This window comes from Bos taurus, chromosome 15 (genome assembly GCF_002263795.3).
Source record: "Bos taurus isolate L1 Dominette 01449 registration number 42190680 breed Hereford chromosome 15, ARS-UCD2.0, whole genome shotgun sequence".
In the NCBI taxonomy this organism is placed as follows: domain Eukaryota; kingdom Metazoa; phylum Chordata; class Mammalia; order Artiodactyla; family Bovidae; genus Bos; species Bos taurus.
This window is the reverse complement of record NC_037342.1, coordinates 28,082,595-28,655,953: the sequence shown is the minus strand read 5'-3', so window position 1 is coordinate 28,655,953 and position 573,359 is coordinate 28,082,595. Positions and strand designations below refer to the sequence as shown.

General features: G+C 49.5%; 4 protein-coding genes and 3 long non-coding RNA genes across 14 annotated transcripts; 4 read left to right on the top strand and 3 right to left on the bottom strand.

Moving 5' to 3' along the window:
• Window positions 1-54,323: 54,323 nt before the first annotated feature.
• TMPRSS13 (transmembrane serine protease 13) lies at window positions 54,324-87,208 on the top strand. Of its 2 annotated transcripts, XM_010812408.3 has the most exons (14): window positions 54,324-54,569; window positions 65,990-66,224; window positions 67,295-67,399; window positions 70,059-70,097; window positions 70,204-70,326; window positions 71,253-71,382; window positions 73,221-73,313; window positions 74,245-74,288; window positions 75,335-75,497; window positions 76,731-76,903; window positions 82,178-82,276; window positions 84,566-84,708; window positions 84,860-85,012; window positions 85,710-87,208. In XM_010812408.3, the coding sequence occupies exons 1-14, from the start codon at window positions 54,549-54,551 to the stop codon at window positions 85,734-85,736; spliced, it is 1,548 nt and encodes a 515-aa protein (XP_010810710.1). In that variant the 5' UTR covers window positions 54,324-54,548; the 3' UTR covers window positions 85,737-87,208. The 2 variants fall into 2 exon arrangements, with proteins under 2 accessions (XP_010810710.1, XP_002693049.1); XM_002693003.5 differs by lacking the exon at window positions 70,059-70,097 and having other exon boundaries at window positions 54,327-54,569; window positions 85,710-87,207.
• A 34,628-nt stretch (window positions 87,209-121,836) lies between these two features.
• On the top strand, window positions 121,837-158,421 carry FXYD6 (FXYD domain containing ion transport regulator 6). Of its 6 annotated transcripts, XM_059874656.1 has the most exons (10): window positions 121,837-121,875; window positions 127,302-127,497; window positions 146,438-146,540; window positions 152,480-152,542; window positions 153,151-153,189; window positions 153,295-153,369; window positions 153,946-153,982; window positions 154,708-154,757; window positions 155,291-155,341; window positions 157,228-158,421. In XM_059874656.1, the coding sequence occupies exons 3-9, from the start codon at window positions 146,498-146,500 to the stop codon at window positions 155,317-155,319; spliced, it is 336 nt and encodes a 111-aa protein (XP_059730639.1). In that variant the 5' UTR covers window positions 121,837-121,875; window positions 127,302-127,497; window positions 146,438-146,497; the 3' UTR covers window positions 155,320-155,341; window positions 157,228-158,421.
• LOC132342317 (uncharacterized) lies at window positions 132,060-137,215 on the bottom strand. The gene is made up of 2 exons (XR_009490642.1): window positions 134,778-137,215; window positions 132,060-133,400 (listed from the first exon to the last, which is right to left on the bottom strand). It is a non-coding gene; the product is annotated as an uncharacterized lncRNA (long non-coding RNA).
• A 9,934-nt stretch (window positions 158,422-168,355) lies between the features above and the next one.
• FXYD2 (FXYD domain containing ion transport regulator 2) lies at window positions 168,356-175,867 on the top strand. 2 transcript variants are annotated; one of them, NM_174320.4, is given in 6 exon segments: window positions 168,356-168,415; window positions 172,927-172,965; window positions 173,132-173,206; window positions 174,860-174,896; window positions 175,072-175,102; window positions 175,679-175,867. In NM_174320.4, coding segments are annotated over 5 exon segments (195 nt in total). In that variant the 5' UTR covers window positions 168,356-168,396; the 3' UTR covers window positions 175,097-175,102; window positions 175,679-175,867.
• On the bottom strand, window positions 175,703-179,646 carry LOC101909375 (uncharacterized). Its single transcript, XR_009490641.1, has 2 exons — window positions 178,634-179,646; window positions 175,703-175,974 (listed from the first exon to the last, which is right to left on the bottom strand). It is a non-coding gene; the product is annotated as an uncharacterized lncRNA (long non-coding RNA).
• A 14,915-nt stretch (window positions 179,647-194,561) lies between these two features.
• DSCAML1 (DS cell adhesion molecule like 1) lies at window positions 194,562-560,721 on the top strand. The gene is made up of 33 exons (XM_002693002.7): window positions 194,562-194,814; window positions 211,768-212,085; window positions 216,451-216,597; window positions 461,353-461,499; window positions 468,118-468,396; window positions 471,922-472,197; window positions 473,691-473,987; window positions 475,671-475,943; window positions 485,232-485,510; window positions 485,921-486,040; window positions 486,960-487,136; window positions 509,271-509,470; window positions 510,025-510,121; window positions 510,738-510,866; window positions 517,878-518,045; window positions 519,222-519,292; window positions 523,552-523,792; window positions 527,298-527,444; window positions 530,215-530,370; window positions 538,433-538,572; window positions 544,766-544,919; window positions 547,130-547,247; window positions 547,623-547,786; window positions 548,179-548,277; window positions 548,976-549,164; window positions 549,548-549,835; window positions 551,945-552,100; window positions 554,164-554,194; window positions 554,343-554,461; window positions 554,764-554,916; window positions 555,538-555,732; window positions 557,537-557,848; window positions 559,679-560,721. Exons 1-33 carry the CDS (start codon window positions 194,592-194,594, stop codon window positions 560,152-560,154), a joined length of 6,339 nt encoding a protein of 2,112 aa, XP_002693048.1. The 5' UTR covers window positions 194,562-194,591; the 3' UTR covers window positions 560,155-560,721.
• Window positions 224,608-233,434, bottom strand: LOC132342316 (uncharacterized). Its single transcript, XR_009490640.1, has 3 exons — window positions 233,362-233,434; window positions 232,843-232,960; window positions 224,608-228,918 (listed from the first exon to the last, which is right to left on the bottom strand). It is a non-coding gene; the product is annotated as an uncharacterized lncRNA (long non-coding RNA).
• Window positions 560,722-573,359: the final 12,638 nt, after the last annotated feature.

The following is a 573,359-nucleotide window of genomic DNA, read 5'->3' as shown; positions in this document are numbered from 1 at the left end:
GCAGGGCAGTGAAACAGGAGGGAAGGGGGTAGGGCACAACCTTTGGAAGAATGACATAGCCCAAGGACACGACATAAACAGACTAGAACCAAAGAGTACAAGATGGCGGGCAAGCTGACTTCCACTAGACCTTGTGCTTCATTATATACTCATTGTAACACATCAGCATAACTTTCATGGGGTTCTCAAGGTAAGAATACTGAGGGGGTTTGCCATTCCCTTCTCTGGCGGACCACGTTTTGTCAGAACTCTGCATCATGACCCATCCATCTTGGGTGGCCCTACATGGCATGGCTCATTGTTTCCTTGAGTTAGACCAGGCTGCGATCCATGTGATCAGTTTGGTTAGTTTTCTGTGATTGTGGTTTCATTCTGTCTGCCCTCTGATGGATGAGGATAAGAGGCTTGTGGAAGCTTCCTGGTGGGAGGGACTGGCTGTGGGGGAAACTGGGTCTTGCTCTGGCAAGCAAGGCCATGCTCAATAAGTCTTTAATCCAATTTTCTGCTGATGGGTGGGGCTGTGTTCCCTCCCTGTAGATCGGCCTGACTCCAGCACACTCACAGGAAAGTCTGGATCAGGATTTTGTGGGGTCACTCCTCCTTTCTCCTAGGTCCTTGTGTGCACAAGGTTTTGTTGTGCCCTCTAAGAGTCAATATTGCATACGAACCTGGCATGTTAGGTCCATAAGTCAAGGTAAATTGGAAGTAGTCAAACAGGAGATGGCAAGAATGACCATCAACATTTTAGGAATCAGTGAACTAAAATGGACTGGCATGGGTGAATTTAACTCAGATGACCATTATATCTACTACTGTGGGCAAGAATCCCTTAGAAGAAATGGAGTAGCCCTCATAGTCAACGAAAGAGTCCAAAATGCAGTACATGGGTGCAATCTCAAAAACAACAGAATGGTCTCTGTTCATTTCCAAGGCAAACCATTCAATATCACAGTAATCCAAGTCTATGCCCTGAGCATTAATGCTGAAGAAGCTGAAGTTGAACGGTTCTAGGAAGACCTACAAGATCTTCTAGAACTAACACCCAAAAAAAGATGTCCTTTTCATTATAGGGGACTGGAATGCAAAAGGAGGAAGTCAAGAGATACCTGGAATAACAGGCAAATTTGGCCTTGGAGTACAAAATGAAGCAGGGCAAAGGCTAATGCAGTTTTGCCAAGAGAATGCACTGGTCATAGCAAACCAACAAGATAAAACTCTGCCAACAACACAAGAGAAGAGTCTACACATGGACATCACCAGATGGTCAACACCGAAATCAGATTGATTATATTCTTTGCAGCCAAAGATGGAGAAGCTCTATACAGTCAGCAGAAACAAGACTGGGAGCTGACTGTGTCTCAGATCATGAACTCCTTATTGCCAAATTCAGACTTACATTGAAGAAAGTAGGGAAAACCACTAGACCATTCAGGTACAACCTAAATCAAATCCCTTATGATTATACAGTGGAAGTGACAAATACATTCAAGGGATTAGATCTGACAGACAGACTGCCTGAAGTACTATGGACGGAGGTTCGTAACACTGTACAGGAGGCGGTGATCAAAACCATCTCCAAGAAAAACAAATGCAAAAAGGCGAAATGGTTGTCTGAGGAGGCCTTACAAATTGCTGTGGAAAGAAGAGAAGCAAAAGGCAAAGGAGGAAAGGAAAGATATACCCGTCTGAATGCAGAGTTCCAAAGAATAGCAAGGAGAGATAAGAAAGCCTTCCTCAGTGATCAATGCAAAGAAATAGAGGAAAACAATGGAATGGGAGGGACTAGAGATCTCTTCAAGAAAATTAGAGATACCAAGGGAACTTTTCATGCAAAATGGGCACAATAAAGGACAGAAATGGTATAGACCTAACAGAAGCAGAAGATATTAAGAAGAAGTGGCAAGAATACACAGAAGAACTATACAAAAAAGATCTTCATGACCCAGATAACCATGATGGTGTGATCACTCACCTCAAGCCAGACATCTTGGAGTGCGAAGTCAAGTGGGCCTTAGGAAGCATGACTACGAACAAAACTAGCAGAGGTGATGGAATTCCAGTTGAGTTACGTCAAATCCTAAAAGATGATGCTGTGAATGTGGTGCACTCAATATGCCAGCAAATTTGGAAAACTCAGCAGTGGCTACAGGACTGGAAAATGTCAATTTTCATTCCAATCCCAAAGAAAGGCAATGCCAAAGAATGCTCAAGGTGCTGTACAATTGTACCCATTTTACATGCTAGCAAAGCTTCAACAGTATGTGAACTGAGAACTTCCAGATGTTCAAGCTGGGTTTAGAAAAGGCAGAGGAGCCAGAGATCAAATTGCCAACATCTGTTGGACTATAGAAAAAACATGAGAATTCCAGAAAAACATTTACTTCTGCTTCGTTGACTATTCTAAAGCCTTTGACTGTGTGGATCACGACAAACTGTGGAAAATTCTTAAAGAGATAGGAAAAGCAGACCACCTGACCTGCCTCCTGAGAAATCTGTATGCAGGTCAAGAAGCAACAGTTAGAACCAGATATGGAACAACAGACTGGTTCCAAACTGGGAAAGGAGTATGTCAAGGCTGTGTATTGTCATCCTGCTTGTTTAACTTATATGCAGAGTACATCACGCAAAATGCCAGGCTGGATGAAACACAAGCTGGAATCAAGATGGCTGAGAGAAATAGCAATAACCTCAGATATGCAGATGACACCACCCTTATGGCAGAAAGCAAAGAGGAACTAAAGAGCCTTTTGATGAAAATGAAAGAGGAGAGTGAAAAAGTTGCCTTAAAACTCAACATTCAGAAAACTAAGATCATGATATCAGGTCCCATCACTTCATGGTAAATAGATGGGGGGAAACACTGAAAACAGTGAGAGACTTTATTTTCTTGGGCTCCAAAATCACTGCAGTTGGTGACTGCAGCCATGAAATTAAAAGATGTTTGCTCCTTGTTATGGAGAAGGCAATGGCACCCCACTCCAGTACTCTTGCCTGGAAAATCCCATGGACGGGGGAGCCTGGTGGGCTGCAGTCCATGGGGTCGCAAAGAGTCAGACACGACTGAGCGACTTCACTCTCACTTTTCACTTTCATGCATTGGAGAAGGAAATGGCCACCCACTCCAGTGTTCTTGCCTGGAGAATCCCAGGGATGGGGGAGCCTGGTGGGCTGCCGTCTGTGGGGTTGCACAGAGTCGGACATGACTGAAGTGACTTAGCAGCAGCAGCAGCTCCTTGTTAGAAAAACTATGACCAACCTAGACAGCATATTAAAAAGCAGAGACATTACTTTGCCAACAAATGTCCGCCTAGTCAAAGCTATGGTTTTTCCAGTAGTCATGTATGGATATGAAAGTCAGACCATAAAGAAGGCCGACCATCAAAGAACTGATGCTTTTGAACTGTGAGGTTGGTGAAGACTCTTGAGAGTCTCTTGGACTGCAAGGTGGTCCAACCAGTCCATCCTAAAGGAAATCAGTCCTGAGTATTCATTGGGAGGACTGATGCTGAAGCTGAAGCTCTAATACTTTGGCCACCTGATGGAAAGAGCCGACTCATTAGAAAAGACCCTTATTCTGGGAAAGATTGAGGGCAGGAGGAAAAGGGGATGACAGAGGATGAGATGGTTGAATGGCATCAGAGACTGAATGGAAATAACTTTGAGTATAAGCTCTGGGAGATAGTGAAGGATAGTGAGGCCTGGCGTGCTCCTGGGGTCTCAGAGAGTTGGGCATGATGGAGCGACTGCACAATAACACGACAGCAAGCAAAATGACATACCCACAGGTGCCAGGACAGGTGCCAGGACAGTTCCAAGGCTGACCATCAAAGACCAAAAAGTAGGCGGTGGCCCAATTCCTGGACATCTCCGCCCCTTCCCCAAAATAGTTGGAGTAATCTTCCCATCATTAGCCTATGAAATTACCCAGCCTATAAAAGCTAACCGTACCATGTGTTGAGGCCACTCTCACCTTCTGAGAGGGCCCACACTTGTCTGTGGAGTGTGTTTCTCTCTAAATCCTGTCACTTTGTCTCTCAATGAATTCTTTCTGAGACAAGACATCAAGAACCTAAGCTTCTTTAAGTCCTGAAACCAGATGTGTGACCTCAGTTGGAAGACCATGGGGTTTTGGCCGGGGTTGTGTCCTGGCCATGTGGGTTCGAGTCCTAAAACAAGGGTGCAGGTTCCAACCAGAGGTGAACTGTTTCAGCAGGGTGGGCATCTGAGCAGTAGTAAGTCCAGCTTGAGTGTGGTAACAGACACAACTCCCACTTTCTGTCCCTGGGCTGGTGATTAGGGAAGATCACTGTGTCAGAGCTACACATAACAGGGAGAGAGATCTCAAAAGAACCAACCCTGAGAATAAATCAAAGAAAAGGAAGCTGCCTGGGGATACTTGGTAGTCCTTGGGTCAAGTAGAATGACAGATGTGAGGGGGAAGGGACCACCAAGGGCCAGCCCAGCCCCGGGAGAAGCCTTCTTGCTGTTGGTTACAAAACCTAATTAACGGGTATATTCCTTCACCGTCTGCTCAACTCTTCTGGCTGAGAATAGAACAGATAAGAAGGGACAGAACCCCCTTTTGATTGTCCTTCTCTCTTCTGTTCAGATGGTGGCTCAGACCTGAATGGGGAGTTGCTTGAATTTTAGTTGGATGGGTGATAGTCCTCCTTAAACGACACAAGAGAAGACTCTACACATGGACATCACCAGATGGTCAATACCAAAATCAGATTGATTATATTCTTTGCAGCCAAAGATGGAGAAGCTCTATACAATCAGCAAAAACAAGACCGGAAGCTGACTGTGGCTCAGATCAAGAGTTCCTTATTGCCAGATTCAGACTTAAATTGAAGAAAGTAGGGAAAACCACTAGACCATTCAGGTATGACCTAAATCAAATCCCTTACAATTATACAGTGGAAGTGAGAAATAGATTTAAGGGACTAGATCTGATAGATAGAGTCCCTGATGAACTATGGACAGAGGTTCGTGACATTGTACAGGAGACAGGGATCAAGACCATCCCCATGGAAAAGAAATGCAAAAAGCAAAATGGCTGTCTGGGGAGGCCTTACAAATAGCTGTGAAAAGAAGAGAAGTGAAAAGCAAAAGAAAAAAGGAAAGATATAAGCATTTGAATGCAGAGTTCCAAAGAATAGCAAGAAGAGATAAGAAAGCCTTCCTCACGATCAATGCAAAGAAATAGAGGAAAACAACAAAATGGGAAAGATGGCAACCCACTCCAGTGTTCTTGCCTGGAGAATCCCAGGGACAGGGGAGCCTGTTGGGCTGCTGTCTGTGGGGTCGCACAGAGTCGGATACAACTGAAGCGACTTGGCAGCAGCAGCGGCAGAGATCTCTTTGAGAAAATTAGAGATACCAAGGGAATATTTCATGCAAAGATGGGCTCGATAAAGGACAGAAATGGTATGGACCTAACAGAAGCAGAAGATATTAAGAAGAGGTGGTGAGAATACACAGAAGAACTATACAAAAAAGATCTTCATGACCAAGATAATCACGATGGTATGATCACTCACCTAGAGCCAGACATCCTGGAATGTGAAGTCAAGTGGGCCTTAGAAAGCATCACTACAAACAAAGCTAGTGGAGGTGATGGAATTCAAGTTGAGCTATTTCAAATCCTGGAAGATGATGCTGTGAAAGTGCTGCACTCAATATGCCAGCAAATTTGGAAAACTCAGCAGTGGCCACAGGACTGGAAAAGGTTAGTTTTCATTCCAATCCTAAAGAAAGGCAATGCCAAGGAATGCTCAAACTACCGCACAATTGCACTCATCTCATACGCTAGGAAAGTCATGCTCAAAATTCTCCAAGCCAGGCTTCAGCAATATGTGAACCGTGAACTTCCTGATGTTCAAGCTGGTTTTAGAAAAGGCAGAGGAACCAGAGATAAAATTGCTAACATCCGCTGGATCATCGAAAAAGCAAGAGAGTTCCAGAAAAACATCTCTTTCTGCTTTATTGACTATGCCAAAGCCTTTGACTGTGTGGATCACAATAAACTGTGGAAAATTCTGAAAGAGATGGGAATACCAGACCACCTGACCTGCCTCTTGAGAAAGCTATATGCAGGTCAGGAAGCAACAGTTAGAACTGGACATGGAACAACAGACTGGTTCCAAATAGGAAAAGGAGTCTGTCAAGGCTGTATACTGTCACCCTGTTTATTTAACTTCTTTGCAGAGTACATTATGAGAAATACTGGGCTGGAAGAAGCACAAGCTGGAATCAAGATTGCAGGGAGAAATATCAATAACCTCAGATATGCAGATGACACCACCCTTAAGGCAGAAAGTGAAGAGGAACTAAAAAGCCTGTTGATGAAAGTGAAAGAGGAGAGTGAAAAGGTTGGCTTAAAGCTCAACATTCAGAAAACAAAGATTATGGCATCTGGTCCCATCACTTCATGGGAAATAGATAGGGAAACAGTGGAAACAGTGTCAGACTTTATTTTGGGGGGCTCCAAAATCACTGCAGATGGTGACTACAGCCATGAAATTAAAAGACACTTAGTCCTTGGAAGGAAAGTTATGACCAACCTAGATAGCATATTCAAAAGCAGAGACATTACTTTGCCAACAAAGGTCCCTCTAGTCAAGGCTATGGTTTTTCCAGTGGTCATGTATGGATGTGAAAGTTGGACTGTGAAGAAAGCTGAGAGCCGAAGAATTGATGCTTTTGAACTGTGGTGTTGGAGAAGACTCTTGAGAGTCCCTTGGACTGAAAAGAGATCCAACCAGTCCATTCTAAAGAAGATCAGCCCTGGGATTTCTTTGGAAGGAATGATGCTAAAGCTGAAACTCCAGTACTTTGACCACCTCATGTGAAGAGTTGACTCATTGGAAAAGACTCTGATGTTGGGAGGGATTGGGCACAGGAGGAAAAGGGGATGACAGAGGATGAGATGGCTGGATGGCATCACCCACTCGATGGACATGCGTTTGAATGAACTCCGGGAGTTGGTGATGGACAGGGAGGCCTGGCATGCTGCAATTCATGGGGTTGCAAAGAGTAGGACCTGACTGAGTGACTCAACTGAACTGAAAGGGTTTTGGGCAGGAGAGATACATGCCAGATTTGCATTTTAATTAGAAGAGGAAACCCAGAGCCCAGAGATAATGAACTAAGGTGACTCAGCTTGTTAGTGGCAGAGTCAAAACCCCGGTCTCCTGATTGAAGTTCAGCTCTTTGCCTGACATGCCCCACCAACTAAGCTTGTGGAACTATGAAGACCATGTGAGTCTCATGTCTTGTGCCTGTTGACAAAGAGACAAGAGGAAGAAATACTGGTATCCCAGGTTAGGGACCTCCCCTGCTAATTCCCTTGAATCAGCAGAGCTGGGGCCAAGAGCTGTGTCAAGTCTGCAGTCTACCCTGGGGATATCATTCTAGATCAGTGGTCAAGACTCACAAGGCTGCTGGGAGGAACCTGTGGGCCTCAGAAACAGATACCTTATTCTCACTTAAGTGGACACTGCCAGGTGTATGCCCTTGGACCAGTCTCTTTACCTCTATTAGCTGATGACAAGGTTGGAAGAACTGTAACCTTCCTGGGCTCTTGTCAAGCCAGATGCAGAAGTGTTCTGACAACTGAGAAAGGCTTCCCAAATAAATGGCTAGTAGAAATGTTCAGCAGAAAGGCCTCATATTGGCTAGAGGGAGCCAGTGCCCTTTCTCATTGTCCTCATTCACTTGTCCTTTCTCCTGACTGTATTCATTCTGAGCCCCACCCCCCCCAGTAAGAGTGGGGCCTTTGACCATACTTGGACTCCTCCCCACTTCCAACCATCTTATCAGGAAGGGTGAGGACCTAGTTTATTGGCATTACTCTCATGAACCTGGATTTGAGATGTTGAGAACATTGACAAAAATATCGCCTTCACTTCAAGAAACAGATGTGTTTTCCCTCTGGAGTCTTGATGACTTTGATTTCTCCAGTTTTTAGGGATTTTATTTCCCTTTAATTCTAAACTTAGTAGCAGTCTGAACTTCCATCCTATAAATGGTGGAAATTCATCTGCTCTTGGGTTTCCATCCCCAGAGGACTTGTGGGATGCTCCAAGAAGACTCCCATGCCCAGGGCTGTCCTGGCAGCCTCATACCTCACCTCCTAGGGTCTCTGGGCTGCAGCTAGCTGCTCACTTCAAGGGTGGACACAGGGTCTATTACATTTTGACTTTCTGTTGGAGGCTTGCAAATAGCAGAAGTACCAAAGAAATAATTTTCAACTAATTCTAGACTTAGCCACTCAGAGCTCCCACCAACTTTCCTTAGGCTTCCGGCAGTCATTGTGGCAGAAGAAATCAGTTAGCTTCCCATCAGCTAGCTTTCCCATGGAAATTTCCAGGCCTTTCTGAACAACCTTCTTGCCCCCAGAGAGAGGAGAGGACTCCTTTTTGCTGCTCAAAGCCCACTTCTTCTTTTTTGCTTTAAGATGATTCACAGGAAGAACCTCAGTATCCTTCAAGGGAAATTCCTAGTCCTGCCTCCAAGGTATAGCCTGGCTCCATTGGCCCACAAAATGGCTAGTTTCTGGCAAGTTTCCTTAAGTCTGCCTTGGTGTTAGATAACAGGGCAGGTGGAACAGCCACTGTGTGGCCCAGACATTGGCATGTCAAGCCCAATCCAGGGCTTGCACAGCCATTCCTCCATGGAGGGGAAGAGACCAGGTCTGCCTGCTCCTCCTGCATGTATCTGGGTTCCTGGTCTTCTATGAGAAAGACCAGGACAAAGAACAGTGATTTTCAGGTGTGGGATGTGACAGCCTAAATTCAGACTGGGGGAAACATTTCTCTTACTTCTCCAGGAGATCTGCTAAGGAGATGCTCAGTTGACATTGTGGAACAAAACCTCTAGACCTTGGTCTGAGGCACCTACCTGGGGTCCACCACTGAGGTCCAGGGCCTTGCCCAAAATAATGGGCATGTGCTTACTTTCTATTGACATGAGTCAGAAAGTTCGCCCAAGACAGAGGGAGGTTCCCACCTAAAGACAAATCCTAAGTACTACTCTCTGATGTAGAAATTGCTTGTAACCCTTTGAATTATAATTTTTCAGTTTCAAGAGTTTAAAGGTTTCCATTCTGCTGTACCTCCAGTGGCAGCTGGAGTGCCGGGTGGAAGACCTAAGACTGGGGTTCCAGCCCCCGGTTGTCAGTTGCCATCTGTGACTTTGGACAGATCACAAATTCCCCAGGTCTCAGGTTTCTTAGCTATAAAATAAAGACGATACCTCTTCTTGCATCCTATTAGAGTTGTCAAGAGGTTTATCGTAAGCAAACAATTGTTAAGTACACTTAACTAGATAATGTGGGATACAAAAATTAGTCAGACACTGGCCTGATCAGGAACATGTACTTTCAGTACATGCTTACTTTAATAAACAACTTATCAGAAGGACCAGCTTAGGTGTTAAGTGTTTTGTAAATCCTAAGATATAATACATATGCAGGGCTTCCCTGGTGGCTCAGTGGTAATCTGCCTGTTAGGAAGGAGACGTGGGTTTGATCCCTGGATTGGGAAGATCCGCTGGAGAAGGAAATGGTAACCCACTCTAGTATTCTTGCCTGGAAAATCTCATGGACAGAGAAGCCTGGCGGGCTACAATCCATGGGGAACAAACAGTCAGACATGACTGCAACTAAACAACAACGGTATTAGTACTGCTGGTAATTTTCCTATGGGTTGGGTCTCCTTCCTGGTCAATGCCAGGCCAAGCATATCTTGCCCAGGTCACAACCCCAACCTGTATGCCCCACCACTTTTGGCTCCAGAAGATCTTGCCATCCCGTGGAATCCTGGAGTCCTTATGTGAAGCTCGATTTATCTGTGCCCGATTCTCTTCTAGCACTTTCCCCAGGACATATTGGAAATAAGGCCTTTCCTCTTTCACAGAATTAATGGCAAGTACAGGAAATGATAACTGGACGCCAGCTGGGCATGATGTACAGAAAGCACGCACATGTGCCCAGCGGATGGGTGCGTAGGAGGGGGACAGAGAAGAGGGAAGCGCTACAGTTCAAGGGTGCAGCTGAATATAATTTATAGGAAAATGAAAGTCAGAGAAGAGGACTTAGATAAAGGCAGGTTCACACCTCACCCCCAGATTCATTCTGTGGCCATCTGACCTTTGGGGACAAAATAACGAGTGAGTTGTTGCCCTTCTCACCTTCTTCCAAACTCTTTTTCACAAGCCAGTGGCTGGGTGACTGATACTGGGAAGTCCTGCTGGTTTCTCTGGTGGCTGGTAGCCCCTCCTTTCTGCCTGTACTAACTTACCCTTATCTCTCCCCCAGCCCCTCTTCCCAGGACACCAAAATAATCCAAGTGTAAAATTCTCAGGCTGTGTGAGAGAAAAATGAGCATTTTTTCCTGAAGCTTTTTAGAGTTATTGCATACGGTGAGATTTTTTTTTTTTACACTTCTTAAAACTTTGGTTTGGGACTTCCCTGGTGGTCCAGGGCTTCCCCTACAGGGGGCGCAGTTTGTTTCTGGTGAGGGAACTGGGATCCTGAATGCCACACAGGACCACCAAACCCAAAACAAAACAAAACCCCCACAAATTTGGTAAATACGTTTTTTAACACCTAAAAATTCTTTGATTAAGTAATAAGTGTTCAGAAATATATACCATTTATCAACTCTTTGGGCTTCCCTGGTGGCTCAGCTGGTAAAGAATCCACCTGCAATGTGGGAGACCTGGGTTTGATCCCTGGGTTGGAAAGATCTCTTGGAGAAGGGAAAGGCTACCCACTCCAGTATTCTGGCCTGGAGAATTCCATGGACTATGTAGTCCATGGGGTCACAAAGAGTCAGACACGACTGAGCAACTTTCACGTCACTTTCTATCCACACTTTGATGCACGGTTGTTATTATTTAGTCTCCCAGTTGTGTCTGACTCTCTTGAGACCCTGTGGACTATAGCCCACCAGGCTCCTGTGTCCATGGGATTTTTCAGGCAAGAATATTTGAGTGGGTCGCCATTTCCTTCTCCAGGGGATCTCCTGCATTGGCAGGTGGATTCTTTACCTCTGAGCCACCAGAGAAGCCCTTGATGCATGGTATGAAGCCCCAAATAGGTGACTTATATTTAATGTCGTGTGTGTGTGTACTAAGTTGCTTCTGTTGTGTCTTTTTGCAACCCAATGGACTGTAGCCCTCCAGGCTCCTCTGTCCATGGGATTCTCTAGGCAAGACTACCGGAATGGGTTGCCACGCCCTCCTCCAGGGGATCTTCCCAGTCCAGGGATCATCCAACCCTAGTCTCCTGAATTGCAGGCGAATTCTTTACCACTGAGCCCCTTGTGACCAACTGTAGAAATTTTAAGCCTAATTTCAGAAAGCTGAAGTAAATATTAATAGATTCTCTGATATTTATGAACTTCTCATAAGTGGTCATGACTTGTGTCCACAGTTATAAATTAACAAGAGAGTTTCCATGAGATGCTTGCCCATCCATTGCTCCCAGGAGATGCTCCCTGTACAACCATATATGAAATATTTTTTTCTGGCTCCTCTGTTTATTACACATATTTTCTTGAGAATATATTTATTACACATATATTCTTGAGTTCTGGACTCAATTCTTTTCCCTTCTCCATTTAATTTTCCTCCCCACCAGAGTTGTGATGACACCAACTCTGGTCATCACATACTAAAGCATAAGTGAGTAACTCAGCTCCTCTGAGGTTCTGCTTTGATGACAAAGTCCATATTGCCACATCTTCCTCATGACCCTTCTCCCTCTTAGGTCAACAACTCAAAACTGCTAATATTCATTGAGCAATTGCATTCATCTCACACACTAGCAAAGTAATGCTCAAAATTCTCCAAGCCAGACTTCAACAGTATGTGAACCATGAACTTCCAGATGTTCAAGCTGGTTTTAGAAAAGGAAGAGAAACCAGAGATCAAATTGCCAACATCTGTTGGGCCACAGAAAAAGCAAGAGAGTTCCAGAAAAACATCTACTTCTGCTTTATTGACTATGCCAAAGCCTTTGACTTTGTGGATCACGACAAACTGTGGAAAATTCTGAAAGAAATGGAAATACCAGACCACCTGACCTGCCTCCTGAGAAATCTGTATGCAGGTCAAGAAGCAACAGTTAGAACTGGGCATAGAACAACAGATTGGTTCCAAATCAGGAAAGGAGTATGTCAAGGCTGTATATTGTCACCCTACTTGTTTAACTTATATGCAGAGTACATCATGAGAAACGCTGGACTGGATGAACACAAGCTGGAATCAAAGTTGCCGGGAGAAATATCAATAACCTCAGATATGCAGATGACACCACCCTTAAGGCAGAAATTGAAGAAGAACTAAAGAGCCTGTTGATGAAAGTGAAAGAGGAGAGTGAAAAAGTTGGCTTAAAACCCAACATTCAGAAAACTAAGATCATGGCATCCAGTCCCATCACTTCATGGAAAATATATGGGGAAACAGTAGAAACAGTGACATACTTTAATTTTTTGGGCTCCAAAATCACTGCAGATGGTGACTGCAGCCATGAAATTAAAAGACACTTGCTCCTTGGAAGAAAAGTTATGACCAACCTAGACAGCATATTAAAAAGCAGAGGCATTACTTTGCCAACAAAGGTCCATCTAGTCAAGGCTATGGTTTTTCCAGTGGTCATGTGTGGATATGAGAGTTGGACTATAAAGAAACTCTTTATAGTTGAGAGTTTTGACTCCCAAACTCTTGAGAGTCATTTGGACAGCAAAGAGATCCAACCAGTCCATCCTAAAGGAAATCAGTCCTGAATATTCATTGGAAGGACTGATGCTGAAGCTGAAACTCCAATACTTTGGCCACTTGATGCGAAGAGCTGACTCATTTGAAAAGACCCCAGTGTTGGGAAAGATTGAAGGCGGGAGGAGAAGGGGACGACGGAAGATGAGATGGTTGGATGGCATCACTTACTCAATAGACATGAGTTTGAGTAAACTTCAGGAGTTGGTGATGGACAGAGAGGCCTGGCGTGCTGCAGTCCACAGGGTCACAAAGAGTCGGACATGACTGAGCGAGTGAACTGAACTGAATTGCCCCATATCAGCCACTGTGATTAGCACCAGGAGACTAATGAAAAGGAGACTGTGTTTGCCTTGGAGGATGTTTAGTTTAAAAGCAAGGGGAAATTTTTGGAAACCTAGCATTGATTACTGTGCTGGGTAATGTGCTATCATTGGGCTTCCCTGGTGGCTCAGTGGTCAAAAATCCGCCTGCCAATTCAGGAGACGTGGATTTGATCCCTGGGTAGGTAACACCATGTGGAGAAGGAAATGGCAACCCATTGCAGTATTCTTGCCTGGGAAATTCCATGGGCAGAAGAGGCTGGCATGCTTCATGCAGTTCATGGGGTCTCAAGGAGTCAGACGTGACTTAGCAACTAAACAACCAAAAAATGTGCTATTATTACTTCAACTTATCCTATTTGAGATATTCTTTCCTTATTTTACAGACAAGGAAGCTGAGAGGTTATATGACTCTCCCAAGGTTGCTCAGAAAATGGTTCAGTCCGGGTCTGTCTGACTACACCCCCGTGTTCCTCTTCTTCATGCCTATTCCCACCAGCCACACACAAAAGGCAGCAGATGGGACATTCCAGCCGTAGGCCAGTTGGGAGGCTGCCAGACAAAGAACTAGGCTGAGGTCTGCTGTAGGCGTTTGGGTACAACTGTGAGAGACCCAGGACCCAAGGCAGTCAGGGTGAGGTGTGTATGTCAAAGCTCCCTGTCTATTTACAAACATTTCTCAGGAACCTAAATATGAATGCATGTAGGACTCATTCTGATGACCCTTAATTTAATTACATCTGCAAAGACTCTGTTTCCATATGAGGGACCATTCATAGCTTCCAGGGATCAGGACATGGATAACTTCTGGGGAGCCATTTTCATCATACCAGAGTGATGTGTTTCAACGTTCATTTCCATATTCATTCAATCATACCTGGATTATATATAAATATATATGTTGTTGTTGTTTTTCAGTTGCTCAGTCATGTCCAACTCTTTGCGACCTCATAGACTGCAGCATGCCAGGCTTCCCTGTCCTTCACCATCCTTTACTATATATATACGGTGTCCTTCATCATATATATGCGGCTTCCCTTGTGGCTCAGCTGGTAAAGAATCTGCCTGCAATGAGGGAGACCTGGGTTTGATCCCTGGGTTGGGAAGATCCCCTGGAGAAGGGAAAGGCTACCCACTCCAGTATTCTGGCCTGGAGAAGTCCATGAACTGTATAGTCCTTGGGGTCACAAATAGTCCGACGTGACTGAGCGACTTTCACTTTCACCATATATATAGGCCTTCCCAGGTGGTGCTAGTGGGAAGAAACTGCCAGCCAATGGAGGAGACATAAGAGACATGGGTTCGATCCCTGGATCAGGAAGATCTCCTGGAGGAGGGCACAGCATCCACTCCAGCATTCTTGCCTGGAGAATCCTGTAGACAGAGGAGACTGTACAGTCCATAGGTCGCAGAGTCAGACACAACTGAAGCAACTTAGTATATGTATAATATTGAGCATTTACTCAATACTGGACCCTGCAGGACACTGGAGGACATGGTAAGCAAATCAGAACTCTGTCGGAGTTTAGAGTTTATTTATTTATTTATTTATGAACACATGTTTAAAAGTATTGAATTTGTTACAGGATTGCTATATTCTGGTTTTTGGCAGAGAGGCATGTAGGATCTCAGCCCCCCAACTAGGGATTGATCCTGCTCCCCTTGTATTGGAAGGCAAACTCTTAATCACCAGACTACCAAGGAAATCCCAAGCTTATTGTTTAGAAGGAGAGATGGGCGTTAATCAAATAATCACCCAAATAATACGCAAAATTGCAGCCATGATAAGAGCTCTGAGAGTCTGTGATTGAGACTTGACCTGGTGAGAAAGCCCCAAGAGAGCTTCCATGAGGAGGTGCAGCTTTGGTAATCTAGGGGACAAGTTGGGGTCACCAGCTTAAGAGGGGAGGGAAGAGTGTTGCAGGAAGAGGGAACAGAGGGCAGAACCAGGGCATGACTAGCGCCAGCAGGATATGCAGGGCTTGTTGTGGACCCCTAGGGAGGGGGTGTGGGTTTCAGGGACTCTGTGGGGGTCGGTCTGTTGTGCCTCCTCCCCATCCTTTACCCCTAATCCTAACTAGTGGCTGCTGCCTCATGTCCTGGGACCTTTCCTCCCTGTTCCTCCCTTAGGCCTCATCCTTTCACTTCCTGCCCAGTGTGTATGTGGTTTAGCAAGGAAACCCCCATGTGCAGTGTTAAGGGCAGACCTCTAAGGTTTGATCAACAAAAATTTAAAAATTTAAAAAGTGCCTACTGCGTGGCAGACACTGTGTCAGGAGTTACAGAAATTAAGACAAGAAAGTGACATTTTTCTGGCCCTCGAGGAAAGAGACTGTAGGGTGGAGGGGAAAGCAAGAGGGTTGAATGCTGAACAGGCTGTTGTCCTGCATTGAATCTCATTCCTGCTACTTACTGCTGTGTGGTCTTAGGATACTGACTTTACCTCTCTGTGCCTCAGTCCCTTTAAGGAGCACTTAAGCCAACCAACAATTAATGTGGCCCCACTCTGCTGTAGGCGGTAGGCCAAGGGCTGTCAACCCTCAGAGACCTGTCTGACCGGGAGCAGAACACTGGGGCTGATTGCTTCCTTTTCTGGAACTTCAGCTCTGGTTCTGCTGCCTGCAGCGCTTGATCCAAATAGGTTTCCAGGGAAGATCTCACCAACTGGCATAGTGGCTACTTTGCCCACACTATTCCCAGGCATAGTGCTCCAGGAGATGTGGCCCACGATGACCGGGCCGAGGAGAGTGAGTGTTCTAGGAGTGTGGAGCCACCTTTCTGCCTCCCCTTCCCTCCTTCTGCAGAATATTGGATACTGTCTACAGAGAACCCTCCTTGATGAACACTAGTCATTCTAATGACCCCCAACTTTGCAGAGTACTCTTCTGGCCAACGATTTTCATCTACATCTTTGTTTTTCGGCCATGATGACCAGATGCCTCTGCTTGAATTTTTGGTAATGACACTGGCCCTAGTCCTTTCCATCAAACCATCTGTGTGGAAAGGCCGATACGGGGTCAGACAACCTGCCAACTCTACTGAGTTTGGCTACTCTGATGGCTCAGTGGTAAAGCCAATGTTTCAGACACAGGTTCAATCCCTGGTCTGGGAAGACACCTGGAGAGAAAAATGGCAACCCACTCCAGTATTCTTGCCTGGAGAACCCCATGAACAGAGGAGCCTGGCAGGCTACAGTCCATGGGGTCACAAAAGAGTCAGACGTGACTTAGCAACCGAATAATAACAACAACTGAGTCTGGCCAATGGCTTTATGTCTTTAATCCCCCAATTCTGTGAATATTAAGTGATATCCTGCCCCTGTGTCTTGTTTTCACTCCATTGTGGTCCCCAAGATAAGGTTTAGGGTGGGGTGAAGAAGAGCAAAACCTTGAGCAGCAAGTGGTTGAACTCTCTAAACCTGGCTGAGCCTTTTTGTTCACTGATATTCATGATTACTCCTCCAAGGGCTGTTGTGGGGGCAGGTGGCTTACTGCCTAGAAATTTTCTCGTTGGGTTTCTTTTCCAACCATAGTGGCTTTTGCGTCTTCTTCTCCCTCCCTGCTCTCTCACCATTTAACGTCTAGGTGGGGGATTTTGTTTAGAGTGTGAAACAGTCTTCTAGATCATTCAGGTCTTCAGAGGTGTGAAGAGTTGTTTTTGTCCTTTGGCGGGGAGGGCATTTTCCATGTGAGCAGAGGCATGGGGCTGTGACCCCTCATACCCTGGGGCTACTGTGGTAGCCAGGGTCTGGCCCGAGAGTCCAGGCACCCATGGGAAACTTGGAACTGGATTCTAGGGTGGGTTCTGGGGCAAGCTGCAGAGCCAGCCTAGTTGCTACACAGCCAGGCCCAGCAAGGAAGGGAGGATAGGCAGTCTCAAAGATAGGCTGAGAAATGTGTGAAGGAGAGAGCTCAGAGCAGAGTCTACCCAGCAGCACAAAATCTGGGTGGACAAAGAATCTATGGAAATTCACTCCAATTTTTAGGGTGTGGTGTGCAAAGCATAGCCATGCACACCTTGCAAACATGGAGTTTGCAAGTAGAGTAACTCTGAGTCTCAGTTTCTTTCTCAATGAAATGGGGATAATAGTAGTTATTGCATTAGGCTTTTGCAAGGATTAAATGAATTAGATACATAAAAAATGTTTAGTACAGTGCATGGTGCAATGGTGCATATAATATACATATATTATGTGTATATATATATATATAGCACAATTTCTTCATTCATTGTTGGACATTTAGGTTATTATTTTCATTTTTGAATATTGTAAATAATTGTGCAGTGACTATGAGGGTGCAGATATCTGTTCAACATAGTGATTTTGTTTTCTTTGGATATATACCCAAAGTGGAATTGATAGATAGTAGTTCTGTTTTGAATTTTTTTAGAGACCACCAAACTGCTGTCCATAGTGACTATACCAATTTACATTCTCACAGCAATGCACAAGGAAGGGTCCCTTTACTCCATACCCTTGCCAGTATTTGTCTCTTATTTTTTAAAAAATAATAGCCATTCTGCAAAACTGTGGTTTTGATTTGCATTTCTCTAGTAGTCAGTGATGTTGAGCATCTTTTCAGGCACCTGTTGGCCATTTGAATGTCTTCTTTGGGAAAATGTCTATTCAAGTCCTTTGCCCATTTTTAAATTGGATTATTTGTTTTCCTGCTAATGAGTACATTATTTATATACTTTGGATATTAATCCCTTATCAGATGTGTGACTTGAAAATATTTTCTCCCATTCTGTAGGTTACCTTTTCATTTTGTTGATTGCTTCTTTGGCTGTGTAGAAGCTTTTTAGTAGGATATAGCCCTATTTATTTATAGGGCTAAATATATATAGCCCTATATATTTAATTTGTTGCCTTTGCTTTGGGTGTCATATCAAAAAATTGTGGTCAAGGCCCATTTCAAATAATTTTTTCCCTCTGATTTCTTTTAGGAGTTTTATGATTTCAGGTCTTAAATCTACAATACAATTTTAGTCAATTTTTGTGAGTAGTGTGAGATAGAGATCTAGTTTTATTTTTCTACATGTGAACATCCAATTTTTCCAGGATCACTTATTGAAGAGACTGTCCTTTCTTCATTGGGTATTCTTGGCTTTCTTGTCAAATGTTAGTTGACTGTATAGCCATGGCTTTATTTCTGGGCTCTTGGATCTGCTCTGTTGGTCACTGTGTCTGTTTTTATGACACAGCCATACTGTTTTGATTATTAAAGCTTTATAATGTAGCATGATATCAGGAAATGTGATCCCTTCCACTTTGTTCTTTCTCAGCAAAGAATGCTTTGGCTAGTCAGGATCTTTTGTGGTGTCATATAAATATTAGGATTGACTTTTCTACTTCTATAAAAAATGCCATTGGAATCCTGACAGGAATTACATTGAATCTATATGTGGCTTTGAGTAGTACATTCATTTTAATAACATTAATTCCTCCAGTCCATGAAAACAGGATAACTTTCCATTTATTTGTGTCTTATTTGATTTATTTCATCAGTGTCTTACAGATTTCAGTGTAGGAAATTTTCATCTCCTTGGTTAAATTTATTCCTAGATATTCTATTGTTTTTGATGTTGTTGTAAGATTGTTGTCTTCATTTTTCAAATAATTTATTGATAGTGTATAGAAACACTACTGATTTTTGTATATTAATTTTATGTCCTACAACTTACTGAATTCATCTATTAGATGTAATATTTGGTGGTGTGTTTGTGGGTGTGTGTCTGGAGTCTTTAGGATTTTCTATATAGAAAATCATGTCACCTGCAAATAGAGACAATTTTACCTCTTCCTTTCCAATTTGAATGTTGTTTATTTCTTTTTCTTGCCTGACTGCCCTGGCTAGGACTTCCAGTACTATGTTGAACAGGGGTGGTGAGTGTGGGCAACCTTGTTTCTGATCTTAGAGGAAAAGCTTTCAGACTTTTAACACTGAGTATGATGTTAGCTGTGGGCTTAGTGTATATGGCCTTTATTTGTGGCGAGGTATGTTCCTCCCATATCTAATTTGTTGACAGTTTTTGTAATGAACAGATGTTGAATTTTGTTGATACTTTTTCTGCTATCAAGATGATCATGTGATTTATTTTATTCTATTAGTGCTATATATATGGCATTTATTGATTTGCATATGTTGAACTATTCTTGCATCCCAGGGATAAATCCCACTTGATCATGGTAAATAATCTTTTTAGTGTGATGCTGAATTCAGTTGCTACTATTTTACTGAGAATTTTTGCACTTATATTCATCAGGGATATTGGCTCGTATTTTCTTTTCTTTCAGTGTCCATGTCTGGCTTTGATTTTTGGCTGGCTTCATCAAATGAGTTTGGGAGTATTCCCTCCGCTTTGATTTTTGGAAGAATTTGAGAAGAGTCAGCATTAATTCTTATTTAAATATTTGGTAAAATTCACCAGTGAGGCCATCTGGATGTGGGCTTTTCTTTGTTGGGAGATATTTGATTACTGAATCAATCTCCTTCATAGGAATTGAACTGTTCAGACTTTCAATTTCTTCATGGTTCAGTCTTGGTAGGTTGTATGTTTCCAAATATTTATCTGTTTCTTCTAGGTTGTCCAGTTTGTTAATATATAGTTGTTAATAGAAGCTTACTTTAATCCTTTGTGTTTCTGGGGTATCAGTTACAATGTCTCCTCTTTCATTAACAATTTTGTTGATTTGAGTCTTCCCTCTTTTTTTCCTTGGTTAGTTAAGCTAAAGTTTTGTCAGTTTTGTTTGTCTTTTCAAAGAACCAACTCTCAACATTGTTAATTTTTTCTACTGTTTTCCTATTCTCTATTTCATTTATTTCTGCTCTAATCTTTATTATTTCCTTCTTTCTGCCAATTTTGGGATTAGTTTGTTCTTTTTTAGTTTCCTAAGGTGTAAAATGATTGGGTTGTTTATCTGAGATCTTTCCATTTTCTTAATGTATGCATTTATAACTATAAACTTCCTTCATAGAATTGTTTTTGTTGTATCACATAAGTTTTGGCATGTTGTGTTTCTGTTTTCATTTGTCCCAAGATATTTTTCTATTTCGACTTTAGTCTCTTCTTTCATCCTTTGGTTGTTCAGGAGAGTGTTGTTTAATTTCCATATATTTTTTATTTTTCCAGTCTTTCTCCTGTTATTGATTTCTAGTTTCATACCACTATAGTCAGAGAAGATATTTGGTATGATTTCAATCTTGAATTTGCTAAGACTTGTTTTGTGGTCATACATGTGGTATATATCCTAGAAAATGTTTCATCTGTACTTAAGAAGAATATATATTCTGCTCTTGTTAGATAGAATGCACTGTATGTGACTATTAGGTACATTAGGTCTAGAGCATTCCTCAAATCTGCTGTTTCATTATTGATTCTCTGGATAATCTATCCATTTGTTGAGAGTGGGATATTTAAAGTCTCCAACTATTATTGTATTGCTGTTTATTTCTCCTTTTAGTTCTGTTAGTATTTGCTTTGTATATTTAGGTGCTCTTTGGTGCATGAATATTTATACTCATTATATCTTCTTGATGAATTGACCCCTTTATCATTATATAATGACTTTTTTTTGGTCTCCTTTTACCATTTTTAAAGTCTGTTTTTTCTGATCTAAGTATAGCTACCTTCTACTCCTTTTTTTTTTTTTGGTTTTGTTACCATTTGCTTATAGTATCTTTTTCCATCACTTCATTCTCAGTCTACATGTGTCTTTATTAAAGCTAGTCTTTTGTAGACAGCATATTGTTGGATCTTGTTTTCTCTCTCTTTTTTAAATCTATTCAGCCATTCTATGTCTTTTGATTGGAGAATTTAATTTGTTTACATTTAAAGTAATTATCGATAGGTTAACTACCTATGCCATTTCGTTGATGGTTTTCTGACTGTTTTATAGATCCACAGTTCCTTGTTTTTTATCCTCTTACCTTCTTTTGTGATTTGATGTCTCGTGGTATCAGAGTGCTCTGACGTCTTTATTATGTTCTTTTGTGTAACTGGTACATGTTTTCCCCTGTGGTTACCACGTGTATGCATCCACAGTCGCTCACTCGTGTCTGACTCTGAGACCTCATGGACTATAGCCTGCCAGGCGCCTCTGTCTGTGTTTTCCAGGCAAGAGTGCTGGATTGGGTTGCCATTTCCTACTCTGCTTGGGGAATCTTCCCAACCCAGAGATCAAACCCATGTTTCTTGCGTCTCCTGCATTGGCAGGCAGATTCTTTACCACTGTGCCGCCTGGGAAACCTGTGGTTGCCATGAGGCTTATATACGTGTGTACGTGATCAGTTGCTCAGTCAAGTCCAACTCTTTGTGATGCCATGGACTGTAGCCCACCAGGCTCCTCCGTCCAGGCAAGAATACTGGAGTGGAGCCATTTCCTTCTGCAGGGGATCTTCCTGACCCAGGCATTGAACCCAGGTGCCCTGCATTGTAGGCAGATTCTTTACTGTCTGAGCCACCAGGGAAGCCCAAGGCTTACATAAAATATCTTAAAATTTTAACATCCTGTTTTAAACTGATATCTTAACTTCAATAGCATTCCTAAACTTTGCATTTTTATTTCTCTTCCTTGTCGCATTTTATGTTATTGATAGTACAGTTTCCAAAATTTTTTAATTTATTTTTTAATTGGAGGAAAATTGCTTTACAGTGTTGTATTGGTTTCTGCAGTACAACAGAGCAAATCAGCCATAACGATGCCTATATCCTTTCCCTCTTGAGTCTCCCTCCCTCCACTCCCCCATTCCACTCCTCTGGGTCATCACAGAGCACCAGGCTCTGTCCCTGTGTTAACAGACTGCTAATATTGTATATCCAGTAACAGAGTATTGTAGTTACAGTTATTTTTCAATACATTTACTTTTAAACTTTAAAACTAGAGTTATATTAATAAGTAAATTACAGACCACCATTACCACAATAGAAAACTGACTTTGACTATGTATTTACCATTACCAGTGATTTTTACACGACTTTCATATGTTTTTATGATGTTAATTAGCGTCCTTTCACTTCCATTCAAAGAACTTCCTTTTACCATTTCTTGTAAAGCAGGTTTAGTGGTGATGAACACCCTCAGCTTTTATTTATTTGGGAACATCTTTATCTTGCCTTTATTTCTGAAGGATAGCTTTGCCAAGTATAGTATTTGTGGCTGACAGTTCTTTTCTTTCAATGTTTTGAATATATCATCCCAGCTCTCCTGGCCTAAAAAGTTTCTGTTGAGAAATCTGCCAATTATCCTGTGGGGGATCCTTTGTATGTGACTTACTGTCTTTTTTTCTTGCTACCTTCCAAATTCTTTCTTTGTCTTTGACTTTTGACAATTTAATTATAATGTGTCTTGGTGTCACCCTACTTGGGTTCAGCTTATTGGGAGTTCTTTAGGCCTCATGGATCTGATATTCATTTCTCCCAGTTTTGGGAAGTCTTCTGCCATTATTGCTTTAAATATACTTTGTGCCTTTTTTCTTTCTCTTCTACTGGGATTCCCATAATGCAAATATTGTTTTGATAGTGTCCCATTAATCCTATCAGTTCAGTTCAGTTCAGTTCAGTCCTATAGGTTTTATTAATTCTTTTTCATTGGTTTCTCTTTTTGCTTCTCTGATTGGATAATTTCAAATGTCCTGCCTTCAAGGTCACTGATTCTTTCTTCCACATGGTTGAATCTGCTGTTGGGGTTCACTGTTGAATTATTCAGTTCAATCAGTTTAGTCGTTTTGTTTGTCAGCTCTAGGATTTCTGTTTTTTTCTTTTTGTGTGTGATGTATTTGTTGTGGAACTTTTCATTTTGTTCATATATTGTTTTGCTAATTTCATTTTGTTCTCTATTTGTGTGTTCTTGTAGCTTCTGAACTTCTTTAAGAGGATTATTCAGATTTCCATTTCCCTAGGGTCGGTTATTGGAGCTTTATTCGTTCCTTTGGTAGTATTATGTGTACTTGATTTCCACAATCTTTGCTTCCCTTACTTTGGTATTCACACATTTCAGTAAGCAGTCTTCTTTTCCACGCTTTATAGGTTCATTTTGTCAAAGACACTGGTTCACTAGACTTCTCAGGTAGGAGATCTAGATGTGTCAGCTGGTAACATCCTTGGACAGGTGAAATTTACTATGGGATCTATTTTTGGATGAGTCCACTGCCCAAGTTCTGACACTGAGGAACTCCAGTGTCTGAGGACAATTAGATAGGACTGCTGGCTTGGTTCCCTGCGCATGCAAGGCTATAGGATGGGTTCTCTGGGTTATCTGGGTTCAATGATCAGGCTTCCTAGATTGTTGGTACTGGGTACCATACTCAGCAGTAGATGGGGATATGAATTAGCTTCCTTGCACTAGCAGGGCCTGCATGACTTGTTTGGGGACCCAAATCAGACAAGAAAGTGCACTGACTTTCCTGGAAGATGGGTGAACTGGTTTTGCCCTGCAGACAGGAAAAGCTATAGGATATGCTCTCTGAATGCCAGTGGAAGGAGGGTTATAGGATGGGCTACACAGCTTCCTGTTTGCTTTGGTTAGGTTCCCTGGCTGGACAGGCTGAAGACTGTATTCAGCAGTGGGTGGGGCTCTGAGTTAGATTTCCTGTTAGGGTAGGTCCTGCAAAGCTATTATTTAGGGATCAAACTTCGCTAGCCTGATGGGCCACCATCATAGTTCTGCAGATGGGTAGGGCTACTGGCCAGGTTCTTCATTCAAGTGCTGCTCTAACCAGATTTACAAGATAGCTCTGATTAGGTTTCTTCTTCAGGTCAGCCCAGGGTCTGTGTTCAGCTTTGGGCAGTGGTATAAATTAGTTTCCCTGCCAGTTGGGGCTGCAGAATGGGCACCGGGGCTGGCAAGGTTCTTTCTTGGGTGATCAAATCAGACAGACCTGCATGCTAAGCTCCCTGGACAGACATGGTCACTGAGTGGGCTCTGCAGATTCAGAGCCACTGGCTGGGTTCTCCAGTCAAGTGCCACTGTAATCAGGGCTGTGGGATGGGTTACTGAGATTCCCAGGAGCTCCTTTTGGGTTTCCTGGCTAGCAGTATTTAGGGTTGTGAGTTGGCTTCCCTGTCCGGGTGGAGGGCCAAACCAGGCTCTAGGACTGACAAGGCCTTTTGTTTGAGCTTCCAAATTGGGTAGGCCTGTACCCTGCCTTGTTCCCTGATCAGATTGCACCAACATTTTTGCTCTACAGATGAGCAAAGTTCCTGATTGAGGCTACCACTTAAGTACAGGTATAGGAACTTGGCCTGCCAAAATCCAAGCTCTGGTTTCTATGAGCCCTCCTCTCTTCTCCATCCAGTTTGATTCCCAGTGGTCAAGCTCTGCAGATTCCCCTGTGATCCCCCTGAGGCAAGACTGGAGTAGGACTCCCAAGATACTGGGGGAGCTGGACGTCCACATTGGGCTCCTTTTTCCCTCTGGAGGCACCATCGTCTCAGGGACAACTGCTCGGTGTGGGGCTGTGCCAGTCTAGGGGAGGGGCAATGTGGTCAGCGTGTAGCTGTTCTTCATAACCCCCTTATACAGTCTGCTGGGTCTCTGTGGTACAGGAGATGTTTCAGCCTCACCTCCATGCTTTTGGATTTTTGCGGTGATGTCTTGTCCACGAATAGTTGTTCATTGCTCTTGTGAAGTGGGGTGAAGTCAATGACCTATGTCATCATTTTGGTGACATCACTCCATCCTTTTCTCTGTATAATGCAAAGGTTAAAATATATTAAAATTATATTAATTTTATTAATTATAAAATCACATATAATTTATATATAAATATAATAATTTATATTAAATAAAATAAAAATAATTTATATATAATATACAATCATATAATAAAATTATATTGATTATATTAATTAAATTTAAAAATATATATGGTTTTAATCATATTGCAGATATAGTTTTATATTTGGCTTTTCTATTTCTTGTTGTATCATGTGTATATATATGTATGACATGTTTGTACGTGATTATGTCTATGTATATGATGCATATGTATATCATATGTGTTATGATATATCATACATATTTTTCGTATTAACATTTATTGAGCAGTTACAAAGTTTTGAGCATTGTGTTGATGTTTTTTCATTAATCATCTTGCTTAATCTCACAACAATACTATGAGGTAAAAACTATCAGTATCCTCACTTTATAGATAGGTAGTTGAGACTTAGGAAAGGAATTGGTGAAATTGGTATTTCCAACCCAGATCCATTTGAGGCCAGAATACAGAGTTTTAACCACTACCCTATCCCATAATGCTTTTTTAAAAGTGTGATATAATTACATACAGTAAAATCCACAGATCTTAAGTGTATAAACTTGTGAGTCTTGACAAATGTATATACGTGTAATCACAATCTTTTAAAAAATTCTCTTTATTTGCTTGGCTGTGCCACGTCTTAGTTGCAGCACGTGGGATCTTAGATCTCTGTTGCAGCATGCAGGATCCTTTAGTCATGGCATGAGAACGGTTAGTTGTGACATGTGGGATCTAGTTCCCCAACCAGGGATCGAACCTGGGCCCCCTGCTTTGGGAACTTGGAGTCTCAGGCCCTGGACCGCCAGGGAAGTTCCCACAATCATTTTTAATGACTTCATAACTCTCCTGAATCTAATTTGAGTTTTTAGCTTGGTAAGTAAGAGGCTAGCCAATGGTACCCTGCCCTGTCTTCCCTTCCAGGCTGCCCTGGATTCCCCTCCCCAGTCTTTGCACAGTCTGGCAACTAGAAGCCTGGCATACTAGGGGCCTTCAGGACCCTTATTTGTACTGGTAGTTTAAGGTTTTGGCTATTATTTCCTACCTAGCCAATTCCTCTCTTGTGTGACATTAGACTAAAAAATTTTCCTTAACACACTGCAGTGAACAAACTGTACACCTCACACTCTTCGTGTGACTCTATTATTATTTCCTTAGAATAGATTTCTGGAAGTGAAATTACTAGATTAAAGGGCACGGACTTTTTTTTAAAACATCTTTTGATATATCATTTTTGCGTGTAAGGGTTTTCTCGTTTTAAAATCATTTCCTTAGAGGAAATGTCAAGAACTGGGATTATTAGGGCATAAATATACCAAAGGTCTTTGATGTGCATTCAGGCAAGAGTTTTGCACCCTGATCAGCTTTCACTCCCTAGCTCACCTAGTGAATTTGAGTTTTGCTGGAGGTTAGCTTTCCTTGGCCCATGTCTTTTCCGTGGCCAACCCTGTGATGGGATGAATGGGTCTCAGTGGGCCACTCCCCAACCTCTGAATGTGTAGGAAAACATTATGTGGGGAAGGGAAGGTACTCATATTTCTAGGAAGCCACCTTGCCTCTCTGGTTTTTCTTCTGTCTTGTAGTGAGCTGTTACCTGCCTGCTCCAGCGACTGGAGGACATCTTGTAGAAAGGCAGCTCCCTGAATTCATCTTCATGCCTCCAAAGCTAACACAGAGCCTGGTTCACACTGAAAATGAAAACTGCTCGGTCATGTCTGACTCTTTGTGACCCCATGGACTGTATAGTCCATGGAATTCTCTAGGCCAGAATACTGGAGTATTTCCCTGGAGAAGGTAGCTGCTCCCTTCTCCAGGGGATCTTTCCAACCCAGGGATCAAACCCAGGTCTCCCACATTGCAGGCAGATTCTTTATCAGCTGAACCACAGGGAAGCCCACCTGGTTGAAACTGGTTTCTGATAAATAGTGGTTAAATAAACAAAGTTAGTCCCACTATGAAGGAGGTTCTGCTCTGTTTGGTTCATTTACAGTATCAAAATTTGCTTTATTTTTATTTATTTTTAAAATTTTTATTTTATTTATGTTTTCTTCTAAAAGCTTATTTTTAATTGGAAAATGATTTCTTTACAATGTTGTGTTGGTTTCTGCCATGTAACAACATGAATCAACCATAAGTATACATATGTCCCCTCCCTCCTGAACCTCCCTCCCACCTCCCACCCCATCCCACCCCTCTAGGTTGTCACAGAGCACCAGACTGAGCTCCCTGTGTTAGCCCCACTAGCTAGCTATTTTACATGTGGTAATATATATGTTTCTATTGATAAAGTAGCATTGTAACAGCATCCAATTTAATGGATCTCAACAGATTGGCTTCTTTGTCTCTATTTATAGATGAGTAAATTGCTCAAAGAGGAAGAAAACTTGCCTGAAATCACACAGCTAATAAGTCTCAAAGTTAACAGATTTGACTCCAGACATGGTATTTCTTTCCACTGTCTTTGGAATGTAATATGTGAGTCACACTGTTTTTATTTTTTAAAAGATATTTTCAATGTGGACCATTTTTAAGTTATTTGTTTATTTTTATTCTGGCTACACTGGGTCTTCGTTGCGGTACAGGGGGTCTTCTCTAACTGTGGCAGGCAGGCTTCTCTAGTTGCAGTGGGTGGGCTTGGTTGCTCTGCAGTCTGTGGGATCTTGCCCCATGGTATGTGGGCTCTTGGTTCCCCCACTAGAGATCAAACCTGTGTCTCCTGCATTGGAAGGAGGATTCTCAACCACTGGACCACCAGGGAAGTCTCACAGCATTTTAAAGTAACTGTGAAGGGTGTTGTCTGTGCTCAGGTTGAAGGCTGACACTGAGCTTCCAAGGAGAGGACCGTGGGTCAGAGACTCAGAGAGCAGAAAGGCTGTCTCGCCTTAGCTCCCTCACTCTCACCATCACTGTCTCTAGCTTTGCGTCTGTAGATATCAGTGAACTGCAAAGAGAATTGCCACCCTCACATTAATAGGATTTCTCAGAGTGGGCTGCAGACCATAGGGCATCAGAATCTCCTGTGGCACGCAGATTCCTGGGTGTCTTCACAGCTATTCAATCAGACGTTCAGAGTCAAACCCAGTCAAATCTGCAGTGTAACCATTTCAGCGGGTGAATCTCATAAGCACACCCTCAAGTTTGAGAACCACTGCCTTAGAAAGCAGGGAAGGCAATGGCACCCCACTCCAGTACTCTTGCCTAGAATATCCCATGGACGGAGGAGCCTGGTGGGCTGCAGTCCACGAGGTCACTATGAGTCGGACTCGACTGAGTGACTTCACTTTCACTTTTCACTTTCACGCATTGGAGAAGGAAATAGCAACCCACTCCAGTGTTCTTGCCTGGAGAATCCCAGGGACAGGGAAGCCTGATGGGCTGCCATCTATGGGGTCACACAGAGTCGGACACGACTGAAGTGACTTAGTAGCAGCAACAGCAGCCTTAGAAAGAAGTGTCCACAGTTGGAGCTGCAGGCCTGGCAGGAGGGGTCGTCATAAGGGACAAGCATTCTCTTGTTCAAATTTGAGTGGCCAAGGCACACTGCGACTGCCAGCATGCCTGAGAGAAGGCCCCGGGCTTGTCCCGTGTTGGGGTGTCACATCTCTGACACATGGAGCTGTGATATGACCAAATCAACGGTCCCATCTCAACTGACATTTGATGGAAGTAAGATGTCATGTTGATTACTGACCAGACTGTCGCTGGATAGCGGACCAGAGCACTATTGCCTTGAAGCATAAGTCTGTTTTTTAGCTTTTTCTTCGTTTTCTTAGGAATGTTCTTTGACCTTCCCTTTGCTTCTCTTCAGGGGCCAGAGACTTCAAAGGCCAATGCGGGTGTGGAGCCGGGAGAGGCATTTTAGAACATAAAGAGAGGAACTAGGTGGGGCCTCAAGTTTTATTGAGAAACCACTGCAGAAAAATATCATCTGTGGTTGTTCTGGGTAGAAAAGACTCTGGGGTTAATTTCTTCCAATCTTTCTGTATTTTTAGATTTTCTCTAACAAACATGGAACAATAATACCTACTATTATGATACTACGTGCCAGACTCTGTTCTAAGCACTTACAGGGGTTATCTCATTTCATCCTCACAACTAGCCCATGGTGGAGGGCCTATTTTTACTCCCCTCCTACAGATGAGTAAATTGAGGCCCAGAGATGTTAAGTAACTTACCCAGAGCTTCACAGCTGGTAAGCGGCAGGGGGAGGATCGAACCAAGGCAATTTGACTTCAGATACTATGGGTTTAGCTGCTATTCTCTCCTGCACGCTGTGTTTATAACATAAGAAGGTGGGCATTAAAAAAGATCTTGACACAAAAGTATTCAGAGGCTCCTTGTGTGCTGTCCATTTCAAGCGGTAAAGTAACAACACCAATATTTACCCCGCACTTACTTGGGACTGACTAATTTATTTCCATCAACGCGTTCAATTTTTTAGAACTTCCTAGAACTGCACTGCCCAGTGTGGCTGCTGCTGCTACTGCTGCTAAGTTGCTTCAGTCGTGTCCGACTCTGTGAGACCCCATAGACAGCAGCCCACCAGGCTCCGCCGTCCCTGGGATTCTCCAGGCAAGAACACTGGAGTGGGTTGCCATTTCCTTCTCCAATGTAGGAAAGTGAAAAGTGAAAGTGAAGTCGTTCAGTTGTATCTGACTTTTCTTGACCCCATGGACTGCAGCCTACCAGGCTCCTCCGTCCATGGGATTTTCCAGGCAAGAGTACTGGAGTGGGGTGTCATTGCCTTCTCCGTGGCAGCTACCCCTTTATGTGAGACCACTGGGTACCTGAAATCTGGTTAGTCTTAATTGAGATGTGCTGTGGATATAAAATACATGTTAGATTGCAAAGATTTAACATTAAAAAAATTAACTGGGTTAAATAAAATATGTGAAGATCAATTTTGTCTGTTTCCTTTTACTCTATATCATATAGGTGGTTGTTGTTAAGTCACTAAGTCGTGTCTGACTCTTGGTGACCACATGGACTGCAGCACACCAGGCTTCCCTGTCCTTCACCATCTCCCAGAGTTTGCTCAAATTCATGTCTATTGAGTCAGTGATGCCCTCTAACCATCTCGTCTTCTGTCGTCCCCTTCTCCTCCTGCCCTCAATCTCGTCGCACAGAGTCAGACACAACTGAAGTGACTTAGCAGCAGCAGCAACTCTTCACATCAGGTGGTCAAAGTATTGGAGATTCTCTTTATCTATAGGTATTAACTTTTTAAAAATTGCATCTGAGTGGTTGCATTTTGGGCTCATCTTTTATTTCGCTTGGCTAGTGCTGGTCTGAAGGGAGCTGTGTGTTGCCATTGCCTCATTTTCCAGACAAAGAAACTGAGGTGTTAAGGAGCCACCGGGATGATCCAGGAGGAGGCAGGATTGACATCCAGGCCTTGGGCTCCACCTTGCCTGCTGCACGGCACTGCTTTCCTCTCTGTCTTCCCAGAGTCTATAATCCATGCTGATCAGACAATCATGTATGCCTGAAATCAGTAATGGACAAGGAGTCCCACCAGATTCCCCGAGTCACAAACACATGCTGGGCACAGGTTGCGTGAGAAGCATGGTGCCACTACCCTCGCTGGATTCTGTACAAAGTGGCAGCTACGATGATTGCTGATGTTCCTTGAGTCCCTTTGCCAGGCACTGTGCCAGGCACTTCATCCCTATCCCTTCATTTAGTCCTCACACCTCCCCATGAGATTGCCCTTTGTAACCCCAATTTACAGATGAGAGGACTGAGATTTGGCAAAGTTAAAACCGTCGTCCAGGGTCACACAGTCAGAGTGGGCTGCATCTGGGACTCAGTCTCGACTTTGCCCACATTGAGAGTTTGCACTGTTGAACTTGCCTTGCCAACCGCAGACTAGGGGTTGGGAGGTAATATACATACCCAGGGGACTGTTACAGTGCAGGAAGTAACAGGGCAGCCAGCATAGAGCAGCAGCGCAGGGCACAGGGGCCCCTGTGAGTTGGCACTGGTGAACGAGGGACACGAGAGAGCCTTTTGAGTGCTGAGCTAGAAAATCAACACATCCCACATCAAATCAAGAGACCTGTTCGCTACTGGCTAAGAAAGACTCACTATGACCTAGACAACATGTCTGCAGGAAAAGATGTGTGGGTGAGAAGGGAGGTTGGCAGAGGAACCCAGGTCTCCCTAGGACTGAGAAGCTTGAAGGTCATCTGTACTCAGGACTAGAATCTTTTTGGAAGGGTCTGGCTTGATCAGTCCTGGGGTGAGGAAGGCACTTTCAAAGGAGACTATCAAGTTCATTCCTCTGGGAACTCTCTCTAAATTGAATGAGCAGTTGGCTTTCTGAGGGTTTGCTTCTGTGGAGAATTTATTTCTGTGCCTATGAAAAAATTCTAGACTTGTTTAGACCCTTGTTTCTCTGTGATCAGCTTTGGGGAACGCGCTGGTCTCCTTGGGGTGGGGTTAGTCCTCCCTTTGGCTTTGTACCTGTGGATCTCAGACTATCTCCAAGTCTGGATCTTTCTAGAAGGGCTGCTTCTGGCGTCTGTTCCCAAGTGCCAGTGGAGCAGCCCTGCATGAGTGGTACCCAGCTGTGGGTAAGTGCCCTGGGCTCTTCCTGCCCTACCTGCTGGGGAAAGAGGTCTGATACCCCAGGACTTTAATGAACTTGAGGCTTTCTTTCACTTTTTTGGTTTTTCTAGGGTTTAGTGCAATAGCATCTATGAATAGGGGGGAGAGTTCTTGTTTTAGTTTGGTTTGGGGGGTCCACCTTCAAAAATTTATTGTTTTTAATTTATTTTTTAACTGGAGGAAAATTGCTTTACAATGTTATGTTGCTTTCTGCTGAACAACAATGCAAATCAGCCATAACTGTACGTATATCACTTCCATCTTGAGCTTTCTTGACTCCACCCCTCTAGGTCATCACAGAGCACCAGGCTGGGCTCCCTGTGTTGTACAGCAGCTTCTTACCAGCTGTCTGTCTTACGCACAGTAGTGTACATATTGGAGAAGGAAACACCAATCCACTCCAGTATTCTTGCCTGGGAAGCCCATGGGCAGAGGAGACTGGCAGCCTACCATCCATGGGTAATAGAATCACGCACGACTGAGTGACGGAACCACCAGCCACCAGCAGCAGCAGCAGTGTCTAGATGTCAAGGCTACTTTCTCTGTGCATCCCACCCTTTCCTTCCCCCTCTGTGTCCACAAGTCCGTTTGGCTTGAGATGAATCATTTCGTGAGGACCTTATCATCTCAGAGAATTCAGAAAGCCTAGGTTCTGGGTTCTGCTAGCTGAGAAACAGCCCCTGACTGAGATTAAGTCATCAAGATAATGTCGAGTTGACCGGCTAGTGGCTTTCTTTGATGACATCTTCCACATCAGAGCCTCTCAACCTCAGTATGAGTGACATTTTGGTCTGAATACTGCTTTGTTGTGGGTCCAATGCTTTGCAAGGCGTTTAGCAGCATCATGGCCTCTACCCACTAGGTGCACGCCACCACCAAAAACAACCAAAAATGTCTCCAGACAAGGACAAATGTCCCTGGGTGAGAACCACGGCTCTGCACAGTCTAGGCCTCTTTCAAATTTCAACAGGCCAGCTACTTAGGGTGAGTCAAAGGAGTGAGGAATTGATCATGTGTGTGGCTGTTTGAGTGTTGGGGTGAGAGGGAAGGAGAAATATTCATTAAAAATTCCATCTGTGTTTGCCATCCGTGGGCTTCCCCAGTGGTAAAGAATCTGCCTGCCAAAGCAAGAGACTTGGGTTTGATCCCTGAGTCAGGCAGATCCCCTGGAGAAGGGAATGGCAACCCACTCTAGTATTCTTGCCTGGAGAATTCCATGGACAGAGGAGTCTGGTGCGCTATGTCCATGGGGTCGCAAAGAATGGGACATGACTTAGTGAATAAGCAATGACGATGCCATCTATAGAGTCTGACTCAGGGCACAAGATTAGAGTCAGAATTGAATTCTAATCCTCCACTTAGGAGTTATGTCATCTTCAGCAAGTTACTTAACCTCTCTTACCTTGACGTACCTAGGAGCAAGGCTAAAATGAGATGTCGGGAAAAGTGCAACGATGCAATAAGCATTGCAAATTCTCTCCCTGCTCCTTGGGATCTAAGGTGGGTTTGAGCTCCAAGTCCCAGACTGGCTGTGCTCTGAAGCCTGCACAAGAGGAATTCCCGGGTGACCCGTGAGCTCACGCTCGTCTTTTCTGTGTGTTTCTGTTTCCACATCATGTTTTCTCTTCTGTTCCGTGGTGACGATTGCACTTCTTCCCTTGATTTCCATCAAAACCAAAACAGAAACAAAAGTAAAAACTCCCTTGCAAAAAAAAAAAAAAATCCATGAGTATCATCAGTTTACTGAAAATGGGTGACCACACTGTACCTGTCAATGAATGCAGAATTTTGAATTTGTGTGTTGAAATTCCTGTCCTTTAAATTCAAATTGATTACCTAGCTTTGGGGGTCCCTTTCTGACCCTTCAGCTCAAAGGTGAAAGGCTATTACTCTGACTCCTTTCTCCCTCTCTTCCTCACAGTTTGCTCCCCCCTCCCCTTTGCTTCATCTCCTCACCATTCAGATCTTAGCTCACCTCTCACCTTCTTAGAGAAGTCATCCCTGACATCATTTTTATGCAGCTCCCTCTCTTCTTTCCCACCAATCACTCCTTATCACCTTGTTTTCTTTGTAACACTTACTACTATGGAAGTCATCTAGTCATTTACTAGTCCCGCTGCTTTTTGCCCATCTCTCTCCACAAGGTGTAAGCTTCATGAGGGCAGGGCCATCATCTGCTCACGCAGAACTCCTGTCCAGAACTGACCTGAGCTATCTTGGAGACTCTTCCCGCAATAAGGTTAGGGTTAGGGTATTTGGTGCAGAAAAAGAGGAGCATGTGAATAGGATGTAAAACCCAGAGCAGTGAGCAAAAGTTCCAGCACCAGCAGAAGAAAGAATGCAGATATAAAGGGAACTCTGGGAAACAGGAGTCCCACTCCGTCATCCTTGGAGGTGTGGGAGTGACCCTGGCTCCCCACAAGTTTGGGCTGGGGAACAGAGGGTAAAATCTTCAGACAACTGAAATGTGTTAGGGACATATAAAAAACTGATATACTGGGGACATTTTCCCTTAAGAGGATGATCAAAACCAAGGCCACACAAGAGGATTATAGGAGGAGTTTTGAAAAAGTTGATACTGTTCTTTTGGTGTCCTGAGTTCCCAGCCTGGAGGACTCTGAGGCTGGCCCAGGTGGGTAAGGCGGTGGTGAACTGGAGAGCCTTTCCTAGAAGTGTCAGCAGGTGGCGCCCTAAGCCAAGTGTGTCCTGTAAGGCTCCGCGAGCAAAGTGGGAGGTGGTTCTTCAGGCCCTTTGCCGGGAAATGACTCTCCAGGATGACTTCATCAGCGGGCTGTTCATCTACCAGGTTCAGTGGGGTGAAACCCAGGAGGACTGCATCACTTTGTTATATCTGAGGTGAGGGTGCAGCTGGAGGTTCCCTTCTTGACTTATTCATTCAACATTCATCAACATTCTAATTAGTGCCTGGTCTAGAGGGACACGGCAAGCATTTCCACAAGATACCTCTGTCCTGCTTTCTTTTGAGTTTGGGAAGTGGAGTGGAGGATGGGGGAGTGAAAGCCAAAGACTGGTGTCTGAACATGGAAAATGGGGGGTGTGGATGGCAAAGTGGAGAACACCCCAGCCCAGCCCAACCCGTGGTTCTTTCTTGCACTCTCTCTCCTTTGAAACTGCGCACTTCTTGACTCTACTACGTCTCTGGCATTTAGTGCAAACTGCCCTAGAGTCTGATAAGTTTTTTCTAAGTACGTATCTTATCTCTCCAACCAGCTGAATGGAAAAAGATGCTAGGTCAGGAATTATGTCTCATTCATTAATACTATCTTAGGAACTCCCACCCCAGCTACCTCTTTGCCAGTATTCAGTACAGTGGCTAGAACATAGGGATGGATGTTCAATAAAGATATGGTAATAATGATAATGGTGATGATGTTGATGATAAATCCATGGGCCATCTGTATTAACGTACTAGGAATGCTACAGAGGCCCTGCTGAAGCAAGCCCTGAATGTCACAGATACTAATAAAGATGTCAAAGGTTACTGAGGCAGGGTGGTGCGTGGTTTAGATTTGAGGATAACCAGCACCTCTGCTTTCGGAAGTAGTCATATCTCAGGAAGCAGATAGCAAAGATAGCACACCCTTCATTATCACCCAGAATATTTCAGCTGATGATGAATTACATTTATCATAATAGCGTAGGACCCACTAGGCAAGCACTTAACCCTTAGCTCCTACTGGTTTGAAACCTCCCAGTGATAGAAAGATGTGGGGCAGTGTTACTCCCTGGGCACAATTATAGGTAGTGATATTCATGATTCATTCATTCACCTGTGCCTGCATTTACTCATTTCTTGAGCACCTACTATGTGCCAGATGCTGCGCTAGATGCTGAGACGCAATAGTGAGCTGAAACAGACATGGGCCGTGTCCTCAATGAACTTAAAATCTTGACAGAGGTCCATCCAATTATCACACAAATACAGAATGACTACTGTGATAAGCACACGCCCACACACTGATACAGAGGAGAGGTTCATGGTGAAATGAAAGCTTGTTTTAGGAGAATTTAGCCAGGAAAGGAACCCCTCTGTCACCCACAGGCAGGAAACCAGCATGGTAACACGTCTGAGCAAAGCTAGATGTGGCTTCTACTGAGATCACCTGAATTCTGTCCTCTCAGAGGCGAATTGGCTGTTTTGTATTTGAATTTCAGGGATGTCATGTTCTGAGGGGCAGCTAGAAACTAAAACTCTGCCACATTAGGGGTTTGATCAAACAGCAAGACACCCAGTAGGTTGTCAGGATTCACTGATCATCTAATCTATCATTTTAAGTGGAAAGAGCTACTGAAAATAGGGAGGTACACTTTTTAGTTCAGATGATCAACTCATCCTGGTTAACCGGGGGCTTACCCAGTTTGGGCACTGAAAGTCCCATGTTCTGGGATTGTCCTGCTTTTAGACCTGAGAGCACCACATCCTGGGAACCCCCAGAGTCCTGGGCAAACCAAGATGGTTAGTTATTCTAGTGCAAGCCTTCACTCAACTCTGCCTCTTGGTTTCCTCTTCTGTAAGATAAAGCAGCTGGATGAGAACAGGGGTTCTCAGCCCTGGCTGCTCATTATAATTACTAGGGAAGCATCTCAAAAATACAAGTGGCCAGCTTCTCTTCCACAGCTTTGACTGGGGTGAGGCGCAGGCGTCAGTGATGCAGAAATTCATCCCCAGGCTCAAGTGCTGGCCCATGTGGCCACTGGTGTTCCTTCCCCCTCCCCAACTTCTCCATCTCCCTTTGTGGCTCTCATGGTCTTTCTTGGATGCCAGTTCTACCCAGCTATGCCCACTAGGCCTAGACCAATCAACAACATCCCTCTACTGTCCATCCTCTGTCTTGGCCTTCCCCTTCCCTAGCCTCGCTCACTCCTCGCTAGAGAAGCTGAAGAGATCTCTAAGTTCAGATGACCCCTCTGTTGGGACCAGAGCCAGGCACCGTGCCCTGGGAGTCTTTCCCTTTTCGTCTTCACAGTGGAGAACAATCCCTGTGTGTGCCTCCTCCCAGGTGGGTCCTGGGCATCCCTCGGCCCAGGGGTCATGTGGCTGCCCGGTGACCCTAATTTCATTCCTACTCTGGGGTCAGAGACTGATACATAGCTCCCTGCTTCAGACACCAATGTGCTCTGTGGGTACAGAAATAAGCAAACATATAGTCAGCTGAATTTTTGGCAAAGATACCAAGATAACTCAATAAGGAAAAGTTAGATTTGTCAATAAAGGGTACTGGGATAACTGGATGTTCAAAATGAAAAAAAAAAAATGGATCTTGACCTCTACCTCGCAACACACAAAAATTTTAACTTTAAAAGGATTATAGATCCAAATGTAAAAGCTGAAACCATAAAAATTATAGAGAAAAATCCCTTGGGTTCGGAAATAATTTCTATTTACTTTTTTATTAAGAAAAAAATTTTTCTGGCCACATTGTGGCTTGTTGGATCTGGCTCACAACAAGGAATTGAATCAGGGCCTGGTCACGAAAGTGCCAAGTTCTAACCACTTGACTGCCAGGGAATTCCTCAAGAAATGACTTTTAGATAAGTTATGAGAAACACAAACTATGAAGGAAAAAATTGATATGTTGAATTACATCAAAAATAAAAACTTCTCTTTAAAAGACACTGTTAAGAAGATAAAAAGATAAGCTGCAGAATGGAGAAAATATATGAAACATATATACAGAGAGTGCAAAACATATTTAGAATATAAGGAGAACTCCTAGAGCTCAATAATAAAGAGAGAAACAACTAGATAAAGAGGGGAGGGGACAAAAAATCTGAATAAACACTTAAGTAAAGGAGATATTAGTTCAGTTCAGTTCAGTTGCTCAGTGGTGTCCTACTCTTTGCGACCCCATGGACTGCAGCACGCCAGGCTTCGCTGTCCATCACCAACTCCCGGAGCTTGCTCAAACTCATGTCCCTCAAGTCGGTAATGCCATCCAACCATCTCATCCTCCATCGTCCTCTTCTCCTGCCTTCAATCTTGCCCAGCATCAGGGTCTTTTCCAATGGGTCAGTTGTTCATATCAGGTGGCCAAAGTACTGGAGCTTCAGCTTCAGCCCAAGAATACTGGAGTGGGTAGCCTATCCCTTCTCCAGCAGATCTTCCCGACCCAGGAATCTAACCAGGGTCTCCTGCATTGCAGGTGGATTCTTTACCAGCTGAACTACTAGGCAAACCCAAGGAAAATATGGAAATGACCAGTAAGCACAAGGGCTTCCCTGGTGGCTCAGATGGTAAAGAGTCTGCATAGTGGGAGACCTGGGTTCAGTCCGTGGTTGGGAAGTTCCCCTGGAGAAGGAAGTGGCAGCCCACTCCAGTATTCTTGCCTGGAGAACCCCATGGACAGAGGATCCTGGCAGACTACAGTCCATGGGGTCGCAAAGAGTTGGACACGACTGAGCAACTTCACTTACTTACCTTATCTTAATTAGCACAAAAAGAATGCTCAATGTCATTAGATATCAGAGAAATGCACACTGAAACCACGTTGAAATACTATTATATACTCATTAGAATAGCTGAAATTTAAAAGACCAACAATAGCAAGCATGAGTGAGGACACAGAGCAGCTAGAACTGTCATATGTTGCTGGTGGGGATGCAAAAAATGGTACAACCACTTTGGAAAGCAATTTAGTTTTTCTTACAAAGCTAAGCATAAACTTACCATATGACCCAGAAATTCCACTCCTAAATGTTTTATACTCAAGAGAAATGAAAACATGTCCATACAAAGATATACGTGTATATTCATAGAAGCTTTATTTATAATTTCCAAATTGGAAGCAATCCAAATGTCAACCAACTCGTAAAGGGCCAAGTTATATGGATTGCAATTATATGGATTGCAGTATATCCATATAATGGAATAGCACTAGCAGTAAAAAAAAAAAAAAAAAAACAGACTACTGCTATATGCCAAAACATGATGTTGACTGAAAGAAGTTACACATTTAAAGAGTGCATACTTATGATTACAATTTATATGACATTCTAAAAAGGCACAAAAAAGTGAATCCGTGGTTGTCAGGGCCTGGGAGTGTGGACAGAGGACTGATTGAGAAAAAGCGTAAGAGAAACTTTTGGGAAGATGGAAATAATTGTTTATTTTGAATGCAGTAGCAGCTTTGCAACTGTAATATTTTTCAAACTCATCAAATTTCAAACTTTAGAAAGTTGAAGTTTATGGTACATAAATTACACTTCATGATATCTGTTTTTAAAAAAACGAATCAGATCATGCCACTACACTCCCCCTACCCACTCCACTTACTTAAAAGAACACGATGGCTTTTCATTCTTCTTAAAATAAAATTTAGACCCCTGTCTGGACTAGATCTGACAGACAGAGTGCCTGATGCACTGTGGATGGAGGTTCGTGACATTGTACAGGAGACAGGAATCAAGACCATCCCCAAGAAAAAGAAATTCAAAAAAGCAAAATAGCTGTCTGAGGAGGCCTTACAAATAGGTGTGAAAAGAAGAGAAACGAAAAGCAAAGGAGAAAAGGAAAGATAAACCTATTTGAATGCAGAGTTCCAAAGAATAGCAAGGAGAGATAAGAAAGCCTCCCTCAGTGATCAATGGAGAGAAATAGAGGAAAACAATAGAATGGGAAAGACTAGAGATCTCTTCAAGATAATTAGAGATACCAAGGGAACATTTCATGCAAAGATGGGCTCAATAAAGGACAGAAATGGTATGGACCTAACAGAAGCAGAAGATATTAAGAAGAGGTGGCGAGAATACACAGAAGAACTGTACAAAAGAGATTTTCACGACCCAGATAATCACGATGGTGTGATCACTCACCTAGACCCAGACGTTCTGGAATGTGAAGTCAAGTGGGCCTTAGAAAGCATCACTACAAACAAAGCTAGTGGAGGTGATGGAATTCCAGTTGAGCTACTTCAAATCCTGGAAGATGATGCTGTGAAAGTGCTCCACTCTATATGCCAGCAAATTTGGAAAACTCAGCAGTGGCCACAGGACTGGAAAAGGTCAGTTTTCATTCCAATCCCAAAGAAAGGCAATGCCAAAGAATGCTCAAACTACCGCACAACTGCACTCATCTCACACACTAGTAAAGTAATGCTCAAAATTCTCCAAGCCAGGCTTCAGCAATACGTGAACCGTGAACTTCCAGATGTTCCAGCTGGTTTTAGAAAAGGCAGAGGAACCAGAGATCAAATTGCCAACATCTGCTGGATCATCGAAAAAACAGGAGAGTTCCAGAAAACATCTATTTCTGCTTTAGTGACTATGCCACAGTCTTTGACTGTGTGGATCACAATAAACTGGAAAATTCTGAAAGAGATGGGAATACCAGACCACGTGACCTGCCTCTTGAGAAACCTGTATGCAGGTCAGGAAGCAACAGTTAGAACTGGACATGGAACAACAGACTGGTTCCAAGTAGGAAAAGGAGTCTGTCAAGGCTGTATATTGTCACCCTGCTTGTTTAACTTATATGCAGAGTACATCATGAGAAATACTGGGCTGGAAGAAGCACAAGCTGGAATCAAGATTGCAGGAAGAAACATCAATAACCTCAGATATGCAGATGACACCACTCTTAAGGCAGAAAGTGAAGAAGAACTAAAGAGCCTCTTGATGAAAGTGAAAGAGGAGAGTGAAAATGTTGGCTTAAAGCTCAATATTCAGAAAACTAAGATCATGGCATCCAGTCCCATCACTTCATGGCAAATAGATGGGGAAACAGTGGAAACAGTAGCTGACTTTATTTTTCCAGGCTCCAAAATCACTGCAGATGGTGACTGCAGCCATGAAATTAAAAGATGCTTACTCCTTGGAAAGAAAGTTATGACCAACCTAGACAGCATATTAAAAAGCAGAGACATTACTTTGCCAACAAAGGTCCATCTAGTCAAGGCTATGGTTTTTCCAGAGGTCATGTATGGATATGAGAGTTGGACGGTGAAGAAAGCTGAGAGCCAAAGAATTGATGCTTTTGAACTGTGTTGTTGGAGAAGACTCTTGAGAGTCCCTTGGACTTCAAGGAGATCCAATCAGTCCATCCTAAAGGAGATCAGTCCTGGGTGTTCATTGGTAGGACTGATTTTGAAGCTGAAAATCTAATACTTTGGCCATCTGATGCAAAGAGTTGACTCATTTGAAAAGACCCTGATACTGGGAAAGATTGAGGGCAGGAGGAGAAGGGGACGACAGAGGATGAAATGGTTGGATGGCATCACCAACTCAATGGACAGGGGTTTGGGTAGACTCCGGGAGTTGGTGGAGTTGGTGGGAGGCCTGGCGTGCTGCAATTCATGGGGTCGCAAAGAGTCGGACATGACTGAGCGACCGAACTGAACTGAACTGTGGCCTATGGGACTCCAGGACCACTCTTTCCCTTGTTCTTTCTGCTTCCACGATGCTGCTCTTTTCCACGAAGCTCTTCCTTCTACCTAGAGTACCGCCTCCGATTCTTTCTCATTATCCAGGAACTTCCCTGACTCCATCGCCCAAAGCAACCCCTCCATTCTGCTCCATTTTATCAATTTTCTTTCCATTGCTACGTGAAACGGCTGTGCTTGTTTACTTTTTCTTGCTTACTGTTTGTCTTCCTTTTTAGAACTTGAGCTCCATAAGGACAAGAACCTCGTTTGTTTTCTTCACTAGAATTTGTTCAGATTTTTTCACCAGATTTGTTCAGAATCCTCAGTACCCAGCCCAGGCCTAACACACAGGAAGCTCTCAAAATTATTTGTGAAAAAGTTTTTTTTTTAAAGGTTAAACTCAGAGTTATCATATGACTCACCAATTCCAATCTTGGGTATATACCTGAGAGAACTGTAAACATGTGTCCGCACAAAACCTTGTACATAAATGTTTGTGGTAGCATTATTCATAATAGCCACAAAATAAAAATAACCCAAAAGCCCATCAACTGATGAATGGATCATTGAAAGGTGAAATAAACATGCAACAGAATATTGCACGTGTGCATGCTAAGTCGCTTCAGTCATGTCCAACCCTTTGCAATCCTATGGATTATAGCCCACCAGGCTCCTCTGTCCATGGGATTCTCCAGATAAGAATACTGGAGTGGGTTGCCATGCCTCCTCCAGGGGCTCTTCCCAACCCAGGGATCGAATCTGCATCTCCTGTGGTCCTGCATTGCAGGTGAATTCTTAGCCTCTGAGCCACTGGGGAAGCCCTGCAACTGAATATCATTTCACAAGAAAAAGGAATGAAGTACTGATACAAGCTACAGCATGAATGAACCTTGAAAATATTATGATGAATGAAAGGAGCCAGTCACAGAAGATCACATGCTCTGTGAATCCATTTATATGAAAAGTCCAGAACAGACAAATCTGTTGAGACAGAAAGGATATTAGTGGTTGCCTATGGGGTTGCAAGAGGTAAGCTGAGGAGAAATAGAGAGTGACTGCTAATGAGGGGCGATGAGTGTTAGAATTCATTGTGGTGATAGTTGCATAACTCTATACACTGTAAGCAGGCAAATTATTAGGGATGTGAATTCTATCTCAAAGCTGCAATTTTGTGTGTGTGTGGCGGCGGGGGGGGGGGGGGGCGGCAGGGGGATGAATTCATGAATCTGCTTCTTCTGATCACTTCCTAGGTCTTAGGGGAGACAAATCAAGTAAGACATGCCCCCATGAGCTGGTCTGTGTGCCAAGAGCTGGTCTATGTGTGCTAAGTCACTTCAGTCATGTCCGACTTTTTGCAATCATATTGACTGTAGCCCACTAGGCTCCTTTGTCCATGGGATTCTCCAGGCAAGAATACTGGAGTGGGTTGTGGTCCATCCTCCAGAGGAACTTCCTGACCCAGGAATCAAACCCGTGTCTCTTATATCTCCTGCATCGGCAAGCAGGTTCTTTACCCACACCACCTGGGAAGCCCATGAGCTGGTCTACCCTCCTCTATTCTGGAAACGCACAGTGATGCAAGAAATGTGCACACACATGTCCCGTTCCCCTCTGGGATTCCATCCCCATGGAGCATCCCTGGATGCTATGGGAGACCTCCCGGAAAGGGTATCCTGGAGGGCCGCACAGGATCCAGGCCCAGGTGAGACTGCTGGAATTTTCTCTCCAGGTCTCTGTGCTAGAGCAAAGCATTCTCTTAGTCACTGGGCTCCGTCACCCCGCCCGGGGTTAATTGCCCCTCAACCTCTGTGTGTGTGTCATCCACACATGTGGACGATTACGCTAAACTTGGGGCTGATGACTTGGCCCACGTTGCATCACACCAGTCTTGGCCCAGTGAAGACTGGGAGAACTGGCTCTCCCAGGTGCTCGGGGTGAGTGGAAAGCCAGGGCACTCAGCACTTAGAGGGAGAGGGGACAGTGGTGGCACAGAGGGCTCTCTGGTCTTCCTCACTCCTCACCCCAAAACTGGAACCCAGAGTGGGTGGAGCCATGGTGGTTCAGGCCAGAGCTGAGGATGGCTGGCTGGTTGGCCTTGTATTTGGCCTTGAAGCATTGAACTTAGTATAGGAAGGTCTACGGTTTGGTGTTGAACCACAGAAGCCTTGGGCAGCCTTCAGGCTCCAAGATGTGGGCAGAGGCCTGGGAAGAAAGGTCAAGGACAGGAAGTAGGTCTTTAGAATCCTGGCCTCTCAAAGCTCTGCCATAAGATGTCAGAGAGTTACCCTGCAGTAGTTTAAGAGAATGATTCAGAAGAGAGGATCCCTGAGGTTCTTTCAGTTCGGACATTCTGAAAGCCTGATTGTGAACACCCACTGAGCACTTAGCCTGTGCCGTGGCTGTGTATGTCCTGTCTTCATTCATCTTCACATAACCCTATGAGGTGTAGCCTAGTCACAGTAATTTTTCTTTGTGATAGGGAGATCAGTGGAGGAAATTTAGTTATTAAGCAACTCCTGATAGACACATAGTAGAGAGTCAATAAGGACTTGTTGAGACTTCCAGAACAAACTTATGGTTGCTGGGGGAAAGGACAGGGGGAAGGGAGTTAGGGGGTTGGGATGGATATGTACACATTGCTGTATTTAAAATGCATAACCATCAAGGATCTACTGTTTAGCACGGGGAATTCTGCTCAATGTTACATGGCAGTCTGGATGGGAAGGGAGTTTGGGGGAGAACAGATACGTGTATATGGGTGGCTGAGTCCCTTCGCTGTCCACCTGAAACTATCACAACATTGTTTGTTAATTAGCTATATCCCAATACAAAATCTGGAGAAGGAAATGGCAACCCACTCCAGTATTCTTGCCTGAAGAATTCCATGGACAGAGGAGCCAGGCGGGCTCCGGTCCATGGGGTCACAAAGAGTCGGACACGACTGAGTGACTCTCACTCAATACAAAATAAAAAGTTTTCTTTAAAAAATAAAGACTTGTTGACTGACTGGTTGCTTAGATTTATCCTAGACATTGTGAGGGGATGCAAAATAATTACATGTCAATTAGTGAGTACTAATTGTGTGTATTCTTCTGGAAAGTATTGTCCAGTCTTGGAAGAGAGACCAAACTTCTACGGGTTTTTTAATGTTGGCAATTAATTCAGGTAAAAGTAATAGTGTCCAAATTCAAGAAAATATATTGTGAAATAAGAAAAAATATATGTATTGGTCTCTGCTCCCGCCAATTCCTGTCACAGGGCTCCTGCAGCCCTTGTAAATAGAATGTTAGGAGAATCTTTTATTTTAGTGTTTTAGTCTTTGACCCTGGTTCTTGACCCAGAGTTCCTAAAATTCTTTTAATCTTCTGGGTGATCCGAGTGTCTTTTGTTCTAATGAGGCAACTCTGGGTGGACTCTTGAGCCTTCCTGGATGGGGCTGGCCACCAGAAAGACCGAGCCATGATGAGAAGCTTAGACATTTCGGCCCCACCCCCTCATTCCCTAGAAAGGGCAGAGAGGCTGCAAACAGGGTTGACAATTGATCATGCCTATCTAAGACAGCCACCATAAAATCCCAATAGTCTGGGGCACGGGGAGCTTCCAGGTTAGTGAGCGCTGGGAGGGTGAACGTGGAGAAACTCCTGCCCTTCCAGACCTCACCTGTGTTATCTCTTCATCCGGCTGCTCATCTGTGTCCTTTATCATACCCTTTAATAAAAGGTAAGTGTGAGTAAACATTTCCCTGAGTTTGGTGACTTGTTTTAGTCAGTAACTGAATCCAAGGGGGAGGAGGTCATGAGATCCTCCAGTTTGCAGTTTAAGTTGAACAAAAGTTTAGGTAAGCGAAGACCTTATTACTTGCAATGGTATCTGAAGTTGGGAGCAGTCTCATGGGACAGAGCCCTTAACCCATGGGATGTGTCAGAACTGAGTTAAATCATAGCACATTCATCTCATGTCACAAATTGCTTGGTGTGGGGAAAAACCCACCTTCTGGTGTCAGTGTTGTGAGTAAGGTAGGAATGGGGAAACACAAGATGAACACCAAGTTTTTCCCATCACAAACACCTTAACCCAACTAGAGAGAAGCTAGTTTTCAATATTTGTTTTAGATTTTCTAAAGATGGTGAAAAGTTCCAATATTCAAGGTTATTGAAAAAGTTGTGCTTAGGAGGAATGTTGTATGATATAATATAATACCATTGTATTGAGTGTTGTCTCATTTAATCTTTGAAACTCCATGGGATAGTAATGGGGTATCATTATTCTCTTTTGCAGATAGAGAAACAGATCCAGATAGTAAACTTATAAGTAATATAACCTGAATTTCACTTTAGGGTATATATATTTTAAGCCATAGTCTGGTTTACATCCTTAACCATTATAGATAAAATAGTAGCCTCACTCAGAAAACCAACCATAGAGAAAATTGGAAACTTCTCTATACAAAGAATTGTCAAGTCACAGTTGTTTTCAGACACATTTCCAGCACTTACTAGCTATGTGTTCTTGGGCAAATTACTTATCCTTTTTGAGCCTTGATTGCATCTTCGTCTGTAAAATGGGGGTAAAAGTATCCATTCATAAATTTGATGTGGCAATTGACTGAGACACTGCCCATAAAGAGGATTCAATACACATTAGCTACTCTTCTGGCAGCAAAGTCCTGAGATGCGGAGTGTGAGGATGGAAGAGAATGAGGCTTCCATGAAAGGGCAAGTGTCATGAGGACAGACACCATGCTGGGCTGCTCCTGCTGTTTTAGTGGCCAGAGCAGTATTTGGTACATGATAGGTGCGCAGCAAATTATTGTTTACAGATGTATAATAGTTAAGCAAGATTTCGGGGGCTGAGTGGTAAATGGAAGGGAACATATTTCAGCAAAATGATCCCGGCAGCGGGATCAAACCAGGCCATCCTAAAGGAAATCAACCCTGAATATTCATTGGAAGGACTGACGCTGAAGCTGAAGTTCCAATACTTTGGCCACCTGATGTGAAGAGCCAACTCATTGAAAAAGACCCTGATGCTGGGAAAGGTTGACATCAGGAGGAGAAGAGGGCAACAGAGGATGAGACGGTTGGATGGCATCATCTATTCAATGGACATGAGTTTGAGCAAACTCCGAGAGATTGTGAAGGATAGGGAAGCCTGGTATACTGTAGGCCATGGGGTGGCAAAGAGTAGGACACAACGTAGCAACTGAACAGCAACAACAGCAACAATTACCTTCAATGCAGTGGGTCCTGAGCCTTCTGCTCTGACTCAAGAAAGGGAACCAAAAGGTGCTACAAATAGTTTTGGATACTGCTTACTAGCGGGTGGTTCAGAGGGTAGTCACAGCACCCAAGGTCCATGGAATCTGGATGTTTTGGGGGAGAATTTTGGAAACTAGCTGGAAATCTGGTCTTGCTCTGTGTAATGCTCACCATTCAGTGCTTCAAGGGTCTCCATCAGAAACCCCTAAACCCCTTTAGTTTTCCCTCATTGTGGGAAATTTAAAGCTAAAAAGAAAACCCCAATATGAACTTATAAAACTTGGAAGGCTGAACTGAATTCTGGGCACATTTTAGCAGTCAAAAGCATTGAGTGAAGACAAATTGTAGGCAGATGTGTTTATACATAGTTTCAAGCTGATGGGAATAACGTCTTATGCCCTAAAAGTTTACTTCAGTGTTTCCCATGAGCCATCTCACACTATTACTTGATCTCAAAGGGGAAAGCAGAGAAGACCTTATCTTTGCTAGGTCACAGCTGACAGAACTCAAGTGGAGTGATCTGGCCAAATTTCCACTTCTGGGGAAGGAACTGAGCCAGGGCTGGACCTGGGTCAAGGCATATTGTCCCTAAGCAGTGTTCTAGGTTGGATATACAGACAGTTTCAAGGGAAGTTTTGCCTTCATGAACTTTTATGTTGATCACAGTTATTAGGGGCATGAGTGTGAAGTGCACAGTCTTGCAGGCACTTTGGCTGAAGCCGGGCTCAGCCAAGCCACCAGCCTGGGGACCTAGAGACCCTCTGGGCTTTCCTGAGATTGTTACCTCCCCCGTCCATGTAGGAGTGCTGTCCTAAGGGCTAGAGGAGGTAAACAAAGAGAAAGGGCTTTGCAAATGTGGTTTTTAATGTGTTAATATCCATGAGGAATAATATCTATAGTAATATCCATAAAGGAAAAAACTCATATTCATATAGATTAATTTGATCTAAACTGAGAAATCTTTTGAAAGCCGAAAAAGCAGAAAGGCTCATGCTTTCTTTCCAAACTCTGAATAACCTATTGGAGAAAAGGAATAACATAGTTGCGTGCTTGAATATCTAAAGTTCCTCAAAAACAGAGATAACAAATTTATGTTTACAAAAGGGGGAAGGAAGGGAGGGGATAGTTAAATTAGGAGTTTGGGGTTAGCAGATACAAACTACTATGTGTAATAGATACACAGTGAAAATTTACTGTGTAGCACAGAGAACTGTTTTTAATATCTTGTAATAAACTATAATGGAAAAAATCGGAAAAGTATATATATACACATATATATAAAACTTCCTCATTTTCTATATACCAGAAGCCAACACAATATTGTAAATTAACTATACCCCCCAAAAATATCTAAAGTTTCTCACGTTGTCTAGATTTAAAGTCTGGATAACTTTGTATCTTTTTAAAAATAATTCATATTAGAAAAGCCAAAAGTTCAAAATGCACAATGTTTCCCTTTCACTGGGGAAATGATATAAATGTCTATCTTTTGGTGGCAGTTGGCGAAATGCAGCATGATTAATCTGGGGACCTGCAGGGCTTCACCTTCAACGACTTCACACTTTTCATCTGCTGTGATAAAAACACATCTGAAGCAGCTGAAAAAACGAAGCTAGGAAAAGAGTTATTTAATCCAAATGAAGTCGTCCTTTTAAAATACTCTGAGTTGTAAAGAATAAAGGTTCTAACAAGCATGTACATATTTAATACTTTAAACTTTATTATCAAAACAGCATATTGATACTTAAGAAAATTTAAAAATATGACGGCCCATTACACTGGTCTATTACAACCGACACCATCATGGTAAGAACATAGATGTGAGGCAGAAAATCTGGATTTGAGCATTAGCTCCATCCTGCATAAACTTTTGACAGTGGCAGGGTTATTGACTCTCTGCTTCCTTGTTGCAAAATGAGATTGTATTCTGAAGACAGAATGAAATCATATTCATGCAAGTGCTTTGCAAATGTGAGTTATTATTTCTTGGTGCTCCTTTTATATTTAACCATGAAATATATATATATATGTGTGTATATATATATATATATAATTTTCCCTTCAAATTCTTATTTACTGCACATTGCGCCTGTTTTTCTTTCTTTCTGGGTTCTGACCACCCTTCTGTTCTTGTCTTTCTGGGCAAACTTTGGCGGCATTTTCTTCTTTCTTGGACTGTGATTCTATTTCTCTCTGTGAGATTTTCTGTTCCTCAGCTCTTCTGCAGTAATCTCCACACCACCTGCTCCCCTTCACTGACTCCCTTCTCTTGTGCCCAATCTCTCTGCTTAGAGATTCGGTTCTCCAGAGTTGAAAAGGACCTCACTTTTTAGAGGTAAGGAAGCCGAGACCAGGGGCCCCTGGGAAGAAGTTGCTTAAGAGTAACAGAGCAGCAACAGAAGTCCAGTCCTGAGTCTTAGCCCAGGGCTTCCCTCCACCACACTTCCAGTAAGGATCCTTCTCTCTGGGCTTCGGATTCAAAGCATGGATCTTAACCCTCTCTATACATGCTCAATGGAGAAGGAAATGGCAACCCACTCCAGTGTTCTTGCCTGGAGAATCCCATGGACAGAGAAGCCTGGTAGGCTGCAGTCCATGGGGTCGCACAGAGTCGGATACAACTGAAGCGACTTAGAAGCAGCAGCATACCTGCTCAAAGCAGTATTTGCTGTTCAACCAAATTTAGAAATGATATCACAATGGATACTATTTATTGGCGGGTACTATGTACCAAGGCCTGTGCCAAGTGTTTTATACAAATGATTTCAGTGAGTGGGCATAAATACTTTATTTGAGAGGAACTGTTATCCCCATCTGAGGAGACTGAGGCTCTGAGATGAGGAGTAACTTGCCCGAGGACACAGAGGTAGTACCCGAAGAGCTGAGATTCTGTTTGCTGTTGTTCAGTCTCGAAGTTGTGTCTGACTCTTTGCAGCCCCATGGGCTGTAGCACGCTGGGCTTCTCTGTCCTTCACTATCTCCTGGAGTTTGCTCAAAGTCAAGTCCATTGAGTTGGTGATGCCATCCAACCATCTCATCCTCTGTCATTCCCTTCTTCTGCCTTCAGTATTTCCCAGCATCAGGGGCTTTTCCAGTGAGTCGCCTCTTCACATCAAGTGGCCAAAGTATTGGAGCATCAGCTTCAGCATCAGTCCCTCCAATAAATATTCAGGTTGATTTTTTTTAGGATTGACTGGTTTGATCAAGGGACTCTCAAGAGTCTTCTCCAGCACCACAGCTTGAAAGCATCAATTCTTCGCTTCTATGCCAGATCTCAAAGCCTGTTGTACAAACCACTCAACACTCCCTGCTCTGAATGTTCCTTTAAGGCCTCTCACATTCCCCCTGGCGGCCCCAAGGTGCCAGCCTGTCTTACTGCCTGTCTCTCACACCTCCTGGAATCTCACCTCCTCCTCCTTAAAGCCTTCTCAGATGGATCAGAGAGGAGTAGAGGCGTTGCTGCTGATGTGGGAGTCTCGTGGTCACAGCAGTGTCTCACTTGTTCTCACACTCTGTAAGCATTGGACCAGCTGTGCCCAGATGGACCCAGGTTGCCTCTGCAGGGCATACCCTCCACCTGCCTGTCAGCACCACCAGTCTGTTTGCAGATGCCTCAGTCCTGTGGAAAAATTAGCAGCAGTCGGTGGGTGGTCCTGGTGAACCACTGTGTGTGCTCAACCGCCCAGTCACGTCCTACTCTTTCTGACCTCATGGACTGTAGCCCGCCAGGCTCCTCTGTCCATGGGATTCTCCAGGCAAGAATACTGGAGCGGGTAGCCATTCCCTTCCCCAGGATATCTTCCCAACCCAGGCATTGAACCTGGGTTTCCTGCATTGCTGGTGGATTCTTTATCACCTGTGCCACCTGATTTTTCCTCAAGGAGGAGCCCACGTCAATATGACTGTGGGGGCCCTGGCTCCGGGCCCACATTTCAGGGGGGCCATAGCAGCCATGGGCCCGATTTTGGAGAAATTCGTGAAGGGAAGAAGACCTTGACATCCCTTCACACCAGGAGCAAGCAAAGGAACTGGGTGTGTTCAGGTGGGCAGAGTGCCGGCTTAGAGGGTCACCAAACCATTCCGCCGAGTGTGAGAGGGGTTGTTGTGCTGAAGCAGGACTTGACTTCTGCTGGGAGGGGGACTGGGAATTCGGAGAGACAGGTGTGGGCGAATCATGAGGAAGAGCAGCTGCGCCAAATCCTTCTTTGGAAACAGGTGGCACCAAGGACTGTCTCCAGATGGTGCATCTTCCGCTCCCATCTGGGCACAGCTGGGTGGCTTCCAGGGAGGGGCATCACAGAGGGTCCATCTGAGAGGGTTTGGCTGCTGTGGCCTGGGACATCCTGAGAACAGGCCTAGCCTTCCTCACTACCCACTGTTAGAGGGGGCAGGGGCCAGAATATGCCAAGGTAGCCCAGGGTTCTGCCAGAGGCTTCTTACCTAGTTTATCCCGTCTAATCGTGGATTTGGGGTGATGCTAACCACCCCAGACAGTGATGGCAACTGTGATGGTCACGGGGAGAAGGCCCGTAGTACCTCTCTGCCTCCTGTTGATCCTGCACCAGATCCAGTGGGTAGCAAACTCCACGACTAAGGGGAACGCTGGCTCCTGGGTTGAGGGTTCCAGACCCTTTGAGGCACTCAGCTGTGGGGTCACTAGGTGGTCCTTTGGCCATGCTCAGGCTTCCTGCCCACCTTTCTTTTCTAGGTATGCCTGGCCCTCCTCCCTCTGCTCTCCCCATTACTCAAGCCAAGAGGCCCCTTATCTGTAGGACATGGGAAGCCTCAGCCGTGCCCCACCAGCCAAGTCCCCTACCAGTCTTCCTCAGTCTTCTGGCCCCCGAGGGGCCAGCTGGGACCAGGAACATCATTTAGGCACATGGGTTATTTCTTCTTGGTTTGGAAAAAAGTACCACCACTCTACTCAGCCTCCCCTTATACTATCTGGGAACATCCTTAGCCAAGTACCTGGTGTTGATCCGGGCCAGTGGCCCTGCTGGTCTGGACTCAGGGAGAGTGCTGGACTCAGGGATGGGGGATGGGGAGCAGGGGCTGAGGGGGGAAGTACAGACTCTGGGGTGGGGCAGGTGTCTTGACCCAAGGGGTCTCTCCTGGTGACTTACTCCCTTGAGGGTGGGCTTGGTGTCTCCTCTCTGCCTGGCCTCTAAGTATGTGGTCTGTGTGTCCTGGCTTCCCTTAGACCTGAAGGGAAACCCCTCTGCAGAGCTCTGGGTGATGGAGAAGCTCAGAATTGGGGTGCCTAGGAGGGAGGGCACTCAGAGTTTCCACGGAGGAAGCAAGGTAGAAATTCGGGAATGAGGCTGCTGAAGGATTCAGGAGCCAGGACCATTGGCAACCAGGTGCAAATAGCATGGCTAAGAGCCTCGATTCCCAGACTGTAGCCCTAGGAAGGAGCTCGCAAGGACCTGGGTAGTGGCAACTGGAGCAGCCGTGAAAGTGGAGTGCCAAGAGTTTAGTCCCAAAATAGTAGTGAGATTTCTGTCACTCTTCACGCTCTTGGGGTTGCCTTGAGGCACTTGCTTGTTTGCATGGATGATATGTTTTATGTGAAACTCCCTCCACCCTGAAGGAAAATGACCCAGAGACAGGACGGATGGCCTGGGGTCCCCACTGCAGCAGAGATGAACGGTAGAGCAAGTGAACACCTGGGTCCATTGCACTGCTTGCCTCTGGGTGGGAAGTGGTCAAGGTCAGGTCCCTGGTCAGAGAGAACTGAGGATGGTGTGACCAGGTGTCTTCTTTCTATGGAGACAAGCAAGTGCAGAAGCCGAGGGCAGAGAGAGGTCTTCCCCAAGGCCAGTTCTGTTGGGGGAGAGTCCAGACCTTAGGCCAGCCCAGCACCTACCCCTCTGGAAAGAGGAGAACTACCAGCAAAGAATTTCAAGCCTCAGTGTCCCTCAGCCCCTCCTCGCAGCCCCAGCACATGTACTGTGTGTTCCCCTCGACCCCGGGCAGGGTCCCGCCCTCCTGTTCTTTGCCACCCTCACCCCAGCAGCTACTGCAGGGCCTGGTGCTGAGCCGTCAGCACTGATTGAACTGAACCAATGGCTGGTGGAGCTTTCCACGTGGGTCCTCAGGCTTGGTCAGCAAGGATGCTGAGACAACCTGTGTCCCTGATGGACCCAAAGAACAGAGCAAGAAATACAACCAACATCTCTCCAGAGCCTCACAGTGCCGGACATATTCTCTGGGGGTGGACGTGTCACCACCGTCTTCCAGAGAGTGAATCTGAAGACCTCCAAGTTCACATAGCTGGCCTTTATCTCCGAGGTGGGGTTCTCATCCCCCCAGGCTGGCCCAGAACCCCAATCCTGAGCTCTTACCAGAGGCCGGTGGGACCTTCAGGGAATGACATGAAGTTAAGGGTGACCCTGGGAGGCCAGTGGTCTGCCTGGGGGACAGAGTGGGGGTCTGCAAGTCTGGTGCATGGAAGGAAAGGCCCAATGCCGGTCTCCAGCCTTAGTCCCTGGTGGCCTGAGTCGGGGTGGGTGCCTCCCTAGGAAAGAGGGAAGACAAGGCACAATTTGGCATCTCCTTGGGAATGGCATGCTGCGATTCATGGGGTCGCAAAGAGTCGGACATGACTGAGCGACTGAACTGAACTGAACTGGGAATGGATAATCGCATGGGAGGAGTCCCTCTACCATGGCAGGCTGGTAGAGGGAGGAAGAAGGGGATGGGGCCAAAGCTGAGTTCTTTTGGAGAGCCAGGGCAGTGACACCCCAAGTCACCCAAATCTGGAGATCCCTGGGGTCTCTGCCTGGGCCCTCCGGAATGCCTCTCCTCCATCCTTCTGCCTCTGAATTAGATTTCCCTCAAAGCACCTTTGGAGCCAATGGTTTCCAATCTGATCTAGAACTTTCCATTTTCCTATATGTAAATGGAGAGATAGTAGTCACATCCGTTGTTGTTGCTCGAGTGTCCCCTCAATGAGGCCCTCCCTGACCTTCCTGTTTCGAATTGTAATTTTGCCTCCCCAGCCCCCTCAGTCTCCTTCCCTGCCTGGTTTTGCTCTATGACCCTCTCCCCTTTCTAACACACTGTATCTTCTATCTATCACCATCATTATGATCTATCTGTTTATTTTTTTAATTATTTTTGTCTGCCCCACCCCCCAAATGCCAGTGCCATAGGGCAGGGGCCTTCACTTATTTTGTTTATGGGTCCCCAGCACTTAAAACGGTGCCAGGAACATAAGAAGCCCTTAACACATATTTGTTCAATGAATGAGTGAAGGATGGGTGAATAGGATTGTTGCAGGGATTAAATGCATCGCTGTATGTGAAGCATTTGGTAGGATACCCAGCACCTTATTATTCCTGCTGTTGCTATTGTTTGTTAGATGTGACTAGTACAGATTCCTCAGGCTCTTGGCTCTCTGGTTGTCCATCTGTAAAGTGAGGAGATTGAATCACTAGATGAACTCTCGGCTTCCTTCAGGCTCTAAAAGATCTGCAGTTCTATGATCTTTGTGCTCCAAATACTCAGAGTCTGGAAGGTTCTTCCTGAAGCTCGCCTTCTGCTGTTCTCAGCAGCTCAGCTGGGTGTGGAGGTGCTAAGTAACCCTTCCCGGCTCCTCTTGCTGTTTCTTTAGACTCGACTTCTTTTGACAGTATAGGGCAGAGGTATGGAACCATGAGTCACCCTAGGATTTCTTGGAACCTTTTCCCTTCAAAACATTTGTATGTTTTATTTGCACTGGTTTTGATGTCGTTTCATAACATTTTATCGTTTTCAATAGGGGCAATTCATTATGTGCATAATTAGAAGCCATTTGATTTTAATTTCCTTTAGCGTTTTTATAGAAATAAGCCAAAAAAAAAAAAAAATTCTTTTTGCCAGACCACATGTCCTGATTTGAGATGTGGACATGCGATCCTTGCAGATAAAGGTTCACACTGTCCTGCCGTGGGTGGGCCTCTGAGCTTGACGGATCCCCATGGGGACAGGATCATACCTCAGAGGGCTCAGAAGCACCTGTTTTAGGAGCCGAGGTTGGCAGGGCTAAGATCATCCTCACAGGCGCTGCGAGGACATTTTGGGCCATTATATCTCCCCAGAATCCCCTTCTGAAAGAGGCAATCTGGAACCCCTGTTCTTCCCCACAGCTGACTTTGTGGGGGCAGCTTTAGGAATAAAGGTAGCTTCATCCTCCGGGTATTTGGCATTTGCTGAGTAACTGGGGAGGCCTCGGAGGAGGGGCAGGGGACAGGTCTGGCTAGTTCTGCGCTGTTGTTCATACATGGGATTACTTCACATGTCCCAACCAGCTTCCCCGCCCAGCTGCGGGGGGGGCGGGGTGGGGGGCGGCACTCAGTTCCAGCCCCCTTTTTCCCTACATGCCTGGGACGCCAGAGGCCAACATGGATCTTCCTTTCGACACCAGCTGAGTCCGGAGGCTTCAGCCCTTGGGAGACCATGGAAAGGGACAGCCGCCGGGTGAGTGTGTCTGGGGACCTCGGGCCAGAACCTCCTAGCACTGGGAAAGCAGGGATGGTTCTGGCAGCTAGGTGTGGCATGGGCACCCGTGTGCGCCTTGGGTTTCAGAGGAAATTGAAGGTGCCTTTTCTAGGAGCTACTTGGCAGTTACTCAGGCAGCCTGCTTTATCACAATTCGTAGAAGTGGCCACATGGGAGGAGAAGCTGATGGGATTTGGAGAGTGGTCAGGAAGCACCCCCTGGGTTCTGTGGCTGGATCCCGGGTTCCCACTCTGTGGTCCCTGAGAACCCCAGCCAGTGTGTGTGCTCTTGGGAAGTCTTTGCTGGTTTGAGAATCACAAAAAAATTATTAATAGCGTTCTAACCAAGCTTCAAGGTTATCTTGGGTAACTCCCTCACTAAACCATCCTGGAAAAGGTGACTTTCTATGTGCATTTAAGATCTTCGAGGGGCTTTTTCAACTTCCCTTGGTCATTATTTTGAGCCTCCATAATTGTCATGCTTGGAAAGTGTTCCTTATGTCTAACCATGATTCCTTCTGCTACAACCAAGGTGACTTTCCTTTTCTGCTTTTGGTGGTAGAGAGCAGCCAACTGTCCTCTGCTGAAAAGCCAGCCATGTCCAAAGCTTTTGTTCAACGATTCCTCAGCTCAGCTTTCTTTTCTTGAGGGACATTCCTCTTGTGCTCTAACTTCTCCTCGGGTCTTATTTTCTGCTCATCTCCACCTTCTTCTGTTCTCTATTGATGTGGTGGAATCTAGGACTTGGGGAAGGATGGGCCACCTCTGGAACGGAAGCCTATGTTCTGGTCGACAGTGGGCTTGTGGTTCATTCTGAACCCTAGAAGTGTTTCTGCACAGTTTACCATCATCTCTCCCGCCATTTTTTCCCAGCTCTTTCTTGACTTTTCTGTGCCAGGTTTTCTCTCCTGCCCTCTGCTCTGGACTTCTTGGCTCATGTCTCTGCCTCACCAAAGTCATTTGACCCTAGGATTCTGGGGATCATTGGAGCCTCTGGTGAGCAGTAAGGGTAATGCAGAGGGAGTTTTGTCTGAAATATTGGGAAAGTGAACCCGTGGTCTCAGCCATGGGTCATGTTCCTTGATAACTTGCTGGGAACCTAAACTTCATGGCTCCTAGACAAGAGGGGTAAGAACAGAAGCTATCTGAAGGGTCAGTCCCTGGGACAGGGTGATGGGTGGGGGGTGATACCTGCTAGGAAGCTCACCTCTCCAGAGTTAGGGACCAACATGGAAGGTCACGGGAGGGGCATAGGATGGAGGGCAGGCTTTTCATTATTGATGGAATAAATGACACACGTATGGCAGGTGCCATGTTCACTCTGGGAGGCTGTCCTAACTTACCTTGGAATGAAAGAACTGAACAACTGCTTCCTTATTAGGGTTCTTAGGTTCGTCCCCTTATTTAAGGTGGAACCTCCAAGATTGTGAGCCTGAGGAGGGGACAGAGAGAGCTTCCTGAGGGTTTTAATCTCATCTGCAGTGGGTTTCTTAATACAAATGAAATTGAATAAGAGCAAAGTGGGAGCAATTGATCATCCAAGGCTGTGCCTTCTCCCTGAGGACTCCGTTGTAGAAAGATGCATTGTACTTTTTGACCATCAGCTCCACAGAGTAGTGAGAAAGAAGGTGGCCAATGGACTTTAGCCTGATGAAGCTTCTCTGTGAGCTGGTTGGGACTTCAGGGGAATCTCGGAAAGAAGGCAGAAAAGGCTCAGAGCTTCTTTGTATTCAAAGGAGAAGCTGTAGGGTGTGGTGGACAGAACACTGACCAGGTTCCTGGTCAGCTGTGACTTTGAACCAATTACTTAACCTTTCTGCACCTTAGTTTCTTCATCTGTGAAATGGAACAAATGTAGTATCTACTTCAACAAGTCTTAGAACACTGTCTTTCACCTAATAAGGCTCTTTGACGAGAATGTCTAGCATAGTTAGATAGATATATAGAGGTAGACATATATTCATAGCTAAGATTTATTGTCATCGTCATCATCATTGTCTAGGGTCTAGTCCTAGTTCCTCTAAATTTGGACAAATATCTTCTGTTCTCTGTTCCTAAGTTTCCCCACTTACAAAACGAGAGAGTTGGACAAATTGCCCCGAGGCCCTTTCCTGGTTCCATGACAGTCTCTGGAATCACATAGAGTGGAATTACAGATGTGCCACAATGGAGACGCACATTTATTCTTAAAAAACAGTGTGTATTTTGTGTTTTTTCATAAGGCATCACATTCTTAATCCTTAAAGAAGTGTCACATTTATTAAAGAAAGACAGAAATAGACCCACTGATAGAGCAACAATTCTCTGTAGAGTGGATTTTCCCCTCCTGGGTCTACTTAAAGTGGAGCAGGTTTTCCAAGACCACGGATGCCATGGACTTGAGAATGGCTGGAGATCCCAAGTCTGGTCCGGGATGAGGCAGCCTCTCTGCAGAAGGCTTGTCAGGTTCCCAAGACGGCAGACAGTAGGCTCAGGTGGCTCTGCCATTCCCTAGACCCTAAAGTGTGGGCACCCCCTAGGACCTCCGGCACCTGCCCTTCGTCCCTGCAGGTATGCAGCCCTCACCTGAGACCTCTGGGTTCCGTGTTGGCATTGGCGCTGAGCAGCCTTCCACCAAGCCCATCCTGCCTTGCCTCCCTGTGTTGTCCCTGTGATCTGGCATATGTGAGCATGAATGTTGGGGGGGGTGTGTATGGGGCTCCAGGCTGGGTGCTGGGCAGGAAGACCGAATGATGTAACAATAGCCACTTAGCTTAAGTGTCTTGGGTAAGTGTTTTGGCAAAACAGCTTCCTCTTGGTACGGCAACAATGGGGGTGGATGGTGCCCAGCCAGGCAGGGAGGGTGCTGAATTGGGGCATGAGAGAAGCTAGCACGGGGAACCCCGGGCTTTGTCAGCTAAGTGGAGGCCTTAGTAATGCCAGGTAGAGTCTGTGATAGGGTAGCAATTCCCAGGACTGCCCACGGGGCTCCCATTCATACCAACCCTGAACTGTGTCAACAACCCAGCATTGGCAGAGAGAGGACATAAGGAGAAACTGAGGAACCAAGTTTCTGGGAAACCAAACACTGTTTGCTTGGCAATAGGGAGTACTCAATACTCTTTGAACTATTTGATTAATGAATTAATGAATGAATAGGAAGGTGTTTTGATTCTGGCCTAATAGGGATCCCCAGCTTCTTCACACGTTTAAGAGGCATCATAAACTAGAAGGAACTTTAGCTCCCAATCATGCTGGCAATTTTCAAGTTCTTTGTAGCAACAGCCTCTTTCATTCAGATGAAATCTTATCTGGAACCCATTGTTTCAAACTGAAAAGTTAATCTGTTCTGTTTGAAGTGGGATAAAGGACTTGAAGACTTTTACTTACTAAGCTGGATTCTAAGGCATCTCCACAGAACTTCAAATGCTCTGTAGAAACTTGTCTGAAAATGGCTGGTTGTTTTTTTAATGTATTTGTAAATTTTTTATTTTGCATTGGGGTATACCAGCCCAGTAACAAACAACATTGTGATAGTTTCGGGTGAACAGGGAAGGGACTCAGCCATACATATACATGTATCCATTCTCCCCCAAACTGCCATCCCATCCAGGCTGCCACATAACATTGAGCAGAGTTCTCTGTGCTAGACAGTAGGTCCTTATTGGTTATCCTTTTAAAATATGGCAGTGTGTACATGTCCATCCCAAACTCCCTGACTGTCCCTTCCTGCCTTCCCCCTGCCCCACACGCCCCAGAAACCATAAGCTCAGTCTCAGAATCTGTGAGTCTGTCTCTGGAAAACAGCTGATTGTTCAATCCCTTCATTGTGTAAAGTCGCCAGCTCCAGAAAGGAATGCCGTTATCCCTTAGGTCACAGAGCTGGTTCAGAGCAGAAGCAAGATTCCCTGGTGCCTTCGGTGCATGGGCCGACTCCTTGTTCTGGAGCCCAGTTTAATTCCAGGCTGCCTCAGGCCCCTGAGGCTAACATTGCTTGTGTGTGTGGGGGGTGGGGGGGCGGGGAGGGGATGGGGGGCAGGGCGGGGAGCAGGTGTTGGGGGCTGGGTGGGAGGAGATGCTGGGGAATCTGCCCATGCTCTGAGGGCCCTGTATTTGTGGGGTTTCTCTGGGTCCAGGGAAGGGAGGGGAGGAGTCAGCCCTGTGTACTGGAGATGCGACGAAGCCTAGCTTGGGCAGTGGGAATGGAAAGAAGCCTGAACCTCTCTAATCCAGTCCAGTTCATGCTGGAGGGTGTTCGGGCTCCCCAGCCGTGGGCCCAGGGGCTCCCCAGGCTCCCAATAAGCCAGGGAGCTTTTTGGGTGTTGTTAAAGGGCTCCTGATCTTTCTTGGTATCCCGGCTTCTGCAGGGCTTGGGGACCACCTCTTCCTGCCTAGTCTGGAGTGCTGGGGTGCCCACCCCTAGAACCTCCTCGATGCTCAGGATCCCTGGAAGACTGACACTGCCACAGGGGCCTCAAGCTAGTGAAGAGTCCTTCCTTTTCTGAGCTTGTTAAGGGGCGGGCAGTAGGGGGAGCCTGGAGGTGGGCAGCAGCCTGAGGACAGGAGTCAGAAGGTCCGGATTCTGATCCTGGCGCTGCCCCCGCCGGCTGTGTGACCTTCAGCAAGTCACACTGCCTTTCTGGGCCTTAATGACCTCAGCAGTAGGAAAATGGGTTGGACTAGGGGGATTTCAAGATGCTTCTAGTCTGTAGGCAGCCTAGAGCACAGCCCAGGGCTAAGGAGGGAGGCCCAGTCAGTCTGGGCTGGACTTGAAGGGCCCTAATGGACCTGCCCTTGGCCCTGAAGACATGTTCAAGTTGCTGCAGGTGGACCTTCTTTTTTTTTTTTAAATAAAAATTAAATTTAGTTTTAAAAATTGGAGTATAATTGCTTCACAATGTTGTGTTAGTGTCTGCTGTACAGCAATCTGAATTAGTTATATGTATACATATATCCCCCCTCCACCTGCCCCCGGCATGCTGCAGTGCATGGGGGTCGCAAAGAGTCAGACCTGACTGGGCAACTGAACAACAACAACAAATCTCCTCCCTCTAAGCCTCTCTGCCACCCAACTGCCACCCCACCTCTCCAGGTCATCACAGATCACCTGGCTGAGCTCCCTGCGTTATGTACACGGCTGTGTATATATGCCAGTGCTGCCCTCTCGGGGCTTCTCAGGTGGCACTAGTGGTAAAGAACCCACTGCCAACCCAGGAGACGTGAGAGATGCAGGTCGGGAGGATCCTCTGGAGGAGGGCATGGCAACCCACTCCAGTATCCTTGCCTGAAGAATGCTATGGACAGAGGGGTCTATGGGCCACGGTCCATGAGGTCGCAAAGAGTCAGATACGACGGAAGCGACTTAGCACCCATCAACGTGACTCTCTCAGTTCGTCCCACCCTCTTCTTCCCCTCCTGTGCCCACAAGTCCGTTCTCCACGTCTGCATCTCTATTGCAGGCGGACATTCTCAAGTCTAGCATGAGACGTTATTAAAGGGTACTTTTCCCTGTGCTGCCCGGGGCTCTGAGTGACGCACAGAGTGCAGGCTGCCGTCTGTGGGTAAATAACTGTCGCTGCAGAAAGCCCAGGGCACAGTCCACGGCGGCAGCCACATAACTGCTGAGATGAAGCAATCTGAGAGTGACTGTGACATCACTCAGCACAGCCAGAGGCCCCTGCCTCCCTGGCACCTCTGGCTGGGCCTGCAGGAGATGCAGAGAGGCCAAGGGTAGGACATACCCGGGGGCTTGTTAGCTCACTCCCATCCCCACCAGGTAAGGGGCCAGGGCAGAGCTGTGGCAGGAAACCCTAACCCTGACCCAGGAGCCATGGTGACTCTACCCCAGACGCAGTTGGTACAGAGGGCAGGTCTCTAGTTTTAGTCCCTGTTCTGCGATTAGACAAGACGTACCTGAGCAACTTTGAGCAAAGCATACAAATAATTAGGGCCTCTACTTTCTTGTCTGTAAAATGGGCATAATAATCCTCAGCAACTCCTGGCCAGGAAAGTGCTTGGAAAGAGCCCCAGGGCTCAGGGCCGGGCCTGCTCTTGTCAGCCCTCTCCCTGGCCCATCCCCGCTGCCTTCCTGCGGACCCTGGCCCTGCCTCCCTCCTCCTGCCCCAGAACATCTTGAGGGGACTGGATGAGTTTTGAGTAGGGGTCCCTGGGAGCTGCAGAGACACAGGCAGGTGGCAGCAGTGGCCACCTGGGGTGTAGGCCTGGTCCATAAAGGGGTGAGGGTTCACAGCTCCATTTGCTCCATTTGTAAACCCAGAGACCACGCCAGGGGTGGATAGGGTTAGATAGGAAGAAATGCCTTAGGATTGGCAATGCTAAGCCAGGGAAACGGCCCTGAGTCACCCAGGCTTCGGCTCTGCCCTGTCCCCCTCCCTCCCAGGGAGGGCAGAGGAGCCTCTGGTCTGCAGGTAGGTTGTACAGAGCCTGGGCCTTGGTCCTCTAAGTTCCATTCCTGGGTCTGCTGCTCACCGGCCAAGGCCAGGAATCAGGCCGGTTCAGGTCCGGGCTCTGCCCCTTGCGTCCAGGACCAGGGGCAGGAAGTGTCCCCGCCCTGTCCCCCACCTGCTCAAGGCATCTGCCCTGAGGGTGAGGTCAGGCCTCCAGGAGGGATGCTGGAACCTCAGCAACTGCTCTCCAAGAATTGAGGAAAGGAAATGAGTTAGTGCTCTAGTAGGCTAGACATCAGGAAGGACTTCCGGGAAGGTGGAGTGGCAGGCAGTCAGCGGCCATGGAACCGCCTGTTCTGGGGGTCCCGGAAAATGAGAATACCTAGCATGTCCTATGACGTCTGGAGTCAGGAAGACGGAGTCAACGGCCTGTCTCTGACGCTGTGTTCCTCTGGTCTTGGGGCCGCGCTAGGGGGACACACTTGGGTGGCTCCCCACATGGGCCACTCTGTCTGGCACCTGGAGGTCCCTGGTCCGCGGGCTCAGAAACTCTCCGCCTGCCTCCTACCCTGTCCGACACTAGAGCGCTTGTGCTCCTGGGGCCTCCAGCCCCTGCTGGGGTATCACTGTTTCTCCCCTTCCCCCAGCTTCTCCTCCACCCCCAGCCCCCACCTCCCAACCCTGGGAAGTCTTTGTGCTGGGCCACAGAGGCCCAGAGTCAACAGTTTGAAAGAGTCTGACTGGAGACGACTCACCCTTCCACCTGGCTCCTTGGGCACCGAGCCCCCGGGTTGGTTCCATCTTACAGGTCCCACCTCCCTCTAGACTCAGAGAAGAGGGACCCACGTAGGTCTCCTGCCAGGACCCCAGGGCTCAGCTCATCTCTGCTTCCTGCTGGTCAAGGCCTAGGGTGGGCAAGTTGGGACCTACCTGTGAGTGAAGCCAACGTTGGGGACAGGGACCCTGCCTCCCATGGCTGCTCTCAGGCTCCTGCTCTGCCTCCCTGGCCCCTGCTCCCTCCAGCCTCCCCCAGGTCTATGCACCCCCATCTTCCTCTGGGCCTTCGCCACTGCAGGCCCCTCAGCTCTTTCTCTCTTACGCAGCCCCTGCCCGTCATGATGGGGTAACAGGATCAGAAGCTTGTGATCAAATCCCAAGACCACTAATCCTTTTAGAGGTTTTAGGCATGCTCTTGAGTCCCTCTGAACCCCAGTTTCCTCATGTATAAACTGGAGATAAAATTTTCTGTCCAGCTTGTTAACTAAGAGCCTTGTTTAAAATGGAATAAAGGGTATAAAAGCTCTTTGCAAATTGTAAACCCTGAAGAAATGCAGGAAGTTACTGTGGGCCTTCTTGATATTCTGGGGCCAGATTCTACTTGCTCTGAGGGGGCCTGGTGAGACTCCAAGCCCATCAATTAACTGAGATGTCAATTTGGGCATATTCTCAACCACGTTGACGCTCAGTTTCGAAATCTGCAAAATGGAGTTAATAATACCAACCACGAAAGCTGTTATGAGGTTGAAATGGGATCAAGTAAGACGTCTGATGGGCTGTTAAATTTGTTACAGTGATGAGCATTTATAAACCGGGCTCTGTCATATTGATTCCTTGCTTATCTGGGGGAAGGAGACAAGATCAGTCCCATTTCGCACGTGGGGAGACAGGTTCTGAAGGGTTAACTCACCTGCCCGAGCCAGTTAGGCATGGATGTCATCATATTTGAACACAGATTTTTCCATCTGAAGGCCAGTATCTGTAACAAACAAACAGACACCTACCCACCCGCCATCACCAAGCGTGATGGTCACCAAGCGCTTACTCTACATTCATCACCCATCACTGCAATGCTATGAGGCAGGGTGACCAGCTCACTGTACAGATGAGGAAACCAAGATGTACAGAAGTTAAGTCACTTTCCCAGAATTACCACCTGGCTTCGAGAGTACTGGAGGGCTCCTGACTACCAGGTTCCACCCGAGATCCTGACAGACCACTGGGACCAATGCTGTTTCCCACCAGAAAGTTCCACAAGGTCGAGATCCCTGTAGAAACCCCTGGCCGCACCCCCAGATCCCCTCTGGTGCTCCCAGCCCTGCAAGGCCCCAGCCCTGATTCTCAGGCCACGTCACAGATGCAGAACAAGCAGCCCATGCACAGGGTTCAGAGACAAGATGTGCCAGGAGCCTCTGGCTGATGACTCAAGGAGGCGGGGGACTCAGATGCACGCAGGTGTGTGGCAGTTCCGGACTATGGGGTTCTGGGCAATCTGTGCTCTGAGCCTTGGATTCCTCATCTACAAAATGGGCTTCTAAATGTGTCAACCTCCCAGGGATGGAGCGAGGACCCCAGGAGGCCACAGATACGCAGGTTTATTGTAAACCCTAAAGTACCACTCACTGAGAGCTATTATCATATTATTGTCTTGAGTTATGGGAATTTCCCCTGAGGTGGGGGTAAACTTATATTATGAGCATCACAGACGGAGGCCTGGTAGATCAGTGGGGATGCCGCCATGCCAAGGTCCCGAGCAGGTGCTGAGGCTTGGGTGACTGGTGGGAAGGAAGGACGGGACCCTGCCCAGCCTGAGCTTGTCCCTCTCATGATAGGACCTTGGTCTGGTCTTTGTCCAGTTCCCTCTTTCTCCAAAGATGAGCTCACCCCACCTTATAGCCCTCTGGTCATGCCCCAGGGCTGTTAAATCTCAGTAAGGTGGGTGCTGGGTGCGCCAGTGCAAAGGGGGTGAGGAATGACCGTTTCCTGCTGGACACAGGGCAGAGATTTCCTATTTTATCTCAGTGAATCCTCAGGATGATTAGTCCTATTCTACAAATTAAGAAAAAGGAAAGTTGAGGGGCTTGTCCAAAGTCACACCTCGGGTGAGACCTAGGATTGGGGCCCAGGTCTGCCTGGCACCAAAGCCAGTGCTGTGAATAGAGGCATTGTACATTCACACATATTCTCACCTCCTCTCCCTGCTCCGACTCCTGTCCTGTTGCCCTTGAGGCTTCCGGGGGCATAACCTGTCTTTGTTCTGTGGAGCTCTAGAACGGGGGTAGGAGGGAAATTTGAGCTCTGGTTCACCTGGGTCAGCAGCTGCTGCAGGTGCTCTTCACGTCCCTAAACACACACGCGTGTGTTGCTGCTCTGCTGGCTGGGGCATCTGGACCACGTGTACTTACCCACATCTGTCAGTGAACCCCAGTGACTGGTGACTCCTGGGATAGTCACTCCTGGTCCCTGCCCCTGGGAAGCTGAGTACAGTCAGGGACGTGACATTCCTTCTTGGATTCATCTCACAGCCTCCAGAAAAACAAAGAAGTAACTAAATCCGTTACCTCTGACTCTTAGAAGATGGAGTTTAAAAAAAACTAACCCTGTCTGGTAGGCTTGATAGTGTTGACTTGAGTCTGATGTTCTGATAAGCAGAACTTTTTAGTAACTGGGCTGCTTACTAGTAATGTCAAATGCATTTAAGCACAGCGGTCGGTGAAAGATGAAAAGGAGGTGCCTGAGGTCCAGAGCCCATCCCCTCCTCACAGCCCTGCTGACTGTACCCCCAGCGCAGGGACCCTGAGCACAGGTCCCAGCTCCCTTTCTTCCTGCTGCTCCCCGTTCCCTCCTTGGTGTTCAAAGTTCAGCAAAAATGAGAATGAGGGGCAGACGTGACCCCCTAGGCCAGGCTAGCCCCCAGCTCCCCCTGCTGTGCTGGGGACTCCTACAGGGGCTTAGAAGGCAGAGGTGGTGCGAAGGAGGGCAGAGACCTCTGTAAGGGGCCAGGGAGAGGAGAGAGGAGGCCTAATCTGGTGATAGGGCCTGGGCATTCTACAGGCCAGGGCGTGGCTGCCACCAGAGGCTGCTCGAAGACTTTCCATCAGCCCTGGCTGCTCACCAACTCCCAGTCCCAAATTGAGTACACCCAAAGTCTTAGGCTCTCCACGGAGGAACAGCGCTGGTGTTCGTGGATCACCTGCTCTAGCCGCAGCTGCTTTAATGCTCACCTCCCTCCTGAGAGAGGCTGCAAAGCCTCCTGGTTGAACGTGACCTTCAGAGCCCAACTTTCTGGGCTCACATCCTGGCTCTGGCTCTCAAACACGAGAGTTTGACCAAGTTTGATCAATCTCTCTGCTTCTGTTTCCCTGGCTGCACAATAGGGATAATCAGAGTTCCCTCCTCATAGGGTTGTTTCTCAAGATCAAGTGAGTAAATAAATGTAAAGCATGTTAAGTCCTCTGAAACTACAGATTAAAGTGCTAAATGTAAATGAATGAATCACTTCTCCTATAGCTGAATAAGGTTAAGGACCTTGGTCACCTTCTTCCCCTGCATTCTACCTCTCCTGTTGTATTGTTGTGTGTGTGTGTATGTGTTTGTGTGTGTGAGTGTGCATGAGTTCCCTTGTTACTGAGAAAAGTGGAGAACGAGGCAGGTCAAGGCTTTTCTTAAGCAATGCGTCTCACACTTTTTGATGACAGCTCAAAGTAAGAATGATGTTTTATAATCTAAGGATGGGATGCCAGGGAGTGAAGAGGGAAGAAAGGGTGGTAACTCCCAGCTCAGAGTGAGGTCTGGTCCAGCAGCCTCTTTTTTGAGGGTACCTAGACACATGTCGCCCCTGGAGGAGGGCATGGCAACTCACTCCAGTATTCTTGTCTGGAGAATCCCATGGACAGAGCAGCCTGGTGGGCTACAGTCCATAGGATCACACAGAGGTGGACTGAAGTGACAGCACAGCACAGCACAGACACATACAGCCAAAGCAGATGCCCCATGCTCTAGGCAGATGGCCTAGTGCCCTCTGCCCACCTCTCTATAAGGGGAGAGACCACAGGGAGTTGGGGACAGCAGGCTCTAAGCTTTCATTCCATCCTCAGACACTCTCTTCCCTGTTTGGGGGCTCTGCTCACCCCTTAGCCACCTGCCCCAGGACCTCTGTCTGCTGGGTCAGCAGGGCTGACTGCTGGATGAGTTAATAGAGGAGTAGCCTGAGGGACAGCCTTCCATCTGCTTTCAGAATGCCTCCCCGGCAGGGACGCCTCCACCCCGGGCATTCCCGGGCCGAGCACCTGCAGCCCGGGCATCACCTTCCAGGTCATCGTCTGGCAGGTCCTCGTCTACCATGTCACCACTCACAACATCATCTCCAACTCGAGTGTACCTTGTCAGAGCCACGCCAGTGGGGACTGTCCCTGTCCATGCATCTCCTGCCGGGCCCACACCAGCCGCCAGGGCCGCCAGGGAGAGCCCAGGTAAGGGGACTCCTGCAGGGAAGGCAAGAGGGACAGGGAAGCCACCCGAAGGCGGAGGGGGTTTAGTGGGGGTGAATCTCCAAGTTGGGCCCTCTCTGCTTCTCCTCTGTTCTTGGATGACAATGTCTGGGGAGGAGGGGGGATGGTCTGGATGGGCAGTGGGGGACCTGGGGAGGTGGGGGCAGAAAGGAACCATGACACACAAACCCAAGACAGTGGGAAATTGGGGTGAATGTGGTAAAGCACAAGAAATCAGGACCAACAAAACAGGTATGACTTGGGAGGCTGCACATACTGGGTCAAGGTGCAGATTTTGAGGGCCAGAGCTCCTGGTTAGAAACCAGGCCTCTTTCCTAGAGCTGCCCTGGAGGGTCTGCCAGGGAAGCTGGGGTCAACATGGGAGTACAGCGATGATCAAGGGCCTATCTGTGGGTGGAGGAACAAAGGGAGAGATTCTGATCAAGCAGGCACTCCCCACCCCCAACTTCCCAAGCTGGCCATTATGATTCAGCCCATAGGGGGACATGCCAAATGGGCCTCAGGGACTGGCTCTGCCCTTAATAAAGCAGCCCTTTTGCCCCCATCCCAAATTTTCCCTCCTCTTGCCCTCGAGTTCAGTCTGCCCCAGTACAAACAGGCCTGGAGAAGGATCTCAGATCTGGGGCTCATCTTGCCCTCTGAAGAGTCAATGAGGCACTTTGGTATAGAAACCTTTGGCATCAAACACATTTCATTTGAATCCCTGTTCTGCCACTCACTAACCAATAACCCTGAGCAAGTCATTTAACTTCCTTGAACCTCAGCTTCCCCATCTATAAAATGGGTATAATAATGCCCAGTTCACACAGTTGCTGTCAGAATTAAATAAGATACCACACACAAATGCCTAACAGGCCCATAATACATGCTAAGTAAAAGGGAACTTGGTATCAGGCAGGGATGTACCATATGCTGGGTGGAGAGGGCCTAACTGGGTCCTCCTGGACCAGCCTTCTTTCCCTACCCCGGCTCCTCCCTGCTGGACTCCCCTCTCACAGTCTCACCCTCCCCTGCTGCTGGCCTGATCCTAGGTATCACCTTGCCCAAGTTCACCTGGCAGGAGGGCCAGAAGCGGCTGCTGCTCATCGGATGTGTCCTCCTTCTCATCGCCCTCGTGGTGTCGCTCATCATCCTATGTGAGTTTAACAGAGGGAGCAAGCCTGGCACCTGGTCATTGCAGGGTAGAGTGGGGTTGGGGGATGTGGGCACCCAGCAGGGAGACAAGAGTGGGGAACACACACCGGCTGCCGTGTCCACAGAGGGATGCTCCTACAAGTGGCCTTGAACCCTGGCACCTCCAGGCCCCTTGGAGGTGGGTGGGTTGAGAGGGTGGAAAGTCAGAGGAACGAGGAGTGGGTCCCTTCTGTAGTAGTTCACCAGTCTGAGCTCAGTTTCTGTGTCTTCAAACGGGATTAAATCCATTCATTCATTCAAGTTAACATGTGCTTAGTAAAATATCCTGAAGATTTCTCTGGGTTATGAGGAATAAATGAGCTAATGGCACAGTGCCTGACACAAAATCCCACTCTAAAAATGTGAATTATTTAAAAAACAAGCATTAAAAACATTGATGAGGTAAAGGCCCCTTGGGCATTTTTGGTCAATGAGATCAAGTGTTCAGGGGTCCAATCTCCCTGAAATCCACACCCTCTTCTTGAAAAGACACTCAGGACCTGTGCCAGGACTCCCTGCTGGGATGTCTGCTCTGAGCTCAGCACAGTGGCAAACCTTAGCGGGAAGCAAAGGGGAGTACCCACTGTACCCCCCAGTCCTCGGGGCGAGTACAGTCCCCTGGGAGACAGAGATGGAAATGATTAAGGCCAAGTGGATTTGAGTATTACCATCAGGAAGAGAGTACAGCTGTGTGGGTACGGAGGCAGGGGACAGCTCCTGAAGATGAGGACCCAGAAGATGGCAGGGAGGGGAGGATCTCCTGACAGGGCATCTAAGCGGGGTGAGCGGCTGCAGGAAGTGTGTTGGGGGGCCAATGGGCAAGTTGGCATGGGGAAGGACCCGATTCGCCAGGGTGAATACTCATCTGGGGACCTGCAGGCTGTCCTTGGGTTGGGCACGGCTGGGCCACGTTGTAGAGAGCTTGAAGTGCCAGGCGGAGGGGTGAGGATTCTGTTACAGAGGCTGCTCAGGGCGGTGAAGGGCGGGCTGGGCGACTGCAGGGAAACACCCAGCTGGCAGGGCTGTTTGAGGAAGAGAATCACATGAAAGAAGTAGCTGGTTACAAGTACAGCTTTAGGACCAGATAGACCTGCTGCAGCATCTCGGCTCAGCCACTTAAGTTAATGAACTTCCTGAGCCTCAGTTTCCCCACCTGCCTGACAATGCCCATGAAGGTGTCAGCACAGAGCCTGCCTCGTGGCCTCCATGTGAACCTCCCACCAGGATGCTCGACCCTATTCCCTCCCTTCCCCACACAGGGCACACGCTCCAGGGGAGGCCCCTGGCAGTGCACAGAGAGCAGCAGGAAATAATCCTGGGGGAGGTGAGAGGGCAAGCTGGGCAGGGGGGCTCTCAACATGATTTCACAGGATTTCCTGAAGTCCCCTGACCTCTGGACTTCCCGGGGAGGTGGTCACTGAGTAGCTCAGCAATGCGGTCAGGACTAGAGCCCCCGCCTCCTGAGAGCTCTCTGCTACACATCAAGGCGATCCCAGGAGCCTCGGTGCCCGGGGTGGGCGTGGGTAGAAAGACCAGGGCACAGGAGGAGGAGAAGTCCAGCAGGTTAAGGGGACTGGTGTCTGAACCAGGGAGGAGCAGTCACACAGGGTGACCTCCAGCTGGTGAGACAGCATAGTGGGGCCAGTGACAGAGGCGGGGGTCAGGGCTGAGAAACAGGTTGCAGACAAGAGGCAGGGTAAGGGGTCAGACCCTGGGCTTCCTCAGGCGTCCAAGGTGAGGAGTTTCCAGGCAGGAGGCATGACAACTCCCCATATGGAAAGAGCTCTTAGGAAGTCGCGGAGCTGATGCTCACATATGGTTTGTAAAGCTGTCGGCTTTTCAACCCAACTTGTGCATTCGGGAATCAGCCACCTAGAGTTGCTCGCTGAGTGGGAAGACACTTTTTTATTTATTTTTGGCTGCGCTGGGTCTTTGTTTCCGTGTGTGGGCTTTCTCTAGTTGAGACAAGCGGCGGGCTGCTCTCTGGCTGCGGCGCACAGGCATCTCATTGCCGTGGCTTCTCTTGGTCTGGAGCACGGGCTCTAGGGTGTGCAGGCTCAGTAGTTGTGGCTCACAGGCTTAGTTACCCTGAGGCAGGTGGGATCTTCCTGGACCAGGGATCGAACCTGTGTCCCTGCATTGGCAGGTGGATTCCCAACTGCTGGACCACCAGGGAAGTCCCTGGGAAGACAGTTAAAGGCCTTGAGACAAGCAGTGGGGCAAGAACTGAGCCTAGGGGATAGCTCTTGCTTATAGAAGAGGGAGGTGGAAGAAAATCTAGGAGCTTTCGAAGCTGGAAGGACAACCTCTGAGAAGATGGGGCAGGCAGTGGCTGCAGATGTGTGTGCTACGACCTGCAGCGCATAGAGATGCTGGGGATGCTGGACTGGGTCTGAGAAGGGGCCTCCGGGATACTGAAAAGGAGGATTTCTCTGAACAACTCTCTGGCCAGCATGTAGGGCAGGAGAGCTTCCGGAGTACTACCCATCTCCATACCTCCCTCCCTTACTCTCTCTCTTTCTCTCTGAGTGGCTGCTTTTGAGTTTGCCTGGTGCTGTCCTGCTTGCAGGAACTTTCTGGAACATTCCAGAGCATTCCTGAGCAGCCTTTCTCTCCATACAGATGGGGGACGAGAACCCCAGAGCCCAAGAGGGATTGCAGGTCGGTGTCTGAGAACCCCCAGGGCCTTGGGCTGCATTGTGTCATGTCTCTATGGGGCTAGCAATGACCCAGCTTCTGCTTTATGTTTTTTTTTTTTTTTTTCCAGTTTACTTTTGGCGGGGCCACACAGGGGTCAATTACAAAGAGCCAAGAGAGAGCTGTCCTAGTCACGCTGTGCGCTGTGATGGAGTTGAGGACTGTAAGCTGAAGAGTGATGAGCTGGGCTGTGGTAAGGAGGTTGGATGTGTGCGTGTGTTCGTGCGTGCACTCTGGGGGCTGCAAACTGGGTTTCAGCTCAAATGGGAGGTGATGGACAGAGACCTGGAGGATCTGGGTTCTAGTCCTAATAGACTGGGGTCTGGAACCTGGCTTTGAGTGTGACTTGGGCGAATCACTTACCTTCTCTGGGCTTCAGTTTCTTAATTTGCAAAATGTGTGGATTGGACAAGATAAGTGCTTCTCAAATAAAATCTGACAGCTGCCAGCAAAGCAGAGCTGCTCTGCAGCTGGAGACAAGTGTGGGGTCCGAAGCCTTGTCCGTGTACCCCTTCTCTTTGCCCAGCAGGTAACCTCTGACCTGCCACATCTGTGGTTTCATGAAGGTCAGTTTGTAAATGAAGCCGCAGATGAGACAAAGACCTCTTTAAGTGGTGTCCTCAGTGGTTTTTTACAAGCGTCGTCTATGTACAGCCCTGATGTGGGTGTCTGTGGGTACATAACCTGCCCCTTCCACCCGTGTGCATTCATGTGTCCTTGCCCACAACCACATCCATCTGTGGCTGCGCAGGTCTAGTGAGCACTCAGTTGGATCAAGGTTCCCTTTGTCACACTCTTATTTGGGCACGTCACTGCCCTCTTGGGGTGATGCCTCCTGGCAGTGCTCACCCCTTCTCCCAGCAAAGGCTCCTGGGTCCTGTTGGACAGAGAGCTCTCTGCTCTGCTCCAACCCCTTGCCTTGGCTCTGCCCTCACCGAGCATCTTGGGCTCTGAGCATGGCTGATGGCCATCCTATCCCCGGCCAAGCTCCCAGATGTTTGCAAGGCCTCAGCAAGAAGCCTGGGGAAGGAGCATCTCAGAGCCTCACTCGGTTCATTCCTCAAGAGCTTGGAGCCTCCTGGTGTTGAGGACCCCCCTTGCCCTTTTCTTGACCGGCAGTGAGGTTTGACTGGGACAAGTCTCTGCTTAAAGTCTACTCTGGATCCTCCCATCAGTGGCTTCCTGTCTGCAGTGACAGCTGGAATGACTCCTATTCGCAGAAGACCTGCCAGCAGCTGGGTTTCGAGAGGTACACCTTCCCCACCAGTCTCCGCTTCAGGGACGTCTCAGACTTTTCACACGGGCATCTCAGGCTTACTGAGGGTCACTCATACCAAGAAGACTCTTGGGGACCAGGGCTGAGGTCACGAGCTCATAGTGCCCTCAAGTTATTCAAAGGAACAGTAGCCTGGGGAGCCCAGGTCTGGGGGCAAGCTGTTTACAGGAGGCCAAAGTAGTTATTTGCATATATGGAGCAGGATGGCACTCCTATACGGTTCTTTGCGTCAAAGCACCCTCATGCCCACGAGCACATTCAATGGTCGCGGTGGCCTTGTGAGGTGGGTGTGCATTTGGGCAGGTCTTGTCTTCTCCTCACATATGATAACTAGAAGCTCAGGCTGGGCAAACCCTTCAGTGGACTCTGAGCAGCTGCAGCTCGAGCTAGGACTCATCAAATGAAGAGTGAGATGGGCAGATGTGGCCAGGTAAAGTCCTTAGCATCTTTGGCTCTAAAGATCTGAAACAGGAAGCTGGTACTAGTAGGGGGAGTAGGGAATGGGGTTTACCATGACCTTCCAGCTTAAAGGAGCCCTCCATTTCTGGCCACATAGTCACCTCCATACTCCCTCTTGGTCTGGGTTTCAAACCAAGTAGTTTGAGGGGTTCACTAATGTGTGTGAAGTTCTGGGGAGAGGGTTTATTAAGGTTCTCACTGTGGGTTCTCTGTAGAAGAAGCACCTGGAAAACTAGGGCTTGGGGGCTAGGACTGAAAACCAGTTCTCTGCCCCCATCTCAGAGTTCCCATCTGTGAAAGATGACCTGGGTGATCTAGTTGGAAGATGACAGACATGGTTTATCATTGAGTTGTGTGACCTTATGCAAATGTGAACTTCCCTTGGACTTCCATAGACAGTGTCATTTATGCAAAGAATATTCATTGAGTTTTTATTATGTGCCAGACACCCAGACAAGATCCCTATTGTTGGACAATCTCTGGTATGGTGTGGGCGAGAGAGGCTTTAACCAATAATCACAGCACTCTGTGATGTGTAATGGAAAGAATACGTGGAAAGCATTATGTACACACAACAGAGAGGGTGCGTGACTGCACTTGGAGGTCAGCAGAGCAATGGAGGAAGAGCACTCGCAAAGGGAAGCTTGCATGTAAGGGTGTCCCATGTCCTAGAAACGCACCAAAGTGCCACACAGATAGCAGTCCATGGATCACGCAGAGCAGGATCACCTGGGGTGCTTGTTAAAATGCACCCTGAAATCAAAATCTCTGGAATTAGGATTTCAAACCCTTAACGACACCCCAGGGTGGTTCTTAGGCACATTCTGGTCTAAGGAGCCAAACGGTTCTCAGGCTTTAATGTGCAAACCCATAACATGGAGATTATTAAAATGAAGAGCATGGCTCAGCAGGTCGGGGGCAGGCGTGGGGCGTGGGGTGGGGATGCTGCTGCTGTGGGTCCATGGATCACAGTACGGATAGGAAAGGGCTCAGTCCGTGTTTCTCAAACTTCAGAGTGCAGCGGGATCACCTGGAGAGCCTATTAAAACTCAGAACCAGAACTGTTGATTCAGCAGGTCTGAGACAGGGCCCCCAGATTTGCATTTGTAACAAATTCCCAGGCAGTGCTAACATTGTCCCCAGAGATGGGACCATATTTTCAAAACGACTAGGTTAGTGTGTAAGGCTAGTGGGGGGAGTAGTGGAATATGTGGGTGGGGTCTGAGATCATTGGATTTTAACTGCCTCTGGCCTCTGTAGCAGGGCTGGCTGGGACTCTCATGCAGGCCCGGGGACCAGGGGTGGGCGCTTTCTCAAGGTGGTTCATTCCTTTCCCCTCTCCTCCCTTGCAGTGCTTACTGGACAACCAAAGTGGACAATAGGAATGTTGACAGCAGTTTCTCAGTCTCCGAATTTAACTCCACCATCCAGCAGAGCACCTATAGGTATGTGGGGTGGGCATGGCTGTCTGCTGCCTCCAGGAGTCTTTGGTAAATGTCCAGAGCATCTCAGAAACAGCTTCGTTCACTACCTGCCTCCTGACTTGGAAGTCATCAAAACTTGGTGCACAGAGCACCTCGAAGTCAGGGGCACCCAAAGAATTTACCTAGTTGCCAAAGATAGTGAATAAACTTTGGGGCCACTGATCAGCCTGATGTTGGGACTGAAAGCCACTGCAGTGAGGGTGCTCAGGGTGGAGAGGGAGAAGCATCCCTGGGGTGGCAGTGGGGAGGGGGAGTGCCAGGTGCAGGGAGTCAGGGGCAGGGAGGCCCATCTGGGGAGCATCACCCTTCTCTCCCCGCCAGGCCTCACCATCTGTCACTCTGCACTGCAGCTGCTCTCATCCCGATGCCACTGGGTGGAGGGGGCTGGGGGGTGTTGCTCCACCAGCTAGCAGTGTTTACCCTGGGGAGAGGAGAGAAGAAACCAGGCTGTGAGAGAAGAAGGCGTGGGGAGGGAAGGAAGGCAAATGAGCTGCCTCCTGGATTCCTGCTTTGTGCTGGGTGGTTCACGTGCTGCATTGCTGGTAGGGCATTGAGCAAGTGTCAGAGGAGAGTTGGGCCACATGTTTAGCTGCAGAAAGATGCTGAGACAGTGAAGTCATGAGTTCAGAAGACATGACCTAGCCCGTATGTGCAATCTGCCACAGAAAAACTGGGAGGTGGGGAGAAGGGTGGGGCTGGTTTGCATTAAGCCATCCCTGTCTCTAGAGAAAGCACGGGAAGGGTCTGTCCTACTGGGAGGGAGAAAGGTCAGAATCTCCATCTTCTTGTGCAAAGGGGATAGGATAGAACTTAGCAGGAGCCAATCATGGAAGGCTTCCTGGAGGCGGTGGCTGATGTGCCCTTTTCTCAACTTTTGTATCTCCTCCTGCAGGTCTGATTGCCCTTCCCAGCAGTATGTTGCTCTACAGTGTTCCCGTAAGAAGATGCTCTTCCTCCTGGATTGTGGCCAGTGTGGGGTGGGAGTCGGGGGACAGAGGGATGGAGTCCCTGTGGAAGAGGGCTAACCCTGCGGATCAGAGCCAGGAAGAGGGGCTTGAGCAGCAGGCCTGTTTCAGGGCCAGGGTGCCTGTAAGTCATCTGGATAGACACTCTCAGGGCAGCATTTCCTCTTCTGACTCTGCTCAGCCCAGCAACCTCACTATTCAAGTGTCCTGGATTCTGGGCAGGGGGCAGAGGATTGAGACAGCATGTCAGAGCTCATGGTAGGTGAAGAGCTGGTATTGAATCTTGGGTCTGACCACAGGGCCCAAACCGTTAACCAGTCCACGAGTGCTGTGTTCTCATGATGACCAGGTGGGGTGCCCCCCTGAGCAAGTGGGCACAGTGCTATGGACAGAGCCCCTCAGACCACCGCTGGCTCTACACTCTCTCCTCCTTCAAAGGAGAAAGGAAACTCTGTGCATGATTCCAGGGGATGACTCACTCTGGAACACGTTTGGAAATGTTCCCCTGGGGCACAGGGCCCCCAACAGCACTAAATGACCCCCTGAGAAACCATGTGAGCACCAACTACTTGTGCCTCATGGGAAGGACTTTTCTCCTTCATTCTGAAACCATCCAAATCACATTGCTCATCAATTCAGGGTTGTGTTAGACTTGGTCTGCTTTCCAAAGCTCTTGACAGCAGCCCTCAGGTTCACCATTGTGACCCTAACGCCTGGCACATCACCCAAAGCAGGGGGTACTTAGGAAGCATTTGTTGAATTATTGGAACAACAAATGAGTGGGAAGAAAGAGGATTTCCTAGGATCAGACTTTCTACTGGATGATCCCAGAAAGCCAACCTACCATGTGGGAGCTCTGTGTTGGCAGGAAATAGCTGTGCTGAATCAGATTAAGTGGGCAAAGCAGCCTCCATGGGTGGGTGGTGCCCTCATGCCTGAGCTTCTCTGGGCCTAGGAGCATGGTAGCAGCTCTAAGAAAAGCAGACTTCATAGTTCATCTCTTCTGCTTCTCTCCAGACTGTGGCCTGAGGGCCATGACCGGGCGGATCGTGGGAGGGGCGCGGGCCCCAGAAAGCAAGTGGCCATGGCAAGTCAGCCTGCAGTTCTCCCGTACCCACATTTGTGGGGGCACGCTGATCGATGCCCAGTGGATTCTCACCGCCGCCCACTGCTTCTTTATGTAAGTGCCCTAGGGTGCTGTGATGTGACGCGGCTGAGGGTCTGGACGCTAGGAAGGGCTGAGGGCAGACTGACTTCTCTCTGTGGAGGGGGACTTTGGTTGTAAGCCTAGCCCCGAGGACTGGGAGGCACATGTGTGGTGAGGACCATGATTCGGTCCTGGGAGTGTGAGTTGGGGTTACTTATGCTGAGCCAGTGCAGAGTGAGAAAATACCATTGCTGGCTTCAGGGGAGAGAGAGGGGAAGGTAGACGGGAGGAATTGGGAGCCTGCCCTAAAGAACAGGGTGAAATAAAGAGGTCTGGGGCTTGTGTCTGCTTTCAAAACCTGGACGTTACAGGAGAGGAGCTGGAGACATCGGGAATGCTGTCCCAGGAACTGAGGGACTGGGGCTGTGGGCAGGGCAGTGCAGTCAGCTTTCAACAGTCACCAGCCAGGCTTGTCCTTCGAGTTGGTGGACAGGAAAGGGCTGGGAGACGAGGCCTCAAGGGCACCGGCTTCCCCAGCAGTGAGTCTTCAGTGGGTCACTTTGTCCTGTCGAAAGCCCCATTTCCGCTGAGAATACTACCACTGAGATGTGTTCTGTCCACTTCATTGGATCCTTGGTGGCATCCAGAGGAGACAGTGGGGCCAGTGGGGCCAGTGTTCCCAGAAGTCTTACTCATCTCCTCCCATTTTCTATTTTTAAAATGTTATCTATTTATTCATTTATGGCTCTGCTGGGTCTTCATTGCTGCACGTGGGCTTTCTCTAGTTTCCGCAAGTCGGGGCTACTCTCTAGTTGCGATGCATGGGCTTCTCATTGAGGTGGCTTCTCTTGTTGAGGAGCAGTGTTGGGGCTTCAATAGTTGTGGTGTGTGGAGTTGTGGTTCCCAGGCTCTAAAGCGCAGGCTCAACAGATATGGCACATGGGCTTAATTGTTCCTCGGCATGTGGGATCTTCCCGGACCAGGGATTGAACCTGTGTCTCCTGCATTGGTGGCTTTACCACTGAGCCACCAAGGAAGCCCCCATTTTCTATTGTAAGGTATAGAACCACCAGTTCAGAGCAGCTGTTTGAAAGTAGAGGATTGTTCTAGACCCCTGGGCTAAGATAGAGTGCCCCCTCCAGAGGTCATTTCATCCATCCTCCTGCCTCCAAGCTGGTGCTCTGGTTGAAGCTCCTTGTGTGCAGCAGATGTTGCCAAGACCTCTGCCAGATGGTAACTGGCCCATGCTCTCTGTGGCTTTGGCAGTACCCGGGAGAAGATTTTGGAGGGCTGGAAGGTGTACGTGGGCACCAACGATCTGCACCACCTGCCCGAGTCAGCCTCCGTCGCCCAGATCATCATCAACAGCAACTACTCAGATGATCAGGACGACTATGACATCGCCCTCATGCGGCTCTCCAAGCCCCTGACCCTGTCCGGTGAGTGAGCCCCTGCTCAGCCAGCACCCCTCGGTGCCGAACCTCTGCACTTTGTAGCATCCACAAACCCATCCCAGGGTCCAGAGCTTCCGCATGGCAGATGTCAGTCTTCGAGATCATTCAGTGGAACTCTATCTTATAATTGAGGGGACTGAGACCCAGAGATTGGAAATAAACTTGCCCCAATGACTCCTCTTCTATTTCAAGTTGGTGACAGAGCCAGGGTTTAGGTTCTGGGCTTCATTAAGATAAACAAATCGAATTGTTTCACTGGTACAGCCAGCACTTGACAGAGGCCAGACACCATGGTAAGTGTTTTACATCTACAATTTCATATAGTCTTCATTACCAGATCCTGTGAAGCAGGTACTATTATTAGCTTCATTTTCCCTTTGAGGAGAAGACCTTTAGAGAGAGAGAATTCCCTGAGGCCATGAAGTAATAAGGAGCAGCTTCAGGACTGGGTCCAGGTGGGTCTGCTTCGCAGGCCAACGTTCTTCCCACACTGCTCTGTACTGGCACATTGCCAACACCGAAGTTGCGAACACAATCAACATACCTATGCAACCAAACAGCCAACTGCTGCAAAGTTGGAGCTGAGACCTTGAGAACTAAATGGGGCTACAGAAAGGAAATGCTACCGAAATTCTCAGGAGATCAGTTTTCATTCATTACTTCATCTGCCCATTTGTTCACGTATCAAATACAGTGTATCTACTACCTAACGGCTCTGCAGCTCCCCAGCAAAGAGAACAAGACTGATGGCACGCATAAACAGCCGCTTAGAAGCTAGTGATGTGATGTCAGGGGCCACCTGGGGAGAGGGGCACGATGGCACAGATGTGAGCAGCTAAACAGTCTTGGCAGGCTAGACAGACTTTCAGAAGCCTTGGAGGGCTTCCTGGTTAGTCTAGCCTTTCTGGCGCTCTGGGCCTGTGAGCTGGCCTTTCCTGGCACATTAATTGCGGAGGCGGGGTTGGTCCTGAGTCAGAGCAGTTAGCTCATCAGAGTGGTGGGGGGAGGAGGAGTCCAATCCCCAACACAAGATTCGGTTGGGTGGGGCCAACCCAGAGCCACGCCCACCTCCGGCCACGCCCACGCTGTGAGCCCTCTCTGTGAGCGGAGGGGTGCCCTACTGCCGGTGCCTTGCCCCTTATGCACACATAAAAGGGGGTAGGCATTCTGTAGGACCAAAATAGGCCTTTCCAATCTTGTCAAACACAGACTCCATTTGGCTAACCGTCCGGACCTCGCTTGGCATCAACCCAAACCCCTATTAATATTATCTGATATTCCAAATCCAATTAAATAACTTGTAAAATGAAATTTATTATAGCATTACATGTGCTTTTCAGACTACAGCAGTCCCTCCCTAGACTCTGATAGCCACCCCTTCCTGCTCCCCACTTCTGGTCAAGAAGCATCTTTGTAGCATTATAAATCATAGCTAGGGTTTATGTTGGAGAAGGCAATGGCTCCCCACCCCAGTACTCTTGCCTGGAAAATCCCATGGACCGAGGAGCCTGGTAGGCTGCAGTCCATGGGGTCGCACAGAGTCGGACACGACTGAAGCAACTTAGCAGCAGCAGCCCCAGCAGCATCAGGGTTTATGTAGTCCTATGGTCAGACCATGTGCCCTGATTTTTGGTTTAGAAATCAGAGCAGATTTTCTTAAACTGCCTGGTAGGCTGAGCACTTTGAAGTCACTGTACTAGCTGAGAAAGCTTGTGAAAACTCACTGATAAATTTAATTACCCCTTAAAAAACTCAAGTAGATATATACTAGTGTTACATGTTTTTAAGGCTGTATGTCTCAAAAATAGGTATAGACTAATTTTTTTTTTTGCGATACAGTAGGTTCTTATTTATTTTTTTTAATTAATTTTTTTATTGAAAGATAATTGCTTTACAGAATTTTGTTGTTTTCTGTCAAACCTCAACATGAATCAGCTATAGGTATACGTATATCTCCTTCCTTTTGAACTTCCCTTCCATCTCCCTCCCCATCCCACCCCTCTAGGTTGTTACAGAGCCCCTGTTTGAGTTTCCTGAGCCATACAGCAAATCCCTGTTGGCTATCTATTTTACATATGGTAGTAAGTTTCCATGTTACTCTCTCCATGCATCTCACCCTCTCCTTCCCTCTCCCCATGTCCATAAATCTATTCTCTATGTCTGTTTCTCCATTGCTGTCCTGTAAGTAAATTCTTGAGTGCCATTTTTCTAGATTCCGTATATATGTGTTAGAACATGATATTTCTCTTTCTCTTTCTGACTCACTTCACTCTGTATAATAGGTTCTAGGTTCATCCACCTCATCAGAACTGACTCAAAGGCATTCCTTTTTATGGCTGAGTAATATTCTATTGTGTATATGTACCACAACTTCTTTATCCACTCATCTGTTGATGGTCATCTAGGTTGCTTCCATGTTCTAGCTATTGTAAATAGTGCTGTAATGAACAATGGGATACATGTGTCTTTTTCAATTTTGGTTTCCTCAGGGTATATGCCTAGGAGTGGGATTGTTGGCTCATATGGTGGTTTTATTCCTAGTTTTTTAAGGAATCTCCATACTGTCTTCCATAGTGGCTGTATCAATTTACATTCCCACCAACAGTGCAAGAACATTCCCTTTTCTCCACACCCTCTCCAGCATTTACTATTTGTAGACTTTTTGATGATGGCCATTCTGACCAGTGTGAGGTGATATCTCGTAGTTTTGATTTGCATTTCTCTAATAATGAGTGATGTTGAGCATCTTTTCCTGTGTTTGTTACCCATCTGTATTTTTTCTCTGGTGAAATGTCTGTTTAGGTTTTTTTCCCACTTTGGGGTTGGGTTGTTTGTTTTTCTGGCATTTGGTTGTATGAGCTGCTTGTATATTTTGGAAATTAACCCTTTGTCAGTTGTTTCATTTGCTATTATTTTCTCCCATTCTGAGGGTTGTCTTTTCACCTTGCTTATAGTTTCCTTTGCTGTGCAAAAGCTTTTAAGTTAATCAGGTCCCACTTGTTTATTTTTGTTTTTATTTCCATTACTCTAGGAGGTGGGTCATAGAGGATCTTGCTTTGATTTATGTCATTGAGTGCTCTGCCTATGTTTTCCTTTAAGAGTTTTATAGTTTCTGGTCTTACATTTAGGTCTTTAATCCACTTTGAGTTTATTTTTGTATATGGTATTAGGAAGTGTTCTAATTTCATTCTTTCACATGTAGCTGTCCAGTTTTCCCAGCACCATTTATTGAAGAGGCCGTCTTTGCCCCATTATATAGTCTTGCCTCCTTTATAAAAAACAAGGTTCCCATAGGTGCATGGGTTTATTTCTGGGCTTCCTATCTTGTTCCATTGGTCTATATTTCTGTTTTTGTGCCAGTATCATACTGTCTTGATGACTGTAGCTTTGTAGTACAATCTTAAGTCAGGAAGCTTGATTCCTCCAGCTGCATTCTTCTTTCTTTCTCTTCTTTCTCAAGACTGCTTTGGCTATTCAGGGTCTTTTGTGTTTCCATATGAATTGTGAATTTTTTTTTTCTAGTTCTGTGAAAAATGTCGTTGGTAATTTGATAGGGATTGCATTGAATCTGTAGATTGCATTTGGTAATATAGTCATTTTCACAATATTGATTCTTCCTACCCAGGAACATGGTATATCTCTCCATCTGTTTATGTCATCTTTGATTTCTTTCATTAGTGTCTTGTAATTTTCTGTGTACAGTTCTTTCATCTCCTTAGGTAAGTTTATTCCTAGATATTTAATTCTCTTTGTTGCAATAGTAAATGAGACTGACTCATTAATTTCTCTTTCTGATTTTTCATTGTTAGTTTACAGAAATGCAAGTGATTTCTGTGTATTGATTTTGTACCCTGCAACTTTGCTAAATTCACTGATTAGCTCTAGTAATTTTCTGATACTCTCTTTAGGGTTTTCTATGTACAGTATCATGTCATCTGTCATCTGAGAGATTTACTTTTTCTTTTCAGTCTGGGTTCCTTTTATCTCTTTTCCTTCTCTGATTGCTATAGGTAGGACTTCCAGAACTATGTCGAATAATAGTGGGGAAAGTGGACACCCTTGTCTTGTTCCTGATCTTAGGGGGAATGCTCTCAGAGGCATAGACTATTTTAAGTCGTATTTCGTGGTTTTGGTTAGTAATTGGTGCCATGTCTTCATTTACTTTTTGTTTACACTCTAGCAGACAAATGTGTTAGACTCCCAGTTTATAGGAAAAAAATTTTACATTTATCCTCCCTCCCTCCCTCTCTGCCCCCTCCCTCCCTTCCTCCTTCCCTCCTTCCCTTCCTTTCTTCCTAGGAGCACTTTATATGTATCAGGCACAATTCTAGGTACAGGAAGCTGCAGCATGCATAACACTGCGAATATCCTCTCTAGGGCTTCCCCAGTGGCTCAGGGGTAAAGAATTTGCCTGTAATGCAGGGGACTTAGGTTTTATCCCTGGGGCGGGAAAATCCCCTTGAGAAGGAAATGGCAACCCACTCCAGTATTCTTGTTTGGGAAATCACTTGGACAGAGGATCCTGGCGGGCTACAATCCATACGGTCGCAAAAGAGTCAGACTAAGCAACTAAACAACAACAGCAAATATCCTTTCTATTAACTCTTTTCCACTTGCAAACTGGTCAGTGCTCTAGTCCACAGGGGAACGTTAGTCCTCATAGGGAACTTATGTACTGATGCACAATAGCACCTTCTGTATGATTCTGAGTGCAGGAGCGAGTGAGCAGGAGTTTAGTGGGCTGTGCCTCTAGGGGTTTGCTCTTCGAACTTGGTGAGGTTGTCTCACCCTGGAGGGAGAGCCTCAGGCCCTGGCCAACCAGGGTTGCCCTCTCCAGACCAAGCAGGACCCACCATTGAGACATCTTGGCAATAATACCAGGCATTTAGCCGGCACTGCTCCTTGCTCTGGGGGACAGGTGTGGAAGAGACTCAGTGAGGACAGCCGCTCTTGGAGTGGAGACACCCTCAGCCACCCAGTATCAGCTTGGCACAGGGAAACTCCAAGGCACATGCATATGCCCACATGGCACCACTGAAAAATCAGAATGTCTGGGGGACTCTGAGAGTACGCTGAAGACTGGAGGGTCAAGATAAAGTGATTGAATTTCTTGCCTGGTCAATTGAAGGCCTTGAAAGATTCAGGAGCACTCTAGGGGTAAGGAGGATGTCCTAGGATGTTGGTATTCTTGTCCCTCCTCGCACCCCTCCAAAACCTCCAGCCTCTTCCCTTCACTGATGTCTTGAGGTCTTGTCGCAGCTCATGTCCACCCTGCCTGCCTCCCCATGCACGGACAGACCTTCGGCCTCAATGAGATCTGCTGGATCACAGGCTTTGGCAAGACCAAGGAGACAGATGGTGAGAGGCAGATGCTAGACTGTGTGTTGTGTGTGTGTTTGACTGTATACATGTGTTTCTTTTCTTTTTTCTTTTACTTGTATTTTTTTGTGGCATTTATTTTAAGGCCATTTTTGTTTCTTCAGTATCTTCTGGAGTATCTTTTTCTTCTGTGCAACCTCCTCTTCTGGTTTAGGAAAACCTGCGCTTTTTTAGTAAGGATCATCTCCATGTGGCAGGGAGAGCTCATGTACGGGTTGATTCAACCATGAGCTCTGTAAGTCCTGTGCTCCATCTTGAAGGCTTTGCTTACTTGGGTGTGCTCAATGACCAGAGAATCTGTATCTAAGCCCTTAAGTTCATCATTACTCTCTGTATTTTTGAGCACGTGCTGTAAAAACTCAGCACTCTTCTTGGCCCACTGATCCTTTCCAGCCCCACTGTTTGACCTGAGCACACGTATCAGCTCCATTATTGTGACGACAGAATGGAACACACTGCTTTTTCAAAGTGACACCCTTCAGATACTTGGTAGCTTTTCAGATATGCATACCCTTAATGGCCTGGGCAGTTTCGTTAGTGTTCCTAGAGTGAACATGAAGATTTGAACCTCTTGGTTTGCACAATTTTGTGGCGTCTTCTCGATCAAGTGAATAGTGAACCATTTTTAGAGGTCACCTCAGGTTGCTTATCAGAAAAACTATACATGTGCTTCTGTATATGGGGTGATTTGTAGGGGTATTGAGATGAGGGTCTACCTAGATGAAGGTTTGGGTATATAGATTCATGGGCCTGGATATGAATGTGTGTATATACACACCTACATATACATCAAAGCCGGGCTTCCCTGGTGGTTCAGTGGTAAAGAGTCTTCTGGCAATGCAGCACACACAGGTTCAATCCCTGGGTTGGGAACATCCCCTGGAGGAGGGCATGGCAACCCACTCCAGTATTCTTGCTGGGAATTCTTGCATGGACAGAGGAGCCTGGTGGGCTACAGTCCATAGGGTTGCAAAGAGTTGGGCATGACTGAAGTGATAGCATGCATGCAAGTGTGCTATAGGGTGAGCACCGGGCTGGGCATTTTTGCCTAATTTGGGGTCCGGAAGCCTGCTGGTGATGATCAGGGGGGCTTTTGGCAATGGTTACAATGGGACTTAATCAGTTTTGGAGGTGGCCTTGGTTCTGGGCTCCATGCCTGTGGCCTTGGTGCAAAGCCTCTCACCTGTGATCTTGGGATAGGACTCCCAAGTGCTTGGGATAGCATTCAGATATCTTACTAACCTCGTCTAGAAAGAGTCAGTAGACTGAGCCTAAAGCTATAGTTGATGAAGAAATGAAGAAGCAGCAGCCGCTCATTCTGGCTGGAAGAGGAGGCCCTTTGGTCCTTGTGTGATGTGACCTACCTTGTTTTTGTCTGGGCTGAAACAAGGTTAGAAAGTGGTTTGGTCTTCCCTCACTTCATCATGATGACTGGGCGGCCTTGTCTGGTGTCAGTTCTGTCGGATTGTGGATACTGGGCAGGAAAGCACGGTAGTCAGCTGGCCTTGCTGTGAGACTCATGAGACTGGCAGGTGTCAAGACCTTGCTCATGGGATGAAGTGACTGGCTGGGAGCAGCCTTGTTCTGACCTTAGCTCTCTAACTGACTAGCTGGGTGCCTGTGCATGCCTGCTCTGTCGCTTCAGTCGTGTCTGACTCTCTGCAACCCTATGGACTGTAGCCCACCAGGCTCCTCTGTCCACGGGATTCTCCAGGCAAGAATACTGGAGTGGGTAGCCACACATTCCTCCAGGGGATCTTCCCAACCCAGGGATCAAACCTGCATCTCTTATGCCTCCCGCACTGGCAGGTGGGTTTTTTACCACAGTGCTACCTCTGACTGTGGGCAAGTCCTTCTTCAGCCCTAAATTTCTCCTTCTGTAAGTGGGTTCATCACACCTGCTCTCCTTAAAGCACATCATTACCAAAAGCAAATAAAGTGATCTATTGTGTTGACTGAAAAGTTCTTTTGGGTTTTCGTTCTATCTTTTCTGTTTTGAATGCAGAAAAGCATTGTGCGCGTGTCAGGCAGCCTGATAGGCTTGTGGGTTTGTCTCTGCATGTGTGTCTCTGTTCTGTGTAGTGATTTGTGTCTGGTGTGAGGCTGTATGTGCTCCTGTGTCCTGGGTGACCCACCATGGGAATGGTGCCCTCCATGCCTGGGAGGTTGCCAGTCTGGGGCCTGGGGTGGGCAGCTGGAAGGCCTCAAAGCCGCCTGGAGTCTCACTCCCTTCCCACCCTCTCTCTCCTCCACCCCACCACACTGAAGAGAGGACTTCCCCTTTTCTCCGGGAGGTGCAGGTTAACCTCATTGATTTCAAGAAGTGCAATGACTACTTGGTCTACGACAGCTACCTTACCCCGAGGATGATGTGCGCGGGGGACCTGCGAGGAGGCAGAGACTCCTGCCAGGTGGGCTTGCTTCTGCGTGGGGCTCAGTCCTGGGACCCAGACGGAAGGGAGGAAAGTTGGGGTGCTGTAGTCGGAGGGAGAGTCGGGGGCCCACCGTTTCCTGCTCAAGGGCCACCTTTCCCACCCTGCTAATGGGCGTGCTCCCTCGCAGGGAGACAGCGGGGGGCCTCTGGTCTGTGAGCAGAACGGCCGCTGGTACCTGGCAGGAGTCACCAGCTGGGGCACGGGCTGCGGCCAGAGGAACAAACCTGGCGTGTACACCAAGGTGACGGAAGTGCTCCCCTGGATATACAGCAAGATGGAGGTGAGAGCCCTGCTGGAGGCATGTTCCCAGCAGGCGGGGATCCCCCAAGGTGGGGTGCCTGGAAGCAGGCCTGGCCTTTCCCCAGGGTCTTGGCCAGGTCTCCGCACCCCTCTGCTGTTGGGTGTGTTCAGAAGTTGCCAGGATAGGACAGGACAGGTGTCAAATGTTGGCCAACCCCAGCTGCCTGTACTTCTTCCCCTCCTTTTCCTCCTGCAAAACAGAGCTCAGAGGGTTGGAAAGGGGTGGGGACCAAGCTGGGGGCCAGCCCCCAGGATCCCTCTCCTCTCCCCAGCAATGGCCACTTGTGAATCACACACGGAGTTGGGGAGGCCTCCCCTCCCTGGCAGGAGGTTGGTCTCCCAGGAAGCTGGGCAGCGGGAAGGGGAGGTCTACCCCACTTCTGCTGACCCAGTCCAGCTGCTGCCTCCCCTGGACCCCCATCCTTCCTGTAGCTGTGCCGGCCCTTCCCTTCTCCACCCAGGCAGAGAGAACTTGGGTAGGGGTGGGGAAGGTTGCTCTGCAAATCCAGGGTGGCGGGTCTCTCAGAAACCGCTTCCACCTTGTCCCCTTGGCTGCCCCTCTTCTCTGAGGGACAGTGCCCCGTGGCAGCTGGGCTGAATTTTAGGCTCTGAGCCCGCATCCTGTCCTGTGCACACCCAGCCCAGCTTCACTCTGTTCTCTCTCTTTTCGTCCTCAGAGGGAGATGCGCTTCCGGAAATCGTAAGCAGCTGTCCTGCGTCATCTTACAGAGTCCGCCGTGAAGACTCTGGCCAAAGGGACCGAGCCATTTGCAACCTCCTCTGGGCTAAAGGCCACCAGACACCATCGTTACTGCCACCTCCACTGTCTGCTGCCTCTGTGAATACACACGTGTGTGTATGTTTACATGTGTGTGTCACTGCTCTCCCACGGTCCTCAGAAATCAGGAGAGCTGTCAGCTCTTCCCAAACCCCCGGCTGGAAATCACCTGAAGACAACCGTTTGGGCCCCAGGAGGGGTTCCCCGACACGGAAGTGTCCATCACGGATGGAGGAGGCGGAGCCCAGGGACGGTCTGGAAGGCCATGTCAGGAATTCTTGTTTCCCCACCCTCACTGGAGACTAGTCCAGAACAGGCAGCCCCCTGTGGCCCAGCCATCACCGCCAGCAGGGGACAGTATCAGATTTCACCGAGTGCCTGGACCGCCTCTAGTGGGAAGATATTCCTGTTGACCTTCGGCCCATCCCGCCCCTTCTCAGCCCTCTCGCTGGATGCGGAGAGGGGCCGCGCCATGGCTGTGCACGCTGACCACTCAGGACAGGGCTTACTGTCTTCATTCGGTCACAGGCTGTTGGAGGCAAACTTCATTTCATTTTTATATTCAATAACAGAAATAAATGTATTATTTAAAGGTTCTCCCAAAATTCCAGGAGCCAAGAGAGCTAGCCACTCAATCGCCCCAAGAACTCCGAGGGACTCCTGGCAGCTGTGTCCCCCTGGCATCCCGTGGAATGCTCTTGGCCTCAAGGGGCCAGATGAAGGGGCCCTTTGAGATACTCAGGGAAGCAAATCCATTACCAAGACGGCCACAGTGCTGCTGTATCCGAGGGCTGTATCCGAAGGAACCGATGCTGCTTCTCTGTTGGCCCCAGAGCCTGGGACAATCCAGGCAGACGGGCATCTCTGGTACACAGGGATGTCCTGGAACTTTGGAATTTCTTCTCAGCTTTCCTCGTCTTTCACCTTCTCAGGGACACAGTGTTGCCATGAAAACTGCCTCAGAGAGAAAGCTGACTCTGTCCCCAGGCTGCCTCCAAACTGCTTTTCTGAAGAATATGAGTTGCCGCTCCGGCTGGGCATCAGTGAGTTTAGCCTCTGAGTCAGCTGAAGTCCCGGATCTTCTGCATCCTTTTCTCTGGGGCACTTGGTCCTCCCGCTGTCTCCTGCCTCCCTTGGGCCTATCTGGTGGTGCTCTGACTCCCAGAAGTGGGGTCCAAGCAGATCAGCCCAGCCCAGCTCAGGCAGGTGGCTGCTTGGGGGATAGACTGTTCTAGAAGAGCAGCTGGGATTGGCTAGCATGGCTCCGAAGGTTCTGAGGGGGCTGGTGATATGTTATCAAGGCTGGGGCTGGGAACAGCGTGTTCATGTCCACAGCACCCCAGCAGATCTTCAACAATAAAAATTATGTGACCTGAAAAATTTGTCATTGGATGTTTCAGTGGTACCGTGGGTAGAAAACTGAGGCTGTCTACCCAGATGCTCAGGCATCCTCAGTTTGGTTCTTAGTTTTGGTTCCTCAGCTTTGGGTTCTGCTCATTTAATCATGATTCATTTATTTATTCCTTTACCCACCATACTGGTGCCTGCCCTGTACTAGGAACTTGTACCAGGCCCAGGAGGTACAAAAACAACAGTGGTCCTCAGGAACTCAAGGTCATGACCCAGTGTGATGGAAGCTGTGATTCAGTGTGGACACTGTGCCTGGAACACAGCCTGCAGCCTCACCTAGAGAGGTCAGGGAAGGCTTCCCAGAGGAGGTGAGGTTTGAAATGAATCTTAAAGAGTACGTGAGTCTTCACCAAGCAGATGGGTGGGGGGAAGAGCAGTCCAGCAGTCCTTTTTGCCGCCTTCCTCTTTCTCTGCCTCTGCCTTTGCCAGCTCAGCAAAAGGCATGTTTATGAAGAAGCCCCAGTGCTTACTCAACTGTTTCCAAGAGAAGTGGATGGGTGGTTCCGTTGGCCTCTTCTAAAAGATCTAGTCCTTCTTGCTCCATACTGACTTTTCCTGCATTTAATATATTGACCTCTTTTATATTATTGACCTCATTTAATGCCCAGCACCCACACCACCCCCACTACACACACTTGTGCCTCTAGCCATGAGCATAGAATTCTCCAGGCCTGCCTGCATAGGCCTGGCCTTTGGACACCACCAGAGTGTTTAATTCCCCCCACCAGTGCCAGGGCAAATCCTTCCTCCAATCATTTTCTCGTTCCATCTGCATGACAAAGCAGGAGGTGGGGGCATGTGCCAGGCCCACTGGATGAGCAATAGGGTAACACAACTGCTGTCACAGATCCCACAATTTCCCATGATCTCAGTGGCTTGACGCAATCAAAGCTTATGTCTCATAACCCACTCCAGTGTTCTTGCCTGGAGAATCCCAGGGACGGGAAGCCTGGTTGGCTGCCGTCTATGGGGTCGCACAGAGTCGGACACGACTGAAGCGACCCAGCAGCAGCAGCCAATGGGAGCCTTGCTTTCACGTGATTTTTCAGGGACTCAGATTTTTTCAGCCTAGTTGACTTTGTCATCTGCTTCCAGTGAGAGGACAGAGGAAAGAAAACGTGAAGAAGGCAGATCCATTTCTTAAACGCTCTGACTCAGAAGTGATCCATAGCACTTCACTCATATTTTATGGCTGTCCACGTGTCACGTGGCACCAACTAGATCAAGTGGGAAAGGCCCTAAGAAAAGTGGTCCTGGGCAGTTCCCAGGCAGGAGCGAACACTTGTTTTGGAGGATAACCAGCCATCTCTGTCTCCCAGAGGAAGCTGGTCAGATCCCAAAAGCCAGGCCTTGGGGCAGAGAGTTAGAGCTTAGGCCATTTCTGTTCCTGTTTCCTAAGGAACCAGACCCTTTCCTTCCTCTCTTGGCTTCCTAGGTCAGAAATTGATTTGCAGGGGTGCAGGTGTATGCAGTCCATGGGGTCGCACAGAGTCGGACACTACTGAAACGACTTAGCAGCAGCAGCAGTAGCAGGCGTATGTGAAAAGACCCTGATGCTGGGGTGAAAACAGCATGAGATTGAGGGCAGGAAGAGAAGGGGACGACAGAGCACAAGATGGTTGGATGGCATCACCGACTCAATGGACATGAGTTTAAGCTAGCTCTGGGAGCTGGAGATGGACACAGAAGCCTGGCCTGCTGCAGTCCATGGGGTCACAAAGAATCGGACACGACTGAGCAACTGAACAAGGCATGTGCATGTTCAGGGGAGGTAAGAGAAAAAGCAATCTCTAAATGGAAAAAAGTAAAAGTATTCCTTAGGCCTAGGACATCTATAGAGGCTATAAAAATCATAAGGACTTCCCCTGTGGTGCAGTGGATAGGAATCCGTCTGCCAATGCAGGGGACACAGGTTTGATCCCTGGTCCAGGAAGACTCCACATGCTGCAGAGCAACTAAGCGCATGCACCACAACTGCTGAGCCCAAGGGCTACAACTACTGAAGCCCTCTAGCCTAGAGCCTGTGTTCCACAACGAGAGAAGCCACCGCAAAGAGAAGCCCACGCACTGCAACACGGAGGAGCCCTCGCTCACTGCAACTAGAGAAAACCCGTGTGCAGCAACGGAGCCCCAGTGCAACAAAAAATAAAAATAAAGAATTAAGGAAGAGGCTGGGAGAATCTCAGAATTTCCCAGCTAGACTAAGATACCTTAGCCATGTCGTGCTGTGTGCTAAGTCGCTTCACTTGTGTCCTACTCTTTGCGACCCTGTGGACTGGAGCCCTCCAGACTCCTCTGTTGATGAAATTTTCCAGGCAAGAACACTGGAGTGGGTTGCCATGCCCTCCTCCCAGGGGATCTTCCCAACCCAAGGACTGAACCCATGTCTCTTAAATCTCCTGCATTGGCAGGTTCTTTACCACTAGTGCCACCTGGGAAGCCAAAGTACCTTAGAGATATATTAAAAAAAAAAAAAACAAAAAACAGAAAGAAAAAACTCATGGAGGGTGGGGGATGTGACTTCCCAAATTGATCCAGAATCTCCAGGGAGATGGGTGTGTGTACTGAGGGGAGGGTTTGCTGGCGACACTGTCCTGTGTTCGCTGGGTCCCAGGCATTCTCCAGGCACCAGTAAAACTCTCTGGCTTTGTCAGGTCTGTTGACGGCTCAATTTCCCTGGAATTTCCCGGTGGAGAGGGGCAGGGTCAAGTGAATGCGTCAGGAACGCGGCAGATGAAGATGACACTTTGGAGGAGGAGCCAGTTACAGCCTTGCTGCCCATCCAGCTGCCTCTGGGGTTTGGTTAGGTTCCCAAGAGCTATTGTTGCCCTTAACTGCTCAGCCAATGTTCTGATGAAATTGGAAGGACGTTGGGAGATGCACATGGAGAGCTCCTCGTAATGATAATGATGAGGATAATGACAATAACAGCTAGCCTCTGCTGTATGCCAGCTGCTGTGCAACACTGGATGTGTATTATCTCCTGTGAGCTTGGAGTACGCATTTTATGGCCTCTGGTTTACAGATGAGGAAACAGGGCCAAGAGAAGTGAAATAAGCTTCCCCCAAACTAACAGCTACTAAGTGGCAGAGCTGGAATTTGACACCAGGCTGTCTGATGTTAAAAGCTGTTTTAAAAAACAGGTGGAGTCTTCCTAGCTGCCCCCTCCTGGGGTCTGCCATCTGGCTCTGCGGATCTTTCCGTTCTCCACCAGGCTTCCACTGTGCGAGGGGCAGGGTGGGCAGCATCCCAGGAGGATGGGCACATCCCTCAGAGCGTCACATGACCTGAACTTAGAGCAGGCAGTTTCTAGAACCCGGGACAAATGATTCACGGATGGGAGGAGGCCCCCTGGCACCTCCTGCACCCCCAACCCCCAAGTGGGTGGTTTCCCTCCCATGCCATGACATGCCACAGCTCCAGGACGCCTCCACGTCTCCTCGATGTGTGTAGGTGACTCCAAGAAGTGCGTGCCACTCATTCCGTACCTCCTCTGCTCTGGCTCAGGCTTCCTGTTCCCTGACACTGCCACCCATCCAGGGAGCAAGCTCCATACTGGTCCTACAGCGGGCCCACCCAGGGAACACGGAGGGCCATGCTCTGGAGATAAGCAGCTGGGACGGCCCAGGCAGGAGGCTTTATTAGGTGAGTCCTTTGAGAAGGGAGGAGCACGGCTTGGCCTTTGGTCCTCCACGCTCAGTTCCTGTCAGCAAAATCAGTGGGTATGACAAACCATCTCTTCTGTCTAAGCCCCAAGTCCCAGAAGTTCTTCACTTTTCATATGAGGAAGGAGCCGGGAATCCTCTTTGAATGTTGTTGCTGTTGTTGTTTAGTCGCTAAGTCGTGTCTCACTCTTTTGCCATAGAGTGTGGCCTGCCAGGCTCCTCTGTCCATGGGATTTCTCAGGCAAGAACACTGGAGTGGGTTGCTATTTCCTCCTCCAGGGGATCCTCCCAACCCAGAGATCGAACCCATGTCTCCTACATTGGCAGGAGGATTCTTTACCACTGAGCCACCAGGGAAGCCCCTTATTGGAATAATTCCTCCTAATTATGCTATGTTGCAGTGGAGAGAACCTTGGAGCTGGAAACCAAGTACCTGGAGGTACAAATTCTTCCAGGTACCTCCAGGCTCGGCCGCTTGTGTGGCTCTCTGTTCTTGGGCAAGCCGATCTCTGTTTCCTCGTATGTGAGATGGGTGTATCCGGCCCACACTTTGGTGCAGGATGAAGTGGGAGGATGCATGTAAACACACAGGGCAAAGTGATTGGCCGTATTATGATGTCTCAACAAACATCAAATTTGAAACAAAAAAGATAGGTCTTTCACCTCCATATGCCTTCACCCAACAAGTGTCATAGGAGAGGGATATTTGACTATTATCTTCAGGGTTTAGGAACTTTCCTCTTAGTCTCCTAGCAATGGGCTGATCTTCCAAGCAGATGGCACTACCACCTGCCCTCCCCTACTGGTGGCTTCTCTAAGCCATGGCAACGCACTGAATTGAGCTCACTCAGCTCTCTCATTCACTGATGGGACCAGGATGGCTTCCTGTCCCTGGCCCTGCTCTGGTGGCATCTGACTGCTCAGTCAAAGGAGCTGACAATTCAGGGCTGTGAGGGCACACACATCTTTGTTCCTGGTGGACTCGTCCATCCACGGCCATCTGGCTCCTACCCCGTCACGTCTGTGAATCGCCATGTTGCCAAATCTGATGGAAATGGAAACTTTTTCAGTCCTCATCTTACCAGAACTCTGAAACTGCAGCATTTCACTCTCGAGTACTTCCTACTTTGTGAAATTGCTGCAGCTTCTGTGGCATCAAGCTCTCCCAATTCTCCTCCTGACTCTCTGGCTGTTCCTTCTGTCTTCCATAAACTCTATTAAAGGTGTCCCTAGGACACCAACTCCCTTCTCAGGGTATATACTCACCCTGAACCATCTCATCCAGCCCTGGATTTTCTAACCAATATCAGTGGAGCCAGTAGGAATTTGCTCTACATCATTAAAGTACAAGAAATGTCATCTTTCTTTTTAAAACCAGATTAAAATCTGACTTTGAACTGCCTCATCCTGGCTGGAAAACATCTCTCTTCATGTTCTTCCCCCAGAAACTCAGCCCCAGGACAGCCTGTCCACCGTGCTCCTGGTGGGGTACTCAGTCTGCAGCCATCGCAGATCCCCTTAGAGGATTACAGGTAAAAGGAGTAGCTCACAAACCTGCTGCTCTCTGTACCCCTAGTCTCAGGAACCCCACTCTCCCTGGGTCAATCTCAGGCTGCTCTCCACTCTTCAACCCCCAAAGCCCTTCTCTCTTTGCAGACAACTCAGACCTGTCTCTGTCATTTAAAAAAGAAAAATCATTCATCTGTTGGTTTGGGCTGTGCTGGATGGGCTTTCTTTAGTTATGATGAGTGGACTGCTCTCCAGTTGTGGTGCCCAGGCTTCTCACTGCTGTGGCTCCTCTTGCTGCAGAGCTCAGGCTCTAGACACAGCCTTCAGTATTTGCGGCACACAGACTCTAGAGCGCAGTCTCAGAAGTTGTGGTGCATGGGCTTTGTTGCCCCAAGGCATGTGGGTTCTTCCTGGACCCGGAATCAAACTCATGTTCCCTGCATTGGCAGGCAGATGCTTAACCACCAGACCACAAGGGAAGTCCAGGCCTGTCTCTTTTATGTACACTACCAGTGTGTTGGAATTTTTTGACCTATGACAAAGGCAAATAATTTCTCTCTAGGGGAAAAGCCATTCTTTCTTGATGAGATCATGGCAGAAATCAAGATCACCATAGATCTCTATGATTGTATACAGATTATCATGAGAACCTAAGTTTTCATTCTTCTAGGATAAATTACCCTAGGAGACATCATGGTTGCATGCATGCATACCAAGTCGCTTCAGTCACGTCCGACTCTTTGCAACCTTATGGACTGTAGCCTGCCAGGCTCCTCTGTCCATGGAATTCTCCAGGCAAGAATACTGGAGTAGGTGGCCTTGCCTTCCTCCGGGAGATCTTCCTGAACCAGGGATCGAACTTGCATCTCTTATGTCTCCTGCATTGGCAGGCAGGTTCTTTACCACGAGCGCCGCCTGGGAAGCCTGATATTATGGTTATCATATGTTTAACTCTGTACGAAACTGCCAGGCTGTTTTCAGAGGGGCTGTACCTTTTTACATTCCCACCTGCTGCGTAAGAGTTCTAGTTGCTCCATGTATAAAATAGGTAACTAATGAGAATCTACTGTATAACACAGGGAAATCTACCCAATGCTCTGCGGTGACCTAAATGAGAGGGAAATCCAAGGAAGAAGAGATATATGCATATATGTGGTTCCTTCACTTCATTGTACAGCCAAAACTAACACAACACTGTAAAGCAATTATACTCCAAGAAAAAAGAAAGAGTTCTAGTTTCTCCGTATCCGCTCCAGTTCTGGGTATTGTCAGTACTTTTTGTTGGAGCCCTGCTAACAGACATGCAGTGGCATCTCACTGTGGTTTTAACTTGCATTTCTCTGACGACTAATGATATTGAGCATCGTTTTGTGTGTTATTTGTCATCCACCTATCGTCTTCAGTGAAATCCCTGTTCAGATCCTTTGCCTGTTTGTTGGTTTGTTTCTTATTATTGAGTTTTGAGAGTTCTTTTCTTTTCAAAGATTTATTTATTTACCTTTATTTTTTGGCCATGCCGGGCAGCATGTGGGATCTTAGTTCCCTGACCAGGGATCAAACCCGCATCCCCCGGACAGGCAGCTCAGAGTCTTAAGCGCTGGGCCACTAGGGAAGTCCTGAGCGTTCTATACATAGTTCAAATACTAGTCTTTGTTGAATATATGATCTGTAAATATTTTCTCCACATACGACCAGGCTTTTTGTTCTCTTAATTGTGTCCTTACAGAACAAGTTTTTAATTTGGTGAATTCCAACTTATCAGGTTCCTTTTTTTTCGGATTGTGCTAAGAACTCTGCCAAATCCAAGCGCAAGAAGATCTTTTGCTGATAGTTTCTCTTAAGAATTTTATTATTTGAAGTTTTACACTTGAACCCGAGAAGCATTTGGAGTTACTTTTTGGGTACCATTGAGTTATAGATTGAGGTCTATTTTTTTGTTTGTTTCTTTGTTTAAATGGATGCCAGGTTGTTCTAGCGCCTTTTGTTGAGAAGACTGCAACTTTTCCTTCCAATTGTCTTTGCATTTTGTCAAAAATCAATTGAGCATGTTTGCACAGGTTTATTTCTAGACTCTATTCTGTTCCACTGATCTTTGTGTTTGAAAGTGAAAGTGAAAGTCACTCAGTCATGTCTGACTCTTTGCGACCCCATGGACAATACTCCAGGCCAGAATACTGGAGTGGGTAGCCTTTCCCGTCTCCAGGGGATCTTCCCAACCCAGGGATTGAACCCAGGTCTCCCACATTGCAGGCAGATTCTTTATCAGCTGAGCCACAAGGGAAGCCCAAGAATACTGGAGTGGGCAGCCTATCCCTTCTCCAACGAATCTTCCCGACCTAGGAATTGAACCAGGGTCTCCTGCATTGCAGGCGGATTCCTTACCAACTGAACTATCAGGAAAGCCCTGATCTATGTGTCTATCCTTGACCAGTGCCACCCTGTCTTATAGTATGTCTTCGGCTTCACAGGTGGCTCAGTGGTAAGGAAACTGCCTGCTAATGCAGGAGACCTGGGTTCGATCCCTTGGTCAGGAAGACCCCCTGGAGAAGGAAATGGCAATCCACTCCAATATTCTTGGCTGGAAAATCCCATGGACTGGCTGGCTACAGTCCATGGGATCACAAAAGAGTCAGATAGAACTTAGTGACTGAACAACAGGAGCATAGTATATCTTAAAGTTGGCGGGATGAGTGCTCCCAGTCTGTTCTTTTTCAGCATCATTTTGGTTATTCTAGCTCTTTACATTTCCATAGAAATTTTAGAACCAGTTTGCTTAATCTATAAAGAAACCTGTTGGAATTTCGACTGTGATTGTGTAAATCTACAATCAATTGGGAGAGAATTAATGTGTTAACCACTGAGTCTTCCAAACCATGAACATGACATGTCTATCCATTTATTTAGATTTTCCTTGATTTCCTTCATCTAGCTTTTGTAGTTTTTAGCACATAGATCCTGTTCCCATTTCATTATATTTATAACTAAGCAATTAAATATTAATGAAAATAATGTTTTTATTGAAATAATATTTTTAAACAAAAGAGAGGGAGATGAGTGGCATTGTTTTATATTTTTCCAACTGTCTTTAATGTCTGGCTTAATGAAAGAACTGGATTCTCATTCTTCCTTCAGTGTTCAGTCTGTTGTGATACACTGTTTTGGTTGAAATACACAAAGAAAATTCAATATTATACAAATATAGAGTTGGAAAGTGGAAATCTATTTTATTAGCCTTTCAGATAATTATGAATACTTTTTTTGATACTAAGTGTACTCAGACTTGACAAGTGGCAGTTTCTTAAAGGTCAGGTGCAATGTGGAATGAAAACCTGTCAATGAATTTTTTACTCAGTTACTTTAAAAATCTCTGGTCTGTGTTGCACTCTGGGTTTTTTCTTGTTGTTTAGTCACTCAGTTGTGTCCAACTCTTTGTGACCCCATGGACTGTAGCCCACCAGGCTCCTCTCTTCATGTAATTCTCCAGGCAAGAGTACTGGAGTGGATTGCCATTTCCTTCTCCAGGGGATCTTCCTGACCCAGGGATTGAACCCACGTTTCCTGCTTGGCAGGTGCATTCTTTAACACTGAACCACCTGGGAAGCCCTGAATGGATGGGTCTTTGGCCCATGTCTAATTTTGTAACATAATGAATCTGTCATTTGGAAAATATTGATTCTGAGTTATGAACATCTTCCAAATGCTGACATATTTCATTATACAGTACCAAAAATAATTTGTGTTAACATCACTACTGCTCTCATTAGAAGAGTATTTAAGGATTGGAAATCAGTCAAGCCCCATAGGGAAGGATGCACATTTTCCAAAATTCTAATTTTCAGTTGAGAGTTTAAGTTTTGTCCCTAGCAACAAATATTGTCTGTTCTTTTCCTTGCTGTGACAAGCTCATTTTGTTCATTTTTGAGAAAATGATTGCCAACTATCAAGTCTGAATAGCCATTTGTCTGTTAATTTTCATTCAAGGAAAAATGGTATTTCATGAAAAAAGTGGCTAGTTCAGCTTGCAGCTCAAAAATGCAAGTGTTTTTCCTCAAGACAACTTAGCACTTTGGGATGCAACCAAAGTGCCTTGTTCACACTTATCATTTTCCACACTGAGTACTAAAAAGACATGTATTCAGGATTGAGACTAAATAATGAATACTTTTCAATAATTAATTATTTCTACCACTTCATTGAGGGGCTTCCCTGGTGGCTCAGTGGTAAGGAATCCGCCTGCCAATGCAGAAGATAGAAGAGACATTGGTTCAATTCCTGGGTTGGGAAGATCCCCTGGAGAAGGAAATGGCAACCCACTCCAGTATTTTTGCCTGGACTTGGAGAATCCCATGGACAGAGGAACTTGGTGGGCTCCAGGCCATGGGGTCATAAAGAGTCGGACGTGACTCAGCAGGCACACTACTACTACAACTTCATCAAAGACGCTCTTAAAATCTGGCAAGTGTGTGCTGGTGAAGGACGCAGTGACTGCACACAGTCTGTTGCTGTGGCCTCAATTCGTGGTTCAGTTCAGTTCAGTTCAGTCACTCAGTTGTGTCCAACTCTTTGCGACCCCATGAATCTCAGCACACCAGGCCTCCCTGTCCATCACCAACTCCCGGAGTTCACTCAAACTCACGTCCATTGAGTCAGTGATGCCATCCAGCCATCTCATCTGCTGTCATCCATTTCTCCTCCTGCCCCCAATCCCTCCCAGTATCAGGGTCTTTTCCAATGAGTCAACTCTTCTCATGAGGTGGCCAAAGTATTGGAGTTTCAGCTTTAGCATCATTCCTTCCAAAGAAATCCCAGGGCTGATCTCTTTCACAATGGACTGGTTGGATCTCCTTGCAGTCCAAGGGACTCTCAAGAGTCTTCTCCAACACCACAGTTCAAAAGCATCAGTTCTTCGGTGCTCAGCTTTCTTCACAGTCCAACTTTCACATCCATACATGACCAAAGGAAAAACCATAGCCTTGACTAGATGGACCTTTGTTGGCAAAGTAATGTCTCTGCTTTTTAATATGCTATCTAGGTTGGTCATAGCCTTCCTTCCAAGGAGTAAGCGTCTTTTAATTTCATTGCTGCAGTCACCATCTGCAGTGATTTTGGAGCCCAAAAAATAAAATCTGACACTGTTTCCACTGTTTCCCCATCTATTTCCCATGAAGTGATGGGACCAGATGCCATAATCTTAGTTTTCTGAATGTTGAGCTTTAAGCCAACTTTTTCATTCTCCTCTTTCACTTTCATCAAGAGGCTTTTTAGTTCCTCTTCACTTTCTGCCATAAGGGTGGTGTCATCTGCATATCTGAGGTTACTGAGATTTCTCCTGGCAATCTTGATTCCAGCTTGTGCTTCTTCCAGCCCAGTGTTTCTCATGATGTACTCTGCATAGAAGTTAAATAAGCAGGGTGACAATATACAGCCTTGACAGACTCCTTTTCCTATTTGGGACCAGTCTGTTGTTCCATGTCCAGTTCTAACTGTTGCTTCCTGACCTGCATATAGGTTTCTCAAGAGGCTGGTCAGGTGGTCTGGTATTCCCATCTCTTTCAGAATTTTCCACAGTTTCTTGTGATCCACACAGTCAAAGACTGTGGCATAGTCAATAAAGCAGAAATAGATGTTTTTCTGGAACTCTCTTGCTTTTTCAATGATCCAGCGGATGTTGGCAATTTGATCTCTGGTTCCTCTGCCTTTTCTAAAACCAGCTTGAACACCTGGAAGTTCACGGTTCACATATTGCTGAAGCCTGGCTTGGAGAATTTTGAGCATGACTTCACTAGCGTGTGAGATGAGTACAATTGTGTGGTAGTTTGAGCATTCTTTGGCATTGCCTTTCTTTGGGATTGGAATGAAAACTGACCTTTTCCAGTCCTGTGGCCACTGCTGAGTTTTCCAAATTTGCTGGCATATTGAGTGGAGCGCTTTCACAGCATTGTCTTTCAGGATTTGAAATAGCTCAACTGGAATTCCATCACCTCCACTAGCTTTGTTCATAGTGATGCTTCCTAAGGCCCACTTGACTTCACATTCCAGGATGTCTGGCTCTAGGTGAGTGATCACACCATCGTGATTATCTTGGTCATGAAGATCTTTTTTGTATAGTTCTTCTGTGTATTCTTGCCACCTCTTGTTAATATCTTCTGCTTCTGTTAGGACCATGCAGAAGCGTGGCCAGGAGGAGCTACCCCTCACCCAGGGTCAGGGGCGTTGACCGAGTGCACCAGGCTGAGACGGTGCAGGAGCGGCCGAGAGGAAGTACCCCATGTCTGAGGTCAGGGGCAGCGGCCAAGAGGAGCTACCTCTAGTCCAAGGAGCAGTGGCTGTGCGGGCCCAGGAGGGCTGAGAGGAGCTACTCCACATTCAAGGTCAGGAGGGGCAGCCGTGAGGAGACACCCCTCATCCAAGGTAAGAGAAACCCAAGTAAGATGGTAGGTGTTGCCAGAGGGGATCAGCGGGCAGACACATTGAAACCATAATCACAGAAAACTAGCCAATCTGATCACAGGGACCACAGCCTTGTCTAACTCAATGAAACTAAGCCATGCCCTGAGGGGCTACCCAAGACGGACAGGTCATGGTGGAGACGTCTGACAGAATGTGGTCCACTGGAGAAGGGAATGGCAAACCACTTCAGTATTCTTGTCTTGAGAACCACATGAACAGTATGAAAAGGCAAAATGATAGGATACTGAAAGAGGAACCCCCCAGGTCAGTAGGTGCCCAATATGCTACTGGAGATCAGTGGAGAAATAACCCCAGAAAGAATGAAGGGATGGAGCCAAACCAAAAACAATACCCAGTTGTGGATGTGACTGGTGATAGAAGCAAGGTCTGATGCTGTAAAGAGCAATATTGCATAGGAACCTGGAATGTCAGGTCCATGAATCAAGGCCAATTGGAAGTGGTCAAACAGGAGATGGCAAGAGTGAATGTCAACATTCTAGGAATCAGAGAACTAAAATGGACTGGAATGGGTGAATTTAACTCAGATGACCATTATATCTACTACTGTGAGCAAGAATCCCTTAGAAGAAATGGAGTAGCCATCATGGTCAACAAAAGGGTCCAAAATGCAGTACTTGGATGCAATCTCAAAAATGACAGAATGATCTCTGTTCATTTCCAAGGCAAACCATTCAATATCATGGTAATCCAAGCCTATGCCCCAACCAGTAACGCTGAAGAAGCTGAAATTGAATGGTACTATGAAGACCTACAAGACCTTTTAGAACTCACACCCAAAAAAGATGTCCTTTTCATTGTAGGGGACTGGAATGCAAAAGTAGGAGGTCAAGAAACACCTGGAGTAACAGGCAAATTTGGCCTTGGAGTATGGAATGAAGCAGGGCAAAGACTAATAGAGTTTTGCCAAGAGAACGCATTGGTCATAGCAAACACCCTCTTCCAACAACACAAGAGAAGACTCTACACGTGGACATCACCAGATGGTCAACACTGAAATCAGATTGATTGTATTCTTTGCAGCCAAAGATGGAGAAGCTCTATACAGTCAGCAAAAACAAGACCAGGAGCTGACTGTGGCTCAGATCATGAACTCCTTATTGCCAAATTCAGACTTAAATTGAAGAAAGTAGGGAAAACCACTAGACCATTCAGGTATGACCTAAATCAAATCCCTTATGATTATACAGTGGAAGTGAGAAATAGATTTAAGGGACTAGATCTGATAGACAGAGTGCCTGATGAACCATGGACAGAGGTTCGTGACATTGTACAGGAGACAGGGATCAAGACCATCCCCATGGAAAATAAATGCAAAAAAGCAAAATGGCTGTCTGGGGAGGCCTTACAAACAGCTGTGAAAAGAAGAGAAGCAAAAAGCAAAGGAGAAAAGGAAAGATATAAGCAGCTGAATGCAGAGTTCCAAAGGATAGCAAGGAAAGATAAGAAAGCCTTCCTCAGCGAACAATGCAAAGAAATAAAGGAAAACAACAGAATGGGAAAGACTAGAGATCTCTTCATGAAAATTAGAGATACGAAGGGAACATTTCGTGCAAAGATGGGCTCAATTTGAGGTAAGCAGCCTTAATTTGTGATAGTTTTGTGTACCATTACTTTTGTATCATTGGTGCAAAAGTCGACACAGTGAAAAAGGCAAATGACCTCACAGCATTATTATGAAAATAGTTTTGACACTGCTGATCCCCTGAAAAGTCTCAGGACTCCTTCTGGGGTCCTCAGCAACTGCACTTTGAGGACAGCTGCATTAGACCATGGGACTTCCTAGGTGGCGCTAGTGGTTAAGAACCTGCCTAGGAATGCAGGACACACAGGAGATGGGGGTTTGATCCCTGGTTCAGGAAGGTCCCCTAGAGGAGCGCCTGGCAATCCACTCCAGTATTCTTACCTAGGGAATCCCATGGACACAGGAGCCTGGCGGGCTACAGACCAGGTGGTTGCAGAGTCGGACACAACTGAAGTGACTTAGCTCACCTGCACATATTAGACCACACAAGACAAAAAAGGGAAAGCCACAGGTATTGATTTTGGATAGGCACTTTCTGGAAATTCTACCAGAACCATATCTTGATCTCACCCTCCCTGCTCACTCTCAGCAAAAAGTGAACAATCACACCTGTGTAGAGGGCTAAGGCTGTCAGCTTTATGTGGTGATGCTGGGTCTTGTTGAAGAAGAGGGCTGCTTATTTAATTGCAGTTTAATGAAGAGCTCAGTGGCTGGGAGAAAGAGTGATTGGGAATTTGCATTTCTTAACGTCCTGGGCTTGATGTATCCCCAGCCAGTGCTCTACTTCTTCTAAGGAACACTTTGATCATTCTGCCTGGGATTGGGGAAGCATGGCCAAGAGTGTCAATACTAGAGACAAAATCTGGGTGGGGTCTGCTCTGAGGTTGGGACTAGAGATCAGAACGCCATCAGGTTCTTCTCTGATAATCCTCCTAACAGGATGAATAGATGCCCCAAATTCTGCTGGATTCAACACACTGTCACCAGCACTCACTAGTCTGGGACTGCATTGAGTGCTGGGAGCAGGACTGTGGTTGGGGTGGGGGACACACACCCACATCATGGCATCCCCTCCCTGCCCCTTTATACTCTGGCCTTTTTCTTTTAAAGCTTGATTGTGTTTGTAATTTTGTAATTTAATTCTCACTGTGTGTTGTGCTGTGCTTAGTCGCTCAGTCGTGTCCGACTCTTTGAGACCCCATGGACTGCAGCCCGCTAGGCTTTGTCCATGGGGATTCTCCAGACTGGAGAGGGTCACCATGCCCTCCTACAGGGATTTCTCACTATAGGAGCATTTTTTTAAAAATCCAAACAATCCTAAAAACTATAAGATAATATACATAAAAGGTACTGTTTATTTGTCAAGCATAAACTTTCCATATCATCAGTTTATGATCTCATTTAATTACTCAACAACTAGTATAATAGTAGGTACTACTGCAAAGAAGAAAGTAAAAATCACTTTAAATCCCACCATCCAGAAGTATATATTATTGGCACTTTGGTAAAACCTTTCTAGAACACTCTCTATGCATTCATAGAGAGAGGTCTACAATTTTATATGAGTGGGGTCATATTTTACAGATTATTTTGTATGTTGTTTCCTTTTTTTCTCAACAATAAGAGATACACATCTTCCCCAAGGGGGTGGATATTATCATATTTAATAATTGTAGAATACTCCATAGTATGTATGTATGTGTGTGTGCTTAGTCGTGTCTGACTGTTTGCACATGGACTGTAGCCTTGCAGACCCCTTTGGCAATGGAATTATCCAGGCAAGAATACTGGAGTGGAGTTTCCAGGCCCTCCTCCAGGGGATCTTCCCAACCCAGGGATTGAATCCAAGTCTCTTATGTCTCCTGCTTGGCAGGTGGGTTCTTTACCACTACTGCCACCGGGGAAGCCCCCATAGTATCCATGTACCAATTTAATTAGGTGATGTTTTAATAGGATAGTTAGTTTTCAGATTTTGATATTACAAACACTTATGTCATAAATTTCTTTGTACATGCTTCATTCTAAAGCAATGATCTCCTAAAGGTACATTCCTGTAAGTAGGGCTGTCTATATATTTATTGAAAATGCTCCGCTGTTTTTCAGAAGAGTTTAACTTCTACACCTCCACCGTGTCTAAGTCTGTTATCCCAGAACTTTAGCAATTTTCTCTGTATGGAAAGATGCAAAAGTCTAGCTTAATGAAATTGTTCCTTCGGGGATATATCCGGTGGTCCAGTGGTTAAGACTCTGTGCTTCCACTGCAGAGGGGATGGGTTCCATTCCTGGTCAGGGAACTAATATCCCACATGCTGAAGATCCTGCATGCCAAGCAGCAAAAAGAAAAAAATCATTCCTTTGATATGTACCTCAATTATATAGTGTCAGTATCCTGTTTTTTTCCATCCTGAATCCCCCTCAGTCAGCTGGGGGCAGCTACAGAGGCTGATGGCTTGACGGCAGGCAGCCTGTTTGTCCCCATCCTGAGTTCCCTCAGGGCACGCCGGCAGGGTGGCTGCAGTGGCTTCCTGGCCGCAACATCCTCTGTTTGCTGATAGGCAGGAAGCAACCTTTTTCTATACCTGCCCACACCACACAAGAGCATTTCTGCCTCGATTTGTTGCTCTCCTATCTCTTTTTCCTCCTGAGGTAGGAGAAGCAGGACTTGAAGGATGCAGAGAAGGTTGGAGAAGCTGAAGCCCAAAGACTGAGGGGGAGAGTGGGGCCAGAGGATGCTGAGAAGGTAGCAAGTTATGAGCAAGTTACGTCTGTGCACGTACATGCATTGGAACACACGTGTGGGTACCTTGGTGCTACCTGTACATGCCCTGTTAGTGCGCTCGTTCTCAAAGTGCGGTCCCCTGGGGGTGGAGTGCAGTGCTCTGTTTTAACAAGTCCTCCTGCTGGTTGCAAAGCTTGCTTACACTCTCGAACCCCTCCTACAGGATGAGTTTATCTGAACACACCTGTGTGCACCAGGCTTTGGGATATTTGACTTGCAGGTGGAGATTTGCATGTAGATATCCTGGCAGCAGGAAGCTCACTCCATCTCTCTTGACTTTGTCCTCTCTGAGCACTCCCAAGTCTAGGGCAAGCACTCTGGGGCACTCAGCAGATCTCAAATGATGACGATAATGACAGCAGCCAGATGCGTCTCCACCCAAGTGCCTTTTTCTTACCAGTCTCAGGATAGAACAGCCACAAGCCACCATTCTTTGATCACAGATAGAAATCTAATCTCAGCAGTGTAGGAAGCAGGAAGTTCACAATGGGAGAGCCAGAGAGATGGCCTGTTTGGAGTGGGAAAAAGCCTCCCAGCACTTCCCCTAAACAGGTTTCTGGGACAAAGAAAGCAATCTCCTGTCTATCCCTGGCTAATGACTCTGCATGCAGAGAGTGACAGAAAGAGCTGGGGGTAGGGGTAGGGGTAGGGGGTGGGCAGGGCCTCAGCCCAATACAGGGCAGGGGTCGGGTTGGGGGGTGGCTGGTGATTGTGAGGTGTCCTTCTGTCATGGATAATGCATTGTGGGAGACCTGGGGAGCTGGGGCTCCTCATGGGGAGAAGGGGCCAGGAGGGCAGAAGCCCTGAAGGCTATGAGCTAAGGTTGCATCTTCACCAAACAAACCCCAGACAAATATCTGCTTTGCAGCTGGATTTGGGTCCTGGCTCTGCGACTTATCAACTGAGCAACTTTGGGAAGGTTGCTTCATTCTTTAGGTTCATGTTAGGTAATTAGCATAGGGAAAAGGAGTCCAGAATGGCCGTGGCTAAAAGATAAGGAAGAGAAAAGCCCGCAAAAATAGAACAAAGAAAGGTCCGAGGACTGGAGTAAGGACCTCAGGTAAAACAAACAACACTCCTGGCTGGCCCAATTTACACAGGACAGGGCCAGGGAGAGAAAAACATATAAAAAGAGGAGTCAAAGCTGGCTCTCTTGTGCGCGCGTGCACTCTGGGGCGCTCTTCTCTTCGTGTTTCTGGGTCAACATGCCCTCACGCTTCGAAGATGGATTTTCCTGCTATTATCTAAATAAAATAGAGCTGTAACACTGACCTGTAACACTGACTTGTCTAAGATCTATAACCCGGTCCGCTCGAGACCTGAGAGCTATAACATGGTCTGTCCAAGACCCGAGAGCTGTGACACCCCGAGGGCTTTAAAGTCCGTCCCTCCAAATCTTTGTTGTGGACGAGACAGAACCAAGGAGCATACACTCACGTGACAGTTCAGTTTCCTTGTCTGAGAAACGGTGACAAAAATAGGATCTGTATTGCAAGGCTTTTGTGTGGATTATATGAGGGTGAGAGAGGAGAGAGAGGGGCTCCAGGATAGACATTTACAATAGCCCCCTGTTCACACTTCTTGAGGAAGAAAGAGACAGGCTCCAGGTTGGACCCTTACTACCAGCCTCCTGTTTACATTTCCTGAGGCAAGAGACAAGTGGGCTCCACGCTCCGTATTTATGACCAGTCTCCTGACTGCACTCTGCTACAAAAACAACCGGAATAGGCTAAATAGCTGGACACTGGACACTTTCTGGCAGGAACAGAGAGGGACTAAGCCCTATTTAAAACATGTAGAGGTCACGTATTTCCCACCCTTGGGGCAAGAGACACTATACATGTGCAGAAAGACTCCATGGGGTCAAAAAGGCCAGGGGTGCCAGACCATAGTGAAGGAGGAAACAGACCGAGCTGGACTCCATCTTAGGCCAGGCTGCGAACATTAGACTACATGCACGCTCACCCTCCCAATGGACTCTGAACTTTGTGCCCAGTGTCTATAGAAATGGCATACCAGTAGAAAACCAGACCCCCGGATAAAAGAGCCTCAGGACTTGCACTTGGATTCTCCGTTGCCTAAAAGAATATGCTAATTATCTCTGTAACAGAACAAAGTCGTAAATTCCATCATGTTTATCGGGATATGACCACAGGCCTATTGATAAATGTCCACTGTTTAACTATCTAGGCTTATGACACATGAATCATGGGTTAACTTTGATAGTATCTCTCTTTCACCTTGTCCAGACTAATTTCAAGGAATTTGGGAAGGTGGGTTTGAGAAAGTACACTTAGAGTATATAAGGTTTTCACAAAAACTGGTCGGGGTCCTTGGCTAAGAGGAGACTCTGCCTTGGGCCCGCCGGTGTAATAAATTACACTCCACTGTCTGCATTGTCCTTCTGAGTGAGTTTGTTTCCCGGAACGCATGGCTACAACAATGATAAGTCTCGCCATCCTCCTCCACACACCCAGACGCCCTTGTACTGAAATCCGTCTTGGCTATGTGCACACCCAGGAGAGGGTCCTGAGACAAATTAGTTATGGGGTCAAAGAAAGACAGTTGGCCAAAAGGAAAACAAAGACCTGGAAGACTGCCCTCTAATAAAGGATTTAAACTTCCCAAAGGTGTGACTCTCTTCATTCTCTTGCTGAGTTCGCCCATGTGTCCTTTTGTACGTACTGTGCTTTTCTAATAAACACTTTCCTTTCCTTTATACTTTCTATATCCTTGTTACATTTTTCTTCTCAAGGCAGATGAGGACTGGGGATTTGGACTCTAACTGTTGGCTCCTGGTGTAGTGGTTAGGGTTCTAGGTTTCCATCCAGGTGACCAGAGTTCAATTCCTGGTCAGGGAACTAAGGTCTCACTTTCAGCTGCCGCTCACCCCTGCGTGTGTCAGAAATGAAGAGGACGTATGGGAACTCATCAGTGCTGTGCTGGGCCTGTGGTAGAGGCTCATTTACCATTGGCTGTTGGTATTTGTATTACCTCCCGAAGGCTCTCCAGAGACCAGAAAAAGGGATTCAGTTCTCTCAGTCACTCCCCAAACCAACCTGTTGAGTTAAATTGGATGGATCAGTGGTCCTCCGGATAGGGGTGGGGTCATCCCTCCTGGAACACCCAGATTCCTGGCCGTCTGCAGAGATCCATGGGTCAGAGCAGTGCGCGTCCCTCCGGTCCTACAGTCACCGCTGTCTCGTGTCTTCGCATCTGCTGGGACTTTTTGCCTCAGTCATCTGCTACAGGGTAGAGTTCACTGCAAAGCGGGTCCGGGGAAAATGGGAATCGGTAACCCCTGGCACTTGAGGCTGTTGTGTGGGAAGGAGTAGGACGTGCCTAGTTACCTGCCTGGTACACCCCAGGTCCAAGAGAGGTGTCAGTTAAGGTTCTCTGTTAGAGCTGGTCAAAGTATGCTTGGTCAGTACAGGAAAGTCAAGAGACAAATGTTTATTGAGCAGTTGTCATCACCAGGCACTGCGGTAGGTATTTTATACATATTTTCCCTACCAATCTTCATAATAACCCCATAAAATAGAGACCATCAATAATACATCTTCAGGGACTTCTCCGGTGGTACAATGGTTAAGACTTTGCCTTTCAATACTGGGGGTGTGGGCCTGATCCCTGGTTGGGAAGCTATGATCCCACACACCTTTGTGACCAAAAAACCATAACATAAAATGAAGTGATATGGTAACAAATTAAATAAAAATTTTAAAAATGATCCACATTTTTAAAAAAATCTTAAAAAAAAGGACCCTCACAAGTTAGGAAATTGGTGCTCGGAGAAGTTAACGAGCTTGCTTAAGACTGATAACAGCACTCAATTCTAATTAGTGATTATCCATGCTTATTTTTGGAAAACTCAGCAGTGGCCACAGGACTGGAAAAGGTCAGTTTTCATTCCAATCCCAAAGAAAGGCAATGCCAAAGAATGCTCAAACTACCGCACAATTGCACTCATCTCACACGCTAGGAAAGTCATGCTCAAAAGTCTCCAAGCCAGGCTTCAGCAATACATGAACCATGAACTTCCAGATGTTCAAGCTGGTTTTAGAAAAGGCAGAGGAACCAGAGATCAAATTGCCAACATCCGCTAGATCATGGAAAAACAAGAGAGTTCCAGAAAAACATCTATTTCTGCTTTATTGACTATGCCAAAGCCTTTGACTGTGTGGATCACAATAAACTGTGGAAAATTCTGAAAGAGATGGGAATACCAGACCACCTGACCTGCCTCTTGAGAAACCTATATGCAGGTCAGGAAGCAACAGTTAGAACTGGACATGGAACAACAGACTGGTCCCAAATAGGAAAAGGAGTCTGTCAAGGCTGTATATTGTCACCCTGCTTATTTAACTTCTATGCAGAGTACATCATGAGAAACGCTGGGCTGGAAGAAGCACAAGCTGGAATCAAGATTGCCAGGAGAAATCTCAATAACCTCAGATATGCAGATGACACCACCCTTATGGCAGAAAGTGAAGAGGAACTAAAAAGCCTCTTGATGAAAGTGAAAGAGGAGAGTGAAAAAGTTGGCTTAAAGCTCAACATTCAGAAAACAAAGATCATGGCATCCGGTCCCATCACTTCATGGCAAATAGATAGGGGAACAGTGGAAATAGTGTCAGACTTTATTTTTTGGGCTCCAAAATCACTGCAGATGGTGACTGCAGCCATGAAATTAAAAGACGCTTGCTCCTTGGAAGAAAAGTTATGGCCAACCTAGATAGCATATTGAAAAGCAGAGACATTACTTTGCCAACAAAGATCTGTCTAGTCAAGGCTATGGTTTTTCCTTTGGTCATGTATGGATGTGAGAGTTGGACTGTGAAGAAAGCTGAGCACCAAAGAATTGATGCTTTTGAACTGTGGTGTTGGAGAAGACTCTTGAGAGTCCCTTGGACTGCAAGGAGATCCAACCAGTCCATTCTAAAGGAGATCAGCCCTGGGTGTTCTTTGGAAGGAATGCTAAAGCTGAAACTCCAGTACTTTGGCCACCTCACGCGAAGAGTTGACTCATTGGAAAAGACTCTGATGCTGGGAGGGATTGGGGGCAGGAGGAAAAGGGGATGACAGAGGATGAGATGGCTGGTTGGCATCACCAACTCAGTGGATGTGAGTTTGAGTGAACTCCGGGAGTTGGTGATGGAGAAGGAGGCCTGGTGTGCTGCGATTCATGGGGTCACAGAGTTGGACATGACTGAGCGACTAAACTGAACTGAACTGATGCTTATTCTGCAGCCAGTTCATGGTCTTCCAGAAGAACTTGTTCTTTGGCATGGAACCTGCAGACAGCATTATGGATCTCCATGATGGAGTGGTTTGCCATGCCCTCCTCCAGGGTAATCTTCCTGACCCAGGGATCGAACCCAAGTCTCCTGCACTGCAGGGGGATTCTTTACCACTAGCTTCACCTGGAAAGCCCTGACTTGTCCTACTACAGGTAAAATCCCTTCTCTCATTAAATCCTGGCCAAAGGCAGTGGGGAACATTTAAATTGTGTGCTCCATGGCCAGCAGTTCTTAGGAAAGAATGGGAAATTGAAAAGAAACACCAGTTGGGTGGTGTCTCTGAGCCTCCCCTAATGAAGAAGAGGAGGGCTAGACTTTCAGTGGAGAACGGGGCTGGAACCGGAAGCCTGACACCAAATTCAGAAGCCCTCAGCTTCACTGATTCAGCTCCTGGAGCTGGTCCTCTCCCAGGCCCTGCTCAATTTTCTCATCAGCACAGTGGAGCCAGGCTGGGGGCTCAGAAAGTCTGTGTCCAGTCCTTCTGCTTGGGCACCAGCCAGCCAGTCCTCTCTCTCCTCTGCTGGTGGAGGAACCAGATAAAAAAAACAGGCTTCACATAGAAACTTACTAACCCGTGCCTTCCTGGCAGGACTCCTGAATCTGCCAAGTGCATTCGTCTGCACCTCCCTCACATCTCTTTTTCGACCTCTGAGCCTCAGCCTCCTCTTTTCCCACCCGAACTCCACACCAGTTCTTCCAGTAAGACATCCTTGATTAGTTCCACTTCTTATTCTGATCCTCCTCTTGGAAGATTTTGGTATTTCCACTTTAACCGGGATGTTAATAATTGGCACTCATAAATACACAGCTTAGTAAATATATTTAAATGGTTTCCTTGCCTTCAGGAAAGTGTGAGCTTTCTCATCTCCTCAGGACCCTGGAACCCCTAGACATGGGTTGGGCAAGGGAAGAAGGATATGCCAGTACTCAGGAGACCTCACTCTGGTCCCCACTAGACCACTAACAAGCTCTGTGACTTTCAGTCAGTCAGTTCCCCTCTCTGGGCCTTTGGGTCCCAATTTACAAAATGTTCTCTGAGGTCTCATCCCACTCAAATATTCCATGGCCTTGTTTCCTTTGACTCTCCTCCTGTGTCAAGTTCAGGGCTCTCCACAGGGAAATCCCTTATGCCCTGTTTCTTCAAGACTGCCTTTCTAAGGCTGTCTGATCTCTCTCACCCTGTGTCTCTCGCCTGGCTTCCCAAAGCTTCGACCCACTGAGTCTGTGAGTCATGGATGAAGTGCCATGGGAGGAGTTAGGGGGAGACCCAGCTCTCTTTCTCAGTGCCAGGGAGGGTCTGTAAAGATGTTCAGGTTGCAGCCCTGGAGAATCTGATCCATGAGTTTGGGGTGGGGCCCAGTCATCTTGTTTTAGTCATCTATGGCTGCAAAACAAAATGCTCCCACATTTTCTTGCTTATTTATTATTATTTTAATACCTGGAAGACCCACATTTCCTGTACCGAGAACCAGCATGTTGGGCGTCCGTATTTTCTGCAACGGTTGTGACCTGAAACTTTTTAAAGAACCATCCACCTTTCAGGGAGCATTTCTGAATTGTCCATCACCAACCACTTCTCCTTGGATACCATCATGAAACACCTGTTTGCCAGTTGGAGCTGCCCTTTAATTTGATGCACCTTTGGATCCAGATGAAATATTAAATTGCCTTCCTTTTCCATCAAGGTTATGGTTTTTACACTATCATTGGCATTGCAAGTCTTCTATAAACAACATGGCAGTATGTGCACCAAATTTTCTGTTTAAGACAACAACGATTTCATTGACTCATGATCTGAGGAGCAGGAATTCTGGCAGGGCCCCACTCAGAGGTCTGTGGTCAATGTCACTCAAGGGGCTGCCTTCAGCTGGGAGCTCAGCTAGGCTAGGCATGTCCACGGGGTGTCTCTCTCTCCCTCCTGGGTTGTCTGACTTCTTCCAAGACAGTAGGCTTCCAAGAGGTGGCATTCTAAATATTTAAGGCAGAAGTTGCAGATCTCTTAAGGCTCCGTCTATAAAGTTACACGATGTAGTTCTGCCTCTTCCTGTTGCTCAAACCAAACCACAGAGCCAGCCCAGATTGAAAGCGGGAGAAAAGAGACCCCACTTCTCAGTAGGAGGAGTGAAAAAGTTTACTGCAGATGAGCCTGTGGGAAGGGAGAGGCCATCTTTGGAAACACAATTTACTATAATTTAAAAAATAGTCTCCAGATGAATTTGCTGGGCCAAACATTTGTGAACCATGTCTCAGGGAGCCTGCTTTTGTCTCTCCCTTTCTCCTTGTTGTCAGACAAGAAACAACTTCAGACTGCCGCACAGTGCCTACATGGGGAAAGATATAAGCATCTGAATGCAGAGTTCCAAAGAATAGCAAGAAGAGATAAGAAAGCCTTCTTCAGCGATCAATGCAAAGAAATAGAGGAAAACAACAGAATGGGAAAGACTAGAGATCTCTTCAAGAAAATTAGAGATTCCAGGCGAACATTTCATGCAAAGATGGGCTCAATAAAGGACAGAAATGGTATGGACCTGACAGAAGCAGAAGATATTAACAAGAGGTGGCAAGAATACACAGAAGCACTGTACAAAAAAGATCTTCACGACCCAGATAATCATGATGGTGAGATCACTCACCTAGAGCCAGACATCCTGGAATGTGAAGTCAAGTGGGCCTTAGAAAGCATCACTACAAACAAAGCTAGTGGAGGTGATGGAATTCCAGTGGAGCTATTTCAAATCCTGAAAGGTGATGCTGTGAAAGTGCTGCACTCAATATGCCAGCAAATTTGGGAAACTCAGCAGTGGCCACAGGACTGGAAAAGGTCAGTTTTCATTCCAATCCCAAAGAAAGGCAATGCCAAAGAATGCTCAAACTACCACACAATTGTACTCATCTCACACGCTAGGAAAGTCATGCTCAAAAGTCTCCAAGCCAGGCTTCAGCAATATGTGAACCGTGAACTTCCAGATGTTCAAGCTGGTTTTAGAAAAGGCAGAGGAACCAGAGATCAAATTGCCAACATCCGCTGGATCATGGAAAAAGCAAGAGAGTTCCAGAAAAACATCTATTTCTGCTTTATTGACTATGCCAAAGCCTTTGACTGTGTGGATCACAATAAACTGTGGAAAATTCTGAAAGAGACAGGAATACCAGACCACCTGACCTGCCTCTTGAGAAATCTGTATGCAGGTCAGGAAGCAACAGTTAGAACTGGACATGGAACAACAGACTGGTCCCAAATAGGAAAAGGAGTCTGTCAAGGCTGTATATTGTCACCCTGCTTATTTAACTTCTATGCAGAGTACATCATGAGAAATGCTGGACTGGAAGAAACACAAGCTGGAATCAAGATTGCCAGGAGAAATCTCAATAACCTCAGATATGCAGATGACACCACCCTTATGGCAGAAAGTGAAGAGGAACTAAAAAGCCTCTTGATGAAAGTGAAAGAGGAGAATGAAAAAGTTGGCTTAAAGCTCAACATTCAGAAAACGAAGATCAGGGCATCTGGTTCCATCACTTCATGGCAAATAGATGGGGAAACAGTGGAAACAGTGTCAGACTTTATTTTTGGGGGCTCCAAAATCACTGCAGATGGTGACTGCAGCCATGAAATTAAAAGACGCTTACTCCTTGGAAGAAAAGTTATGACCAACCTAGATAGCATATTCAAAAGCAGAGACATTACTTTGCCAACAAAGGTCCATCTAGTCAAGGCTATGGTTTTTCCTTTGGTCATGTATGGATGTGAGAGTTGGACTGTGAAGAAGGCTGAGCACCGAAGAATTGATGCTTTTGAACTGTGGTGTTGGAGAAGACTCTTGAGAGTCCCTTGGACTGCAAGGAGATCCAACCAGTCCATTCTGAAGGAGATCAGCCCTGGGATTTCTTTGGAAGGAATGATGCTAAAGTTGAAACTCCAGTACTTTGGCCACCTCACGCAAAGAGCTGATTCATTGGAAAAGACTCTCATGCTGGGATGGACTGGTGGCAGGAGGAGAAGGGGATGACAGAGGATGAGATGGCTGGATGGCATCACTGACTCGATGGACGTGAGTCTGGGTGAACTCCGGGAGTTGGTGATGGACAGGGAGGCCTGGCGTGTTGCGATTCATGGGGTCGCAAAGAGTCGGACACAACTGAGTGACTGAACTGAACTGAACTGAGTGGTTTTCTCTGTCAATTTCATTCCCGTTTTTTGCATTCAACAAATACCAATTATACAGCAATTATAGGGCTTCTCGGGTGGCAGAGTGGTAAAGAATCCACCTGCCAATGCAGGTGATGCAAGAGATGTGAGTTCAATCCCTGGGTCAGAAAGATCCCCTGGAAAAGGTAATGGCAACAGCCTCCAGTACTCTTGTCTAGGAAATCATATGGACAGAGAAGCCGGGTGGGCTACAGTCCATGGGGCTGCAAAGAGTTGGACACGATTGAACATACACACGCACACACATCCCAGTTATACTGGCTAGTGGGGGAGAAGGTTAGAAACGTAGGCACCACGTAAGAGGAAAGAACTTAGTTTATTCCCTGGGTGAAATCATTGCAGCCCTTCTTCTGATTCTGAAAAAGAAAGTTCCGAGTTAAACTTAGGAAGACAGTTGTGGATTCTCTTTTTAACAAGGAGTTGTGTGCCAAGGGCTATATAAATGTTTACTGTTAGAATAAACGGTCAGAATGGGGAGCATTTTATACCCGTCACCTCCCACTAAGCTTCCATACCAGGCCTGAAAAATGAAAATCAATAGAGATAATGCTTTAAAAGGTAGACATCAAACACACCTCTGGTCTGAGAGGCAATTACATGAACAGCATCATCAAAGAGACGAGTGAATTACAGGAGGGTTCAGAGGGATGGAGCTTTCGATGGATGCAGGAGTCCATCATAAACAAAAAGGCAGCGACTCCATGACCACAAGTGGCCAGGATGCCAGGCCTCTGGCTACTACTGGGTCCACTTTGGGAGAATGTAGGTTGTTGATAGGTACCCGAGTTTGCCCTGTATGGAAGCTCCTCTCCCCGCAAGGCAGTCAATCTGCAGGTTTCACATGAGACTTCCTTATACAGAAGTTCAACAATCTGCCAGCCCTAAATCATTTTTATTTTTTTTCCCCCTAAACTCCAGCTCAGGCTTTGGGGTGGAGGTGATGTTGGGGCTGCACAAAATAATAAGTGGATTCAGAACAGTCTTACTTGCCTGGCAAACGTGTCTGGGCTAGTGGGTAATAGCCTATTTTCAAAGCTGGTTTATAGACTGAATGGAGATGCCTTCTGGGTCCCTAGAGTTCTTCCTGGCCCCCAAACTCAGCTGCAGCCTCTGTTCCGAGCCCGGATCCAGTGGGTTGGAAGACAGTATATGATGATAAACAGGTGTCTCTCGCCTGAAAGCTGGCTCCAGGCACTCAGGGAGGGGCAGGGAGTTCAGATGCCTGCTTATGCTAACAGGCTGTCAGTTCCTCTGTGCATAGGGAAAACAGAAGCGCGGAGCTATTCTGATCTCGTCTAGGGAGCCATTATGTACTGAATTTCTGACATCATTATATCCAAAGGGCAGCACCACTCAGTTTTCTCCCATTTGTATTCACTAGGAAAAGACAAATGGGTGCATATTTGCAGAGTGGAAAGGCTGGGGGGTGGGAAGGAGTGATCGTGTGCTCCAATCTGAATAACCAGCAGCTCTGGAAGAAGTGTGCTCATAATTAGAGATCAGCACCTTAAGGTGACGTTACATGCTTACAAGACAAGTTTAAGTTAATCAGGCAGCAGTTTAAGTTTTCCAGACTAATGGGATTGGGATGAATTTTTCACTTAGAAACAAATCGCATCCACCCTTTGGCATGCCTTGTTTCCTGACATATGTCATAGTTTTCCTGTGGGAAGATAGGGAGAGATTTTATTTTAGACTTCCCCCGCCCTGACTGCCTTTGCTTTTCTTCCTTTTCCAAAAATCAAGATCTGGATAAAGATACCGAAGAAAGGGACCATGCAGGATCCACTCCAAGAAGAGAGATGCTGAGATGTGTGTTTCTGATATGCTGGCACGTTCATCAGGGTGTGCCCGTGGGGTTGTGAGTGGCAGGGAGAGGTCTTCTAGGGGAGGAAGGCTTGTGCTGAATTTCTGCTCTCTCATGATTAAAGGCTGCTCTCCCCACTTGTTCCCTTAGGATTGTGTTGGCTGCACGGAACAGAAAACCAGCTACAGTCAATGTGCTGGGGGCAGGGCGAGGGCTGTCAGCCGGTGCCACCTCTAACGGAAGTGAGGAGAGCCGCTGACAGCCTCCAGCAGCCCCACCCTTTGAAGGTTCCAGCCTAGGGCCAGGGAGGGCCAGAGCTTACAGAGGGAGGTGAGGCCTGGCCTGTACAAACATCCCCCCACCCCCATCCTCCTGTCTTCATCTTTTAAAAAAACTCAGTCTGGAAAAAAAAATTTATGTACTAGAAGCTGAATTTTCTCATGTAACAGGAACTTTGGAATTAGGTTATTCAGATGTTGCTGATGGCTCCTTCTAGCTTCCTTTCTTTCTGGTCTGCTATCCTGAGTTTAAGACTTTTTTTCTTCATGGTTGAAAGAGGGCTGCTTCACCTCCAGGCATCACACTCTTGTTTCCGACCAAAAAAGGACAAGATATAGAAAACAAACTTATGGTTACCAAAGGTGAAATTGGGAGAGGGATAAATTAGGAGTTTGAGATTAACAGATACGCATTTTGTTGTTCAGTTGCTCAGTCGTGTCCAACTCTTTGCGACCCCATGGACTGCAGCACGTCAGTCCCTGTCCTTCACCATCTCCTGGAGTTTGCTCAAACTCGTGTCCATTGAGTCGGTGATACCATCCAACCTTCTCGTCTTCTGTTGTCCCCTTCTCCTCCTGCATTCAGTCTTTCCCAGCATCAGGGTCTTTTCTAATGAGTTGGGTCTTCCCATCAGGTGGCCAAAGCATTGGAGCTTCAGTTTCAGCATCAATCCTCTACTATATGTAAAACAGATAAAGAACAAGGTGCTACTGATAGCACAGAGAACTATATTCAATATCTTGTAATAAATTATAATGGACAAGAATCTGAAAAAGAACATGTGTATATACATATATACACACACACACACACTTGCATGCTCAGTTGCTTCAGTCGTGTCTGACTCTTTTTGACCTATGGACTATAGCTCAGCAGGCTCCTCTGTCCACGGGATTCTCCAGGCAAGAAAACTGGAGTGGGTTGCTGTGCCCTCCTCCAGGGGATCTTCCTGACCCAGGAATCGAACCCATATCTCCTGTGGTTCCTGCATTGCAGGCCAGGTTCTTTACCCACTGAGCCACCTGGGAAGCCATATATATATATATATATATATATATATACATATATATGTATAACTAAATCACTTTGCTGTACGCCAGAAAGTAACACAATATTATGAATCAACTATAGTCTACTTTAGAAAAAAGAAAGACGAGGGGAAGGAGCAGGAAGATGAGGAAGAAGAAAGGGAACAGAAGAAGGAACAAATGGAAAAGAGCAAAGGGCAAATGGGACATATTACTGTGTCTTTCTTAGAATTCTTCCTCAGTATAATTCTGTTCCCATCTCCTTGGCCAAAACTGGATCATATGAATGCCCCTAGTTATTGAAAAATCAGCAGTTTAAACTGAACAAGGACTTTCCTGGTGGTGTAGCCGATTAAGAGTCTGCCTGCCAATGCAGGGGACATGGGTTTGATCCCTGGTCCAGGAGGATTCCATATGCTGTGGAGCAACTAGAGCCGTGTACCACAACTCTACTGAGCCCGTGCTCTAGGGCTGTGAGCCCCAGCTACTGAGCCTGCGTGCTGCAACTGCTGAAGCCCGCCCACCCAGAGCCTGTGCTCTGCAACAAGAGAAGCCACCACAATAGGCTCACACAACACAACAGAGTGGCCCTCACTAGCTACAACTAAAGAAAGCCTGTGTAAAGCAGCAAAGATCCAATACAGCCAAAAATAATAAATAAAGAACAAACCAAACATGTGGCAACTGATTTAGAAAAAAGTTCTGATAGAAGGGAAAAAGAAGACATGGACAGAGGAGCCCGGCAGGCTATAGTCCATAGGGTCACAAGGAGTCGGACACGACGGAAGTGACTCAGCAGCAGCAGCAGCAGACCTGGAAAACCAGCGGTGTCTGCCATCCTCTGCAGTTTCTCCTGCTCCATCCACAGTCACTGAAGTCCTGCTTTTCAACCCCAATGTCATGTCAGGGTTACCTGTTCCTCCTCTCCTGACAGTCTGGCCTCCTCTCCTCTGCCTGGGACCTCACCAGCACTAGCTTCCTTACCCGCTTCATCTTGGGACGAGAGAACAAAGGAAATGCATCTCACAGGTGTGGTCTGGGCCCAGGGGACCAGTGCTCAGGGAACCAGTTCTGAAGACCCTTTGATTAAGCTGAAAGGTTGTTGCCTGGGAGAGAGATCACAGAAGAAAGTGCTCAAAATGCATCTGGAGAGGTGGGCTAGGGTAGGATCTTGTAGGATCTTGTGAGCTGTAATTCACTTAAATTTATTGTAAGTGGGTCACCATGAAAGACAGTGGGGTGTATAAATGGAGTAAGATGGCTGGCTGATCTCAAGGAGTTCCCATTCTACTAGGGCCTCATGTGTGTGTGTTCAGTCGTGTCTGACTCTTTGTGACCCCATGGACTATAGCCTGCCAGGCTCCTCTGTCCATGAGATTTTCCAGCAAGAATACTGGAGTAGGTTGCCACGTCCTCCTCCAGGGGATCTTCCTGACCCAGGGATCAAACTGGAGTCTCCTTATTGGCAGGTGGCACACCTGAAATTAAACACAGAAAAATTCAGATTATGGTATGTACACGCACAGATGCAGAGACAATGCAGTTCATGGCAGCATGGACAAGACAGCTTTAATTTCAGTAAGATGATTTTTGAATTTCACTCTGCATGGTAGATGCGATTCATGTAAGTAGAGAAGGGAGGGACAGGATGTCTTAAGCAGAGAAGATGGTATGAACAAAAGTTTAGGGGCTGGCAAGCAGGCAGGGTATTTGAATAATTGTGAATGGCCCTGTTGGTCTGGGGAACAGCATTTGCCAGGATTGAGGTGACCAGAGTGATAAAATGGGGAAGGCAGGGCAGAGAATGGGTCAGGAGATGAAGCTGAAAAGGTAGGTGGGTGTCGGGTGGTAAAGACTGAATGCTGGATTTTAAGCAGCTGGATTTTAACTTGTAGAGAATTGGAGTCTAGGAAGGTTTGAATCACATCAGTGTTGTAGAAACTAATTTCCAAACAAGATTTAGCATAAGGGTGGGGAGACTGAGGCAGAGGCACCAATGGGAGGCTGGCATCATGGAGCCTGATCTAGAACAGAAGCAGTGGGGGAGAGGCATTAGGATGGAGCACACTTTTCCAGATGAATAACAGTGTTGGAGCAGTGCCATTTCCAAAGTCAAGGAAAAGCAGGGAAGGAGAGTCAGCTCTGGGGCAGGGGGTGGGGGGAAGCAGGGTCAGATGATGGATCCAGTGTGAGTACCGCTGAGCCCCTGGAGATGATAACTCCTCTGGGTTTCTGGAGTAAGGACCAGGCTGAGAGAGTGGGTCATCAGCCCCAGGTGGGCGGCAAAATCATGATCGTGGATTGGACTGTCCAGGAACAATGCAGAGCAGAGGACAAAGAGCCCAACACAGCTGCTTGAGGGAAAAGCTGAAGAGTTGGGGGAAGATCAGGAAAGGAGGAAGGGCGCATGACCAAGGAGTGCTTTTGAAGTGAGCAGAACTCTTTCAGCAAGGAGTTAGGAAATAGTTCTGTCTTAGGGTCTGGGGGCTTAGCATTTGGCTGAAGTCTGGGATAGCACGCCTTCAAATTCCTACAAAGCAGAATGGTACCAACGGACACAGAGTAAACAACTTGTGGGTGGGGTCTGCTTGGGTCCTGTAGTCTGCACCCCAGGATGAAGCAGCACCCAAAGGGGCCTGCTAGGATGGCTTCTGGTATTGCTCTTTTAATTTTCCCGCAGGCCCTCTCTGCCTCCTGTCCATGGCCGTGTGACCTGGGTTGCTGACACGCTGAAGGTCTGTGTCTGCCACAGTACAAGGCAACTGGGGGCAAGTGCTATCCACATGGGGTCTTAGCTGCACTATTGCAAGGTATTTTGCTCAGCTTTAAAGCACAGATGAGTCCGTAAGCTTGAAACAGTTACACCGGCCTTCCAAACCTTAGGTCTTGGCGTGGCTCTTATTCTGGAGGGGTGGGGGTGGGGAGGATTTAGAAACAGTTTCTGTCCTTCCTCGTCCTACTGTCGCTGTGGCCAGGACCCCGCCCCGCCCCCCCCCCCCCCCGGCCCGCCACCTCCCTGGCCTCTGGAGATGCAGGCTCCCTTCACTGGGGTGTAGGCCCATTTCCCAGCTTCACATGAGCCCTGCTCTCCTGACAGTTCCTCACCTTTGACTGTGGGATCCCCCACGCTGCAGAGTCTGCCACTCCCCAACTCTTGCTTGCAACAGCTCTCTTAAGGCCCTTCAGAGGCTTCCCATTCTCCTGAGAATAAGAGTTGAATTCACCCAGGAACCACCAGGCCTGCCTGGACTGGCGTCTGCATCCTTCTCCAACCAGTCTCTTCTGTTCCAGAGCCACAGTGGCTCCTTTCATGCATGCGCCTTCTGCCTCAGGGCCTTTGCACATGTGGCTTCTGTTCCCATGTCAGAATCATCATTTCCCAACCCTTCCTGTCACTCCAATTCTTGGCTCCTTCACCTCCTCTCCATAACACCTCCTGACCCTTCAGCTTGCTTCTCAAATGCTACCTCCTCAGGGCTCAAAACCATTTTAATGACACATTTATCCATGGGATTATTTGATAAATCTCTACCTCACCCATTGATTCTAGTGTGTATTAGTCTCTCAGTTGTGTCTGACTTTTTGTGACCCCATGGATTGTAGCCTGCCAGGCTCTTCTGTCCATGGAATTCTCCAGGTGAGAAGACTGGAGTGGGTAGCCATTGCCTTCTCCAGGGGATCTCCCTGACCCAAGAATCGAACCCAGGGCTCCTACATTGCAGGCAGATTCTTTACCGGCTGAGCCACCAGAGAAGCCCCATTGGCTCCAAGGGGCCATGACTTTTCTTTCACTGTGCAGCCTGGAGCTTGGCCCGGGGCTCAGTGCCCAGTAGCTCCTCATACCATAAATGTGTGGAAGGAATGAGGCAGCTGGTGACCTTTTTCACTGGCGTCCGCATGTGTCCTAGGGGCTAGATGCGTTTCTTCCTCCCCTAAAAGGGAGCCAGGACTCCTGCCAGAACAACCTTGTGTGTGACTGCATAGCTGTGTCACCCCAAACTCCCTCAGCTGTGGCCCTGGATGGACCGGGGAGAAGCCCATTTTCAGCCCTTCCACACGTGATGCAGCTTTTACTGTTCCCCTGTGGCTCTTTGCTGCCCTGAGGTATCTGAGTAATTTGGCCAAACACCATGGCATTCTCTGGTAAGAAAAGGGCAGGTACTAACAGGTGGCATGGCTTTGGAGTTCTGCTCCCCCGGCCCGTGCTTTCCCAAACAGACTTGCAGAGCCGGGATCTGAAGTGTTCTCACCAGGAGAAACTCTGAAAAACAACACAGCGAGGTGGCAGGTGGTAGCACTCAAGCGCGTGTGCGAAGGACACGGGCCTTGTGAGTGATGTGGCTTCGTCTCTCAGAGCAGAGCAAAAAGAACAGGGAGAAGGGCAGTTGGAACCAAGTGCTCATGTGCAGAGGAAAAGGTTTGCCCCTGCAAATCCATGTAAAGTCACACGGATCTAAGAGATCTGAGCCAGGTTTTGATGAAAGAGCTTTGATTTTCATGGGCACCCAAGGAACTCTGGGGACTGGGCCAGAGTGACAGCGTCCACTCTGTCCAAGGTCCGGTGCTCATGGAGGTGTCTTGTCCTCTCAAGCGTTTCCCACTCTTTCTCAGCAGCCACTCATGGCTTCCACATCTGGGCAAAGCCTTCTGGAACCCATGTTTATTTCCTGCCTTGGGGCTTTGAGATTGGACCATTTCTCAAGATAATTTAGTCAGAGGGTCCATCTGGAAGGCGGTTCTGGATTATCGAGTCTCTCTCTTTCATGTCACAAATGAGAAAACTGAGGGCCAGGGCTGGGAGTGTTGAGGTAAGGCTGGCAGTACCCATGGTTCCAGGGTACAGGGTCTCTGAGGAAGTCCCTGTGGCCCCTCTCAGGCTTGGACAGCTTCTCCCAGTAATTCCCGGCTCCATCCTGCCCAGTCCCCCTCCAGGCTCTTCTGGGCAGCTTCATGGCCTGCAGCGTGGCTTCCTGGCTACCAACCGAGTGGCCAGCCCTTGCAGTATCCGTGGTTTCTGCCAGCGCCTGGCCTGGAGCCCTTCCTACAGGCCCTGCTCCTCAGAGCAGCTGCCTGCTCGCTGAGCGCCCACTCTGCTCCCGGGCTCAGCTCCGGGGGTCGGTGTTCTCACCGCCATTTCACGAGGAAAGAAACTGAGGCTCCAGAGCGCCCTTCAGTGCTGGGCTCTAGGGGGCATCACGGGCGGAGTTGCCGAGCTAGGAGTTAAATCTCATTAAGGTTTGTCGTTCTCGAATTTGGACCTGAGAAGTGGACTGGGAGGGGGGCAGTACTGTGACCCTGCGGGGGCAGGACGAGGGCCCCCATGAGGAGGATCTGGGAGGCAAAGCTGTGGTTCCGGCGAGCCCCCGCCTCCAGCAGCCCACCGGGCTCTCGCTGAAAATGACAACTCCAGCCAGAACCGGCGCGCGCGCCTACGACACAGCCATTCATGCTTTAGGTGCGCATTCCCCTTAATTGCCAAGCCTCCCAGTTAACGTGGGTTGCAGTGTCTGGTGCTGGGTTATTTTCTCGTATTTTTCCGACCCCTCCCCGCCCTCCTCCCCGCTCCCTCCCCCCCCTCCCCGCGCCGAGTTTACTATTTCGGAGAGACACTAGCTCTGTCATCGTGTTTGTCTTGCTCCCTCCCCACCCTCAGCCGAGGAAAACCAAAAAGCAACAGCTGGAGGCGGATGCGAGCGCCCTGGCCGGTCTCCGCGGCGGCGGTCTCCTGTTGCTTCTCCAAGCGGCCTGCCCCTTGAATCCCGCCCGCACCCAGGAGCAGCGGCGGCGCGCTCGAGGGGCGGGCAGCGCCGGGCGAGGAGAAGGGGGTCCGCGCGACGACGCTACCCGGAGGCCGGTAGACGGTGACACCGCGGTCCCCGGAGCCCAGCCCCGGCCGAGCCCCCGCCCACCACTCCCCACCCCTGCCGGACGCGGCGCTCCAGCCCGCCCCCACCCTTGCCAGCAGGGGAGGCGGGAAAAACAGCGAAAGCCTCGCCCACCGCCCTCCCCCAGCCTCGCCACTCCCAGGCTCCTCCGGACTCCACTCATCCTCCTGGGATTGTCTCGGAGGGGACACGCCGCGCAGGTAAGCGGCTGCAGAGGTGGCGAAGTTGGGTTCCTCTAACGAGGAGGGAGAGGGGCTGGGGTGGGGACCGATCGCGCGGCGCCAGGATGCTGCCAGGGTAGGTTTGTTTTCGGTGGGTGTGAGCGGTTCTCGCCAGGCACGCAGCTAGGGCAGCGGAGACCCGGTAGGAGATGGAAACCCAAAGAGGATGTGGGCGTCGGAAGAGAAGAGGGGCCGCCGACGGGGGAGACAGGCCGTGGCGGTGGGGTGAAGCTGTTCGGACAAGGCGTTTGCTGCTACCTGGAGCTTGGGGCTGTGGTTTTGCGAGAGGGGGAAAGGGCTGCTCTCCTCTTACCAGGGCGGTGTAGTTTTCCCTTTGTTACTTGGAAGCTGTGGACACTTGAGTGTGCGGTTGTGAAGACGAGGGGAGGTGGCTGGCTATGAGTGTGCACACATGAGCCATGCAAAATGGGACTTGCTGATTTGGCGCTTGGAGGACGGGGGAGCTGGGGCTGGGCAGTGGGCACCGGGAGGAGGGGCAGGTAAAAAAAAGGGCTGGCGTTCCAGGGCATGGTTCATGAGAGTGCATTAGTGTTCCTCTCCTCTTGTCTAACCCGTCCTGGCTTCTTCCAGCGGGGTGGGGGTTGGGGTGGGCCTGGTCCCCCGGCCCCATCCCCTCCTTTCCTGGTACCCTGCCCTCTTTCCCCAACAGGGCTGGCCTTGGCACAGCCTTCCCCATTGTGTCTCTTGGGCTTCCTTGCCTAGTTGGAAGGGGCTCCTGGCACTTGCTTCTGGGCTCTTACAAGTGGTGGCTGGTAGAGGAAGCACCCGAGGGTGGGAGCAGGGAGCAGGCATGCTGGAGAATGGGCCTTGCCAGGCCCCCGCTGCCCACATCCAGCCTCAGGGGTTGTGGCTTCCAGGGCTTCTCCCCGCCAATGTGGCCTCTTTCTCCACTTCCTTTGTCTTCTTGGCATCGTGCGCTCTGCCTAGGCCCAGATTTCCAGGTTTGGAGATGGATCAGTGGGCAGCCCATGTCTTCCGTGGAAGGGCCCCCACTCTGGGGTCCCAGGGCCCTCATCGTGTGTATGTGCTGATGTCTATATCTGTTTCTGCTTTGGCCTTTTCCACGTGACCTGCCCAGTAGTTGCCATGGAAACCCCTTTTCAATTCTCAGCCTCCCTCCTTTTCTGCCCATTCCTCACCTCCATATCCCCTCCCCTCCCCCCAACATGGTTGCCTAGATACTGATTACCCCTGACTTCTCTGGGTAGGAGACCCTGAAATGCTAGCTCCCACCTCACACTGATGTCGCCCCTAGCCACTCCAGCTCCCCCAACACACAGTACACATCACAAACACACCCCAAACATGCACGCTCACCACACCACCCACATACTCAGACACACACCTGCTTGCCACACACACTGCATAAACACACAGCACACACATATATTATATCACATGTACACCATGTACACACTAAATACACCATGCATGTACCAAACCACCGCACACAACCCACAAGGCTACACATACACCCGTCATTGAACTGTGTGCGCTTTCACACAGACCAGCAATAACATATACCATTGCTTCCCTTCTCTCTCTCTCTCTCTCTCTCTCTCTCTCACACACACACACACACACACACACACACACACGAATACTTCTGAACAGGTCTCCAGCTGGAAGAGAGCGCGATTTCTGCCTCATCCAGCTCCTTGGAGGAGCGTGTAGGGGAAGGCTGAGAAAGGCTAGGAGGAAGCATCTCCCTGAGAACTATGCAGAAGATGGGGGGAGATGCCCTTCCAGACTCCCTCAGAGGGGAGCCCCTCTCCTGGGTGCTAGATGCAAGAGGCTGGGCATGGACCAGAATGTAAATCTCTCCCCACTGCTTCCTACCTGCCTTTACCCTAAGAAAGCCTGAGGCTCCTGGCCCCTCTTAGGAATCTCAGTTCTGCCCCTGAGCCTTCCTGCCTAACACAGGATCAGGCAGCTCCAAGACCTGCTGAGGCTCTGAACCTCCGCAAAGGAAGGAGGAAAGGTGTGACTGTGTTAGGAGAGCAGGGGAGGGCAGGGAGAGAAGACAAAGCCTTGAGGATTGGGAGGAGGAGGAGCCAGCAAGAGAGAAGCCAGGTGTATTTAGAAAGTATTTAGGGTGTATTTAGGGTGTATTTAGGGTGATGATGGGCGGGGAAGGAGTGTCCAGGCTGCCCTCTATCCCCCAGGGACACTTTCCTGCTTTCTTCTTGGCTCCTCCAAGCACATCTGTGTGTCTTGGGACAGGAAGGCAGTTTGCCAAGGGCTCCTGGATGGCTAGAGCTTGCCCAAGACCTGTAGCTTCTCTCTGGGTCTGGTGATAGGCTCTGGAGGCCAGGGTCTCCTTCTGGCCACCTCGTGAACTTTGGACTGACTTGGGCCCCACTTCATTCAACTATTCAGTGCATTGCTTTAAGTACCTACTGTGTGTTCATTGCCAGGATCACGAGGAAGACAGAGTCCCTGACCTCAGAATCCTAGATTTCTCAGAGCCAGAAGGGGGACATCCAGTCGGGACATCATGCAAATGGGAAAACTGAGGCTTGGAGGTCACACACTCCACTGTGGCTGAGGCCTCTGACTCTTCAGCCAGGATTTGTGACCACCCCCCCACCGCCCCCCACACACATACACTTCCTGTCGCACATCACTTGCTTCACTTGCCTTTTTTTCTTTGTTGCCACCAATCCCTGGGGACTACCATGTCCCTTCAAAGTGTGGGTGCCCTAGTGGATGGGGAGCCTGCTTCATTCTGTTTTCTTGGAGAATGTGGCCAGGAGAGGAGGGAGCAGAGGCAGTTCCCTAGACCCTGGAAACTCCCCGCAGCCATAGGGAAGCCAGAGCATTGGATCCTGTAAGTCAGAGCCTGGCCCCTGGCCCCGTTGGGCCTCGCTGGCAGCCATCTGGATGGCAGACTGTGTCAGGCAGCCCCCAGGACTCATTGTCTAACAAATCACTCACCAGCTTCTGCCTGAGCACCTGAGGAGGCAGACCAGTCACGAGAGGCCCTGGCCCTGCCTGCATCATAAAGGAGGAGAGCCTGGGGGTGCAGACCGAGGTGTAGTCCTGGCTGTGCTCCAGGGGGCATTGCATTCATATCCCAGATAGCCCTTCAAACTGGGTTTCTGGTGGTAGTCAGGAATGGCTTAGACTGATCTCCAGCAACTGAAAGCCTCCACGATTTTTCTTTTTTAGTTTTTGGCCACACCACGCAGCATGCTAGATCTCAGTTCCCTGATCACAGATCGAACCCAAAAGCCTCCATGATTTTAGGCCTCTGTTTCCTCATCTGCCTGTAGATGGGTCAGATTTCATGATTTCTAAGGCATTTGTTTTCCTCCCAGTTTTTGTAGCCTGTACAGTCTTGAAAAAGATCCCTTTTCTCTCCAGGTGCCAAACTGTGCTTATAATTTTATAACACAGGGTTGTAGCTGAGTGGAGCAGGGAGGGGGGTGGTCTTTAGTCACCCCTGAGAAGGCTCCCTTTTCAACCTGTGAAGACAGGAGATGCTCAAGAATCCGAGACCAAGTTCTTATCTCCCAGGCTGCAGCCCCTGACCCTCCTGGACACCATGTCCACTTGGTCTGTTTTGCTAGGATAACACCCGGGGCCTGGTGGAGTCTTGGGAGATGTGGTCTCTGGAGGGATGAGCCAGATTGATTTTGAGTCTATGAATCCTCGGACAGAGAGCCTTGGGGCAACTGGAGAGCGTGACAGGAGGCGCTGGTCAGGGCTGTCTGTCTCTGATGAGAAGCAGAATATCTCTGGCCGAAACAAAACCTTGGATCCAATTTGGCAGCATCTTCTCTGCCCTGGAATGGGAAGTGGGAGGGGAGACTCTGACCTGGGAAAGTATGAAGTCAGCCTGGAGCCCACACAGGAACACACTTGTTACAAAGACGCACGGGGGAGCGGGAGGCTCAGGAGGGGCGCTGGGGCCCAGGGGACCAGGCTGGGGCCGTGGGAATGTGGCTGCTCAGCTCAGAAGCTCTGGTTTGGGGCCAGGGATGAGGGAGGATCTATTTAGAATGACAGTGACCCTCACATGGCTGGAGGGCAAAGCCAGTCCTCGGGAGGGGGCCAGAAGCAAGGTCTTAACGTCATACGTACATCCCTTTACCAGTTGTTAAGTGAGTCCCTTCCCTATGCCAGGCTCTGTGGGCTTTCCAGGACCTAGAGCCCTCTGAGATGATGGTTTCATTTCTCTGAGCGCTCCTGCCCGGTTCCTCCGTTTCTCCCCGGCTGACCTTACCCCACCTCCCACCCAGAAGGACCCCCCCAACCTCCATCTTCAACAAGCAGGGCCCCCGCACTCGCTCATGTGTGGCTCACACTTGCACTCTCTCTCCCCTTCTCACTCATACATAATATCCATACCTGACACACAGGCGTGAGCTCACAGGTTCCCTGCACCCTCTCACCTCGCCCAGCTGCAGTCTCTCACCCAGACCATGGTGATGGGCTCTCTCTCCTTCCACTTTCTCAGCCCTCTTGCTTTTATTACCACTGATCTGTGGGCCAGTATTCCAACCTCTCCGTGCCTGTTACTGGGGACAGGTGCCTGGCTCTGGCCCTCGAAGCTCTCTGGGTCCTGGCCGCAGCTATCGCACCAGGCACCTTCTCCATGTGATCATCCCGAGCCTTGGACTTCCTACCCTCTGCCTCTGCTCAGGCCCTAGCAGGAATGAACCCTTACTTCGGCCTGCAGAGCAGGGGATGGTCGCCTTTGGAGATGCACAGACTTGGGGTCTAATCTGGCTGCTGACGCTTCCTAGCTTGCTTAACTCTTCTAAGCCTTAGTTTCCTTATCTGTCAAATGGGCATGAGAATTGAGCAGGGCTAAGTTACGTCAAGTGCTTCTTTGTGCCTAGCATATAGAACACACTTGCTGGATATTAATTGCTATAATAATAATAGTACTAACACATTGTTATTGTTATTAGAATTTCTTTCAATTTTTTAGGACTTCTCAGGTGGCGCTAGTGGTAAAGAACCCATCTGCCAGTGTAGGAGACATAAGAGACGAGGGTTCGATGCCTGGGTCAGGAAGATCCCCTGGAGAAGGGAATGGCTACCCACTCCAGTATTCTTGCCTGGAGAACCCAATGGACAGAGGAGCCTGGTGGGGCTACAGTAGTCCATAGGGTCTCAGAGGGTTGGACACAACTGAAGCGACTTAGCACTCATTATCGTTACAGTGTTCTTTGAGGCCCCTCTCCAGTGCTCATTCTTTAAGATAGCTTTTCCTATTTCTTATCAGAGAAGGCAATGGCACCCCACTCCAGTACTCTTGCCTGGAAAATCCCATGGATGGAGGAGCCTGGTGGGCTGCAGTCCATGGGGTCGCTAAGAGTCGGACACGACTGAGCGACTTCACTTTCACTTTTCACTTGCATGCATTGGAGAAGGAAATGGCAACCCACTCCAGTGTTCTTGCCTGGAGAATCCCAGGGACGGCGGAGCCTGGTGGGCTGTCGTCTGTGGGGTCTGGAAGAGTCGGACGAGACTGAAGCGACTTAGCAGCAGCAGCAGCAGCAGCAGAGAAGGAAATGGCAACCCACTCCAGTACTCTTGCCTGGAAAATTCCATGGACGGAGGAGCCTGGTAAGCTACAGTCCATGCAATTGCAGAGTCTGCACATTTCTTAGTAAACAGACAAACTTTCCTCTTCCTGGTACCCCTGAAATGCTCTGTTGCTTCTTCCCTTAAAGGCTACTCCCACTGGGCCAGCACTTAGCTACTTATGTCCATGCCTGCTCCCCACACCCTCTCCTGCTTCTTCAAAGGCAAAGTCCGTTTTTTCCCCAGATGGGGGTAGGGGGGGTGGCGGGAGCATGGTGTCAGACATGGAGCAAGCCCAGTGAGCATCTGTGAATTGAACATATGTGGGAAAAAGTCCTCATGCACCAGGGCATGTTGAAATCCCACTTGCCCCTCCAGGCTGTCTCCTGCCTATCACTCGCCCCCCAAGGTGCACACCACACACACCTAAAGTGTACATTCCTTTTTGCCCATGGGTCATCTCAGTTTGTCCTGTTCCTTTGGTAGAGTTTGAAAACTAGGAGTTTGACCTCATTGGAGGTCTGGGGGTGCTTCCCAGGTGGCGCTAGTGGTGAAGAATCCTCTTACCAATTCAAGAGATGTGGGTTCGATCCCTGGGTTGGGAAGATCTCCTGGAGGAGGCTATGGCAACCCACTCCAGTATTCTTGCCTGGAAAATTCCATGTGCAGAGGAGCCTGGCTGGCTACTGTCCATGGGCCCGTAAAGAGTTGGACACAACTGAGTGACTGAGCACAGCTCAGGAGGTCTGGGAAGTGCTTAAGGACTGAAGGCAGTGGAGGGAAGCTGATTCATCATAGTGTTTTGGTGACTGGGATTTGATGGAGACCTGGAGAGTGGGCGGGAGGAAATGAGGGGAAAGGAGCACTGAAAAATTTTAAAAATTCCTTTAAAATTCCACACAGATCCTTGAGTTGTTTTGAGCTTAGGTTGGATTTGACTTAAAAGGATAATGGTGCTGAACGTCTGATCCTTCAGTCATTGGCATTAACTGAGCAGCCACTCTGCAAAGTGTTGGAGATTCAGAGAATGCCTAGAAGGTGCCTCCCTTCTACAGAGCTACAGTGCTCATAGTCTGATGGACGGGACCTGGACAGAAGCGTGGGCCTTGGCTCTGTGGGGATTGGGGCAATGAGGCATGTAACAGGAAGGAGGAGACAGTACTTTCCTGAAGCTGAGACAAACAAGGTCAGGTAAACCTCCATGCAGGCAAGTGACCAGGTTCGGCAGGTTTCCAAGTATACGGGCCCATAGGTCAGGGATCATCCCATGTCATTTCCACCACCAGGCAAGTCAGTGTGAGCACAGACAAAGTGCCCTGTGGGCTCAACTGCCCACCCAGAGCTGTGCTCTCAAGGCAGTGGGCTGTTGGGCAGAGAGAGTGGAAGGAGCCAGTCAAGCGGCCTCATCCTGCGGTCTGCCTGTGAGCAGGTCTCATGGGCCTGGCTCCTGGGCCTCTTGGCCTGGCAGCTGCTCTGAGTTTCTGTTTCTGCTGCTGGGACTGTTTGTCTGGCCTTTCTTGAATGGTCCTTTGTCAGCAGGCGTGGGGATGTGATTCCATGGCTGGCCTGACTCACTCGCTCATGCCCGCCCGGCTTGTCAGGGCCCTGGCCTGGGGCTTCTGTGCACCTCGGCCCACCATCCTGACTCCCTGGAACTGGACTGAGGTCCCCTCAGGGGCAGGGGCGTGGGCCCCCGGGCTGGCAGGCAGCAGTGAGTCCTGCTCCCTGACTCACTCCACACAGCTTGTGTCCTGGGCCTGTGGCAGGGTCAGCCGCACAATGCTGCCCCGTGTTCCTGCCTCTGGGGGCTGTCAGAGGAAGCCACGGGGTGACGGCTGGCCTGGCGCTGCCAAGACTGTCATATCTGGTGGTGACGAGGGGCTGGGGGTAGCAGCAAGGCCTCACGACCCTGCTGGTGGGCCAGCTTGGGGTCTTTCCAAGGGAGTCTTTTTAGAAACCAGGCCTGAGGCTGTGGTTTGTGAGTCCAGTGTGTCGCTTCTAAGAGAGGGCTTTATTTCTTTTCGTGGTTGGCTCTTTTCCTTTTCCTCAGAAGTAATTCCACATTAAAGATAAAGGTGCCTCCTTGTTCAAACAGCTCTCTGTGCTTGATAAAGGGATTCTGTCCCTCCCACTCCCCCTACGCAACTGGGCTGGATTGGGCCTGGGCTTGAGGACTGGGAAGAGCTCTGCACCATGGGGGCCAGTAGGCCCAACCTGCAGCCTCCCAGCTGTTGGAGGGTGCCCTCCTCCATGACGGAAGGATGGTGGGGCAGACCTAGAGTTGGGGCTTCTCAAGGAGACCCTGTCAGGCCTGAGGGGCTGGGAGGAAGGGGCCACACTGGTGGGTGTCAGCTGCGGCGATTTGGGCCAGAGACCCCTGCCCTGCTTGTCAGCTGTCCATCTGCCTCAGGGCAGTGCAGGAATTCAGTAAAGTGACTACAGCCACCGTGGGCCCCTCAGCCTATTAGAATATCACCACTCTCTGCTCTCTCCTCAGTCCCAGGCTTTGACTTCTCTATGCTCTTCAGCCCTTCTCTGGAATTTTGTAGTTAGGCTATTAAACGGAATACTTGATGTTTAATGCTTGTTTGATGAGCATTTAACATGCAAATCAAGGGAAGACGTTGCATTTTCCTCTGGAGCCCACAGATCCATCCGTGACCTCTAGTTGGACGCAAAGCAGTTGTTTTAAAAGGCAGCTTTAAAAGCCGTTGCTGGGCTTTTGGCTTTGTGGTTCTGAACCATAGAAGCCCAGCCCCTATTACAGAAGCATCGGGCACCACCAGCAGGACATAGGGCTCCACGCTGCTTGCCAGGAAGGTGACCAGACCTGGGCTTGATGGGGGTTGGGGAGCTGTTTGTTTTTTTTTAACGGAATTAAAAATTTATTAAATTGTTTTTAATAGACTTTTTAAAGAAAAAATTTAGATTTATAGAAAAACTGAACAGCTAGTACAGAGAGTTCCAACACAAGCCGCCTGCACATTTTTCTGATTACTGTCTTACCTTAGTGTGGTATATTTGTTACAATTGATGAAATAATGTTGATATATTGTTATTAGCTAAAGACCATCTTTATTCAGGTTTCTTTAGTTTTCCCCTAATGTCCTTTTTGTATTCCACAATCTCTTCCAGATAGCCACATTCCATTTAGTTGTTATGTCTGCTCAGGCTCTTCTTGGCTGTAACATTTTCTTAGACTTGTCTTGTTTTTGATGACCTTGAGAGTTTTGAGGAGGACTGGTCAGATGTAGATATACCCTTCAATGGGAATGTATCTGATGCTTTTTTTGGCTTACGGGTTTGGTGGAGGGAGATCACAGAGGTAAAGTGTAAGTTTCATCACACCAAATCAAGGGTGTATACCATCAGCATGATTTATCCCTGCTGATACTGACAGGGAGGGCTAGGCTTCCAGTCCCTTTCAGCACCTCCACTTCTGCACAGTTCCAAAGCCTGGTGATGGGAGCTGTGCTCTTTCCCCTCCTCAAGACAAACATCAGTCTGTCAACCAGCACTCGGTGGCTGTCTGCACCACCCCAGCTCTTACAAGTCATGGGGTAACAGAGAGCTTCCAGCCAGGAGAACCTTGTTAAAAAGAGAGCGTAAACCAGAATGTGTTGTGTGGTAAGTCAGTGCTAATGACAGATCACAGGTGCTCTTTGAGTCTGGAGGAAGAAGCCTACAATTCAGTCCATGGGCTGGAGTGGCAGTTGGACAAAGACAGCGTTTCTCAGCCTTGGCTGCATGTTAGAATGAGTGTGTGTGTTGCGTGCTCAGTCGCTTCAGTCATGTCCGACTCCTTGTGACCCTATGGACTGTTGCCTACCAGGCTCCTCAGTCCATGGGATTCTCCAGGCAAGAATACTGGAGTGGGGAGACATGCCCTCCTATGGGGGATCGTCCCGATGCAGGGACCAAACCCAAGTCTCCTGCATTGCAGGTGGATTCTTTACCACTGAGCCACTGGGGAAGCCCTAGAATGAGTGAGGGATTCTAAAAATGACTGATGCCTTGGTCACACCCCCAGAGTTTAGAATTTGGTGGGACTTAGTTGATTCCCTGGAGAAGGCAATGGCAACCCACTCCAGTACTCTTGCCTGGCAAATCCCATGGATGGAGGAGCCTGGTAGGCTGCAGTCCATGGGGTCGCTAGGAGTTGGACACGACTGAGTGACTTCACTTTCACTTTCATGCATTGGAGAAGGAAATGGCAACGCACTCCAGTGTTCTCCCAGGGACGGGGGAGCCTGGTGGGCTGCCGTCTCTGGGGTCGCACAGAGTCGGACACCACTGAAGCGACTTAGCAGCAGCAGCAGTTGATCCCCATTATGATTATTATTATTATGCAAAAGCTCTACACGTGATCCTAAGATGCAGGATTGAGAACTGGACTACACAGGGAAAGGAAGCCGTGCTCAGTGGAGGGAAGAGATACTCAGTGGCTTGGAGCTCGATACAGTGTGGTGGGGGATGGGAGTAGATCATCTTAGCTGAAAGTACTGGGAGGAAATACTAGAAGGGTAGAAAAGAGATAGAGGTATTTATATGCCAGGCTAAAAAGTTTTGATTTTTTTAAAAAGTAATTAGGGTATGGAAACACCATGAATACACTGGAGTTTGGTAGAGAAGTGATCAGCATACACATTCGGTGTATTAAATCATACAGTCCAATTAATGTCCAAGACAGATTATAGGGAGAGGGTGAAAGATAGGTGCAGCTACTACAGTGTTAGGCTTCCCAGGTGGCGCTAGTGGTAAAGAATCCTCCTGCCAGTGGAGACCTAAGAGACGTGTGTTCGAAACCTGGGTCAGGAAGATCCCTTGGAGGAGGGCATGGCAACCCACTCCAGTATTCTTGCCTGGAGAATCCCATGGACAGAGGATCCTGGCGGGCTATAGTCCATGGGGTCGCAGAGTCGGACATGACTGAAGCGACTGAGCACGCGGGCACTACTGTATTATGCAGGGTACCACAACAGCCCAGGGGAGCAGTGGTGAGGGTCTAAACTACAGCGAGCAGTGGAAGAGAAACTTACAGAGGTCCTGCAGGAGTGAGCATGGCTAGGACTTTGCCACAGATAGGACGTGGTGTTCTGGAGGCGGGGAGCAAACCCTGTGACCTCAGTGAGACTGTAAGCTCGACGAGGCAGGGACTCTGTTGCTGCAGCTCCCCCAGTGATGACTGAGGTTCTTGGCAACAGGAGGCCATCAGTACCTGTTGTTAATTTGGTTCCTGGAAGAATAACGTTACCATTCTTTCCAAAATTACTCCTCATTCCAAAATTAATCTTCTTTTCTCCACCAATTTCTCCACCTAAATGCAGGCAGATCTCAGCTGTTTGGAAATCAACCTAATTCAGTAACTTGGGCTGAGATGTAAATAACTGTTAGGATTGAAGTTAGGATTGTTACCTTTCAAACAAAACGTTTGGTGGAATTAAGAACTCTCTTCTTGGGAGAATGTTGCGGGTGTGGATATATTTTTGAGTAGGGACTGTCTTTATTTCAGTTCTACACCTTAATCTAATTTTGAGCCAGACCAGAAAAAAATGGGAGGGGGGTCTGCAGCTTGGCAACCTGCTCTGAAAGGCTGTCAGTTGCTGGGCTGGTAGTTCTGTTGGCATGCCCTGTGAGCCTGGCTCCAATGGCCAGGACCTCCTACAACCCGTCTGGGATACTGTCTTGCTTCCTGCATAGATGCAGATGTTCTGCTGGGCAGAGAGCAGCAGGGTGCCCAGCTGGTACTGTGGGGAGGCTTGGGAGGGAGAGAAGGCAGCCCGTTCTGGTGTGAAGCTCAGCTGAGGGTGAGTGACAGGAAGACCTGTGAACAGCTGGGGTCCAGTGATGGCTGACGGATGAGCCAGCCCTCCTGCCTCCTAAGGAGCTCCGGGGTCCCAGCCTTCACATCAGTCATAGTGGACAGAACAGAGCCGGGCAGGAAACTGTGAAAGGGGAAGAAAATGACATCATCGGTGTCAACGTTAAAGCTGTTGAATTTTATCTGGGTTATTCTCTTGTCCTCTTTTTTCTCCCCTGGGCTGGGTCAGACCACTTCCATCCAATGAGCCCTGCTTGGTCTCAAGTCAAGGTCAGCATTTTTATTTCCCTTAGCGTCCATGCATTGCTGCACCTGCCAGGGAGGCAGCGAGGAAGAGTGGAAAAAGCCTAGGACGCGGCATCCACAGAATTAGGGGCCGATGCCAGCTGTGCCATTGTTAGCTGCGGGGCCTTGGACAAGTAACGTAACTCTGAGCCTCACCTTCTCGAATCTGTAAAAGGGCCCTGATAGCCAACATCTCCTGCAGCTGTGATGTTCCTTTGAGCTGATGCTTGTGAAGTTGTCTGGTAAGTCAGGCGTCTTACAGATATTTGATGTTAGGGGCATCACCACCATCACTGTGATCATCCCCTTCAGCCATCATGGGCAGGGAGGAGGTTGGGTGGATCACACACAACACAGTTGGTCCCCCTTTGTCTTACAACTGCCACAGGTACACTCGAGGGTCTGAGGCTGAAGGACAGGAGTCTCTGGTCCGATAGACCTTACTCCAATCTCCCTTAAACCCAGAAGGCAGGAGGACCAGGGTGTCCTGGGCACAGCATCCCAGTCTTGCAGAGGTCTGCCTGGCACCCACCCAACCCCGGGAGTCTCAGGCCCCAGGCCTCCTAGGGAGACACCCTGAAGGGGCCCCTTGTGGGAGGCAGTGGCTTCTGGGAGGCCTCTGGGTTAGGAAGAAGACTAGGCGTGCTGACCGTGGGCTGTGGCACCTGAGGTCCACCAGGGCTAAGCCTCAGGCCCCTGGCCGCGGCCCAGCAGGCTGCTGGGACAGCAGAGGCCCTGTGTCTCCTGTTGGGCAGCCGCCCTGCAGCCAGAGCGGGATGTGAACTGGCTTCTCCCAGGAGCTGCAGCTGCCTGCTGACCCTTCTCTCCACACCCCACCTGGGCACATTTTCCTTCCCCTGCTCTTTGGAGCACTGGTGTGACTGGGACAGGCAGGGCGTGGTGAAGGCTCCGGGGGAGCCAAGGATGGAGGCCCAGCTGGGGGCTCATGGGGAGGAAGACAGTGCGGAGCCTTGTGTGATGTTTCTCCAAAGTAGATTTCTCAGCAGTCTCCAACCTCTCCTTGCTTTGCCACCTTGTCCATCCCTTGTTCAGTCTCTATAAGGAGCGCTGTTTCTTTGTTGTTCAGTCGCTAAGTCGTGTCTGACTCCGTGACCCCATGGACTGCAGCACGCCAGGCTTCCCTGTCCTTCACTATCTCCCGGAGTTTGCTCAAGTTCGTGTCCATTGAGCTGGGGATGCCATCCCACCGTCTTACCTTCTGTTGCTCCTCTCCTTGGGCAGCCTCCATTCTGTCCTGGAGCCTCTTCCTTTTCGCTTTGCCTGCCTCTCTTGCACTTCTCTTTGGGCCCCCTCCCCTGGTCAGCTTCTCTTCTCTGGGATTTCTTTCCTTTTCTGTCTCATGTCCTCTGTCTCGTTTCTGGGTCTCTGGGTGGGGGAGGCTCCCGCACTTGGGACTGGGAGGCTACGTCACCCGCCTCAGCTGCCCCAGGCAGATCTGTGCTCCTCACGCCACCTGTCGGCGGCCCTGGGTAATGCAGCCTGTTTTTCTGGAGGAAGAAGAGGGCAGTGGCCCCCGGAGGCCTTTTGATTCTGTTAAGCGGGGGTCTGCCTGCTTCTGCTGTGGACCGAGGCCTGTCCCCGCCCCTGTTGTGGGGACGCTGGAGACTTCCAGGGGTGGAGGGAAGTGAAAGGAGGCCACTGGGGCCTTTTCCCCAGCTCTGTTCTCTGTTTCTCTTCCCCATTTCCCAAGAGAAGCTAGAAAATCAAGGCGGAAGCTGAGGAAGGAGGTGGGGGAATGATGATATTAATAGTATCAGCAGTTGATACTTTAAAAACACTTGCTATTCACCAGGCAGAGACTTCCTGCTGTGACATGGTATCCCTTCATTGCAAATGATCCAAACCATTGCATCTGGTTGAGACAAGGCAGGGAGCCTGTGGGACCGGCCAGAGCACACCTGGCCGGGACCTCTCCCCATCTCTTCTCCCTGCTTCTCTCTCCTGCCAGCTCTTCCCTGGTGAGTTGCTGCCTGACTTCTCCGCACCGGATTCCCCCACCCCCACATCTCACACCTTGGCTGCTATGAACCCTCCTCTATTGTTTCCAGACTATGTGACAACCCCTGAGGGACACTGAAGTTTCAAACCCAGTCCTTATAGCAACAAGGGAGTGGGTGCGATTGGCAGCCTCCAGTAGACCTTCAAGGTTGGAGTTGGGGAGGAGCTGCTTACTCTCCAAAAGGAGATGCCAAAGGGACGGATGTAGGCGAATGATAACTGCTTATGCACAGAGGCTAGTTCATCTAATCCTCAGAGCTCCTGAGATTTCCTGTTTTACAGTTTCAGAAGCAAAGACTCCAAGAGGTAGAGTGACTTGTTCGAGACCCCAAAGCCACTGAGTAGCAGAGAGGCAGGATGGTGGAGAGATTCAGAGCAGGAGCCAGATTGATTGGGTTTAAATCCAGGCTCTGCTACCTTCTGGCTCTAGGACTTTAGACAAGTTGCTTATTCTTTCTGGTCTCAGTTTCTCCTTCGTATAATGAGGATAATCATAAATGGAGCCATTTCCTAGAACTACCATAAGGATTGAATGAGTTAGTACATATAAACCACTTAGAACAGCACTTGGCATGCCATGAATGCCTAATAGCTGTTAGGTATTGTTATCACAGAGCTTTACAGTTTACAAAGGACCTTCACGTATATTACCTCACTTGACTTTTATAATAGCCTTGGAAAGTGGGCAGTGGGGTTGGCTGATCCTCCAGATCCCTCCATGCTATGCTGTCAACTCTGACCTAAACAGCTGCACAAATTCCATACTCTATTACCAAAAAAAACACCCTCTCCAGTGAACAACTCTATCCACAAGGGAATAGAAATTCTCTCTTGGGTGTGAGCTGGCAGACACTGAATTCCACTGTGTCTTTCTGTCAGGGGTGTGTATGAGGCCAGCGATGTTAGGACTTGGTTGGTAAATGTTTACCCAGAGGCGGGAGCCCCCTCTTTGCAGAGTTCATCTGATTCTCTCTGGGCCTGAGCCTTGCAGCCTAAGCCCACTGGATTGGGACAGCAGCAAGGACTAGAGTGGCAGCTGCCAGGGGCGTGAGCCCTCTGGGAGCAGCAGTCCAGGTGACCCGTTGTGGCCTTTGTCCCTGAGTGGGCGTGAACCCTCCCCTGGGGTGTGGGGCTGGGGGCGCTGGAGTCCAGGGCTCACAGCAGGAAGTTTACCCTTCTTCCCTCAGCAGGGAGGCAGACTGAGCTGGGCGGAAGTATGGAATCCAGCTCTCATCCACCAACGGACCATTCTTTCTCTGCCTCAGTTTCTTTCCCTTTAAAATGGGTCTGATGGAAACATAAATTTTCCAGGCTATTTTTAAGATTCAGTGAGAATGAATATTTAAAGTAGTAAGAATAGTACCTGACCAATATTCTGTTTATCACGATTATTATTATCATTTCTTATATCCAATCCTGACCCCAAACTGGGCTGTAACTATGGGCTTCCCATCCCAGCATTCTCCTTTTCTTCTATAGAGTCCATAGAATGATTCCAGTGCTCCCCATAGGGCTCTGTCCCATTGACTCCCAAACTGCCAGTCACCAGCGCCTTACTTATTCCTACAGCCAGGCTCACAGCTGGATGACTCACCCAGAAGACTCACCTGTCTTGGTTCCACATCTGCTTTCACACTGCGGTCCAGGCTTCTGCTCCCAGAAGTGTGCAGTGTGAGTGGGGCGGGCTTGTGTACCTGTGGGAGCTCCAGCCATCAGGGTCCCTGAGGTTCATGCCAGTGGCTCCAGGGTTTTGCCTCACGCGGATTGGCCTGGGGGAAGCATTGTATGGAGGCTTCTCCAGTCAAGGAAGCTGCAGCTGTATCTTGCAGCTATATGAGGAACGGGAGTTTTGAGCCTTCTGTTGCTGTTTAGTTGCTAAGTCACGTCTGGACTCTTTTGTGACCCCATGGAGGTCCTCTGTCCATGGGATTTCCCAGGCAAGAATACTGGAGTAGGTTGCCCCTTCCTTCTCCAGGGGATCTTCTTTTACCACTGAGCCACTAGAGAAGCCCCCTTGAACCTTAAAAGGGGCCAAAGATAGAGAAGAATCACCTTGCATTTTACAAAAACAGATGATGAAACTTGGTGATAACTGATCTCTGGGAGCTTCAAGGTCCAAGAGTATAGGGCACACTGTAGGCGTTTGAGGCCACGGTGTGGTCCCTGCTTCCGTTCCAGGCCACTTGTCACATGGACATGAAGTGAGGGACAGACCCTCCCCATCCTGAAAGCAGCTTGGTACAGAGAAGGTGGAGCGGAGTGCTGGGCTCAGTCAGGAAGGACCCCAAAATACCCACGGGAACAATTCCAGACAGAGCAGCCGTGTAGGTGATGACTGGCCCTTTGTTTGCTTTCTTTTTCTCCTGTACATAAAATCCCAAGAGAGCTTTGAATCAAAGCACCTAAGTTGGGAAGCAAAAGGTGATGAGCAGTTTAGAGAGAAGGGCAGCTGCATGTGACTGGAAGTGGTTTGCTTGAGTGCAGAGGACGCCTGGCTGCCCCAGCGGGGATGGAGAGTGGGAAGACCAGGGGAGCAGAAGGGGTGCCAGAGAAGATCAAAGACAACATTCCAGCCTGTGTGCCCTAGAGGCATTATGTCGCCCACATTCTCGTAAAAGCACAGCGCACCTCAAAGCTGGACCGGGAGTTGGGCCTCACCCACCAGATTATACTGACCATACACCCAAGCCTCATTCCTGAGCACGTATGATTGAGGGCCAAAGCTGCCATTCATGGAGGGCATGCATGACCCTTTCATAGAAACATGCTAAGGAGGCTTGAAAGGACTGCTGGAGCCAGGCCCCTGACTCCAAAGACATCAGACTTCTTGCCTTCTGTAATATTTTCCTCCCAAACAGTAAGACTTTCTAATGTCTTGGGAATGTAAAGCATCCACCTCTTTCCCCATAAATCAGACCAATTTGTCTGTGATAATTTTTAGTCTCTGGTTTTAGCCCTTAGCCCGGCCTTGGACCATTCAGATCTATGCTACAGTGATAAGCGTGTGTGTGTTGCTCAGTCACGTCCAAGTCTTTGTGTCCCCATCCACCATAGCCCGCCAGGCTCCTCTGTCCATGGGATTTTCCCAGGCAAGAATACTGGAGTGGGTTCATCAGGGGATCTTCCTGACTCAGGGATTGAACCCGGGTCTCCTGCATTGCAGGCAGATTCTTTACCAACTCACCCACACAGTACAGCCAGAATAATCAGAAAGGACTCTTCTGATCATCTCTTTGCCTCCTGTTGAGAGAGTGAGGTGTTGGCCTCCAAGCCTTCTGAAGACCCTTTGCGGACATGGTTCTATCAGTCACCTTCCCAGAAGCCAGCACAGCCCCCTTGACATCTGACCAACCAAAGGCAGTCTTTATCTTTTTGGACAAGCCACACAGCATGTGGGATCATAGTTCCCCAAGCAGGAATTGAACCCGTGCCCTCTGCAGTGGAAGTGCAGAGTCCTAACCACTGGACCGCCAAAGAAATCCCTAAAGATAATCTGGATCACCAGGGTCTGTCAGTGCTTCTCTCCCCGCTCCTCACTGCCTTGGTCACTGCATTCCTGTAGGTGCCTTGGCTTCTTTCCTGGCTCCAGCCAGGCTACCGGAGCACCCTCAGGCATTGCCCAGCCTGCTTGTTTCCCTCATGGTACTCCCCTCCTCCAGTCCTGGCCTGCCCAGCGTCCAGTCCCAGCATATCAGAGCCGCAGGCAGGAGCTGGCGGTGTGAGTTCTGGGTAGATGCATTGGCTACATCACTTCTCTGTTGGCACTTCAGACTCCTCAAATAAAGAACTTTCATCTCAATCATTTTAACTCACTGGCATTCAGTGCTTCTAAGTCCATCTGGTATACCTCACATCATGCTTATGTCCTATTTATACACAGCAAAATCTTTTAACAGGCTTCTTTGTTCCAAAGATTTGGATACATCATAGGCTAAATCTTGTTCCTTGGCATGCAATAACAGTCTAGGGTAACCAGTTAGCCTAAACAATAAGGCCCAGGTATTAGGGGTTCCCTGGTGGCTCAGATGGTTAAGAATCCGCCTGCAATGCAGGAGACCCAGGTTCGATCCCTGGGTCAGGAAGCTTCCCTGGAGAAGAAAATGGCAACCCACTCCAGTATTCTGGAAAATCCGAGGGACAGAGGAGCCTGGTGGGCTACAGTCCATAGGGTCACAAAGAGTCGGACTCGACTGAACGACCAACACTTTCACTTTTCCAGGCATTCTGTGACCCCATAAAGGTCCCCTTCTGGTATGTCCTTTCTAGGGAGGGGGCCTTATCTTTCTTTGGGGATCCTGCCAGGACCCAGGCCTTGGTGATCCCTCTGGGCACATTTTTGATGGGCTGAACCCTAAGGAAGGCAAGCAGGTGGGATGCCAGGGAAGGGAAGCGAGGCCTTGGGGGCTGAATGAGACAGAGATGAGGATGAGATGAGGATGTTTCCCTGTAATTTGGAGCTTGTGCCTTTTAAAGGGAGGTTGTTTCTGAGTTATTTTCACAATAGAACTGGGTATTCTGATCTACCTCACTGCTTCGTGGAATCAAAAATAATATAGCGTGATGCTATATCATCAGCTCGTGGCTTCTCTTTCTGAGCAGCTTTTACCCGGCAATTATGTGAAATTATGTGACTCAGTATGGAAAGATAATCACCAGAGAAACTCTTCTGATTGCTGTCTCCTGCACATGCAGAAAAGCAACTGTGCAGACGGCAGAGAGATCAGGGAGGGAAATTAACATGGACAGGCTGTTGCCACCCAAAGTGTCAGCTGTTTATCAGTGTCGAGATAAATGAGAGCATGGAACAGAGCAGGAAAATGAGTGGATTCTGAATTGTTTCTCTGAAGATGCTTCAGAGGAAGCACAAGGTGGCTGGTTCTGTTTTCCAGATGGGAAGGACCGTACCCCATCCCTGTCCAAAAGTTAGGACTTTGCCGGAGCCCCATCCCAGGGGGCCAGGTTCACAGGCTCTCCCAGGCAGGGGGGTCCATGATCTCACATGTGCAGGTGGCTAATGTGATGTTCCTGAACCCCCTCTCCCAGCTCCACCCAACTCTGCCTTGCTTTTCCGTCTTCCAAAAATTCCCGCCCACCCTTCAATCTACTACTTAGCCTCTGTGGCCTGGAAATGGGGTTTACCACGCCTACCACCTCTCAACCTCCCCCACTCCTCAGCCAGCCTCGCCTCCTTTCTGGGAGAAAGGAATGTGAGGGGCAGTTGTGTGGGAGGGAGAGGAGAAAGAGATAGAGGTCCTCAGTGCAGCCATGAGAGAAAGACATTCTGTTTCCCTTCAGAGGCTCTGTCTGCGTCCTTGGCCACTCGACTCAGGGACAGTGCCAGAGGAACCAGCGAGATTTTTTAAAATGGGTGTGGGGGCCAAGAGGCCCCCCAAGGAAGCTTATGCTGAGGTGTGGCTGGCGTAGTCCTGGCCTGGGCAGCAGCTTGAAGGAGGAGAGTTGGTCTCTTTCCAGATCTGTAACAGTATTTCTTTCAGCTCACTGTAACTTGATCAGAAATGTTTTCTTTAGAATACAAAGACAGGTCTTTACTCTTTAGCCTGGCGTGCGAGATCCTCTAGAGGCTGACTCCAGCTCTCTTATCAGAATTCTCACCACCCACACTCTCATGCTTTACACAACTCGATTATTCACTGTTTTGGAAGGTATCTTATTCTCGAAATGGCAAATACTTGGCAGATGGCTGTCACGGCCCCTCCTGCGCTATGCAGACATCACAGATGGATGAAGGCCCTCACATCTACCTGCCCTCATTCAGAAGCCTTCTGAGGAAGCCACTTCAGGTGGCCACTATTGAATGAAGTGCCTTGAGGTGCAACTTGAACTGAACTTGAAATTGAATACTGTTTGTGATCCCCGTTTTCCCTTCTCACAGCCTTTGCTCATGCTGTTTCCTCTGCCAGAATGCCTTTCCTTTTCTCCTTTCTTACCGCTGTCCCTCAGAATCCCATCCTGCTTTTAGGGTTCAGCTGGAATGTCAGCTTCTCCATGGAGGCAGCCCAGGTGCCCTGCTGTATTCCCTGCTCCCTCTTCTCTGCCCTGCCATGCGGGCTACTCCTTGAGTGTAGTCTCTGCCTCTCGTGAAGCTCTCTTCACATTTGCTGAAATATCTTGAGTGCTCTGCTTTCACACACTGCCCCCATCTTGCTTGCCTGTTTATCCCTTGCAGAACCTGGAATTGTATACCTCTGTTTAGGAATTCAGTGCGTATGTGTGTGTCGGGGGTGGGGATTTACTTGAACCTAAGCATCTGTAGAGGTAATTAGGTGGAGCTGTGGAGAGGTGTAGCGGTGACTAGTGGCCTGGGACCCTTGACCTGTGTCCTTCCTCCTCCCTGGAGGGGCCTTGCTTGCCTCATAACCCCTCTGCTGGCTAGAAGCAGTCCCAGCTGCTTCCCCTGTTTAGGGGAGGGAATTAGACAAAGGCTTGAATACTAGAAGGTTGGAATTACTGGGGAATGTGAGATCTGCCCCCAGAAGGGTGAACGATAAAAACTGAGTTTACAGCTAATAGATCTTCATTAAAGAAAATCCTAAGATGTTCTCCAGAAATCAAGAAAAATGGCTTGCTGGATGCCTGAGATTCAAAAGGAATCATAAACAAATGGGTTAGTAGATACACAGCATGAGTTTTCTGTTGCAACATAACAGTAGCTTAAAACAACAAATGTTTATTATCTTGCACAGTTTCTGAGGGTCAGCAGTCAGGGAGGAGAGGAGCTGAGTGGTTATGCTCTGGGCCTTTGATGAGCTTGCAGTCAAACTGGCAGCCAGGGTGACAGTCGGTGAAGGCTGGATGATCAAGCCCGCTTAATGGTTCATGGCAGCCTTACTTCCTAGTGGGCTTTTGAACCGAGCTCCTCGGTTCTTTGCCATGTGGGCCTCTCCATAAGGAAGCCTGAGCATCCTTTAACATGGCAGGTAACTTTCCCTAGAGCAAGCAATCCTTGAGAGAGAAAGCAAGAAAAGAAAGCTGTGGTGCTTATAATCTGATACTGGAAGTAACATATCAATTCTGCCATGTTTTTACTGGTCACCCATACTAGCCCTTGGAAAAGGCAATGGCACCCCACTCCAGACTCTTGCCTGAAAAATCCCATGGACAGAGGAGCCTGGTAGGCTGCAGTCCATGGGGTCACGAAGAGTCGGACACAACTGAGTGACTTCACTTTCACTTTTCACTTGCATGCATTGGAGCAGGAAATGGCAACCCACTCCAGTGTTCTTGCCTGGAGAATCCCAGGGATGGGGGAGCCTGGTGGGCTGCCGTCTATGGGGTCACACAGAGTCGGACATGACTGAAGCGACTTAGCCACGGCAGCAGCAGCATACTAGCCCTGGTGCACTGTGAAAGGAGACTGCACAGAGGTGTGGATGCCAGGAGGTACTGGGGGCTCTCTTAAAGGCTGGCCACTATACACACAGGTGAATCTATAAAGTGTTTCTTTCCAAGAAATACAAACGCTAATACCTATTTCATAGAACTAAGAACAGAACTGAAATTTTGTACAATAATAGCATATGTATCAGGTAGAGGGTGATTTGTATTTTTCAAGAAGAATATTTTACCTTATAACTATTATACATTTTGGCTTCCCTGATAGCTCAGTTGGTCAAGAATGTGCCTGCAATGCAGGAGACCCCAGTTTGATTCCTGGGTCGGGAAGATCCCCTGGAGAAGGGATAGGCTACCCACTCCAGTATTCTTGGGCTTCCCTTGTGGCTCAGCTGATAAAGAATCTGCCTGCAATGCCGGAGACCAGGGTTTGATCCCTGGGTTAGCCGTAGACATTTAAACTCATTGTTAAGGGAATTCCCTGGATGTCTAGTGGTTAGTGGGGCTTCCCAGATGGCTCGATAGGTAAAGAATCCGCCTGCAGTGCAGGAGACAAGGGGTTGATCCCTGGGTTGGGAAGATCCCCTGGCGGAGGGCATGACAACCCACTCCACTATTCTTGTCTGGAGAATGCCATGGACAGAGGAGCCTGGTGGGCTGCAGTCCATAGGGTCACAAGAAGTCGGACACGACCGAAGCAGCTGCGCGTGCATGCTAGTGGTTGGTCCTCAGTGCTTTCATTGCCAGGAGCCTACATTCGATCCCTGGTTGGGGAACTCAGATCCCACAAGCCATGTGGCACAACCAAAAATATAAATTAAATCTTTGTGAAATTGAATATTGTTTTGGTCTGTTCTGAGGCTGATATAATAGAATACCATAGGCTAGGTGGCTCATAAACAATAGATGTTTATTTCTCATATATCTGGAGGCTGGGAAGTCCAAGATCCAGGTGCCAGCAGATTCAGTGTCTGATGAGGACTTGCTTCCTGGCTGATAGACAGCCGTCTCCTCACTGAGCCCTCACATGGCAGAGGGGCAAGGGGGTTCTCTGGGGTCTCTTATAAAAGAGCACTAATCTCATCATAAGGGTTCCCCCAACTCATGACCTAATTACCTCCCAAAGGCCTACCTCCAAATATCATCTCATTGAGGATTAGGTTTCAACACATGAATTTTGGGTACACAAACATTCAGTCTATAGAAAATACAAATGATCAAATTCCAAAGGTAACTACTAAAAGACTAGAAATAGCTTGGATAATTTCTTAAGCAGTAGAGGGAGAAAATAAATTAGAAAAAAAAAATTGAAAGAGAAATACACATAAGAAAAGTAGGAGGGAAACAGGTGGTAGAAATCAGACCAAATATGTCAATAGTCACAATAAAGTTAAATGGAGTAAACTTGACCATTAATAATCAGGTCGAATTTTTTAAATCTAGCTGTTTACTGTAAGATGATAAGATATACACAATGCATAAAGAAAAGTAGAAAGTAAAGTAGAATTTAAGATAGGATTCATATGTAATCGTAAAAGAGTCAGCTCACAGGACAAGGTAACAATTTTAAACTTACTGTTATAATATTGTAAGAAATTTGGGGATAAATTTATAAATTCTTCCTCACAGTGGTAGATTATAAAGCAACTTTTTCAAATTGGTCACACAGTCAAAACATGAGAAAACATATAGAAATTTCAACAATATGGTTAATTTTCTTAATCTAATGGCATACACGGAGAAGGCAATGGCACCCCACTCCAGTACTCTTGCCTGGAAAATCCCATGGGCGGAGGAGCCTGGTGGGCTGCAGTCCATGGGGTCGCTAAGAGTCGGACACGACTGAGCGACTTCACTTTCACTTTTCACTTTCACGCACTGGAGAAGGAAATGGCAACCCACTCCAGTGTTCTTGCTTGGAGAATCCCAGGGACGGGGGAGCCTGGTGGGCTGCCGTCTCTGGGGTCGCACAGAGTCGGACACGACTGAAGCGACTTAGCAGCAGCAATGGCATACAGGGACTTCCCTGGGAGCTCAGACAGTAGAATCTGCCTATAATGCAGGAGACCTGGGTTCAGTTCCTGGGTTGGGAAGATCCCCTGGAGAAGGGAATGGCAACCCACTCCAGTATTCTTGTCTGGATAATCCCATGGACAGAGAAGCTCAGTGGGCTACAGTCCATGGGGTCACAAAGAGTAGGACATGACTGAATCGACTTAGCACACACACACAATGGCATATAGAACTTTTTTCCCAACAATAAAAGAATTTGTAATTTAATACATGGAGTATAGTTTTTGAAGTGAATAACCATATACTAGATCACAAAGCAAGTCTCAATAAATTTCAAGATATCCAAATACTACAGAGCACATTCTCTGACCACAGTGCACTTAAGTTAGAGTGAAGTGAAAGTGAAGTCACTCAGTCGTGTCCGACTCTTAGCGACCCCATGGACTACAGCCCACCAGGCCCTCCGTCCATGGGATTTTCCAGGCAAGAGTTGGAGTGGGGTGCCATTGCCTTCTCCGTTAACAGTGGCTAGGCATATTATATTTACTTGGAGCTGGTACACTTGGTGACAGCCTTAGTGCCCTCGGACACGGCGTGCTTGGCCAGCTCCCCAGGTAGCAGCAAGCGCACGGCGGTCTGGATCTCCTTGAATGTGATAGTCGAGCGCTTGTTGTAATGCGCCAGGCTCGATGCCTCGCCAGCGATGCGCGCTAAGATGTCATTAATGAAGGAGTTCATGATTCCCATGGCCTTGGACGAGATGCCGGTGTCCGGATGGACTTGCTTCAGCACCTGGTACACGTACACGGAGTAGCTCTCCTTGCGGCTGCGCTTGCACTTCTTGCCGTCCTTCTTCTGGGCCTTGGTCACAGCTTTTTTAGAGCCCTTTTTAGGGGCAGGAGCAGACTTCAAGTTAGTAACAAAAGTAAATTTAAAATCACTATATATTTGAACATTTAAAAAGCGTGCTTCTTGATGCACAGGTCAAATAAATTATAGCACAAGTCTAAAATACTAAGAACTAAATAATAATCAAAAAGTCACATTTCAAAGCTTATATTTGGAATGAAAGTGGCACTTAGATGATTATAGTCTTAAGTGCTAAGATTAGAAAACAAGAAATGCTAAATATTAATGAGCTAGATATACAATAAAAGAAGACAAATCTAAAGAGAAAACAATGGAATAAACCCAAAGAATGTTTAAGGGCAGAATTAAGAATAATTTAAAAAACCATAAAGAGGATCAACAAAATTAAGAGTTGGTTCTTTGAGAAGACTATTAAAACAGTTAAATCTCTAGTGAGTCCAATCAAGACAGAAGAGAGTTGTCGCAAATAAACAAAAGTAACAATGTAAAAAAGAACATAATTCAGATCCAACAAAGATTTCTAATGATAGCTAGAAAATACTACAAACAACCTTATGGCAGTAAATTTGAATAGAAAAGGAAACATTTCTGTAAAAATTGTAACTCACTAACTATATTCAGGGAAGATCTCGTGGAGGAGGAAATGGCAACCCACTCCGGTATCCTTGCCTGGGAAATTCCATGGACAGAGGAGCCTGGCGGGCTGCAGTCCATCAAGAAAAAGGTAGAAATCTGAAGAATGTCGTGTGTGTGTGTGTGTGTGTGTGTGTGTGTGTGTGTGCGCGCGCACGCGCGCGCGCTCTCAGTCTCTTCAGTTGTGTCTGATTCTTTTGCAATCCCCTGGACTGTAGTCCGCCATCCCCCTCTGTCCATGGAATTCTCCAGGCAAGAATACTGGAGTGGGTTGCCATTTCCTACTCCAGGGGATCTTCCAGACCCACGGACTGAACCTGCTTCTTCTGTGTCCCCGGCATTGGTAGGTAGATTCTTTTACCAGTGCACCATCTGGGAAGCCAGAGTGTCGTAACCATTAACTCATTGAAAAGACAAGTTAAAATTATCCCACAAAGAAAATACTAAGTCAGGTGATTTTATAGTTTAGTTATACCAAATGTTCAAAGAACATACTATTTATTTATACTATATTTATTTCAATCTTCTGCAGTCTCTTCCAGGGAGTAGCAAGAGAGGAAATACTTGTTCTGTGAGGCCAGTACTACCATGATACCAAAAGCAGGCAAGGTTGATACAATAAAATAAAAATTGCAGCCCCATATCACTCATGCACATAAATGCAAAAATCTTAAACAACATATCAGCAAGCCAAATCCATCAGTTTATTTAAAATAATACATTGCTTTCATCCCACAAATGCAAGGATGATTTAACATTAGATAATTTTATATTCACTTTACTTCATTGATATAGGTTAAAAAATATAGATGTAGAGTACTCATTCATAATTAATATAAAAGAGAAACATGTTGGAAAACCAGGATTAGAGGGGAACTTCTAAAATGTTAGAAGAAATCTATTTAAAATCAGTTATCTCCTTTTTTATAACTAAATAATATCCCAACGCAGGAGATGCCTGCCAGAGCAGGAGACGCAGGTTCAAGCCCTGGGTCAGGAAGATGCCCTGGAGAAGGAAATGGCAACCCATTCCAGTATTTGTGCCTGGGAAATTCCATGCACAGAGGAGCCTGGAGGGCTACAGTCCATGGGGTTGCAAAGAGAGGGACATGACCGAGTGTGTAAGTGTGCGCACGTGTGCACACACACACATATAAACACATATACTACATTTTCATTATCCAGTCTCAACACACACAGACAAAAGGTAATTATGTGAGGTGATGGAAGTATTAACAAACTTTATTGTGGTAATTATACACTGTAAACTTACACAATGTTATATCACAGTAAAGCTGGGGGAAAATTAAACATACACACAAATTTAAAAATTAGTAAGACTATATGTGTGTATGTCTTTTATCACTGATTCTATTCTGCATTTTACTATAAGTCCTAGCAGTACAGTGTGACAAGAAATAGAAATAAACACTATATTCTTCTATTAGAATAGAAGAAACAGTCTTGTATCATTTACAGATATGTCCACAGAGAAACCAAAAGAATCTATAGGTAAATTATTATAAATAGTAAGAGAGTTTAGTAAGATGATTGGATTTAAGATCAATGTATACAAATCAATTGCCTTTCTCCATACCAGCAAAAATTAGAAAACACAAGAGACAGTATTTTAAATAACAATAAAATAATAAGGTACCTAGCAATATATCTAACAGAAGACGTGGAAGACCTATATGAAAGCATTTATAAAACTTTATTGAAATACATTGAGGGACTTCCCTGCCAGTCCAGTGGGCAGTGGTTAAGACTCTGCACTTCCACTGCAGGGGGCACAGGTTCGATCCCTGGTCAGGGAACTAAAATTCCACATGCCCCGTGACAGAGCCAAAAAAAAACCAAACATTGAAAATAATATAAGCAAATGAAAAGATTTATTTACAGATAGGAGACTCAATATCACAAAAATGTTAATTGTCCCCATGTTCTATGAAGTGAAGTGAAAGTCACTCTGTTGTGCATCTGACTCTTTGTGACCCCATGGACCATACAGTCCATGGAATTCTCCAGGCCAGAATACTGGAGTGAGTAGCCTTTCCCTTCTCCAGGGGATCTTCCCAACCCAGGGATTGAACCCAGGTCTCCCATATTGGGTGGATTCTTTACCAGTTGAGCCACAAGGGAATAGGTGAATTGTGATTCCAATGAAAATCCCAATCATTTTAGATGAATTTAACAGACTGATTCTAAAATATATATATATAAGAGCAGAAGACCAAGAATAGCTAAGACATTGCTGAAGGAAGAGGTAAGAGAGGCAGAGAAGAGAGGAGAAAAAGAAGAGGAAGCTTCTCCCACCACTTGGGAAGATTACCATAAAGCTGTAGTAACTGAAACAGTGATCTTGATGCAGGAACAGACAAATGGGCGAATAGATCCAAAGAGAAAGGCCAGAAACAGACCCACACCTGAACAGAAACCAGATACATGACACAAGTGGCCCTGCGCGTCGTGAGGGAAGATACCGACAGATGGTGCTGTCCAGGACATCTGACTGTCAGGTGGAAAGAGCAAGAATTGGATCCCAACCTCATGCCTTCCATAGACATTCATTCTGGATGGAATACAGACTTAAATGTAAAAGACAGAACTTTGACATATTTAGAAGAAAAAAAAAATTTTTTTTAAGTATTTATTTGGCTGTACTGAGGCTTAGTTACGGCATGAAGGGTCTTCAGTTTCAGCATGTGGGGTGGGACCTTTTAGTTGCAGCGTGAAATCTTTAGTTTCAGCCTGCGGGATCTGGTTCTTTGACCAGGATGGAACCTGGCTCTCTGCATTGAGAGTGCAGAGTCTTAACTGCTGGACCACCAGGGAAGTCCTGCAAATTCTTTCTGACTCAGGGTGACACGGAATATCTTTAAACAAGACAGAAAGATCATTGCATTCAGTAACATTAGAAGTAAGAAATTGTACTCATTGAGAAACAGTAAAAATGTAAAAAGGCAAGTATCCTTAATGACAAAACTTTAGTATCCAGAATAATAAGTGAATAATAGTGATGTCAACCCATTGGAAAACTGAGCAGAAGACATGAAAGGGCCATCACTGATGAAGAAACAGGCATGGCAAATAAACAATCAAAAGCTAAACTGCATTTCTAAGGAATCCAATTGAGACCATAGTTTACACTTCTAGATTGGCAGAAATTAAGCAGTCTAGTAATAGCAAGTGATAAGGATGTGGAGTAGTAGGGACAGTCATATGCAATGGTGGGACTTTAAAGTGGGGATGGTCACTTGGGAAATAGTTTGAACATTTTCTATAAAGTTGATAATTTGTACAACCCAATGACTTAACTCCTAAACTTATCTCTTGAATATAATTTTTCAAACTGAAGAGTGACCCACTAATTAATTTATGGGTCTAGCCATTAATTGGCCTAGCTATTTTTTTCTTTTAAAGAAACCGAATGGAAAATATCAGAGGGCATCATCCTTTTAAAGGCTAAGTATTGTTTAGCAATATTGTTATTTCTGGTTTACATGTATGTATGTTTGTACTGGGTTCCAACATAAAAAATATTTCCTGTGAAAGTGGTAGTTAAAAGATTTGAAAAACAGTGCCCTTGTGTGCTAGGCAACAAACTCAAAATATGTTCAAAAACTACACTATAATAGCACATAATTGGGGGGAAAATCTGTTGATAGAACAGACCAATACATGATAATATTTACCTGCACAGTGAAGTATTACATAACACTGAAAAATGAATGAACTGTGTTTATGAATGAGTATTAGAAGTGTTGAACAACAAAAAAGCCAGTGTCAGATGATGAAACAAAGCGATACATTATAAAGCTCAAAGAAGCTCCACTGATGTATTTTTTAGATACATGTAAGTGATAAATATTCTTTAAAAAGAGCAATATATATATATATATATATATCTCCATACAATGGAATGGAGAAGGCAATGGCACCCCACTCCAGTACTCTTGCCTGGAAAATCCCATGGACAGAGGAGCCTGGTAGGCTGCAGTCCATGGGGTCACGAAGAGTCAGACACGACTGAGCAACTTCACTTTCACTTTTCACTTTCATGCATTGGAGAAGGAAATGGCAACCCGCTCCAGTGTTCTTGCCTGGAGAATCCCAGGGACGGGGGAGCCTGGTGGGCTGCTGTCTGTGGGGTCGCACGGAGTCGGACACGACTGAAGCGACTTAGTAGTATACAATGGAATATTATTCAGCCATAAAAAGTACTGATACATGCTACAGTATAGATGAACCTTGAAAGCTTTATGCTAAGTGAAGAAACCAGATGCAAAAGGCTATGTATTTTATGATATGTTTATATAAAGACCCAGAATAGGCAAATCCATAGAGACAGAAAGTAGATAGTAATTGTCAGGGACTGTGAGAAAGGGATAATGAGAAATGACTGCCCGTGGGTACCAGCTTTCTTTTGGGATGATGAATGTTTCTTAAAGATGATAGTGCACAATTTTGTGAATATACTAAACATCATTGAATTGTACGCTTTAAAATGAATTTTGTGGTATATGAATTGTATCTTAATTTTTAAACTTTTTTTTAAAGAAAAGCAAGGAACTTGTTAAACGTCTATATTCAGGGTGCTGTTTACCTCTGGGAGTAGGGCAAGGGGATGGGTTGGAGGAAATAGATAAATGCAGCAGCGTGTACAAAGTGCCAGTTCTTAAGCTGCTTTATGGATGTTTCCTTTTACTGTTTCATTATGTGTGTTACATATGTTTTTATACTTATGAAATATAATGTGAAGTTTAAAAGAAATACAAATATTAAGTGAAGTAGCATTAAAAGCAAATAACTGCCTTACGAGAAATGCTTCTTGAATTCCAAGTGGAGTCCAGGGTCACTGCCGTGGTTTGATTGCGGATGGAGCTATTCTGACCTCTGCTGGCCGGGAGGTGAAGGGCAGCTGGGGGCTGCGGGCTGCTGGGCCAGGAGAGGAATGAACCCTCCCAGCACGTGTGGTCCTGGCTGCTAGAGAATGTGCAGGAGGTCTGACCGCAGCCGGTTTCACCCCACCAAGAAAGAGCAAGCAGCTTTGGTCTTTTCTGGCCTGGGTTTCTTTCCCTTTACCTCTCTGGCTCTCTAGTGCCCTCCTTTAAGCCCATGAGTGAGGCACGTGTAACTGCACCGAAATCCATCCCTGGGAGGGACCAGCTGCCCTGCCCTCGGCCTCCATCCAGATGGCCCATCCAGGGACCACTGACCCGAGACCAGGGGCTTGAGCAGAAGTCTCAGGCACCTGCTGGGGAAGGGGAGGCTGGGCATTGATGCTCTGAGAACCTGTCTCCATGCTCCCTTTGTTTAATCAAACCACCTTTCAGAGGTTTATGAACTAGAGTCTATGAGAGGAGTTGACTTGGGCACTTTGGAGGTGAGAGGGTGCGGGGGCACCTTGAGGGAGAGCTGTCAGCCCTTCAGGGATTATTATACAGAGTCCAGGAAACAGCAAGCCTCCCACCCTCACCCCTGGCTGGACACGAGGGGCATTGGTCTCCCTGCCCCCGTTTAATCTGATAGAAATAACTTCCGCCAGTGGGTCTCAGTTGTAGAGGATGAGGGCACAAGTCCCAGTCATCTTAATGAGCTAGAGATGGCCATGTCTCTGGGTAGTCTGGGGAGGAGGACTCAGGTGAGATGTTCTCCCCAAACCCTTGGGGTTTTGTGACTTTGGCACCGGAGAGGCGGCCTGGTGGAGGCATTCCTGAGCTGGGTTAGGATCCAGGCTCTGCTGCTTGCTTCATAAGTGTTATTCACCTCCTTTAAGCTCAGGCTCTTCACCTGCAAAACGGGTTATTAGTCACAGCGCCTGCTGGTTGAACTGATTCCATTGTAATTGCATTCATGCTTGCAGAGCCCTCTGTAAGGAGTCTGTCAGTGGCTGCTGCTTCGGCTTTCAAACCATCTGAGGGGAGAGCTTGGAGTCAGGGTGGAAGTCCGACTGGGGCCCAGGCCGGGCTGAGGGTTAGAGTGAGGAGTCTCCTACCCAGAAAATCATTTCCCTCCCTCTGTCCCCAGACGCCATGGAAGTGGTGCTGCTCTTCCTGTGTGGCCTCCTGGCCCCAGCGGTCCTGGCCAGTGGTGAGTATCCCTCAGGACCTGGCTCGACAGGGTGGCAGCCACAGCCCTTTCTCATGGAAGGTCCTGGCCCTGTGGGACACTCAGGGTGGGGGGCTCTGAGATTCTACCTGTCTGATCAGCTTCTCTGCCTTTAGTCTGCAAAGAAAATCCTGGAAGGCAGCAGCTAACTCAGCCCCCAATCCAGCCTGCCCACCTCTCCCCACTGGCTCCTGCCATCAAGCCCAGCAGGTCCCTGTAGACTCAGCCTGAATACTGGGAGCCAGACTTGCACATCAGTCTAGACTGCGAGTCACGTGTCCTCCCTTGGTTTCAGCCTCCGCACCTGTAACAAGAAGAAAATCCCCCTGCCTTTTGGGGATGATTTAAGATTCAGAAGGGGCAATATGTGTGTCTCCTGTGAACACAGACTCTGACTCGGGCTCTGAGCTGCACCTGCCTTTGGCCCCCACAGTGACCCTGGCAGGCTGCCCACCCTTCCATGCTTCTGTGAGCGTCTCTGCTTCCTGGGCCCTGCTTTCCAGGGATCCCTGTGTGGGGAGTGGGGCCTGTGAGACAAGGTGGGAGATGTGAGCTGTCTTCTTCTTGACCACATCTGTTTGTTTTTCCAGCCACTGAGCAGGAGAAAGAAAAGGACCCTTTTCATTATGGTGAGTGGTGATGGTGGGGGAGGCACAGCCCCACCCAGGGGCGGGACTGACGTGCTCTCCCTGGCCCTCCCCCTCTTCTGACTCTCACCCTTGTTCCTTTCGCAGACTACCAGACCCTGAGAATTGGGGGATTGGTGTTTGCCGTGGTCCTCTTCTCGGTGGGGATCCTGCTTATCCTCAGTAAGTATATTTGTTCCTCTGCTCACTCTCGAAGGGCAATGTCTGTGGCTGTGAAGCAGGTGGCATGCGGTGTAAAAGCCTGGCAGTTCTCTTTCCTGGAGAGCGAAGGAGCCCGTCTATCTTCCTAGTTATCTCCAGAACCTAATACGCTGCTGGGCACATAATAGGTGCTCAGTGAAACAGTGAAGCATGAACAGAATAAGTTCTCGATGAAAACAAGCACAGATATGAAGGGGCGGGGTGGCTGTATCCATCAGGGCGTGAGTGGGGAAGTCACAGGGGAGAGGAGACGGGGGCTGTCCTTAGAGGGCTCCGAGGCGTATCCCTCTGCATTTGTTTCTCCTCATGAGCCTGGGCTGCTCGCAGCTGTCAGCGCTTACGTGGTCAAGAAGACAGTCGTGTTGAACCTTGACATCAGAAGAGCCCTCCTCCAACCAAGGATCGCCACATACAGCCGTGCAAGTCGTTCACTGCGCAGAATCCCAGGCCACTAGTCACACCGTCCCACAGACTCACAGCGCAGCCCTGCTCTGGCCAAGCCGGACACTAACCCTGGATGGTTTCTTTGTCTTTCAGGCCGCCGATGCAAGTGCAGTTTCAATCAGAAGCCGCGGTAAGGATGCCATTGCTGTGGGCACCTGGGGTGATGCTGGGGGGGCACAGGGAGGGGCCCGTGGTGTGTGACCCCCAAATGAATGTATTTCTGGATTCTTGTCTCGGAGACAGGCCATGTGCCTTGGGGTAGGGGTAGAAGTTTTGAGAGTTGCCAGGCAGCCTTGGGGGCAAAGGAGAGGTCAAAAAGTCAAGGGTCAGCCTGCCCTTCTTTCTTCTGATGTATGTGTGGGGTGGGGGAGGGGGAGGAAGAAGATGCTGGATCCTTGTCTGGAGGCCCTTGAGACAGTTGGGCTTGGCCTCAGGGTCTCTCTTGAGGTCTGTCTCCTCTCTCCAGGACCTGTGATGCTGCTCTGCGGGTCACCTGTTCATGAGGCTCTTTGATTTTTGTGGAAATTTGGGCTTCCTCTCACTCACCCTTCTGCCCCTACATAAGGGCACACTCATTAGTCCCCATGGTAACTCAGGGCAGTCCTGGACCTCAGAAGTCCCAAGTCAGTGACAGAACACACCCCTTCCCAGCACTTACCCCTCTTGGGTGCCAACATCGAAGGGTGCCCGTAAATTCCTCTGACCGCCCCGCATGCCGTGAGCCCCATAATGGAGAATGATCCACCATGACCTGGAGGAGATGAATCCCTGGGCCCTGCCCCAGCAAGGGGAGTGGCGGTGCTCTCTGGGTTTGCCCTGGAGACCTCTGACGGCTTGCATCTTGTCTGCCTGCAGGGCTCCTGGGGATGAGGAAGCTCAGGTGGAGAACCTCGTCACTGCAAATGGTAAGTGTCAAGACCACCTGCCCAGGTGGGACGGAGGAAACGGGCAAGGGTCCTTGTACAGCTTGGGGTGGAGGATGGATGTCAGGTGCGGTGGCTTCTTGAGAGCTGGCCGGCCAGGCATGTTTCCAGGTGCCAGAGAGGGGTCCCGGGTCCTCTTCTGTGTCATCCCCTCACCTCCACTAGACAGGCTGACGACTGCTACTTACAGGGACTCTGCTCAGTGCTGGGCTTGGGACAGAGTGCTTCACTTCTCAGTAGTGGGCACATGGCCCCGGGAGGTAGGCATCACTCTCCACATTTTACAACAGAGGGGCTCAGAAAAGTTCAGGAACATGCCAAGTCCTCTAACAGGCGAATAGCAGATGGGGATCTCCACAGGTCTGCATGAATCACCTCTGCTCTGTGGGTCAGGCTCCCCCCAACCCCCGAGACAGGCATAGCTGCTGTGGGGGGCGGGGGTGGCCCACTGGGGTGAGGAGTTCATTCCCCACCCTCCATACATTCACTGGGCTCCATTCTGGTTCTTTTTCCAGCCACGGAGCCCCAGAAAGCAGAGAACTGAAGTGCAGCCCCCAGGCGCAAAGGTAAGATGCTGTCTGCCCATATCTTCTGTCACCATCACTGTTCTGACCAGAGTCTGGCTGAGGAGTCATCAGGGAAGAATTGGGCTAGCTTTTGCAATGTGCATGGCTTTTATTATGAGCTGTGCTCTGCAGAAACTCAGTCTGAAGTCCATGAGACAGATGGACTAAAACCTCCCAGTACCACACGCACACACACACAAAACATGCAGTTGGGAAATAGAGCTTCCTTACAACCCAGCAGTCAAGTTGCTGGGGCTTCATCCTAGCTGCCATGTGGGCATGGCTTGGGAGGGAATTAGCGTTCGTGAAATGCTCCTGATATCAAAGTCGTATAAAGACAACGGCTTCCAGTGATGATTCAGAAAGTTCCTCAGGCCATCCTTTGAAGTTAACATTTTATTTTGAAACTTTCCAACCTACACAGAAGTAGGAAGAATAGTATATGGCCCCGAACCCCCACCCCCAACACCATACCAGCATTATCAGTTCTTGACATTTAGGGGCACCAGGTTACTGTTCAGTATTCATTTCTGTTGTTCATTATAGTAATGCAGGAAAGCAATAATCTAAATGCTTTATGGTTTTCAAATTGCTGCCACATACACAAACTCACTCAAGCCTGCCAGAAAAAGTGAGTAGGACAGGTGGGGTTTAGCCCCATTTTATAGATGAATAAATTGAGGTCAGAGAGAAGAGCCATACAGATAGTAAGTAACAGACTGGAACTTGAGCTCAGGGACTTTGTATTGATAATTGAGGGCTGCATTTCACCACACCCCTCTGCTCCTGCCTGTCTCCCTTTATGACATACCCTGCGATACACTGGGACACAGCAGCGATCAGTCTTCTATTGCTCACTCTGCCTTTTTTCCATACAAATAAGGGATATGTTGTGGTTTAGTTGCTAAGTAGTGCCAACTCTTCGCGACCCCATGGACTGTAGCCCGCCAGGCTCCTTCTGTCCATGGAGGTTCTTATCCATGGGATACTAGAATTCTTTCCGGTATTCCCAGGCAAGAATACTGGAGCGGGTTGCCATTTCCTTCTTCAGGAGATTGTCCCAACCCTGGGATTGAACCCGCGTCTCCTCATTAACAGGAAGGTTGTTTACCACAGAGCCAGCAGGGAAGCCCCAGATAAGGGATATACTTTATCCTAAATTGTGAGTTGAAAGAAATTTCTGGATGTAGAATGCCAGTACACCAGCTCTTACCGTGATGGTAATAACACGGGGTACCTGTGGAGCACTTGAATTCACTCCTAAGTGCTTTTCTGTTCTCATGACAGCCCCGTGGGTGGGCAGAGTGGGGCTCATTACCTCCATCTTCTAGCTGTGCCCTGGGGAGGTCAGGGATGCCTCAGCTTGACGTGGCTATAGATCCAATCCAGGTGGCAGGTGTCCCAGCTGTGGCTCAGTGATCTGTCCACATCACGGCAGCTCGTGGTTCCAAATCTGGGGAGCTGTGTGGGGAGGCGCCAGGCAGGAGCCTTGAGCCAACAATTGTCTTTTTTTTTTAAACTAGAACTTTCTTGGAAACCGTATTCTCCTGAGTCTCAGGACTGTGAGCAATTCTTGAGAGTGTCCTGAGAAAGAAACCCGGGTTTAACAATCCTTTGCATGTCTTCATCTGCCAGCTTCCATTCCCCTGAGAGAGCCCCGCCCCCCTGAGCTCCATGCCCTCCTCCACCTTCATCTCCTGGTCCTGGTTCTCAGACTCATCCTCTGGTGTACTGAAAACAAGGCTCTTGGAGTGGGTCTCATCTTAGGCATTCCCATGGGCAGAGGGGCTGCCCTAAGGAATGGCTGGGAGACACATGGATGGAGAGGTTTGAAAGGAAGCCAGAGGTTTGTTTTAATTTGAATTCTCTTCTGCTTCCACCTCCAGAACCTGAAGGCAGCTGCTTGAACCTTTAGATGCAAATGCTGATGCTTAAGAAAACCGGCCACTTCAGCAACAGGTCTTTCCCCAGGAGAAGCCAAGAGCTTATGTGTCCCCAGCCCCTTGACACCTGTCCTCAACTTAATAATGCAACCCCGCCTCCCCCACCTGGAGCCTATGGTCTCGTCCACCTCCTGTGATGTGTATGTCTGTGTGTGTGTGTCTGATGACTGTGATCTTTGTGGTTGCTTGTTCGTGGATGATGTTGTGTTTTAGTGAACCCGAACCCACCTTCCTGGGCCGGAGCTGAGCCATGTGGCTGGCAGCGCCTCTCTGTCTCCGTGGCCCCATCACCTCCCACTCTTGGGAGTCTGCTTTTTCTCTGAGAGACCAGTCCCTTCTCTCGATTTCAGGGTGGCTATGGGGGTCTGGTGGGAATCTCCAGTTGGCTTGGGGCTTGGGAAGGTTTACGTCACCTTCATGACCCTTGTGCATGGCTGCTTTTCACTCCTTTTGTAAGAACCTTGCTTCCATACTTGTCCCTGGACCAAATCTGTGCTGAGGTCTCTTGGCAGTGGGAGGTTCCAGCAAGGAGCTGATGAGCCCACCTTGCCCTCGGGTGGCTGAACCCCTTCCCTGGTGCCCATATGCCCCGCCTTACCCTGCCCCCGGGGAAATGTGCCCCTTGCATATCTTCTCAGCAATAACCCCCTGGGCTCTGGAACCATTCGCCCTTCTCCACCCTTCCCTGCTCCAGAGATTCCCATCTATAGCCAGCTTGCCTGGACCCAGACTCTCATCCCTGAACTGGGGCTCTGGCAGGTCATGGCTGAGTGGATGCATTTGGCTGGGGCCCGTGCTCTGGGGAGGGGCAGCATGGAGAAAGAGCAGGGGTCCTCTGCTTGGCTGTCTGCGCCCTGCTGGCCAGGCAGCAGCGCCGGCCCCCGCCCCCTCTGCTAGCCTGGCCCCAGGTTAGGGAGCAGGCAGGGCTCCGGGCAGCCCTGCTGCAGGGGGAGCAGCAGGAGGTCCCAGGTGGTGAAGAGAGTGGAAAGTCAGAGCCCGCCCCTTCCGCCCCTCCCGCCCCTCGTGTTCTCGTGGAAACTGACCAGCCGTGCCGCTGTGACCAGGACTGCCATTCTCTGTGTCGTGATCTCTCCTCTCAACAAGGACAAAAAGGAATAAAATACCACTTGTTTCCTAGTGGCTCTGAGGTGCTTTCCTTTTTGTGCAAGAATGTACGTATTTGTAGGACCTGTGTTGCTCGAAGGGCTGAAGGGAGGGTGTCCTTGGTCAGAGGGAGCAAGTGACGGCCGCAGGGCAGCCGGGTGCTCTTTATTTTGGCTGCTTGACCACTTAGCTCCTCCCCACTTCTCCAGCCACCCTTCCTCTGCCCTCCTTTGCCCACACCCCCACCTCCTCCTGCTTCCACCCCAGGTCATGGGGTTCAGGCTCCACCCCACAGCCTTACCCGTGCCTCCTACGTGTCCCGGAGCGAGGGGAGTCCTGAGGGCTTGCTGGCCTGAAATAAAAGGGTCTAACCTGTCCCTCTGGTCAGTTTTGGAGCCAATACCTAAGAATTTGACAAAGAGGGGTATGGGTGAGTTACTTGGGTTATGATCAAAGCCTCACCCTTTCATCTTTCTCTAAACCCTCATACCCCCTCCTCTGTGAAGCCTTCTCAGACTTAAGGTAGATAAGTCCCTTCTTTTCTGTGCACGTAGTCACACTGGCTCCTGCCTTTATATCTTCGTGTTTAGTACTCTATGCCTTGGACCCGTACTGTAGAGACCAGGTGGATAATGTCCATTTTGGCAGTGACACAAGAGATGGGGCACAGGGCCGTGGGGTCACCTAGAGTGTCCTCCCAAAGGCATTCCAATTCAGTTTTGAAAGAAGGACTGTTGGCCAAACAAACACACCTGATGGGGCTGTCTTCCTTGGAGGTCATCCAGGTATGGCCCCCACCTCCAACTGTTTTGTGTGTCTTTTTTGTATGACCTGTTTCCTAGGGGGCAAGGACTATGTCTCCTTCAGACATAAGAATGCCTGAAACACTTTACAGTCTCAGAAAATCTTCACAGAGTCTGTCTAGATTCTATGAGTTGTTTGGAGCTGCAGAATCACAAGGCACGGGTCCTGAGGGACCGTGGGGTTCAGCCACGCCCTGGTCACCCCTGGGACATGCGTGATGCCTCTTCTGCGCTGCTTGTACCCTCGGTCCCCCAGGTCCTTGAAAAGACCAAGGCTTATAGTTGAGATCACACTCAATGCTGTCAACCCAGAGATCGTGGTGGCTGAAACAGCTCTGGTCACGCTTTGTATATATAAGCTCACAACCACCAATCGTGGAACTCTGACTATGGGTCAGGGAGTTTGTAGGCTTTGCAGCAGTTGCAGAGAAAGGCCGAATGAAGATCCTTAGAGGCCCCAGATGCACAAAAGTTGGTGAGGGACTTCTCAGGTGGTCCAGTGGTTAAGAAGCCATCTGTCAATGCAGGGGACATGGGTTTGATCCCTAGTCCAGGAAGATTCCACATGCTGTGGGGGAACTAAGTCTGCGCGCCAGAACTACTAAAGCCTGCATGCTCTAGAGCCCAAGCTCCGCAACAAGAGAAATCACCGCAGCAAGAGAGGCCACCGCAACGAGAAGCCTGCCCACCGCTGCTGGAGAGGAGCCCCTGCTCACCACCACTAGAGACAGCCCGTGCGCAGCAACAGAGACCCAGCACCACCATAAACAAAAATAAATAAGATTAATTTTTTTATAAGTTGGTGGTTTTCTCCACACATTCATTATTGAAAAGAAAACATGAAACAATAAAAACAAGTGTAAGCAAGTCCAATGGGGAGGTTCTGATTTTGCTCATAATAATTACGTTAACAATAGAAAATAGTAGTTCTCATCTCTAGCATAAACCATAACGTGGTTCTCTCTTCTCTGCCAGACTCTGAGCACCTACCTATTTCTCCTCCTGGTGATCTGGCCTGATCTCTGAGCTAGATACTCACATTTTACGGCCTCTCTGATAAATCTTTGACAGGTCTAGGGCCACATGACTGGCAGATGGAGGAGCTAGGCGTTGGGTGCAGGCTGGCTGTCTCCAAAGTTCTTCACAGCACACACATGGCTTGGCTTCTTCAGGAGGCTGGCATCCAGACAGAGGAAGAGGATCGTCTGGGCTGGTGAGACTGCAGCTGGAGCCTGACGATCCCTTTGGGGCATCAACTAGCTGAACTGTCTTCTGAGGAGGGTCCTGTGGGAAGTGAGTGGTCTGGAAGCAAGACACATAAAGAACAAAGAAACTGATGATCAAAATAATAATAATGGATGAATGCATGAAGACAGCTAACATTTACCATGCACTTACTATGTGCCAAACCCTGGGCTGAGGTCTTCATGGGTTCCAACTTGTTTAGAACTCACAGCTATATATGATGGCATCCCTATTTTACAGATGAGGAAACTGAAGCTTGGTGGGACCTGCCTGAGTTTGCACTGCTGCTGGCAAAGCCAAGGTCCATGCAGGTCTAAGGCAGTGTGACCCTGTGCTTCAAAGGGACCCAGGGCCATCAGGTGGACATGAGCAGGAAGCAAAACTTGGCCTCATGTGAGTGAGTCCTTAGCTCCCAGGCTATGATGACCCAAGACTGGAGTGAGCTCCCTGTCACTGGAAGTGTTCAAGGTGAAGGAAAAGGACCAGCAGGTAGAATCCTCTAGGCGAGATGGGCTCCAACCTACCCAGTATGACCTAAGTGTCCAGGCCTGAACTGAGGACCCCCTCATGCCCCAACCAATGGATGGATGAGCCAGTCTAGCTGGAGGGCGCGGGCCAGGGGAGAGGAGTCCAGAGTCCAGGCATGTCTTCCTTCTGGACCCGTACTCCATGCAGGGAGGACCTCTTCTGTCCACTCAGCCTCTAGGGCACGTGGCTTATATTTGTGACTTGATTGAATATAACAAGAAATGAACGGGAAAGCTGGACTGAACAGGAAAGCTGCCATGATGTGCAATTTCCCAGAAGGGTCTCAGGCAGAAATCTCAGTTGTCTATACCTTCCACCTCCCAGCCACTCCCCCTGCTCCCCACCTCCCCCTGAATTCCACTCCAACAATTTTCAGGTCTATTTGCATGAGCTGTTTATGCTACTTAGCACCACATAAAAATAGGTCAACCTGCCTGCTTCCTACCCCAACCCTGGGCTGTGGCCCTCCCCTATCACTTTTTTTTTTTTTGCAGGTTGTGGATTGGAAGTTGCCAAATTGTTCTTGGAAGAGAGTGAGAGGCAGAAAGCAAGCAGCAGGGAGAGAGGGGTGGGTGAGGGGGTCTCCAGGCTGAAGCACACCCCAAGGTCACTGGGCACCTTCTCTTCCTGTGGGGGCGGAGAGCTCTGCCCTCCCCAGGATCCTAGGTTGGCAGGGGTGGCTGGCGGGACTGAGGGTGAGAGAGCTGTCCAGCTCTGTCTGGTTCACCCCACCTTGTCCCTGGCTATTCTGCCTCACCCTGGGCCTGGAGAGAGCATGAGAGAGACTGGGGGCGGGGGGGGGGTGGCACAGGTAGGTCAGGTGTGTTTGCCTGAGCCAGGGGAGGAGCCTTGGAAATACCTGTCTCCAGGCCACAGAGAGGAAGAACGGCCACCTCTCACCATTAGCCTGATTCATTGCTGTCACGGTTGAACTCCAGGGGGGCAGAATCAGCCAGATCAAGCCAACTGGCTGTTGATTTTATGGAGCCAGCCCCAGCCCCGTGCCTGGTTGCACAATAGCGGGGCACCGGCCAAGGCAGTGATGGCAGAGCAGGTGATGCTGCGATCAGGTGTCCTGAAGGACTCACGGTGGTAGGGGCTGCCGGGCAGTTGGCCCTCTGCGCCGTCCAGAGGTGCAGAGGGGGTTCCTGCCTCCCAGCCAGTGCCTGCTGGAACTGAAAAAGGCTCAGGACACCCCTTGTGTTCCCTCCAGCTGTGTGATCTGGGCCAGACCCTAGCATCTTTGTCAGTTTCTGTCTCTGTAAAATGAAGTCTTTCCTAGCCATGGGGTAAGCTGGGCTCCTGTGTAGTCTCGGGAGCTTTGGTTTCCTCAACTGCACAATGGGTCCATCAGTATCTTTCCTGTTCCCTCACAGGGTCAAAGTGAGACTATGGACATAAAAATACTGAAAAATTTACATGTATATATTATGTTATTGTCAACTGAAAAAAAGCATACAACCTAAAAGTTGAGGATTATGTTTTATTTGGGGGTATTATTGAGGACTATTAAAAACCCATCATTTTGCCAACAAAGGTCCATATAGTCAAAGCTATGGTTTTTCTAGTAATGTACAGATGTGAGAGTTGGACTGTAAAGAAGGTTGAACACCAAAGAATTGATGCTTTTGAACTGTGGTGCTTCAGAAGACTCTTGAGAGTCCCTTGGACAGCAAGATCAAACCAGTCAATCCTAAAGGAAATCAACTGTGAATATTCATTGGAAGGACTGATGCTAAAGTTGAACTGATGCTAAAGTCCAATCCTTGGACCACCTGATCCAAAGAGCTGACTCATTGGAAAAGACCCTGATGCTGGGAAAGATTGAGGGTAGGAGGAGAAGGGGGAGACAGAGGATGAGATTGTTGGATGGCATCACTGACTCAATGGACATTTGAGCAAGCTCCAGGAGATAGTGAAGGACAGGGAAGCCTGGCATGCTGCAATCCATGGGGTCACGAAGAGTCAGACACAACTTGGCAACTGAACAACAATGAAAAATTACTGAGGACTGTAGTCTGGGAGATGGCCTCTCAAGTAGCTCTGAGAACTGTTGGAAAGAGGTAAGAGAAAAACCAGGATATATAGGAGTTTCTACTGGAAAAAAAAAAAAGTAGCTAAACATGGAAAGATCACTGCTTAATCATAAAAACCAGCCATCCCAAGTTAAGGATCTTAGTGCCTTTCTGTGTATGGGAAGATGCAAGATTCTGGGCTTATTGAAATCATTCCTTTGATATGCATCTTAGCTATCTAGGGCCAATACGCTGTTTTTCTCTACCCTGAATTCCCTCAGGGTGCACTGTCATGAGCAGTGGCTGCTGGTTTGATGGAGGGCAGCATTCTTTACTGAAATGGCAGGCAACATTTTTTTTGGTCCACATTATTAATATTTTATTACCATTCAGGTCCTCTGTGCCCTTTTTTGTGATAGCAGGGTTCCCCTTCTGTCCTGTAGACTGGGGTTCAAGTTCTAACATATCTATATACCGTGAGGGTCTGCTTCTCCATGAGTATCACAAAACCTGCTTGGATGAGTGGGATGAATGAAACAGAGACGAGAGTTCTTCAGAACTGTTGAGAATGATAACATGGATGCAACTGCTACCAAGTGAGCAGAGATGGGGGCCAGACTCCAGACCTGGTAATCTGTGTGCTCGAAGAAGCCAGGACAGACTTGGTAGTCTCTGAAGTCAAAGACAAAGATGACTACAAAGCCAGATGTGAGCTATTTGGGCCATGGCAGTGGAATCCAGAAGGTCATGGAGGAAGGGTAGGAACAGCAGGGGGTGGGTCTGCTCCTGGTGGTCTTCCTGGAGGTGGTGAGCTTGGAGCTACTTTTCAGAGATAAGGAGGAATGTGGTTACTGGAAGGAGAATGTCTGCCACTGGAGAGAAACAGCCTCTGTTCTCGTTCAAGCCCAGACGCAAGTTCTTAGAAAAGTCAAGAATGCATTTCTCTCCAGGGTATTCACTGCGGGAGAGGTGGGTCAAACGGGTTTGCCCTTGTCACCAGCTGTAGAACCAGAAGAGGACGTCCCCAGGTCCCACTGCTCAGGGAGCAGGAAGGCCTGGGTGACCTTGACTTTGAGTACATTGCCCCTTGGCAGCTCCCAGGACCTGTGTGCCCCACAGCTCAGGCCATCTTGATGCCAACTGTTAAGGAATGGACCCTCCAGGGCCCACCTCCTCCCAGCCCTGACTTATAAGACCCCAGTCACCCTGGCATCCACAACCACAGCCAGAGACAGTGTTCCCTGGGGTTTGGGGCCTCTGGCAGCACAGCTGTGGCCTGAGAGTCACCACGTTCCCTGCTAGGTGACCACGCGTGCCACACAGCTGAGGACGGACCTGAGCCAGGAACCGGACTTTCTAGGGGCTCCTGGCTTCTCTCCAACTGCGAGCCACCACCGGGAGGACTGGTGAGCCAGCCTGGAGTCCAAGGCTGTGGCCGCTGCCATGCAGCTCCCAGGTCCAGGGCTGGTGGATCTGGAGGATCCTATCTCAGGGAGGCTGGCGATGAGGGCCTTTGCCTCGATGCTGGAGACAAGGCTCAGGCGATGTCCCAGCCTCTCAACTCTTCACCCACCAGCCCAACCATGAGCACCCCAGACGGCTGCCCAAGGCTGAGGAGTCGGGGGACGAAGGAGGCCTGCTAGGGAAGATGGGAGGCTGAGGCACGCCAGCTGAGGACACTGTGCCTTTGGACAGGCTAGTGCTGAAGGTGGGGTCTGGGAGTTGGGACCACCTCTCCATGTCTCCCAAAGAGCTCCTTGATTTCTGGGTCTTGGGGAAAACAGCAGAGTGTGCCCCTCTTTGGCTCCAGCCTGGAACAACAGACAAGAGAAGAGCGGTTGGTGGCGTGGGGGTGGGGCGGGGATCTTTGCATTGTAGTCTCTGGATGAAAGAATTGTGTTCCCACCTCGGTTGCCCCCATATCCCAGAAGAGACTGGAAGAATAATAAAAGGGGCCAGACGCCAGCAGGTAACAGCCATGTTGTACAGGGTGTCGGGGGAGGAAGGGAAGTTTCGGGGTGCCGGGTGGGTGGTTGGCTGGCAGAGATCATGCTGAGGGTCATGGGCAGAAATGTGCCCCAAGAGCCCACTTTAAAGATCACCCCGCTGGGGACAGCCTGGGCAAGAGATTAACTTTGAGTGTCCTTGTCTCCTGGAGGCCTGCCTAGGGTGAGGGTCGTGAAGGTGGCACCTATTAGGACCCTCTTGGCCAGGCCTTATCCTACATCACCTCTATTCCTGTGACAGCCCTACAAGGTAGGTGCTACCACCCCATTTTACAGATGGGAGAAGGATGCATAGGATCAAGTGTGGGTGCATGTGCCTGCAGGGACCTCTGACCTTCCTGAAGAGACATATAGTGGGAGAAGCTCCCCTGGGCTTCTCTGGGGGATGGTGGGCCATGGTCCAGGTTGAAGGAGCCAACACTTCCCTGGAAGAATGTAGGATGTCTCAGTGTCAGCTAGGCTGATGAGCTCAGTCAGGACAAGGAAGGGCTGGGTGTGAGTGAGGGGAGAGGGACAGGACCCCCTTAACTTGTAACATCTGGCTTCCCCTGAATGCACAAGGCGAACACTTTTATGAACATTTCTGCAGGGCTCCAAGTGAAGCGCTGGAGGGGAGTTGAGGGGCAGGGATGGGGAACTCCCAGGAAGGACTCTAGGGGAGCTGCTGACAGGGGATGGGGGTGGTGCTGGCCACCCACTGCCTCTCTGTAGGACAAACTAGTTCCTGCTACTTATTAGAGAGCAGGTGAGTCATAAGAAGAGGTTGCATTAGGCACACTGTTAGTCTGCCTGTGCCACTGGCAAAATTATTTCACTTCTGGAACCAATTCATTCATTTAATAAAACCGGGGGTCCACCCAGAGCCAGGCCCTGTTCTGGCACTGGGGATCTAGGAACGAGCACGGCAAACAAAAATCCTTGTTGTCCTGGAATTTAGTTTCAGTTGAGAGAGAAGTGAGAAGCAACTTAAGGAAAATATAGAATTTATCTGCTGTAATAAGTGCTACGAAAATATAATAAGGCTAAGAAGGGATTTGAAATATTACAGAGTAGGTGTGTAAATTATAGGCTAGGATGCAAGGAAGGGACATTGCCTGAGCAAGTTCAGCCAAGGAGTCTTCTGGAAGAAGTGTCTTCAGGAAGAGAGAATAGCAGGTGCAAAAGTCCTGAGGCAGGAGTGTGTCTGGAGGGTCAGAGGATCATCAAGGAGACCAGCATGGCTGGAATAGAAGGGGCAGGGAAGTCATTAGAGACAAGGTTGGAGGGGTCACTGGGGCCAGATGCAGAAGGGCTTCTAGAATACAAGAACGGTTTTGGCTTTTACTTAAGGCTTCCCCAGTGGCTCAGTGGTAAAGAATCACCTGCAAAGCAGGAGACACAGAAGACGGGTTCAGCCTCTGGGTCAGGAAGATCCCCTGGAGGAGGAAATGGTAACCCACTCCAGTATTCTTGCCTGGAAAATCCCATGGACAGAGAAGCCTGGCAGGCTACAGTCCAGGGGGTCGCAAAGAGTTGGACACGACTGAGTAACTGAGCATGCACGAATGCACAGTCCTCAGAGGGTGTGAGCAGGAGAGTGAATCCTTAGTAAAGTGAGGGAGTTGGGTGGGATGACCTTGGAAGCTCGTTCTAGTTATCAGTGACACAGGGCTCAGGGTCTCCATTTGGGATGGAGATGCCTTTCTTCACAGCGTTCGTGTCTGGGAGTGTGTATATGTGTGTGTGTGTGTGAGAGAGAGTGTGTGTGTGTGGGGGTGGGGGTGGGGGTGGTGGGAGTGGTCCTGGCTGACGTCTCTATTTTCTTTCAGGGCCACTGATAAGGCAGCACCAGGCAACCTCTAAAGGCCTATCTGGTCCTGAGATTCAGGAGTTTCTCCAAGTTCCCAGCCTGGGGGATGTCTGTGCTGTGGCTCTGGGCTGTGAGCATGCAGGTTTCCACTGGCAGCATGTGACCGGGGGTGGCGGCGGGGGTGGGGGGCGGCTGTGTGGAGGCGGCGTCTGGTGAGCAGCTGGGCCCCTGGGCAGCCTTCTGGGTGGCGGGAAAAAGAGGAAGGAGCCCAGAGGTAGGGCTGCCTGCTGGGGCGGGTATGGCTCCCCAGGACAGATCTCATACCAGCCAGACAACTCCCCCCAGGTCTGCCTGTCTCCGTTTCCAGTATTTTCCAGCCCGGGTGGCTCTCTGGGGGTACATTAGTCATCCCCTAGGGGCAGGAAGTGTTGATAAGGAGGGACAGAGCGGTGGGTGTCATCTGACCAGAGCCCAGGCCAGACCCGCACCTCGCAGACCCTGCTGTTCACTGTCTGTGTTGGGGCGACCCACGAGGGACCGAGGAGGAGCCTGTAGGAGCCTGTGGTCCCTAGTGAGCCTCACAGACTGCTTGCTGCAGCCTCCCTCCAGGCCCTGACAGGGGCCCCAGTGGCCAGAGAACAGGCCTCGCTGAGCTGGGGGCGGGGGACACTGTTTGCCCTCCGGTTCCCCCGGGTGGCTCCTGGCTCCAGCTGGGAGATGGGCCCTCCCACTAAAGGTGCTGTCTTCCGGCCGCCCCACCCTGCGGCACCAACCAGCATCCCTTGGGGCCTCGTGAAACTGCTGGTGTCTCCAGACAGACAGGCAGGTCTGACCTCACAGCCTGAGCTCAGACCCTGGGGGCCAAGCGAGGAGTCCCAGCTGAGGAAGCCCAGGTTCCGCACCCGCCTCTCCTCGTAGCCCCAGCTGCTCCCCATCTCCGCCCAGCTCCCGGGGGAGACACGGGAGGCTGCAGACGGTGCCCTGGGCCCAGTGCCAGGGCCAGAAAGCACTCCCTCCCCGCCGGGGCAGCTTCCAAGGGGCTGCCCACCATCCTGTCCAGTCTCAGGGATCTCTGGGCTCCAGAACAGGCCCTTGAGGCCGCATACATCGGGGCCAAGGCCAACTGAGCTGGGGGAAGAAGGTGTCACTGGGGAGAGGTTTGGGGGAACCCCTGCGTGCCCCTGAGTGTCTCTCTCAGATGACCCAACTCCAGGGACAGGGGAAGATCGGGGACTCTGATTCCACGGGCTGAGGCCCCGGCCAGGGACTTCTTGGCTGCTGGTGACCTTTGCAGGTGCCCCGGGCTACACGGAGGCATTTCACCCCTGTGTGGGGGCTGTGGTTTGTTTGTGGACACTCACAGCTCCCCTCCTTTCTCAGGTGCTCTTGGAGGTCAGAGAATCTGCCCCCTTCTCACGTGGAGCCCAGCCCAGCCCGCCCCGGCAGGCAGGCACGAGGTGAGGGCTCCGTTGCCAGCCCCTCCTCCCTGCCTTTGTCTCTTCCTGCCCGTGGGCTCAGCTGGTTTGTGGAGAGAGGGAGGGCAGCTCTTCGCATTCAGGCCCTGGGTCACTAGCACCTCACGACTCTCTCTTCTTCTGAAGACACAGCCAGCAGCTCCTGCTATGGACAGGTGGTACCTGGGTGAGTGCCCTGAACCCCGTCCCCCCACCTCACCATCCTGGATTCTGACACAAGTGTCCACCCCATCACTTTCAAGAGCACCCCCCAGCTCCCCAGGAGTATAGGGAAAGCAGCAATGGGGAGAGGCACGATTTCTAAATGAGGGCATCTCCTTCTGGGGGCCTGGGCGTGCTGTCATCTCTGCTCCCAGCATCTCTGAGCTGTCAAGAGCTGGGAAGGCAACTTGTCCCACAGCCCTCATTCTCTGTCGGTCATCTGTAGGAACTCTGAAGCCAGACTGCTAGGCTCAGAGCTTGGTTCTCCTACTTCCCACCTGCCTGACTTCTGGGAAGTTATTTAACTTCTCTGTGCCTTCATCTACAAAATGGGGATGATAATGATGCCTTCCCTGCCTCATCAAGTTGCTGTGATGATTAAATGAGTTGGTTTTTATAGAGTCTTTAGGACAGTGTCATGCACACACAGTTAAAAATGTAACTATTGTAGATGTAGCTATTGATTTGCTGTTGTAGCTATTGATTTGCTCCCTATTTCTCTTTTATCTCCTGCCCATCTCTCTACCTATCATCTAGCATAACCATTGATCTATCTATGTATCTATGAACTTTCCACCTATTTTTATACTCCAGAAAGAATCCACGGTAGCTTACAAAGATAGACAACATGTACTAAGGGAGCAAGATAATGTATAATAAGGGGGGATCAGTGTCTGTGTGGAGAGCCCCAGGAGTTTGGGGAGCACAGTCATGGGGGTCTGGCTTTCTGGCCCTGGATTTGTCCCTGACTGGGTGTTTCAGGCAAGTCGCCCAGTCTCCCTGCCCTCAGTCTTCCTGGGCTGTCCACTGGGGATCACGGCACTGGCTGGGCCAGCTCCAGGGGTCCTTGTGGGGGCAATGAGCAGCTCAGTTTCTTTACCCGTGGAATGGAGCAAACGTGGAATTAGCAGGACAGTGTGTGCAAGAGCCTGACACATGCTCAGTGCCTGCCAAGTGTCAGCTCGGTTGCATTTTCATGAATTTCCATCACTTGGCCTTGGAAGCCGAAGAGGTGAATGGGTGCCTCAGCTTCTGGTCTGCAGGCCGTGACAGTCTTTCTATCTCGCCCCCATGTTCATTTTGCTGGGAAGTGGGTGGCTTTCTTGGTGTATAACAGTTAACAATAATGACACTTACTGTGTACCAGGCCCCCCACCATGCCCTTCACTGCATTATCCCACTTTCTCTTCACAGCAACCCATTTTACAGATGAGGAAACTGAGGCACACAGAGATTAAATAACTTGACAGGGGCCGCATGCTTAGCAAGTGGAGGAGCCAGGAAGTGAACTCAAACCTTGATCCCCTGTCACTACTCCAAGAGGATTAATAGATGGAGTCCTTTTGAAGGGCTAACCTGCCCTTGGTGGACAATGACCTCTGACCTTGGCCTTTTAGCTACAATTGAGCATCAGCCTCTTCTGGAAGCCAATCTGATTGATTAGAACTCAGCCAGGAATATGAGCATCCATGGAGGACCTAGCACCGGGGTCCCCAATGTGAATGGGGCCACAGTAGAGGGAGAAGGAGTCCCTGCCTCCCAAAGCAAGGGCCTGGCTGTCAGTTTTCACCTTGCCTCTCACCAGCTGTGTGCCCTTGAACCACGGCCATACCCTCTCTGTGCCTCAGATGCCTCATATATAAAATGGGGAAATAACACAAAGTACCAGGAAATAACAGTTAGAAACATGCTTTTCATATCATAAAAGCAAGGCGTTCTCTCCGTGGTCTGGCTCAGCCCCTTCCCAAAGAAGCCTGTGGTGTAGCGTGGGGACTGGCATGGAAGCTGGGCTTCATGGCTGGAGAAGGACGTGCCAGAGGCTGCGGGGACAGAGGGCTTAGTGAGGGATGATTGGAGCCCTTCTGACCGAGGTGAGAGCTGTTAGATGTGGCCTGGATGGAGGAAAAAGGTACAAAGGAAAGGGCGTTCCCAGGCATGAAGGCCTGGAAACCTGCACAGTGCACTGGGGGGCGGGGCGGGGGCTCGGGTGGGTTGTGCACCGGGGGGCGGGGCGGGGGCTCGGGTGGGTTGTGCACCGGGGGGCGGGGCGGGGGCTCGGCTGGGTTGAGGGGCCAGGCACCCTGGGATCACCTCAAGAAAGCCCCGAATGCCAGGCGCCAGCCGCACCAGCAGCCTGCTCAGTGCTGGGAGATGTGGGCAGCTGCTAGGGTCGAGGGCCTCTGTGGGACCCCCGACCTTGTCCCCCGCAAGCTGTAGTACGTGCTGAATGCATTTCAAACCCCCCGCTTCCCTACTGTCAGGGCCCCAGCTGTGGCTTCTCCACCTGGCGGGTGGACCCCATGGCTCTTCTCTCTGGAAATTTCCTTTGGGAGGGTTTGGAAAGACGGCTAGCTCCTCCCTGCCCCCGCTGCCCCTGCACCTCCTCAGGCCTCAGCGGGAGCCCCACTGTCCACACCCGGGCTTTTCTTGTGACCAGGGTAAATATTACCTGGCACTGTTAATGTTTAATGCCCCCACCCCATCTCTGGCCACCCCACAGCCGGGCAGTCTCCCCAAAGCAGAGGCAGCGGGAAGAGGGCAGCGGGGACGGGCCTGGTCTGTGGGGGAAATGGCAGAGTTGACAGATGACGGTGAGTGCGTGTGTGTGCGTGTGTGTGCGTGCGTGTGCATGCGTGTATGTGAAGCAAGAGGTGCTTGGACCATCTTTGAGGGGTGAATAGGACCCCCTCTTCCATCTCCTGGCACCCCTGCCTTCCAGAGCACCCAGTACCCCTCTCTCGTACCGTGCGTGCCAGCCTCCTCTCTAAGAAAATCTGCTTTTAAAAGAGGATCCCACCTTAACACCAAAGCAATCTAGCTTGAATGGTGAAAACATGGGTGCCAAGTAGGAGCTGCTGGGGCATGGGGGGTGGTGAGCATGCATCTTCTGGACTAAACCGAGCGCAGGAGGCAGATGGGGGTGAGGCGGGGCAGCAGTGGGGCCCCGGTCAGCCTTCTCAGCCTGGCTTTAGGACGAGAGCCCCCGGGTTCAGGACACAGGCCTAGAAGGCATCCTGCAAACAAGGGCAATCGGGTCTGGAATTTAGTGGGCCTGCTGTGGACTGTGGTGGTCTTTGAGCCAGATCTAGAAAAGCTGAGGTCTTTGGGTGGGGTGGGCTCTCCCAGTGGCTCAAGACGAGGAGGTCAGGGAGGATGCAGTTTCCTGGAGCGGCAAGGGGAGTGGTGAGTCCTGTCATGGCTCTGACACTAATGTCCGTGTGACCTTGAACAAGACTTGAACTGAAACTGGGGAGACAACCTCAGAGGCCTTCTGCATGGGGACAGGTGCCTGGGGCCCCCTCAGGCCCTTCAGTGGACCCTCCTAACCCAAACTCTCCTGGCCCAGGGGGTGAGCTGGGCTCACCGGACCCCACCGCCCAGGGCCCAGTCCAGCACAGCCTGGGAGGTGAGGACTGGTGCATTCCTTTGACCTTGGGCACTGCTTCCCTAGCACCAAGAAGGGGCTCAAGTAGGGCAGAGAAGAGAGGCCACCACAAGACATGACAGAAAAGCTCTGGCCGGGTGCCCTCCAGCTGCCCAATAACAAGTGCGCTCAGTTTACAGGTGGGAGGGCAGAGCCATGACCTCTGCTGGGGGCTGCAGACTGGATGGGACCACCCGTATTGAAACGTCTCCTTCCTCCTGACCATGTGAGAGGCAGCACAGCAAAGGGGTGAAGCACCTCGATTTTTAACAACAAATGGCCTGGGTTCATTCCCAACTCTGCCCTTTTCTAGCTGTGTGACTCTGAGTGAGTTGCTTAACCCTGCTACGCCTCCATTGTCTCATGGATGATATTGGAATAATATTAATGCCTCACAGGATTGTTACGATGGTTAAATGAGCTATTGCTTTGTTAGCCTCCGTCTGCCACATGCCAATATACTGTTTCTGAAATAAATTTGCTTTCCCCTAAGGATAGCAATGTAGGATAGAAGGATCTAGAAACAGAGGTCCAAGACTCATTTCTGCCTCCAACTTTTACTGGAACTTTAGAGAAGTCTTCAGACTGGGCCTTGGTTTCTTCCTGTTCGGTGAACATTAAGGTTCTACTTAATTATTCATTGGTTCTCTTCACAAATATTCGCCAAGTATTGGTTGCCCCAAAAGTTGGTTTGGAATTTTCCATAAGATGTTATGGAAAAACCCAATACGTTGTGGCTGATTAGTCATATGGAGAGAGGTTGCTGCTGAGGCTTATGGAAGATGCTTCTGTGGCCTCCCAGAAGTGCCAGCCCCACCCCACCCCCAGGCACGGTGGGTCCCTGCTTTGGAGGCTCAGTGGTGGGTCCCAAGCCGACCGTCAGGAGCCACGGAGAGCAGATGGTGTCACCCACAGTGGCATGACCACCCCTGCTCCTGGGATGTCCCTCCAGCAGCTTCCCCTGGCCCCCCTGAACCTCTGGGGGTGCTGGGACTGGAAGCACGGGAGTCCCCCTGTTTCTGTGGCTCACCCCACCCCCCACTGGCTCTCAGGTGGCAGCCCCAAGGAGAACGAGGACCCATTCTACTATGGTGAGTCTGGCGGGCCCCCCCCACCCCAAATCCACCACCACGCATCCACAGTTCCTGGCCTCTCCCAGCCCTGGGTCATGTGCCCCATCTTCCTGAGTTATTACTGTGGGGCTAGGGGAAGGGTCTGGGGTCACCCATCCCATCTCCCCGCCCTCTCCTTCCCCAGACTACGAGACCGTCCGCAATGGGGGCCTGATCTTCGCCGCCCTGGCCTTCATCGTGGGGCTCGTCATCATCCTCAGTAAGTGGGGCCGTCCTGTATAAGGGGCTGCTGAGGGGGGCACAGCTCCTCAAAGCCGCTGAGCACACTGGCTTCCCGGGTGGGGAGGGGAGAGCCTCTCTCTTACCCCCTTCCCGGGCGCCCTTGCCTCTCCCACAGAGGATGTGAGAACCTGATGCAGAGGGGGCTGTTGGTCCCCAGACCACCCAGGAGATGCCCTTTCTCCCGAGTGCGCCCTCTAGTGGACCAGAGGGGTGCCGCCGAGATGGGGAACTGGCTCCTGCTGGCCCCGGGAGGCTCCAGTGCCCTTGCGGCAGGGGAAGGGAGGGAACCAGCCTCCACTGGACGCTCCCTCCCCCAGAACTGAGCGCTTTCTTGACCCATTAATCCTCTTGGCAAACTGAGGGATGGCCGCCACTGTCGCCACTTTCCAAATGAAAAAACCAGACCCGCAGTGGTAGGTGCAGCAGCCTGCCTGAGGTGCCGCCGCCAGATCGGAAGCAGAGTGGGTTCCGAAGCACCTCACCCCGACCCCGGCCTGCTGCGGGAAGGCAAGCACCCCTGGCAGCCCAAGGTCTTAGGCTCCCTGCTGGTTTACTGTGGATCCCTTACTCCCTGGGCCTTAGTTTGCTCATCTGTTAAATGGGGATGATCCCTCTTGTCTCACAAGGTTAGGGCTGGCAGTCAAAGACGCGACAGCCAAGGGAGTAGTGTAGGTATGGGGTGTTCTAGCGGAGAGAAAGCTCTTTGCCTTACCCGGCCCCAAAAGGCACACAGCAGGGGCTTAATAAATGCTTGCGGACTGGTGCAACCAGAAGAAAAATACTCAGAAACACGCCGGTGAAAAGAAGATGCAGAATGTAGCACATCTCCTTCCAAGTCCTGGGATTCTAATGGGCATGTTAGATGCTGCACCCCCCACCCCCGCCCCCCCGCCCCCGACCCCCGCTGCCTCCACTGATGGCTCCAGTCTACCGACAGGGCCAGCCTGCTCGATTCCCTGGCGGTTCCCTGAGGGCCTGCCTCCCGGATTCCCCTGGCGGTTCCCTGAGGGCCCCGCTGTGTTGTGGCTGAGCTCGCAGTGGCGGAGGCGGACGGGCGTGAGCAAGGGTTTTTGCCCTGGACTTTCTGCGGTTCTTCTCGAGCAGCTTCTACATGCCCAGTGGGGCGTGGGGTGGGGCACGCTGTGATGGCTCAGTCTCAGCACCATTCCTATCCCGCTCATAATCCACCACGGACTTCCCTGTAGCTCAAACGGCAAAGAATCTGCCTGCAATGCAGGAGACTAAGGTTCGATCCCCGGGTTGGGAAGATCCTCTAGAGAAGGAAATGGCAACCCTCTTCAGTACTCTTGCCTGGAGAATTCCACGGACAGAGAAGGCGGCCCACAGTCTGTGGGGTCGCAAAGAGTTGGACACGCCTGAGTGACCAACACAGACACACACACAGTCCACCATGGCGCCGCCGCCACAATGTTTGCGGACTGCCCAGCTGGCTGACTTGGACTTCTGAACGCTTGTGGTCCAGCCATATATAAAGAGAGACAGTCAGCTGTGGTCTCCGAGGCGGACACGAAGCAGCGCTGGCAGGAGGAGGGGAGGAGGGGCTACGGAGCTGAGGCCTCCAAGGTAGAGAGGGTCTCCTTGGCAAACTAACCTCGTTTCTCTCTTTAAGGCAAAAGATTCCGCTGCGGGGCCAAGAGGCAGCACCGGTGAGTGCCGGCCGGCCGGGTGACTGATGGAGGTGGGCGGGGAGGGGTGGGAGGGGTCGGCGGAGGTTTGGCTCTCTCAGGCTGGTGAGGAGGGTCCCCAACCTCAGGGAGCCCTGAATCCCTGCCCCCTCCACCCCACTACCTTTTCTTACCTGTCTGCTTTCCTCCATCCCAGGCAAATTCCTGAAGATGGGCTCTAAGGAGAGGTAGGTTTGCGAGGAGCGGGCAATGGCTCTGGATAATAAGGAAAAGGGTCTTTCATCCATCAGTCAGGTGTCTGTCACCCTCATATGGGTCTTTTCCTTGTTGGTTTTTAAAATTTTTTTATCAGAGTATAATTGCTTTACAATATGTTAGTTTCTGTACACCAACGTGAATCAGCCATAAGTATACATATATCCCGCCCACCTCTTGAGACTCCCTCCCACCCCTCTAGGTCATCGCGGAGCACCGAGCTGAGCTCCCGGTGCTCCCAGCAGCTTCCTGCTATCTATCTGCTTTGCACATGGTCGTGTGTATAGGTCAGTCCTATTCTCTCAGCTCGTCGCCCCCGCTCCGTCCCACTTGTGTCCACACATCTGTTCTCTATGTCTGCGTCTCTATTCCCACCTTTTTAAAATGATGGCCCAAAAAACAGAAAAAAAAAAAAAATGCCATAGTATGTGTGACCAAGGGAGGCTGCAGAGATGCGCCAGAGGAAGGTAAGGTGAAAAAGGGATGAAACGGAAGTCCCAGCCTCTGCAGCCCTGCTCATAGCCCCCATCCTGCCTTTCTGTTTGCAGAGCCAGTCGTGCCCACCTTTGCACCAGGGCTGCTTAGAAGTCTTTCCTGAGCTGTAGACCTCTATCCCAGCACTGCCAAGCCCTCTGCTGAAGGAAGCCTCAGGCTCCACGTGACCCCTGGGTGGGCTTCACCTCCTTCCACCCCGTGTTAATAATAAAGCCGGCCTCAGAGACGGCTCCTTCCCTGGCCTCCTCCCTCGCTCCTTCTCTCCTGTAACTGCCGCCGTCAGCTCCTTCAAGCTGGAGTCAGTACTCCTGGTCTCTGGCTTTTCGCGTATTCGCTCACGTGCCCGCGCCTGTGAAAGTAAGAAGTCCAATGTCATCATCTCCGGGCCTCTCCTCACCCCCCAAATTGCCGAGAGCCCCTGGGACAGAGGACTCAGCCTGCCTTCCGAATGCCAGGCAAAGAGAAAGCCAGACGGCCGAAGGTCACAGGTTCAAAGCCCTTGGGTCGTCCGGGGCCTGGGTGTGGCTCCAGTGGGAGTCGCTGCGGCCCTGCCCTGGGCTGCCCGTGTTTTAGTTGTTTGTGGGCACATTATGTGCTCTGCCCCCATTTCCCCAAGTGCACCGGCGTGCCAGGATGGGTGGGTCTAGGGATCTTGGGCAGGGGGGTCCTCAGCACATGCTGTCTCCTCATCCCTCACCCCCAACTGTGATGCCAAGCTCCAGCCATGCCCTTTCTACTCTTGGGGCCAGGGAGGCCTCAAGTTTGACCTAATCTCATCCACCTCTCAGTACTGGCTTGGTTAATTTCAGGGTCCATTCAGAGAATGGACAGTGAGGGTGGGGCCTCTGTTAACCTTTCCCCCAGCCCCCTGTCCATGCCCTTAGGCCTCCACCCTACTTCAACCAGAGATGGTGTCAGGCTGCCCCTCCCACCAGCCCCTGACTTCCTGATGCCCATGGCCCCCAGACAGCACAGCACGATGCCCGTTTCGGGCACTTTCTGCCCTCTGGTAGGAGCCCATCTCCCCTTTCCCTCCCTTCCCTCTGAGAGGGGAGAGGCGGCTCTGAGGCTGGATGGGGTGGTGGGATCATGGCACCACCCAGTGTCCATTTCCTCATCTGAGTCTTTGAGCATCCAAGGGAAGGCGGAGGGATTGGCCCGAAAAACCAAGACAACAGCAAGTCAGCAGAGTTTGAAATGAACAAGCAGGGCACTGGAGGCGGTGTAGGCCGCACTCAGCTTGAGAATTGAGTTCTTTGTCTTAATCCACTGTCCCCAGGACCACCAACCCTCACAGATTCACAGAAGGCTTGGGCACCGAAGGCCTGTAGGGAGCAAAGTAGACAATCCTTAATTTTCAGGAAGAGAAACTGAGGTCCTGAGAAAGGCAGCGACTTGTCCAGGTGACACAGCCAGCCGGTGTCAGAGCCAGAGCGACACCCCAGGTCTCTGGCTCCATTTCAGAGTCCTTCTCACTGACCCCGTGGGTTGGGAGGAGACACTCCAGTGAGACACAGAGTGGAAACCTTGGCTCTTGCAACTCAGGGCCAAGGTCTTTGTGACATCCTGCTCTGAATGTGGGCTCACGGATGACAAATAAAACCTGACAGGCCAACCCCCTAAATAGAATTCAGGATTTCCAAGACACTGGAGCTGTCCACGATAGTGGGATAAATGAATGGGATGGGGCAGGTCCAGCCATGGGGGATTTCAGGGAGGGGAGCTCCTGAAATTTCTTGGATGTAGCAGCAAGGCAACCAGGAAGAAGGGTATTCCAGGCCTGCGGCTCACCTGAGGAGGAAAGCCGTGGAGAGGAGTCATGTTTCTAGAAGGTTCCGTACACAGGCCCCGAGCCTGCCAACCCAGCTGCCTTGGAGGGGGCTGGTTCTGGGTGAGTCACTTCGGCCTCTGCCCCTGCTGTAAAGCCCTCCATCCTCGTGAACCATGAGATTTCCCTGGATCCCAGGCTGTTACCCTGGAGCACCCGGGGTGCTGTGCAAACTACCCAGTGTCCCCTCCAGAACTGTCAAATATTAACCTTAGGGTAGGCCCATGCCAGCTGTTTCTTAAGCAGCTCCCAGGAGAGCAGCCGCTGCTGAAAGCCACAGATCCGGGTAACCTTCAGTGTCCTCATGAACACTCTCCCCCTCCCTCTCCATGAAGGTCACAAGGACTGGGAGCTACTGAACTTTCACTTCACTCTGGGATTTTCCACAATTCATACACAAATTAAGTCACGAATAAACACCAAGACTGGGACGTGATTGAATGAATTACTTTTAATCATACAACAGTGACAAAAACAGCTAGTCTGAGGGCATGCAATTCCGTTTGTCACCACCAGAGGGAGGATGTGTCTTACTCCAAATCCTTTTCAAAGGGCGTTTTCAACTCAGTCTAGGGGCTGGGAGAAGAGGGAGACAGAGGATGAGGTGGCTGGATGGCATCACTGACTTGACGGTCGTGAGTTTGAGCAAACTCTGGGAGATGGTGAAGGACAGAGAAGCCTGGCATGCTGCAGTCTATGGGGTAGCAAAGTATAGAACACAACGGAGTGACTGAACAACAAAGGGCTGGGAGTCCTTTGCTGGAAGAAGAGGCCTCCGGGTCTACCCGGTGCCCTGGTTTCCCAGGAACGCCCTGGGCCCTTTCCATTCTGTCTGCACACCCCTCCGGTGTAATTTGCCATGCTCTGGGGTCTTGAGCCTCCATGGAATGTAGAGACCCTCTGTGATCTACATAGATTCCTCGACTTGGGGTAGTTATGTAGCCTCCAACCACATAGTTTGATTTAATCAGTGTCATGAACAGGACCTGGAGAGAGGTGAGCAAGAAAGGAGAGTCCCCAAGAGCCCACCCTGAGCATCCTCCTGGCCCCAACCTGTCCTAGGGAGTGGGTTCCCTGGGCTGATAGGGATAGGGTGGGGTTGGGGTGCTGAGCTGAAGAGAGGTCCAGGGCAGAAGGGACTGTTGAGGCTCCCCCCCACCCAGGCCCTCCTCCCACTCACCCCTGCTGGAGAGATTAATGGCCTCCCTGTTGATCCTCGGCTCCAGGCAGCTGAGGTCTGAACGGCAATTCAGCAGGGCTCTGCCCGGTGGTGACCTGCTCCTTGCCAGGCGCTCATTCTTCATCGTCCGCCTGACAAACACCCGGGGGGGAGAGGGGGGAGGTGGAGATCAGAGGCCAATGCTACAGCCGCCTGGCCTTGTCCTGTCGTCACAGTGAGTCTCTGGCTGGGAAGATGGATCGGGCCCAGGCCTTGGAGCCAGGGCCACAGCAGCCACAGGGCCTTGGGAGGGGAATCACGGAGCCAGGGACTGGACTGAAACAGCCAGGGAGGTGGCCAAGTGACCCAGCCTTAGAAGAAACCCTCAACTCGGCCTCGGTGTTCCCCGCCCCCACTGGGGACACTCAATATCCTCTGCAGTTGAGCGGCTGAGGGCGTGGGACGAAAACCTATTTAGAACTTGGGACCTTGGGGTCCATGACCTCAGCTTGACACTGGGGGCCCCGGGGGTGGGGGGCACCTGGGGAGGTCGCCACAGGAAACCAGGTAGGGGCTTTTCTCCAGGGGTGGACGGGCCTCGTGCCTGGACAGCACTGGAACCCGCTGCACCCAGGGTGGTGGCTCCCCAGGGTCTGATTCGGTAACTTATTTAGGGGGGAATTTCAGGCTGCCTGCTCTGACCCTACATGACCTCCCCACTCCCCCGGAGGGCCCAGGGCACTCCTGGCTGCTGTTGGCCTCTGGAGCTCTTAAACTTGGTTCCTGTTTCAAGAAATTCTTGCTGTTGCTTCCCCGAAGGGCTTCCTTGGTATCACCAGGAGGAATTCCCCAGGTGAGGTGGCCGAGGGGAGGTTAGAGGAGGGAAAGTTTCAGGCTGGGGCAGCAGTCTGAGGCCCGGAACTTCATTGGCAGTGCTGTCCATGCTGGGGACGCTGGTCTCCCTGCCAGCTTTGGCCTCTGCCTCCTGTGTGACCCTGAAACACTTTCATCTGTCTCTGGACTTGGCTTTGGAAAAAGCAAACACAAGACCAAAATTGCAGGTGTTGGCTTCAGAGTCAAGGGGCTCTAGGAAGGGGTAAATGGGACCTGTAGCTGGTCCCCTTGTTACCCCCAGCCCCTAGATGAACAGTGCCCAGGGAGGCTGGGGGTACACACACACACACACACACACACACACACACACACACATGTTCACTCCCTCCTAGCAGTTAAAACAGATTTACCCAGCAAGTGATGAAGGCAGACAAAAAAGACACACTTGACAAAGCAAAGGAGATGAGGCTGGCTTGGCCCACAGCCAGGAGCGTGTTGTATTCTCTGTGGTCTTTGTTTCCTGAAAGGCCTATCAATCAGTAACAGAGTCGTGCCAAACCCAGCTGCCTGGAGCCGAGTGGACCCCGCCCTGAAGTAAATAACATTTCAGGTCTCCTGTCCATGGACCATCTGCTCCTGAAGCAGTGAGTCACATCACTGGGGAGTGGCCTCGGCCCTCAGACGCCCGCCCCGAGCAGGACGCGATGGGTCCCGCGGGGTCTCAGCGACTCCTGGACCCTTTCTGAACCCTGCTCCCAGGGGACCTGTTGGAGATGCTGCATCTCTCGAAACTCTGACCATTTCTTCACATCTGTCTGCCTCACGGTCTGCGAACCACATGAGGGTGGGGGTGGCATCTAATGGTTTACCCACCCGTCCCCAGCGCTGCGCCCATCAGAGGCGTGTAGTATACGCTCAGTAAATGTTTGTTGACTGAGCTCGTGACTGGCTGACCAGAGGAACGAATGAGTGATCACCCGCAGCTGCACCTGCTGTTTCCCAGCTTCTCAGGGGGCAGGGAGAGCTGCTGGGCATTGCAGTCCGGTCAGGTGGCTGGTGGTGTGTCTGTGTGCACCCCTGGAACCTGAGCCAGGAAGGGGCTACTAAGGGCCTGTCCTAGTGACAGCCAGCATTTTGTCCCTGATGAGACAGTTAAGATCACAGGCTCTGGAATCAACCCGCCTGGATGTGAGCCGGGCCTGACCAATTGTGATCTATGGGATGGTGGCTATGTCCCCGCCCACCCCCAATCTCAGTTTCCCCCAGATAGAGAAACAACGTCTGACTTGAGGAGTTCGGGCTCCAGACTGGTCCTCGCTGACCGGCGGCTGCTTTGTTTATACTCTCGAAGATTCTCCCAATGTGGACATCTGGTGCTCCTGAACTCTGCAGGCACCCTAGCCCTTGTCCTTAATGCCTGACCGGCCAGTGCAGTCTTCTAGAACACTATTCAGGGCCAGGAGGCAGAGGCCTTGAGTCCACGCTCAGCCCGACACCCATGAGCACGATTTGGGCCACAGTGTGGACGTGGCCTGACCCGTCCTGGGAGGCCCCACCACCTGGACCCTCTGCCAGCTTGGCTGGGCTCACCAGCTCCCCTGAGATCAGTGGAGGGCGGTCTATGGCTGCTGTATGGGGACCAGGGAGGGTTTGTGGAAAAAATTTGTGTGTGTGTTGGGAGTGTGAGTGTGTGTGAGTGTATGTGTACATACATGTGTGCTGTATGTTAGAACTGGGGAGAAGCCAGACAGGCCAGGCGATGGGGGGCCTGCGTGGACCCAAGAGGCTGCGCCCACCATCTGGGGCGTGGGGAACAGGCAGCTCCACCTTGCCAGCCACTCTCTGGATCACGACCCCTCAGCTGAGCATGAGGGCTGGGTTCTTAGAGGACACGCACACAGCTAGGCAGGGGGTGAGCGTGGATCCCGGATTCACTGTGAGGCAGGGCTTGGGGTGAGGGGCAGCCGTGTGGTGGAGAACCCGAGCCTGCCCCGTCCCTTCTTACGGCGCTAGGGGGAGGCAGATAACCAGATTCCCCATGCAGTGGCTGGGAATGGAGATGTCCACAGGGAACTGGAGACTGACTGCAGTGCCAAGACAGCGGGATGTGCCCTCCAGAGCCACACAGCCGCCAGGGCCCAGGCAGAGGGACGGGGAGGCGGCTCCTGGGCTTCACACTGCCCTGCCCTCCTCTTGATCTGATGTTTTTCCTCCTCTCAAACCACACAGTGAAAACGATCAGAGCAGGAATACTACAGCAGAAGAGGCGTGGAGGGCGATGGAGCACAGACTTGGGTCTGGAGCCTGGCTCTGCCACTGACTAGCTGGGCAGCACGGGGCCTGCCCCTTAGTGTCTCTGACCCTCAGTTTTCTCATCTGCAAAATGGGGATCACAATGCCCAATGCATTAAAGAGATTGAGCAAGATCTTTTGTGTAAATAAGATTGGGGACTTCACTGGTGGCTCAGTGGTAAAGAATCCACCCGTCAATGCAGGAAACATGAATTCGATCCCTGATCCGGGACGATCCCATGTGCCACAGAGCAACTGAGCCCCTGCACCACAACTATTGAGTCTGTGCTCTAGAGCCTGGGAGGCAGAGCTACTGAAGCCCGTGCACCCTAGAGCCTGCGCTCTGCAACAAGAGAAGCCGCAGCAGTGAGAAGCCCTGGCACCACAACTAGAGAAAGCCTACCTGCAGCAACAAAGTCCCAGGGCAGCCAAAAATAAATACATAAAAATTATATTAAAAAACCAAGATTGGTAAGCCATAAAGCACTACAGAAGTGCAATGTGGGTTTTAATTGCAGTGTGAAGCAATATCAATCAAGGTTTTCACTGGGTTGGGTGATTACATGCATTTCAATATAATTCAGCAAAATATGTATTAGACATTTGAATATCAAGTATGTGCCAGGCACCATGTTAGGTATTTTAATAAGCTTAAGTGGAACTTGTTTATGAAACTGCAGAACACAAACCCATAGATCTGCCTGTCTGGTGTTTCCTAAATGCCAGTCCTAATACCTGTGCTGAGCAGCTGGGATTCAAACCCCTGGGAAATGTAGAATACAGATCCCTGCTTCTGTAGTCTTGGATCTCTCTTTCTCTGTCTCCATGGTCGTGTGTGTGTGTGTGTGTGTGTGTGTGTGTGGTTGATTAGTTGAATTTAGGAACCACTAATCTAGTTCAGTCCTTGCTGAGCAGTGAAATCTGAGCCTCAAAGAGGAAGACACTCTCAGAGGACAGCAATCAGAGGCCAGGCCAGTCCCAGGTCCCCTCAAAGGCTTGTCCTCTGAGGAAGTGCCTCAGCAGAACGTCTAGAATAGGGAAGCAGAAGACTTGAGCTGGAGTCTCAGCTCTGTATTTAGTGACTGCTTAACCTTTAGCAGGTCACTTGCTTCTTGCAACCTCAATTTCCTCATCTGTAAAATGTGAGTATTGATACCTGTCTCACTAGTGTCTTCGAGGGAGCATGCTTTAAAGCCTGCAAAGCTCTACTTTTTAATTCTGGATAGAGCCAGACCTGACTTTTCCAAGGAGAAATCCCACAGACCGAACTGTCATCCTCTTCCCGGAAGTTCAACCAGATCTAATATGGAAAAACAATCCCCTCAATGGAGCAGCCCCCACCCCACCTCACCCTGCCCCAGTCCAAGGTTTCGGGTGCTAGTCTTTGGGTGACACCTGCTGGTCATGTCAGGTACTGCACAATCATGTCACCTAACAACCCTGGGGAATGATCGTCTCCTTGGACACTCACTGCCACCCCACGTGATAGGTGTTATGCTCCCATTTTACAGGTGAGGAAAGTGAGTTCCTGCTAGGCATAGTGAATCTCTGATTCCAGGTCCTTTGTTCAGCTCCATCTCTTCCTTACCTCTTGCTCTTGGACTGAGCAGGGTGGGCAGGAGAGCACCTTAAAAACCACCTTGAATAGGAACCGGGATTAGGGGCATGGCCTGAGTTGCGGGGCCAGGTCCAGGCTGGTCTAGACTGTTGTCTTAGTGGCAACAGCCCCGCCAGGCAGAAGACCTGGTGTTCCCCGTCTCCAGAGAAGCTAGACGGCTGGCAGGGGCTGCAGCTGCAGCGAGACCCTCTGAAGAGGCTCAGGGAGGCTGTTTGCCCAGGCTGTGAGCTGAGGGCTTTGAAACAGACCACTGTGAGCTCAGCTGTTCTGGGCAGTGGCTGGCCTGAAGTCCAGTGCACGTGTGTGTGTGTGTGGTCTAAGCTACTTCTCAGTCAGGACAGCATCAGGTGTAGTGACTGAGAATGAGGATTCAGCCTTATCTCTAAAAGATGCACACTGAAGGATCTGCGGATGAACTTATATAATGCATGAGATTTGCTTAAAAATATCCTTGGTGATGGGAAGTGAGGGTGGAGGGGGAATACAGATAAGGCAAGATTGGCCACGAGTCAACAATTGTTGGCCCTAGAAGATGGGCGCATGGCAGTTCATTATACTCTTCTCTCTACTTGTGATACGTTTGACATTTTCCACATTAAAACCTTTCTGAAAACTTGACAACAGAGATACTACCAACCTCCACGAATGGCAATAAAGAGAACAGAGACTCTGGCCAGTCCTGCTCAAGGCTTGGGCCTCTGACACTAGCTGTGTGAATTTCCCTATGTCTCAGTTTCGCTGTCCGTAAAACGGGGATGATCATAATTATATCAGTCTTATAGGTTGTCTGGAGGGTTAACTGAGATTAAGCACCTAAAGTACTTAGCATAGTGCTGGACCTTAATAGGGTTTAAAGATAATAATCGTTATTAGGAGTCCATCGCTCTGGTTATAATTTGCCAAAAGAAAAAGCTACTTTGGCTGATTCAGACAAACAACTGGCCAATTCAGTTCAGGTTCTGATCAGTGAGTCTTGGAAGGCTCAGCCTTAAACCACCTTCGTGCCAGGTGTGTGGGTATCTCACGCACCCGTATCTCAGATGGGCAAACACACCCCACAGAGCCAGGTTCATGAAACCCCCACAGGGAGTTTGCGATGTCCCAACTCCTGGTACATCTATTTCTATCCACCTTTTACTCTCCAGGCTCTTCCCATAACAAAGCCCACTCACATCCTGCCTTGATTTTTCCTAACCACTTCTTTCTCTGAGCTGAAGCATCTGTCTTCACAGTCTCATTGAATCTCAGCCCTAGGTAGAATCTTAAATGTCTTCTAACTGAACACTATGGCTGCGGAGGATAGAGTGGCAGGCAGGGCTACCCAGCTGATGAGTGGGAGACAGAAGACAATACAACCTGGGTCGTGAATACTTCGGTAGATGGAGAGCAGGCCTGGGGGTCAGGAGTCCTGCCTCCAAGCACTGCCACTGACCCTCAGGCCACATGGCCTGGATTTTCTTCACTTGCACGGCCACAGTTTCCTCCTCTGTGACACAAGGTGCTCCCAATAGATGGCCTCCAGACCCCTTCCCACTCTGACCTTTAGGGTCAGTGTGCAGACCTCCACATGCTGACCTCTCTCTGTCTCCTTCCCCACCAAGTGCAAGCTCACCAGGCTACCCTTGGGGTTTTCAGGCCCTTCCTTGCACAAGGGCCAGGCAAAAACTTGCTGAAAGTGCAAATAACCTGACATGTGCTTCCTCTGGGTTGAGTGTGAGCAGTGGCCAGTGAAAGGACAGAGATTTCAGACTAGGAGAAATGGGAAACCTCCCCAAATACGTCACACTGTATCCACAACTTGGAGGCTCCCAATAACTCCTACAGTGTTTGAACGGTTCTGGGAAGTCCTTGCAGTAAAAGAAACCTATTTGCCTTGGTTATGCCAATGTTTTCCAAGCCTATTTGACCAGAACTCAGTTTTTGCATATCACCTGTTCATGAAACTCTTGGGAAATGCAGTATAGGATCATTCTGCCTTGTCAGCTTGGTTTGTTTAAGTACAATCACATGTAGTAGAGATGCTACACTTTCAATGCTATGTGGTCTGAGATTGGGCCTCCCACTCCTCACACCTACATTCTCAGCTGAGCCTGCGACCCACACTAGACTGGGCTGGGCCTTCAGAGGTTGTTCAGAGTCTTACCGGGGCTTCCCAGGTGGCGCTAATGGTAAAGTACCTGCCTACCAATGCAGGAAACTTAAGAGATACTGGTTTGATCCCTGTGTTGGGAAGATCCCCTGGAGGAAGGTATGGCAACCCGCTCCACTATTCTTGCCTGGAGAATCCCATGGACAGAGGAGCCTGGAGGGCTACAGTCTACAGGGTCGCACAGAGTCAGACACGACTGAAGCGACTTGGCACGCACACACGTGAGTCTTACCCGGTGCGTGCAAATGATGCCATTTGACCCAGGCAGTATCTCCTCTCTGAACATTCTGCAAAAAACGTGTCTAGTCATGCCCCCCAACCCCTGATCATCCACACCAGGGTCGCAGGGAAGCAGCAGTTCATGGGAAAGAGGTCCAGCATCATTGGTGTGTCAGCCGCAAGGAGCCAATCAAATCTTGGGCAGCAGAGAAGGTCCGATACCTATCTAGGGAGTGTCAACTTCTGTCCTCAGAACTGCTCAGACCTCATCTGGAGTATTGGGGCCACTCTGCTTTTAAGGGAGATGCAGGGATAGTTAGGGGCTTCCCAGGTGGTGCTAGTGGTAAAGAATCTGCCTACAGTGCAGGAGGCCCAGGAACTCTGGGTTCCATCCCTAGGTCAGAAAGATCCCCTGGAGGAGGGCATGGCAACCATTCCAATATTCTGGCCTGGAGAATCCCATGGGCACAGGAGCCTGGAGGGCTACAGTCCATGGGGTCACAGAGAGTCGGACATGACTGAAATGACTTAGCTCGCATGGAAGGATAGTTAGGGAGTTGGGGATGGACATGCACACACTGCTAATTTGAAGTAGATAACCAGTAAGGACCTATTATAGAGCACAGGGAACTCTGCTAAATGTTACGTGGCAGCCTGGAGGGGAGGGGAGCTTGGGGGAGATGGACACATGCATAAGCAAGGCAGAGGCCCTCTGCTGTCCACCTGGAACTATCACAACACAGTTTGTTAATCGGCTAGACCCCAATACAAAACAAAAAGTTTTTTTTTTTTTTTAATGGAGATGTTTTGAAAGTTGAATATGTGCAAAGGGGAAGACCAGGAGAGGGAAAGATCTGGAAATTATGCTGGAACAGGAGAGATGGACAGAACTGCGATATTTAGTCTGGCAAAAGAAAGGCTTGGGGCAAGGAGGGCGCTATGGACGCTCTTCTCAAATATTTGCAAAACTGTCATCTGGCCGATCCTTTGAACTCCAGAGGGCTAAGGCAGAGCGGGCCCCATAAAGAAAAGAGTGAGTGTGTGATCACAGAGGGTAAGGTTAGGATGAACTTCTGTGTGGGTAGGGAGCCCCTTGTCCTGGAAAATTTAATCAGACTGTCAGCACCTGTCTGGTGGTGTAGAGAGAGCATGTGGGTGTGAAGTGGGGCTGCTCAGGGGGGTTCTCAGGCACCACTGGGCCCCTCGCCGAGTCTATGGCTATTGGGCTGGTACCCTCCACCCTTCTCACCGTTCCCACAATGTTGCCGTTTCCCCTGGCAACCCCAAACAGCATTTTACCCACTACTACAGCACTCCAGCTCTGTGACTTTGCCCGCCAGCACGTGGACTTTCTGTGCTCAGCGAGGCTGGAGGGGCTTCCTGGTGTCTTCCATGACCCTTGGGCTTTGAGGGGCACCTCAGTCCTCTATGCTGATGGCCCTACCCCAGGGATGGGAGGGGCATTGTCCCCCAGAGAGGGTGCAGAGGGGACTCTAAGTGGCCTTCTTCCCCTGAGATCCTCCGGTCTGAGAATGAAGTGGCCAGATTTCCTAGGAAGAGGGCTTTGAGCATCTAAGTCAGGGCTAGTTCCACGGCTGGGACCTTGACCTTCCCTGCAGAGTGGAGAATCTCTTCAGGGGCTGTGGCCTTTCAAAGTATCCTCTGTGTGTGTAGCACTGGACAAACATATAAATTACATGGTGTGTGACATCTCTGAGGCAAGGGACTGTGATGGGAATCCAGTCTTGGATTCCTGCGCCAGAATCCAGAAAACCTGTTTCTTGGCTCATCTCAGCCTCCACGGTGTGACCCACCCCCTAGGATGGACTCAGGCTCTGTAGGACCTGAAGCTTAGACCATTCGGAGGACCCTCCTTCGGGAAAACAATACACAGCTATGAATACAAAATGAGAGACAAATATGATTATTTAGGATGCTAAAAAGAAAATTGCTGCAAATTACAAATTCTGAAACAACTGACAAATACCACAGACATCACACAATCTGGGCAAATCACAGTATTTGTGTGAACTCACTACCTGACACACCTCTATAATGCCTTAAAAACATTTTTCTTACACAATTTTTCTGCTCACAATTTCACCAACCAGCTCCTGGCTCCATACATTTCTGACCTGGTTTCTCTTCCATGACACACATCTCTAGTACAGACGTCTTAGGCCATATCATGCTGTGATTCGACTCGGGCCCTGCAACTTTGTGTCACAAAGCCAAGTAAGTTGGTACAATGGGTGGTCGTATTCCTGCTGGGATGGTTGCAAAAAAACATACCTCACCAATCCCAAATCTAATGAGTGAGCTATAGATTCATCTCTCACTTGCTTTGGGGGATCCTGAGTCAGAGCCCCAAATGCACACCAGAACCCCAAATGCACCACAGAAAGAGCAGAAGCGATAATTGATTGCAGATCAACTGTAGTATTCTACCAAATTACCAATACCATCTGACTATGTGAACTCATTGCTGAGACCCTGTGGAACTCTGGGACATCAGTTGTATTAGATTCATGGTAGTTCTGCCTCTGGGCACATCACAAGCCTCTGGAGTTCCCGTTTCTTTATCTGTAAAGTGAACAAGACCTTTCTGGCCTCATCTGGTCTGTTATGGACAAGGATCTGAAATAAAAGAAAATGTGAAGCCTTTGTGATCCCCAAAGTCCCACGCGATGATGAACATGAGAAAGACCACGGTGAGGCTGGCTACACAGGGATCTGCTGAGACCTGGCTTTAGGGTCAGAGTTCCTGAATCTCTGGTGCTCACCTGTCCAGGCCAGAAACTTTCATCTGATAAGGGGAAAGCTTTAAGGCTTTGATTCCAGTTAAAGGACACACTGCTGGAAGGCATGACCCATGAAGTTGTAATTGGGTATTTGCAGCCCTGTAAGAATGAGCTTGTCTGGTCATGAAATTAGCATCGAGTGCCTCCTAATGCAAGGAAGCATCAGGCTCTGCAGGTACAAACCAAACAGGTTTGGAGCCTAGTACTTGGAAGAGGAGACAAGTCAAATGTGTACATAAGTAGTAGCCACAATGAGGGAGGAAGGGGTAAGAGCCACAGGCCAAAGAGATGTCTGGGGCAAGCAGAGTCCAGAGAAGGTCCCTGCAGAGGTGAAAAAACTGGTCTGTGCTGGCTGGGGAAAGCTGGGGGTGCCTGACCAGGCCTTGCTGCTAAGGGAGGCTCACACAGGTGGAGAAGGGGCACTGGGTACCTGAGGAAGAAGGAGTGGAAAATGTCGCACTCAGGCTTTCCAGAGAGAAGATGTTCATGTACAGTTTGATGAGCACATTTGTGAGTGCCTTGTGGGTCAGCAGAACTGTAGAATGACCTGGGAAGCTAGCAAAGTAAGCTCCCACTCGTGGAATTTTCCTGTTTTTCTTTCTCACTTCGTTTGGATTCCTCCCACCTTCCCCTGCCCCCACCCCTCGAGAGAGAGCTTCAGCTGCACAGAATTTGGGCTTCATGGAACCTCTCTGGGTTCACTTCTTAGCCAGTTTCAGAGTGGGGAGCAGAGATAGGACTATGGTGAAGAGGCTGCAGTTATTGAGGGGGTTTCTGCACCCCCTGACCAACCCTCCTGAGACAGTGGCCTGTACAAGGTCTGTGGGCCCCCAGAGGTGCCATCTGTGGGGGAGGTGCCATCTGTGGGGGAGGAGCCTCAAAGATTGGGGCCCTTTGTTCAGAGAGCTTAGGATCATGATACTAGAATCCAAGATGTGGAGAGGGTAAGTGACAAAATGTACCTAGACATCCTCAGCGTTAAGCATACAGAACTTCGGTTTAAGAAACGCCCAGGTAATTTAATGACAGTACAATGGCACCCCACTCCAGTACTCTTGCCTGGAAAATCTCATGGACGGAGAAGCCTGGTGGGCTGCAGTCCATGGGGTCGCTAAGAGTTGGGCACAACTGAGCGACTTCACTTTCACTTTTCACTTTCATGCATTGGAGAAGGAAATGGCAACCCACTCCAGTGTTCTTGCCTGGAGAATCCCAGGGATGGGGGAGCCTGGCGGGCTGCCGTCTATGGGGTCGCACAGAGTCAGACACGACTGAAGCGACTTAGCAGCAGCAGCAGCAGCACTGCCTTTTTGTATAGGCATCATAGCGACTTCACTTTCAATTTTCACTTTCATGCATTACAGAAAGAAATGGCAACCCACTCCAGTGTTTTTGCCTGGAGAATCCCAGGGACGGGGGAGCCTGTTAGGAGGCTGTCTATGGGGTTGCACAGAGAAGTGACTTAGCAGCTGCAGCAGCAGCATAGTCTATGAATTGCAATGATTCACCTTTCTCAAGACCCTGATGCTGGGAAAGATTGAGGGCAAAAAGAGAAGGGGGAGACAGAGGATGAGATGGTTGGATGGCATCATCGAGTCAATGACATGAGTTCGAGCAAACTCTGGGAGATGGTGAAGGACAGGGAAGCCTGGCGTTCATGGAGTTGAAAGGAGTTGGACAGACTTAGCAACTGCACTATAATAACAAGCTTGTCTCAAGAAGACAGAAGTATTCTAGATACACGTGCATGCATTTGCAGCAAAAATGGTTTCCTTTGTGCAGTTTACTTCTGAGTATCTGTGTGAAAATACATATTTCTGTCTCTGCCTACATTAGAGAACGTGCAAAGGTGAAGAAACTGAAGCCCCAGAAAAATAATGACTTGTCCAAGATCACAGCTGACTATAGTGGCAAAAATAAGACTAGAACCCAGAACTCTTCATATAACATTAAAATCAATTATAGATTGGAGAAAAAAGAAAAAAAAAAAGCCAAGGAAATCCTTATTTTTTTCTCCTCCAACCAATGAATAAGTACTAAGAAGGTCAATCCTGAATTAGCTATATAACCCCAAATGTCAAGTTTGTACCACTGACCTGGTTCAGTATTGATTCCTTTTATGAAAACCATGATCATACTGAGTTGTTAAAGAATTTCAGAGCACATAGGAAGGCTCTACTAAAATAATTATATGTCTTTGTTTTTGAAGAAAAGTATCCAAAGTATATAAGCTGTTGTTTGAGTTAAACAATAAAAACATCTGTGGTTTCTCATGATGGCTCTAGTCCTAATATAACATGGCAAAATAATACCCCCCAAAATATCCATGATTAACCTGAATTGGAAAGGGTTCACCTCCCAGCGTCTTCATATAGCTGCTTCAACTGGCATTGGTAAAACACACACACACACCAGCTACTTCATCACCCACCATTCTAATGCAATAAAACATTGAAAATTAATCACTGGTTTTAAATGAACGGTGTGTCTCTACTGGCAATGAATCCCACAAATTAGGGCATATGCATAGGTGTCAATGCAGGATTTTTGGACTGTATTCAAATTGCATCTGAGCACAGGTGTGCCTGTCATTAAGTGTTTGTTTACCTGTACACATGGATGTTTGCCTGGGCAACTGTGTTTTTTCTCACGTCGGTGAGCATACATTTCTGTGGGGGTGTGAGGGCTCCTTTCCAAGTTGGGACTCTAAAGGAATTGTCCCTCCTATCAAAATTAAAAAAGAGTCCCTCCAAAATGTCAGCTGTGGGAGGAAAGCATCGGGGTTTGGCGTGGGCGGAGGTGAAGCACGCATCCCACTTTCTTTCCTGTCGCTTTTCCCTGGGGGTTCCCTTGCTGGGATTCTTGCTGACTCTGCCAGGCTACTCCCTACCTCCATCTCCTGTTAAGAGGGGACTTCGGAACATCGCGGAGCCAGACTGTCACTTTCAAGGATGTTTTCCTAAATACTAAGGAGGGACAAAACCTAGGAAATGGAAAATACGAAAAGCAGGAGGACTGTCTGTTTTCAGGTCCTTTCCTTGAGGACAATCACACCTTGCTTTTTCAGCCTCAAGTGCACCTTCCTTCCGTATTTCTGTGGCCGCTTCCTGGATTCCCAATGCCTGAACTCTGGCCTCGCTGCCATATGGACCAAAGAATGTCATCCCAATATCCTCTTCCATCCAGCTCTTTCCTCCCCTCCCCCGCACAGGTCAAGGTCCTCTGAGCAAAGCCAATAACATTAGCGATAGACGTATTTACTGTGCTTGCTACATGCCAGCCACCGGGCTTGTCTTATTTAATCCTCACAATAGCTCTCCGAGGCGGATGCTGTGGCTGTTCCCATGTTACAGGTGAGGGAACAGGGGCTTAGTGCCCATGAATTCCCCAAAGGTGTACAGCTAGTGAGGGCAGAGTTGGGCTGAGATCTTAGCTCTGGCTTCAAAACCACTCTCTTAACCATCACATTATATATAGAGAGAGCTTCCTGTGCTAGAGGGAGTCTGCCCTCCTCACCTGCCCACCCCCGCTCCCCATAGCCTTACAGCTTCTTCAGGAGACAGTCAGCAAATGACTTCACCCTTCAGGTCACACCTGACTCTCTCCACAGGGTGCTGTGGTCCCTGAAAGGCCCTCAGGTGTAACCTGCATAAAAGGGACACTCAGGTTAGAGGAGGTACTTCAGGTAAATGGAGAGAAGGAGGTCCCCCTCTCTCTTTCCAGCATGTGGGGCCTGAGCAGCTGTGCTGACACCCCCAGGCCCCACTCAGAGTCCGCCCCTCCTGACAGACAGCAGCCCCTTTCATCCTATCTGACTTAGCAGTTTATTTTAGGCACGGCCTGACCAGGTGCTCTGGGTCAATAGGCTTAGTTTTAAATAACTGGATTCCTGTCGGCAACGGTCTCCTTCAGAAGGGGAGGAACAGGGCAGACGAACAAGCCCAGCAGGCTGGCAGTGCTGAGGGATGCTCTCTGCCAGCAGACTGGAGATGGCTGGGCTCTGTGGCTGCCTGCTTGACCCCTGGCAGGTCCCCCGCTTCCTCCCAGCAGACTGGAGATGGCTGGGCCCTGTGGCTGCCTGCTTGACCCCTGCAGGTCCCCCGCTTCCTCGCTCCAGGCCTCAGCTTCCTCACCTGTCAAGCGGAGGGTGGGCTGTGTCACCTCAAACACCTGTTGCAGTCTGCCCCTCATCTCTGATCTATACCTGTGTGTGTGTTCAGTCACTCAGTTGTGTCCGACTCTTTGTGACCTCTAGCCTGCCATCCTCCTCTGTCCATGGGATTCTCCAGACAAGACTGCTGGAGTGGGTTGCCATTTCCTCCTCTAGGGGATCTTCCCAACCCAGGAATGGAACCTGTGTCTCTTGGGTCTCCTGCATTGGCAGGCAGATTCTTTACCATTAGCATCACCTGGGAAGCCCATACTTGTGTTTCCAGAGGGCAAAACACCTAGAGAAAAAGCATCTTCTGTGGAGTGGTGACTTGGTGTCACGGAGTAGGGCCACCAGAGGAGGCAGCCCCGCGCAGAGCAAGCACTTCTGCCCCAGAATCAGGAGACCTGGGTTCCGGTCTTGCTTTCGATACAAACTGGGTGACCTTGAACAAGCCAAGCCTCATTTTTCTCACCTGTTTTAAAAGGGAGTGATAAAGCTTCAAAGAATATTGTGAGGATGGCACGGAGCAATTGCAGGTGAGAGCCCTTTAAACTCTGAAAGCGCTATAGGACAAAAGTAAATGCACCTGGCAGTTCCTCAAAAAGTTAAAAATAGAATCACCATAGGATCCAGCAATTACCACTCCCCAAAGAGTTGAAAGCAGACTCTCAAAGAGATACTTGTACACCTATGTTCAAGGCAGCATTGTCCATAGCCGCCAAAGGGTGGGGGCAACACAAGCATCCACTGACAAATGAATAGACAAAGTGCGGTCTATATATACTATGGAATATTATTCAGCTATGAAAAGGAACACAATTCTGATGTGTTACAACATGGATGAAACTTAAAGACATTATGCTAAGTGAAAGAAGATACAAAGTTGTACGATTCCACTCATGTGCAAATTCATAGAGACGGAAAAGTAGATTCGTGCTTACCAGGAGCTGGGGAATACAGAGCTATCGTTCAATGGGTACCTTTCCGTCTGGATGGTGAAAAGTTCTGGAAATGAATAGTGTGACAGTGGTACAACACTGCAAATGTACTCAATGCCACGTAGAAAGAAAATGGTAACTTTTATATCATGTAGATGTTAACGTATTTTTAAAAGTAAATGCCTTGGGCCCCAGTGCCTAACCCACTGCCTGGCACACAGCGTGTACTCAACATTCATTTTGTAACTGAGCGGATACCCTCACTCAAGCCCTAGTCAATTCCATGCCAACTTTAGGCAGATTGCTGTAAGGAATAAACCAGTTTCTGCTTAGTGACAAAGCTGTGGGGCAGCGGAGATAGAGGAAGATAAAGGAGGAAGATACAGGAGATGCAGCTGACATGAAAACTATTCATTGCAAATAATGTCTGAGTAATCACAATGTGCGTGGTGGGAGGAAAATTCCCAGAGTGTCTGGGCTCACCTGGGGCTTCCCACGAGGCAGGCTTGCAGAGGGAACTAGGGGTTGGGAGGGCATGCAGGTTTCAGCTCTGAGATGGACAGTCACCCGGGGCGGCACCAAAGGGTCTTCGTCTGGCTTTTACTCCGAGAATCAGGCTCCCCCACCCAGGTGGTAAACTGAGTCGGAAGGAAGCACGAAGCCGTGGCCCCAGCTGACCAAGCTGGGGAGACCCGGGGCGCCCTTGGTCCGGGCAGGGCGGGCTCTTAGCACACGTATGGCACACGCCTGTGCGCGACCGCAGGCTGGGAGCCGGTGGGTGGCAGGGACCCCTCGCCTCTCAGACGGCGAACCCTGGTACGGGTCGTGGGGTCCGGGCCCTCGCCCCTGTGCCTGGGCTTGTGGGGCTGGGTGAGGGGGCGTCTGGGCTCGGGGCTCGCGAGGCGCTCCCCAGCCCGGGTGCCGCGGGGGGGGGGGGGGGGGCGGGGAGAGCGGCCGCCTAGCCCAGCCCCGCGGATGACAGGAGCGAGGGAGCCGAGGAGGGAGGAGCCGCCGCCGCCGAGCGCTGGGCTGAGGAGCGGAGAGAGCGGGGCGCGGAGTGCGGGCGGCTGGGAGCGCGCTGAGCGGGGGAGAGGCGCTGCCGCACGGCCGGCCACAGGACCACCTCCCCGGAGAATAGGGCCTCTTTATGGCATGTGGCTGGTAACTTTCCTCCTGCTCCTGGACTCTTTACACAAAGGTGAGACCCGCGCGGGCTTCAGGGCGGCGGAGGCGGCGGGGCCGGGGTGCGCGAGGCTGGCGGCGAGGCGGGGTGCCCGGCGGTGGGTGGCTGGGTGGGAGGCCTCCAGATACTCGGGGCTGGGGGACGCACCCCGGCCCCGGGTGGGTGGCACCGGGGGCGGGGCAGGCATCCGGAGAGCGGCCAGGTGAGAGTCCGCCCTGGACCGCTCGGCCAGCCACCCGCGCCTGCCGTTTTGGGGGCGCGCCCGGCGGGGTGATGGTGAGAGAGCCCCTCAGCTCCCCGCTTCTTGCTGGGCCGCTGTTCTGCCCGGACCCCTCCCCCAGCCCCTTGCCCGCCGCCTGCGGCTGGGTGGCGCTGGGACCCCGGGGTGCCCTCCGAGTCGAGGGGTCCTCCGGCCGTGACGGTTCACCTGGAAGTCCTGGTGGAACGGGGCCGCGGCTTACTTCCCCTCTGCTGCCGGGTGCCCCTCCGCCGCTCCAGACCCCCTGCATCGCACCGCATGGCGCTTATCCTTGCCCTGGCTGGATGCAGGGCGAGGAGAGCTAGGGGTCCCGAGACTTGAGGTCCCTCGGATACCAAGTTTCTTCTCCAAACCTAGAGGTCGCCTTCTCCCAGCCCCATCTCACCCCCCACCCCTGCCCCAGGGCACTAGCCTCGGCTTCTTCGCTAAGCCACCTGACCACCTCGGGCAGCGCGCCCCAAGGTGCGAGATTCTACGCTTCGGCGCCTGGTCAGCCGACCTGGGACAAGTCTTGGGTTGGGGGGGGGGCGGGGGGGCGTGTCGCTTTCCCTGGAGAGAAGGCGTTGCTAGGGGTGGGTCCAGGTGTCCGGCATGTCCAGACCTGCTGCTGGGGCTCTGCGCACCTGATCCTCGAGGCGGCCGGGGTTGGGGGTTGGAAGTGGTCACACATCTTCGACCAGAGTCACCTGGGCACCAAGTCGGCATCAGGCCGTCCCCGGCGCTCGGACTTCCCAGGCGTTCGCAGAGGACGTGCCCCCAGGCGCGCGGATGGCGGGAGAGGAGGCGGCCGAACTCCGCGCCCTTGCGCGGCGGAGCACACATGCTCGCTCTTCCGAGCTCAGCTTTACCTGTTCAGCCCTCCAACTTTTCTCCTTCGCGCCCTGGGGGACAGCCTCTCCCCTACTTTGCCCAGGCGGCTGCGATGGCCCAGTTGCAACTCTTGACCCCTAGGCGATGGGGGAAGGGCAATCCAGTCCAGGGTTGGCGCTCCCGGAGGGGTCTCTAGTCCTTCGTTGCCCGCGCCCCAGGGGTCTGGAGTCTGCAACCTGCGGGAACTGAGTGCAATATCTTGTGGCTTTGGGGGAGAAAGGTGACCCTTATCTTATTTGTAAATACCGCCGGTCAAAGCCAGATTGAAGGCCGAGATGGTGCTGAGGTTTGCCTGGAGACCGGGGTGCGGGGCGAGGGGCGGCCTCTGAACCGTGGACAAAGTAGTTGAGTTTCTCTGACCCAGTGGGGTCCATGGGGTAACACACCAAGGCTGGTCTAGATTGATTAACCCCTTGACCCCTGCACAGCACCCTCTCACATCACCTCAATGGAGCCAGAAGCCTGCCTGTGGTTCAACCGCGCCCCCCCACCCCCCAGTCTCCCTCTCCCCAGGCTTTTCCTGCCTCCCTCCGCCCCCGCAGGCTGGCTCGGCTCGCAGCTTTAATTACATTAATATTAAAAATACATAAGGTGAAGAGCAGCAGCTTTCTCTCTCTCGGTCTCTCTCCATCCGCCACCCCTTGCGTTTTGTCAGACGAGAAAGCATAGGCCGGAGCCGCTACCACACTGTTGCCCAGCTCGGTCCACACACGCCCCCAGGCCCCCGCCGCTCCTGGAGACCTCTTCCCGCGTAGCCGATCCCCGAAGACGAGGCCCCTTAGCGAATACCTGACGGGCTCTCCCCTCCCCCCTTCAGAAGGCGGGCATTAATAAATGAAGCCCAAGCTATTTGATAGGGAAGGGGAAGATGGGGGTGGGGGCGGAGAAAGGCCCAGGAGGCGGCAGGACAGCCCGAGGGGCAAAATCTTTTCCCAGCAGAGAAGGAAGTCGCTCTGGCCTTGGGCCTGTGGGAGGCTGGAGGTGCCAGGTGAGGCGACACCTACGTGGCCTTTGGATCTGCAGAGCCCCGGGTGCCCCTGCCATTCAGAGGCTCCAGCATCTGTGTTGGGCGCCAGGGCGACTTGCCAGACAGGCCTTTCTCTTCCTTCGTGCCTTAATTGGATCTTAGGTGCCAGGCTGGTCCCGGGGGCCTGTTCTGCTTGGGGTGGCAAGGTGGTGGGGGTGGCGGAGGCGGCTGGGGGAGATGTTGAGGAGGCGAGAGCAGCGAAGATGGGGTTTGGTGTATTTTTCTCTCCCGTTGCCAGTCACCCCCGCGGCACCAAGGAAAATGTAAATGTGAATGTTCGAGCCTGTTACAGAAAACAATATCCTCTTGCAATAATTTGTACGTCCATCTGTGAGGAGCGGGAGGAGGCAGGGAGAGAGAGGAGAAAACAAGATGAGCTGAAGCGTCCTCTGGATGGAATTAAGCAGTTATTGAATGTGTTTTAAGCTTCTGTTATTTCCATTCCTCTTGAAATACCTTTTTTTTTTTTTTTGATGAAGCCTGAGCTTCAGACTGATTCCCCAGAACTAAAGTGGGAAGGTGTTTTAATAATCGGTTATCAAGTCTCCAATAACTACCTTATTATTGCCAAATGCATCCAGTTTTGGGCAGCCAGATGAACCCCAGTGAGACGCTCTCTGTTGTTCCATCCAGCGTGCCAGCATCTGTGTTGCCTGCATTTGCATTTTTACTGTGCAAAAGAACAAGCTTCCCCGGCACTAAAATTCCTGTTTTCTAAAAGCCAAAATAATGGGTTGCATTGATTTTTTTCATTTCCCACCCCAACCTCTTGGATGGGGACTCATGGTTCCTCTCTCTTGAGAAGACCAAATTAAAAGGCTTCGTCAAACCATTAAGAAAAATCTCTAACACTCTGTTCAGAGTCTAATTAAAGGCAGGAGGGGGGGCGCTCAGCGAGTGTGTTTTTAAAATCTCGACCTGGCAGACACAACTTCGGGGAAGCAGGTGAAGGACCCATGGGCATTGGGGAGAGGGTAGGTAGGCAGAGAAGCCCTGGGTGCCTGCATAACATAGGGAGAGAATGGGGTTGTCATGATGCCTGACAAACCTTTCAGATGTTTCGTATTTCTGGGCATCAAAGTCAGCTGCCTTGAATGTATTTCTGCAGCAGACTGGGGAGCTCAATTAGAAACAAAAAGCAAGTAAGCAGTTGACCCAAAGGCAGCGCTTAAGTTGAGCAGATCCCAGGAGACTGGCTGAAGAGGCTTATTTTTCTCAGATTGAGGAATGAAGAGGAGGTGGGCAAGCAAATGGCGGCAGGGGTGGGGGTTGGCCCAGCGATGCTTTGCTAAAGAAGCAAGCCCATCCCCACCAACAGGCTGACTAGGAGTATCCGGACACAGGGTAACTCTGTGGGCTTTTAACAGAGGGGTGCAGACTTCGTGGCCCCCTTACCTGCTCCTGGTCTTCGGAGATTCCATTCTTGTAACTTGCTTGGTCCCCTGCTCAGCCTGATGAAGGATGATTTTATTTATGGATGAGTTGAAGGGAGGGTGGATGTTCAGAGAGCTTTCTTTTCTTTTTTTTTCAGGGGAATGGGTACCAGGCTGGGAGAGACTCTCCCCTCCCACGTGATCCTGGAGGAGGTGTTTCTTGGGGGCACTGGAAGCAGTCAAGAAGAAAAGCCCCCTGCTTCCAAAGTGCTTTCTCAGCCCCTAGCTCAGTAGATTCTAGACAGCACCCAGGTGCCTGAATGGGGTGAGCCACAGGCAGCAGACATGGCAGGGTGCCAGGGACCCAAGGGCAAGCCCTGGATTTGCATGTAATTTGCATACAGATTTGCATGCTCACCTAGCCAGGCCAGGAGCCTTGGGTAGCATCTTGATAGCATCTTGATCTTGGCCTCAGTAAAAGCCAGGCAGTGACTTCTTTCCTTGGGTGGAGTGGGAGTGGGGCAAGAGTGGGAGAAGGAGGATGTTTTCAGGGGTGCTTCTTTCTTCCAAGTTTTAGCCCCCCAGGGGTTTAGCACTGAGTCCTCCTCCTGGCAAGGCAGGCCCTCGAGCTTGCAACGGGGATGGAATGTGTGACAGTGGCAGAGATGCCTAAAGGCGGACCAGACTTGGGGTGTGGGTTGTCCCACCTGTGCTGCAGAAAGGAGAGAGGGGCACACCAGCCATGGGAATCCAGCACCAACATTCACCTTCTGGTGTGTGCACCCTCAGGATGGAGGCAGTTTAGGGCTGTGGTCAGTAGGTGGAGAAGCCGCAGCTGATGGGAAGGGAGTATCAAGTGAGACAAAATGCCCTTACACCCTCTTGGTTCGTCAGTGTCCAGTGTGGGAGGAGGTTGTGGCCTCTGAGAGGAAGAGGCCCCAGCCTCCTCTTCTCCCTTTGTTAAGGTGCCTTCTGTCACATGCAGTGGTTGGAGTGGGGGGCAGTAGGAAGGCAGGCGCTGTGGTCAGAGGACTGATGAATAAAGAGCTGGGAGTAATGCTTGAAGAGCCAACAGTTTGTGGCAGCTACTGTGCTCCTTCCCACAGAGTCAGCTGGGATGTCCGAGGTAGGGAGGCGGCCTCGAGAATGATTCTGTCTGCACTTCCAGGGCCCTGGGCAAATCCCACCCTGGCAAGTGCAGCTCCAAGGCCTCCCAGAGTGCTTTTCTGCACATCTAATAATCTGGGAGGGGCTTCCCCGGTGGCTCAGTGGTAAAGAATGTGCCTGCCATTGCAGGAGATGAGGGTTCAATTCCTGGGTTGGGAAATCGGGAAGATCCCCTGGAGGAGGAAATGGCAACCCACTCCAGTATTCTTGCCTGGAGAATCCCATGGACAGAGGAGCCTGGCAGGCTGCAGTCATGGGATTGCAAAGAGTCAGACGCTGGCAGTGATCTGGGAGGGCTCTGGTCCCACAGACATTTCTGAAGAAGGTGGGGGTGGAGCCCTAAGATGTGGGGTGGAGCCTCAGGGGACAGCTAGAGGGAGAGAAGGCCAGTGGGCAGAGCTTCAAGCTCCCATCCCTCAATTCTTCCAACCAGAGCATTTTGTATATTAAAATTGTAAAGAAAAATGAGATTTCAACTCGATGGTGTAGTGGATATTCTGAGTCAAGGCAAACCCTTCATTCACATCCTTGTTCTGCCCTTAATAGGGGACATTGGGCCTCTGAGCCTCACTTTCTCCGGCTCTGAAATGGGATTAAAGGAGATGATGTATACAGCATAGCTAGAATATAACTGATTCTCAGTAAAGCTTAGACCTCTTCTATTTTTCTGCACTACTTTCACCCCCAGCCCACCATTGCTGCTATTTAGCCACTAAGTCGAGTCTGACTGTTCTGTAGCCCACCAGGCTCCTCTGTCCATGAAATTTCCCAGCTAAGAATACTGGAGTGGGTTGCCATTTCCTTCTCCAGGGGATCTGGGGATCTTTCCCACCCAGGGATTCAAACCCACATCTCCTGCTTGATTATTAGGTTCTGTCAGTTGTACTAATGAGCCACAGTTTTGGCCAAGCCAACTGACTTAGACTTTGTAGCAGTAAGAAGACTGAGTGGTGGCCAGGGCAGGGAACATCACAGCTTCCTTCTACCATCTATCAGTTGGGTAGCCGGCAGGATCCATCCTCAGCCAGGTAGCTGGGGCCATGCAGACACCTGGGTTTCCCTGGGAGCAGGGTGTCCAGCACACTCCCATTCCCCAGCCGCAACTGGTGGCAGCTGTGGAAAGGGTGAGGGCGCAGATGGGCTCCAGATCTGGACTTGAGGGTGAGGCAAAGGCCAGTCTCATACTTGTCTGAGGAAGGTTGGGGTTGGCTGGTAAATCTTGACTGTGATTGGATGGAGTAAGAACTAGCCTGGATTTAATGCCATAAACCTGTGTAAATGTGCTGCTCAGGGTGAGCCGCCCCCCACACCTTGTAGCTGGATGGATTTCACTGTTTTTCAGGTAGTTTCATGTATAGAGGACACACCTGACAGCCCTAGATGTTGGGGATCCCCAGACCACTCCTCTCTCCATCACCCAGACAGTCGCAGGGAAGCAGCCAATGGCCCAGAGGTCACGTGCTGCTCATGGCAGGTTGTGGCCTGCGGTTCCGTGAGTGGGGGGTGGGGCTGTGGCACAGCCGGTTGTGCCCTGTTTAACAGATGTTTGTCCCGCGCTACTTTAGCGTGAATAGCATTGGCCTTGGGCACCACCGCTGCCATTCAGCTGCTCTCCCCTCATCCGTTCAGCCACCTCCCGCCCCACTTCCCCATGCCCTTGCTCTCCTTGATGCTTGTGTTGACGGTTTCCAAGGTCACCATCTTCATTAAGAACAGTTATTCAAAGGCTGGTTGCATCTCCGTTAAACTCTGTGTGTGTCTGTGAAGAAGCGTTATTCATAAACCTAGAAAACTAGGCTCAGCCTAATTTAGGCACGTCACCTAATAGTTCATGTCCCTCTACTTCCTAATCTGTAAAATGGGCAAAATAATCCCGGTCCTGATCATCCCCCCGGGGTTGGTTATTGCCTGGGCACAAGAAGGATGAAAGCCATACAACTGTAGAGCATGCGACAATCCCCTGTAAGCTGACGAGGGCCACATATAAACACACACGTGTGAAAAACCACAGCAGACCAGTTTCAGCCTTATAAATGCTCTGCCGAAACGTGAGGTATAATTACTGTCATCTCATCATACAGGAACAGCAAAGATCTCACAGCTGTGTGTGGCTGTCTCCCCCTTCCTGGGCGCCCCACATATGGAGAATTTTCTAGCCTTTTCATCAGTGTGGGGGACAGCCAATGAGACCCAGCAGGGCTGGCAACTATCTTCATGGAGCAGTCTTGGCAGATTCCCTGTGGCCCCAGTGCCCGGGGGTGTGGAAGGAGCTTACCTCTCCTCCATCCCTAGGTGCTTAGACGTCTGTTTACTCCGTAGTCCTCTGGACGTTCCCTTGAGGGTATTTTCCCTGCTGGGAATCCACACTTTTGTGTGTGTGTGTGTGTGGGAAGGAGAGTAGGCACAGGGTCCCATCTTGTGTGACCTTGTTTGAGGTCACGGCAATTACTGGAATCCAGGCCCTGAGCTGACTCATTGGAAAAGACTCCGGTGCTGGGAAAGATTGAGGGCAGGAGGAGAAAGGGGTGACAGAGGATGAGATGCTTGGATGGCATCACTGACTCAATGGACATGAGTGTGAGCAGACTCTGGGAGACGGACTGGGCCTGGTGTGCTGCAGTCCATGGGGCCTCGAAGCATCGGATACGCCTGAGCAACTGAACAGCAACAGACCCTGAGAACCCAGCTGAGTCAGGGCCATGGTCACCTTGTATCTGGTATCTGGAGTGGCCTCCCAGAGCCATGGGTGAGGAGAAGGATGGGGGACCTGCCTTGAAGGTGTGACTGCCATGGGTCCAAGTCTTCCAGGTTGGAAGTCACGTTCAGGGACACTGAATTCATCCCCTCATCAGCTGCCTGATCCCCTCTGCGCTTTCCCCCCAGCGGTGTTCCTCCTCTGCTCCAGCACTTCCAGTCACAGGAAACTCCTTCCTTTCAAGGCACCCCATTCCCCGCCAGACATCTCTGAGTATACAGAGCTCACCCTTGTGATCAGCCAGTTCTGTCTTGGCCCTGACCTCCTACTCGCTGACTCTTGCTCCTACCTTTTAGGTCACATGGAGGCGGGATCTATGGATCCTCTTCTACATGGGCACACTGACCACTAGTATGCAGATGTCCTGCCCACCTGAGCCCTCTCCTCTAGGCAGCCGACCAGCAGCCCTGGCCCCTCTAACTCTCGCTCCTGTGCTGTGGCTTCCTTTCTCCATGATGCCCTCCATGCCTGGGTTGCTGGAGCAGCCAGAACTGCAAGATCGGTGGAGACAGGGCTTGGGTCCCAGCCAGGACTCTGGCCAGCTGTGTATCTGGGAGTGTATGACTCTCTAGGCCTCGCTCTCCCCATCTGTAAATGGAGGAGATTGGACAAAATAATCTCTTAAATCCCTCCAGCGTGAACAGTCTAAATCTAGGAATCTCTGGGGACAACTGTGCTGTCTGAGCTGACTCCTGGGAAAGACCTTTCTGGCCACAAGGGGTCTTCTTTTGACAGGCCCTGTCCAGGAGGGGCTGGAAGATTAGAGTCTGTTTGACTGTCAGCTGTTGCTCATAACTCCTCCTGGAGTTCCATATGGAGCTGATGGTGAGGGGCCTTGTAGGTTGAAGGATCTTTACTGGATCTCAGAGCTTTCTGATTGCTGGTTATAGGACCTATGTTTGTGCTAAGAATCCTAAGGGGGAAAGAAAAAAACCCCATGTTTCTGATGACAGAGGTGGCCACTTGGGCCTTGGGGCATTGCTTCTCATCGGGGTGATACTGCTTTCTTAGGGCTGTTTGGAAGTTGGGGGAGATACTTTGGGGTTGTTATAGTGACGAGGGTAGGGAGTATATAGTGGGGGGTGGGGAGGGATGATTAGGGATGAAATGTCTGATGCCTGGGGCAGCCCCAAATAATTCAGAATTGTCATCCCCCAAATGGCTCTCATTCATCAGAAAACCCCCATGTAAGGATGATCACATCTTGGAGACATTCTGAGAGTAGAATGCAGTGCTCCCATTGAGAAATGCAGCTGGTGTAAGGTAGTTTGAAATGCCGCTCTGCCAGCCCTGGCTGTGCTACTGAGGAAATTACTTGATCTCTCGAAGACCCTGTTGTCTGAGCTGTAAAATGGGGTCTTGGGCAGTAGCCCCATTAGAGGGTGCTTGTAGCACCATAATGCAAGGAAGGGCCTTCTCACAGCGCCTGGCACACAATAAATGCTAAAAAAAAAAAAAAAAAGGCAATGGTGACCATGATAATGGTGAGGATAGAGATGAAGCGGGAATGCCAGGTTTGGGGACAGAGGGTATGGGACTTGGTCCCAGCTGCACCATCCTGTCCCAGAAAAGTATTAGTGCTTGGATGCTGTCTGGGGAGACTGGCCCTTCTCTGCCTCAGGGTCTAACCTCAGGTTGTCTCCAAGCTGTGAATACAGCATGGGGGGTTTTCTGACGGTGGGCTGGACCTTGTCTCTCTGGTCCTTACCTGAGCTTTGGATAGACATGGTGGTTGAGCTGAAGCCCCACTGGTTGGTCCTCTCTGAGATCTGTTTTTCCAACTATGGAACAAGAACAGAGTGAAGACAAATGATACATCTCTTTTATGAAAACCTTTGTGTGGAGCTGCAGCGGAGTAATCAACTTTGCAAATTAATCCAAGAAACCTCACGGGGCCACATCTGCATTAAAACAACAGCTCTGTGTGAGGGCGGGGGTGGGGGGGTGGGGGGGCGGGTGTGTGTGCTGTGGTAGATGTGGGTATGGCAGTGGCCTGTCTATCGATCACACCATTATTATTTTATTAACTTGATCGCCAAATTAAGGAAATTAATGCAGGGCTAAGATCCTGTCAGCCAAGCCCAGGAGAACAGCCTGTTGTTGGGAGAGTGGGTAGAAATCCAGTATGGCAGGTCTATGGAGCATTATTGTGAGTGTAGACAGAGGACCACCTGCCTCAGAAATGGAGTTCCCTGGCCCTTTAACAGACATGGTGGATCTGGTATCTAAGGATGCACATGTGTAACAAGCTCTCCAGGTGGTTCTGACAACTAATAATGTTGGAGATACTGTCTGAAGTTGTCATCATCATTGTTGGTGAGAGGTAAGTATTTGCTGAGGGATATTTATTCCACAAATACTTCCTGTCTGCTCACTCTCATGATAATACAACAGCAGTGAACACTTAGGTGGTTACCTATACCACTTACATATTAACTCATCTAATTCTAACAACCCCTGAAGTAGATATGGTCACCCCCATTTTATAGATGAGAAAACCAAGGTGCAGAGAGAGGTGAGGTCATCTTGCCTGAGGTTACAGTGCTTGTCAGGGGGAAGAGCAAAGGGCATCAGAGTCTGGGTGTTTAACCTCTGTGCTACGTGCCTAGTGCTGCGCTCGGCCCAGGGGACAGAGTGGTGAGCAAGGCAGCTCACAGTCCTGCGGAGAAGCCCTGCCCACTCCTCTTCTCCCTACTCCTGTCCAGCCCCACTGCCTGTGCCCAGGTCTGGATACCCCTTGGGGGTTCTTGTCCGTCTCTTGGGGTGGGGGGTGGCAGGTGGCAGGGGCCCCAGAATCAGCAGATGCTCCTGGATGAAATATGCAGTGAAAGAGAAGGGTAAATATTGTAAAGGAAGAGAAAAAAAATAATGACTCACTTCTCCCAGTGGAGGTGGTAGGGCGTTAATATGTCAGTCTCCTCGGGTTGTCATTTACGATGATTGGAGATGATGACATGGGGACCATTCAGTGTGCACCTGGAGGAAGCCTCAGCTGGCCAGACACCTCCATCCCAAGTCAGGCAGGTGGGGTGGGGGCCCCTGGGTGTTGACTGCGCGCGTGTTGAGTTTCCTTCGCCAAACTAATCCCAATGGCCAGACAGCACAGGGCAGGCGGACGAGTTGATACGATGGATATTTAGGTTTCAGGGGTGACCCTGGGGCAGCCCAAATGCCTGGGGGCTATTTCTGGTTTAAAAATATTGCTGTGCTATTTCTACACTTCTAATCTCCCAGCCATTTGGAGCCTGTTTTATGAAACGCGGCATCGGGGTGGTGCTCAATGTTAACCGGCGGAGAAGATTAAATGGGTTTAAGTCTGGGCGTCTGTCACATCACAACCAAGCCCATAACTTCCATTTTCTATTAAAAATCCATTTCCCCCTTTGACCAGAAGAAGCTTTGCTGTTGATCTGATCTCTCTCTCTTTATTTATGAAGTGTTTCCCCCTCCTCTCATTCTCTCTGTAAATCTGCCTGGTTCTGTCTGCAGAGGAAAGAAAGAGCCGGGGGAGATGGCTGAGATTTAAGGGGAAAGTCGGAGTTTCCTGTCCAAGGATTTGCTTTCCAAATTAGGACCGGCTTCCAGAGGAGAAATGAAAGAGAGAATTCTCATAAGGCCTCAAACCTTGAACTCTTCAGCGTCATGTTGGAAAAAGTCTCAGGATTGGGAGCCATGCAGACCTTGACTGAGGGTTGGCTTGGTGGCCTCCTGGCTCTACCATCTTTTTCCTCACTTGTAGGATGAGACTTGGGTTTCCCAGGGGGCTCAGTGGTAAAGAACCCGCCTGCCAGTGCAGGTGATGGGGATTCGATCTCTGGGTCAGGAAGAGCCCCTGGAGGAGGAAATGGCAGCCTGCGCTGGGATTCTTGCCTGGGAAATCCCATGGACAGAGCAGCCTGGCGGGCTCCAGTCTGGGGTTGCAGAGGGTTGGGCACGACCAAGTGACGGTGTGCACATGGGATGAGATCCCCAGGGCCCACCTTGTACCTCTGCGTGGGGATTCCATGAGAGAATGCCCCTGAAGCAAACAGTAGGCACTCAGTCAATGTTAGTCTCCTTTCTTTTGAGAGCTCTGTCCCATCAGCCAGAGGGAGCCTTCGGGGAGTAGGTGTACAGCCAAAATGAAATTAGAGAAAGGCTCTGAGCCCTTCGGCAGACTCTGCCCTGGGCAGTGGGTTAACCCTTTTCCTGCTCCTGTCTCCTCTGCAGGCTTTTGAATGGTGGTGGTGGGGGGGAGGGGGTGGGAACGTTCTCTGGAGTTTGATGCTTTTCACCACACCTAGGGTCCTGTTGAACACATGGCTGGTGCTGGGTAAAGAACTCCTGAAGGAGTAAGTGTCTCCTGGCCCCGAGTCAGGAAGGACCTGGGAGAGGAGATTGTTGGAGGGTGATGGAGTCACCCACAAATGCAGAGCTGCAGAAGGGAGCTGGGCCCCAGCCACCCTTTGCTGTATTTTTCATCTCCCTGGTCTTCTCGGAGAATCTCTGGAACTCAAAGCTAATAACAATCCCATCCCTCCTAGTCCTGCATCCTCATTATGTGGAACCATTACTTTCACGTTCTGTCTCACCTGGAGGACAGGTAAGATAGTACAGTCCTCCCCCTTTTGTGAATGAGGACATTGGAGGGTCAGAAAGGCTAAGTGGTTTACCTGAGGTCACACAGCACTTCAGCAATGAGCCCCAGGAGTGAAGACTTGTCTCAGGTCTCAGACTATTGTCCCACACTTCTGTGCTCCCCAGAGCTGGCTGGGGCTCTTTCACTGCTCTGAAGATTCAAACAGGAGCCTGAGAAGGAGGGAAAGCCACCACCATCAAATCCTCTCCAGACTCTGTGAGGTGGGGTCAAGGCCCCCAGGCCCTCGCTACTGCCCTTCCTATGGATGGTGACTGAGTGTGCTCATTGCTCCTGTGGCTGCTCACTGTCCCATGTGCCCGCCACCATCTGGGTACGTGGTGGAGACTTGAGGGAGTTAGTGCCTCAGTTTCCCCTTTATAGATTTGCTTACTCCTTTCTCTTGGCAGATGGGGTGAGGCTGAATTAATGTTTATTTAAGGGCTTCTGCATTCTGGGCTGACAGGTGCCTTGTGATGGTAAAATATGAACCCGACGTAAGTGCAAAATGCTATTGTTTTACACCTGAGGGTGATGCTTCATAATGGCAATGCACTGTCAGAGCCGTAAGCAGAAATGAATGGTTTGTCTAATCCTCCCCAGCTCCCCCAGACTTGGAAGACAGCGGCTCACATCCCAGGGTGGGAGAAATATGAGGCTACTCACCTTTTGCTATCAATCTGCTGTTTCTTCAGCCCTGACAGGTGGCTGGACAATCCCAGTCCATTCATCAATTACATCCACCCATTTGTAGTTCCTGAGAACCCCACGTCCTTGGCTCTGGCAGGATCCAAGGCCCAGAGGGCAGGAAGGCTGTTGCTATTGTGGCTGATGGTCCTTCCAGAAGCCTGGAGCCAAGGGAAGCCTGGGCCAGGGGCTGTCTCTGCAGGCAGGGATGAGGAGACTAGGAATGTGTATTTAGGGTAGGTTTGGGAGGGAAGAAAGGATGGGGAGGGATACCCAGCCTGGAAAACCAGATGCTGTGGCTTGATTCCTCTTGTCTTCAGCATGTTTCCTACAATACAGCAGTTTCCTTCCCAGGCTCTGAAGTCAGGCAAAGTTGGGTCCCAGCCCACCTCCAACACTTACACTCTGGGTTACATTGTGTGAGTTACTTAACTTCTTGGAGTCTTAATTTCCTTATCGGTGCAATGGGAATATTTCTCAGGTGTCACAGTGGTAAAGAATCCACCTGCCAATGTAGGAGATGCAGGTTTGACCCCTGGGTGGGGAGGATCCCCTGGAGAAGGGAATGGGAACCCCCTCCAGTATTCTTGCCTGGGAAATCCCATGGACAGAGGAGACTGGCAGACTACAGTCCATGTGGTCACAAAGAGTCGGACACGACTTAGCAGCTAAACAACAGCAATGGGAATTACAACATCACCTAAGAGAGTCATGAGGTTAAGTGAGAGCACCCAGCCTGGCCCGCAGTTAGTGAAATCCATGGTTGCTAGTATTATTGCAGTTGGTCTTATCACTGAGGGCTGCATCATACAGATCCTTAAATATTTTCTTACCCGGCCCCTTAAATCAGACAGTTCCTGAGTTCCTCTCTGTCAGAGATCTTTCTCAGCTTCCTAAGTCCATTTGTCAGGCATAATGTAGAGTCTTTCTGTTTCTTGATGGATTTTGGCTTCCAAAATCCATAAAGCTGCCATGGTGAGTGTGTCTGATTAACTAGGTTGTCTCAGGAAGTACCCAGAACTCGAGAGTGATGTTCCTGTTCCCACAGGCTGAGCGTTGTCTGAAGTGTTGAGTCTGACAGGGGCCCCTCTCCCAGGATGTGTGTGCGTGTGTGCACATAGGTGTGCAGATGTATAAATCTTGCTCGTGGTCAGCTGAATAGGGAAGTTGGTGGCCGGGTGTTTTTTTTTTTTTCCAGAATGGTATAAGCCCCCTCTTTATTGTTGCACTGGTTACCACCATCTGAGGGTTAAGAAATCAGACTCTGGACTCAGTTGCTTCATCTGCACCCGGAGCCCTTGGTTACCAGTCGTGTGGTCTTGGGAAAGTTGCTTTGATCTCTCAGTGCCTTAGTTTCCTCATCTGTGAACTGGAATAATAACAGTATCTCCCTCATAGGGTTGTTGGGAGGATGAAAAGAGGTCATACAAGTAAAGGGCTTACAACAGGGCCTGGCAGGAAGAAGGTGCTTAGTGAATAATTGTTGATCGAATGTCAGTAAAGAAACCTTTGGAAGGTGAGCAGGCTTCCGGGAATCTGGGGAGAGTGGATCGGAGAAGAAACTTCCCAAGCCTTAGCCTGCTTACTTGCGAATGGAATGATTTCATGGCCTTGGAGAACACCCAAGCCCCTGTGAATTGGACAGGCTTCTGAGAGTCCCTTTCCTCTTGCACAGAGCAGACTTGCTTGGCCACCACCCCCAGGACTGATACAGTGGAGGCAGTGAGAGGACGTGGGTAGGGAAGCTGTGCTTCCCAGTTCCCCCCTCATCCCGTTGCTCCCCTGTAGCCAATAAGGGTGCAGTGCTGGGTGGGGATAGCAAATGCATTTGCTGCTGAGAGGATGCCCCTGACACCACAGCAAGGAGCCCAGGGATGTGTTTTCCAGCTCTGCTGCTAATGGCTTCATCACGGCTTTTTATGAGCTGATGTGAATTGCTCTGACCAATGAGCCTTAATGGCCTTCCTCAATGAGCTGCCCGGTATATTCTCCCTGGAGGCTCGGCTCAGAGTTAAGCTGAGAATATTAATATGGTCTGGATGCAGGCCCTCCCCCTCCTGATAAAGTTGTGGAAATTGAGGTCAAGTTGGGTCCCCTGCAACGTTCTTTAAACAAGCAGCGGAATCGTTTGGTTGCTCCTTGATCTTGCTGGTAGAGAAGGAGTGGCTTCCAGCTGGAGACCTGGGACTGGGCCCCTCTTGCTCTGGGTTTGCCTCCACCTGCTGAGAGGTGGCCCTTCCTAAGGAGGCAGGCTCCTTGGTAGGGAGGGAAGGTCCTGATTCCATCATGCAGGGCTGTTTCCCACAATGGCAGGCAAGACCGAGTCCTGTGCTGGGCTGAGTGTTGCAGACAGCTGTGCTTGCCGGGTGGCCTTGACATTGTCAGGTAGCTGCTGTCGTGAGCATGTTCACCTGTGTGATCGAGTGTTGCAATGGCGATATGTCAGAGACTCATGGGATCTTTGCAGTCTCATGGATCCCCCCTCCATTTTATGAGTGAAGGAATGGATGACCAGAGAGGGGAAGGGAATTCCATAGTCGGTCAGTGTCAGGGATGGTTTTAGAACCTGAGGGAGGCGGTGATATCTCTTATTCCTAAGCTTGGATTGATCTACTCATGGTGACACCAGTCCTCATCCCATCCCTTGGGACAACACATTTTCCAAATTGATCTCCGGAGGGGAAGATGGCTCCCAGGGTCTTCTGCAGCTTCTCTCGTCCAGGCAGCATCCCACTTTGGGAGCCTTTCCTCTTAGAACATGGTCTCAGACCTTTTACCTTTTGGCTCTGGTGTGTTAGAAAGTGTGCTAAGATCCTGTTGAGAGCACTGGGTTCAGATTCCAGTTCTGTAGCTTATTAGCTCTGTCATCTCAGGCAAATCACGTAACTGTGCTTAGCCTCCAAAAGGGAATGATAAAAAAGAGGCCATATGTTTTGCCAAAAGTTTTACTTCATTTTAGGTTTGAAGGATTTGTTAACAAAAGAAACTACTCATTACATACAAATACATGACTTCAATATTTAATAGAGAATTATTTAACTTAATTTCAATATACAATCATTAAAAGAAAAGAGAAAGAGAAACAATAGAGAAGAGGAACAGCATGTACAGGCTTCCCTGGTGGCTCAGTGTTAAAGAACCCACCTGCAATCCAGGAGACAGAGGTTCCATCCCTGGGTCAGGAAGACTCCCCTGGAGAAGGAAATGGCCACCCACTCCAGTATTCTTGCCTGGGAAATCCCATGGACAGAGGAGCCTGGTGGGCTGTAGTCCATGAGGTCACAAAGAGTCGACATGATTTAGCAGCTAAACAGTAATAACAGCAGCACACACACCACCATATTGGGCCAACCAACATTCAGACTTAAAACGGCATGCTGGGAAGTCCCAAGTAACAGCAATCTGGAGTCCCAATTAGGAAAAGGTCCTGGGCAATGTGTCCACTCCATAGGTGAGACTGCAAATTGCAGTTTGGGGGTTCCTGCTTATAATCCTGGGCCACAAAGTGATATCATCATCAGTTTGCATAAAAATGCAGCTCTGGGTTTCCTTTAACGTTTTTATAATACCATTTGTTTCACATTGTGAGTCATAAGATTTTGTTAGACCCCAGGGGGTTGGCCTGCCCTCCAAGTGCTCAAGAATTCCAAGACCCACACCCTTTCTTATCTAAAATGTTGCCTGACTAGTTGTGTTTCCAGGCAGGCACAGAATCTGGGCAGTGTCCAGGGAGGTCAGAGGCCTGCTCTCCTGCTTCTCAAGCCTGAACAAGACTTCCTCCATTTTAATTTCTGTAACACCATGGCATCCCCTCTCAGGATTATAAAGATGGACTGGGGGACTGGGTGTGAACATCTTTGCATCTAATAGGTGCTCAATAAACATCCCTTATCTAAGCAATGTCAGTGTCTCTCTTATACTATGGATGCCTGGGAGTGGACCACGGCTTTGGACTTGGCTTGGTGTGGAGAATGAGCCGTTTCAACATTTTGCCGTCCCTGTGCTAGGCTGGAAGCATCTGCAAGGTGGGAACTGTCTCTTACTCATCCTTGCCAGTACCTGGTGTATAGTCAGTGCTCAGCAGTACTTATTGAATGGCTGGTGCTCCAACGTCTTATGAATGAGCGCCGGCTTGCAGCCTTTGTGGACCCTGAGGGTATCCTTAGCTTCACTAACTAGCCTCTCTGCTCTCCTCCTCTCTCTCCTCCCCCGCAGCCCGCCTTGAAGATGTCGGCACCAGCCTCTACTTTGTAAATGACTCCTTGCAGCAGGTGACCTTCTCCAGCTCCGTGGGGGTGGTGGTGCCCTGCCCGGCCGCGGGCTCCCCCAGCGCGGCCCTTCGATGGTACCTGGCCACGGGGGACGACATCTATGACGTGCCGCACATCCGGCACGTCCACGCTAACGGGACGCTGCAGCTCTACCCCTTCTCCCCCTCCGCCTTCAATAGCTTTATCCACGACAATGACTACTTCTGCACAGCGGAGAACGCTGCCGGCAAGATCCGGAGCCCCAACATCCGCGTCAAAGCAGGTAGAGGACCAGACACGGGCTCCCCTACAGGGCAGGAATGGGGAGCGGGCAGTACCCATTCTGAGGACGAGTGTAACAGGGAAGAAGGCAGCCCTTCAAGGAAGGTTGTGTTGTTTAGCTCTGCCACTGCTTGTGTGTTCTTAAGGCTTCCCAGGTGGCTCAGGGATAAAGAATCTGCTTGCAGTGCGGGAGCCACAGGAGCCACGGGTTTGATCCCTGAGTCTGGAATATCCCCTGGAGGAGGAAATGACAACCCACTCCAGTTATTCTTGCCTGGAGAATCCCATGGACACAGGAGTCTGGCAGGCTATAGACCGTGGTGTTGCAAACAGTCAGACATGACTGAGCAACTGGGCACTGTGTGTCCTTAGGCAGAGAACACCTTTCTGAGCCTCCGCTTCCTCCCCTGCAAAGCTGATGCAAGCATCCACCCATTCATCACCATGTGTGTTGGTTCAATGAGATAACACCCGTTTAAATTAAGTAATGTGTTCATTTTAGTACTTGGTTCATGAAAAACATTCAGTGACTTTCTATTTTTTTTAAAAACTACCCTTTATTGAAATAGAATATATAAAAAGAAATGTGCACCCATGGACGGAGGAGCCTGGTAGGCTGCAGTCCATGGGGTAGTGAAGAGTCGGACACAACTGAGCGACTTCACTTTCACTTTTCACTTTCATGCATTGGAGAAGAAAATGGTAACCCACTCCAGTGTTCTTGCCTGGAGAATCCCAGGGACCGTTGGGCCTGGTGGGCTGCCGTCTATGGGGTCGCACAGAGTCGGACACGAATGAAGCGGCTTAGCAGCAGCAGCAGCATATAGATTGATGAATTTTCACAAAGTTTAATATCCAGATGAAGGTATCAGCATTTCAGAAGCCTGTTCGTGCTTTTTTTCAGTCACTCCACCCTTTGGGGAAACCACGGTCCTGACTTCTAACGAGATGGATGTTTGCTATTGCTGTACTTCATCTAAGTGGAGTCCTACAGCACGTATTCTCTTGAGTCTTTTGCTCACTGTTGCTTGTAGGGTTTAGCTCTACTGCTGTGCAAAGATATTGCTTGTTCATTCTCATTGCCATGGAGTCTCGTCTGACCATCCTGCGCTTTATTTATCCATTCCACTGCTGATGGACATCTGAGTATAAGGTATCTCGTGAGGACAGACATTTAGGTAAAACCCATGATGGAAAATTCTTAGCAGTGAAGGATTTTGGTCTTGGGAAGAGTTGACGGAGGCAAGGAAGTGAGGGCTTTTCAACTGGTCTCTTTATAGAAACTAGAAAGTCTCATTTCTCTTTGTTGGGTCTGGAGGCAAGACAGTGGCCTAGATCAGCCAGTCTTTACTAGGATGTCATGATATGCTGCTGCTAAGTCACTTCAGTCGTGTCTGACTCTGTGCGACCCCAGAGTCGGCAGCCCACCAGGCTCCCCCGCCCCTGGGATTCTCCAGGCAAGAACACTGGAGTGGGTTGCCATTTCCTCCTCCAATGCATGAAAGTGAAAAGTGAAAGTGAAGTCGCTCAGTCGTGTCCAATTCCTAGCAACCCCATGGACTGCAGCCTACCGGGCTCCTCAGTCCATGGGATTTGCCAGGCAAGAGTACTGGAGTGGGCTGCCATTGCCTTCTCCGCATGATATTCTGGTGTGTTCTAATCCATTGTGCAGTGTGCCTGAAATAGTAATAAAACACCGAGGTTTGGTGAATGATTCTTAAGCATTTTGGGTGGGAGAGGACAGGTAGTGTTCTAGCTAGCCCACTACGATGGCACCCAACCTTGGGTGCACCATCTTTCCTGGTGATTGTTTTGGGCAGAGGAGAGAGGTTTTCAGGGAAGTCTCCCAGACCTGCCTGCCTAGTGATGGATCCTGCTCTGACTTCCTGGCCTAGCAAAGAGTCAGCCCCTCAAGGAAAGTTGTTTTGTTCTTGGGAATCTTAGTAACTTACCTTAGGTGCAAAACACACCTTTCTGAGCCTTAGCTTTGCCTCTGCAAAGCTGATTGCCAGCACCTACCCCATTCATCACTGTGTGATGGTCCAGTGAGATAATGCTCAGTTGCATTAAGATCCTTCTGCCTTACAGCAGCCTCTCACACGTATGAAGTTCCAAGTAGTAGGGAATGGGTGTATATAGGGGGTGAGCTGGGTTGGCAGTTTTTAAAGAGCTGATTTTTAGCCCATTGGTCTTTCCAAGTGGCTCAATGGTAAAGAATCTGCTTGGCTATACAGGAGATATAAGAGATGTAGGTTCGATTCCTGGATTGGGAAGATGATCCCCTGGAGGAGGAAATGGCAGCCCACACCAGTATTCTTGCCTGGAAAATTCCATGGACAGAGGAGCCTGGAGGGCTACAGTCCATGAGGCCACAAAGAGTCAGATACGACTAAGCAACTGAGCACGGACTTCATCCTGCTGGTTTGTTTAGAGGGCGAGTCTGAGCTCTCAGCATGCCAGGGCCATGCTTAGCTATCTCCTCTGGGGCTCCCCGTGGACCCTCTCTTTGGGAGCAGCACCCTTCCCCTGAGAGGACCCAGGTGCTGGACTGGGAGCCCTGAGCCCATGGTCTGGAGGCCACTTCTGGCCTCCACAGCCTGGAGGATTGAGCTAAGAGCAAGCGATGCCCTATTTCCTGTTACCTGCATGTTACTGGGTCAGGTGTCAGTTTTCACAATAATCCTGTCTGGTGTTTCTTACAGTGAAGTGACTAAGACAAAGGTTAAGCCACTTGCCCAAGGTCACCTTGCCAGTTGATCCCAGAGGCGTAGCTGTAATGACAAGCAGCACTGCTGTAGTATTTTCCATGTGCCAGGCCTGCTCCATGCTGCTGGTATTGTTTCCTTTTATGAATGAGGAAACTGAGGCTTTAGTTTCTATTGTCCAGGGTTACAGCGCTGCTCAGAGGAGGTGGCAGGGACAGCTTGTTTGATGCTGCTAGCCGTGGGCCTCTGCTGGCCCTGGGGGACTGCCGCAGCCCTTTTCCCCCTCCTCTCTGCTCCCTCTCTTTAGTCTCCTCTGTGCTCTCCTCGCATCCGCAGGCAGTGCCACGTCCAGCGCACAGAAGGGCGGGGGGACCATAGCCCCACGGAGCTGGGGTTGCCTCCCTCCACGCCTCTCTCCTCCATCTCAACTGTGCGTCTTCCCGTCACAGCCATGGGGAGGGAAAGAATAAAGGCCAGGAGAGGACTGGACGGGGCTGGCCTGATGGGAAAAGCAGCCAATTAAGAAGCTCTTGATGAAGCCACGGGGGCTGCAGGTGCACAGCCGGAGGGGTTGCCGGGCCCTGAGTATCACCCTGGCAACCATGGCAGGGAGAGCAGGAGGGCACGCTGCCCAGGTGCCTGCTGAGGGACAAGGTCGGGAGGCAGTGGGGCTCTGGCTGCACCAGCTCTGCTTGGCAGAGAAGACATGGAAGGATGGAGAATGGCCCTGGGGAGAGGCCAAGCAGGGGAGGATCAGAGAGAGACAGAGGTGGGCCCCTCAGCTCTACCCCAAGGCTGGTCCAGCCTACCCAGGGGCCCGGACAGGCAGAGCATCTGCAGATGGCAGTGCCCCAGAAACCAGCCCTGGGACCGAGGCAGGAGGCCTCCACTGCACACAGTGAAGCAGGGGTCATCTGAAGGCAGGACCAGGATTGGAGGTCAGGCTGTAGGTGGTGTCAGGTCAGGGGAGAGAGCAGCAAGGATGCTTTGGGAGAATCTTGGAGATTGCCCATGTCACTGCCGTTTCGCATTTTCAGAGATCTTCACTGTTTCAAATATTCTCTCTCATTGTTCTTATAAACCCCTGAGCCCTACAGAAAGTTGTGCATGTGAACTATATTTTCCCAGGCTGCCTTTCACTTTGAAGTGGCATACAAAAACGTCTATTGTTAGATTGTGTCCCATGGTTCTTGTTTTGGCATGTGATGGTCACCGGGCCTCAAACCGTTACCACCCTGGGCCCAGGAATAATGTAGGAAGGTGAGGTTTCCTTAGAGGCGTTCTGGTACTTTTCCTTATAAAGCACCCATCCCCTTATTGAAATGATCCCATTGCAGGGTGGAGGTGCTGCCCTCCAGGCCTGTACAACCTAATGCACTTTGTTAAAACTCACCAGAACTGGAAGGGCTAGAAGGTGGAGTTACAGTCTTGTAGAGGGAGGCTGGGTGTTTCTGAGGGAGGGTGGGGAGTGGAGGAGGTTGCTGGACAAGGCAGGAATGAGTTCCCTGGCAGGAGCTTTTGGGTGGGCCAGGTGGGATGTGGGAGAAGAAGTGGTGGTGGGTGAGGCCTGGGGTGCTGAGAAGTGGCTTTCTCAGGCCCCCCACCCTGTCCCAGCCCAGCCTGTGACCCCCTCTTCTTTCCGCCCTGCAACCTGTCTGCAGTTTTCAGGGAACCCTACACCGTCCGGGTGGAGGATCAAAGGTCGATGCGTGGTAGCGTGGCCGTCTTCAAGTGCCTCATCCCCTCTTCAGTGCAGGAATACGTTAGCGTTGTGTCCTGGGAGAAAGACACAGTCGCCATCGTCCCAGGTAAGAAAGGACCGTGGCGCTGCCCAGGCAAGGGCGTGGGGGTGGGGTGCAAAATCGGAGGAGCCGAGTTGGTGGTTGAGCTCACCCAGCTCTCGAGGTTGGTTCTGGCGAGCAGTTTTTATTGTTCTGGTAATGCTTCGGCAAAAAAGTGTCTTCAGTCTTGGCTTGATGCGTCTCCGTGTGAGGTATTGAAAACCCATGTGCCAGCGGCCTGTATGCGCGAAGATCCCATCAGATACAGGTCAGTCCTGCTCCCAGGAAGGAGTGGGCTCACCTTCTTTCCTGACACTTTGATGGGTCCATGATGGCCCATGGCCTTAGGGATGGGAGGCAAGGCTGAAAGACCTTACCTATGAAAGACTGTGGGGAGAGGAGGGATGAGAGGCTGGTACATGGTCCATGTTCCCGGGATTCTCAGGGGACCAGACTTGAGTGAGCATGCGTGTGGGACTCTTATTTCATGAGCTGCCTAGACGTCCCTTCAGAATCCTAGCTGGCCTCATGCTGTGCCAAGAGTTGGAGAAAGAGGTTAATACCATGTTGTAGGCTCTCTTTGTTAGAGGCACTGTGATTGCAGTCCCTTCGTTGCTGGTTCCTTTTCCCTATGCAGAGTTGTCCCTTTCACAGGAAAACAGGTCTGGAAACCCCAAGAGAGGACCTCAGATCCTCAGAATACCTCCAGGCCTCCGGTTACAAAACCATGGGGTTTTTCCATCGCTCCAGCATTTCTCCCTGCATTGCTGTACTTTGCAGAGGCCCTGCCACGTTTCTTCCTTTCTCCACCAAGGGCCTTGGTTTTCCTTTCCTTTCCTTTCCACTTGACCAGATTGCTCGCTGAGTGCCCCTCCAGCACGATGACCCATCGCTGGGATGTAGGAAATGGTTCTAGTTGGCTTGAGTTCTGCAGGTTAGTTGAAGAAGACAGACTTCTGTTCATGACACCTGTAAAGCCGGAGTTCCAAATCTTGCTATACAGCTGAAGTCCAGGGGAGCTCTTTGAAGAAACACCAGTGCCTGGGCCCCATCCCAGATCAGAATCTCTAGGGGCAGAACCTGGACATGAACAGTTTTAAACCTCCTCCTTATAGGGTGGCTCCAAGATGGAGCTGGGAGACCAGTGCTTCAGCATCTTGACAGCCAAGGTGGTGTGATACTTTTTTGAGACATTAATTTTTGTTTTGCCTTTGGAACTTTTTCCTGCTCTCGGTCCCACGCCGATGGCCAGGCCATTATATCTCCTGGTCTCAGATCTTGTACAGGAATGAGAAACTACTTGATACCTGCTCTTCCTGCCTTTTGTAAAACCATAAGCAAACAGCAAAGATGAGGATGGGTGTTCTGGCTGGGGAGGAGAGCCTCCGAGGAGGGCAGTGAACAAGCAGGAGACAAACAGATGCCAGAGGCAGGGTGGTGCTGCGGGCTGCTCAGTGGGTATGGCTGGAGGAAGTGGTCGGACTTCACAGGGTCTGCTGTGGGTAGCTCCATGGGGTCTGGGACTGAGGATAGGGTTCTTATATTCAAATGAAGCATAAAGTACACAGCCTTTGATCCAGAGTGATGATGCAGGTAGGGACAACAGGCTGGTGAGCACCAGAAAGACCCTGGACCTTGGTGCCTCCTGGGGGAAGCCCCAGTAAGGATGGAGATTGAATGTCCTGTCTCTCCAGCAGTCACATGGAAAGATGATTTAAAGGATGTAAAGAAATGTGGTATTTTCTCATAGACCTGAATTTATAGACCAATAATTATATTCATTAAAATAATAATAATAATTTTTGAGTGTTTACTATATGCCCAGCACTGGGCTAAGAAACTTTTACATATGACCTCATTTTATCCTCACAAAAAATCTGTAAGTGTGTTTTTTTCCCTTCACTTTTCTGAAGAGGAAACTGAGGCTCCAAGAAGTAAAGAGACTTTGGGTCACACATCTTATGTAGAGGGCAGGGCTGAACCCAGGGCTGTTTTTTTTAGCCTGTGCCCTGAACCCCACATGGAACTGCCTCCTGGCACCCATACAAATGTATCCAAGAAGAGTTACTCTGAGTACAACAGAGGCTTGTGTGCCTTAGACAAGGGGGATCCTGGCCTCAGGAAGGTGAAAAAGTCAGTGCTGGTGTTTGGGAAAGGTTCATAGAACTGAGTCAAGTGTAATGACTAAGATCCCAGAATCTAGGATCAGACTGCCAGGGCTTGAAACTCAACCCTCTGGGTAACTTTTACCTCCATGGTGGCGCATTTTCCCCAACAATAATAAAACAGGGTGATGATTGACCTACTTCACAGGGATCAAGTAAGAGTGAAGCTAGTTCATGTGTCAGATGTTTCAAACCCTGCCTGCCACACACTGAGGAAGGGCTGGGACTGTGATGGTAATTATAAGGGGCGAGAGCATTCTGCTCTCTGTCCTGTTGTCTCCTGTTGTGGGGTGTGTGTTTCTGTGTATCAGGGTCTGTGTGCCCCACCGGACTGAGTTTCCTAAGGGTGGAAGCTGGGTTGTTTTCATGTACACACCCCTCTGGCTCCTAATACACCACCTTTTATCACAGGATGAATGCTCACCAAATGTCCCGTGGATATGTGAATGGATGATTGGGAGAGTTAAAGAATGTGGGAACTGCATGCACAGAGGCATTGGGATAGGCTGAGCGTGGGGGGCGTGAAGTGGTTAGAAGCTCATCTCAGACAGGACAGATGAAGGTTAACCTGGTTCCTGTGTAGAGGAGCTGGAGGCAGTGAGCTTCCCCCAGGCTCACTGTTGTTGGTGCTTCAGGGCTGTCTTTGATGTCAAGCCTGGGCTGGTGGCCCCAAAGGGCATAATTATCAGGGAAGTGGGCTAGATGCCAGTCTGCTGGGCTCTGTACACATCGATTCTATAGACCTCTTCCTTGCCTTGAGCCTCAGAGAATTTTCCTCCACTACCCAGTTCTCCAACTCCATCCAGCGTCATTCTAGATCCTCTGTAGCTACGCTTTAGATCCAGGGATGGACTTCCCAAAGCACATGCAGCCAATTATAACAGCCTCGCAGAGGAATTCATGAGAACCAGAAGGAGTAGAGTTTTGCATGCTCCAGGCTCTGTAGATAAAGGGCCAGAACTTGGGTCTACCCACCCCAGGCTTTAATTTTGGAAAATGCAAATTGCTTATTGATTTTTTCATAAAAACAGGATACTTTGCTATCCATACCACACTGGTGTTTGTGTGTGTGTGTGTGTGTGTGTGTGCATGCACTTCAGCTGGGATGTTGGACAGCGGCTTTTCATGGTGATGCTGCTACTGCTGCTAAGTCGCTTCAGTCATGTCCGACTCTGTGCAACCCCAGAGACGGCAGCCCACCAGGATCCCCCGTCCCTAGGATTCTCCAGGCAAGAACATTGGAGTGGGTTGCCATTTCCTTCTCCAATGCATGAAAGTGAAAAGTGAAAGTGAAGTAGCTCAGTCGTGTCCGACCCTCAGTGACCCCATGGACTGTAGCCTACCAGGCCCCTCCATCCATGGGATTTTCCAGGCAAGAGTACTGGAGTGGGGTGCCATTGCCTTCTCCATTTCACGGTGATAGGGGGAGAAATAATGATGGGGTTGCCTTGAGGTTAAGGAAGTACTTCCTTAGGAGCTCGAGTGACTTTCTTCTGACACTTTGGGGCAGCTTCTGGAGCAGGGAGAATGGTGTTGACTTTGATCTCTGGGTCTGCAGGGCTGGGCTCAGATCCTTCAACCACAGGGCCAGCAGGTACAGGTGAGAGAGCAGGAGGAGGAACAAGAGGCTTGTGTGGGCCATTCAGGGCCCAGGAGACATCTCCCTTAGGAGGATGGGTGCTCTGGGAAGAAGGGGCGGTTGCAGACCCCTATAAATGAGGAGGGGGCCCTCCAATGCCTCTCTGAGGGCAGTTGAAGGAATCAGAGGCCGAGGCCCTAAGCAAGCTCCGTGGGTTGGTATTGGCTCACGGGTTGGCCTTTCCAGTTGTACCCATTGGGAGGGGCAGGTAAGCCTCCTTGAGCTGCTGCTGAAACTCTGAGCCACTTTGGGGCTGTGCTTTGCGCAAATAGGTAGAGGCTAGAGAGACAGCCCAAAGTGCTACCTTCCCCAGCGACCTACCACCCCTGCCCCTCTCTTCCTCCTCCTTCCTGCCCCCCAAGCTAGTCAACTTCCTCCCATTGGGCTCTTCAGTGATGTATGTAAAATAGCACAGAGCCTCTCACCTAGGAGCTGGCAGAGTGCTACCTCTTACTTCTCTCCCGGGAAACTTGGTCTGAAGTAAACTGGCTCTACAGAGTGTGTGGAGTGGGGGGTAATAGGGCAAAAGGCTGTGTGTAAACATAAATTAAAATTAAGACCTCCAGTGAAGCTGAGATGTGGTTTAATTTCCCATCTGCATGATCACCATTACAATGCATGTTACTGGATATAAAGATAAATCCGGCCCTGTTCCTAATAGCTTTTAATTTCCACCAGACCTGATTATATTGATGCGGGCTCCTTGTGGGAGTTTCCCAGCATGCTCTTCCCCAGCATCCTGACTGGTTGTCTGGGCCCCAGTGGGGAGTTTTGGCCACTGCTCAGATGTGTGGACCAGATGTATCTGCCTGGGTGTGGAAGACAAGCCTGGAGCAGTTCCCTGGTCCAAATGGGCAGGGCTCTTGGCTGCTGGGTCGTCATCGGGGCTTGGCAGAGGTGGGAGTGCACGATGGACCCTGTGTGTTTGGGGAAGGGAGAAGCAGGAGCAAGGAGAAACAGCTAGAGGGTTCTTTTGGAAAATGGGCAGTGTTCCCAGACCACAGGTGGGAGTCAGTGAGCCCACCACCCATTGCCCCCCTTCCTAATTGTCCCCAGTGTTCCAAGTTGCTCATAGGTTTTCATACCTATTTGTGTTTGGTCCCGCACCTCCTCTGCCTGTCTACACCGATCCCCTCTTCTTTATTATTGACCCCGCACTCTTCTTTTGTCCTTTAAACTCGTTCACATGTGTCCCCTTCCACGAACCTTAACATCAGCCTGTAGCAGACCTATGGCTCCTCTAGTTCCATTCCTTGAACACTTAATTCACTGTGTCTCACAGTAGAAGAAATTGTTTCTGTCTGCTGCAGGAGAGTGGACAACTCCATCTTTCCCATCTCTTTATCCCCAGGGCCCTCACAGCACCTGTTACAGTGTAATAATAATAAGATTAATGATCATATTCGTTATGTATTGAGACTTCCTTTGTGTTAGGCATTCTACATATAATACCTCTAATCCACACAATAACCCTTTAAGAAAGATAGTTTTTTGCTTTTCTATTTTTTCCCCCAATTTTGTATAAATGAGGACGATGGAGGCCCAGGGAAGTTAAGCAACTTCCCCAAGACCACACAGCTAATAAGTGGCCTGGGTCTGAGCTGGGCTCCTCCAATTGCTCTCTTTCCTGCTGCCTCTCGGGAGCAGGCTCCTCATTAGGAATGGCCTGTCCTCAGATTCTAGCATAGGAGGAGGGCTCATCCCTGTTTCCTGCACTTGCTTGAGGGCCAAAACATGTCCCCAGCACTTGCCCTGGCTTCTGGCTTTGTGTGCAGTGAGCAGAGGCTTTAGTTTTTCTGAACGGCAACAGCTCTCCAGCTGTAAGATCAGTGAACAACCATTCTAACAAGGAGGCTTTATCAGGCCCTGGCTCTGTTTGGGGCCCAGTGGGAGACACAAAGTTGGTCCTGATCCGGGAACTTAGGATTCTGTTCATGTCATCAGCTCTGATGGACAAGAATGGATAATCCCAGCACAATAACAATCAGATATGATCTTGCTTGGCTTTGGAATGCAGGGTTAGTGTATTAATTGCATTTTGCTCCAGCTGATGCTAAAGCTACTTGGATCCCATGAGTCTCCACCAACTTGGACAGGGGATGGCACAGATGAGAGAGCCCAGGTGGTGCTTGGAAAACTGTTGGGCACATGTAGACTATAAATGAACAGTCACTTACTGTAGGGCCTTTAAGGTCATATGGCCCAGCCTCTTCATTTAGTGATAAAGAAATGGAGGCCCAGACCAATGCCCTCTTCTGTCCCTTCCCTCTTCTTTCTTACTCATTCTCAGAGCATAACATCTTAACTATTCATGGGATGCTTTTCTTTTACTATCAGACTTCTTTCCTTCTTTGTCTGTCTAACCTACCCATCTTTCAAAGTCTGGTTCAAATACCCCTTTTTCCCCCATGATGTCTTTCCCAATTTCTGCTAAGAATGGATTTAAAAATCATCCAGATTAACCTCCTTCCAGGGGATCCTTTTCTGAACTCCATCCGAAATTTATCAGTTCCTTGCTCAAGACGCTAATCGTATTTTGTCCTATAATATTTTAAAATCTGTGTTATCCCCACTATGAGAATGTCTAATCAGCAAGAGCAGGAACTGTGTTTCGTTCAGACCCCTATCCCCTCCAGTATTCAGAGAAGATGATTAAGGATGGTGATGAAATGACAGATTCTCTCTCTCCCCTGCTGGACCACCCTGTGGCAGGCAGGAAGGAAGGAGACCTGCCTAAGGTCACATGGAAAAATGATACTTTACAAAATCTAGGCTTGACAGCATTTGAGCTCTATTACACTGAGCGGCTTCAGAGCTACATTGAGAGAGACCACTTCTGTGGGTTCCTCCTGTGATACTCTGTTGTTTAGTTGCAAAATTGGGGATCTCAGCTCTTGACTACTTAAGGGCTTGGAGAAAATGGGCTGGGATTGTCAGCCTGTACTAATATGAAATAGATGGTGTGCTCAAGGTAATTTAACAAATGGGTGCTAGGCAGAGTCTCATGCCTTACGAAGGAATTAAGCTTAACCATGACCTGTTTCTTGCCTTCAGCAGCTCCTATCTAGGGGTTTTAGTGTCTTCCCAAGAGGAGATGATATATCAGACACTGGGATTCTTTCTGATGATGTCTGCTCAGAAAGGCTCTTGAAGGAGAAGGAGGCCTTGGAGCAGAAATAGCATGTTGGGTGAGGTCACAGTGTGGGGAAAGACAAGGAGAGGATGGGGTTACCTGAGAATGTGGCTGGAGGGTAAATAGAAGCGGTGAGAGAGAAGTCTGGGAAGGACATCTAACACATAAAGGTTCTATCTAGCTCTAGAAAAAAATGGCAACCTGATAATAATGACTAATGTTTATGGAGCACCTACTAAGTTTCCAGGCTCTGTTCTAAACATTTTATATGCTTAGCTCATTTAACCTTCACAGAAATCTGAAGCTGAGTAAATAAGCATTCTCCATATTATAGATGAACACACTAAGGCACAAGGAGGCTAATTGAATTGCCAAGTTAGTCAGCAGTAGAGCCACAATTTAAATTTTTGCATCCAGACTCCATTATTTGTGCTTCTGAACTCCTTACTGTGTTGTCTCATAAAAAATTAATATACAGAATATATATTTTTAAAAATCTGCTGTTGATTTTTAAAAATCAACAAGAAAAAGACAACACACAATAAAAAATAGAGTGACAGATACGAGCAGACAATTTACCGAAGAGGAAGAGCTAGGGGAATGTGGCAGAAAGAAGTCAGGCTGTGGAGTCTGCTAGTTCTAATCTGTGACCTGGAGCAACTTACTTACAAAGCTTCAGTTATTTCACCTACGAAGTGGGGACCATGAAACCTGTATATGGAATCCTTTAGATGAACATTAGGCCTCTGACAAGACTTGGATTCTCAGATGGAAAAAGAGTGGACTAAGTGCAGAAGAGAAATTGCCTACCCAGCTTCATGATGTGATCCAACCATGGGCCATGCTACCTTCTCTGGGTACCGGGCTGGAGACAAGACACAGGTCAGCCAAGGATGCAGCCTCCCAAAGGATCTGTGATACTGGGATCACTGGAGAATGGTTTCCCCTAAGCATGATCTTGAGAAAGCTGTAAATAGCTGGGGCCAGGTGGATGACCACTGCAGTGCTTTTAACTCAAATAGACCATCATGATATCTGGGCAGAATGAGAGAAATAAAACGGCTGTTGTTTTATTAATCTCTGTATTCGCTTATGCCTTGCATGGTGCCGGATCAGAATGATGTTGAAGAAAGAAGGAAGGTGTGTGGTTTGGTATCAGCACAGCAAAGATCAGCTCCACAAACTACCTGGGTCTTATCCACTCAGTCTCAAACCCTGGCTCAGTAATAACACTAAGCAGTTTATGAGGTGCTTTTATACCATTTCATTGACTCCTTAAAGGAACCCCCATTCCTTTCTCCTTTTTACAAATGAGGAAAGAGATGCAGTGAGGTTCTGGAACTTGTATAATTAGAAGAAAAGTCAGAAGGAGGAGATAAACATGTATTAAGATATAGTTTTCTGCAGGGCCCTGTGGCACGCAGAAAGTTGCCTCATTTAATTTTCCTTTTAACCCTTCGAGGGAGGCGTGCTACCCCCATTCTTAAGTACAAAGACATGAGATTCAGAGAGGCCAAGCAGTTTGCTCCAGGGTACACAGCTTCTCAGTGGCAGAGTCTATGCTTGGACCCAGAGCTTTTGTCCCCAAAGCCCAAGCTCCATTTGAGTAACATACTTTAATGACTTCACCCTGAAGGCTGACCCAGGGACTCACGACAATTACTCTTTCTCTCATCAAAGCAGTTGTAGAGGGGAAAAGGCAACTGATCCTTAATTTTGTTGTTGCTTATTGTTTGCATTTATGGGGAAGGGAACATCTGATTCAGACTCCCTCATCTTCCTCTTCTTAGGGCAGACAGAAAAATCCACCTTCAGTGCCTACTGCCGTCCCCAACCTTTTTGGCAACAGGGACCGTTTTTACAGAAGACAGTTTTTCCACAGGCTGGCGGTATAGGGGGCATGGTTTTGGGATGATTCAAGCGTACTGCATTTATTGTGCACTTTATTCCTATTATTATTATGTCAGCTCCACCTTAGATCATCAGGCATTAGATCTCAGAGGTTGGGGGACCCTGCCTTAACAGACCCTTTGAAGGTTAGAGATTACAGGGAACCATTTTGAAGCAGCCAAGGAATTCTCTCTTAAGTCAGATGGCCTAAGGTGAAATGATAATCATAGTGATAATAGCAGTAAGAAAATGAGTGATCAGTGATGGAGATCTTGTGTGATAAGTGCTTTTCATGAGTCATTCATTTCATCTTCGTAAGTCATTCATTTCATCTTCATAAGTGTCCTATGTAGTCGGTGGCATGATTAGCTCCATTTTGCAGATGAGCAGCCGGAGGCAGAGAAGCCAGTCCCCTGCCCAAGGCCATAGAGGGCACGTAGTAGGGCAGGATCTGAGCCCAGATGGTTCAGTTTCAGCTCTTAGAGGTGACCTGGGCCACCTTGCACTGACCCTGACGTCTGTGTCATCTTTCACTTATAAACCTGCTCTCAGGTTTATAAAGCCAGTTCACAGGCAGCATCTTACGGAATCCTTCCAACCCATCTGTGGGAGACACGTTCTTAGCCTCACTTAAGAAATCAGGCTTGGGGAGAGTGGAGGGGCCCCTCCCAAGGTTACACAGCCAGGGATGGGTGTGCCAGATCTCTGGTTTGATGCTCGCATCCCAGGAGCTCTTGAGGCCCCCACCTGGAGCGCATGCCCACAGCTCCCCAGCACCCCTTCCTGTCTCCCTGCAGGCGGGCTGCTCTGCGTTTGCATGCCAGTTGGTTGGTTCCAGAACCATCAGCCGCAGCTCCTCAGTCAAGCAGAAATGTCTGTGTTCACAGGTGCCTCTGGCGGCGTGTGCATGTGTCGTATTTTGCTTTTCCATTTAGTTCATGGCAGGTGCTGCATTTCCTGAGCACCCACTGGGTGAATTTCAGGAGATGTAAGACAATTGCAGATGAATGCTCTGCCCTGGGATCACGCCGTGGCACTGGACACAGAACAAGCGGCATTGTTTGCTTAAGTTGGCACCTCTGTAAGTTACCCTGAAATCAGAGCAGAATTCTTTATAGAAGGTTATCCTACACATAAATCATCATTAGACTACCTCATTTTTGTTTAATGCCTACCTAACTGTGCTGGAGTCTAAAAATGTGTGTTTAGTGAAGTCAAGGGTTGCAGGGAAATTATAGGGTTTTCAAAAACCCATTTGCTTTGCTGGTGCTCACATCAGAATCAATCTTGCCTTTAGTTCTCAATCTCATTGCAAACATGCAGTATGGCTCGCCGAATTCTGGCATTTAATGTAGGGTAGCATTTATTCAGAAGAAGCCAACGGTGCTTACAGAATGGTAGAGCTATGTATAGATGGCACTTCCTGCCAAGCCTGTGATTTTGAACTCTGTTGCGTATCAATGAGACTTCGCCGCCAGAGCTGGAGCCACATGGGATGGGCCGGAGCAGAGGCCGGCAGTGGGAGGGGAGCTGGCATTCATCACCCCACAAGCCTCACTGCACAAGCACATAGTAGGTGCTCAGACAATGACTGTTGAGGGAGAATGTTTAACCAGGAAGGTGACTGACCTTTAGATTAGGTTGTAAATGAAATGGGTTTTTTGGTTTTTTTTTTTGGTCACACTGCATACCATGTGGGATCTCAGTTCCCCAACCCAGGATTGAACCTGTGCCCTCCTGCAGTGGAAGTACAGAGTCTTAACCACTGGACCACCAGGGAAGTCCCTGAAATAGATTTAAATGATGGGAAAGATGTGGTGCTCCTGGGATGCCTGACCTCTGCCAGACTTTGGCAGCCCCTTTGTGTGCAGTGATGCTGTGGAGCAAAGCTGAAAGGGTGTGGGCTCTGGCCTTCGAGGTACTTGGGCTCAGATACCGTCTTGCTCCTTGCTTGCCATGTGACCTTAGTTAAATCCTTTAACCTCTCTGAGCTTCAATGTCCTCACATGAGAGCAACAGAAATTGTGTACTTTTTCTATATAGGGAAAACATTTTCCATGTATAGTTTATATTTTTCTATTTAGACCTACTTCCTATATATAGATCCTTTCTCTATCTGTAAGTTTTCCATTTTTCCTGGTTCTGAGCAGGCACGTGATTAACTGTACCAGGATTAGTCATCTTCTTGAGACCCGGAAGATCTCTGTGAGGAATGAGATTCCAGGAGTGAGCATCTGGGTGTGAGCATCGTCTCGTGTGTATACAAAAGCGAGCATCCAGGGATGAGCAGCCCGGGGTGAGCAGACAAGGTTGAACAGCCAGGAATAAGTATGCAGAAGGATGGTCTTGGCTCTCATTGCCCTGGAGGTCACTTGGCCTTCAGGGTGAAGGGCACAAGATTAGAAAGGTCAGGAGACAACTCTCATATGGGGGGCAGAGGCAGGGTAAGTCCTTCGTGTTACCCCCGCATGGCTGACGCCTGCTCCCTAACATTTAACCTTGGCTTTTGTAGTCTGGGCTTCCCTTGTGGCTCAGCTGGTAAAGAATCTGCCTTCAATGCAGGAGACCTGGGTTGAGAAGATCCCCTGGAGAAGGGAAATGCTACCCACTCCAGTATTCTGGCCTGGAGAATTCCATGGACTGTACAGTCCATGAGGTTGCAAAGAGTCGGTCATGACTACGTGACTTTCACTTTCATTTTGTAGTCTACCTGGCATCTTGCTGTGCGCAGAATCCTCAGGAGTCTAGGCATGTGTCTTTTGGGGCTGCCGAGCCTGCCTTTTGTAATGAAATGCAAAGCCAGTCAGAAGTAGGAACAACCCTCTGCCTTCCAGTACACGGGGCAGGGGGTACTCAGAGGCTTCCTGTAAATTGGGAATGTTTTCCTCTCATACATGGAGATTCCCCTCTTCCATTTCAAGGCCAGGGCTTATCTTTAGGGACCTGGGATCCCCAAGAATCTGGACAGTCAGCCGGGAAACAGATGAGAGTGAGAGACAGAAGCCTGTGATGGCGAGTGGCAGTGTGCAGCCAGGCGTCGGATAACCTCTGTCCTCCGTGCGGTGTTCCATTGGGCCCTCGGACTTTGTGAAGCAAAGGAATCCCTTCTGAGAGCATGTGGCAGGCGTCCCTCTTCGCTGCCTTTCAGAATGGGACACAGAAAAGGAAAGGGCTTCTATCTGGAATATTCCAGAGCCTTCTGTCCTGACACCGGCTGAGGGATGCAGTTGTGAGAAGTTCGAGGGACTAGTTGTCCCCGTCAGGTCTATGCGCAGGAGAGGCACAGACTCCTTTGGACTGCTCCTGGCGGTGTCAGGTCCTACGCTGACTTCATTCCCTGCATCTCTCTAGGTGGCTGTGTTGGCATCAGCAACAGTCAGGTGGTTGAATTTTCAGTTCATTATTTAATCTAGCAAATGTTTTTTGAGCACTTCCTGTGCGCAAGATGCCGTGTTATATAGACAGTGATTCCTGAGGGTCTTTGCTTGAGGATCTCAGGGGATGTGAAGAAATTCCTCTTCCTGCACACCAAAGAAACTCATATTAATTAAAATAAATATTTGTGTGTGTATACAAACAATATGCGTGGTGTAACTTGTACATGTCGACTGTGCACACACATGTGCTCACACACTCATACTCACTTTTCCTTGCCTATGTAAAGGGGTGAGAGATTCACCTATATAGACCAGAAGCACCCCAGAGCAGGGGCCAGGGCAGACATCTTGGCCCACTGTCTATAGGAAAGCGCAGCACCACGGGAGCATAAAGGTCAGAAGTGTGTCTGGGTGAGTGTTTAGGCCTGGGCCTTTTCTCTTGAACAAAGAGAACAAATCCTTAGTCCCTCCTCAACTCCTCATTCAGCGCATAGTCTTCTGGGTTGGGCTGGGGGTGGCCCATGTGTTCTGAATTTCATGGACAATTTTGGATGGATCATGATTTAATGAGGTCTGTTTGGTCCAGGAAGGGTGAACGGAAGCCAGGATGATGTGGGGCATGATCTGCTTATCTGCAGAGGGCTTGCTGTCTAACAGGTGGGATGAACTGGGGACACAGGTGAGCCCACCACGAAACAGAGTGTGATGCGCAGATGCACGGCCTCTGGGGGCTCAGAGGCGGGCGCCCTGCCTTCTGTGATTAGCACAGGCGCCGTGCAGGGCGGCAGTTCCCGTGGGTCGTGGAGGATGGATGTTTTGGCAGGCGGAGCCCCTGCGGGGGAGACTGTTCTAGACCTGTCAGCTCTCAACTTTAGAGTCGCCTGGGGAGATTTAAAAAAAACAAACAAACACCAATGGCCAGCCCAACCCCTAACAATTAAGTCAGGATCCTTGGGGGAAGCCCCTGGCACCTGTATTCATGAAACCCTCTGGGTGAGCAGCTGGGTTGCAAACCCCTGTTTAGGAGACCATAGTTTGGGGGAGCAGATGTAAAATCCAGGAGCACCAAGAACAAGGCTGCACTCTCTCGGGGGGAGAAGCCTAGTTTGGCCAGAGCTTAGGGTCCACGTAAGTGTAGGGTGTGGTTGATGCTGCACTGAGTTGTGTATAATTGAAGGGCAGTGGGGAGCCACTGAAGATTTTGATAAGGAATATTCTGGAAGGACTTTTGGGAGTTAGTCTTCTATGATTAAGGATGTTCCTAGAGACACGGCGGTCATCCTTGCTCCGCCTCCTGGAACCGAGGTCAGCCCTTGAATTTCCTAGGAACAATCATTGGGCCTCCTTCAGGCTGATGGCTGTCCCTCACCCCACACTCTCCCTCTTTTTCCTGCCGCTCCCCAGGCGGCTGTCCCATAACCCAGGGCACTGGCAAGGTGGATGTGGGAGCTTGCCAGCGAGGCCTGTGGGAGGAAAGGCCCCGTGATGTCACACCCAGAGTTTAAGCAGGATGGGGATCTGAGGCAAGCTCGACATTCTCTTTATAATATGTGTGAATAAATTTATATTGTGCTTTTAGAGTTTACAGCATACTTTGTGTATGTTCCACTTTGACTCAGCACAGTTCTGTGTAAAACAGATACCCTGACTTACAGATGAGTAAACAGAGGCTCCTAGGCTTTCAGGAACCTTTCTCCGTGGCCTCTCTGATTTCTCCTGTCCTTGGGAGAAGAAAACCTTTGGAACAGAGTAGGGAGCACTTCGGGCCAGCATTTATTCAGCCACTGGCCTGCGGGCCAGACACTGTGCTAGGCACTGTCACAGCAGTGACCTCATGTTTTAAAGACAGAATATCTTTTCTGCTTCCTCATGGTCTGTGGCCCAGGAAGAAGGGGAAGATACTTAGCTTCACCAGCAGTGATACAACTGGATAAATAAAACCACAGGACCACTACTCCAGGTCTGTTTGGGGAGTGTACCTCATCAAGATCCTTTTGTGTTATCTCATTTTATTCTTGGGAGAGATGGTATCACCCCCACTTTCAAATGAGGAAACTGAGGCTCAGAGAGACACCTTTCTCTGGCCAGGTAGCAGAGTCAGATGGCAAGGACAGCCATGCTGTGCGGAGTGCATTGACGCTGCCCTGACTCCTCGCCTGGAGTTGGGATAGTAAAACACACAGCATCTGCCCCGCCACTATGAGAGCATGATGGAGGGTCCTTAAAAAACTAAAAATAGAGTGATCCTGTGATCCTACAATCTACTCCTGGGCATATATCCCGAGAAGAATTAGAGTTCTAATTTGAAAAGATACATGTACCTCAATGGTCATAGCACCACCATCACAATAGTCAAGACAGGGAGACAACCTAAATGCCCATCAGGAGATGATTGTGTATGTATTGCACACACACACAGACACATGCAGACACACACACAGACACGCAGACACACACAGACACACACACAGACACACACACACACAGGAATGTTACTCGGCCATAAAAGAGAGTGAAATAATGCTATTTGCAACAACATGGATGGACTAGAGATTATCCTACTAAATGAAGTCAGACAGATGAAGGCAAGTATTATATGACGTCATTTATATGTGGAATCTAAAAAATAATACAAATGAACTTGTATACAAAACATAAATATACTCACAGACATAGAAGACAAACTTAAGGTTACTGAAGGGAGGATAAATTAGTAGTACGGGATTAATAGACACAAACTACCAAATATCAAATAGATAAGCCACAAGGATTTACTGGAAATCATAGGGAACAATATTCAAGATCTTGTAATAACCTACAATGGAAAATAATCTGAAAAATGTATATAACTGAATCACTTTATTGTATACCCGAAACTATTACAATATTAAAAAACAACTATACTTCAATTTAAAAATATCCATATCGCATCTGCTGTGTGCTAGGCACTATTCCAGTTGTGCCTATCCAATTCAAATTATTCCGTTTGTGTAAACTAACTTGTTTAGTCCTCCCAACATCATGTTACAGTAGGTAGAATGATCATTTTAAAGGTGAAGGAGATGAGGCATGTGGAGTTGAAGTAACAGGAGGTGGAATGACAGGAAAGCTACGACAAAGCTAGACAGCGTGCTAAAAAGCAAAGATCACTTTGCCGACAAAGGTCCGTGTAGGCTTTATGTATAGTTGTGTGTGGTTGTGAGAGCTAGACCATAAAGAAGGCAGAGCCCTAAAGGATGGATGCTTTCAAACTGTGGTGCTGGAGAAGACTCTTGAGAGTCCGTTGGACTGCAAGGAGATCAAACCAGTCCATCCTAAAGGAAATCAACCCTGAATATTCATGGGAAGGACTAATGCTGAAGCTGAAGCTCCAATACTTTGGCCACCTGCTCCAAGCAGCCAACTCATTGGAAAAGACCTTAATGCTGGGAAAGATTGAGGGCAACAGGAGAAGAGGGTGACAGAGGATAAGATGGCATCACCGATACAATGGACATGAACTTGGGCAAACTCTGGGAGATGGTGAGGGACATAGAAGCCTGGCATGCTGCAGTCCTTGGGGTCACAAAGAGTCGGACACGACTAGGCAACTGAACAGCAACGACTCACCTAAGGCCGCACAACTGGTAAGAAGTGGAGTGGAAACTCTACCCCAAGCCACCTGGCCCCAGAGCCCACTCTTCACTTTTCAACCATGAGATCCAGGTCTCCTGTTTTTCGGTTCCAGGCTGTTCCCCTGGACTGGGTTAGGAGTCGGGAGGGAAAGCACAAAAGGCAATCTCCAGTCTGGGGCCTGGATGTGCAGATCCGAGGCAACCTCATCTGGAGGGAACATGTCCAGGTGTGAGGACCACATCTGGAGGCCAGGTGTCCAGGTGTGACCCCTTTGAGGGCCATTCTGCTCTCTGACTCTTCCCTCTTTCTTTCGGATCATGTGTGTAATGGTCACCAGCTCCCCCAGAGTCTGGTAAGGATCAGGCTGGAAAGATGGGGAGGGGCCTACGGTTTCAGTTCCAGCTCTCTCACAAAATGATTTTATGCCCCCTTCCTGGATGTCAGTTTCCTCACCTATAAGTGAAGGAGCTAAAACGGATGATCCCATAGACCCCTTCCAGGTCGGTTCAATTTAACAAATTCTACTGAGCTCCACGTGCCCTCCATCAAACCGTGACAGGTCTGTGTCCTCCTGGGGAGACAGGCATGTTAAGAAATGAGCTCCAACACATATTCCTTAAAGAAATTCTTACACAGGTGCAAGACAGGAATTGTCACGGCAGCCGTGTTTGTGATAGCAAAACATCGGAAAGCAATATGGATAAATTAAATCTGTTATATTCCAACAATGAAATACTATACTGCAGGGAAACGCATGAACCAGAGCTTTACAAATCAACCTGGACATGTCATTGAAACATGCTGAATGGAAAAAGCACAGTGCAGAAGGATGCGTACATTATGGTACCATTTGCATAAAGTTTGAAAACATGCAGAACAGTATCCTGTGTTGTTTCTGGCTACATGCATATGTAGCAAAAGTACCAAAACACTCAGGAGAATGATAAACACCATATTTAGGGCAGCGCTTACCTCTGACGAAGGAGGCAATGGGCTCACGGAGAGAAACATAACTGCTTTCAGAATGTCTTCGTTCTTAAAATGTTTCTTCTAAAACAGAAACACAAGAAAATATAGTCAAAGTAAGCTTGGATATTTTCATATTATTTTTTTCCTTTTTCTATAGGCATGATATATTTCATTAGAGAAGTACCCATTTCAACATCATAGGCAAAATGCCAGGAAAGGGATGAGGTTACATACAGGCTGGGTGCCTCTGTGATAGTCTAGGTCTGGGGGATTGGGAGCAGAGAGCAGAGGTTGGTGGTGAAAGTGAGGTTTGGGGGCTGATCCTGGGTGGGCCTGAGTTGGTGGGACTGGGGAGGGGCGAGTACACAGCCCGCACCTCAGCTATGCCCTCTGCGACCTAGTTCCTGCCACCTCTGCCTGGGCCACCTTGGCCAGGCTTGGTGCTCAGCAGCTATTAAATAACAACAATGAAACGGTGTAAATATAAGAGGAGGAGAGATGTGTCTGCCTCGGGATCCCACTGTAATCCGTTTCCCGATTTAATGAGAGTCTGGAGACCCAGCATGAGGCCACTAAAAGTTAAGAATGCCGGGAGTATTCATAGGGCTGTGAGACCCCCTTGCTCTCTGAAGCTGGGAACCAAGGAGCATCCTGGCAGTCTTCCCTCTGTCCTTCTGTCCTGAGGGGCAGTTGATCAATGTCAGAGGCCAGCTGGGTAGGGACAAGTGAGTTGCGGGTGGAGGAGGGAAGTGCTCAGATAATTACCCATTTTGAGAAGTTTACTCCCAATTCCAGCTCAAATTATAGAGAAGGCTGGGAGCCCAGGTCATGTCAACAGGGAAACCCGAGAAAGAAAAGTGATCTCCCGGTGCTCCTGAGGCCTGGAGAACACAGGGTGTGCTGGGGAGAGAGCAGGCAGGGATCACCAGATGCTGCCTTCTAGAACACTTAGTTCTATTCCAGTTTGCCTGAAAACAATGATTTCCCCTGTCCTGCCTTTCCTCTGCTTCCCCGACCCTCTTACGTACCCAGGTTCCCAGGTGGCACATGCGGATGGTAGAACTGACATGTCAGGGCTGGAAGGGGCCTTGGAAGCCCCGGAGCCCAGCCCCTGCTCATTATATAGATGCCCTTGGTAGCCTTGAAGGAGCTGGGGCCCAGTCCTCAAGAAGCATCCCACTGCAGGATGAGGGCAGATGTCATCCTCAACAAGGTGGCTCTGGGGTGAGATTCCCCAAGGTCTGGAAGGGTTGCGAGACGGTCTAGCGTGTGTGTGTATCAGGGTGTGTGCGCAGGACAGCGTCTGTACCTTGTTTATCATAAGCAGGCAGATAACAGACGTGTTCCTGAAAAGTGAAGTCTCAATTCTCATCTGAATACGGAGGAGTGCTCTTTTTAGGAAAAACCTTGAGGTGATGTTGGCAAGCAAGGGAAGAGTTGGGCAGGCTCTGCTGATAGGAGGAGACACCGGGACAGCCTTTCTGGGAAGCAATTTGGCAGTAGGTAGCTGAAGCCGTAAATGTCCATATCCTTTGGGCTCTATCCTTGAAAAGTAACCAAAGATGGCCATGAAGATTTCTGTTAACTGCTGTGTTATTTACAAAAGTGAAAAAAAAAAAATCCTATATATCCAGTGATAGGAGAATGATTAAATAATCATACAATAATAGAATTGAAATATTCTAATACATTTTCAATTACATGAAAAAAGATCATAATATGATCTTAAGTTGCAAACACATTATATATGTATGGCAGGATCCCAATTGGTTAAAAAATACACACACACACACACACATTCATACTTATATTTTAGACGGATATTTTGACCTACTTCAAAGCTGTTAGTGATTGCTATGGTTCTTTCTGGGTGGTGAGATTAGGAGTGATTTCTGTTTTCTCTTTTATAGTTTTCTGCACTCTGCAAGTACATTTTGAGAAGATTAAATGTGAAGTGGTTTTGAAAAGCCATATTTAAGTTTAGGTACCTTGCAAAGTAGCTGAAGCTCTTGCTAATTTAGGAAGCTCCTTCTTAGGTTGGGCTAAAATCTTCTTTCATGAAATTCATCCCTTAGGTCCTCACCCAGTCCCTTGCCCACCCCCAAACTTCCACAGAATTTCATAGTTTCCTTCTCTCTCTGTAGTACCCTCTGTAATATCCTCTCCAGTCCATCCCCCGTTCCCCAATGTCCCATCCCCCTGGCTCATGCAGCCTATTTCTGCAGCAGGCCCTTGTATATTTGATCTGATCTCATCGCATCCTGGGTACCACCTCTGGTCAAACTCCAGTTTTTCAATGTCTTTCTCAAAACCCAGACGCAGAGTGAGTGCCCTGCACCACAGATGGTAGAAACAGAGGGTTCAATGGCACCCTCGCCCCCTCCTTGGTTGGAACATGCTGTCTCCACTAGTATAGCCTGGGATCTGCTTTTTTATTATCCACTCATGATGTTGGCTGATTCTGAGCCTCCTGGCCCTCAATAGCCCTGGGCCCTTTAACCTGAATTTCTCAACTTCCTCATTTCTAACATTGGAATAATAATATTACTCCATAACCCAGATATCATTCCGATGGTCCCTCCTCCTAAAAGCTCTGAAAGTTGTCTCTAATTTTAATTCCACATCCTTGGGAATGTCCCGTATCCTTCCCAAGATGTCTATAAATTCTGGGAAGGTTTATGGTCTCATAGCATCACTGACTCCTGCTTCCCAACTATTCTGAATCTCCTTTCTTTGCCCTTTGTTTCAGGGCTACGCTGTCCTGCTGCTGACCAGATGTGGCCTCAACTTCCTTCCTAATTTTCACAAAAGTCCCACCCTCACATAGGTCCACATGTATCTTGTAGACCTTTCTGTGAGCTTTTGGGTGACATGGACTGCAGAAATGTGCTGCAGTCCCTAAGGGTTCATCGGGAACTGCCATGTTAAGTGGCCTTCCTCCTGTCCCCAGCTCTGAACCTCCAGGCCCATTGTTAAGCGGCCTTCCTCCTGTCCCCAGCTCTGAACCTCCAGGCCCATCTCTGAGAGGAGCTCAGCGTCACTTTTCCCTTTTAACTTTCTAAGTTAACCTTCTAACAGGGAGGATTCAGAGGGTCACTAGGATCTTTAACACAGGGAGTATGTTGATATTGATGTATATTAGTACCTTTTTATTGTTTTAGTCGCTAATTCATGTCCAACTCTTTGCGACCCCAGAGGAACTCTTTGCATCGGGTTCCTCTGTCCATAGAATTCTCCAGGCAAGAATATTGAAGTGGGTTGGCATTTCCTTCTCCAGGGGATCTTCCTGACCCAGGAATTGAATCCATGTCTCCTGCATTTCAGGTGGATTCTTTACCACTGAGCCACCAGGGAAGCCTGTATTAACACCTTTAAAAGTGAGAAAACCCAGGAGAGCTGATTTGCTTCCCCTTCCCTCCTCTGATGCTTTACCGAAGAGCAGGGCACTCCTGCTCCCAGGACAAAGGGCATTTCCCCAGGTGGTAGTGGGTGTAACAGAGACTCCAGACATATTGGTGGCTGTGGTTTTGGTGAGAAGCATACAGGTGTGATGTCTTATCTTAATGATGGGTGGCCAACAGGCTGTCAGTCCGTGACCAGATGCTCCTTTGTTACCATGGTTTCAGCCCAACACTCAGAGTCTTCCTACCCTACCTTGGGCAGGGAAAAATTTACAATCTGATTTTGTGACTTAATGAAAAGGGAATGTCAGAATTCCTCAAGAATGTTAAAAAAACAAAATCAAGAACTGTTTAAAATGGCTCATTTTGCGTTTCTGACTTGACTCTACAGTTTGATTGTAGTCAAGAGGAGACTTTGTCTAGTTGGCATTCCTGAGCGAGTGGGACTCTTCCAAAGGCAAGAAGCTCTGATGTAGGGGAGAGAGGATACGCTGGAGGAAGCGGGAGGCTGGGCCTGGGTCTCAGATGGGTTTCACTTGGGGTGCTTATTTACCTCTTGGAACTTCCTTGTCTGTTGGGTTGGCCAAAAAGTTCATTCATGTTTTTGTGTAATATTGAATGGAAAAATCCAAATGGACGTTTTGATCAACCCATATTAAATGCTAATGGGAGTTATTACTTTACTGGTGTTATTTCCTTGGCTATACCTACCTGATGCTGGAAAGATTGAAGGCAAAAGGAGAAGGGGACAGCAGAGGATGAGATGGTTAGATAGCCTCACTGGCTCAATGCACATGAATCTGAGCAAATTCTGGGAGATGGTGGAGGACAGAGGAGCCTGGTGTGCTACAGTCTAGGAGGTCACAAAGAGACACATGTGACTTAGTGACTGAATAATAGTGACTGCCTTAGCCAGGAGCCCCAGTCAGCTACTAATACTTCCCTGGGGAATCTGCCTCCTTCCTTTAGGGCAGTTCTTCCTTAAATCTCTCTTCTGTCATTAAATTAGCATTCACATAATCCATGCTCCCTCTCCCTGGTCTTATTTGTGTTATAGTTTTCCTTACCAGCCCTGGACAAATCTTTTGGGACTGCACAGAGAAAGAGGAATTAAACTCAAGTCCTGTCTAGTGACTTACAATAGAAGTTACTGAAGGCTTTTGAGGCTTTGTTTCCTTGGACGGACAGATCACAGAGTTTGGAGCCCTAGGGCAGTGCTTCCCAACTGTTTTCACTTTTCATTGTGAGTAGAACAAAGATAATATCGACCTGGCATATGGGGGGAAAGAATAAGGTTGCCTATAAGGGAAGTGACTGGTTCTCATGGCTAGTGGTGAGACTCTACCTGCCTGGGACCCGCCCTGACTCATCTTGAACTGAAGGAGCTCTGCACACAGGTTAGCCACCTGTGAAGTCACTTGGGGGAACATAGTGGGTAGGTAGGAAGGTGCCTGTAGGTGGAGGTGGGGGGTCAGTTTGGAAGCTGTGATTTTCAGTGGGCAAGAAAGTGCCATGACAGTGCAGAGCAGCCCTGGTAGCTTCCCCGCCGGCCCCTTCTCTTTTTCTTCCTCCTCTGTCTCTACACGACTCCTCCCAAAGGGACTTTAATTATAAAGTCAATGTTTTCAAGAATAGCTAAAAGGAGGTGAGCCAGCAAGCTGTCACTGGCAGCTTTCAAATCCTTGTTTCTTCTGCCAGTGGTGGAAAGGAACCATCCTGGCCCACGGTCCTTCCTTCAGCTACCTTCTAGGAAGGTGTGTGTGTGTTGATCCATCCACCCACCCACCCACCCGTCTCCACTGCACCCTCTGGATCTGGGTCCTGGCCCTCAATATAGTCATAGCTCAGGTGACAGTCAGGGGAAGCTTCCCTTCTCAAGGGGAACTTTCGACATGAAGGTGGGGAAGATCAAGGAGCAGCAGCTGCTGAGGGGAAAGGGTGACGGAGGCAGAGTGACGGCAGCGAGCTGCATTAATTCCCTGGTGTCAGATTTAATGAAGGGCTGCCTTCTGTGCTGCCTCAGAAAGGCACATCATGGAGTGATCGGTGCTGGATGCACACACAGCTCCAATTAAGACTTTCTGCATCTCACAGGGCCCGGGGTGCCTTTGAATCTCTAGACTAGGGGGCTTTGGCCCCCTCCCCCTTCCAGGCATGCACAGCCCTCATCCAAAAGTCAGGGATCTTTGCTTCTCTTAAAGGGAAAGGACTCCAGGATCTTTTTTAGCTGTGCACATGTGTCTGTGGTGACCCTTTGCTTCTCTCATCTCTCTTCGTTGTCCTTAGGCAAGGCCCCAGCCTCTCCTTTGCAAACAGTGCCCATTCACTTGGCCTCCAATGATTGAATCCTACAATCACAGAGGCTTGGCACTGGGAGGGGACCTGGCAGAGTCCCATAATCAGTGATAGTTGGGACTTAGAACCAGGCTCTCTGAGGCCGTCTCCCTGGCTTCCATCTCTTCTGGCAGCATGCAGATGAGCCACAGCTGCATCTAAGCCCCACTAAGTCACAGGTCCCAGCTGCCAATTCCAAGTGATGCCCACAACCATGGTAACTTAGCCACATATCACACTTGACAATCAACAAAAGTGTGTGCTCCCCATCTTACGTTGTAAGTGCTGCACTGAAAGCCAGGGAGAGACTCTTACACTTGGGTTTGAGTCCCAACTCAGCCACTAACTAATATGTGACCTTGGGCAACTTCCGGTGCTCATCTTCGCGAAGCCTCCTTGTCTCGTTTGAAAATCAAGAATAACAACACTTATTGCACAAGTTCACAACAGAGTAGACTCTCATTTTGTGGATAAAGAATAAGGATCTGGGATGAAGTGACATGCCCCCAGCAGAGTGGCGGTGAGTGGCAAAGTGGGAGCCAGAGCACAGGGCTCCTCTGCACTGTGTGTGCTCCGCCTTTTGCTGCAGTGATGCTGCCATCCTCCTCCTCCTCCTCCTCCTCCTCCTCCTCCTCCTCCAGCACCCTCATCATCATCTCAGCTACCATGTGTTGAGACTTTGCTTTGGTCCAGACCCTCTGCTGAGTGCTTTGCAGATTTCATACCGTTCAAATCTGAGAGGGAGATAGGTTTTAAATGTATTCCCATTTCACAGTTGAGGAAACAGAGGCTGGGAGTGGCTGCATGGGGTGAAGAGCTATTGAGTGCTCTCTGCAGTATTTGCAACCAGGCCCCACTGGACTCCCCACCCATGCCGTCACTCCTTGTGTCCCCACCCCTCCTGCCACCGTCCTGGGGTCACAGCGCTCCTGGGACAGCTGTGGGCTGAGTGACAGGACAGGCTGAGGGACTGGCTCTCGCTGGCTCATGTATCAGGCTCTGAGCTCGCCCAGGGTGAAGAGGCTGGGAGGGGGGCCTGCCCGGTCCTCCCGGTGTCCTTGCTTCTCCACTGGCCCCACATGACAATACCATTCCTGACTTCAGAACTTGCAGCATTTCCCAATAGGGACAGAAATAGGCATCGTCTCCCCTGTTGTCAGAGTAGAAATCTGAGGCCCAGAGAGAAACAGCAGGCTCACACAGAACCTCTAGCAAACCCCAACCTGTGGGCGGCCAGACCCCGCCATCTCCCCAGGCCGCTCTGCTGGAAAGTCCTGGTCCTGGTGAGCAGCCCCAAAAGACACATTCTCTGCCTAATACTCAAAGAAATCTTTGTTCTAGTGACCTGCCTGTGGTGTACTTCTTCGATGTGTCCTGGCCCCGAGGGGTTGGGATGAAGCCCCCTGAAAGAGCTGGCACCTACCCGCCCCCCACTGCACAACCAGGGTTCACTCTCCTAACACTTCATCAGGTAAAATGCTGCTGTGAGATAACACTCAAAATTATATGTGTCCCAATGCCTTCCTCTTTATCGATGGGACTGCTAATGAGACCCTAACGTGAGCCACTGGAGTAGACGAACACAAATTATTGTCCCGCCCTGTAGGTTTGGACTGATGAAGCTTTCCCCTTCTTGTTCAGCTGTGGTTTTGATGATGAACTTCTCTTAGCTTTTATGGGTGTCAGTTCAGGCCCCTGAGGATTCAGTGAAAGAAGTCTCCAGGAATCAGAGTGCCTATCTCCTCTACCCCAGAACTCAGACTTTTGATCAAAATGAGAAAGCTTATGCTAGAAAGGGAGACTCTGCCTTCAGTAATACATGCTGGATCCTTTAAGTCACACGCGCGCGCACACACACACACACACACACAGAAGAGGTTCGTGAATTGGTGGTGTTAAATAACAATTAGGTCAATAATGCCCTTTGCAAAAACCTTTTAATAAACTACATCCATTGACAATTAGCCCCTGTGAGAATCTTAGTCTGGGAAAGCCATGATGGAAATTGGATCCAGACGCAGACCCAGTGCTGGGAGTTGAGACTCTGCTTTCCCAGGAAAACCTTTCCCTGTTCAGCTCTACTTGGGAAGGACAGAGTCACAGCCCTGGGTCAATTTCTGCAATTCCTTTTGCCTTGACCTTGAACATGGATGCTATCTTTTCCCTGTCTGGGTCTCCATTTTTCTCCCCAGGTGGCTTCAGGGATGGTCAGGAAAGCTGTGAATTGAGGACCTGTTTCTGGCTCTGTGGCTAAGGGCAGAGTTTGGCACCAAGAGAATCTCTGAAAGAGGAGTGCTTTCTGCTGCTTGTCCAGGGCTTCCCAGAGAAGTGGTGCCTTCTCTACTTGCTGCTCTTCTGCCCAAGCCCAGAGATGGTGCCCAGGCATGTTACAGAGAGAAGTAGCTTGAGAGGGGTGAGAAACTGTCTGAAATAATTCCATCCTTCCCTGGAGACTTGGCGTGAATTTTATCTAATCACCATGGCAACAGATAAAAAAAAAAAAAGAAAAAAGGTGTGAGCATATCGCCTTTGCTGTGATAATTCAGATTTATATATTCAGATCAGATTGGAGTTGGAGATTTTTTTTTTAAGGGAGCAGATGCAGCAGAAGGTGTGACTGCAAATAATGTAGCACAAATGTTTGATGATCCTGCCCTTTAAGAAGTGGAACGCAGTTTCCTGCAGTTTTTCCAGAATATAATTATTCCATCAAACCCATTGCAATGAGGACTCATTACGGGCCTGGATAATGCAGAGTCACGTCCGTGCCAACAACACGCCTGCGCACACACAAACACACACAAACACGCATGCATGGGTAGCCCCAGCCCCCGCCCCCAGCTGCTGGCCTCCCCCAAACAGAAACCTCGGAAGGTGCCCAAAAAAGGCATGAGGTCTCAGTAAGGGAAGGCTGTAACCGAAGGGCCAGGGAGGACGGGTCAGATTCTACCCCGGAAGGGAAGAGTCCCAGCTGATGTGGGGTGAAGGGCCCCCCTTCTCCCATCATCCCACCCATGTGAGCCTCCTGCCATTTTACAGCATGTAAACCCTCAGGGGGCAGGCACTGGAGCTGGATGATCTTGCTGAACAATGTCTGGCCAACCTGGGGGGTTGATTTGGGTATTTTCATAAAGGACATGGTTCTGCACATTTGTTCAAGGTCCCATCTGGTCTGAACGGGTCTGCTGACTCCCGGGCCAGGCACTTTTCTGGTAAAGGCTTCATCTGGGGATTAGAATCATCTCTTGCCTGGGAAATCCCATGGCCAGAGGAGCCTGGCGGGCTGCAGTCCATGGACATGACTGAGTGATTAAACCGCCATCACCACCAAGACCAGCGCCGTTTTCTTTCATCCTTGTCTTGCTCACTCTGGGGAAGACTGGCATGCATGCAGTGGCCCATGTGCTTGGCAGCATAGCCACGCCCAGGAGACGTGTCATCAGTGTTTACTGGGCGTTATCTACCCCTTCTCTGCCTGATGCATGTGCCCGCAGGTACCACCTTTACGCGGCTGACAGTTTCTCTAGGTCTCATGGTCTTGAGCCATTGGAAGTTCCACTAATAGGATCACCTTCATAACCCACTGCCCTGGTGGAGACTCAGTCTTCCTCCCATTCTGCCAAAGGAGTAGAGATACCCTGCTCCCAGCCGTGCCCACCCCAGGCCCCACAAAGACACAGGCATCTACCTGCCCAGGCCGGCCCTTACCAGCTCCCCCCAGGAAAGAATCAGTGCAGTGCCAGGGCAGGCAGCAGGATGGGGGGAGTGGGAGGAGGGAGACGGAGCCCCTTAGGGCTTAGTGGGGGTCCCCCAGCTCTGCTCGCACTTCTTGCTGAGGGATGCATCCTCCATCATTCTCTCCCCTCCCCTGAACTGACATGTCCCAGATGAGAAACCCAGGCTCCAAAGGGTCACGGGCTCTTTGGGTGCAAAGCAAGAATACAAACACAGGTGTTCCAGCCTCTGGGCTGTCACTGCTCAGTGCCTCTTGTCAACCACATCAAGCCCTGATGTGTTAGACAGTGGCCAGACACAGGCTTGCTGCCCTGTGTGCCACGTGCCCCTCAGGGTCCCTACTGGCCTGGTGTCCGCTATTGTGAAACCCACCAGAACTCAAGTTTGCACAGCCCCTTGGGGCTGTCTTTTCTAACACCTCCTGTTCAGCCATCCTTCTCAGGGTGTAGCCTCAAGTCTCTCGGCTGGAAGGTGGGTTCTTTCCATCATCTGCTGCAGGTCACATACCCTTCTTGCCCAGGGAGAGCTCCTGGCAGACCTACCTTTCCTGTGATGCAGCTTAGCCTGAGTTCCAGCCGTTCAGAAGCCCCAGGAGTAGGCTGGGTTCATCTGTGTCTGGGCCTCAGCATCTTGCCAGGAAGGGTCCAGGTCGCCCGCTGCCGCCTCCCCAGCAGATGGGCTGGTTCTTCAGGCTACAGTCTGCTGCCCACCCAGTGCTGTTCTCTGCTGCCCTCTCAGGAGACTACTCAGAAAGTTCCTTTTCCCATAATTTACCTGAGATGTTCAGGTGACAGGGTGCAGAGCGCTCTAGACATGGGGCCAGTCCCTGCCCCCACCCCTCACAAGGAAATAAAGCTGCTTCTCAGGGATGGCTCACTCCCCCCGTGCATGCCACCCTCTGAATAGGAAGAGGCAGGCGGCAGATTGTTTGTGTTCGGTATGTAATTTATTTACCTGGGAAGGCACAGTTCCACGGTAGCATCTGGTTTCCAGCATGTTTCTAGGCTCTCATCCTGGCTCACGCCCCATCTGGCTCAGAGGAGACCAGGGAAATGGGGTGGGGGGTCTGGAGAAGGAACCCTTAGTTCTAGGCTTAATCTTTCCCCCTCCTGCATCCTTGGGCTATGGGTCCCCTCTGGGAATATGCCTGTTCCACCTACCTAGGGCAAGGCTGAGGAAGACCACAGAGCCCTCCCTCGGAGCCCGGCAGAACCCCCCAGGGTGTATGTGAGGGTTGGTCCTGGGCTATGGGAACACAGAGCCAACTGGAGCCAGATCTGATCTGCTCCACCCTGCCAGCGGCTGGGCGTATGCAGTGGCGCCCTGAGAAGTTACCACGCATAGCACCCCTGCCTCTCCTGCTGCCCCCCACAGTGGTGGGTGATGGTGATTGAGATGGACTGAAAAGGGGTAGTTGATGCAGGCCTTTCTCAGCCTCCCTATGTGGCTGAGTCTCCTTCAGTGGGGGTTCAGAGGGGAATCCAAGTCTCAGATCCTGGACATAGTTGGGGTGGACTCCAAGCAACACCACCAGCCTGGATGGGGTCCCAGCCCTCCTCTCCTCCAACCCCCATCCATCGACAAAGTGGACTGCAGACCAGAGAGGCCCCGGCCCTGTGTTCTACACCAGCTGGATCCTGTCCTCTGCTCTGAGCTACTCCAGGAGTGTGTTGGTGGCTGGTGACCAGGAAGAGTCAGGTCTTGTGAAAAAGCTGGTGGAATCAGACTGTGTGGGTGGAGACAAGACTTTGAAGGACATGCTTCCAGCCTTCCCTCTAATGGGAGGGGTGATCAGAAGGGTAGGGGACCAGACCTACCTCCCTTGTGTACCAGGCTTCAGGGGGCAGAACCAGTGGGTAGGAATCACGGGGAGGACAGAGGTGCTTCAATACCGACATGGTTTTTCCAACAAAGTGCTCAAGCAGTGGCTCGGATTCCCTGGTAAGTAGTGAGCTCTCCACTGCTGAGTGAGTCTAAAGCAGAGCCAGGTGGTGATGTTAGTTACCATTTACCGAGCGCCTGCTGTGTGCAGGGGTTCTGGTTCTGTATTCACTGTCTCCAGATAACACGCTAGAGGTACCATTGTCCCCATAAGGCACTGGTGGCAGTAAGCTCAGAGAGGTTAGGTAATCTGCCCAAGATCACACAGCTTATAAATAAGCAGAGCAGACTTGTCCTGCTGAGCCTGTGCTCTTCCTGGCACTTTATGGGGCTTGTGGAAGGGAAGCCTCTGGTGTGGGGGGAGGGGTCACCAGATGACCTCTAAGAACCTTCTCACTAAAGATGTGGTGGCTGACTTCACAGGGAAGTCATCTTTGCTTAGCCCTTTGCCTCTGGTCACCTGGCGTTTCAGTCTGACCCCAACACTGAGGCTCTCCTGGACTTTCAGGGCATGGCTACCGCAGCTTATAAGACTCTCTCCCACAGGGCACTGTGTTCCAGACACACAGCAGTGGCGTGAGTCGGGCCTCATCCCTCCCCACGTTACCCGAGGGACCCAAGGTCCGAGGATCTGGGTGGTCTGTCCTAGACCCTGAGGCCCCAGGTTCCATGACTAGGAAGACCCCTGCTTCCTTGAGAGTTCAGCCTGCCCTAGGGTGCCCGGCTCTCCTTCCTCGGGGCAGCTCAGTAGGGAGGGCTGTTTTTATTTGTTCAGGTATTTCTTTCTGATGGGATGGGTTTTTGTGGAGCCATCTGGAACTCCAGCCCTGCCCTTGGTGTTTGTGCCGATGGTGGGCTGAGGAGCGGGGAGAGGGTGGTGAGTGCTTATTGATCGACTGACCCTTGGGCACCCAGGTCACTGAAGTCCCCAGGCTGCTTAGCAGGGGTCTGTAAGTACACCCTGGCCAGGATTACATCAAGAAGTACCTAAAATCTGGAGAAACCCACTCCTGGGGCTGAGGGTTTGAGACTGATGAAAAGAGAAAAACTTTATTGCATCAGTGTTGTTACGGGGAGAAGGACTCTAGGTCGGGAAGGTCGGGGTCTAGAGGCAGGGGCCTCAGGAGGGAATAAGAGCCAACATAGACTGCGGGTGTGGGATGGAGTGGGGTGGGGGAGGAAGGGAGATAGGCAGAGAAGGCAACAGGGCGGCAGGGGCCCTGGCGTTGGTGCCCCGGGTGTGCAATGTCCTGGTGGCCCTCGGATTCGGTTCGTTTGTTCACTCGTCTGTGACTCCCTGTGTGCTCTCGGGAGTCACCACGCAGAGGTGAGATGCACCTAGCAGACCCACGGACTCTAAGCCAGTGTCATGCGTCGAGTTGGAGGCATGTCTGGGGTGCTTAGGGAGCCCCAGTGAGAGAGGATGAGGGGACCAGGCCTGCCCAGGGAGGGGGGTTCCAGGAAAGGCCTGACATTTCTGCTGAGTCCTGAGACAGAAGTAGGAGCTTGTCCGGTGAGGAGGGGACACGACGGGTCCAGGTTGTGGGAACAGCAGTGTGCGAGGGGCTGGAGGCAGAAGAGAGCGCCTGTGGCCCCAGGCTGCCAACAGCACGCTCAGAGCTGCCCGGGGATCTGAGGAGGAGGCAGCATGATCGGGCGTCTGTTTCAGAAAGACGCCCTGACGGCAGCAGGAGGGTGGCTTGGATCTGAGGAAAATGACCCCACTCTTGCGGGCTCCTGCACCTCCCTGGGTACCACTATGCTTCCCCCAACCTTCCAGCTCCCTGTGACAGGGCCAGGGGCACAGACAGGGAGCCCCAGAGCCCTCTGCCAGGGCACTCCTTCGCAGCCACACCACCAGCATGGGACCCAGGTCCCCCTGGCTGCCTGACCTCTGGCCTGCTCCCCAAGGCCCACATCTGTGGTGCCTAACACGTCTGCAAAATGCTGCAGTATAATAGCACAGATCCACCTCCGTAGTCCTTACTGTGGACCTGGCACTGTTCTAAGCACTTCACATACATTAATTAAATCGTCAGAGTAACGGTATGAGGATGGTGCTCTTTTTTTGGGGGGCTGTGCCATTAAGCTTGCAGGATCTTCCCCAACCAGGGATTGAACTTGTACCCTCTGCGTTAGGCGTGTGGAGTTTTAACCACCAGACCACTAGGAAAGTCTGAAGAAGGTGCTCTTATTATCCTCACCTTACAAATGAAGACCCCTGAGGCACAGAGAAGTTAAAGGGCTGCCTGGGCCGCACACCACTAAGCGGCACAGTGGGGACCTGCCTCTAGGCCGTGGAGCTCAGAGTCTGCTTGCTTGGTTGACTTCGGATCATGAAACAGAAGATAAGCTCTTTAAGAACTAGCCTGTTGAAAGGGGAGGAAGATGCTGGGCGCCTGTCTTGCACTGGTGACGTGAGTCTCTCTGGGGGCGATGTCCGCAGTCACCAGTCCTGGTGAAAGGGATGCCCTCTGGCTCATGGGCGTGAAAAGGATACAGGCTTAGGGCACCCAGGACAGCTCCACCTGGTCGGTGCTGGTCCAAATCCATGTGAAGGACAGAGCGTGGCAGGGTTCCTGCTGCCCCGTCCCTGTTCCCGCATCCCACCCCGCCTTTTCCTCCAGGGAAGGAAGCCTCCCTGGGGTGGAGCAGCCCAGACTCCCTTGGTAGCCTGCCCTGGTTCTGTTTTCTTTTGTTTTTATTTTGCAGCTAGGTTGGGTTTGTTGCTTTTTTAAAAATTGCTTCTTAAATGAAGTATGACATACATACAGAAAAGCACACAGACCTTAAGTGTGCGGTTCAATGAATCCTTACAAAACGAACACACCTGTGTAGTCACCCTCTAGAAGCACCTCCCCAGCACCCCAGAAGCCTCTCGTGTGTCCCTGTAGCTGGTCCCTCCACCCCCAAGGTGACCACCCTCCTGACGCCTGTCACCGTGGACCAGCGTCGCGTGATCTTGAACTTCTACAAAGCGAAGCACGTGTGTTCTCAGCCTAGGCTCCTGGACTCAGCATGCCTTCTGGGAGGGTCACCTGCAAATTGCATTGTCATCCTGGTCTATAATCACTCCGGCTGGCAGGCAGCCCCTGGTCTTGCCCACCTATATCCACTCTGGTTTCTCCACCCTCCGTGGGGTGGGGAGGTGACCTGTTTGTCTCAGAGATGACCCACCTCGATTCTGTGATGTCCTTTATTCTCATCTGTAGTTCTGAGATCTTGGTCTTACTTTTCTAACAGGAAATCACTGTCTAGAATCAAAACCAGGCCTTGGGGGCTGAGGCTCCGTCTCTCAGCTTCGGGCTGAGGCCTGAATGGGAAGCACAGACCAGGCATCAGGTGAGGTCAGTGTGAACTTTGTCCCCCTGGGGCCCTGGTTACCAGGGTGACTCGTGGCTGGATCTTGTTGGAGAGTGGAGGGAATACCCACCAGCCAGAGCCTGGTGGGGTGCTAAGGGGAACTGAGGGATTGCAAAGGTCCCTTCCAGCTCAGAAATCCTAGGGATCCAGGTTTCTTGTAAAGACTGTCTTTCTATGAAAGGAAAGATGGTAGTATGTATCCTGAGGCCTCACCTGGCATCCCTGGGGCTTGTCAAAATGCAGAATCTCAGGCCCCACATGCCCTGCAGCATCTGCATCTGCATCTAACATGACTGGTTGCTTTAGCACATTGCAGTGTGATGAGTCTTGCTTTAAGCAGCGCATTGAGGTGGTCAAGAACTTGGACTCTGGAGCCAGGCTGTCTGGGTTTGCATCCTGGCTCAGCCACTTACTGTGTGACCTTAGAGAAGTTGCTTAACCTTTCTGAGCTTTATAAAATGAGGATAATGATAGTACATACCTCAAGAGGTTGTTGTGAGATTTCATTGAGATAACCCACCTGCAAAACTAAGCCGTATGTAACACATAATTAGCCACACATTATCTAGAGAAGCCAGGGTGCTGTTCACGAATCATTTATTCTAACTCACACAACAGCCTTAGAGTAAGCGGTGTGATTACATTCGTTTTCCAGATGAGGAAACTGAGGCTGAGAAGCTGCCCTGTCCAGGAGGCAGAAGGACCCAAAGTTTGAAAGAGGAGTTCTCTTCTCAGGTAGGGTAGAGTGGAGGGGTGGCCAGTAGACACTTTCTGCTCACATAGGTTAGGGATGGGATTGATACATGGCAGGCCAGGAATGGGCTGCTGGTGTGCTGGTGGGTAGTAAATTCTGCCTGTGAATTGCGAAGGATTAATTGTTAAGAATAAGCACAAGTTTTTTCTCTCCCAACAAGCTCTAACTTATATGAGAAAGAGGGAGGCAGAGGCCTCTTGGAAAAGAAGAGAGAATACTTAGAGGATCTGGGTTTCAGAAAGGACCTGCTCTCCCACGGAACCGGGCCAGGGGTCAAGTGTGTGGTTATGCTGAAGAACAGGAGATGAGGCGGCCCAGGGGTACTGGGCTCCACTCAGCATCATGCATCTCAGGGGACTGGTGGGCCAATGGGCCTGTGAGAAGCTGGCTTCCTGGGGAGCCTGAGATGACTGAGGGCCCTGGTTGCACACAGGTGTGGTTGGAGATGTCCAGGGCTGAGGGATCTCTGTGGGACGTGGGTGCAGACAGGTTACCACCAGGCTCTGTGTCTGTTCCCACAGACACATGTGTGCATATCTATGGTCCTCCTGCCCAGCACCCGGTCTCCTGCCCAGCACCCCTCCTCCTAGCCCCCATCTCTGGGCCTGGCTGTCTCCTGCCGCTCCCTCCCAGCCTCCATCTGCCTTCTGTTCTTTCTCACCACCTTCTCCCAGATCTGCTCCTCGTCTGCAGTACCTGAGGCTGTGTTGTGTTGCCTGTTTGCTTGTCTGTCTCTTCTGCTGACTGTGAGTGCCTTAGGGGCAAGAGCCTGTGTCTTATTTTCCTCTATATTTCCTCATCCTGGCACAAGGCTTGGCACAAGGCAGGCTTTTTGATGCTGGCTGGCTGGATAGAAGGAAGAGTAGAGAGAGCCTTTCCATAGATGCCCTCCCAGAAGGGACCCTCAGAGACTGGGAGAGGCCACCTGCAGCCACAGCTCCCTGGTGTTCATCACTGTCGTCTGAATTGGGTCCCTTGGTGTGCCAAGGGCAGATTCTAGACAGCAGTTCTCAGAGATAAGACCAGACCCTGCCCTCTCCCCAGTGGCCTTCTTCTCTGGATGTACTTCTCTGATCCAAATATATTAACTCTAAAGATAGATTAGTAGCTGAGGGGTAAAACCAGCCCAAATACCATATGCATTTGTTGGTAAATGGAGTCACTGGGAACTCTGTTTACTGGGAGAATACTGGACAGAACTGGATGTGTGCACAGTGCAGGGCCCCGGGGGCTTCCAGCTGCAGGGCCTCCCCTTGGTTCTCAGCATGGAATGGCTCACCCTGGGCACACTCCACCCGGACACCTCTGCTCCCTACAAGCCCAGGGTGTCACCAGGTGGATGGGATCCCATTGCTTTTCAGAGCATTTGAGATTCCGTGTTTGTGAGCAGGAGTGTGCCACAGCCAGACTTGAGGTGGGACCCCCGCCATCCTCAGATGAGCCTCCGCCATGGCCTGGATCCTCAGCTCTATTAGTGAATCAGCTCCTTGTTTATTCCGTCTTCCTCAGATTTGGGGTCAGGAGTTCAGGTTCGAATCTAGGCTTTCCATTGAATGTAGTGTATGACCTTGGGTTAGGGCATTCTGTTACCCACGTGTCTCTGAGACCCGCTTAGATCCCCGGGAACGCAGTATGAGAGGATGCCCTGTTACCTCACAGAGGGCTAGAGGGCCAGAGGACCCTCCAAAGGCCCATTGTCAGGGAGCCAGAGCCCAGGAGAGATGATGCCTTGTTTTGCTTCCTCCAGAGTACCCCTTTGCAGTGTGGAAGCAGATGGTGACCATCTAGTAGGGATAAAACCCAGTGGGTGCCAGCGTGAACCCTGCTTCACCTTTCCACTCTTGTCCCCCTGTCCCTCCATGAAGGTGATACAGGTCAACCAACTTTGCCTGAGATGTGGAGGCAGGTATCAGCACGCAGCTGGACAGAGGTTTTCAGCATCAGCAATGCGGTCCATTGACTGTGGCTGGAGCTAGAGAACTCTCGGTGTTAGGCAAGGTGACCACTCATCCTGGTTTACCCAATTTCCTGGTTTAGCACTGAAAGCTCTGTGTCCCAGGAGCCATCCCTGAGACAGACCCTAGTGTTGAACAGCCTAAGTCTAAATTCTGACCAGGTATTTAGTGGTTGTACAACCTAGGGCAAGTGCTGTATGCTATCTATACCTCAGTTTCTTTGTGGATTGCACAGATCCATTTCCATGACTGGACTTTTCCTGGTGGCTCAGATGGTAAAGAATCCCCCTAAGATTTAGGAGACTGTGTTTGATTCCCGGGTAGGGAAGATCCCCTGGAGAAAGGAATGGCAACTCACTCCAGGGTTCTTGCCTGGATATCCCATGGACAGAGGAGCCTGGGGGGCGGGGCACAGTCCATGGGGTCACAAAGAGTAGGACATGACTGAGCAACTAACACTTTCACTTTCATTTCCATGATTAGATAAAATAGTCTATGAAAGGAGCCTGATCCTCCCTTGCTATGGGTATTAGTAATTGTCTAGCTTCTTTCTGAATCTTCCCTGTGGCCAGGCAGCCCCTGTCTCCCCAGGTAGCCTGTTTTCTCCTCACTTAGCTCTTTGTTAAAAAAAAAAAAAAATCCCTTTCAGGAATCTCTACTCACTGATTCTTCTGAACTGGTCCACATCACATGATCATGTGCCCTATTGTGGGAAAAGACGAATCAGTGTAGGGGTTGAGATGTACCATCTCTCAGGGGACTGGCACTGGGTCTATGGTGAGGGGCCCAGGGGCTCTAGAATTAGAAACAAATGACTGCATATGTGATGACATGGAGTCCCACCTTCTTATCCTGTTTTGGGGCTTCCCTGGTGGCTCAGCTGGTAAAGAATCCACCTGCAACGTGGGAGACCTGGGTTGGGAAGATCCCCTGGAGAATGGAACGGCAACCCACTCCAGTATTCTAGCCTGGAGAATTCCATGGACTATACAGTCCGTGGGGTCGCAAAGAGTCGGACACAACTGAGCGCCTTTCACTTTTCCTCCTGTTTCTGGTCAATCTCTCTTGCTCATTGCCACCACCACGTGAGACCAGCAGTGTGGCCACTGCGCATGGCTGGGCAGTGCATCTCCAAGGGCGCTGTTCCTTTGAGTTGTGCAGTGCACAAGCTGAATAGCCACACACACGGTCCAATACATGCTGGAGGCACAGGGGGAGCTAAGGTTGACTTCAGCGAGAGAACCTTCACTGTGTACAGTTGAACCAATTCCTCCCAGGCATGTCCTATTGACACACAGGCTTTGTGGGCTTAAAATTCTTATGTCTGTGTTATCATGTTATCCATCTCCAGGTCCCAGGAGAGTGTTCTCAAACTTGTGTGTGCATCCCCATTGGCTGGAGAGCTTGTTAAAACAGACTGGTGGATCCCAGCCCCAGAATATCTGATTCAGTGGCTCTGGGGTGACAATTCTATCACTAGCTCAGGGAATGCTGGTGCTGCTGGTTGAGGACCGCCTTTGAGGACCACTGTCCTGGGCTGACATTTCATAATAACCTATGTGATGGGAGACAGGATTCTAGGGTTCATATCTCTTTACTGCCTCTTCTTAGTGGCAGCAGTTTAAGCCTGTCACCTCACCTTGCTGTGCGTTAGTTCTTTGATCAGTTAGGAGTAGAAATGCCTGCCTTCGGTACCCTGTGGTGGCGGTTGGAGGATCAGATGGGACAACATGTGTTCAAGAGCTGCTAGCTGTTTGCTAGCTGTGTAGTGTGGTTTTCAGCTGGGCTGCAGGTGTTTCCCCTCTGTCTTCTGGTGGAATCTTCTTCTAGTTACCTCCTTTTAGGATGTAACTGCGTACCTCTTCATCTCTTATCATAGAAGTTACCAACATGTGGAATAAAGGGCTGGTGGCAAAGGGTGACTGCTGGCTGCATCCCTGGTAGCCATCCAAGTTGCTTTCCCTAAACAGAGATATGATTATGTTGGTGGAAACCCTCAGACGGCACCTGTGTGGGGCTGCTGCAGGTCATGAAGCTTAGTCTGCAGGAGACGTGTCCTAAACTTCTCCTTTGGGGACCTTGAAAATCCTTGTAGAACCAGGGAGAAACGCCCAGGAAACCGAAGCCTTTGGAGCTGGAATCTCAATGGGGAAACCGATAGACCATATTTTTATGAATACGCGTAAAGGTACATTTTGTAGAGAGATTCTGAGGGACTAAATGTGCACAGACACGGGATAGCTGGTGAGGATGAAGTGTGATTGACACTGGCGTGGTAAGACTAATACTGACGTCAGCCAGAGGGCTCTGGCTGCTGCCGGCGTCCAGGGGAAGACTTGAAAAGTAGCGAGGTAGTTACTGCTAGACTCACAAAATTCTTCCTAGGGAGGAAATGACCTGAAATGCAAAATAGGTTTCATCCTGTTTGGAAAACTGGGAAGATTCTAGCGAGAAAAGTACTGACGGGGCAGGAATTGCTGGGCTGCCGGCAGAAGGTGAGGAAGGAGCTCAGAGTGTGTGGGTGGTGAAGAAATGAACAGAAGCTATTTGAAATCATCCTGTTCTAGAACAATGCATAGCACGTCCCTGTATATAGATGTATACTCACACGCAATCATTCACCGTCAACAGCTGTTGAGTAACCTACACTCGGCAGGTTGCAGGCAGCCACCATCTTTCACCCATGCAACCTGCAATCGCTTCCTAACTGATTTCGGTGCCTCCGATTTCGTTCCACCTCTATCTGAAATAGAGATCTGATCATATCGCTGCCTGACTTTAAACCTTTCGTGACTCCTGGCTGTCTAGGTAATATCTCCACCCACCGGACTTCCCCCACTTCCTGGAACTGACCATATCATCTCATGCCTCTCTGGATGCCCTCTAGTTGTTCCTGTTGCCTGGACAGCTTCTTGATGTGAGAAGCCCAAGACATCTTTCATAAATCCTTCTTTGCATGCATCTCTCAATGAAGCCTTCCCAGGGGCCAGCAAATGAATCTGTTGCAGTTACTGGATTGTAAAATGTCATTGATTCTGAGCTGGGCTACCATCCTTTTCATCATAATAAGCAGCACCTTATATGTATCCACCATAGTACCATGTATCCCAGATTCTAGAATTTCCTCATGTGGACTAGCAAGCCTCCTAGAATGGTAGTTTTCTGTGCTGTCGAAGTTGCCTATTCTAGTCCCAGAAAGCATCATCCTGTGATCTGCTTTGGGACTGGCTGACTTGCCTAGTGCCTGGCACATAGTGGGCGCTCAGTGTATCATTGCTGACCCACCTCTATGGGGACATAAAATGAAGCAGACACAGAACTTGGCCATTGTTCCCTACACTCCACCTAGAAATCCTGAAAGGCTTTTTACACCTGTTCTTTCTTTTTTATCATAGCATCACTGGAAAGGAAAAAATAACAGAAAATAATTTTTTTTTTCTAATTTATGACTGGGGGACTTGAGGCCCAGGAAAGTTTAAAGCAACTCATCCAAAACCAAGAGCAGAGGTTGAACTTCCTGATTCAGAAGAGAGTGTTCTTTCTCGGCTCGCCAGGGTCATCCCCTTAAAGCAGTGGATATTGAAGAAACAGCACATCTCTGGCAGGAGTCCAGCAGCTGTGCCATGTGCCGTGGTTTACAGGTTCCTTCTGTGTGCCAGGGGCTCAACGCACAGGATCTCATTCATCCCGCACGACAGCTCTGCAAGCTAGGTCTTTTGCCTCCGTTTCCCAGATCAGGAACCTCAAGGGGAAGGAGACAAATAACTTGCCCACGTTTTCAAAAGCCCAGGGAAGTGGGCTGTGCTCCTGAGGGACCGTGGTTGTGGTTCTGCCCTCTCGTGTTATAGATGTCCTCTGCATTACTGCCAGAGCCAGTCACTCACTGGTAAAATAAAGGGATGAAGCCAGTGGTCCTGTGATGCTTTGGAAGCATGGGAGTTGGGAGAAGTGGGGGAGTAGGGAAGGGAAAAGGGAGATGTTTTAGCTGCAGTATGACTGGCACTGGAGGAAGTTACTGGCATTCTGAGGGCGGGGCCAAGGATGCCCAACCCAGTATAGAATTGACTCAGCCCAAATACTGCAGCCTTCCTATGGTAGCCAGCCTCTGGGATGGCCCCCAAGTTCTTCCCTCCCCATATCCCACGTGGTGAAGAACTGAAGCCTCTAGCCCACAGCCAGAAGGCCTGACCAACCACATGAATAAGCTGGAGATAAAAGGAGCTGAACGTAGAGATGTGGCCACGGCCAGCAACAGCACAACCCTATGAGCCAGAATCACCCAGCCTGGCCACTCCCAATTCCTGGCCTCACAAACTGTGTGTAGTTACAGATGGTTGTTGTCTTAAGCGGCTCAGTCTGGGGGTGGTTTGTTATGCAGCATGCGTGAATGTTCAGTCACTTCAGTTGTGTCCAACTCTTTGTGACCCCATGGATTGTATGTAGCCCGCCAGACTCCTCTGTCCATGGGATTCTTCAGGCAAGAGTACTGGGAGTGGGTTGCCATCCCCTCCTTCAGGGAATCTTCCCAACCCAGGAATCGAACCTGCGTCTCCTGCATCTCCTGCATTGCGAGCAAATTCTTCACCCACTGAGCCACCTAGGAAGCCCTTGTCATGCAGCAGTGGGTACTTAATACAGCCCTGTTAAGAGACACTGCCAGTTTGTGATTTCTGGGAGGGCTCTAAGGAGCCCTACGGTTGGGGTTGGATTCTGAGTAACAATAGCGATATTACTGCAGGAGTGTGGGTCCCTGATTGCTCACAGTAGGAGCTGTGTTTGCTCCTGCATAGCTGGTCTCTGGGCCTCCTGGCTCCTCCCTCGGTCTTGCCCGAGTGTGTCCTTCTGTGTGCCCCTCCCTGGGAGCTCCGGAGTTGGAGAGAAGCCTGGGCGCGGGAACAACCCGGCTGCTGTCTCCTCGGTGGTGACAGTGACAGGGCACGCTGGGCACAGCTCCGTTGCCAACACAGTCTGTGCTTTATTACAGCCCCTCTTGTTTTTCAGAACCTCTTTCATTTTGCATGAGGGGACAGATGTGAGGGCCTTTGCAGGCTCACACAGGCTGCCGTTCTGGGAAAAGGAAAAAGAGAGTTTGTGTTCGCCTCTCTTCCTGTGGAGGTCCAGGCTGCTTCTTGCTTTATTTTTTCATGTGTTTTTTAAAGGGGTGATTGTGCCCCTCTTGGACACAGACGTACACACACAGCCACTGCTCTCTCCAGGGACAGGTGTCTTGGATCTGCCCCTTTCACTTGTGTGACCTTGAGTAAATGTTGCATCTTCTTTGAGCTTTAGTTTTTTCATTTATAAAATGAGGATCGTCCTACATGCCCTGTGCACTTCAGAATAAGGTAATGAATGTGAAGGTCTTCTAGAAACTACCATAGTGGCTCTTGGGGCTTCCCCAGTGGCTCAGACAGTAAAGCATCTGCCTGCAATGCAGGAGACCCAGGTTTGACTCCTGGGTTGGGCAGATCCCCTGGAGAAGGAAAAGACAAGCCACTCCAGTACTCTTGCCTGGAAAATCCCATGGACGGAGGAGCCTGGTAGGCTACAGTCTATGGGGTTGCAAAGAGTCAGACACAACTGAGTGACTTCCCTTTCTTTCTTTCGTAGTGGTTCTGCTTCTGGTGTTCTCACAACCTGGACACAGTGCTTGGCCCATCCAGGCAGAGTTCTCTTGGATGGCCTCCTTCCTCCTTGGCCTCCGGGTGGGGGCAGTGGGTGGGAGCTCCCAGGAAGGACATGCTGTGGGACCCAGACAGTCCATCTCCCCCACTCTCTGCCTCCCCAGATACAGGGCTCCTCCCTGGACCCTTGGGAGGAGCCCCCTGTGTGGAGTGAGGAGGGGCAGTGAGTGTTTTGGCCACATGACCTGATTCCCATTAAACAGCCAAGGCCCCTGGCTTTCTTACGCAAAGGTGACCAGCCACCCAGAGAGGCCACAGCAGCAGGTCTACCAGGCTTTGAGGATTGTCATGTCTGAGTCCCTGCCCTCCAAAACTCAGTCCCAGCCTTGCCCTCCTCAGACATGTTCTCTCACACACAGATCATTTACTCACAAAAGTTATGGAACAAAACAGTCATTTGCCTGCCCTCACGGAGCTTACAGAAGAGAACAGGAAATGGATGTTAACCAAAGGTGGCTCAAGTGGTAAAGAATCCCCCTGCAATGCTGGAGACCCGGGTCCCAACCCTGGATCTGGAAGATCTCCTGCAGACAGGAATGGCAACCCACTCTAGTATTCTTGCCTGGAGAATTTCACGCACAGAGGAGCCTGGAAGGCTAGAGTCCATAGGGTTGCAGAGTTGGACACATCTTAGCAACTAACTTTTAACTTTCACTTTTTCAAACACAAGTCCTGAGTAGAAAGAGCTCATGGGGAGAGGAGTGGAGGGGTGGGAGTCCCAGGAGACTTTTCTGTAGACCTGCTCTTGAGGCAGAGGTTTCAAAGATGAGTAGGAGTCGGCCAGACAGAATGAGAGGAAGAGTCCAAGGTTGGCCCAGGTCCACTGAGAGCTTGGTGCTGGCTAGGAATGGGCGAGCCAGGGCTGGGGAGGTAAGTTCAGGAGGTGAGAACAACCAGGGTGAGGGGGAGAGGCAAGTAAGACTTTCTGGAGATCTCAGGTATTTCAGAGATTTAGGGGGACCCCACCTGGCCTTTCCTCTCTCCATACTTTTCCCGGCTGTGTTCCCCATGCCTCACATGGTGTTGCTTCTATCGGCTGAAAAAAGATGTACAACTTGGGAGTTGCGAGTTAAGTTTTATTTGGGGCAAAACGAGGACTGCAGCCCAGGAGGCAGCATCTCAGATAGCTCTGAGAGACTGCTCCAAAGCGGCAGTGGGGGAAAGTCCATATATAAGGTTTTGGTGAAGGGGGAGTTCAATACCATGAAGCATTCATTTAACAAAAGGTTTTTTTTTGTTAGTCATGAGGATCTGATGTCACCATGAAGGGATTTAGGGCTTCTCTAGATATGAGGAGATGCAAGGATTGAGATCATAAAATCTGTTCTTAAAAGCATCCAACTATCTAAAGACCCGTCCCACCAATTTCCCTGGAGCACAGAGCGCCTCACTCCACCCTGCATCCCCTCAGGGGTTGTTGAAAGTCAACAGCTATAGCAGCATGGGGTTCAGTCTCCATAAAGGCAGATGGCAAACACCTGTGTTGTTCACTCGTTGGCAATGCTCTTGGTAAGTGCCAATTTTTAGTTGACACGACCCCCTTGTGGTCATAAATCCGACCATGCTTTGGGGGGCATTTCATGACCATTTTGTCCCATGTTGCTGGGAAGGCTCATTCCCAGTTCTGAAGAAGGATTTTGTTGATAGGCCACTCAATGTGCTGTACTGGACTAGGTCTTAATAGTCAAAGATCTCTGGACACCTGTCTTCTAGTTATGGTCCGGGAAAGTATTCCCTTTTGTTGCATCTTCCCATATCTAGAGTTACACTATTGCAATCATTGATTGTATATTGAGCTATACATTTGATCAACTGCTTCAAGTCTATTTTCACTGGAGGCTCACTCATGCATTTGGTAATACAAGAAGAAATAATCTTGTGAAACAAGCAAAATGCAAATCGTATAGTTAATAACATTAGTGGAATTAAAAGTAAATATTTTAGCCATGAGCCTCCCACACCAAACCAGTTTTTAAAAGATCAGCAAGACTAGGGAATGGGTCACTTAAAGCAGAAGTCTGGTTTCTTATATGGTTCATCAAATGTGTTACATTACAGGATTTATCAGGTATGAAAATATAGCATTCACTTTGAATTATAGCACAGATATTTCCCTGAGATGCTGTAAGGTGTCAAGGGCCTTGCAGTTGTGTAGCACTGCCTTTCTCATCACAGAGATCTCAGAATTCAATAGGCTAAATAGCCCAGTTAATATCATTTAAAGCTTATGAAAGTTGTTAAGGCTTTAATATGGTCAATTATATCCTCTAACCCCATTGAAGGCATGCACACACACACACAAGCTGCTAAATGGTCATACCAGTAGAATACAGATCCTTGACCCACCTCTAATTTGTTAACATGTATGCCCTTAAATTCATGGGAATCACAGGCTACACCTTTGTATCCATCACTGTAGATGTGAAGGCTATAAATTAGTACCACAAATCCACTGGGTTCCATACCAATCACTCTCTCTAAGGTAATAATAGGCATAGTTCATAAAACATCCAGCCTTGTCTCAGAATGACCAGCTTGATCATTTTTAGTATGATTTAACCCTTCCCAACATAGAGAAGCTTTTAAACTTAAATGACCATAGCCTAGTATGTAGATCCACTCCATAATTGTGGGAGTTTTCCTTTTAATAGATGAGCCATTAATTTCTTTTATTGAGACTTAGGTTGTCACTCTGATTGAGTTTGAGTGACCCTAAGAGAAAACTTAAATCTATGGCCAGCATCAGAGCAGGTATTATTAATTGGCTAGGTGAGAGGATCCCACCTAGTAATATCATGAATAGGTAGAACAGGACTGAACATTCATCTAAAATAAATTTCCTAGGGGGTATCCAATCAGAGCCCTAGAAAACAGAAATCCACCAAGGTAACCCAGAACTACTAGACACAGGTAATTGGCCACAACCCAACGATTGGATTGAAGTTTAAACTAGCATAGAATCATGTCCATGATAGAAAACATTTGATTGGTAGGCATAGGACCAAGGAATCAAGAAAACGTTATGAATGATCATACAGGTCAGATCAGCATCTTGGGCAAGCTGTCTGCTTCTGATGCCTCTTCCTTGTCCTGGTGTAGTTTCCTCTGTCTGATCATTGTTTTAAGGTGAGTTTGAGGTCAGCAGGCCTCTCTACAGACCAGTCCAGCTTAGGGGTCTTTGGAAGTAGGAGTTAACCCGAGTCAATTTCCCTTCAATTTCACTGGGCATGAGCTAGTGAAGAGTATCTGATAGAAAGGTCTTTCCATCCAGGTTGGAGACAGTTCCTTAAATTACGTCTTCTTCCAGTCTTGGTTACAGGTCATGAGTGAGGCATCTGATCTTCATCCAAAGTCAGATTCCTGAGATAAGCTTCAGAAAAAATCCTAGACTGCCCTTTAATAATTCAATTAAATTTTACATTAATATACCCTAACAGCAAAGAACTATCCAGGAAATGAGTCTTAGTAGGTACAGATTTCCATTAACAAACTGGATTTAACATTCATTGAAACATCTTTTTCTCCCTAAAATCACTGTCATTTTTACCAAATATAACCAAATTAAGACTTGTTTGTAATATAGGTTTGGTCTCAATAAACTTGGCCTGATGATTTATATAACCATAGTTGATCATAGACTTTTTTGCTTTGATGAGACTTTTATAGTCTCAGACTGAACTTTTAAAATAAAACCTTTCAGGGCTAGGAAAGTCATCCCAAAGGCTTATCACAGATTTTGCCTAACAGATCTAAGTAAATTTCTCCCTTCTCAGTTCAGTTCAGTTCAGTCGCTCAGTCGTGTCTGACTCTTTGTGACCCCATGAATCACAGCATGCCAGGCCTCCCTGTCCATCACCAACTCCTGGAGTTCACTCAAACTCATGTCCATCAGGTCAGTGATGCCATCCAGCCATCTCATCCACTGTCGTCCCCTTCTCCTCCTGCCCCCAATCCCTCCCAGCATCAGGGTCTTTTCCAATGAGTCAGCTCTTCACACGAGGTGGCCAAAGTATTGGAGTTTCAGCTTTAGCATCAGTCCTTCCAATGAACACCCAAGACTGATCTTCTTTAGGATGGACTGGTTGGATCTCCCTGCAGTCCAAGGGACTCTCAAGAGTCTTCTCCAACACCACAGTTCAAAAGCATCAATTCTTCGGCGCTCAGCTTTCTTCACAGTCCAACTCTCATGTCCCTACATGATCGCTGGAAAAACCATAGCCTTGACTAGATGGACCTTTGTTGGCCAAGTAATGTCTCTGCTTTTGAATATGCTATCTAGTTTGGTCATAACTTTCCTTCCAAGGAGTAAGCATCTTTTAATTTCATGGCTGCAATCACCATCTGCAGTGATTTTAAGCCCCCCAAAATGAAGTCTGACACTGTTTCCCCATCTATTTGCCATGAAGTGATGGGACCAGATGCCATGATCTTTGTTTTCTGAATGTTGAGCTTTAAGCCAACTTTTTCACTCTCCTCTTTCACTTTCATCAAGAGGCTTTTTAGTTCCTCTTCACTTTCTGCCATATGGGTGGTGTTATCTGCATATCTGCGGTTATTGATATTTTTCTCTGCAATCTTGATTCCAGCTTGTGCTTCTTCCAGCCCAGTGTTTCTCATGATGTACTCTGCATATAAGTTAAATAAGCAGGGTGACAATATACAGCCTTGACGTACTCCTTTTCCTATTTGGAACCAGTCTGTTGTTCCATGTCCAGTTCGAACTGTTGCTTCCTGACATGCATATAGGTTTCTCAAGAGGCAGGTCAGGTGATCTGGTATTCCCATCTCTTTCAAAATTTTCCAGAGTTTATTGTGATCCACACAGTCAAAGGCTTTAGCATAGTCAGTAAAGCAGAAATAGATGTTTTTCTGGAACTCTCTTGCTTTTTCCATGATCCAGCAGATGTTGGCAATTTGATCTCTGGTTCCTCTGCCTTTTCTAAAACCAGCTTGAACATCTGGAAGTTCACAGTTCACGTATCGCTGAAGCCTGGCTTGGAGAATTTTGAGCATTACTTTGCTAGCATGTGAGATGAGTGCGATTGTGCGGTAGTTTGAACATTCTTTGGCATTGCCTTTCTTTGGGATTGGAATGAAAACGGACCTTTTCCAGTCCCGTGGCCACTGCTAGTTTCCAAATTTGCTGGCATATTGAGTGCAGCACTTTCACAGCATCATCTTTCAGGATTTGATATAGCTCCACTGGAATTCCATCACCTCCACTAGCTTTGTTTGTAGTGATGCTTTCTAAGGCCCACTTGACTTCACATTCCAGGATGTTTGGCTCTAGGTGAGTGATCACACCATTGTGATTATCTTGGTTGTGAAGATCTTTTTTTGTACAGTTCTTCTGTGTATTCTTGCCACCTTTTCTTAATATCTTCTGCTTCTGTTAGGTCCATACCATTTCTGTCCTTTATCGAGCCCATCTTTGCATGAAATGTTCCTAGGTATCTCTAATTTTCTTGAAGAGATCCCTAGTCTTTCCCATTCTATTGTTTTCCTCTATTTCTTTGCATTGATCGCTGAGGAAGGCTTTCTTATCTCTTCTTGCTATTCTTTGGAACTCTGCATTCAGATGCTTATATCTTTCCTTTTCTCCTTTGCTTTTCACTTCTTTTCACAGCTATTTGTAAGCCTTCTGCAGACAGCCATTTTGCTTTTTTGCATTTCTTTTCCATGGGGATGGTCTTGATCCCTGTTTCCTGCACAGTGTCACGAACCTCATTCCATAGTTCATCAGGCACTCTATCAGATCTAGGCCCTTAAATCTATTTCTCACTTCCACTGTATAATCATAAAGGATTTGATTTAGGTCATACCTGAATGGTCTAGTGGTTTTCCCTACTTTCTTCAATTTAAGTCTGAATTTGGCAATAAGGAGTTCATAATCTGAGCCACAGTCAGTTCCCGGTCTTGTTTTTGCTGGTCATAGCAAACACCCTCTTCCAACAACACAAAAGAAGACTCTACACATGGACATCACCAGATGGTCAACACCGAAATCAGATTGATTATATTCTTTGCAGCCAAAGATGGAGAAGCTCTATACAGTCTCCCTTCTCAGGGTCTCCAAAATTCCTTGAGATTTCTGTACCTGTTAGTGAGATAACCTTTCTAACTTATCTGATAAAGTTACTGGAAACTAAGAGCTTCCAATCTCTGGAGGGTTCAGATAGAAAAGATAAATGTTTCAATTTGTTTATAAAATTTTACTGTCATAATTAGTTTGAGGGAAAGGTTTTTTTTTCTTTCTTACGCCTGGAAAACACAGGTTCAAATCAGTAATTTTTTCAGATAGAAACCATAAACGTTATGAGCATATTCACCTGTTCATTCAGTCCTTTCGTTAACCTTTGTGAAGTCATCAGGTTTTCCATTAGATTGCTTACCCAGCTCAGAAACTGGTGTTTATCCAAAAGTCCTTTTTATAAATCTTCTTGAAGAGGAAGCATTTTTGCAAAACTTGGTTAGTGCTATGACAATATTTTGAGATAGTAACTAGAATTATGCCTGATAACAGTTTACCTGAAAAAGCAACCCACTCCAGTACTCTTGCCTGGAAAATCCCATGGACAGAGGAGCCTGGTAGGCTGCAGTCCACGGGGTCACAAACAGTCGGACACAACTGAGCGACTTCACTACACTACTATCAGAATTTTAGGTACTCCATACAGTTTCTAGGATATCTATATCCTAGGGTAACATTTACCATACAATATAACCCGAGACTTATTACTCACTTGACAATACGCCCCATTTAATTCTGTATACAGAATGAACCTAATTAGTAATATCCCTTTTAGGGATGTTTCAGGGGCCCTCTGAAGCATCCCAAAGTTAGCTAGAAATCATCTTCATTAGAATGATCTAGGAAGTTTTGTCAACAAATATCAAAAAGGTTTAGGACACTAAATCAGATAGGATTATAGGTTATTGGAAAACAATATTATTCAATATTAGCCAAAGTAACAATAAAGGATTTCAGAACAGATCATTTAAGAAATCAACTTAAATCTATCATCAAAGGCAGTTCAATATCTGAAGAAAAGATGTCCTCTTAACAGAGAGAAAAGGTAAATTCAAGTTTTTGCACCAGCTTACTTTATTCACAAGGTAAACTTAATTAACTTTATTTTAAACTTTTAGTCCTAAGTTTAAACTTTAAACCATGTACAAAACTCTCCCCTTCACTGTTTGGTTCACTTTTCACAAGCCTTTTCACTTTCTGCTCCCATCACTGTGTTCTTCCACCTAAAAACCCACCTGTAAGTCAGGCTTACTTCCTTTTCCCTTCACAAAATGCAATTCCATTCCTCATACCATCTTTACTGAAAACACACTTCCTACTTTCCTTAAGCAACCAAGAGCTGACTTTTATTATTAGCATTTTATGGATTGGTGAGCATATGTACCAGTGATAATTTCTAAAACCTTTGCTTTCTTAGAACATTTTAGGATGGCACCAAACATCATTCATTTTTAATCTCAAACCTCTTTAGTTTCTCTGTAAGAGGAAATTAGTGTTCAGTAGTAAATGTTGCAACATGTTATTTTATTTGGCAATGACTTAGCTACTCAGTAGACTTCCAGCACTTAGATTAGTACAACCCTTAGAAATTCAAGTTACCCCAATCTGGAGAGACTATTTTAGACAGACATTCCTAAAGCATAATTATTCTTAATAGTTTATCTAAAAGCTCATATCTCATTTACATTTTTTTAGAAGTTTCTTTACTCGAGGTGATTTCCTTACTGACAAACTTGTAACAGATATAATAATATTTAACTTATATGAAACCTAGGTACAATGAAAATATTCTGCTTAATGTTAATTACTGTTAGACATGTCTACATTAGTTAGATCAACAAACAAACATTAATATCAGGTATTTAATACTGAATATTTCCCAGTTCACGTGAACCTGGAATTCATTTAGGTTAATTTCTTTTGTATTTAGAATTATTTGATTTGTAAGTGCTTAAAATTTTTTTTTTTTGAAGACCCACTAGATTAGAGCTCATTTACAAACTGATCTCAGCAATCGGCAATATTATCCAAAAAAACAAACAAAGACACACACTGAGACATACATATATCCAAATAGACAGAGATCCTTTAGCTTTGTTTTTCAAACTTAGTTATGAATACTAGTTAAAAATGGTTGGAATAAGATTTTAAAAGGCTTTTTTCCCCTTTTGGTTTCAGGAATTAGAGAAGGTTTAGATAAGTGATCCAGAGAGCTCTGGTCTAAAGTATAGGAGGAGGTATTTCCTCAGGGCAGGAATTCTTAAAGAGATAATTTTTTCCTTCAAGCTTTCTCTGGAGTCTAAAGAATATTGTGACCACATTGTCAAAAAATATTTTTCTGTGACCATAGTTTTATAGCCAAAATTTAGACCAGATAGTGCTCAACTTGGCCCTGATAACAAGGGCAGATTGGTCCCAGCAGGGATTGTTCTTCTGGGGAAGTGGGGGTCATAGTTTGATCAGACCCAGGCTGTTGATTACAGGAGGAAGTGCTGGATGTAAGAGAACTTCAGTACATTCTCCTATCCTGTGTCAGTAAAGACCTAATATTTTTAGGCCATTTTTCTTGTCATTGGGTCATAGCTATAGACTGACCATTTAAAAAAAAATTTTTTTTTTCCCTAGGGGTTCCCAAGTGGAGTGTGGAATTAGAGTGAGCAATTCCCATATTACTCGAGCGGTTTGTACCAGATGTCTGTCCACTCAAACCAAACCAACAAACCAAACGGAACCAGAACTTCACCAGCCAGGAGGCACACTCCAAATGAAACAAAAGGCAAAGAGATGCCCAGAAATCAAAAGCCTAGTGCCAAGAATTCCCCCAAAAGATGGTGAAGTGATGCCCAGAAATCAAAAGCCAAATGGCATAAATGCCAAACGTGACTTCCCAGTTCCACTAGACCTGTGACCTGGCAAAGTCAGTGCTAGCAGCCTTTTTTAGTTCTAATATAGTTTCAAGCAATTTCTTGGTTTCCTGCAAAGAAGTTACTCTATCATTTTGTTTTAGAAGCTTCTAGATACCAGTCCAAGTAAGCATGGCAGGGCTTTTCTAATTGTGCACGCAAAAATAACAATTTTGGAATATCAAAAGAACCCCAATTTGGCCATTTTAGGTTGAGATCTCTTTTAGTATAATTTCTGTAATTAACTAGGTACTTGCAAGTATGAGCTCCGTACATATTGTACATGAATCGGGCTGGAGTGTTAGTCAGAGGCTGGCTTTCTGACACCCCTTTGTTTCTGTTTTTGAGAGATTCTGCTTCCCGTTTTAAGCTGAATTTGTTGGGGATAAAAATCACTAGTGAACTTGTGAAGTGGGCCCATGTGCTGCTTGTGAGCTTAACTCCTCCAGGAGTCACCCCAGAGTCGTTTCAGCTCATCTTATGTGTCTCGGATTCTGCCTCTGGCAATTTAAGACCACTGTGACTGCTCAGGTTGCTGAATGGCCAGTTCTTATGTGCGACCCCCAGATGGGCAAGTATTTAAATTAATAGTGGGTTTCCCTATGGGGCCGCTGCACGGTATGAGGACTAGGTCTCCACCACTCCTGTAAATTTCTCAGTCATCTGAGAAAACTGAAATCGGCCAGGAGGAGTCTTATCCCTTTTCTTCAGAACAAAGCTCTCATATATTTTCCTCTCTTTTATCCTGACAAATTCTATAATGGCAGTCAAATTGAGGAAAAGTGTCAGATCAGCCTCTTAACCACTCAGCCAAGACCATTCAGGCCCCTACAATGAAGCAACCACAGCACCGTTCAGCCGAGCCTGGGGTGTTCCTAGATTTTTTTCCCAGTCGAGCCCCCCTACCCAGTTCCTTTCCACGGAGTGGGTAATTCTCCTGGCATCACCTCAGGACCAAGCAAACCTGGGTGACAGCCTGTGCCTTTTGGGGATGTCCCAGCAGCTGCAAGGACTGTCTGGGTAGCAGCTCGAGGAGGCAGGAGAAGAGGTGACTTTTCCAGTTGGTCCCCTGAAAGGGAAGCCTCATACTCCAGAATCCCGAGACCTAGAGGGGCTCTCTGCCCACCCCCTCCCCAATTCCACATTTCCTTCCGTGACTTGTTGAGGGACCCTGTACCAGACTGCTTTACCCTGAGGATCATTTGACTATAGAATTAGGGCAACAGTCACTGGCAGTTTATCTATAATCCTTTGGTATTGGGATGGCCAAAAAGTTCATTCAGGTTTTTCCACAGGTGCCGTATGGAAAAACCTGAACAAAATTTTGGGCCAACCCTATAGTCAGCCAAACAGCCTGCTGCCACCTGAGTCCACTGCCTGGGTGCTCAGAGGGAGAAGCTGCCAGTGACTGTTGTCCTAATTCTATAGTCAAATGATCCAGCCCCACCCGGGACCTCTAAGCCAGGGCGTGGGGTCCAGACCTCTGCTTCCCTTACCATTCAGCAGTGATTTGTAGGAAGCGTACCGCATGCCGGCACTGCATGGGTCTAGACGGGGAGTATTTTTAAGCATGTTCAACCAGAGTTTCACAACATAGAGCTGGATAAGACTCGCTCTGATTGCCTGGACTTTGCAGGGCCAAGGAATTACTCCCGATGCCCCATCCACTCCTTTTGAATTTCCCAGGGGCGTGGCCTTTGAGCCTCCCGGCAAGTCAGCTGCTCCCTCCCCTCCCCAGCCACCTCAGCCTGGCTGTCTCTGGGTCCCTACTCCTCCTTCCTGCCCCCACCTCTGCCACAGCCCTTCCTGTCCTCCTCTCTTGCCAGTTCACCCCCAACGATGAGATTCCTACTTAAAAATAAATCTCTGTGATCTTTAATTGCAGACTAAATAATTGCTTCATTTTATTTAAATGTGGCTCTTGGAGGCTCTGGGAACAATTAGAAGAAAACAGAGGGCAGTGCTGGGTGCAGGTTTTCAAGCATATAATTATTTTTTTTATGATTATCATACCGATGTTTGCAGGATCTGGAAAAAGAAAGTGTGCCCCTCCTTCTGAGTTAGTCATGCACAATTTACACGCAATAATAACAACAATAATGATAATAATAATAATTCCTGGCTCTTCCTGGATTTCATACTTGGCTCCCAAGGAAGCGGAGAAGTCACTGTGCACTTTTCAGAAGGAGAGAGATGAGAGCAGCTCCAGCCGCCTCCCACAGACCCCGAGAAGGAACCCAGGTTCTGGCCCTTCCTGTTGGGGTACTGGGTTTGATGTGGACTGGGCTGACCTAACACATAATGCTCTGAGAAGTTCTGGGCAAGTTCAGTACTCTATCCTCAGGGACCTTCATTGTGTCCAAAATTCTCCCATTCATTCTACATTCAGTGTTAAGAACTGGATGGGGCCCTAGAAGTCATGTACAGTCCTCTTTTTATAATGGAGGAAACTGGGGCCCTCAGATCACAAAGCTTATTAATAACAGAACCAAAAAGAGGCCTTTGTGTGTGAAATAGGAGAACAGGGTCCTTAGGACCAGGCAGACCTAGAATTGAATTCCTGTCCTGCTTATCACGATATGTACGATCCTGGGCACATTTCTTTTTTTAAGTTAGTTAAGAATGTTGGGTTGGTGTCAAAATGGCTAAAGTTAAAAGAATTTTAATTTATGTTAAAATTCAAATTGGTTCAAGCAGTTTGAGGATTTTTTTTTAATTTTTTAAATTTATTTTTAAAGTTTTATATAATTTTTAAAGGTTACACTCCATAATATGGAGTGTATAACTCACAAAATGTTGGCTGTATTCCTCATATTGTATAATACATCCTTATGCTGTGCTGTGCTTAGTTGCTCAGTCGTGTCCGACTCTGTAATCCCATGGGCTGTAGCCCGTCAGGTTCCTCTATGGGGATTCTCCAGGCAAGAACACTGGAGTGGTTTGCCATGCCCTCCTCCAATAGCCTGTCTTTTACCAAGTAGTCTGTATCTCACACTCCCCCACCCCTAGATTGCCACCCCCACCCCCACTGGCAACTGTGCAGATTTCTTAATCTGGAAAAAATGAGAAATAATAATGCTTGCTTCTTTTGAGGAATGAAGAATATAGTCTACATGAAGGTTTCCAGCACAAGCCCTGCACATAGGAAATGCTTGATTGATGTTTGCCTTCTTTTCTCTTCTTTGCAGTATTCTTCAGTCTTTGAGTCAGCTGGACCAAGTATGTAGCGATCCCTGGGAGGGTTAGCGGCTTTGACATTGGGGCTAGATGCCAATGAGGAGGAGAAAGAGGCCACTGAGCATGGAGGGTGCCTACTGAGAGGAAGAAGAGGATGGCTCTCCATCCGGGCCTTGTGTGGGCTGTGTGGAGACCCTCCGTGTTCCTCCCCAAGTCCTGATGCTTTACCTTCCTCGCTGCTGTGTGTCCCGGCTGGGTCCTCCCACCTCTAGGCTGGAAAAATGGCCTGTCAGGCTGTTTAATCCACACTACTGAGCACCTACTGTGTGCCAGACACTATAGATACTAATCCTACAAAAGCAAGTAAGAGGTAGCTTTTACTTTCAAGGAGCTTGGAGGCTGCATTGACAGAGACATGGACCGGTTGTCTTTACTGTGATGTTAAATGATCTGAAGAGGATCTCCAAGGAGCTGGGAGCCTGGGCAAACTGCCCAGACTCTGGGGTTCAGAAAAGCCATTTAGGGAAGCCTCACCTGAGTGGGGTCTTGAAGGATGTGCAAGAGTTGGGTAAAGCAGGTTTACAGGGAGAAAGGGCAGGCTGGATGTATAGATGATCTCGATGGTTCAGAATTATGCTTGTATTCTGTGAGGCTCTTGGTGGCTGGTTTTCCAGTGTCCATGCTGGGGACATTGAGCCATGGGAAGGCAACACCTACCCTTCTCTGGAATCACAACTCAGGTAAAACAGAGGGCTGCATATTGTTCTACTGGATTTGGTTTGCTAACGTGGATATAAGAGGCCTTTAGATAATTAACTACCTCCCTAGGGTAGGACAAGGTAGGCAGTCTTTTTTTGTTTTTTTTTTTTTAATGAGAGCTTTATTGAGATGAGGGCTTTCCCTGGTGGGTCAGACAGTAAAGAATCTGCCTGCAATGCAGGAGTCTCGGGTTCGATCCCTGGGTCGGGAAGGTCCCCTGGAGGAGGAAATGGCAACCCGCTCCACTATTCTTGACTGGAGAATTCCACGGACAGAGAAGCCTGATGGGCTACAGTCCATGGGGTCACAAAGAGTTGGCCACAACTGAGAGGCTAATACTATCACACTTATTGAGATGTAACTCACATATCATACAATTTACAATTTATGGTTATAAAGTATACAGTTAAATGGTGTTAATATATTCACAGATTTGTACAGCTGTCACCATCATCAATTTTAGAACATTTTCATCACCCTAAAAAGAAACACCTTCCCTGTTATTAATTATTCCCTATTCTTCCTCCCACCCACACCCTGACTTCAGCACATCCCATTCTGTGCCTGTATAGATTTGCCTCTTCTGGACATTTCGCACCAGTGGAATCACACAGTATGTGGCCTTTTGCGTCTGACTCATTCACTGAGCACTTTTTCGAGGTTCATCTATGATGTAGGTGTTTTCTTGACCCACTCATCCGTAGATGGACGTTTGATCTGTTTCTGCCTTCTGGCTGTCATGAAGAATACTGCTGTGAACGTTTATATACAAGTTTTTATGTGGGTGTGGTTTTCATTCCTCTTGATAGATACCTGGGAGTGGAATTGCTGGGTCAAACAGTGATTCTTTATTTACCTCTTGAGAAACTACCTTGCCATTCTCCAAAGTAGCCGCACCATTTTACGCTCCCACCGGCAGTGTCTGAAGGTTCCAATTTCTCCATATCCTTGCCAACTCTTGTTATTATCTGACTTTTTTTTATTATAGCTGTCTTGGTATCCTGTTGCTGCTGTAGCAAATTACCAGCAACCTAGTGACTTAACACACATTTATTATCTTACAGTTTTGGAGGTCAGAGGTCTGAAATGGATCTCACGGGTCTAAAATCAAGGTGTTGGCAGGGCTGTATTTCTCTCTGGAGACTTTAGGGGAGAATCTGCCTCCTAACCCTTTCCAGCTTCTGGAGACCGACCTATATTTCTGAGTTCACGGCCCTGTCTGACTTCAAAGCCAGCAGTGGTATCACTTTGACCTCTGCTGTTGTTATCACATCTTGTTTTCTGACTCCAGCCCTCTTGCCTCTCTCTCACACTTAAAGGAATTCTTGTGATGGCATTGAGCTCATGTGGATAATCCAAGCTTCTCTCCCATCACAAGATCCTTGAGTTAATTGCATCTGCAATACTCCTATGCCATCTAAGGTGACATATTTACAGGTTGCAGGGATTAAGATGACGGACATCTTTGGAGGACCACTATTCTGTCTAACCCCGATAATGGGTGTGAAGTGGTATCTCATGGTTTTAATTTCTATTTCCCTCCTGGTAAATGATGTTGGGCACCTTTTCACATGCTTATTGGTCATTTGTATATTTTCTTTGAAGAAATTAGGCACTGGTTTCTTAGATATGACACCCAAAGCACAAACAACGAAAGGAGAAACAGATAAATCAGATTTCATCAGATTAAAATGTTTTATGCTTCAAAGGACACTATCGAAAAGGGATAAGACAACAAATAGAATGGGAGAAAATATTTGCAAATCATGCACTGAAAAGTGACTTATATCTAGCATATATAAAGAATTCTTGCAACTGAATAATAAAAAGATAAATAACCCAATTAAAATAAGGGCAAAGGGTCACGAAGATTTGCTGCTATGTTTCCCTCTAGGAGTTTAATATTTTTAGGTCTTACATTTAGGTCTTTGATCTGAGTCAGTTTTTTTTGCATACGCTGTAAGGTAGGGGTCCAACTCCATTCTTTCACATGTGGATATCCAGTTGGCCTAGTACCATTTGTTGACAAGATTATTCTTTCCCCAAATGGACTGATCTTGACTCCCTTACCAAAAATCAATTGACTCTAATTGTGAGAGATTATTTTAGAGTCCTGTTTGTTTTCCTCTCATCTAAATATCTATACTTATGCCAGCACTACACTGTCTTGCTTCCTGTAGCTTTTTGTAAATTTTGAAATCAGGAATCATGAATCCTCCAGCCTTGTTCTTTTTCAAGATTGTTTTGGGTAATCTGTGTTCCTCCCAATTCCTTATTAATTCAAAGATCAACTTGTGAATTTCTAAAAAAAAAAAAAAAAGCCAACTGGAATTCTGATATGGACTGTGTGGAGTATATAGAGCAATTTGGGGAATATTGCCATCTTAACAGTATTAAGTATTTCAGTCTATAAACAGGGGTATCTTTCAATTTAGTTAGCTCTTCTGTAATTTCTTTCACTAATGTTTTGTACTTTTCAGAGTATACATTAGGTACATCTTTTGTTAAATTTATTCCTAAGTATTTTATTCTTTCTGATGCTGTTGTTTATAGCTAGTTTGTGGAAATACAATGGGCTTTTGTGTATTGGTCTTTTACCCTGCACCCTTGTTGAATTCATTTATTAGTTCTGATAATATTCAGTAGAAACCTTAGGATTTTCTCTGTATAGAATTATGTCATCTACACATAGAAGGTGTGTTGTGTATTCAGTTGCTCAGTTGTGTCTGACTCTTTATAGCCCCATGAACTGTAGCCCACCAGGCTCCTCTGTCCGTGGAATTTTCCAGGCAAGAATACTGGAGCAGGTAGCCATTTCCTACTCCAGGGGATCTTCCCAACCCAGGGATTGAATCTGCATCTCTTATGTCTCATGCATTGGCAGATGGATTCTCTACCACTAGTCCCTGGGAAGCCCTAGAAGCAAATAGAAGGAAGAGAGTTTTATTTCTTCCTTCCCAATATGGACGCTCTTTATCTTTTATCTTGCTTAATTGCCCTGGCTAGAACCTCTAGTACAATGTTGATAGAAGTGAGAGATGACATCCTTGTCTTGTTCCTGATCTTAGGGGGAAACATGTACTCTTTCACCATTAATTATGAGGTTAACTAGATATTTTGTAGATGTTCTTTATCAGACTGAGGAAATTTCCCTTTATTTTTAGTTGGTCGAATGTTTTAAATTTTGTCAAATGCTTTTTCTGTCAGTTGAGATGATCATGTGGGTTTTGTCCTTTATTTGATTGATGTGGTATATTACATTAGTTGATTTTCTAATGTTAAACCAGCATTGCATTCGTGGGATAAATCCCACCTGGTCATGGTATAGAATCATCTTTTATGTCTTTCTGGACTCAGTTTGCTAGTATTAAGTAACTATTCTGATGTCAGGGTTCTCTGGGAAAGCCCACTGTCTGCTCCCTCTTCCAGATCATCATACAAAACCATCCTCAAGAACCCTCTTCCCTTGGCTTCACTGTTGCTGTGTTGGCCCATGGACTGTTAACTGATGACAATGGGAACGATAATCCGCTGAGTCCACCATCTTTAAGTGTTGGCTCAGATGTTACCTTGGGTAGGAAGTCTTCGCAGCAGCTCCCTACCTCCCATCCCAGTGGGACTGCTAGCCCCCCACCTCACCTGGGCTCTCACCGTTCTTCATTCTTTACACATAACTTGCTGCAGGACAAGCCAGGACCAACTTCTCCAAGTGGACCGGGCTCTGCTTCTGATATGGACCGTGTCTAGACATGCTTGACGGGACTTGATCCCTGCCAATGTTTGCCTGGCTGTAATCCATTACCTCACTGGGTTCTGATGTTCTACCATTAGAGATAGAATTCCTTTGACTTAAGAATTTATCCCAAGTTAAAATGCAGATGCATCAGGAGAGGTACACTAAGTCCCCCACATATGAATGAGTTCTGTTCTGAAAGCACATTCCAAAGTCCAATTTGTTTATAAGTCCTACAAAGTTAACCTGAGTACCCAACTGACACAATCGGCTATATAGTACTGTACTATATAGTACTGTAGGTTTATAATACTTTTTACACAAATAATACATAAAAAACACAAAAATGAACACTTTTAATCTTACAGTACCTTGAAAAGTGGAGCTTCCCTGGTGCCTCGGATGGTAAAGAATCTGCCTGTAATTGCAGGAGACCCGAGTTCAATCCTTGGCTCAGGAAGATCCCCTAGAGAAGGGCACGGCAACCCACTCCAGTATTCTTGCCTGGAGAATTCCATGGACAGAGGAGCCTGGTGGGCTACAGTTAATGGGGTCACAAAGAGTGGGACATGACTGAGCGACTAGCACTTTCACTTTTCACCTCGAAAAGTACAGCAGTACAGTACAACAGCTGGCATACAGGGGTTGGCATCAAGTGAACAGGCAAGAAGAGTTACCAGCTGGAGGAAGAGGAAGAACTGAGAGATGGTGGAGCTGAAGGACTGTCAGCAACAGGCGGTGCTGACACTGGTGGTTGAATACGTTACTTTCTCTCCTGCCCTTTTCCCTCCCCAAGTCCTGTGCTGTGGCTAGCGGGGTCCTATCCTCAGCTTTTGCAGTGCTGCCTAGCTTACTTAATAGATGGCTTTCACTTTGGACCTTACAGAGAAAAAGAGCTGAAGTCCTGGTCTCCTCCCTCCCAGAAGGCCCCTGAGTTCCTCCTGTGTGTGGCCCACCTTCCCACGGTCTGTACATCTGGAGAGGGCCAGCCATTCTCATACTCAGAGCGAACTTCCCGATGTACCCTTTGCTTGGATCAGGAGCATCCCATGGCCTTATACTTATATCAGTAAATACAAAATATAATATGAAATAAATATAAATAAGCCACCTAAGGGATTTTTCTATCCTAACAACAACAAATTGCCCCCAAGGTAATGCACCTCCTCTCCCTTCCCCAACACAGAAGAACTGGCTTATTGGTTTAAATACCACCTCCTAAAGCACCCAGGGATGCCCGAGTTCATTTAATCCTCCCAACAGTGGTTATTGTTACCCTTCTAACAGATAAGGAGGCCGAGGCCCAAAGAAGCTGAGTAGTTTGCCAGGCTTTTGGCCCCAGAGCCAGAATCTCCACGCTGTCCTACCCTCACAGAGGGCAGTTTGTGGGCTGCAGTTCCTTCCAGGGATGATGCATCCAGGGAGGGTGGCCAGCCTGGCTGCAGGGGCCCAGGCTGAGGATGGGAGCCCTGGCTGGGTTTCTTCTGTTTCCTCTGTGGACCCAGGGGCAGGGCAGCGGAGGTGTGGGATGGTGGGTCAGGCCCAGCAGAGCAGGTCTGGGGATTCAAGGCCCCCTGGGGCAGAGAGAAGCCTGGATGGTGTGAAGCCTGGGAACTGGGACTGCTTCAAGGTGAGGTCTACTGTCTCCTGCCAGCTACCACCTACCGCCTTGTGTTAACTTTTAGCCTAACTGTGGCCTGTTCCCTCTGCAGAGGCTCCAAAAGCCTTGACATTCCACCTCCCACCCTCTGAAGCTGGGGTCTGGCACCAGCCCACTCTCAGGGAGGGTCTCCCCGACGTCTACGGACCTCTCTGCCCTACGGCAGCAGGAGGGGTACGCTTTTCGACTCTGCTGCCGCTGATTGGAACGCATGATCTGTTTTCCCTCTGGTGTGTGCAACAGTGCGGATCGGACAGAGAGTGGAAACAGGAAAGATAAGTGGGAAATAAATCACCCAACTTGATTTAGTCATAATAGTAAGGAGAGGGTGATTGCCGAGCCGCGATCAGGGCTGCAATCAGCGCTCCAGGGGCCGGAGATGGAGCTCTCTCTTCTCCACACCGACCTTCTGAAGTGCCCCACAGAAGGAGGGGCTGCGGGCTCAGAGGTGGGGCAGGGGGCTGTCCTGGGCCCACTCTGAGCTTGCTGGGAGCCCTGTGGCACAGACAGAGGCCTGCTCTGCCCAATAAGCCTCTGCCCTCCAAGGGGGGAGACAAAGGGAACACAGCCATGTGAGGGCCCAGCCCCAGTCTGCCTCCTGTCCGTGAAGACCCCTGCCCAGTTCTGCTGGGGAAGCACTCTGCGTATTGAACTTCCTGGTGGGAGGCAGTCAGAGTTGGTGGGAGGGCAGGGAAGTGCTGGTGTGGTCTGATTCCTCCTATGTTTAATGCTGTCCAGAACACAGCTTAGCTTCCTATTTTTCCAGGCAGGACTGGGCCAACTCTTCCAGCCTGGTCTTTGAGGCTGTCCAGGAAGGAGAAGTCACCCTATCTCTCTGCCTCTCCACGCCCTCCCACCACCACATCCCCATCCTGGAGTCTCGCCCCTTGGGATGAGCCCAGATCTAACCTGGAGGCCTCCCACTGCATTTCCAGGCCTTGTCCCCTCTGTCTGCATGGCTGCCACATTCCAGGGAGACAAGCCCTGTGTTCTCCCACATTCCCTGCATGGCCCTGGAGGAAACCTGGTATCAAGGGCCTGGGGAGGAGGGCAGTGATTCTAGAGGCCTGGGTGTTAGGAGACAGCCTAGGCGACGCAGGAATATCTATTCCAATTCGCTAAGGGATATCTGCTCTGGCAAGTTATAAAATACCATTTCCACCGAGGCTGTGGAATTACTTACAGGAGCCACAATGAAACCAGACAACCTTTCAATCAAGCTGCCTGTTGTTCCTGCTTCAAGGCTGGCAAAATAAATACTGAGCAAATAAAGTTAGTCGGCATCTGAGCATTTTAATGAATAAAGAGTAGCAGGTGGACCTGGGGAGCAGGGAGCTGCCGCACATTCCCGGGCTGCAGACGGATGAGGCCCAGGTGACAGTGTGGGGCTGCATCCCTCCCACTTCCCGCCCTCAGTGGTGATGCCTGTGGACAGGCCAGCGGGACCAGGGTTCAGATAACCAGCCCCATGACCTCAGCACTGTATATCCAGCCTCTGAGAGATTCATACTCTCAACAGACTGGAAGGAGTCTTTGGAGTCTGCCTGTTGCACTCCATAAGGCAAGGGTCAAGCAGGCTGAACTGTAGGTGAGGTGCAGTGGGAGGGAAAAATAACGGTAGGGCCTTAAGAAGGGACTTTCAAAGTGGCTTTTGTAGCAAGGACGAGGTGCAGGTGTGCAGATGGGGGCAGATGGTGTGGCATTCATGGGGGTCGGAGGGCAGGTAGCCCTGTCTGAGCAGAATGGCTGGGCTGGGAAAGAAGGACCTGGCCTGAGAGAACCCAAGGTGGCACAGAGCCCTGAGCAGGTCACCCAGTGGGCACTGAGGGGAGATGCTCAGGTGAGCTTGCTGAATCACTGCAGGCCTTCCAGGGACCTGCAGAGACCTAGAGAGGACCTTAAGGGGAGAAAGAATAAGGTTTTGCTTTTCAAGGGAGAAGGCAGGAGAGGGTGGCAGATGGTCCACAGAGGGGCTCAACAGCAGCCCCGGGCAAGCTTCTTGCACAGATTGGGTGCGGATGACTGTGGACTCGAAGCAAATGAGGAGTGGTCTGACTGAAGACTGGCTGCGCCAGACAGACAGACCTCTTTCTTTTGAGAAGTATGGGTAGGTCAAAAGAATGTCCTGGACCTAAGATGAGGATTTCAGAGTGGCACTTGTCATATCCTTTCATGGCACCCCCTGTGGACAAGCTGGATGGTATCCAGTGAGGGGCATTCGAACCAGGACCAAGACCGTGGCGGATGGATCCCTAATGGTTGAGATCAATCTGGAGGGAAAGCTCTGAAGATGTGGGGACCAGGGTGTTTTCCACGTCCCCTCTGTCTGTGTGGCTGCCACATTCAGGGAGATAAGCCCTGTGTCCTCCCACATTCCCCGCATGGCTCTGGAGGAGCCCGGTGTTGAAGGGCTGGGGAGGAGGGTAGTGGTTCTAGAGGCCTGGATGTTAGAAGACAGCTGAGGTGATGCAGGAATATCTCTTCCACTTCACTAAGGGATATCAGCTCTGGCAAGTTATAAGATGACATTTCCACTGAGGCTGTGGAATTATTTACAGGAGCCACAGTGAAACCAGACAACCTTTCACGTGCTCCAAAATGTGTTTTCTGTTATTTTGGTGAAGTTGTGGAGGACATGCTAACTAAGGTTTGTGGGGACATCCCTGGTGGTCAGTGGTTAAGAATCCGCCTTGCAATGCAGGGGACATGGGTTTGATCCCTGGTCAGGGAACGAAGATTCCATATGCTGAGGAACAGCTACAGAGGCACTTTAACCACACACCACAACAAAAGATCCCGTGTGCTGCAATTAAGACCCGAGGCAGCCAAATAAATAAATATTTTTAAGAAATGTTTGTGAATGATATAAAGCTACAAGAGGGTAACAAATACCTTCTATAATAGTAAAAAAATAATAGCTCATACTGTATAGCACTTCCTATGTGCCAGGCTTTGTTCTAAACAGATTCCATGTGTGAACATTTAATTTTTGCAGCATCCCAGTGAGGTAGGTCATAGCATTATTACCATTTTATAGATAAGCAAACTGAGGATGAAAATTAAGGTAACCGGTTGCAGAACCAGGGTTTATTCCAGGCTGTCTGACCTCAGACCCTATGCTCTTAACTCCTCGCTAAGATAGAAACATGATACAAAGCAATTTCAGTGGACTAAAATTATTGGCAGAACATGAGATGAAATCTAATAGGAAAATATGGGAAGTACTGTTTCTAGAAGCAAAGGGTATTAAGACAGAATAGGGTGTGAGGTTTGTCACCAGCATGTCTCAAAAACTCTTGGGAAGAGCTTTTCTTGGCTGCATCTCAACCTAAATCAACAAGGTGACAAGGCTCCCAAGAGATCCCTGGGCAGTGACAGGCTGGTCAGTCCATAGCTGTGCACTCCAGGCTCGTGTTTGTAAAAGGGCATTGAGAAAATGAAGCAGGTCATGGCACAGACAGGCCCTGGCAGAAAGGTAGGGGGTCAGGAGAGTACAGACAGCTCTGACTATAAGTAACTGAATAAATAATGTCAGACATTGAGGGATGGTTAGAGTAACTGGAGATAGGTTACTCCAGTAACAGGGCTGGACTGGCTGCCCGTCTCCAAAGGGAAGCCCCAGGACCTACAGCAGACAGTAAGGGAGGAGCATTTCAGCTCAGGGCAGAGAAGCACTTGCTAGCTCTTGCATTGTCTGGGGGAATAGCACCCACCTTGCTTGGCACAGTGCTTGATGCACTATACATGTGCAAAAAGTGGTGGTGGTGATTGTGGTTATGATGTTTAACTTCAGCATGAGAATCTAGAACCTACCGCTGGTTGGGTATACGGTTCCAGGCATACCCTTTCACCTCTGAGCCTCAGTCTCCTCATCTGTAAAATGGGGGTGATAAGGCCTTAATCAGACAATTATTGAGGATGAAAATTCAATGAGTCTGTCTGTCTCGGGAGCCTAATTAAAAGTGTAATGTATATAATAGGTGGTCTTCCCTGGTGGCTCAGATGGTAAAGAATCTGCCTGCAATGTGGGAGACCTGGATTTGATCCCTGGGTCGGGATGACCCCCTGGAGGAGGGCATGGCAACCCACTCTAGTATTCTTGCCTGAAGAATCCCCATGGACAGAGGAGCCTGGATGGCTACAGTCCATAGGGCCGAAAAGGGTCAGACACAACTGAGAGACTAAGCACAGCACACCTATAATAGGTGCTAGTGACGGTGACTGCAACTCAGCAGTGGCCGCAGGACTGGAAAAGGTCAGTGTTCATTCCAATCCCAGAGAAAGGCAATGCCAAAGAATGCTCAAACTACCGCACAATTGCACTCATCTCACACGCTAGTAAAGTAATGCTCAAAATTCTCCAAGCCAGGCTTCAGCAATACGTGAACCGTGAACTTCCAGATGTTCAAGCTGGTTTTAGAAAAGGCAGAGGAATCAGAAATCAAATTGCCAACATTCCCTGGATCATCGAAAGAGCAAGTGAGTTCCAGAAAAACATCTATTTCTGCTTTATTGACTATGCCAAAGCCTTTGACTGTGTGGATCACGATAAACTGTGGAAAATTCTGAAAGATATGGGAATACCAGACCACCTGACCTGCCTCTTGAGAAATCTGTATGCAGGTCAGGAAGCAACAGTTCGAACTGGACATGGAACAACAGACTGGTTCCAAATAGGAAAAGGAGTACGTCAAGGCTGTATATTGTCACCCTGCTTATTTAACTTCTATGCAGAGTACATCATGAGAAAGGCTGGGCTGGAAGAAACACAAGCTGGAATCAAGATTGCCGGGAGAAATATCAATAACCTCAGATATGCAGATGATACCACCCTATGGCAGAGAGTGAAGAGGAACTAAAAAGCCTCTTGATGAAAGTGAAAGAGGAGAGTGAAAAAGTTGGCTTAATGCTCAACATTCAGAAAACTAAGATCATGGCATCTGGTCCCATCACTTCATGGGAAATAGATGGGGAAACAGTGGAAACAGTGTAAGACTTTATTTTTGGGGGCTCCAAAATCACTGCAGATGGTGACTGCAGGCATGTAATTAAAAGATGCTTACTCCTTGGAAGGAAGGCTATGACCAACCTAGACAGCATATTCAAAAGCAGAGACATTACCAACAAAAGTCCATCTAGTCAAGGCTATGGTTTTTCCTGTGGTCATGTATGGATGTGAGAGTTGGACTGTGAAGAAGGCTGAGCGCCGAAGAATTGATGCTTTTGAACTGTGGTATTGGACAAGACTCTTGAGAGTCCCTTGGACTGCAAGGAGATCCAACCAGTCCATCCTAAAGGAGATCAGTCCTGAGTGTTCATTGGAAGGACTGATGCTGAAGCTGAAACTCCAGTACTTTGGTCACCTCATGCGAAGAGTTGACTCATTGGAAAAGACCCTGATGCTGGGAGGGATTGGGAGCAGGAGGAGAAGGGGACGACAGAGGATGAGATGGCTGGATGGCATCACCGAGTCAATGCACATGAGTTTGGGTGAACTCCGGAAGTTGGTGATGGACAGGGAGGCCTGGCGTGCTGCGATTCATGGGGTCGCAAAGAGTCGGACACGACAGCGACTGAACTGAACTGAGTCACTGTGAATTCAAGGAACAGTAACTGTAATAGGGGCCATTTCTTTCTTAAGCGCTTACTCTGTGTCAGGAGCCATGCTAAACGGGTGGAAAGCACTCTCTCCTTTGATCCTCACAACTTAAGTGAGGAAACTGGAATTCAGATGAGAGGAGAGCCTAAGTTTGAATCTAGGTCTGGCCGATTCAAGTGCATGACATCAGCACCACTCTGCTGCCTCCCTGGGACTCAATGAATTACTCGGCACATGAGAAGGAGGCAGAGTGGAGTTTGAAGATTCAGGGGATCTGCTCCAGGTTTCCGTCTTTATTCTAGCACTTTATTGGAGGAGAGCCCTGGCACGGGAAGCTCAGCCCACCTCCTGACTCAGCCCCTGGCTCCCCGCCCCCTCCTCTGTCAGCCCCGCTGTGGGGAGTTCCTCTTTCAGCCTGTCTGACTCCATCTATCCAGGCACTTTGTCCTGCTAATTCCGAGAGTGGAGGGCGTGTGCACTCTTGATGCCGTTCAGCCCTAATTAGAAGTTCCTGACAGCTTGTTTGGGGCCCTGTCAGGCTCTCTGACTGGCCTTGCACCAATAAGTAAAAAGGAAAATTGCTATCTGCCCCGCACCTGGATGCCTGGGTGTCATTCTGAGCAGTGTGTGCAGGCAGCGGGTGCTCACTGGCCGCTCCTGTTCTGTGCTGACTCTGCATCAGCAGCCCAGGCGGGGCCTCTGTCCCTCCAGGGTCCACCCAGGGCTCCAGTGCCTGGACCAGGAGGGACCTATTGACTGAGACTTGATACAGCCTTAAAGGGGAGCGAGGCAGACTGCCGGGACTTTTGTATCCAGATTTTAAGTCCTTTCTGCCTTGGAAGCTCCACGTGAGTTCAGGGCCAGAAGGCCACAGAGCCCAGGAGGCCTTTTTTTTTTTTTAAATTTTAATTGGAGTATAAGTGCTGTACAGTGTTGTGCTAGTTTCTGCCCTAGAACATGAATCATCTCTAAGTACACCTATATCCCCTCCCTCTGGAGCTTCTCTTCCACCCCCATATAGATCATCACCCTATCGGTCATCACAGAGCGCTGAGCTGAGCTCTCTGTGCTATATAGCAGCTTCCCACAAGCTGCGTATTTTACACATAGTAATGTACACATATATATATGTATATACTACTCTCTGAATTCGTCCCACCCTCTCCTTCCCCTCTGTGTCCATAAGTTCATTTGTAGTGATGACGAGGAACCTAGTCTGTCATACAGACTGAAGTCAGGTAGAAAGAGAAAAACAAGTATTGTATATTGATGCATATATACAGGATCTAGAAAAATAGTACTGATTAACCAATCTGCAGGGCAGGAATAGAGATGCAGATGTGGAGAATGGATGTGTAGACATTGTAGCAATGGACTTGCAGCACAGGAGGCTTTTTTTCCTCGAGACCTATTATAGGTGGGCACAGTGGAAGGTGGGGTTGGATGTTAAATTTGTTTTCAGCTGTGAGAGAATGATATAGCAGAGGCCTAAACCCCTAGACTTTTCTGCTCATTGACCTGCCTTGAAGAATGCCTTGAGAGTTAAACAGTTATCACACAAGGCTATGAGGCTGGACAGCCTGGCTTCAAATCTCTGTGATTAAGCGTGAGCCTTTGGGCAAGTCATTTCGCCCCTCTGGACTTAGTTTCATCATCTGTAAAATGGGAATAATAATAGAGTTGGAAGGATTAAATTAAACACTTCATAGTAGTATCTGATTCCTAGTAGGCATTCTTCAGATGTCAGCTAGGAGTATTATTATTTTTACAATATAATGAAGTAGTTTGAATTCCAGCCATACTGCATATTAAATTTATGATCTTGGGCAAGAAATCGAACGCTGATCCCGATCCCGAATTTATTTCTAAAAATGAGTATAAAAACAGTACCTATCTCCTAGAGTTATTATGAAGATTAAATGAGATTATGTCCCTAAAACACTTAGCACAGCCCTCAAAATAGGAATCAGCAAACTATAGCCTGTGGACCTAATTAGGCCCATCACCTGACACATAAACCTTTTGTCTGAACACAGCCCTGCTCCTTCCTGTAAGTACTGTCTCTGCTGCTTTGGGGCTGCAATGGTAGAATTGAATCTGGCGGAGAAGGCAATGGCACCCCACTCCAGCACTCTTGCCTGGAAAATCCCATGGATGGAGGAGCCTGATAGGCTGCAGTCCATGGGGTTGTGAAGAATTGGACACGACTGAGCGACTTCACTTTAACTTTCATGCATTGGAGAAGGAAATGGCAACCCACTCCAGTGTTCTTGCCTAGAGAATCCCAGGGACGGGGGAGCCTGGTGGGCTGCCATCTACGGGGTTGCAGAGTCGGACACGGCTAAAGCGACTTAGCAGCAGCAGCAGCACAAAACTGAATATATTTCTTATCCTGCCCCATTATAGAAAAGGTTTACCAATCCCTGGCCTAGAATTTAGTAAGTGCTCATCAGTGCTAGCTGTTGTTATTAACAGGTAATTGTCATTGTAATCCTCGTGTTTACATGAGGATCCTCTTACTCTAAGAGTTTCTAACCAGAGAAAGTTGTTTCTCCCAAAGGTCTTACATAGTAGAGGGGAATTTTTCTTTTTTGGCTGGGCTGGCTCTCTGCTGCTGAGTGCAGGCTTTCTCTACTTGAAATACACGGGCTTCTCTCTTTGCAGTGGCTTCTCTTGTTGCGGAGCATAGGCTCTAGGTGTTCGGGCTTCAGTAGTTGTGGCACACAGGTTTAGTTGCTCCGCGGTACATGAACTCTTCCCAGACCAGGTATTGAACCTGTGTCCCCTGCATTGGCAGGCGGATTCGTAACCACTGGACCACCAGGGAAGTCCTAGGGATTTTTTTTTTAATGTTTATCTGACTTGCATTTTTAGAAAGGAAAGTTGGGTGTGCTATTTAGGGTAGCTATATACCTTCCCCCTGAGTCATGGATTTTCTGTTTTAAGGGATATCAGTAATTTGAGAGTACTTTGACATTAATTGATTAATCCCATTGCTGAATTCTGTCAATGAGGGGGCCCAAGAAAGCACTGGTCCCAAGAAAGCCCATGCTAGATTTCGGATAGCCAAAACTGTCTGGATAATCCAAGGCCACTGCCTCTGGGCTTAGAACTTGGTTCATGGTCCGCGCTACACAATTTGTCCTTCCAGTGTGGGGGCTTGTGAGGGGTCCTGGGAGCTGCCTCAGGGTCATTCAGGCTGGGAGAATCCTGCCCATTCACTGCAGTTCAGCAGACTCCCGGGGGTCCCGGGGGTGTGGGTGTCTAGGAAGAGGCTGGGGCCAGTGCTGACCTCACACACAGCCAGGCTATTATCACTCAATTTTTACACTGTGTTCCGGACACTGTGCTGCCTGCCAGTGGAGTGCAGCCGTTAAAATATTAATGTCTGGCGTGTGGCAAACATTTAAAAAATGCTAAGATGGGAGAGCTGCTGAGCCGGCCTTGTTGACACACTGCCTCACCTGGGTGTTGTTTGCTAGGTAAATACCAAGGATTCCTCCCCAAAGATGGAAACTGCTCTTCTGTCCTGGCCTCTCCCTTCCTCCTCCGACCCGATTGGTGAGGCAGGTTTGTGCCTCCTGGGGCGGTTCTTTGAGAACAAGCCACATAAGTGTGTTTTAGTGTCAGTTACCAGGAGACTTTTTGGAAGGGCTGGTGTCAGGGTGTTGTTGCTGGCAGCTCCCCGTGGTGGGGTGGGGCAGGGGGGTGCCCTGAGACCAGCTCTGGGCCAGGCACAGTGGGAGGTGGACATGGTCACTGCCAGCCAGGAACTCAGAGTGCATGAAGGGGTTGACCCCATACCCCAGTGCCCACAGTGGGGTCTGAGCCTCCTGTGCTCAGAGCGGCCATCGCTGGCTCATTGGGACGGTCTGTTTAGCGGATCTCCAAGCAACTCCACATTCCTCCCACAGGAGGCCACCTCCAGTCAGTCGGAAACACCCGACATGAGACTAATTTGCTGTCCTTGGTGGAGGAAAGAAGTGGTAGCAGGGAAGTTCTGATGAGGTGCCGGAGGGCTCCAGGGGGCACAGAGCCCCTGGGAGGGGGAAAGACAAGGCTTCCTGGAGGAGGTGACCTTTGGGGTGGGGAAGAAGGACAGCGCAGGTGGAGGGTGCATTTGGCAAAGGCTCAGAGGCAGGACTGTGCAGCGTGAGAGCAGAATCGGCAAGCAGTGTCCTTGGCTCCACCACAAGGCAGGGGCCGACCTGCCCAACCATCCCGGTGGTGGAAGCTCAGGGCTGTCCCTCATCTCTGGCTTTTCCCAGCAGGGTCTCTTTCACTGATCACAACCTCAGGAGATCTTTCTTCCTGCTTGGAGTTGAGTCTCCATCCAAACTAAACAGAAAAAGCAAATGACACAAACTCAGACTCTGGCATGTCTAGGATGGAGACGTCTGGCCTCGCCAGTCATCTACCCAAGGGTCAGCAGACTTTTTCTCTAAAGGATCAGAGAGTAAATATTTCAGGCTTTGCAGGCCATAAGGTCTCTATCACAACTCTTCATCTCTGCTGTATGGAGTAAAAACAGTTGAAGACAATCTGTGAACCAGCAGGCGTGGCCAGGTGCCCCCAAAAAACTTCATTTATGGACACCAAAATTTAATAATGTAATATTTAGAATTTTGTATGTATTTATTTTTCTGGCTGTGCTGGGTCTTCATTGCTGCGTGTGGGTTTTCTCTAGTTGTGGCGACTGGGGGCTACTCTCTAGCTGTGGAGCCCAGGCTTCTCGTTGTGGCGACTTCTCCTGCTGCAGAGCACAGGCTCTAGGGCAAGTGGGCTTCAGTAGAGGTGCACAGACTTAGCTGCCCCATGGCATGTGGGATCTTCCCAGACCAGGGCTTGAATCTGTGTCTCCTACACTGGCAGGCAGATTCTTAACCGCTGGACCGCAAGGGAAGTCCAATAATGTAATATTTGTGTGTGATGGAATATTATTCTTCTTTTGACTTTTTTTTCAATCATTTGAGCCACATAAAAACCATTTTAGCTCCCAGGTTGCAGCTGGGAGTGGGCAGAACCTGGACTGCTGATGCGGTTGGACCATCTTGTCTGAAACTTGATTGGCACTCTGCCTTCTGGCTCCTCTGGGCTGCCCTCCCCACTCTTGTTCGGTGTGCTCACCTGTTCCCACAGGAGGGCTGGTTTTGCAGAGCTCCTGCCCTAATGTGGGGTAGGGAGGCTAGAGTTGAGCTGGCTGGGTTAGGCGTTTAAAAAGCAAAAGCCAGAGCCCTTGTAGAGGGACAGCTCTCCAAGCTAGCAATGTCCTTTCCTAAGACCTCATTGGTCACAGGAGGGTCAAAGATGAGGAGATGAAGGCCCAGAGAAGGGAAGTGATTTGCTCAAGGTTGCTCAGCTGGCTCACAGCACAGCTGGGACAGGACCCCTCCCCTCCAAGACTGGATTCTTTCCACTTGACATGAGATAAAAGAGTCTCCAGGTTAAGCATCCTCTTGTCCCCCAACTCTAGACTGTCAGGAAGTGGCCCTGGCCTTTGCTCCCATGATCACTCATGCCCGCTGGCTTCATCTTTCTGAGAAAAGAAGGCCACAACCAACGAGCCCCAGTGTCGGTGGTAAAGGGAGAAGTAAACCATGATAAATTGCTACTAATGCTGCTGGGTGACTGAGATAAAGGCTTGATTGTTTGGGCAGCATAAATCAACACCCTGAGCTGGATGGGAAATAAAGCAATAATTTAAATCTATTTTCAGGGTCTTGTAGGCTGAGCGACTGACCAGGAATTGATATCCGAGGATGGAATAATAGATAAGGGAGGGTTATAGATGGTTAAACCACACCAAGTGGATATATGTCCATACTCCCCCAGCTTGTCACAAGCTCTGTGGGTGGGCTCCAGGCAGAACCATAACTTCTGTCCCTGCTCAGTAAAGACATCCCTCTGTAATTAGCCCACCTGCCTTCTTCCCCTGCCAGCCCACCCACAGAAAACCTCTGCTCTTCCTCCAGGCATCCCTTCCTCATTACTCTTCATGCAGGGACTCTTGGTGAGGCCCTGTGCTGGGCACAGATTCAAAGATGCCCAAGATGAAATTAACGTTACAAGATCGTCAGTTCCCTGAGGTCAAGGGCTGTGGATGTCTAGTCTACCACCATATCTGCCCTGCCTAGGACTGTGCCTGGCATGTAGTAGATGCTCAATATTTTTCTTGGTGAATAAGAGAGTGGTCAAGCTGTGCCCCCAAAGTCACAATGAAGTCCATTAACTGCTTTGCAGAGAATGCACTGTGGCAGGGGAGCTGAGAATTGGTGAGGATACTGTTATTTCTGGGAAATCTTGGGAGGGGTGGGAAAGCTGAAAGTGGTGAAACCTGGTTGAGTCTTGAGATAGGAGTGGAGGTGGTCAGGGGGCCAGGGATGGGAGCAGGGCCCTCCAGGTGGAGGGAACAGCCTGTGCAAAGGCCTGGAGAAGATATCATTGCTGATTCTGAAACCAAACAGCATTGGGTTCTTGAAGAAAGGTGATGCTAAGCCAGTGGGTTACAGTTTCCAATTCCAATTCATATTTCCCTACACAACTTTCTTTTCACCAACCACTCGTCATGTGGTTTTCTTAGTTTGCGATAATCCAAGTGGGTGGTGGTGTAATAGAAGGACACTTGGACTGGTCAGGTCCCTAGGGTTCTAGTCCAGAGGCCCTATTATGTAGCTCTTTGGCCTTGGGCATGTCCCTTTGAACCTCTCTGGTTCTTCTTTCCCTCCGTGGAAAATGGTAAGATCTGAAGGGTTCTATTAGATCGCCTTCCAGGTTCCTCCTGATGCTTTAAATCCTTTCTGGGCAGGCACCACCTGCTGAGGCTAAGATGCTCTTTCAGCCCCTAACTAAAGGTTAGGCACTTAGTAGACTTCAATAAATACCCAATGATGGCTTACTTAGGGCAGATTTCCCTGCCTTTCCAAAAAGGTAGAAAGATGAAATTCCCCAGGATATACTGAAGTTATAGATGGTCTCTAGTCTTTATCCAAAGGGCAGTGATAATGAGGCCAAAATAAATACATCCCCTGTAGCTCAGTCGGTAATGGCACCCCGTTCCAGTACTCTTGCCTGGAAAATCCCATGGACGGAGGAGCCTGGTAGGCTGCAGTCCATGGGGTCGCAAAGAGTCAGGCATGACTGAGCGACTTCACTTTCACTTTTCACTTTCATGCATTGGAGAAGGAAATGGCAACCCACTCCAGTGTTGTTGCCTGGAGAATCCCGGGGATGGGGGAGCCTGGTGGGCTGCCGTCTATGGGGTCGCACAGAGTCGGACACGACTGAAGTGACTTAGCAGCAGCAGCAGCAGCTCTGGAGAAAGCAATGGCACTCCCCTCCAGTACTCTTGCCTGGAAAATCCTATAGATGGAGGAGCCTGGAAGGCTGCAGTCCATGGGTTCGCTGAGGGTTGGATACGACTGAGTGTCTTCACTTTCACTTTTCACTTGCATGCATTGGAGAAGGAAATGGCAACTCACTCCAGTGTTCTTGCTTGGAGAATCCCAGGGACAGGGGAGCCTGGTGGGCTGCCATCTGTGGGATCATACAGAGTCAGACACGACTGAAGTGACTCAGCCGTAGCAGCTCAGTTGGTAAAGAATCTGCCTGCAATGCAGGAGACCTGGGTTCGATTCCTGGGTTGGGAAGATTCCTGGAGAAGGAAGTGGCAGCCCACTCCAGTATTCTTACCTGGACAGGGTAACCTGGAGGGCTATAGTCCATGGGGTCTCAAGAGTTGGACACAACATAGTGACTAAACCACCACCACCAACACTGCAGTGTACCACGCACCAGGCCCTAGTCAAAGACCCGTAGGTGCCTTAGGTCAGTTAGTCCCAGTAAGAACCCTAGGGGATAGGTGCTGTCATTATCATCCCCACTTCACAGCCCCAGAGAGATGGGCTAGCTTGTCCAACACTATATAGTTAGTAAGTGGTGAAGCCAGGCTTGGACCAGGCGGTCAGACCCCAGAGGCTGATCTGCCAAGCTGGTTGCTGTGGCCATGCTAACCTGCCCTGCGACTGAGGGAGTTATTTTTCAGACACTAAGTCATATCCAACTCTTTGCAACCCCATGAACTGCAGCACACAAGGCTTCCCTGTCCTTTACCATCTCCCAGAGTTTGCTCAAACTCCTGTCCATTGAGTCATTGATGCCATCCAACCATCTCATCCTCTGTCACCCCCTTCTCCTCTTGCCCTCAGTCTTTCCCAGCATCAGAGTCTTTTCCAGTGAACAGGATCTTTACATCAGGTAACCAAAGTATTTTGAGCTTCAGCTTCATCATCAGTCTTTCCAGTGAGTATTGAGGGTTGATTTCCTTTAAGGTTGACTGTTTTGATCTCCTTGCTGTCCAGGGGACTGCCAGAGAGACAGATGCAAAGATGAGTGGCCTGGGATGCGGTTCTGGGTACTATAGTCAGCAGCAGAGTCTGAGACACTGGGAGATTCCACCTCCACCACCTCCGTACGGGCATAGGCTGCTGATTCTACAAACAGTGGAGATGGATGGGCTCTACAAGATCTGTCACGGCCCAACAAGGGGACACATCTGAACTGGTGCTGGAGGTCGTAAATTTTTATGTTCATTATGTTTGTTTTGTTTGGTGTAATTAATGGATCTATTAAGCCTAATCAAGATCTGACCTCTTTTATAACCATTATAAATCACCTCAAATAGCTCTGGGAGGGGAGGTTGGTGTCATTTTGCAGGCCTCCCTGGGCAGGAGTGGCCATTCTCTGGAGTGAGGTCTCAGAAATGGGGTACTGGGCAGGGGGAGGGAGGAGTCTGGCATGGGTCTCCCAGAGACTGATTAGGGATAGGGTCAGACTATCAGCAGAGCATTGGGAGCAGAAGGGAAAGGAACCATGGGGAGACTGAGGCAGGGGGACTTGTGTAAGCCCTGCTCTAGGGAGGCTTCATCAATCATGTTTCTGAGTCTTGGGTCAGGTGTTTGCTGCAGAAAGGCATGTAAGCAACAGAATCTTTCATATTTAACCTCTTTATCCTACAAATGACTCCCTGAGTGATGAGCACACTCCACACAGCCCAAGATGGGAGCTGGGTGCAGGGAGGGGTGAGTCAGGGAGAAGACAGGAGGAACCCGAGGATACATTGGAGGTGCTGAGCCGCCAGCCCAGAGCATGGAGCCATGATCACGGTGTCTCTCATTCCATCTCTTCTCTGGTTTGGTGAGCAGTGTGATTGAGCGTGATCGAGCAAGGTGGCAGAAGCTCATTCTTGGCTATTAGGATGAATGGATCCCTGGGATACCAGCAAGGATGCTATGGGTCTGCATGTGCTTTAATAATAGTAGTAAAGAAACTAACAAAATACCACTCTCCATCATTAAAATGCAGAAGCAGATAAAGAGCAGCTCCTGTGTAATTACCAAAAATTCTTATTTCCATAAGAAACCAGCACTTCATAAATGTTCCAACCTGAGCCTTTCTCTCCAGGGAAACTGGATTTCTATGAATATAGAAATTTGGTAATTGCCCCTGAAACTGCTTTTCTCTGTTAATGAATAGCAGGAGCTTGCTTTTGCTTACAGCCCCAAACGGACCGGTTTCCTTCCCCGTCACTGGGTCACTGAGCACCCACCTCACCCCCTCCTCCCCCTCCCCCCCACCATCACACTCATCATACCCATTAGGGCCTCAGGGCTTGGGTTTCAGGAGAAGTGATTTTTTTTTTTTTTCCTCCAGGGTAAGAAGGGAGTGGGAGAGGGCCTGCCAGTCAGGAGACTAGTTCTGCATTTTCCCAATTGCATTTGTATTTTTCCATACCATAGGTATACATTTTATTTCAGTGCAACATGCTTTCAAAAAATGAAATAAAATAAATGCACTATTAGATTAAAAATGTACAGCATTATATAGCTCATAATGCCATGGTAGATTTTAAACCTCTAAAAGCATATGCATTAAAGCAATTTTCTAAACTAATATAGCAAGAAGTCCACAAAAGCACTACAACATTTGATAATAGTTGCCATCTTCAGTTGAGGATAATGATGTTAACAAATGTAATGGGAGTAATGAGTGGAGATTCAAAAAGCTGCTTTTGTTTAATTTTTTGTAATGCAAATTAGTTTGGAAATGAAAAGGGGGTGATGGGGAGGGAAAAAAACCCTCTTATTTGAAATGAATCTTAATCCTAGCTAATGATAGGCCAGTAGTAAGCAGAAGCGGCTTCACTGTGGAATTGAACAATCCGGAGATGCAATTGTTAAGGTGATGGAGATGAAATAAAAAAAAACAAAACTGCAGAATCGAATCTTCTTTCTTGAGCCTGGAATTGCAGATGTTTGAATTTAGAAGCCTCCAGATAACATGGGTGTTGTCCCTGGAGTTATCTGTGCCAGAGATTAGAGACCTGTTCCTGGTGGATAGAAGGGTGTGTGTGTGTATGTGCTCAGTTGCTAAGTCATTCCTGACTCTTTGCCACCATGTGGACTGTAGCCCATCAGGCTCCTCTGTCCATGGGATTTCCCAGGCAAGAATACTGGAATGGATTGCTGTTTCCTTTTCTCGACCCAGGGATCAAACTCGTGTCTCCTACGTCTCCATTGGCAGGTGGATTCTTTACCACTGTACCACCTGGAAATCTCTGAATAGAAGGAAGGGGACTCCTAAACCTGGTTTTAGGAGAAGCTGGGGCAGGGAGAAAGGGGTGATGAGTACAAGAACTGTCCTGGACCTTCACCCAGGCTGGCTTGCTCTGTGAGATCCTGAGTTATTTTAGCAAGCTGCACACTGGTTCCATGCAGGGACTTCAGTAAGCTATTCTGCCCATCAGTTTTTCTCTTCTGTGAAATGGGTTCATCAATGGGTACTCAGAGCACATTTTTGAGGGTTGTGGGGTTCACATCTTAATTTCAAAAAGAAAGGAGGGTGGCACAAAGCAGAGCAGCCATAACTTGTTCCAAGATCATTTTTCTTTGCTTTTGATTGAGCTCAGCCTGCCCCACAAGGCAGAAATCATAACCACGACTTTGATACACAAAGAAAAAAGTCTGTTCAAGAATGCCATCCTGGAGGGCTCCTCTGCGGTCAGTCAAGGGTGCACTCAATTTTCCTAGTTTTCTCTAGAGAAGGCAGGAGCAGCAAAGCTGGAGGCACTGGATACACTTCTCTAAGAATCTGTGCATCTTGGGAGCAGGGGTGGATGTAGATGGAGAACAGCCCTCACTCACTGAGCTAGTGACAGATACCATGTGGGTCAGAACTTGACACGTTCTTTCTTTTGAGTATGTTCCATTTCCCAACTAGATTGTCGGCTCATAGAGGCCAAGGATGCTACTGTATCGATGGTGTTGTTCACAGGCCCCATCCAGCTAATGGGCTCAGCCGACATTAACAGCGACTATTTACTGAATTTCTAAGTGCTTTACAAAATGCATTTCATAATTATCCCCATTTGACAGGTGGGGAAACTGAGTCATGGAGAGGTTAAGTCTCACAGCTTGGAGAGGGCAGAGCTGGGCTTGAAACCAGGAGTCTGCTTCACTGGTTCTAGTCTCAGGATTGTGCTGGATGCATTTTGGATTGCTAATGTTGGGGGAAGGGGTTCTTTGCCCCAAAAGTATGTCATATCCCACTGTGGATAGCTAAGAAGCCTTGACTGGAGGATCACCAAATCCAAGGAAGGCTGCTTTCTGGCTAAAGGAAGATTTGGGGGAATAAAATCATTTTTAGGGAGAGTATCATAAAATGATATGATTTTTGAGAGGGTGCAGAGAAGTGGGGAATATGACTTACAGTCACTCGCCCGGTTTACAGCTTTAATTAATCTGAAATTGCAACATAGATTTTTGTGATTCTTTAACGGTGATCCCAAGATGAATCTGGGAGGTGAAATATCCATGTAGTAAACAAGGCAGTGTTAGAGGAAGCAAAGGAAATGCAGATCCCGGGCCATCACAATAGTCATCTGTCAGAAGGGTGTGGCCTTCTCCACTCTGTCCCTTGTAGGAGGGACAGCCATCCTTGCACCAAGGGCAGAACTGCACCGAGGCTGGGTCAAGTCCAGCGATTTATTCTTTGTGTGTATCACCAAGAAGGCCTGGCCAGGGAGCAGAGGCACGGAGCCAGCTCCCTGCCCCTTTGGTCTGGGTCTGTCCCATTGTCATCGTCACCTTCAGGGATTGACTCATGGGGGTCCCATGCCTGGACCAGCTCACTGGAGGGTCTCACCTTTCTCACAACTGCTGCTGAAGCTGAGGGATCCAGAAACACTTGTTGCTTGAAGATGGTGACCTACTGGCTTCTCCTTTATGAAGCCTTACTCCAGAGCCAGTGAACTGAGAAAGAAGAGGCTAGTGGGAAGGGAGTAGTCACTGTGATCATGCAGCCATCTCCTTCTTCATGAAGTTTGTTGAAATAAATAGCCACTTAAAAACCCCTTCTGATTAGTTTTTTGGACTGAATGTTCCCCTGCCCCTCCCCACCAAATTCATATGTTGAAGCTCTACACACCCACTCCACCTGACTGTATTTGAAGAGGGAACTTCTAAGGAAATAATTAAGGTTAAATGAGGTCATAAGGATGGGACCCTCATTCAATAGGACTAGTGACCTTATAAGAAGAGGCCCAGAAAATTGCTCACTCCTCTCTCTGCCACATGAGGAAGAAAGCAGCCATCTCCTTGATTTCCATCAACCCAGGAAGACCACCCTCACCAGACCCTGAACCTACTGGCACCTAGATCTTGAACTCCAGTCTCCAAAACCATGAGAAAACAAGTTTCTGAGATTTAGACCACCCAGCCTGTGGTATTTTGTTATGGCAGCCCAAGCAGATTAAGACAAGTAGCATCTGTTTTACAATGGTTAATAGCTGACTGGACCACAGATCAATACTAAGCTGTATCTGAAGTCCTTTAGTAAGGTACCAAGTTTGGCATAATTCAAGTACCTCATTTCAGTTTATTCTGGAATTCAGAGTCCATGAGCTGAATTTTATCAATATCCTCATTTCACAGAGGAGGAAACTGAAGCTCAGAGAGTTTAGACTTCCTGCCCATATCAAACAGCTAGTGAGCGCACTTGAAGGAGCGTCTCTGACTCTGATAGGCTGGTTCTGGGCTAGGACTCTGGCTTGAAGGAAATCAGGATGATTTACTGGATGGTGCATTCTAGGAGCCTGCACCCCTACCCACGCCCAGCTCACACTCTGCTAGGTGTCTAGGTCCCTATTGTGAGAAGGAAGAGAAGACCTGGGGGATGGGTAGAGTGGCATGCTCCTTGGGGGCTCTCCAGGCCTCCAGCAGGACTTTGGGGCCCTGATGGACCAGTGTTGCTCTGGCCGATGCCATGTGCCACGTCTGACACACACCCTTCCCATGTCTCCTGAGTGCCTGAGAACACCGACTCTTGAGACAGTGGATATCCCTTCTGAAAATGAAAATATCAGGAATGCCTCAGGTGCAAAGGAACATATCAATTCCTCAAAAACAAAATGTTAACCTCTAACATTTTTTGAAGGTTTACTGTGTGCCAGGCACTGTATATTTACTATTTCATGTGAGTCACACGAAACACTCACCATAGCAGTCCTTTGAATTAAGTATTACTATTATCCCCACTTTACAGAAAGGGATATTGAAGCTGAGAGAAGCTTAAGAAACCTGCCCAAAGTCAAACAGAATTTAATTGGTTTGAGAAGAGCAGGAGAATCTAACCCAACTAAGATAGTTTGAGGTTTGACATCAAGTCCACTTTACTTGGGGAGCAGAGCTCCCCAAAGAGATTTGGTGTCTTTGCAACTGGTGAGTTTCTTGTCCCTACAGGTGGTCAGCAAAGGGAGGCACTTCGCTGATGGGGATGGGGATGGCATGACACAGCTGTAGCGTTATGTGTTGGGATTAAATTGGACAGGTTTGAAGTCCCTTCCAACTGTGAGTCTCATTGATTCTGCACAGTTAGTGTGGAATACTGGGTGTCACGCTGTCCTGTTCATGGGAGCCAGAAGCGGAGGGCATAGAGCAGGGGCAGGATATACAGGAGACGTAGTTTGTCCTGTGCAGCTCACAGTTCTCAAGTTCACCATCACCCTAATCCATCCTGTGTCTTCACCTCTTGGTAAGTCCACTCAAGGTAAGTCTATTCAAGTCTCTGCTTGAACCTCTCAGGGATGGAGAGGGTACTCAAGCCCACTCCTTGAGACTTGAAAGATAGCCTCATGATACTGCTTTAGAAGCATCTGGTCTACCTGCCTTTAGATGGCTCAGACATCTGCTTCCGCCTGCATTTTGATGTGCCTGGAAGTGGCCTAAGTGTGCTGGCTTGGGAAGACAACTGGAAGACTAGCTTGGGAGGCAGTTCCTTTGGGAAGCAGATGGAGGAGCAGAGAGGAGAGATCGCCAAGGTCATTCACTTTCTCCTCTCTTCTTTCCTCTAGAATCCAGGAATCTGGTTCCACCATTTTCCTAGCTTTGAAAAGGTGGTGTTTAATCACTTGAGATTTCAGCTGACTCTAGGCAGGGAAGTGACTGCCCCTAAATAGTGTTCTCCATCACAAGCTTCCACTTGCCTGTTATCACACACCTGCTGCGCTGAGGGTCAATCATGTTGTGGACCTGGAACCTTGACTGTCACAAAGTACAGGCTTTATAGGTAACTTCAGAACCCCCTAGTCACCACTGGAAGCCCATCCAAAGCCAGGCAATACTACATGTTGGAGCAAGAAGACAACTAGATTCTGTTTGCACCCATGAACATGTGCATCCATGCGTACATGAATCCAGGTCTATTTGCAACGATATATTTCCACATGTGACTTGCTCATGATGTTGCTTCAGAAGGCCTTTGATTTCCCCCTTTATTTTGAAAAGGAGAAAACAAATGTTAAGAACCAGGACTGTCAGCCTATGGTTTATGAACTCCTTGAGATACTGTGGGATTTGATTCTAATCAGTAATTCTGTGAAGACTCCAAGAATCCACACTTTAAAGTAACAGACCCAAGTGGTATTTATAGTTGAGGGAGTTTGGGAAAGCTGAATTAAGGGATTCCCAGCTTCCCAAGTGGCACAGCAGTAAAGAATCCTCCTGCTAATGCAGGAGATGCAGGAAATGCAGATCCCTGGGCCGGGAAGATCTCCTGGAGAGAATGGCAACCCACTCCAGTATTCTTTCCTGGGAAATCCAGGAAAGACTGTGGCGGGCCACAGTCCATGGGGTTATGAAGAGTTGGATCCAACTGAGCATGCATGCAATGTACTAGTGGTCAAAGTGGGGCCAGACACAAGGCCTCCTGCCTCCGGTCACACTACTCGTGTGTATGCAGATGAGAGAGTTTGCTCAGACACACAAGTATTTGCACAAATGCATCTGCCTCCATGGACAGCTGCCACCCTCCTGGCTCAGTTCACCAGGAAAAGTCAGTCTGGCCCAGAACGTGTGTGATAAAGGGATTCGCCGTGCAGAGGGTCTTTCTGCTTACACCCCTGTTCTAGCCCTTAATCCTGCTGGATTATCTAAACTAAACACTGAGCTCTTATTGCTTTCCTCTCTGGGAATAGGCCCGCACTGAGTTGCAGGAGAGTTAGGAGTGATCTGAACTCTGATCTCTATCTGCCTGTAAGCTTTAGTTTCTCCCTGTGTGAGACAGAGGCTGATTTGAAGCCAACAAATAAAATTAAAACCCAGGCAAACCTCCCACTAGCAGAGGCTGCTCGTGTCAGTTGGAAGATAAAAGGTGAGCCTGCTGGAGAAGGGTGATTTTGGTGTCCATAGCCGGCAGGGAGAAGTCTGGATCCTCATGAGGAAAGGGGGACTCAGTGGTTGACGGAGAATCCTTCATTCCTAGTGGCCTCTCCAAATAATGCCAACTGGGCCAAGACACCCTCATGCTTCCAACTCTATCAGGACCAGTGAGATGGAGGAAGGGGCATACATTCTGAGCTTACTCTGCCTACCCAAGTTCACTAGCAGAGAGTGAGGGTAAGTTGCACTCATAAGCACAACTCTTCCATGCCAGGCAGAGTACTAAGCACATCACCCTGCGTGGGACATATTCCATCCCCATTGTACAGATGAGAAAGTTGAGGCTCAGAGAGATTAAGCACTGAACTAAGGTCATGCTTCCCTTCCTTGCCTGCTTTCCACCTCCCCCACTACTGAACACATGGGAATTTAGAATTCCAAACTTCACTACTAAGGAGACAAAACATTCTGAGACTCTGGGAGGAGGTGGGTGGAAGTAATAAGACATTCACCTGTGTGGGATTATTTAGTTATCATTCTGCTTAAAGACAGGTGGATGGATAAGCCATGTGGTTGAGGTGATCTGGATCCTTGCCCAGCTCTTTGAGTCTCCATTTTTCCACTCCTAACTGGAGATAATTCCAAGCTGCTCCCAGGATTACTTGGAGCCACGAAGAAGTCCCTTGTTTATCACAGAGGGTATCACTGTACAGAACATATGTTAATCATGATAGAGGGTGGCAGTGAGAAGAGGAATTTTTAGCAGAGTAAAAATTTAGCATTCCAAAATTTAGAGGAATTTTAGCATATCTCTGGAGGGTAGAAGTGTCTGCTGCTGCTAAATCGCTCAGTCGTGTCCGACTCTGTGCGACCCCATAGACGGCAGCCCACCAGGCTCCTCTGTTCCTGGGATTCCCCAGGCAAGAATACTGGAGTGGGTTGCCATTTCCTTCTCCAATGCATGAAAGTGAAAAGTGAAAGTGAAGTCGCTCAGTCATGCCTGACTCTTAGCGACCCTATGGACTGCAGCCTACCAGGCTCCTCCGTCCATGGGATTTTCCAGGCAAGAGTACTGGAGTGGGGTGCCATTGCCTTCTCCAGTAGAAGTGTCTGGTTTCTAACAAAACTTAAGTATTTGAAATAATCTTAAAAGGAAAACAACATCGCTACTTAAAGTGAATTGCCTTTGGATTAGGAGTGCCCAAGACAAATTTAGACTCTCAGGTTGGATTTACCTGCATCCCACCCTCTCCCAAACACAAATCTAATCCCTGGTGGCTCAAGAAAGAGTTGGTAAAGAAAGTGCCTGCCAATGCGGGAAACCTGAGTTCAATCCCTGGGTCGGGAAGATCCCCTGGAGAAGGAAATGGTAACCCACTCCAGTATCCTTGCCTGGAGAATTCCAAGGACAGAGGAGCGTGGCGGGCCACAGTCCGTGAGATCGCAAAAAGTTGGACACGACTTAGCCACCAAAAAACAAAAAAACCAGCATAAACCTGGCTTCTGTTGCCATCTTCTCTGAGAATGCAAACTCATTTTAATAACAGCTGAAGCAAAATAAAATGAGAAAGATGATTCTGCTGCGGGGGGAACTCATAGACTGCCAGTCAAAGGCAAGCGCACACTATTTTTAGGTTATGCATTGTAGGGGGTTATCTGCATTCTCCACCTCTCCCCCGCCCCCAGACTTCCCTCCCATGGTGTGGGTACGGAGGTTGGCACGCCGCACACACATCCGGGGCGCACAGACAGACCTTGACAGCGCTCTACTTAGCTCACTGCCTTCACCACCCACCTAATGCACACGGGGAAGCGGAAGCGCTTTTCCAGCGTTCCCCTGAATGAAGAGCTCTCTGTTAGTCACCAGCAGCCTGGCTTGGCCGCCAGTACCATCCCCACAATGAGGTACCAAAATAAATGGCTTTTGAGGCATCACAGAGGAATATGCTGAGACTCGCGTACAATTCAAACCGTTATTAATACTCGCGTTGTTCCTGGGGTGTGGGTGTGCGTGACATCTACCTTTTCCCTTTGGCTGGAGCAAAACAAGAGAACATATGTTCTCATCTCTGGGACTCCCAGCCCAGGCACCAGCAGGAAGAAAAAGTATAAGAAAGCCCAGCCCCTCCTCCAGCTCTCGGGGTCTCCGCCAAGCTGCCTGGCCTGGCCTGTGACGTCTGGGCTGGGGATGTTTGAGTTTTAACCGAAAGACTTTTCCGGACATCAATTTTGCCATCAGTCTAAACAGATTTTTTCAAAGTGTGTGTATGGTGTGGGAGGGGGTGAAGGTAGGAATGGGGGCCGAAGAGGATGAAAGGAGCAGAGAGACTGGCAGATACTCTGACCCACCTTGTTGGGTTGTAGGAAGAAAAAGGAAGAGATGGTGAGGGCGCTTTGAGGTTTTCAGGGAGTAAGTCTGAGGAATGATAATTAAGTCTTTATCTTTTTTTTTTTTTTTTAGTAAATTTCATTATCATCGTCTTCTCTGGTTTGCTTCAGGTCAGCCTATTTAGAAATCCTTCCTCCCTTCCTCCCCACTTACTCCCTCTGTCACTTCCTTTTTCTATCCTTTCTTTTTTCTCCCTCTTCCTCATTTTTTCTTTCTTTGTAGGAGTGAGGAGCAAGAAGCTTGAGGTCTGCTGTGTGATCCTAGACAAGTTGTTTAACCTCCTAAAGCTTAGTTTCCTCATCTATAAATGGGCATAATAATTCTTGTAAGAATTAACCCAGGTAATACAAGTGAAGAATTTAGCACAGGGGAAGCCTGACCTGCTGCAGTCCGTGCAGTCACAGAGTCCAAAATGACCGAGCAACTGAACTGAACCAGCAGCTGACGTGTTCTATGACGCGGAGAAGGGATGGGGCGGGGGTAGTGGTAACAGCTGTTGTTATCATCATTGTCATCGTCATCATTTCTCTTTACCCCCATCATTTATTGGGCTGCCTCTAGGTATAGATTCCAGGCCAGGCCTATACACCATCCAGTAAAGTTACTACCTTCAGGGCACCTACCATCTCCTAGGGTAACAGGTTGGCTTCCACTTCCACTCAGCTGCCTTTAGAGAGAGAAGATTCTGGGTGGAGTAAGGCTGGCGACCGAAGAAGAAACCTTGATTTCCAGGGATTGGAAAAGGTCAGGAGTAGAAGAGAGATTTATATTTTGTGTTTTGGTGGTAGGCTCGCTAATGGGCCTAAAATGTAGTTGTCACTTGGGAACCAAGGTTTCCTGGGACCAGAAAACTAGCAACCACAGAAGCAGAGTTGCTTTCAGTGTCAATATTTGCCACCAGGGGTGAGTAAACAAAGTCTCTCAGGTCAGAATCCAGCGTCTGGGAAGGAGAGACGGCTGCAGGCAGGGATCACAGTGTGGAATAGGTGGTTCTCTGAATTGCAGACGAAACGATCCAATGCGATGGAGAACAAGAAATATCTTTGCAGATCCCCCTTAGAGCATTAAGTGGGTGGTGAAGACAGGCAGGCTCATCTTGAGATGAAATAGCCCTGGGGTGATAGAGAGTTGGAGGCCTGAGCTCCAAGCTATATTCCTTCAAAATTGCTGGTTTGCATAAGGGGGTTGCTGAGCAGCCCTGAATTCTCTGCAGGCTCCCGCCTCCTTTCCCCACACTTTGTGCTCACCACTGGCTGCTGCACTTTCTCTGAGCTCCCTTACCTGCGTCTTTGTGGGATGAGCCACAGATGCAATCACATTTTCCAGGAAACTGCAAGTTGGCTCTGCTAATTTAAGGAAACCTCCGAATTCATATTCACCAGGTAGATAAATTAGGAGGTGGTTATGTGCTGGAGAAGGAAATAGCAACCCACTCCAGTATTCTTGCCTGGAAAATCCCATGGACGGGGGAGCTTGGTAGGCTACAGTCCATGGGGTCGCAAAGAGTCGGACACGACTGAGCGAGATTTACTTACTTATGTGCATTCCAGAAAAATCTATTTTACATTGATGCTTAACTACAAGCATCCTTTAACTATCTACTAGATGGTTCTGGGCTTGAGTTATCCCTGACAGAGATTCTGGGGGAAGATACATAAAGAGTTAGAACCACTGTTGGTATCTTAAAAATTGGAAGTGAAAATAAAGCACTTCTGATATTAATAATGAAGCTCAATGGGAAACACTGTTTGAGTCACAAAAACTTGATAATTACACAGTTTTTATAAAGTTGTATTAAATATTTGTTCATCCATTCATGCAATAAACATAAATACTTATGTGCCAGGAAGTATGATGTGAATAAGATATAATCCTTGTTTTTGAGAAAGCTTCAAGGAAGAATAAATCAGTCTTGATGGTGCAGAATGGGAATTTCTGTGAAGAGGACAAGTAAACACAGTGGACTCATGAGGCTCTGAATCAAACTGGAGGAGAAGCAGTCAGGGAAGGCTTCCTGGAGGAGGTGAAGCTTCAGCTATAGAGAGTCGGTGTTTGCTAGCTGAAGAAGAGGGGAAAGGGCAATTCTGGCAGAGGGAAGATCCCACAGGAAGATAGCATGCTCTAGGAGGAGACCCCAGTGGCCAGTACATAGAGGGCAATTAGGTTAAGAAGGAGGGCAGAGGGGCCAGCCAAGGTCAGGAGAGATGTTCCAGGACTGAGCAAAGACTCTGAACTTTTCCTAAAAGCAATGGGGGCTGTTGAATTGTTTCAAATGAGGGCATTAAGATGATCCTGTTGTTATTCTAGAAAGATCATTCTGGCAGCAGCAAGGAGGGTCGACTGGGGAGCCAGACAGACAAGAGGCAAGCTGGCAAAGAAGTGGCAAGGGCCTGCCCCAGGCGGAGAGGCAGGCTCTGGGGCAGAGAAGGTAGCCAAGACCTTGGCACTGTGTCACTGGGGGGTGTGGGCACGAGGGAGGGGAAGACCGGCGCAGGAACCATGGAGCAGTCATCACAGCTGCGAGGCAAGGTATGTTTACCCTGCCCAGTGCCACGCTGTTTGCCTTCCAGACGGTTAGGGTGGGCTGAATGCCCTGGGAGTTAGGAGGCACGTCCTGTGACATCCCTAGGACGTTCAGGCCTCAGAGTAGGGGGTGAAGACCTGAGCCCAGAGCTGAAGCAACAGAGTGATGCCAGAGCGGGATGGCAGAGCTCTGTGTCCAGATGGCAGGACTGGGTGCCTAAGGTGGCATTTTTGTTTAAAGATGCAGGAACAAGCGTTTGGAAGCTAGAAGGATGGAGAAGAAGGCTGCCCATCCCCCACCCCCTCTGGCTTTGCTGACGGGTCACTTTTTTGACAGTCCCAGGTGGGAGGGGGGTGGCTCTTCCCCAGAGAGCAGCCATCTCTTCCTCCTCCTCGCCTCCCACCTGCCACCGGAGGCACCTCATCTTGAGTTTGGTGGCAAATATTGAACTACTTTTCAGAAGTGTTAATTGGGATTTTTAATTGACCATAAGCAGGTTATCAAAGCCTGTTTGTCTCTGGTGGTTGTTTATTCTCCAGGGGACGATCCCACCCAGAGTGATGTTACCACTTGACAAGCACATGTTCCCCCCCAGTCGCTTCTCTCGTCTTCGTTTTGTCTCACTTAAAAGTAAAACTAAAGCCAATCCTGCTGTGTCTCAGAAGGCAGGACCTGATGTGGTTTAAGTACTGGCGGTGAACGCTGAATGGCTGTGTCCCTAACGGCAATCTGGGGCTGCACCGATGGTGAGAACGTTGTAGGAAGGGCTGCTCTGCTTCTGGCCGGCTGGAGCGGGGGGCCCTGGCATCCGATGTGGCACTGCTCAGGTGGGACCAAGTCTGGCAAGAATTCACCTCGATCACGTGGTCAGCCCTATTGGGGAGTGTGTGCTCCTTGCTTCTCCTCACTTGACCGCTGCCCTTCAGATACGTCCTAGGATATTGCAGATCAGCCAGTTGCCAGTTGGCCTCACACACGCTATTTTGGACCTCATTCTGGCCTTGTGCTCTGAGCCGCTGCTTCTCTGGGTGTGGGCTGGAATTGGCTGGGATGTCACAAGGGGGAAGGGGAGCGAGGGCTATGCATTGCTGTCTGGGGGGCTCTGGACCAAAGTGTTTTTCTGGGCATGAAGGAGGAACAGGAAATAGGGTGGTCTAATCTGATAGAAAGTGCCTCGAGGCTGTGGTCCACTTCTTCAACTTCTCTGGACCTCAGTTTAGCATCTTCAAGACGGTCTTTGCCCAGCGTAGAAAATGAAATGAGAGATTTCATTTGGGGAAGATCTGAGGAAATTTTAGAGCACTATTATGATGAATAAACTCATTCATTCTTTAAATATCTATTGAGCAGAAGCCAGGCACTGTCCAAGGCCCTGTGGATTCAGAGTTGAATACAGTCAGGTTTCTGAATTACCCTCCGCCCAACTCATGAGTTCCCAGCAGGAGAAGGACAGCACCCAAGAGGTAGGTCTCCTTATTCTGTGCCGTCCTGCTCACTGAAGAATGAACGGAATGGTCCGTGCACGCCTTTGCACCTTCTGTTGCTAGCTCTCCGCTGTCTGTAAACTAAGGCCACCTTTGTTTTGACTACCATTCAGCCTCTAGAAGTGAGGGTGAGATCAAGCCCAGAAGGGAAGTGGGTTTTACAGTAAGTCCTCTATATATGAACCTTCAAGTCGGGACCTTTCAGAGATGCAGACGTGCGTTAGCATGTCCAGCTTCGTAAGTTAGTCCACATGTCTGGTGTACATTGTCACGTGTGTGCATCCTCTGCAAGTGTCTGCGCTTATGTGTACTTTGTCCAGTGCTGCATAGAGTACAATAGTACAGTGTCTATTTCAAGCCCAGAAGCAAGTGTGAAAGTGGCGGTGATGTAGCTGGTACTATTGCACTTTTCAAGGTACTATACTATAAGAATAAAAATGTTTTCTTCATTTCTTGTGTGCCGAGGTCCAGCCTCGGCTGATCCAGGGAGTTTGAAGCGGGGATGGCGTCGGTGAGGATCAGGATCCAATAGCTTCAATTAGATATTAATTAGACATGTAAAGAGTAATAGAATGAGGATAGCTCAGTAGGAAAATTTCAGTGGAGAAAAGAGGCTGAGTAGCTTGGTTTACGCGGGAGACCAATAAAACTTCAAGACAAGAAGTTTGCACCACTTACGTAGGCCGCAGGCATCCTTCCGTTCTCCTGAAGGAGAGGAGACACTGAGGCCTCCCCAGTCGGATCTTAGAAGCCCAGGCATAATTAGTAAGCTTGGTGGGTTCTGCGCTCCAGATGGAGACTCAGCCAGAGTTTGAGAGAGAGAGCGACATGGGGAGACCAGTATTTCGAGAAACTGATCCCAATTCTTTATTTTCCATGGTCTACTTTTATACACTGAGATGTTATACAAAAGTCACGCGGGGTCAGCAGTCCTGACTTTTATCAAAGTCAGGTGCTTCATACAAATGTATACAGAGGTCTTAGGGGTGTTACATCATCTTCTGGCCAGGGGGCCTGCTGACAATTTATGACTCTCTCCTTGTGACAGTGGTCAGTCAACCAGGACACTTATTTCTCCAGGGGTGATTATTCTTAAAAAAGACTCCACCTTCCGAAGGTACCAGCTAAAGTTACATTCCTATAGGGTGAGGGTGTATTGGGTTTTAATTAAGGAAAGAATTTACTTAGCCTAAGGTCTAACGTGATTAATATCAAAGGTTAATACTTATTTCTTGTATATATTCATGAACGTGTGTAAGGGCAAGGGATGTGGAGACTTAGCAACAAACATTGGCTCAACAAATGAAAAACCCTTCACCAATACAATTTCTAATCAGCCCACTATACTTATACTAATGGTTTTCTAACTTTTCTAGGGAACCTGTTTTTAGAAGGTTTAAAGCATCTCGTGCCTCTCACGGTTGGGAGGCTGTGAGCAATCACATGTGGCCGGACAAGCCTGTCAGGCAGGCTAGAGAACCTTCAGAGGAGTTTGTAGGTTAATTGTCACGCCCAGGAGTTTTTATTAACTGGAGCTCTAAGTTAACTCCTTCTCCAAAAGAGGTGGTGGGGGACAGCCCCCCGTAAAGTCAGAGATGTAGGTGAGAGCACAAAGTAGTAAAGTAGGCAGGCTCTGGTTATGGGGGTAGATGCTCGAGGATTTCCAGGGGGACTCCTGAGGCTCGATCCCGCCTTTGCATATGTCGAGCCTCCTTCCTCGTGACCTTTGCCACGGGTGGAGGTCCTCCTGGCGGCTCCCTGCACTTGTGTTTGTTTTTTTATGTGTTATTTGCATGGAAAGTATTATACACCTATTACAGTACAGTATGATATAGCCGATTGTGTTAGTTGGGTACCTAGGCTAACTTTGTTGGACTTACGAACAAATTGGACTTACACCTGTCCTCAGAACAGAACTCATTTGTATGTAGGGGATTTACTGTTTGGGAAAACCAGGTGGGACGTGTGTGTGTGTGTGTGTGTAGTGTGGGGGTGGGGAGGGGTGTTTGGTGGCTTCTGTGTCTGTTTGCATCCTCCAAGAAGCAGATGTCAGATGGAATTAGATGTACAGCCAGTGTACTGGGAGAAAGCACTGTGAAATACCAAAAGGAGTGGGAGCAGAGGTCTGTGGGGACAGCCTTCAGTCCAGAAGCAGGTGAGAAGCCAGTGAGAGGAGAGAGGGACAGCGAGGGACATTGAGGGGAGTGGGCAGAAGGGCCCTAGAGGGCACAGCAGCTTGAGAAACCTGCAGCCAGGGAGGGGGGCTGTTTCTCCTTCATGCTCGAGTGAAGCTCCCCTCTTCCAGCCAAGGTCCCCTCTTGCAGCCAGGAGTCCTGTGTTTGGGTGGGAATGGCCCATCTCTAGAAACTGGACTGAGATCCGTTGCTGGTTAACAGTAGCCTGGAGAGAGCCGGTGTTGGTGTCAAAGCAGAGCTGGGTGCGAAGGCGCGGCAGCGGGAGGCTCCTTGGCACTTTTCTTGCAAGGGAGGTCCAAGCAGCATCCTCCAGGGCTGCAACATCCTGTTTTCCCACACCCTCTCCCTTCTGGCTTCTGACTCCTCCCCTTTTACTGCAATTCCCTAACCTGTGCTCCGGGATAAAGACAAAAGCTCCCACAGAGAGGTGGGAGGGACATTCAAGAGGGAGGGGACATATGTATACTTATGGCTGATTCACACCGATGTATGGCAGAAACCAACACAACATTGTAAAGCAATTTTCCTCCAATTAAAAAAAAATTCTCATGCACTCACCTGGACCAAGGGCATTAACCCTTAAGCACATCCTTACTTTTGTCTTCCCATTTGAGACAGAGCCTGTGTTCCTGCCCGCTCCCTACATAATAATCCCCCCACACTCTGCACACCAAGGCAGGGGCTGCCGCCCCGCCACCTTGGCTGACCCCTGCCCTGTTTGCTCAGACACTTTCTGTCTGGTCCCTCTCCTTTATTCATCACTCCTTTCTACCAGGACCTGCCTTCAACCTGTCAGGAGCTGTCTGTCTGGTGGCCCTCTCCTTGATGGATGACTAGGTAGCTACACAGGTTAAAGAATCTAAGCTAGAGTGTTAATGAGTCATCAGATCAGATCAGATCAGATCAGTCACTCAGTTGTGTCTGACTCTTTGCGACCCCATGAATCGCAGCACGCCAGGCCTCCCTGTCCATCACCAACTCCCGGAGTTCACTCAGACTCACGTCCATCAACTCAGTGATGCCATCCAGCCATCTCATCCTCTGTCATCCCCTTCTCTTCTTGCCCCCAATCCTTCCCAGCATCAGAGTCTTTTCCAATGACTCAACTCTTCGCATGAAGTGGCCAAAGTACTGGAGTTTCAGCCTTAGCATCATTCCTTCCAAAGAAATCCCAGGGCTGATCTCCTTCAGAATGGACTGGCTGGATCTCCTTGCAGTCCAAGAGACTCTAAAGAGTCTTCTCCAACACCACAGTTCAAAAGCATCAATTCTTCGGTGCTCAGCCCTCTTCACAGTCATAGTGACTTGATAAATTACCTCTTCAGGGTAACATTCACACACTGACGGACCTTTTCAATGCTTTAGTCCAAAGGAGTGCGGTGTTGTACATAAATGTTCTGTGCTGGCATATCTAGTCGGATGGGGTGGGGCAGAGATATTCCTTTTTGCTCCCTCAGAGCACTGCCAATGAACTGTCCTGGGAATGTGTGAAGAGATACAGAGGGCAGAGGGTCAGGATTTTTTTTTATGTTATGGTTTAAAGCAACCAGATTAAAAAATGAGTTGAATAGACATATCTCCAGAGGACACATAAAAGTGGTCAGTAAGCAATTGAAAAGACACTCAACATCATTAATCGTTAGGGAAACGCAAATCAAAACCGAGATACCACTTCATACCCATTAGAATGGCGGCTATCAGCAAAAGAGAAAATAAGTATTGGTGAGGAGGCAGAGAATTAAGAACCCTTGTGCATCATTGTTGGGAATATAAACAGTGCGACTGTTGTGAAAAACAGTATGGTGGTTCATCAGAAAGTTAAACATAGAATTACCGTACGATCCAGGAGTTCCACTTTGGGGGATATACCTAGAAGAATTAAAAACAAGGTCTTGAAGAGGTGTTTGTACACCAGTGTTCACAGCAGCATTATTCACTGTAGACATAAGATGACGGCAACTCAAATGTCCAACAACAGATGAATGGATAAAGAAAAAGGTGATGTATCCATGCAGTGGCGTATTATTCAGCCCCCCAAAAGAAGGCAATTCTGACACATACTACAACATGGATGGATCTTGAAGACATCATACCCAGTGAAATAAGCCAGTCACAAAAGGACAAATACAGTGTGATTCCACGTATAAGAGGTTCTTCCAGTAGTCAAGTTCAGGGAGACGGAAAGTAAAATGGTAATTGCCAGAAGTCGGGGAGTGCAGTAGGGAATTATTGTTCCATAAAGTATGGAGTTTCAGTTTGGGAAGATGAGAAGGTTCTAGAGATGGGTGGTGGTAACAGTTGCATAACAATGTAAATGTACCAATACCACTAAACTGTACACTTAAAATAGTTAAGATGGTAAATTTTATGTATATTTTTACCACAATAAAAATTTTTGAAAAAGATGTCGTGATTTATGATAAGAGAAGAAAGATAAATAGATTAACCCAGATTTGGGTGAGGAGCTCTACTCTGTATGTTGCAGTCGGGGTATATGACAAAGCAGGATCAAAGTCCTGACCCCAGGTTGGAAACCAGGAAGGACTGCCAGAGGTGATCCTTGGAGACGATGGGCTGCACCGGGGCAGGCGGCGAGGTATGTGAGGAACAACAGTCAGCCAAACCAGAGTCGGGTCTCTGTGCTGCCAACCCAGTGCTGTGTGACTCTGGACAAGCGATCATACCTCTCTGAGCCTTTCTTTCTGTATGCTGCTGCTGCTGCTAAGTCGTTTCAGTCGTTTCCGACTCTGTGCAACCCCAGAGACAGCAGCCCACCAGGCTCCCCTGTCCCTGGGATTCTCCAGGCAAGAACACTGGAGTGGGTTGCCATTTCCTTCTCCAATGCATGAAAGTGAAAAGTGAAAGTGAAGTCACTCAGTCGTGTCTGACTCCTAGCGACCCCACGGACTGCAGCCCACCAGGCCCCTCCATCCATGGGATTTTCCAGGCAAGAGTACTAGAGTGGGTTGCCATGTTTCTGTATAGCACCGGTAAAATAGGGCAACGATGCTAACAACCCTGGAGCTGATGTCAAGCTAAGTGCAGTCTGTCTGTGGGGTGGGTACATAAGGAGGTCCCTAGCAAATAGAAGGCTCTGGTTAAATGTTAGCTCCCGTATTAGTCCCTGAAGCTTCTGCGGAGGAGGTAGGGTTTTCAGGCTGTTTAAATGCCAGCGGCTGCCTCCGATGACAGGGGAGGTTGTACTATTAATGGGCGAGCATGTGAGATGTCCTTTTCCATGGTGTTGAGCAGAAATCTAACGTGTTGAAAGTGAGCTGAATAGTGAGGATTAAGCTTGTGGCTCTGACTGTAGGAGATGCACACTCTTAGCCGGCATGAGGATCCTGGCGACTTTGAAAGGAAAGGAATTACATAAAGGCTCGGGAGCCTCTGCTCTGTACTGAGGGAGGGGGCACAGATGGGAGGAGATGGGTCCTGCCCCCCCGCCAGCTGCTCCCAGGCTCGGCAGTGGGGGCAGTGTGAGATGGAGTCAACAGCCACCCTGGGGGGCTTTAAGAAAACAGATGTAGCTTCTTCTGCGTCTGGTGTCATTGGTGGGTGATCGAAACCAGAATGGCAGAACTCTCTCACTATTTCTCCTTAGTAAATAATCTTCAGAGAACATGCTATAAATGTATGGTTTACAGTCTGAGCTGTGCCCCCGTGCTCCTTGAAATTCTTGTCTTCAATCCCTACTTCATTCTTCTCAGCCCCATTCCAGGCCTTTCCCTCTCTCAGTACCCCAAGCCAGCTCTGCATGCATGCGTGCCTGACTCTGCGACCCCATGGACTGTAGTCCACCAGTCTCCTCTGTCCATGGAATTTTCCAGGCAAGAATACTGGAGTGGGTTGCCATTTCTTTCTCCAAGGATCGAACCTGTGTCTCTCGCATCTCATGCATTGGCAGGCAGTTTCTTTACCACTGTGCCACCTGCGAAGCCCTCCAAGCCAGCTGTGCCCTCAGTGAAAACACCCTCACTGACATGAGAAAGCCCCTCAGGTGTGGACCACCTCAACTCTTCTGTCTGTGCTCTCCAAGGAAACCTTCTGTTTTTCTGAAAAAGAGAAATGGTCATACCTTGGGCTAAATTTCCTGCTTGTATCTTTCTGTTTCATCTAGGACCTTCCTTTATTATTACAGATTACCTTGCCAGCCTCACTTTCCCTTTCCCCCTGTTTTCAGCCATGTTTAAAACCTCTCATCGAAAGAAAGATTTTTAGTCTTTTTTTTAAAGCTATTCTTCTATTACCCTTTTAACTAAACCTCCAAATTTCTGAATTTTTGGCTAACACTTATTGAACATCTATTGTATATTCTAAGTGCTTTACCTCTATTATATTTAATCCTAACAACAGCCTACGACATAAATCTTGTTATAATCCCCATTCTATAGTTGATGAAACTGAGGCTTAGTGAGTTCACCGCTTACCCAGGGTGACATGGCTGGTAAGTGGTGAAGCCAGGATTGTAACCCGGGTTCCCTGCAGCTACCCCATCCTCCAGCCATGAAAGAAGTCGGTCAGTCACCCCCACCAGCTCTTCCAGTGCCTCTTCTTGTGGTCCTTGTCCTCTGGAGCTCTGTGCTGCTGTTGCTCCGTCGCCCAATCATGTCTGACTCTCTGGCCCCATGGACTGCAGCACGCCAGACCTCCCTGTCCCTCACCATCTCCCGAGTCTGCCCCAGTTCATGTTCATTGCATCAGTGATCTGGAGCTCTGTAACCCCTCAGGAAGTAGCCCTGGGGATTTGCTCCTTTGTGTGCCAGATACCACTCTCCTGGCTCCCTCTACACAATGCCTTGTGTATCTGTAGCAGCTCTTCTTCCCTTGTCCCCCACCCCGACCCCCGCAACACACACACATCAGTCTCTGCCCAGGCTCTGTCCTTAGCCTCTTGTCTTGTTCTGCACATGCCCTCTGGGTGATTTTAACCATGGCCTGTATCTGCAGCCCCACTATGCCCAGAGTCTCAAAATGGACTCATGACCTCCCTCATTTGAATCTGTTCTTGCTCCTTTCTTCCTGAGATTGGTGAGCAAAACCATTTAAGCTAGAAATCATGGAAGACATCACCGACGATATCTTGCTCTCGTCTCTAACTCTAATTGGAGAAGGCAATGGCAACTCTCTCCAGTACTCTTGCCTCGAAAATACCATGGACGGAGGAGCCTGGTAGGCTGCAGTCCATGGGGTTGCAGAGAGTCAGACACGACTGAGCGACTTCACTTTCGCTTTTCACTTTCATGCATTGGAGAAGGAAATGGCAACCCACTCCAGTGTCCTTGCCTGGAGAATCCCAGGGACGGGGGAGCCTGGTGGCCTGCCGTCTATGGGGTCACACAGGGTCGGACACTACTGAAGCGACTTAGCAGCAGCAACAGCAGCAGCAGCTAAGCTTAATTGATAACCAAGTCCTCTTGAGTCTACTGTCTAAGCAACTGTAGGCCCTCTTTCTTTCTCTTTATTCCTGCTGATGTCACCACCCTGGTCTAAGACCTTATACTATTTCCCTTGACCGTTTATTGTCTTGCTTCTGCCATTGTCCCCTCTAGTCCATCCGCCACACAGCTGCCAGGAGCTTTCTAAGATGAGGTCTATCATTCTGCTCTGGACATGCCCTGTCTTCCGATCATCTAGAGGCTCAAGTTCAAGTCCTGACAGGCATTCAAGGCTGCTTACCACCTGGCTCCCGTGTGCTGGTCTCATCTTCCACAACACACCCCACCTGCCACCCACCTGCACCTTTAGCCTTCATTCACATTAACTCCACATAGAAGGAAAACATATATCCATGCCAGCATCACAGAGCAGTCAATTCAAGGTCTCTCTGTTGCAACGTGCTTTCTTCAACAGTAATGGATGGGTCCCTCCTCCTCAAACTTAGTTCAAACCACCACCAAGACACCTCACACACCATTTTTATGGTGAGTTGTTCAAGTGTACCTGTCCTTGGCTACATGGGGCAGGAACCTCCCCAGGGACCAGTTCTGCTGTGAAAGTAGGTGGCATGGGCGTGTAGCACATCTTAGGCACCCTCTAAATGTTAGTTTTCTTTTGTTTTGACACATAAATGGAACAGGTGCCAGGAGACTCTAGATAGAATCATAGAATAATTTTCAAAAACTGGGAAAAGATAGAGACTAAAAATGATGGTGTGGGGGAGGGAAGCCCCTCCCTTCCACACGAAGCCACACTGCCTTTAGAGAAGAACCAGCTTGTGTTCAGTCAAAACAAGTCATGTCAAAAAAAACTCATCTCCTGTTTGCATAAGGAAGCTGGACTGGTAGGAGAAGAAAACTTTGGAACCACAAGATACCTTGATTTGAATAAGGCTTTTTGCCAGAAGCTTTCACTGCTCCTTGTGGGCAAGGCTGAGAAGCATGGTTGCAGCATAGTCATTGATCCACTAAAGTGTTGCATTGGAATAGAACTTGGAGCCATCCGATCTAACCCACTCACATTGCAGATGAAGAAACTGAGACCCTAAAAGCCTCATTTTTCTAAAGAAAAACAGCTTATTAACAGCAGAACGGGGCCCATGGTCTATTTCTTCCATTTCCAGAGCCTCTGCTGATACTAGACTTTTCCTAGAGTCTGTTGGTTTGTGGCCTTCTGAGCAATCATGCCCAAAGAAAGCTTCCTCATTGGCTGAAGTCTACCTGATGGGAGATGTCAGATGATATGCTGTCTGCCCATTCAGTAATTTATCAGACTTCAGAGTGTAACCCTGAAGGCATATTTTGGAAGTAAGTGAATGAGGGACGTCCCTGGCGGTCCAGTGACTAAGACTCTGCATTCCCAGCACTGGGGGCCTGGGTTCAATCCCTGGTCAGGGAACTAGATCCCACATGCCTCAGGTAAGAGTTTGCATGCCCCAACTAAAAACGATCCCCCGTGCCGCAAGGAAGATCGAAGATTTCGAGGGCCACGACTAAGACCCAGCACAGTCAACTAAACAAGTAAATAAATTTTTTTTTTTAAATAAGTGAATGGCACAGATGCAGAAGGGCTGGCTGACATGTGGGACTGCAGAATTGGGATCTGAAATACCTTTCAGACTGGAATGATGGGCTGAAAGTAAGGAGTCGAAATTGAACAGGAATAAATGGGAAGTCTTGCCCTGAGGTTTCCAAAAAAATCAATTCCATAAGTATGGGCTGGGGAAAACTCAACTTGATGTAGGTTCAAAAGTAAAGACCTATGTGTCTGAGTTGAGTACAAGAGGATCTTAGGGCATCTTAACTGCTAAAATAGCCACGGCAGGTGCCGAAGACTATTCTTGTTATGAAATGATGAAAGTGAGATTCCAAAACGGAGGCTGTGGAGCTTCCACCTCAGTTTGTCAAAATTCCTCTGTAAGTGTGATGCTCAGAACTGGAGCCCTGGCTCCGTGAGCTCTAGAGAGCAGAACTTGGGAGCTGGAGGCTCACAGATTTTAGTTCCACTCAGGGAAAACATTTCAACTGGGTTTCCATGTCCAGCAATACATCCATACAAATCATGAGCTCTGTGGGCTGGAGGCATGACCCTCTATCAGGGAAGCAGAGAAGAGTCACCTTGGGGGAAAAAAAAAAAGCTAGATTTGAAAAAACAATTCTTCTCTTTCTCAGCCCAGCACCGTTCTCCAGGATAACTGGTAGTTTTAGTTTCAAATTCCAACCAACATTTAGTCACTGAGCACCTCCTATGAACAGAATCCTAAGTGTCCGCTATGGACAGAGTCCTAGGTGCGTGGGCTTCAGTAGTTTGGGCTTGTGGGCTCAGTAGCTGTAGCTCTCTGGCTTTAGAGCTCAGGCTCAGTAGTCATGCGTGGGCTTAGTTGCTTCCTGGCGTGTGGGATCTTCCCAGACCAGGGATCAAACCCATGTCCCCTGCATCGGCAGGTGAATTCTTAACCACTAGACCACAGGGAAACCCTGAATAAAGTTACTTTAGTAGATGGCTTAGAAATGAGGGAAGGAGACAATGTGTTCTAGGCACACTGCACCACTTATACCTATAGTCTCTTTCCTTCTATTGATCCTTTATTAAAAAAAAAAAACACCTTATTGAGATATGATTGACAAAAAGCTGTACATGTTTATAATATGTACAACTTAATGCATTTGGAGATACATATGCTCCTGAGAAACCGTCACCACAGTTCATGCCAAACATATCCATCCTCTCTGAAAGTTTCCTCCTCTTAGTGTCCCTCTAAAGAGGGAAATACAGGAGAAACAGCCTGCACCCTCCTGTACCCCAGAATAAGGGATGAGATGGTGGGGGCCGCAGATGCGATGGGCAGAAGCGGGGCAGCGGCAGTCACAGTAAGCATTAGACAGAGGGGGCTGGTTTAGCGAAGGGAAGAGAAGGCTGAGAAAGGGGGTCAGGGAGGTGCCCCAAGCAGCAGGGGCTAGACGGAGGCGAGGCTGAGGGAGTGGCGCCCGAGGACTGTATCGTTAGGAACCTTGCCCCAGGATGGGGAGAGTGTGTGTGTCCCCCTGCAACACAGCTTAAAGACTTAACATGCCCTCAGGCCCGGCTCTCCAGCCGAAATGGACTTATTTATTTTTAATAGAGCCCATTTGAGGTAGTTGTGTTTTCAAAGGCTGATGTCCTCGTAAGTACTTCTCATTCTCACAGGTTGAAAAAAATCCTTTCATGCCGGGCGGGCGGGGGGCGTGGAGGGGCTGGGTGGAGGGAGGTGCCCCGCAGCCCCCTGCAGCCTGACTCACTGAGGGGAGAGTCTCACACCCACCCCAGAGAGCCAGGGATGGTGGAAAGGAAACTTGTGACTAAAGCAGCAGGGAAAGGAGGTGGACAAGGGGGAGCGAAGCGGGGAGGTCAGGCCTGGCCACCCCTCCCCCATCCTTTTCCCTGAACATGGAGTGTCGATGTAGTCATGGCTTTTAAACAACATTACACACACTTGTCGTCTGAGATAAAATGTTATTAAGATTAAATGCTGAGCAGGGAACGGAATCCGACTTCCCACTGTCATATTTCAGCTCCGGTGAGTGATTGCCTTTCCGTAGCCCCAGCTCCTAAGCAGGGAAACGGCATTATTATCATTAATAAGCCCATAATGGGGAAGAGAAATTATAAACATTTCTGCAACAAGCGGCCCTCCAGTGTTAATATTTTATGAGCACACAGAGAAGCCGGCAACTGAATGTAAATGGCAGAATTATACGTAACTGTAATGTAAACACGCATAATTAGGTTGGGGTGGTGGGAGGAGGGGAGGCTGGGGGCAGTGGGTGGAGGGTGGCTCTTAGGGTGCTGGGTGGGGCCCCAGAGACAGAGAGTTGGAAGCCCCAGGGCTTCTGTCATCAGTTTCTCCTCTCCCTGCCGCTGTGTGTTTTCAGGCAAGCCTATGTCTCGGGGACCCCCATGGGCAGGAAGGCCACTGTTGACCCCAGACCGTGTACAGCATCCTTTGGTACTGGGCTGCTTTAGACTTTAAGTACTCTGGGGATGGACAATCATGAGACTAAATGCTGCTTTCTGGGGCTTTTGAGTCTGTTCACGTGTGTGTTTCCTCCCACTTAAGGTAGTGTATGTATCTGAAGGACGGAGAGCCTGTCTTCTATGATTTGTGTACTTGCCAAGAGCATGGCATATATGTTGCAGGAACCCTGTGTCAATACACACATATATATGTGTGTGTGTGTGTGTTGTTGTGTAGTCACTAAGTCATGTCCCAACTCCTTGTGACCCCATGGACTGTAGCTACCAGGCTCCTCCGTCCATGGGATTTTTCCAGGCAAGAATACTGGAGTGGATTGCCATTTCCTTCTCCAGGGGATCTTCCCAACCCAGGGATCGAACTCATGTCTCCTGCATTGCAGGTGAATTCTTTACCATATGTACGTATATATATTTGGTTAATTGTTTTGGTTTGGATTTTTAGCCATGGGACCTTTGGTTCAAACCAACCATTTCATGGGAGGCCAGTGGACAAAAGAGTTGTTCTGACTAAAGCAGGGGAGGGGCCGAGAGCCCCCCTAGCCAGCCCCTCCTCTTCCAGGAGCCTCCAGAATCACCTCGGTGGAGCACAGTGCATGGGGACTACTGAAAGATTCCCCCTGTCTGTTTCCAGATGACAGAACTGATTTCCAGAGAGAGGTGACCTTCCTGTCCCTGGACTAGAACCCAGGTTCCCCCATCTTCTAGGGTGGACAGCTTGGTCAAGGAGTGGGAGCCAGGTTCTTCCTCCAGCTCTGCCATTACCTGGCTGGTGGCCTGAACAAATCTCATCGCATCTCTGAACCTCCCTTTCCCATCTGTAGAATGAATAAGACAGTAAGATGACCTCTCATGTTCCTTTTCAGCTCTGAGATTTAAGCAATGTGCAGACTTGCAGGAAATTTATATTTTCCAGGGCAGTATCCAAGGCGACAGGTGTTGAGGCCAGCAAGGGATAACCTGGTGACCTGTTGATACCGCCACACCTTGTGAGGCCATCAGTCACTTGCCCGGGTTCTGCCCTTGGACTTTAAGCCTCCCCGGCTGGGACTTCGATTACCACCCCGACCCCCGCATTGTGGTGTTTGCCCACAGCAGGCTCAGCCCAGGAGGGCAGGGGCCACAGTGCCCAGCATAGTGCCTGGCTGAGAGCAGGTGCCTAATAGAATCTTGCACAAATGATCGGTTGGAGTAATGAATTGGTTAATAGATTAATGAACTGAGTGGCTTTCTCTTTGTTGTTGCTTTCAATATAGTCTGTGATTTCATGAACTATTTATTGAATGCCTACTATGTGCCAGTACTGTGCAACTGACTTTACAAAAAAACAAAAATGCCTCTGGCTGGAAGTGGTCTCTTTTCCTTCCCCTTCCTCCATCCCCTGCCTCCTAGATTTTCCCTTTCCCCCTGCTCCTATTCATTATTTCTCTCTGCAGTTATGTTATTATTGGCCTTGGCAAAGAGTTTCAGGGGTGTCGTTTGTCTGAGCAACATTATGCAGAATTAAGTTCCAGGGTAATTTCAGATGCAAATACCTGTCCTCCAGGAGAGTGTGAATTAAGCCTGCTGGTCTCAGCTCGGCAGAAGCAGCTGCATTTGAATCCAGGTCTCTAGCAGTCAGGAAAGCTGGCTTGAGGGGTGTGTGTGACCCCTCTCAGAGCCTCCTCAGGAGTCTCAGATGTGGCTCCCAAGGGTGGGAGGCAGCCTTGAGCAGTCATCACGATCATCCCTCATCGCTCAACTGAGCATCTAGAAAGCTGAGGATCTCTGCCCTGGCCTCTTCCCTCCCCTCCGTAAGCATATTTTATAACCAGCTGGCAGGAAATTTTTCTTTGCAGTTAACCTGATCTTTCTTGCGATGTGCTACCCTCCTTTAAATACAGACTTCTCAGATTGCAATCTGCCTCCAAAGTACTGGAGGATCTCATTTAAAAAACAGATTCTGGGGTAAGGCCTGAGATTCTGCATTTCCAACCAGCTCTGTGGTGATGCTGTTCTGCAAAGCACACTCCAAGTAGCAAGGTTTTAAAAATTAGATGGGCAAAAAAGACAGAAGGCAAAACAAACATAGAAGCAAACAGCCTTGCTGATTTGAGTTTATTTGTGTGGTCCCTTAAACATTTCCATTTCTGCTGCAAACTACTGTTTGTCTGCCAATTCCTTAGCCTCTGCAGGTCTTGGTTTCCTCATTAGTGAAACAGTGAAGCAATTCTCTCCAGAGTCGTGATGAGGGTTAAGGCTCGGTACCTGGCCCAGAGGGAGAACTCGGCACCTGCGGACAGTATCTGTTGAAACAGAAGACCCCAGAAGGAGGGAGGAGAGTAGCTATGCCACTTCCTGGGGTTATTAGGTAAGAAAGGGATCCATGCAACCCTGAAGTCTGTCCTTCACATGGACCAGTCCTCAATGATACCTGGTAACCAACCAAGTGCTGAAAACGTTACTCAGCTTCCACAGGGAGTTTGGAGGGTGCCAATCTGCTTAGGTTGGCCTTGATTTAAAAGGAAAAAAAGGACTTTGTGTAGCTTAGAGTATCTTAATAGCACTTAACAGATTTGAAGATGATGCTGACGATTTGATTGGACATTCATTTGGGGTTTTTATTCTTTGCAAAGTTTTTTCCCATGCCTTCTCTTCGCAGCCCTTTAAGGCAGGTAACACAGATGTTAATCGTTCCCACCCTGTGTGTGATACAAGATATGGAAAGGTTCAGGGACATGCCCAAGGTCAGGTGGGTTGTCTCTGATGAAGCCTAGCCTAGACCCCTGCCTCCTGTTCCAGTGTTCTTCCTGCTGCTCTGAAAGACGGGGGCTGCCTGTGTATGATGGGAAGAGGCAAGGAAGAGGGTAGCTCTTTGCTCTGACATTGACCAAGTGCAGCCCCTCCCCTCCCCAGCATTTCCTGACTCTTGTCCAGCTGGGACTCAGGACACTTGTTGGGGTACTCAGGCCTGGCCTGGGCCCAGCTCAGGGAGCAGAGCCCCCACACTCCCCTGCCTGGAGATGAGAAGGGATCATGGGCTGCCAGTTCCTCATGAACCCAGGGGCCATGTGCAGTGGTTCATGAGCACAGTCAGCCATGGTCCTCCCACTCAGCCCCCTGGGGTTGACACCTCCATGGCACGTCTACGCTCCAAACTCTCTGAGTCATTATCTTCCCAGACACCATTCTTTTCTTCCTTGATGTTGCTGCTGCTAAGAATTCATCCTTCCGCTCCCCCTTCTCCCAGCACTGGCCTTCTTTACCCTGGGGGTAGAGGGTGTCCAAATGAGTTTCTCTTTCCTCTGACAGCTGGCAAGGAGAAGGGGCATTGGGTGGCCTGTGCTTCTTCTGGACCTGGGTTCTGACTCAGGGATTCCCTGAAACCCCCTTGTAGCTGGAATGCTGGGGCCTGCCAGGCCACAGGACAGCTCTGGTCAAATCCAAGTCCATGCTACACAGCTGTCTTTTTCCTGAGGTCCCTGGGCACCTTTATGTGGGAGTGCAGGCCACCTGCCTCTCTAAGCTTCCCTTAACAGTTTTGCTAATTTTTCAGAGCCATGATTCCTTCCCTTGCAACCTAGTGAGACCACTCTTCTAGGCTTTGATTCCTTCACTTTTCAAACCACTTTTCAAAATGGTAATATTAACCTCCCAGGGTCTGAGGAGTGTTCCGTGTACCATACACTGCTAGGCAGACAGTGGATGCTCAGTGAATGGTTATTGGAACAAAATGCTGCAGAAGAATTCAGGATTTAAATTCAGATTGGTTCCCCAGTCCAAGTAGCCCTTGAGCTCTCCCTCCATTCGTGTCTTCAACTGTGAGCTCTATGGTTTCCTCCCCCTGTAGTCACTTCTCCTTTCTCCCCACTTCCTGTACATCTTCTTCTACACCCAGTCCTGGGCCTCCCTCTCACTGCTCCACATTCTGCATGACTTTCTGCTTCCCTCTGCCTGCAGCCTCTGGAGAGATAGGGTCAGTAAGAGACTACCCCCAACCAGCAAGCTCCTCACAGTCACAGACTCTTAAAGAGTGGAAGACACATCTGATGTGTCACTGTCCACTTTTCTACCCTGTGCCTGAATCACATGTTTCTGGAGCCAACTTATGAAGACTTTGAAAAGACAGAGCTAAATCATTGGGGGTCCTCATGACCATGATGTGAATCATCGTTGCCAGGTTGGTGGAGGGTGGTCCTTGCCACTGTGGTTAAATTTCAGAGGTCTTGGGGTCCTGGTGACCACACTGCTTCTTTCTCCATCCCTAGGTTTATGCTTGTGGTTGTTTGGTCACTAAGTGATGTCTGACTCTTTTGCAAACCTGCAGACTGTGACCCGCCAGGCTCCTCTGTCCATGGGGTTTTCCAGGCAAGAATGCTAGAGTGGGTTCCCATTTCCTTCTCCAGGGTTGTCTGCCTCATCCTTAAAACTCTGAATTCACTGTGCACCCGTGTGCTCCCAGGAGAGGCTACTGGAAGGCTCTGCAGTCAGTTACCCCTGAGGAATTCTGAACTGGCCACAGGCAGTGGGGGAGAACTTGGCTCAGAAAGGAGACACCAAGTTTCAGAGGAGCTCATAATAGGGCCCCTGCAGAGAGAGGCAGGGACCCCAGGTGCAGAGGCTGGGGAACAGCTCTGAAGTAGGCTCTGTTCTCAGCCCCATCAGCAGCATAATCGTGCCCAGTTACTCTTTTCCCAAAAGGCAGGTCATGAACCCCGTCCATGCCATGCTGTGCTCTATAAGCTGCTCACGCCTGATCCTCATGAAGGGCTGTACGAGCCCTTTTACCGCACCTCTGCCAACGTGAGGGGCAGGTCAGCGCGGGGGATTTCCTCCAGCTCCTGGAGTGAGCCAACTGTTCCCTCCCCCACCCCTGCTCTCCCCCATCCCAGGCTGCCTTTCAGAGTCAGGCTCAGTTCTGCCTGCCTTGCAAGCCTCAGGCCAGGAGCTGGCACCCCTGTGGTATGGGAAAGGGGGCCTGGAGCCTCGATTCTGGGCCTCAGCTTCTCCCTAGCCCTGTCTCAGCAAGCTGTTGCCTCTGAGCATGCTCATCGGCCAGCAGGACAGGTACAGCTACAGAAAGAGGATCTGCCAGTGGAAAAATCCCTCCCGGTCTCAAGGGAAGAGGTCACAGCACATCTTCAGGGGATTGGCTCTCCCTAGGTCCTCCTTTCCAAAAGTAAAACTTGAGATGAGGTAGTTTCAAAGGGCTCACTGCCCATGGGGTGCTCGTCATACCACTGCTAGCCATCAGCATCTTCCTTCACCATGACCTGGCTATGCAACTTTCAAGACTATCCCACTCACAGCTACCTTGTCACAACCTTGGCAGTAGGGCAGATAATGGGAGACTTGGAGAGGTGGAGTTGCTACCCAAGTGGACGTGCTTTCTATCTCTTGGGGAACTCAGAGCTCACAACAGCTCCATGAATACTGGAGTAGGTTGCCATTTTCTTGTCCAGAGCATCTGTAGGTGCCTATTCAGAAATCTCACCCCCTCGGCCAGCAGGCCTTGCATCCTACCACAGGCCCTGTAACTGGAGGTGATGGGGCCTCAGACCTGCCCCTGGGGTCATGAATGCCCCATCACTCTGCCTGAACTCAACTCTGCGTGCCTTGCCCATGACACTGGTATTCACTAACCTGACCAGAAAAGGTGGGGATGAGAGAGAGGTGGGGTGATGAAAAGAGCAGCTGCCTGGGCACCAGAAGGCCTGGATTCTACCTTTGGCCATTAATTTCCTGGGTGACCTTGTCTAAGTTATACAACCTCTCTGAGCTTCACTTTCCTCATTAGAAAGGGGCCAGACTGAATGATCCCTAAGTTTCCTTCAAACCCTGAAATCCTGATGCCTACGATTTCTCCCACAGTTATATTGCCTACAGTGTGACCCGACATCAGTTAATGTTGAGAGGTTGAAGGAAGCCTCTTGGAGATCCCTATATACCTCCCTTTTGATGGGGGAACCAGCTCCGTTGCCACATTCCCTGTGACGTACTCTGGGTGCTGGCTGGACTGGTCCTGACCTCCACTGGGAGTGAATATTTGAGCCTTCTTCCCCTCCTAAAGAATTGCAATTAGGCAAGCTAATTCCAACCCCACGCTTTGGCTAAAGATCTGAGCGCTCAGCAAGCCCCAGCAATATATAAAGAGAGGGTTACTCACTCAACACGGAGTTCTGTATTTGTTCTCAAGCTCTCACACAAATACCCTTCAATTTCACATTATTGACTAAAAGTGTTTAACATTCAGTAATACATTTTAAATTACACAGACACATCTTATCAGCGTAGAAAAACCAGCACAAAGACAGAATGGGCCACCCTCTTCCGAACCTGGTCTTTTCTTAATGAAACTCCATCCCTCCCCTCCACCCTGCTCCTGGTTAATGCCGAGTCTCCGTGTATAATTTAGTTAAATGGATTTGATATGCTGGCATTGTCACCCCACACACCCCCTTTCTCTTTTTGTCCGTTAATGAAATGTGTGAACAGTTCGTTCCCAGCTAAAAGCAAGTTCTGATGGGTTTCGTAGCTTTCCATGTAGGAGGGAGAGGCGGATCCTGATGGAGGCGCTCACTGGCAGTGGGGGAGGCAGGGGAAAGGTCAGGACAGAGCTCCATGTGTGGTGTGTCCACTTGAATGCTCCCCGTGTCCAAGCCCTGCTGTGGGCACAGGGACCGGGAGAGGACCCACCCACTTCAGAAATGAATCTGCACATCCATGACCCAGGAGAAAGGGATTGACGTTGGGATGGCGTTCATGGGAAGAAAAATCCTCCTAAGGGTGTATTCCCTGTTGTCCATTCCTTGGGAGAGAAGGCAAGGATGGATTAGAAAGTTCTTATTGTCTGGCTCGAGGGCACCAGCAGCATATATGTATCTGTGTGCATTGGTGTCCACCCTTCTGTGTCCTTCTTTGAAGCCCCTATTGGGACTTTGGGAGAAGGCAATGGCACCCCACTCCAGTACTCTCGCCTGGAAACTCCCATGGATGGAGGAGCCTGGTAGGCTGCAGTCCATGGGGTCGCTAAGAGTCGGACATGACTGAGCGACTTCACTTTCACTTTTCACTTTCATGCATTGGAGAAGGAAATGGCAACCCACTCCCGTGTTCTTGCCTGGAGAATCCCAGGGACGGGGGAGCCTGGTGGGCTGCCGTCTATGGGGTCGCACAGAGTCGAACACGACTGAAGCGACTTAGCAGCAGCATTGGGACTTTGATAGGGGTAATGGACAGGCGATAGCCAGCTGTGTGATCAGATAAAGAAGCAAACATTTTTCTGATTCCTCATGTCATCCAGGAGTCTTCATAAGTGCAGTGCTCACTTCTGAGAGGTATCTTATTTCCCCTCATTTTCTCTATGGGGAAATAGAGAGGTTGAGTAACTTTCCCAAAGTCACACAGCTTTTAAGTAGTGGATCCAGGACACGAACTTGGGTAGTTTGGCCCTGGTGTCCGCATACTTAACTCCTGTGCTCTACAGGAAAGGGCCTGGCAGCAGATGCCTCTGTAGCCTGTTGGCTGTGTGGCCTTAGGCCGGTCACCTATCTCTCTGACCTTCCATTCCTTACTGGGGTATTAGGAGACTTAAAGACAGAAGTGCACATCAATGTACTTTGCAGATTTTGAAGGGATATTGATGACTTCTGAATAACTGAGCCCAGGCTTTCATCACTGTATTCCAAAGGGATCCACATACTTGATGTATGCTTTACACAGTAGGTCTGTCACTTTTTCAGTTAGAAGCAATGCAGTCCAGCTTCTGTTGATCTTTAGGAGTGATCTAGGCCTGGATGTCCTGGGGACCAGCCATGCTCTGGCCCCTGTGCAATTGTCCTGGCCATTCAAAAGGTCAGCATCCCCTCATTTCATACCTCATCCATCGTGTCATCAGAGGTCATGATAGTACAGGTATCTTTGTAAGCTGCTTCTAATTCTTATTGGAGCAGGATATGCTACAAATTGGTCAAACAAATAACATAGCTGGTGGTCAATAAATACGTCTTAACTGATGGAATGAAGGAATAATGGAGGGAGACTGAATGAATGAGTTGGTGAGTGGACCATCCAGAAAAGGGGCACATCCTCTCCAGAGGACAGAGTTATTGGGGCATGATGGGGAGTGAGTAAGTATGGGTCTGATTTCCGTTTCAGCCATTTAATAACAATGGGATCTTGGACAAGTTGCCCTCTGCTTTGAGCCTCAGTGTCCTCATCTGAGGAACAGAGGAGACAGTGGGGAAGGACAGAGAAGCCTGCTCAGGGAGCTGTCTCCCCTCCCGCTTCCCTCCATGGCTACTCCAGGCAGCCTTGAGCCTTCAGACTCTTCCCTGGGGGAGGCACATGCCTGTTGCAAACCCATCTGTCACCCCTAGTCTCTGGGTCATGGATCAGACTCCCTCCAGAGCTCTGCAGCGCATGGGGGCTTTCTGGTGTTGGCTAGGGTTAGGGGCTGGGGTAAGGGATGCATTCTCCTTGTTGCCCCCATAGGGAAAGAGGACACTGAAGAACTCATACCAGCCATCACTCTCTTGAAAGAAACCCTTTCCAGCCTTGACATGTGAACTGGAGGTGGGCTTTGGGTCAGGGTTACTGTGTACATCCTGCCTGCCTGGTTGCAAGGAGGTCTGCAGAGGAAGGTCTGTCATCTCTCATTAGGATGTGGGAGTTCTTTTCACCTGTTGTGTTCAGAGTTTGGCTTCAGCTGAAATTCACACGCACACTGAAAAGTCCTGCTTAACCAGGGGCATAAGGCGGTGTTTGTGTGGGATCTTGAAGGAGGAAGAAGAGGAACTTTCAAGGCTGTAGGGGGGCAGGGTGGAGACGCTTTCGGGGGAGCGGGAGGGAGTGGTTCCTGTGAGGGAATCTTCAGGTTCAGGCTCACGGCTGGAGCAGGTGGGAAAGCAGGAAGGCAGCAGAGGTGGGGGGCAGACAAAAGTCATGGGGGAACCGGACTAGAAAGACTCAGGACAGGCTGGGTCAGCAACCTCCTCTCACACCTTTTTCCATGGGGCACCGCTAGCATTTGAGGGGTTACCCTTAACACCCAGACACCCTGTCTTTGTGACAACCAAAACACCCCAGTTTCCAAACCCCACCCAAGGGGAAGGGGCTCGCCCTCACTGAGACCCACTCTGTACTTGATGAGGGGCCCCCGGAGGATGAAGCCTTGGCCTTCAAAAGCTCACAGCGGTGCCCGAGTGGGGATGGTGGAAGCTGGGTGGCCAGTTAGGAGCTTAAATAATTCTATGAATTTGTGGTGATATTAATAGAAGAGGCTCCTGTGAGCCAAAGGGTTTTATGTGGGTGTTTGTGGTTCTGGCTGGTGCCTTAGGAGGATTCCCAAGGAGGCAGTAAAGAAAAAGCCCAAGTATTCATTTATTAAATTAATTAAAGAAACAGTATCCATTCATAAAGTCCTCATGCGGGTTTTCTGTTTTCTTTTTAGAGGGAAAGAGGAGAGGATGCTGGGGGTGGGGTGGGGGAGAAACTGAAGGAGAATGCAGTCTCCGATCAGCCATCACAACTCTGCAAATTAAAAAAAAAAAAAAGAAATTCAGTAACAGCCCAGCAAGTCAAGAGATTTCTTTTTTTTCCCCTCAACTTGAAATCCTCTCACACACACATACAGGGGGCCTGGCTTGGTACAGTCTGCGAAGGGAAAGGGGTGCTTGCTTTCCTAGGCTCTGCAGGACCTCATTGTCCTGTGGTCCAGCCAGGGGGGTCTTCAAACTGGGGAAGTCTATGTGCCCACATCCCTGAACTTCAGTGCACCTGGGGATCATGCAGATGCTGGTCGTTTGCTTTCTCGGGAGAGGTCTGAGGTTCTATGTTTCTAACAAGCTTCCCAAGTGTGGCAGGTCCAAGGACCACACTTTTGTGTGACAAGACCCAAAAGCCTCGATGATTCCACCAGGCCCATCCATTTGCAGAGGGGTTGCTGGGTGTTAGCAAAGATTGAAGGTCCCGGAGGGAAAGAGAAGGGCAGGTCTGAATCTGTGTGGGTTTTTCGCCTCTGGTCTAGAAAATGTCGAACGACGAACTGGTCTCAGAAGGAGGATGGAAGAGAAAGCAGAGAGCAGAGCCCCCCTGGGACAGTGCCCCCTCCCCATGCCACCCTGAGGGCTTCATCTTCCTCGTCCCTGTGCTCCCAGAGCTGGTCAGTTCCTGAGAAGGAATAAAATCTCCTGACCATTCTCAAGCTGCTACAAGCCCTGCCCATGCTCCTTTGGAGGGGAGGGTCCCCAGAGGACCCACCCAGTGGGCGAGCTGGGCTGTCTGAGCTGTGAGACCCTCTCAAGGTGCCCTGCTTGATCTTCCCCCTTTTCAGGTGGATTTGCAAAGCACGAGGGAGGGACAGAGGGCAGCTCTGGTGATCCCACAGAGAGATGGAGGCGTGTAACCACGGACAGCAGCCTGGCTGCACGGTGAGGCTGGCAGGGTTGAGCACAAGGCAGGGCAGTCAGCTGCCTTGTTACAGACTCTGGCCTGAGTAACCACCCACACATCCCAGACAATTCCCAGCAGTAAACCAGAAAGTCCCTTTCAGCCCCTGGGGTGGGGTCCCACTTCCATGCCTTGGTGGAGAGAACTTTCTAGATCCCTGGGAGGCCTCTGCAGCTCTCTGAGCCCCACTCCAGGGAGATTTCTGCACTTTGTACTCACTGAGAGGGTCTGAGGGGATCTTGTGTGGGAAGTGGCAGGTGGGGGCTCCCCAGGTGGGGGCCCACCAGGCTCAGGGGTTAGACGCTGGTTCTGGTTCTTGCTGGCGGTGTGGTCTGGGACGAGTCATTTGGGTTTTCTGATTTGTATCTCATTTGCACAATATGCCCTTTTAGTTCAGGAAGATGGTGAGAGAAAGAATGCCAGGTGGTAGAGCTGAGCCAGTGCCCAAGTGCTCATGTGGTCAGACTCCTACCTTCAGCCTTAAGATGGTGGCATGTTCACCTGCGGGATGAGGGAGGGATGCGGGAGGCCCAGACAGGTTAACTGAGATGCTGAGAGTGAAGAGATGGAGTCCAGCACTGAGAGCTCTTGCCGGGTGAGGACTGTCCATATCCAGAGGATTATGAGATGTAACTTGCCAGCCTCACCATCCCCAGCATGTCTGTGTCATGGAGAGGAGGGACTCTGATCCAGCTTCAAAACCCTTTACAACCATCGGTGGGGACAGTCTTCATGGTGAGCACCTGGTAACCATTCTCCCTGGAGAAGTTTGTGAAGCTTGGCTTCCCTCTGCAGAATGAGCTGGCGAGTCCACAGGCCTCCGCTGTTGTCCTCAGATCCAGGAGAACTTGGGCAGGTTTTTGGTAGATTGCATTCAGTAGATTACGGTAGAATGGGCTTTGGGCCCAGACAATAGAGAAGGTGAAGGTATCGGGCACAGAGACCCAGGACCCCCACAAGGACAACCAGACAGGGAGGAGTCCCTGGGGTAGACGGGACTTTGGGGGTGAGGGGCATGGCCAAGGTCATGGGGGCATGGCTGCTCATCAAGGTCCAGATAAAGTACCCATCACCCACAGCAACAAGATTTTGGAACAGCTGTTGGGTAGTTACCAGTTTTTTTCTTACCAATATATATATGTTTTAACTGAAGTATAGTTGACTTACAATATTGTATTAATTTCTGCTGTACAGCAAAATGATTTAGTTATATGTACATATCCATACTTTTTTTTTTTTTTTTTTTAATGTGGCCCAATCTCAAGGCGTTCTCAAGTATTCCCCCTCTTGGAGGTTTTCTCTGATCCTCTCAGGGAGGAAGGTGACTGCCCTTTCCTGCTGCCCATAGCTGAGCCCCCTCCTGCAGCTCTGACCCCTGACACCTTTGCTAGAGGCCGGGGCCTGGTTCGTGAATCCTGGTGCCCGCCAGGGCCCTGTCCCTGCCACCTCAAGTCTAACAACGCCTGGAGCTCTCCCTCTGCTCCTGCCTAGCCTTGAGCACCAAAGAGCAGCCAGACCCCATGTCAGCGGTAGGGTGGCAGTGACCCTGTCTCTACCCTGGTGCAGACCAGAAGCAGTCCTCCCATCCATCTGAAGGTCTTGCAGCCACCGAGACCTGAAGCTCTCCTGTGTACGTTAGCTTTGGCTGCAGGTGACCTTGGCTTGAATCCTGCGCTTTGTGTCTCTGAGTCTCACTCTGCTCATCTGTAAAATGGCGGGGCGGTGGGGGTGGGGGTGGGGGGTGGGGTGGGGGTGGGTGGTGTGGGGATGGGAGCTATCCCCTACTTCTCAGTGTTATAATTCAATGAGACAGGAAGTGTAAATACTCAATACACTGCCTGGTGCAAGAAGTGCTCAGTAAAGATTTGCTGAGAAGCCTTCTCAGAACCACATCAATCAGTGCTAACATCTTCACTTTATTGAACAGGCTGGACTCAGAGTGTAGTCAGGAAATCGCTTGATTTTCTTTCCCCACCTCTGCCCTTCCAACCTGCTCTGTTACATTTTCCTTCTCTGCATGACATCTCAGCCGATCCTGCAGCATTTCTGCTCTCTAGCTTTCTAGTATTAAAACCTCCAGTTGCTCCCGCACTTAAAACCCTCCCCTCTCATTCGGAGTCAAAGTTGAAGTCCTTGCCTGCAGACCCCAGCCCCGCTCTGTCTGACCACCTTCATCCGTTCCCACCCTCCCCACACCCTGTCCCAGCACCGTAGCCCCTCGCTGTGTCTGACATGGGGTTCACGCTGGCCTCTGGCCTTCCTTCCGCCGGATATCCCCAAGCCTCACTCCCTCACTGCCTCCGGGACTCTCTAAAATATCAGGAGTTATTAGAAATGCCTTCTCTCACCCCTCTATAAGGTAACAACCCCTCCCCGCCTGCGCTTTCCCTGCCCAGCCCTTGCCCCACCCTCGTACTAAACCCCATCACACACACACAGTGTTTATGCCTTCATTTACTTTTTGCACTCCCTCCCCTGGACGCTAAGCCCCAAGAGGACTGAGATATTGTCCATTTGCCTTACTGCTGTAGGACCTGAGAGAGTTTCTACACATAGTAGATGCTCAGTGAAGATTTGTTAGTGAGTCTCAGTCAAAACTTCAGTGCATCATTCATCAAGGCTTCTCCTCTCCTCCTGCCCCGAAGCCTGGGCCCCACCTGGACCAGGCAACCCCCAAGGAAAAGGTGGGATGAATTGTTTTTGCACACTCCTGGCTTCACTGAGGGAGGGAGGCAAGGAATGTGCTGACGGGTCGCGTCACTTACTGGGCTGCTGCTGTAGCCCCTGCAGATGACTCAGTGAATTCTCTGGGGACAGTTCTCTGGGGCCACTGACACTTCACCTTTCCCCCATGCAAGTGGTGACCTTTAAGGCTGATGTCTCCCGCATCCTCTTTAGCACTTGTTCTAGACGTGCTCTGCAGCCTTTTCCTTTGGCCCCAGCTGGCAGTTCTGGGGAGTGGTTTTTTTTAAGCCAGCTCCTCAGGGGAGCAGAGCAGCAGGGAGGGTACCAACAGGGCTCAGGAGCAAGGATGCCTGGGGTCTCATGCCAACCAGATGCTCCGTCCCTCAGTGACCTTAAGCAAGTCCCTGCACTTGTCTGAGCCTCAGTTACTGTATCTGTAAAATGGAGTTAATAGCAGGATCTTCTTAGTGTGATGTTTAAGTGAGTTCTGTGTGTAAGTTTCTTGAAACAAGCCTGACCCATAGGAGGTGCCTAATAAAAATGAGCCCTGGTAATGGTCCCTTGTGCCCTCCATAGTGTCTAAGGACCCCTCAATAAGCAGAAGCCCCGTGCCCCCACGGCAGCCCTCCAGAATCTTCTCTGCTGCCTCTGCCCTGGGCAGGGTCACTACCAGCCCCTGCCTGCAACCCTAGAATTCATGTCTAGTTCGCCTTGAACTCCCCCTACATCCACCCCCAGATTCTCAGGGCTGCATGGATTCACAAACCCTTCCCTCAGACCATGGGTGAGATGTAGTCTTCAGACACATGCAGAGACCCACAGAGTGCTCCACTTTCTTCACAGAGACCCCCATTCTGTCATCTCATCGGAAGTTTGTGCTACTTTCCCAGGCAGGAGCAAGGAGGAGCCCAGAGCCTCAGGGCCAGCTCCCCCCACCCCTAAGCAAGCCCCTCATGGAGAGCCTAGGACCTCTCCTTAGAATGCCCTTGTCCTGCGATGCTCAGCTCTGGGCTTCGCAGGCAATTATGAGACCATGGGAAGCATCCTGTTTTTGTTATCCTGCTCCTGCTCAGTTGCTCTATTGTGTCTAACTCTTTGAGACCCTATGGACTGTAGCTCTCCAGGCTCCTCTGTCCATGGGTTTTTCCAGGCAAGAATTCTGGAGTGGGTTGCCATTTCCTCCTCCAGGGGATCTTCCATACCCAGGGAATCGAACCTGCATCTTCCGTGTCTCCTGCCTTGCAGGCAGACTCTTTACTACTGACCCACTGGAGTATGGTAATGCATTTGGGTTGTTAGAGCAGAAAGGAGACTTGATGTTCAAGTTCAGACCTTCCTGGTAGATGTGAAGAAACCAAGACCTGGAAAGATGAAATGATGGAGCCAAGAGTATTCCACTGGTCAGTGCTTTGCAACCTGCCTCTCAAGTGGAATGGGCCAACCCTGTCTTCACGAATGGCCTTCCTTTAGATAGCAGAGTCCCTGGGGCTTGTCTCCACCCCTCGAGAAGGAACTTTGGCAGGTGACTGGCTGGACTGGGTAGAGCTCACAGCCCACCCACATGCCTCTGCTTCCCAGTGACTATGGCCTTGGGCCTGCTGGAAAGCCTGTGGCCCTGGGTGCTGCCCTGTGGGGAACCTAGTTCTGCCCTGCTCTCTGGCTTTGTGAAGTGAACCCCCAACGTGGGCTGCTCATTTGACATGACGTCTGCTGAGCAGATTCTGGTCCCTCCAGACAGCTCCAGGCCCTCCAGGGCACCCATGATGGAGGCTGCCTGAGGGGAGCAGCAGCTGAGGCCAGCACAGAAGGGCCGTCTTGGGAACGGCCCCCATCTGAACAACTGTGGAAGTGCAGCCCTTGGGCCCTTTGAGGGAGAGGGGCCCAGACTGTGAAAAGTGGTTTGGGGGCATGCTGTGCCGGGGCCATGGGACTAGGAAAAAAGACCCATTTGGTGCCCTACAGTTGTCGGAGGTACTTGCGTTTGAAATGCAGGGTTAAGATATTGACCAGCAGAAGAGTCTTCCTAACCCTGGTCCAACCTCTTTCCTAGCCCCTTTTGTAAGGTTTGATTCATAAAACTCTACCGTCTCGTGGTGTAAGGGTGTCACTTTTTTCTCCCTTCCTCCCTTACGATTGATTTTTTTTTCTCGTAATCAAAACTATTAATAGCAGTGATTTTTTTTTTTTTTTTGGCCAACTTGCAATACTATTGCCAGTCCTTCCCTTGGCTCTCTGCTCTATTTTATCGTTTCAATCATCATGAACTTTTTTATGAGAAAATCTGGTGAGTTTGGAACCCATTAGCAGAATCGCAACTCAAAAACCCTATTTCCTCCTCTACTTCCTGGTCCCTCCCTCAGACCCCTAGCCCTCCACTCATAAAGAGATGTCCCTGGAGCGGGGATCACTCAGCATGGAGACAGAATCATAATCAGGAGAGTCAACCGTTCGATGCAGTTTGCATTTTACTGGGAGGAAGTATTGATAAGATAGAGACTGAACTGGGCGACTCAGAGTCTGTGGGTTACTTTCAGGGCTACTGGTTGGGGAGGGATGAGAGCTGATGTTGATAGCTGACCTTTACACCAATCGAGGAGTGATGCCCGGGGTCCTCCAGCTTCTCTGCTGGGGAGTGAGGGGAGACTGGTACTTAGAAAACCAGCCTCACGGCCACGTGCATCTGTTTAGTGATCCCATCCAGGAAAGGTTTCCTCCCACAAGTCTGACTGCAGACGGGGAGCCAGGCTGAACAAAAGAGGCGGCCCCTGCCTGGCCAGGGGTTCAGAGTTCAACTGATATTTTGTGATATGTTTAGAAGTGTCCAGAGCCTTGCCATTCTGTGTATGTGTGCTTTGAGAGCAGCACAGTGAGGAGATGGGCTGTCCACATGGGTAATTACAAAAGCTACTCTGTGTCCTTCATGTCTAACAACTCATCAAGTCTGCAGCCTTGGGAAGAATGTGGCTCTTATCATCTTCATTGTACAAAAGTGAAGTGTGAGGCACAGAATGGGCAAAAACTTACCTAAGGCCACACAGCTGGGCAATAGCACCATCAGGACCGGAGCCTAGGCATCTGGCTCTGGCATCTGTTCTCTTAACCATTCCGCTGTCCACCCGATGAGATACTTGGCATTCCACAACTCTATACGCTTATCCTCTCCTCTGGTCGTAAATACCCACCTAGGGCAAGCAGCCAGGGCCGATGTACTCCATTTTCCAAGTGTAGAAACACAGGTTCAGCGCGATCATCTAATTTGCCCAAAAGTCACCTGGCAGGGAGCAGCTGAGGAACTCAGAGGACACAGGCAGAAGAGATCTAAAATACCATTTCTTTGTGGACTTTGAGTGTATTGTTTCTCTTGTGCTGTCTGCTCAGCCCTCTATAGGTATAATCACCCCTCTTCAGGGCACTCAGAAGAAAGCGGGGCTTGGCAGGGGGGCCCTGTGGAGGGTGGGGCTCCTGGATCTGGATCGGGGTATCTGGGTTGCAATAACACACACCCGGTAGTGCGGGGACACTCCCTTGCTGAGTATCCCATTAATATCCAAGGGAGGGAGACTTCCCCGGTGGTTCAGTGGCTAAGACTCTGAGCTCCCAATGGAGAGGGTCTGGGGTTTGAGCCCTGGTCGGGGAGCTAGATCCTGCATGCCACAACTAAGAGCTCACATGCCATAACTAAAGATTCTGCATGCCACCACTGAACAAAAAAGTGTGTATCCAAGAGAGGCTTAGCACGTGGGCCGGGCGGCACAGAGCATGAAGACAAGGTGTGCTTGCCACTGGGGGCCCAGTTCACCGAGACAACCATGTCAGCTGTCTCTGGCCCATCAGAGACACCGGTACCTGTAATCCTCTCACCTTGTCACCAAACGGGGCTACGACTTCCGCCTCCACCTCCACTGAGAACCTGAAATATCCTGTAGTCAGGAATAACTGCACCCGATTGCCAGCCTAGGAGCCCCATCCGTAGAGGCAGGCTTGGCTGGGAGGCCTCAGGAGGGAGCCCCAGCTTTGTGCCAGAGACTGCCCACAGCCTTGCACACACGTGGGCGTGAGTCAGAGTGGATGGGGCAGACTGGCATCCACACAGAAAATTGACAAAGTAAATTGCCCTGGATGGAAGGGCCATCCTTCCTTCTTTCCATGGAGAACCTCCTATTTAGGGCTGGCAAGGTGAGGGGATTGAGGGAAACCCACCACATGGGTGAGACTCAAGGAAAGGAAGGAGTTTAAGGGAAGAAAGTGGAGTATACGCTTCCAGTTGAATCCGTTTCTTGGCACTGCCTTTCCAGTCCCGGTCTAACTTTGTGAAAGTGCACGGAAATAGGAGATAAATAAATGGAAACACCGAGTTCCAGGGCAGCCTAAAAGGTTGGGGAATGGATCGATGCTCTCCCCAGGCAGCTGTCCGAATGAAGTGTAATAGTTAATAAAGGCTGATTGTACACACACAGCTGGGCCAGCAAACGGAGCAAGCCGAGGCCCGGGAGGCTCATCCTTTTCTCCAACCACCCCCTCCCCCCAGTGGTGATCACAGGCTGATTAAATCAGACTTCTTCTCGGCAGCGGATCCAATTAGTGGGGAGCAGGAGCTTGGATGTTACCAATGACTGCACAGGCCACGTCCAGTAATCCTTCATCTCTCTGATTTGTTACCCTGGGCATGGGGACCGGGGGTGGATTTGGTCAGGGCAGGGTGGGACGGAAAGGATGAAGGTAGGGACAGACTCCGGAGGAAAATAGGGCATCTGGCCATCCACACTTGGGGTAAGCCTTGGTGCAAACGCTCTCAAGCACTATGGGGAGAAAGGCAGAGGAAGAGGCAGCATTCCTGCCCAGGGGGAGCCGCCCAGCTTCTGGTCGGAGAATCCTACACGCAGGATGTCTCAGGAAGGTGCTTAACATAAACAGAAACACCAGCACAGATCTTAAAAAAGCAGAGGGTGATTCACAAATCATTGATAGTTGGCTTTGGAACGTATTGATTTTCCTCCCAGAAGATTTACCTACCTAATTCCGCTCGGCTTAAGCAAGTAATAAAAATGTGTTTGCCTTTCTTGATCACATTTAGACTGGCAGCGAGGGGCACGGGGGCTCCGAATCCTGCTGGCTGGCTGGAGAAAGGTACTTTGGGTTTACAGCTTGTCCATCGAGAGCCATAAAAACAGGCAATGAAAACTGCCTGGGGAGATAGACGAGCACAGTGGAGCACAAGTGGTCGGGAGAGATGGGACCCTGGTGGGCAGTCTAGGGTGGCTTCCTGGAGGAGTTTCTACCTGCCTGTGGGAACAAACACAGAAACTCACTGTTCACCCGGATGTCCCCCTCCTCCACTTCCGCTTCCTATCTCTAGATGTAGGTAAACCAAATGGCATTCGACGCCCTGCCTGGCATGCATACTGCCCATCTGGCATGGATGAGCGCCTTTAAGCTTGTCACCTCACACCTTCAAGTCTTTGAATCGGTTCAACAAGTATGCCAGGCCCATAGTGGTACTCACCCTAAGGGCCACAGGGGAAGCATCATGCGGAACCCTGATGGTTAAAGACACAGGCTGCAGGAGAAAATGAGCCGCCTTTGACAACAGAGCAGAGTGCGTCCATCTGTACGTGTTGTCCACCCGTGGGGTTGCCCTGGATGCCCGTGGGCTTGTTCTGAGGTTGTTGCAATTGCTTCCGCAGAAACTGTGTCACGCGCATGTGCTTAACTGTTGAATTTCCTGAGTGGCAAACCCTCATTCAGGGAGCATTTTTCCTTCCAACTGTGCCAAAAGAAGGGCCTTGGTATACAAGGTGCCTCCATGAATCTCTGTGCTAATGGACAAGTTATGTGTTTGGGGTGAGGGGAAAATGGCCACTTGGAAATCTCTTGAGTGCCCCCAAGGGAAGAGCTGCTGGCAAGGCACTGATGTTGCTTCCACACTCTGAACTGTACAACGAGGACTGCCTGCCCTTCTCTTAAGTGGCACTTGGCTGGGAGGCAGGAGGTCTGGATCTGGTCCTTGCTTTAACACAAAAGGGCTGGTTCCCTTGGGCACAACCTTGACCTCTGAGAGCCCTGGTTCCTCATCTCCAAAATGAAGGAATCAGATTGGATGATCCTCAAAGTTTCTTTTTGTCTCTGAAGACCTGCGGTGCTGTGAAATAAAGTCCCCCCACCTCCACCCCTCTTCTCTCTGACTTTCTGATACTGTGGCCACAGGCCTTCTATTTTTATTTCCTTTCATGTTCCAGGATCTGAGTATCACTTTTGACTGACTGTAGGTGTAATAGAATTTGTACTTTCTCAAAATTTAATTACTAGCAGTAAACGATCAATCAATCCATTGATTAACTACTTATTGATTTCCCCCCTACGTGGCTCTGAGACAGGCAGGCTGCATTTGGAGCACAATCCTTTGGTAATTGGCTTATCCTGCCGGGTGCACAGCCTCTGTTAAAAGGCATTTGGGTCTTGGTAAATGGCTTTTTATTTAAGTATTTATTTCTCAGATCCCAGGACTGCTGTTGGGAGACATTTTATGTGTGCACTGGGTTTAGCAGGTAAGCCCTGAAATATAAACATAGACTCCACATGACTGCCTGACATTCAGAGCAAGAGAGTCAGACCCTTTTTAACCGAGGGTCTCAGGATAAGTCATTTCAGCTCAGTGTGCCTCTGGTTGTTGTTGTTTAGTTGCTAAGCTGTGTCTGACTCTTTTGTGACCCTATGGACTGTAGCCCGCCAGGCTCCTCTGTCCATGGGATTTCCCAGGCAAGAATGGGTTGCCCTTTCCTTCTCCAGGCGATCTTCCTCACACAGGGATTGAACTCATGTCTCTTGCATTGGCAGGTGGATTCTTTAGTGCTGAGCCACCAGGGAAGCCCTTGCCTTTGATAGGGCTATAGCAAGTTTATAAAATGAGTGTGTGGGTGTGTGGGGCGCCGTGATGTCTAAAGGCTCAGATTCCTTAACTTGGATTCTAACTCTCTGTTTCACAAACAACCTAACTTAAAGAGATGGAGATTTGCATATCAAACGCTGCTCCTGGCTTAGGTTACCCAGTCTTTATCCCTCTTGGGGAAGATGTGGACCCAGTTGGTGCTTTGAAGTGTGAGCATTAAGTGCGTTCCTTATGCCAGGCACAGGCCACAGGGAACTGGCCCCACAGTTTTCAAGTGTGTACCACTTTCAAGGTACAGCTAGCTCTTAGTTACCACGTAGACACAAGCATGGAGGAAGGAACTGCAGGCTTAGACTTCCTCTGCCCATGTCCTCTGGGCTCCTTCCCTTCTGCCTAGTCCTTGTGTGCCCAGGAGGACAAATTCATTTCATTGTCAACATTGGCGAAACGACACTACAGGACAAGTCTGTCCCTTCTTCCTCTGTGCCTCTCCCTAAACCTTTGCTGCTGCTAAGTCGCTTCAGTCGTGTCTGACTGTGTGTGACCCCATAGACAGCAGCCCACCAGGCTCCCCCATGCCTGGGATTCTCCAGGCAAGAACACTGGAGTGGGTTGCCATTTCCTTCTCCAATGCATGAAAGTGAAAAGTGAAAGTGAAGTCGCTCAGTCATGCCGACTCTTAGCAACCCCATGGACTGCAGCCTACCAGGCTCCTCCGTCCATGGGCTTTTCCAGGCAAGAGTCCTGGAGTGGGGTGGCATTGCCTTCCCTGCCCTAAACCTTTAGTGGATTCTAAAGTCAAAAAAAAAGGCCCTTGGATTATCTGTTGGATTGCAGTATCAGATTAGGGCATATGAGAAACAGGAATACACTAGAAGTTAGGAATAGAACATCAGCCTAGCGCAGAGGTGCAAAGCTTTCATTCTGTCCTGGGAGTTGGCAAATGCCTCCAGGGGGAATTGCTGCCCATCATCGTGGCCTTTGACTGTAGCCTTTCCCGCTGAAGCCACAGACCTCAGACTAGGACTCGAACCCACAATCTTCTAACCACACTCCTTTGGTTGGGGCTCAAACCCAGGCACATTTCAGATGGGACTTGAACCCATAATCTGTGGCTTTGGAGGGAATGTTAATTCACAACCTCCCAGCTGAGACTGCACACCTGGTCACAGGAATTCAACAAGAGGCAAAAGGATAGGTAAGAAGTAGATTTATTAATATAGGAGTCTTGTAAAGTGTGCAGCAGGCAAGTGGGGTCTGCCCTGAGAATTAGGTGGGAAAACAGGTTTATTTAGGGAGGTACACACTTCATAGACAGAGTGTTGGCCATCTCAGAGGCAAGAGGCTCTGAAAAACAGGATGATTAGTTTTTATGGGCTGGGTAATTTCATATGCTAATAGGTAGAAGGATTATTCCAATTATTTCAAGGAAGAGATGGGGATTTCTAGGAATTGAACCACCACCCGCTTTTTGGCCTTTTATGGTCAGCCTTGGAATTGTCATGGCACCTGTGGGTGTATCATTTGGCATATGCTCATGTATTACAGTGAGCAAATAATGAGGCTCAAAGTCTACTGGAAGTCAAATTTTCAAGCATCTTGGACCTAACAGGTTCTAACCAGTTTTTGTCATATCCTTGATAGCTAATGTCATTCTTTTGAAGGTTGTGCCCTGCCCCTTTCCCTCCTGTGTCACTTCCACACTGCAGCCAGAACCTCCTTGAGGACATCACTTCCCTCATTTTAAAACCTTTGTTCAAAGGATCGCCAGGGTTCAGAATCAAGTCCAGGCTCCCTGACATGACACCCAAGGCCTGTCCTGATCCAGCTGAACTTGCCACTTGCCTCCTGTCCACCTATCTTTCTGCCCTGCACTTAGTAGGTATTCAGTATTTACTGGAGGGAATAAAACAGTGAATGAGAGAGTTTGGTCTTAAATGATAAGGTTAAGGCACATAGAACATACCTAAGATAATGGTGACATGCATCACAACTGCTGTCTTCATTTCCTTTCTGAAAGGTAAACAAAGGTCCCTGAAGACCTAGGGGCCAGAAAGGTTCCCTCCGCTAAAGCAGGTCTAGCATCACAGGCTTGATCAGGCCATCAGCCCTAGTTTGACACTTCCATTGTTAAATCCAGATGTCTCTCTGGGGCCCAGGGCCCCCATGGTCTGGCCCGTACCATTCTCTGACCCCATCTTGTGCCACAGTTCTCCTGATTCATTGAGCGATAGCCACACCTATCTCTTAGTTTCTCAGTCAAACCAGGGTGTTTCATCAACCCCAGGGCCTTTGCATAGACTGTTCTGCCTGGAAAGCCCTTCCCCTACACACTTCCCCATTGGCTCCATCTCATCTCTGTCTGTCTTGGGCACTGGTATTTCCCCATGGCACCAAGAATGTCCTTTAAAAAGTTGTTGAATGAGCAAGCAAGCCAACATAGACAGCTTGGACTGGAAGAAGCTACATCAACCCTGGCCTGCCTCCATCTCTCATCCTCACCCAGCTCAGGCAGATGGAGACCCTAAAGTTCTCCCAGGACCAGATGCCGCAGCCAACCACGTGCAGCAGGGTTTTCTCAGAACCTGCCCAGGGGTCCTGCCCAGTCATATGCCCACCCAGGCCAGAACTGCCAGGGCCATTGAGGCTACCCTTCATTGAAGAGGCTTGCTTTGAGGGCTGCTGTCCCTAGTGGGGAACCCTCTGGCTCTCTCCTTTTATGGGGAATCTTTGCCGATGGATTGGCTGTAATTGTCGGATTTGCATTTGGGACACCTGCAGCCAGAGGCCCTGGGGGCACCTAGGCCTTTGGAAATCAATAGGAATAAACAAATAAATATATTCATAGACTGGGACCTGGAGAGGAGGGGTGGCTGGAAAGGAGGAGAGGAAACAAATCAAAGTCCCTGGCTTACCATCTGCAGCAGGGGACCCACTCCCCACCCCCATCCCTACCGCCCCCACCAGACCCAACGCGGAGCTCCGTTCTCAAGTACCCGCCTTCTATCCCCACAGTGAAACTGAGACTGTAATTTCAGTGCTAACCTGAATGGGTTTGTTTCCTTTTATTAACTCCAGCGTTGGGGTTTTAGGCAAGTTGGCTATTGTTCGAGCCACACTCCTCTCCTCTCTACTCCCCACACTTGGAAGCAGTAGGAACAGCCAGAAGGAGATGGCATTAAGCTGCAGAAGTGGCTGGTGTGAGCCCAGGTTGCCCTGCAGTCAGATGGAAGCCAGTAGCAGAGCAATGGAGGGGCGGCCAGGGAGAGCCAGCTCTTTCTGCTTAGAAGCCAGTGTTGTTCAGGGTCCAGCCCAGGTGCCTTCCTGGGTGCACCTGCTGGGGCCCCACATTTAGAAGGGGACTTGGCCAGCCTTGTAAGGACCCACTGGACTCCAGCATCATGAGGCAGGAAACAACAGCACACTGTGCTCTACGGCTTACAAGAAGCCTTTACACACCCGTGTGTGTGAGCCAGCTCCTGCTGAGAGCTTGCCCAGACTCCGAGACATCCAGCTGCTGGGGGCTGGGCTGGGGGGCTGGGGGGATGCGCTTTGGCATGAACTGGCCCCATGGGATTTGTAGGCTGTAAAGCACCCTGCGGAGAGGTGCCAGCCTTTCCTCCTGTGGCCTGTGAGCTCCCAGGAGGACAGCTGTCTTATCATCAGTGTGCTCCTGCTTCCATTTCCGGCCTGTCATAGACTTTGTAAAGGGATGAATACATGAAAAATGAAGCAAAGAAAATAAGGATAATAATATCCACCTCCCAGGATTGCTGTAGGGATAATAATATCCACCTCCCAGGATTGGTGTAGGAATAAATGAGATAAGGTGTCTAAAGCTTTTCGCACAGAATAAATGCTAATGGTGTTTGGTGGTTAGTTTGTTCCCAGAGGATTAAGTTACTTGTGCCAATGTCGGGTGCCTACTGAATAGTGGATCTTCTGATGCTGGGTCCTGTATCCCTTCTTATCCAGGAAAGCAGTCATAAAAATAAATGTGGCTTTAACTGTGTTTGAATACAGGTGGCTCCTAGACAGGAACAAACACTGGGAAAAGCTTTGGGGGCAAAAAATGGTTGGGAATCGGTATCTCCTCCTTCAAGTGTGAGGAATCAGTCGAGGCAGAAAAGGGCACTGGGCCTGGGAGGGGGGTCCCCAGGGCACTGAGTGACCCATAGAAGCTGTGGCTCTGAAGGTGCCCAGCAAACTGCAGCCAGGAGGGGACGTGTTAAGCTGCTGGCTCAGCTAAAGTGAAGCCAGGATGCGTGGGGATGCAGAGCTCCACTGTCATGGATCTGTGGGCTTACCCTGTTTATGGTTATTGTTATTATTGGAGTATAGACAGTTAACAATGTAGTGATGGTTTCAGATGAACAGCAAAGGGGCAAAGGGACCCAGCCATACATATACATGTATCCATTCTTCCCCAAACTCCCCTTTTTCTTTAAAAGAGAGTGGAAACCTTTGAGAATGTCAGCTGTCCCTCATGGTTCTGTGTATTCTTATTAGCCAGTATACCAAGCCGTGGGGAAGTGGTTCTGCCGAACCTATGAGTATTCACAACGTTTGCCAACCAGAAAGCCACTGGACTATCTTTCTGGCATATCTGCTAGGTGCAGGCATTGTGCCAGGTACTTGGTTTTGTTAATTGAGGTGACATTCACCTAAAGCGCCAGGTACCTTTTAGATATGAACTCAAAGCTCCAAAACAGCAACACCAAGTGGGTATGGGTATCCTTATTTCTGCAGAAATGGAAACTGAACCTCAGAGACATGGTGTGACATGCCCCAAGTCACACAGCAGGGAGGTATCCAGGGAGCATAGATTTGTCCGAGTCCAAAATCCATACCCTTTCCATCCCACCGCAATGTATAAATGTACGGATTTATATAAATTGTGAGATAATTAAATACCTGCCCATGCATGAAGCCAGTGTGCTTTCCCGAGTGTCATTGTTGATTTGGCTACCTGTGTACCACAGGCCCCTCGTGGGTCCAGGTCTCTGGTTCTCTGCAATCCTGGCTTCCTGTGGACCCCTTAGCCATTTGCCTGGAGAAGGCACCATCCCAGCCTCTCTCTTCCCAGGCCCTGCCCCTCTGCCCCTGGTCTCCGGATGCTGTGAGCCACAGCACTTTCCGGGTGCACTGTTGGGTAGCAAATGCTCGCTGTACTTGTTACAGCTCAGTGGAAACACCTTGCTCTTTGGAAGAGCAGGGGAGGAATAAATGTTTCAGTCACGCTATAAATAATGTAGCAAGGAAAGATGTTGTGAAAGTGGTGCTCTGGGTTTTGCCAGGAGGTATGTTTTCCTTCTTTCTTTTTTTTCCCCTTTTACCTTCCTCCCCCAGCCGCCCCCCTCCCCCAACCCCCGCCCCGCCTTTATTCAGTCCGATACAGAATGCCTCCCACCAGGGATCAGAGGAAAACAGCCCTACTCCAGGGGAAGGAGAAGATTAAACTGTTGAAACTAAACAAATCAATCCCTGTAGAGAAAAGGCAGAGGGGAGGGGAGGTCCGGCCCAGCCAGGCCCTTGGCAATGATCTGGGGACTGAAAGAGAGAACCTCCCGGAAGAGGCCGGGTGTCATTCATGCTGGCAGGGGTTGGGAGTAGAGAGGAAGTACCACTGGCAGGGACAGCTGCCTGAAAAAGGAGGGTGGGGATGAGCTTCTAGACCTTTCATCTTTCTTTCTCAGCCCAGCAAGTGGGAGAGCTCTCAGGGAGAGGCTGGCTGGGTTCTGCTTGCAGGACTGGAGCAAAAAATGGCAAAGGAAGTGATGGGGGGCAGCCCCAAAGGTGTAGGGGGCTGGGTAGCCAAGGTGATGGAGCCAGAAATGGAGCCCAGATCATGGGAAAGATGGGAGCCAAAGACAGAACCCCGGTAGGAGAGCCAGGTGGAGCCTTGGATGGGACGGTATGCAAGACCAGAAGCATCCAGGAGACTGGCAAGCTCACAGGACCGAGTCTGTGATGTGGCAGGGTATTGGAGGTCAGCTTTTCTCTGACAGCAGATGTATTGTTTGGGGGCAGATCTTGTGCCGAAAGATGCCTTTATCTTCTGGCTGCTTGGCCTCAGAGTTTCCTGGGGTTCAATCAGATGAGATGGGGATCTCTTCCAGCTTCAGGGACAATTGGATGTGGAAATTCAAAGGCAGTAGTGGCTCTGATGATGTTGATATCAGGGAACCAGAAGGACCCAGGGCTTTTTCGTGTAGGTCTGCATTTCTTAAAGTGCAGGCTGGCAATCCCAGGCATAGAAATCATCTGGAGCTTATTTTAAAATACAGATTTCTTTTTCCCATTTGAGATCTACTGAATCCAAATTTGGGATGGGGCCCAAGAATCTGCACTTTAAATAAATACGTACATAGCTCCTATTTACATGGATTTCAATAACCCTTCTTAGGAGCTACATTCATTTCCTTTGATCAGAAAGTGGTTTGCTGGAGAAGGTCTTTACCCCGTACTTGAAAGCTGATTTCCTGTGAAATATAATACTATCCCTCTGACAGTCTGGAAACATTGAGTACTTACTTGTGTTCAAGGTGCTATGCCAGGGGGTTTGCCTGGGGTCACAGACAGAGTCTTAGGGTGGTTATTGTTGTCTAGTTGCTAAGTCCAGTCTGACTCTTTGCTACCCCTATGGACTACAGCACACCAGGCTTCCCTGTCCTTCACTATCCTGGGATCTGCTCAACTCTTGTCCTTTGAGTAAGTGATGCCATCCTACCATCTCATCCTCTGTTGCCCCCTTCTCCTCCTGCCCTCAATCTTTCCCAGCATCAGGGTCCCTTAGAGTTAAAGAGACCTCAAAAACCATCTGCCACCCAGAGAGAGAGCATCTTCTATGGCATTCCTGAAGATTGGCCATCCATGAACTCACTACTTGGTGAGGCAGCCAAGTCCATGCTTGATTGACTTGCAGGTTTCGAGTCTGCTTCCAGGCCCAGAGGCCAAATCTGCTCCCTCATACACAACAGCTGGCTGTCATGTTCCCCTGGAATCTCTTTTCCAGAAGAGAAACTACCAGTTCCCTTAAAGGAAGAATTTGTCCAGACCTCTGACCTTCTAGCTGCCCTTCTCTGAGTCCTTGGGGTTGTGGCTGACCTTCTCTAAGGGAGGCACCTTGTTCCTGGAAGAAAACTGACCAAGAGAAGGGAAGGACTGAGACAAGTCCCTCTCCCCCTTTTCTGGATACAGATCAGCCTGTCCCTGGAAAGTTGCCCTTAGAAGAGGGAGGCTATTTCTTCCTAGGATGACTTTTGGGGGGGTAGAAGGACTTAGGAGAAAGTGGAACCAGGCCACTCCAAGCCTTCATCTCTCCCAGAAACTCACTGGCCTAGAGTTTCTGTAACAGCATCCAGCCTTTGAGAAGCCGTTTACCTCCTCAAAGGGCTTCCTCAAAGGAGATGGCTTCCCTGGTGGCTCAGACAGGAAAGAATCTGCCTGCAATGGAGGAGACCTGGGTTCAATCCCTGGGTCGGAAGATCCCCTAGAGAAGGGAATGGCAACCCATTCCAGTATTCTTGCCTGGAGAATCCCATGGACAGGGGAATCCAGTGGGCTACAGTCCATGGGGTCACCAAGAGTTGGACACGACTAAGTAATTAACACATGTGTGTGCACATTTCCCAGCTCCAGGCAGCAGGTGGGCTGCACACCCAGGCTGGGCTGGGAGGTGCTGACTCCCGCCCTCTTCTTCACAGACCCAGTCTCCATGGCTCTGTTCATCACCATTTGACGTCCTCAGTTCTTGCCCTCCACAGAGGCTACACCAGGAGAAAGCTGCTCATTAGCCAGGAAAGCAAAAGGGAGAACAGTACCTTTTGATGGAGACAAGCCTCAGAAAGGAGTAGGCCCTGGCTTGTGCTGTCACCTTGGCCTTGGAGAGGGATGCAGGAGAGGAGACCTAGGAAGACCAGGTGGCAGGCGAGGAAAATGATTTGAGCAGTGGCATTTGGGACTGATTGGAGGGGAGAAAGTCTGGGGCTGGGGAAGGCTCATTATAATAATTGTATCCTTCCCCTGTAGTTACGACCTTGCAAAATGTAAGTTGATGTTTGTAATGAGCCATAATTAGACAATCACCAAAAGTTGCAGTGAGTAGAATGAATGGAAAACCCAACCAGCAGTGGAATTCACTGTTCTCAAGCACCTGTTGCGTTCTTGTTTTCCTCCTCCCTGTGGTGGAAGCCTCAGGGGGGAGGACTTCTGTGGCCATGGTCACCTCCTCCTCTGTCTGTTTTTCGCTTGGCCAGGCTCGGCCGTCCTGTGAGGCACCTCTCTTTGGTTTCCAGCCCTTGGGATTTCCTCCTGCCACTTGGGTTAAGTTCCAAAGATCATCAACGAGCAGAAGGCTGAGCACAAGCCTAGGATTCTTGGTCCCAAGAAGGAAAGTCCAGGGACCAGGCCATTATAGCACCCCTCATCCCTAGTGAAAGTGTTAGTCACTCAGTCGTGTCTAACTCTTTGCAACCCCATGGACTGTAGCTCAGTGCCAGGCTTCTCTGTTCATGGGGATTCTCCAAGCAAGAATACTGGAGTGGTTTGCCATTCCCTTCTCCAGGGAATCTTCCCGACCCAAGGATCAAACCTGGGTCTTCCACATTGCAGGCAGATTCTTTACTGACTGAGCCACCTGGAGAAGAGGCCTAAGCATCTTCATCACTTTTTCAAGGAAAATATAGGACCTGTGCCCAAGACTGCACAGCTAGAAAGTGACCAGTAACAAAACATATTACCTCTTCTGTGCTATTTATCTAACAGGATCACCATCCCTAACTCGAACCCCTAGTGATAAGATTTTATATAAAATGTATACATAAAATATGTACAGATGTGTACATGATGGGATGGAAAGATATTTGGGAACCAAGGCTCTTTCTCAAAATCAAGCTTCAAAATCTAGAGATTCAGCTTACTAGAGGACACCCTGCATTCTTGCATGGGTGTTCCATGCACTCGAGATCCCTAATACAATTTTGCATCATCAACTATACAGGCAACTATATGCTCTGCTTATAGTGGCAAATAATGCCCTGACCCCTCTCAGCAGCTGGGCCCCAGCTCCCAGGGTGGAGTGAGTTTGAATGTTTACAACATTTACATTTTAATTAAAACCCTTCTGGACTCTCCAGAGTTTCCATGAATCTATTAGTCCCTGCTACAGCCTCCCCTTTATAGCAAAGTCATTTCAGAGGATGGAATTTATACTAAGGCTTTCCTCTCACTGCTTGTCAAGTGAGTCCTCACAGAGACTCAGGGAACAGGAAGAAATTCAGAGATTACAGGATCCAATCTGTCAGTTTTAAGACTGAAGCCTGGATGCGTGTGTCTAAGTCACTTCCTTCATGTCCTACTCTTTGCAGCCCCGTGGACTGCAACACACCAGGCTTCCCTGTCCTTCACTGTCTCCCGAAGTTTGCTCAAAATCATGTTCATCAAGTTGGTGATGCCATCCAACTATCTCATCCTTTGTCGTCCCCTTCTGCTCCTAACTTCAGTCTTTCCCAGCATCAGGGTCTTTTCCAATGAGTCACCTCTTCACATCAGGTGGCCAGCGTAATGGAGCTTCAGCTTCAGTGTCAGTCCTGAATAGGGAAAGCCATTTGCCCGAGGACACATAGACTGTGGCTGACCTGGGCTTTCAGTTCAGACCTGGCTCCTCGCTGATGCTTAAACATTTGACTATAACACTGGTTCCTTGCCAAAGTGGAGGGACTGGGAAGGGGCAGGCCCTTGGGGGCTTTAGTCTAAGATTCTTAGAGCTTTGAATTCAGAGCTCCTGCAGGGCTGGAGCCCTGGGAGGGGACTTGGGCTCTGAATCAGGAGACTCTGCTTTTGTAGTGAGGCTGTTTCCTACAGCCTGTATCAGGGAGGAAACACAAAGAGAAGCAGGAGATGAAGATGGGAGCAGAGAGCAGTGGTTCTGGATGGTGAGTAAGGACAAAGGTGTGGGGCAGAAGATGGAGTGTCGGGTGAGAAGGGAGGCTCAGGCGCTGAGATGCTCTGGCCCAGGGCAGAGCCAAACTCAGTGGCCTCCTCGGCCTCTGGCTCCCCGGAGGGTGTGCTTAGGGAAGCTGACTTGTTCTACCAACTGTGGCCTTTGGCCCTCAGAAGGGCTAGTGCTTAAACAATAAAAAGGTCTTGGCAAGAGACTAGGTTGGCCAAGCTGTTCTGAAAGACAGTCTGATTTTGCCCGAGACAGGAAATCAGATTTTTGGTCCCGACTTCGGCCTTTACTAGGTGGCCTCTATCAAGGTCTTTAACCTTTTGTGGCCCTGGATTCCTATGACTAAATGAGAATAGTATTATTGACTTCATATTCTGTGGTCAGATTTATATTAGATACATGTGAGAATGTGTCATAAACTAAAAAGCGACATAATAATATCCAAGGGCTGGGTATAATTATCTTCACCAGTGAGCCTCCCCTGTGACATTTACCTCCAGGTGCCAAGGAGCATAAATTCGGCTCAAAGAAGAAATGATCTTTCAAACACTGGTCCCCTGTTACCGCAGGACTACACTGAACTAAGCTCACCTTAACTCCCAACCACTCACCCCCCCAGGAACTCTGAAATAGCGTCAGTGCTGACCCCAGACTAGGAGGAGAGCACGGTGCCCATCACTTGAGCAGGCTGCCCGAGAGTCAGAAAGGAAGTGTGGGTCGGTGGGCTGCTGTATCTAGAAGCCAGAGCTACACCCAGCCTGCTCCTGGGGACAGACAGGCTGGCTGGAGAAGCTAGAGTTCCCATCTTTGCCTTATGGCCAAGTTAACTTGTTTTTGCTTGAACAACACCAATAAGAAGCAGCAGTACATTGGGATGCTGGGGAAAACATGCAGTTTGTTTCATTGACACTTTGGTTTATGGGCTTATTAGTTCATGGCCAAGCAATCCAGTTGCCCTAAGGAGAATCTGTGACACTTGAAAATGTGTCTATCCTAAACCTGAACTGTTAATTGTCTCTCCCTCTGGCTGGAATGATTTGTCTGGGCTTCTGTCTCTCTCTTCTGAGATGTTAACCCTTTGTTCAGTCTAGGTCATAGGTGTTGACCTTGGCTTTCATAAGCACGGCCGTGAACTATACCTTCTACCTGCAGTTGCTACCCTAATGATGCCCAGTGTAAGACTCCAGGCAATCTCAGACCTCACTCTGCAGGCATGGGCTTTAGTTCTTTCTGTGGCAGTGAGTTGACCATGTGATCTTGGACAAGTTATAACTTTTCTGGACTTTAGCTTGGTAACCCGTAAAATGAGGGGATTGAACTTCATTGCCCTTCATCCACTTCTCAGTGGATTAGGAAAGCCCCTTTGACACCAGATGGTGACAGAGATGGGGCAGCTGATCACGCAGGCCTGGTCGCCAAACCTCTCAAGCTGAGACCATCATCTGATACTGAGCCTCAGGTGAACATGTGGCATAAGCTCTGAAGACTAAGGCTATTGAAGGGACACCATGGTGGTTTCCATTTATGGTTAAACATGGATCCTAACAGAGCCTGGCTTTCTGTTCTGTGCTCGTTGGAAAGACAGCCTGGTGACTCCACGGTCCCCGTCAAGCCTTTGTTGCCAGTTAGCAGGCAGTTGCATTGTGGAAGGACCATTGTTCTCAAGTAGTCAGCTCGCTGTGCCTCGTGCCAGCTGGCATCCGGTGACCAAGCCCAGCTTCAGGGCCATAAGGTGACGCTGGCAAGAGCAGGTGTGCATTCATTGTGCTGTACCAGCCATGCACCAGAGTCAATCACTCCTTGACATTCCAGAAGCATGCATCCTTTTCCAGGAGGCAAAACAAGAGGTCTGGCTTTTTGTGGGTGTGGAAGACGAGTGTGGCAGACTGTTGAGCCCAGTCCCAGCATCTCAGAGTGAAAACAGGGTCTTAAAAGGCCACCCATCCAGTTCCATTTTGATGCGAAAATCTCCCTCTGTGGTCCAGCGGCCATCTATGATGTGTGTCCTTCCAGTTTCCAGAAAGGAGAAGTGAGACCACTGACAGTTACAAAGAAAGTCAGAAAAGGAGATCCTGCTTCGATGAAAGGTTGGGGTGAGGAGGAGCTTGCGCTGCCAGGGACCTGGGATTAGATGGTTACTGACAGTGAGCACTAAATTCAAATCTGAGCTCTTCTGGCGGCAGGGGCGAAAATGGAAATATGATTGTTATATGGGTGTCTGACAAAAGGACTCGTGGCAGGAGAGACATTCTTTTCCCTGGTACTAAATTTTCAAGCAAGCCACAGTCATTTCCTGGCCAGGGAAGGTGACCCTGGAGGTTGGGATTTAGTTTCTATTTCCCTTTTCCTACTCCTTGCCATATGTTCCAAGATTCTATATGACTTCTCAAGGCTTGCTCTGATCAGTTCGTTTTTCTCCATTTCTTCTTTCAAGAACCCATTGAGTTATGTGTGAACCTGAAGTCCTGGGGAGCCAGGTCCTCTTTGGAAATTCCAAGGGTTTTTGAAGCTCTGGGAGGAAACCACTTGACCTGGGATGTTGGTGCTGATAGACAGGGCGGGCAGGGCGCGTCACCTGCAAGGAGCAGCCGCCCTGAAGCCTGGGAGCCCTGCGAGGCCTGGGTGACATGCAGCGTTCCTGGCAGTGCAGCCCACAGACCCACCAGCTTGGGGGTTCTGCCAGCCTCCAGTGGCTGGTGTAAAGACTCCATGTATGAGTCAATAGTTAAGCTGTTTAATTTTTTTTCTCTTAGAGTAATAAATACATTTCTAGTTCTTCATTTGTCAGTGGCTGCATCCCTGACATGACACTGGCACCTCCTGGTAAGCCTCCAGTTCCTTGGGGTGGCCTGGGATGTTTGAGGACCATGTACTGTCCCTAGTAAGTGTGGCAGTGTCCTGGGCATGCTCTGGGCACCACGGCTAGACCCTCTGTGTATCATCTTCAGAGGCCATACAATGTGGTGATGAAGACCACAGACTATAGTCAGTCTACATAGGGCTCATATCCCAGCACCCCCACTGACTGGGTTCTGTGTCCTGGGTTAACCCTTCTGAGCCTCAATTATTCATCTATAAAAGGGGAAGAATAATAATACTTCACTGGGTGGTTGAGAAGTTAAATTGATAGCTACACAGGCAGATAGATAGATGTTTCGGTAGTTATTTAGAACAGTTGTTGCTGGCACACAGTAAGTGTTATATAAACCTACAATTATCCTCTTCCTCTTCCTCTTCCTCAGAACGTCTCAGAGGCGTTGGCATTATTAGCCCCATTTTACAGCTGAGCAAACTGAGGCCGGGAAGATCTAAGTTGCTTGTTGAAGGCAACACCACTAAGTGTGGAGCCAGGATTGGGATCTAGCCCTGTCTTACTCTGGACCCCGACCCTGTTCTGAAGAGTGCGATCAGTCTTCTGAGATGGCGGGCACCTCTGCCCTGTACTGTGGTCCCACAGCACACTGCCTGCTCTGACCCAGCGCTTGGACCAGAGCGCAGGTCCACTTAGTGAGGTATTATTTTTCTTCCCCTTTTATAGATTAAAAATTGAGGCTCAGAAGGGTTAACCCAGGACACTGGATTGGGAGAGGCCAAGACGGTCTCAGCAGGTGTGACACAGGGAACTGAGGGACAGGGCTGGGGGGCGGGCCAGCCTCCTGCTGAATCCAGGTTTGCCTTCCAGGCTCAGCCCTGCAAAGTATACCTCCGCTCCCCAGTGTCTGCATCCGTTAAACAAAAATCCCTCTTGGCACTTGACAAATGTGGTTTGAAATTGGACCCAACTCGTGCAGGGGCTGAGACGAGCTGAGATGGCCCTACAGACAGCAATGGCTTTCAGGACCCCTGAGCTTTCTGTCGCTGGAGCTCCTGGTAGAAGACCGGAAGGGCCTAGGGTATGGATTAGACTTTTCTACCAATTTTGCATCAAACAGACCTAGTTTTAAATCCTGTGTTTACTGTTTGCTTGCTGTGTGAGTTTGGGCAAGATTCTTAACCTCTCTGAGCCTCACTTTCCTCATCTATAAAATGAAGATGATAATATGTCCCTCATAGGTTTCTTGTAAGTACTTAATTGTAATACCTGGAAGTCTAAGCCTATAATAAAATAGAAACTATTTATTATTATTTTTTTGTTAGTATGATCATTATCATTATTGTATGCTGCTGCCCTGGAATTCAAACCCTGAAGTAGCCAGCTGTCTTCTGCCTCTACATTGAACCTACCACTGTTCTAAACTAGGGTACACTCAGATCCCTTTGATACACAGGCCCCAGCAGGAGTGGATCCCCACTGCAAACGGACCCCAGTATTAGGATATCAAGATGGCAGCTGGGACTTCAGGCCTGGAGCTGGGTCCAGGGGTGGTAGGAAGGCTCACGTCACAGCTCAGCCCTGGGCTGTGCACTTAGGGTTTGGAGGGAGGGAGCGCTGGCAGCTGTCGCAACATCTGGACACCTGGCACTGGGGCTGGGAGGAAAACATGGGAGGAGGGTTTTCTCTTTCAGGGAGCTTGTTGCTTCTAATTCTATATTTTACATCCTGGGGTTGAAATGGGAAGAAATAGTCTTCCAGGTGGCCCCCCAGAGTACCCTAAGAAAAGCATTGCCATTCCTTCCTGCCGCTTCTCCATTCCCCCCGGGCTTGGTTCCCCCACCACCCCGACCCAAGCTTCAGATAAACATTTGTGGACGGTGATGGTGGGGGGCACGCACACCTGGACAAGAACAGGACGGACCTAGCTGTGTTCCTGATGGCTCTCTAAGGTGCCCTGCAACTTAACGTTCTGCAGGACTCAGAGCTCGTCACTCAAGGACACAGCAGCTTCCTCGGGCAGTGACAGCTCGGCAGTAAATCTTGCCCATTTAAATAATGCCTCTGTTCCTGTTCCACTTGCCTGTATACCTGCCATCCTCTGATTCCTGCCGATGCTCCTCAGAGGTAGGCATTAGTCTCTCCTCTCTCGTGGATGGGCCAGTGGGGCTCAGGGAAGTCAACGGTTTTCCCAGGGTCACAGAGCAAACTGGTGAAGTATGTAGAATGTCAGCCTATGCCTCCTGGTTCCAGTTGGATGTTCTAATTTATTTTTATTTTTTTATACCAGCTTTATTGAGATATGATACACATACTTCACAATTCACCCATACATGATTCAATGAGTGAATTCAATACACGGGCTTTTAGTATATTCACAGATGTGTACAGCTGTGACTAAAATTTGAGAACATTTTCATCACCTTGAAAAGAAAGCCCGGCCACTTTAGACAGCACCCCAACCACCCCCCAGTATCCCCAAGCCCTAAGCAGCAAGAAACCGATTTTCTACCTCTGCGGGTTTGCCTATTTTGGACAGTTCATGTAAATGGAGTCCTGGAATATGTGACCTTTTGTCACTGGGTTCTTTCACTTAGTATAATGCTTTCAAGATTCATCCACATAGTAATATGTGTCAATACTTCATTCCTTTTTATTGCTGAATAATATTCCCTTACGTGGATATACTTCATATTATTTATTCATCAGTTAATGGATATTTGGGCTGTTTCCATCTTTTTGGCTATTATGAATAATGTATCTATAAACATCCCTGTATAGGTTTCTGTGTAGATGTATGTTTTCATTTCTTTTGGGTATCTACCCAGGATCAGAATTGCTAGATCAATGGCAACTTGATGTTTAGCCATTTGAGGAACTGCCGGACTGTTTCCCAAAGTGGCTGGTATTTACATCCCACCAGCAGTGTATGAAGGCTGCAATTTCTCCACATCTGCAACTTCTCTAAATCTTGCCAATATCAATGTTCTCTTAAATCTTTATCTGGCTTACAAGCAAGCCAGGGAATCTTTGGGGAGGTGAGGATGAAATGAGACAAGGCCGATCTAGGCCAAGTGATAGATGAGTGAGCTGGGGGAGAGGGAGTAGGAATCGCTTCTAGAGAGCTTTGTGTCCAGCCTTCCAGAAGGCATTCTCTTATCAGGCTTGACCAAGGATCAGTGATGGTCTCCATGGAGATCATCTCAAGTACTGAAGCCAGAATATTGGATTCACTGAGTGGCTGGGGAAAAATCACAAAAAACGCGACTGTAGTTTCCTGTATAGCTGATGACTTCAGGATTGTAGATTTTGTGTGCGAACTGGCCACTTGTCCCCAGACAGGCCTGGCAGGGGACCTGAGTGAGTGGGGAAAGCCCTGCTTCTAGTTTGGGTAATTCAAAACTTTCCAGCAAGGCCAGGGAGCTGGCTAATTGTTCCAAGCAGTGGTGGAGGTGGGGTGCCATAGGGAAGCAACAGCTCCACCTTTATGCATTTCTTCTCCCATCACCATTTAGATGCCAGGGTCATATGTTACTACCCCCGAGTTAAGCAAAGCTAGACACTGAAGTCTAAAGAACCAGGGTGTAGGCTAGTGTTGGAGAGAGAAAAAGAAAAATCATACTGAATCAAAAAAATGGAGCAAGAAGGAGAAGCATCATGGTAGAAAAAATGGCCCCAAGCTTCCTGTGGCTGTGAAAAGACGTGCTGAATCCGTTCGTGCCTTCAGTGGGGCTGGGGGAATGGTAACACGCGAACACCCTGCTTCCTACCACCTCCCCAGCACACGGGTTATAAACGTGACAGTATTTTATGACTGTCCTAGTCCTTCATCTGCTAATCCAGATGCTTCTGGAGGGGAAAGCAAGGGTCTCGTGGTATTCTGAAGCTGAGCATGTAGGTTCAGACTTGCATGGGTCCCCATCTCTCCACCACCCCGTCTAGCCACCCTAGGTGAGACCAGAGCCATGGCTGCTGTGAGTGTGAGCGTCTCTCCTATCAATGGGAGCACAGTGGAGCTAGAGGAGCCTCAGGGGCCTCCTCGCCCACGCTGTCAGTCACCAGTGGGGAGGGAGGAGCTGGGAGGGGAGGGCAGTGGTGGGACAGGAACTGTGGAGGAGTGGAGGAGTGGGCGTGTGTTCCTGCTCCATCTCCTGGTCCTTTTCTAAGGGGCTCAGCACGGCTACCTTCCATGGCCCAGGAGTGACCTCATGGCAGTCTCTAGTTACATTTCCACAGCCCAGGTGACCTCTGATAACCGAGAGGAAGACCTCAACAGGTAGCACACCTGAGACTAATCCCACCGATGCTGTCTCCCCGAAAACAACACCCTACTGAGTATCTGTTTCAAAGTCGGGGGCTTCCCTTCTGGAGTCCACCCTGGTCCAACGGTTCACGTTCAGCCTTATAATATGAGAGCTCTGGTGAGGAAGGAGATTCAAGGAGGCACCAGAGCCAGAAGCCCAGGTCTTGCTGGTTTAGAGGAACTACTCTGAAGACAGACAGGGGCAAGCCTGGGCTGCCCTGGGCGATAAGAGGTGGTGATAACCACGCTGGCACACCGTGTAGACGCTGGTGTCCCTGATGACTGTCTGGGCCACATGAGGAAATGAGAACATCCGCCTGGAAGGAATGCTGTGACTCTAAAACCAGATCATGTCAAGAAAGTACTTTGAAACTCTGAGGGACAACAACATTTTAAGGGTCCAATTCTTACTTTGCTCAAGTGCAATGCAGGGCTCAGACAGCTGAGCAAAGAATCCATGAGCTTTGGAGCTGGGAGAATGGGGGCCACGGGACAGATGTGCTGCTGCTGCAGCCTCTACCAGGGTCACATCATCCATATCTCTTCCTGGTCCCTTCCCCGGGCTGAGACCAGAGCCGTGGGACACCAGGCCGGCAGCTGTGGACAGTGGCAGCTGGGACAGGCTATAATAGCAAAGCACTTTGGACTGAGGCTTTGATCCAAATGTGGCCTTCATCCGCACCCTGGAATTCTGGGACGTGACCCACTAGGCTGTTTCTATTTGCCCACAGTCATGGGGTTGACCTCCAGGGTCCCTCACCTTCACCCACCCACTGGAGACGTTCCTGCTCGCGCCCTGGAGGCCCCTGGGGACTCCTCACTGCCTGGGCTTTCTTGGGGCCGGTCTGGCTGATGTAGAGAAGCCACTGAGAGCCCAGACTGCAGGTTCCCTTGGGGTTCCAGCCCCTGACTATAGCTGCAATGGGAAGCCAGGCAATTAGCTGCCTCACCTGAGCAGCCCTCTGCCAGTCCCCCTAATCCCGATAATCCTAGCAGGCCATCCACCTGGAACCCCAAGCCTCATCCCCACCACCCACCCCCACCAAAGCCCCCCCACACACACACATACACACACACCACCCACACACACCTATACCACACACACACACATACACCACCCACACACACACACACCACCCACACACACACATACACCACACACACACACACCACACACACACACCTATACCACACACACACATACACCACACACACACACAAACACCACCACACACACACACATACACCACCCACACATACACACACCACACACACACACCACACACACACACACACACACTGTACTGGGTGACTCAGACCAGCTCTGAGGACAGCCTCTGACGCACAGTTCAGTGCCATGACCTTTCTTTAGGTGTGTGTTCAGGCTGTCAGAGGCCCAGCAGCCCCTTTGCATGAGATTCCGTGTGATCTTTTCTGGCTTTCTACCTAATTATCCTGAAGAAACTGGAGGGGAGGGTTTATGAAGAGTTATAGTCGCTTCTCTTCAGGGCATTATGCATTCGTTCAACTAACATTTATTGAACATCTGAATTCCACAACGAGGCCTTGTGAGCCTGCAGTAAAGACACGGGTCCCATCCTCCTGCATGTGTAATCTGCAAGAGCTCTCGATACTAAACCAATCCACATTTACAGGTTCTCTAGTGCAGGGACTCCCCAAACTGGCTGTGACTCAGAATCACCTGGGAAGTGTTCTCAGATTCCTGGGTCCCACCCTACAGATCCAGACTCTGAAGGCCCAGGGTGGGGCCTGGAAATCTGGGCTTTCTGGAATTTTCCAGATGATGCCAGAGGGAGCTATTGCCAGGGACTCCTGATGTCATCCATTCCCTGATTTCTCAAATCAGGAAACTGAGACACAGAGAGGATTTATTACCTTGCCTGGTTAAAGGCACAAACCTCTCATCAGTGCCATTTCCAGGATGTCCTGCCAACCAAAGGAAGGACAGGATGAGTCAAGCAAGTGACTCTGGCAAGAGACCATCTGAAACAGGGGTCCCCACCCCACTGGCACCACAAACCAGGACCGGTCCATGGCCTGTTAGGAACCAGGCCGCACAGCAGGAGGTAAGCATTGGCAAGCAAAACTGAAACCATCCCCCCATCCGCAGAAAAATTGTCTTCTGTGAAACTGGTCCCTGGTGCCAAAAAGGTCGGGGACCACTGATCTAAAAGGTTTCCCAAGGGACAGCGCTTGGAAGGGCTGTATTTCAGAGGAAGGAGGAAGGACTTTGTAGGCTCAGGGGACATGGAGGGGACAAAAGTCTCAAGGCGAGAATTCCCTGGGACTTTGGGGCAGGGTGAGAGTGTAAGAACTAGGAGATAGGTCCAGAAAAGTAGACTGGGGCACACTTGGGACCAGGAAACTCATCCATTATTCAGGAGGCACTGGGAAGTCTTTTTTTAGCCAACGGTATTTTTGAAACAATTATGCTCACAACACTGTGAGCGCTTAGTTCAAGGGGAGCCAGTTGCGAGCAGGGAGATCGGTGAAGAGGGAACCCAAGTCCGACCTCTGGGTTGGGGGCTGGGGGCTGCAGTGGGCCGGGGAGCCAGGCCCAGAGATTGAAGGTGACGGTGGGTCAAAGATGCAATGGTGTGAACCTTTTGTGTCTGGAAGTATGACAGGTGAAGCTGGGGGGCCTGTCTGGGGCGAGAGATGGACTTTAGGGAAAGACTTCGCCTCTGGGTGTTCAGCTGAGGTGATATAAGTGAAGCACGATCACAATTCCCAGCCCGAGCAAATGCTGAAGAATTTGCTGCTGTTCCTCGTTCTGCCGCCAGCTCAAGTCTGAGCTGTGGACGCTCACGTTCCCCACCTTGGTTGGTTCGCTCTCGCTGGCAGCTCACCTTCCCGGGAACCACCAGGCCTTTGACTTTGCAGGGGTTTTACCCCGTCTCTGGAGGAGGCCGCCTGGAGCCGGGGCCACCCGGGATTGTCCGAGCCTGGAAGGGGCCAGAGAGCAGGGGCGAGACCTTTTTATCGAGCGGCTCCTGGGAGTGAGTCTGCCCTAGGCCTGTGCTGTCATTTCTCTCTCTCACTCCACGCAGCCCCCAGCCAGGGGTCACCATTGTCCCCATCCTGCGGAGACGTGAGTCACACCTGGGTCACGCTGTGACCAGAGATAAGGACACACACCCAGCGTCTGCTGACTCCAGAGCCCATCCCGCCTCCCTCGCTCCCCCCATCGTCCTTCCTTCTCTTCCTTGCCCACATTTGATTTCTTCTGTCATGCCAGGAATTGAGCTCAGCTTCTGAGTGACAGGAGGCCGGCTGAGGTGAGCCACAGGGAGGCCTGTCCCGCTCTGGACTCTGTCCTCTTCGGGAAGGGCTCTGGGGCTTGGGCCGTGGCTGCCAACTCAGCCTTGAGCCTGCCCCTCGGGGGAGCCCAGGAGCACCCCCTCACACCCCCGCCCCATCCTTCCCCTCAGTTTCCTGTGTGGAACTAATTCACCCCAGGGACACACAGCTGGGCAGAAAAACCAGCCCTCCAGTTTTCCAGGTCACTGCGGCTCCTGCTGCAGAGGGCGAGGGCATGAAGCTGGGCACAGATGGTGCTGGCGGGAGAGGGGTGCAGAGGGCTGGGGATGGGGTGAGGGCTGGGTAGCACCCCCATGCAGGGCTGGGTGGCGTGGCCTTCTGGGATGCTTCTGGGCCCTGGCATCTGTCAGGGCACCTCTCTGAGCTTGTGCGTGGACCGCTGGACTGGAAGCCCCAACAGGCAGGCCACAGGGCACAGGGCCACCCATGCTGCTGCTGGGGGGGGGAACGGCATCCAAGGAGAGGCCAGGTCAAGAAAGCATCTGTGGGTACAAGCCCCCCTTACTCCCTCTTTCTCTCTGGGACTCCCTCGGCCTCTCCCGCTCCATTCTCCTCCACCTTCTCTGCTCTGCTTTGCTCTCTCAGGACCCTGCCTCATCTTTGCTTTCTATGGGATTGGCCACAAAGTTCATTCAGGTTTTTCCCATAATATCATCATCATCTTACGGAAAAACCTGAATGAACTTTGTGGCCAACCCAGTACCAACCAGAGGGCTCTTCTCTCCCTATCTCCCTCCCCTTTTTTCAATTGTCCTCCCTGTCTCGCCTCCTCTCCCCATTCCCTTTCTCTCTCCCCTTCTCTCTCTCTTTATCTAAGCATCTGCCTCTTTCTTAGTCCTGGGCGCCATGCTCACACCCTAATGACATGAAAACCTGGGGTGGCCCTGGTTTGCTTGCTCCTATCTTCCTCATGTCCCTCTACCTCTTGGCTCACACCTCAGTCTGGGGAGCGGACCCCTGCTCGACACTGCCCACCTGCCTTGTTAGCCTCAGTCCATTCGGGAGTTTGCTGAGCACCTACTGGCCCTTTCCTGGGAAAGCAGAGAGAGGCCAAAGGGACAGGAAGCGCTCAATGCCCCATCATTCCTGTCTTGGTGCCTTTGCTGATGCCTCTTGGGCTGTCCCTCAGGGAACTTCATCCTTAGCTCCAGCAGCAGAGCAGGCTAGAGATGAGGCATCGAATGTGGTGTAAAATGTATTTGGAAAGGATGCTGTGCATTGTAAGACCATCTGTGACATTAGTGAGCTTTGTGACCTTGGGCAAGTCACATTGCCTCTCTGGATTTCATTTTGTTTCCTAGCATGAGAGGATTGGACAAGATAACTTCTAGGGACCTGTCTAGCCACAAAATGATAAGCTGTGGATGCTTTGCTGAGGTAAAATGCCTCTGTCTCATATCTGAAATTTGACCATTTGTGATTCATTCCTTTGGCTATGAGATGTTTTTCTTCTCTAGGAGAAACCTTTGAATGCAAGTATTCTTGGACCAGTTAATACCACTGTGTACTGGCAAGTGGTGAACAATCACCTCTTAGGGAGAGAAGCCCCAGTGGGTAGTGTTTCCAGATTGGTTTCACAAGCTAGATACCCCTATGGTGGCCAATTGCAAGCTACCAATATGATATCACTGAATGAGGAGTTGGGAAGAGAGGCACTAAATACTCTCTGAGCCAGTATGAGCAGCACCTGCAGTTAATGATGTGTGGGCACCTTGACAGGTGCACAGAGTAGATGCTAAATAAGAGCTGTAAGGTAAGCAGCTGGCAGTAGCCAGGAGCACAGGCTTCCCAGGTGGTGCTAGTGGTGAAATTAGAACCCGCCTGCCAACGCAGGAGATGTAAGAGACACAGGTTTGATCCCTGGGTTGGGAAGATCCCCTGGAGGACAGCACAGCAACCTGTTCTAGTGTTCTTGCCTGGAGAATCACATGGACAGGGGAGCCTATGGCCCATAGGGTTGCACAGAGTTGGACAAGACTGAAGCGACTTTGCATGCATGCACATAGCCAGGAGCACAGCCTGCGAGAGGGGTTGCAGAGGAATGTAATGCGGGGGCAGTAAGGGAAGAGGAGGGAGTCTGGGCAGGACAGGGAACCTGGCAGAGCTCCCCCGAGATTGGACTTTCTACCCTGTCTCCCTTTCTCTCAAACTCCTCGTTGGTCATCAGTCATGCTGATGGGTGGGGTCCCACCTTGAAAGCTTGAAAGAAAGCATTTCTCTTGGGTTCCACCTCTCCAGAGTCTGGGGAATCTGTTGCAACTTCCCTCCCTTTCAGTCATGCCAGACCACAGCTTCAGAGACTGTCTTTCCAACAACAATAGCAAAAAAAATCAGGACCCTGGTCTGACAGGGAGCTTTCCCCACCCCTGATTTTGACTTTTTAAATGAAGTCTTCCAGGGTCTAAAAATTAAATCCTGGTTATGTATTTAATGAAATGCCTTTATTAAAAAGAATACAATTATTTTACATTTGAATAGGGCTATAAAAATTTAGCTAACCATATAGCAGCTAATACTGTATTTGAAAATGGAAATCGCTCAAGTTATTAGGATTTGTTAATACTGCGTAGTGGGTACACAGATATGGGTTAAATAATTCTTGATGCTCTTCTGTACATTAGAGATAGTTCATAAGCAAAAAGAAATTACTCGAGAAGCTCGACTCTCCTAATTTCAGTCCCAATCCTCCCAGGAATTTCTCTTCCCACCCCCTTTAAATCACATGGTGGGGAGGAAGAGATTAGCCTCAGTTGCCCTGGTCCTCCAATAAAGGGGCACAGAAGGGACCCTGGGTCCCAGTAGGTGGAAGGGTGGGTCCTATTGGGTGGGTAGGTGGGGGACCCCAAGCAAACCCCCCCTCTCTCTGGTACTCATTGTCCCCAGTCATCAAGTTGGGGACGGAGTTTCTAGGGCATCTGGGTCCTTTGAGGTCCTTTGGGGCTGTGGCCACTGTCTCCTAAACTCCTTCCTTGGGCCAGATGAGCCCTGCAGACTTCTGTGAAAAGTGCTTCCATGCTCCAGGGTGAACCACCAAGTGGAGGGATCTCTCAAACCATGTCCCTGTCTGTCTAAGCCAGGACAGCCCGCATGGGGGCATGATGGTCCCCACACCTAGGGCTCCCAGCTCCCGTCTGTGACACCGAGGTGGCTGCTTGGGGTCTGGGACAGGGTGGCAGTGTAATTGCTCTTCACTGTGCCATTCAAGGTGGGGTCCAGTGCCTAGGAGATGGGTGACCTGCGGGGTGGGCTCCATCCTTGATCAGCCAGCCCTAGCTGAGTTTCCTTAACACCCTCCCCCCACCGTAATCCCCAGCGTCAAGCACATTAGACCTTGCGGTGCCCCTCTAGCTCTGCCTGTTACGGAGAAACATATGTAGGGTGATCCCCGGCCCAGAGGTTGTGATGCCGGCTGCACGGCTGAGAGAGCTCCCAGCCTCCCCCTCGGCTTCCCTGTGACAGCTACAAATAGGCTCTTGAACGGATTTAATAAACCCGGGGAAGGAGTCGTGGCCGTCTCGCCTCTGCTGGGGAAAGTGATGGATGTCTTCAGTGGGGAGAGGAAAGAAAACTTTCTAAATGGGCTCAATTTAAGGAAGGAAAGCGGTCTGGAGGGAGTTTTTTGGGTGTGAGCACGTACGCGTGAATGTGCAGTGAAGGATAAGCATCTCTGGAGCCCTGGCTGGAGCTAGAAACCCTTGGGAGCCATAGTCTACGCTTATCTGTGCTCACCTCCACTCCCAGGATAAGTGAGCAGCACCTGGGGAACGAGGCAGGCCCTGGAAAACTCTTCTCCACACAGGACTTTAAAGTGAGGGTCAGGGGCTCCCTGGTGGTTCAGTCGTTAAGAATCCATCTGCCAATGCAGGGGACACAGGTTTGATCCACATGCATGGGGCAACCAAGCCCATGCGCAGCAACTACTGGAGTCCTTGAGCTGCAACAAGGGAAGGCACCACAGTGAGAAGCCCACGCACCTCAATTAGAGTAGCCCCCACTCGCCACAACCAGAGAAAGCCCTCACACGGCGACAAAGACCTAGTGCAGGCAAAAATTAATTAACTTAAAAAATATAAAGGATGATGCCTGGTACTTTGGGATTCTAAAATCACCTCCTTTTTTCCCAAGAGGAGGCTTTGCATCTTGTACGGGAAGCTTGCAAGATGTAGGAGATGTGACTGCCAAATATATTTCTCTTAGAAGAGAAGAAGCATGCGAGACGAGGGGTCAGAAGGTGACCTGAGCCTAGGATACGACCACGGGCCCCCAGCTAGGTCTGTCTGTGCAGACTTCCTTGAAGAGCTGTGACCCAGAGGAAAGGAACGTTCTTTGGGTAGGAACTGGGAGAACCAGGCAGGTATCCAATCGGCCTCTTTGTTGTTCAGTTGGTAAGTCGTGTCCAACTCGTTGTGATCCCATGGATGGCAGCATGCCAGGCTTCCCTGTCCTCCCTATCTCCTGGAGTATGCTCAAGTTTACGTCCACTGAGTCAGTGATGCTATCCAACCATCTCATTCTCTGTCACCCCCTACTTCTCCTCCCCTTAGTCTTTCCCAGCATCATGGTCTTTTCCAATGAGCTGGTTCTTCACATCAGGTGACCAAAATATTGGAGCTTCAGCCTCAGCATCAGTCCTTCCAATAAATATTCAGGGTTGATTTCTTTAGGATTGACTGGTTTGATCTCCTTGCAAGGGACTCTCAAGAGTCTTCTCCAGCACCACAGTTCAAAAGCTCTACCCCAACATTAGTATCATAGGCCAACTCTCCACACCGCCCACCTACACAGGTTTGTACATAACATTTCACTCTGTCATCTGCCCACCTTCTGCCTGTAGACTAGCCTTGCTACTTTTCAAACCATTTTCCTCACCTGTGGAATGCAAAATACAGTTGTCCATATTACCCCATGGGACAAGGGGAGGATCATAGGAACCAAGGTCTTCAGGGTCTCTGAGCCTACTGCAGGGTGATGAATGTTGGTGTTGGCAGGTGTATGGATGGCCACTCAAGCATTTGTTTCCATGGAGTGGGGACGCCATCAAACAGTGAGCATCTGAGTCAGTCCAGAGGCTTAGGCTGAGCCACCCAACTCACTATAAACTGGGCAGACCTGGGCAGGTGATTCAGCAACTTTTCCTGGATGAGTGAAAGGCTACAGAGAAGAATCCTCACCCTCTGGACAATTAAAAGGAAAACTTGCAGAAGTCTTTAAGGGATCAGCCTTGAATTTTCCTCCCCATACCAGCCTCAAAGAGTAGGAACATGGACCAAGCTAAAGACGTGGGAATATTTACTGGGGGTGATGGGATGTACTCCCCCACCACAGACATGCACAAACTCACAATCAGATACACAGGCATCACTTTGGTCTTCTTCAATTATCCATCATCATCTGACATCCATGAAATAAGCTTAACCATTTCAGAAACTGTATTTTCAGCTTGTCCCACCTCTAGGGGCTAGATGATCCCTAAGTTTACAAGATTCTGTATGAAGTCACCTGTTCTCTCAATCTTAAACTAGCCCCCATAAAATCTTCAAAGGGAACTATTTGGAAACAAGCAGATATAAAGAGAACACAGGGTGGGTACATTTGGACTCAGAAGTAGGCAACAAGCCCACCAGAAGTGAAGTCTGAAATCCCTGCAGGTTGAGGGTTAAGGGTTGAGTGGAGAGTTTAGCACAGGCAAATCAGAGGAGTTTTGTGTTTCTGGAGAGCAAGGCTGGGACAGCCATCCTGCCTTGTCCTCCCATTGCTCCTCAAGGGCATCCTGGAGGAGGCTACACCTCCTAAGCTGCTAGAACACAGGGTGGCTCTGGCAGCTAGGGCCAGGAAGAGCATTCTAGACAGAGAGCTGGAGATGGAAGGAGGAAGATGGAATCCTAGAACAGGAGGGGCATTGCCACGGGCAGGATGGGTATTTCTCGGCTCTTCCACTCTGCCGGCCTCATCCTAGCAGCAGCAAGACCTGGGATCATGATGACCCCTTGGCCCACAAAGGAAGCCCACCTGCAGAACCAGTTCTGGACCACCACAGCGGTGGCCCCTGGCTACTCCCTCCCATGCACAGGGACACAACCCTCCTTGTCTCTGGGCCACTCCTTTCCAAACCACCACCCAGTGCCGTGGTGCTCCTGCTCTCCCAGCAGCTGCCGGTGTGACCTTGTGAACCTGGGGTCCCACCAGACACCTTGGCCTGGGGGCCAGATTGTTCTCGAGTTTGTCCCCCAGACCACACCCAGGGACTGTGGCCGGTGGAGGCAAGGCTTGTGCACAGACCTGTATAAAAATACAGATTCTCGCAGACAGTTCCAGAGCTCAGGAAAGACCAAAGGAGAAAGAGAGCTCAGAGCTGGACAGATGGAGATAGTTATACTGTTCACCTACTGGGGACTGGGGGGATTAAAGAGAGGATGCCCTTTTAGAGCTTAGCACAGGGGCTAGCTTGTAAATAAGTGCCTAGTGAATGGCAGCCAGTAGCTTGGAGCCCTGGAGGAGTCACCTGGCTTCAGTCATGTGACCAACTGAGGCGGGATTTCTGTACTTAACAGAGCTCAGCTACTTCTTGTTTGTTTTCTGCTACTGGGGGCTGTCAAAGGTGGGCTTTCTACTAAGGGAAGGAAGCTCGGTCTCTGGGGAGCATGTAAAAGGAGAAATGAAAAATGGAAAATGATTTAGTGAGTACTTCGTATGTGCCGGGCTTCCTGGGTGGTCAGTTGTAAAGAATCTGCCTGCTGATGCAGGAGATACAGGAGACGCAGGTTTGATCCCTGGGTGGGTAAGATCCTCTGGAGGAGGAAATGGCAACTCACTCCAGTATTCTTGCCTGGAAAATCCCAGGGACAGAGGAGGCTGGTGGGCTACAGTCCATTGTGTCTCAGAGAATCGATCACAAGCACCCAAGCATCATGCATGTGCCAGGACAAAGTCCTCAATGCTTTTAGCATCACCTTTTTTCTTGCATGTATTATTTTTGCCTTTTTGGGGTATTGTAATTATGAAAAATTTTTCAAATATACATAGAAGTATAGAGGTTAGCCTATGAATGCCATTATGCCCATCACCCAGTTTTAACAATTACTGGAATTTTACCATCTGTGTTCATTTCCACCTCTCACTTAGCCCTTGCCATCAAGAAACAGCCCTTGAGCTGTTTCTGGCTTGTAAGCCCCACTCGCAACCCCACTGGATCATAAGCTCCTAAAAGGCAGAAACCATGGACTTGGGATCCTGTCATATCTGAGTCTTAGGTCAGTTCCTGGTCAGCTCCCTGACCAGGGATCGAACTCGGGGCCCCCTGCATTGGGAGCGCAGAGTCTTAGCCACTGGATCACCAGGAAGTCCCCATTCCCCCAACTTTAAGCACACTGCTCTTTATCCTTATCACCTCCTTGTTAAATCAGGATACTTGCTCCAAGTGAACTGTAAGTCAGAAAGGTTACATGGTGTGCCAGGTCCCCACCCACCAGGAATCAACCAAGCCCTGCCAGTGTGTGCCTTGCCCACGTGCTCTCCTGATGCCAGGCTGGGGGTGGGATGGCCTGGGAAATAAGGGCAGAATCTGGTTGACGTCCCCCCGGCCCCGACACGTGCGTGTACTGGCCCTGGTTCGCTCTGGCAGGCACCATGAGGGTTACCTGATAGCTGTTTATAAAGCCCAGAATCTGCTTAGTGAACAGCACTATGGTGTCCAGAGCATCCTAAGGCTCAGATACGACAGGATCCTGAGTCCATGGTTTCTGCCTTTCAGGAGCTTATGATCCAGTGTGGTTTACAAACCAGAAACAGCTCAAGGGTGATGGCAAGGGCTAAGTGAGAGGTGGAAACGAACACACTGGGAGGTGCAGAGGAGGGACTGGGGGAGTGGGGAAAGCTGCTGGGGAAAGAGACGCAGGCTGGTGTGGCAGGAGAGCACAGGCTGGGTGGCCAAAGACATGAGCTGGAATCCTAGTTCTTCTACTTACCAGCTATGAAACATCAGGCTCTCAAGCCTCAGTTTACCTCATGGGTAAAATGGACACAATTATGCCTCTTCAGGGCACGTGAAAGGCTGAGCTGTGAATGATAAGCGTCACTGCTTGTTTCCTTCTCCTGTGTTCCAGTGGGGGTGGGGTAGCAAGCCCTGGAGTGAGGCAGAGGGCTGATGGCAGTGCAAGGTCACACCCTCGGCCTCAATTCCCTCTGCTTCCTGGGGCAGGAATCAGCAGTCAGTGATGCTGCTGCCATTGCCTCCAGTCTTAGACTCTGCTCTCTCTTCCAAGTCCGTGTCTCTCTTCTGAGTCAGGACCCTCCCATCTGGGAGCTGGAGGAGGTTCTGGACTGTCATTCTGGAGCTGATGCTGACCCGACCCCCTCCTTTCCTCCCTAGACAATTAAAAAGCCTCCACATCGGTCCCCACCAGCCGGGTCGCACGGGAAGGCTGCCGCAGTCGTCACAGACAGCTGTGTGCAGAGGCAGAGTGGGTGTCTGCTCGGGGGGCTGAGTGTACGCGTGCGTGAGACACCAGGGAGGTCATTATAGGCTTGTCTTGGATGCAGACAACTAACCGTAAGAGGCATTCTCGCACTAATGTGCTCGCAGAGGATGCTGAAATTAGACTTGAAAGATAAAGAGCTGAGACTAGGATTGCCCCCTCCCCAGCAGCCCTGCAGCCTTCGGAGTGATCAGCCTCCATTGTTAGGGCTGGGAAAGAAGGTGGCACTTAGCCATCTATGTCACAAGTGATCTCTATTCGGGACCCTTGGGTCAACCAGCTCCCAGTCCTGGCATCCGATCAGACCAGAATTACTTGGCAGGATGGCAGGAGGGACTGAGATGCGGCCTCGCCCCGACTGGAAACACACAATCTCATCTTGCCAGTTGGAGTGGTTCTAACCTGATTAGCTACAGAACGCAATGTGTGTATTCCCCTCTCTCTATTATAAAAAATAAAGTAGGGGTGGAATAAATAAGCTTTTGATAAAAGTATGGCTATGTGCCTGGGTTTTGTATTCTTTTGGTTGAAGCCAGAACACATCTGTGTTCATGGACACACACGTGCGCGCGCGTGCACACACACACACACAGCAGGAAACAGATCTCATTTCAGTTCTTATGTGACACGTCTCAATGAGTTGCAGCTCCCGGGCCGCACTGTGCAGGGGGAAATGGAGGGTGGAGAAGACCCGGAAACAGACACAGAGGAGGAGGCAGGGGCTGGCCTGCTTGCGGAGGCCAGGAAGGGGCGCAGGCAGGCGTGGGGGAGAGGTCTGTGTAAGAGGAAATGAACGTTGGTTTGGGGGATGAGATGTGATCAGATTCAAGAGGTATTTTGAAGGCAGAATGAGGAAGGTTTTCTCATCTCATGGGTGAGATGGGCCAAGGATTAATGCTCAAGTTTTTGGGAAAGTGTATGAACAGACCAGAACCCAGAGGCTGGCTTTGAGCCCTAACCATGGCACTTGCCCTGAAGGATTCGGAGGGAATCATTCCAATAAATTTAAGCCTGTCTGTAAAGTAAGAGCAGCTGCCTTGCATTGCCTTTGGGTGGGAAAGCCATATCTTAATGTGAGATCTCAAAGTAGTCTACATGTGAAACGGTCATTTCCATTGCCACTTTTCCCTCCTCGTTTTTCTCTAATTGTATTTCATTTTCTCCCATTTCTGTCACGGATCTGTTTTTGAGCATCTGCTGTATACAGTGACATGGGCCTGTACTCACGCTCAAGGTCTGGATGCTCTAAGACCTGGACGGTCTCAGAGGTTTCCAGACCCTCACACGGACATTGTGGATGCTCTGAGAGAAACTCTGGAACTGCAGTGACCCAGAAACCTGGGTATAACCACGGCAGGCCTCCACGCCCGACAGGGAAGGCTTCTCTGGGGAAGTGACTTCCAAATCCAGAGTTGATGGATGAGCAGTAGTTAACCAGGCAAAGCAGCAGGGATACAGGGGTAGAAAGTGGGTTCCCAGTCAGGGAGCGTGATGTGCAAAGGCCAGGATGCAAGAGGAAGTATGACCCACCTGCTATAATGGTTCATTGGAGAGACTCCTGTGTTCATGAAACAGGATGTGTTTTATCAGGCATTCCTGGAAGTGGTTCCTCTATCTTGTCTATGAATAAAATAAGAATAGGTCATAGTAACAATGGTAATAGATAACAGCTCCGGTTTGTTTTTTAATATTTTTAAAAGGTTATTATTTGGCCACACTGAGTCTTAGCTGCGGCATGCAGGATCTTTTTCAGTTGTACCATGAAAACTCCTAGTTGTGACATATGGGGGCAGGGATCTAGTTCCCTGAACAGGAATTGAACCCAGGCCCCCTGAGCTGGAAGCGCAGAGTCCTAGCCACTGGACCACCAGGGAAGTCCCAGCTCTGATCCACTTCCTAACTACTACTTAGGCACTGTACTAATTTCTTTTCATGAAGTGAAAGTCGCTTAGTCGTGTCTGACTTTTTGCGACCCCATGGACTATACAGTCCATGGAATTCTCCAGGGATTCTCTGGAGTGGGTTGCCTTTCCCTTCTCCAGGGGATCTTTCCAACTCAGGGATCCAACCCAGATCTCCCACATTGCAGGTGGATTTTTTACCAGCTGAGCCACAATTTCTTTTCATATGTAAGTTCTAATCCTTTCAGCAGCCGTACAGAGAGGATATAAAATTCACATTTAAAGTTAGGAAATTAAAGCTCAGGAAAAACCAAGGAATCGCCTAGAGTCACACATCTAAGAAGTGCGGACGGTGGGTTTTAAGCCCAAAACTACCCCATTCTAACGCCGGTGTCTTGCCAGCCGTGCTTTGAGTAGGAAGTTTTGAGGGTATCAACACATTTTGGGGAGACATGGCTCCTACCGGGTAGTGCTACTGGTAAAGAATGTGCCTGCCGATGCAAGAGGCCTAAGAGACTTGGGTTCAATCCTTGGGTTGGGAAGGTCCCCTGGACGAGGGAACAGCAACCTACTCCAGTATTCTTGCCTGGACAATCCCACTGACAGAGGAGCCTGGTGGGCTACAGTCTATAGGGTCGCAAAGAGTCGGACACGACTGAGCGACTTAGCGTGCACACACACACAGCTTCCTACCATGTCCCTTAGAGAGAGAGGGAAGCGTGGAACGCCCATCCTGGCCCTCCCCAGATGGACGGACGGAGCCTGCTGGAAGCCGTTTCCTTGGCTGGGAGGGGAGGGGCAGGTGTAGAGACAATTTCTGAGGAAAATATGTCTGGTTAGTGTGTTCCTACTGCTGAGTTACTGGGTCTCAGGTGCTGGTTTTTGCTAATCCCAATACATTGGGAATTGTTTAATAGGATTTTTCCTTTTAATTAAAATATGATAATGAAACCTACTGCTTCACTCTTAAAAAGGAATACTTGAAAATACTCACCTATTCCCCAGATGTCTGGCCATGAGAAACATGGGTGTAATTTTATTCACTGTAGCCATAATGCCGCCAAAGGGCTCAGCTTTTCCTCAGACACGCTGCCCCCCATCAGTATCTCAGGACCCAGTTCTGGTTCCTCCCCCACCTGCCAGGACAAGACCCCTGGCTTTGGGGAGCAGAGCACTGGCTATGATTTGAGTGTGCGCAGAAGAGAAATTACAAAAGCCCCTGCATTGGAATACAGTTTGGTTGGCTACTCTTTGGAAGGGGTAGGAAGGAAAGAAAGGATGAAAGAAAGGACGGAGGGGGAGCCCAGAGAAGGGGGTCAACCCTCGAACAAGTTGTTTGAATCAGGGGTCCCCAAGCCCCAGGATCTAATGCCTTATGATCTGAGGTACAGCTGATGTGATAATCATAGAAATAAATACACCATAAATGTGATGCCCTTGAATCAACCCAAAACCATTCCCCTCATCCCGGTGCCTGGAAAAACTGTCTTCTATGAAACCCCTCCCTGGTGCCAAAAGGGTCGGGGACCACTGGTTTAAATGATCTGAGCTTCCACTATCTGCCCTGCTCCCCGGAGTAGGTAACCCAGTTTCGGCTAAAGTGACCTTTCTCAGTCAACATCACAACTTTGCTATGTCATCACCTCCTCTCTTGCGTGTCATAAAGGATGGATTCTTCTTTTTCCCATTTCTTCTCTTAGATTCTCTGCTCTTCTCTCCCACCTCCATCCATCTCCTTCGTGCCTTCTCTTTTCCTCCCCATCTTCTTCTGGGCCCCTCTGTCCTCCCTTTTTCCTCTTTTCCTTCCCTTCTCCCAGACACAGCCATTGCAAAGCTCATCCTTGTTCCTTCCCCTGAGCCCCCAGGGCATTCTGGCAAAGGGAAATTGACGAGTGTGTCACAGGATTTTTTTTTTTTTTTTAAAGCTGTTGGGAAGTTCTGCATTTAAAGCCATAAAACCCCACCACCGGCACCACTTCCCTCGTATACCCGTGATTCGGGTGCAGTGGAAAACAACCCACAGCTTGCTGCATTCCTGACTAGCCAGGGATGAAATGGTAAGGCCGAATTTGCCCGGAAAGCATGGGCAGACGGAGCTGGGCTGGCTCTCCCCCTCCCCCAGCCCTCTCCCCGCCCTCCCCCTCCCCTTACTGTGCACCAAACCGAATGTGATTGTTTGCTGCCGCAGAACATCAAAGAGCAGAAGAATTGCTTAAGAGGAAAATATCGGGGTTATGCATTCGAGAGCAGCCTGAGCTTCCAGTAACCTTAGGGACTGCATATCCATCTGTAATCAGCCCCCATAAGGGTGATTTGCTCACTGTTGAACAGCCCGTCGGGGGCTTGGTGGGTGGGAGCCATGGCCTTGCCAGCCAAGGGAGGAGAGGGTTTATGGCTTGGCTACATTGCTGCCTGTACCTAGTTACAGCCCAGACGAAACCCGACTTCAAGGCCCCTTTATAGCCAGAGGCCTTGCTTGGCTCTCCAGAGGTACCCCACTGCAGCTCCCTTGGGGACCAGGAGAGGAAGGCCCTGTTCCTGTGACTAGCCAGGCTCAGGAACCGCCCAACTCTGATCTGTGACAAAGATCAGCCTCGAGGGGCAGGCGGCCACCTTGCAGAGGAGCCCAGATGTTGGTGGGAGTGGAGGTGGTGGGAAGGGCTGGCAAGAGGGAAGAGGATTTGCAAGTGGAGGTGGCTTTGGGGCCCAGCTGATCAGCCACGGTCACCAGAGCATTAAGGAGAAATCACTAATGCAAATTCCAGGCAGCGTAGACTCCGGGCCCTGAGCAACTTGGATGAAGCCTGCAGGCCCGCAGCATCTTATATAGTTTTTTACCTTTTCCTCACCTTCTAAATAAAGCCTCACATAGGAGCTGGAAGGAGCCTTCAAGATGGCCTGTTCTACCAAGCCAGGCAGAAAGGAGTGCCAGGGCAGTGTGATGCCACAGCATGGAAGTGGAGTCTGAGAAGGGTGTAGTGACGCCTGAGTGTCACACTTAGTGACAGTCTGGCCCGGAATGGGTCTGCCTGAGTCCCGCTGGCCCACTTCCTGTTTCGTATGGGACAGCCTTTGAGACCTCCAGGGTGCCAGCCCACAAGAAGCACAACCCCATCCATGTCCCCCCACGCCTCCAGGAAGCCTTGTACAAGAGCAGAACTATCTTCTTTCTCTGTCCCTTGCCGCTCTGTTAGAGCCCTTGTCCTGATCCGTCCCATTTCAGGATTCTCTAGATGTATAACTGCTTTCCCTGCTTGACTGTAATTTCCCCAAGGCAAGGCTCAAATTTTAATCATCATCGCATCACTCAATGCCCAGCACACTGCACGGCACACCATAGGCTACTGGTAGATGTTCACTGAACTTGAATTTGAACCTGTCCCATTGCTTCTCCGCCTTGCTCATGGTACCCCCCTGAGCACAGGTCAGTGTCAACCTATGCCAAAGCATCTGACCCTCCCTCCTATCCACAGAGCCCCACTTAGTGAGCGTGAGAGTCTGGAAGACCAGAAGGGTCAATACCGTTAAACAGCCAGGTGGCTCTGTACCATCCCCTCGCCCTCCAGGAGGACGAGCTTCCGTTTGCCGTGTTGAATTTTGAAGAGACAAGTGTCTTCCCCAACCCTTCAATCCTGAGGAGGGATTTGCACTTTGATTATTTTTGAAAACAGGTTTGTGTAAAATTTGATTTGAGAAAACATTCTTCTCCCACACGCTGAAGGATTGAGGGTCTGTAATCCCTCTCAAATCACCCAGACGAGGTTGGTATTGCAATGTCGGCATCAGAGCTAACAAAGGGGGATTAGCAAGGAAAATTCTACGTGAAAACCTGCCACGTGCTGAAGGCTTTCAGTGCAAAGCAGATAAGATAGGTACAGCCAAGCCATTTTTAACCCAGTTTTTAGAGCACCCAGAGCCCTCCTTCTGCGCTGACAGGGAGAAAGGGCTGGATTTAGTCGCGTCTGTCTCTTCCCTGGCCCTCTGGCCCTCGCAGCTGGGAGAACTGTTTTCATTGGGAGGACAAGGGTCCCCTTCTCTGAAGAGTGGCTGGACCCCGGGCTGGCAGAGGTTTCTCCTGCTGGACCTCTTAGCTGACGGGTACCTGGATTCCCACAGGCCACCAGGTGATACTGACTGTTCCCAGCAGCCTACCCCTCTTGGTACAGTTGTCACCCCAAATGCTAGAGCTTTGTGTTGTCTTTTCTGATCAGGAGGCTGACGAACAAGGTGGTATTGTCCCCGGCAAGGCTAAGATGCTAAGCGCCCACCTGGATCAGCCTGCTCCTGAGCCTGGTAGGAAATCTGGCTTTGAAGTAGACATTCCCTATTAGACTAAACATAGGCAAGTTAATCTGTATAAGCTTCAGCTTCCTTTTTAATTTTTTATTTTATATTGGAGTATAGTCCGTTAACAATATTGTGATCATTTCAGGCGGACAGCAAAGGGATTCAACCATAGGTATACATGCCTCTATTCTCCCCCAAACTACCATCCAGGCTGCCACATAACATTGAGCAGAGTTCCCTGTGCTCTAGAATAGCTCCTTGTCGGGTTTCCATTTTAAATATTTAGCTTCCTTTTCTTTTGTAGACAGTGTCTGCCTCTAGCTTTGTTGGGAGAATTTAATGAGATGATACATGTAGAGCCCTTTTCATGGTGCCTGGCACATAATAAATGCTTATTAAATGGGCAGTAAGTTACTCTGAATTAGTACTGCTCTTACATATGGAGAAATTGAAGGGAGAGAGATTCACATTAGCCTGAATTTTTTGAAAATTCTTGGGTTCATTCCCTTCAACAAAGTCCAACTCCAGGCCACATGCTGGACCTGTGTCATGAAACTCAGTGTAAGTGTTGGCCACCCCCAGAGAGACTTCCTGAGCCCTTGTCTTTTGACCAAATTGCCTGGTGGTATGTCAGCTCTCAGAACCAATCCCTTTGATGACCTGCTCCCCGCTAGGATAAGGGGGAGCTTAGTAAGGGGATGGAAAGGTTTAGAAGAGAAGGCTTTGAGGAAACACAGTGCCTGCCTTCAGCTGGAAAAAGGCCCAGGAGGAAGCAGAACCAGTGCCAAGGGGTGGGAGTGGAGACTTCCGATTGTTTACTATAACCTGACAACTCAAGTGGCCTGAGGGCACAGTGACCTCTCTGGAGAGGTGGTGAGCTTCCCATCCTTGGGAGCATCTCAGACAGCACGTGGCTAGCCTCTGATAACCAGGCTGTAGAAGACGTCACTCTCTGGAACAGAGGCTGCAGCGAGTTTACTTCTAGTGTCCCTCCAACAGTGCATCAGGCCCCAGGGCTGTGCCCTCTCTAGGGTACAAATGAGACACTTCGGTGCCCCCGCACGGCTCCCTCCTGCTCCAGCTGGGATAAGCCTGTGGCTCAGCCAGCTCCTCTGTCTATAGACCCTCCCCTCTGCTTGGGGGCTTCTCCCCAGGGTCAGGGACCAGGTTGCTGTCCTCTGTCACCCCAGAGCTTAGCTCCGGGACTGGCCACAGGAGAAGGCGGAGGAAAAGCCTCAAAAGTGGAGGTTGTTAGTCCAGGTTTGATGCATGAGGCAGGGTGCTCAGGGCTGGTGCACTGGGATGACCTTGAGGGATGGGATGGGGAGGGAGGTAGGAGGGGGGTTCAGGATGGGGAACACATGTACACCCATGGCTGATTCATGTGAATGTCTGGCAAAAACCATCACAATATTGTAAAGTAATTCAGTTCAGTTCAGTCACTCAGTTGTGTCCGACTCTTTGCGACCCCGTGAACCGCAGCACGCCAGGCCTCCCTGTCCATCACCAACTCCCGGAGTCCACCCAAACCCATGTCCATTGAGTTGGTGATGCCATCCAGCCATCTCATCCTCTGTCGTCCCCTTCTCCTTCTGCCTTCAATCTTTCTCAGCATCAGGGTCTTTTCCAATGAGTCAGCTCTTCACATCAGGTGGCCAAAGTATTGGAGTTTCAGCTTTAACATCAGTAATTAGCCTCCAATTAAAATTTTAAAAAATTGTTTTTAAGTGGAGGTTTCTGGAGGTTAGATGGGCAGATATTTGTCTTAAGGACACCTGAACACACAGTCACACACATATATCTGTATACACACACATACACACATATACATGTGCACATATGTGCATACATGTCCACACATGCACACACAGACACAGGCATGCACACACAGAAGCTCACTAAAATAGTTGCCTGCCCCAATGTCTGATATTCTGATATATTCTTTCCTGATAAACAATGTTCTCTTCCTTCGGGCTTCTTTCAACATACAAATGTCCCCAGAGACTGCCCTTTAGGCTGAACTGACTGCCTTTTTCTAGTCTCTGATCATCCTGGAGTCCAGTACTGGGCCATGAAATAATAGCCTGGGCATGATGATTGTTGCTAGTGAACACTGGCTGGGCTGCAGCTCTGGGGGTCTCCTCCTGGGCTTCCTAGGGAGCACAGGGTGTAGAAGCAGGTGAGGTCCTGCTTCCAGAAGCCCTGCTGGAGCCCCTCCCCCAGTCCAGCAGGGCAGGTTTCTGCAGGAGAGCTCTCAGATGGGCCCCGTCCTCTCCGCTGAGTGAGAATGAACGGGGGCAGCAGCAGGAGGCCCAGGAACCCTGCGGGGTGGGCTCCTCCTGGTTGGACCTCCAGCCAGAGGGCTCTGGGGTGGGCAGGGTGTCTTTCCAAGGGCCACTTCCTTGCCTGTCACCCACCCCTGCCCCCACCTCTGACTCCTGTGCTCTCCTGCCTATAAAATATAAATGGCTCTCGTTTACTGAGTGCCTGTGATGTGCCAGCCACCCTTCTGAGCACATTATGTGCCCTGTTTCATTTAGTCATCTCAACCCTGGGACTTCGGTGCTGGTTTCCTAGTTTTATAGTTGAGGAAACAGGCCCACAGTAGTCATATGACCTGCTCAAGGTTGTCCATCTGGGAAGCGGATCAGAGCGGGAATTTGAACCAGACAGTCTTCTCCAATTGTGCTCTCGTCACACCCTAAAGCAGTCAAATATGGACGATGTGTAGGACAAACTCACTCTCTCTCCCAGGGCATAGAATCTGGGGTCCAGATGCCTGTTTTCAGGCCCCGGCTCCACCCTCTGCCCGCTCTCTAAGCTTCAGCAGTGTAGTTGCCCCTCTCTGCCTCAGTCTTCGAACCTGTAAACTGGGGGCAATACCGCTCCTATTTCTCATGGCTGCTGGGAGCCTCGGTGCAGCGGGGCCGCCAGTTTCTGCCAGGCCCACTGAGCATGTGGTCACACGGGTTAGTGGTGGCAGAGATGTAGCCCGGACCTCCCTTAGCCCTTGGGGGAGGCCACTTGGCAGGGTGGGCTGTGTGCCTCCTGCCCCCCAGACCCCCTCACCCCCACCCACCCCAGTGTGTTCTACCAAGCCTCCACCTGGAATGGCAGGACTCGCTGCGGGGTCTTAAAGAGTGGAGACCTGCATGGCTCCGTGGCCTCTGAGCTGAGCAGATGTGTGTTTTGTTTGTTAGGCCAATTAGCAGCAGGCCTATTAAGTGCATTCAATGACCCATCCACAGGCCATGTGGCCGGGCCCCCTTTGGCCTGTCTTGCTGTCTCTTTCTCTCTTTCCAGCAAGCTCGGGGACTGTGAGAAGGAGGACAGAGGGGCCTCAGGGTGGGAGACATCACCCCTGTGCCCTGCCGCAGAGCCGGGAGGGTGGGGGTGCAGCCTGGCCACTGTTCCACCCGACCTGAGTGAGTCTCTGCAGGCGGTTGTCCCCCGCCTCAATTTGCCGGCCCGGGTCCTGTGAGGCTGCACTGGGCTCTCTCCTTCTCTTTCTCGCTTCCTCCCCTCCCCCACGTTTCAGAGCCGCTGCTCTGTCTTCCCGACTGTCGCTGTCTCTTCCATTGTCTGTCACTTCCCGTTTCCGCGGCTCCCTCTGCCTGTCTAGGCCCCTCTGGCTGCTGCCTCCTGGGTGGGGAGAGCACTGTCTTCTGTCCCCAGGGCTCCCTGGGGGCTGTCCCAGATCCCAGAGCTGGCCTCCTGCTGGCACGTGGCCACCCACACGGCCAGCCTGGAGCTCAGCCTGGCAGCCGTCAGCTCTGCGGTCCCCTGGCTCAGGGAGGAGTAACCTTGGAGCTTCCTGGCCCAGTCTGCCTGGCAGTCATGCAGACCTCTTAGAAAAGACCCAGAGGGATAACTGGGGGCGCTGGGGTCTTGGCACCAGGGAAGCTGCCTGGCCAGAGGCACTTGCCTATCAGCATCGCTGAGCCTCCAAACCAGACCTCACACCCCTGGCACAGACACATCCCCCTCCCCACTTCCAGAGTATGACCTATATCAGTGAAAACCCCTAGACCTCCTCTCTGTGGAGCAGATTTACACTTGAAGTAGAGCTGATTCTTCTTCATCTTTTTTTTTTTTTAATCTCTAGGTCTATTTTTTTTTGTTTGTTTGTTTTTTAAGCCTCATTAGCACTGATCAATCTGCCATTTCTAATTTCCATCTGAGTCTGGAAAGTGCATGTTCCATGTGGGTTTGCCACGCTCAGGGCCAGGCTGGGGCCACTCTGGAGGGACCTGGAGGGACTTTAGCAGATGGAGCAGGAGCAGGAATGATGTGATAGCCACACACACAGGTATATGCGACCGAAGGGAAGAGGCAGAGGCACTGCCTGGGAAACCAAGTAGTGACCTAGCTAGGCATGGTGAAGACACACCAGACCTAAACTCAGAAAGCGGAAGAAAAGAAAGGGGGATGGATGGATGGGCGAGGCTTTGTGGAGGTATGTGCATCCTGGGAAGGCCAGGTGAGCAGGCTAGGAGAACCTCTGCAAGGAGGTGGCCTGGGGGGATGCCAGACTGGGTAGGCAGCCAGGTCCTGTCTGGGAGCAGGAGACCTGGGAGACGTAAGCCTGGAACCAAGGAGAGAGGACTAAATGGTCAAAGAAAGGAAGAAGTGTGTGGAAGAGGGTCCGTGCAGGGCACAAGTGGGGTCTCGTGTCAGGAGCCTAGCTGTTCTTCCAGGAATCTGGCCCCGGTGCTGGAGATACATAGCCATGTGAGGAGCCCCTCCAGGCTAGCTGAGGTGTGCTTGGAAGTTGGCAACTGATCAGCTTTTGAGGGCAAGAGAGAGGAAAAATCAAAGCAAGCCAGAATAATAAAAGCTGACATGAATTGAGTGCTTGAAGGACATGAAGGACACCAACACGATCTTGGTATCATCATCCCCATTTTACAGATGAGGAAAATAACCCTGAGATGGTCAGTGTGTTGCTCAAGGATTTGCACCTGGGAAGCAGGGGCTGGAATGTGAACAGGAAGACTGACCTCAGAGTCCAGGCTCTTAGTCATGACATCTAAGTTAGTCTGGGGTCTGAAATCCAAGAAACACGATAAGAAGTTTATGCTGATGAAATGCAAAGTCTGGCCTACAAGCGTTGTAGGATCTAGCCACCGTGCCCCTCCCCCCCACCCCATCCTGGCTCACTCTGCTCCAGTCTCGCTGGCCGCAGCCTCAGGGCCCTTGAACTTGCTGGTTTTCCATCAGGAACACCTTCCTCCCAGCCATCCACGTGGCTCACTCCAAACTGCCTTCCAGTGTATGTTCCAGCATCACCTTAGAACAGAGGCTGATCCTTACCCCCTGTATGAAATAACAGCCCCTCCCCATCATTCTCCTTCTCTCTTTGCTCCCTTTATTTCTCTTCATAGCACTTATCAACTGCTTGACCTACAGCGTCAATTTCCTTATGTGTTGATTCTCTCTCTTCTCCAACTAGAATGAGTCCTTGGCACATAATAGGCACACAATAAAGCTTTTTAAAAATAGTGTTATTTGTTGTTTTTCCCTTGCTGCTTTTAATATTTGTTCTTTGTGTTTGATCTTTGTTAATTTGATTAATATGTGTCTTGGGGCGTTTCGCCTTGGGTTTATCCTATTTGGGACTCTCTGGGTTTCTTGGACTTGGGTGATTATTTCCTTCCCCATTTTAGGGAAGTTTTCAACTATTATCTTCTCAAGTATTTTCTCATGGTCTTTCTTTTTGTCTTCTTCTTCTGGGACTCCTATGATTCGAATGTTGGAAAGATGGTAATGATAACCCTGTGTGCGAGACAGCAAAAGAGACACAGAGTTTAGAACATTCTTTTGGACTCTGTGGGAGAGCGAGGGGGGGATGATTTGGGAGAATGGCATTGAAACATGTATAATATCATATAAGAAACGAATCGCCAGTCCAGGTTCAATGAAGGATACAGGATGCTTGGGGCTGGTGCACTGGGATGACCCAGAGGGATGGTATAGGGAGGGAGGAGGGTGGGGGGTTCAGGATGGGGAACACGTGTACACCCGTGGCGGATTCATGTTGATGTATGGCAAAACCAATACAATATTGTAAAGTAATTGGCCTCTAATTAAAATAAATAAATTTAAATTTTAAAAAAATAGTGGTAAAATATACACAACATAGAATTTACCATTTTAACCATCTTAAGGGTACAGTTCCGTGGCATTAAGTACATTTGCCTTGTTGTACAACCATCACCACCACCATCTCCAGAACTTTCCCATCATCCCAAAGTGAAACTCTGAACTTTTTATTCAGTAACTCCCCTTTCCCTGCTCCGCCAGCACCTGGCAACCACCATTCTTCTTCCCGTGGCTATGAATTTGACTACTCTCAGCGTCTTATGTGAGTGGCATCATATAATAGACATTCTTTCGCGTTCAGCCTATTTCACTTAACATAGTGCTTCGAGGTGCATCCGTGTCGTAGCGTGCAGTCAGAACTTTTTCCTTTTTAAGGCTGAATAACATTCCTTTGTATTAATACTCCGTATTCGGCTTATCTATGTGTCAGTGGACACTTGAGTTGCTTCCACCTTTTGGCCATTGCAAATAGTGCTGCTGTGAACATGAGTGTACAAGTATCTGCTTGAGTCAATGAGGACTTTTTTGAATGAATGAGCAAATGAATGAATGAAAGCTCAAGGAGGAGCTATCAGGAGTAGGGAGAGAGATATTTGAGGGACGGGCTGAAGCTCTGGGGAGAGGCTGGGGCTAGACTCAGGCTGAGGGCCCGACCGTGCAGTGGTGATAACTGAAGTGGGTGAGTGCGTGCTCAGATGGGGAGGCTTGTCCTGCTCTGAAACCAGTGGTTCTAACTATACCAGGAAGGTGGACAGGACACGCAAGGCCCCCAGGGACTCAGGCTCCTGCTGCTCCCTCCTGAACTCAGAGGAGACGGGGAACTCATGCTCTCATGCCCCAGGAAAGGCCCTGAGCAGAGGCTGCCCCTGTGGGTTCTTTCATGCCATCCTGTCCTCAGTTCCACAAGCTGGCACTGTGGCTGCAATATCTCGGGACAGGGTGCAGATCTGATTCTAGTTCTGTCTGTATGTCCACCCAGCTGTGTCCTCCTGGGTGCCTCTGTCTCTTATCCTTAGAATTGGAATAACGATGTAAGGATGTCTCCCTTGTGTTGTAAGGTTCAAATACAATATGGGGTGGTCGTGGTTTAGTCGCTGAGTCGTGTCCGACTCTTGCAACCACAGGGACTGTAGCCTGCCAAGCTCCTCTGTCCATGGGATTCTCCAGGCAAGAATACTGGAATGGGTTGCATTTCATTCTCCAGGGAATCTTCCCAACCCAGGAATCGAACCTGGGTCTCCTGCATTGCAGGCAGATTCTTTACCGACTGAGCTACGAGGGAAGCCCCCATATGGAGTGGACAGGCTTTATATTATAAAACATGTGTTTGTGTTCTTGATCATGTTCGATTCTTTGTGAACTTATGGACTGTAGCCCACCAGGTTCCTCTGTCCATGGAATTTTCCAGGCAAGAATACTGGAGTGCATTGCTGTTTCCTCCTCCAGGGTACCTTCCTGACCCAGGGATTCAACTTTTGCGTCTCTTGCATTGGCAGGCAGATTCTTTACCACTGTGCTGCCTGGGAAGCCTTTATAAAACATAAATCCCTTTAAAATGTCAGGATAACAAGTATACTCCAATAAAAATTAATTTAAAAAATATTTCAGGATAACAACTGAGAAGTCCCAGGTGTCCAGACCATGATGGTCTCTGTGGAAATGTGGGACAATGGAGTATACAGAGGCGGCACTTACGATCCCCTTGGAGAAAAAGAGTGGTCCTGACGGGAGCTGAGGGAGTTTGGAAAATGAAGCACTCAGGTGTGAGAGGGACGTGCATGCATGTTCAGCTGTGTTCGACTCTGCAACCCTATGGACTGTAGCCCACCAGGCTCCTCTGCCCATACAGTTCTCCAGGCAAGAATACTAGAGTGGGTTGCCATTTTCTCCTGCAGGGGATCTTTCTGACCCAGGGATCAAACCCATGTCTTCTCCGTCTGCTGCATTGGCAGGCGGATTCTTTACCGCTGCACAACCCAGAGGAACACAAGGAGCCTAATTCCTGATAAAAAAGAGAGGAATGTCAACCATGGGGTCAAGGGAGCAAGAGAAAGTGCATGGGCTCTAAGCCAGATGCCTGTCCAACTTAGCCGCATCCCCAGGTGCTTGATCCTGGACAAGGCACTTAACTTCATTGAGCCTTAGTTTTCTCAGCCCCAAAATAAGGATATGGCAACCTCCTTCAAAAATTTAATGAGGTAACATGTGCGGTGTGCCTGGTGCTGGAGTTGCCCACGTTCCCTGTTGGGTGCCACATGGGCACACTCATGCACAGAGTTATGGTTACTGAGCTGAAAGCCAAGAGGAGCCATGGTCCCAGACGGGCTTTAACAGAATGGGGTGCCTGAGCATCCAGATGGTAGGGAACATGCGTGCCGTGGCTCAGAGGTGGGAGTGTGTGTGTGGTGATGGGGGCCTGGCTGGCTGTAGCCGATTCTCCCCCATGAAGGGCATGAGACAGGCCTCCAGTCAAAGCTTTGAAGATCAACACCAGCCAATGTGCCCGAGGCCTCAAGGAAACTGGGCAGATCTAAGGGAAATCATCCCCAGATGGTGGCAAGGAAAGAGCTTTTGCATGAGAACAAAGTTTCATTGGGAGAGGAGGGCTAGGAGGCCCTGGGCCCCCGGGGAGCCTCTTGGTGGAACAGGGGCTGAAGGAAAGCTTGTCTTCCTATCTCAGGATGACGAGACAAGCCCTGTCATATCTGCCCAGGAAGAAAAGGGATAAATTATGTTTCTCCTGTAATATGTGGCCACCTGAAAAAAAAAAAAAAAGAATTAGAAAATTAATTATCTGCTGTAATTAGTGTAATGACCTACACCATTAGAGGTTATTTACCACAGAAATAAAACTTCCCACCGTAAATGTCAGCTCATCTTCCTACGTACAAAGTCTCACAGGAACCATTGCTGACAGGCCTGGCTGATATCTTTTGCAGATTTTTTTCCCCTCTATCTTTCTTCCTAGGAAATGAAGGTGTTCTCATGGGCAGGCAGCAGGCACCATGGAGTACAAATGAGATTTGCCCTACTGTGTGTCTGCTGCTTATTGCCAGGCCTTCTGGACCCTGCCTCAGATGGCAAAGTGTGGGAGACAGTCCTTGGGACAGCAGGCCAGGGGAGCTAGGACCTGCCAGGCCCAAGGTGTGCAGGCATGGGCCCTGGAAACAGAGGGGCATTGAGTGCCTAGAAAGGTGGTGTGAAAATGAGTACCCTCAGTATGCAGGCATGCATGCTAAGTCACTCCACTATGTCTGACTCTTTGCGACCCCATGGACTGTAGTCTGCCAGGCCCCTCTGTCCGTAGGATTCTCCAGGCAAGAATACTGGAGTGGGTCGCCATGCTCTCCTCCAGGTACCCCTGCACCGAGGGACTTTTTCGCATAGAGCTTTAGAGTCTGCCGCGAACTTTCACATGCTCTGCCTCATTTGATGCTCACTGTGATGGGGTAAGCAGCTGGTGGTGGTTGTTTAGTCGCTAAGTTACGTCCAACTCTTTGCGACCCCATAGACAGTAAGTAGCCCACCAGGCTCCTCTGTCCATGGGAATACTACTGGAGTGGGTTGCCATTTCTTCCTCCAGGAGATCTTCCTGACCCAGGGATTGAACCCACATCTCCTGTGTCTCCTGCTTGGCAGGTGGGTTCTTAACCACTGAGCCATCAGGGAAGGAGCTGGACCACCCCCTTTATGGATGAGGAAACTGAGGCTCAAGAGGATACAGGAAGCCCAGTGAGTAAATAAAATGGCCCTGGACGCTTTACCTGGTAATGGCCTGTCAATCTAACCTCACCTAGCTGTCAAATCAAGAAATCTTGATTTGAAGGAGAGGGATAAGCACCCTAGATTAAGGGGCGAGTGGTACCCACAGTAGGCAGCCAGGCAGCAGCATGAGTACCCAAATTCACTGCTCAGTGTCCTCTCTGATCAAGAAAAGGCAGCCCTCCCAGCAAGCCCTTGGCTCTGTGTGGCACCCACAGGGGACCAGGGCTGCTTGGGCTGAGCAGGGGGCAGATGGTTATTTGGTCTGACTCTTTGTCTAGGTCTATGGACAGAGAAACCTGGCAGGTTACAGTCCATAGGGTCACGGAGAGTTGGACACGACTGAAGCAACTTAGCAAGCAAGCAAGCAAAGCCAGAAGCGCAGAGGGTCCCAGCAGGAGCAGGCTGTGTTGAACGCCATGCAGGGGGCATTTTTACCCTCTGACCGGAAGCTGCTGTTGGGGGCATCTCCAGCCTCCCTTGTACCCAGGGCTTAACTCCAGATAACAGGGCAGAGTGGCAGCTGTGGGAAACCCCACTGCTCAGGCATGGGGCACACAGTGCCTATGGAGCCTCCCTGGGGGTAGTTGCTTCCTGCGCCAATGTCATGGCCAAGCTTGCAATGTGGGACCAGTGTTGCTATAATGGGTTTGGGGGAAGAAGGGCCTCAGAAACCACTGCAGCCCAGGGGTTAATAATGTTTCTCGGGATTTCCCTGGTGGTCTGGTGGTTAAGATACTGTGCTTCCACTGCAGGGGACATGGGTTCGATACCTGGTTGGGGAACTAAGATCCCGTATGCCACGTGGCATGGCAAAAAATAGAAAAAAGGAAAAATAGTATCTCCAAGGGGACACTGATGGCCCTTGGGGCTGGACCATTCTTCCTTGGGCAGCACTGGCCCATGCATCAAGGGTATTTAGTGTCTCTGGACCCCACTCATCAATGCCAGCAACACCCATAGACATTGTCGTGCTGTGTGCTGTGCTAAGTCACTTCAGTCGTATCCGACTCTTTGCGACCCTGTGGACCATAGCCTGCCAGGCTCCTCTGTCCATGGGGTTCTTTGTCTATGGGATTCTCCAGGCAAGAATACTAGAGTGTATCCAGGGTATCTTCCTAACCCAGGGATCAAACCTGTGTCTCTTAAATCTTCTCTTACGTCCCCTGCATTGGCAGGAGCATTCTTTACCACTAGCGCCATCTGGGAAGCACATTGCTGACAATCAAAAAATGCCCCTATATACTTCCAAACAGTTTTGGGGGCAGCACAGTGTCTCATACAAAGATCCGCTATGGACACCTACGGGATGTGCCTTCATTCTTCACAGTCAGCGCCAGCCCCTCACCAAGTTGGGTCGAGAGTGAAAAGGGTCTCCTCTGCCCCCAGGCTCTATGGCCTACCTGCTGGACAGATGGCTTTGGCGGGATCACAGCACACCCCTAGGACCCCCCTTCCTCATTTCTAAAATAGGGGACCCCCTCCAGCTTTCCTGTTTTCACAGGCAGGTGGCATGGCTGAGCCTCCCCCTCGCTCCTCATCAGGCCTGTAGAGCTTAGCGTGAATTGGAGTCACTCTCTTCTCCCAGGGGCGTTGCTGTTCTAAGCCTTCACTCTCACTGTGGAATAAAGAGCTTTGTCGCAGCGAAGGGAGCTGCAGGTGTCAGGGAGTAGGTGGAAGAGGTATTTTAAAAGCCAGAGGGCACTTTGCCAGGGCCCTGAAATCCCTTTCTTAGATACTGCCTTCTCAGAAAGCGGTCATGCTGAGCCGGACGCCCCCAGCCTAGCAACCTGCGAGACCCCCGCAGAGATGAGGCGTGTGCTTGCGGTGGGAAAGGTGGAGTCTGGGAGTGCATAGAGCTCCTTCTCCCAGGGATTCCTGGATCGACTGCATGTTGGAATCCCCCAGGGGAGTGGTTTAAAACATCCAAAGCCCGAGCTGCAAGGAGACTAATGACAATACAGGGTGTGGGGTAAGTCTGGATGCCAGGGGGGTGATTCCAATTGCAGACAAGTTTGGAAACCACTGACCTTGACCCAAAAGCCAAAGCTGCCTCCCAAACTTTCTCTCTGTCATCTGCCAGGCCACACATTCATCCGTGCCCCTGCCAGAGAAAGCCTTCCTAGGTTTCTCTGCCCCACGAGCTGGCTCCCAAAGCTGTGATTCCAGCCAAGGTTTGCATTAGAACCTGAGGGTTATGATGTTTCTCCATGAGAAGTGGATGCGGGTGCCCCCTGGACCCACCTGGGGAGTGAAGGAGTTAAAGGGCTGAGGAGGGGCTGCAGGCTGTATTCTGGGCCACCAGAGTACCTGCAGATGTCTATCACGATAAAGGATTATCTCATCCAGATATGAACAAACCATGAATAAAAAGCCCAGAATATAGAACAAAAAGGGCAAAGCCCAGGTGCCCCTGATGCATTCTTTTGATCTCATAATGGACTTACTTTCTACTGTCTCTCTCGAAGCCCATTTACAGATCAGCTTGGAACCTCCAGATCCCCTTTGATTTGCAGGTTAAGGTCACCTTACTATTCATCCTCCTGTCAAGGGCCACAAGGTCAAGAATGGCTGCGGTCATCCTCTGGGTGTTCAGGCAGAGGCACCTCCTCTTCCCAGGCCTTGCTCAAGGGCCCCCCTCTGGCTCTTTGTCGCTCACTAAACCTCTGCTCCTGACCTTTCTCAGCCTTCTCTGTGAGCACCCGTGAGGCTGTCACTCCAATCCAGCTCACTTCAATCAAGCCGAAGCTGGTGGGTGGCTCTGCAAGTTGGCTAGACTTGCTTTAATTTAGAATCAACAAACGGTAAAAAGTTCATCATTTAATAAGCTGCTCTGTCTCCTCACTCTGCCTTCTGTCCAGAGAGCTCTCTCCCCCTGTCCTTGATGGTACCTGAATGCCCACCATCCTGCTCTTTGGTGGACACTGGAGCTATGGCTTCATGCCTGGGGACAGTGACCCATCGTCACTAGTGTGCCCAAACTGGTCTCCATGCCAGAGACCTGGATTCAGATCCCAGGCGTGTATCTTGGCAAGATACTTAATTTCTTTTTTTTGAATTGAAGTATAGTTGATTTACAGTGTTGTTAGTTTCTGGTATACGATATAAATACATACACATACGTATTTATCAGATTATTTTCCCTTGTAGATTATTACAAAATGTGGGGTGTAGTTCCCTGTGCTGTACAGTAGGTTGTTACTGGTTACCTTCTTTTTTCATTTTTATTGGAATATACTTGTTTACAATGTTGTGTTACTTTCTACTGTACAGCAAAGTAAATCAGCTATATGTATACACATATCCCCCTTTTTTTGGATTTCCTTCCCATTTAAGTCACCACAGAGCATTGGGTAGCTTTTTTGAGTTATAACAGTGGGTTCTCAGTAGTTGTCTATTTTATACATAGTAGTGTGTATATGGAGAAGGCAATGGCACCCCACTCCTGTACTCTTGCCTGGAAAATCCCATGGATGGATGAGCCTGGTAGGCTGCAGTCCATGGGGTCGCTAAGAGTCAGACACGACTGAGCGACTTCACTTTCACTTTTCACTTTCATACATTGGAGAAGGAAATGGCAACCCACTCCAGTGTTCTTGCCTGGAGAATCCCAGGGACAGGGGAGCCTGGTGGGCTGCCGTCTATGGGGTTGCACAGAGTCGGACACGACTGAAGCGACTTAGCAGCAGTAGCAGTGTATATATGTCAATCCCAATATCCCAATCCAGCCTACACCCCTCTTTCTCCTTTGCTATTATCTATTTTATATATAGTATTGTGTATATGTTAGCCTCAAACTTCTAATTTGTCCCTCCTCAAATCACTTAACTTCTTGAGCCTCTGCTTCCTCTTCTGTTAGGAGTTTAATTAACAACAGCTGAGATTTGTCAAACATTTATCGTGTTCCAGGCACCGAGTTAAGTGTTTTTGAGGTATTTGTCTTATTTAATCTTCACAACAATACAGTGAGATTGGTGTTAAGATTATCCCCATTTTAGAGGCGAAGAAACTGACTCTCAGATTATTTAACTTCAAGGCTCCAAAACTGATGAGTGATGGAGCTGAGATGAACTGACTCAGGTCCCATGCTAAGGCATCTTTCACTGACCGAGTTTAGCATTTTAGACGAGCAGATACACTTCAACATCCTGAGGGTTTCCAACTGTTGTTAGCTGATGAAAAGCAGGGTTCTCGTGTTCTTTAAGGAAGGGTGGAACTAGAGCTTCAAGATATTGAATGACATGCCTGAGGCCACATGGCTAGTAAGGGTAGAACCAGGATGTAAGCTCAGACTAGCCTACAGTCAAGTCAGCGCTCACGATGGCTACACTGTTTTGCCCAGAAGTAGAGCTTATGTGTGTTGGTGTGTGTGTGTGTGTGTGTGTGTGTGCCCAGCTTTCAGGGTCTGATACACAGAATGGACTCTGAATATTAATATATAAATAATTATAGATTATTTACTGACTCTGTTACCCATAGGATCCTATAGAATTAGCCTAGAAGCATCATGTGTGCTGAGTGCCTTTAGGAGTATGAGGAGCACCAAAGTATGTGTCATTAAGATGAACTTGATTTTGCTAAAAGCCCTGGGCCCGAGTGTCACCATGGAGATACATGCCCTCTTTGGCGTGAGACAATGAAGCGGAGAAGCCACCATCTATAAGATGTGGATTTTGATTTGTCTTCCAGGAGCAGGGACAGGTTATACAAAGTTGCTCTCCCTTATTTCTTGTTTTCTCCTGTGATGGATGGGGCGCCGGTAGGAGGGAGCTGGCTGGCAGTGGTGGTGAGCCTGACAAACTAATATGTCATGTGTAGATTAGACATGCAGTCAGATCAGGTTTGGGGGAACACTGTCCTAACCAACCCAGCCACTCTTCCCTCCATCCTTACCTGGAATATTTTCATGTGTGTGTTCTGGAATTTCACTCCACTGCTCAGTCCTGGATGAAGCTTCCTATTTCATGTCTGATTCATCCTACTATATTCAGTTCTGAATGACCAGAGTCCTAACCTACAAGGGATGAGGGGATGCCAGGACCCAGGGCTTTTAGAAAAATCAAGTTCATCTTGTCTACAGAGCTTCCAGGCTGTTGGCCCTCTGGCTTAAGCAAAGCTGAACATGGATCTAATGGGAAAAACCAGTCTGGTAGTAGCTGGTCAAACCTCTTCTCTTTCTAAGGAAGTCCTCATTTGGGCAAACATCAGAGCCTAAACTAGGCAAATGAGCTCTCAATCTGCTATTCATTCATCTAGCAGGAATGGAATGAGGGTCAGGACTTCCCTGGTGATCCAGTGGTTGAGAATCTGCCTTCGAATGCAAGGGACATGGGTTCGATCCCTGGTCAGGGAGCTAGGATCCCACAGGCTGTGGGGCAGCTAGGCTGGTGTGCTGCAACTGCTGAGCCCACCGCCACAGCTAGAAGGATCCCCCAAAGTCACCACAATGCGCACCACAATGGGAGATCCCCCAAAGTCACACAGCTAACAAGCAGTGGAGATGGAATTGTAACTCAGTCTATCCAACTCCAAGTCCACTCCATCTAGCTTCCACACTGACTCCTAATTCTGTATATTTGGTCTGCACTTATCCCTGTGGGGGTGGGTACCCCATCCTGCCCGTCTGGACCTAAGATGGATTTACAGAAGCAAGGGTGTTTCCTCTGTGGCATGGGGGAGGGAAAGGACGAGGTGTGGCCAAGTGGGGGCCGCCTAGTCCACACTGCTGGCAAGCAGACAAGCCTGTCTGCGCAATGGCTTGGAAATCTCCCCCTCTGGAGTTAATTTCAGTCACAGTGTCTTTCCTATTAAATGGAGCAGTTGGTTGGCTGGAGGTGTCAGAATGGACTTATAAAACTGGAATCCAACCTAATCTTAGGGGGAGGGGAGCATGTGTGTGTGAGAGAGAGAGAAGAGGTGGGAAGGAGAGGGGAGGGAAAGGGAAAGGGGAGGGAGCTGGCAGGGTGTGCATGTACCGGTGGGGTAAAAGAGCAGTTTGTTAGTTCTCCGCTGTTGGTGGCTGATGAAATTCAGACCTAGTTCTGGTGTGTGCAGGGAAGCTGGATCATGTCCCCACATCTGCTGGTATGAGCTGCTTCCTCATCTACTTTCAGAGCTGTTGCCAGGCTCTACCTGCTGTTCAGGGGAAGCTGGGACACTGTTTTGGGACCTTTGACATTTGGGACCTCAGAGTCACGTGGCTGTCATTGACCAGGCTGGTCTTCATTCAAGCAGTGATTTATTGTTTCCAGTGAGTTAAGCACTGTGCTGAGTGTGTGACCAAATTGGTTTTAACTTATTCTGTCGCTGAATTTATAGGGGATTGAAATTATTATCCCTATTTTACAGCTGGGAAACTGAGGCTCTGAGAAGTTGCCCAGGAGCACAAAGATAATAAATACTCAGGTTCTGAAAATTATTTCCCTTGCATCATGCTATTTAGTATCCTGCCAAAGGAATTTTCTAAGGGAGGGGCAAGAAAATTAGAAGCCCTGTGACCTGCGGTGGATGTGTGAAAACATATGAAGATGTATCTATAAACTACTTCACTAGCAAAAAAAAAAAAGTAAGATAAAATAAGGGAAACTTTGCATTTCCCAAAATGTAGCCATGTTTTTCAAATCTTCATTTATACCCTGTAAGTATACCAACATGAACATTTTGGAATCAAAATATGTTATCCATAATCCACTTTTAAGTTCTTTAGCTAAAAAGGAACTACAGATTTGCAAAGGGCACAAAAAAAGATTAAACATCTTTTCCCTTATCCTCCAAATCTAAATTTTTCTGGAAAGGATCTCTACCCTATGGTCTATAAATTCACAATGAGTGAGACTCTCCAGCCCTGGAAGGTCTTAATCTTCTGTGCTTCTCCAAGAACCTGGGTCCTGACCAGGGTCAGTTCCTGAAGAAATCTGGCCTGGATGCCCATCTGGTGTCCTCAGCCAATGGCCATGGCCCTGCCACACCACCATCGCATCGAGGCCCGGCCCCAGCGCTGCAGCCAGGCTGTTTCCTAGCGACCAGGTTGGGCAGAGAAGGCCTCAGACCCGCTGCCCAGGCTGGAGTAGAGTCACTGAGCGCTGGGCCTGACTTGGCAACCCTTGCGGGCAGCATATGGGGCTGAACAGATGGGCTGGCACGGGCACCCCCAAGCCAGAAACACGAAGGCAGGAGTGGAGCTGGGGAGGGGACAGAGAGAAAGGCAAAGACGACGGGTCAGGAGCTGGGTCCCTAGGCCAGCCTGGGCGAGCCACTTTGGGGCAGGTTTGATGCTAGGATGGTGCAGACGGAAGACACAGCCTCTGCATTATTCAACAGTCCTGTATTGGAGAGTCCTGCTTTCCGAGGGACACCCTCCCCAGCAAGTGGTAATGACACTCAAGGCCATCCCAAGTGAGGGACATTCCTGCAGATACCAGGCAGTCTTGGGCTGCGTATAGCAGCCTTAGTAGCAAGAGGTTCCATTTCTCAATCCGATGCTCTCCTTTGCTCCATTGATACGCCTCTCTGCTCCCTGCTGTTCACTTTCTCCAGCCCAAATGCAAGCATCTCTGCTTGCAAAGACCGGGTCATTTTTTTTTTGGTTACTCCACACAGCATGTGGGATCTTCGTTCCCTGACCAGGGATCAAACCCACACACGCCCCCCTCCCTGCCCACCCTGTGCTGGAAGTGCAGAGTCTTAACCACTGGACCACCAGGGAAGTTTACTTTTTTAAGCAAACAAAACCTATAAAAGAGAGGTTGACAGTCACATGAACATTTTAAAACTAGGGACCTATTTTGCTTTTGAGCTAAACTTTGTTTCTGTTTAGATGGATGAGTTTCTGAAGTTGGCTTGGAATGGGAGAAAAGGTTATAAGAATAGGGGATCACCAGACTGCAGGAGGGAAGACTTGGGGTGTTTGGGGGGAAATAGGACTCATAGGTAATGAAAAACTGAAGAAGTTTAGTGTGAAAAAATGAATTCACTTAGAGGAGAGCCACCAGGTGGAAGTTCCAGGGAGATAAATTTAAGTTCCATTATGTGGAATTTTGTTCTTATAATTAAAGCTACCTTAAGATGGAATGATGCCTTTAGAAGGTAGTAAACTCCCCATCACTGGAGGTACTCTAGCAAAGACTGAGCAACCACCTGCTAGAATGTTGGAGAAGCCATCCAACCACTGAATGAGATTAAGACCCTTCCAACCCTGCATGTTTTTAATGGTATGAAAGGAGCTATATTGAATAGCTCAAAAATATGATTCAAGAAGTGTTGAATGCTACATACGTTGGCAATTGTCCTTTTTGAATGAGACATCATCCTGGGAAAGGTATTGTAGAGATCAAAGCTAACATGAGAGAGAGCGAGAGAAGAGGGGGAGAAAGAGAGAGGGAGAGGCAGAGGCTATTATACTATGATAGACCTAGTTTAGTAAGAGTCCTTGCCAGTCACCCGGGGGGCATTGTCCTGTGTGGTCGCCTGGGCGTGGATAGACAGTGTGTCCTTCAACAAGTGCCAGCACGACCTGGCCTTGCAACCCCTCTGCCTAGCTAGGTGGGGGGAGGGAGGTGCAGGGAGTATGCTGAAATGTGGCAGGGCCGTTTCTTTTCTAGTATCTCAGAGAATCCCCACCATCCTGTATGCTGGAAATGGGGACTGCTTCCAGGTCACAGGGCTGCAGGGAGCATGTGAGTGTGTGTGTATGCCTGTATCTTGTCTTGTGACAGTGTGTGGTAGGTTGTTTTTTTTTTCCCCCCAAAGGGCTTAATACGCCAATGTTTGTGGAGCATCCTTGGAATCAAAGTGTCTTTGGCGTAATTATTGTTAATTGCTTAGACTATTCTATAAACTCATCCAATTAAGAGAAAGTTATTAACTTTATAAAATATCGCAGGCATCCCACAGTGCCATGTGTAGATGGAATAACAGTTTGAGAGGCAGAGTCAGTGTGAAATATCATGCAAATGAGGAGGCTTATTTACTTCTTTTAAAAAATACAGCAACATCTACACTGTGGGGGTGTTTCCTCTCAGTTGACCAGAAACACTTGAGCCAGTGGCTGAGCCTGGAGGGCTTCCCAACCTGACCCAGCTTCCCCAGAACTTACCTGAGGGTGTTTTCACTTGAGGCATCCAGGAGCTCAGACAGGGTTCCCAGCAGACTTATCGGCTCCACTTATCAGCTCCACCACGCATCAGCTGTGTGACCTTTTAGTGCCTACCTAACCTCTCTGAGGAGAAGGCAATGGCACCCCACTCCAGTACTCTTGCCTGGAAAGTCCCATGGATGGAGGAGCCTGGTGGGCTACAGTCCATGGGGTTGCGAAGAGTCGAACACGACTGAGCAACTTCACTTTCACTTTTCACTTTCATGCATTGGAGAAGGAAATGGCAACCCACTGCAGTGTTCTTGCCAGGAGAATCCCAGGGACGGGGGAGCCTGGTGGGCTGCCATCCATTGGGTCGCACAGAGTCGGACAGGACTGAAGTGACTTAGCAGTAACCTCTCTGAGCCTCCATTTCTTTCTTTGCAAGATGGGAATACTGACTTCCCAGTGTTATCTGAAGGACTCAATGAATTAATACACAGAACACCTTTGGAGTAATACCTGACATGTGGTGGTAGTAGTAGTGATAGTCACTCAGTCGTGTCCGACTCTTTGTGACCCACAGGCTGTAGCCCGCCAGGGTCCTCTGTCCATGGAATTCTCCAGGCAAGAATACTGGGGTGGGTTGCCATTCCCTTCTCCAGAGGATCTTTCCAACCCAGGAATCGAAACCGGGTCTCCTGCATTGCAGGCCGATTCTTTACCATCTGAGCTACGAGTCAACAAATTTCGGTGAATAAGGGTATCTTTATAATTGCTAGACTTTTCACTATAATTCTGTGAAAGGGTCAATGTTTCCCATAAAGTTCTTCTCATCTGTTGTACCACAGTAAGAAATTGTAAAGTTCCATTATACAGTCATTATAGTATTATTATTGTAAGATCAATCATGGTTGGGCTGAATTTTTTTTTTAAGTCTTTTTTCCAGGTTTATTGAGATGTATTTAACACCTAAGATTGAATGAGTTTAAGATGTACAATCAAGGTAGTTAACACATCCTTCACCTCACATAAATACCATTTTTTGTTGTTATGGCGAGAACATTTAAGATCTACCATATACAATACAGTATTTTTAGCTATGCTGCTGCTAAGTCGCTTCAGTCGTGTCAGCTCTGTGCGACCCAATGGATGGCAGCCCACCAGGCTCCCCCGTCCCTGAGATTCTCCAGGCAAGAACACTGGAGTGGGTTGCCATTTCCTTCTCCAATGCATGAAAGTGAAAAGTGAAAGTGAAGTCGCTCAATCATGTCCGACTCTTAGCGACCCCATGGACTGTAGCCCACCAGGCTCCTCCATCCATGGGATTTTTCAGGCAAGCGTACTGGAGTGGGGTGCCATTGCCTTCTCCATTTTTTTTTTTTTTAGTCTTCAGTTTATGTGTTAGATTCCCAAATTTTATGATCTTTTAACTGGAAGTTTGTAACCTTTAGCCAGTATCTCCTCATTTTCCTCACTATCTAAGCTCTAGCAACCACAAATCTATTTCTATGATTGTGACTTTTTTAGATTCCACATATAAGTCAGATCATACAATATTTTTCTCTCTCTTATGTTAAGTAGCATAAATTTGTCAAGGTCATCTTTGTCACAAAAAGCAGCGTGTTATTATCTCTGATGGCTGAAGAGTATTCCATTCATCTTTTATCCATGGATGGGCATTTAGATTGTTTCCATGTTTTGGCTGTTGTTGCTAATGCTGCAATGAACACAGAGGTGCAGATACGAATGTGAGATGGTGATTTCAATTCCTTCAGATAAATACCCAGCAGTGATATTGCTGGATCATACTGTCATTCTATTATGAATAGTTTGAGGAACTTGCATAGTGTTTTCCAAAGCGTCTGCACCAATTTACATTCCCACCAACAGCGCACAGGGTTCCCCTTTCTCCACATCCTCCAGAGCAGTTGTTATCTCTTGTCTTTTTCAGGGTAGCCATTCTACTGGGTGTGAGGTGGAGGTGCTTGCTCAACGTAGTTTTATTTTGTTTATTTTGGCCCTGAGACATGTGGGATCTTAGTTCTCCCATCAGGGATCGAAACTGCACCCCCAACATTGGAGGCACAGAGTCTTAATCACTGGACCCAGGGAAGTTCCCCCTAAATGTGGTTTTGATGTGTGATTCCCTGATTAGTGATGTTGAGGATCTTTTCATGTGCCTGTTGACTACTTCTCCTTTGAAAAAATGTCTGTTCAGTTCCTTTGCCCATTTTGTAATTAGATTATCTGTGGTTTTGCTGTTGAGTTCTCTGAGTTTCTTGTATTATGGAATATTAATCCCCTATCAGTATGTAGTTTGCAAATATTTTCTTCCATTTGTAGGTTTCCTTTTCATTTTGTTGACTATTCCTTTTGCTGTGCAGAAGCTTTTTAGTTTGATGTACTTGTACTAGTGTAACATACATGTCTCAAAGGACATAGGTTGTAGATGTATGGCTTGATGGTTTTTCACAAAGTAAACATATCTGTATAATCACTGTTACTCAAGACATAGAACATCACCAGCAGCCCAGATGCCCTTTGTGTTCTCCTTCCAGTCACTAACTTCCCCCTTCCTGAAAAAAAAGTACACACATTATGCAAAGTATATTCTTTTGAGGGGTCTGACTTCCTTTGCTCAAACTTATATTTGTGATTTACATTCATATGAGATTCATTCATTCAGACTGGAACAAACTCCAGTATCCATCAGCAATGGAATAAACTGTTCTATATTGATGCAATGAAATACTGCACGACAATGGAAAGCAATAAACTTATGTACATCAGCAGCAGTGCAGCCTTCCCACTGAGGACTTGAGGCTATTTTTCAGCCCTGAGACTGACGGGAGATCGCTGAAGTTCTTGGACCACCAACTGTGGCCACCCTCCTGAGCCCCAGTGGCAGCTCCAGCAGCAGAGTCAGCTTCTCAAGTTTTGTCTGTCCTGGCAACCTTTCAAACCGCTGAGAGTGCCACACCATGCTCCAATCCAATAAGACAATCAGTAGTGAATTGGAGTGGAAAACTTGGTAGGTGATGAGCACCCCATCACCAGAGGCCTGAAGGAGATGCTAGAAACCTGCTTGTAAAGGGACATTCAAGCCCCAAAGGGCTAAAAAGGGGTCTTCAGGCACAAAGCCTAGCAGTGAGACAATCTCAGGCCTACTTGGATTAGATAAAAGTGATATTTGCTAGCTGGCTGCCAGGCCCAGCTGCATCCAAGTGACCATAGCTTTCTAGCAAGAATCTGCATGTCCCTCCTCTGCTGGGACTCTCCATGCTGCCCCCACCCCTGGTCGTGGGAGCAATGCTCAGTGAACGAACACTCAGCAATGAATGACCTGAGGGTCATGGATGAGGACCTTTATCCAGTAGCCACTTGGTCAGCTGGCCCAGTCACATGCGGGAAGTTGCATTTGTGAGGATTTCCTTCCCAGGAAGAAGATGCTGCCTTCCCACCCACCAACAGCGCCTGCTTGGGACTTAATGAGGTCCGCTGCCCAGGTGTACTTCCTTCTCTATCACCCAGCCAGCCACATGGCCTCAGTGAGGATGGAGAACATCTGGGGAGCTGCCACCCTGACGGTGAGAGACATGCCCGCACCTCTTGCCCGCACCTCTCCCCAAAACTGACCTTGGAGACCAACAGGTTCAGGTCATTGGACTTCACCCCACCCACTCCACTATATCCATGCCTGTTTCTGTGAGATCTTCCCCAGCTTTGAGAAAGCAAACTCATGCAGGTCCAGAGTTCACACATGGTGCGAATAGGTTGCAAATAGGATTAGCTGGCTCCTCTGGCAGGCCTGGCCTCCCAGACTACAGGGCATGATAAGGGTGCAGGAAAAGGAGGCGGAGGCCGAGCCTCCTTTGAGCTCCAATGAGGCGGAGCTTCATCCTGGAGCTCTCCCCCAGGATGAAGGGCACAGAGGAGCGTCTTCTTTCCATGTCAGTATCTTTGTCCCTGTTTTCTGATTTCGCCATTGCAGTGGCCCATCCAGAGGGCATTTTTGTCCACATTCCCCAGAGCAGGAAATCAGTGCTGCTGGGGACCTGTTACTTCCCCTTGATGGACAGATCGCCCTGCCATGTAAACCAGAGGCAGCCTGGGATGGGCTGTTCCACTGTTGGTTCTTTGCCAGCTTTCTCCCGGGCACAGTTATGTGACCACAAACTGCTCCCTCTGTCTGTCGGCCCCGGACCCACACTCTTGCCCCAGGCTGGCCTCCAGCCTGATGCTGCCCCGGGCCAGGCTCCCTGCTGAGCCAGTGCCCGCCATGCTATAAAGGGACAGATGCTGAGTCTTGTGTGGCTTCTCATTGGCCACCTAGGTGTCTCTTTCCCTGACTCTAAGAAATGAGCTGCACTCTGTTGCGGGTCAACTCCCTGAGTGTCCTGACCCCTCTTGCAATTTCCACTGGAAGAGCAGCCTGGGCTGGGCACTGCCAGGCCCCAGGCCTCTGTCCCAGCATCATCATCCATCTACTGTGCAAACTTGACCAAGTCACTCAGTTCTTTGGAGCCTGGGTTCCCCTTAAGTCCCACAGGAATAATGATCCCTGCCCTGCCTACCTCAGGAGACTGTTTTAAGACTCAACATGAGGGCATTAAAGCAGGGAGGAGGAGGAACCCAGAATCAGCTGAGAGAAGGAAAGCTTTTTGGTTAGGTAACGTGGCTTTGCTTTAGAATCACCTGGGGAGCTTTTTAAACTCTGGATGCTCATGTTGCACCCCAGACCAGTCAGAATCCAGGCATCCAGGTGGTTCCATTGAGCACCAGGGAGTTGAGAACCAGTGGTGGCAAGTCTTCTGCCCATCTGAGTGATGTTGGCAAGACTGGCATTTCATCTGTTAATCTGCTCACCAAGGACCTCCCCACACCCGGCACTGGGCTAGATGCTGGGGTGCAAAAAGGAAGCAGGCACAGGGCTCTTGTTCTTAAAGAGCCCTAGTGTATGGAGAAAGCAGACATCAGATGGATAACCATCCACATGGGTGCAGGGTGCCCAATGGGGAGCAGGCTCTGTGGGAAAGGCATGCAGAGACCTACAAATATTGGGGGTCTTTTCTTCCCTGTGGCATCTTCCCTTTGCTCTTTCCAGGGAAGCATGCAGGAAAAGTGACCCTAAATATCCAGAGAGCCCCTAAACTTCCCCAAAGCCCTGCCCACCCCCAGCATCCAGATCAAGACGAAGCCGATAGAACTCAGTGGGCCCCCCTCTCAACTCCCTGTATTTGGATAAGGGAAGGGGTGGCCGGGGGGCTGCCTGCAGCCCAAACCTCGGTACTCTGCCAGGCCTGCTCCCACCCTCCCCTGGTCTCCTCCCCTGGCTCCTGCAGGAGGCAGCTGGGGAAAGCAGCCTGAGTCCCAGACCCCCTGGGGCCAGTTATATTTGGATGTTAAAGTAATGACACATCTCCACAAAGTCCTCCCTCCTTCCTGCCTAACACGGTGAAGTCTCCTGGCAGGGAGGGGGCTGGCTTATATTTAGGTCTGGCATTCCCTGGTAGGCATCCTGTTCTGAAATGGAAATTCTTTTAATAGCCAGCCAGCCCTGAGCATTTAATGAGCTGGTGTTTGACTTTTTGATTTCTTGTTCTTGGTGGAGGACTGTGAGCTGCCTCAGCTAATTAGGCACCCCCCCCCCCCCACTTTACAAAGCATCCTATTTTTTGAACATGGGGAAGAGGAGAGAGTATTATTTCTCAATGTCTCCTTTTCCTTTTAGATTTCAGCCTCACCTGACAACTTTGCTTTCTGGGGGAAATTCACCTCTTCCAAGAAGTATTCCCAGATATACCCACTTACCTCCAGCCATCTCCTTACTGTGATTCCAAAAGTACCCTTGAGTCTTTTGCTAAGGTACCTGCCACGTGTCCCCAGCAGCAGCAGCAGCAGCACAAGAATGCCTGTCTCCTCTTTGGAATCAAAGCATGTTAAGGCTGACTTGACCATCTAGGGTCAAGGATCCTTTTAAAGGCTGGTGTGTGGAGTGGTGGGGGTCGGGGTGTTGGTGACAGGGAACATGGACCCTGTACCCCGAAAAAAATATGCATATGCATAAAATGTGAATACAATTTCAGGGGTACTTAGACCCTCAAAACCCCATCCATGGACTCTAGGTGATCTAGTCCAATCTCCTTGACTCATGGTAGAAGGTATGACCAAATTAGAGGTGGAGAGTAATTTGCTCAAGGTCACACAGCCAGTGGGTGGCAGAACTGGGACTTGAACTCTGGCTTGTTCTCTTTGCCCCTCAGCCCACTGGGCTGCTTCTATCAGGACCATCCAGCAGTGCCTTTTCGTGGGTTCCTGAACCCCATCCCCCAGAACATCAACCCACAAGGCCCAGGGCAGCAGGCTGTGCATTCAAAGGGTGCTCGCCTCTTGACGAAGACAATGAGGAGAGACAAGCTGGCTTGGTCCTGGGCTCACTGAGCCTCTGCAGATGCCCAGGGCATGGAAGAAGGGAGGCATGGCATTTTGGACAGGGCAGGCTGCGCAGTGTGGTTCTGGTGGTGGACACTGGCCCGCTCATTCCTGGACAGTCCAGAATAACAAGTATTGATCTTTCTATTACCTCCTTCCTGTGAGGGCAGCTTCATTTGTCAAGCAAACTACCTTTGTATCTGCAACACAGAAATTGATCCACAGTGGGGCTAGAGGTTGGCATGTTAGGGGTGGGAGTGGGGAGGCAGGAGAAGGAAGCAAGCTGGAGAAGAGATTGATAGCATGATGCTGATGTGGAAAATGAAAATAGAAACCTTCCAGACTTGATGGGAAACATCTGCCTTGTCTGATGATATTTCCTGAGTTCTGGGATGGGGATAATGCAGTTTGAAAGTTGGCGAGCCGTGGGGTTTGGCATGCCTGTGCTGAGGAACAGGGAAAGGAGGAAAGAGGCTCTCTCAGCCTGGCCTGGGAGCTCTGTCTGGAAAACCTCCCCAAACACGCAAGAAGCCAAGATTGGCCCTTGTTGTTTAAGCATCACTCCTTTTGAGTCAATCCAGAGTTTATTGAACACCTACTGTGTACAGAGTGCTTGCTGTACCTGGGGCTGAAGGGCATTTGGAAATGAAGAAGGATGGCTCCTGGCTCCCCAAGACCCCACACCCAGTGGAGGGATAGGGAAATTCATAAACCACTTCAAAATTCAGCCAAGGGAAAGGTCTTTCAGAGAGACAGTGTTGTGGGACCGTGTGATGTGTGCTACGTCGCTTCAGTTGTATCTGACTGTTTGTGACCCTATAGACTGCTGACCGCCAGGCTCCTCTGTCTATGGATTCTCCAGGCAGGAATACTGGGTTGCCATTCCCTTCTCTGGATCAAACCAGGGTCTCCTGCATTGCATTCTTTACCATCTGAGCCACTATGGGGCTGTGGGCGAGGTTAAATTCAACTTAGCAATTTCTTAGAAAAGCTGCAGTGTGTTTCCAAGACTGAATAGGACTTCATGAGGCAAAAGGGAGGAGGAGAGGGCACTTCAGGGAAGGAAATGACTTAAGTAAAAGCTTAGAAAGGAAAGAGGAGTTTCGATAGCCATGTGAAACGATTTGACAAAGAAAAAGATAGCGTGTCTCACCAAGGAACTGATGAGTCTCATCAAGAGTACTGATCCTCACCCAGAAAATGAGCACAGGATGAGAAATGTAGCAGAGGGAAAAGAGGAGCTAGTTTGACTTCTGTTCAGTCATCCAGTAAACATGTCGGTCTCTCCTGTAGACCAGTTACTGCATCCTGCTCACGGAGTACTATGGTGATCAGACATGGTGCCTGTCCTCATGGAGTTTAGAGTCCAGCTGAGGTACAGACATTTATCAAATACTCCCTCAAACCTCAGTATGAGGCACTATGCTCCAAGAGCTCAGGGGTTCAAGAACTCGCTAAGGAAATGATGGGTGGCTGAGATCTGAAGGATTCATAAAAGATAGAGAGGAGCATTCCAGGGAAGCGGATAGTGTATGCAAAGACCATGGCCAGCAAGGAAGGAGGGAAGGGAGAGGGGTCACCCTGTAGATATTGAGAAGAGGCAGGTGGGGGCCAGACCTGGGAGACGTTTCATGGGCCATGTTGAGGGTTGTGTCTTTTTCTGATTGTGCTGGCTGTTGTGGGCAGAAGGTCTCTCGTGCAGCTAGTAGGAAAGAGGGGTAAACAGACACATCCTCCCGGCAGGGGGGTGGGCTGTGTAACTTGCCAGGAGACAGAAATATTGGGAATGTGCCCTTTGACTCAGCCATTCTGCTTCTAGAAATCCCCCCTACAGAGATGTTAAGTATCCATTAGCACATGTGCAAAGAGATCCATAAGTCTTCCCAGGTGGCTACAGTGGTAAAGAATCTGGCTGCCAGTGGAGGAGACAGGGGTTCGATCCCTGGGTCAGGAAGATCCCCTAGAGAAGGGCATAGCAACCCACTCCAGTGTTCTTGCCTGGAAAATCCCATGGACAGAGGAGCCTGGTGGACTACAGTCCATGAGGTCACAAAGAGTGGGACACGACTGAGCACAACACACGGCTCAAAAGAGAGTTATGTACGTTGGTTTGGGTTTGGGGTTTTGTTTTGTTTTGTTTCGTTTGCAGTATTATTTGTAGTTGCAGAAACCTAGAAGAAACTTCAATTCTCCAGAATAGAGAACTGGTTAAATAAATGGACATAACTGTGTGTCATTAAATACTGGGCAACCATTACAAAGAATAGAGCGACTCACTGCATGCCTATAAGAAATAACTCCCCCAAGATGTTTTACTTGGGAAAAGAAAGGCAGAATAGAGGAGGCAAAAGGTACATTGGACTCGTCTGGGAGGTTCAGGCGAAGACCACACCTCCATCACCGCTTCCTTCCGAGTCTGTCCTTCCTGCTGGCCCCGGCAGCCCTGGCTCCTGCTCACTGATGCCTGTTGCTGTTCAGTGGCTCAGTCGTGTCTGACTCTTTGTGACCCCATGGACTGCAGCACGCCAGGCTTCCCTGTCCTTCACCATCTCCTGGAGTTTGCTCAAAACTCATGTCCATTGAGTTGATGATGCCATCCAACCATTTCATCCTCTGTCACCCTCTTCTCCTCCTGCTCTCAATCTTTCCCAGCATCAAGGTCTTTTCCAGTGAGTTGGCTCTTTGCATCAAGTGGCCACAGTATTGGAGCTTCAGCTTCAGCGTCAGTCCTTCCAATGAATGTTCAGGGTTGGTTTCCTTTAGGACTGACTGGTTTGATCTCCTTGCAGTCCAAGGAAGTCTCAAGAGTCTCCTCTAGCACCACAATTCAAAAGCATCAATTCTTTGGCACTTCCTCATGGTGTCACTACATTTAGGGCTGGGGAGAGGAGAGGTCACCCACAGAAACTAACTAGAGATGCTTGTTGACAAGTTCTCTGTTGACTCATCAATCCCTTAGAGGGTCAGGAAAGAGCTTCTACCACCTGCCCAACACTTCACATTTTTGGGGTGAGGTGTGCATGTAATATGTAGCTGGCAGGAGAAAGAAGAAGGTGTGACCAGAAAATACAGTTGTAGCAACAAAAAGGGGTGGGGGCATTCTCTGTGGACTCCACAGGAAAGGAGCACAGTGATCAAGTGTCCTGTTGGCATGAAGAATGTGGAACTAGCCACAGTTTCAGTCCCCAAGCCATTGGCTGGGAACTGTTTGACAGTCCAGTTACAAACTGGTGCCTCTTTGAGTGAGCAGGATGCACTGTTGGGTGTGTTGAGGGTTCATTCCTCTTTTAGAGGAAGGTGGGAATGGCATGGTTTTCAGGTCAAGACTGATCACTGGGGCTCCCTTAGAAATTCTTAAAGAGAAGTTCATTAGGGCTTGAGGATCACAAGGCCACCAGGTCAGATCCATACAGCTCTCTCTGCACTGTCCCATGACCGCCACAGGAGAAGGTCAGAGTACAAAGACAGTCTTCCAGACTCTTAAACATTATATCTACCACTTCATTTCATCCAACATGTACTGTATATGAAGTCAAAAGGCAAACTACAAGTCAAAAAATTATCTGGAACAAATACAGCAATGGTAAAAATTGTTGTTCAGTTGGTAAGTTGTGTCCGACTCTTTGTGACCCCATGAAATCCTTCAGATATAGTACTCTTCTAGATCATTAAGGAAACACTAACATCTGAGAAGAAAAAGGAGCAAAGAGCATGACAGAGATTCACAAAGAAATAAAAACATTTGATACAAATATATTTAAGAATCAACCTCACTAGTAATCAAAAATGCAAATTAAAGCAAGCTGCCATTTTTGCCCTTTCAGTGTGGCACATCTTTTTACATACATAATGCTCAGTGTTGGCAAAGGTCAGAAGGACTCTTCAGGAAACTGCAGATGATAACAAAAATTGGTACAATATTTACATGATACGTGTCAACACTTATGGCAATATTTGTCAAAGAGCCTTAAAAATAATGTCTCCTGTAGATCTAATAATAATTTCATTTCTGGGAATTTATCCTAAGAAAATAAACAGAAAAATATAGATAAGCATTTTTAATAATGAAAAATCAGAAATGGTCTAAATATCAACAGGGATTGTTTAAATATATCACAGTTTAAATATATCATTGTTTTAATATATCGTAGTTAAATATATCATCAGTATAATGGGAGGTCACCTGGACATGAAACATACTATTAATAGTTTATAAAGACTCTTTAAAGCTATTAAAGTGAAGAAAAAAATAATGATAAAATGTTCTCAGTTGAATCTGAAGAAAAATGAGCAGGAAATATGACTATGTACAATCTGATCTCAGCTATACTGAAATGTGTGTATAGGTGGGTATGTGTTTGTTTAAAACATATATAAAAGTTTAAAATGATAGTAAGGAAATTCACCAAACCATTAATAGGGAAAGTTGGATTGTGGATTTCAATTCTTTTTTTTATATTTTTCAATATGTTTCAATTTTTTATAATAAGTATACTTTCTTTTTATGATCAGAAAAAAATGACTCAATAAAAGTTACATCTATTTGCAAGGCTGTGTTAACCATACCAGACCATTAAGTATTGACATCATCCCTTCATTGTGGAATTGCTATATTCCACAATCGCACTGCTGCTAAACTTTTCGTTTGTTCATGCATATTTCCCTCCCAGATTTCCCCTGAGGTCTCATCCACCTGCCTCACCCACAGTCTTGGCTCGATGTCCTTACACAGGAGGTCTCAAAGCACACATCGTGGGGTCAAGTGTATGCACCATGATGCTGATGAAACTTCTGTTAGTTTCCACGAGTGACCTCATTTCTCAAGATCTGCTCTCCTTCTAATGTAAACGGAGAGAGGAAGTTTTTTTTTTTTAATTTCAGTTATTTTTATTGAAGTATAGTTAACTAGGAATGTTGTGTTAGTTTCAAGTGTACAGTAAAGTGATTCCATGTACATATATATATTCTTTTTCAGATTTCTTCTTCATTATAGGTTTTTAAAAGATACTGAGTATAGTTCCTTGTGCTATACTGTAGGTTCTTGTTGTTTATGTTAATCCCAAACTCATTATCTGGGAGTTTCCTGCCCCCCTTTCCCCTTTGGTAACCATCAGTTTGTTTTCCATGTCTGTGAGTGTGTTTCTGTCTGTAAATAAGTTCATTTGTATCCAATGAACTCATTGGAGCTTTTAGATTCCACATATGGTAAGTAATATCATATATTTGTCTCTGTCTGATTTACTTCACTTAATATGATCATCTCCAGGTCCATTCATGTTGCTGCATATTACATTATTTCATTCTTTTTTATGGCTGAGTATCATTCCATCCTGTAAATATTGCAGCTGTGAAGAATCCGCCTGCAATGCAGGAGTCGCAGGAGATGCAGGTTCCATCCCTGGGTTGGGAAGATCCTCTGGAGAAGGGCATGGCAATCCACTCCAGTATTCTTGCCTGGAGAATCCCATGGACAGAGGAGCCTGGCGGGCTATCATCCATAGTGTCACACAGAGCAGGACACGACTGAAGCAACTTAGCACGGACGTATGGCATTCCGTTCCGTAAATTTACCACGTCTTATTTATCCATTCATATATTGACGGATGTTTAGGTTGCTTCCAGAGAGGAAGTTTTAAACTCACCACTTAAAAGAGACTGCAGCCTCTTCCAGTTTAAAATAGTCTGTTGGGACTTCATGAGTAAATCCTCTTATGAGTTCCCATGCTTTGTCGGGAATCTTTCCTCCCCACTGATGTGGCCTCTGGATTCATCCTCTCCAGGATGGCTTCTGGGTGCAGGGAAACATGCACCTTCTGGCATTTGGAATTGATCCCTCTGGGTCCTGCGCTGCCCTCTTGCTGCAAAGTCCCGTCCTCGCCACCTGTCCTGCTAAGGTCTTCACAGCTGGTGTGACCCAAAGTGTATTCTCTCAGCAAAGACAAGGCATGGGAGGACTCCTCTGGGGGTCCAGAGAAAGGGGGGATCTGCCGTACAGATTATCTATGGAACCAGAGTGGGGTTGGGATGGGTGGGATGAATGGAACCTGTGTTAATTAAGAATGACTTCTGGTAAGAGTATATTTGACTTCCTGGTGGTTCAGCAGTAACGAATCTGCCTGCCAATGCAGGAGATGCAGGAGGTGGGTCAGGAAGGTCCCCTGGGGGAAGAGATGGCAACCCACTCCAGTATACTTGCCTGAAAAATCCCATGGACACAGGAGCCTGGTGGACCACAATTCATAGGGTCACAAAAGAGTTGGACATGACTTAGCAACTGAACAACAACAAGTACGTTATATCTAAGGGTGGAAAGACTATAGCTGTCTCCAACACTTGAGGGGTATCGTATGGAAAACAGATTACACTTATTTCAAGTTATAGCTACTAGCAGTGGATAAACATTTAGGGAAGGGGAGTTGTTTGATTCCCAGAGCTGTTCTCAAGTGGAACAGGCAGGCTGGAGGCAGGATTTAAACAAAGGCTGAGTGATGTTCTCCAGGAATACTGAAGACTCCTGGAGGCCACAGAGGTCCAGAAAGGAAGAGAAGGTACTCCTATCCCCTGGTTTCCTCTCTGCTCCTCATTATCCACTCATGGGGGAACCTCAGGAGGAAGGAAAGAGGAGCCCCCAGCAGACCTAGAGTTCAATGAAGAGGGGTTATCACTGCTCCAACAGTGATTCCCCACATCACCCACAGAAGAGCCCCGCCTTGCTCTCCCCAATACACAGAAGGGAAGACTGAGACTAGAGAGTGGAAAGGATAATAAACCATTGCTGTATTCTGAGCACTCACAGGCCCTGGGCCAGGCATTGTGTATGTACAGCTACTGACCCATATAACTGCCTACAGGGAGGCCCGCATTTGCCCTGTTGACAGATGAGGAAACTAAGGCTCGAGGAGATTAGATGACTGCCCCACCCTGATGGCACAGCAGGAGAGAACCCACGCCAGGGCTCCAATCCAGGTCTGCCTGGTTCCAGCCCATCACAATTCTCCCTGGGGCAGGAGAGCCTCACCTAGACAGCTTGAACTAAAGCCAGACCCTCCTTCCACACCCTCTCATCTCTCCCCATCACCCCAACCTCCCTGCCATTTGTCCAGCCCTCTCTCCCAAGCACCTTCCTCCTGCAGGCCACCCTGACCTACCGCAGAAATCTAGTCCAACAAAGACAGACTCCGTGTGCCCAGAACTAAAAGAAGCCAGGTGGCAGAGTAAGTGAAAGTTGGCTGAGGGCCTCTGCTTAAGTGCTTTTCCATTCTGCCTTGTCTCAGCATTCTGGGCTGTGCTGGGTTGCATGTGACTCCACGGGCAGGGAGAGAGCGCCGTGCTTGTCGCAGAGGGAAGCTCTCTGAGTTGTGATGGGGAATTGGTACAAGGATGTAGGAGGCCTGAGCTGAGCTCCGGGAGACAAGGGCAAGGTCAGCCCCAGCTTTCCCAGCCTAATTAGTGTCCCTGGGAAGTGTTGGTCGGAGCAGCTCTGCCCTGGGGTAGGGTAGGGAATACAGACATGGAGAAAGGTCATGCTGATCTAAAGTCCAGGAGGGTGAGTGAGGCAGAGCAGAAGGAAGAGGATGCTCTTCAGCTGCCTTGGTCCCCAGAGCACCTGCCTCGTGTCCCCGTGGCAGGGCGCCCTGGATCCCAGACAGGCCTGGTTGTCAGAAAGGCAGGGCAGGCAGACTGGCATGGGAAGAGATCTCCTTCCATTTCCATCTCTGGTTCCTCCACCCTGGGCTCAGAGGACGATAAACTCCATGGCTCCCCACCCAATCCTCCACTGGAGCCCTCAGAGAGAAGCTAGAAGTAGAAGGAAAGAGGGTGGAGAGCAGGATTCGATGAGGGGAAAGCTGTCTGTGAACGGGCTTGGCCCACCCCGTTTGAGCATGAATAAATAAACAACTGCAATAATGAGGCAGCCGCCTTGCCACGCAGCTCCACAGCCAAGAGAGAATTCCTTCAAAAGAACGGAGCCGGTGCGGGTTCATTATTCATGAGCAGCGCCCTCCAAGGTGGGGGCCTCTGTTGTTTGTTGCAATTTAACACAGGCCTTGGTGGAGAGGGAGGGTGGGGGAACGTAGGCAGGGAGGTAGATCTCTGTGCATCAGCCAAATGCGTTAAGGGGCCAAGTTCACAGGAGCAGCCCCATAGTCAAGTTCACGGTCAGTGCAGTTTGCCCGCCTCTCTGACAACAGCAGGGGAGCTGTGGCCCTGTTGGATCACGCACAGTGCCTCGCTCTCCACCACCCGGTACATGAACTAGTTTATGCCACCAAATGTTCAATTCATTGTCACGTACTGAACGCCTGCCATGGCCAGACACTGTGCAAACATGCAGGGCTCCTGAAGATGCCTGAGACGCCTGCATTACCTGCAAGGAGCTTATGCTCTAGGGCTACCAGGGTGTGGAAGGCAGTCTGCTTAGGAGAAAGACCAAGCTTTGATTCAGGCGGGCTTGGGTTTGAACACCAGCTCTACCAGTGCACCAGCCATGGTACCTGCTCATCAATTGTCAATTAAATGGGGATGAGCCTGCCTCCTTTGAAATATCATTTTAAGGATTATATTAATAAATAATGTTTTGGCACAATTCCTGACACATGATAGATGCTCAGTATATTAGAGCTGCTGATGATAGTAAAAGAATTTGACCTTCCCACAAATATCTCTTTTTTTTTTTTTGGCTGTGCCACACAGCATCTTAGTTCTCTGATCAGGGATCAAACTGGCACCCTTGGCAATGAAAGTGTGGAGTCCTAACCACTAGACTGCCAGGGGATTCCCCCAATATCTCGATCTTCAAGATCATTCAGGAAATTGTCTAAATGCTTTCTGTTTCTATCCGAAGGTGTGACATTTCTCAGAGTAGCCCTCCTTACCCCAAACAATTCCACTCTTGTACCTCGCCGGAAGAAAGGAGTGCATCTGACTTCTTTGAGTGTAAAAGTCTTCCTGCAGGATGGATCCTGCTGCATGAGCTTACAACATGCGCCTTAGGCTTTAGGAAATGATACAAGTAAATCGCTGACATTTACTGAGTGCTCTCTATGTGTCAGGCGCTAGGCTAAGTCTCTTATGTCCTTTATCTTATTTAATCTTTATGGCAAGCTCTGACACAGGTAGTGCTCTGGCGCCATTTTACAGATGATGAAACTGAGGCCCAGAGAGGTTCACTTGCCCACAGTCACACGGCAAGTGACAAAGTGAAGGTTTGGATAGGCCTGACCCTGAGCACTCAGCCACCGGCCTGTTGACACGTGGGTTTCCTTCAGCTCGGAAGCCATGTGAATAGCATGTGATGCAGGATTGGGACACCACTGATGGACAAAATTCGGACCAAGTTTGGTAGCAGTTTTAGGGTGAGCATTATAGCACGCTGAGAATTCCCAGGCCAGGAGCTGGAAGATTCCCCCTCCATAGGCAGGCCGGTAGACTGTCTGCTCCCTCTCCGGTGGGGCTTCACTGCTCTCTTTGTCTTAGCTGTGTGTGACATACTTGCCTTGCTGAAGACTATGAATTACTCAAACTCAGGGACAGACAACCAACAACCAGCATTTATTTATTTTATTTGGCCTTGCCGGGTTTTAGTTGCAGCGTGTGGGATCGTGGGAACTCTTCATTTTGGTGTGTGGGATCTAGTTCCCTGACCAGGGATTGAACCTGGGGCCCCTGCAGGGGGCATGGAGTCTTAGCCACTGGACCACCAGGGAAGTCCCACAACTGGCACTTATTAGGCACCAGCTATGTGCCTTGCCTTAGGCTGAGTGCTGCAGAGTTTAAAGAGAGGGACCTTGCCTTCGAGGAATCACAGGCAGAGAAAGAACAGACATATGTGCACATGTGCCAAGACACCAGGCCACCTATGCCCAGGGCCTGATGTGGAGCAGAGGGAGCACTCTAGTCCCAACACCAGATTAACCATCTGCCTGTATCTGGGGGCACAAAGTGAAGTTCCTGTGTTTGGACATCACCTAAAGGCAGCACCTCTAGGGATACCCCCAACAGAGATGCCAGTTGTGAGATGGGAACAGACACAGGAAATGCAGTGGTCCTTTCGATAAATCTGTGCCTTTAAAAGAGAAATGAGCTGGGGCTTTGTTGGTGGGTGGCCTCATCACAGAAGCAGGAAATGCAGTGAGACTAAAAAGCAGTCCTTCCAGCGCTTGTCTGTCCAGGGATTGAACCCAGGGCCCCACTGTCCTGGGAAACCTAAATTCAGAGAGAGGACATTCAGCTGAGATGGCCTGAACCCCAGTGTGCCCAGGTCTCTCCACCCAGGAACCAATGAATCAGAACTGGCTCTGAGAAAAAATATGAGGGCCTTCCGTACACCGATTCCTTGCTCTTCATTTTCCCTTTGGCTGGTGAAAGCTGTTTCCACCCATTCAAGGGAATAAGACTCTTGTGTCCTTCCTTCCTTTATAATTGGTTCCTACTCTCAGAAAAGGCTGGAGGAATTTATCCTTCCTAAAGAGTAAATAACTGAATACATTTTATCATGTTGTCTCTCTTGGGGGTATTTGCATTGAAACCAGGATCAAGGGTTTAAGTGAAAGGAATAAAACACAGACGGTGGGATTTTACATTGTAGTGGATACTGAACAGTGTTTTGGATGGTGGAGTGCTTCTGGATCTTTCCTAATGGTCCCACCTGCTCTAGGCATCTCAGCTTGGCCTCTGAAGGTTAAAGTAGGTCTCCTTGCCAAAGTGTTTCTGTCTCCTCCCCGCACCAGCCATAGGAATCTGACCTTTGGACCTCAGTCTCCTGTTCTGCTGTGAAGGGTTTATGATCAGGGTTGGGGCATCAATGTGAGAGTCTCAGCCTTTAAGTCTTTTTTGTTTCTATGGTTCCTAAACCAGAAATGCTGGACCAGCATAACTAGTAGACATCGTAGCCTGGATCACACTGTGGTTTATTTAGAGCTGGAGATGGGGGAGGGACAGAGGGGAGAATTAGTGGGTGGGAGGGGTGGGGGAAGGGAACAGCTGCTACAGAGCCTACTCTCTGGATATACAGCAAAATTGTGGCTTTTAATACTTTTCAAGGAATAATCGCGTTCAATAAATTCCAGCTGAGGGGGTGGGGACTACCCTCAGATGATTCCTACCCTCCCTCCATCCCCCCAACCGTGGCCTGCCAAGACCCCCACTGGCCCCCAAGCAGTTGGGTCTATGGGGACCTATCACTTCATCTCTGCCCCCTCCTCCTCCTCTAGCCCTGGCTCCCAGCCTCCTTCGGAGGCCACCTAAGGTGGGAGGAAAGGTCCTTGATCCTTCATCAATCACCTCTCCCTGGCTGGCAGTACCCAGGGAAAGGAGTCGCCATCTCCACGGCCACGTTGCACAGTTACCAGCAATGCCAGGAGATAATGACAGGTTGAGTGTTCTCCGCCTGGTGAGGAGTTGCATGCAAATGACTCGGCTCTGAATGAATTTAATTGTCACTGCCTAATGTGGTGGCTCAGACCACCCCTCCTCCCTCCCCTGGTTGGGGGGAGGAGACAGCGGGGAGCAAAGGGGATCCTGTGGTTTGGAGAAGGGATGGCTCAGAATGATCAGTGGGACCCAGAGCCCGAGGGCAAGAGAAGCTGGCATTTCCCCTCTGTGGGGCCAGCCTGCTAGTGCACAGCTGTGAGCAGGGAGCAGGGATTCACCCCCAGACACGATCCAGAGTGAGATGTAGCTCTACAACCGTAAATCCCTTTACGCATCGCAGCTCAGCCGCGAGAGGCTGTCATGTGCCTGCAAGACGTTCCCGCTTGGCCAGCCAAGCCCCGGAAGAAAGGGGAGGGGCTGCAAAGAACAGGCAATAAACGCTCTCCCTGTGTACCGCACGCAGCCCTGCCCCAGCCCACCCTCTGGGACTCTGGCGCGGGTGCTGGCAGAACGGGCACAAAGACTAGACAGGGAAAATGTGAGGGTGATCAGCAGTAGAGACAGCCGATGCATATGGGCTGCTTCCTTCATTTTAGGCATTTTCCTAAACCAACGCTTATTCTCAGAATAAACTCATCCCCTTCTCACCATATTTCTATAATGTTGGATGTGTCACTAGCACCCACCGTGTTTGCAGGTAAGTAAAATGAGGCATAGAGAAGTCAAGTACAGTCATCCCTCGGTATCTCTGGGATAGCTTCAGGGGTCCCACTCCAAAATCTATGGATACAGAGGACCAAGTGTAACTTGCTTCAGATCACACACTGTGGCAGAGCCGATTCAAATACAGAACCTGGCCCTACACTTTGCACCCTGCCATTCCCCTCCATATAGTAAAGCCCCACCGCCAGACCCCAGTTCTCCTAGAGTTACTGATCAGTCCTGGATGCTACTGTGGTTTCTGTCTCTGAGGACACATCATTGTTGGTCTGATGTTTGTACATCTGTGTGTGTTTTGTGCCCATCTTCTGACTCAGCTAAAAGTTATCTGACCCAACCTCGAGCCAGGGTCCTGCAGCCTTTACTCTGTTGGCTCCTGAATTGGAATCCGGAATATATCTTGATAAAGAAGCACGGGGTGGTAGCAGTTGCCTAGTGTTCAGGGGAGAAGTCTGGAGAAGTCAGTGAACAGGTTCACACAGTATGGAGGGGTTAGGGGTGCTGCTAAGCAGAGAGAGCTCTGAACCCCTAACAGGGGCCTTATCTAGAGCATCACCGTTTTCAATCATGCTATACCTTGGGGTTCTATGTAGAATTTCATTTGGAGAAAAGCATCCATACCCCCAAAGAAAAGTTTCCAACGCTACAGGGTTTCTAAGAACCTATTCCTTAATTCTAGAGCCTAAGTAATAAGGAATCACTGAAGACTTTGGATTAGGGAAAATCATTTGGAAATCTCCTTCCAGTCACTAGTATCCCAAGGTTAGGAAAGAGTATGGACCAGAACTAAAGTTGGACATCCAGTGGCCAAGGGCTGGAAACCTGCAAAACCAGAAACCACCCCCAAAGTTTACCCCAAACTGCAACAAAATATTTCACGTTAGATAGTCAGAAGTTCCCTCACCACCGAAAGGAAACTGGTGACGAGATCCACAGCACTGTGATCATTCTGTGACTCCACCATGTTCGTGTTATTTGAGGTCACTGAGTGATTACTCCCCAGGTATCTAAATTCTTAATGTACTTATCCTTTCAAGACTTTGGGCACCAATGTCAAATAAGAAAGACAGTACCAGAGACCCTACTCCAAAAATGGGATAGTCAGAAGCCTTCCTCCGAACTCTCAGAGCTCTTGATCAGTTTAAACCAAAGCAGTTCAGCCCTGATTTTGAGACGATGACAAACATATCTTGGGTTCTGTGTAATTGCACCCCCAGGATGCTGTAATGAAAGTTGGCCCTGCTCCTCCTCACCAAGCAAAGTGCTCCCCTTGCCCCTTCTTCAAGCCCTACCCCCCACCCCTACCCCCAAACCCTGAAATGATAGAGACAGGACAAAGAAACATTTGGAGCTTACATTTGGGGAGTAAGAGATCATGGGTTTTTATGATCCTGAATGTAAACAGAGATGAAAAGCCTGAGTTTCTTTAGAGTCAAGAGCTTCTAAAGTGAGCAGAAAGCATAACGGAGCCCAAACCGAGTTCAACCTAGTTTTCAGTGCTGCACGTTGACTAGCTGCCATCTCCTAAGTCACCCTGTAAAGTGAAGTCGCTCAGTCGTGTCCGACTCCTAGCGACCCCATGGACGGCAGCCCACCAGGCCCCTCCGTCCATGATATTTTCCAGGCAAGAGGACTGGAGTGGGGTGCCACTGCCTTCTCCTGAGTCACCCTAGACACCCATGACATAGCAGGATGTATCTGGGATTGGGATAATCGGAAACCTGAGTTCTGTTCCTTCCTTTGCTCTTCAGTCTGGGGCAAATTGCTGAACTAATTCCTACTCTTCAGCTAAATGGGGTAATAAGTTCTACATTTAGGATATAGGGAAACATTAAGGTTCTATGAAGGCTATTATTGTTTTTTATTTTTGTGTTGTAAAAATGCCTTACACCAAAAGGTAACTGTTGCTCCAGATCTCTTTTACATAGACAGTGAGAGAAAGGAGAGATGGAGAGAATGTTTGAAAGTGTTATATTCTACTTTCTGTCATAAGCAGCAACCATCCACCCTGTTAAGAGAATATTTTTTTAACAACTAAATGACCAAGAAACTTATCAAGTATATATTAATTGTATTCCTCCTGCAGCACCCAACCTAAGTTTGTGGACAGGGCTCAATGTGCCCATACACTCAACAGACTTAATGTATCTTTGGTTGAACTTTTTTTCTTCTTACTTTAAATAATGATGATATTCCCAAAGGTGAAAAAAAAAAGTGAGTTTATGGATGATGATTCTGGGGTTGGCAGTTTTCTTTTCAAATTAGAGAAGGCACATTTAAGCTGCTAAAAGAGGACGTCAGGAGAAGGCAGCACCCTAATGAAAATCAGAAGTAATCCATGGCAGTTCCTTCTCCCAAGCTGACAAAAGCCCTGGCCTTGAACTCAGCATGGGTCTTAACTGTTCAGGGCACTGTTGCCATATACCTGCCTTTCAGTTTCCTCTTGCAGAGGTCTCTCTGGCAAGTAAGGTGCCCATGGCCCTTCTGGTGCTGTCCCAGGTCCTGAAATGTCACGGGTTCTCGGCTTGGTGATTAAAGTGGCTCCAAAGCGCTCCCCTCTAGTCAGCTGTTGTGTGGAAACTAATTTCCATATAATAACATTTTGTTATTTGTAATAAATCATACCCACAGTAAGGTGACTGGGTTATGTCATTATTTGCAAACCTACAGAATGTAATTATAATATGTCTGAAAACCTCCATGCAGAACAGTGCAGTTGCAGCCACAGCGCCATCCAATAATAATAAAAATTTATACTGTGCTTTATGTGACCGCTCATCACATAACCGTTCTAGGCCAGGGGAAAAGAAAGCCCACAGCAGCAACAAATTCACGGATGTGGAAACCTTGCAAATGCCAAACTAGTTGATTCCAAAGTGAAAGCTTGCTCCTGGGTTTCCTCCTCTTTTTTCCTAGGAACCTTTTACAGTGACAGACTGGGAGCCCAGGTTTGCCTCTGCATTCCAAACAAGGAGCTCCTTTTGGAGTTTCCTCTTTATGTGTTAAGTGCACGCGCACCACCTCGGCTGAGGCTGGTTCATAGGGATTAGCTTTTTGAAGAGTGTGCCTGTGTGTTCCCCTTTCACGTCTTTCTCCCTGTGTCCTTGTCTCTCATGCCTCATCTTACTTTTCTAGAATGCACTGTTCCGTTGCTTTCTGTGAGCATAGTAAAGCGTGTTCCAGGGGCAGTAACTGAGACACATCCTGTTATTCATCTTGCATGTTTCCAGCATTTTCTCTTGTTGAATTTCACTCAAGCATAAAAATACATTATTGCACATGCAGTGGGCTCTCCCATACCACTCTCTCTCCTCACAATCTGCCGTTTCCCAGGCCTTTGGCACATCCTGAGATTTTTTTTTTTTTTTTTTCTGAGAAGAATTGCAAATCTGACTGATCAGAAGATACTCTGAGCTTCCAGAGAGGTTGTGTCTCCTGGTAGCAATCCTCTTTAGCATAGAGCTTATATTGAGTTGACCAAAAGGTTTGTTCAGATTTGTCCATAAGATGGTATGAAAAACCCAAACTTTTGGGTCAACCAATAGTTTTTAAAAATCTGGACTAAAGAGTGGCACTCTTCACCATCTAGTACCTTGAGATCTTTTATAATGTCCCCCCGTTTTAGCTGAGGTGGTCTTACTTTTAGTACATGTGTGGTGGTAGCAGGTCACTAGAGTAATTTTGCTTAGGGCTGTGAAATTTACCTTCAAGTCGAAAATTGAATTCAATCTACTGTTTTCGGCAGGAGCTATGGGCTTGTATATACATCTCTTTTCCAGGTATGTCTGCACTTATTGATGCTGAGTGTGCTCATTTATCACAGACAATACAGAACCAAAAAGAATTTATTGTTAAGTTTCTTGCTCCCACGTGATTTGTCTTAGCACTTAAGACGTGACATTTTGTTCCTTCAGTTCAGTTCAGTCGCTCAGTCATGTCTGACTCTGAATCACAGCACGCCAGGCCTCTCTGTCCATCACCAACTCCCGGAGTTCACTCAGACTCATGTCCATCGAGTCAGTGATGCCATCCAGCCATCTCATCCTCTGTCATCCCCTTCTCCTCCTGCCCCCAATCCCTCCCAGCATCAGAGTCTTTTCCAATGAGTCAACTCTTCGCATCAGGTGGCCAAAGTACTGGAGTTTCAGCTTTAGCATCATTCCTTCCCAGGGCTGTTCTCCTTCAGAATGGACTGGTTGGATCTCCTTGCAGTCCAAGGGACTCTCAAGAGTCTTCTCCAACACCACAGTTCAAAGCATCAATTCTTCGGCACTCAGCTTTCTTCACAGTCCAACTCTCACATCCATACATGACCACTGGAAAAACCATAGCCTTGACTATACGGACCTTTGTTGGCAAAGTAATGTCTCTGCTTTTCATTATGCTATCCAGGTTGGTCATAACTTTTCTTCCAAGGAGTAAGCGTCTTTTAATTTCATGGCTGCAGTCACCATCTGCAGTGATTTTGGAGCCCAAAAAAATAAAGTCTGACACTGTTTCCACTGTTTCCCCATCTATTTCCCATGAAGTGATGGGACCAGATGCCATGATCTTCGTTTTCTGAATGTTGAGCTTTAAGCCAACTTTTTCACGCTCCACTTTCACTTTCATCAAGAGGCTTTTTAGCTCCTCTTCACTTTCTGCCATAAGGGTGGTGTCATCTGCGTATCTGAGGTTATTGATATTTCTCCCAGCAATCTTGATTCCAGCTTGTGCTTCTTCTAGCCCAGCATTTCTCATGATGTACTCTGCAAATAATTTTTATTTTTTTATTTCTGCTTTTCTAAATTTTCCAGATGTCTTACACTGAATTTGTATATTTTAATTAGGGGGGAGGGAAGTAGATATTTTTTAAAAGCACTTTAGAGACAGCGGCTCCACTGACTTCCTTGATTCGTATTCTAATGAGTTGCTCCCCAATCTTCCCCAGCCCCACTTGGAAGAAAGTCTTTCTCATTAAAGCCCCCCTACAGTCCTTCCCTGGGGGCTTCCCTGGTGGCTCAGAGGGTTAAAGTGTCTGCCTGCAATGCGGGAGACCTGGGTTCGATCCCTGGGTCGGGAAGATCCCCTGGAGAAGGAAAAGGCACCCCACTCCGGTACTCTTGCCTGGAAAATCCCATGGACGGAGGAGCCTGGTAGGCTACAGTCCATAGTGTCGCAAAGAGTCATACACGACTGAGCGACTGAGCGAGCGACAGCCTTCCCTTGCCCTCATGTCTGCAGAGAAGTATCTTAAGGAAATAGCAAAGGATGTGTGTGTGCATTGTGTGCGTGTGTGTTGTATATATGCATGTGCATGTCTGTGTGAGTGAAAGAGAAAGACAGAGTAAGCATTATATAAGGAAGGAAGAAACTTACCATAGAAATGCAAAACAGGGCAATTGAAGAGAAAGGCTATGGGTGAACTCCAGAGGAGTCCCACCTTGACAAGGATAACAATGAGGAGTCAAAATCCCGCCAGAGAAACTGTCAGAAGGCAAGGGATGACAGGAGAACTGGATAATAGAGAAGGTCTATCCAGAGGGGAGAGGACACGCCCTCTACCCTTCCCTGGCCCGCTTCCTTCTTTAGGCTCCAACTGCATAGGACTAAGGGTAAGAGAGTCTAAGGAGGATGCCACAATCCAAGGGAGGGGCCTGGGAAAGCCAGCCAGAGAGAGAGGACCAAAAAGCTGGAGTCAGAGAAGGAGCTGGGGCTGCTTCAGGATCTTAGGTGGCAGTCGTCTGACCCGCTGGGGACCCCTAGAGTTAGGGTGAGGGTTAGACAGATGTCAAAGCCACAGCACAGCCCCCTGTTTAGTGAAAGAGGCTGATGCTTAGAGGGAAAATGTGACTATTCCTGGAGCCTTAGGACAGGAGGCCCAAGCAGATGTGCCCGCTCTGCTAAGAGCACTGCGAGTCGGATGGCCTTCTCCACCAGGGGTAGCATCACTCACCCCCACTCCCCCAACTCACGTGGGTGTTTGAACAGGGTGGGGGTGAAACAGGCAGCACATCTTATTTTGTCCCAAATGACTGAAGGTGCTCCCCACGTTCAGTGCGTGAAGATGGGGTAGACTCACGAGGGAAGGAGCCTGCCCCAAATGCCAACGTTGCCCCATATTGAGAATGGGAAATTTAGTGCTGAAATGGAGGGCCCAGTATCTGTGCACCTCTTCTGCAGTTCCTTGAGGTTTACCTTTAGAGCCTCTTGTTCCTTTTCTCTCCTGTGGCAAGGATGAGGAAGGCTGGAGTCTCACCTCCCTAGATAACCATGCCAGGGGAGGCTGGGCTGCCTGTTTAAAGGGCACTTAGAAATACAGCTGATACAATACAGTGCTGTGAAGAGTATGGGAGCCCCACGTCTTTGTGATGAGCAAAAAGAGGCTCCCCACTTTGCTTCTGTGAGGACCTCAAATCCAACCCTGGCCTTTACCTAATAAACGAGGTTCTAGTGCTGGCCTGGCACGAGACCTCTTGGATTAGGGGTGGTAAGAAGCCTGTGAACCAACCAGGGTGATAGTCAGCCTGACGCTCCCACTGCAGGGAGCCTGGGAGCCTCTTCCACTCTCCCCTTTCGTCTGTCAGATTCTAATTAAGGGACCCGCACAGCAGCCCTGGGGTGCCGCCTGAGTGACCTGGGCCCACAGCCCCAGTGAGGCACGTGGAGAGGCAGCTTCGTGGCTGCCAGGGGGGAAATCTGCCTTTTTAGGGAAAGTGTGCAAGAGACAGGTGTTGGGGTGGAGCAGACAGCTGTGCTGGAGGGCAGAGGATGGCTTTTTTACTTGGTTCTGAGGCCAGAGTTTGCCCACCACCGAGCATCTCCTCTGTGTAGAACAGTTTGGCCAGATACTGCCAAGGGCAGGACAGACAAACACATGACCTTTGACCCTCTGTCAATGGATTGGGAAGCTGGGCTCCTCCCACCACTGGCTTTTCTCCCCTCAGAAGTGACTCAGGAGTGCCAGGTCCTGTGCTGGACACTTTGGACACCTAAGTTCATGTCAGCTTCATGCATCCCCTGAGGTGGGCGCTCTCGGCCATTTGTAGGAGAGAACACTGAGCCTGGAGGAAGTGACCACACAAGGTGACCATGTCAGAGTTCATGCCCAGAGCTGCCGGATGCCTGAGCCCTTCCTCCTGAGCCTTGTCAGGTTGCCGCAGCAGCCGGAGCTTGGGCTCTGGGACCAGGCTGCCTGGATTCAAATCCTGCTTCTCCATTTGCTAGCTGTGTGACCCCGAGGCGTGAAATCAACCTCTTTATACCTCAGTTTCCCCATCTGAAAAATGGGCTAATAATAGTACCTACCTCATAGGGTTATTGAAGGGACTGTATCATTGAATACTGTAAAGCACTTAGAATACTGCTCAGCACACAGTGGGTGCTGCATAACTATTAGCTATTAATTCAGTGACTGCAGTCCATAAGGGAGCCCAGGCTTCCTTATCCAGTCTCCGAGAGTGAGAGACCTTCACAGTTAGGTGTCAGGGTGGAGGGATTTTTGTAGACCTGTGACAGACTTAGGGAAGATATAGGGAAGGAAAAGACATAGGCCCAGCTCTCAGGGGGCTTTCAGGAAAATGAAAGACCCTGGACATGCATGGCAGGACACACACACCCACCCACCCACCCACCCACCCTGAATGATGATAGTGTGAGCTCTGGGTGTGCCTGCCGGACGACTTCACTCCAGGAGCCATGGAACCATGGCTCCATCCAGGCTGGCTGGTGTTCTCAGCTGACTCGGCGTCCAGGAGGAGGTACACTGTGAGTTAGGGAGCAGAGGGATGATAGGCTAAGGCTTAGGAGAGAATGTGAGATGGCAAAACCAGCAGCCCAGAGCTGTGGAGAACCTGGTTGGGTATGCTGGGCCCCTGATGACTGGTGTCTGAGGCCCCGGCCCTCACAATCAGCGCAGTTCCCACCCTGGCCCAGGGGTCCTCCTCCTGCCCCCCTGGTGGAGAGGACCAGCTCAGATCAGGAGCCTGGGCCCAACCTGGCCCAGGGTATCTGAGCCGGGGCCTGTGGCCCAACCCCCAAGCTGTGGCCTCTCCTGCCAGGTCCTTGTGGGATGCCCCCTTGACCCAGGCCTGCCTCCCCTCTGTCCAAACCTAGAGAAACCCACTTGGAACCGAGGTCAAAGACCTAAGAGCCCGTAGTCTCTGATTAGGAGCATTCAGAATGGAGGTGGACCCCAGGAACAGGCTACACCAGGAGGCAGAGTCCTAGGGAAAGAAGAAATTCCCGGAGCCGCCTCCCTGGCAAGCGCGCCTCCCTCTTTCCAGAATGTGCAGTGAGCAGGGCTCCCCGAGGCTTCAGTGACACAGGAACCTGAAGGAGAGAAGTTAGACGCCAGCACCAGAATCCACTGAAAGCCCGTCAGAAAGCAGAGGTAATTTACGAGGAGGACGCTGAAGCAATGCAGGCAGAGCAGGGGAAGGAGAAGGAGCGCAGCCCAGACACATAAATATCAAAAACAGAAGCGTGGGTTCCTACCTCTGCACGTCCCCAGACATATAATATTACCGATCGCGGCTTGCATGGCGCTCGCATATTCCTGCCGCTCGGATACGATACAGTAAATGCATTGTGACAGTAGCTGAGTGGATTCTACGTGCTGAACAGATGTCTTCTAGCAGACGAGGTTTCTGTGACTGTATCACATTGTGCTTTCATCAATTATACATCACTCCTCATTACAGAGGCAGGCGCTCATGACGGCGTGCATGGCTAGGTAAGACACCCGGCCAGACTGAGGAGTGGAGGGCAAACTCTGGGGGAGCTGGGATGCCCACTGGGTCCTGGGGATGCTGGGACCACCTCCTCTCCCCAGAGACCCCACATCACTCCTCCTCCCTGCTGCCTCTTTCTAAGTCTTAAAACCCTGTTTCCTACACTAGCTGAGCTAGGGTGATTTTTTTACCCCCTTCAAAAAATAATAATTATAAAGCATTTCAAAGGGTGTAAAAAAATGAATTGCAGATGCCCATCACCCCATCACTCAGATTCAACAACTATTAAGATGTGTCTACCTTGGCTTCTTGCCTCTCCCCAACTTCATGCTCAAGTGTTTGAAAGTTACCCCCAGGCCTCTTGTGATTTTGCTTCTATATAACTCACTTGAGTCTTTCAAATATGGCCATTTCCCACAGAACCATGGGCTTCCCATGCAAAGAATCCACCCGCAATGCAGGAGATGCAGGAGACACAGGTTCAATCCCTGGGTCAGGAAGATCCCTGGAGGAGGGCATAGCAACCCACTCCAGTATTCTTGCCTGGAGAATCCCATGGACAGAGGAGCCTGGTGGGCTACGGTCCGTAGGGTCACAGAGAGTCGAACACAACTGAAGTGACTGAGCACACACGCATAGAACCATGTGGTCATTATCACTGCTTATAAAATCAACAGTACTTTGTTGTCTTCATGCAGTAGTCAGTCTGAAATTGAGGGTCTTTGAGATTTATGGCCACACGTCTCTTAACCATTGCTCTGTGACTTCCCCAACCTTGGCCCCCCACCCCGCCAACTGCACTCTTCTATGAGAGTGTGCTCTTTCTACAGCAGCTCTTTACTCTCTGATCCCCAGACCCACCAGGAACTCAGGTAGTATTCTGCCTTCAGCCTCATGCCCTTCCTCTAGGCTATGGCAGGGTCATAGGTGTGAAGAGGACCTATTGCTAACCCCTGGGAACACTTCTGTGGGAGGAATGATCCTTCCTGGCAGGTGTTGGGGCAGGAAAGTCAGTTAATGACAGCTGAGACATGCCAGGCTACTGCTTTGGGGTATAAGTCAGTGCTTTCCAAAATGTGGTGCACAAGGGCAATTCTATGGGATAGATAAGCATTAACAACAACAACAAAAAGAACTAATGTATTTATTCTAATCTTCATTTTGAAATGTCAGAATTGTACATCAAGCCCATGATTTCATAAATATCATTACAGTGAATGAGGCCAGGCAAAAATGTTTGGCAATTTTAAGGTCGATTTGGAAAAATATGTTAAATAAATAATCATACAGAGGTATTTGGATAAGGCAAAAAAATTCCTAGTGTGACCCAGTCCCTGAAGTCTAAGAGCCCTGGTACAATGGAAGGAGAGGAGGTTTAGACTAAGGTCATGTTAGTCCAGGCTTTACTAAGACCCCTGCTTAGTTATTAGCCAGCAAGCAAATCACTTCTCTTGTGGCCTCGCTCTTTCACCTGTACAATGGGGCTATGCCTGTGTACCTTGTTGATGTCAAGCTCAAAAAGGACAACTAAGACAAAGACAAGTTTTAAAAATATTCTAGGAACGCCCCTGATTTAAGCCGTCTGTACCTCCTGTCACTCACCCCACTCCCAAGGGTCTGTGCAACACGAAACCTGGATCCATCCACTCCCATCAGCTCTAAGTGCTTCAGGTCGTTAAGCCTGGCCATTGTAATAAGCATCGATTACCATTAGCAACATTATTATATTTACCCAAGATCCCTGGTGCGTACGGAAATGCAGAGGGCTCTCCCGCATCTTCTGCTTTACAAGAACGATTTGCCGTGTCTAAAAACCATTTCTAGAATTAATTTGCCTACTGCAAACAATTTATATTAATGAAAACACATTGAGTTGGGGGAGGTTGGCGGGGGGTGTTCTGCCTGCAGAATATGTTTGCTTTGTTCACCTAGAATAAAAAGAGTTTGTGTGCGTGTTTGTTTTGAATAAATGAATAGTTGGGTGACAGGAGGAAGGTCTGCCCGTGCATCTGATCCAACTCGGTCTAGCATTCCTCTCCAGGGCGGATGGGGACATGGGCAGGAGACAGGGCCGGGTGCTTACGTTTTAATACGCTATGATGTCTGTCATCTGCTTCTCTGTATTTACGACCCCCTCACGCTCGCATTTGATCGTGGTGGAGGAGGAAGCTGCCACCCCCTTCCCAAGTCACACCCAAGGCTTGGAGTCAGCCCAAGTGGGGGCCTCTGAGTCCACAACCCCAGCCCTCCCTGCATGAATCTCTGAAAACCGTGCCCTGTTCTTTGCAGCAGCCACTCTCCCCCTGTGTGTGCTTAGTTTATTTATTTGGGTCAATGAGGCTCATTTTCCTCTCTACAGATGGCAGCAGGGTCCCCTGATCCTGCATGATGTTCCCCAATTGTCAGAGCAGGAGGGAGATGGGAGGAAGAAGAAGGGGAGAAGGATCCAAGGGGGTTGGGGGCTGTGAGAATGGGGACAAGAACCCCAAGCCAACCTCACGCATCCGCTTCCCTTCCTGGGCATTGATGTCAACATTTGGGTCGCAATCTCCCCCACCCCGCCCCACTGGATCCTTCCGTTTGTATACAAGCATCTCAGATGTTTCATGCTCGACAATCCCTTGACGACAATGTACTTCAGAGCTTTCTCCAGCAGCTGAGCTGAGGCTGTGGGGTGTGAAGGCTCCGGCTCTGCCTCGCCAGCATCCAGGGTACATGTGTGTTTGCATAATAACCTACAAAATGCTTCTTGCCCCTCGATGTGCCTGCTCAGGGGCCTCAAGGAGGAGGGCTTTGTCATCACGGCTTTGTGTGGGAACTGCAGCCCATGTTAGCCTGGATTAATTTGCCCCTGCAGTTTGCACGGGCTACCTAAGGTCAGAAAGGAAACCAGAAGTGATGAGAATGGGCCCTCCCATGAGCAGGGGGGCACTTGGACCTCAGTGAATGCACCCCTTTGTCCAGAGAAGGGAAGGCTGCAATACCAGCACACAGTACCCTCCCAGGAGGAGCCGCTGACAAAGACAGCAGCCTCCGGGGTGTGTAAGATCCAGACCCCGGTGCCAGACAGCCTGGGCCACTCCCAGACCTGCCAGCTTCAAGCTATGTCCCCTTAGTGCCTCAGCTTCCTCACTCTCGAAATGAGGGTAACAGCGGGAACCTGGCCCAGAGGGTTGTCTTGGGATTAAATGAGTTCATGTCACCAGTGTGCTTAGAATGGCACCCGCCAGGCTGAAGTGCAATGTCAGTGTTTGTGAAGTAAATACAATGCACTGTGTCACCCCAGTGGTGAAAGGCTTCCTGGAGGTTTAGAACGATAGTGTCACCAGGTCCCAGAGGTCAGACCTCAAGATCTGAATCCTGGATAAAGAAGCGCAGGGACCTTCAGGCCCAGGGAGGCTTCGCACGGCCCTCCCACTGACCCCTACCCCACCGAGAAGGGAGCCCTCGAAAGGCCTGCATTGGTGCCGGCTTGCTCTGCCTCTGCCTCTCGGTCAGGTGGGAATAAGGGACACAGAGGTGGTGTGAAGAGCAGTAAGGGCTCTAATCCTGAAAACCAAGGGAGGCTTTTTTTAAAATTTGCAATTCCTTCCCTTTCAATCTCCACTCCCAGAAGAGTAACTGCTCCGATTCTGTCCCCTGCCCCGTTCGCTCATCATCTCGGTGACGGCTCTGCGGGACAGCCAGGGCTCCAGGCTGCAGAGAGACTTGGAGAACGTTGGTCTGACTCACCTCTGACAGGCAGCTCCTCCATCTGGGGTCCCAGGCTCCCTGGAGGAGGCGGGGGTGGGGGGGATGCCAGGGAGATGTCATCAACACTCAGAGCCGGGACCAGGCTGACGGCACTTTTTACATCCCTCAGACCTGCAGCGGGGCTGGGGAGCAGAGCAGGTGCTGGGAGGCAAATCGCAGGGTCACAAAGAAGCGAGGTGGTGGCAGGGGAAAGGAGAGTGGAGGGTGGCAGCATGATGGGGAGGTTGGAAGGGGCATGGATCTGGGTGTCAAGAGCCTGCCTCACGGGAACCCAGGCTTCAGCATCTCCTAACTGGCTGACTTTGAGCAAGTTACTCACCTCCTTTCACTCTCAATTTCTTCAACTATTAAATAGAGATAATAATAGTGTCTGTATCACAGGATTTTTTTTTGAGAGAGAGAATTAAATGAGATGCTCGTAGCACTGATTCATTGCCTGGCACGTCAGCTATCTCGGTTACCCAGACAAGTGAAGGCAGTGGTGACAAGTCTTGGCCTCAGGAGGCATCCCCAGGGGTGGCAGAAATAGGAATGACTCCTGGAAAAAGTTGGGTGGATGCCACGGCATGTGGCCACCTGCCCAAAGAACTTGTCCAGGAAAGGGCCACCCTGACTGTATATCTGTCCTGGAGGATGAGATCAGATAGGACTGTAGGAGGCTATTGGCTAGTACCCCCAAGGGGCCTCACACCTTGTGATAATCACTGTGCTCCAGAAAGGTGAGCTTGGCCTTGGCACTGGGTGGTCTTTACCCCCAAAAACCAAGGTGCCAGATGCCAGATCACTGAAACCCTGGGAGATGTCATCCTAGGTCCAGAAAATGGTTTCTCCTCCAGGAATCAACCTCAGTCAATGTCCTTTAGTGGATAAGAAAGCACTGTATCGCCCAGCTCATGGAAAGGCTGGGTTCTGAAGCCTCTTTCCTGCCCTTAGAAACCCATCACAGAAGCATGGGCTGGACGGAGAGAGGGAAGTCTTCTTCTCTGGAAAGTTCCGGCTGGCTCCCTAGATCCAAAGAGCCTTGCAAGAAACCTTCCTCCAATTGTCTTGATTGAGCACATTGGGCCCCTTCCCTCCAGCATTTCCCCTCTAGCCAAAGAGAAGTGAGGCCAAAGACTGGGGAGCTGGAAGGGGCAGGCGTCAAGGGTAAGTCCCTCTTCAGTTCCCAGGACATCCCTGGAAGAGGAGAGAAGCAGGAAGGCCTGTCAGGAAAGAACCCTGGGGAGAGTTCTGCCTACCCTGTGGCATTAGCCCCCTTCCCAGCACCACTGAGACCCCAGCTGTTGCTTCAGGAAGGGAAATGGGAACTGGAGAAAACAGGGTTCAATCCAGCGCTGCTGTGGACTCTCTGATCTCCTGAAAAGGTTCAAGATTTAGATTTTGTGTCTCATGGTAAGCTTCAGTCTGCCCAAAGGACCAGTGGGATGTGTATTTGGAGCATAGGCAATAGGGTGTCTGGAAAGAGAACACTGGAAAAAAGAGAGTGTCTTTGCCAGGACTGACTTGGGGGAAGGAGAAGGGTGAGATGCATTCTTAGCCCAGGGTGAGCTTTATTATAAGTGGTACCCTACTTTGGTGGGGGTTAAAGGGCAGGCTGCCCTAAACCTAGGGGCTGGGAAGTTAAGGACAAATGTTGATCTTCCCACGGGGATGTTGCAAGGGGGTAGGGGGCCCTCCTTAACTCAGATGGCTACCTTGTGGGGTCACAACGGGAGATATGAAGGAATGCCTGTGTCCTGTACCTTGGGGGTGGGGTCCGCAGTTTCCCCATCCATCCTCCCATGGAGCCCAGATCGTGCTCTCATGTCCACAGATGGAAGAGTGGGTAAGGTGGGAAGCAGGCAGCTGCGAGGTGCAGAGAACAGAGCTCCGGGTCCAGAGTCGAGAGCCCTGCATTCTCATCCTAGCTCTGCCACCAACTGTGTGACCTTGGGCATGTCCCTTCCCCTCCCTAGTTTCTGTAAAAGGAGGAGGTTGGTCCAACTGGCTCTCAGGTCTCTCCTCCTGGATTCTAAGCTTCTAAAAGTGGCCAGTCACACCAAAGGCATTCATGCCGTTATCAGCAAACATTTACTAAGAGGCTCCCCTGCTCCAGGCATGGTGCTGGATAGTCAGAACACCCGGATAAATCAGGGAGCATCCTGCCCTCAGGGTGCTCGAGGGGACAGACCCATGGTATAAACGCAAATGCTATGAGAACATGGAAAGGTGTGATTCATTCTGACAGGAAATTGGCCAAGAAGGTTTCACAGAGGAAGTGACATTTCAGCTCAGCCTCCAGGAATGAATGGGGGTCCCCTGCCCTGGCGACTCGCACTCCCTGAGCTCCTCGACAGAATGCACCAGCTTTGCCACCAGTCTTGTCCTGCTGCCTCCTCCTCCGACACAGCTCAGTGAAGACCAGCAGGGGGTGCTCTTGGAAGTCAGCTGTGCGACCCCAGAGCCCCAGTGACATCCCCAAAATACCAGTGCCACTCTGTTTATGCATTCGTACAGATGGATTTGGAGAAACTATGAAACCACTCACTTGAGACAACAGATGACTCCCCCAAAATCATCTCCATTTGATTTGAAATGCACTTTAAGGGGTCAAAAATATGAATTCCTAATTCTGCTTTTCTGAGCATCAGGATGAGATGAGTCACATGGAAACATTGAATGACTGTGAAGAGAGGAAGCCCAGAATAACCCCAGGGTAGAATATTGGCAGAAATTATCTGGACGGTATCATCAAAATGAAACAGTAGCAAATAGTCAGGCCATCCATTACTAACTCATCATCTTCGCTCTGGCTCTAAGTCACGTTATAATAATAAGAGGTAACATTTTCCTCGGACCAGCCCTGTGCGTCATCCTCCCAACAACTCAGTGAGGTCGGTCCTGCTGTCAAACCAGTCTACAGAGGAGGAGACCGAGTACCCTGGCCTGAGCCCGCGCTCTTTTCCTCTGTGCCACACGTGAATGTGCCATACCCTCTCTGTTCAGTGGGGACGATGTGCATATTGATTTTTCCTGACTTAGAACATGGGACAAATAGTAGACATGCCAGGAGCCAGCCAGACCCTGAGAATGTTGCTCTGAGGACCCTGAAAGGTGGAGACAGAAGCAATCTAGTTTCACCCTAAACAAGTCTTATTAATCCACCAGGTGTCCAAGGGGCGCTCCCTGGATCTGGGCAAACCTGGTTCCAGGTGATAACCTGACACAGGTCCAATGGCAGACAGATACCTTGCTTTCCAGCTCAGCTTTGAGATTGGTTAGTGAAAAGGAAAGTGAAAATGTTAGGTGCTCAGTCCTGTCCAACTCTTTGTGACACCATGGACTGTAGCCCACAGGCTTCTCTGTCCATGAAATTCTCCAGGCAAGAATACTAGAGTGGGTAGCCATTCCCTTCTCCAGGGGATCTTTCTGACCCAGGGATCAAACCTGGGTCTTCTGCTTTGCAGGCAGATTCTTTACCATCTGAGCCACCAAATGCCCCATCTCAGGATTGAGTTTGCCTCTCTTCCCCCTGTTCCAAACCCTCCAGGAGTTGGTAGGACTCTTTACCTGGTGGGGTGGGAGTGAGGGTGTAGGGCAAGTGGTGAATTAGACTGAGATCCTGGCATCTGAGTCTCCATGTAGAAATGGAGCTAGAACAAAGCCAGGATCCCTGCCCCTCAGGGTTAGAGCCCAAAGTTAGAGACGAGGGAGATGAGGCCGGCATGAGTCAGTCATCTGAATGCAAGAGGACAGAAGCGGAAAAGAATTTAAATGTGTTTCTATTTTCTTAGTTCCCTGAGGGTCCCTTAATGTTGCATGGGGAGGTAGGGGAAAGGCAGTGGGGAGTAGAATAATCTCCACAAAGCAGGCTTGGCCCTTGGCCATGAGAAGATGACTCCCCACAGGGCACCAGGAAGCCCCCATCCCCACCCCCAAACGTCAGAGTTTCTTTCCTTTCCTGAAAGCGTCACGCCTGTTAAAATGCAAATTCCTGGAGAAGAGCCATGCTAGACCATCAGTCCTTTTTGCCCACTGTCTGACGGGGCCCAGCATCCCTCACCAATCATAGGGAACGTGGGGTGGAAAGGGCCTCTAAGATCTCTGGGTTCAGCCGCCTCCTATGTAGTGGAGGAAGATGTGGAGAGGGCATGACCTGTCACAAGGAAGTGGGGTTAAGAAGGGGTCTGGGGCTATGCTGTCAGATGCTTCCCGAAGGACTCACAGGCTAATCGGGGGGCAGAAGCAGACAGGGACTTGGAGCGGGGTGGCTAACAATGCAAGGCTAAGGGCAATGGCTCTGTGACAGGGGATAAGGGAGAGAGCAGTGTGGGCTGGGACCATCAGGAAAGTCACCCAAAGAGCTAGGGCTGCAGCTGAGCCTTGCAGGGTGGCAGGTATTTGGATTGAGATGGGTAAGGGATTCACATGGGGTGAGATGGATCAGGCCGTGGAGGCTGAACAAGCAGGCTTACATTTTGGAGAGCATCCATTAGAGAAAGGGGAGCAGAGGACTCTTGAGTAGAGGGTTGCTGAGGTGGGAGCAGTGTTGAGAAGATATGCATGACAGAAGGGTAAGCAGAAGGAACTGGAAAGGGACAGACATAGAGGCAAGGAGACTCAGATATGAACGGTCTGGTGATGGAAGAGGCATTGATAGAAAAGAAGAAATGAGGGGCAAGGATCCCAAGACTGTCCAGAGCCCCCAGAGCAACGTGGGGAAGGAAAAGGCCATGGTTTCATGAATCAGAAAACCACCTCGTCACTGCGTGACCATGAATCACTCGCTTCATCTTTCTAGGCCTCAGCGTTCTCATCTGTAAAATGGGAATGGCTGTATTAATAATATCCCTGCCTCCTGTGCAAAGTTGTTGTAAGAACGAAATGAGATCATGATGTGAATGGATTCTGGGAAGAGTGAAGGGCCGGGAACATCTTCTGGTCCCCTTTCCCTCTTGAAAATCAGTACTGAAAAGCCACGCTCACACCCTAAGCTTCAGCACATTCAACCTTATTCATTTCAAAGCACAAATAGAACCTCTTTCTTTCCAGCACACTGGGATAAACTAACCAGACTCCTGGTGGCCAGAAGTTGCTATTTGGGGCCCAATCCACTGTGCGGGCCCCACTCAGCAGCACTGGGGCCCATGGGAATCCACATCCAGGCACAGACATGATCCACTAGCCAGGGCACCAAGCTCAGCCAGCCCCAGAAATGGAGGATCCTGGCACTGAGGCTGGGCCCTGTGGCTTCCTTCCTCTCCCTTAGAGTCTAGTCCTCTCTGGTTTTCACTCAGTAGGCTTGCGGGCCCCTCATTCTCCATCCAACCATGAGCAACCCTCCCCCTTCCTCCCCACATGCTTCCCCAGGCATCCTTAGGCATAACCATTTAATTTATTTATATTTATGAAACCTCCAACTAGGTCAATGCACTTTCATGCACATCTTAATAATTGTTGATATAGTGGGAGGGGTGGGTAGAGAAAAGGGTCACATGGGCTGTGGAAACTGGCTCATCCCTCTCTCCACCAGCGAGGTCATCAGGGACCCAGTGCAAGGAAAATGCCTTTGTTGGTGTACTAATTGCTGAGTCCGTATCAATGCTGCCTTCCACAGCCCCCGTCAGCACTTCTCCAAAGAAATGGAGAAGGGTTTTGTGGTTTCAAACCACATTGCACCCCCAGATCCCATTGGACTTGTAAATGGATGCAGAGCCCCAAATCAACAAAGCAGCAGCTGAGATGAATTTAGACACTGAGTCCAAAAGAAAGCAGGCTGTGATTCTCCCAAGAAAGGGAACTTAACCTTACTCTTCTGCAAGTCCTTGACTCCTTTCTTGTCCCCTGCACTCACCCTGTCTTCTCAAAATGAGCTTGCTCTTACTTGATCCAGAGACCTCCTTGAGAACTGTGCTGTGTCTTACAGGAAGTTGTAACCTAGGGATCAGCTGCGGGTCTCTAATTCATACACAAGAAGTGAATTTTGACGCAATAGGAATGAACTCAGAGAACAAGAAGGGCCTCTGGAAAAAAAAAGCAGGATCAATTCAAACCATGAATCAAGTCTGCTGTGTTGGTTTCTAGAAAGACTATAATACCCTGCTCTGCTGACGGAGTGTCACAGTGATTAAATCCATGGGCTTTGAGATCAAAAATCTGAGTTGAAATCTTGGTTCCAATTAACTTACCAGCTGAGTGACCTTCATCAAGTTAACATTTCTAAGCCTCAATTTCCTCGTCTATAAAATGGGGATAAGAATAGCATGTAATTCAGAATTGTCTTGAGGATGAAAAGAGATAACATGTGCATGTAAAATTCTCAGTGTGTGGAATTTACATGCATTAATCTCAATGCATTATGCTCAGATGCATTGTACTCGGTGAAAGAAGCCGGTCTCGAAAGGCTACCTGCTGTATAATTCCGTTTATATGACATTCCAGAAAGGGCAAGACTACAAGGGCAGAAAACAGATCAGCGGCTCCCGGGAGCTGGGGGTGGGGATGACCACAAAGGGATTGAAGGAGTTTGGCAGGTGACGACATTCTTCTGTATCTTGATTAAGGTGGTGTTTACAAGACTATCGGTGTTAGTCCAGATTTTTAGAACTGCGCACTGAAAGAGTGGGTTATACCGAATGCAGATTGTACCTCATTAAACCTGACTCCTCCAAAAAAAGAGAGGATGCATTCATGTAAAATCCTAAATGTATGCTGTTTACTAGAAAACTACGCTTTCATGGGTAGTAGGCAATATATGGTGACTCCTCTTATGATCACTCTGGTGGGGAGTCCCTGCCTGCCTCAAAGCCCACAGGCACCACACATTCTTCAAAGGGGCGGAAGGGCTGAGTTCCCCGAGGAGACAACCTTGATTAGCCTCCTTCGATGGTCCCTTCCAGTCTGTGACATTTGCTAAAGGTACCCCACCTCCTTGGCTCACCACGGAATTTTGCGTGCGAATGACTGCGAGTTTTTTGTTCTGGTTTGAAGACCTTGGCAGGCTGGCAGACCTGGGGCCCCAGCCTCAGAGCTTAATAGCCACTTTCTCAACTCCTGTCATTGTTCTGTAATCTGTATAATTTTAGGACCCTGTACGGCGCCTTCTCTAGGCTCATGGTTCCCATTAATAATCATGATCAGCACTTACCTAGGTGCTTTTCATTTTCAAAGCCCATTAATTAACACTAATTAATCCACACAGCAGTGCTGGAAGGAAGGGGAGCTATCATTATCCTGGTTGTAAAAAAAAAAAAAGAAGCAGAGACGAGGAAGGCTCCAGGTGACTTGCCTGTGGCTGCAAAGGGTAGGAAGGGATGGGGAAATTCTAGGCAGAGGATCCCGGGACCCAGGTCCCAGTTCAAGGCTGCAACTCTCAGTAATGATTCAAATGACCAACATTTATTGGGCAACTACTGTGTGCAGGGTACCCCACAGAGATCTTTCCTAGCATTTTCTCAGTTCATCATCACAGCAATCCTGTGAGCACCTCTGACTATGAATCATTCCTTTTTATGAAGAAAGAAATGGAGAAACAGAGAGATGAGCACCTGCCCAAGGTCACAGAGTGCGCACACAGTCCAGACTTAACCACTCATTGCTCTCACTCTACCTCCTGACCAGACCGCCCCTTAGAGTGAACGTGACCTCAAGTTCCTGGAGGTGGCACCCAAGTGGGACAGGTGCTGGGGACTTTGTATTGTTCTCAGTATGTACAAGGAAGGATGGAAAGGAGCTTTGGAGGCAGCCAACCCAAAAAGTAGAGAACAAAGCTAACCCAGAGCCAACCCAGTGCACATAGCATCCCCCCACCTCCTGATCACACTCTCTCCCCCTTCTCCTCCAGTTCCTTCCTTAGCCCAGGAGAAGACTATCTGTTCATGCTCTTCACCAACATCTGTGGAGCTCAGCACAACCCTGAGCTCTGGGAGCATCTAAAGATGAGTCAGGCCCGGTCCCTGTTTCCATGGAATTCACCGTGTCTCCTAGAAGCAGAGCTTTGAAGCCGGAAACATCCAGAAAGCTCAGGGGCTACAGGAAGCAGTGAAACTCTTCCCTAGTTACTCTATATTCAAAGCTATCTTCTTGTGCTCCACAAAATTTGTACACGGAATAACATAATTAATTATTCAATATTCTTTTTTTGGATAGAGAATGTTCATTTTTAATTTTTTTAACTTCTTACACAATTTGAAAAAATATTTTTAGTGGGGTTTTGGGTATTTTTTTTAATATTCATTTATTTATTTGACTCAATTTTGAAATTTATTTGGCTGTGCTGGGTCTTACAGCACACAAAATCTTTCATTGTTGCAGCATGAAGCGATACACTTGGAGAGAAGTAGGTGGATCTGGGATACATTTGTTGATCAAGTCAACAAGACTTGCCAATGACTGGATAAGGGCAGAAAGAAAAAAGGCTAATGCATGTATTTTGGGATTAGCATCTGACTAGATTAAAATGGGAATAGAGTAGATTTATGGAGACTAGGAAGGCTGGAAGAAACAGGTTGGAATGCTAGGTTCTGCTGTGGACATGTTACCTTGAAATGACTGTTAGACATCCAGGTAGAGGGGAAAAGTTGGCAGTTCTTTTCTTACTGTGGGACGATTAGGGCTACAGATTCAGACCTGGGAAGTCGTTGGCAGATGAGTAGGATTTAAAGCCATGAAAGTAGATACAGAAACCAAGGGAGAGAGTCTAGATAGAGAAGGAGGTTTAGGACATTGCTGTGTACCCCTATTTAGATGTAGAACAGAAGAAAGGAATCAGGAAAGGAGAGGGAGAGTGTGTGGCAATGGGGAGGGGGTTCGGAATCAGGATAAAATGCCATCACGGAAGCCAAGAGAAGTAAGGGTCTCAGTAAGGAGGGGTAAAGGCCTCCAATGCGACAAGTAGGGCAAGAAGATCTTCCATGGCCCCACAGTTCCCAAGCATGGAACTCACTGTGGGTTTTTTTTTAACATATTGATGCTCAGGCCCTACCAAGAGCTATTGAATTAGGCAATCTAAAGGCAGGACCGGAATATCAGTACTTTGTAAAACATCCTCCAGGTGATTTTGGTCCAGCCAGGCCATGGACCAGGACCAGAGAACACTACTCCAGGCCCAGCTCCTGGGCCAGAGACCAGAGAAACTCAGTAACCTTGGGTGATACCTGTACTAGGAGACCCTAGGATTAGACCACACTGCCTATTATGTAATTTGGTGCTCTGTCCATTTCACAGCATTGTTACTGTGGATTTGAGGGGGTGGGGAATAGAGTTTACTGTATAGAAATAAGTTGTAAGATACATTAAATCAGGGACTCAATTTCGAAATGAAGTCCCAGCCATGTGTAAAGTGTATTGCCTCTGCGTAAGATGCCTAGAATATTCAAGTCAATGGTAATTAGCCTTTGAAGGCGATCGTTGCTGTGCCTGCAACCCAGTTCTCAATTACCTGCATTTGGATTATCCACTTGCAGTGATGAAAATGTTGACTCTGCAGCTGATTGTTTCCTGACACTCAGGACGCAGCGGGATCCTTCTCTCCATTAGCTCCTGCCTGATCAGGAACTGAAAGCAAGAAGGGTTTAGGGTACAGAGAGAAAAGAGCTCACTGAGAACAGTCAGGCTTCACTTGTGTTGTATGAGGCTTTGGGAAGGGGTAGGGGGGAGGTTTCCTTCTCTAACCATGTCTCACGTGCCAGGCGCTGTGTTACAAGCTTCCTGGGTACTCTCTTCCTTAATAAGCACCGTATCTTAGCTCTCTAATTCATTTCTATTGACTAAAAAGACACTAGAAGCTGGAGAGTGATAAAAAATGTTGGCAGTAAAATGAGGGAGGATGAAGTAGAAAGCATCCAAGTAAATGTGAGTAGGGTCCAGTGCTGAGAAAGTCACCTGCTCACTCCTAGCCGGGGAAGAGGAAGGCCGCACCAGGTGGGTAAGCCAGGTCAGTGATTGCTCCATGGTGGCAGCCCCCTCACACCCTGGAAAGATGGTTGACCCTTCTCCTTGGATGAAAACCCCCTCATGGACCAATGTGGAGTTAGCAAAGCCGAGAATGAGGCCCTCGCCCCTAGCAGGCCAACAGCCCTCCCACAGCAACTTGCTCGCAGATGCTATTGTTAAGTGGAAGCAGGTGGTCCCGGAGGATTTGGGTGAAGGGCCCGGATGCCTCATCACGGGAGTCATCACAGGGAGCTGGTGGGATCCAGCTCAGAGCCAGGCTCTGCTGATGAAGGACAGGACAGGGGCATCACTGGAGACAGGCTGGCCTTCACGGAGGCAGAGTCTGAGAATTCCAGACCTCTGTGCATCCTACCCAGAGCCAAGGCAAGGACTCAGGGACCAGACAAGAACCCCGGGACCAGCCACCCTCTCTCTGTTCTACAGTTCAGACAGGCCTCTCTCCCTAGCCATGTGGACACAGACTTGACTTTCTGAAAGCCACCCTACAGCACACCACGGTGTGTGGAGAGAAGAGCCCTGCCTGCTATAGAGACCACGAATCACAGCGCCTTAATTAGGCGGGAGGGAGGCCAGGGACAAGCCCCTTAGCCCCAGCTGTGCACCAGGATCTCCAGCAAAAGCAGATGCCAGGACCCCATCCCAGCCTACAAACTCAAACTTCACAGGTAGAGCCGAGGCTTCCGAACTTTGAAAAGTGACCCTAATATGCAAAGATTGAGAACCATTAGATCTATTATTTTAAAACTATGTATTTATTTTTGGCTGTGCTGGCTCTTTGTTGCTGCGAGGGCATGTCGCTAGTTGTGGCAAGCAGGGCTGTTATCTGGTTGTGGTCGCAGGCTTCTCACCATGGTGGCTTCTCCGGCTGTGGAGCACAGGCTCTGAGGCACACAGGCTTCCGTGCTTGCAGCATGTGGGCTCAGCAGTTACGGTCCCAGGACTCTGGAGCACAGGCTCAATAGTTGTGGTGCACAGACCTGGTTGCTCCCCGACATGTGGGATCTTCTCAGACCAGGGATCGAACCCGTGTCTCCTACCTTGGCAGATGGATTCACCACTGGACCACCAGGGAAGCCCCAAGAACTACTGATTTAAAGTTGATCATCAGGTCCCCTGGAAGCCTTTCCCCTTCCAGGCAACTCATCATAACCGAGCTTCCCTTGAAACCCCATTGGCTCACTTGGACCCGGGCCCCTGCGGTTTCACGTGGCCAGGTCTGCCGGGCCAGGCCTCCCCTTCCAGGCCTGTGCAGTGGACTCCATTTTTCTTCACGTGGTGCGGTTGGTGCTGGTGCCCATGGGGTTCCCGGGTTTGCCGTGGGCCCGAAGGCAGGTGAGAGAGCCCAGAGGACCTGATGCCCTAGAGCTCACCTGGTCTGGGGCCTCGACCTCTGTCCTTGGGGGGTGGGAGGGAGCCAGGCTCAGGGGCCCGCATGCCTGGAACGGTCCTCAGAGGAGAGATGACAGCAGAGGCACAGCAGAGAGGATGCGAGTTCCTGGGGTTCACATCTGAGGGCTGATGCTAAAGGGCCTGCGGGTCGGAGGAGAGGCCACCCCATAGCTGTCTGGCAGAGGCTTGTCTGAGACAGAGGGCAGGGAACAAGCAGACCACAAGAGCTCAGCTTCCAGGTAATAACAGCAGGCAGCCCCGTCCTGAGCCCACCACCAGCTGCACCCCACCTCGTCTTCTCCTCACAGTGGAGGGGTCTCTAGGATCTTCTGAGAGCAGCACAGACACCCCTGGGCACAGGCCTCTGGGGACCAGCCAGGGACTCAGAACGTGCTCTTCCTTCCTCCACTAATGACACCGTGCCCGCTGGTCCTGCTGTGGACCTGGATGCCACGGGGGATAACTGAGACCCAAGGGCCAGAAAGAGGCCTGCCCAGGGTGGCCTGGGAGTCGAGGTCAGAGGTCAGGTGGGTGCTTTAAACCTCCCTCCCATCCACCCAACTCCTGGAACAGGAGTTTTGGCCCTCCTTCCTAGTTCCAGAAAACCCTGGGATTTTAGAGCTGGAGGGACCCAGGAGGGAGGAGGGGACCAACACAAGCCCGCCTTAGAGCAGCTTTGGAGCCAGCCCTCCACTCCAGGGACGGGGGGTCCCCCAGAAGGCCTTAGAGGGAGCCGACTCCTCACTGAGCTTGTGCCACTGCAGTCCTGGGCACCCAGGGGAATGGCTGTCCTGGAGGGATGGGAAGGACCCAGGACCCCAAGAGGTGTGTGAGGCCGAAGCCCAAGACACCCTGGCTCCCCAGATTCCAGCCGCAGAAGCCTCGCCCTCAAGGCATGTCCTGCATGAAGGCCAGAAGGAGGACCTAGAGCAATAGCGTGGGGGATTCAGCTCACCCAGAGAAGCCCCGGAATGCACGTGTCTGCAGACAAGCCTTTATTCCACTGTCCTTCCTTCCGGGAAGGCCCAGCCCCTCCACTCTGTTAACCAAATCCTCCCTGTCCTTAAAGCGTGAGCACCTGATATTCAGCAGAATCAGAGATGCCTTCCCTAAGTCAGAAGACTTACTCGTTTCAATCACGCTTAGTGGAGCCTGGCTAAACACTTGTCGCCCATGTCAGCCTCATCTCTCCAACTATATTGTATCCTCCTTGAGGGCAGGGACTGTTAAATAGGCAGCTTTTCATCATTTTCTCCCCCTTGCCCTGAATGCACAAAACATACAAGATTAAATACATCGTGTGTATATGTGTGTGTCTGTGTGTGTGTACACACACAAGCACGCACAACAGGGTGGGCCAGGCTATGGATCTTCAAAGTTATATTGGCTCAAACACAGTAGAGGTTTATGTCCAACGTGATGGCCTGGTCTGTAGGTGACTCTAGGCACCCAGGCCCTCTCCCATCTTATGGTTCCCCCACCCCTAGGGTCTCACGTTGGCTGCATCCCACCACAGAAGGGGAACTAGAACTTGGATATCCACTGCTTTGGAGAAGTCTTGGTCCCAGAACAGCTCAGAGAGGGCTGGGAAGCGAGTTCTATCTAATGCCCAGGAAGCAGGGAGGATGCTACTGATGGTTTACCCATACCTTCCCCACCAGGGCTCGGGTCGCTGGACCCTGCCTCTTCCCCTGATGAAGCTTGGATTCCATTATCTCATTTGCCTGAGCTCCTGGTGCCCAGCTGAAGATCATTTGACTCGGGAGCTGGGTCCTGCCCAAGGCTGGCATTAATCCTCAGAGCTTAGCCTCTCCCCTCAGCTGCCACATGTGGAAATCTGGCCTTGCAGCTGGCATGGAGCCAGGCTGGCGGGGAGCAGACCTAATCCCACTTTGAGCTCTTCAGGGAGCAAGGCCCCAGCCTCAGCACCAGCTTCCAGCTGCCTTGGCCGGGGGCATCCCTGTATTTTAGCTGAACTTCCCCACCCCCAACACATGCAGGGTTGTGGCCCTCAGTGGTCCCTGGGGTCGGTAGGCATAGTCAGCAAAGAACTCCACCATCTGCCACTGGGCACTAGAACAGCATTTCCACAGTGTGATAGTCAGGGAAATTGTAATTGGTCTCACACACACAGTGAACCCATTCTTTACACAGGACTTCTCAGAGCCTTTAATTGCTCAGTCACCAAAAATATAATGAGCACCTGCCAAGTGCCGGGTATGCGACTAGCTACTGGGAATGGGTGGTAAATAAGACAGACAAGTTTTGGGCTCTCACGGGGCTTGTATTCTAGTGGAAGGAGATAGAAGATAAGCAAATGAGAGCTTTAAATAGTGGCAAGTGCTACGAAGCAGGTAAACCAGTAAAGGCTAGAAACTGATTGATGTGTTAGTATGTGTTGTGAATCCCCAGGGGCAGGCAGGACCAAATTTTCTATGACCAGTTCTCAAGACCAGGATTCCTTGGAAAGGTCTTGAGGAAACAAGCACTAGAATGATCTTTCTAAAACTCAGATTAAACATGTCAGTCTTTAGCGTTAAGCCCCCTGAGTTCCCCCATCATCTCCAAAACAGCTTTCAAGGTCTTCTCTTGGCTGGCCCCCACCATTCGAGCTCATTTGTCTTCTTCCCTCTCTAAAGGTTGCTGGTTTGACATGCTCCCTCACATTCCCAAGTTTGCCCAGGGTGGTCTCACTTCTCAGAAAGTCCTCTCCACTTTCTTTGTCTTTGCAAACACATCCTTCAGGGCTCTAACAGAAGGTAAGCAATCTGCTGTAATAAACAGCTCCAAGATCTCAATGACTTAGTACCTTACAAGTTTATTTCTCACATCACATCCCTATGAGTCAGCCAGGTTCTTCTCCTGAGGTCTCAGAGTCTTCCACTGAAATCCAGGTATGTGGCCAATAAGTGGAGAAGAGGAGGTGAGTGTGGAGGAACATGCGGCAGCTCTTGGGAGCCAGGTCTGGAGTGAGTGCATCGTTTCAGCCTGCACCCCATTGTTCAGTCATATAGGCCTACCTGGCTGCAGGGAAAGCTGGGAAATGTAGTTTTCTCTTGGCCTACAAGGAAAGGAAACTTGACCAGTAACAGTTATCTGAGCCACCAAGACCCAGTTCAAATGTCACCACCTCCCTGAAGACTTTCTGACTTCTCCTTAGCAAAAATTAGTACAGAAAAAACTAAAGGTGGTAGTTTGGTGTGATGGGAGGCAGGATGGGAATTAAGGGGACTGAGATCATGTTCTGTCTCTGCAATTTGCGAGCAGGGGTAGAGGGTAACCTACCTTCTGACTCCTTCACTTGACCAGCTCTCTAACCTTGCACAAGTTATTCTGTAGGTCTCCATTCCCTAAAACAAATATCGTATAAAATAGATGATGATAATGATGATGATGATGATAAAAATTACCTGGAAGGATAGAGTAACTCAATCCACATGAAGTGCCTGAGCCATAGTGAGCATTCAAAAATATTATCTGTGACTAGCATAAACACTGAAAACTAGGTCAGGTCATCAGACCCTGGGGTCAGGGAGACAGTTATCCAAGAGACGTCTGCCCATCTCACAGATGAACTGACTCTTCTGCAGCTCTGAGCTCCTGTACATGGGGTGGGTGGGGTGGGGCGTCCCACCCCCAACTCAGTCTGCCGGCTGCCTTTCTCACATCTTGCGTGGTTTACTCTCTGCCCTCGGCGTGGTCCTCTCTGTCACACAGTTCATCCCATGGGGAAGCAGGGCAACATTTGTCGTTTTCTCTCGGCTTCTCACTTTTCGGATTCTCCCCACGTCAGTACCCATGCTAATAGTGTTCCTCTTCTGCCCAGCACTTAATAACACTTGCTGCCTTTACATTTTCCAAACAAGAAGGAGTTAACGTAATGGTGGTGAAATGCCTCAAAACTAAGCACGAACAGCAAACGTGAGAGGCACGCACACGGTGACAGAGGCAGCCCAGATGACACAGGAGGGCGTTAAGGACCTCAGGGCAGCTGATGAGACTCAATTTCCCTCTGGCGTGTAGCTTTGTTCACATCTGTGAAAGTTTGGAGGTAGAAAGTTCACAAGGAGAGGAGCTTTTATCAGTTGTTTTTAAAATGCAGCTGGCCCTCGAACCCTCCTTCCCAGCCCTGCCTGGTTTCCACCACAGTCGGGGTTCAGTATTTAACAAGCTTCTAGAGCTGGAGGCTTGGGGGTGAGGGCTAAGCTGGGCTGCCTGCACCGTGGATCCTGCAGCGCTGTCTACCTTGTATGATGCTGGTTTGTTCTTTGGGTGTGCTTTTTCCTCTCTTTCCTTTATCCTCATTTTCCTGAATCTCTTTTAACTTTCCTTCTATGTGCAAGAAATAAGCACACTATAATAAAGCAGCCAATTGCCCCCCAGGACTGGCATTGGGGCAGATGACACACCAACCAGGAATTGGGTTTGGTGTGGTTTTTGACATTCATCTCATGTCAGTAAGCAGTTGTCTGGGATGGGAGGTGTGGGTGGGGCACGCTGATGAATAGCAATAATTGTACCTATTTATTTTGGGCTGCACTGGGTCTTCATTGCTGCATGCAGCTTCTCACTGCAGTGGCTTTTGTTGTGAGTGTAGACTCTAGAGTGCAGGCTCAGTAGTTGTGGCGCATGGATTTAGCTGCCCGTGGCATGTGGGATCTTCCTGGACCAGGGATCAAACCTGTGTCCCCTGCATTGGCAGGCAGATTCTTAACCACTGGACCATCAGGGAAGTCCCGTTGAGTAGCAATAATAGTAGCCCTTTATTTTCTACATTGGAGCTTTCTATGCAGGGTCTATCAGCCTTACAACATTCCTATAATATGGGAAAGAAGGAACTTGAGTCCTGAAAAGTGAAGCACCTTCACTCATTCATTCATTCATTTATTCACAAAGTGCCTACTCTGTGTCAGCTACTGGCAGAGAACTAACATTCAGCCCAACTCTTTTGGTTTCCACTAATTGATGCTTCCTTGACATTGGGCCTCCAAGAACTTACCTTCCACCAAGGACACCCACATGTCAACATTTCAGTGCAACTCACAATAGCATTAAACACACGCCATGAGGTATGAGGGTTCAGAGCAAGAAACAGTTCTAAGGAGATCTGAGAAGCACACAGAGGAGGCGGCATTCCCACAGAGGGTTGCATGGAGTCCAGGCGCAAGGGGAGAAGGGCTGTGATGTGTTCAGGAAGAGGCGTGCTCTAGGTGGGGAGCATTTGTGGGGCTCAAGGGGCTGCCTGGGAACTCATGATGTATTACTAATGGGAGCTTGAGCTCTTCAGCCCCTCCTGGAAGGATGGCACCTTAGAGGGCCACGTCCATACTCTGTCAAACCCACAGACCCAGAACGCCTGCCCCTCTGAACCAAGGCTGAAGGCAGAAGGGCTTGCATCATCAGCCATCTATAATAGCCCATTCTCTCCCGCACTCTCTCTCCAGCAGAGGCTGTGAGGCTATTTTGGCTGCTTACCCACCCCCTTCCTTCCCTCATCCCCCATCCTTGCCCTGAAAGGTGTTCCACCTGGGCTTCTACACCCATGGAATCATTGCATGCAATCATCTATTCATTCCACATCCACCAAGCCATGCTGTGCAGGGCACTGGGGATAAGCTGGTGCTTATCCCATCCTCAGGGAGCACATGCTTGAACAGGGGAACGTGTCAAAGGCAAATGCATACGGTGGTGTGCAAGGAGCCCAGGGGCTCTGCCGTGTGTACAAGGGGCGTCCAGCCCGTCCCAAGTGGTTCCTGCAGAGTGTTCAGTGGAAGTGAAAGCTGAGCTACAACTGAAGACAGGATGTTAGTGGAGGGGGCAGATGGGGTGGGAATCATCCCCGGCGGGTGGGGGGAGGGGGCTTCCTGGGCAGAGACCCCAAGGAGAAGGAGAGAACTGGGGAAGGCTATGTGGTTCTGAGCAGATGGACTAAGGTGAGCGGCAGGGGACAGCTGGACACGTGGGCAGTACCCTCATCAGGAAAAGGCTCATGGAAGTTACAAAGGAGTTCGGCTTTCATCCCCACGGCAGCACAAAGCCACAGTGGGGGTTTAAGAGAAGGAGTGGTGACATCAGAGTGCCCCTACTGTGCGAGGTCTAAAAAGTCATCTGGCCAAGTCCTCATTCTGCACAAAGAAGCCAGAGCTGGGAGATGGGAAACAAGGGTCCAGGATCTCTTGGCTGAAGTGGTCAGGACACAGCCTCCTGATGCAGAGCTCAGCGCTCACTACTCTGGGTGCAGTCTAACTGCATGTTAAGGGGTGATCTGAAGGCGCACAAGGAAAAGGGCATTTGCCCACCTTGCATTGCTCGGGTGAGAGGAGGGCCTTGTTCCCCGGGGTAGAGGGGTGCCATCCCACACAGCACACATACCCAGTGTGCTACATGTTCCCTAGTGATCCCTGTACCCCAATCGCCTGGAGCATCTGCTTCTGCAGCCTGAGCTGTTCTGCTCACCTGTGGCTGTGCCCAGGAGCCCTGGTACCCACCCCCCAATCTCTGTCCCTGGGCAGCCCCGGAGCCCAGGCTTCGGGACAGCTCATGGTCCAGGCCGGCCAGGACTGGGGAGTTCACGCTTTGTTAAGCATTTCCTGTCACTGCCTCATGAATTATTTAGTAAATGAAGATTAATTTTGCAATAATAAGGAAAGCCTCGAGGGGATGGGCAGTGGGGAAGAAACAGTGCTGGCATGCCCAAGATGAAAGCCCAGGCCCCGGAGGCCAGGATGGCTGGGCGGGATCTTACGCCAATGTGCTCTGAGCCCATGGGCCTCTCCCAGGCCTGGTCCAGGGAGCTGGTGGGGTGGCTCCGGCAAGCGGCACAGGAGCTGGATGCAGTACCCCCATTGTGAAGAGGCAGAGGCAGAAGCGGGGCAGGAATGCTTGCCCTCTCCAAGTTCTAGAGAGTTCTGGAAATAGCCTCAGCTAGGAGTCAACAGGCTGAGTTCTAATTCTGGCTTTCCCACTAGTAAACTGGGTGTCCTCAATTTTCTTCAACGTAAAGAGGATTAGTGGTCCTTGCCCTGTCCGCTTCATGGGGCCGTGTGCGTATCAGATGAGAGGACCATTAGAAGGTATTGAGAGGATGTGACAGTGGAGACAGGGACGACAAGGCTGCTTCTCACCAGCTTGGACCATCACTTCACCCCTCTGGGCTTCTTTGTGTACTGCACAGAGTTATCATGTTGATTAAATGAGATACTCTATTAAAACATCTACCACTGTGCCTGGCATGAAGCAGATGCTCAGCAGCCAGCAGCTGTGTTAGAACTATTAGAATTTCCATCATCAGCATCATCCTCATCGCTAATAGAATGCAGTCTTCTCCAGCCCCTGACTTCTTCAATATGTCCCTGGTCAGAGTGGTCCCTCCTCCCTTCCAAGAAGAGGCCGACTTCAGCCCCTCCTCTGCTCATTCTGCCTGCCCGCCCCACCCTGCTCCCAACAGCCAGACCTATTCACTTGGGGAACTGGCCTCAGGAGCTCTGACCTGGGCTGCAGCTTCCTTGAGCTTAGGGCAGACCCTTCCCCTATCCCAACCCTACACCCCAGCTCCTGCTAACCTGGCTCTGACTCACCCCGGCCAACCCATGCATCTCTGCACCTGAACAGCACCCTCATGTGGCCTTTGACCTTGCTCAGGTCTGTAGGCTGGTCCTATCTCTCTCTGCCCCTCTTCAGCCCGGCCTCCTCCTTACCTTGCATTTCTCCAGGGCACCTGGACCTGGTGTAGTGGGTCCTGATGGCAGCTTCTCAGCTTGTTCACAGATGAATGGCCACCGCTCCTTCTGTTGACCCCACAGCACCCAGTGCTGCCCTGAGCCTGAGACACTGATCAGAGCTGACTCCCCATTCCCCTCCTCCCTGCCTTTTTTCCCCCTCTCTCCTCTGATTCCACCCAACCAGGACTTCTCAAGCTCGTCACTGTTGACATCTTGGACCTGATCACCTTTTGTTGAGGGGCTGCCCTGTGCTTGTGGGGTGTTTAGTAGCATCCCTGGCCTCTACCTACCAGATGCCAATGACAACTCCCCCTACCCAGTTGTGACAACCAAAACGTCTCCAAACACTGCTCCTGTCCCCTGAGGGGCAGTCACCCCTGCCCCACCATGGGAACCACCGTCCTAGGCCTTTCCCCCCTTAGTCCCTAATGCTGTCTCCCTGGGGATTGTCCCCTCTGGCCTTCTCCTCACCTCAGAGCCACGCCCCCTCCCCTCCCACTGCCACCACCAACACTTTACACCCCGGACTGGACTAAACTCCTTCTCTAGCTAGAGCCACTGCTCTTTCCTCCAGTTGCCTAAAACCAGGCCACCCCAGATGGAGACAGCAGATGCACATTGCACATAGGAAAATGCTTTGTTGGAGCCTGGGGCCTATCCCTTGTTTTCTGCTCAGACGAAAGGGAGGAAGATGGACTGGGGCTCTGGGAAGCTGAAGCTCCACTCCCCCTTGACTTCTGCTGCACCCAACCCCTCTGTTGACACTGGGGCCTGGAATTGAGGGGAGGGGTGGCAGGGGGGAGCAGGGAGTGGGACTGGGACTACGGGCCCAGAGGGGCCTGGTTTCCTCCAGGACAGGAAGCCTGAGCCAGTTCCGTGCTCTGCAAAGGTACAGAAGGGAGCAAGGTCAAGCCTTTTCCCCGGAAGCCAGGGATCCCGAGTCCATGTCTGTCCCAGGGAAGCAGCCTGCAATGGCAGGAGCACTTGCAGCCTCACCCAGGAGGTCCCTTCTGTCTCCTTTCAGAGCCTCCTCTGCCAAACTCAGTCTCTGCACTTGCTTCCCCAGGTCCCATGGCACTTGACCTTCCATCCGTGACACTTGACCCTAACTAGAGTTTCTAGGGAACATTTTCACTTCTTTTAGTATTACCACGAAGGCCTCCAAAGAAATCCTCATGCCTGTTTTAAAGGATCCCTCATCCAAGGTCTAGTCCAGCTTCTAGCCCACCTGGTCCTGTCTAGACTGGCCCTTCCCTGCATCCATGTGCAGGAAAGACAATGCTCCCCTCTTACTGGGGAGATGCCAACATGTCACCTCTTTATCAGCACTCTCTTCCCCACAAAACCAATTTAACCCAACAAAAGTGGATCAGCATCACAGCTAAGAAGATGCAGGTAAATGGACTGTTAAGTTCTAGGTGGATGGCTGCAAAATGATGCCAACACTTCCTCCAGTGCATGTAAATCCTGCTGGACAAGTTTATTTCTCAGAGCACTTGACCTTCCCTTGCAGGCAGAGGACATGAGCACATCCATCTCTTCAGCTCCCGTCCTTCATGCGGGCACACAGGTGGTGTGGCTGCAGTGCCAGGCAGAGTCCCTGCTACATGGGCTCTGGAGTCAAGCAGGGTCTCATGTAGGGCATGTTGATAGGATCTTGTTGTCTCTAGCTTTTCTCCATGTCCCCTCTACCTACTTCCTCTTGGACCCACTAGTAGGGCCAAGTTGGATGATGGGAGAGACTGGGCAGAGACTGGACTTTGATGACTGTGAGCTTGGAAAGGAAAAAGTCTGGTTCTCTCTCGCTCACCTCCCAGTCCCTAGCCTCTCTCTCTCTCCCCTTCCCTCTCCCTCCCTCTCCTTCTCCCTCCCCTTCTCTCCTCTGTAGACACAGCCCAATCCATCCTTCTAAAGCACTTTTCCCATCCTACACACCACCACCCAGAAACCTTCAGATGAGCCCAGACTCCTTGCCCTGGCCTTCAAAGGCTCTGCCTTCCAGCCCTCCCCTGTCAACCCCCTGGACCTCCTGTAGCCCCCAGTTTACCCCTCAGCTCCATGCACAGGTTTTTTGTCCATAAACCTCCCATGGGAGCTAAGGACAATCCTGCTCCCCCAGCTTCCTTCAAGGGTCACAGAGCACCTGTGAGCCCGGCCTCGTGCTTATCACTTGTAACTTTTAGTCTCGTGTAACTGACATGACGTGCCTGAGTTGGGTCCCACGATGAACCCTCTTTGGCTCATTGGAAACTAGCACAAAGGCCTTGGAAACTGGCCTAAGTGACATCAGTAAGGGACAGAGTCAGGTCTTGGCCCCAGACTGCAGTCTCCTCGCTCCCTCCTCCCCTTCATCCCCCTTCCCCTCCCCCTTTCCTGCAAAAGCTTGAGCCGGCTTCCTGCTGCTGCCCTCTCCGGCTTCCCTGCTGCCGTCCTCCACACTTTTGCCAGAGAGCTTTTCATGAATCAGAGTGGATCATGGTGGTTCAGCTGACAGGTGTGCAGCACTGACTGTGTGCCTGGCTCCTGAGCCCCCAACCACGACGACACTCTCTCCTCAGCAGCCCCTCCACGCAGAGGCTACAAGGCAAGCTCTTGACACTCTGGCCCCATCATGTCATCGCCCCCTGCTCTGCCCTGATTCCCAGAGGCCCCCAGCCCTGTCATGCCTTATGCCTTCACCCCCACACTGGGAAGCAGGACCCCCCACACCAGGAGACAGGACATCCCACACCCCTCTGAAGAGGTGTCCTTCAGACCCCAGCTCAATGGTGACCTTGCCTCTGACAGAGCGGTCACGTGGTCCTCTGGGTTCCCTAGAGCCTCAGGCCACCCCTCTCAGGGAACCGTTTCTATGGGTCTGAAACCTCCTCATCCAGTTGTGAGCCCCTGGAAATCACGAAGGTGCTGGTCCACACATCTTAGCCATCACCTGCCTTGAAATACTAAGGGTCCAGACCTGAATAGATCTTGCCCTTCAAGGAGCTCACTATCTAAAGGGGAGAGAACACGAAAATAGCCTCTCTTGAGAAAAGTGGTGAATCCCATGAGAGAGCCGGGCATGGAGTGCTAGCGCAGTCTGGACAAAAGGTAACTCACCCATCCAGGGCAGTGCCCAACCTGAATGCAGAAGGCCATGGAGGATGCCTTTGGGCCAATAAAGGAGGCCATTCGGAAGGAAGGGCTTGCAGAGGGCCTGAGGGGCACAAAGGCACAGGGCCAGACATTTCCAGGAGATATAGAGTCCCATCATGTCAGAGTAGCTGGAGCAGGAAGACGATAGTACAAGAGGCTGGAGGGGTGGAAGCAGCCAGAGGCAATGAGCTTCAGAAACTGCCTCCGTTAGGATGGCATTTGGCTGCATGTAACAAGAAGTCATCAGCAATGGCTCAGCCAAGTTGGAGAGCTGTTTTTCTCATCTACCAGAGTCTGGGAGTAGGCAGCTCGGGGCTGGCCCAGTTGCTAAGAAACCAGACTTCTTTTCCCTTCCTGCTTTGCCACCCTCATGACTACCAGACAGCCTCTGTGCTTCTGAGCCACATATCCATTTTTTTAGCAAGAAAAAAAACGAGGAAGGGCAAAGGCTGAAAGGTGTGTGCCAGCAGAATCCGTCCTTTTGTTATTATTTTTCATTACACTAGAATGCGCATAACATAAAATCTGCCATCTGCATCATTTGTAAGTGCGGTGGTATTAAGTGCATTCACATTGTTGTGCTTCCATCTTCTAAACAGTAATGTTTAAGTTCCGTTTCAGTTTGCCAAACTGAAATTCTGCATTAAGCAACAACTCCCCATTTTCCTCTGCCCTTGCAGTCCAAGGGACTCTCAAGGGTCTTCTCCAACACCACAGTTCAAAAGCATCACTTCTTCAGCGCTCAGCTTTCTTTATCATCCAACTCTCACATCCATACGTGACCACTGGAAAAACCATAGCTTTGACTATAAGGACCTTTGTCAGCGTCTTTGTATCTGTCCCTAATTCATCACAGCACCAGGTATATAATAAGTGCTCCGTAAATGTTGAATGTTCCCCTGACTTCTGTATATCTATCTACACTCCACACATCCTTTAGCACCTACTGAGAGTCCTGAGTCCTCCAGAAAGCCCTCCATCCTCCATGGCTTTTTGTCAGGCCCTTCTTGCTGTGCCCTTGGGTCTTTGTGGGAATGAGGGAGACACCCTGACTTGAATTGTTTTCATTGCTCCACGGATGTGACGTCTCCTTCTCACCTGGATGCCAAGCTTCTTAAGGATCAGGACTCCGTCCTTGACCTCACTCTTTGTTTCCCCAGGCCAGCCCGGGAGAATTCTGAGTGCGTCATGGGCCCTTAATACACAGATACTAAGTTTGTGCCAAATGAAGTCCCTTGTGAGTGTCTAGTCAAAGACAAGGCCATGGAGTGATCTCCTGGCAGCAGAAATGACTGGATTTGAAACTAAAGGTTCAAGCCCTGGCTTCCTACTTGCACCTCCTTACCTCCAGTAAGACACTTAACCTTGTTATCTCGACTTCAGAATGACCCTAACAGTCACCTCTCTTCATGTAAATCGTTCACAGATTGCAAGGTCCTCTTGTCCACGTTGTCCTCTTAATCCTGACAAGGACCCTGTGAAGTAGGTAGGGCAGGGTTTAGGCTTCCCTGGTGGCTCAGACGGTAAAACGTCTGTCTGCAATGCAGGAGACCCAGGTTCGATCACTGGGTCGGGAAGATCCCCTGGAGAAGGAAATGGCAGCCCACTCCAATATTCTTGCCTGGAAAATCCCATGGACGGCGGGGCCTGGTAGGCTACTGTCCATGGGGTCGCAAAGAGTCGGACACAACTGAGCGACTTCACTTCACTTCATACTCAAGATGAGAAAATGATTGTTCAGAGAGGTTAAGTGATTTGCCCCAAAGCGTAAGCTATTAAGTGCCAGCAAGGACCCACTGAGCTCTGAGCCCTGTAGTTCCCTCTCTGCCTCTCTCACGGAGGCAGAATGGGGGAGAGAAGTGAGAAGCTGGACAGAAACATGCTTGGCAAACCCAAGGTGTTCTTTGCTTGATCAGCAGCTTCATAGACAGGGATGGTCCTCTTTGACCCACGGGAGATGCAGCAAGATGGAGATTTGGTCAAAGAAAGAGGATTGAGAGGCTGCTTTTCTCCAGGCAACTGTTGTTGTTTGGTCACTCAGTTGTGTCCAGCTCTTTGCAACCCCATGGACTGCAGCACGCCAGGCTTCCCTGTCCTTCACTCTTTCCCGCAGTTTGCTCAAACCCATGTCCATTCAATCAGTGATGCCATCCAACCATCTCGTCCTCTGTTGTCCCCTTCTCCTCCTGCCCTCAATCTTTCCTAGCATCAGGGTCTTTTCCAGTGAGTCAGCTCTTCGTATCAGATGGCCAAACTATTGGGCACTTATGGGTTCAGACAACTGGCAGGGCAGGGAGGGTATTCCCAGCAGGGACTTAGCTGTCAGGGAGGGGGCTTCCCCTGGCCCCCAGGGCAGGGATGGAGCAGAGTTCTCTTTCCCCAGATGCCTGCCTCTCACAGGCCTTCTTCCCTGGAACCTGCGTCTCTATAACCACAGCTCTCCTTCCTTCTCCAGGGCTCAGCCCCCATCACACTCTCCCTACCTCGCATTCCCCTTCTTGCTCCCTCCTTTTGAAAAGCATAATGAGTTTGATAAGAAATTGTCTTGTTAACAGGATTAGCCACGGAAATCTCTCGTCCCCTCCCATTCATTCTGTAATGCTCCTGTCTCATGTCCTGTAATTTTCTGCTGGTATCAGAGGCCCCGGACCACCTCAGGAATATTCATTTCTACTTGTTCTTTGATCGTGTGACTGCTGATATGCCAGGACACCCCCCACAGCCGCTGGGCCTCCAAGGCCTTGTGAAATTACACCGAGGCCCTCACTGGCTCACTCCCTCCAGAGCCAGCGGCTTTCAGATTTTCTGCTGCTGTGACCCACCCCCTCCCACCCCAACTCCTTCCCACATCAGCTGCCAGATCTGGGGTCGGGATTACCTTTAGCTTAAAGACCAAGGAGGCAGATGTTTCTGAAGCTTTGTTTTAGTTGCCAAGTCGTGTCCTACTTTTTTGCAACCTTGTGGACTATAGCCTGCCAGGCTCCTCTGTCCATGGGATTTCTCAGGCAAGAATACGGGATTCCATTCCCTTCTCCAGGGGATCTTCCTGACCTAGAGATCGAACCCAGTCTCCTGCATTGGCAGGCGGGTTCTTTACCACTGAGCCAACAGCCCATGCTGGAGCTTACCTGGCAGAAGAGTGCGAGATGAGTGCCCCAGCCCACTGCCTTCTTTCTACCCCTCCCCCACACGCATCCCTCAGAAGATCCTAGAAAAGGAGAATACAGAAGTGTTCAGTACAGTGGATGACAGTATCAAGCTTTGAACCTGGGTTCACCTCCTGGGTCTGTGGCACAATTTCCCCAGCCTCTCTGAGCCTCAGTTTTCTCATCTGTACATTGGGAATGACGATGCTTGTCTGTAACACACGGAGTATAGTACCTGATACACAGTAGGAACTCAATTCATGCTCTTCTCCTTCTCTGCTCTTTCAAGACAGGAATGCTACTGAGGGTGGGGCATACTTGGGATTGACCAAGAAATTATTGTTTCGGCTTTGACTCACATCCCCAGACTCTTTCCTAGTACCAATTCCTTCTGACCTTTGTCCTCCCAAATTTCTTTCTCTTTACACACTTTCAGGGACATGTGCAGAGGAATCTTGATGGCCCCTTCAACATTAATTAAAAGAAAGTGCAGCATGTATGGAGAAGGTGATGGCACCCTACTCCAGTACTCTTGCCTGGCAAATCCCATGGACAGAGGAGCCTGGTAGGCTGCAGTCCATGGGGTTGCTAAGAGTTGGACACAACTGAGCGACTTCACTTTCACTTTTCACTTTCATGCATTGGAGAAGGAAATGGCAACCCACTCCAGTGTTCTTGCCTGGAGAATCCCAGGGACGGGGGAGCCTGGTGGGCTGCCGTCTATGGGGTCGCACAGAGTCGGACACGACTGAAGCAACTTAGCAGCAGCAGCAGCAGCATATAAGGTGAATCCGAAGGAAAGATAGCGGGAGAAGAAAGGAATTGCCTGTCCTGTGCCCCTAAACCATGGTTGAGAGCAAAGCAGAGGGTCAGGCTAGGCAGAAAGCCCGCCTCTGCATCAGTAAGCGATTTTCAGGGAGAGGCAGAGGCACAGGGGGGCGGTGCCAGGAGGATGTAACCTACCCAGGAGGTAGAGAGGAAATCACTGGAGTTGGAAGAGGGGTGACTAGAGCTAAATCTAGGTTAATTCGGAAACAATTTTGTGATCGATTACACAGAAAGTGCCAGAGAGCGAGAGGTGGGAAATTGCACCTATGTGGGGAATGAGCTCAGAATTCCGATTGTGTGGGGAAGCCAAGCAGTTGGCACCACTCTGAGCAAGGTGGGTGTAGCAGTGCGTGCCCAGGGGAGCTGGCAGGGCCAGAGCTGTGCTGAGAGGCCTTGGGTGTAGCCAGAGCCAGTGTCACACTCGGAAGATACACACACCAGGAGCGTAGCCCTCCCCGTGTGCCTGGCCAAGGGGGAAGCGTTCACCTTGTTTATTTCTCATTTCTCGTTCAATGTTTGTATGTCCCTGAAAGATGGTTGTGGTCAGCAGCTCATGTCAGTAACAGACCTACCCCCCCGATGGAAATCCCATAGCAGGGTCTGAGGTGTCTGTCCTCAAGGAGCTGTGGAGTCAGACCAGCTGGGTTCAAATCCCAGTTATGTTGTTTTCCAGCTGAGTGACTTGGGCAAGTTTCTGCATCTCTATGAGCCCACTCTCCTCATCTGTAAAATGGGAATGCTACTGCTGCTCTTGGGATTAAACTGGAGCCAGGCATGTGAACCATCTAACACCCTGACTTGGCACGCAATGAAAGTCCTTAAATGAGAAGTACCTCCCGACCACCCTCCCCTTTTCCTCCCCCCATGTGTTGCCACCAAGGAAGATGCCACTGATGCATTATTTAAATCAACAACAAAAAGCAAGTGTCTGGTGGAAGCTGGGTAAGGGGTACAGATCTTACAAATTAGGGGAGGAAGAGATGAGAGAGGGCTAGATGGGGGAGAGGAGGTTCCTAGGTACATAGGATGTAATTTAGAGCCCAGAGGTGCTGAGATTGCATGGCTCTGGGGGAAAGTGAATGCGCCGGAAGAGTTGGGGCAAGTGCTTCTGTGTTAACATCACTTCTTTGAGACAGACTTGTTTTGAGAACTGATGAGATACAAATGTGGATGGGACTGTGAGCATTTCTACCTTTCCTGATAAGCTGGCATCGCTGGTGTGTCACAGAGTCATGTTGATTAGCCTGTAAATAATAAAAACAGATGTTCAAAATAGCAAAACTGCCTAGGGAACAATCTAGAACCACCAACATGAGTGGTCACTCCAAGCTCCCAAGTGGGTTGAAGTAGACGTTAGATGGATCTCCCTTCCCTGGAAGCTGGGTAGTCATAGCAATGAGAGCTATTGCTTATTTGAACTTTCACCATGCAGGCACCAGTCAGGTGCTTTAATCCTTGCAACAGCTCCAACTCTGTGTGACTGGAACTATCACTGGCAGAATTTTAGAGAAGAATAAAGGGAATCAGAGGGGTCAGGTATGTTGTGAAGATCACATGGATGGAGCCAAAGTTTGGCTGACTTCAGAGCCTAAGTACTTACCATGGGGAAAAGAAGGCTGAGACTCATGTGCTCGCCCCATTCATCATTCATTCACTCAACAGATATTTTTTTGAGCATCGCCACGTGCAGGTTGTTGTCCACAAAACTGAGCAGTCCCTGCCTTCATGGAGGTCATGGTCTCATTCACGAACACACCCTGGGCCAGGCCTGGGCAGTGCCAGGGACTGGAAGGCAGAGGTGAACAACCTACCAGCCGCTCTCAGCCCTTGGGGGCTCTGACCGCTCATCGTGGGAGCATCGTCTCTGCAGCGTGTGACACTGAAGGCCTCTGAAGCAGGCCTGGGGGCGGGAAAGGTGGTGAGTCTGGAGGCAAAGACAGGAAGGACAGAAGGATGGTCTCCACTGCTGTGCAGGGCCCCTGGAGCCACATAAGATGACTTCGAGAGGCCATGGTACCGTGTCCCTTTTAGCCACACCCCCTTCTGGGACACTGTCAGACCAGCTTTCTCATCCCCATTGTCACCAAACAGAGCCCCAGGGAAGGAACAGGACAAGGGGAAGCGTGAGCTTCTGTGGGGCACTGTCTCTGCTGCAGACCAGAGGCCTCACAGGCCCCAGTGTCCTCAGCACCACCTTGTGGACGAGGGGCTGAGGCTGAGGGTCCCTCTCTGGGCCCTGCAGGTACTAAGTGGCAGGGCAGCTCTCCCACCTGCAGGTCTGTGCTCTGTCAGGTGTGTATTTGCAGCCCTAGCCCAGAGGTACTGGGGGTTCAGAAGAGTGATGCATGCGCTCTTTAAGGCACCTGCAATCTACTGGGGGTACAAGAATGATCCTGCGGAGCAGGTGGGAACATCCAAATGGGAAACTAGAGGCCCTTCTGGGTCCCAGGGTGCAGCCCCAGAATCTGAGTCTGCAGAAGGGGAGACGGTCTGCACTAGCTGGACTCTCTAGGGGCCTTCTAGAAGAAGGAGGGCTTGAGAAGGACCTCGCTGAGTGCAGGGGAGTGAATGGCCCTCAATGCAGAAAGGGACCAGTGGGAATGCCCGTGGTGCCAGGATGCATCAGAGCAAAAGCACAGCTTTGGGTTCAGATAGCTCTGCTTTGTGATTTGGGGCTGGTTGCTTTGAACCCTCTGATTCTCAGTGTCTTCATCTTTTTGAGAAGAAAAATCCTCTGCCACAGTAAGGCGAGATGAAAGGAGAAAGCCCCCAGCACAGTGCGTTTTCCTTCCCATTGTGTTGAGCCTTTACCCCAGAGCCGGGATGGAATCACAGCAGCAGCCAGGACCCACCCTGCCCTGCCCTCAACCAGCTTGCAGTCTTGGGACAGTGCCAGGTCTTGAGCGACAAGTGTTTAGAGAAGAGGACAGGAGACGGAAGACAGGTGGGAGCGTCTTCTTGCAGAAGGGAGTGTGAGCTGAGCTCTGGGGGATGGGGGCAGCAGGAACTTTGGGAAGGAGGTGAGAGAAGTGTTCTGAGCAGCAGCAAAGCACGGGGAGGAGGCGGAAGCCGGGCACTGTGGAGGACAGAGGAAGGCCGTGGTGGCTGGAGCTGGGGCCAGGGCCAGAGGTGGAACGAAGGAGGGCCAGAGGAAGGATGGCGGGCCTCTGCCGCCCTGTTAAGCATTTGGGTCTTCATCCTAAGAAAAATGGGAAGCCACAGGATGATTTTCAGTGAGATCAGATGCTATAGTGAAGGGGAATAAATTAGGTGAGACCACCAGTGGGTATGGACACATAGTAGGCAGGCCCTTGATCCATAGTAGGGCATTTATGGTACACCCAGTGTGTGTGCTATGGGGCAAGCCCGAGCTCTGGGGAGGCAGTGGGGAGCAGAGAGCAAGGCCCTGGGGTCAGAATGGATCTCCTGTGTCTGACGCTTCAGAGCCAACCAGGGTGAAAGAAAAATGCCAGCTACTCTGCAGCTCATGGGGATTCTGGGTGTGGGTGGCCATTCAGAGGGAGGGACAGCGGGGTGAGGGTCTTGAAGATGAGCATGGAGGTTGATGGAGGCAGGGAGACGGTGACCATCCCTCCCCGCTCCTGCAGGCGACAGCCTGGCTACTGGGGTTCTGTCGAAGCAAGGCAGCCTTCCCAAATTGTAATAACAGTTATTTCTATTACACCATGAGCATCTGCCACAGGGCGCAAGGAGCTGTGTAACCCCCGCAGTGGGCACCATAAAAGTGGGGGTGGGGGCTCCAGGGGGAGGGTTGGAGGCCACTGCTCCCTGGCTGGGCTCCACCATGTGCGGCAGGAGGAGGGCTGAGAAGAAAGAGGCTTATTTCAGCACCCTGTTATTATGGCATCTTGTTTCCATAGTTTGTTCAACAAACCTCTCTCCCTCTCCGTCTCCCCCCACCGCTCGCCTCTTTTTTTTTCATCTTCCTCTCTCAGCAAATCCATTTAAATGCAATTCTATTCTTAAAGCGCCCCTCTCATGCATGTCTAATGAATGTCAGGGAAATGCTATTACAATGGGGCCGAGGAGGATCCGATCGGCAGTGTGTGTACAAGTCATTTGAAAGGAAGCCTGGGAGCGCTCCAGTTTTATTACAGCATAATTAGAAATAAAATCTTGTTGCAATAGGAGAATGAGAGATGTGTGCTAATCCTGTGGTGCAGGGAGATAGAGCTGTGTTTAGAGGAAAGGACTCAGGCAGAGAGAGAAGCTAGCCCCTGGCCCTCTCCAGTTTCCCCTCCCCGAGACTCTCCATCCGCGCTCCCACTGTGGTAACCCCAGCTCCCTGGGCGCTGCTCCAGACACAGCACAGACCCCCTTCTAGATCTCCGCTGCCCAGAGAGGTCAGTCAGCAGGCTCCTGGGGAGCTGAGCCTGGTCTTCCTGGAAATTTACATTCTCCCAGCTATGAGAGGCCAGTTGTGGGCAGTTGGGAGGTGCTAGGAATGGTTGGCTTGGGGTCTGAGACCTCAATCAAGTTCTGAGCTTGCTCCCCTTATGAGAGTTATACGTTCATTTATTCATTCAATCGTTCAGACCTTCAGTAACCACTGACCTTTTGTGTGCCAGGTACTGTGCTGGACATGTTCATTGACGTTTTTCACTCTCCTAGGAAACAGGTTCAGAGAGATTCTGTGACTCATCCAGCATCATTCAGCTTGAGAGAGGAGCACAGTTCCAACCCTGCATCTCACTCAGGCCAGACTTTCTCTGCTCCATCATGCTGTCAGCTTGCCGGGTCCTCCCGAGACTTCAGACACCTGTCCCTGCAGGAACCCCATCTCCTATAGAGCCCCGAAGGCAGAGCTGAAGATGGGGATCTGGCTGATCCCTCTTCCTCCTCCTCCTCGTTTCGCTCAGTCGTGTCTGACTCTTTGCGACCCCGTGGACTGTAGCCCGCCAGGCTCCTCTGTCCATGGGATTCTCCAGGCAAAAATAACAGAGTGGGTTTCGGTTTCCTTCTCCAGCTGATCCCTCCTATGGGGCAGAAACAGGCATCGTCCCTTAGTTCCACATCTTCTTCCCTGACCACTCGCCATCTCTTCTCAGAGGTGGCGGTGGTAGAGGAGGGGCAGAGGCTGTTCCCACAGGCCCCTGGGGACACATGTGGGAGGTGGTGCCACTTGGAACCTGTCATGCTAGCCTCCTGCCCAGCCTGGCATCATGGCTTTGGAGATGAATACAAGATCATGGTGTCTTCCCAAGCACCTGAGAGCCCCTGTGCCAGAAAGCAGTCACCTGTCACCTGTCCCTCAGAGGTTGTTAAGTTGCATACCAAAGGCCCCACCCTCCGTCCATCCAGGCTCCCTACAACCCAGATATGTTCAGTCTGCCTGATTTCAGTTCTGTGGGGAAAGAGCAGTGGGTCTGGAGACAGGAGACCTCTTCCGACAGCTCTACTCTGACCCAGACTGGCTGTGTGACCCTCTCTCAGCTCCCTCGGATGCCCCATGCAGCCGCAGGTCAGGCTGAATGGTTGATGCCGAGTGTGGACAAGGCTCCCTGAGTGATCGCAGCCCCATTCCCTACTCTGGTGCCCTGCCCACCTCATCCCTCCCTCTGCTCTCGGCGCCCTGAGGGGTCTGGGGACCAGTCTCTCCCCACCTCTCACGCTCTCACTCTCTGACCCAGCCTGTGAGATCCACCTGATGCCCGTCAGGACCAGCTCGTCCCTGTCCTCCTCCCCATTCCTGCCCTCCAGTCCTCACCCTGGTGTCTTATGGAGCACGACCCAACTCCAGAATCTTAGCACTGAGGGTCCTCAGGGAATAGCATGTCAGGAGGAGGAGTACATTCATCTTCTAGGGCTTCCATGACAAAATACCAGACCAGGTGGCTGAAGCAACAGAAATGTAGTTCTCATAGCTCTGGATGCTGGAAGCCCAAGTTCGCAATACTGGGCCCTCTCTCCTTGGCTTTGAGACGGTCGCCCTCCCCAACATGGTCCGCCCTCTGTGCCCTCACATCCCTGGCATCTCTTCTTCCTATCAGGACGCCTGTCATATTGTATTAGGGACCCTTATGACAGCATTTAAACTCAGTTACCTCTTTAAAGGCCTAATGTCCCAAAACAGTCCCACGGGGTAAGGCTTCAACAGGGGAATTTTGCGGGGACACAAATCAGTCCATAACTGGGCGGATCTAGGACTTAAAGCAGGCCAGCCAGAGCCAGGACTTGACTCCAGACTCCCCCGTAGCATCTCCACTATGCTGTAGCTCTCTTCCTGGGGTCTCGGGGATGGGATTACATCCTGGGGTCCAAGTGTGCAAGGAAAGCAGAGGAGGCAGAACCGGGCCTTGGCTTCCTTTGGGCTTTCCAAACCCAGGCTGGCAGGTTCCCCCAGGGCCCTCACCATCAGCAGGAATCACAAAGGAATGAGAGGAGGGTGCTTCGCAGAGTCAGCCTCAAATAGGTGCCCGTAGGCTGCCCTGGTGCCGGGCCCCCAACAGGGCTAACCCTGCCAGCCCTGAAGAACTGATCACCCCCACCCACCTGCCCTGGGAGGAGACAGCAGTCCTGCGACTGGGGTGAGTCATCTCCTTAGTCTCAAGAACCACCCACAGGCTCCAAGCAGCAGGAGGACCCCTCTGTTTTGTAAATCTCTATTGGATAGAGCAGGAACTGGTAACCTGTATTGACTGCAGGTTTTTTTGGGGGGGTGGGGGGGGGGAAGTGGGAGTTCCCTGGGGGCCAAATGAGGCATCCTGAGGCCACCCTGGGAAACTCTGGGCTTGACAGATTGTCTCTTCTCACATAAGAGAACCAAAGAGACCAAAGCCTGATCTCAGAGAAAAGCTTCATACATCCCTCCTGCCTCTCTCCCCCTACTCCACACCTCCCGTTGCTTCCTGGGACCTTCCTTGTCAGGGTCGCCCACCCCCAGCTTCTCTCTACTGCCAGGACTTATTCATTCAACACAATGCCTGCACAAATACCTACACCCCACAGACGTGTCATGGACACATATGCCCTGTGCTTTTACATGCTTCATATTATGCAACAACATGAAGTATGTTATTACTTCTTATGGTAATAGCCTCTCCTTACCTGTGTACAGTGCAGTACAGGTCACAAAGCCCTTTCATGGCCATCATCACATGGACACTACAAAAGAACCCTGTGAGCCCAGAGACACCAGGGGTGAGGGTCCCCAGTTTGGAGATGAGAGATCAGAATCCCAGAAACATTAAGGGGTTTTCCTAAATCCACACACCGGTAGGTTGGTAGGTCTCAAATCTCCCATTTCTGGCTCCAAATACAGTGCTCCATACACCCACTGTAGCACAGGCCCCTCCTGAGCTGCTGCGTGGGGCTTCCCTGGTGGCTCCCACCTGCAGATGCTGAAGACGTGGAGTCGATCCCTGGGGAAGATCCCCTGAAGGAGGAAATGGCAACCCACTCCAGTACTCTTGCCTGGAGAATCCCCATGGACAGAGGAGCCTGGCGGGCTACGGTCCACGGGGTCACAAAGAGTCAGACACGACTGAGCGACAACAAGCTGCTACAGGTCCCTGGACACAAGGTTCCTTTCTCAAAGGCCCAGCTCTGGAAGCCTCTAAGATGCAGCAGACTGAACTCACCCCAAGGCAGGAGAGACGGAGTCACTCAGGGCAGTTCAGTTCTTGAGCCCACCTGTTTGCAGAGGGGCGGGGTGCCACGCTGCCACCATGGCTGTATTACGTTACCTCGTCTGACTTTCGGCCCCTGGGACTCTCATGTGGTTCCATCCTGGAACAGCGAGCTCTGTTAGTGGGCGAGGGCAGCGTTTCTGCTCCAGTCTCCTAAGGAGGAGGCAGGTCTTGATCAGGGACGGATAATGGGGGTTGAGCTTCAGGCCAGCTAGAGAGGAGGTGTCCTTGTCCCTCCCTCTCCCTGGGCCTAGCCTCCGTGTGTCCCCACGTGTTTTAGGAGCTCCTAGGCAGTGTAGAGTCACCCCCTGGGTTGGGGGCTGACCCTGAAGATGAGTCAGCCAAGGTGTACACTCCAGATTGCCCAGCTCTGGTCACTGTTCATCTCCTTTTTTTTTTTTTTTTTTTTTAGCTCAGTCTGGTTTTAGTGTCTCAGCTTGGAGCTAGGGGACTGAGACAAGGATCAGTGGCCTCACGGGGGAGCAGCGGCCCAAATCATTGCAGTGTGGCAGCAGGGGTTAGAGGGGGAAGAGACCCCAGGGTGGGAGGGACCTCGGCGCAGGACCCAGGCCTGAGGTGCAGCAGTCTCAGCCCATTGGGCGTGCCTGCTCTGCTGCAGGATTCATTCAGTCAGCACGTGCTAACTGAGCATCTAGTGAGCCAGGCACATTCTGGAGTTGGATGCTAAAATAACTCCTTCTCTCAACACCATGTGCTCTGAAGACAAGAATTTTGATAAAGGGGTCAGGCAAGGCCTCTCCAAGGAGCTGGCATTTCAGCTGAGACTGAATGGGACGGGGTGTGAGTCAAGGAAAGAGCATGCCATTTCTACCCCAAAAGGCCTGGGGGTAGAAATGAGCACATGCACACTGATTTGACTTGAAAAACCACTGTAACAGATGATGTTCAAGAGGTGTCGCCACTCAGCTTTCTTTAAGCTAAGAATTTTTAAATTGCTAGGAGGAAGGAAACTTAAAGAGTATCAGTTTATTTCCCTCACTTAATACTTACATCTTCTTTGCAGTATCTCAGTGCTTCTTCAGCCTCTACTGAATTACCTCTGGTGACAAGACACTCACTACCTATCAAACACACTCATTCCAGTTCTTCATAATCTTGACTTTTAACATGTTAATTGTGGTAAAATACATGTAATGTAAAATTTTACATCTTAACCATTTTAAGTGTTCAGTAGCGTTTCAGCTTAAAGTTCACTAATGTTTAACATCACCGATGAGAGGGTTGGATGGTAACACTGATTCAATGGACATGGACTTGGGCAAACTCCAGGAGTTAGTGAGGGACAGGGAGGCCTGGCTTGCTGCAATCCATGGGGTTCCAAAGAGTTGGACACGACTTGGTGGCTGAACAACAGCAAGAAACACGTTAAACAACTCATTCCACCCTCTGTGTAGCCCTTGGCAACCACCATTCTCTCTGTGTCGGGGAATCTCACTATTGTAGGTACCTCTTATAAGTAGGGTCATACTGTATTTGTCCCTTTGTGTCTGGCTTATTTCACTTACATGATGTCCTCAAGGTTCGTCCGTGTTACAGCAATGTGACAGAATTTCCTTCCTTTTAAAGGCTGAGTAATATTCCATTGTATGTATAGACCTCATTTTCTTTATCCATTCACCCATCAATGGACACTTGTCTTGCTTCCTTCTCTTGGCTATTGTGAGTAATGCTGCTATGAACAGGGGTAAACAGGTATCTTTTCAACACCCTGCTTTCAATTCTTTTGGATATATTCCCAGAAGTGGAGTTGCTGGATCATATAGTAATTCTATTTTTAATTTTTTTAAGGAATTACCATACCATTAAATCTTGACTTTTGAATGTTCACAAATAGTTATTTTTGAAGGTCTAATTGAGTAGAGGAAATGATTAGCAGTGGCAAGAGGTTTGCCAGACATAGAAACACTCAGAAATGGGAGTGGGCTAGTCTGGGAAGGCTTCCTGGAGGAGGCAAATTTAGAGCTGGGAGCTGGTTTTTCTGAGTCGCACATGAGGATTAAACAACGGTAGAATTTGGGGAAGTTTCTTTCATTTATTCATTCATGTATTTATTCATTGCATTCTGGGGATATTTATCAAGGGTCTATTTTGCAACCAACACTGCTTTCGCACTGAATGAAATGGGAAACTATTGGAGGGCTTTAAGCAAAGGAGCTGCGTGAATCTGACTGAGGCTTTAAAGCATCACTCTGGCGGCCTGCTGGGAACAGATGGAGTGGGAGCAGAAGCAGGGAGGCCAGTAAAGAAGCTGCTGTCCTGCTCCATTTCCTCCTTTGCTCTAGAGGCTGGGTGGGATCTGTCCAGTTCACACCTTCCAGCAAACCCTCACCACCCCCGCTCCTCTGCCTAGGACCCTCTCCCTACCAACTCACGCCTTCCGAGAGCAGGGAGAGAGAGGGGCCCACCATTGCAGAGGGCAGATTTTTCTCCCCCAGCCTTCAAGGGCCGCCAGGAGCCCTGAGGTTTCTGAGCATTACCTCTCTGTGATTACTACAGCTCCAGGGAGTCTCCAAGGCCCAGCTCTCTGACCTCTTGGAAAAAGACAGAAAAGTTGCTGTCAGCTCAGTTATCACTTGTGTCCAGGGCCTCTGAATGGCCAAGAAGGGCCTCCTTCAGTTCCAGGTTCCTGGGAGGAAGGGGGAGACTGCAAGAAACCTGGCCATGGGAGGGGGCAGAGAGCCCCCAACAGTGGCCAGCCCTCCATCTCTTGAGATGGAGCCACTTGTGCTGACATTTAACGAGTACCACCCAAGTGCTGGAGACGGTCCCATGCAGTAACTCATCTTTCATCTAGTTCTTCCAATACTTCCAACAACTGTGTGACCTAAGTCCTATTATTTATTATCTGCATTTTCCTGAAGCAGAAATGGGACTCAGAGAAGTCTGGTGTGATATAGAGACATCCACTGTCAGAGTGAAGGGCCTTACAGTTTAGTTAATCCAGTGGTTCTCCACCCTGGCTTCACATTACATCACCCAGAAAGCTTTTTAAAAATACCAATTTCCAGGCCACACCCCTAGAGATTCTGAGTTTAATTTTAAAAGCTCCTTAGATGATTCTAATATACAAACATAGTTAAAAACACATATCTCCTCCACCTTTTCCCTCTTTGTACGGGTGGGGAAGCTGAGGGCCTGAGAGAGGACTGGACTTCCCTCGGGTCACCCTGCATCCATTTCCCAGGGCTGCCTAAACAAATGACCACAAAGGGGTGGCTTAAAGCCACAGAGATTCACTGTGTCACGATTCTGGAGGCCAAAAGTCCAAGATCAAGGTGTGGGCAGGGCCCTGCTCCCTCTGCAGGCTCACAGAGGTGGGGGTGGTGGGGGGGCGGGCAGTGAGGAATCTTTTCTTGCCTCTTGTCTGGTTTCTGGGGTCACTGGCAATCCTTGGCTTTTTTTTTTTTTTTTTGACCATGCCACCCAACATATGGGATCTTAGTTCCCCAACCAGATATCAAACCCATACATTGGAAGCATGGAGGCTTAACCACTGGACCACCAGGGAAGTCCAGTCCTTGGTTTTCTCTGCTCATAGTTACATCACTGCAATCTCCACCTCCGTCTTCACAGGCCTTCTCCCTGTATGTCCCTGCCTGTGTCCAAATTTCCCTCTTCTTATAAGGACATCAGTCATACTGGATTTGGGATTGACCTTATTCCATTATGATCTCATTTTAACTTGATTCTGTTTGCATTCACAAGCTCTGTATGGACACTTTTGTGGGGGACACTATTCCACCCAGGATATGCCTCCTCATTAGTGGCGGAGCTAGGGTGCAAATTCAGTCTCCTAAGTCTCAGTCCTGGGCTTGTCCCCAATGCTGGGTGTCTTGGCCCCTCTTTATCTTCCTCTTCTCACTAATGGCTTCCATTGAGCCCCCTCCACACCCTTTACCAGCCCCCATTACTAAAGGCTCAAGCTTCCCTGGTAGAAGAACATTCTTCTAACTGTGGAATCCCAGAGGGCAGAAGCCAGATTCAGGACTTCCCCATGGAACCCAGTTGAGCACACAGGGATGCTCCATGGAGACTTGATAAATGGAGCCAAACTATCGAATGGATGAGTGTGCCTTTGTGAGGAAGTGAAGACCCCTCCGATAGAAGCAATCAAGCAGAGGCTGGCTAAATGTATGTCTCTATAAGAGGTGCTGTTATTCTGGGAGAGTCAGCGTAGCACAGAGCTTTAGAGGAATGTGGAAAGTAGACTAATGGTCTAGGCGCTACACCTTATTTGCTGTGTGACTGTGGGTGGTTTATTTAACCTCTCTGTGCTTTGGTTAGTAACAACAATAATATCCATTCCAAAGGAGTGTGGGGATTAAATGAGATAATGTTCATAAAGTCCTTGGCCTAACATGTAATGGGTGCTCCATAAACCAGATCACCAGGAGAAAGGATAGTAGAGTATTCAAGTAATAATAGAAAGAAAAGGATTCATTAACCACGCACAGCACTCCCCGGTCTTGGGTGTGTTCACAGACGATACTGCAGACTTTGAGATGTGACAGACAGGCATCGCCAAAGGCAGAGTCCACACTGCAGCACAGTTCCATGCCCTCATCCTAGAGCCTAAGGGAAAATGACCCTCCGTGAGCACACTCTTGACATTTAGAGTACAACAGTTGTTGTCACTCTGACTTGACCACTAAATGTCATTAGCACACCCCTAAGTTTTGGTAACAACCAAAAATGCTCCCAGACACACATGTCCAAGTGGCCTCAGGGTGGAGGCCAGACATGGTGGTCCTGCCTACTACTCCATCTTTCCTCCAGCTGGACGCAGCCTACCCCAAGGAGGAGAAACCAAGACATTGGGATGATAATGGCTCCTCTCCCCAATCCAAGGACAGGTGGTCCCACTGGGCTGCAGAGGATGAGCTGCCAGACTGCCAGGGCAGCCCCCTGGAGCCAGCCTCGGAGGCTAGCTGTGTTTGGAGTCCCGGACCCTCTGAACCCCCCACCTGCAGACTGTGCCTCCTCCCCCTCCACACCGAATGCCTCTCACTCCACAGGCCCCCTTCTCCATCCTTCCCCAGCAGGGCCCATCATCTGATTCTCATCAAACATGCAGAACTGATGTCGCACACGTCCCCCCAGTGGGGATTAACATAATACCCCTGATTTCTCCCTCCCCTCTTACTCGCCATGCATCCCCCTGACTGCAGCCTGCCTTTGTTTCAGGAGGAGCGATACACTGTATCTGGAAATGTTACTGCAATTAAATATGCACAAGAAGGGGGGAAGGGAGGGGGAAAATGAGGACAATGAAGGATGTGAAACATCAGATGCAGCAGCTGCTTGTTGCTATAGAAACCTCAGATCCCCACCACCATCACCACAGCACCCCTCCCCAACTTAAAATTCCTCAGGGCCAAGTGCACCATTGCTGGTGTCGATCTGAGGATAACAGGGTCCTGGCTATCCAGGCTGGAGCACCTGTGGGCCACTAGGGCTGATTTTCGGGCGTTTCCTGTTTTTCCTCATCCCACCACCTCCAACACTCGTACTTCTGATTGGCAGCAACACCCTCCAGTCGTCCTGCATTCCAGCCGCAGTTACATAATAAATTACAAGAGCGCTTCCACGTTTGACTTTGGGATGTCACAACATGGAGACAAAGCGGCAGGTGCAGAGTCTGGGTGGGGAGCCTGGCTTCCTCCATGCTTCCTGCAGGTCCTCTGACTGCTGGCAGCAGAGCCGGCTCCTTCCTGCCTCCTTTTCTTTTTTTACCCACAGTGCTGAGTGGGGGTCTACACGGCATGGTCTTCGTGTTGGAGGGGGCAGGGCGGGGGTCCACAAGCTCCAGGCAGCCTTCCAGCTGGCCAAGTGTTCCTCTAAGGAAATCCAACAAGATGCTACTCGGTGGGGATCTGCATGAAGTCCCGGACCCAGACCCACTTAGCCAAGAGTGTCCAAGAGTGGAGAGAAGGAAGGTAGCCTAGGTATAGCTTGTGGACACATGACAAGGACCTTTAAATCAGAGTATGAAGCAGTAGTAAAATTGATCTTTCCCCTCATCCCTACTCAATTCCCCCTGAAAAGTTAATGCAGCTTAGGTGGGTAGTTGGTAGCCCTGCTCTATTCTGCCCTGCTCAGATAAGCTGTTTGTTAGACCCCACCCTCAGCAAAATGCCTGGCACCTAGCAGGTCTGCTGTTCAGTCTCTAAATCGTGTCTGACTCTTTGTGACCCCTTGGACTGTAGCTCGCCAGGCTCTTCTGTCCATGGTATTTCCCAGCAAGCATACTGGGGTGGGCTGCCATTTCCTTCTCCAGGAGACCTGGTCATGTACAAAGGTATATGGAAGGGAGAGAAGAGAAGGGGGGTGGGGGAAGTGGGAAAGAGGGAGGAAAAATTAAGAAATTTGTAGATAAACCAAAGTTTATTAAGAAGCCAGAGATCAACTAGATTGAAGAAGCTGTTTGAAACCCTACTGTATAACAATTAAAAAAATATAATCCTTAAGACTCATGAAAAGTCAAACAGCCTGATTGCTGCCTTCCAGTGTGTGAGGGAGTGTATCAGTCACATGAGTTTAGGCTGCTCTGTAGGGCTCCAATGAGTAGAAACCAGGACCCATGGAGACCAGTTGTGACCAAGGAAGATCTTTCTCCAAGTCAGCACCGTCAACTTTGCAGTGGGTCACTGAATGAGGTAGTGAGTTCCCCAGCCCTGGAGGTATTCACATGAAAGCCAGAGAAGCTTTGTCAAAGATGCAGTCAAATGCATTCAGCTTTTCAACCCTGCAGATCTACAGGTTTCATTGTTGGAAAATGTCCTTTCAGGAGGTCCCTGTCCATGGTGCTGAGATCTTGGGCTTTTGCTTGGCAGGATGAGACACCACAGAATACTAACGGGAGAGTGTCAGAGCTCTTGACTGAGAAGGTTCACTCAGCCCCCAGGTGGGAGGAAGCAGACCTCAAATAACAGGATTTGAAGCGGATGGGGCTCCCCAAAATGTTTCCTTGTGAAAGCCTGGCAGTCTGGTGTTAGCAAGTCCTTTGTCTGAGGTCAGCATTACCCTCTCTCCAGCAGCTTTCTTGTAAGTCATCATCACTGTCCTGATTCTGATGCCCCCTCTGGTGGAAATGGCAGCCTGGGCTCTTCTGTGTCTGCCTGGGGAAGCAGCTATGCCCTCAGAGAGCAAGGCTGAGGGACCCTAGGTTAGCCTCTCCATCTCAATCTGGCTGGATCTTGGGTGGGAGACCGCAAGCTTAGAGAGTCCCAAAGCCAAATACAAGCCTTTCCCCAACCTTGAGTCCATATTCTCCCCATTTTAAAATCAGCCCTAAAAAAAAAGCAAAAAAAAAAAAAAAAAAAAACCCAGCCATAACTAGCTCAAGTTCAGGGTTTGCCTTAGGATCTTGGATGAGGAAATCCACTCTACCTCGAAGTAGAGTCTTATAATCAGCCAGATGGGTGAAACTACTCTGTCCTTTCCACTTCCCAGCCAAGTCACGGCAGTGAGACTACAGAGAGGACAGGGAAAGTAAAACAGCGCAAGCGCCTTTGCCTTGAATGATGGGGACTTCCCTAGTGGTCCACTGGCTAAGACTCTGTGTTCCCAATGCAAGGGGCCTGGGTTTGATCCTTGGTTAGGGAACTGGATCCCCCATGCCACAACTAAGGATCCTGCATGCCACAGCTAAGACCTGGCACAGCCAAATAAGCAAAATAAATAAATAAATAATTTTTTTAAAAAAAGAACTGCATGATGAATTAGCATCGTAGATCTGCATCTCCACACCCCCTCTCTTAGTATAACTTAGTCTCAGTAATTGTTTCTTGAGTGAATAAATAACTGACATTGAAGGAAAAGGATTTAGGCTTGTTTGGCTCAGTGCAGAGGGAGAGCTAGGAGCTGGCGAAAGGCCTGAGTTCTGATCCACTTACTGCCTGTGTGATTTTAAAATGGGGATGACACCTCAAACAGTTGTAAGAAGAAACAAGCAATGATTGTTAAAGCTTTGCAAACTCTCGCCAAGAGATAGGAAAGAGGAGGACTGTTGCTCCATAATTGAGCACTTGCTGAGTGCCAGACACTTTATTGTTTTTGTCATCATTATATCCACTCCATGAAGTAGTGTTTACACTCTGTTGTGCAGATAAGACTCAGAGAGGTTAATTAACTTTCCCAGAGGCACACAGCTAATAAGTGGAAGAGTCAGATTGGAACCCAGATCTTGACTCCAAAGCCCAGCATCTTCCTGTGAAAAGCTGAAGCATCTACACTTAAAGGAATAATTATCGTGATTTCTCTTTGTTTACACATGGAAAATGCTCATCTGTGAGAGATGCTCTCCTCACAGCTTCAGCCCCCTTTCCCCATCATCTCCCATCCCCCGGGGAACAGGGCAACCTGGCTGAGCAGAAGTCCAGCTCCAGGCCTGAGTTGCTTCTGGGGGCAGGTCCCGCCAGAGAAGTAATCAACTGTGTCCTGATTATGTCTCCAGAGAACAGGTTTCTTATCACTTCCCACGGCGGGCTGTACATCTCTGACGTGCAGAAGGAGGACGCCCTCTCCACCTACCGCTGCATCACCAAGCACAAGTATAGCGGGGAGACCCGGCAGAGCAACGGGGCCCGCCTCTCTGTGACAGGTAGGCCAGAGGGCTGGAGAGGAAGGGCGGGCACCGGCCTGCCCCTGAGACCGGGTGGGCGTGCTGACACCATGGAGCAGGGAGTCTGCCATGTAATCAGGGTATTCAGGAGGAGCAGATTCAGGAACACAGGCACAGAAAGCACCGAGCAGACCTTATCTGGTTTGATCTGGGATATGTCTCATATAAAGAACTCTGCACTTCAGTTCTTTTCAGGCGTCTACCTGAGAAAGCTGAATGCCCCTGAAGAACTGTTGGTTGATTTTGTTTAGTCACTAGGTCATGTCCATTTCTTTGTAACCCCATGGACTGTAGCCTCCAGCCTCCTCTGTCCATGGGATATTCCAGGCAAGAATACTGAAGTGGGTAGCCATTTCCTTCTCCAGGGGATCTTTCTGACCCAGGGATCAAACCCACGTCTCCTGCGTTGGCAGGCAGATTCTTTACCACTGTACCATTTATCAAATACTGGGGGATATGGAGCCCATCCCCTCTCCTTTTTTTGCCTTTGACGCCTGGAAGCTCATAGATATAATCTACTGCTCCAACGCAATAATGATTGGATTTGATTGGATTAAGGAGACTTTGTATTTCCTTGTGTCTCTATTTTTTTTAAGATTCTATTAGTTTATTTATTTTTGAATACATATATATCTTTCATTAGGGGCTTCCCCAGTGGCTTAGCAGTTAAGAATCAGTCTGCAATGTAGTGGCTTCAGGAGACACAGGTTTGACCCCTGGGTGGAGGATATCCACTGGAGAAGGGCATGGCAACCCACTCCAGTATTCTTGCCTGGAGAATCCCATAGACAGAGGAGCCTGGCAGGCTACAGTCCATAGCGTCGCGGAGTCGGATACGACTGAAGTGACTGAGCACACGTGCTCGTATCTTTTATTATAGCCTACCTCACAACATTTGAAAGTAGGCAAACACAGGTAAAAAAAAATCTCTAAATTAAGTAAAGGATCTTTTTTCTGGAATGATTATAGCTTCTTACAGAAGGATGGAAGCTGCTATTTCCTGAATCTCCATGTGCCAGAAATTTAGTTTATGTACTGTCTCTTAGGCACTATCATAGCCGGGTGAGGTGTGCACTGTGCTCCGTACTTCTATAGGTAAGAAAATCAGACCTTAGGGAAGCCAAGCCACTTATCCCAACTGTTTAACCAGTGGGAGGCACAGCCAGAATTCACATCCTCCAGCCACAGACCCCCATGGAAGGGGCTAACTGAACACCATGCAGATGCCCCAGTTACAGAGGAAAGGTCACCTGGCGCTCTTCAGGGGAGGCCTCCTGGAGTAGCACTTTTCAGACTCTTGACAGTGATCCTCAGACATCATCACCAGTGCCATGCATGCTGGTGTTTCCTACCAGACGCACTGTGACGCACTCTGATATTTCCTATTCTACTCTATCCTGTCTCGGTTTATCTAAATGCTGGTCACCACTCACCACATGGATTCCATCACTTCCTAACCGTGTGTGACCTGCAATTTGAAGATCCCTGCTCTTATGGAAGCGGGGTCAGAGTAGCTTCTGGAAGGAAGATGAACTGATTGTCAGAACACCTGGTTTGGAGACTAGTACCACCAAATCACTCAACCCCTTTGGGTCTCTGTAAAAACAAGCTAGATTAGGTGACTTCTCAAATTCCATTTTTTTTTTTTTTTTTGTGGAGTATAGTTGCTTTGGGCTTCCCTGGTGGCTCAGAATATGCCTGCTATGAAGGAGACCTGGGTTCAATCCCTGGGTCTGGAAGATCCCCTGCAGGAGAAAATGGCAACCCACTCCAGTATTCTTGCCTGGAGAATTCCATGGACAGAGGAGCCTGGCAGTCTACAGTCGATGGGGTTGCAGAGAGTTAGACATGACTGAGCAACTAACATATAGCTTATATAGCTGCTTTCCAATGTTGTATTCGTTTCTACTGTACAGCAAAGTGAATCAGCTCTATGTATACACATATCTCAGCTTTTTTTGGATTTCTTTCCCATTAAGGTGACCACCAAGCACTGAGTAGTTTCCTGTGCTACACAGTCTGTTCTCATTAGTTATCTGTTTTATACACAGTGGTGTATATATGCTGACCCCAATCTCCCAGTCCATCCCACCCTCCTCCCCCTCTTGGTGTCCATATGTTTGTTCTCTCTGTCTGTGAGGTGACTTCTCAGATTCTGTCTATCTCTCTCCTGTGATTTGGGGAGGATTACCCTGACCAGCCAGAGAAGGCGATGGCACCCCACTCCAGTACTCTTGCCTGGAAAATCCCATGGGCGGAGGAGCCTGGTAGGCTGTAATCCATGGGGTCACTAAGAGTCGGACACGACTGAGCGACTTCACTTTCACTTTTCACTTTCACGCATTGGAGAAGGAAATGGCAACCCACTCCAGTGTTTTTGCCTGGAGAATCCCAGGAACGGGGGAGCCTGGTGGGCTGCCGTCTATGGGGTTGCACAGAGTCGGACGCAACTGAAGCGACTTAGCAGCAGCAGCAGCACCCTGACCAGCAGGTGACTGTATCAAGGGCCCCCTCTTATTTGCCTGGTACATTTGGGGGGCAAGACCAGAAGCCAGGAGAGCAAGGATTGGGCTCTCTTTTTCTCTTGTGTGTCTCCAAAGCTTGGGCCTGTGCCTGGCACATAGTAGGTGCTAAGTCAATATTTGTGGTTAAAACTAGCCAATGCCAAGTGAAACTGCGCTGTTGCTTGGGGAGGAGATGGGACCGCACAGTGTGGCCCCACCTTTGTGGCTAGACCTTGCCATCTGCAGCCCAGTTCCCAAACGTGCCGGTGGCTCCCTTCCGAATTACAGGGACTTTTGGGTATGGTGTTTTGCATCTCATTTGCATGCCTCTCACACGGCACCAAGTCCCCCATCCTGCTGGGCTGCTGCTTGCCCTTGCATGAATATTTAGCCCCTTCATCCTACTGATCTTACTTCTGCTTTTGTCCCTCCAAAAAGACACCCTTTAAACTAGAAGAGGGCCTTCCCTGGTGGTCCAGTGGTTAAGACTCTGCACTTCCAGCATAGGGGGTGCAGGTTCCATCCCTGGTAGGGGAATGAAGATGCCACATGCCACATGGTGCAGCCAAAAAATGGGGGTGGGCGGAACTGGAGGATATGCCAACCCTTCTCCCTCTGGGGGGCTGTGGCGAATGCCTGCCAGCTGGGGCTGGGGGGCGTGGAGAATGGGAGATGCCACTCAGAGACTCAGAGATAAAGCCCAGATAAACAGAGAAGCAAAGACAGGGAGGCACCCGGATGACAAAAGAGGAGAGACATGGGCACAGAGGGAGCAAGACAGGGGACAGAGGAAAACAGAAACCTACCAGAGAGGTGAGGGTGGACAAGACGACAGCGGCAGGGAGACAGAGACCCAGAGGAGGCCGCTGGGAGTGCAGAGGCACCCCGGGGAAGGGGCCCCAGGACTGACTCGGGCCCTGATGTGATGCGACGTGACGAGGAAGTCTATGCGCTGCTTGTCTTGGCAGAAATGCGACTGATACCCAGGCAAGGCAGTGCAGAGGGGAATTCGTGCCAGGGGGGTGCTCAGGCCGCAGCCCCCCGACCTCAAATCTCAGATCCATTCCCTGAGTCGAGGGTAGGGATCAGCTTTCACCTGAGCAGAGGCAGATGCAAGGAAAGTCTGAGCCCCCTCAAAAAAGGCCTAATAACCATTCGACACATTGAGGTGCTTTTTAGACTTTATTACCCAGTGCTGTCCTGAGCATCTTCTCTGTGGAGTAGGCACCTTCATCTGCATTCATAAAGGAGGGGACCTCCATTCATAAAGAGTGACCAGAGAGGCTGAGAGGCTACACCCGGGTTCCCCAGCTCACGGGCTGCCAAGCCGGGTGCAGAAGCCATGTTCCAGGGTGGCATTGTTCAGCCAGCTGGGGGAGGTCCCAGCAGCATCCCCCCAACTCCAGGGCACCCTGACCCCCTCACAGCAGCCCCGCCTCGGCCCTAGAGATTTCTCAGGGCCGGGCCATCTGTCTCCCCCAGCCCTGCACCAGCCCTGGCAGCACCCGATCCCCCCAGGCTGTCACCGTACACGCCACGGCATTTTACTTCTGCTCCCGAGTAATGAAAGAGGTTTCTTTCCTTCAGAATTTAATTTCACGCCTGAGACTCGGTGATTAATTCCCTCCCACCGCCCCCCACCACCCCCGCCCCTTCCTCCACCGCCCCGTCGGCCCCTCTGCTTGTAAATTCTGCGATGTGCCACGGAATTTGTGTATTTTGCATCAATTAAGTGTCACGTTGAGTAATTCTTCCCTGGCACCGGGTTTGTTTATCCCAACCGTTCCCACAGGGTTGTAGGGGAAGAGGCCGCAGAAGCTGGCGGGGCAGGCGGGCGGGCACGGAATAGTAATCGCCCGGCACATCTGCGTGGCGGTTCGGCGTCAGCCTGGCTCTTTGACATACGTTGTGCTTTGTTGCCCACCACAGCCTGGGGAGATCTGGAGATGGCAGTGTCACCTCTGCGTGCAGGAAACTCAGACTCTGGGAGGTCATAAAACACCCCTACCCACCCACCCAAGGTCACCCAGCTCAGCAGTGACCCCGGCCACTGGCATCAGGGTCGCCTGATTCCCACTCCCCGGCTGCTTGTGAGAAGCCTTGGAGGGTGGGAAAAGAGCAGAGAGCCTTCTGCAGGGAGGAGCCTTCCAAGCACAGCCCCTCTCCAAGGGGGCGGGTGGGGGGCAGTCACAGGGTGAGCCGAGAACAGAGGACATTTCCCGGTTCGTCAAGGAGGGGCCAGCAGGGTGTCAGCACTCACCACTCACCCTGGAGCCAGATCCAGTGTTAGATTGTTCCGTCTCAGACCGCATTTACTGAACAAGCATGGGGAGACCTGGTTTTAGATCCTGGCTCTGCAGTGGGATCCTGGGCAGGTCACTGCACCTCTCTGGTCTCAGGGTCCCCATCTGTGTATGCCCTCCAAGTCCCTAAGGACCTCCCCCTAGTGGCTCAGAGGGTAAAGAATCCTCCTGCAATGCGGGAAACCCAGGTTCGATCCCTGGGTTGGGAAAATCCCCTGGAGAAGGAAATGGCAATCCACATCAGTATTCTTGCCTGGAGAATCCCATGGACAGCAGAGCCTGGCGGGCTACAGTCCATGGGGTCACAAAGAGTCAGACACAACTGAGCAACTTCACTTTCACTTTCCAAGTCCATAAGTCAGCTCTACTGTTCCATGAGCCTATGAAGTTCCGCAGTGTGGAAAAGGCAGACCGCTGGCCCACCCCCTGCCCACGTGCCCCCATTCACCCTCCCTCGGATGTCTATGGCTCAGGCAGCCCTGCTCTGCGCCAGGCACGTGGGGATGCCACAGGGGATCAGCACTGCCTCAAGGAGCTTCCAGGGAAACCGGATACATGGCCTGGTGCAGACGGCTGCTGGCAAGAGCTGTCGGGGTTGGGGTGGGGGGGCCCGAGGGCGGCAACGGTGGTTGCCTCTGGGAGGGAAATGGGGAACTGGAGGCGGAGCGAGGGGACTCCCTTTTCACTCTATGATCTTGTCTACTTTCAGAAGTTTTGCCATGTGTGCGTATGGTGCCTTTTTTTTTTTTTAATCTTTTAAAAAGAAAAGTTTGCTTGAAAATAAAATGAAAGAAAAAGAAAACCCTATGGGCATCCAGTGAGGGTGGCCTGGGGGAGATGTCCAGAAAGGGTGAGACTGAAGCTGCTTTCTGAAAGATCAGTAGGAGTTGGCCAAGCAGAGCGGGCTGGTGGGTCACCCAGGTGGCAGGCAGTGTGCTGACAACATGCCCGGTGCGGGGAAGTGGTGACATCAGAAGGTCGGGGGGGCGGGCCGGGCCAGGGGACCTGGTTGGGGTGAGATCACAGATCATAGAGGCCTAACTCAGGATAGGAAGTGGGGATTGTAATATGTAGGTAAAGGGAGCCTGTGGGGTTTACATCAGGGGAAGGTCCCCAGTGGGCAGAACACCCAGACAGGCCTTTCAGGGTGAGAACTAGACTGAGGTAGCAGCCAGAATGCTGCTCAGATGGCAGGGATGTCGCACACAGAACCCCATCGATGAGGGCCTGGTCTGGTTTGGGAACGCAAAAGAGGGGAGCATTGCTGGATGGCAGGTGTATTTTACAGAAGGCTTAACTTCTGAATCCTTCTGGGCTTGGAGAGAAAAACACTGCCTCCTCTGAGCCCACCCAGATTGCAGGTGGGAGCAGGCAGGACAGAACCGAGGTGCCCATCCTTGACAGACCCAGACCAAAATGGACCAGAATTATAGTCCCAAGAGGTCATGATTTTCATGCCATGGGGACTGTCTGTATGAACATCTCTCCCTGCCTCTTGTGGTTTTGCTTTCTCCCTCTGTTTGTCTGTCATTCTAACCTAGTCTGCCCACCACATCCTTACCTCCCTCAGCCCCTGCTCCCAGCCATGCTTCCCAGGGCCTCCATCTGGCTGAGCAGGAGAGTTTGGGCCAGAGTCTGGAGCACCAGGGGATCCAGTGAGCCATCCCACTGGGTATCACTCACTCCAGGCACCAGTGGGCAGCAAGTTCTGGGTGCCTGCCTTCCCACCCCGACCCCCACCCCACCCTTCCCAAGACTGGCCAGGACCACTCATGCTCTCTGCCTTCCAGACCCTGCTGAGTCGATCCCCACCATCCTGGACGGCTTCCATTCCCAGGAAGTGTGGGCCGGCCACACCATGGAGCTGCCCTGCACCGCCTCCGGTTACCCCATCCCTGCCATCCGCTGGCTCAAGGATGGCCGACCCCTCCCAGCCGACAGCCGCTGGACCAAGCGCATCACGGGGCTGACCATCAGTGACCTGCGGACCGAGGACAGCGGCACCTACATTTGTGAGGTCACCAACACCTTCGGCTCGGCAGAGGTCACAGGCACCCTCACGGTCATTGGTGAGTAGGGGAGCGCCTCTTCCAGCCCCAGTAAGCTTTGAGAACGCTGCCTCTGGTGGGGAGGGACATGAGGGCAGCCCAATGCTTCTGGCTGGCCCCAGAGATGATCCCCTTGTTGGGGAAGGCAGGTTGGTGCCCTGAGAAAAGTACTGGGTTTGAAATCAGAAGACCTGCCTTTTAGTTCTGATGTCATCAGATAATAACTGACCTGGGGGAAATCAGATAACCATGAGCATCACCTCTGTGCCCTTTTCTGTCGAACAGGATAATAACCCTGCCCCTCCTACCTCCTAGAGGTCACGAGGGTCACAGGGAACAATGACAGTGACGTGACAAGCTCATGGGGTTTCTCAGCTTCTTGGGAGGAGGCAGTGTCTATACTAAAGGGAACGATGCTGATGTGAATCTAGTAGGGGACATATGAGTCCATCAGAGGCGACATTCAGAGTATTTAGGGATAACTTCTAGGGAGACACTGGGGGTAAACACCCAGGGCAGCCTTTCCAGGAACTGTCAGTTGGGCATGAACTCTGGTCCTTCCTGTTCCTCCTCACATTCCAGAGTCCCAGGGTCCAGGGAGCACACATGGAGAGCAGGAGGCCTTCACAGACCCCTGCTGTTGCTGAGCCCCTGGAAGGGCAGAGGAGCTGAGGTCAGGCGGGAAAACCTCTGGAGGGGAAGTGGTGAGACCTGGAGCTTTCTTCCCCCACCCCACCTCATCTCTCTCTAGGGTTCCCTGCTCTTGGGGCTTCAGGGAAGGTGTTGGCAGAGAGGGGCTGAGACTTGGAGACCCTGTGGGATCTCAGTCTTGTGGGGCAGCAAGAGCCTGAGTCCACGAACTCTGAACCTGATGACATCCTGGGGGATTCAACCTGGTCAGTGGAAAGAGGCTGTCCAGAGGTGGTCCCGTCCCCATCCCCCACCTCTGCCGTTGAGATTGACCAAAGAGGCTCTCTGCCCAGCTCACCCCCTGTCTCATGAGCACAGAGCTGCAGGTCTCCAGACCCTCGGCTGGACCAGAGGACCACACAGAGCCCACCTCCTCTGGGCTGACCTTCTGGGTGACATTCTGTCACCCTCAGCCCAGATATGGGCCCAGTCTCCTCCCCATAACCACAGGGATCTTGACAGTTGGGGCATGTTTATCTGCAATGCAGGGAGGAGACCCTCCCCGTGTGAATTCACTGTGAAGCTGGAAGAGCAGAAAGAGCCCCCAAGAAATGCTCTGGGAGCAACAGTTTGTGATACAAACGCTTAGGTTAAAATGCTGGAAGCTTAGGGGCGGGGGAAGGTCCTCTCGTACAGACAAGACATGGACCACAGAGTAGGCAGATAGGAGGACCAGGGTCCGTACCCTCTTCTAAGCTCCATCCAAAATTGTTTGGCCTGCAATGCGGGAGACCTGGGTTTGATCCCCGGGTTGGGAAGATCCCCTGGAGGAGGGCATGGCAACCTACTCCAGTATTCTTGCCTGGAGAATCCCCTTGGACAGAAGAGTCTGGTGGGCTACAGTTCATGGGGTCGTAAAGAGGCAGACATAACTGAGCAACTAAGCACACAGTATTACCTTCACCCCCTTCAACCTCTTCTGCTACACACAAACACACACTCACACTCATACACGCACACTATCTCAGGGAACAGGTCAGGAGGGCTGCATACCCCCATCCTTGGAAAATTAGCACACCTCACTCTGAGTTAATTTGGTGTTCCAAGCTCCAGCTTCAGTACAGACAGGCAAGCAAGTACTTACACACACATGTCCAGGCAGATGTGTTGAAAGTTCACATGCCCACTTCCCTGTACACACATGCGGACATACATGGTGTCTATGTACACCCACAGGTACACACTCTCATCCTAGACCACATGGACACACAATAAGTAACTGCCTAGAGCTGTGTGCACATGCTCTGCCCCTGCGGGCATGGATACTCCTGACTCTCTGAGATGCAGAGCTCCCCACAGTCCCCCTCACTGGGCTGGACTGGATAACCAGGTTCAGGGGGAAGTGACATGGCTTTTCTCTGTCTTCCTTCCCCTCTGATAGCCCCTCTTTGCCAGGTTCATGGAGAGGAAAGCAATGTTTTCATATCCCCCTCATTCTGCCACCCAACCTCCCACCCATCCTCCGTGAGGCCCTGTGCAGAGGCAATGAGGAGAGAGCTGCTGGCTGGCAGGTCCTGGGAGCCCTGGCTGGTACCTGGGGCAAGTGGAATGCCACCTGCGTCATGGCACACTGATGTTCCCTGGGTAGCAGGCAGAGGATCTGGGAGTGAACAGGCTAAGCAGAGTGTGAGCAGACTCCTGCCTGCTTTGACTGTGCCCACCCAGGCAGGCCTGCCATACGCCCCTCTCCTGCAGGCTCCATTATTGGGGGTCTAAGGCTCCTGCAGGTCTCTGGCTCCTGAAATCCCCAAGCCCATGGAGATCAAGGGAGAGAGGCCAGCTTGGGGCTGGTAACCAGCCAGCCAGTCAATCAATAAACACAAATCAGACAGCAGTTGTGATATAAAGATGAGAGACATCGCCCTTCTTTCAAGTGGCTCACAGTCCAGGGGGAGAGAGAAAAACAAAGTGGTGATCGGAAGACGGTGAGCTTGGTGTTCTGTTAGTTACACACAGGGAGCCTCAGAAGAGGAATCCTTAACCCAGTCTGGGAGGGGAATAGTATCCAGGAAGGCTTCTTGGAAGGGGTGAGTTTGGTGTGAAGGATGAGTAGGAAACAGGCAAAGGGGGCCAAGGGTGCCCTGGGTGTGCAGGAACCACAGGCAGGATGCTGCTCTAGAGACTGCAGAGCTGAGGAGGGGGCCAGGTCTCAAGGGCCTCCATGGCCTTGGATGCCAAGCTGAAAGTTGTTGGGTGCCACGCAAGTTATGAGCAGGGCAGTGGCTGGCTGCAGTGAGGTGGACCGATGGAAGGTCATGAGGAAAAAGGAGGAATGGAGAAAAAGTTCCGCATGGGTCCAGGCCTGGAGCTCTAGGCCTGCAGCCTGACAGGGGCAGTGGAGGTGAAGAGTAGGGAGTCGACTGATGCGTATAAAAGAAGTCAGACCAGCAGAAGGTAGTGATTGGTTATCTGGATAAGCACGGGAGACAGGTGGCAGGCCATGGGTGCCTCCCTGGTTTCTAGGGTGGGTGACAGTGAAGACGATGAGCCAGCCAAGCTTCCATCCTCCTCATGAGCCAAAGGGCGCTTTCCAACCCCGCCCGGGCCAGGACCCCACATCAGGACAACACAAGCCATCAGAACAACAGGTGCCAAGACATCCTTTGGCCTGACCCTGCCATTTCACAGATGGGTAAACTGAGCCCTAGAGAGAGGAATTCACTCAGTCTGGTTCCCACCCACAGCCCCCACCCTGACACACACACAAGACATCTTGGAGACAAAATCAGGGTCTCCTGACTCCCAGGGCCTTTTATGATCGCCACCCACCCACAACCACACTCCACTCACAGTGAGTCCTTTGCTTTCTTTTCCTCCCCATTTCCCCTCGCCTTTCCCCTGCCTGGTCTGGCCCAGACCCCCTTCACGTGACCCTGACACCAAAGAACCTGAAGACTGGCATCGGCAGCACGGTCATCCTCTCCTGTGCCCTCCTGGGCTCCCCGGAGTTCACCATCCGCTGGTACCGCAACACCGAGCTGGTGCTGCCCAGTGAGGCCATTTCCATCCGCGGGCTCAGCAACGAGACACTGCTCATCACCTCGGCTCAGAAGAGCCACTCAGGAGCCTACCAGTGCTTTGCCACGCGCAAGACCCAGACTGCCCAGGACTTCGCCATCATTGTGCTGGAAGGTGAGTCGGGGCTGAGGGGCAGCTGGGCGGGTGCCAGATTCCCACAGCCAGGCCAGGAGGTACCCCCCCTCCCAACAGGAAGCATTCATCCAGCGCTCACTACACACCAAGGAGATGCACTGCCTCATTTCATCCTCCCACGGGCCCTGCTTGGAGGTATTTTTTAAAAATAATATCTATTTTGCAATTGAGGAAACTGAGGCTTTGGTCACTTGCCCAAGGTCACACAGTTCTGCCAAGGAGCTGGGTTTGAACTCAGGTCTCTTAAACAATAACTCCATTGCCTCTACAAAATTACTGCTGCTAAGCCGCTTCAGTCGTGTCCGACTTTGTGCGACCCCATAGACGGCAGCCCACCAGGCTCCCCCGACCTGGGATTCTCCAGGCAAGAACACTGGAGTGGGTTGCCATTTCCTTCTCCAATGCATGAAAGTGAAAAGTGAAATTGAAGTTGCTCAGTCGTGTCCAACTCTTCGCAACCCCATGGACTGCAGCCTACCAGGCTCCTCCACCCATGGGATTTTCCAGGCAAGACTACTGGAGTGGGGTGCCATCGCCTTCTCCGACAAAATTCCTAGAACTGCACTATTAGAGGGTTTCCCAGGTACGCTACTGGCAAAGAATCCACCTGACAATGCAGGAGACCGGGTTTGATTCCTGGGTTGGGAAGATCCCCTGGAGAAGGAAATGGCAACCCACTCCAGGGTTCTTGCCTAGAGAATCCCATGAACAGAGTAGCCTGGCAGGCTATAATCCATGGGGTCGCAGAGAGTCGGACACGACTTAGCGACTAAACCACTACAAATCCTTTATAGCATTCCTGCATGGAAGGATGGCCAGCATTAATGATTACATACCCATGATCCATGGAGCAAGTGGGGGCCTGGGGGTCCAGTCTTCCGTTCACTAAGATTTAAGCCCCGTCACAGACATCTCCCCCCACCACAACGGCCTCTGGGGAGCTTGCATCTTAAGCCTCAAACTTTCAGCTTTTTGATGCCACCCCTCCCACTGAAATGAGCTGGAATTAGATTCTTCAGATCCAGTCCCTTCAAGTCCTGGTTCCACACATAGTTAACCTCTGAGCCTGTGTGTCTTTATTAATAAAGTTAGAAGAAAGAGGTGGAAAAGGAAAAGTTGAGAGGATCTAACATTTATGAAGCACTTACAAAGTGCTGTGTAAGCGTCTTTAAAGCATTAATTCATTTATTCCTCACATCCGTACAAGGAGGATATAATTGTTGCTCCCATGATCTCCATCGTCCACAGGGGGATGCTGACAAAACTCAGACATGTTGAGTAACTTGCCCAAAGACACAGAGCTAACAAAGTGACTGAGACTGGATTCAAATCCAAGGGTCTTCATTCATATGCGATAGTAATAGGGCACCCAACAGGGTTTTATGGATAGCACGTGATGAGGTGGGGTGGCCTGGTGGGGACAGTCTCTCCAGGACTCAGTGACCCTGAAGGGGGCTCCTTGCACCCTGCAGATGGCACTCCCCGCATCGTCTCATCCTTCAGCGAGAAGGTGGTCAACCCTGGGGAGCAGTTCTCACTGATGTGCGCGGCCAAGGGTGCCCCACCCCCCACCATCACCTGGGCCCTGGACGACGAGCCCATCGTGAGGGACGGGAGCCACCGCACCAACCAGTACACCATGTCCGATGGCACCACCATCAGCCACATGAACGTCACGGGGCCCCAGATCCGTGACGGGGGCGTGTACCGGTGTACGGCACGGAACTCGGTGGGCAGTGCTGAATATCAGGCGCGAATAAACGTAAGAGGTGCCTGTCTACATTTAAATATCAGAATAGGCTTTTAAGTTCCTTTGCCATCTCTGTGGTTACCATTATTCTTGTGGTGATTAGTACTTATTATTAATCGTCATTTTGATTTTAGTAGAGGTCTCTCTCCTGTCCCCCTCTCCCTGCCCCCTGCAAATCCCATCATCCATTCTTGTGTGTGTGTGTGTGTGTCTGGTACAGTTCACCCTCTTTGCATTCCCATTCTCCTCCTCCCTGCACCCCTCCCACAATCCTGCCCCCTACCCCGTCCCTCCCCATCAATCTCTCTGGCTCCAGGTACATTGAGCACTCCACTGGCATCTGCGTCCCACCCAGGCCTTGCAAGGACAGGCACAGGGCAGGGGGCAGTGGTCCAGGCATGCCCTTTGGTAGAGATGTCCACCAAAGCTTTATCCCCATGTGCCCCCACAGAGCCACCCCTGAGATGCTCCAGGAGCTGTGAGCAGCCAGGAGCCAGGGAACCATCTTCTCTCAATCCACCATCTCCTGGCTAGCCTCTAAGACCCCAGCCATGAAGACTAGGGGGTTCTGGCTGGGTGAGGGTGCCCCAAGGCAGGCACCTCCATGAGTGGAGGAAGGAGTCCTCATAGTGACCTTCCCCATGCCTCAGGTCTCCAACTTGCTTTGGTGAGAATAGAGGCTCCTCTGAAGCACTCTGTAGCCAAGTGGGGTCAGACTAGTCCTCATCTGACCCTACCAGTGAGCCCTGACCCAAGAGCAGAAGAGGCTCAGGGGAGTGGGAGGGCCCTGGTCCGGGGCCGCTGGTGGCTGCCATGGAAACAGGGAAGGGGAGAGGCGAGGTCATGCTGAATTCATCTGTGCCAGGTCTCTGACCCCCACATGAGAAACGTGGTCTCCCTTTGACCACCCTCCTGCCCTCTCTGAATTGGAAGAGGACAGAGCTGCCCAGTCATGGGAGATGCCTTGGCCCAGCCCCTCATCTGCTGGGTGAGGGGGGAGCTGGAAGCCCAGAGTTTCATATACCTGCTCCAGCACTAACCCTGCTTGGTAGCCTCTGAGCCTCCTTTGCAATTCCCATGTAACCATCTGCCCACTAACGCAGCCTACGACCCTCCCCACTTCCGCCAGGGTAATCAGAGCCCCTCTTTGTAGCCCCTTCCCAGGGGCGCAGAGAACACATTTATTGTTGAAAGAAGAGCATCCAAGGAAGACCTTCCTATTGTCCTTTAAGTAGTTAATATACGTGAGATCGTTTTTGGTCTAAGACCATTGTGAGCAAATCGAATGAAAGTAACAGCATCTCGACATTTCCATTTTAACCCCCAGATCTTAATCTCCTCCTAAATGAGGACTTACCCTCCCAGATCCCCATCACTTCTTGGTGAGGCATCGGTTTGCTCATCTAGCCCATCCCAGTAGGGGAATGGATTCTCGCCCCAGGGCATGAATGAACCGTCTCTGTTTGCAACTGTTTGAAGCTAGTAACAGTGAATCCTGGAGAGACCCCGGGTGCCCCCAGTTCCAGCCTCTGCTTCGTAAAAAAAAAAAAAAAAGGTCTCCCTTTCCCCCTGCCGAATTTCCATCCCCTAAGAGTTTCTGAGGCCAAACGACTGAGAAGAGCATCCCAGGGCGACGCCTGGCTGTCCCTGGCTAACCGCACCATCACCCATCCTCTCCTCCTCCCTCCCGACTCCTGCCCAGGCCCCCCCAGCATCCGGGCGATGAGGAACATCACGGCCGTGGCTGGGCGGGACACCCTTGTCAACTGCAGGGTCATCGGCTACCCCTACTACTCCATCAAGTGGTATAAAGACGCCCTCCTGCTGCCCGACAACCACCGGCAGGTGGTGTTCGAGAACGGGACCCTCAAGCTGACGGATGTGCAGAAGGGCATGGACGAGGGAGAGTACCTGTGCAGTGTCCTCATCCAGCCGCAGCTCTCCATCAGCCAGAGCGTCCACGTGGCCGTCAAAGGTAGGCTCCCCCCGCTGCCACCCTGAACCGGAGCACCCCCCTGGTCACCCAGGACTGCAGGCTCCTCTCCGCAGCCGCTCAACTGGCAGCAGGCAGTCCTGAGTGGAAAGCCAAGAAGAGAAGGCTCTGGCCTGGAGTTTGGAAAAAGTGGGGCAGGGAGATTGCACAGGGGCAGGGGGCACAAGAAGGCCATGGGTACCTCTATGTCCAGTTCCGGCTGTGGGCTGCAGGTCAAGGCAGCGCTGGCCCCAGGGGCATGAGGGGTCAGTGACACACAAGAGGAGTCAGGTCACCTGGTCAGAGGTGATCGGCTATATTGTTCCCCTGTGTCAGCATGGAGCCACCCAGAACTCAGCAGGGCCCATCAGAGACCAGCAGGCACTCGAGGGGCAGGACTCAGAATGGAAGCAGCAGGAGGGAGGGTGGAAGGCGCAGGCACTGGGTGCCCTGACTCCCTTCCGGGGTTCAGACAGGCGAGGCTGCTTTTCCATAATTGACAAGGACCTTTCAACTGCTAAGGGCTTCACTGGTGACTCATATGGTAAAGAATCTGCCTGCAGTGCAGGAGACACAAGTTCAATCTCTGGGTCAGAGATCCCCAGGAGAAGGAAATGGCAACCCACTCCAATATTCTTGCCTGGGAAATCCCATGGACAGAGGAGCCTGGGGGGCTAGAAGTCCGTGAGGTCACTAGGAGTCAGACACAACTGAGCAACTAACACTTTCAGCTGCTAATGCTGCTGGAGGCCTGGAACCTAAAACCCTCATCCCTCCCAGGCCCTCCACGCTCACCTGGGCAAGGTCTGTGTTCTGTTCAGACACCTGACACTGTGCCTGGTACGTGGTAGCCATTCAGTAAATGTGGATTGAAGGAATGAAGGCGCATAAACGAGCAAATAAATGAATGCCTGACTGAGCGACAGAGGTCCCCCTGGGTCAGGGGCTGTGTGGCGCTTGAAGCTCCCTCTCAAACACATTCTTTGAAACTGACAGGCCTGGAGATCGGATGGTGGGTGAGAGCTCGGTGGCCTGGTTTCCCAGGGGGCAGGGTGGAGAGGTGGGGCCTGCCTCCTGGGTGAGGAGAGGTCCCTGAAAGCCAGGCAGCTGGAGTGCTGGGTCATTGGGCCAGTGGTGGCCGTGATGGATAAGGGCTCCTGTCCCTCTCTGAAGAGCCGGGGTAGGCTCCAGCATATCCCCAAATGGGAAACATGAACGCAGAGAGGAAGTCAGCCTGGGCCCTCGAACCCACAGGAAGGAGAAAGCTGGGGGCTCCGGGCTTGGAAAAGGCTCTAACACGGGGGGAGGGTCCAGGGGGCCCAGATTCCTGAAGCAAGACAGAATGGAGGCCTTGTAGACAGGAACAGGGGGTCTCGGGGGCATCTGGGCCTCATGGACAGGAAGGGGGGTCTCGGAGGCATCTGGGCCTCATGGACAGGAAGGTGGGGATTCAGGGGTGTCTGGGCCTCGGGGACAGGAAGGGGGGTCTCGGGGGTGTCTGGGCCTCATGGACAGGAAGGGGGGTCTCGGGGGTGTCTGGGCCTCGTGTACAGGAAGGGGGGTCTCACGGGTGTCTGGGCCTCGTGGACAGGAAGCGGGGGACTCAGGGGTATCTGGGCCTCGTGGACAGGAAGGGAGGTCTCGGGGGCGTCTGGGCCTCGTGGACAGGAAGAGGGGGACTCGGGGGAGTCTGGGCCTTGCGGACAGGAAGAGAGGAGTCTAGGGGAAGGACTGGTTTGGGGAGACAGATGCTGCCTCTGGTTTGGACCCCTTCAAGCGTGCGGTGAAGATGGGCCACCCAGGGGGAAATGTCAGGACAGCTGGGGAAACGGAAGGTACAGCAAAGGGCGCAGTCAGGGCTTCGCTGCACCGCTGCCTGTCACCCGGGCTCTCTCGTCGGCGCACCGGGGCCGAGTCACATGCCCCTCGTGCACCCACCACCTGTCGCAGTGCCAGACAGCGTGTGCTGCTCGAGCCGAAACTGAGACGTGAGTCTGGGCTGCGGTGACTTTCTGGGAAGCCTGGCTCTGAGCCCGAGAACTGGGGGAGGGGCCGTCCTGGTGGCCCTCTCAGGCTTGGAGACAAGAGACGAGACCTTAGCAGCATCCGCCTCCTGCCTCCTCTCTGCTGCACCCCAGGCAGGCAGAGGGTCGTTCTGGCCCCTTTCAGCCTGAAACCTCTGCCCAGCCCAGCGTCCTCATGCCAGCAGGAACCTCCCAACCCCCGGGCCCACCCAGCCTGGCTCCCGGCATCACAGGACGACCTGCCTGTATCCATTTCTGTTACACGCAGTGGACTCAGAGTTCACAGTGTAAACATCACATATTAAAACATCTAACCTTTGCTCTATTCCCTTCGCCCAGCCGCACCAGCGAGCATTCGGCCGGATTTGTTGACTTAAAAAAAAATAATAACAGGGCTCCAGTGAGCCTGGTAGTATGCAGAACATCCTGAAAGCTGCTTCTGCTCATCAATTATTCAACCCCATTCAGGGAGCGATCAGCCCTAATGAATTGAATCTGATGCATTCCGTCTCGGCGACTCGCTGGGCCTGTTGTGATTGTGCTGAGCGACAGTGTCTCCGGGCCCAGGGCGAGGGAAGGGGCGTGCGTGTGTGTGTGTGTGTGTGTGTAATCCCAGAGCGCAGAGCCCCTGCACTGGGCATGTGTGGCTCCCAGCATGCAGCATGAGCTTGGCGTTCACAAGCAGAGATGTGATGTGTGTGTATAGTGCACAGGGGCGTGTGCACACGCAGCCCCTTCCCTGCCCGCAGGGTCTGCAAATCCAGCCGTAGAAGGGGTACAGTCCTCCGTTTTCTCTCCAGATCAGTGCAGGTGCTCTGTGACCCTGTGCCCCTGCCCATCTGAAAGCTTAAATCCATCCTCCCCAATCCTTCCCAGACTCCCTCTCCCCACCTCATTAGAATGCGCTTTTGCAGAAGAATCCATCAGAGCTGATTATGAGCACGCTGCTTGATTAGCTGATGTGCTGTTCGAAGAGCTACTCGAGGAGGAGGAGGGTGGAGGAGGCGCCTCTGGGCGTGGAAAGGGGACCCAACTCTGGGGGAGGGAGGGGACTCAAGGGCAGACCTCTAGACCCACTCCTGCCTGTCTGCCTGGGACATGTGTCCCACCCAGAGGATCAGAGCAGAGACCTAGAGTGTAGGGACGGATGCATGGGGGTGAGACGGGGCACTGGAAGCTTAGGATCAGTTGGAAGTCCTACACCCTCATCTCTCTGTAGGGCCAAGTGCCACAGGCAGGTCAGGGCAGAGCAAACACCCACACTATTCCATGAGCTGGTAAAAACCCTGCTGACTCTATTCCTTCTGGGACTGCTTGTCTTCTGATGAATTTTCCAAACACTGAGATGAGGCAAGCAGAACACACCAGACACACATGCATGCACACGCATGTGCAGAGGCCTGTGTGCATGGGTGCACACGCATGGACATACTGTATGTTTGTATGTATATGCCTGCAACAGACAGACACAAGTCAGCCTGTCCGCACTTCACACATACCACATGCAGTGGTATATACCCTCAAGGTTTCCTCTGTCCACATCCTCCTGTGAAGTGACATTCCTGAGCCACAGACGGTAGCTGCAGGCGCTACCATAGAGGAGATCCCCCAAGTGAGCCTGCTGTGACCAGCAAGGCAGAGAGGGCGAGGGTGCTTCCACGGCTGCCTGGACTCGGGTGTGTGTGACCCTGACTGGCAGGGGAGAGCCAGGCTGTGAGAAAGGCAAGGTTTGTCTCTGGGCATCCAGAGAGAGTCTTAGTAGGATGCTGAGAGGAAGGCATGGAGATTCAACCTAGATTTGGTGTCTTTAGGGCCCCCTGTAGCTGAAAAACAATGTAGCATAAAAGCATCTCTGGGCACGCAGGCTGAATGTTTAATTAACTAAGAAAGCAGGGCTGTAACAGGAGCTCCTTGGCCTTGGCCCAGCAAAGGAACATCTCCATCCCCACATCTGAGCCTCCGGAGGCCCTTCAAAGCAAGGGCATGAGTTGCTCTCTGCCCATTCTCAGTAAGGCCAGGACCCGGAGGCAGTGCCAGGTCCCTCTGGATAGCAGAGAACACACACATGCAGGCACACACTCTCCCAAGTGCGCACACTCCTCACCACACTCCTTCCCTCGCTGCTCAACCAGACCCTGCTGTGTGCTTGGGGGCTCCTCCTTCCCCCCTTTCGTCCTAGAGAACAGGGGTTTCTATGATCATGGGGCTTAAAAGAGAGCTGGTTCCCCGGCCAAATGTGTGCCATTGGCACAGATGGAGATTTAGAAGGAACGCGCTGGGATCCACAGGAAGTGGGCACGACGGATTCCCAGGGGCAGGTTGCCCAACGCACTGCGGGAAGGACACCAAGGATGCTGCTGCCCACGGCCCTGTTCCTCAGCAGAGGAAGCCAGGGGCACCGGAGCAAGCCTCCTCCTTACTGAACAGACAGGGCTCAGGCAAGGGCAGTGCTGAGGATGAAGCAGCATCTATCTGTCCATTTGGAGACATTGACTGTGCCCCCACTCTCTTCCAAGCACTGTTCTTTGAACACCGCTGTGCTCAAGACAGGCAAAATTCCTGCCCTTGGGGAACCTACATTCTAGTGGGGGAAATGGTTAATGCGTGCAATAGGTAAAAGATGTTTCATGTCAAACAGGGAGTGGTGAGCAGAGTGCCAAGGGACGTGGAGAGTGGTTTGCAGTTTTAAATAGGGCGGTCAGGGAAGGCCTTCTGGAAAAGAGGGGGCTGTGTTTAAAAAAAAAAAAAAAACTGAAGTGACAATATTCCTAAAATATGAGGCTTGTTACAACTGGATGTGTCAGGCTTTAATGACTGTTGGGTCCAACTGCCCCATTTTGCAGATGAGGAAACTGAGGCTCAGGGGCAGAGCAGGGTGGTGGCTAGAGGGTAGCCTGCCCACATTGCTCTTGGATAACAGTCTTTCCCCATCTCCATGCTGCATAAGCATGGGAGCTCCAACTTTGTACGGTGCCCATTCTCTGCCAAATAGTGTTATAAATAAAAAGATTCAGTCTTGAAGAGAGCTCATGAGAGACGCCATAAAGTGTTTATGGGCTGGGCTGGTGGTCAGCATGACCTCCTCTGTACAACGCCCCCAAACAAGCTGCCGTAACAGCTTTATGGTGGCCGGGGGCCACAGGGACTGCCACGACTGCTCTGTCGTCTCAGCCACTCGAGTCTCTGACTTCTTCGCCATCACAACAGCTTGCTCAGACCCTGCCTCCCACACAGCTGAGAGTTGCCCTCTCACCAGAGATGACTGCAGCCAGAGCAGGGCTTCCAGAGAGAAATCCCGTCATTACATGGCATTCATGCCCCCTACCTTCAGACTGTGTGCTGGGGAGATGCTGGGAGTCAGGGCAGGAGGGTCCCTGTGGCCTGCTGGTAACCCTGAAGAAATTCCTGGGCATCACTGCCATGGAGGTGGTCCAACCCTCAACTTCTTTCTCAGATGGGGGGATAGACACACACACACACTCAAGGAGCCCGTGTCCGCCTCTGAGTGCTGAGAAGACACCACGGCCTCCTCCCAGTTTACAAAGTAGCCCCCTGTCCACACTGCAGGGCCCCTGCCCTGATTCTCGGAGCCTCCTGCTCACAGCCTCCTCTCGGTGTTCGGCGAGCTCGTGACGGAGCCAGGGTCCCTAGGCTTTCTTCTCCTCCAGGCAGTCCTCGTGTGCCTGGACTTATGGGGTTGTGGAAATGCCATCCTGGAGCCGAGGAATTCTGTGAGCAGCTCTGGCCTCTACCACCCTGTCCAAGGAGCTTCTAAGGGGACATTTATCCCCAATACCATACCTGCCCATCCTGCAGCAGGAGACAGTGGGGAGGGGAGTAAGGAACCTTACTCTTTGGACCCCCCCAGGGTTGTCTGGTCATCTGCCTCCTGCAGGACAGCAGTGCAGGAGATCTGGCCATCCCAGCTGACTGTCTAACCCCCAGGATGGATGTTGACTGCTGTCTCCTTCAGTGGACGCTCATACTGCCGTCAATATTATTCTGGGAGACCAGAAGGGAATGACAGCCTGTGATTGGCCCCTGCCTCTCCGCTCAGCCTTCTCCTGCATTCTCACTCATATATTTTGTAGAGCACATGTGTCCTTTAGCTCTGTCCAAATGCCACCTCCTCCATGCAGCTGCAGATGGAACCAGGTGACACGCTCTCTGCTCTGAGTTCAGCATCTGTGTTTTCGGGTGGAGCTTGTTCAGTAACCACCAAGGGAGATGTCTTACCTTCCCGAGCAAATGCTAAGCTTCCGGAGGTTCTATCCACAATTCAAAGCATGTTCCTACTTTCCCCAGCCCACAAGGAGCATAATGCCTTCACAGTGCAGGCATTTCATAAATATTCGATGAATTAGTTAATGAATGAATTAACCTGCCTTAGTTACTTGTTCCATTATCTAAATCCCTTCTTACTGAGAGAGACGATCTTCCCCTTGCCTGAGCTAAATCTGCCTGCCTCACCGCACTCTCCACTTGCTCTGCTCTCGATGGAAATGGAGTGCTTGGCTATCCATCCCTGAGGCACGGCCTTCTGCTCCTAGGTAGAGCCACCTGCCCCATGCCTTGCTTGCCCCACAGACTCCTCTCATGACTGTCTGACTCTCCTCTCGTCCATGGAGCCGGCTCTTGTTCTAGGACAGCAGGGGCCTGACCCCCGGGGAAGAACTAAGGGAGAAGCTCCTAGCTCCCAAATTATGTCACATAAACACAGCATCTTGAAACACACGGTAGAGCTCCCTCTTTTCTGGACCAACCCCCATCCTGTGCTTTCCCACCCCTGCTCACCTCTAAGGTCCACGCAGGAAATGATAGCCAGACATATATTTACTCATCTGACAAGCACTTATTGGGCTCTTTCAATTTGCCAGGTATAATAAATACTGCCCTGTAGGGGCTCCCAGACCTCCCAGGGAGGGTGGTACTGCGAACAGTTACCTCACTGGCGTGTGATCAGGGCCATGATCAAGTGTGGACGAAGTGCTGCAGGGCTGTGCAGGAGGAGAGCAGGCTTCACAGAGGAGGTGGTACTGGAGCCAGGTCTGAAAGGATGAAGAGGAGTTTCCCATGAGGCCTCCTCGACTCTAGCTTTGAGCCTTTGTGGGAAGGAAGGCTGGACCAGAACTGGTTCTGCTAAGCCAAAGGAGATACACTGGCTGGCAGATCTGGGTCTGTGCAACAATTCCATCAAAAAGTCCATGGTGGCCAGAGGACTCAATCTGATCTAAGTTCCCAGCGAAGGGAGGATGGAACCTCCCAGGAAGGTCAGCAGAACCCAACAAGGAATCTCTGGAAAACTTCAGCAATGAGCACTGGGCCATTTCAAGAGTCAGGGATTCAGAGACATCTCATTGGATATATGCAAGACCCAAACCACTCAGAATATGGGGATAAGACCCCAACCCAGAGAGCAGCTGCAGCCAGAGTTTGGGATGCAGAGATCCGAACCATGACCAGAGTCCCAGAAAAGCTGGCTAGACTGAGGACCTGGATTGGGGCTCATGGTGGAGCCCACATGGTAGTTATTTCCACCCAGTGCCCAGCCGTGTTCACTAGACCTGGGATGATATTTCGGAGCTGTGGGTGTTCCTGGTGAGCTGATGGAGCCCTCATGGCCAGAGTGAAGGGTATGGTGGGAGGTGACGTTGAGAAGGTCAGGTCAGTTAAGGCCCCTGCTTCACCCCGTAGGCCTTGGGGATAATGTCTCTCCTCGGTGTCACTTCCTCTAGACCTAGAACTCTTGACCAGGATCTTTCCCAAAGGTCCAAAGGGCTGCCAAGGGTTTTGCCACACCTGGCCGCTACTCAGGGCCTGCTCCCTACTGAACCCTGAAAATCCTCGGGGTGCAGGGAGAGCCTGGGACATGCATATGATGTCACCCATCCCTTTCCCCTCTAGGTTCATCACCCAACCCTCACCGGCTGTGTCCACTCTGGGTGGGGAGTATAGCAGGCTTCCAGGAGGGATGGGGCTGGTGCCTGGGAGGAGGCTGGAGGACTGTGGATGGCTTGGTAATTTAATTATTTGACTGCAGAAGGAGATCTCATCTACTGGGTGCTCATCCTTGTTAAGCTAATTGTCTGTCTCCTTCTTTCTCTTCTCCCCCCACTTGCTGGGGAAGTCGCTGTGGCCTAATTGAGTTATCATAAAGATAATGGCTGATGCTCTAGCCAGGGCTGAGAAAGGAGGATCCCTCTTACAGCGGCTCAGGCTCCAGACAGGCCCCCACCCCCACCCAGGAGCTGAGATGTGGGCAGTAGGAGGAGGAGGGGGTGGGGAGGCTGTGTGGGTGATGCTTAGCCAGGTGAGTCTACTCACAGACAACAGGGCTCCCCCTCTGCTCTTTCCTGCCACCCAAGGAGAGCTTGTGTATGAGACAAAAGAGTCTCTGATCTGGGCATGTTTGGGGCTTTCTCAACAAGGCAACAATGTAGTATAAAGAAGAGGTTTCGGACTTGGAGAATAGAGAGATCAGGTTTTAAATCCCACAGTCCCCTCTTATAAGCTGGGTGATGGAAGGCAAATGATTGCTCTGAACTCAGTTCTCTCATCTGTGAAATGGAGACAGCTCAGCTCACATCACATTCTTGGTGGGAGGATTCAACAAATCCTTTATGTGGATAAAGCAGCTGAAACAACCAGTGACGGGAGCTGCCATCCACCTGTTCTAACGTGATGATAATGGAAAGGGCTGGGCTAGGTGACAGGGCCTCCGCAGGAGGAGGCGAGGATACAGCAGCCTGGCTGGGGGACAGCCCGAGCATCTGGGGCACGTCATCTTTATTCATGCCAGGCCCCCAGACAGCTGGAGATGCAGTTCTGGGATACCACAGTGATCACAGGGGCACTGAGGGATGGCAGGGAAGTCAGGGTAGAAGCTGAGCAGTGTGTCAGCAAGCAGACAGGAGTCAAGAAGCACACGAGTCGTCACCATTCAAGTTCCAGGACAAATCTGAAGGTGGTGATGAATGCAGGCCAGCCCAGGCCCTGGAGACAGAGCAGATCCCAGGCCCGGGTAGGCAAGGGGATGGAAGCCAGGGGATGATGTCAGGGCACCCAAGAGATTCTGCATATATATATATATATATATATATATATATATATATATATATATATACAGGAGAACAGGCACCAGCACCCAGGGGACTCTGTTTGCAGTCCACACAGTTGGGAGGAGCCAGAAGGCCAGGCAGGGGCGGATGTGCTGCCAGCCAGGCTGGGGCACATGGGGGCCTGACCGCAGCACCCCCTGCCTTTCCAGTGCCCCCTCTCATCCAGCCCTTCGAGTTCCCGCCTGCCTCCATCGGCCAGCTGCTCTACATCCCCTGTGTGGTGTCCTCGGGGGACATGCCCATCCGCATCACGTGGAGGAAAGACGGGCAGGTGATCATCTCGGGCTCGGGCGTGACCATCGAGAGCAAGGAGTTCATGAGCTCCCTGCAGATCTCCAGCGTCTCCCTCAAGCACAACGGCAACTATACGTGCATAGCCAGCAACGCAGCGGCCACTGTGAGCAGGGAGCGCCAGCTCATTGTGCGTGGTGAGTGGGACAGGCCGGCCCCGTCGGGGGAGCGGGGCCCCAGCTCTGCTGTGGCTGGACACAGGCTCTCTAGATTCCCAGTCTGAATCACAGGCTCAGAGAAAGTTGACTCCAGCAGGGACCTTAAGGATCAAGAGGCTCAAACCTCTTACTCTCTGGGAAACTGAGGCCTTATGAGAGGAAGACTCGGTTGGTCACTGGTGATGTCAGAATTGGCACTCAGAATTCCCAATGTCCAACCTAATATGACTGGCAAAAGCTCTCAACATCTTGGGTTTCAGAGATGCCTGCTCCCCAATTTTGTAATGGTCCAGGCAGGGCTGACATTACCTAGAAGGTGCCTAGAGCCCCAGGAAACCTATCAGAGACCAAGCTGATCTGTTCCTCCCCCAACCCCCCTCTTTCTGCAGTGCCCCCTCGATTTGTGGTGCAGCCCAACAACCAGGATGGCATCTATGGCAAGGCTGGTGTGCTCAACTGCTCGGTGGATGGCTACCCCCCACCCAAGGTCATGTGGAAGCATGCCAAAGGTAAGTCCCTGGCCAGCCAGCATCTCTGACACAGCCGGGTGGGGAGGGGAGGATGCTAATGCAACTGAAGCCTAGTCCCTACGCAGGACTCCTGGTCCTAGGTTCTGAGCTCTCAGGGACCCCAGGCTATACCTGAACAGGAGGTCCTCCTCAGCCCCCCACAAGGGTCTATGGATGAGGAACAGCTGGGGTCGTGCTAGTTCTAAATTTCCTCTTGTCCCCGTAGATTGACCTCTGCTGTCTTCTCTCCAGCTCTAGAACTCAATCCAATCCACTTTCCCTATCCCTCCCCAAGTCTCCCCAGCCCGCCCTGGGGTCCCAGAGCCTCATCGACCCCTGATCCTTACTTGTCAAACCTATTCTTGGCTCTCTGCCCTTCTTGGAACCCAACTTCATCCCAAGGATGCATTTGGTATCTGACTAAGTCCCACACCAACCTCTTATCCTTACTGTGTCCATGGCTGACTCTGGGGGAAGGGGAAGAGAGATTTGAAGCCCTACCCACCCCCAACCTTGGAGGATGGCTGGCCTCTTTCCCAGGCCTGACTGCCTAAGACCAGGCAAGCACCACACAAGGGTTCAGTCTTCCCTTTGCCGATTGCCAAGTGGCCCAAAAATAACTCTTTCTTCCTCTCCAAGAAATTCAGCCCAAAGGAAGCTCAGTGCCAAGGCGGGCATCGAGCTGAGGCCCCGAGTCCATCTCCATTCCTCAGATCTGGGGCAGGCTCAGACCTCTGTGAGGGTCTTTCCTGTTTCCCAGGAAACAGGAACTGTGTGAGCTCCCAGCCCTTTGGGGATGCTTCAGAATGGCCCTAAAGCAGCAAAAGAAAGGTGCCGGGCCATTCCTTGAGGCACTGTGATCCTCCCAGCTCACTCCCCGACCCGGCCACCGGCCCTCCTCTCTTCTGCCTCCTTGCAGGGAGCGGGAACCCCCAGCAATACCACCCAGTGCCCCTCACCGGCCGCATCCAGATCCTGCCCAACAGCTCGCTGCTGATCCGCCACGTCCTGGAAGAGGACATCGGCTACTACCTCTGCCAGGCCAGCAACGGCGTGGGCACCGACATTAGCAAGTCCATGTTCCTCACCGTGAAGAGTGAGTTTCGCCCCCATGAGCCCCTCCCAGCACTCCCTGATCGCAGGCCAAGACCCATCTCTGCACTCACCCTGCCTCCCCACCTGGTTTCCCTTGCTCCTTCTCGGAGAGGGAGGCAGGAAGGATTCCTAGGCAGAGGTGGGCTTAGGAACTCTGAGGAGGGATTCAAAATCACTCTCATCTGAGACAATGGCCTCACTGTGAATGGCCCCAGCTCACTCTGCTCTTATCATGATAAATAGGTGAAGTCACTAAGTCATGTCTGACTCTTTGTGACCCCAAGAACTGTAGCCCACCAGGCTCCTCTGTCCATGGAATTTCCCAGGCATGAATAGTGAAGTGGGCTGCCATGTCCTTCTCCAGGGGATCTTCCCAACCTAGGGATCAAATTCGGGTCTCCTGCATTGCAGGCAGACTCTCTACGGACTGAGCCAGTAGGGAAGCATTTACTATACCAAAGTATCATGTGACAGCCTATTTATTTTGCTCTGTAGGTTGGCAATTCCATCTGAATAGTCATATCGAACAATTTTTTCTTCTGTTATTTAATGTATGCCTGCTTGTGTATAACCTGTTAGTGGCTTAGAAAAGAAGAGATCATATACACAGTATAGGAGAAAGGCCTGTGGGATCTGGGTTCTGATTCCAGGTCCACCTTTTGATCTTCCTGGCTTTGGGCAAGTGACTTCACATCTTTAGGTTCCTTTACTCACCTGTGCTAGGTTCGTTCCCAGCCCACTAGGCTCACAAAATCATTGTGCTTAGCCCAGGAAATGATCGTGGAAAAGGGAAGACAATTCAGAAAGGGCAAAAGAGCAATACAACTCACCTTAGCTCGGTGCCATACCTCTGGCTTCTAAATCCCCAGACCTAGAGTCGGAATCAATCGCCTTGAAGTCTGGAATAGCCTTGAGTTCTGTTAAGTCACCCACAGACATTCCTACTGGGCAAACCTATCCCTTCATGCTGTTAGGGGTCTATGTAGTAGGCCCCTAAGAGTCATGTCAGGACAGTGTCTGAAACAGACCACAGGCCACAGAGAAGAGCAGTTAAACCCTGAGTTTTAGCATCTGACCAAGCCAGCTGTGACTCTGGGCATAATCACTGTGACCTCTCTGGTTTTCCTGGCCTCTGTATCTCATGTTCCTGCTGTACAAAAATGAGAGTCATGAGAGCACCTTACCTGTTATGTTTTATATCAAAAGCAAGTCAGATGGCGTGTGTAACGCAACCAGTATGGTACCTGGCACCCAGTAGGCCATCGGAGAGTCAGCCACCAGTTTTGGTTTTAATGGGAGACCCTCCAGGGTACATGTAGGAAAGGCTGATGAGAGCAGTGCCCAGAGTGCGGTCTGCATCTCCCTGGAGGCCCCGCCTTTAAGAGTCATAGTTTCTTTATCGTTTGCCGAACCCGTGTTCAGCTCAGCACAAGACGGGGAAACCCCGGCCATCGATCGATGCTCAGGGAGCTCCAGGCGCCGGAATCCCCGCCCTGGGGAGCTGCTTCCCTCACACTATCAAAAAGCACTTTGTCCTTAATAAAACCAGGCAATCAATCTACATCCCTCAGCCAGGGAGAGGAGAACACTGCTAATTCTGTCTGCGTGAGGCAAGAGGAATAGTAGGCACCTCGTGGAACTAGCCTGGCTGTTTGATCCTTATCTCCCCACTGTCAGCAGGAAAAAAAGAGCTCAAACTCTCAGCCCCCCCTTTTTTTTTTTTGGTTTTTGCTCTTTTCCTCTAAGTTAAAGGATTACACTTGGCAAGCGTGGCTGTATCTTTGGGCCCATGGTTCCTCTGTGTCAATGAGTCAGACATGGGTGATGGGGGATGTGGTGATCAGGAGGTGGGAGGTGTGTGAGGAGAACCAGTTCACATCAGACTGTTCCTGATGTCCTGGGGGTCCTGGGCAAGTCACCTCCCACCGCCCCCCAGACCTGCATTTGTCTGGGCCGTCCGTCCTCACTTCAGAGCCCAGGCAGGAGCTACAAGAGCATGTTTTGTAAATCCAGGGCAGCCTCATGAGCACGTGCGTGCAGCAGCAGATCACACGCTCAGCCACCCACATTCACAGGAGTGTCCACCTCTGGCCCCTCTTCCCAAGGGATGATGGCAGCTCCGCACTCCTTGTCACTGGTGGGCAGAATCTGGCCCTTGATCCTCCCGCCACCCCCCCACCCTTGTCCTGTTTCAGCCGCTTTGTCACTTGGCTCCGCCTCCTTCCATAGTAAGGCGCACTCACAAGGGCTTTCCCTAGGTCTGTGTCTGCACCGTCCCACAAACTCCTCCAGGTTTTTCCCACTCACTGCGCCTCCCTCATCTGCCACCTGTGACACAGTCTCTCTGCTCTGCTCATCCAGCCCTCTGCCCTCTCCTCCTCCAACCTCCCCACAGGCTGCTGTCCAGCTGTGCCCCCACACCGTCTGCACACCCGGGGTCCCCCAAACCATCACCCACAGGTGCTGCCTCGGATGGCCCTTTCTTCACAGCCTTTCTCCATCACAATGCCTCCTCCTGTTTCCACCCTACTCTCCCCAGTGACCCGCCAGCCACACTAAAGGCCCCCACACCACCCCAAAAGCCAGCAGGAGATCGGGAAGCAGGAGCTGGGGCATTTGAGGTCCAAGGGCAGTCAGTGTGGAGGCTGAGTGAGGCCGGGGCCTCTGCTGGGGGCTGGAGGTCTGACTGCTTTTCAGTGGTGGCCTGAATCATTCACACAGCACCTGGCTGCCAGAAGAGTCTCCTGTGACCATGGGACACTGCCGGGGGCGGGAGGGGGACGGGGAAGGGGCCAGGGGCTCCCAACCTTCTTTGGGAGCTTCTGCTGTGCGTCCTGCTGCTTTTCTGTGGGCACACTGCTCCAGGCAACCTACGCTCAGCTCCTCCCCAAGAACATCCTTCCCGCCAACCCCCACCTCCACCTCCCCTGCCCTCTTCCTCCTTCATTGTCCCTCAACCTCTCCCACCTCCCCACAGGACACAGGTAGATGGGGAAAAACCCACAGGATCCGAGTGCGTGAGTCACACAAGGGATTGCCAGGGCAAAGCCCTTCCTGGTCATCCCTCAGTCCATCTCAGACAGCCCACACCAACGCTCCCCCGCTCACCTGCAGGCCAGCTACGGAAAAACCTGCCATTTGCAAAGTCAACGGCACGGCTTTCCTTGATGCGTCTAACACTCTCAGGAAAATGTTGCCCCTATACGGCTCCTCATTGTCAGACCTCACACTCATGTGACCTGTCGGAGGGCAAACTGAACTTCATCCCCACATTAGCCAAGTAGAAGTAAGAACGTAATATAACAAAGAGACATACACCATAAAAAGCATTCACGGGTCAAACTGGACATTTGTGGTTGACCTCTGTTGGAAAGTGTCCTCACCATTGACCCCGATGGTTTCCAATGATAACAGAGGCTCTCTGGGCCCTCACTAAATAATCCATAAAACTCTGTGGATTAGAGCACAGACTTTAGAACCAGACAAACTGGGGTTCAAACTTCAACTCTGCCACTTGATAGCTGTGGGATCTTGGACAAGAAATGGTCTCTGTAAGCCCCAGTTTCCTCCTCGGTAAGTTTGAAGCTATAATGACATTTACTCATTGGTGAAATTCAAGTGAGACACGCACTTACGTCATTAACACAGTACCTGGCTCAAAACTCACATCCGATAATCATTAGCAATCATTAGTTTTAGGTGCTGAAAATCTAGTGACGGATAAAATGGAGTTGCTATCCTCAGGGAATTTAGTATCTTGAAGAGGACATAGACATACACCCAAAATAGCTACGGTACATGAAGCGATAGGAAAGTGTGAAAGTGTTAGTCACTCAGTCATGTCTGACTCTTTGTGACCCCTTGGACTGTAGTCCACCAGGCTCCTTTGTCCATGGAATTCTCCAGGAAAGATCACTGTAGTGGGTACCCATTCCCTTCACCAGGAGGTCTTCCCAACCAGGATCGAACCCAGGTCTCCAGCATTGCAGGCAGATTCTTTACCATCTGAGCCACCAGGAAAGCCCATAAGTGCCTTAAAAAGCTACAAACAAGGGGATACAAAGAGAATCAGGATCGATTTTAATTTGGGTAGCCATCAAGGGAATATTAAGAGAAGTTCCACAACAGGAGTAGTTGCTAAGTAGGACTTGAATGATGAGAAGGATGCCGACAAGAAGCAATGGAAGCAAAGGTCATTCCATTCCAGGATGAGGACAAAGTATTGCGAGACTGTGGAGGCAGGCAAGTCCATGCATTCCAGGTGGAACTTAGGGTTTCTGGTGGAGAGTGAAGGGAGGATACTGCTACTGCTAAGTCGCTTCAGTCGTGTCTGACTCTGTGCAACCCCATAGACGGCAGCCCACTAGGCTCCTCTGTCCCTGGGATTCTCCAGGCAAGAACACTGGAGTGGGTTGCCATTTCCTTCTCCAATGCATGAAAGTGAACAGTGAAAGTGAAGTCGCTTAGTCGTGCCTGACTCTTAGCGACCCCATGGACTGCAGCCCACCAGGCTCCTCCGTCCATGGGATTTTCCAGGCAAGAGTACTGGAGTGGGGTGCCATTGCCTTCTCCATAGGCAGGGAGGATACACATGAGGTGCTTGTGGGTTTTGGAAGCAAAATGCTTTCTTTCTATGCAGTGTTGACTCTTAATATCAGGCACCAAATAAGAGTTGCAGGAGCCCAGGAGTCTAGTGCAGGTTGGGATTCCAGAGCTGGTTCTTGGGGTATTTCTTTCCTCAAGGCCTGAAATTTCTAAGAGTTTGTTAGAGGGAGCAAACAGCTTTCCTAGTCCCTGGACACGCTTGTTGGCAACCATCCAGGCCCAGCTGGTCCCCAGTCCTCCCTGACCCCCAGGATGTGGGTGCTGCTGAGGCCATGCATACCTAAGCGGACAGCCCAGCCTCAGCACTGTCACAGCACAGCATTTGACAGTTTACAAAGCCCATACCCAGCCTGTGGTGTTGGCGCACGGTAGTTCCTTCTTGGGGAAGGAAAGATCCTGGATCAAGGTGACTGAGTGATAGAATCCCAGCTGAGACAGGTGCTTGCCTCTGTGGACTCACATTTTGATAGAGAGAGCACAGACCAAGAGATGGAAGACTGGCTGCTGGTCCCAGCTCTGTGACTCACTGGCTCTGTATCCACGAGCCATCCTTTCCCTGCTCTGGGCGTCAGTTTCCTCATCTGTACAGTGAGGCCTGCACTAGAATTTAGTGCATAGCTGATCCCAGGGTCCCCATCGGCTCAGACAGTCTATGATTCTCGCTATGCACATGGCCCTTTCAGGGCACCAGGCCACCTCCCAGAACTGGGTTGAAAAACAAATGTAATTAACAGATGAAAACACTGCGTCCACGGGGCTACCTTTTATCTCCCTGTTAAAATGTAAAATGAAACAAGAAAGATAATGACCAAAAGGAGGAGGAGGCAGTCCCTCCTCCATCTGACAGTGGGGCAAAAGTAAAGCATCTTCAGGGAGAATGCTTCACCAAGAGTCAGGTACAAAGAAATGCCGCTTAGTCTGAGGTGCAAGAGCCAGCTGTGTTCTGATGCCACTGCTGCATAGGACTCAGTCGTCCCTTTGTGCCACAGGTTACCTGACTAGACAGGCTCTGTTTCACCCCCAGACTCCCCTCCACTCTTTGAAGGCTCCAGTGATGGGCCCAAGGCAAAGCCCACGGCCGATTAAACCTATAAGGGCTCTTTGTTTGGTCTGGGTTTTGATTTGTTTGTTTAGCAAAATGTCAGACCAATTAAAGCCAGATCCAAGAGCCCTCCAGAGCTCACAGGCAGCTGCAGAACCACAGAATTCAGGAGGGAGGAGAGGAGGAGCCAAATGGGGAGTAGGGGGAGTGGAGGGAGTGGGGCTCACCCTGGTGGAAGGAAGTCCGGGGCCTGGGTAGACCAGGTCACCTACCAGCGGTTGACCATTGGTGCAGAGACTGGGATGCGAAACCTTGGAAAGACAACTGTGTATCCAATGACCTGAGATGGTCCTAATTTCACACTTGCTCAAAGGAAACTCCTTCTGCTGGGCAGAAGCAGCCCCTCCCTTGGACCCGGTGGCCAGGGCTCCTGCTCTAGAGCTTCTTCTGCCCTCCTCAGCCCCCACCCTTCCCACAGGGCAAGGAACCTATAACCAAAGGACACGGCTGCCCAGAACCCACTCCTCCCTTTCTCGACCATGCTCCAGGCACCCAGGCTGGAGACATCCTGTCACCAGGCCAGGCTCCCTCCTGCGGCCCCTACTGAACCCTGGTCAGGAGGTCCCAGTCTGAGCCCACCCACCCTATGCAGGACCCAGGGAGGCCAAAATGAGTAGCTGTAGCTTAGCAGACAGGAAGATCCTGACCAGGGAGACAAGAGTCCTGATTTCCTGTCCCCATGTGCCCCTACTGCTTCTGGATAAACCGGGGTCAGTCCCTCTCTCTCCCTGAGGCTCAGATTGCTCCTCTGTTCAGAGAAGTCATGACCTTTTTCTCCCTTTGCCTCAGCCCCTGAGGCATAAACAGAGCTCAACGAGTGAGTGATACTTGCTGTGCCAGTGGAGGCCTGGTGGGGCATGTGAGCACAGTTCCAGAACCTACCTTGCAGAAGCCCTTGGTGTTTCAGGGCAGCAGTCACCAACTTTTTTGGCCCCAGGAACCGCTTTCATGGAAGACAGTTTTTCCATGGCCTGGGGCGGGGGGTGGTTTCAGAATGATTCAAGTATATTACATTTATTGTACACGTTATTTCCGTCATTATTACATCAGCTCCACCTCAGGTCAGCTGGTCTTAGATCCCAGGGGTTGCGTGCTCCGTCGTGTCCTACAACCCTTGCAGCCCCGTGGACTGTCCTCAGAACGCCATCAGGCTCCCATCTGGGCCTCTCAGGTCGACGGAGACTTGAGACCTGCAAAGTCAGGATTCTGAGAAAACTTCCTCCTGCTCGTGTGATTCATGCCCAGGTCTGCCACTTCCACGGGCAGCGGGTGCCCACCCCAGGGCCAGGTGCTGTCCACAGCGCTGAGGGTGTGATAGGGGTGAGCTCCCCGCAGAGCAAGGGCAGTGAAGCCCACAACCTCCCACCTCAGGCAGCCCCTCCAGCTCCACGAGGACTGGCTGTGACTGTCCTCTTGGAAACTCGGCGTGGGGAATTTCTATCACACACTGGAACCTTGTGTTTGCTCCCTAGAGCCACTGTAACAGAGTTCCACAAACCAGGTAGCTTAAAAGAACAGAATTATATTCTCCCACAGTTTTAGAAGCCTCGAAATTCCAGGTGCCAGCAGGGCTGTGCTGTCTCTGCAGGCTCTAAGGGAACCTGTTTTTCTTGCCTCTGCCGGTGGTTGCCAGCCATCCTTGGCATCCCTCCCTCGGACTGGAGTCTCTGCCTGCATCTCCCTGGGTGTCTTCACACCAGCTTCCCTCTGTGTGTGTCTCCCCTCTCCTTATAAGGACACCAGTCATAGTGGACTAAGGGCCCTTCCTACTCCAGGAAGACATCTCTTTAAAAATTATCTATTTATGTGTATTTATTTGGCTGCGCGGGGTCTTAGCTGTGGCACTCAGGGTCTTCCATCTTTGTTGTGGCACACGGGATCTTTAGTTGCAGCATGTGGGATCTAGTTCCCTGACCAGGGATCGAACCTGGGGCCCCCTGCAGTGTGGGAGCCTGGAGTCTTAGCCACTGGACCACCAGGGAAGTCCCCAGACATTACTAATAGTTGATATCTACAAAGATCCTATTTCCAAATAAGACCATGTTCACAGGTACCAAAATCTAGGACTTGAGATATCTCTGAGGGGAACACGACTCAAACCACAAGAATCCCCAGGCCCAGTGGTTTAGTGTTCACAGCTGCATGCTTCCCAGAACTCTGGGAGCAGAAGTGCCCTCCTTTTCAGGATGCCACCACTGCCCTTGTCTGAATACCCAGCCTCCTCACCAAAACTCTTTCTTGGTCAAGAGCTGACGAGCCCAGCCTCCCCTGTGCATTAGCCCTAGAGCAGGGGTCAGCAAACGGCCGATGGCCATATCTGGCCAGCTACCCCTTTTGCAGGAGCACGGCCATGCCCATCCTTCATACCCTATTACCTGTGGCTGCTTTCAGAGCTACAGCCACTGAATTGAGTCACTGAAACACAGAACTGTGGCCTGCAAAGCTTAGCATATGTGTATGTACTGTGGGTCTTTTGCAGGAAAGTTTAGGGCATTTGCAGCGATGACCCCGAAATACTACCTTCCGAGTAATTAAAGATGGGCAATGTCTCCTTTTGCCTCTGAAAGGATTCTGATGTTCAGGCTCATTTCAGACTTGAGTGTTTTCTCATCTCTAAGGTGGGGATAAAAGTACTACCTACCCCCTTGGGTTGGAGCAGGTGGATTTAATGAAATAATTCAAATAGAGCATTAACCAGGGTGCATGGCACATAATGAACATTCAATAAACATCAGCTATTTTCATTATTGCTATCATTTTCCTGTTATTCTGGGGAGTGTAGAAGACCAGAGGCGAGGGAAAACCAGGTCTCACCTTCATGTGAGAAAACTGGACCCCACCTCCCGACCCCTGACCCTGTGCTTCTGCTTCTCAGCAAGCAGCCAAGAGAGGGACTGACTGATCCATTTTCAGGCTGGAGAAAGTGAGGCCTGGTGAGTTTGAAGGCCTCGGCCGGCCCACCAGGCAGCAGAAACAGGGCTGCGGTCCAAATGTCAAAGGCTCCACGGTTCTCCATGACCCGCACCCCACCCCCTTCAGCACACGCTGTTTGTCAGTTCTGTGCCCCATGCACACGGGCAGTGGATGGCTAGGGTTCCCCCGGCACCTCCCCACCAGCTCTTGGAGCCAAGGCTGATTGCTTCCATGCAATTTGAATTAATCTCATGCTTCAGGTGGAGCTCGGCTAATCAGGGGAGACAAGAAGCCGAAGTGGGTGCAATCAAATTAACAACGCTAGGCCCTGGCTCTTTAAGAAGGAAAAAACAAAGCAGGCACCAGAAGGCACCTCCCCCCACCCCAACCAGCCCTTCCCTGGGGAAGCCTGGCACGGCTGCCAGGGCTGAGCGCAGAGCTTCTCCCGCCCTACCCCACCCTGGGCCGACCACCCCACGCGCCAACAATGCCCCTTTGTGGCAGCTTATCTCACACCGCCAAACAGCCTGTGGTTCTTGTCGGGATCTTGTTAACAAGGAGCAGAGACACAAGCTTTCGCGGGGAGGGGGGGAAGTGGGCTGAGATGGGGGGAAGGAGGGGCCGACTCACCTCAAATGGGTGAATGGGTGCCTGTAATCCTTTCAGAAACAAAAGGAGATGCGAGCCTCCCAGCTGGGCAGCTCCCTTCTCCCCTGGGGAGGAGGGCCTGCAGAACTCTCTTGAGCCTTCAGGGCATGTGCTGTCCCCTGGAGAAGAAGGAGTCCATCCAGAAAAGCATTTCAACTTGCCAGAGAGTGCATCCTTGTTAGCAAAAAAAAAAAAAAAAACCCAAACAAAACAAAACAAAAAAACTATGGGACTCCTGGAGAGATTTCGGTTAGACTCTCAGAAGGACTTCCTGAGACAGTCAAGTCGGGTCCTTGGGGTCGGGGAAGAATACCGTGACTTTGCTGCTCTTCCAACCTTCCTGGCCTTGAGGTCGTCCTCCCTGAGGAGAGGAAGGACCAGAGGGGCATCCACTTGAATGGGGAGGGGAGAACCATCCAGCCCTGTGGTTCTTCCCTCAGACCTTGTGAGGAGGAGCTCCTGAAGCCCCTCTCCCAGGCCATCCACCTGGAAAAACAGAACAGCCTAACCCCTGGGTGTCCCGGCTCCCAGACCCTTCTGCTTCACCCACAGTGTGGCTGCACTTCTCTGCAGGGACGCGGGGGTCTTTGCATGCCCCTTCTGCTCCCCCACCTCCTGCCCTTCTTCGACCAGCGTCACATCAGCGGTAAAATCACAGGTGCCCTGAATCCTGGCTCTGCTGCTCTCTAGCTGTGTGACCTTGGGCGATTTACTTCTCTAAGCCTTAGTTTGCCCATCTGTAAGTGAAAGTGTTAGTCGCTCAGCCGTGTCCAGCTCTTTGAGACCCCCGCCAGGCTCTTCTGTCCATGGAGTTCTCCAGGCAAGAATACTGAAGGGCATTGCCATTCCCTTCTCCAGGGGATCTTCCCAACCCAGTGATGGAGTCGGGGTCTCCTGCATTGTGAGCAGATTCTTTACCATCTGAGTAAAGTGGGAGTAAAAACAGGGTTGTTGTTGTGAGGATTAAATGAGTTAATGCATTTAAAGGAATGCAGAATAGTGTCTAGCAAATAGTAAGGCCTCAATAACATAAAAGTCTAGGATTATCCTGTACTGGTGCCCCAAGCTTCCTTTGTTTGTTTTTTTTTAAATACGATTTATTTTATTTATTATTAAATATGTATTTATTTTATTTATTATTGGCTGCACCGGGTCTTAGTTGCACCATGCGGGATCTAATTCCCCCACCAGGGATCAAACCCGGGCCCCCTGCATTGGGAGTGTGGAGTCTTAGCCACTGGACCGCCAGGGAAGTCCCCCAAGCTTCCTTTTGAAGCGTAGCATTCCACACCTCTTTCCCATTTTATCAGGCCTCTCCCAACAGCTGGTGGCATTCACGCCCTTTTTCTTCCACATCCTCCTTCCCACACGCGCTGCTCTTCTCCTCTGGGTATTAGGAACTGAATCTTCCCTCTCTGGTGATTCGGGGACTGTCAGAAACACCAGCTGAGCTCCAATCACCAGCGGAAGAGAGGGAGGGGCACAGAGACAGAGGCCAACTCATCGCCTCCCTAACTCCTGCCCCCAGGCCCGGCCAGCCCTGGCCTGGCCCCCTGGCCCCCTGGCCCAGCCCTCCTCCAGTTCTCAGCTTCCTGCTCTCCCTTTAGAATTCCTCCCTGTCATGTCACTCCCACCCAGCTTCCCACTTCTGGGACAAAGCCCAGGATGGGCGAACAGCCCACCAGGGCAGAAGGAGAAAAGTCTGGATGGAACCAGAGGAAGGGATGCTGGTGAGCTGTCAGGGGGCTTGGGGCGTCTCCTTGGCACTCCCCAGCTGTGTGACTATTTAGACAGACCACGTAGCCTCTCTGAGCTTCCATTGCCTCACTAGTACTCTTGGTGCTAAAAGCCCCCGGGCCACCTTCTTAACAGGAACGTCCTGATAAGGATGTTCCCGCGCTCTTAAACTGCAAAGATCAGCCCAACCCAGCTTATGCATGGGGCCCCAGAGAAGGGGGAAGCTGGAGGGGCCAGGGAGAGTCCAAGTAGGTGCAGAGTTTATAATCCTCATAGCAGGGTCCAGGGGCCCTAGGTCTCCATCCCCAAGCCTGAGGGGCTGGTCAGAAAGTCTGTGGATGCTTGGGGGTGAGAGGAAGCAGAGCTGTCTCCTGGTGTTTTAAAAATCTATCAGCCTCTCACATCAAATTAAAATGTAAATAGCAGCTGGTCTGGGCAGGACCTGGGGGTGACAGGAGCCAGCCTGCGAGTAATTTCACAGACGGGAAGCGGTTACATCAGATTCTGACAACTGTCTTGTTTCTGAAATTGATTTCCTCTCCCCTAGCCTTGCTGCCCCAGGAGAGCCCTGGAGCGCGGGGAGGGGGTTGAGTCCGCTGTGGCAGGGGCAGGGCCAGGCGGCCAGTGCCTTTCTCCTTTCTGTGGCTCCTGCCAGTAAAGCCCCATCAGGCCCGGGAGGAGGAAATCTGAGAGTTCTGCAAGGCTCTAAGGCCACAGGAGAGGCGCCCAGAGCCTGGGATCCTGCATCCTTCCCACAAATACATGCTAGGTCCTGAGCACGGTGCTTGTACCCCAGAGAGTCTCACAATCAGAGATAAGGACATGGCAGTATGACATGCACCATGCCAGGAACGCTTGATGCCCACAGGAGGGGTATCTGCAGTGACATGGGGTGTCAGGAGAGGGCCTTGGGAGTCATCAGGAAGCCCCTTTGGGTTCTACCAGGGTTTGCCCCAGTCTGGCCATGCGCAGTGCTGGAGGTTGGCGCCAGGGTTGTAAAGCTCTAATCAGACTGGCCCAGCTCCCCCAGGACCTCCCACAGGACCCCAGGGAAGAACCCACCCTCCCCACCTACAGGGGTTGTGTATTCAGGGGCAGCTCACCCACTTGGTCTCCCTGATGCCCTCAAGCCCGGCCTTTCCCTGTTGCCCAGTCCCCAGAGAATCTCTCACCGCACCCTTCTTTGTAAAAAGAAATTAGGTTTCCTTGGCTGTTAATTGAATTACACTGCAGGAAAGCAGAGAAGTTGTATCTCATTAAAGCCTCCTGTGTCCTACTGGGGCTCTGTGTTGCCTCTGTGGCTGCTATTAGCGCTTGTCATGTAGAACTCAGCCCTGTGTGTACAGCCCTCCCCTCCCCCCACTCTCCTGCCCATCTCTCGCTTGGAAAGTGAGGCTGGTAAGTCTTACTTCTCATGGTCATTGGTGGTGGTGGCCAGTGAGCAATGAACCAAGAGGCCAGAGCATCCATCAGATAGCCTGCTCCATCAGGGGTACTGTGGGCATAGGGAGGCTGTGGCGCTTGGTCAAGAAATACATTGGGACCCAGGCTTTGGAGCTGGGGAATAATAACAGTACCTACCCCAGATGACTTAATTCATGTAAAGTACTAGAATACTGCCAGCACGTAGTACAAGGACGTTCTCAGTAAAAGGCAGCCATAAAAATGTGTGTGTGTGTGTGTGTGTGTGTGTGTAGAGGAAGGGTATGCTTTTGTAATGCAGGGCTGTGGGTAGATACGTGTTAGACAATTACATCAGACTGTTGACATGCAACTGACAACTACATCAGGTTACATGTGTGTCACACAACCTGTGAGTTTGCAGTAAAACCATCGAGAGTAGGCTGTGAGGGTGACTGTGTTTGTGACGGTCCGATGGGGGCGGTTTTGACATTGTGTGCAATGCACACATTGTATATATGTGCCCCTCCACGTGACTACACGTGAACCTCTCTCTCGGGAATTCTCCGGGTCTGCTTTCAACCCAGAAAGCACTCTGGGGCACAGCAGGGTCTCGGTGCAGTGAGGGTTCAATTGTGTTTATCAGTGTGATTCAGTGGAGCAGAGAGACCTTCTGATCCCGAGCAAGAAGCAAGGGGGAGACCAGGGGACTGGAGAGCAGATGGGGCGGGGCAACTGTTGCCCTGGGCTCCCCTCTGTTAGGGGGCTGCCTCTTTAAGTGCAGCAGCCACAAAGGCGGAGGCCCCCAGTGTGTGGCTCAGGAGGGCACCCAGGACCTGGGAGACCTGGACAGGGTCTGGGAGGAGAGCGCAGCAGCAGAGTCCTGTCTGTGGTTGACAGGCAGGCTGCGGAGGACAGGAAGGAAAGAGGAGGCAGGTCCCCTGCTTCTTGCCCAGAACGAGGGGCTGCAAACCCCTATAAGCAAGAAGAGCTTGCCCAGCGAGCCGGATTGCCCACCACCTTTCATCTCTCCTGAGACCCGGACATCCACAGGGGCCCAAAGCATGAGCATCTCTCCAGGCCTCGCTGGAATCTTCTTTGTGCTGCCCAGGTTGTCTAATGTGGGGCGCTCACTGCCTCTGCTGCAGCCCTTTCCCTAAACAGCAAACACCCCTGGAAAACTGTTTCTCAGGCCAAACAAGAGGCCTGCCTTCTCCCTGTGTAAAGAGCTGTTGTTTTCAGCCTCCCTTCAAACTGCATGAAGTCTGTCCATCTTCCTGATCACAGTGCAGCTTGTCAATGTCCTCCGTCAAGTAGAGAGCCCAGAACGAGGCATGATGCTTCACACGTGATCTGGAGCTTGTCATTCAATGTTCTGAAGACCTGAGCACTAGTTTTCATGGCATCAGCTCACCTTCCACCATTAGTATTAGAGCTTCATGTGTTAAGAATCATCTCTTCCCTAATATCTCTAATAGTAGAGATTGAAAGTGAAAGTTGCTCAGTCGTTTCTGACTCTTTGTGACCCCATGGACTACACAGTCCATGGAATTCTCCAGGCCAGAATACTGGAGTGGGTAGCCTTTCCCTTCTCCAGGTGATCTTCCCAACCCAGGGATCGAACCCAGGTCTCCCACATTGCAGGCAGATTCTTTACCAGCTGAGCCAGAAGGGAAGCCCAAGAATACTGGAGTGGGTAGCCTATCCCTTCTCCAGCAGATCTTCCCAACCCAGGAATCAAACTGGGGTCTCTGGGGACTCTGGTATTGCAGGCAAATTCTTTACCAACTGAGCTATGAGGGAAGCCCTGTATAGTAGAGATTATATCCTACTAATCTACTATACCAATATATATACTAATATACAATATATATACTAATATACTATACTATACTACTACTAATTCTATGCCAAAGCCTTTGACTGTGTGGATCACAATAAACTGTGGAAAATTCTGAAAGAGATGGGAATACCAGACCACCTGACCTGCCTCTTGAGAAATCTGTATGCAAGTCAGGAAGCAACAGTTCGAACTGGACATGGAACAACAGACTGGTTCCAAATAGGAAAAGGAGTACATCAAGGCTGTATATTGTCACCCTGCTTATTTAACTTATATGCAGAGTACATCATGAGAAACGCTGGACTGGAAGAAGCACAAGCTGGAATCAAGATTGCCGGGAGAAATATCAATAACCTCAGACATGCAGATGATACCACTCTTATGGCAGAAAGTGAAGAGGAACTAAAAAGCGTCTTGATGAAAGTGAAAGTGGAGAGTGAAAAAGTTGGCTTAAACCTCAACATTCAGAAAACGATGATCAGGGCATCCGGTCCCATCACTTCATGGGAAATAGATGGGGAAACTGTGGAAACAGTGTCAGACTTTATTTTGGGGGGCTCCAAAGTCACTGCAGATGGTGACTGCAGCCATGAAATTAAAAGACGCTTACTCCTTGGAAGGAAAGTTATGACCAACCTAGATAGCATATTCAAAAGCAGAGACATTACTTTGCCAACAAAGGTCCATCTAGTCAAGGCTATGGTTTTTCCTGTGGTCATGTATGGATGTGAGAGTTGGACTGTGAAGAAGGCTGAGCACTGAAGAATTGATGCTTTTGAACTGTGGTGTTGGAGAAGACTCTTGAGAGTCCCTTGGACTGCAAGGAGATCCAACCAGTCCATTCTGAAGGAGATCAGCCCTGGGATTTCTTTGGAAGGAATGATGCTAAAGCTGAAACTCCAGTACTTTGGCCACCTCATGTGAAGAGTTGACTCATTGGAAAAGACTCTGATGCTGGGAGGGATTGGGGTCAAGAGGAGAAGGGGATGACAGAGGATGAGATGGCTGGATGGTATCACTGACTTGATGCTGGGAGGGATTGGGGTCAGGAGGAGAAGGGGATGACAGAGGATGAGATGGCTGGATGGTATCACTGACTTGATGGACGTGAGTCTGAGTGAACTCCGGAAGTTGGTGATGGAGGCCTGGTGTGCTGCGATTCATGGGGTTGCAAAGAGTCAGACATGACTGAGCGACTGAACTGAACTGAATCTACTATACAAATGAGTAGACTATAATAACTAATACTGTTTATTAGTATGACCAGGGGCAAACTGCTTCCCTGTGCAACCTCAAGTTTCCTCATTTGTAAAAGGAAAGGTCCATGTTCAGTTCAGTTGCTCAGTCGTGTCCGACTCTTTGCGACCCAATGGACTGCACCACGCCAGGCTTCCCTGTCCATCACCAACTCCTGGAGCTTACTCAAACTCATGTCCATCGCGTCAGTGATGCCATTCAACCATCTCATCCTCTGTCGGCCCCTTCTCCTGCCGCTTTCAGTCTTTCCCAGCATCAGGGTCTTTCCAATGAGTCAGTTCTTCGCATCAGGTGGCCAAAGTATTGGAGTTTCAACATCCGTCCTTTCAATGAATATTGAAAACTTTAGGATTTCCTTTAGGATTAACAGGTTGGATCTCCTTGCAATCCAAGGGACTCTCAAGAGTCTTCTCCAGCACCACAGTTCAAAAGCATCAGTTCTTTGGCACTCAGCTTTCTTTATAGTTCAACTCTAACATCCATACGTTACTACTGGAAAAACCATAGCTTTGACTAGACAGACCTATGTTGGTAAAGTAATGTCTCTGCTTTTTAATATGCTGTCTAGGTTGGTCATAGCTTTTCTTCCAAAGAGCAAGTGTCTTTTAATTTCATGGCTGCAGTCACCATCTGCAGTGATTTTGGAGCCCAAGAAAATAAAATCTCTCACCGTTTCCATTGTTTCCCCATCTATTTCCCATGAAGTGATGGGACCAGATGCCATGATCTTAGTTTTCTGAATGTTGAGTTTTAAGCCAACTTTTTCACTCTGCTCTTTCATCAAGAGGCTCTTTAGTTCTTCACTTTCTGCCATAAGTGTGATGTCATCTGCATATCTGAGGTTATTGATATTTCTCCTGGCAACCTTGATTCCAGCTTGTGCTTCATCCAGCCCAGTGTTTCTCATGATGTACTCTGCATATGAGTTAAATAAGCAGGGTGACAATATATAGCCTTGACGTACTCCTTTTCCTATTTGGAACCAGTCTGTTGTTCCATGTCCAGTTCTAACTCTTGCTTCCTGACCTGCACACAGGTTTCTCAAGAGGCAGGTCAGGTGGTCTGATATTCCCATCTCTTTCAGAATTTTCCAGTTTATTGTGATCCACACAGTCAAAGGCTTTGGCATAGTCAATAAAGCAGAAATAGATATTTTTCCAGAACTCTCTTGCTTTTTCAATGATCCAGTGGATGTTGGCAATTTGATCTTGGTTCCTCTGCCTTTTCTAAATCCAGCTTGCAATCTGGAAGTTCACAGTTCACGTATTGCTGAAGCCTGGCTTGAATTTTGAGCATTACTTTACTAGCATGTGAGATGAGTGCAATTGTGCGGTAGTTTGAGCATTCTTTGGCATTGCCTTTCTTTAGGATTGGAATAGAAACTGACCTTTTCCGGTCCTGTGGCCACTGCTGAGTTTTCCAAATTTGCTGGCATATTGAGTGCACCACGTTCACAGCATCATCTTTCAGGATTTGAAACAGCTCAACTGGAATTCCGTCACCTCCACTAGCTTTGTTGTGATGCTTCCTAAGGCCCACTTGACTTCACATTCCAGGATGTCTGGCTCTAGGTGGTTATGTAAAGCATCCATCATGGTTATCTGGGTCATGAAGATCTTTTTTTACAGTTCTGTGTATTCTTGCCACCTCTTCTTAATATCTTCTGCTTCTGTTAGGTCCATACCATTTCTGTCCTTTATTGAGCCCATCTTTGCATGACATGTTCCCTTGGTATCTCTAATTTTCTTGAAGAGATCTGTAGTCTTTCCCATTCTGTTGTTTTCCTCTATTTCTTTGCATTGATCACTAAGGAAGGCTTTCTTATCTCTCCTTGCTATTCTTTGGAACTCTGCATTCAGATGGGTATATCTTTCCTTTCCTCCTTTGCCTTTAGCTCAGTTTCTTCATTTGTAAAAGGAAGGGTCTGTGTAGATCATCTATGTGCTTAGTCACTCAGTCGTGTCCAACTCTGCAACCCCAGGGACTGTAGCCCACCAGGCTCCTCTGTGCATGGGAATTCTCCAGACAAGAATACTGGAGTGGGTTGCCATTCCCTTCTCAAGGGGATCACCCAACCCAGGGATCGAATCCACATCTCCCACATTGCAGGGTCATTCTTTACCATCTGAGCCACCAGGGAAGCCCATGGATCATCTATACCCATGCCTTTCAAGAGAAACAAAATGAAAGCTGGCTATATAATTTAAAATCTTCTAGTTGTCACATGTTCAAAAAAGTAAAAAGAAAGAGGTAAGATTCACTGTGATAGTATATTTTATGTAACCCAGTATATCTAAAATATTAACATGTGATCAACATAAAATTATTAAGGAGCTGTTTTACATTCTTTTTCTTTTCCTCCTGTGTTTTTGAAATCCAGGATACACTTTACATCACAGCACAACCTACTTTGGACCAGCCATGTTTCTAATGGCCAAGAGCCACGTGGCTAGTGGCTGCTATAATGACTGCTATCTGGGTTCTGCAATTCTAAGACTTTGTGATTCTGTAAAATAGCTGGCAAGTGACATCTTAAGGTATGCATGTATTTATCTGATGCCTTTCTCAGAACAGGAGAGGGACATGAGACCCTTAGGGTAGGAACAGTATCCAGGTTTCTTGAGGAGTTGCTACATGGCAAGCACTTCATATATACAGACCCTGATTGCCCCCATAACAGCTCTGTGGGATTAACACCCATGTCTTCACATCACAGATGGTGAGTCTGAGGCTTGGAGAACTCAAGTTGCCTGCGTTAAAGACCTCATAGCTGGGTAGAAATACATGCACTTGGCCCCCAAGCTCTTCAAGCTGGGGGAGCCCACAGAAGCAGTCTCTTCTTCTTGACAGATGGGCTCCCCTGAACCTGCCCTGAGCTGTGGGGCTATGAGAACACTGGGTCTGCTGTGTGCTGCTGTTTGCCGTAACAATGGTGAAGAGAGCCCACCCCTGACCCCAGGTGCGGTTAATGCTCAGGACTGAAGGACCAGTTAGGCTCTTGAGGTCTTGTTGTCTCTGATTGTCTCTATGTCTGTCTCTTTTAACAAGCCTGCATGGGAAGACTCTGTGAGGCAGGACTGGCGTGTATGGATGCACAGGCTGTGCACGCTCAAAGGTGCATAGACTAAGGGGCAGGTGGAGTCTGGAACCCAGTTCCTACTCTACTGGCCAAGCTGTGGCTCCCGGCACCGTGGGGCAGCCAGCCAGAGGAATGCCTTTGTAATTCACACACAGGCCCAGGACAGGTGGGTGCAGCCCTACCTGGAGAGCAGAACAGGGATGAACTGCCAGCTTCTCACCCTGGTACAGAGCCTTGAAGTCCTCCTACCAAAGAAAGACTCATCCTTTCCCCTTCTGCCTTGGGCCTCTGGCCTATGCTGGGGCTTGACTGTGCCCCCACCCCCTTCACACACACACACACACACACACACACCACCCACACCCCTTGTCATGAAAACCCCCTGGCCTCTTCTTCAGCTTCAGCAGCAGCCTCTTAATAGCAGGGACTCCCCTTGCCTAGGGGCTAGGCCCTCTTGCCTAAGGGGCTGAGCCTCTCAGGGCTCAGGCCTCCCAGGGCCACAGGCTCTGACCATTCACGTCTGAGAAGCAGAAACAGCCCTAAGGCCCCTCCCCACCCCCACATCCCAGCATTTCAGTGCTTCAGGAAAAATGGAGGCTTCTGCAATGTAAGGCCCGACTTGTTGATGTAAAATCTTACTCTATATTCCACCCAGGTTTATACAAGTGAATTATGCAAATCTTTGATGGAGAAATATTCCTCTGCACATCCTTGAGAGTGTAAAACCTTAGTCAATAATTCATACTCTCATGTCTCTGACTGCAGGCTTTTTCTTCATTATAACTTGCACCTCGTTATTTGTCTTCCGAGTTTTATTGTATATCTTGGTGTAATGCCGTGCATTATAAAATTTATCTGCTTCATTATTTGATGAGCCAGGGCTGAGGATTGTGCTAAGATGTTGGTGTAGGGGCCAGGGGACCAGGACTGCCTTCAGGATCCAGCCCCATGTGAGAGAAGGTAGAGGAGGCGGCTGGCTGCATGGTGACTTCAGGGGACACCAGAAACCACCCTTCACCTCCCACACTGGTTCCAGATGTCCCCTCATGCACTGACTGGCATCCCAGGTCACACCATTACAGCGCTTTGCCTTCACACCTTTTTCCAAAGGCTTATTTGTCCTTAGAAGTCAGATGACCCTGGAGAGTATGCTGGGAAGAATGTTGTCTGAGTAGGTGTTTAAAACTGGAGAGAAAGGAATTCCCTGATGGTCCAGTGGTTAGGACTCTGAGCTTCCACTGCAGGGGTCCTGGGTTCCATCCCTGGTCAGAGAACTAAGATCCTGCATGCCCAGCCAAAAAAAACTGGAGGGCAGAGAATTCCTGAGGATGCTAGGAGGGAAAGGAAAGGGCAGCCACTGAAGTGGATCAGGGGTGCGGTACCCAGAGGGGAGTCCACAGGGTGGGGAGCATAAAGAGAGAGAAGACAGAGTTTCCTCTTGTGCCATAACCCAAGCAGGCCAGTGAGGAGAGGATGCTCAGTGTGAGCAGAGGTCCTCCCCTAATGGCAGGGGTGGAGAATGCTGTCTGATTCTTGCAGTCAACCGCAGCGCCCCCTAATGTGTCTACTCTAGCATGGCTCATGGGTCCTCCTAAGAAGAGAGTCCTGGGGATCTGTACTCTAAGAGGCAAGGTTTCCTGGGAAGTGGGTGAGGAAATGGCAAGGACAAGGACGGTCCTCCAGCTGTATTGGATCTCTTACCTCTCTGGGAACTGCCCTGCACATCGCTGCCTCTGGGCCTTTGTTCCAGCAGTTTCCACCCGCAAGGGTTCCGTTGCCTCTGCTCTCCCCATTTGTATCACTCCACGTCGGATGGTGAGCAGTTCTCCTAGCACAGTGCTTAGCAATCTTTCCTGGAACTGCTGTTGTGCTGTCTGTTCTCACCCCTGCAGCGAAACTCCCAGAGGTCAGGTTTGTCCTGCTCACTCATAGCTCCAAAACCCAGTGTGGCCCTGGCGCCTAGTAGGAGCACCATCATTGTTTGTTGAATGGCTGGGTAATGCCCTTGCAGATGTTCCTTCGCCAAAATCAATTTCTCCTAATACCTCCCTGAAAAACTCAGATTTTCTTCATGTTCATGTTGCTTAAGCAGGTCTCTACCTCCGCCTCCCCTTACCCTCTCCTCCCAGGAGACAAGGACCCTGGGGCTGAGACCATCTTTCCCTCTGCCCCACCTTCCTCCTGCTGCTGGCTGTGGTGCTCAGGCCCAGAGGGGGTCAAGAATGAGAGGCCTCTGCTCACGGCAGTGGGAGGCTCTCCTGATGGCCAGCCAGGGCCTCGGTTGTTTCATGACTGTTTTTTTCAGGTCAGTGGTGAGGGGTGGAGTGGGGGAACCTATTAATGCACTTGTAGGAGTTAATTATGATGCTGCTGGCCAGGGTTTTCTGTTGCATTTTGTTGGGAAGAACTGGGGAGTTTCTCAGCTGCCTGGGAGGGCCCTGCTGTCTAGAAGCAAGGGCTAAACCAGCTGACCTCTGTAAGCCATGGACACAAGGCAGAGACCTCAGGCATGTCATCTGGGGTCCACAGGCCTCCCTGTCGAAGGTGCATGGATCCAGTTCAAGGGACTCATGAATTGGGGCTGGGGTAAAACGGCATCTTTTTTTTTTTTTGCTAACTTCTAACTGAAATTTTGTACTTCCATTCTGAACCATAAGCAACAAACCACAGTGGTAGCGGCACCTGTGACTGTGACCAATAGGTATTTTTGCATCACAGCTGTGGCAGTATCTGAAAATATCATTTATACTATCACTATTATGAAATTGTTCTAATGTAACTCAGCACTAGATCTTATTTCATAGAGAATAGTGAAGAATATATATTATGTGATGAACTATATCAAAAGTTTGCTTTTGAATGTTATTTGTATAACCATACTTTGGTATATCTGGTTTCCTTTGTCATTTTATGTATGATATGCATTTCAAAGGATTCAAAGGATTCTGTTTATTGCCTTAAAGTGAATGAATGAATAGATAGACTGATTCTGAAAAGGGGCCCATGGACTATCAGAACCCCTGATAAAGGCAGAGGCTGCCCAGGTCATGGGTGTGCGGGGAAAAGGGGACAGGCAGTGAGGTTTTCTGTACCCACCTCCAACCATTATTAGACCCTCTCCCTAAGGGCAGATGGGGCTTCTCTAGTGGCTCTGTGGTAAAGAATCCAGCTGCCAACGCAGGAGACTCTGGTTCCATCTCTGGGCTGGGAAGGTCCCCTGGAGAAGGAAATGGCAACCCACTCCAGTATTCTTGCCTGGGAAATCTCATGGACAGATGAGCCTGGAGGGCTACAGTTTGTGGGGTCGCAAAACAGTCAGATACCACTGAGCAACTAAACAGGAACCCTTGGACGGAGGTGCTCCTGGGAGAGGGGCAGCCACGAAGCAGGGGCAGCCACGGGGTGGGGTCATCCAGGGGACGGGTTATCCAGGGGGCGGGGCACCCAGGGGCGGGGCCGCCAGAGGCGGGGCCTCTGAGCTGGGCAAGTGCCCTCCCAGGGCTGGTTTTCCCCACTCATTGGGACCTCCTACACCTCCTCCCTTCTCCAGTCCCAGCCATGATCACCTCCCACCCCAACACCACCATCGCCATCAAGGGCCACGCCAAGGAGCTCAACTGCACAGCACGAGGCGAGCGACCCATCATTATACGCTGGGAGAAAGGGGACACGGTCATCGACCCCGACCGCGTCATGCGGTATGCCATCGCCACCAAGGACAACGGCGATGAGGTTGTCTCCACGCTGAAGGTAAGCACCCATGCCCGTCTCAGGGGGAACCCGACTCTCAGAAAGTGGGGAGCCCACAGCTATTGCATCTGAATCCAAAAGAAGTAAACAGGAGTCTGGGAGCCCCACCCCGAAAAATACCTCTCCTTTCCTACCTATTTCCCTCCTTCACCCACCAACCTATGCCTTGAGCCTCATTCTCTCTCCTTTCTGACAACTCTACACTTTAAATGTATGGGATCCTCAGCCACGCCCTCCCTCTCCCCTCCCTCCTGGACCCCTCAGATCCTCCCTCCATCCTGGGACCCCCTCAGCGCCCCCTCTCTCGTGGATCCCCAGCCCCTCCCTCCCTCCTAAAACCCCTTGACCTTTCCCTGCACAGACTCTTCCACACTTCCATCCATTGAACTTTCTGGGAAGAGGAACTCTTGACAAACCCTGGGTGGGTTCCCTCCGAGAAGAAGGTAGTCTTGCTGATCCCCAACTAGATGGGCCCCCTTCAGCAGATGGGCTCTAAAAGACTCTCCCCATTCCTTCCTCTCTCCGCACCCTCTGCCCCTCGGACTGCCTCCCAGCTCAAGCCCGCTGACCGTGGGGACTCTGTGTTCTTCAGCTGCCATGCCATCAACTCATATGGGGAGGACCGGGGCCTGATCCAGCTCACGGTACAAGGTACCTCACCTGCTCCACGTCCCCAGCCCCTTCCTCTGGGCCCTGGTGCTCACTGCCAACTCCCCTCAAGAGTGGGGGACACTCCACACCCAGGGGCAGTGACAGGAAACAGCTCTGGGGAAAAGCCTCAGTCCACTCTCCCTCCTGCCCAGAGTGGTGCCATAGGGTCCTTCCAGGACACTGCAGACAGTGAGGTCTGTGATGGCAGAAGGCCCTGTGGAGCACACTGTTGCCCCCAGAAGTGGGAGACCTGGATTTGTGGGCCCAGACCTTGGGGGAGGTGTGCGGAGGGAAAGTCAAGATGGAAAACCTGGGAGCTCTGCATGGTGGGAAGCAGGCCATCAGCTGTGAGGGGTCCCTCCAAAAGGGGCTGAGGAAGAGAGGGGAACAGAGCAGGGACCCAGCACGCCCACTTCTGCCTCTGAGCCTTTAGATCTAAGTTTCTCCTCCATCCCTATGCTGCCTTGCCCAAACTCCAGGGCTCAGGACCCTCAGATAGACCGTTGTGTCTCCAATCCTCCCAGCACAGATCCCTTGATCTCTGCAGAGGGTCGGCAGGAGGCTAAGCTCTCTGCTGCCATCCTCACCCCTGCCCCCTTCCCTTGCCACTCCCCAGAGCCCCCTGACCCCCCAGAGCTGGAAATCCGAGAGGTGAAGGCCCGGAGCATGAACCTGCGCTGGACCCAGAGATTCGATGGGAACAGCATCATCACGGGCTTTGACATTGAGTACAAGAACAAAACAGGTAGGTGAGGGCTCGGCCCACCATAGCGCCTTGCACCACCTGCCTGGACGGTGTCCCTCCAGTGTGACGGCCCCTGGCTGTCAGGGCTGCCCATCTCAGACAGACACACAAGCCCTTGTGTCTTCCAAAGGAAGGGACATTGGTCAGGTTAGGAAACCAGGGGGCAGGTAGAAGGACCTCTACAGTTGATAGGGAGGAAATGTCAGTCCGTCCTTCCCAGGACTGACCCTGGGCAGATCCATAGGGTGGTCTGATTTAAAGCAACTTAAAAGTCACTGAGCCAGGAGCTACTGGCTGTATATGTGGGGTCAGAGACATCACAGTTTCACTGGGTCATCTAGGCACTCCAGGTTTGGGATGATGGGGTTGCTTGGGAGTCAGAGAAGCTGGTCTTTCCCAAGAATGAGTCACTGGGGAGGTAGGAGTCCCTGGAAAGTTTAGATCTAAGTTTCTTCTTCTTAGAAGCCCTCTAAAACCCCTCCCTTGGGACTCTATTAATAGCTTCTAAGAGATTGCCTTCCACTGTGAAGCCGCTTAGAGCAAAGTGAACAATGGACTCCTGTGTCTCTGGGGAAACCAGGGACCCACAATCAAGTGGCAGGAATGGCAAGGAGGGGACAGATGACCTGAACAAGAGGTCAAGCCAAGAAAGAGCCATAGGTGATCACGTTTCTATCTGCGTGACTATTTCTAAAAGGTACAGGCGACAGGGGGGCTGCCCCGGAGAGGCCCTGGGGTGACTTCAGTGCAGGTGAGAGAAGGAGAAACATACCTCTCCTCTAGGGTCCTTTCATACTTTCAGAATTCAAGACCATAAGCCCATATAAGCCTTTCAAAGTAATTTTAAGGTAAAATACAGAAAGCAAATCTGGAAAACTGAAGCCTCCCCAACCGTCCTTCTCCCACCAACTCCAACTCATCTTCCAGGACTCAGCATAGATCCAAGGTTTTGTTTCCTCAGAAGCCTTCCAGACCCTTCCTCTCTTCCTTAGCACAGCACACAGTCATTGGCTGACTGACTATCCGCTCCCCCAAAGGGTTAGCCCCAGGATAGCATCCACAGCTGTGTTTACCTCTTGAGAAGCCGCCCTGTCCAGGGCACTGGGTGCATCATTCTTGAGGCTGGTTTCTACAGGAAGGAACCCTGCCCTCAGAAGCTTACAGTCTAATTGGGGAGAAAAGTCAGCTCAGAGCCAGACCTCCCGAGGTCACTGTCAGTGCAGAAGGAGAGCCATAGAGAGAAGGGGGCGCTGCACAGACAGGGGTCATCAGAGCAGCACATCTCCTGTCCTTGCAGATGCTGCTTTGAGTTGGGAGAAGATGGGGAGCTAACGGGGCCTAGATTCAGGGAGAGGGACAGGGCCGAACCCCAGCATGGTGCAGTGCGCTCCGGGGAGTGGCATGTCTAGCAGAGGGTTCACAGACCCAGTGGTGCTAGTGGTAAGGAATCCGCCTGCCAATGCAGGAGACGTGGGTTCAATCCCTGGGTCAGGAGGATCCCCTGGAGGAGGAAATGGCAACCCACTCTAGTATTCTTGCCTGGAGAATCCTATGGACAGAAGAGCCCGGCAGGCTACAGTCCGAGGGGGCACAGAGAGTTGGACATGCCTGAATGACTAAGCACACAGACCCAGTTTCTGGGTTTTTAGTCTTATTAGACTAAAAAGTGCTTTGGGCTCCAGGTTGGGAGGGGGCCTCTGAACTGAGCTTTTATTTCCTTGGGGAAGGTCATTGAAAGCCACTAGCCATGTCTGAGATCCTAGTGAGAGATTTAAGCAACATGGCACCTTGGCAGGGGTCGTCAGGCGGGAGGAGGGGTGTCCAAGAAGTGAGTGAGCAGGCTGCCGCCGTCCTGTAGCTGGGACAGGTGATGAGCAGGGGCCAGGCAGCAGTGGAGGCAGAGGGCACAGAGAGGAGAGGAAGCCCACTGGGTTCATCTCACATCTCAGGGCTTCCCAAGGCTGGACACAAGCTTCCCAGGAGCCAGACAAGAAGGGGCGGGTCTGTCCACAGCCAGCATCTCCCTGCCTGGTTGATGTAGCTGGCAGGGCTCCATTCCTGTTGGGGGAGTGGATGCCCAGGCTGTCACTTGGGGCCCTCCCCTACTGCTCATTGGGACTGCTTCCCTGCCCTCCTCCCTCATGCTGCCCCATTGCCCACCATCACCCTCCTCCACTGACCACCTTCTAATGTGTGGAAACCTTTCCTGGGGCGCTGCTCAGCCAGGCGAAGCTGAGAACATCACACATCTGGAGAGCTGTGCAGAAGGAGAGATGGGCAGGGAAGATTCTATTTTCAGAGCTCATTCACGTCTTCCCCCAACCCTGTCTGGCTCTCATGAAAAAGGAGGAACCATCATACCCACCCCAGCACCAGGGCACCAGGATGGATGGAATGGAGAGGGGAGGATAATGAAACTCAACCTCAGATTCTCCCATCCACAGGAGCTTTGCACCTGTAAAAAAAAAAAAAAAATCACAGGATCAAGAGCCCAGAGAAGCTGGGCTGGTCCTTTCTCCAGTCTTCAGGTAGGCCTACTCTGGGCCATGCCACTCAGACAGGCATCTATGCTGGCATTTAGGAAAAGGAGTCCCGTGGGAACTGGGGAGCATTACCATTGGAGTCAGGCAGAGGCTGTGAACACAGCATCGCTTCCTCATCTGTGAGGTGGAAATAGTAATGCCTGTCTTGTGGGATTGTTTTGAGGACTGAAGAGAAAGCAGCTAACATGGGGCCGTAGTTCCTCTCCTCCTTCTAACTGAAATAGCTCGTGTGGCAGTTTATAGTCCTGTGGGACTTGCAGGCTGAAATGTGTGTCTGTCAGTCAGCAGCATGTATTGAGTGCCAGTAATTTTGTTGCAGAGTCATGCATCAGCCATGTGGTAGAAAAGAGAAAGAACGAGGAGACAGAGCATTGCCCTTGGAGCTGATAATGAAGTTGCAGAGGGAATATACAGAGATGTACACATACTTGAGCACACACACACACACACACACACTCGCAGGTACTTTCAGGACCATTACAAAGCACTCTCCAATCACATGTAATATACCACAAACTAAATTACGTGACAACTGAAAAAGGTATCCTAGGGAACGGATGGGTGACTCAAAGAAAGGAGGGGCATGTGTGTGCATGCGTGTGCGCGTGTGTGTGTGTGTCTAAGTAGATCTTCTGCCTGCATGCAGAATAGTAGAACAAGAACAAGTTTCAAAGCAGAAGACTGGGGTTGACCAAGTGTCAGGGTTGTGTGATCTTTAGCAAGCTACTTAAGGTCTTTGTGCATCTCTGTCAGTACAGATAGTGGCACATACTCCAAGGTGGCTGCGAGGAATACGTGAGCATGAAGATTTATGTGCCCATGCCTAACACAGAGCCCGGCGCATGGGTCCCCATGCTGTGGCTCCTGTCCCTTCCCTCTCGCCCCAGACCACACCCTCCTATGGCTGGAACATCTGTCCCTGACCCCCCTTCTTGGTCACAACTGTGCCTTTGCCAGGTTTTCTGCCATGTTGCTCATCATGCTAATTTTCCCAGGGAAATTACCACGTCTGCCCTTTCTAAGCCATCGTGCTCACGCTGACTTCTCCTGGCCCTAGGCAGCAGAGTAATAATACATGAATGCTGAATGATAAATAGCACCGTCCACACAAATCTATCAGACAGCGCTGCGCAGATTTAAAAATGCAGACACCACATTTCGCCCCTGTTTTCCAAGCAAGGAGCAGGGATGGGTTCTTTGAGGATGGCCCAGAAGGCAGCCTCATGGTGGGAGCCATCAGCCATCATGGGCTGAGCCAGAGGGTCTGGTGTTGGGACGTGGTGAGTGGTCGCGGTGATCCAGGAAACCCCTTCTCGGTGCAGTGGAGATCATTGTGGTGGGCTCAGAGCCATGATGCAAGGAGGAAATCAGAGATGCAGGATGGACTTGTTTCCCCAGCACAGGCAGCTGAATGCTCCAGATGTGGCTTTTGTCCAAACGCTCCCCCTTCTACAGTGAATATGTCTCCTGAAATACCAAAGCCCCCAGGTCCCCTCCCAGCAAGCAGCCCACTAAGTAGAAGACACTGACATCTCCCCAGCCGCTTCCTTATTTTTTAAGAAGAATATTTTGCATCATAAACCCTTTGATGAAGAAAGGGAGTGAGAGCCCTTAATGAAATATGTTAATCTGGATAAGCCAGGCTCATATGAAAGGGAATATTAAAAGAGACAATATTCACCAAAGCCAGCTCAGTACTCTGAGAGCTGAAAAGGAAAGGGGAGAAAATAGGGCCACTGATTTCAGCTATTCAGGTCAGAGAGATGGCAGTGATCAAGTTTGGAAAATCAGCGAGAGACCTCCAAATTTGACTCTGATGCATGAGCCTGCAGGGGCTGTGGGGAGAGAGCTGTTTTGTGCCAACATCAAAGGTGATTTGGGAACACAAGGACAAATCCACCTGCAAATGACTGGCAATAGCAGAAAAAAGGGGGCCACTCTCTGGGATCCCCCAGTCTTCCTATGATTGGCAGCTAGGGAGGAGGCAAGCAAGGGAAAAGCAAAGGGTATTTACTATGACTGCAGAATGTGGAGGAACCACAGGTCCAACATCCAGGACCACAAAGTGGGCTCTGATCTAAAACCAAGAGTGGGTTTTAAGTGCCCAGCGTGTGCCAAGTGGGTGAGATGGGCAAAGTTGTAGATATGGTTCCTGCCTTCAGGGAGCTTCTCTGTGTATAAATGGAAATAGAATCCAGGGGTGGGAAAAATGTATGGAGTGAGAGGAGAGCCTAGGATGGAGCCTTGAAGAACTTGAACCATAACGTAAGAAAGATGTACCTGCAAAGTGAAGAGATAACCCAAGAGATTAGGAAAAGCTGGAAAGTGAAAGTCACTCAGTCGTGTATGATTCTTTGTGACCCCATGGACTGCGCAGTCCATGGCGTTCTCCAGGCCAGAATACTGGAGTGGGTAGCCATTCTCTTCTCCAGAAGATCTTCCCAACCCAGGAATCGAACCAGGGTCTCCTGCATTTCAGGTGGATTCTTTACCAGCTGAGCTACCAGGGACTCCCTAGGAAAAGCTAGAGACTGTTTTAATAGACACCCAAGAGAAGAGTGTTTTGGGAAGGGACAGGTTTAAGTGTTGAACACACCTGGAAGGCCAAGTGAGAAATCGCACTTGATGACATGAGCATCACCTGTACAGTGGAGATATGGTGCTGACGTCATAGAAAGGTATGAGGAGTGAATGGTGTCCGGCACTGCACCTGGCACATCACAAGTGCCTGGTAAATATTAGCACCTCTCTTTTTTAGCCCCTTAGTTTTCAGACACATCATTTGGGTCTCCTTCCTCTGCCTGCACTCATCAAAAATGAATGCACTGACTCATGATCGCTGTCCCTCTCCTATAAACATGGGCAAATCAAATATGATGTGTGAGCTGGCACCAGTTCCCAGATGCCACAGAGAGAAGTGAACACCTGCCTCCGCATTACTAGCCCATTTCCTCCTGAGCCAAAGTGGTACCCTCGGCAGGAAGGAGCCTGCATGTTTGAGACTCTGGCTTAACCTCTCACCCCAGTGACTTTTGGGCAGTTGGGGTGTTTTGAAAAGACAAGGAGAATATACAGTTTTTCTGAGCATCTACAGTCTGCCATTTGTGACTTTGGCTCATGAAACCAAAGAATTAAATGCGAAACTGCAGATGGGGAACTGGGCCAGTGCCCTTCAACAGATGCCAAGCTGGTGTGGCTAAAAGAGGTGTTTTGAAATGCATCAAGACCTCAATTAGCCAGAACCTGGGGGATGGGATAGTCTCTTTGGGTGAACTGATCCTCCTGGTTTACCAGGCATTAGCTTAAAAAAGAGTCTTCCTAAAAAATTCTAGAATATGCCATCTTCCCTCCCTGATTCAGGGATTAGACTGTAGTGAATATAATTTAATCTTTTCTACTGACAGTTTTCAGAATCCTCTACTGTGGATTTAAAAGACATGGAAAATTAGACTGAATAGTCGCATCAGGACGTGCCCCGGGAAGATTCTTAAGCTCCACTATCAGCTAGTTTCCTTGTGCTTTGCCTTTTTTTGTCTTTTCAAAGCAAAGTGCCAATAATGTAATCTGGTTATGAATTCTGGGTTTGGACAGTACTAGCTGAGACATTGCTGTAACTGCAGGCCCTTCCATTTCTCTCTGGAATCCCCTGGTAGGTGCACAGGAAAAAATGCATTGAATGAATGACTGGGTTCCTCTGGAGATGCAGAATGTTTACTGTCCCAGTATCCCTGAGTGGTATTTATCGGGTATCTTTCACATTCTACAATTTCACTAAACATTAGCCCTGGAATGGGCTGCCAGTCCCCCTGGATAAATTGGGAACATGCTCATTGCTTTGTTGGCTTCTGACTCTAGAGATTCAGAGACCATTCTCTTGCTGATGAGAGAGGAAGGGGTTTGCCTAGGGACTCTGCCACTTGGTTTATTCCCCTCATCAGCCTAGGAAACATTCAAGACCATCACCACACAAATCCACAGGAAAAAGAAATACAGAAGCACACACAGAGGAGGAGAAAGGGGGATAAGACTTGGCTTCCCCGTTTGCACTGGAATCTTGGGTGGAGGGGGTATCTCACAGTTATAACACATCACTGATGTGGTGTGAGAGACCAGGAAAGGGGCACTGGCCAATGAGACCCTAAGAGATAGCAAGCATTGGTGATCTTGGAAGGGGCCATAGGAAACATCTCACCTGAGGTTTGAGTTTACCAGGCGGCCCTGGGTAGAGAAGAGTTAAGCTTCCTGATTCCCCAAGCAATGGACTTGCTGTTCCCATCCTCAGGCATCCCTTGGTCTCTTGAACTTCATGGAACAGAACAGTTCTCTCTGAAATTCTCTTGCTGCAGTCTCTGTAAACAGGACCTCTCTGGGCATCTAGGTTGAGATTGGGATGTTGCTGCTGCTTGAGGCTGGAGAGGGGTCCTGGAGTTTATCTGGCTGAGGTTAGAAGTGGGTGTCCTCTCTCCAGATTCCTGGGACTTCAAGCAGTCCACACGCAACATCTCCCCGACCATCAACCAGGCCAACATCGTGGACTTGCACCCGGCCTCCGTGTACAGCATCCGCATGTACTCCTTCAACAAGATTGGCCGCAGCGAGCCGAGCAAGGAGCTCACCATCAGCACTGAGGAGGCTGGTGAGCACCTCGCCCTGTCACCCCTGCCCATGGGCTCGGAGATCAGGGACATCTGGGGCCCTTACCCACCCTGTCCATTGGCAGTGGGTTTGCAATTAGAAGAGTGGGGGGTGGAGATTCCAAGGTGTGTGTGTGTGTGTCTCCCTCTGGATCATTGGAGACCCTTATCCCTGACCTTTGCCAAATGGGTTCTAGATGCAATGCTTTCAGGAGCTGTCCGAGGTTCTGCTCCCACTCCACTGGCCCCAGCCTGTCTGGCAAGGACAGATCTGCAAAGGATGGGGGTACTAGTGCCCTGGATTATCTCCTGTGACTTTTGCCATGAAGTTTTCCTGAAAATTTAAGCAAGATTTCCCTTATTGTATTTTCTCTTACCTGTCATTGCAAAATAGAAGTTAATACCAAAAAGTACATATACATGTGCAGTTTTACACATAATAATAAAGCAAAAACTAGTATAACCAACACTCATTATCACTTCCCAGAGGCCCTCTATATACCCCTTCTCAACCATAACCCCATCCCTCCCCCTGAAGTAACAAGTATCCCAGCTTCCTTGTTTCCTTTTTCATACATGTCACTAGTATATGTACATATAAACATACAGTTTAGTTTTGCCTGTTCTAATAGAATGTATGCATGAAATAATACTTCATATATTCTCTGTGTTTTCCTTGTTGTAGTCTAGATTCTTTTTGTGAGCTTCAGTACAGCTGTATGATTTGTCTATTTTCATTCCCCATCCAAGGAATATAAACAGTTGCAGAATTACAGACTCACCAGATGGACAAACTTCTCCCTTTAACTGAAAGAAAAAAAAAAAAAAAAGCCAAAATGTTTTCCAAATTGCTTTCTCTCCCATGGTTAGTGTATAAAAGTTCCTGCTACTTCATATTTTGGTCTGCACTTTGTACTATCAAACTTTAAAAAAATTTTGCCAACCTGCTGGATGTGGAGTCATACTTAATAGTCGTTATTTGCTATGTTTTCAGCAAATTATGGAGAATGAATAGGAAATTTAAACCCTATGATCATTTCAAGAGGGACTCAAACAGAAGTCCTCTGCTGCTTTAGACAAGCTTTTCCTTTCTCCAGCTCAAGGATGGGACTGAGGGCATAGGGCTCTTTTCTTCCAAGACGTGACTCATAAGGTTATTTCTCCCAACCCCACCCCAGCTCCTGATGGGCCTCCCATGGATGTAACCTTGCAGCCAGTGACCTCACAGAGCATCCAAGTGACCTGGAAGGTAAGCAAAGTCAAAAGCATTTCCCCTGAAATGCCTCCCTCCCTTCCCCATCCTTAATCTTCAAATGAAGCCCCAACAGACTTGCTAGTGTCTGGTGTCTTGCAATGCCCACGTCTGTTTGTTGCTAAATACTGAGGTTGAAGGAGTGGGAAGAGAGGAGGATAGAGGAACTGGTCCCCCCACCAATCCCCACTCCCTTCTCCACCATGGCTTTCTGATGGAGGCCTGTGCTTGGAGTGGGATGAAGAATTTGTCAGTGCCAAGGAGAGAAGATGATTCTTTTACCATGCTGGTTTGTCCTACAAACTCCACAGGTTGTAATATATCTAGAGCTGGAATTGATTTTGTGTACATTTCAAAGGGGCTCTATGGATAACAGGAGATGAAATGACAGGGTCTCACCCTTGTCTTGGCCCTGTGACTAGAGCTGGGAAGTAGGGTGAAACCATACCCTATGTTCTCACGGTCAAGACTTCAGCAGGGAGCTGAAGTCTTTTCTTGATTTCCTCCTGTGTAAAACCAGGATGAAAAAATAACTGCCCTCCCTAGCTCTGGGGGACAGGGAGCTGTAGAGAAAACAAACCAGTATGTGCCGCAGCCATTTCTAAGGGGAAGAAACTTGTAGATCTAGAAGGTATCCAAAGACTCTGTCACTGATGGGAAATCTTGGAGGCAATTCCACAGCAGGGCAGAGAACCAGCATAACCTTGAGCATGACCAAGGAATGCTTTCCTGGGAAACTCTGGCCTCATCGCCACATCCCTGGCATGGGCACAGAAGGGCTGCCCATTCTGATGGCTTCCAGCTGCATTTTCCAGTGTTTGAGTGTTTTCTTGCACTAACTTATCTGTTCCTGTGGAATGGACAGAAGAGATATTTCTCCTTCCTATCAGAGGAGGCCACGGTATAGAAATGCAAGGTGACTTCCGTGGTCATTCAAGTCATGACAGGTGCAGAACTTCACTGCACATAGTCTGGAGCCATATCACCCACAGAAGCCCACTGTCCAGAGGTCAGGAACAGAGAGTTTCCTAGAGCCCATTCATGTTCTTCTTCTTGAACATTAGGGTTTAGGGGGTTACCTCATCTACATCTGGGCTCTGAGTCCAAGGTCATTTTCTGACTCTAACTCCTGGTAGAAAAATTCCAGGTACTTTAGTCCTCCTCCTAGTCCCTTCATAAAGGTAGACTTGAGAATCAGAGAGATTCAAAAGGGTCTAGTAATATTTTCCCTAAAAAAGACCACATATTTGGGACCTCCTTGGTGGTCCAGTGGTTAAGACTTCACACTTCCACTGCAAGGGATCCAGGTTCAATCCGTGATCAAGGAACTAAGATCCCACATGCTGTGTGATGTGGCCAAAAAATTAAACAATTCTTTAAAAAACCAAGGGAAAAAAGACTATATGTCTTGGCGTGCACGCGCGCGCGCACACACACACACACACACACACACACACACACACACACACACGGCAGCAGAGCCTGGTTCCTTCCCGCTCCAGAGAAATAACCAGGACAAAAGTGGGACAGAGGCTGGGCAGTTGGCCCTCCCTGGGTACCAGCGCTCCTAGTAGATAGATACCTGGAGCCCTGGTTCCCTCCAGGTTCAGATCTGGTTGCCAGAGCTTCCCTCAGAAACTGGGAGTGAAGCCTGGAGTCTAGATCCCAAGTCTTATCTGCATCCTGATTCTGCATCCATTTCCTAAGAATACTCCAAGGAAGCCTGGAGGAGGGGACGGGAATGAATAAGTATGTAAACCTCTGAGACATTTGGCTACAAAGCTCCAACCCGGAGGTCGATAAAAATTTAGAATCAGATTTATTTCTCCAAAGTCTCATAATGAAAAATAAAATTGATTAGAAAGTTAGAACTTCAGAATGAACCAGCCTATCAATAAATTTTGGGGCTGACTTCTCAAGGGAATTTTTTTTAACACCAAGAAACAGATTAATGAAAAATAAAGATTCACTTGAAAGATAAGTCACTTCATTTTAAGACTCTTTCCTTGAGATGGATCACCACTGCTTTATGACATAAATTTGCAATCAGCTCTATTGATTTCTTAATGCTTCAGAGAAATATTGTTAAGATTGATTTAAATCCTGAGTGTGCCTGGTTAAGGGGGTGGTGCCATACAAGGAGAAGGGAGAGAGAGGGAGGGAGGGAAGATATGTCAAGATTTGTAAAAATGTGTGAATATCTATATGTATGTAGCAAGGTATGCTTGAATGCCTACCCAAGGCCTCTGCCAGTATACATTTGTGTGAATGACGGTGGCGTGGTGCTCTGTGTATCACACATAGACAAGTGTATACTGTGTGCAGGCGGCTCTAGGTACGTAGGTGTGTGTCATTGTGTAATGATGTATATATCAGTGTATTTCAACGTGGGCACAGATATGTAATAGAGTGTATGTCAGTGTGAGGACAAGGGCACCCTGAAGATATGTTTGTGTCTATAATAAGTGCCTGAATGTGTGAGTGTGTAGATTATTTGTTGTTTAGTCACTAAATCGTGTCTGACTTTGTGAACCAATGGACTGTAGCCTGCCAGGCTCTTCTGTCCATGGGCTCTCCCGGGCAAGAATACTGGAGGGGGTTGCCATTTCCTTCTCCAGGGGATCTTCCCCACCCAGGGATTGAACCCTCCTCACCTGCATTGGCAAGCAGATTCTTTACCACTTAGCTACTTGGGAAGCCTGATTGTGTAGATACAACACCCACATTCAAAAATTCCCCCTCTTACCAACTATCAAACAGGACTGTCCAAGTGCAGAGAGAAGCATTATTCAGGCAGCAACGAAAAGTCAAGTCAATTAAATACACATACACCTAGTTAGTGAGTTCAAAACAATTATGTGAAATTTAAAACTTCATTATATTGAGTTAACGGTGAGCTGAAAAATGCAGTTCATTTAAAACACTCATTGAATTTAAAAAAATGAGCTGTTTTACTAACTTAATTGTTTTTGATCACACTATTTTTTAGTACAGTAAAAGGTGGGCTTTTAAATTAACTGCATCATCTTTACAACCCTGATTCAAGCTGTTTTTCTATGTACTGGTGTGTGTGCTGTCTCAATATATAGATGGGCATGTCCCCTCTTTAAAGGAGCCAGTTTCTATTTGTGAGTCTGTATGTTTCTGGCCATGGGTAGGTATGTATTGGGATGTTTGTTTTGATGGGTCTGGATTGCGTGTGTTCGTGGTTCCAGATGTAAGGGGACGTATCAAGATCCTGTGTATGTGAGTGTGTGTGTATATGTGAGTGTGTGTGTGTATGTGCGTGTGTGTGTGTGTGTGTGTGTGCGATCATATTCAAGAATGTCCGTGTCAGTGTTTCCCTGTTGATGTTTTCTCTCTCAGAACACCTGTGTGTGCGGCTGGTTGTGTATCAGGGTTTTTGCTGGGGGTGAGAGTGTATTTTCCACCCCAAGACTGACGCCAGTGGAGTCTTCTCCCTTGGCCTGCCCACCTGGGATCAGCCCTTCATTCCCGCCAGCCCAGGCAGAGCTCCGAGGTCCCCCCTGTCACCCCCTTTTCACCCCATCTCTGTCCCTCCGTCCAGAAGCCGGCTTCAGGCCTGGGCTCTCCACGCACCCCAGCCGCTGGCCAGGATGTCAAGGGCGGTCCAGCTCCAAGAGGGGCTGGGCTCGCATCAAAGTCAAGGACTCTTTTTTTTTTTCAACTTGTGGTACCATACCATTTTATGTACACAAAACGGATCGTTTTAACCATGTTCATAGGTAGAGGTCAGCGGCATTGTACAATTACAGTGTTGAGCAGCTGTCACCACTGTCCATCTCTAGAACTTTCTCATGATCCCAAACAGAAACTCTGCTGGCCCAGCCATCCTAGCCCCCAGTAACCTCTGTCCTACTTTCTGTTTCTGTAAATTTGGGAATTGTACGCACCTCGGAGAAGCACCATGCAGTATTGCTCCTTTTGTGTCTGGTTTATCTCACTTAATGTATTTTCTAGGTTCATTGATGCTGTTCAGTTTATCAAAGTTTCATTCCTTTTTAAGGCTGAATAATATTCCATTGCATGTATGGACCACATCGTCTTTATGCATTCACCTGTCTGTGCACACTTGGGTTGCTTTTACTTTGGCCTTGACTCTGGGTGGAATGGGAGCCTTGGGAGGCTTGGGAGCAAGGGAGTAACATGACCTGCCTTTGGGTGTAAGAGCATCCTCTCGGAATGTCACTGAGTCTTTGTCCCCCTCCACCACCCTCCCACTCCTACACTCACAGGCGCCCAAGAAGGAGCTGCAGAACGGTGTCATCCGTGGCTACCAGATCGGCTACAGAGAGAACAGCCCGGGTAGCAACGGGCAGTACAGCATCGTGGAGATGAAGGCCACTGGGGACAGCGAGGTCTACACCCTAGACAACCTCAAGAAGTTCGCCCAATATGGCGTGGTGGTCCAGGCCTTCAATCGGGCAGGCACGGGGCCCTCATCCAGCGAGATCAATGCCACCACCCTGGAGGACGGTGAGGGCACCAGTAGAGGGTAATGGGTACAGATGTCGGCTGCGGGCAGAGCCGCAGGGCTTCCAGGGAGGGCTGGGGGCCCTTCCCTGCTCCTGGGCCCCATCATCCTGTGGTACACACAGCCTCCCTGGATCCCTCCATCCCCTCTCACCCATTGGCTTCTCAAGGGATGCTTGGTCCATTTAGGCCTCTGGGTCTCTCCATCCATTGGCTGGCTCTCTATCCATCACTTTCTAATGCTCTGCCCATCGGTCTCTCTATTGAGCTACTGGTCTGTCTGAGTGCCTGTCTGTGCATCTCTCTGACTCTCCATCCATCTTCTCCCTCTGCCTTTTCCTCCTCCCTCATCCTGGCCCCTCACCCATCTCTTTCCCCAAGCTCTTTCCTCTACACTCTGGGTCCTATTTCTCCTCATTTAGGCCCTCCAGGTTGGAAAAAGGGCAGAAGCCAAGTTACCTATGTACTTCTGAGCTAGAAGCTGTCCACCATCTGTTTTAGAGACTGTGGAGTTACAAAACACCAAGGTCCGTGGACAGAAGATTTGGAGCCCAGTTTTTAAAACTGAATTCTTTGAGGGTTGGAGAGGACTCCAACTTTGAGTGAATGATGGGGCCTGGTTTCTCAGGAGGAGAGGGTTAAGAGGCAGCAGGAGCATGCCTGCTCTCCAAGCGCAGAGAAGACCCCACTGTTACCTGAGCTTGTGCTAGGAAACGAAAGGAGACGTGACCCTTGATACCCACCCCAAGAGACGTAGCCAGGCTGGACACAGCCCCCAAAGAGCAGAGTAATAGGGCTTCCTTAGTTTGGCACCCCACTCCAGTACTCTTGTCTGGAAAATCTCATGGACGGAGGAGCCTGGTAGGCTGCAGTCCATGGGGTCACTGAGGGTAGGACACAACTGAGCGACTTCAGTTTCACTTTTCATTTTCATGCATTGGAGAAGGAAATGGCAACCCACTCCAGTGTTCTTGCCTGGAGAATCCCAGGGACGGGGGAGCCTGGTGGGCTGCCGTCTATGGGGTCTCACAGAGTCGGACACGACTGAAGTGACTTAGCAGTGATACCCCAGCCTAAGACCAAGATATGAGATTAAAACCTGTCACTGAGTCTGAGCCTTCCCCCAGCAAAGGGAGGGAACTGACTGCCCTGGAAACATAATGCCATTGCCCCGTGGCCACCCAGATACCCAGCATTCTACCATTAGAGAGTCATTCCTTTTGCTAAGCAATGTCCTCTCCCTACCTCATTCTCTCTGGAAACGCAGACACCTTTGGGAGGGAGGACACATCAGGTCAGAAACACCAGAAAGTAGATTAACTCATATCAGTTGTTCTTAATTTTTGCTACAAGTTGGAATTATCTGCGGAGTTTAAAAATCCTGATGCCTGGCCTCATCCCCAGAGATTCCCATTTAATTGCTCTGGGGCTCAAGCTAGGCTGTGAGAGGGAGCAGATGTCAGTGCACTGAGCCCCTGGGAGAAAGGGAGAACACAAAAGTTGGGAAAGGTGCATAGAATGCAGAGAGGTCCAGAGAAGCACCTGAGCGACATACCATCCGCTCCCTCACCCCCTCCACCACCCCACATCCTCACCAGCCCATCCCCCCACAACCCACTGCTGGCCACAGGGCTGGCTGGATAGAGGAAGACCAGCTTGTCACCATTAAGTACCAGCGATGCCATCCCAAGCAGTACTCTGACACAGTGCTTCTCAAACCTGAGTGCACATCAGAGGGTTGTAAACAGATTGCTGGGCCCTCCCCCAGAGTTCTGCTTGAGCAGGTCTGGGGTGGGAGCCAAATATGTGCGTGTCTAATAAATCCCCAGGTGATGCTGATGCTGCTGGTGCAGGGAGCACCTGTGAGAACCCGAGCACTAACAGCCAGGTCATTGCCCATAAAAGGACCCAAGACTCACGGAGGCTAAGAACCTGTCCAGATTGCCCATCTGATGAAGAAGAGCCCAGGTCAAAATCCAGACCTGACCCTGAATCCCATACTCTTTCTACTTCACCCCGTTGTTACCCTCTTGCTTGGGAGCGAGGCTGGATGCAGGACCAAATGACATGGATGCAGGATGCTCAGGGAAGTCACCCGCAGGGGGAACAGCTGCCCCAAGTCCATATCAGCACTCCTGACCAAACACTAAACTCCATCCTCCAGGGCCATCCCAGAAAACAACCTGGCCAGGCCCACCCTTGGCTTCCATGAGGGCCCCACATCCCTTGCTTTTGAGAGGGATACAGCGGGGCTGGGATTACCAACAGGGAGAGATCAGCATGGGCCGTGGAGACATTTTCCAAACAAAGGAGGAGAGGGGGAAGAAAGTTTCCAGCAGCATTTGCTCAGCAGTTTTTCATACTTAATTAAGGCCCTCGTTAGCCTGTCAGATCCTGATCGTTTCCTGGCAATATTAGCACTCCTCCTGGGGTATTCAAGGGCCCCTGCCTTAGCAATAGTGTCTTTTCCATAATTATATTACCTTCATTTTGTTCGAACGGGCGATCTGTATTAGTTTATTACACTGGGTCCCTAATTACATGGTGCTTATATTTTTACACCTAAGTAATATGAAACAATAATCATTCTCAGAGAGGATCGTTAGGATGATGTATTATCATTTAAATGCTCATAAAAATTAGAGTTGCCTCTTGTGGGGCAATGGGATCTAATTACCTTCCATCCAGCCTGTGCCTCCTTTCTCCCACTCAGAGCGAAGCAGACGTGGCCTTGCCCTTTGCCCCCAGCTCCTCGGAAACCAGCGGAAGTGCCAGCAAAGTTGCCCCTGGCCCAGGTGGCTCCTTGGGGCCTCGTGTCGCCCCTGTCTCTCGTCTCAGACGGGCGAGCTGCAGCTGGGCCACCCCCAGAGGCTGGGACTTAGGTTAAGTTCTCAGATGGAGAGGGTTAAAGGCAGGGTGGGCCACCCAGGCTGGTGTGTTGGGTGCAGGGACAAGGGACAGAAGTGCAGTGATTCCAGAAGTCCTAAAGTTGTCTGAGGGACCTCTCCTCTCCTGCCCCAGGGTTATTTGAGAGCCTCTTTCCTTCTTTTCCTTCCCTTCAGTTTGGCACAGGGGCGGGGACACACATGGCTGGCAGCCATCAGATAAGAGCATCAGTTACAGACTCCCCCCGGGGCTGGCTTGGTCTTCCACATTCTGTTACGTTCAGCGGAGGTGGACTCCCTGGGCTGTGGTGCCCACTGGTGAACCCCCAGGAGCTCATGCCCGGACTGCATCACCTTCTTCCCTGAGCACTTACTCAGAATCAGGAACATGCCAGCCAGAGCCCAGGAACCAAGCTGGAAAGACCTCTATTCACCCAAATTTTCAGGGAAGGAGACTGGTTTCCCTTCCCAGCCACCAGCCCAAACTCTCGAGGCTCATTGAGTCAGGAGGGCCTCCCACTTGTGTGACCCGAGGTTCCTCTGGCCGGGCAGCAGGGTCCTGCCTGCACATGCGTGTTGTCCTGTACCTCCCTAACCAGGCCCTTTGGCTCTCCCCTCCGCAGTGCCCAGCCAGCCCCCCGAGAACGTCCGGGCCCTGTCCATCACTTCCGACGTGGCCGTCATCTCCTGGTCGGAGCCCCCGCGCAGCACCCTCAACGGCGTCCTCAAAGGCTATCGGGTCATCTTCTGGTCCCTCTACGTTGACGGGGGTGAGTCTGCTGGGGGTGGTGGCCGGCTCGCGGGGTGAGAGGCCAGGGGTTGCTGGAGGCCCACACTTAGAGCTGAGCATCTTCCCGTGGGATGTCGAGCGGAAGTCCAGCCTCTCCCCTGCACCCGTTATTCCCATGCCAGAGCCAGGGGCCATAGTGAGAGGTGGTGTGCACGGTCACCTTTCTGCTGGGGACAGACACCAGCTGCCCTGTTCAGCTGTATGTTGGGCAGTGGCTTAAGGGGTGAGATGGACACACTGGCTTTTCTGATGGAATGTGTTGGTATGAGGACTTTGTGGCCATGTCAGTCAGGAAACAGGTGGTATACTCAAACGGGACAATTGAGACTTTAATGAAGGCTCTGCGTTCAGAGGAGTGTGGCGGGAAGTTGGGGTCCCAGGGACTAGCACCAGCAGGAAGCTGTCACCGCCTAGGACTGAGGGGCAAGAGGAGGAAGCAGGGTCCCTTGGCCAGATGGATGGCGAGACCTGTATTCTGTGCAGCTGAGCTACCCAGGACCTGGAGACGAGCGGGGAAGGGTGCACAGTGGAGCTGCGGGTAGGAACAGCAGAGGGAGGAGAGCCAAGACAGTGGCCCAGCCCTTTGGGCGCCTTCCCACAGGATGAGCTAGTGCAGCCCCGCAAACACAGCAGCCCCTGCCCACTGGTGCAGCAGAGCCCTGGACCAGGAAGTCACGCAAGCCAGGGGCCCAGCATCCCAAACTGTGGACGTGAGTTTGCCTCGCCATATCCTGAGCCTCCTGCCACTGGTCACCTGGCCCGTTCCTTCTCTCCTGGAGGACCTGGGACTCCAGCTCACCCCCAGCCCCCTGGGCCAGCTGCCCTCCCCGTCCCCCACCCGGGTACTGGTCTGCCCAGAGGCACTGCTGACAGGAATTCTCTCTCCCTGCCACGCCTCCACCTTCTCCCCCAGGAGTGCGGAGCCCTGCAGGTCTTCTGGGGCCTTATATGGTGAGATGGCCTCATCTCATCTGTGCTGAGTCACAAAAGGCTCATTTTCCAGAACTCGCTCCCCCTTTTCGAACCCTGTGGCTCCCCAATTCAGCCCTCAGGTGAGAAAGGCATCAGCTTCACTAGTCTCCAAAGGCCACAGAATTGATGGCCAGGCTGCCCTCCTCCTGGGTCTTTCTCTGGCTTTAGTCCTAGACAGGTCCACTCTGGTTTCTGACCTCCTGGGAAAGGAAAGTCCCACTTCTCAGGCCTCTGAGGCCCCCCTCCACTGACCCAGAGTCCCCTCAGGCTGGGCCTGGAGTCCTCACCCTCTGGACCCTGGCAGACTGTGGCCAGTCTGCGGCTAGGCCCGAGACCAGGCCTCTGCCTGCGCCAGGTCCCTCGTGAGGCGCCAGGGTGGGTTTGCTGGCACTTGTCTTCTGCACAGCCTGTCCTCAGCTGGTGTCTGGGGCTGTTTTCTAAAAAATCCCAGTAGCCTCAGGGGGAAGGTTGTCAGCTCAGAAGCCTCTTTCCTCCTCTTGAGACCCTGGCTGTCCCACGGGACGCTTTCCCTAAGCTCTTCTTCAGCATCTACAGCAAGTTCTTGGCAGATCCAGGGTGACGGGTCCTCGCTGAGCCTGAGGAAGGCCTGGCCCTCCCGGCCATGGCTGTCACTCCAGCAGCCTCGCCCATGTTCTCTCTGCAGGTTCTTTGCAGACAAGATGTCCTTGATGTGGGGGGAAGGTAATGGGGACTTAACCCCTTATCCTCTCGAGAGTTCAGGGTGCCGGTCCAGAAGCAGTCAGGTGCAGGGCAGTCATCCCCAGCCTGTCACAGGTCATGCCACCTGGCTCCATTGCCTATGAGAGCCGAGAGCCCAAGGAGGTGTCGACTTCAAGAGCAGTCACCACCTGAAAGTTGAGAGTTATTAATATTTGGGGTGGGAATTTTTAGGACTTCAAGCCTGGGAGATAGCATCTCAAGTATCCCTGAGAGAACTGCTCCAAGGAGGTGGGGAGAGGTTATATGAAGTTTTGCCACCAAAGCCAAGTAGTCTGAAGGTCAAAAGTATTTTTGTGAATGAAAGAAAGCCAGATATTCCAAGTTAAGGAATTTAGCCCTTTTCTGTGTATGGGAAGATGTAAGAGTCTGGACTCACGGAAATCATTCCTTTCATAAGCAGCTCACTATCCTGCATTTTTTTACATCCTGAGTTCCTCAGTGTTTACTGTAGGGAGTGGCTGCAACCTGAGATCTGCCAAATCACCCAGGTATTCTTCTCTTTCCTGAGTGCCCCTAGGGCTCAGGGATTCAAGGATTTAGAGGGCTAGAATGATGATTGTGACATCCTTGTTTACTGATATGGCAGGAAATACTCCATTTCTCAGAGGTGCTGGGCAGCCAAGAGAAACAGCTGCCACTGCCCACCTGGCCAAGGCTCCTTCTGGGTTCAGGTCACTCCTGGGGTCCCTCACATGGAGAGAGGGGTGGGTGGAGGACAGGGAAGTGAGATTCAGGGGGAGAGAGAGGTAGAACTATTTTATAGAGAGAGTATTAAGTTGAATTTGGTACAGGGTTGACTAGGGGCTGAGGCCCAGCTGGCATTTGTGGGTCACCCTGGTTGGGCCACTTGGGGAGAGATATGGCCTGGGAGCAGTGTCGCAAGTCTGCAACCATGACCTTGAGGTGAAAGGTCCCCCTCGTTGCCACCACCATGGAGTCAAGGTCCAAGCCCAGGCTGGTGGAGGGGCAGTGGCTGAGGGACCATGGCCTGGCCTGGCCGGCCTGGGCCGCACTCAGAGGATGCTCATGTCCGGCAGAGTGGGGCGAGATGCAGAACATCACCACGACGCGGGAGCGGGTGGAGCTGCGAGGCATGGAGAAGTTCACCAACTACAGCGTGCAGGTGCTGGCCTACACCCAGGCCGGGGATGGTGTGCGCAGCAGCGTGCTCTACATCCAGACCAAGGAGGACGGTGAGTGCGCTCCTCCCACCCAGCCCGGCCTCGGCACTCGGGGCCAGCTCCCAGGACTTGTTGCTCCAGCCTTCCACTGCTCACCCCACCCACAGTTAAGGGGGAGAGCAAAGCCCCGTCCTTTCTCCTATCCCTTAATTCTCTGTAGAGTGACTCATTGGAAAAGCCCATGATGCTGGGAAAGACTGAAGGCAAAAGGAGAAGAGGGTGGCAGAGGATGAGATGGTTAGATAGCATCACTGACTCAGTGGATATGAACTTGAGCAAACTCTGGCAGATAGTGAAAGACAGGGGAGCCTGGCGTGCTATAGTCCATGGTGTTTCAAAGCGTCAGACACGACTTATCAACTGATCAACAAGGGTGACTGAGAATTCTGGGAGCGCTGCTTTGGGAGAATACAGCTTACCGCGGGTGGTGGTGAAGCGCCCCAGGACTCATGCCTAAACCTACAAGCCACCATAACCCCTTCCCCTGCAGCACTGGATTCAGAGGCCAGATACAGCCTCTCCTCCCACCCCATCCCAAGAGCATCCTCTCTGTGGCATCTGCTCCCCTGCAGGGTTCAGGCTGGTCTTCTCTGGATACAGAAGGTTGGGGATGCCGGGAACGGGAACATCACCCGGGTTAGTGACTTGGTGATCATGCTGCAGAGGCCCCAGAGTGAATGGGCCAGGCCCTAGACTCTGATGGGTGTGTGGTGGGGGGGACACTCTCAGGACTGGGATGTGCCTGCATTTGGATCTGTGATCTCAAAGCCCCACGCCCTGAGGGCAGAACGGGAAGAAAAGGGAGATAAGGACCCAAACCCCCAGGGTAGAGAGATGCAGTCAGATGGGAGAGGCTGGGGGCTGAGTCAGCCCAGGAGGGATCAGGTCCAGACAAGGGTCAGACTTCCCACCCAGGTCAGAGTTGTACCCCTCAAGGGGCCTCACTGGGGACAGGAGGTACCATATGTGACCCTTTGCAGCTCTGGGCTCCTCTTCCACTTCCTTCCTCACCCCGCCAACCCCAACACTTAGTTGATTCTAATTCTCCTTAGCCAGGTGCAATGTGGTTAAAGAGTCAATTGATATGACATGACTTGCATCCAGTGGGTGCTTCATAAACAGTAACCAAGGTTGGCATTTTGGCCTCTTTGCAACTCAGCCTTGGTTTTTTCCAAAGGATACAGAGACCCCTGGTCTAGGTCCTATCCAGACAATTTGGCAGAAGGAGCTGGAGGGGTGACAGGAGGTACAGAGGGGCAGCTCAGGCTGGGAGTGATAGTGGACCTCTCCCAGTGCAGACCAGCTTGGTGACTAACTGTGATTAATGCTCCCCACTCTCCCTAAGCCCCTCCCTTTCCATCAGATCAGCCCCCTCCCCCCACTTAAGCTCTTAGCAATTAAATATTTACCAACCTGCCTGCCCTACTTTTCCTGTCATTAATCCCCACATCAAGGTTTCCTGGGACAGCTCCAGGCAGAGCCACCTGCTCTCGTGTGGAGACCTACCGGGGATAGTGCTCGGAGCCTGGCCCCTTTAAGGGCCTCAGGGACACACATACACACTGGCACCTTCCTGGCCTCTAGAAATTAACCACCCAGACCTCCAGACTCTCTTGCATCCTATTTTGATGCAAGGGGCTGCCCAGGAGGCTCAGTGGAAAAAGAATCCACCTGCCAATCAAGAGACTTGGGTTCAATCCCTGGGTCAGGAAGATCCCCTGGAGAAGGAAATAACAACCCACTCTGCTATTCTTACTTGGGAGATTCCATGGACAGAGGACCCTGGTGGGCTGTGGTTCGTGGAGTCGCAGAAGAGTTGGACATGACTTAGTGACTAAACAACCATGACAATTCCAAAGGCCTGAGTTATAAGCATCTCCACATGTTTGACTGACCAAGGTGAGACCTATGAGGGAACCCAAAGTCGAGGAGCACAACCCTCCCTCCAACAAGCTCTCCCCACCCTAGAGCTGCCTATGGAGTCACAGGGGCACACAGCAGGGGCCAGGATCCTACGGTGGCAGCTTCACGGGGTGGGAGGAGCAGATATGGGTGCCCCAGCCCTGCCACTTGTTGGCAAGTCACTAACCTCTCTGCCCCTCAGTTTCCTCATGATAAAACCTGTCAGCTGGTTCGCCTCATCTAGATGTTGTAAGAAACAGCCTAACCACAGAATCCTTTCTAAAATGTCAAGGGCTGGCAAATGGTAGTTGGTTTACCCAGAGCTGGCAATGAAATGACTGCTTCCGGTGGACCCAGGTGCCCTTGGGGGAAACCTAAGCCGAAAGGAACCCACTGTCAGATGAGATCTCATCCAGAACAATGGTCATAACTTGACGTGTGTGTGATGTGCCATCATAAGCGTGATTTAACCTTCCAGTACCTGGCTTCCCAGGTGGTAAAGAGTGGTAATGGTAAAGAATTTGCCTCCCAGTGCACAAGACGCAGGTTTGATTCCTGGGTTGGGAAGATCCCCCAGAGGAGGAAGTAGCATGCCACTCCAGTATTCTTACCAGGAGAATCCCATGGACAGAGGAGCCTGGCAGGCTACAGTCCATGGAGTCGGAAAGAGTCAGACACGACTCGCATCTGAGCAGCAGCAGCAGCCTTCCAATAGCCCTTTGGGGAGGGTATTATTTCCATTTTAGAGATGAGAAAACGGAGGCCTCGAGAGCTAAAACAATTTGCTGCAGGTTACAAAACTGATGGGTGGCAAATGAGAGCTTTCCTGCCTCCCCAACCTCTATGCTTTCCATCACACCATTTGTGTCAGTTAGGAAGCTTTTGGTTGTGCGTAATGCAACTAAAAAAAGATTGAAGCAATAAGCACATTTATTATCACACAAAACAAGAAGTCTTGAGTAGGGCAGCTCCGGGGTTGGGTAACTCACTGGTTCCCATCTTTCCTGCTCTGCCATCCTCAGCCTGTCAGCTGTTCCTCCCATGATTTCAAGATGCCTGCAGCTCCAGGCATCACGCCAGACAAGACAGAGTTCAGAGTGAGAGAAGCAGTCTCTTCCTATGGGCGTGCGTCTCTTGGGAGTAAAAGAAACCTTTCCCAGAAACCCCCTCAGCAGACGTATGCTCATTTCCTATCAACAACAGCAGGGCAATATGCCTCTCGCAAAGCTAGTCACTGAGAGGAGAATGGAATTATCATGGCTGACTTACTCTAAGCATGATAAATCCTCTGGTGTAGGTGATGGAGACAGATTTCTCTGAAGGGTGGAGGAGCACAGGTTACCCACGCAAGCAAGGAATAGGGAGGAATGATGGCAGAGGGGTAGGCAGGCAAGCAAGCCCGCCCCACCCTACTGCTCCACGCCACCGGGGTCTGCAATTTGTAGGTGGCAGTCATTACAGGTATTACTCAGCTGACTTGGAAAGCACACAGATCCACATTCTAGTCCCAGCTCTGCCACGGCACCTTGGACAAATATCCTAATCGGAAGACACTGCAACTTCCTACACACCACCCCCACCAGGCCCCCGCAGGATTTTGCCAAAGGAAATAAAATTGACAGAGAATTTAGAGAAAAGCAAGATAAAATGCAAGCATATCAATTCAAGCTCACTTCTTAAGTCCAGATCTCTCAGTCTGAGCTTGGTTCCAGGCTGGCTTGGCTATACTTAGTTCTTTAGCTCGAAACCTCTTGCCTGCTGCTCATCTGCCCTGTGAATACCAGACCTATCTATATAGCCTCAGAGTGCAAAGTTGGGTTGGACTTAGGACCACTTTAAAGGTTTTTAACTGAGAAAGAGGCATGACCTAGGTGATAACTCTTGTAGAAGCATGGAGGATTGGTCACAGGAATCGAATAGGGGATAAGGACTAGGGTGGGAAAGGCCTCTTAGAACCTGTGGGCCTCTAGGCAAAGAAAAGGAAGGCAGCAGCAATGAGGATGAAGGAAGGAGGAGGGACAGGTTTAGGGAAACATATCAAAGGGGTTCCACTTCCAGGAATGGTAGAGAGTGTGACTCCAATCCACTCTCCTCCTTGTTGGACACTAGGAAATCTGAATAAAATATTTTTAAATACTTGCTTGAAGGTAATTAGAGAGCTGGCAGGAAAGTGAAGAGTTACTGGGCCAGGATCCAAGGGAGAATAGAGGCCCAGGAGGTGATCTTGGTATTTGGGACAGCTCTTCCCCCGAGGGATGTTTGCTGAGTCTAGAGGCAGTGACTGAGATACTGAGCAGTGCCAGAAAGACATGAATTGGAGGCCAGGGCCTGCTACAGAGTGAACCCTCCTCTGCTCCCCACTCCAGCCTACTTTGAGTTGAGAGCATGAAGGGCAGAACTCTAAAAGTGGACCAAAAGTAAACAGCTCAGCCTCAGATCATCTCAGTCCTAGAAATTAGATTGAGGTGACCTCAGGTTGCTAGTGTCCCAGATTGCAGGTGCCTGCTGGACGCAAACATGAATTCTCTCTTTAGGATGATTATATCATCTGAGACCTCAAATTATTTCCACAAACAACTTTGCGAATAGTGTGTCTGGCATACAATAAAAACAATGGGGACAGTGTGAATAAAAGCCCGCAGAAAAAGACAAAAGAAGCAGCTCTGCAAGAATTCCAAATGGGTTTCATTAAATTTTAAGAGCATTGGAAGCTATGAAATAAAAAATCTAGAAACAAAAACTACTAATATCTGAAATTAAGAACTCACTAGATAGGCTTAATAACAAATTAGACACAGCTGAAGAGATACTTAGTGAATTAGAAGATAGGTCAGAAGATAATATCAAATGAAGCACAAAAAGACAAAAGAATGGAAAATAAAAGAGCAAATAAGACATAGAGCGATGCTTTCCAAACTTTACTGTGCATACAAATCACTTGAGGAATCATGTTAAAATTGAGATTCTGATTTAGTAGGTCTAGGGTACAACCTGAGATTTTGCATTTCTAACATGCTCCCAGGCGACACTGCTGCTAATCCATGGACTACATTCTGAGTATCAAGGACATAGAAGTTGTGAGAAGATATCCAAAAAAGAGGATAAAGAGAATGGAGCAGAAGATAAAATGTCTGAAAACTTTTCAAAGCTGTGAAAGATATCAAGCCCAAACGCAAGAAGCTCTACAGCCTTCACAAGGAATAACTTAAAGTCCACACCTAGGCTTATCATAATAAAGCTACTGAAACATAAACAAATGGAGAAAAGTCTTAAAAGCAACCAGAGGATGGAAAAACCAGTTACCTTCAAAGGAGCAAAAATAAGACTGTCAGCTCACTTATCAGAAACAGTGGAAGCCAGAAAACAACACAATGAGATATTTAAAGTATGTATGAAAACAAAAATAGTTATCAGTTTCATCCACCTCATTAGAACTGATTCAAATGTATTCTTTTTAATGGCTGAGTAATACTCCATTGTGTATATGTACCACAGCTTTCTTATCCATTCATCTGCTGATGGACATCTAGGTTGCTTCCATGCAGTGAAGTAAGCCAGAAGGAAAAACATAAATACAGTATACTAACGCATATATATGGAATTTAGAAAGATGGTAATGATAACCCTGTATACGAGACAGCAAAAGAGACACTGATGTATAGAACAGTCTTATGGACTCTGTGGGAGAGGGAGAGGGTGGGAAGATTTGGGAGAATGGCATTGAAACATGTGAAATGTCATGTATGAAACGAGATGCCAGTCCAGGTTCAGTGCACGATGCTGGATGCTTGGGGCTGGTGCGCTGGGACGGCCCAGGGGGATGGTATGGGGAGGGGGGAGGGAGGAGGGTTCAGGATGGGGAGCACGTGTATACCTGAAAATTTTTTTAATTTTAAAAATAAAAAAAAAATAAATAATAAAAAAAAAGAAATTAAAAAAAAAAATAGTTATCAACCTGTGACTTTATACCTTTTAAAAATATTTTTCAAGATTAAGGTGAAATCAAGACGTTTTCAGACAAACAAAAACTGAGAGAACTTATCACCAACATAGCTGCCCTGAAAGAAATACTAAAGGGTGTTCTTTAACTAGAAGGAAAAGGATCCCAGATAGAAGCTCAGTGATGTGGGAAGAAAGGAAAGCAGAGCAATTAATGGTGAATATGTGGGTAAATTGAAATCAATATTGACTGCATAAAATGATGATGTAATCACCTTGAAAGGGGTGTCCAGATATTACAGAGTTAAAATATATAACAACGGCATGTAAATGGAGAGATAGTAAATGGAAATTCCAAGTCCTCGCATTATCTGAGAAGAAAAGCGGCAGTTACTAGACTTTGGTAAGTCAGAGACTCACACAATCTAAAGGTTATGAAAGACTGCATAATAGCAAAACTAATAGAAGGGGGAAACAGAGTTTCTTTTAATGCACAATCCAAAGGAGGGCACAGAGGACAGTAGAAAGGAAAGCAATAGGTGGGACAAATAGAAAATAGGAAGGTGGGACAGTTAGACCCAAATGTATCAGTAGTAAGATAAATTGGCTAAATTCTCCAGTTAAAAGATAAAGAAGCCAGACCGGCTAGCAGTGAAGCAAAACTCAAATATGTGCTGTGTTTAGGAGACATCAAAACATAAAGGTGTAGAAAAGTTAAGCATGGAAAAAGGTAAAAGATGTACCATACAAAACTAGAGAAAACTGGAATATTAATATCAGACCTTGTATGCTTTCAGGCAAAAATCATTCTTAGAAGGACACTTTTGTTATGATAAAAGACTTAATTTACCAGGCAAATAAAACAGTGCTAAATTTTTAGGAACCTAATAATATAACCTCAAAATACACAGAAATAAAAACCAACAGAACAACAAGGATAAATAGATACGTCTACAATCACACATATTTCTCTTAATAACTGGTAAGAAAGAAGTGTGCAAGGCCAGAGAAGACTTGAACTCTGCAGTTGCCCCCGTGGCCATCCGTAAACACCCACCCCCTGCATCCCAGAACAGCAGAGACCTCTAGCAGAAATAAATGGCAAGGCTGTAGTAGTGAGGAAGGGCAGAGTCAAGGATGACTGCCAGCTTCTGGGCTCAGGCCCCTGGATGGATGATACTGTTTCTACGTATTTTATTTAACCTAGAATTGTTGACCACTTGTTAGATTTTTAAAAAATTGCAGTAGGTGCTAAAAACTGAGAGCGCAGGAAGGGAGTGCAAAAGTACTAACTGTTACAATTTATTGAGTCTCTTCTGTGTTAGGCACCATGTCAGGTGCTTTATCTTAATTAGCACTGATTCTCACTACAAACCTTTAATGTGGTTGTTATGTCCATATAGATGGAGAAACTGAGGCTTAGAGAGATAACATAAGTTGAATAGGATACCATCACAACGTTCAAAGGAGCATAAAAGCTCCCAGGAGAGAAGACAAGTTACAGCAATACAAGGAAAAAATGAAGGAGAGTATGGGCTGGAAACAGGATGCTGCTAGGCTCCAGGCCCTGGGGTCCCAGGCAGGCCCAGACATGGGAGCAAGGGGAGGTCACAGTCCATAGGCTCAGATCCACTCGGGATGGGTTTCTCAGCCAATTCTAAGATTTTTCCCTCCTGGAAAGAGAAAGAGCCTAGCCAGCACCCCAAGGGCAGTACCCTGAGTACACGGCAGGAAGCACAGTCACCCACTGGCTGACCACTGACCTTTGACCCTCAGGAGGAGGCCTGCTCTGTGAGTCTCTAGAGTCCTCAGCCTCAAGGAGCTCACAGGCCAAAAAGAGCAAAGTGACCAGTATATTTGGCCTACATACAAGCTTAGTTAGTAGAGCATTGGCTAGGGGATCAGGTTAGGACCACTGGGATCAAGATGAATTCCTTATGGGTTCTGTTTCTTTCCTGTGTCTCTTAAGTTCTTGGTTCTGGCCAAAGAGTTCTGTAGCTGGCCATTCCCAATGCCTCCATCTCAGAGATTTTGTTCCAAGCCCCTAATGATCACCTTTATCCTCTCAACTGTTTGCCATGCTAGAACCTCCTCCTTTAAACCAGAGCTTCAAAGATGCCTCCTTCAGGAAGCTCTCCCAGATTAATCTGCCTTAATCTCTCCAACCTGTCATTGTTTCCTAAAGGCTTTGTTCCTCCATTCTCTAAACGGACCCCACCTTCCCCCTGCTTAGTTCCAGGTCCCCCTGCGGGCATCAAAGCTGTTCCTTCATCCGCCAGCAGTGTGGTCGTGTCATGGCTCCCCCCAACCAAGCCCAACGGGGTGATCCGCAAGTACACCATCTTCTGTTCCAGCCCCGGGTCTGGCCAGCCGGTAAGTGGGCCCAGGGCTGAATGTTGGGCAGGACAGGGGAAAAGGAAAGTACCCTATAGATCAGCTGCTTCTGGGCCAAATCCTGGGGCTGGTTATATCTGTGTTTCGACTTGATTCATGGATGAGTTTGGGCACCGGTCACCCAAGAGTGGTTGAAGCCTTACCCAAGTCCATCTTGGGTCAGTCCTCCATTCCAAGGACTACAAGATTATCACAAGCCCTGGAGGCTTATTTGAGTAGGGGTCTCCTTCAAGCAGGTGGGAGAGGGAGGACAGGGCCTCAGCTCTTCTGGTCGGGCTGACCAAGGAAGCTCCTAGCAGATCCCAGAGCTCTGGACTGAGCACTCGCTAGCCCATGGCTTTTGGAAGTGAATCAGCTTTTCAGCATGGTCAGTCTGGGCTTAGAGGGCTGCTGGAGCTCTGCCCCAAGTGGCCCCCTCAGCATGGATCCAGTTGAAGAGGGGAAAAGATGGGGGCAGCTGGGGGAAGACCAGGGCATCTCTCTCTGGGCGCTGCCTGCCCAAACCTGGGAGTATAAAGTAAGGAGGCCCCTGGCACTGGGGCACAGTGTGGGGGGCTGGCCCCTGCCCTCCATCAAGGGCTGCTAAGAGGGAGGAGAGGATGAGGGCAGGTTCTCATCTCATGCAGGTGGCTATGCACCCACATCCCATAACAGGCATCCTCCCCTCTGCCCCTTTCCTTATCTCCAGCCACTCAGTCACAGAGTTCTGCTGGGTGGCTGATCTGTAGTATACCTGTTCTAATTGTGAGAGCAAGTGCAAAGAAACACGTGCCCTTGGGATGCTTCCAGGCTAGTGAGGGGAGCAGAGAGGGTGCTCCCGGGGGCGGGGGCGTGAGTACTGTTGAGAGATGTGCTCAGGATGGGGGAGATCAGGGAGCAGGAGAAGGCCGGCTTCTCCCTCCATCAGCAACTAGTGATGTGACGGCAGCCCCAGCACCTGCAGATGAGCTTCTGACAGCCCAGAAAGCTGCCCTGAAATTGCTCGGTAATTGTGTCATCATCTCGTCCCCCGCTCTCCGCTTTCCTGTGGTCTTTCTGAATTACCCTCTGAGCCATAGGCAGCCCCGCTCCTCGCCAGTGAGGCCATAGCTCTATTCCCAGAGGAGAAGCCCAGGAATGTCTTTTCAGTGACTCCGCCCCCTCCTCTCCATCCTCACCGTCACTATTTCACATGCAGGAAAGTACACATATGATGACTGTACAGCCCCATGAACTTTCATAGCACTTCCAGGCACTGAGTGGGGGGATTCCCAGAGCAGGAAATAGGGCAACACCCCAGAAGGTCACCACCCTCCCCCTACAGGTATAACCATCATCCTGACTTCAGATTAATACTATATCAAGTACAAATACACAATATATATGGGCTTCCCAGTTGGCTTAGTGGGTAAAGAATCTGCCTGCAATGCAGGAGATTTGGTTTCGATCCCTGGGTCGGGAATATCCCCTGGAGCAGGACATGGAAACCCACTCCAATACTCTTGCCTGGAGAATCCCATGGACAGAGGAGCCTGGCAGGCTACAGTCCATGGGTAGTCCGTGGGGTCTCAAAGTGTTGGACATGACTGAAGTGACTGAGCACACATGGATGCATGCATTATATATATATACATGCATGCATTTTATATATATACATGCTGCTGCTGCTAAGTTGCTTCAGTCATGTCCGACTCTGTGCAACCCAATAGACGGCCTCCCACCAGGCTCCCCGTCCCTGGGATTATATATATATATATAATATATATATATAAAATCTGCCTGGCTTCTTCGACCCAACATTAGTTTGAATTTGTGAATTTCATCCATATTGTTGTGTGTGGTTAGAGATTATTCACTCTCACTTCTGTATAGTTTTCAATTACATGTATATATCACAGTTTATTTATAATTATCCATTGACAGGCATTTGAATAGTTTTCCGTTTGGGGCTATTGCAGTTGGTGCTATTGTGAACTCCGTGTCTCTTGGTGCTCTTGTGTATATATTCCTGTTGGGCCTGTGAAAGGAACTGCTGGGTCATGGGGTCTGCAGATGTTAGGTTGAGAACTCTGTCATTGTCGGGGGGGTGTGTGCCAATTTTCCAGTTAACATGTTCAGCTGTGTTTTCTGCCCCTTTGCCCCTCTCCTCCTGCCCCTCCCCCCAGTACACACATACCTTCCAGGCTCTTTTTACACTAGGCTGGTCACCATTCTGGACACCTGCTCTGCCTTTCACACCCCTGCACCTCTGCCCCTACTGATCCTACCATCCACGGCACGTTCTTCATCCTCTAGCACACACTGCATGTGTTAAATGGCAGTTACCTGCTCACTCACCTGTCTCCCGCACTGGTCTGTGGGGCCCTGTGAGGACAAGGGCGGCATCTTTTCATCTTCAGGTCCCGAGCCATAGAACACTGTGCCTGGAACATCCTTGTCCAGGACATACATTTGATGAATGAATTGCTAGCAGCCTAGCAATTGTGAAGTCTTAGACATTGGGCAAATTTTCCTTCATAAAGTGATGAGAGGGTGGGAACTCCTTCTCCAGCTTGGGTCTGTACGCGCAGTACCTCCTCTCATAATGAAGTCTTTCAAAGGGATTGGTGTCTGGGAGCAGAGTGTCCTCGTTAACTCAGTCTCCAAGAGCCCCAATCCACTGGTGGGGGACACTTCTAGGCTCCAGAGCAGAGCCCCTGGTTCCCATGCCCTCCTCCTGCTACTGCAGACCCGGAGACCCTCCCTCCTTCCCCTTCATGTCCCGAGCGTGAAGGAACCACCTCTCTCCTGTGGGTGGGGGGCAGATGTGCTGGCGTGATGAGAACTCAGTTCAGCCATGTTGCAAAGCAGGGACTGGGCTGAACAAGGGGCCAGGGGACCTGACCACCACCTGTGGTTATGGGTGGTGGGCGATCGTTTTGTAGAAATATACTCCAGGTTCCAAGCAACTGCATCACAAATTCATTTATGAAAGAGCTCCAGGATTGAGGGCACACTCATGTACATGGAATGAAGCAAGACTGCGGGAATGAGAGGCTGAGAGGCAGATGCACGTGTGTCTGAGTCTGAGTGTGTGCATACATACTGGAGTGCGTGACCTTGTGTGTGCAGAATTCTCAGAATAGATGTGGGAAACTGCATGAGGTGCAGGATACCAGGAATTACACCCTGGGGCTGGCCAAGGCTAGCCAGAGCTGCACTGAGTCCTGTTAGAAATGTTTCCAGTTTAATACATTTGCTGTTTGTCAAAATAATACAATTTTATTGTAGAAAATTCTATAAACATATAGAAGAATAGAGAAGAAAGTAAAAATTACTTGCATTCTCACTCTCTAAAGATAACCACTGGCAATGTGTTGGGGTATAATTTTCCAATCCTTGACCTGCACATACACTATGGTTTTGTTTTGGTTTTTTATAAAATTAAAAATAAAATTTATAAAATATTATATAATCTCCATTTTTCATGTAGTATATGTAGGCACTTTTCTACACCATTAAATATTCTTTTTATTGAAATAGAGTTGACATCAAATATTCTTTTAAAATATTATCTTGAGTGCCTGTATATATATAATCTACTTAACCAGTCCCTGAATTGCTCTATATTTAATCTATTTTCAGTTTTTTACCATTATAAATAATTTTTCATGGAGAATTCTTCATAAAAGTCTTTATACTTATTGTTTTATTATTTTCTTAGTATAAATTTTTATAGGAATCCATGGATCACAAAAAGTATAAATATTTTTGAGGTTTGCATGCACATTTGCAAACTACTTTTCAGAAAGTTTGTACCAACTTACACTTCCACCAGCATTATGAGTAGCATGTATTTTTCCCTTGTGCACATGCTAATCTAAGATTATATATTTTTCATTTTCTGTCAGTTGGATTCTAAACTAAGTTGATTATTTTATTGTGTGTTATGTGATTTTTGGCTTTTTTCATCTTTGGATCATTGTCAATTCATGTCCTTTCTACATTTTATATTTGGGTAGATCATGGTTTTCTTCTTGTTTATTTTTAAGTGCTCTTTACATATTAAAGATAATAACCATTTTTGCTCATATAGGTTGCAGGTGTTTGCCAGTTCATTGCTTCCCTTTTTATTCTAGTTTTCATTATACCATAGGTTTTCTTTTCATATAATTCAAATTTATAAATCATTTCTAGTTATGACTTTTCTATTTGTGATTTTCTATTTTTTATTTTTTGATTAGAAAAATAGGTAAGTAATTAACCTATAGTTTCTCCTTGCATAGTTTTACCTTTTTTTAACCTTTGATTACTGTGATTTTATTTTGGAGTGTAGTTGTATGTTTTTGAAAGTGATTTCAGGAGATTAGGGGGAAGTCCAGGTTAAAAGGAAGGCACCCAGGACCTGGGTAAGATGCTAATGCCTTCCAGGGGAAGCCAAAGCCTTCCTGCCCTGTGTGGACACAATGCACAGTCAGGTACACACTGACAGACACAAGCAAGGATACTTAACTTTTCTCTACACACGCACACACACACTTCCACCCTCACAGAAACACATGCCCCTGTTTACAAAAGAGAAGAACATGTCCCCACTTACAAAGGACTGGCACACTCCTTGCCTCAGGAGTCCTCACTGTGACCAGTCAGGGCAGGCGGAGCTGGATTGCTTTCTTAGTTTGCAGGAGAGAAAACTGAGGCCCCAGGAACCATGAGAGACACTGTGGTCCATACGGTAAGAAAGGCAGGCAGGTGTCAAAGCTACTTTATTGCCCTGCCTCATGCTCAGATATGACCTGCAGATACCCACACGGTCCCGGAGCACTGCACCCTGAAAGGACTTCCCAGCTACCAGGGCTCAAGGTGGCTTTCTGGGAGCTCCTGGGCCCAAGGCCAGCTCCCCACGAGAGAGGCAGCAGGGGGGATCTGCCAGGGAGCTGTGTGTGTGTGTGTGGTGGGGATGCCTGTACCCTCTCCTGAGCATCTTCTTACAGATGGTCTGGAACCAGAAAGGATGTTTTCTCCTGTTACAAGTCACTGGGCCCCTCAGCCCTCCCATGGGTGGCAAAGAATGTCCCTCTGTGACCCCATGTCTGTCTGGAGATCTGTCCCTCAGCATGTGCTTGAATGTGTCTACACATCCGTGTGCATGAGAGTGTGAGCATGGGGGCATGCGTGTGCAACATCCCCTGACTGCAAAAATAACTAATTACTAGCTCCCTCTGGCCTCGGGGCCCCCCATCTGTTCCAGGGGCTGCTCCCCCTCCCTAGACTTCCGCCCTGATTTCAAAGAGGCCCTGGTGCTGTCCTGCTTTCCCTTCCCCGCGGCTGACCAAAAAATAAAATGAAATGAAAGTCAGCCCCATCCCGCCTGCACCAGGGAAGGGGCTGACAGGAGGTCTGCAAACTAGCGCTTATCAAAAGCTCCTTCTCAAATTCATTTCAATATCTGAGCCTCTGGTTTCCAAGGCAACATAATCTTTTCATCAAAGCAACTGGTAAAACCACTGGGATCCGATATTGTTTTGTTGGCAACTTGTCAAAACTGTCATTTGGTTAAAAAAATTTTTATAGATTTATATAACCTACAAATATATACGGTGATCTATACCACTAATAATCATTAATAAAGTGCTGCCCCGTGAAACTCTCGTAGTTCTCTCTCCCTCCCCTTCCTCCCCAAGAATGGGGGGGGGGGAGGGGCAGCGGGAACAGGTGGTAGGAATGAAGGAGACATTAGGCAGTAGGGCTGGCAGGTGACTCTGAGTGGGGACAGGCTGGGGGAGCCTGTCTACAACCCTAATAAGGCAAACGCAGTCATTTAGCTTCTTAGAGACTCCCTTTTCTCAGGGTTTTCCTGGGATCCCCCCCAACCTCCATTCTCCCTTCTCCTGTCTCCCTCCATCTCTCACCCACCCGAAACACTCACATTTCTTGGCCTGAAGCCATCACAGCCAGCGACTAGATCAGTCCAAGAGGTGAACTGAAACTGACCCAGCAAACCGCCAGAGCCGGCCCATCAGTGCCCAGGGCCAAGTCCAGGGCAAGCTGTTCAGTGTTGCTCCAAAACCAGAAAGGGCCAACTAGGCAGGATCCTGTCTCCACCGCCCATCGCCCTGGCCATTGCCCCCACTGAGCCTAGGGCCCCCAGGAAGAGTGGAGGTGGAGACCCAGGGGCCTTGGCTCTTAGAACGCGTTCGCCTCTGCCCCGCAGGCACCCAGCGAGTATGAGACAAGTCCGGAGCAGCTCTTCTACAGGATCGCCCACCTAAACCGCGGGCAGCAGTACCTGCTGTGGGTGGCCGCCGTCACCTCCGCCGGCCGGGGCAACAGCAGTGAGAAGGTGACCATCGAGCCTGCTGGCAAGGGTGAGCAGCCTGGGGCGGGGGCTGAGGGCAGAAACTGCCAGAAGGCCCCTTCTAGAATGACGGTTCTCCCCAACACGAGTTGTCTCCCTCCACCCTGTCTGTGGCCTGGCTGTAAGGAGCTGGCTGGCCGCTTGCCTCCCTCCTGCACCCACCAAGACTGGGCCTCTGCTGCCCCCTGACTCCCAGAAAGGCTCACAACAGGCTCAAGGCCATGCCAGTAGTCGGGGCACCCAGCAGAATGCACCTTGGTCCCCCACTCCAGAATCTTCTCTGGGGGTGAAAGAAAGGGGTGTTAGCCCCACCCCCAGCTCAGCTCCTCCAGAGGGGGTGGAGTTGGGATATGCTGCTTCCATGGAGCAGAGGGCTGCAAAGACAGCCCCCTCATTCCAAAGCCTGGTCATCTCAGGCTGACATGATCCCACTGGTCACAGACGTTACAGAGGGCATGCCTCGAAGGAGGCTGTGGGCTGGGTGGGGTGCACGGGGTGAATAAGAACATAACTGCTCTCAAGGGTGCCCCACTGAACCCCTGACCTGGGCATAAGTGTGGCATGGGGGCATGTGTACCCCTACTCTACAGGCAGTGATAGTTCTGAGGCCTCAACCCAAGACCAAGACTGAGGCCACCTCACAGAGCTGCCAGGCTCCCCCATGCCAACCCTGCGGCACGGGATTTAGCCACACAAGCCTGAGACTTCGAGCTTCTACCTTGACTCTGGGCCTCCCTGGGCCCTCCCTCCTGGCCCCGCCTCCTCCCACAGCCACAAGTGTCTATAACCCTGAGGCCCCAAGCCCTGAAGCAGCTGCCTCAGCCTAACCCCACTCCAGGGGTAACCAGCTTCCTTTGGATGAGATACAAGAGGCGTCAGCCCTCCCCGCCTCAGGCTCGGAGTCAGCGGGCACTGAATGGAGGGCCTGCAGCTGCCCTGCTGCGAGGGTTGTCATCCCATTTTCCAGGGGACACTCTGAGGCAGGGTAGCACAGCCCTCAAACACAGCAGAGTGGTGGGCCAGCCCTTCTGGCTCCAATTTGGGGGCTCTTTCTACAAAGCCTCAAGTTTCTTCCCTCCCCTGACCCCTCCTCCCAGTGGTGCTGCCAACCCCTTCTCCTGAACTTATCTCCTTCCAGGAAGGAAAGGACCCAGGACCCCCACCCCCCAACAGACACACACACACACACACACACACAAACACACACACACACACACACACACACACACACACACATACACATCCCCCCACACACACCCACTAAGAGGTCCCAGGAGCCAACCCCAGCCACAGGGCAGAACTGGCTCTAGAACAGTGTCTCTAGAGCTCCATCAAACATCCTTGGCAGGCAGCCGGGGGTTCCTCTAAAACTCCACTTTGAACATGTCACTACTTCCTTGTGAGCCTCCTCGTGAGGTCAGGAGGAAGCCCAGCCTCCTCGAGGTGCCAGCAGAGCCTTGGAAGCTTCTCCTCCCGCTCACTGCTCTGACCCTTACTCTGCTGCCCTCTCTTCAGTCACCCTGGGCTTGGGTCACTCATCCCGGAGGCTGAAGGCCCTCCCGCTCACCATGGGTTTCAGGCCCCCGTGCCTCTCTCAGTTCTATTCCCCCTTCCGACACACCTTCCTTCTCTGCTTACAGTCCATTAACAGTGATGTGATAGTTTCTGGTGGACAGCAAAGTGACCCAGCCAAATATATACATGTATCCATTCTCCACCAAACTCCCTTCCCATCCAGGCTGCTACATAACATTGACCAGAGTTCCCTGTGCTATACAGTAGGTCCTTGTTGGTTATCCATTTTAAATATAGCAGTGTGTACATGTTGATCCCAAATTCCCTGACTATCCCTTCCCCCCATTCTTATCCCCTGGGAGCTAATGAATTCCTTCTTTGACTTCAAGATTCAAGTCCAAGCTTCCAATTGCAGAAGTCGCCCCAGGCCTTCACCTCCTCCACGCCTCCTTCCTGCTCCCAGGGCTATGGTACCTACCCCCACCATAGTATTTTTCACTCTAATGATCTGAAGTGTCTGTCTCCCTCTTAGATGGTAAGCAACTAGAAGACAGGGACTAGACTGTACTCATTCTGTGGCTCCTTAGAGCCTCCTATGATACCTGGTCCAAACAGGTATCTGATAAATGTCTGCTGAATGAACGATTTCCCCTCTGAAAATGAAAACGAACACATGGGGTCCTTTTCATCCTCTCTTCCCTCTAGCCCCAGCAAAGATCATTTCTTTCGGGGGCACCGTGACAACACCCTGGATGAGAGATGTGCGGCTGCCTTGCAATTCAGTGGGAGACCCAGCCCCTGCGGTGAAGTGGACCAAGGACAGGTGTGTGCGGGACCCTTTAGGGATGGTGACCCCCAGAGATGGGCGTTGCAGAAGAGCCATGAAGAGAACTGATGTCCTTCCCTTCCGGCTGACTCAGTCATCTCCAGCCCTGGGGAGGCCCTTGCTGGGTACATGGCTACACCCTCACGTGCTAGCCTGGCCTCCCTGGCTGCCCCTGTCGGCTGCCATGGATCTCCCTTCCCTGGGTGGTTGAAGAGGCCATGGTTACTAGATATCCCCAGGAAGCGCTGAGTGAAAACCAAGAATCTAGGGTCCCGGAGCCAGTGCCTTACTGCTCCCAGCTCTAACTGCCTGCAGACCTAGGGGAGGCTCCGGGAGGGGATGCCTGCCATAAGCCGCCCCCACCCCCCGCAGTGAGGACTCAGCCATCCCCGTGTCCATGGACGGGCACCGGCTCATCCACACCAATGGCACGTTGCTGCTGCGCGCGGTGAAGGCTGAGGACTCAGGCTACTACACCTGCACGGCCACCAACACTGGCGGCTTCGACACCATCATTGTCAACCTTCTAGTGCAAGGTGAGACCCTGCGAAGTGGGCGGGGCTTGAGAGATGAGATCCTGTGAGGTGGGCGGGGCTCTGAGAGGTGGGACCCTTCGAGGTGGGCGGGACTTGAGAGATGAGACCCTGGGAGGTGGGCGGGGCTCTGGTGGGGACAGGGATGGTTAAGCGGGAGGAATTCCATCCAGAGAGAGACAGAGAGAGAAAGAAAGAGACAGAGGGGTTGTCAAATAAAAAAGACCAGCCACCAGGGAGACAGACCCTCGGTGGATCAGAGGGGACACGTGGGAGAGGAGGCAGGAGGGGTAGAGAGGAGAATGAGCAGGAGTGGGGGAGGAAGAGGGCACCCCTGTCCCCCATCATCAGAGGTTAACCCTTTGTGGTGTGGGCTCCTGACTCTCCCCTCACAGTTCCCCCGGACCAGCCCCGTCTGACTGTCTCCAAAACCTCGGCTTCATCCATCACTCTGACCTGGATTCCGGGTGACAATGGGGGCAGCTCCATCCGAGGTGAGGGGGCCTGGATGAGGAGTGCGGAGAATTCTGGGCCGGGGCAGAGGAAGCGCTTCACTTACTCCCACTGCTTGTCCTCATAAGGCTTTGGAAGTGATGGGAAGAGGGGTGGTTTGGACCACAGGGGAGTTACCCAAGCGCCATGGAAAATATACCAGCCTAGACGTCTGAGCTTTAGAACACCCACCCCCGCATTGCCAGTGGTGAGCTGTGTGAACCTGAGGAAGTCTGTTTTCTTCTCTGGGTCTTAGTTTCCAAATCTATAAAATCAACAAATGTTCTAGATACTTGAACTTAAATATGCATATGAATCACCAGGGGATCTTGTAAGAACACAGATTCTGATTCGGGGAGCTGAGAATCTGCATGTCTAACAAGCTCCCAAGTGATGCTTTGGGGCCAGGGGACTGTACACGGAGTAGCAAGGTCTCAATAGGACCCCTTTGAAGTCTCACAGCTCCGGTTTCTGCTCCCCTCCCCACCCTGGCTTCTAAACCCTAACACAAGAGCCGATGGGAGAGAGTCCTACAACTCACCCCAGATCCTTCCAGTTTTGCATCTAATTGGCGTCCACGCCATCCTAACGGCCAAAAGTTCCCCCTGCTGACCCCCTGCGGAGCCCAGTCCCATGACAGCTGTTGGGGGACCCCAGGCCCCGCCCTGCCCCTCCTGAGCCAGGCAAACCTCCCGGCCAGGCTTCGTGCTGCAGTACTCGGTGGACAACAGTGAGGAGTGGAAGGATGTGTTCGTCAGCTCGAGCGAGCGGTCCTTCAGGCTGGACAGCCTCAAGTGCGGCACGTGGTACAAGGTGAAGCTGGCGGCCAAGAACAGCGTAGGCTCCGGGCGCATCAGTGAGATCATTGAGGCCAAGACCCACGGGCGGGGTAAGGCCGGGGACAGGGTGGCAGGTGCTGGGATGGGGTAGAAGGGCACAGGGAAGCACAGAGACTCCAGGGAGACCCCACCTAGTTCCATCGCTGCAGCATCTGGACAAATCATAGTAGGAAAAACTGGCCCCACTTCCCTGCAAGGGGTGGCAGACAGATGGCTCACCTCTTCCTTTTTCCTGCCTCTGTCTTCCTCCTGGACCAGGCCTTGCTCTCCTTGTCCATCTCCCTCTCCTCTTCTTCCTCCTCCTCTGTCCCCTGGAGCATCCCTACTCCCATCCACACCTCCCACTGATCCCCCGGAACCACTGCAGTCCCAGCCGCCCCAGGGAAATCCTTCCCAGTCTCTCTAACCTCTGTCTCTCCCTCTGGCCCCCCAGAGCCCTCCTTCAGCAAAGACCAGCACCTCTTCACCCACATCAACTCCACGCATGCTCGGCTTAACCTGCAGGGCTGGAACAACGGGGGCTGCCCCATCACCGCCATCATGCTGGAGTACCGGCCCAAGGGCACCTGGGCCTGGCAGGGCCTGCGCGCCAACAGCTCCGGGGAGGTGTTTCTGACCGAGCTGCGGGAGGCCACGTGGTACGAGCTGCGCATGAGGGCTTGCAACAGCGCTGGCTGCGGCAACGAGACCGCCCAGTTTGCCACCCTGGACTACGATGGCAGTGAGTCGGCAAGGGCGGGCGGGGGCTGCTGCCGGGGAAGCTGGCCGAGAGGCAGACACGTAAAGAGATAGACAAGCAAATTGAAAAGAGGTATGACTCTAGTCAGGGACAAAGGCAGATGGGTGAGTAAGCAAGCAAAGGACAGGCAAAAGGAGCAGCAGACAAGTAGGCAGATAAGTGGGATGCACCTGTGACCACACAGATGGATAGGCAGGCAGGCAGGTCAGTAACACTGAAGACAGAGGATCTTTGGGACTTCCCTGGTGGTCCAGTGGCTAAGACTCCACGCTCCCAATGCAGGGAGATGGGGCCAGCTTCTATCCTGGTCAGAGAACTAGATCCCACATGCCGCACCTAAGAGTTCACATACCACAACTAAGACCCAGCAAGCCAAATAAATAATAAAATTGAAAAAAAAAAAAATAGAGGGTCTTTGAAGGTGCAACCCTTGCTCTCCATTGCTTTAAAGAGATGAGAGGAGGCAGAGATGTAGTTGATGTCCTGCTCTATAAGAACACTCTGTTAAGATGGTCCATTAGCCAGGATGGGGTAACCTATGCTGCAGTAACAAACACTAAAAGCTTCATGGCTTGATCCAATAAAGATTTCTTACTCTCATAATGTGAGGGCTGGCTAGCCACCATTGTTTCGCCATGTTAGCTAGGCCATCTTGAACATGCAGCTTCCAAGGTCACCAACGAGAGAGAGACAGAAAAGACACAGCAGTTCCTAACTGCCCTGGCCAGGGGGTGCTGGACACTCATCGTTTCTATTTGCATTCTGTTGTACGTAACTAATAACATGGCTCTAACCTAACTGCCAGGAAGTCTGGGGAATGTAGCTGAGCCCATGGGTGTTTTGGTGAGCACCAGCTGGTATCTGCCACATGTGGATACCTCACACTCATGCACACACATGTTTAAGGCACATAGAAGGCTGAATTCATAGGGACCAGCTGTCACAAGCGTAACTGAATCTACCTGTGTGTTAAGGAAACAGAATAAAAGTGGCATCTCAGGGTATTTGCTCAAAGAAGGAAGACTTCATGAAGATGACTCTTAGCTGAGGTTTTGAAACAAGTAAACATCAGGGCTTGGCAGAAGGCTCTGTCAGCGGGAGAACTCACTCATCACATCTCCTAGCAGCCCCCAGGGTTAGCAGATATCACCCATGGGGGAGAGGGCAGGGAGAGACTGCAGGGTGTTGAGTGGCTTTTGCCCCCATTTGGGGAAGAGAACACAGGATCCCACTGCCCTGACTTCTGTCTCCTGTGATTGTCATCATCACTATCCCTCAACCTTACCAGCTGGATGTGGGAATCTAAGCCTATCAGCTACTCTCTGGAAATGAACACTGAACTCCAACAGGCAGGAGACTATCTCTGAAAGGGTTCAGGATGATTCTAAAACAGGCCTCAGTTCAGTTCAGTTGCTCAGGCATGTCCGACTCTTTGCGACCCCATGAATTGCAGCACGCCAGGCCTCCCTGTCCATCACCAACTCCCAGAGTTCACTCAAACTCACGTCCATTGAGTCGGTGATGCCATCCAGCTATCTCATCCTCTGTCGTCCCCTTCTCCTCCTGCCCCCAGTCCCTCCCAGCATCAGAGTCTTTTCCAATGAGTCAGCTCTTTGCATGAGGTGGCCAAAGTACTAGAGTTTCAGCTTTAGCATCATTCCTTCCAAAGAACACCCAGGACTGATCTCCTTTAGGATGGACTGGTTGGATCTCCTTGCAGTCCAAGGGACTCTCAAGAGTCTTCTCCAACACCACAGTTCAAAAGCATCAATTCTTCGGCGCTCAGCCTTCTTTACAGTCCAACTCTCACATCCATACATGACTACTGGAAAAACCATAGCCTTGACTAGATGGACCTTTAGGAGTCTTTAATATCATATGCAGTATAAAAACTACACAACCATTCATGGCTGTCCTGATGGGACCAGAACTTGGGGAGAGCAGAGGAGAGAGTTGGGGCTCTGACCTGGGAAGTAGAGATTGGAGTAAGACCAAAGGCAGCAAGAGAGGTCCAAGGGCTATGTTGCCCATGAGACTCTGCATAACGCTCGATTCCTAGGGCATCTGACTCCCTTCCTCACCCCTGTTCAGGCACCATCCCGCCCATCAAGTCTGCACAAGGCGAGGGGGACGACGTGAAGAAGCTGTTCACCATCGGCTGCCCGGTCATCCTGGCCACACTGGGGGTGGCGCTGCTCTTCATCGTTCGCAAGAAGAGGAAAGAGAAGCGGCTGAAGCGGCTCCGAGGTAGGCGAGTTTCTTTGTGCTTCCTCAGCTGCGCTGGCCACTCTCCACTGGCCTGGAGCACTGTCTGGATGAGAGAGGGTGTCCATGTCCCCTTGAAGGGAGCACTCACTCCAGCCTTCTGAAACCTCCTTAGTTGTTCACTGCTGCTTCCTCTGTGTCCCTAAGACTTTGTGCCTGCCCTCACCAGGTTGACTTTTAGTGGTCCACACTGGTAAAACCATGTTGCTGGTTAAGACAGTTGAACAATTCCATAGTTGGTTGGTAAATACATGTTCCCTTCCACCCTGGATGCTCCATTCTCTCATATAGGACCTCTGCAACTTTCCTAGGGCCCAGCCACTAAAGACATGCAAGTGGTCTCTAGGATCTTGCTCAGCTTTGACTGAGCTGTTTCCATGCCTTGTCAGGTGTTAAATATTTTTAGTATCCTCCCCTGTCCCAACACCTGATACCCTGGTCTGGCATGAATGGGCTTGATTTACCCAAGACCAACTAGTTTCTAAATAAATGTCTGTTTATTTATATTTATTTATAAATATAAATTTATAAATATAAAATTATATTTATAAATATATTTGGAATATATTTACTGAGTATGTGCTATATTGTAGATACTGCCAGACATTGGAGATATAAAAATGAATGAGAAAGAGCAACCCATGCCCTTACAGAGTTCAGAGCCAAGGCACAATAAGAGCACAAAAGAGGGGATAACTAAGGCTGCCTAGGGTATTTAGGAGTTGGGTGGATAAAAGGTTGGTTCAGTGGGTGGTTGATAGTTGTTAAGTGGTTGGATGGATGGATGATTGGATGTCTGATGGATTGATAGTTGAATCACTAGATGGTTGGCTCCATGGAGGATGGATGTATATTTGAAGAACAGATGGATGATAAAATGGATAGATGATTGTATGGTTGTATAAATGGATGGTTGGATGAATGATTGAATAGATGAATGGATAATTAGGTGAATGGTTGAATAGATGCTTGGATGGGTTGATAGCTGAATGGATGAATGGTTGGCATTCATTGGGAAGCCCATCAAACATCCAGTCATCCATCCATCCAACCATTTAAAAACCATCAACCACCCACTGAACCATCCATTTATCTACCCAACTCCTGGTGGGTAGATCACTGGATGAATGGATCAACAGTGGATAGATCAATAATAAATGGATGGATGGGTGGCTAGATAGATGGTTGAATGTATTCATAAAGCTAGATTCCCTCTAACCAGTCATTCTCAGTTATCAGAAGTCTAGTGGATTACCCATGTTCTTTGTTTCTCCTCTCTTGTCGATTCCTAACCTTAGAGTCCTAAGTCTATTCAGGGTCCCTATGAGATAAAACAGGCTCCCTGAGTGGCTCAGTGATAAAGAACCCACCTGCCAGTGTAGGAGACATAAGAGATACCAGTTCGATCCCTGGGCCAGGAAAATCCCCTGGATAAGGGCATGGCAACCCACTCCAATATTCTTGCCTGGAGTATCCCATGGACTGAGGAGCCTGGCGGGCTGTGGTTCATAGGGTTGCAGAGAGTCCAACACAACTGAAGCAATTAGCACATGCATGCATGAGATAAAACAGTGACCTTCAAATCCATCCATGACTTTTGGGGACAGATGCCCTAGAGAAGGAAATAAAACTTTGGCTGATGTCATCTGGAGGTGCCCACTGACCACCTATACTTCATCCTCGACTCTCTCCTCTCTCCAACAGATAACTGAGGATAGATCTACCACTGATGCCTATTTCCAACCTGCTGTGATGTCTTGTTTGATTAGAGTCAGTTCAGGAAGCAGATGGAATACTTTATATACTGTCTCCCTGTTAGATAAAAGTCTGAGGAAAGGAAAACAGACCTGAGTCAAATCCTGAATTGGGAGCAGTGAGACCTTACCATGTTTTGGATTGTCTCCAAGGTCCTTACATTTCTTCCCAGGAGACCAGCCCTGGCCCCATTTTAGGGAATTCTCTCTCCTTGCTCCCCATGCCTCTTCCAATTCTGATCCTGCTCAGACCCCATTCTCACTCAGTCCCCTCTCTCTACTGTTTTGCAGATGCAAAGAGTTTGGCAGAAATGTTGATAAGGTGGGTGTCACATCGCTACTTCCTCTCTCCTCCCATTTCCGTCCCCTCACCCAGGGTAGAGGCTTCTGAGACCCCACTATCCTGCAAAACCTCTCCCCCAATCCCTTGTGGCTGCCTTGTCACCCACCTCCAGCCCTTCTCCCCACAGCAAGAACAACCGAAGCTTTGACACCCCTGTGAAGGGGCCACCCCAGGGCCCACGGCTACACATTGACATCCCCAGGGTCCAGCTGCTCATCGAGGACAAGGAGGGCATCAAGCAGCTGGGTGAGTGACAGGTGCCACGAGCTCTGTGTCCTGCTGAGGGGGCTTCCCCAGGCCACATCCCATGAAGGGCAACCACCAGTCCTCAGACAGTGCCTGGGGTTCTGGAAGCAGCCCCATCAACAACTCCACAACCTCAGAACTCACTGCAGCTTCTCTCAAGGACTGGGTTGCCTCCTCTGTTAATGGGGAGACCTTACCTGACCTTTCTTAGGTTCAATGTCAGATAAAGACAAAGAGAAATTTGGGAAGCAAAGATGGTGCCCAAAGGGAAGGATTCCTGCTGATTGTGTTTTCTCCTCCAGGAGATGACAAGGCCACCATCCCTGTGACTGATGCTGAGTTCAGCCAGGCTGTCAATCCTCAGAGTTTCTGCACCGGAGTCTCCTTGCACCACCCAGCCCTCATCCAGAGCTCAGGACCCTTGATCGACATGTCTGACATCCGGCCTGGCACTAGTAAGCACCATCCCCAGGAAGACAGCCCACCTCCCAGATGAGGTTTCTTGGGCACAGCATAATGCAGAGGTGACTTTTTTTTTAAAGGAGGGAGGAGCAGCATGGAAGAATGGAAAGAGCACTGGAAATAGAGTCTAGAGACCTTGATTACAGACCCACTAGCTGTGGCCTTGGGCATATCACTCACCTTATCTCTCTGGGCCTCACTTTCTTTCCCTAGAAATTTTGAGAGGGTTAGTTGTTCTTTCTCTCCAAGGGCCTCTGCATCTTCCGCTGAGACGCTGGACATAAGGACAGAATACATACAGGCCTGTAGGGAATGAATGGACAGTCATGAGGCAGGAGGAGAGGAGGTTACATTCTTCCCAGGCTGTAGAAAAGGTGGGGTGGCCAGGGAGGACTAGGATGCTGCCCACTGCCCGTATCCCTGACACTGCAGCCCCCCTCCTCCGTGGATAGCTCTGTGTTCAGGAAAGGCAGCATGCTCAGCTTTCCCAAGGGAGCTTCTGTGGCTGCTCCTGCCTCCTCCCTTGCTCCCCGCCGCCCTTTCTGGTAAATGCCAGCTGCCCAAGCCTGAGTGGCCGCAGCTGGAGGGTGATAGCTCTTGCTTCCTCTCTGCAGATCCAGTCTCCAGAAAGAATGTGAAGTCAGCCCACAGCACCCGGAACCGGTACTCAAGCCAGTGGACTCTGACCAAGTGTCAGGCCTCCACCCCCGCCCGTACCCTCACCTCCGACTGGCGCACTGTGGGCTCCCAGCATGGTGTTACTGTCACCGAGAGTGACAGCTACAGTGCCAGCCTCTCCCAGGACACAGGTAAGCCCAGGGACCTGGTTCCTGCTCACTCTCCTCAGTCTCCCCCATTCCCCATCTTCTATTTTCCCCACTCCTACCCACCAGCATGGAGTCCAAGGCACCAGTCAGTTTCATTTCCAGCTGGTCACTGACTTACCCTGTGGCTGTAACAAAAATGCTTGACCTAACCGAGCTCTGCTTGTCAAGGATGTCATTTTGCTCTCCCAAAATATGATGGAGAAAATGGTACACATGATGTTTGTTGGAGAAGAGGTTAAGGCTTGCTCAGAGGGTGATGCTTATTATCAAGAACAAAAGCTGTGGGCTTCCCTGGTGGCTCAGTCATAAAGAATCTACCTGCCAATGCAGGAGACATGAGTTCCATCCCTGATCTGGGAAGATCCCACATGCTGCAGAGCAACAAAGCCCATGTGCCGCAACTACTGAGCCTGTCTTCTAGACCCCAGGAGCCACAACCGCTGAGCCCATGTGTTGCAGCTACTGAAGCCTGAGCATCCTAGAGCCTGTGCTCCACAAGAGAAGCCAGCACAGTGAGAAGTGCACGCCTCGCCACGAGAGAATAGCCCCCACTTGCCTGCACAGCAACAAAGACCCGGCACAGCCATAAACAAACAGATTTCAGAAAGAATGAAAGCTGTTTTGCATTTTGTTAGTCAACGATCCCACTTTTTTAATTAATTAATTAATTTTAATTGGAGGCTAATTACTTGACAATATTGTGGTGGGTTTTGCCATATACTGACATGAATTGGCCACGGGTGCATATGTGTCCCCCATCCTGAAACCACCCTCCCATCTCCCTTTGTCCCTCTGGGTTGTCCCAGAGCACAGGCTTTGAGTGCCCTGCTGCATGCATCGAACTTGCATGGTCATCTATTCTACATATGGTAATGTACATGTCTCAGTGCTGTTCTCTCAAATCATCCCACCCTCGCCTTCTCCCACAGAGTCCAAAAGTCTATTCTTTATTATCCCACTTTTGCCACCACCACTACCTTCACAGGAAGAGAGCAGGGTCATGTGAGCCTCATCCACTCCATAGTCAGGCTTTCAGATGGCTACTGGGGTTATGGTTAAGGTAACTGCTCAATCTGGTCTCATTTTCACCCTCTCCCCATAAGCCCACTTTATTTTTTATTGAGCTATAACTTATATATAACATTTCGTTTCAGGTGTACAACATAATGATCAGATATTTGTATACACTGCAAAATGATCGCCACAATAAGTGTAGTTAACATCCTTCACCACATACAGTTTTTTTTCTTATATTGAGAACTTTAAAGAACTACTCTCTTAGTAACTTTCAGATATTCAATGCAGTGTTACTAACTGTAGTTATCATGCTGTGCCTTATGTTCCCACGACTTACTTATTGTATAACTGGACGTCTGTACCTCTTGACCACTTTCACCCATTTCGCCCAACTCCCGCCCCCACCACCACCTCTGGCAACCACTAATCTATTCTCTGTAACTGTGCAGGGGTTTTGTTTGTTGTTGTTTTGGGGTGTTTTTAGAATCCATACATAAGTGATATCATGCTGTATTTGTCCTTGGTTTATTTCACTGAGCATGATGCCCTTGAGGTCCATGCATATCTTCCCAAATGGCAAGATTGCCTTTTTAATGACTGAACACTATCTCACTGTGTGTGATTGTGTTTGTGTGCGTCTTTTTAGTCTATTCACCCACTCACGGACACACAGGTGCCTCTGTATCTTGGCTCTTGTAAATAATGCTGCAGTGAATATGGGGGTGCCACTCATTCCCTTTTAACTTTGTGCCCCCCCCCATCTCCCAAGACAAAGGACGGAACAGCATGGTGTCCACTGAGAGCGCCTCTTCCACCTACGAGGAGCTGGCCCGGGCCTACGAGCACGCCAAGCTGGAGGAGCAACTGCAGCACGCCAAGTTTGAGATCACCGAATGCTTCATCTCCGACAGCTCCTCTGACCAGATGACCACGGGCACCAACGAGAATGCGGACAGCATGACGTCCATGAGCACACCCTCAGAGCCCGGCATCTGCCGCTTCACCGCCTCCCCACCCAAGCCCCAGGACGCTGACCGGGGGAAGAATGTGGCTGTGCCCATCCCTCACCGGGCCAACAAGAGTGAGTGTTCAGACCACCTCCCTTGCTGTGTCCCTGCCTTCCAACCCCCTGAGCCTAGGCTAGAACCTAGCCCTGCCTGCACCCTACCCGCCCGCCCAGCACGGCTCCTTGGCAGTGGGGTATAGTGCAGAGAGCAAGGACTTGGGAGCAAGCAGATCGGGGTTCACGTCCTGTCTCAAATGCTTAATACCTCTGTGACCTCGAGCAAGTCATGGAACCTCTCTGGCCTTAATTTTCTTGTTTTTGAAATGCAAACGAGAGCATATACTTTGCATTGTTATAATGAGCATTAAAAATGTTGTCCATGCCTGGCACAGAGTTAAGGGGCAATCCTGGCAGCTATGTCCATGGTGGTCAAACCTCATGGTGGGCAGTGACCCAGACTGACAGGGAACATCTGATTCCAGGGCCCTGGCCAGAGTATATGCCCTTTGAGGTCAGCAGGGCAGGTCTAGGATAACCAGGGGGAGGGAAGCAAGGGTGCCCACAAGTAGACATCAGGGTCACCATGTGCAAGGCACAGGCTGTCAAACCAGGCAGTCTGGTCTGCTCGGCAGCGTCCTTGCTAAGGGGCCACGCTGAACTAGGGGTTCAGGGTCATCTAGAAAAGAGCACAGGTTAACAGAAAGAACAGAGACCTAGGAGTCCAGCAGCCCTTTACGACTCCCCCTCCCCATCCAGCTCTGTGAATTTGGGTAAGTTACTTAATCTCTCTGAACCTCAGTTTCCTCATTTGCAAAATCCAAGCAGGTATTAATGTATCCAGGGGTCTGCGGGGTCTAAATGAGATGACCTAAAGAGTGGCTGGCATAGTGGACAGGAGAGGGGCCTGTGCACAGGGTGCTCACAGGGCGGAGGGATCAGGATGTGGGGTCCTGGAAGCGTGTCCTGTGGAGGCACTGAGAGAAAGGAGGAACATTCTGCCTGGAGAAGACAGGATGGAGGAGAGGGATGCGGAAACGAAGCGGAGTCAGACGTCTGAACGGAGGCTTGGGAAAGGGAGGAGGCCGGCTCTGGTGGCCTTCAGAGGACAGAATCAGGTTGAATGTGGCGAATTGACAAGGATTGACATTCCTTTCCTTCTCAGGGTATAGAAAAGCTTTCTAACAGCCAGAGCTTTTGGATGACCATGTTTGGAAAATGAGCCCACCCACAGCTGAAGCTGATCAGTTATAGTGAACAATTAACAATAGGGATCAATCTATTGAGCAACACCGTGCCGCTGTATTGCAGCCTTTTCCCTGTGTGTGTTAGTCGCTCAGTCATGTCCAACTCTTTGCGATCCCCATGGACTGACTATAGCTCTCCAGGCTCCTCTGTCCATGGAATTCTCCAGGCAAGAATACTGGAATGGGTTGTCCATTTCCTTCTCCAGGGGATCCTCCCGACCCAGGAATTGAACCTGGGTCTTCCGCACTGCAGGCAGATTCTTTACGCCTGAGCCACCAGGGAAGCCCAACACAGGAAATTTGACTCAACACAGGAAACCTCACCCCGCCCCAACATGGGCAGGATTGACTGACTGACAGCTCTTTCTGGATTCCGTGGGTGGTGGTGCATGGCCTTCTTGGAGCAATTTTTCTGGTTAATTCTGATAAGGAGCCTTTTCCCTACTTTGTCTCATTCCCTCCTCACAAAATTACTGTAGGGAGATGAGGTTATCCCTATTTCATAGATGAGGAAACCAAGGCTCAGAGAGGCCAAGTGACTGATCTTTCCTTGACTGGTTACTGCCTATGGGTGGAGGGACTGGCTGAGGGCTGGGGGCGGGGGAACAGGCTGCTTCCAAGGGGCGTCTGCCGCTGACACCACGCACTTCCTCCCTTCCAGGTGACTACTGTAACCTGCCCCTGTATGCCAAGTCAGAGGCCTTCTTCCGAAAGGCAGAGGGGCGTGAGCCCTGCCCCGTGGTCCCGCCCCGCGAGGCCTCCATCAGGAACGTGACTCGAACCTACCACCCCCAGGCTCGCCACCTGACCCTGGACCCTGCCAGCAAGCCCCTGGGCCTTCCGCACCCCGGGGCCCCCACGGCCGCCTCCACCGCCACCTTACCTCAGAGGACTCTGGCCATGCCGGCACCCCCCGCCGGCCCGGCCCCCGCAGCCCCCGGTCCCGCCCCCGCCGAGCCCCCGGCGGCCCCCAGCACCGCCCCTCCGGCCCCCAGCACCGAGCCTCCGCGGGCCGGGGGCCCACACACCAAAATGGGGGGCTCCAGGGACTCACTTCTCGAGATGAGCACGTCGGGGGTGGGGAGGTCTCAGAAGCAGGGGGCCGGGGCCTACTCCAAGTCCTACACCCTGGTGTAAGGGCGCAGCCGGAGGGCGGCCGCGAGCCTGGACCTGTCTGCACCTCCAGCCCTCACACACCAACTTGGCTGGTTTCCTGCATTATTTATATCAAACTGACAAAAACCCACCAACAAGGAAAAAACAACCCCCTGAGTCATGAACGCCTGTACATAGAACTCTTTTGTACAAATGAAACTATTTTCTTCTTCTCCATGAAGCCAGGGCACAAAGAATTTGACAGTACACGTCAAATCCCCCCACCCCACAAAATCTGCGGGGAGAGATATATACCTATATAGAGGGATAGGAGCACAGCGATGAGCTATATATCTATATATTTCTCCCACCTTATTTTGAGACAGAGGCACAAAGACTCAGCAATTTTTCCCTCCTACTCACCCTCCCTCCGATCTAGGTGGTTTTGACAAAGACCAAGATCCCAACTCAGAGACACTGCATGCGATTTTACTGTTCCAAAAAAAAAAAAAAAACCAGGAGTTGCTTCAATTTGCAGATGCTTATGTGTTAATACCTTTTTCTATGAAAAAAGACCCAGCGCCGTGTGCAATAAAGGTTATGTTTCTATGTGGTCGCTTTTTTCCCATCTGGCAAGGGTCAGTGAGGACGCAGGGACAAGAGGCCCCTCTACCAGGCCGTTGGTCTTCAAGGGGAGAGACTTTGAGAAGCCCAGCTTAAGCTCAGCACGTTAATCTTTTTAAAAGGTTTTCCATTAGCCAAGCTGCCCCCTTGGGCACCTGTTCCATTCTCTGTTCTATGCTGGGCCCTACAAGGGACCAGCTGTGTGTCTTTGGTTTCCTAAACCTCTCTGAACCACAGTTCACTTGTTGGTAAAATGAGGCAACCTCGGTGAGAGCACTGGGAAGCCGATATGGGGATGGGGGCTGTGTTTACTGGCTTCTGTCTGCCCTTTGGGAGAATGCAGTGTAGCCAGGTGAACAAAGCTACTCTAACAGCTAGTGGGCTGTTAAGTCGTGTAAACGGTGCCTCTAAACTGGGAGGAAGAGATTGTGTTATCCTGGCGGGGACCAGCCAAAGCTTGAAGTTCTCAGCTAACTCTTGTTACAGCAAGATGAACCCAAAGGGAGAAGGAGTGAGGTCATCAGAGGTCCGAGAGGTGAAAAGGGCTCACAAGGAGGGGAACAGCGTTCCACCAGAGAGAATGAGGCCAGTGAGCACACCAGGTGCCACACCTAGTGTCAGAGGCGCTACATAGAGTTAGATTCAGGTGGAAGCAATCTTGCCCACGTGCAGACACGCAGAGAAGCCAGTTCTCATGGGAGGGTCAAAAAGCATGTAAGCTGGGTCAGAGGACATAAGAGTTTGGATAGGCGGAGAGGAGGGGATAGACCCAGGAGACGCCAAAGCCTCCGGAAGTCTCCTTCTATGGTGGCCCGGCCCCCTGGTTGAGAAAGAAGGGCCCCTCGGAAGTGCACAGGGAGGTCCTGCACTCAGCACCCCAAGTCAAGGCCTACTTGTGGACCCCGAATCTGGAAGGAAGGTAAGTCTGGGCCCTGCTGGTCCCACTGCCCCTCCCTCGAGAGGAGGAAGTGGGAAGGGGACTCCAGGGGTGGGGAGGGAGGAAGTGAAGGTTTGTGCAGGGTAGGAGTAGTACCCATCAGTCTGGGCCACCAGAGAGCTTTCCCTGGGATGCACGACCTTGAATAGAAGCGCTTTCCAAAAAACAGCTCATTCCTCAAACATTTCCTGAGCCCTTGCAAGTGCGGACACTGGAACTCCGGCCCTGGGTAACTACATGTTGGGTAGTTCATGCCGTTGGCATGAAAGAGGGGAGGAGGCAAAGGTTATGTGTTCCTGGGTGGCTTCTAGACCCTTAGGGAGACTCTGTTTCAGGCCTGCAGGATCCACCCAGGGGGTGGGGGAACCAACTGATGACAGCATTTGTGAGAAAAGGCCCTCCAGGCTCCTTGCGTGACTGGAAGACAGGCTGCCTCCCAGGGCTGCACATGCCATCTGCAGGTCACCTCCCAAAGTGTAGGCACAATGATCAAGCCCCAAATTCTTGCTGAGGACTGGCTAATATAAATTCACGGCAGGTTAGGGAAGTAGGCATCACGATCTCCATCAGGCAGGCAAGAAAGCTGGAACCCTGGAGGGCTGAGTAAGTTATCCAAAGTCAGAGGAGCAGGAAAAGATGATGAGGTTCAAACTCAAGAGTATCTGAATCCTTAACCAGTGAGCCACCCTGCCCTCTGTTCCACTGTTCAGAGGCTGAGTTTCAGTTCTACCCTGAGGATGATGCCAGGTGAACAGTCTGCCAGGTCCAGGGGACCCAGCTGGACTTAGTGGCAGGAAAATGGCCAGTGTGGAATTATTCATGAGCCATTCAGAGAAGAGAACCAATACAACACACTGAGTGGGCCGGAGTGAAGGAGCACCTCTGATGGACTGACTCTGGCAGGGGACAGTAATAGGAGGGGAGAGATTTGGCTCTGGGGGGTCTGTTGGAGAAGGCCTGGGACCAGAGGTGAGCCATGTAGGAGGAAAAGGACTTGAAGAGGCATGAGACAATGAGGCACGAGCCAGCTTCACTTGTGCTCAGTGGAGTTGGGCCCCTTACTAAGAAACACAAGTCCTGGAAATTCAGACAGACTTGGGAAAATCCACACAATTTTGTATGCTGATGGTTTCTACCTTTGATGGGTTTTTCAGCTAAACCACAAGGTTGCCTGTTAGGATGGGTACGCAGGAGCTAGTTCATTCATCAGCTCACCTCCTGCTCACACATCCCCAGCTCAGCATCACTGAACTCTGTCTGGAGCAGCTGTCTTAAATATTTCTAGTTCCATGATGTCTACCACAGACAAGGCCACCATGTGTCTCTAGAATCTAGATACTCAAGTTGTGGTCCACGGACCAGCAGCATCACCTAAGAGCTTGTTAGAAATGTGACATCTCAGGCCCCACCCTTGAACCACTGGATCAGAATGCAGTTTAGCAAAAATCCCTAGAGGATTCACACGTGCCCTAAAATTCGGGAAGCCGCCCTCTAGAAGGGCTTCTGAGACAGCATGCCCCTGCTCTCTCCCTTCTGCTAAAAACCAGAGCGAGACCTGCGGGTCTTAGTTGCACATCAGATTCACCTGAGAAGCTTGTTAAAAAGAAAAAATAAGCGACCCAGAACTCACCAATTCCAACTGAATCACAAATTGTGGACCTGCAACCCAGGCATTTGTATTTGTTGTATGTGTGGAAAAAGACACAACCTAACATTTACCATTTTTAACCATTTTAAATTTTTTAAAGTTTTATTTAATATTAGAGTATAGTTGATTTACAAAGTTGTGTTTCAGGTGAACAGCAAAGTGATTCAGATGTACACATATTCATCCTTTTTTAGATTATTTTCCCATATGCTGCTGCTGCTGCTACCAAGTCACTTCAGTCGTGTCTGACTCTGTGCAACCCCAGAGACGGCAGCCCACCAGGCTCCCCCGTCTCTGGGATTCTCCAGGCAAGAACACTGGAGTGGGTTGCCATTTCCTTCTCTAATGCGTGAAAGTGAAGTCGCTCAGTTGTGTCCGACTCTGTGCGACCCCATGGACTGCAGCCCACCAGGCTCCTCTGTCCATGGGATTTGCCAGGCAAGAGTACTGGAGTGGGTTGCCATTGCCTTCTCCATTTTCCCATATAGGTTATCATAAAATATTGAGCAGAGTGCCTTTTGCTATACAGTGGTTTAGTCATTTAATCGTGTCCGACTCTTGCGACTCCAAGGACTCCTGCTAGGCTCCTTTGTCAATGGGATTCTCCAGGCAAGAATACTGGAGTGGGTTGCCATTTCCTTCTCCAGGGGATCTTCCCATCCCAGGAATCGAACCCAGGCGTCCTGCATTGCAGGCATATTCTTTACTAACTGAGCTATGAGGGAAGTGTTCTACAGTAGGTCCTCGTTGGTTGTTTTACATATGCTGCTAAGTCGCTTCAGTCGTGTCCGACTCTGTGCGACCCCAGAGACAGCAGCCCACCAGGCTCCCCCAACCCTGGGATTCTCCAGGCAAGAACACTGGAGTGGGTTGCCATTTCCTTCTCCAATGTGTGAAAGTGAAAATAGTGGTGTGCATATTTTAATCCCAAACTCCTAATTTATCCCTCCACCCACCTTTTCTCTTTGGTAACCATAAGTTTGTTTTTAAAGTCTGTGAATCTGTTCCTGTTTTGTAAATAAGGTCACTTGTATCGTTTTTTTAATTCCACATATAGGTGATATCATATTTGTGTTGGATGTCAGTATAATAATCTCTAGGTCCACCCATGTTTCTGCAAATGGCATTATTTCCTTCTTACTTATGACTGGGTAATATTCCATTGCATATATGTGCCGCATCTTCTTTATTCCTCTGACGATGGACATTTAGGTTGCTTCTATGTCTTGGCTTTTGTCAATAGTGCTGCAATGAACACTGGGGTGCATGTATCCTTTCAGATTTTGGTTTTCTCTGGATATATGCCCAAGAGTGGGATTGCTGGATCGCATGGTAGCTCTATTTTTTAAGGAACCTCCATACGGTTCTCCATAGTGACTATCAATTTATATTCCCACCAACAGTGTGGGTGGGCTCCCCTTTCTCCACACCCGCTCCAGCATTTATTGTACCTTGACTTTCTGATGACCATTCTGATCAGTGTGACGTGATAACCTTATTGTGGTTTTAATTTGTGTTTCTCTAATATTTAGTGATGTTGAGCATCTTTTCATGTGTTTTTTGACCATCTATATGTCGTCTTTGGAGAAATGTCTACATAGGTCTTCTGCCCATTTTTGATTGGGTTGTTTTTTTTTATATTGAGCTACATGAACTGTTCGTATATTTTGGAGATCAACCCTTTGTCAGTCATTTCATTTGCAAGTATTTTCTCCTGTTCTATGGGTTGTCTTTTTGTTTATGGTTTCCTTTGTTGTGCAGAAGCTTCTAAGTTTAATTAGGTCCTGTTTGTTTATTTTTGTTTTTATTTTCATTACTCTAGAAGGTGGATCTGAAGATTTTGCTATGATTTAGTCAGAAGTGTTCTTCCTATGTTTTCCTCTAAGAGTTTTATAGTATCCAATCTTACATTTAAGTCTTTAATCCATTTTGGGTTTATTTTTGTGTATGGTGTTAGAGGGTATTCTAATTTTCATTCTTTTACATGTAATTTTTCAGTTTTCCCAGCACCACTTATTGAAGAGATTGCCTTTTCTCCAGAGAAAAGATTGCCTCTTGCCTCCTATGTCATAGATTAATTAACCATAGATGTGTGGGCTTATTTCTGGACTTTCTACCTTGTTCCATTGATCTATATTTCTGTTTTTATGCCATTATCATACTGTTTTGATTACTGTAGCTTTGTAATATAGCCTGATGTCAGGGAGCCTGATTCCCCCAGCTCCATTTTTCTTTCTCAGAATTGGTTTGGCTATTCAGGGTCTTTTGAGTTTCCATACAAATTTTAAAATGTTTTATTCTAGTTCTGTGGAAAATGCCATTGGTAATTGGGTAGGAATTTCATTGAATACATGTAGATTGCTTTGGGTAGTATATTTTGACAATATTTTTTCTTCCAGTCCAAGAACATGGTATATGTTGTCTTCTGTTTCTGTTTTCTTCTAGTTCCTTTATCAGCGTCTTATACTTTTTCAGACTACAGGTCTTTTGCCTCCTTAGGTAGATTCGTTTGTAGATATTTTATTCTTTTTGATGCAATGGTAAATGAGATTGTTTCCTTAACATTTTAAACCATTTTTAAGTTCACAATTCAGTAACATTAAGTATATTCACCTTGTGGTATAACCATCACCATTACTCATTTCCAGAACTTTTTTCGTCTTCCCAAAAACTCTGTACCTATTACACGCTAATTCCTCATTTTCCCCTCCCCCAGCCCCTGGCAACCACCATTCTACTTTCTAATATTAATAACTTGACTACTCTGGATACCTCATGTCAGCGGCATCCCACAGTATTTGTCCTTTCAACTGGCTTATCTCAATCATCACATTTTCAAGATTCATCCATGTTGTAACATGTATCACAATCTCATTCCTTTTGGACTTCCTTGGCAGCGTAGTGGTTAAGACTCCATGCTTCCACTGCAGAGGAGCACAGGTTTGATCCCTAGTTGGGGAAGTTCTTTGTGCCATAAAGAGCGGCCAAAAAGAAAAAAAAAGTCATTCATTTTTAAGACTGAATAATATGTCATTGCATGTATATATCACATTTTTATACCATTCACTTCTTGATGGACAGTTGGGTTGTTTCCTTTTGTTTGTGAATACCGCTGCTGTAAGCACTGGTATATAAGTACTTGTTTGGCTCCCTGCTTTCAATTCTTGTAGGCATATAACTAGGAGTGGAACTGCTGGATCAAATGGTAATTCCATGCTTAACTTTTTAAAATGAAGAATATATTTTTATTGTGGTATAGTTGACATATAATATTGTATGTATATGATTTGATATTTGTATGCTCTGAAATGATCACCACAATAAGTCTAGTTAACATCTGTCTCAATACAAAGTTACCAAATTTTTTTCTTGTGACTTTCAAGATCTACTCTTTCAGCTTTCAATACAGTATTATTAGCTATAGTTACCGTGCTGTATGTTATATCCCCATGACTTCCTTATTTTGTAACTGAAGTTTATACCTTTTTGACCCCCTTTCATCCGTTTAGCCCACTCCACCACCCACCTCCCCAAGCCGCACCTCTGGCAGCCATTATTCTGTTGTCTGTGTCTATGAGCTTAGAGTTTTAGGGTTTTGTTGTTGTTGCTTTAATATTCCATGTATAAGTGAAATCATACAGTATTTGTCTTTCTCCAACTTATTTCACTTAATGTCCTCAAGATCCATGCATATCATCACAAATGGCAAGATTCTATGCTTTTTATGATATTGAATAGTATTCCATTGTGTATATGTTGCATCTTCTTTATTTAGCATTAGTGGACACTTAGGTTGCTTCCATATCCTGGCTACTGTAAATAATGCTACAATGAGCATGGGGATGTAGATAGATTTTCAAATTAGTGTTTTTCATTTTCTTTGGATAAATACATAGAGGTAGACTCGTTGGATTGTGTGATAGTTCAATTTTTAATTTTTTTGAGGAAACTCTGTACTGTTTTCCATAGTGGCTACACCAATTTAGAGTCCCATTAACAGTGTACAAGAGTATACTTTTCTCCATATCCTTACCAACATTTGTTATTTCTTTTTGATAATAGCCATTCTGACAGGTGTGCTGTGCAATCTTATAGAGTTTGATTTTTAATTGTCTCATTAATGATGCTGAGCATATTTTCATGTACCTGTTGGCCATCTATGTGTGTTCTTTAGAAAAATATTCAGATTTTCCTGCCCATTTTTTAAAACTTTATTTTATATTATAGATGATTAACAATGTTGTGATAGTTTCAAGTGGACATCAAAGTGACTCAGCCATGCATATACATGTATCCATTCTCCTTCAAACTCGCATCCTGTCCAGACTGCCATATAACATTGAATCCAACCCATTTTAAATCAGATTTTTTCATTTAATATGTATGAGTTCTGTATTTTGGATATTAACCCCTTATCAGATATATGATTTGCAAATATTTTCTCCCATTTAGTAGGTTGCCTTTTCATTCTGTTAAGGTTCCCTTTGCTGCGTAGCAACATTTTACTTTGATGTAATCCCACTTTTTAGTTTGATGTAATCAGAAAAGCCCTGAAGTTGGAAAAAATTGAAGAAAGGAGGAGAAGGGGACAACGACAGAGGATGAGATGGTTGGAAGGCATTACGGACTCAAGGGACATAAGTTTGAGCAAGCTCCAGGAGATGGTGAAAGAGAGGGAACCCTGGCGTGCTGCAGTCCATGGGGTTGCAAAGAGTTGGACATGACTGAGCGACTGAACAACACAATCCCATTTTTTCATTTTTGCTTTTATTGCCTTCCCTTTGAAGTCAGATTCAAAAAAATTATCACCAAAATATTAAATCAAAGGGCTTGCTGCCTATGCTTTCTTGCAGGAGTTTTATGATTTCAAGTCTTCCATTCAAGTCTTTAATCCATTTTGAGTTAATTTTTTGTGTATGGTGTAAGACAGTGGTCAAGGTTCATTCTGTTGCATATGGCTGTCCAGTTTTTCCAACATTTATTCATGAGACTGCCGTTTCCCCATCATATGTTCTTGGTGCCACTGTCATAAATTAATTGAGCATGTCTGTGTGGGTATATTTCTGGGCTCGCTCTCCTGGGCCAGTGATCCATGTGTCTATTTTTATGCCATTCTCTTTTTATTACTATAGCTTTGAAATATAGCTTGACATCAGGGAGGGTGTTGTCTCCAGCTTTGTCCTTATTTTTCAAGATTGATTTGACTCTTTGGTATCTTCTGTGATTCTACACAAATTTTAGGGTTGGTTGGTCTATTTCTGTGAAAAAAATGCTACTGGGATTTTGATAGGCATTATGTTAAATCTTTAAGTCTCTTTGGATAGTATTAACATTTTAACAATATTCTTCCAATCCATATTCCAAATAGAATATCTTTCCATTTATGTCTTCAATTTCTTTCATCAGTGTCTTGTAGTTTCCAGAGTACAAGTCTTTCACCTCCTTGGTTTAATTTATTCCTAGGTATTTTATTCTTTTTGATGCAATTGTAAATGAGGTTGTCTTCTAATTTCTCTGGTAGTTTGTTAATAGTGTATGTAAACATAATAGATTTTGTATATTGATTATATCCTAAAACTTGACTGAATTGTTTGTTCTCACAGGTTTATTTTGGTAGAGTCTTTAGGGTTTTCTATTATGATATGTCATCTACAAAGAAGGACAGTTTTACTTCTTCCTTTCCAATTTGGGTGACTTTTATTTCTTTTTCTTGCCTAATTGCTCTGCCTAGGACTTCCACACTATATTGAATAAAAGTGGAGAGAATGGGCATCCTTGTCTTGTTCCTCATCTTAGAGGAAAAGCTTTCAACTTATCACCATTTGATGTTAATTGTGGGTTTGTCATATATGGCCTTTACTGTGTTGCGGTATATTCCCTGCATACCCACATTATTGAGAATTTTTATCATAAATGAATGTTGGATTTTGTCAAATGCTTTTCCTGCATCTATTGATGATCATATGATTCTTATCCTTTAATGTGTTAAAGTGAAAGTCACTCAGTCATGTCTGACTCTCTGCAGCCCCATGGACTATATAGTCCATGGAATTCTCCAGGTCAGAATACTGGAGTGGGTAGCCTTTCCCTTCTCCAGGGGATCTTCCCAACCCAGGGATAGAGCCCAGGTCTCCCGCATCTCAGGCAGATTCTTTACCAGCTGAGCCACAAGGGAAGCCCAAGAATTCATTGTGTTAATGTGGTGTATAATGTTGACTGATTTGCAGATGTTGAACCATCCTTGAATCCCTGGAATAAATCTCACTTGATCGTGATATAGGATTCTTTTAATGTACTGTTGAATTCTTCTGCTAATACTTTGTTGAATTGTTGCATCTATATTCATCAGGAGTTTTGGCCTGTAATTTTCTTGTGGCGTACTCACCTGGTTTTGGTAGTGGGGTAAAGCTGGCCTAACAATGAGTTTGGAATTGTTCCTTTTCTATTTTTTGGAAGATTTTGAGAAGTATTGGTGTTAATTATTATTAGAATGTTCAGTAGAATTCACCAGTGAACCATCTGGTCCTGGACTTTAGTTTGTTGTTATTGTTCAGTCATGGACTGCATCATGCCAGGCTTCCCTGTCCTTCAGTATCTCCTAGAGTTTGCTCAAACTCATGTCCATTGAGTTGGTGATGCCATCCAACCTCTGTCATTTTCTGTCACCCTCTGTTCACCACCTTCATCCTCTGTCACCCCCTTCTCTTGCCCTCAATCTTTCCCAGCATCAGGGGCTTTTCCAATGAGTCAGCTCTTTGCATCAGGTGGTCAAAGTATTGGAGCTTCAGCATCAGTCCTTCCAATAAATATTTATGGTTGATTTCCTTTAGGATTGACTGGTTTGATCTCCTTGCTGTCCAACACCACAGTTTGAAAGCATCAATTCTTCGGCACTCAGCCTTCTTTAGCATTCAGCTCTCATATCTGTACACATCTACTGGAAAAATCCTAGCTTTGACTGTACAGACCATTGTCATTCAAGTGATATCTCTGCTTTTTAATACGCTGTCTAGGTTTGTCACAGCTTTTTTCCAAGGGGCAAGTGTCTTTTAATTTCATGGCTGCAGTCACCATCTGCAATGATTTTGGAGCCCAGGAAAATAAAATCTGCCACTGTTTTCATTTTTTCCCCACCTATATGCCTTGAAGTGATGGGACCAGATGCCATGATCTTAGTTTTTTGAATGTTGAGTTTTAAGCCAGCTTTTTCACTCACCTACATCACCTTCATCAGGAGGCTATTTAGTTTCTCTTTGCTTTCTACCATTAGCGTGGTATCATTTAATTCCTGATTCAATTTCCTTTCTAGTAATTCGTCTATTCAAATTTTGTTTCTTCATGATTCAGCCTTGAAAGTTTGTATTTGTTTCTAGGAATGTATCCATTTTGTCTTGGTTGTCCAATTTGGCATGTATGTGTTCATATTGGTCTCTTAAGATCCTTTGTATTCTGTGGCATCAGTTGTAATGCCTCCTCATTCATTCCTGATTGTATTTATTTGAGCCCTTCCTTGCTTTCTAAATGAGTCTAGTTAGTCAATTTTCTTTTCAGGGAACCAGGTCTTTTCTGTTGTCTTTTTTGTCTCTATTTTATTTCCTTCTACTTTGATCTTTATTTCCTTCCTTCCACTAACTTTGGTCTTCATTTGTTCATTTTCTAGTTCCTTTGGGTGTAAATTAGGTTGTATTGAAGTTTTTCTTGTTTGCTGAGGTAGGCATTTGTCTCTATGAACTTCCCTCTTACAACTGCTTTGGCTGCATTTCTATAAATTTGGGCATATTTCATTTGCCTCAAGGCATTTTTTAATTTCTCATTTGACTTCTTCATTGACCCATTCGTTGCTCAGCATGTTGTTTAATCTCCACGTATCTGTGAATTGTCCAGTTTTCTTCTTGTAACTGATCATTTTAACCGTGTACAATTCAATGGCATTAAATACACTTACAATGTTGTGCATCACCACTCTCCATTTCCAGAACTTTTTCGTCTTCCCAAAGAAAAACTCCAACCTGTTAAGTGCTACTTCTCCTTTTCCCTTCACCCAGCCTCTGGTAACCACCATTCTACGTTCATTTCTGCTAATGTGACTAATATAGAAAACACATGTAAGTGGAATCGAGAGTGTCTTTTTGTCTGTTTTTTTTTTCTTGGCATAATGTTCACATGGTTCCCCCATGTTGAAGCAAGTATCAAAATGTCATTCCTTTTTAAGGCCAAATAACATTCCATTGTGTGTGTGTATTACACTTTTTGTCCCGTTCACTTCTTGATGGACACTTGAGTTGTTTCCTTTTGTAAACTGTGAATACTGCTGCTATGAACATTGGTGTATACGTGATTATTTAAATCCCTGCTTTCAAATCTTTTGGGCATACAACTAAGAGTAGAACTGCCGATCAAATGGTAATTCTATGTTTAATTTTTGAAGAACTGCCCAATGGTTTTCTGCCAGACATCTGATTAAGTATTTGTAGCCAGAAAAATGATACTCAAACATTTATTTACTCACCAAATACCCTGAAACCCTTCTTATGCCCTACCACTGAGCTAAGCACTGGGGGTGCAAAGGGCCAGTGGATCTGTTCTAATGTTCAAAAGGCTCTCTGTCTGCTGTGTGTCCAAACTGTCAGAGTCTTGAAAACGGAAGCCTGGGGGAAGAGAATATATCATAGACAGCTAGCTGTCTGCCAAAGCCTCATGCTTGCCTGACTATACACACACACACACATACACACACACAAACACACACTCACACATACACTCACTCACTCACACACACACACACACACTCGCACTCTACATAGGTGCTGGGAAGTGGCTGCCCTGCTGGTGACTACAGTTCCTAGTTCCCCGACTTCTGGGCAGGGCCCTAAGACTAAGTTCTGTCCAGTAGAATGTGGTAGAAGTGATGCATGCTATTTTCAGGCCTGACTTAGCCACCCATCACGTTCTCCAACTGGATGTCAAGGTGAGCTCAGAAGCCACTTACTATGGATGGCAGTGCCTCGGTCAGCCTGGGTTCCTATATATCTCTGCAGGTCTGTGCACCCCCACCCCCACCCCCACCCCCACCAGTGCTAACCGGACTTCCTATGAACAAGACAACTGACTTGTGTTAAGTCACTGAGATCTCAGAGCTTACCTTTACAACAGCTAGCACCATCTTAACCTATGCAGAAGATGAGGAGGAACTTGACCCCCCATAGAAACTTTCCTTCCATAACTCAGATTAAGGACATCTCCACAAAAGCCGTCTCTGCTTCACCCACACCTATGCAGGCGAAGTGTTGGGGAACAGCAGCTGATGACTTCAGAAAGGGGAGGGTAACTGTATTTGTAGGATGAGGGTGAGAGAACCAATCAGGGCTCTGTCCTTCCTCCTGGAATCCATATCTTCTGGGCAGTGGCAGCAATACTCCTAGGAAGAAAGGGCAACAGCTGTCAGATGTGTGTTACCCTGGAGGGGATCCATGTTTGGTTTTAGTGTCTCTAAGAATCAGTGACTCTCAGGATTCAAAAATGCCTTCCAGGTTATCTAGTTCAGACTTCCACCCAAATCTTGAATCTCTTCTGCAATAAGTCAGGATTACCTGGCCTTCACATGCTTTACCTCCTGATAGACAATGTATTGCTTCCCAAGCCAGCACATTTCACCTTTGGACAGCTCTGCTAGCAATGCCCCCTTTACAGTAAGCATAAAGTTGTTTCTTTGGGCTCTTTTTTTTTTCATCTTAATGTAGGCATTTATTGTTATGAATTTCCTCCTTAGAATTTCTTTTGTTGCATTGCATAAGTTTTGATACATTGCATTTCTATTTCCATTTGTCTCAAGGTACTTATTTCCCTTTTAATTTCTTCTTTGACCCATAGTTGTTCAGAAGAGTGTTGGCAAATTTCCATGTATTTGTGAATTTTCCATTTTCCTCCTCTTACTGATTTCTAGTTTCATACCATTGTGGTCAGTGAAGATACTTGGTATGATTTCAGTCTTCACGAATTTTCTGAGACTTGTTTTGTGACCTAATACGTGGTCTATCC

What these genes read in the sequence shown, in the direction of transcription:
- TMPRSS13 (XM_010812408.3), top strand. Translation starts at nt 54,549, where the DNA reads ATGGAAAGGGACAGCCGCCGG. An exon ending in ATCCAGCAGAGCACCTATAG is followed by an intron (nt 73,314 to 74,244) that starts GTATGTGGGGTG and finishes CTCCTCCTGCAG; the next exon opens with GTCTGATTGCCCTTCCCAGC. An exon ending in TGTTGCTCTACAGTGTTCCC is followed by an intron (nt 74,289 to 75,334) that starts GTAAGAAGATGC and finishes GCTTCTCTCCAG; the next exon opens with ACTGTGGCCTGAGGGCCATG.
- FXYD6 (XM_059874655.1), top strand. Translation starts at nt 127,443, where the DNA reads ATGGCAACCCACTCCAGTACTCTTGCCTGGAAAATTCCATGGACGGAG. An exon ending in CCCAGCGGTCCTGGCCAGTG is followed by an intron (nt 152,543 to 153,150) that starts GTGAGTATCCCT and finishes TTGTTTTTCCAG; the next exon opens with CCACTGAGCAGGAGAAAGAA. An exon ending in AAAGGACCCTTTTCATTATG is followed by an intron (nt 153,190 to 153,294) that starts GTGAGTGGTGAT and finishes TTCCTTTCGCAG; the next exon opens with ACTACCAGACCCTGAGAATT.
- DSCAML1 (XM_002693002.7), top strand. Translation starts at nt 194,592, where the DNA reads ATGACAGGAGCGAGGGAGCCGAGGAGGGAGGAGCCGCCGCCGCCGAGC. An exon ending in GTGAAGTGGACCAAGGACAG is followed by an intron (nt 547,248 to 547,622) that starts GTGTGTGCGGGA and finishes CACCCCCCGCAG; the next exon opens with TGAGGACTCAGCCATCCCCG. An exon ending in TTGGCAGAAATGTTGATAAG is followed by an intron (nt 554,195 to 554,342) that starts GTGGGTGTCACA and finishes TTCTCCCCACAG; the next exon opens with CAAGAACAACCGAAGCTTTG.
- FXYD2 (XM_005215805.5), top strand. Translation starts at nt 170,678, where the DNA reads ATGCATTTCAAACCCCCCGCTTCCCTACTGTCAGGGCCCCAGCTGTGG. An exon ending in GGGGCTCGTCATCATCCTCA is followed by an intron (nt 173,207 to 174,859) that starts GTAAGTGGGGCC and finishes TCTCTCTTTAAG; the next exon opens with GCAAAAGATTCCGCTGCGGG. An exon ending in GGGGCCAAGAGGCAGCACCG is followed by an intron (nt 174,897 to 175,071) that starts GTGAGTGCCGGC and finishes CCTCCATCCCAG; the next exon opens with GCAAATTCCTGAAGATGGGC.